Source organism: Castor canadensis, chromosome 2 (genome assembly GCF_047511655.1).
Source record: "Castor canadensis chromosome 2, mCasCan1.hap1v2, whole genome shotgun sequence".
In the NCBI taxonomy this organism is placed as follows: Eukaryota; Metazoa; Chordata; class Mammalia; order Rodentia; family Castoridae; genus Castor; species Castor canadensis.
The window spans coordinates 21,809,834-22,252,350 of record NC_133387.1 but is presented as its reverse complement, the minus strand read 5'-3'; the positions used below and the strand labels follow the sequence as shown (position 1 = coordinate 22,252,350).

Genomic DNA, 442,517 nt, shown 5'->3' with positions numbered 1-442,517 from the left:
TCCATTGTAGCCCAAAGGCCATCTGTGAGCCCTGGACTGAAGATCTGAGTCAGAGACTGAAAGATGACTCTGTATTCCTAGTTTCTGTATGTCTTCTGTCTTCTTAATAGAAAGGAGTTCAATTTCAGGCCAAACCATAAATTCTTTCAGGCTACTCTTCCACCTCCCAAAGCAGTGGGTCTCTGTCTTTTAGAAGTTTTCAAGGGAATTAAATTGGAAAAGTACCTAAAGGTCACCAAGGCAACCTCTTCATGGAATCTAAAACACTGACGGTCCGTTTCCCGAATAAGGCCTGGATGAGCTGATCCAAAGACTGGTGCTGAATTTTACAGTGGGATTCCAAGTGAATTAAAAGAGGAAATTAGGAATTTGGAATTCTCTTTTTCAATCAGCTATGACTTAATAGATTGGCCCAGCTATACTAACAGAGACTAATAGTAGTAGCCTATACCTAAGAGAAGTTTTTTTCTCTTCTCACATAATCTTTGCCACATTTACCATTGAGCTCCCATCTCATGGTCTAAGATGGCTACTCTAGTTCCCACTTTAGGCCCTCTTTCTAGACAATAGGAATGGGAGAAGGAGGCACATCCTTCATTTTCCAGGCATAAATCAGAAGTTGCACTTCTGCTCATGTCTCATTAATCAAAACTTACTCATATTGCCTAACTCAACTGCAAAGGAAGCCTAGGAAATGTAGTCTCCAGCTAAGTAGTCATTAGTCAGCTAAATTTTTGCTGTGCTATTTATAAAGGCAGAAGAGGAGAAGAGATATTGGTGGGTCACTAGCAGCCTCTGGCTGGTTGGCATGCTAGGTGAATTCTTTACGGAAGTTTTTCTCCTCATGAACCCTAGACAATGACCTCCTATCATCTCCTGCCCTGCCAGCCCAGAACATTCACCACAGTGTACTGTGGCCATCTGTTCACTCTTCTTTGTGTCCCACTAAGTGAAGCTTCATGAGGCATTTGCTTACTATTGTATACCCAGCCTCTGGCACCTTATAAGTACTTAATAAATATGTATTAGTAGTCTTCCTTTATCCTTATCATGGTTCTACCTTCCACAGTTTCAGGTCCCTGTGATCACTGAACCATTTATATACAGTTCAATAGGATATTTTGAGAGAAAGCATGCATTCACATAATTTTCATTATAGTATATTGTTACAATTGTTCTATTTTTTATTAGTTATTATTCTTAATCTTTTCTGTGTCTAAATTATAAATTAAATTTCATCTAGATAGTAATGTAGAAAAAAAACACAGTATGCATAAGGTTCAGTACTCCCCACAGTTTTAGGCATTCCCTGGGGGTCTTGGAAGATACCCCACAAATAAGGGGGGCTCTGCATCTACTAAGTGAATCATTTCACAAATGAGTATGTGAAAGGATAATCACTATAACCTTCGACTATTCTCTCTTTCCCTTCTTCCTCTGGTTCTCCCCAGCTTTATCTGCCCCTAATTTATCCTTCCTCTTTTCTAGAATGGGCTCATTCTCACCTGACCAGTATTTTGGGCTCACATGATGTACATTTATGAAGAAAAGAGAAGGAAACAAGAAGCAGAAGATACTTGGAAGGCAGAGGTAGGAGGATCATGGTCTGAGGCCAACCTGGATAAAAAGTTAGTGAGACACTATCTAAAAAACAAGCCAGGCATGGTGGCTCACTCTAACTAACCCCAGCAATTTGGGAGGAACAGATAGGTGGATCATGGTCCAAAGTCAGCCTGAGAAAAATCCCAAGACCCTACCTGAAAAACAAACTAAAATCAAAAGGACTGGGGACATGGTTCAAATGGTAGAGCACCCATCTAACAAGCATGAGGCTCTAAATTCGATCCCCAATAAAACCAAACAAACAAACAAAAAAAGCAGAAAGTGAAAGTCAAGGAGACGGTTTTTAACTAACTGGGCTACATAAGTGATATGGATAGGAAAGAAAAGTAGATTTAGGAATTATCACTGTAGATTTTTATGGTATTAAAACATACAAGAAGAGGACCTAAATTATTTGGAAATATTCAAAATGTGTTGGACTATTTCTATGACCCACATACTGCTTGGTCACTGGACAAGCCTTGGAATGACTCAGAACACCAGGAAAATGTCAGCAAAAAATAAATCCCAGAAAGCCTTCTTCTAAAACACTTCTCTCTGCTTTGAATCCTTAGGAAAAATAAACAACCCTAAAAAAACTCAAAGTATATGTCAATGGTTCTCAACCATTTTCAGGTAGTACTAAGCCTGGAAATCATGATGTTTTCTGGATAACCTCATGAGGTATTTATGTTCCTAATTCCATTTACAAATCAGCCATTTTACTTGAAGTCAATATAATTATATAGTATATATAATATATGAAATATATTATCATGATCATGCTTACATATCCAAAACAATTAGTTGTCAAACATAAAGAACTATTTCTGAATTTTCCTATTAATACCAGTAGCTCTTGGTTCACTGACTTTCTTGCTGTCTTCTGTTTGTGCTCATAAATGTGCAATATCAAAAACCAAAAAAAAAAAAAAGCCCATGGGGAAAATTCTATGATGTAACTAAATATTTATCAATTAAGAAAATATCTAGACTGTCAACTCCACAAGCAAAGTGGCAATGACTACCTTACCTGTTGCTGTGTTTGAGCTTCTGATAGAGTATCTGGAGAATTCTAGAAATAAAACAAATATGTGAGGCCAACTATTTTATTTTAACTATGGAAACCCACTTGAACTGCTGGACCACTGGAGCATAATTTCAGAACCACTGGGCAACAGCAGCACTTCTGTTGCCAGTTGATAAGGTCTTTTTGATGGTTAGCATGTTCCAGGCTACAGAGCCATATTATCCCCTAAGATTAAAGAACACCCTCAATATGCATGAGATCATAAATGGGTGACCTTGGGTAAGTGATCTTAGGAGCAGTTAGCTGGAGCCTTATTTCTGAGCTCCAGACATTGAAATGAAGTGGAGTGATAAGTACCATGTTCAGCTCGGGCCCTTATTTTCCCTTCATTGCCTTGATGCATGATGAACCTGGAAGCCATAGGCTAAAGATGGCAGAAACACAGAAGAAAGATGCCTGAGTCCTGGAATAACTGCTTGGAAAAGGGATACTTACCAGCCCAGAACACCTATAACATTCAATATGAGTGAGAGAAAACTTCAAACATTTGAGGATCTATTCACCATAGCAATCATCAGTATTATAGTGAGGATCAGTTCATTAAAATGATTGTGGCTGCTATTAAAAAAAAAAGGTTGAAATAAATCAGGGACAACCCCATGGGCATTTAGGTATATTTCTGAGAACATAATACTCCATCTTAGAAACCATCTAAGTAATTAGGAGCTATCCGAAGCCAGAAACCTATAGAATATTCCACATTTTGGCTAATAAAATTTCATCCATTTTCTGATCCCCACTTTGGCCTAAGAAGGATCACTTAGTGTGAGGCTCTGGTGGTTGGTCAGTGCTTCAGGCTTAGGGGACTGTTCTGTTAGCCATCAAGGTCAATTACTACAGAGTCTGGATGCTGCAGAATTGCTTCATTTGAGGTCAAAGACCACCCAGAATGACATTTGCTATTAGAATGCTGCCCATGAGTCCAATGCTAAAGCCACTGTCTGGTTACATGGTTACCTGTTGAGGTTGACTTTTTGTGGAGCAGAGAAATTACCTTAGGTGGAATCATGCCCAGCCTCTCTCATGAAACACAGCTGGCCAGCCTCGTGGCTGTCAAAGCCATTTGTGCAGGCTGTTGTCCTACAGCTATGAAAGAAAACCAACCCACCCCACTGCCAGGTGACCTATCACCCACCAAGTCCCTTTTCCACTATATATAAAAACTTGAATTAAGGTCTCCATGCCCTAGTTATACTCCAATAATGGAGAAAAGGTTTCCATGCTTCTGGCTGCCACTGGGAAGGGAGAGAGGGAACAGGACTTAAAAAGAGGCTCACCTGTGAGTCAACTGCAAAAGTTAGAAAAGATCAAAGATCCAGGATGTCCAGCAACTTCCACCAAAGCAGCCACTTTCAAACAATCCCACAAAGTAGGCAAGAGAAGCAAGTCAGGCTGAAGGCAAGAAAGAGGGCCAGGGTCCCTCCTGTTTCCTCTGCCCCTCACCCATGGGAGTTTCTCCCTGGCATCTTTGGGCTCTGCATAACACACTTTGGAAACTGCCTATCTAAAAGCCCTTCCATGTGCCCCATCCAATGGTCTAGCAGGAAGCAACCTCCAGTGTGTGCTGCCCCCCTGCCAAGGGTGGCAGATGAGCATATCTGAATGTGGAAATCTTAACATTGAACCATAAAGACATGTTGCTTAGTTGCTTTTTGTCTACTGTATTCCCAGAAACTGGCTTAGCATCCAGCATATAGAAGCACTTAATATCCAGGGAATGAAAGAATAAAAGTAGTTTCATGTTTTATTGCAATCAGATGCAGCAAATTGGCCACAGGGTACTTCACAAATTGCACAGCATTTTCCACTATGCTGTCTCATTCAGTCCTCAGAACCCACTGAAAGGGAGGCAAAACGGAGATCATCATCCTTTCAATAAAGTCTGAGTTTCAGAGAGAGTAGGTGACAAGCTCAAGACCATACAGCTAGACAAGGGCAGTCGCAGGTCTGGAATCATATCTTCAGGATCCAAGTACCAATGCTCTTTGTACTCCCCTCACCATTGAGATTCTGTGATGCTGCCATCATAATGTTAGTGGTGATGGAGACATTGTGGTCATTAAGACTACAGCAATGCACAAAGCACAGGCCATAAGCACACGTCTGGATGGTTAGGGCACAGGGCTGAGGGTTCTGCTCGTTCAAGGTGATCCTTGCTCCAAGAGCATAGATCACAGACCCCACAACAAATAGTCCAGATGTTCATGCTAGAGACCAGGATACAGCCACTGGGGGTGGAGAGCACAGGCAGGTCAAGACAAACTCATCCTTATGATGTAGAAACTGACAGAAAGCCCAAATCCCTCTTCATGTGGAAAGTCTCATCAAGGAGTTACTCAATTTTGGAAAAAGAAAGGAGCTTGGAAACTGCAATTCCTAGGTCCCAGTGTTAATCTTAAACTTGGTCCATATAACTCACAGGTTGCTGATTTGATGTTTAGCAATTGCTGGTGGAGTAGCTGCCTAGCAAGTGTGAGGCCCTGAGTTCAAACCCCAGTGCTGCCAAAAATAAAATAAGATGATGTTTAGCAATTTACAGTATAAACATCAACAACCCCCAACATGTACACTAGTAAATTTTGCAAAGGCTGACCTATTTAGATTCCCCACTACCTACCCACTACTTGATTCCATTCTGAAAATTATCACTCAAATGTTCACTTACATCTAAGTCAGCTCTCAAGTGTGAGCAGAAGCACAAGTACAAAGAGGTCTCTTGTAAAAGAGAATAAACAACCCAAGGCATGGAACTTTCTTCTACTTCCACTGTCTGATTTATTCTCCTTGTCTAAAGTAGATCAAATATTCTTTCCTCATGAATGACAAAAGCTCTGAATGCATTTTTGCTGGCAAGAAACTGAGACCAACAACCCAGCAAAATATCTAGCCTCTAAGCTCCTTCCTTCTTTTGTTTTTTAAATTTCTTCTCTACTTTTTCCATCTCAAAAGTGAAAGCTATGCAATTCCAGGAACCTAACCCGCTGATAGAGTGCAGACCAGTAATTTAAGCCCAGAACAGTTAGAGGGTACCGAATCAAGCCTCTGTGGATCTTCATTATGACCAAATAATGAAGGACTCTCTGGCCCCTCACAATGCTGGAGTTTGAAGGAACAGAATTATTATGTTCAGGGGATCCCTAACTCTGCCTTTCTGATTTTTGTGACTCTAAAATGCAACTATGTCCCTGGCCTGCTAATGTATATAATTTAAGCTCGTCTCCAATAAAACTGGCTAATTCTGCAATATTGTAAATGGATTTCCCCATTTCTCTAGGTAGCAACTCTTCATACCATTCACAGATATCCTGCAGAGCATTTGTCACATCAGAACATCACAGATGGTGGGAGAAGATCCGGGAGGCAGAGTAGGGTATATGGTTAGAGACCTGAGATTCTCCAGGTCACTCATCAATTATTTATTCCACATGTACTTGGTATGAGTGTACTTTGTACCCAATGCTGTGCTGGGTGCTGTAGAATGTACAGTAGCATAATAATTTGTGATAGCAGAATCAAAAGACCCACCCTCCTATTGAAGAATCCAGGCACAAAGAGATGATACTGAAAACCATGCCCTGGATCAACGACAAATACCACGTATGCTGTGTGCTAAGTACCAGAACTACTCTAGGTACTGGGATACAGCAAAGCCCAAGACAGGCAAAAGGCCCTGCTGTCACAGAGTGCACCTTATAGCAGGAATTATTTTTCAGGGTTTGATTTCAGAGTTTAGAAAATAAAAGGTACTTGTAGTATAGAGAAGAGTTCTGGGTAGGCTGAGGTAGAAGCTCCAAACAGATCTTCTCCTTCATAGGCCTCTCTATTTAGTTAATCCAAACTCACCTCTCCTCTTATATGTGCTCTTTCCTTTAACCCTTTCATCATCACCGTCCACCCAGCTTTACCAGCAATACCAGATGATCTATTCACTCTCCTTCCCTTCATTCACCATCACCAGGCAAGCATGGCATGTAGAGTTTGCCTGCTAAATGCCTCCTCTGAAATGTCTTTCCTCCTCCCTGTTCCTAGTGCTACAACCCATTTCAAATCCTCATAATTTCTTACCTACTGTAGCAAACACTGTCACGCACAGCTGAGATTCACCCTCCATGAAGGATTTGTCTCAGCTTTGGCAATGTGTTGACAGCCTCCAACTGTCAACAGCTTCCAATTTTGCTTCAGCTGCAGAGAATGTCTTATCCAAGGCTCATGTCCAATCCAGACAATTCTGAAGGGACTAGTTCCAGCTCCAGAGGTCCTGCATCACAACATAGCATGTTCTGCCTACTCCCTTCCACAGAGGTCAATCCTAAGGGTCTCCTTAAATAAGCTGGTATCCAACTTGTGATGCCAAGAAAATTGTGATAGCTCCTGACTATCTTCTCAACCTCACCAATCTCATCTCTGAATCTACAAAAGACATTTCTTATTTTAATTTTAATTACTTTAGGTTGAATTTAACTTTACATTAATTGAAGTATTACAGAGCTTATGAGATGAAATATAACTTAAGGCTTAAATATAAGAATGGCATTCCCTATCCCTACTCATACCATTACCTGCTGGCATTTATTTTCATATTCTGAATAGTATGCTTATGCTGCCGCTTGAGATATCTGTTGGTGTCCTACTATGGACACCTACACACATACACACACATACACACAGTTCCTTTCTTCATTCTCTTGAGATTGCCACAATTTTCATGGATTTTGTTGTTTTGACTACATTTTTCATAGCTGATGCATGTTGTATACTATGATTACATTTGTTTTCCTTTACACTTTTGTTCACTTGTTTTCCCAGGTTGTCTTATTTACTTGTCTTTTATGTAGAGTCTGAATATATCATCCCCACATACAAATGTTGGAATTAAGGCCCAATGTGACAGTATTAAGAGATGGGGCCTTTCACGATGCACGGTAAGCTGTTGAATAATAGAGAAATGGGGCAATAGAGAAAGAGTAAGTGATAGAGGGGATTAACTGATTAAAACACCATCTATGCATGTCTGAAATACCAAGGGAAAACCCTCTTGAGTTATCAGTATACACCTAAAAGAAAGAACAGGAAGGCAAAACAGGTCATCTCTAAGGGTGGGTATTAGTGGCAGGGGAAAGCATAAGGAGAGGGTGAAAAAGGGTGAATATGGTAGGTGTATTTTATATTCATGTATGAAAATAGAACAATGAAACCTACTGAAATTGTTCTAAGAATGTGGTAGGGGAATAAAGGAGAATGATGCAGGAGTGAATCTAATTAAGATATATTATAAGCACATATATAAATATCACAGTATATCCCCCTGTACAACTATCATACACTAATTTCAAAAGTTTAAAAAAAGAGATGGGGTCTTTGAGAAATGATTAGGTAATGAGGGCTCCATTTTCATGAATGAGATTGGTGCCCTTGTAAAAGGGTTTAAGGACGCTAACTAAGCCCTTTTCCTCTTTGTCCCTTTCATCATGTGAAACCTCAGCATTTGTTCCTTTAACCGTATGAGGATACAGCCAGGAGGTGCCATCTTTGAAGCACAGAACAGCACTCACCACACAATAAATCTGCTAGTCCCTTGACCAGGGACTTTCTTGACTTCATAACTGAGAAAATAAATATGTGTTCTTTACAAATCATCCAGACTAAGGTATTTTGTTATAACACCAAGATGGACTAAGATGCCTTTACTAATTCCTCTCTAAACCTTCCAAAATATTTGTTCTCAATATGCTCAAATACATCTGGTAACCAATTCATTTAATGTTTTTCTTCTTGGCGTCATCCCTTCTGAAGCCCTCCCTCATCTTTTTCCAATATGAATTGAAGCCCTCTGATCCTTCTCAATAGTCCTCACTCTTACAGAACATGTTTTCTAGTAGTTTCCTAATAAACGGTACCTAGGAACACACTCATTTTTGAGCCTTGCATTTCATAACATTTACTCTAGCCTCATACTTGAAGTAGTTTGGCTGGGTATAGGGTTCTAGTTAACAAAAATTTTGCCTCAGAATTCTGAAGACATGCACCATGGATTTCTAACTTTTACTATTGAGAAAACCCATCCCCTGTTGACTCTCTCTCTCTCTCTCTCCTCCCTCCTTTCTTTTCTCACTCCTTCCCTTCCCTCCCTCCCACTCTCTTACCCTCCTCCCTCCACCCTCTTTCAGCTTTTACCCTAACTATGACATTTCGAAAATTCATGATGCTGTGCATTAGTGAGTGTAGGGCATGCCTTTTTTCTCCTTCTTTATGCTAGGTATTCAGCAGGTTCTTTCAGACTAGAAACTCACTTTTTAAATGTCTTTACTTTTCTTTATGTGTTCATGTTTGAACATTCTCTCTCTCTCTCTCTCTCTATCACACTCTCTCTCTCTCTCTCTCTCTCTCTCTCTCTCTTCCTCTTTTCTAAATATATCTTATATTTTAGCCAGAATTTGGGAACTATAGATTTTCTTTTTCTCTTTTGTTTCAATCTTCAAGTTACTTTGATCTAATTTCTTAAAGATTTTCATTAACCTTATCTTATAGCTTTTTGTTAGATTTATTTCTGTTCTCTTATTTTAAATTTCTGAGTTCTTGTTCACTGAAATTCCTTGTTTTATATCCTTCTATTCTTGTTTTATGAACATAGTATCTTGTCTTACATCTCAAAGCATTTTCATCATAGAAGATATTTTTGTTTTCCTGTCTATACTAGGGCTTACATTTCTTTCTTCTGAGTTCTTTCTGCTTAATTCAATTTTTGTCTCATGTTATAATCTTTCTTCCAAACTCCAATGTCTTTGGCTATTTATTTGCGTTCAAGACTAAGGCTCTCAAATGTTGATTGAAAGCTCTGTCATTATCTTTCCCGCTGTTGACTTTCTATATCGGCACCAGTTAAAGGCTAGGCTCTTTTATTAAGAGGTCCCAAATGTTAATACCTTTATATCATTTCTCTTGGGTAGGTTGCTGTATTCAGAGAAGAAACTTGGAGCTTGTGTCTTAGGCTGGTATGCCTGGCTACCAGCATTCTGGAAAGAAGAGGGATGAGTTCTCAGTAACTTAATTGGCTTTAATGCAATTTCATCCCCAGCTTTACCTTGTGGCCCTAAATCCAAAGACTCTCATGTACAACCTTTCCAGAGAAAGCTTGGTTCCTGTACTGATAGACAGACACTTGGGTTTACAGACTTGGAGAAGGATCTGGTAGGTCTTCTTCTATGAGTCTAAAGCTGAGATTAGAGTTAGGTGATGCCCCTAACATTGGGATTACCTAGGTAACATTTTTTAAATCTGATACCTGGACCCTCTCCTGAACCAATGAAGTTTGGGCCTCTGGTGGTGAGGTCCTGACCTGTGTTTTCAAAAACTCTCCCAGGAACAAAATGATGCATTCTGGGGACTAAGAAACATGAGTCAAACTGCTCCTTAGAAAGATTTTCAACCATTTCTTCTGTTACTAAAGTGTCTTAGTTTGGACTGCCATAACAAAATATGATAGAATGGACAACAGACACAATGGAGAAATATTTATTTACTTACTTACTTACTTAATTTACTTATTTACTTACATTTTGGTGGTACTGGGGTTTGAACTTAGGACCTCATGCTTGCTTCCTAGGCAAGTACTCTACTACTTGAGCCCCGCCCCCAGACAGAAAGTTATTTTCTTGTAGTTGTGGAGGCTAGAGGTTCAAGATAAAAGTTTCAACCATTTTGGTTTCTGGCGAGGCTTCTCTTCCTGGCTTGCAGGTGGCTACCTCCTGGCTGTGTCCTCATATGGCCTTTCTTCTGTGCACTCAGAGAAAGTTCTCTAGTATCTCTTCTAATTAGGAAACTAATCTTATCGGATTAAGTGCCCACCTTCACGACATCACTTAACCTAATTAACTCCTAAAAGTCCTATCTCCAAATCCAATCACACTAGGAATAGGGCTTCAACATGTGAATATGGGAGAGACACAATTCAGTCCCTAGCACATGGTCTGTAAAAGAAGACATCAGAGGAAACCCTGTCTCTAGTTTCTGGTTCTTTCTGCAAACTAATTTGCTGCTTCTTGGTTTCTCCCTAACACAGTTTTAGCTTTCTTTGCACTGCTAAATCATTTGTCACACGCCCATTGCTTTTCACCCTCCACAATTCTGTAGACATTGTTTGCCTTTTTGTATTACTCTTTATGGTCATTTCAGTGGGATTTGGGGAGGGAGCAGATGACTTTTAAATTTCCCTGGTGCTCCTCACGAGTGATATTTCTAACCTACAGTCTTTATTATGACTCTTGTCTAACTAAAACCCTTCAATTTTTTCCCTTTGACATACAGAAAGAACTTTCAAACTTTTTAATCAGTGTACCCACTGTGGCAGAAGAGCAGAAGAGAATTAACGTGTGTATTCCCAAGTTTCTGGGATGTAGTCCAAAAAAGTCAACCACTTGCATGAAATTTCTTTGAAATCTCAAGTTTTATTTCTTAACTATATGCAAATTTTGCCCCTATTCCATAATAGTTCTGTTTATTTTAATATAAGAATATTATTTTAAATTCCTTGGCATTTAAGTTGCTTTATTTTCTTTCCAATCTTAAGTAAAATTGATGTGTTGAAAGACTGATAATGTTTATCTCATTGTTTTGTGTATGCATGAGATACATACCTCAATTTAAGAGACCAAGTCCTGAATCTTATTTTGACTTTCTAATTTTTTATTAGCATATATTAATTGTACAAAGGGGTGTCATTGTGATATTGCAAACATATATATGTGTATATATACATATATATATACTATACTTTATTCAAATTCACCCCCTCTATTACTCTTTCTTATCCCCTCCCCTTTTAAACAATTTTAATGGGTTTTGTTATTCTAATTTCACACATGCATATGAAATTACTTCGATCATATTTATCCCCTTTACCCTCTCATTTCATTCTCTATCTTCCCACTGGTTCCCACCCCTGGACAGTCCCTGTTTTACACTTGCATCATTCACCTTCTTTAGGGTCTAGATCCTGCATATGAGAGAGAACAAGCAATATTCGTCTTTCTCAGTCTGGTTTATTTTGCTTGACCTGATGATCTCCAGTTTCATCCGTTTTCTTACAAATTACATAATTTCATCCTTTTTATGGATGAAGAATACTCAGCTGTGTTATAGCCCGTGCTTTCTTCATCCATTCAGTGGTTGATGAGCATACTGGCTGATTTCATAGTTTGGTTATTAGAAAGAGTGCTTCTAAAAATATGGATGTTTATGTATCTCTATTGTGTGCTGACTTAAATTCCCTAGATACATTCCCAGGAGTTGCATAGCAGGATGATATGGTAGTTCTACTTTCTATGGAGGAACCTCCATACTAATTTCCATAGCGGCTACACTGATTTACATTCCCACCAACAGTGTATAAAGGTTCCTTTCTCCCTGCATCCTCACCAGGGTTTGTTATTATTTATTTTCTTCAAGACTGCCATTCTGAATACCAATCACTTAATCTCAAAGTGCCTCATTCTTACTGTGTTCCCAATATCAAACATAGTGTATGGCCCTTAGGAAACACTTAACTAGTGTCTGATGAATGAAGTAAATGGAATAATCTCTTAGGAAGGCTATTGTTTGGATGGGGAATGGAGAGATGCAGTCTATCAGGTAGACCATTTAGCTAAGTCACATTGTAGAGAGAGGAATGAACACACTGACTAGTGAGTGGTTCCCTGGGCTAGGAGCTTTTCCAAGTGCTCCTACTTTTAGTCTTCTGTCCTGGATCTCAGGGTAGCTGTGTCCCTTGATGAACCATGTCATTGAAGGGTCTTGTCCCAACACATAACCTCATTGGACCTCCCCCACTGCACTCTTACCTGCTGCTCACTCACTCATCTTCCTTCCGGTTGTGAAGACAGACCATGCTACCTGTTGAAGCCAAGGCTAGGAGCTGCCTTCTTAGAAGCAGGGCTGGTCTTACAATGAAGGAGTAGGCAGATGCTTCATCTTTAAGTACTATAGGGACAGTTGCTTAACCTAAAGCCATCTCCCACTGAAGTCAGAAATTCTCCCTCTGAATCACTATTCTTTCCCCATACAAAAGGCCCTGGGAGGAATGCCATAGGAAGTCTTTCACAGCCTAGACTGAAGCGATATAAAGGCAGCTAGGAACAACAGAGAGACTGCAGGCCATCGGGGAAGAAATTCCTTCTGGGGTTAACACAGACTTTTTCAGCATTCCCATATAGCTAAGAGCCAGATCTAGTGGTACCAAAAAATAAACACTTGGTGCCAAACAGTTTTTAGGGAATGAAGGCAGCTATTTAAGAGTCCATTTAGTTCTCCTTTCTGAGTCTTTTAGTTTGACCCCATAATTGTGGTACAGTCTGTCCTCTGAATCCATAGGTTCCAATCCATTCAACTAGCCATGGATCAAAAATATTCACACAAAAATCATGTGTGTACTAAATATGTACAGACTTTTTTCCATATCATTATTCCTTAAACAGTACAGCATAACTATTTACATAGCTTTTATATTGTATTGACTCATAAGTAATCTAGAGCTGATTTACACATATGATGTGCGTAAATTACATGCAAATACTATATCATTTTATATAAGGACTTGAGAATCTACAGATTTTAGTATCTACAGGGGATTCCCGGATACCAGTAGACAACTGTAAATACAAATAGCTCTAGAGCATTCTGTTAGCTTTTTCCCCATTCAATCTCTTTTTCTTTTTCTCCATTCTTTTCATTGAAACAAAGAAATATGACAGAGGTCAAATTCAGCTGGGAGAAAACATTTCAAGTTTCTAGAATTTCTGGAATTAGATTCCATGCTAGAAAAGGAAAGACTAGCTTTAATGGAAATAATCAGAAGTAATAATAATAGAGAACACACATTAACTTATTCACTATTCACTACTCTATCAGTAGGTTGTAGATTACTCTTATTTTACTGATGGAGACCCTGAAACCCAGAAGTGGTTTGAGCTGTGCAAGTGCTGAATGGGAACCTGATTTTGTCAGATTCCAGGTTAAGTTCTTCCCCACTCTCTACCTCCTGAAGCAGAAATTTAGCATCTATCTCAATAGCTCAGGCTTGAGGTTTCACATGCCAAGAAAATTTCAAAAAATTTTCAAAATAATTTGGGGGAGGGTAGAGCAACACAGGATTGCCAAGTTTATATTTTGTCAATCAGCACATTGAAAATAAGCCCTATTATCACTATCATTTCACCTTTTAAATGACTTGTTAACACCACAAAATGCGGAGAACATAATCTCAGAATAAAGACAGAAACTTAAGCAGAATAAACTTAGACATGAAAACCAGTGTGTTTCTCCTTATTTTCCCCATTTCACTGAAAACCAGTGGGACTATCTGGAACCTGTGGTGATTTCTTTATAGAACTTGGGGATGCAGACCCACTCACTGGATCTCTGTTTTCTCAGGACCCAGAGCTGAATCTCTAGGCCCACCTGGAGATTGTATGTGGGCTTCAATACTGGGAACATTCCAAGGAAAGAAAGCCAATATCTGCCCATCACCAAGACATCCTCCATCCCAAACAGTCTTCCCATGCTCCCTTCAGTTCTCTGAGCTAAGAGCAGTCAGTGTGGGAGGTGAGGTGGGTGAGGAGACGGACAGAGAAAAACCAAAATCAATGAGGCCAGTGTTCTGAGTGGGCTGCAGAGATCAGAGGTCTGAAAATGAAATGGGATAGTTAATTGCCCAAGACAGAGGAAGAAAAATACCATTTGCTCAAGGTGATTGAGGAAACTGGGGCTTGATGCTCTCATTCTTTACGTACTATCCCTTCCTTGGTTCTATGACCATCAGCAAGTGTTTATTCAGTGTCCGAATAGTTCAAGATGAGTCTCTGGTCCTGACCATTTTGCCTCCTAAGTATTTTCCCACATTTTCCCAGCTGTTTCCCTGACTCTGACTCCCATCAACAATTTGGTCAACCTTTGAAACAGCTTTTCCCCATGGCCCATGGCCCATCCATCCTCGCTCAGATTGGGCTTCCCAAAATGCAAATCTGTCCATAATGTCCCCTGTGATTACCTCCTCCCTTCAACGTCTCCTTACTTGTCACCAACTGAGTCAAGCTGGAGCACTCCAGCACTCACACAGTGTCATGTCTCACACACACACACACACACACACACACAGTGAGAGAGAGACGGCAAGCAACATTATATGTGTGCACAGACACATACATATACACATGCAGACACACACATACAGAGACAACTACGATCAGCTACACCATCCTTTGTCACTCTCTGCCTCACAATTCTCTAGAATTCAATTCTCTAGAAACATGGACCTCCCTCTAGATCACTGGACAAGTGCTTCTGAGAGTTTGCTCACATTGTCCTCTGTGTAGATTACCCTCTCTTTTCCATTGAATTCCTACTCACCATGTGAGACCTTGATGAAGCCTCTGCTTCTCAAGGGTCCACTCTGAGATACTCCCTTGGCCACCTGCCTGTCATCTATGCTGGGTCACACGGATTGCACTCATGCCTCATTACAGCAGTCACTGCACAATACTGAAATTGTGTTTCCAGTGCTTCCCTTTTGGGGTCAAGGTCATAACATATGTGTGTTTGCATTCTCAATGCCAGCATAGTACAAGACATAGAGGAGGATCATGGACAGATTTTTTAAAACCATGTTCTTATATAGAGAGAGCCAGGTGAGACATGAGTTCTAGCCTCAAGAGCTTGTAAGTAGGCTGCAGAGATGAAACCAACAGGTATAAGATAATGGTGTGCTGGATCCAAGACCACCTAAACCTAAAATACATGGTGTAGTGCATTCCCAGCAACTGGAAAAAGAAGAAACCAGTATGAGCTGCTATTGCTAACAAAGACATGGACTGCTCCTCTGCACCCAGACTGGCTCTTTCTCTCTTCACTTCCCTGCCTCTGACCTCAGGCCTCCAGGGAAGGTTTCAAATCCTCAACCAACTCAGGAGGTAAAACCCAACAGCAACAACCTCAGAAAGTTCCATGAATACATTTAATAATGCAAGAATTTTCTCAGGACCAGGTTCCATAATAAGTCTTTGAATTATTGTCTCTGGCAACTTTGGAAGAGAGGATCGACTTGTGTTTATCTGCAGGCATCCAGGGCAGGATGCAACTCTGCCTGAAAGGAAGCAGGGGCGGGGGGAGAGACAACAGAGGAGGGGCTCCAAGATCCTGTGAGAAGAAGCGCTTTGACCCACTCCAAGGATTTAGAGTTTCAGAAGTTGATTGACCCACTAAAGAGCTCCCATGACAGAGTGAAGCGTGAGGAAGAGCATCAATCTTATCTCAAGAATGGTGCTATGGTTTGGATATGGCTTGTCTGTGTCCCCCAAGACTTCCTAGGCTCAGGCTTAATATGCATTGTGAGGAACTGTGAAGGTAAAAACCTAATTCAACTATAGTACTTACAAATGGGGCTCTGGGAATTGATTAGGATTAAATAAGGTCATTAGGACTAAGTCCATGATTGAATCCTGGTGGCTTTATTAGAGGGAGAGACCTGACAGATGCATATACACACATGTTCCCTGTTTCTCACCATGAGATACCCTTCTCTTCCTTGCAACTCTGCAAGCAAGAAGGCCACCATCAGATATAGGTCTTTGACCTTGAACCAGAACCATGAGCTAAAAGAAACTTTATTTCTTATAATGTACCCAGTTGGTGGTATTGTGTTTTGTGCAGCAAAAAGCTGAGCAGTGGAGATGGGATATGAGCTGGTAAACCTCCATCTTGTGCCTCAGACTTAAGACTCAGGTCAGCTTGGCTCCACAAAAGAACTCCAAGCATCTCCTCCTGGCTTCACAACTAGAAAGCAGGAGAGCACTTCGGAAAGAGTCCCTAATAACTGGGAGTGTAGAGGCTTCTGGGAGTGCAGGGTCTGGAAGTTGGGGAACCAAGAAGAACCAGGCAGGGCAGAGGTGAAAAGGGGCAGTACAAAGTCAAGGAGGGGAGCTGAGGTGCCACAAGCCTAATCTCCTACCCACATGAATTGGGAGAGATAACACACACACACACACACACACACACACACACACACACACACACACTTAGACTGATGCTCTGGGAGTGGAGCTTCTGGGATAAATATTCCAGGAATTTGTGGGTTTCAGCAGCCATACAAAGGCATTGCACCCCAGCAGTGTTAGACTGGTTGCTGTCCCACACCCTTGCCTCCATTCCATAATTTCTCTGTAAATGTCCAACTGTCCTGATGTAACTGGGCTTCACAGTAAGGTCATGCAAGGCCCAGGGAGTAGCAAAAAGTCACCTACAAAACCCTACTCTTACTCCTGCCCTTCAGGATTCACTCCATTCTTAGAGAAGGGTCCAATGTGATGTGAAGTCATCCCACATGCTTTCCCCACTGCACCTCAATAAGGGGGACTTTCTTGGAACAGAGAAAGAACTTCTCAGCCTCTCCCTGTGATTCATTCTCTTCCAGAAATGCAACTGGCATTGACTGAGTCATTCTGTCCCCCTTAGAAATACCCAATCCAGCCCTAGCCTTTGGTATTTGAGTAAGGTTGCAAAGGTCACAATCACCTGAATCCAAAGCATGCAGAAAGTGGGAAGGTCGGAAGTCTTCTCTCTATCCACCACCTCCCTCCTATGAAGCTATGGTCTTATGGTAGTGTCTGAGCAGAACCCATCCTCAGTGGAAAAGCATGGACTGACAGGGATGAGTGAGAGACAGAGCACAGAGAGATGGTTTTACAAGTCCATTCCCAAAGGCCTTTGCTCATTTGCTTGGCTTGTAGCCACCCACCGCTCCTCAGGTTTAGGCTACAATCTGTATGGAGAGCCCTTCTTCAGCCCGTGGGTGTAAAAAGGATGAATTACCTCCTTGATCTCAACATGATGGCCCCGTCCAAACACCCCCTCACCTGCTGGTTACATAATTGAAGTGTGCTCTCCGAGTCTGCAGCTGTCACAGAGGAATTGACAGAGACTCCAGTGCATGCCAGTCTTTCCTTGGCCACCCTGAGCACAAGAGAATGCAATTTTCCACACCCTGAACAAGGCGACACAGCATTCTCAGACACTGGAAGTGCCTTTCAACTGAAAGTGAAAAAAATTAGTGAAGATGCCCCCAAACTTTCTTTCATTGACTCCTCACCTCTGCTACTGCCTAAGAAGATTCTGGAAAACTGACAAGCAGAGACCAGGCTTGTCTTCCCACAATAGAGAAATCCTCAGCCTTTATCCTTGGTTTGTCCTATACTTTAGTTTCCCCTTCTGTGTTGCAGTTACCAACAGCAAATACATAAACAAGCAAATAACTAAACATAAGAAAAGGACTTCTCCAAACCATGAGTACTAGGTCTTCTTCTCTCCTGCCTCTGCCTTCCCTTCTCCTGCAGGGCTTCCTTCTCCCCACCCTCTGCCCACATCCTCAGCCAATCATAAGGATGCAAGAAGCTTACAAGGTATTTCAATCTCTTTTCCCAAGTATAAAATTCCTACATTGGTCCCAACTCCTAAATCTAAAACTGAGGACTGGAGGTGTGGCTCAAATGGTAGAGTGCCTGCTTTGCAAGCATGAAGCCCTTAGTTCAAACTTCAGTCCCACCAAAGAAAAAAAAATTCACTTCCTGTCCAAATCTAAACCTGTATGCCAAGCATGGGTTCTTTTGGAGTCATTCTGAAGCTCCCATGGTCAGCTGGGCTTGCCTGCAGACAATTCTCACTCACCCCCAACCTCTGGTCTCCCACCTCAGAGGCTCCTCCAAGGTGGAGGAGCCCACAGCCTCCTCCCTACACAGCTGTTTCTGAAAGGTAGACTGCAGCTCAGTGTCCCTTGTCTATCCCTCTGCAGGGGTAGCTCTTATGCCAGGCACAGCACTGTCCCCCTCCCTACCTACCCCATGGCATCATGAGAAGATCAGCTCTCATGGGCTAGGACAGTTGGGAAACTAAATGAGATGATCTGGGGAAAACCCTCACAAATAAGAGCACAGGTCTTTGGAACCCATGGTCACTGGGCCATTGTAGCTCCACTGTCTTTTTTTACTCTGATAATATGAAAGGGGGGGTGGGCAGAATGGTGCTGAGGAAGCATTTTGAGCTAAGAAGGAGCAAGAGATGCTCTGGTGTGTATCACTTGGATGTCGCAGCCTGTGGGGACGAATGTGCATTGACATTCAACCCACAAGTAACAATGGCTCTGAGTCCTAGCCTGCTAAACTACAGAACATCTTATTGTTTCCAAGTTTGTAAATATTCCTAAAGTCACTGGGAATAACATCCATGTGTCTAGTATGTCTAGAACTTTTGACTTTTTTTTTAGACTCATTTAGATAAGTTTTTGTGCTCTTATGTAAGCAAAAAAGGAAAATAGAAGCAAAACCAATTGATTACACACTATTCCTAAAACTTCTCACTCAGAATTCAACTCTTCTGAATCACTTTCCATGGTGCCATGGAATGCTGATGGATGAGGCAGCATTTCTTAAAGGTGTACTCCACTATTGTCTCCAAGACTTTGTTTTACAAGCCCTGATACCCATTGTGCAAGATGGATGTTGGTGGTTCCATGTTTTCCCTGTGATTGGTAATTCTTTCACACTAATGTCAACAATAAAATGTCCTCTTGGTTTCATTCACTCACGAGAGTCTTTCTTAGGTTCTTCTATTAGTCTGCCAGAGCTACCATATCAAAATAACACAGACTAGTTGACAGAGCTTTGTTTGCTTACAGTTCTGGAAGCTGGAAGTCCAAAGACAAAGTGAGGACAGGTTTGGCTGCTCCTAAGGCCCCTCTCCTTGGCTTGTAGATGGTCACTTTCTTTTTGTTCCTTCACGTAGCCTTTCCTATAAGACACACATCTTCGGTGTCTCTTCTTATAAGGACATCGATCCTATTGTATCACTGTCCACCCATATGACTTCATTTAACCTTAAGTTACCTCTTTAAAGGCCCTGTCTTCAAATACAGTCACACTGGGGGTTAAGACTTCAACCAGGTATTTTGTGAAACACTATTCAGTTCATAACAGTCCTATAAAGCATTTTGTTACTTTGTAAGAAAATATCGAAAAAATACTGTCTTACAAATGATAAAAGTTTGCTTTGCATGGAACAGCAAATTGATACTCTGCTACTCTGTTTCCTTTCTTTCTCTCTTCCTTTTTTTTTTTTAAGACAGGGTCTTGCTATTTAGCCTAGGCTAGCCTAGAACTCATGATCCTCCTATCTCAGCCTTCTGAGTGCTAGGATTATAGGCATACATGACCACACCCAGTTATTCTGTTATTTTCTAGACAAATGTTTTGTTTCAGTGCTGAATCACAGTGACACCATTAGAGGTATTTTAAATAAAAATTAAACCTCACATATGTACTGTCAATCATGTACCTAAGTCAAATGAAGAGATGACAGTGTGAACAGCCATGACCAAATCTGATAGCTCAGACAATAATAGTAGTCAAGACTTCTGCAACACCCACACTGTGAAACAGCATTTATAGTAAGACACATCTCAATTTCAAAAATGTTTAATATGGAGAAAAGAGTGCAAGTGTTAAATGAACTATGGTAAAACAAATTTAGTTAGGAGATCCATATAGTTATTGCAGTTTGGGTTTTTAATAAACTCATTTCTATAGAATATATAAACAATTTGCAAAATGCAACAGAGAAGGAATTTACTCAAGATTTCAGTGGAAATTTTAATGATTCATTTGTTGTAATTTCTTCCTTTAATTTTCTAGGTAATAAACCCTTCACTATATAGAATGGGATATTCAAATGTATCTAAAATGATGTTGGATATGTCGAGAGCCAACATTTCTATAATTAAATATAGTAAATTATGATTAAGTTCCTTCTCTATTCCATCTTGCAGATTGTTTGTATCATATATAGAAGTGAAATAATTAAATTTCCAGATAGCATAAGGACTTTCAGGTTGCCCTGTGTAGTATTAAATGATTGACTATAAGTGTAGGGTACAGAAAGAATGAAGAGGTACCCTAAGAAACAACTTTTCAAACTGCATCCTGGAAGGGAAGTTAGGAGATGGGGCTAGGGAAAGGAATTCCAAGGAGAAGGAGCAGCCTTCACAGGGGCCTAGAGGCAGCAAGGAGAAGGCTAAAGACTTGATGCTGAGTGGGGAGGTGGGCATGGCCAGATGCAGGATGGAGGTGCAGGCAGAGGCTAGTTTGCTCCCACCTTGGACCATGTTTAGATACATCACGGAGTGTAAGGAGGCCATTCATTGTTTCATTTGCTAGAATAGTAAAAGATTGTAGATAATCTAAATGTGTTGTTAGTTAGGGCTGGTTAAATAAACTTTGGTCCACCCAAACAAGAATTTCTAGAAAGTTGCAAAAAAAAGAAACATTGAAGTCTTTGTGATATGCAGTGATATCTGAGATATATTAAGTGCCAAATGGAAAAAAGTGCTAGATGCAAAACAGCATAATGTGATACGTATTTTTTAAGAAAAAAGAAAAAATCAATTTACACTCACTTATATGTGCTAGACTACTTCTGGGAGGATACACAAGAAACTAGAAAAGTCTGTTACCTTCTGAGGGCATCAGGTGGCTGGAAGTGGGGGCAGAGGCGGGAGAGAGAATTTCAATGGCCTGCCCTTTGGAATCTTTTAAGTCTTGAATCTTGTAAATATAGCATCTTTCCTCTTAATAGGCACTACATTTGATGGAAAAGAAGAAGGAGGTAAAGGAACAGAAGAAGGAGAAGAAACACATTTTATGAGTAAGGACAGCTCCTTTTGGGCTGTGGCTCTGGTTTTGGAATGACTTGTGTGTGGACAAATGATATTGGAGTCCCTCCATATTCTTCAAGCTCCTTCAGGGTGCTGTCAGCCTATTGTTTCACATAGGTATACTGTTTGAGAAAGACAATGAACTCGTCAAGGTCAGGAAACCTAGCGAACGTGTTCAGAATCCCTGCAGCACCTAATGCATTCTAGACAGCAAATGGACCTTAATTCTGGCCTCCATATTGGCTGACTGCCTCCGTCCCCTCAGATGGCCTCTGGAGTCTGCCGCAAACCCAGTGTAGCACAGAGGAGCTGAGAGACTTCTCTTCTCTGGTCCTGCCAGCCCAGTGTCAGGACCAGAGACATACTCTTTTCAGAACTGGTGTTTGTGGTTAAAATGATGCTTACTGATTCTCATCAAGGGGAAAGATCTACAAACTGTGGGCTCACAATGCATTAGTGAGTTGTGAAATCAATGTACTTGGTCTAACTAGTCTTTTTAAAAGAGAATGGAATTTTTAAACAATCAGAATGTGTCATCCACAGATAAGGGTATTATTTTGTGAAAATTTTTTATCTCAAACATGTGGAGAATGGGTCATGAGGTAAAACACATTTCTAACTGTAGGTTGCTGCCCAAAAATATTTGAAAGCTAGTGGACAGAGAAGTGAGTGACTAAAGATTCTAGAGTTAGGCAAAGTATGGATCACCCCACCTATACAGTTTTTCCTTCCTGGTGGCTCCCTTACTTCCCCTCATGGTAAAGTGGAGCAATGAAGACCTAATGAGATTGTTGTAAAATGTTAATGCAATGCTTAAGAAATGGGCGCTCTCACTCTCACACCCACAAAATACTCCCTCCAGCTTGTCCAGTCTCCCCAGCTAGACACAGACCACCTGCAGAGGTCTGAGTGAGGGCAGAGCATGGGGTGGCCTGTTTTCTGAGGAAGGCCATTATCCTAACTGGCTCAGAGCCCTCCTGACTGGTAGCTGCTTCTCAAGTTCCACCTTTCACTGCTCAGCCAGCAATGGCCTCCCCAACTTCCTGCCTCTTCTCTATCAGAGGAGCTGTGTGATCACACAGGTATATCTCAATTCAGCAGCAAACACGACTTTGCTCTAACAGGACATTTGTTATCCTGACCCCCTTTCAGCATCAGTGCCAGGGAAATAGATGGTCCCTAGCCACTATAATTCCTTTGTGATAGATTTAAAGAGGAAAATGATGAAGAAAAAGATGGCAGTTGATTTGTGGTTTGAAAGAATATACAATATGCATGGCCCATCCAAAATTAAAGATGATGAATCAGTGTCTGAGAGGTAGAGAAAGTGCTTTTTACTGGGGTTTTTGACCATAAGACTTCCCTTCTCTGGCTTTGAACAGTAGTGTGAGCTGGTCCTGAATCTCCTTACCAGAAAAAAAATCTTAAAGCCCTCTTCCTTCCTAGCTGCCAACCTTGTGTGCCCACCCAAGGCATAGGGAAGGAGAGGTGGCCATAAGAGCCAAGAGCCCAGGATGCTGGAGGACAACTAGATGTTTCCTGGATGGTTAAGACCACACCCAATGCTCTTGGGCCAGGAGGCACAGGAAGCCACATATGGCTTGGCTTGAAGAACTGAGTGTGAGATCCAAGGGTGACCTACCTATTGCTAAAGATACTCCTAAGAGATCCACACCAGGACCAGGTACCAGGTCTCAAGCAGCTGCTTCCTTTGTGCTCATTTCAGGTCCCCCTCATTGTACATATACTAGAAGAGTATCTTAGGTAGCTAGGGCTGCCATCACAAAATTCCAAAGACCAGGTGGCTTCAACAGCATGCATTTATTTCCCACAGCTCTAGAGAGGAGGAAGACCAGGGTCAAGATGTCAGTGGATTTGGTTCCTGGTGAGAGTTCTCTCTGTGACTGGCAGAGACCTACCTTCTCCCTGTGTCTTTGCATGGTGGATTGAGAGTTCTGGTCTCTTCTTCCTCTCATAAGATATGAATTACATCATAGGATCTTACTCTCCCAATCTCATCTAAACCTAATTATCTACCAAGGCCCAACCTCTGAACACATTGGAGGTTAAGCATATGGATTCAGAGGGGAATACAAACATTTATTAATTGGGAGTGAATAAGAAGATTTCCCATGTGCCCAGGTTTCCTAAGTGGAAGACTCTAGATGGAAGAGGAGCTTGGTCAGTCTGAACCTTTTGCTATATCCTCATATGACTCAGCCCTGGAGAGTTTGTAGCTGTTCCTGGGAGAAAAACCCTATGAAGGCTGACAGAGGGGACATACTGTGCTCTATGAAGCTTGTCACCTTAATGGCCTGATGAAGGGAGGGTGACAGAGATAGATCAGGATAATACCGTAGATTACTTACTGGATTGCCATTATCATTAACAGCTTTAATTAGTCTATAATATATTGCACCTCAGCAGCAAGTGCCTCTGTAGAAATGGAAATCAGGCCAGCAAGTGGGAAGATAAGCAGCAGGAATGCAGAAATCCCGGCTGCTCAGATCTACACAACAGGCGAGTTGAACCCTGGAATTCGAGGCACCCACTCAAGTACAAAATTTGGTTCAGTTTCTTGTACAGCCTATGTGTCTAGAGTCTCACTCTTTTCAGTCCCTCTTTTTCCTCGCCTTTCTGAGCAGTTCTTCCAGCTCCCATTCCTTTTGCTTACCTTGATGATACCATCCTGCAGAGACTATCGCTTTACATTTTCCCAAACATATTTAGGCTTATTTCTTCCTTGCAGAAATTGTGGGCTGATAGGAGCCTATCTTATAGATAGAGGAAATTGAGATGTAGAGTTACTGAATAAATGAAACTCAGTACCTAACTCCCAGTCCACTGCCTGTTCCACGATCACACACATACAGTCATTCACTCATATGCACACTCACACCCACACACATACTGTCCTGAATACACTCACATATGCATTCACATATATATCACAAGTATTCTTCTGATAACAGACATGCTTTCCATGTCCAACAGTCTCAAATAATTCCTAATTATCAAGATAAGTAACGTTGCTTATCTCTTAACAAGTTTTTGGTGACACAAAATATAGGATTTGGCCATTTCCCACAGGGCCTCAGCTAAGGGACATTCCTAAGAGCTGTCTCTCATACTATTCCTCTGCCTTCACCCTCTCAACAATAGCACTACTCCATATCCCAGTGAGTCTTAGTGAGTGGGCTCCTCCAGCCCATCCATTTCCTACCTTTGGGGGAATTGAAGCACAGCATTAAAGAATTAGCTTGCTATATTCATCCCTTCTTGAACCTGTACAAGAGGAAGAAGCACTAACCCAATTGGGTTATGCTCCCAAACACTAATCAGGATACAGCTATTAGTTGACAAAATCCTGTGTGTGAGCATTAGTCCATATGGTCTACAATCCCAGCCAAGAATGAGAAAACATCAGACATACCCAACTCAGAGGATCTACTAGATATGTGACCATATTCTTCTGAAGTGTCAAGGTCATAAAAAAACGAAAGAAGACTGAAAAACCATCAAAAACTGGAGAAAGCAAAGGGGATGTGACAACCAAATGCCAAATGGGACCCTGGAGTGAGTCCTGGTCAGAAAAAGATGCTAGTAAAAAAACTGATGTAATCTGAATAAAGTCAGTACTTTGGTTAACAGCATTGCATTGTTAGTTTCCCTGCACTTACAATGGTATGACAGGTATATATAGGAGGTAAAAGAAATCTGGATGAAGAGTACATGGAAATTTTCTATACTATATTGGAACCTTTTATACAAAACTAAAAAAAAAAATCTTTCCAAATAAAATGATTATCTGAAAACAGGCAGGCCAAGATTATATTAACATAAAACTGCATATTGTATATTTACTCAGCCTGTGAAACTGACAATTACAAATGACAAAAGAGGCCAAAATGATTACATATGACATCTGAGCTTAGCCTGCTCAGGCAGGGTACATGCTTCAGGAGTGTACTTGCTTGTACTATTTCTTGGGTGCAGGCATGCCAAAAAAAAAAGTGCAGGGTTACAACCTTCCAAATCAATTGGCATGGTTTTTTTTTATTCATATGTGCATACAATGTTTGGGTCATTTCTCCCCCCTTCTCCCCGCCCCCTCCCTTACCCCAATCAGTGGCATGTTAATAAATAGTTTATACATACACACAGATGGCAGAAAGAGCTATATTCTGAGATCTAAGTAAAAATGAGTTGGCCTAGCAAACAAATTAACATGTTGCATTTTGATATGTTCATTTTTTGCATGTAACTCGTTGGAGTATGTCTTTCTATTACATCTATAAAAATAGTTTTGGAGGAACTAAAAACACTTCTGCAAAGGAAGAAGACCTGGGTCCCACAGAACAGTTTGAAATTCCCTAATGCAATCCTTTGATTTAATCAGTACACATCTGTACAGGCTTATCTAAGTTCCCACAGAACATTGGAATGAGGACCCAGATTTCCTGGCTTCCAGTCCTGGGCTCTTTGCACTACAGTTGGATCAAGGGCAGGCCAGCATGGAAGCCCTGAGGCTGCAGACATCATAGTAAAAACAGGAAAGGCAAGACTGACTAGGGCAGCTGAGAACACCTGTTCCTATGACTCATGCATATGGGGCTGCAGTGGGCAAGCTCTGAAGAGGAGTATGGTGCAGTTAGCTCTCTGAGGAAGCCATTACAGTCCACAGGAGGGTATTGGATGGGGGTACAAGGTGGAAGGAAGCTAGTGAGTGAATGACTTCCTGCAAGAGCATGAAAGAAGACTTCAGGGCTCCCCCAGGAAGAAGGAGAACAGAAATACCAATAGCTGAACCCAACTGCTCCTTTGATGGTCCTTATTGAAGGCTGCTGTGTGATCTTAGCCAAGAGAAATCAGTAAACCACAATGATTTGTTTCTCAGAAAAAAATCAGAGCCTCCAGAGGATGACCCTGGTGTTGTAAGAGGATAATCAGGAATAGACTGGAAGAAACAACATTCCACATTCTGTACAAAACTGAGTAATCTTCTGATAAACATTCCAATCCATCCAAATATACACTCTATAGAAGATAGGTATGGCAGAACACATAAAGGCATGCAAACTTCATTTCCAACTAAGAAAAGTTCTCATTCTGTGACCCCAGTCATCAGTGCTAGAGCATCCAACTGTTAGAACCAGGCTGCTATAGTTTGGATCTGGACATACTCCAAAATCTCATTTATTAAAGGCTTTGTCATCAGCCTATGGCACTATAGGGAGGTTCTGGAAATTTTAAAAGGTGAAGCCTAGTGGAAGGAAGTTAGGTCATTAGGGGTATATCCTTGAATGGTATATTGCAACCCTGGTTCTTTCCTCCCTCTCTCTCTCTCTTTGCTTCCCGGCAGCCATGAAGTGAATAGTTTTCCTATCACCATGATGTACTGTGCCATCATGGGCTCACAGCAACTGGACCAGATGACCATGGACTGAAACCTCTGAACCCATGAACCCAAATTAACCATTGCTCTTCTAAAATTGATTTCCTCAAATATTCTGTCTCAGTAACAGAAAGCTGACCAACATACAGACCAAAAGAGGGACAGACTGATGGCCAAGGGATTGATCCTGGGTCACAGGTAGTACTCAAAGATTGCTGGCTGGGGCCCAGTTCTGCCACTATTCAGCAGAGTGGCCTTGATTTGATCTTTCACAATCCCCACAGAATTATTTCTTCATTTTTCAACAAGACGATCACTTCCAATTATAACCCTATTTCACTTCTCATGTCTTAAAATAGAGCCCAAACTCCTGACTGTGACATGCAAGTCACCATTAGATGTAGTTGCTGCCTTCCTTGTCAGCCCTGTGTCCTGCTGCTTCCTCCCTCTCCTTACACATCAGTCTCAGAAGTCTTCTCCCTATCCCCAAAACGCACCTCAGGGGATTTACTTGCTGTCCAGAACTAGAACTTTAGCCCCTCTCACCCAAGATCTCCCCAGGGCTGCCCCTTCCTCATGGAAATGGTCGCTGGGCATGATGCAGCTTTTGTTCTAGACAAGCATCATTTACATCGAAGATCATCTTGCTCATTCCTGAAATGTAGTCATTTAATGTCCGTCTCCCCTTATTAGTATGTTAGCTCCTTGTCTGCTTGCTCAGTGCTGTATTCCTCAGTCCCCAGAATAGTGACCAGTACATAGTAGGTGCTCAACAAATAGCTATCATAAGGATGAATGTATAGCTTCTCCCCACACCTGACAGTCTCTGCTTTTGGATTTTTCAGCATCAGAGACATTCCCCAGACACATCTCAGTCTGTTTGTCAAGAAGCAGAGACTTGATGGAAAAATGCTTCACTGAATGTCTTGATGAGGTCTTCTTTCTGCCTCATTCTCTCCTCCTAATGTGTGACAGCACAGCACCATGGTCTGCGAACCATCCAGAGACTGGGCTGCCTCCCTCCCGGGCTGTCACATCCGCTGCATCTGGTTTACAAGCCAAAGGCTGGTATTTTTCCTGTCCTTGGGTAAACTCTAACATTTGTGTCAGATGGTACCTCTGTCTTAGGAATTCAGGACTTAAAAGGATATTGAAAGTATAGCCCAAGGCTAAAAGAGATTTAGCATTTCCTACATTGAATGGAGAACTTCAGCACCACAGACAGATGGTTTTGGCATCATCTACTTGGGGTAGCTCTCATAAGCAAGTTTCACACACAAATTGTCAGAGTTCTGAGTCCTTGATATTTGTGACTTAAGATCTTAAAAATGAAAGAAAGCACTCCTGAAGAGATTTATTACATAGACCCATATTCTTGATACAGAAGTGGCAGCTCAGATCACTGGGGAAAAGATGAATTTATAACAAATGATACCAAGACAATTGGCTACCCAAAAAGAGAGGGGCAGAAAGGCGGAAATGAGCGACACATAGAAATCAATTCCAGGTACATCAAGACTGAAATATGAAAGACAAACTTTAAAACATTTAGAAGTAAATATAGGGAAGTTTTTTCTTTAGTGGTACTGAGGTTTGAACTCAGGGCCTCATGCTTGCTAGGCAGGTGCTCTACCACTCAAATACACCTTCAACCCTAAGGAAATACCTTTATAAACACAAGATAAGAGAGGGAATCACATGCATGAAAGAAAAGATTAATAAATATTCACTACTCTAAAATAAAGAACTTTTGTTCAAAAAGAAATTTGGATTATCAAAAGATATTAAATAAGTCAATAACAACTGCAGTAAACATCAGAAGGATATTTAATCAGCAAAAGGATTAGTGTCTGAAACACAGAAATAATTCTTATGAGTGAATTTAAAAAAGACAAAACCCAATATAAAAAGAACAAAGACATGAAAAATAATGTCACTAAAGAGGAAATATGAAAAACAAAACATGTAAGAAATGATGGTCAACCTTATCAGTAATTAGGAGACTATAAATTAGAGCACAAGCAAATACCTTATGATACTCACCAGATTAGCAAAGATTAAGAAACTTGGGAACAGGAACTGATATGAAGATGTGGAGCCATGGGAATTCTGAATTCAAGAGTGTGAGTTGATTCAGTTATTTTTTAAATCAAAATTAGAACATCTTGAAAATTAAAACAATATCTATCACAGGCCAAATGATTCCTCCCTAGGTATACATATTAGAAAAATTCTTACATGTGTGTACCAGAAGACATGCAAAGTGTTCCCAACTATAACATTCTCAAAAGCGTGAAATAAACCATATGTACACCACTAGGAAAAGCAGATACATAAATTCTGGTATATTCACACAATTGAGTATTAGACAGAAATGAAATATGAATGTAGTACAGCTACTCACAATCTTAGCAATGCATGTTGAATAAAAAGCAAGCCTCAAAAAACTATCACCAATATGTCCTTTATAAACTCAAATGCTAGAAAAATGAAACAATATATTGTTTAATGATTTGCAGAGATGAGAGATGAGATGAGATGAATTATGTTTATCATTCCAGGGACTGACAAACACAAAATTCAAAATAGTGATTATCTTTATGGGACAGCAGGACCCATAAAGAATTGAGGGAATAGCCAGATGTGGTGGAACACATCTATAATCCCAGCTACTCATGAGTTTGAGGCCAGTTCAGGCAAAGTTAGAAAGACCCTATCTCAAAAACAAAATAAAAACAAAAGGGCTGGGAATGTGTGGCTCAAAGGAGAGCATTTGCCTAGCAAGTATGAGGGCTTTGAGCTCAATCCTTAGTACCACAAAAAAGAATTGAGGGAATTGTGCAGGTATCAGCCACCATATTAGAAAAACTTGGCTCTTATTCTAGTTGGTGGATTTTGTCTGTGTGTTTTTTCATTGTCATGCTTTATTGCTTTGTCATACAGATACTATATATATTTTGTATGCACTAAATGTTATAGAACAATAATTAATAAATTGAGAAAGAGTATGAAGGTACACACATTTGGTCCCAAATCTTATTATCTTCCCTAACATACATTTGCCTTTTGGGGGCATGTTGAGACTGAGTAAGGCCAGATGAAATGTTACAAAATCGTTGTTTAGTCACTCAACAAAAGTTAAGGCCTATTCCTACCTTAGGGATTGGCCACCAAGCAGGACAAGCTTGGTCCTTCCTCTTGCTTTTGTATAACTAGAAATCTAGAGGCAGACCTGAGGCCTAGAAAGGTGAGATGTCTGTCCCATTCCCTTCCTCTCTGGCAAGAGTTTTCCATTTTCTTCCCTCTCTGTCTAATGTTTTCTGAGAAGAGACAGTGGATGAAGATGAGGGCCTGTCTTAGGAGTAGTCTTTAACACAATCTCCTCTGGAGTCTAGGATCTGCCTCCCAAACAAATTGCACTTGTTTAGTGAGAATATCTTTGGCTACCAGACTGTCCCCCACAGTCATTAAGGCCTGCAGACCTTTCCATATAGCTGGCTGCTTGGAACACAGCAGTTTGAACTTGGTTGTTGACATCATGGGTGAAATGTGAGTGTAAATGACTTGGAGCTGTGTTTTTCACAAGTGTTGGCACATGGCTTGTGTCCCAGGCCCTATTCTTCTTGACACCCTGGTATGTTTAAGCAGCTTACCCCTAAACACCTTCCAGGCACTAGTCCTCCCTGTCCCTGTTTGCTGCCACTCACGTGCTAAGGAGAAAGGATTCAGATCTTTAAGGACAGTGACTGCGACATTCTCTCCATCTTTCAGCTGTGGCCTAGAGAGGTTAGACACCTCCCCCATTCTTTCCCTCTTTGACCAGGAATATCCACTTGTCTTCCCCACTAAGGTTCAAGAGGTAGCACTCGCTGCTGGGTGCCAGTGGTTCACACCTATAATCCTAGCTACTCAGAAAGCAGAGACTAGGAGGATCATGATTTGAACCAGCCAGGGCAAATAGTTCACAAGACCCTATCTGGAAAATACCCAACATACACATACACACAGGAAAAAAGGACTAGTAGAGTGAATCAAATGAGCACAACCACCACTAAAAAGCTTACTGTGTCTTTTCAATCCTGATCTAAGCAAATTCCCATTTATCTAGAGAGAAAAAGAGCCTGCTCTAATCTCCACCTTTGAGTGCAAAAATAAGTTACTAATCAGGGTAAGGGAATGCTGCAACATGGATCTGCGTGAAAAGGGGCTGTTGGAAGATTACAAGAGGCAACTGAAAGCTCCAGGATTGCTTCTGGGAATGGGGGTCTGTTGGGAGCAGAAAGCTCAGAGAATTCCTATAACAAGTAAATGAGGAGTGAAGGGTGTAGCATACCTTTCCTCTCTAGTGCTGTCCTGTAGGACTTTCTGTGACAATGGAAATGTTCCATATCCGGTCCAATACGGTAGCCATGAGCCATTTGTGTCTTCAGATCTTGAAATGTAGCTAGTAAAACCAAAAAAACCTGAATTCCTAATTTTATTTTATTTGAATTAATTTAAAATTAAAGAGCCAAGTATACCTGGTGGCTAATATATTAATGTATTAGATAGCAAAGCTCTAGAGAAACACTGGAATAGACTGAAAAAAAATGGTTATTGGAGGGAGATGACCCCAATAGATTCTGAACCAATTTCAGGGACTTGATATGGGCAGTTCCCATGGGCTACAAGAAGGGGAATTCCTACCTGAAGTTGAGAGGAAAACCTAGACCCACTGCCAAAAACATTCTTCTTTCCTTGGTACCAAGAGGTTAAATGAATAGGTATAAATAAAGCCATCACTCTGTTATTTATAATAACCCAAACAAGAAATAATAGTGGATGGGCCAAATAAAGGCTGGCGTACATTTATGATGGAATATTATACAAACATTAAAAAATTATTTTTAAGATTATTTCAACACACAAGTCAAAAGCTAAACATAAAAACCTATACAGACTTCAAGATTGAAATTTTGGCTGGGGGGCATAGCTCAAGTGGTAGTACACCTGCCTACAAGCGCTAGGCCCTGAGTCCAAGAACCCCTGGTACTGCCAAAAAATAAATAGAAGTATATACTGTATGGAAGTACATACTGTCTGTATATATATATATACATATACAGTATATGTGTGTGTGTGTGTACCTGCATAGAAAAAGTTCAGAGTGAAACATACTAAAACATTTATGAAAGTAAAATTTTGAGTACTTTTACTTCTTTTTCTTATAATTCTTACATTTTTCCAAATTTTCTAAAATGGTCCTTTGTTATTTTAGAACAAAAATGGCTTTTTAAAGAATGTTCTGAAGAACTTTTATTAATATGGAAAATGTACTTTATTGCATTTTTTTAAATAGGGGAAAACTGGGAGAAAAAAATCTAATGCATCTGGTTAGGACTCCAGTCCTCCAAATTTAAACAAGTGTCTTTGGGTTTTTCCCTCCAAGCCTGGATAGACTTAAGCCTTGTCCCCGCACATCCTCTTAGGGACTCAGAGGCAGTTTCCAGTCAAGTGACTTCCGTGGTATCCTAGTACTCCCTCTGCCCCAGTGGACAGCTACTCACTCACCCTCTGGGGTCAGCCTTTTCTCCTCTGCTTCCCTCCCACTCCATTACCACAGGAATTCACTGAACAAGATCAATAAATATAAAAAGCAATCATCTTTTTCTCCTTTCCACGCCCTTCTTTCTCTGAACAATCCTGTCTGACATGCTAAAGAAATCACACCAGAGAGGAAGTGTGGTGGTATCCCTCAGGGGATGCTGTGCAACCTTGCCCTCTGTCCACACTTGCAGTGATCTCAAAAGCATGGTACTGCTCTCTCTCAACCTGGCAGCTGCTATTGCCTCTTCTAGCTCACAGGCATCTGTGCTGGGCTCCTTCTCCTAAGGTCAGGGCACTAGCCTCTCACGCAGAGCCAGCTGAGGCTGCAGCCTTACCACACTGTCCTGAGAAGACAGAAGATTTTAGCAGCTGCTTGGAGAGCTTCCATGGTGCACCCTAGGGCCTTAGCTTAAGAAAGGAGGATTCTCAAATGAAATGATGTCCTTTGCAGGAAAATGAATGGAACTGGAGATTATCATGCTGAGCGAAATAAGCCAAGCTCCAAAGGCCAAGTATCACATGTTCTCGCTCATTTGTGGAGCCTAGACCTAAAGTGATGGTGGTGATGATGATTGATGATAAAGATAATGATGATGATAATGAGACAAGAATGTATGGGGGAGGATCAGCAGAAGGGGGAGGAGGAAAGAAAAGGATACTGAGGGGTGAAATGGATCAAAGTAAATAGCATATATACATATGAAGACAGCACAATGAAACCTACCATTTTAAAAGGTGGGGGGGAGAAAGAAGTTGGGGGGGAGAAAGAAGTAGGGGAAGGAAAATATAATGGAGGGGATGAACAAACATATATGGAATTATCGTGATGAAATCCTCATGAATTATGCTAATTCATGAATAATTTTTCTTAAGAAAAGGAAGGAGATTCTCAAATAAACACATCTCAGTAAAGAGTCTCATTTCCTTCAGCTCAAAACAGAGAGCTCAGAGCTTTACATGGACCAGAGTCAAGTAGGAACTCCACCAAACCACCTCTCCCTGGAGCTCAATTCCGTGCAGCAGAACCTTAGCACTTATAGGTTTAATATTTGCTATTTTGACCCAAGAGGTCTATCACCCAAAATAATTTGCAATTTTAATAAAGGCATACCTTTGAACTGTTAGTGTGATATGGTTTAAGGCCAAACAATATGGGGATGGTATCAACTATGAAATGCTCATTTGGAAGGGAACTAAGTCACCAAGAGAGGAAGGCAGAGGTCCAGTGTGTCAAGGTCTGATTTCAGCTGTACAGGGAAGCTCAGTCCATTTCATGTTGCTCAAATCAAATACCTGAGGCTGGTAGTTTGTAAGAAAAGAGTTTATTTAGAGTGTTGGAGAATGGAGTCCAAAATAGAGCAGCTTCATCTGTCCAGACTCTGGTGGGGGCTCCTTATCTTCACTACAATCTGGTGGAGAAAAGTACCAACTACATGCAGAAGGAACCAAAGGCATGGGATGGTCTAGCTTTATAATAAACCCAGTCTCGTGGTACTAATCTAGTCCCACGAGATGTAGAACTCCTGCAAAAAATCATTCATTGTTCACGAGGGTGGTACCTCCACAATGTGATTGCCTCCTGCCAGGCTCCTCCTACCTCCTAAAGGTTTCACCATCTCCACTGCCTCACTGAGTGCCAACCTTCTAGCTCCTGAAACTTTGTGACAGAACACATCCAAACCATAACAGGAGCATTAGCTGTGATAGGAACAAATGCTAACCCAGATTTATTAAAACATCATAGTTCCAAGCCAGGAGCCAAGGGTTCAATGCCTGTAATGCTGGCTACATGGAAAGCTGAAGTTGACAGGACTGTGGTTCAAGGCTAACCTAAGCAAAAAGTTCACAAGACCACATCTCAACCAATAGCTGGGCATAGTTTTGAGTGCCTGTCATCCCAGCTACCAAGGAAGTATAAATAGAAGGACTGTGGTTCCAAATTAGCTCTGGCAAAAAAAGTTGGGTGTGGTGGTGTGTGTCTGTCAATCACAGTAGGCAGGGTAGCCTAAAATAGGAGGATCGTGGTCCAGGCTGGCCTAGGCAAAAAGCAAGACCCCATCTCCAAAACAACCAGAACAATAAGGGCTGGAGGTGTGGCTCAAGCTGTAGAGCACCTGCTTAGCAAATGAGAAGCCTTGATTTCAAGCCCCAGTACATCCCCCTCCATACACACACACACACACACACACACACACATACACACTCTCTCTCTCTCTCTCTCTCTCTCTCTCTCTCTCTCTATATATATATATATATATATATATATATATATATATATATAAAATCTACACTGTTTGCCTTTAGAGCTCTTTACTCAGCCACCTTTGTATCCTCACTGGGAAATTACTCTCATTGGGTCCTCCACAAACTCCAAACAATAACCCTGTAGACCACATACTAACCCCGGCAGACATCTGTAAGTGGTATCTAGCCCCTATAGCCAGATGGACCCATCCTCACCCCACTGACTTCCCTGTCTTATTCCCAACTGCTTCAGTCCATGCCCACATTTTCCTCCTAGACACTTTTACCTGAACTTCCCTATCATGCCTGTCTGGCCTCTGACATCAGCAGGAGCAGGCCCCACTGGCTCTGCGAGGAGGAACTCTGCATTCTGCATAAGGAGAGCACATCTCCCTTTGAATGGAGTGCACAGTTCCTTCTCTGTATGCATACTTGGGACTAGAACTCCTTAATGCTTGGCTTACCAGTCAAGTAGTAAGCATGGAGGAAAGGAAACAGATGGAAAACAAGTCGTGCCCAGGTGTAAGGAGGAGGGTGAGTCAGGAAGGGGAAAGAGGAAGAACGTCTGGAGAAGTAGTCAGAGACTCGTGAGAGTCATTCGGTGAGATTCATTTCAGGCACCAAACAAAACTTTGCCAATCCCTGGTGAACTCATCCCTATAGCCCAAATGTGCTAAAACAAATGTCTTGATAACACTTTGCAAAAAGGTTGGTGTTTTACTGAGCTATGAAGGAGGCTCTGTTTCCTGGAGGGTGATTTGGAGATGGAATAGGAGGGAGCAGGCACCTTAAATAAGGAGGGGCTGCTCCTTGCCAGGCAGAGCAGAGAGGCTAGCAGTGAGGAAAAACAAGAGTCAGCAGACTCCAAGCCATGTTTCCCCAGAGTGCACCTCTACCTCTTCTCTTTTGCTTTGCTTTGATATCTTCTTTTGCCTCCTTTCTTCTCCTGCTGTGCGTCTTTCCCTTTCCCCACTGACTAGTCCCCATTCCAGTCAGGCTGGCCACAAATCTCCCAATTGGCCTGCCTCATAAGCTCACTTAGGAGGGGTGGTGTCCCAAGGACTCAACAGCACAGTTTTCAAACAAGCTCTCCTTGAATGCTCTCCAGCTGGGCATAGCTGTCCTTCCTTCCTTCCTTCCTTCCTTCCTTCCTTCCTTCCTTCCTTCCTTCCTTCCTTCCTTCCTTCCTTCCTTCCTTCCTTCCTTCCTCCCTCCCTCCCTTCTTTCCTTCTTTCCTTCCTTCCTCCCTCTCTCCCTTCCTCCGTCCCTTCCTTCCTTCTCCCTTCCTTCCTTCTCCCTTCTTTCATTCCTACTTCCATTCTTTCTTTCTTTAATATTTTTTAAACACCTATTTATGTGCTATGCACTGAACATTATAAGACAAACAATATACAAACTAAGTTATCACTCTCATTCCACTTAAAATATACTTTAAAATCTAAGCCCAAGCTTAGAGAACAAGCATGAGTTTTAATTTTAGCTCATTGCCATGGTTTGAATAAGTGCACCTTAAAGGTCCATGTGTTAAAGGCTTGGCTCCCAGCCTGTGGTTGAGAAGTGATGGAACCTTTAGAAATGGAGGTTAACTGGAGGTCCTCCACTTGTATGGGAAGGTGCTCTTGAAGGGATATTGGAACCCTGGCCCCTTCTCTTTCTTTTTTTCCCAGCCACCACAAGGTGAGCAGCTTGCTCCCTCACCTGATCCTGCCATGATGAGATGCCTTGCCACTGGCCCAAATCCAATAGAGCCAATTGATCATGGGTTGAACCCTCCTAAACTCTGAGCCAAAATAAAGCTTTCCTTTTTTAAAATTTATTATCTCAGCTATTTTGTTAAAGTAATGGAAAGCTGACATCACTTAATACATTCATCTCTTTACTCCCCTACTTCCTCCCTTCAGTGGACCTCAAGCAATTACATGCAGCATCTTTATTGATAAAATAATAGAACAGTAGTAAAATTCAAAATCCTTATTTTTCTCCTCACAACCTTGAAGAAGGGTCTATTCTTTTTGTCTATAGAAGCATATTTATTTGCACCCTTTTAGGAACTCACAGAAAACCAAGCAGTACTATTAAATACACTAGTGAAAAATATTTCAAAATTCAGAAAATGGCTATTTTGTATATTAACGCTTTGGCAAATCTACCCTAGAGACTGTATTATAATAATACCTCATTTTAAAGTAAACTGAATTTATTGCTCTAATTTAATGTAATAGAGTATTTAGGTATATATGCAATTTTTGTTTTCTCTAGCTTATATTTTGAAAAAAGTTTTCAACAAAGATTGGAAAAAAGATTGCTTTTTTCCCTTGCAGTTTCCATTGTCTAATAATTATTGTGTTGCTCAAAGCATGAGTTAGGCCAAGGACTTATAAGTGTTTTTGAGTGGCAGCATGTTGTGCTAGAAAGAACATTAGATGGAAAGTCTTAAAGCCTGGGCTCTCATGCCAATATTGCTGCTGTTTTATTAGTTCTATCTCCTTAGTTAAGGTCTCTGATAGCCAGCATTGAACACCAACTCTAAATGATTACTTATTTATTTAGGAAGAACTCACTGGAAGGACACTGGAGTATCTCATGAAATTGAAGTGGTGGACGTTAGAGGCGTACAAGCAGAAGGCATGAGAGTGGCTCCTGGCCTCTGGCCTCAGGAGACTGTAGACTTCCCTCCAATGGTGCTGCCATTCATGGGCTTAACCTCAAGAACTCTTCGGGCGCCACGTCTTCTATTTTGAATGTGAAACTCTGGAGAAAGGCCCTGATAAGCTCAGCTGGAGGCCAGAAGGGAGTGCTGATTGTATCTGGGGTCTAAGTAAAGAGGAGCCCACCAGTACAGGATGACAGCCCACTTGTAGACCTAAGGGTATCTCCTAGACCACAGCCATTCTCAGAAGAGAGGAACATTAACAGAGCTAAGAGGCTTTTGCCAGCATGCCTTTAGACAAGTTACCCAATGCTTGGGCCTCAGTTCCTTCTGTAAAATCAGAAGCTGGGTCACATTATTCCTAAAGTCCCTTCTAGTTTCTTGACCCTGTAATAGTTTCTAGTTCTTGAAAGTAGTAACGAGAATCTTTGGGAAGCTTTCAAAAGTTCCAAAAATGCAACAGAAATAGCTTTCTGGAGATGAGTTTGCTCGAGTATACTAAAACATCATGTTTTGATTTATGGCCTAGACTGTCTCAACGCAGTAGAGGAGCTCAATGGTCATATACTGATCAGAAGCTCTGACTGGTAGTGAATTTTAATTAACATAAGATGGGGAAATAATTGTTATTTAATCAACATAACTTGGTTGAAAAAAATGTGTCTCATGAGACTCCTTAGATGTGAAAACCATTGGCATCCTTAATCTATGTTCTAAAAACAAGTGTAATTTGTAGGAAGCTGTAATACACTCTTTTCACCTGAATTTACAGACACCTAAAAGAGAACTCTGGAAAAAATCAGGAAATTGTAGCTACCCTTACTCAGCCACCAGAATAAAAGAAAAAATCTCACATGCATTTAGCCATTGATGTCAACTCCAAAGTGAGTAAGAAAGACCTTTGAAAGAATGTTCATTTCATCTCCGAAAAGCTGCCATCACGTACTTCCTCTTTTAAGGAACTCAGGAGAACTTGAAATCTAGCACAAATTTTTCTCATTGTATAGACACGTAATATGAAAACATGTTAAAATGATACAGGACCATAGTATATTCTGCTGTATTAAATATTCTGGGTGAATTTCGACTTAGAAAGCTACTACACCAACTTGGGTATCAAGAGACTCAGATTCTAATGAGCTTCTAGCTAGTTCTATGCTTCTTGTAACAAGTGTTACATCCTTGGATCGGTCAACCTCCCCCGCTGAGCTTCAGTTTCCTCCTCTGTAGATTGAGATTCTGAAAATGAGACTAAGGTTCTTTCTAGTTCTAATTTTCTGTGTTTCAAAAATAACATGCATTGCTTGAGCTCTTCCTATGTGCCAGGCACTCCTGTAAATGATTAATAATATTGTAGTATGTCCTCTAATCCCCCAAAACAAAAGACCATTTACATCCTGGTCTTATAAAAGAGGAAATTGATGCATAGGGAGGCCAAGCCAGGAAGAAAGAGAGTAAGAGGTCTATAGCCCAAAAGGCACTGTGAACCTGACCCACTCAAGCACTGGGTGCTTCACACACCTCCCCTTCCTCCAACTGCTTCAACACAATCCAAGCAGATGTTTGCATGTGCACTTCTTCTCATCTTTTCCCTGACATCATCCCTAATCACCTAAGTTACTTGTCTCTAAATTGCCTGCAATTTGTCTTCTTCTTCCCAGCACTGAAGGAATGAGACAATGCCCCCCTACAGGTGCATTTTCCTTGGGGACCCTGAACAAGGAAGTAAGTTTTCATCATGGAATTCCTCTACAGAGGACTATCTGATTGGTGCTTACCAGAAGGAAGGAAAGCACAGGACTCAGAGATAACCAGAGCCCCAGTGCTTGACAAATGAAGGGGTTTGGAAACAAATGCCCCAAAAAATGGTTAAAGAAATTGGAATTTGCCCACCTAAACCTAATAGAACTGAGAACTACTGGCAGGCACTTCTTCATGGGACCCTTGGGTTTTTACAGGTTTTGCTACCAAGGTGGTAATTGATTTTGCGCCAGATTACCTTTACAAGAATGTATAGCAAACAGCCCTGGGAGACAGAAATAGGGTCCCACTCCAGAGTAGAATGGGAGTGTTTAATGCCCATTATAAAAGACTTGGGTTTCCTAAGCTCAGAGTTCCTCTCCTATAATAGAATTCACTGTGCCATCTTCATTCCCATCCAGTGGGAATTGGGGTCCAGGAGGGCAATAAGAACAAGCTGACAATATGGCTACTGTATCTGCTGGGAGCAGTCTTCATCTTAGATCCAGGAATCTCATGCCTTCTACCAACTTGAAACAATAACAGCCTATTATTAGTTTGTAAGTACAGTAAAATTTTAGACCCTTCATAACTCTTGGCATTAATAGACTTGAGAACAAATTTCAATAAAAAAGAACTGGGTGTCTTCCAAGAGAGTTCAGTATACTTGATTCCTCCCTTCCCAAGAATTCAAGAAAATTCTCTTAAAGAAAAGATATGGATTCAGGCTTTCAGAATGTTAAAATTGATATTTGTATAGCTTGCCTAGGAATCTCCTGTCCCAAAAGATTTTAAATGATAGCCTAGTACTAACTCATGTGATACAGGTCAGACCTAATCATGCCTGAATGCAAAGGTAAAGGCAGGAACTAGCATGGGCTTCCTTACACTGAAGTACCCTACCGAGCAACTCTGTCCATGCACAGGTGTCTAGCCTGGTTCTTTTTCCATGTAAAAAATCTGCAGCACATGAGTTTTCTCCAATGTGTATATTTAAAATCAGTCAACTCTAGTACAAAGTCTCCATGATTCCCATGAGCCACTGAGCACCTGAAAAAGGCCTCTTTAGGAACTGAATCCTCCCACTGTAGCTTGAGGCCTTCCTGAAGAAGCTGCTGGTGAATTCAGAACATTTCCAAGAGGGATAATAGATGGTGACAATCCCAGGATCCTTGGATGGCTCTTATCCTCCACACTTCACAATCCCTTCCTATTCTCCTTTCTGTCCTCCTCAAACTGTCATCACAGGGATGGCTTGAGGAATGACGAGACAAAGGATTGTGCAGTTCCAGTGGCTCAGCATTTCCTCTATACCAGCAGATGAAGAAGAGAGTAATAACAATAGCATAGGGCTCTGAGTGCCACAGAAAGTCTGACATGCTTGCTTCCTTGCTAAACACCTTCCAGAGGGAGTAGGAGTGTTTACTACCCTTCCTTGCAATGGGAACACTTCCTTGCAATGACCATTTTGTATAACTACTTCCTTTCTGCTAAAGAATTCAGAGCATTCCAAATGAAATCTCCTGTTTGTATCCATTCCATTAGCACTAATTTTTTTTATGGGATTAAGGTTTGAACTCAGGGCTTCATGCTAACAAAGCTGACACTCTACTGCTTGAGTCACACCTCCAACCCATTTAACTATGGTTATTTTGGAAATGGAGGTCTCATGAACTATTTGCCTAGGCTGGCTTCAAACCACAATCCTCCTTATCTCAGCCTCCCAAGTAGCTAGGATTATAGGCATGAGTCACCAGTGCCCAGACCAGGCATTCTACTTTTATACAGATATTTTCCTCTTTCAGTGCTATCTCATTTGTTTCTAATAAAACACCATTGTTAGGGCAAAAACTCCTCTTACAAATGAAGAAATTGAAGCTTATAAGGTTTCAAATAAGGTAAAAATGTTGCTTGAGGTCACAAGGTCGGCTGTTATGTGTCACTGCTGAAACTTGAATCCAGACATCTGACTTCAGGTCCATGACCATTTCTGAATACCCTGCAAGAGAAGGTAGAGGAAGTTACCATGGATGAGATGATCCCATTTTTAGAAAGACAAGAGTCAAGTGACTTGTCCAAGGCAGCATATTATGTGAGCTACAGTAGAATCAGAACTGGACCTAAGCACTCCAGAATCTGTGGTCCCGTCTCCTTCTCAATGAGTTGGCTTCACCAGAATGGATGGGAACTCATGTTTAAGAGGAAAGTTATCATTGAGAGGCTGAGCATGTTACTGTGCTGGTCACTGAATCCCATAGTCTGGATACCAGGACCTACAGAAGGATTCATCTGTCTTTGGCCTCTCGCAACACAGGTTCCACTCTGCTTCACTGTGGGAGCAAGGCCACAGGCTGTGGCATCAGACCAAGTAGAATTTGAAAACCAGCTCTATTTACTCTCCCTGACACATCGGACAATTAACTAAGCATTTACTGGTCTTCGGTATCCTCTTCTGTAAGATGGGATAATAACAGTGACTATCTCACAGGCATACCAGGAAAAAAAAGCAGTGATGTATGTAGAACATTAAGTAAATTGAAACTACTATTATCAGCCATGAGGTGGGAGTTGGTAGATAGCAAGAGGTCCCAGGGGAAAAGGAGAAGGAAGGAAAATGAAATTGGTAACACTGACACAGAAACTTGCCGTAAGAGCCCTGAGCCACAATGCCCTTGCTGAGAACAGAACAGGAATAGGAATGTCACCCTCAGCCCTATGGGAAGAGCTTGCACCTATCTTGCCAGCCAGACCGATGGCTTGGGTACCAGGAAATCTTATGACTTTGAGAACTAGTCATGAGTCAATCTGACCACTCCCCTGCCTTTGCCTCTGGGGTATGTTTCAGATTCCAGCAGTGCCCATCCCTCTCTGGCAAGTCAACTCCAGCTTCCACCACCAGAAGAAAGATGCATTTTCTGTTAGTTGAGAAAGTCAGTTGAGCCTAGGAGAGACAGGAAGCAAGGAGACAAGCCTACTGCAGTAGATACTCTGCTCACCTGGGCCCAAGGCATTAAGACATTCAACCATGTTAAAAGGCCTAGAGGAAAATGTTTACAGACACATAAAATAGGGTCTTGATTCTCTTCAAATCACTCCAGCTCCTGAATCTAATGCACCATTTCCATGACATTAGCAGAGAAAGTCAGTGGAAAATACCAGATGCCAGAGCCCTTTGTTTAAAAAAAGCTGGCTCGAAGTTGACAGGGACTTATTCTGTATCTGCAAGATAAGCCCAGTCCTGAGACAGATGTCTTCACCTGCTGGCTGACCAGATGAAGAGGAACTCTGCAAAACACAGCAGTCCCCATATGATCTACAAGGTCTAGAACAACCTACTTCAAACATGAGTTGTTGGTCCATAAGAAAGATACCACTCATAGATCAATGCCATGAACAGAACTGTGGGAGTGGGACACACCTTCCAGAAGAACAGAAATAAAATTTATGCTACTCTAGCACACTTGGACTCGACCCCCAAACACATCTACACATCATACATCTGGTCCCATACTGAGGGCCTCCCAAACTGAGCCCTCTTTCAGTTTCCCCCTCCATCACTTATCCATGGTTGTTTCATTTGGTTGGTCTTGGTCAGTGCATGGTCTTTCCACAGCACTGTCCCTGGTTGCCAGCGTCTCTTACCCCAGACTTGATCTCCCTTCCATGCCCTACTTTCTGGTCATTCCTCTAGGGAACAAGTCATTCTGAAAGGTCAGAACTAGAGAGAACTTTATAATTCATTTGCTCTAATTTCCTCATTTTATACATAGAGATACTGAGATCTACAAAGACAGTAATTTGTTCAAGGTTGCCCAGCCAGAGTCGGGAGAATTGGACCTAGACCCCAAGCATCCTGGATTCAAACCCAGTATTCTTTCTAGTGCAGCCCCACCTCTTCTGGAAAGGCCTCTTTCATGAAATTGAAATGGGATGCTAGGGGGCTTCTGAAAACCCACACTACTGCCAAACCTAGTCCCCTTTGCCCTGTCCCAAAGGTAAGAGAAAAATGAAGTGTGTGATTAATCTTTGTCATCCCACTTCTCTGGAAAGACGCCTTGAGAGAATAAGAACCCCTCTTTAAAATATTCATTTCAGCCCCCAGAGCTACACAGGCCATTAGCAGTGGAAGCTGACCTCCCGTATTCTGGAAGTCTTGGTAAGACACTGGAGAGGGTCTAAAAGTCATTTGTCTGTATAAATACAGGGTGATAAAAATCAAGCAAGGGAGAGGTAATCTCACGACCTAAGACAGCTCGTAGGAACCTAACTGGGAGGACAGGAGACTAAGAAGGACAAAAGACAAACATGCAGAAAGCTGGGCTCAGGTGGGCTGGGTGCCGGGATGGAGACACACACCAGCCCCGACCACCTCCAGCGAGTTTATCGTAGTTATCGGGAACAGGGGGGACCTGCGATCGCTACTTTCTGCAGTACTAGTCCTGGTCCTGTCTGAAGGGCGTGGTGTAAATGACCTTGCTCTTAGGCAGCTGTGCTGCATTTTGCTCTCACCCCCTTCTGCAGCTGGGGGCTGTGCGATCCCAGCCTGCGGGTTATTTGACATGGCTGTGCTCATGTCCAGTTCTCATAGGCTTCTCGTACTCTCCACAAGGTGGTTAACAGAAATTCTTCTGGCTTTTAAGTTACTTGATTCTAGGACTCATGGAAGGGGGCTGATTTGACCTGGAGAACATAACACTGAGGAAAGTGAAGTAAGACTTTCATAACTGACTCCCATTTTTAAAAAGAGTGATACACAGACATGACCAGATGAAGAGGAACAAAAAAGAAAAGACGTAGGTTTGTATTACATCAGGAAGACTCAGCTCAGACATCCCTGAGAACTCCTAAGCTTAAAACCCAGAAGGCAGGAAATCAAGAAAGAATACAGGCAGGGAAATATAATGCCTTGACCTCAGAAGCTTTGTTTCAGCCAAGGGGCACTAGAATGAGGTAGCCCCATGAGAGCAGTATTAATGATAAGAAGGAAAAGGTCATCCATGTTTTAGGGTCACTGGGCAGTTGACTGTGTAGGCCATAATCAGTTGAATACACTGGAATCCTGTTATCCTCTGACCAAGCTCCTTCAGCTCCTTCTCAGGAAAGATGAGACAGTCTCCCACAGACAATCCCCTCCTGCAAACAGCTTTGTGAGGGGGGTACAGGCTTAGATCTCCTTCCCACCATGTACCTGGGAAGTAATGAATATATTGGGGATAAGAAGTCTGTATCACTAAAACCTAGGCCTCCAAAGAAGATCCAGGCACCCTGGTGTGGCCTGTTTCCTGAAGAGGAGGAGGCTTGAGCTGCAGAGCTGAGGGCTACATTGGGGTGGGAGCTTAAGAACAATCCAGCAACTGAGTTCTCCCTTTTCCTCTTTTCTTTGCCTCTCTCCATGCTCAGTGTCCATGCTAATGAAAATAAGCCTGCACAGCTTCTTCTGCAGCCCAAGAATTCGTTCAGAGCAATTTGAAGCCAATTGAATGAACAAGAATAAATGAGCAAATATTGCAGTTTATGGCTGGCTGCTCCAAGGCTGCAGGCAGTGATTAGGGGCTCTTGGTCCTTTTTATTCCCACAGCAAGAAGACGGGTGAAACCTGGTCCATTTAAGAACTCTAAACAGGAGGTGCGGCAATGAGGAATAGGATGGGTAATTATAGTCTGTGTTAATACTGAGGCAGTGACTTTGCCACCAGGACCTGAGAAATCATTAAGTGATTGAGTAAAAGACTGAAACAGAGGGAGACAGTGATTGTTTTGTTAGGCCCTTGGATAGACAGGGATGAAATACCCTCGTGGGAGGAAAAGACGATTACTACTTCTGGTTGACCTTAGCTACTGCCAAACTCTGTACCAACACTCATTTACTCTCTTTAAGTATCAGAGGAAACAAGTATGTCACACACTCATGCATATGCACACATTTTCCTGGGGTGGAGTTTTCCCTTTGTTCCCTTTTCTCCTCCATCAGGCTTTTCTTGGAATTTTATGTCCTGTCCTCTCCAGGATGGAAAGAAAGGATGGACTTGCACTGGTATCTCAATGATCTGTCACCAGCTTATCCTGGTGGCCGAGGATACTAATTTTCAACATGGCTGTCCAGGGTTATAGAAACATTCATGGTTTTGGAATACAGGTTTTCTCTAAGTCAAGTAAACAGCTACCTTTGAGAAGTAGTGTCCATAGTCTTGATGATCTAGAAAATGTGCTGAGCAGCTATAGATGACCTTGGCTGAGCATCTGAACCTCAGTGAAACATTTTAGGAAGAGGCCCCTGGGATGAGTACAAAAGGAAGAAACAGTCTTTATCAGGACACCCTATATCCTTAGACATTTTGCTCCCCTCCACTATTCTGAGAATAAAATCAGAGATAGTGCTTCCTCTAAAACTCCCACCACACACATACTTTGTTCTGCTTTGTAATAGAAGCTATAAAAATGACTAAGATTTGGTTTTCTACTCTCAAGAAACTAAAGTCTTATAATGGAGCTAGATAAGCAAACATATCATTTCTATCCATAACACAGAAAATCCCATGTTAGACATGGGTACAGGGTGTAACTCAAGAGAACAAAAGAATGGCACCTAATCCAGCCATTGGGGCATGAAAGTGAGCTGTGCTCTGAAAGACAAGGAACAGGAATGATCTAGGAAGAGGAGAATATGCATGAAAAATTAGCATGAGCAAAAATGCAATGGCAGAACAATGTGTGGCTCATTTGAAGAACTACTGTTGGCCCAGCATTATGAAAATATAAAATATGATGTAGATAGATGGGCAAGATGAGAGTATGGTTCCCAGACACCATGCTAGAAAGCACAGACCTTACTCAATGAATAATGAGAGCCCCTCTGGGGTTTTAAACTAGTGGGTGAGTAGTGAGGGAAGAAGTGGGGCATAGCCAGATTTCAAATTTTGGAGAATGGATTTGAGAAAGCCTGGGGTCAAGGAGATCAGTTAGGAAACTATGGCAAAATTCCAGTCCATGATGAGATCTGGCCTGGGGCAGCTGATTTTAGAATGGAGAGAAAGGGAAGGATTTGAGAAGTCCTCATGAGAGTGGGTCAGCATTTGATTGGATGTGTTTCATGATAAGGTCACAAAAACAAGAATGGTTATCAGACTTCAGGTCTGGATGAGACTTGCTGAACTTGACTGGAAGAAGGACAATGCTTGGGAAGGACAATGCTTGGGAAGGGGCTGATTCCATATTACCAGGTAAATCCCAAGAACAAGGGCTTGGGGGTATCGAACTGGAGAAATTTCCAAGAAACATTACTCCCAGATCCCTGTCACTGTGCATCTCCATAGCTTAAGGAAGGCATTCAGCCTCTCTGTGCGTTAGTTTCCCTATTGTGAACTAGAATAGTTGCTCTTCTCAACTAACCTTCTGCAAATAAAATGTGTAGAGGCCAAACATGAAGATGTATTTCAAGCACTTTGGAAATAAAGCTACTATAAAAATACAATGGATTTAAAGTCTCTGTATTGGTCATTCTTGGGTTTGCCATTGCTGCCAAATGATATAAAATGACAGGTCTGCTCTTCATGAGTTTAGATATACAAATTGAAAAGTGCAATTTGCTTAACTTTAACTCATTTCCCCTTTGCTGCTGTGGAGAGGTAGGAACACATATCATAGAGCATGTGTGCACCTTGCAGGGAACTGGAAGGCCATTTGGTCTAGTATCCTCATTTTATAGATGAGGTCACTATGACCAGAGAAAGAGAAAGGGATGAACTGGAAAAGCATGGGCAGCGAGTGGCAAAGCAGGACCAGCCTGCAGAAACTCCAACCTACACTGCAGCTCTCCTTGCTTGGTGGAGTCTTCATGGACTCCTACACCAGAACCAAGTCCTTCCCACCTCAGAACACTGGGCCTCCTGTAGGCCTCTGTTCTTCTGAACAAAGAAAGAGTTTTTGAAATAATGGTTACAAAACCCTCTGAAGTTTCAAAGAGTTAGAAATACATAAGGCCCACGTGGGACTAATGAGTCCCTCTTCATTTCATAGCCAGAACATTTTCTAGATTTAAATAATGCAAGACTGAATATGGATGGGATCAGTGATGAGAACAGTAGGACAGAGATGGGGAACTGTGAATAAATTATAGTACTTGGGCCAGAGTGGGGTACAAAGGGGAACAGAAGAAGTATGGAAGATAAATGAGACTTCAGATGAAGAGATGAGGTCTGGGGGATGGGAAGATGAGGCTGACCTGGGAATAGACAGAGCTCACAGCCTGTGAGCTGCCTTCCTGGAAGGCACCCAGGAAGCTTGAAGGACCAGTATAGCCAAGACCTTCAGTCCTACAAGGCCTGGATCCCATGTAAGGGTGTATATATACCAGTTTTCTGAGGAGCCCACCACATACAGAGCTCCCCAAATCTGAACCACAGGACCCAGCTTCTGGGAGATGACTCCTTCCAAGGGATTGTAGAGTGAGACATATGTGGAAACAGCACAACCAGACTCACATTCACACTCCTGTTTTAAGGATCTGATAAGTTCCACTATAGACAAACCGGTTGGCTGTATCAATCAGCTTTCCATCTCTGTGACAAAATAATTGAGAGAAATAAGCTTAAAGGAAGAAAGGTTTGTTCTGGCTCATGGTTTCAGAGGTTTTAATCCAAGGTTGACTGGACCCATTGCTTTGACCTGCGATAAGGCAGAATATCATGGTGGCAGGAAGTAGCGACTCACCTCATAACAAATAGAACACAGAGAGAGAAAGTGAAAAAAGGGTCAAGGACCCTTCAAAGGCACTTCCTCGGTGATCAACTTCCTCCAATTAGGCCCAAGTAGGCCCACCTCCTAAAAACCCATTTATCTATGAACTCATCAATGGACGAACCCATTAATCAAGTTAGCACCCTCAGATCCAATCACCTCTTGATAGCTGGAGACCAAGACTTTGGTCTCCAAACACATGAGCCTTTGGGGATCTTTATATCTAAGTCATAACATTGACTTACACCATTTCCCAAAGTTATCTGATCATAGCAACCCTTCTTCACAGACTCATCTTGAGAGATGCAGCTGGAGACCATGCCCTGGCCCTCTTTCCTGAGGCCAGATGGCCTTCACTCTTGAACTGATACCATATTTGCTTCCTCTATGGTGGCTGAGTACTAGAATTCTAGTACATAGTAATAAGTACTTACATAGTTCAACCTGTTTTGTCAAAGCTTAAGTCACCCCAATCACCTAAAGGGAAAGTTCTAGTTTTCTGTTAGGATTCAGACTACAACTTCAATTTCACCCAATGCAGCAATTTTATCCTTACACAAACCACTCAGCCCTAGAGTGTGTAAAGACAAAGATAAGCTGTCTCTTCTTTGACCACAATCTAGGGAAGAGACAAAGCTCCCAAACAAAAACTGGTAGATCCAAGCTTAAGGTGGTATTTAAGTAAATGCTAAAATTGGAGGCTGAGGGGGGGCCAGGCTGTAGATGTTCAGAGAAGGGAGGGAGAAGTTGAGAGTCTTATCAATTTGTTGTAATAGAGTATACATAGCATATAATCTGTCATATTGCCCATTTTAAGTGTTTAGTTCAGTGGTATTAAATATATTCATCACCACCACATAGCTCCACAACTCTTTTCATCTTGTAAAACTGAAAATCTGTGCCTACTAAACAACAACTCCTCAGGCACCTTTCCTAACCTCTAGAAACCACTATCCACTTTCTGTCTCTTGGGAATTTAACTACTGTAGGCACCTCTTATAAGGAGAATTATACAGTATTTATCCTTTTGTGTCTGGCTTATTTCACTCAGCATAATGTTCATCCATGTGGTGGCATTGTTAGAAACTCCTTCCTTTTTAAGGCTGAATAATATTCTATGGACAATTTGTCCAGGAAGGAGAATAGAAAGCTTTCAAGGGTAGAGGGGAGAGACAATCCAAATGTGAAGAGTTGGGAAGCGACATGGCCCTGTGCAGGTTCTGCACTGGGCATATGGAAGCAAGATGACTGAGGGTACTGCTTGTCCACAGGTATGTGACAGTGTCCTAGACCTGCTGATGAATGAGGAGGTGGTAGTGGTTTTTGACTAGGGGACTGCAGTCTAGCAAGGACACTATCCCTTTGGACTGCTAAAAAAAAAAAAAAAAACCCAGCCCTTTATGGATGGAAGAACAGATCTTATTCTTGCTCTTGGCAGTCTCTGTTTCTAAGGTAGGTTCTGGAAGAACTGCTTGATTGAGAGTAACCATGATATGTCTATGAGAAAAGACAGAGTGACCGGTATCTGTGGTGATTCCTTACAAACAAAATGGCTTCTCAAAATTTGCCCCCTGAACGAGGTCATCTTGCTGGTTAACAAAGTAGCCTGACCATTTGGGCCAATTTCTTCCCCACAGGTCATTTTCCCAGTTAAGTCCTGGAACCATCATATCACAGACAGGACCAGCCACTCACACACTGAAGGCATTTAAAATGCAACCTGACCTCCACCCTTGCTAAGCCTTCCCCACTAGCCTACACCAGGTGACCCAATGGACTGTCCCTCTTCCCTCTGGAGAGTTCAGCTCCAGGTCCCTGGGTCTGTCTCATCTCCTACTTCCCTGTCACTGAACAATGGCCCTCTTATTAGTTCGCATCCTTCCTTGTCCACAGGCTTTTATTACAGTAACTATGGAGTCAGCCACTGCACTTTCTGATTAGAGCAATTAGGGGCTTTTGTCTCTGCCTTGTGGCCTGGCTGACATCATCCACCATTCCCTCACATGCAGGGCTCATCATTAACCCCCTTCTCTCCCTGCACCTCCTGGTCAGGAAGCCAAGTCAGAGACACACACAGGAACAGAGTAATGAGCTGTAGCCCCCATGTCCGGACAGGCCAGGACCCTGGGGATAGCAGAAGGAAATGCACTGGGCAGCTCAGAAACTACATAGAGGCTCAGATAATCATGAGGTCACTGGAGCAGCTCACTAACCCTAGTCCTGACTCCATGGCCATTCTGAGCCTCATGTCTAGCATAGTGGAAATAACTTCAGGGCTGGGCCCACAGCCCATGCTGCTCTCTACCTCATTCCCACCACATGCCCTGCTCTGAAGCAACCCCATCTACACCAGGCACGGCTAAGAAGATGGCAGGCAAAGTACAAAACCCAATGGACATTGGCTGTTCCCACATCAACAAAACAAACCCTGGTTCTTAAAACATGTTGTAAATTCTCAAAGCCTCTATTGAGTGCCTACAGTGCAATGAGAATAGAGCAGAATATTAGGTTCAGAGCCTGTCCTTGGGGAAACTTAGACATGGTTGACCATTGAGTTGGCCATTGCAAGGGACTTAGAGCCTCTGAGAAAGACACCTAGTCCAGTGTCAAGCATTAAGAATCACTTCCTGCAGAAAGTGATGTTTTAGTTAAAGCCAAAAAGATGGACAGACATTAGCTATGGGAATTAGGTGCAGATGAGCAAAAGATGGCCTGTTTGAGGAACTCCCGGGGCTGGGAGCTGGGATTTAGTAGATGAGGCTAAAGATGAAGGCATGGTCAAGACTGTTCTCCCTACCCTTCCTACTTCATAGACACCAATGGAGAAACTCCTTATGAGAGATTCCAAGGGACTCCTACAGTTTCTACTAAACACTTCCCAGGAAGGAAGCATCTTGTGGTCCACCTACACAGCTGCAGTTGTTAGCAATGTCTTTCTTAAATGAAGGTGAAGTCTGAGTCAGGGTGATGAACAGGAAAGAACGTGAAGCCTTGAAGTCAGACAGATGGTGTTCCTATCTCATTCTCTTGCCAGCACTACAAACATGTCCAAGTTACCCTAACCTTTCTAAGCCTTTGTTTTTCATCCTTTGAAGCAGAGAAATAACATCCACCTCTAGAGCTGTTGGGAACTAACTAGAGGATGAGAATACAGTGCCTCGCCCAAAGCTCATCCATTTTTTCTTAGCCATTGATCCTCTTTCTCCCTCTGAAATATATGGCATTTGTTAAAAAATATGACCGTTCATATTTATGAAGCTTCCCTAAATCTCGTTATTCCCAGTTCTGTGGACCACTCCTCATATCATAGAATTTCCAAGCTCTTTACCACCTACTTGCAGATCCAAGGACAATTCTACCCCGAAACATCAGCTGCATAAGGGCAGGGCTCATCTGTCTGATTCAATGCTTTGCCCCTGCACCAGTGTACCGTAAACAATCAATGTACACTTGTTGAGTGAATGACTAAAGTTTGGGCATGATGCTTCTATTAATTTAGCAGACAGTGTTTTTCATTTTTAAAGAGTTGGTCATTCTCTTGGCTCACATCCATCTAATAGACACCAAGAACCCCAGGACTTTCATACCTGAGCTGCTACTCGATCGAGCCTCCCTCATCCCATCCTCATTTAGCTAGTTTTTAAACCAAAGGCAGGACTTTGATTTATACCTCCTACATTTTATCTTGTTAGTTTCAGTCCATTGTTCTGGCCTGCCCAGACCTCTTTTGAATCTTCACTTTGTCATCCAACATATTAGCTCTCCAATCTAGCTTTGCTTCATCTATCAATTTGCTAAGCATGCCTCTTATGTCTTCATGTATCAGAGGATAAATGTCAAAGAAGGCAGACACATTGTATGGTTTTTTTTTTTTTAGAGAAATGGACAAGCCTCTGATGACCCAGCAGTAGGGGCTTTCTAGTTGACATTGATTTATTAATCAACACATCTTGGGGAGAACTGTTCAACCAGTAAGGTAGCCACCATTCAGCCCAGATTACTCCATTTTGCCCACAGTATTACAAGAGTCACTGTCAAATCCTTGCCTCAAATAAAACCCTTGGTATATTAATAGTTATCATGTATTGGGAGCTACCAAATGCCAAGTCTACTATGCACTATTTTATTTAACCCCTACTATATCACCAAAATGCAACCACAGCACAAAGAAAGGTCAGCAAGTCAGATTGCCAGTATTTGAGTTTTAACTCTGCCCCCTGATGGCTGGGCAACTTTAGACAATGCATTGTCAGAGTGGGCCATTTCTATAACAACTTACTTCAAAATCAAAGTGATTTAATACCATTAAGTTTTATTTCTTGCTTGTGTCCAGCTTGATCCCATGGGAATGGCCCTTCACAAGATGGTTTGGGGACCATTGCCCCTGATATCTAGCAACTCCTTCTCAGAGACCTTCACTGGGTCTTCTCTACTCACCTAAAGCATGTTACTGTGCCCATATTCCAGTGGTCACAACTAGTCACATGGCCCACTCAATGCACAAGAGGTTGGGAAATGAAGAGCTTGTAGATGGATGAATACTATCATATCTAGTCCAGGTGGCAGAGAGCCTGTCCCACTTATCTATATCAATGACATGATCATACTCCCACCTCATAATGTCTATATTGGAGATCTCCAGACAAACAGAACCAATAAGAAAGAAAGAGAGAGGACAGAGGGAGGGAGAGAGAGAGAAGGAGTGATTTATTTTAAGGAATTGGCTCACATGATTGTGGAGGCTACAAGTCTGAAATGGGTAGGGCACACTAAAAATTCCAGCAGGAGTTCATGTTAAAGACTTGATTCCGAGGACAGTTTGGAGGCAGACTCTTTACCTCTTGGGGAATCTCAGTTCTTTCTCTCAAGGCCTTCAACTGATTGGATGAATCCAATCCATATCATGGAAGGTAATCTGCTTCACTCAAAGTCTACATTCACTACCTGTGAATGTTAATCAGATCTTTAAAAATAACTTCACAGCAACATCTAGACTGGTGTTTAACAAACAAGTGGGCACTGTCGTAGCCAAGTTGATAGACAAAATTAACCCTCATGATGTCATTGCAAGATATGTAACTCTAATAGGCCAGTTCTTGATTACATATACATACATAATAAATACTCAATAAATACTTGCAGTTATTATTGTCATACCTTACAGATGAAGAGATGAGGGAGGGCTCAAACAAGTAAAATAACTTGTCCAAAAAATCATAGCTGCCAGATTCTAATGACAATTTCTCTACACTGCTCCCCAAAGCTCCTTGGAACCAACTGGAGATGAGGAACTACAGCCTGTGGTCAGAAGGTAGGACAGAGTGGAAGCTTGTGCTACAAGCTAGTCAGATGGCAGGCAGAGTACCCACCCTGTGACTACATTGTGTTCTCAGAAATACTTGCCTATGAAAATATAAATGCCTTTATGAAATAATGAATGTGATACCAGAGATGGAGCTGGTTCCTTACTGGAAAATGGCTTTCTTTCCAGTGATTCTGTATGCCCTGATGTCCACCCGCATCAGTCTAGGTGAATGTGAGACGATCCAGAAGATTCTCAGTGGCAAGACTGCTCACAAAGTTCCACTCTGCCACATGCAGGAGAGAGGCCATCCTTCAAACACTGGATAGGAGTCAGCTGGCCAGAGGATAGCCAAGGAAAGTCTGAGAGCCCAGATGCAGTTCCCAGTCTGGGGAAACTGGGCTACCAATGGCCTGCAAACACATGTGAGTAATCACAGAATGCAGGACCCAGCAGGAAAGTGTTGACGGATGGTACACAACCTTCCCTAAAAGGCAGTAACTTAAACCTCATCCTGCAGAAACAGGTCAGCAGCACAGAAGCAGACAGCTACTGACAACAGGAGGCTGAGGCAGATGCTATTTCCTGCTCCCTGCTGTTCCATGCTGCAGGGCTGCCTGCTGAGCCCTTATCCAAGCTAAGCCATTGGCACCATCTCTAGAGGCTTCCTCTAGCTGAACAGAGCCCTGCTCCAAAAATTAAAAGTCCCAGATCCGGTCATGAAGCCATCAATGACACTAAAGAAATCTCTGAGCCATCTGGAGCCCCAATTTTCCCCTCTGCAGCATGGGTCTAATTTCCCCAAGTGCCAGCTGCACACTCCCTTTTTCAATGGCATTGAAATGCATGAAGCATCATCCAGAATGCAGCACTGTCACTGGCATTCCGAGTTTCACAAAAGAGACTAAGGTAGCCCACATCCAACATGCTTCTCACTCCCCATTCCAGCTGGTACAGACCTTGGCAGTGATGCCCACAGACACCAGTTCCTCAGTGTTGTCTGCCCATGGCCATGGCATCCCCAGCTGTGAATGCAGATCACATCTGGCTCCAGTCTGATCACCAGGCTTTTCAGCCAAATGAAAGGAATCTGAGCAGCTTCACTTTGTGCATGTTGTCAGCAAAATGATGGCTCTCCCAAAAGATGTCCACACCCTCATTCCCAGAACCTGTGAATATGTCACCTTAAATGGTAAAAGGGACTTCTGCACACATTATTGAGGTGAGGGCTCCAGAAACAGGGAGGGAGATTATTCAGGTAGATTCAATCTAATCACCAGAGTCCTTAAAAGTTAGAACCTTTCCTAGCTATAGTCTGGGGGAGATGTCACCATAGAACAAGAGTCAGAGAGATGGGCAATGTTAGCTTTGAAGATGGGAGAAGAGATCAAGAGACAAGCAATGAGGGTGACCTCTATAAGCCGGGAAAGGCAAGAAGCCATCCCTATAGCCTCCAGATGTCTACATCTTGGTTTTCACCTGGTGAGACCCCATGTGGCTCTTGATTTTAAAACTGTACAATAATAAAAAATTTCTATTGTTTAAAGCCACAATGTAGTAATTTGTTATAGCAGCCATAGAAAACTAATACACACACCAAGAAGAAAACAGAAGAACTGGAATCATGTGACTTGGAACAAAGAGAAATGAACAAAAACAGGGACCACAAAGAAGTCACTACATCGACTCTTCCATCCTTCCCCCCTATCAGCCCTCACCATCTGGATCCGGGAGCTTAAGAAGGGCCAGTGGGGTGGGAGTGATGGGAGAGGTGTTTCCAGATTCAAAGTTAGACTCTATAATCCTGTCTAGCCACATTTATGGTCCCAATGTGTCTTTGGGTGTGTATGTGAAATAGATCAGAGAACGATAATGCCTTTCTTGCATCCTCATTTTAGAATAGAGAACAACTCTCTATTCCTTTCTCCCTCCCTCCCTCTGGCATCCGCCAAGGACCAGTCATCACACACCTCTCCCCAGTGCCTCCTTCCCTCCCCCATCAAGAGCCAGCAGCCATCCACTCTCAGCTCCTAGCCATCTCTTTAGAGCAATGAACGCCATCGTTAGGAGCCTTTCATTATCAGTGGCTTGCACGCAGCTGATGTTGATTTGATAGAATCCAATTTAGCATCCCACTCTGGGCTCTGCTCCATGAGCATTTGGGTTTAGCATGTACCGGCAGTTTGATGCTGTCTTGATGGCCTTTTAAGCGGCTGAGAAAATTGCTGGCATGGCAATTTGGTGGCAAGCAGCTCCTTGCGGTTGGGGCTGGAGGAATGGGGGAAGGAGCACAAAACCACGAGGACACTTTAGCCCCTATGGGTAAAAGGCAGCTAAGTGCCTGAGAGTCATACATTAAAGGAAAAGAAAACAGACAAACTCCCAGAGTATCTGTGGGGCTTGCCCCAATGAGACCAGGGTCCTTCTCTGGTGTGCCCAGTACTGTCCCCCAAATCAAAGTACTGGTGAAGGACACCTTGCCATTCACAAAACACTTTTCTTACATGATCTAACAGTCCCTTGCAAAATGCATGTGTTTCTTAGAGGGCAGTGATGTGCTGGTAAATATTTAACCCCTGGATCTCCAAATTTAAAAGCCCTGACTTCTAGCATTTGCCCATGAACCTGGTGTAAATACTCCCACTCTGCCAATTCCAAGCCATCAATGAGCTGTCTCTGAATGCAGTCTTGGAAAGAGAGGTCTTCCATGGGTTCTGTGGGTTAGAGCAAGTTTACCATACCAAGGCTAGAAGGTCATGATGTTATTTTGAACTTGAGCCCATTTTATAACAATAAACTGAGGCTTCGAGTATCCAATTTAATCATAAGCTAATGACTAAAGTCTTTGCCCCAACCATGGGGGCAAATGCTATGCCTCCTTCACGTGGATAGGCCCACTGGCTGCAGATCTGCAACCTGGAAGAGACCAGCCTGGACCAGAGTCAGTGCATATAGACACGAAGCCCTTCCCTCATCCTAACATCACCTCCTGTCTGTGTTAGAATGCACTCCTCCTGAGAAGGGAGTGAGCTGTGGGATGTCAGGATGAGGCCAGGGTCAGCTGCTCCTCAGGGAATAGGGAGGGCTGTCATCTTCTCTCAGGTGCAGGCTGGTTTTAACTCAAGAAGCTGAATGGCTGTAAGGTCTCACTCTCTCTTTCCCTTCCCACCTGGCTCTTTTGTCTCTGTGTATAGTCAGCGACCTCAGATAATCACTGGCTTGAAATCTTCCCCTCCTGAGGGGTTGTGTGTGTGTGTGTGTGTGTGTCCTTGAACTGTGCACTAGGCCTATCACTGCAGAGACTACAGGCATCTTTGGGGGTCCAGCTGAAGCCCAGGGCCCTGGTCACACCCCTAGACCACCCTCTGGTTTCAGTTGCAGCTTCAGAGGAGAGGTCTGGGTGAGTTCAGACACTCCCACACCAATAGTGTCCTTCTTCAGGAACTCGCAGGCTGGTTCACCTCCTTTGTCCCCAGCATCTTCTCTGCCACTGTGTGTTTGACCTGCAGGCATCCAGCAGGCCAAAGCACAGGGACGCTTATACACCAAGGGGCGGCTCTCAATCACCAGTGCAGGAGCTGGCAGGAAACTGCCCCACCTCCCAGTTCCAGGAAGAGACTTCTGGTGTCTTAACTAAGCCCCTCACAAAGCCCCAGCAGCACAGAGCCCCCTGACCTGCCTGTTCTCTCCTGCCTCTTCCCACCTCCTGATCACCGCCCAAATAAATTAGCTGTACCCAACTTCCTTACTTCAGGAAACGCTTGCAGAAACATATCATATCCTCTGAGGGGGTGCCATTATTATCCCCATTTTATATAAGAGGAAACTGAAGCATATTTGCCTCCATTTGGGCTAAACAGGACCAACAGTGATTCTCTACCAGCCAGTTGCGCATAAGGACAGTGGTTCTTGAGGACGCAGGACAAACCCATGTCTGGGAGCTGGAATCTCATCTGACTTCAGGAGTCGCCATGGTCATAAGGAACACTCCATGAGTAGTGAGTGGATTTCTGTTTGTCCTTGAACTATTCTCTTTGAAAGAAACCCTCCCATTTTTATTTTGCTTTTGTTAATATATAGCTACCCACACACATGCTGCATACAGATATATGTACAGGTTGAAAATCCCTAATCCAAAAATCCAAAATGACAAAATCTAAAACCCAAAACATTTTTTTTATTATTCATATGTGCATACAATGCTTGGGTCATTTCTCCCCCCTACCCCCACCCCCTCCCTTACCACCCACTCCGCCCACTCCCTCTCCCCCCGCCCCCTCGATACCCGGCAGAAATTATTTTGCCCTTATCTCTAATTTTGTTGTAGAGAGAGTATAAGCAATAATAGGAAGGACCAAGGGTTTTTGCTAGTTGAGATAAGGATAGCTATACAGGGAGTTGACTCACATTAATTTCCTGTGCGTATGTTACCTTCTAGGTTAATTCTTCTTGATCTAACCTTTTCTCTAGTTCGTGGTCCCCTTCTCCTATTGGCCTCAGTTGCTTTTAAGGTATCTGCTTTAGTTTCTCTGCATTGAGGGCAACAAATGCTAGCTAGTTTTTTAGGTGTCTTACCTATCCTCATACCTCCCTTGTGTGCTCTCGCTTTTATCATGTGCTCATAGTCCAATCCCCTTGTTGTGTTTGCCCTTGATCTAATGTCCGCATATGAGGGAGAACATACGATTTTTGGTCTTTTGGGCCAGGCTAACCTCACTCAGAATGATGTTCTCCAATTCCATCCATTTACCAGCGAATGATAACATTTCGTACTTCTTCATGGCTGCATAAAATTCCATTGTGTATAGATACCACATTTTCTTAATCCATTCGTCAGTAGTGGGGCATCTTGGCTGTTTCTGTAACTTGGCTATTGTGAATAGTGCTGCCATAAACATGGGTGTGCAGGTGCCTCTGGAGTAACCTGTGTCACAGTCTTTAACCCAAAACTTTTTAAGTGATGACATGATGCTCAAAAAGTTTTAGATTTTGGAGCATTTGGGTTTTTGGGTTTTCAGATTAGAGTTAATAAGGTCTATGAAAGTATAATCATGCACCATTAACGAAGATGAGGCTACACTGTGAGAAATGCATCATTAGGTGAGTTTGACATGGTGTGAGCATCCCAAGGGTGTGCTTACACAAACTAAGGTAGCTATGATGTCATGAGGGGACAGGAATTTTTCAGCTACATTTTAATTTTATGAGACCACCTTTGAAGAGGCTGTCTGTAGTTGACCAAAACATCATTATGTGTCTGTATTCTAAATTCCAAAAATATCTGAAATTTGAAGCATTTTGAGTAAGGATACTCAACTGAGTATGTGTATAAACATGTAAGTGTATGTATGCATGTACATATATTAACTAATACATGTATGTGCGTGTGTGTGGTTAAAAGATTGGAAAGAAATTCACCAGAAGGTTAACAGTAGTTATTCCTGAACAGTAGATGATGACATTTTTATGTGTTTTTCTGTCTTTTCTAATTTTTTCACAATGAGATATTACTGTGGTAAGATGCAGAAGCATTATTCTTTTAAAAAGAAAGACCAGACCTCTCTGAGGGAATTCATCATTAACCTAAACACCAGCTGCAGGACAGTAGAGCCCTTGGTAGGCATGGAAAACTCTGTCATGGCAGTCAGAGACCAGATGGTGAAGAGGGGCAGAGAGAAGAGAGCAGGCAGAACAGGTGAAAGTGGGAGAAAGTCAGGCATGGAGCCATCCCCCAGGTGCAGTGAGGTGGGAAAAGGGCTGGGAGAAGAGAGATGGGGACCCTGCCCTGTACAGTGTGCACAGGTTGTGTGGCAGTAATAGTGATTTGAAGGTGGAAAGGACTCGGGTTAGAGTAAGATGCTGAGAAAGGGCTCTAGAGAAAATGGGAAAGACCTCAGCTTTCATAAGCTACAGTAAACACATTAGTTAACATTCATTGCCATCTCATTTGGGGTGGGGGGGGTGAAAGATTGCTGTCACCTTGGAATGCTAAGAAAAAGAGATTTGTCCCAAGTCAATCAGTTCTCCTGATTCATTCATTCTACACATTTGGATTAAGCACTCCTGTTCCAGCCATGGCCCTTCAGTTCTGTAAATCCTAGGACCATGGCGGCCTTACTGTGGTCCCCCACCAGATGCTAGCATGGTGACTACTAAACAGATTGAATAAGCAAATCCAACCAACATCCCACCTCAGATTGGAAGAGAATGTTGGTCTGAGTGGAAAGAAAATTAGCTAAAAGGCCTGAGTTTGTATCCCTATTCTTCCAACTACCCCTCTCGTGATCTTTGGGAGGTCAGTTATTTCCTTTGTGATTCCATTTTCCCAAAAGAGAAAGAGTTTGCCCTGAAAGAAAATCCACAGAAATACATACCATATTTATATATACATTTGTCATATCTACCATTATTATAATAATATGCTGTTCCCTGGGATAAAGAATTGGCATAAATGGAGAGTATAAATTTGTCCTGAATTCAACTCTTAAAGCCACAGGAGTACCTAAAAGAGTCAGGCAGGCAGGTACATGGGACTCTAAGATTACTAAGGCTAAGAGAGTGGTGTTGGGGGCTGGGATAGTGCTGGGGGCTGGGATGATGCTGGGGTCGGGTGTGGCTCTTTCTGCTTCTCTTCAATGGCCTTTCCCCTGGGACTCTGTGGTCTTAATGGAGGCTGCATTAGCTGATCTACTGATTCAATTAGTTCTAAATGCTCCTGGCCTGAGAAGGAAGGATGGCAAGGTGGGGATTTGCTGACTCCTATTTGCCGGAAAGGGTTTCCCAAGACAATGGAGATGCATTTGAATTCCCAAGCCCCCCCACTTCTTTCTCCACTCAGGAGCCCCTAGGTCATCAACCCAAATGAGATCATGCCTGTGAAAGCAGTTCATATTTTTATTACTCATCCCCTCTTGGGGGAAGGGTCCCACTGCCTTTGCCAGTCACCCTTTAGCCCAGAGGTAAGGGGCTTCCCAGGGACAGAAGGACCAGGAAGTTTTTGAGGGGAGGCTCCAGACCTAATCTGAGGAACCCAAAGGCTTCTTTGAAAACCCAGAATGTACATGGGTCACTGTGCTCATTCTATTGTAAGAAACCCTGCACCACTCACTGGGTACACAATCACAAATTGTCTCCACACCTTCTCTTTCCTTAAGGGATCTTATTCCCTAGAGAGACCTCACTTTGGGGGCAAGCACCACATCTGGGGTGTCAGTTTCTAGGGAGCACTGGTCAGAACTGGGCAGAAGAGACAAATAGAGGGGAATGTGGGCAAAGAGAGGATATGCAGCCCATTTGCAGGTCCTTTTTCTCTGTGGAGGAAGATGTGCTTTTCCTAAAGTGCCGGAATCATTTCTAACTCCCTGGAAGGTGCTAGAGTTAGGAAGTACCACTCTACCTGTTTTAGTCCAATTTCTCATGTGTGAAGAGGGAAGGTTAGCTTGGAAAGTGATTCCAACTATGGCTGCATGTTGGAATCACCTAGAAGCCTTGAGAACCATTATGCCTCTACCCCACACACAAAAATGCTAATTTAATTGGTCTGGGGGTGAAGCCTGCACATAAGATAATTTTCATTTCTCTTGCTAGTGGTGCGTTGGTAAACTAGCTCTTAAAATAAAAAAGACCTGATTTGTAGTGTTTGCCAATTTCCATGGTATAAATATTCCCAGTGTGCTTATTTCAACCAAGCAATGGCAGTTGTTGCTGGCACACCATCTCCTGGTATTCTAAGTCTCAACGAAGGTGGAGACCCTAATAGCTTGCCCCATGGGCTACCTGAACTGTAGACATTTACCTGGGACTGGGGAGTTCCAAGTTCCCAAAGCAGAGGTGAGAAGGAAAGATATAATCATAACTCACACGGAAACACCCCTGAGCCCCCTTTCCCCACCACTCACAGAGATCATCTCTTCATCCCATTCCTCTCACCAAAAGCACCTCATAGTGGTTTGTGGAGCTAAAGAGCAAGAAAGGAAAGAAAGTGCTAGCGGCTGCCAGATGCTGTCAGAGCCCCTTCCAGGAAACAATCTCTTAGTTGTTCATCTCCCTTCTTATCCATCCGGAAAACCTCTTCAATACTAAAAGCAGTCGGCCAGACACAGTAGAGGTCAATTTTTAGCACATTATCCCCTTTCACTGGCAGTACGATTAAGAACTGTTTCCCCAGAAGACACTCAGAAACTGTGCTGGAGCCAGGGAGGGAGAGGGGAGCCCACAGGAAGAAGGAAGACAGCTGCTTCTCTGGATAGTGGTAGACTCTTGGGTGTTCTACTTAGGGCCAAGTCTAGGCCCCCATTCTTCCAATAGCATGAGTTTAAGAACATTCACAAGTCCAAGTCTATGCTAACCATTTGAGGCACTGAATAGGAAAAAAGTCAAGACTTACAGAAAAGACAAGCTTAGGGACCCCAAATCACCAAGAAACTCACATATTATGTGGGTACAGGCTCTATATATGAGTACTGGCAGAGGTCAGACTATGTTTTATAAATGTACCTTTTATACTCCACCATTTCCAAAACAGAGTATAAGTGGGTAATATTCAGAGAAGGGCAAAGGCCAGTGCAGGCTCAAACTGGAAATTCTCAGGGTAGGGAGACTTGTGGTGGCACACAAAGCCATAAGTGGTCCCATGGGTGAGGCAAGCCCAAGTCTACCAGATCTCTGGGAAGTAGGAGAACTTAGCTGTCTCAGGAAGTGACAAAATGACAGATGGCCCTTGGTCTGGACAGCATCTCTTACAGGGCCATCAAATAGACTTGTCAAGCCATGAACAATGGGTATAGTCAACAGGGAAGGGCATCCTTATCTAACTTGCTCAAAAGCATCCAATAGGCCAGAAACAGCCACAGAACAAGCCCATCCTACCAACACCATAGGGCCAAGCTTGCCTCACTCACATTCAATCAGATCTGAGGCCTGTGTTCATTCTAATCCCCACACTGTACTGAACAAGCTTTACTGCTAAGATTCAAGGATGCTTACAGGGGAGGAAATCTTGGGTGATAAATGAAATAACCAATAAGCACTTGTCATTTGGTCTCTGGTCATTGCTATCTTGAACTTACCTTAGGTTTAGGCCAATATTTTACATCTTCCTGACCTGGTGATGGTTAGATGTCTGGGGAAGTCACCATGAATGAACCTTTGTGTAGGTAGTTATGAATTGACTGCTTCTATAGTTTACTTGTTGAATGTCCCCAAAGGTCCGTGTTTTAAAAGCTTAGTCATCAGGATTGCACTAATGAGAAGTAGTAGAAATTTTAAGATGTAGAGCCTAGTGGGAGGGTCCTTCAAACACTGTGGGCATGCCCTTGAAGGAGCTGGTGGGAACCTCACCCTTTCTTCTTTCCTTTTTTACCTCCTGGCCATGAAGTGAGCAGTTTGTACCACCTTGGCTCCCTGCCATTGTCATCCAGCACCCCTATCATAGCCCCAAAGAAATGGGTCCACTTGACCTTTCACTAGCACTTCCAGAACTGTGAACTAAATAAACTATTTTCCTTATAAGTTAACTATCTCAGGTATTTTGTTATAGTAACACAAAGCTGATTAATACCATTGCATTCCTATGTATTAAAATAGAGTGAATATTTGCCATTAGGCAAGTCCCCTGAACTATTGAGCTAATATTAAAGCTAGAGGAGAGCTGGAGAATGTAGCTATGTGGTAGAGTCTTGCCTAGCATGTGCAAGGCCCTGGGTTTAACACCCATAAGTACAAGAAATTTTTTAAAAAGCCAAAGGGGAACTTAGAGATGATCGATTGAGATCACACAATTTTACAGAAGGAAAAACCAGGAGTAGACACATAAAGTGCCGGGGTCAAGTCACACCACTCCTTAGACATGAACCTCACTCTTGGGGTGTCTGCAAGAGAGAGAGAGAGCATGGCTCCAGCAATCTTTCCTTCCCCTTTCACAAGCCCATACGCTGGGCCTGAGGAGTTGACAGGGGAAGAAAAGGCTGAATTGCAAAAGAAATATAGAAGTAGACAGTAACACTGACACAATTCAATAGCAAATTCGGGGTGGGGAGAGGAAAAAATAGATTTTAGAATTAGGCAAGGTCCAGATCAGTCAAGGGTGAACAAAGAGAACTGTGAATGGAAGATGAATGGAGTGCAGAACCATGGGGAAAGATGAAATTAGTGAGGTATGAAATCAACCCTCCTTCGGCCTCACTGTGCAGGACAACTTTGAAATATGCCACTCACTGCCTGTCACTGGAAGTAGAGTGGGCCTAGCAGTGGCTGTGAGTGGGATGATGATAGGGATTGCTGTGTGTGACCAGGGCCCAGCTGAGGGCCTGCAGGGGGAGAACTTTCTGGAAAGAGTGGAGCTCCTGGAGACTAAGGGGGTAACTTAACCTGGTAGATGAGCAGAGTTTCCAATTCACCAGCCAGGACTGGACAGTGTGCACCCTTCACCGCCTGCTGAACCTCTTTCAGCCATACCTGTTTTCCTCTGTACAATGGTTCTTGCCTCCTTGAGTGCTGGGTTGAGTGCTAACCAAGAACCCAACACACATGCTGCCTCTCCCTGAATGTCCTCTTCCTGCACAGAGGTATCCATGCCAGGCCCAGGAATGAGTTCAAAATGCCTTAGAAGATCATTCCTGGTGAACCTGGAGTAATGCAAGCCTCTCATCCTTGCCCACTCTGTCTTCCCAACCCATCTCAGAATCTGAGAACAGAGCCTCCCTTTCACTGCAGCAACACCAGTGAGGTAGAATGGGAGCGAAGGTATTCACTGGTAGCAGACATCATTCAGACAGTGAAACACTCATCCATCCTGAGTTCCTAAGAAAGAGACCCTCAAACCACACAGCTGCACAAGGCTTTACCTTGGGGAGAAAGGTACAGACTAGAGTGACAGCCCAGGAAGCCAACAGACAAAAACGAGGTCTGAGGGGACTATGGTCACCAGCTGAGCCTCATTCCAAGGACCAAGCTGCTCTCCTGACTATGTGAGGGAAGCCCCTAGACAGAGAGTGCAAGGAGCCAGACCTAGCCAAAATTTGGCTGACCACCTGCAAAAAAAAAACAAAAAAAGACAGATGAACACAAACACCCTCTTGCTTCCTTCAAGAGGAAGCCCTTCTTCCCAAAGTCCCAAAGAAGAGGAAGTGGACACACTGCAGGTGAATCGAAAGAAGAACTCCAAGAAACAGGGTACAAGAAGCACCTGTGGACCGGGTTAAAAATGCAGACTCCCGGGTTTAGAGGATCCCTGCCCCACCCCACTCCTCTGTTTCAGTAGGTCTGGGGTGGAGCCTGACAGTCGGTATGTCTAACAGGCACTTCTGTCTTCTCTGATGTGGTCCCTGGACCACATTTTGAAAAGCCCTGGTGAGAGTATTACAGGAACTAACAGTAGGCCAATTGTCGGGAAGGAAAGGAGAGCCTGGAGGTTAAACTGGAGCCATTTGTCCCAGCACCTGCATTGTTTCACGGTCACAGTAAAGATGCTTCATGTTTCAAGGCATTTCCTTACACACCTAACTTCTTCTTGCCCCCACGGACACAGACCAAGCACGTGTCAATAATCACTTTCACAAAGAGAACACTGGGGCTCTGAATGAAACTAAGTGGCTGCCGGAAGCCATGTATTCAGCTGTAGCAATGGGACTTAAACTGGGACCAATCATCCCTCTTCTGACTTCACCAAGGTTCCCAAAACAGTCAGGTTGGCACTCAGACATGGATGGAGGTGAATTTATAGAAAGAGGTATCCTGCTTGTCCTCAGAGGCCACAGCAGCACCAACACAGCATCCCATAAGCATGAGCCTGAGGGCTAATGGGATGCAGCTGTCCCTCCAGGCACCTTAAGTCGCCTCTGCTCTGTAGCTTCTGCTATGGCACATGCTGCCCTGCCCCACCCCCATGCACAAAGGGTCAAGTCAATATCTGGATCAAGGAGAGTTTAAATCCCCGACTCAGCAACTTAATCTTGTGTGACCTTGAATGAGGATCCCACCTCTTTGAGCCCCCTTCTCCATCGGCAGGATCAGACCATAACACAGACCTCTCAGGTTATTAAGAGTGAATGGAATGGTGAATGGAAATCCCGGTACACAGAAATTATGGCTATGTTTTTTCCAGCCTCCTCACTCTTGCAAATAGGCACAATGTGGAACTGACTAGCTGCTTCCCTGAAATCAGGACTGGTGTTGCTCTAAAGCAAAGTGCCAGGAATGGCTATACTGAGATGCTCAGAGCAGCTCTTCCTTAGGAAAGCCTCTCCACATTTACCCTGCGGCTCCTGCCCCCCACTAAACAGGATAATTTGGAATCTGTGCAGTGGGATGCTGGTTCAGCAGAGGCCCCATACATAAAAATTATTCTTGATGGCCTCAATGGAATTTGCACTGTCCAGGCCGAGATGAAATATGAAGGCAGGCAGTGGAGGATGACTCGGTGACACCCAGGAGCAGTGATTGAATGCAGACTAGGAGTTACATTCAATACTTATTGAAGTATACAGATGAGGTTAGACGCCGACAGGCTATTTCTCCCCGGGTCTTCCAAATACTGCCTACAGTGTCTCATTATGTAATTCCCTTTTATTCTGCCCTCCCTCTCCCTCATAGGACTGAAACAAGTTTGATGCTTCTCACGAATAAGACTATCCTTATAGTCGTGATCCTGGTCTGATGGGTCTGCCTAAGGAGTGTGCATATTTCAGCATTTGGGGCATGGGGCACAGCTAAATAAAGGCTTAAATGAGGATGTGGGAGGCTTGGGTCCTCCTGTCCATCCTCTGCCTGGCCATGGGACCCCGGGCAAGCCACCATCATTGGATTTCAGTTTCTTTACCTGAAAAATACAAATATTACCACTTGTTCCATTTAAGTTTCAGACATTAACAGTTAAAAGTTTCTCAGTTCAGCTGATAGAGAAAAAGTTTATTGAGACACCTGGAAATTAATTGGTCCCACAATGGTTAATTTGATGGCTCTGTAAAAAGGCAGCCATGGAGGCAGGGGCTGGGCCTTGGAGGGTTTTCCAGGAGGGAGACTCTTTTTTACACAGGGCATTGTGGGAGAGTTAAAACTAAGACAGACTCACTCTTTGTTCTCCCTGCCCAGTCACAGATTAGAGGTGAATGAATAACATTCATTTTGGAGGCTTTGTTCATTCAAAACTAAGAAGCCTTTTTTGCCTAATGAAGAACTCCTAATAGGTGTTGCTTTTCCTAAATTATCATATTAACCACAGATAATTAACAAGCGTATCCTTAATGCCGCAGGATACTGACAAACCCACTGAACACACCTCGCTGCCTATAAATCATCCAGCCATCCTTCAAGGCAGCTGTTTAATTACTCCCTGCATTTGGGAGGAACAATATTGAGGCTCTCTAAATTTGGTTGCCAGTAAAAATAAAGTCAGCAACATTTCAGCTCTTTATCATCATTGTTTCATCTTAAGATGCTGTTGCCAGTTCTATTTTAATGGAGGAAAGCTGTAAACAACACAAATGTCCAGCAATTGGGGAATAGCTTGGCTAAACCAATTAAAGTGTATACATCTAATAGACTAACAGACAGTCACCTGAATGATAAGACTTAGACTGTGTCAATACACAGAAACCCACATTCTTAAATCATGTTAAGTGGGAAAGCAACACAAAATACTGTGCACACAGTGATTACAACTATCTAAAAGGTATATACTTATTGGCAAATAATAGAAGAGAATTTAGAGGAATAGAAAGTATTCTGTTTAATGCTTGTTTTCTATCCTAAAGTGGTCTTAGTTTATTTTTTAAAAACAAAACACTGTTAATGGCAGTAAGCCAAGTGGAACCCAGGAACCCAGCCAGCAGAGCTGAGGTTCCTGAAATCCAGCAAATGTAGCTCAGCCCCTTTCAGTACCCACTCCCCCAGTTGGGGGTCCCTTCCCTGAGGTGCACTGGATGTTCACAGTACTCCCAGTGTCTAGATGGCGTCCAAGGTAGCCACCAGCTAGATGAGTTTTTCATGACACTAGGGAACTCTGTGCTGGAAGGAACCTTATTCTCAGCAGAAAGGAAATTCTGCTCTCTGGCCAGAATTCCTTCCCATGAGCTCAGCTGTGAGTTAGAGCTGCCTGACTTCTACTTTTTGGGCCACCCCTCAAATACTCATCAAGACATGGGCTGAGTATGTTCTCCCTCATATGCGGACATTAGATCAAGGGCAAACACAACAAGGGGATTGGACTTTGATCACAAGATAAAAGCAAGAGCCCACAAGAGAGATATGAGGATAGGTAAGACACCTAAAAAATTAGATAGCATTTGTTGCCCTCAACGCAGAGAAACAAAGCAGATACCTTAAAAGCAACTGAGGCCAATAGGAGAAGGGGACCAGGAACTAGAGAAAAGGTTAGATCAAGAAGAATTAACCTAGAAGGTAACACACACGCACAGGAAATCAATGCGAGTCGACTCCCTGTATAGCTATCCTTATCTCAACCAGTAAAAACCCTTGTTCCTTCCTATTGTAGCTTATACTCTCTCTACAACAAAATTAGAGATAAGGGCAAAATAGTTTCTGCTGGGTATCGAGGGGGTGGGGGGGAGAGGGAGGGGGCGGAATAGGTGGTAAGGGAGGGGGTGGGGGCAGGGGGGAGAAATGACCCAAGCATTGTATGCACATATGAATAATAAAAAAATTTTAAAAATTAAAAAAAAAAGACATGGGCTGAAGGCTTGGTCATGAGTGGGCGAGAAGAAGACCCTGTTCTTGCCTCTGAATTTGGTGACACTCTTGGAAAACTGAGTTTACCTCAGTCTGTCCTTCAAAGCTACTTCACTGAGGCTTTTTTTTTTTCCAAGTGAACTTTTCCTTTTTCCTCCAAGGATAGGGGAGAAGGAAGCAAAAGGCAGCAGTGAGGGGCACAGGGAAGCCCCACATTGGTTAAAATCTAGATGCCAACCTGGCATAGTGGCTTCTGCCTGTAATCATAGCTATTCAGAACTCAGTGCTATAATAGAGGATCACCATTCGAGGCCAGTCCGGGAAAAAGTTTGCAAGACCCAAACTCAACCACTAGCTTGGCATGGTGGCATGTTCCTGTTATCCCAGCTATGCCCCACCATAAAGCAAGACCCTATCTTAAAAATACCAAAGCAAAAAGGGCTTGTGGCATGGCTCAAGCAATAGAGTGCCTGCCTGGCAAATGTGAGGTCTTGAGTTCAAATCCCAGTATTGCAAAAAATAATAATAATAACCTGGAGGCTGAGTGGTAGAGGACCACCTATTGACCAGCCTAGATTCTCTGTTCTTTCTCTATGGCTTTCTGGTCAGGCCACTGGAACACGAAAGAAGAGAAAGATATACAGAGCCAAAGGCATCAGCCAGGCCCAGGGTCCTGGGACCTGACCAATAGCACTCGGGGCTCCTCTTCCCTGCAGCTTTTAATCTTAAAACAAGCAAGCTCACTCACCACCCCCTTCCCAGCCCCACTGGAAACTCGCTTTGTGTCAGCCGAGCTGATGCTTGGCGTGGAGCCGGGACATGTGCCCCTCTGTGGAGACAGATGGAGGACTATGACTTCTCCTTCCCACCAGCCCGGGTGTTTGGGAGAGGTCTTCAGCTCTTCTCCCACTCACATCTGCCTGCAGGCCATTATCTCCTTGGCCCTGCTTCTGCTTGCAGCCTCCTACTTCTAGCTGAAATTTTATTTCTGGTTCTCATTAGCATATGTAAGCAAAGTTAGGGATGAAGTCCTGAGGTGACCTGAACCACTACGTTGCATTCACTTCTGTCCCTTACTGTGCCTGTAGGAAGGCTTTCGACTAGAGCATTTGACAAGCTCTCTAAGCCAGAAGTCCCAATAAGAAGCACGGTAATAAAGAGGGAGAGGCCTCACTTGCTCATTCCCTGAATCTGAAAAGCAAAGCTGCTGGAAGAGAATGGTAGGCAACCACCCAGGTTGAGCCGGAAGGCAGCTCATGACAATACGGGCATTCCCAAAGCACTGTGGGACGTGAGAACCATTGCTATCTTATTTTACACGTGAAGAATCAGATGCTCCAAGAAGTCTAGTAACTTTCCCGAAACTCACACAAATGGAAAGTAATGGAGCCAAGATGTAAAGCCAGGAGGACTCCAGACACATGCTCTTAGCAAATGCTACATCTGTTTATGAAGACCCCTACAGGAAGTACAGGATGAGTGAATTATAATTTGGACAAAATTATTAAAATCAATGCAAAGACCAGCCAGTGATATTGAAGTACCAAAGAAGTAACCTCCCTTTGGCGTAGAATTAAGGGAATTTGCTCTGGTTTTTTTTGTCCATGAATTGAGCTTGTAAGGTGCTATTTGGCTTTCTAAAAGGACCTGTTGACTAGGGAGGTGACTGGACCCTGGCAGGTTTTTGGGCCATTTGTTTCCTAAATCAGCAATGCAGCCTCTGGTGGCTTTGGGGTGGGTAAGGAGGTATGCCCACTTCTGTCCACCTCAGGCAGAGCTGGATAACCATCAGGGCATCTGCCCAGCAGGACAGAGTCTGTCCCAGGGTACAAGTGGATGTCCAACCAGTCAGTCAGTGGAGCTCCTAGTAGCTCATGGAGTGGAGTCAGGGTGAGTTCTTAGGAGTTTGGGCAGGAGAGCGGGCAGGAGAGGAGGCTGTCCAGTCCTTCACAGGACTTAGTCTGTTTGTGCTGCTGTCACAGAACGCTTAAAACTGGATGGTTTGTGAAGAATAAAAGCTTATTCCACACAGTTCTGGAACCTGTGAAGTCCAAGATCAGTGTCTAGTGAGGGCTGCTCTGTACTTCCAAGATGGCACCTTGATGCTGCTTCCTCCAGAGGGGACAAACATGGCAGAAGGCAGAAGGCCAAAAGGAACTAATTCACTTTGTCGAGGCCTTTTATAAAACACCTAATCCCATTCACAGGAGGAGTCTCGTAGTTTAAGCTTATCTCTTAAAATCCACTCCTTAATGTTATCACATTGACAACGTTTGCATTTTAGAGACACATTCGAGCCATGCAACCTACCTCTCCTTTTTCCTGTCTGCCTTCTTGCGTCCAACTTAACTTGAATCTCACTCAGAACTCCACCAAGAACCTTCTCTACATCAATCCCAGGCTTCAACTCCAGTCATGGAACACGTCTGTCAGACCAATCCTTCCTACCAATTCGGTAACCAGGGGAGCTACAATGTAAAGGATGATTACAGTTGCCAAAAGAAAAAAATTCTACAAATAAAAGTGGGAAGAAAGAGAAGAAAATAAAAGAACTCATGTTCAGCTTAATAGTATTCCATTTGTGCAAAATTGTAATTAGATATGTACATGCCCAGAGGTAGGTCAAAAGCACTTGCCTGGGGTGTGGGGCAAGGGATTTCAGAGTGTTTTTTTTTTTCTTTTCTTTTTTATACTTCCCTGAACCATTTGAGCGCTCTGTAATGAACATGGATTGCCTCCATAAACAGAAAATATATAAAAAGCTATAAATGTAAAATAAACCCTTCCTTCCTTGACAAAGCCTTTTTAGATTGGTCCAGGGAGAACCAACCACTTGCAAAGATTTCTGGGAAATGGTTATTTCCCATCCCATTGAGACTACTGTCTTACACTGCCTTCCCCCATACCGTGGCATTTCCACTCTTAGAAATCAAAGAAGGTCAAGTCAGGCTTGGAGGAAAATTGCCTCCCCCTCGACCAGCCCTGCGTCCTCAGGCTTCCTTATCTGGAGCAGCTGAGAGCCAAGTGTAGACTTTCCTCAGACCCCTCCCTCTAAGGAGGGGCTTTGACATGTATGTTTTCTGCAAATTTGTGATTTTGCTTTCAATGACAGCAGGTATTTCACTAGTTTCCTCTCCCTCTACAGTAGCCTCAGGAAAGTTCAGAGGCTCTGTTTTTCCCCAACAGCTCTACTGAGGAAAGGAAATCTCTTTACCCTGTCCCTGCAGTGCTGTGACAGTGACGTTGCTCCTCGTGGATGCTGTAGCTGGCCAGGGCACTGAGCTCCTTTCTCTTGCTCTGAGCATGTACCTCTGACCTCAGTCTCTCTAAAGATCTGTCCCTATCCCTATACCTATTGGTCACTTCTAATTTCTTCACTCAGACATCCTCCTTAATGTCACATGGCTCCTCTCTCCTCCACTCAGTTCTGAAAGGTTGTACCAGTCAGAAATGTGTTCAGTTACAAATAATAGAAAGCCTGATATATGATGGTTTAAACGAAGTAGAGTTTTATTTTCACAAGTAGCAAAAAGTCTAAAAGATCTGATGACATTCATTCAGCCATTTAATGATTTCAGACTGAGTAGGCTCTACAATTTATGGACTGTTGCTTTCATGGACCCAAAATGTCTCCAGCTCCAGACATCACACATGTAGTTGAAGCAGGAAGGAGGAAGATCGGTAGAGCTCAGGCATGCCTTTCTGGATTATTTGCTTGTTTGGCAGTATGGAAGTTTGAACTTGAAGTTTGCTAGGCAAGCACCCTACCACTTGAGCCACACCTCCAGCCTTTTGGAGTATAATTATTTTTCAGATAGGGTCTCTAGCAAAAAGCAACCTTTCTGATCTCCACCTCCCAAGTAACTGTGATTACAGGCATAAGCCACTATGTCTGGCTTTTTGTTGTTGCTATTGTTTTTTTGAAACAAAGTCTGGCTATGTAGTCCAGGCTAACCTGGAATTTGTGATCCTCCTGCCTCAGCCCTCCAAGTGTTGGGATTACAGGTGTGCACCACCATGCACGGCACATGCCTTCCTTTTTAAGAGGAAAGCAAAACTTCCCCAGGATACTCACAGCAGACTTGATGCATGCCTTACCAGCCTTATATCATATGGTCATTCCTGGATGCAAGGGAGACTGCAAGGCAAGTATTTAGCTTTTCTGACCTCTAGCACAACATACTGGGAAGCTCCACAGGGCTAGCAAACCAGCAGGCTGCATTGCCTCCTTTCAGGAGTAACATGGGCAGCATTTTACAGAGCACAGTAACCTCTGCTGCCCTCAGTAGTCCTAACACCCTTGAGAAAAGCATTCTTATTACCTGTTCTTACACTATGAAATCCACAACTTACAAAAGCCTAGAGAACTCGCCAGTGTCCCTGTGTCTACAAGTGTTTGAGCTGGGATTTAAATCCCTCTTACCCACGCTCTTTCTGGGTAGCCAGACTCTGTTTCAAAAAACAACAACAACTCATATTTACAATTATAAGTACCATACCATCTCTGTCACCTCAATTCTGCTATTTTAGCACAAAAGCATCCATAGTCAGTAGGAACAAACAAACTGAGTTCCAATAAAACTTTATTTTTGAACACTAAAATTTGAATTTCATTTCATTTTCACCTATCACAAAGTATTATTCTCCCTTTGATTTTTCTCCCAACTATTTAAAAAATAGAAAAACCATGCTTGGATGAAGGACCATACAAAATCAGGTCTCCATTCAGATTTGGCCCACAGGGCACTGGTTTGCCAACACTTGCTGTCAGCCATGCTGGGAATATTTTTGATGCTAAATGCATAGGTAAGCACTTTTATCCAAGCCCCTGCCTGCCACAAGTCTCTGCTTTAGCTTAGACCTTTCTGTGCTGCTGGCTTTGGCTTCTGCTCCCATATGCCTGGCTCCTGGGAGGAGATGGCAAGACAGGAGCTCCCCTAGTTCATCTCCATGAGCCTCAGCAAGTACCTTTGGCCATTGCTGGTGCCAGAGTGATGATTTTACCAGAAAAGAGAGTTGGTTCAACTGAAGGAAGCCCTGGCCTGCCAGACTTGCTCACCTGCCAAGGACCAGGTGGCCATGGGATGCTCGCTTATGTCAACTTCCAGAGCCCAGGTGACATCTCTCTGCCCTCAGCAGCAGGCACTCTGTGTGCTGTCAGGAAAGGAGAAAAGTGGGAACAAACACTCAGTTTGCTTTTCTTTGTTGGTCTAAGTAATATTCAATCCTTTCTTAACTGGATGCCTAAGGATGCCCAGAGGACGTGAAGAAAAGAGAGGCCTCCCATCACAACCTTTCTTCTCCCTCTCAGGTACCAGCACCCCCTATATGCAGCACAGCCTCCATCACCTGCCCAAAACACACTGGGATTTTCCTCCTTGCTTTGCAATTATCCTCCACAGAAGGTGCATTCATCCATAAAAGCTGCTGCCTGGGACTGCTTCATGGCCCTCCTTTCTGCGGCCCCTCTGCCAGTGGCAGAGACAGACCTGCTCCCTGGAAACTTTCAGAATGTTCCACCAGTCACAATCATAAATGCCAGGAAAGGTTTCCCTGCCTCTAGGTGCCCCTTTCTCTCCTACCCTGAAAGGTGCTGGCACTTAATTAGTTGGTTTGTTTAAATATAGCTCGGATCTCATGTAGCCAGAGAACATTTTAAAAAGCTTCCTACAGTGATTTTGGAAGTGTGAGTAGCTTTTTGTGCCTCAGTTTACTCCTCTATAACATGACAGCAATCAGATCTTCTTGGAGAATGAATTATGAGAAATACATGAGCTTCTTCTGTGACAAGAGTTAATTCACCTCTAGCATCCATGAGGGGCTCCTTCTTGCTCTAGTCTAAGCCTGGCTAATTGTGGTAACTCTTGAAACCTCTGTGTTTGATATTTCCATGAGCACTTTACATTGGCTCCTTTCTGTGGCTCCCTACCCTACATCCACGAGGGGTCAGGGCTAAGTGTAGACATATCAGTACCACCAGACTTTTTACAAGTTAAACAGTTCAGTGAGTGTAGACAATCCACTGGCAGTTATGCTGGCTTTATGAAGCTTTAGCTAACAGCTCTGGGAAGTATATTGGTCAGTTTTCCATTACTATAACAAAATGCCTGAGGCTGAGTACTCATAAAGAAGTTTATTTAGCTCATAGTTGTGGAGGCATCTGGTGAATACCTCATGGCAGAGGCATCACAATGGCAGGAGTGCATGTAACAGGAAGAGATCACGTGGTGAGACAGGAAGTCAAAGAACAACTCAAAGTCAAGCTCATGCTTTTATAATCAACCTATTTCAAAAGAATTAAGTGGGGTCCTTCAACAACTCCTTAGTCCCTTCCAAGGGCAATGCCCCTGCCCCCTGGCCTCCCACTAGGCTCCACCACCTCTTAACACTGCCACACTGAGGACCAGTTCCTAGGAAACAAGCCATAGTCACACCACATGGGCAAGTGTTGGTTAACTGGCCCTGGAGCTCATACATGGCTTCTTGTAGCTCCTTTCCCTACCTGAGGGACAGGTTCCCTCTAAAAGAGACAGAAAAGATTTTAACTGACACTGACTCCCTTTGCAGAAGGTTCTGGTGTCAGGCTTGGAGGCAGTCCTGGGTTCCAACTTGTTGATAGAAAAATTATGAATGAATAGGATGAAAACGGAAACAAGGGGGTTGAAGGGGCCAAACCAAGAAATCTATGGCTTCCTCTGGGCAGACAGAGTCTTGAGGTTGAGGAAGTACACTAGCCACAAACAGCATTTCTTAGACTTCGCCTCTCCCTTCCGCACCCTCCCACCATATCACTTGGCTCCAGACTGCATCCTGGCTCCCTGGATTCTGGCCCAAGTCAATGCCTCTGGGAAGCAGCTCTAAAAAGGAATCTAGGAGGGAATCCCTGAAAAGGGATTGTGTCCTCTCAGTGTCAAACAAAGGACAGGGACAGACCTATCTTGAAACCTAGACAGCTTTGGTTTCATGCCATTCATTCCAGCAAGGGTGATTGGCTGAGCTGTCTGCTCATCTGGCCAGGTGCCTGGTCCCCACCTCCCTGTGGTCTCTGGAGACCTGGTTGAATGGAATGATCGCAGCCCTTCTCTCAGAGGCACAGCCTCATGACTTGCCAGAGCAAAGGTAAACAGGGCAAAAACACTTGTCTCCAGAGGCTTGGGTTGTGAATACTCTTCTTTGAAGGGTGTTTCTAGCCTGCCGTGTTGAACTACTCAGAGCCCAGCAGCTGTGTATTCTTTAACACAATCTTCTGCCTGGGTATGTGCCCTGCTGCCTGGGGACCGTGCTTCCACTGCTGTCATTAGATCCTGTCCCGTCACGTCACCAATACAAGCACTTGAGCCTCTTCTACGCCAGAGCCCTCCAGGACACTGCAAGTTTCTTGCTCTTAGTTCCTTAGCAAGTCTCCTGGCAAACAGGGGAATCTTGGTTCCCATTTGGGAATGAAGAGACTGACTCAGAAAGAGGAAAGGTGACCTGCATGAAATCCCAGGGCCCAGCACAAGTTGATGGATCCTTAAGATGACCTCCACTACTTAAAAAGCTGGACATCGATCTACCATTTGATCCAGCAATACCACTCTTGGGGATATACCCAAAAGCCTGGGACACAGGTTACTCCAGCGGCACCTGCACACCCATGTTTATTGCAGCACTATTCACAATAGCCAAGTTATGGAAACAGCCAAGATGCCCCAGCACTGACGAATGGATTAAGAAAATGTGGTATCTATACACAATGGAATTTTATGCAGCCATGAAGAAGAACGAAATGTTATCATTCGCAGGTAAATGGATGGAATTGGAGAAAATCATTCTGAGTGAGGTTAGCCTGGCCCAAAAGACCAAAAATCGTATGTTCTCCCTCATATGTGGACATTAGATCAAGGGCAAACACAACAAGGGGATTGGACTATGAGCACATGATAAAAGCGAGAGCACACAAGGGAGGGGTGAGGATAGGTAAGACACCTAAAAAACTAGCTAGCAATTGTTGCCCTTAACGCAGAGAAACTAAAGCAGATACCTTAAAGCAACTGAGGCCAATAGGAAAAGGGGAACAGGTACTAGAGAAAAGGTTAGATCAAAAAGAATTAACCTAGAAGGTAACACCCACGCACAGGAAATCAATGTGAGTCAATGCCCTGTATAGCTATCCTTATCTCAACCAGCAAAACCCCTTGTTCCTTCCTATTATTGCTTATACTCTCTCTACAACAAAATTAGAGATAAGGGCAAAATAGTTTCTGCTGGGTATTGAGGCGGGGGAGCAGGAGGGGGTGGAGTGGGTGGTAAGGGAGCGGGTGGGGGCAGGGGGGAGAAATGAACCAAGCCTTGTATGCACATATGAATAATAAAAGAAAAATGAAAAAAAAAAAAAAGATGACCTCCAAAGATTATTTTTTAAATTGTGTTAAAATATACATCAGTTAAAATGTATTGGCTTCACCAATTTTAAGTGTTCAGTTCAGTGGTACTAAGTACATTCACCTTGTTGTACAACCATCACTATCATCCATCTCCTGTATCTCCTGACCTCTACCTATTAAACAATGATGCCCCATTCCTCCCTCCTGCTAACCATCATGGAATACTGACTATTCTCAGTAGCTCATTTACATGGAGTCATACAGTATTTGTCCTTTTGCGTCTGACTTATTTCACCGAACAACCGAATACCCTTGATAATCAATCAAGTTGTGCCATGTGTCAAAATTTCCCTCCTCTTTAAGGCTTAATATTCCATTGCACAGATATACCACATTCTGCTTATCCACTCATCTGTGGGCAGACACTTGGATTATTTCACCTCTCAGCTATTGGGAAAACTGCTGCTACAAACATAGTTGGCTATCTGTCTGAGAACCTGACCTCGGTTATTTCAGCAATATGCTCTGAAGCAGAATTGCTGGATTATATAGTAATTCTGTTTTTAATTTTGTAAGGAATCACCACACTGTTTTCCACAACTACTGTACCACTCTACTTTTCTACCAACAGCATACAGGGTTCCAGTTTCTCCACATCCTTGCCAACATTTATTTTCTGTTTCTGTTGGTGCTGTTTGGGCTGCTGGAGTAGCTCACGTGGTAGGGCGCCTGCCTAGCAAGCATGAGACCCTGAGTTCAAACCCCAGCACCACCAAAAGAAATGTGTTGTTGCTGTTTGATAGTAGCCTTCCTAAGGAGTATGAGTTGTACATGTAAGACAGTGTGCATGCATACATGTAGTGAAATGGGCGACAACTAGTGAGATCAGCTGTTTATCACTCTTCTGATCTGTGAAAGTGGACTCCTCAGATACTGGTAGAAACAATGGGTTGACTGTGTTCCTCCAAAATTCATATGTCAAAGTCCTCAATCCCAGTACCTCAGAATGTGATCTTATTGGAAAAGAGGGTCATTGCAGATGCAATTATTTAAGATGAAGTTATTCTGCAGTAGGGTGGGCCTAATCCAAAAGAACTAGTGTCTTCATAAAAAGAGAAGCCATGTAAGGAGACCAGACACACACAAGGGAGATGATGGGAAGAGACATAGGGAGATGCTACTTTGATAAGCCAACAGATACCCAAGGCTACCAGAGACCTAAAGAGAAATGTGGAACAGATCTTGAGCTTCCAGATGGAGTACAGCCTTGCCAACACATTGAGTTGGACTTCTAGTCCATAGAACTGAGACAGTAAATTTCTGTTGTTCCAAGCCACCCAGTTTGTAGCAACCCTAGAAAACTAGGTAATTGTTCATCAATAAAAGTGACTATGAGCAATCCAAAGAATGGGGTGTTCTCTCTAGTGAAGACTATGACAAGTGAGGATGTTTCTCAGCCTCTGACTCAAGTGTTAAGTTCACTTCCATGCGTTCAGCCCAGGAGACCCGTGGCATTCAAGGGTAAAGCATTCAGTTTGAACTATTCACAAATGACCCCATAACTTATGACACAATGTCATAAGTTATCACGTTGTGAAGGCACAAACTTGAATCACACACTGTCTGCCTGGTGCATGGACAGGGCACTTGCTGGTGGCTTGTTCTTCTCTAATTGTCATGGGGCACATAGCAGGGGATAAAGTCTGTGCTTCTTTGTGGGATCCTTGGTCTGCCAAGAAAGGCAGCTGATGGCATGGGGAGGGAAGAGAAGAGTTCTAATTATGGGGTGGTCAAGGTCACAAAGTAGCTATATGAACTCCCTGAATTCCATATTAACAGAACCACTATAGCTCTGAAGGAGGCAGTAGATTTTTCTATTATTCTTTATTACCTTGCAGAGATAGGAATGATATGACTTAATGTCAACCCCAAATTTGGTAAGTCACTAAGGTCTGAGGCTACATTCTTTAAGGATATGAAGGGTCTTGTACAGCAATAAGCGCTCACTGCATTTTAAAGCCTTTTGCCTTTGCTACTGGACTATAATTGTTGCTATATCTTTGAACCACTGGTAGGGGAATTGGCCACCTGTGTGATATAATTTGGAGAGATTCTGAGAACATTTCACTCAACCACCATCCCTCAGCACATTTTTCTGCCATAGCATATACCTGAGGTCTGAAACCCTGCTGCCATAGACACTCCTTTGGGTGAGCCATGGCCTCAACTCACAAAGCATCTATGGAAGATGAATTACATTGCTGATCAACACTTACTCCTCCATGTGGATGACTTAGCAGTCTTCACAGTAGCCTGACCACAGTTGTTAAGGGGGAAGTGAGAAGAAAGTAAATTGCCCTGGTATCTGGCAGGAAGAAAACCAGTCTTCTAGACCTCACTGAGATGCACCCTAGTGGTGCCCTGGTTTAAGGATGGCATGAGGGAGGCTCAGGTGCCTCCCCAGGTGTCTGATCCTCTCTTGGTGAAGCTGATGTTGTAAGGCGCATCCAAAGAAGGAATTCCACCAGAATACTGCAATTATTAGAGCTATGAAATGTTTTCATTTTTGATGCTGTTATTTCAAAAAAACTCATGGCTACACAAATCAGCTGTAGTGTAATCATCCATTGTGGCAAAAGGAAATTTATCATCAGCTTTAACTGTGTTTTGACTCATGTATAATGGCTTTCTAGAGTCACTGATGTCCCTCAATTTCCCTTTAGTTCCTTTTCTTCTTTTAGGGTTCCATCTATCCCAGGAAAGCTTTGAACGTAATTCCAAAAACCAAAGTGTATCAGTAAAGGCTATTGCATGGTGGGTTACCAGATTACCACATTGCTTTTTCCCAGTATGGCTACAAAGACCAACTACAAAACATTCTTGTGTTTGTGAAATAAGATGGATTCAATTTAACAAGAAACAGCCAGCCAGTGTGTACAGCATGAGCAGTGCTACTAAGCCTATTAATACAATTCCGCACCACAGGTGGCATCCCCTCAAAAGTCAAGCATTTCATTGTGCATTTGTGATTGACACCCTTTCCCAGAATCACCTCAACACTCTTTAGACTCGTTCTTCAGCATGAGACTCCTGAACCAGTTGATGGTACTGATGATGATGATGATGGATGGATGGACTACAACAGCTGAGTTTGATCAAGATGTTGACCAAGTCCTGGGACAAGGAAGTATATATCATTATCTCCACTTTACAGGAGAGGAAACTGAGATTCAAAGAAGACAAGAGACTGGTGGCAAGTGATGGAGTGGGGATGGAGGGCAGTTCTGTCTGACTTGGAACAGAGTCCAGCATAGATGGAAGCTACTAAGGTAACTGCCACAAAGATACCAGAGTTGGAATTTGAGAAAGGGAGACAAATAAGTGACTAAGATGTGTCAAGAAGGTACAAAAGCTCACTTCACACATCTTGTGACCCCAAAATAGGGTGTTGCCACATGTTTTCTGAAATGAGTGTCATAAGAAAATTTTGCTATTGAGGTAGACACATTGGGTAGTACCCTACAGACAGGGATCTGAAAAGGTTCTCGTTCTATGGCTCTTCCTCTTTAATTGGAAGTCATGACCAGCTTGAAAAGCTGATACTCCGTGAGACAAATCCTTTAGCACCCTACCTTTGTATAGATTCCTCTTAGCAGGGCCTGTTTATCCCCATTCTTCCTAAAGAAAGCCATAGTGACAACCTTGGAGCTCAGTGGTTCCTAGGCTCTTGTGGGTGCTGTGGCCATCTACCCTTTTGCTTGGCTTTGCTCTGAGGGACAGGCAAGATGCTGAAAGGACAGAACCATGCAGAAGTCTTACGAGGTTAACCCACCTAGCCTAGACAGGGAGGAGAGGGCATACTGGTTTCTTTATCTGCACTTACATTGGAATAGTTCACACACATACACACACACTCACCCCAAATTGCATTCCAAAAGTGCAAACTCAAAAATAAAGATGGTTAGTAAGAATCCAGGTGATGAGGGGCCCAAAGATCTCCATGAGATCTAGGTCTCATTGGGCCGCTCCCAAGTCACAGAGTCCAAGGTTCTCCAAGAGGACAACTCAGTCCTCACAGCTTCCTTCAATTAGTGACCTGCAGTACAAAGCAATCAAATGACATTTTAGGCCAAGGCCTAAAATACCAAAATATCATGAATCTCCTTATGTGGAATTTATTTATTTATTTGTGGTACTGGGATTTGTCTGTAGTCAGGGCCTCCACCTTGCTAGGCAGGCCTCTACCACTCAAGCTATGCTCGCATTTCCTTATACGGAATAAAATTAAATAGTACTAAACCATAAGGCAGAGAAAGTCCAGCCTGTTTCAGAATTTTTTCCAGGATGATCACATCCTGCTGCCAAATACTGAGGGAGAGAGAGAGAGATTGAGACAGAGAGAGACAGAGACAGACACAGAGAATGGGCAGGCACCTATTTAGTCTGTCTTTGGGATACCATCTCTAAGAGTGGTTCAAGGCCCAGTTGCATGCTTACATTATCTACCCCAGCGCTCCTGGGCATGCAAAGTTTTCAAGGCCAACTGCTTTGGAAAGCAGTCCACATGGTCAGGAGAGAAAAACTCCCAGGTGCATCTGTTCTCTCAGCTTCGCTAAATTCAGAGAAGTCCTATATTGATCTCCTCGGCTCTCTAGGACCCTGGGGAGTAACTGAAGACTCATCCAACCATAGGTCTTCAGGAATGAGATAGTTAAAACTAGTGTGGCCTTGGGGGTCCCACACTCAGATCTACCTTCTATCCCACCCTAGCCCTCTGTCACCAGAGAGGGTCATAGTTCCACATATCCAACTTGACTCAAGTTATTGGCCCACCAATAACTTGGTTCAGGAGAAGAAAGTTTCCCATGATTTGGGGGAGGTACTTGAGACAGGGAGGCCTTTCCCCAAACTACCATAAAGAAGCTTTAAGGCGCTAAGTCTGAAAACCCTGACAACTCACCCCATTCCTCACTCCATTCCCTGCCAACAAACACTAGATATCTGAAGTTCTGTGGTGGACTCCGCCCCCCCCACCCCTTAACCAATCTTACAGATGTATTGAGTCTGAAAAGAACCCTTTAGTCTCACTCCTCTCCATGCTGCTCCCTGAGAGCATCTAATCTCAACCGCTACCCCCTGCGAAGGGTCCCAGGAGAAAGGCTTGGTTTTGTATGTGATGCTGGAGCTCAGTCAACTAATATTAATGAAATTTCTTATCTTTCTCTGTCAGAAACCTTTAAACACACGCACATACTCGACACGCACACACCTCTCTATATCCCATTCCACAGGGAGCATTCATTTTCCCTATAATGCTTTCCCATTGTGAGTGGTGATGGGCAATAGAGATGATGTAATAATAATTTTATTAGATCAATATATCATTTAGAAAATAAAAGCTCTCCCCTTCATCGGGTGATGACCAAGAGGGGAAATGCCTGTGTCTGGTCAGTAATTTATGTCTGTCACACAGAATGGATGGGATCTCTAGCTCAAAGCACTTGTGTCTTTGTGTTTTACTATACCCCCTATGTTTTCAGCAGCACCCATAAAACATTCCTCTCAAGGGCTTGGCACTGGGCAGGAAGAAGCTCCTGCCCCCAGGGGTTGAGATCGCAGTCAAGAGGGACCTGGCCTGACTGTGGCTGTTAGTTTCTTGATGCAGCAGATGATGGGGTCAGTTTTGTTAGAGGAGTCTGAGAGCACATCAGTGCCTTCCTCAACAAGTCCCATTTTACAGATGGGGAAAATAAAGAAGAAGGTAAATTTTTTCCTTCAGCCCTAAGGATAAAAACAAATAAATCCCAACCATATCAACCATATGACCAAAGAAGTTTTCTATATTAACTGCAATAAAACACTGCCTCTCTAGAGCTTTGTGAGTGGATTTAGAGCAGGACAATGTGGGCAGGGAACTGTCACACTGTAGGGACAGCTGCATCCCAGTTAGGAGGACAGAGCAGCTCAGCTCCCTCTCCCTTCCCAAAACCCTTGCTGTCTCCTCCCAACCTTCCCTGACTCTACCTTCCCCTCTATGAAAACTCAGAACTAGGTCCCACGGGTGACAGATTCTTTGGAAATAGCCATGGTTGGCCTTTAAACTTCTGTGCCATATTTCTTGGTATGGGGTTACTATGAGCTTCTGTTTTGGTTCAACCCAGCTCTCCACAGAAAGAAATTAGGGCACTGGTGGGGAGTAGAGGGGACAAGAGAGAAGAGAACAAAACAAAGGTCAATATTCAGGACAACACTTGATCAGTCAGGGGCTTTATGAAAAAACAAAGAAAAAATGAGAGAAGGAAGGAAAGCATTGTTTAGTGTATGTTGGACAGCACATTAGGACATTAAAATACAACAAAGACCCCAAAGGAAATTAATTTTGTTCAAGTGGTCTCCACAGTACAGTAGATGCATATATAGTTTACAGAAATGCTCTTTGAGCAAAGAGGGTATGGCGAGACAAGTGGCTAGTGCCAGGTGGTATAAGAGAGGGACTGAGGGACGATTACAAGTGGAGAAGTGTATCTGTGGAATCTCTCCTCTGAATGTACTTAAGTACTTTTACCCACTATGGAGAGTGGTTTGACCTAACACTTCAGCACCTTCACAGCAAATTTTCATTTATGAACTGCAGCATTCATTCATTTATCCATTCATTCACCTGACTTTCTGGGGGATGGGGGAACGGCCCCATGCCTTGTATATTCAGGACTAAATCTTACAACTGAGAAAGAAACTTACTAGTGAATTATTGTTGGCACCTGTGATTTCAGTGTACAGTACAAATTACTTTTTGTTTAACAATAAACTTTTTGAGCACTTACTATGTGTCTAGCACTATCCTAAGCATAAGATTCAAGGGTAAGTAAGACACAGTCCTTGCCTTCTGTGCACATGACTAATGATCAGGGCACTGAATTTATCACTTTGGCCTGGTTACACCCAACTGAGTCAACCATTCCAGAATAAAAATGGTTTGGTTTTTTGTTTTTGAAGAAGGTATTCAAACTTAGAAGGACAGGAAGCCAATCAATGAAAAAATACAAATACAAATCCTGTCTTTTCATCAACTTGCCAATCTTTCCTTCAATACCAAATCTAAACCAGAGATGCATCATTGGCTATTAACCTCTGGCCACTTTAGTAAAAATCTCTGGACACTGTCAGGACTTTCTCAGGGGTCGTCAGAGATGTATGCAAGTAGAAAGCCCAGTCATGCCAGACAGTTCTCACCCTAAGACCCTGAGCAAAGAGCTCCTTGCCCAGGAAGCAAAAGGCACTGGGACGGGGGAGAAGACAATGGACATATGCTAGCATGGAATTCCCACAGGAGTGTCACTTATGCTCCAGGAACCAGCTCTTAGAACTTCAGTCATTTCAAAGTGCTGTAGCTCCTTTTATTTCTCACCTTCCTATCCCCAGTACTCCTAGCCATGCCTGCCACACAGAACAAATTCAATGGGTTTTTATAGTTGCAGTTGTCTCTAAACGACATGCCTACGGTACCAAATCAAATCTTACAGAAGTGCTCTTTGTGCAGAATAGGTGTGGAGACATAAACGGCTAGTGCCAGGTAGTGTAACTATAAGATAGGGATTATTGAGAGAGTATTACAAGTAGAGAAGTAGCAGAGAATACATGGAACCATGGACTCACAGACACCAAAAGGACACCTGGGAGAGACAGGGACTTAGCCTCAACCTCAGCCTATAATTGTTGCCATCATTTTCTTTTCTTGGTTTGTTGATTCTTCTGAAAGCTGCCATCAAGCTTTCTTGAGCATTTTTCTCAAAGGAGACAATCTTGTTTTGAAAGAGGAAAGTATTTCTCTCCAATGTTTTGTCCTCATCTTCTGCCATCTTCCTGCAGAGGTTGTACTTCTGATGTGTAGCTCACTCTCAATTCTATTCACAGAGGGCAGTATATATTTCTAAGCAGGATATTTCTTCCTGGCAGATTTTTTTTCTCCCTGACACTAAATTACATGTTCTTGATATATTTCAACTTTCAACTGGAACTTCTCAATCTTACTATTAGGCTGTTAACCTCAGACAACAAAGATGCTTGTTCAGTCTGGAAATGTTTTATTTGTCCTGGAAGTTCTCCACTCATTTCTCTTTCTTCACATAATTTTGGCAACATTTTTTTTTTCTCCTTCAAAGTCTTTAAGTTGACGTGAAGCATCCATAAATCAGCTTCTGACTGTGAGACTGGGTGATCTCCATTTTTTTTCCTATTTCCCTCTTTTGCTCCAGTTCCAAGTCGCCATCACCTGTGTGGGCTCTAAAGAGATCAAGCAAGCCTACTAACTTCCATTTAATTTCCACCAAGAGTTCTAACCAGCTATCTTTATCACTCAGACCCTGCTTCATTCATGTGTTTGCATTTTCAGGCCCAGTGTGTTTGCCCATCAGTTCCTACACTTTTTGTTTCCACCTTAGTTTTCCAGGCAAGCAGCTGTAGACTCTTGAAGTTGAGTGTTTTCATTCAAACCTTTCATCATTTTCTTCTGTAACAAATACTGGCTAACATTAAGTCCCAGCCCATTGTTCTGAATGCTTTTTAGATGGCTTCACTTAGGATTGGAGGGATTTTGATGCATCTTCGAGAGACTGTGCCTGCCCTTTGAAGGCAAGTCATCCCCAGTCCACAAAGTGGAAGTCAAGGGAAATGGCTTTTCTGTCCCCTTCCAAGAAAGCCTACTGTGTCCTCAGGTGAAGGCCTATACAAATTCTTCCCAAATGCTGCCGAACCCAGACTCTGCAACTGCACAGGCCTGACCTCCACCACGGTGACTTCTCACTGAGTTTTCAGTGCAAGTCAACTGGGCAGAACACCTTTTGGTTCATCTTCTTCGCTCCTTAAAGTGTGTTGGTTCTTTGCTATAAAAGCCACCATAGCAGAGCACACAGACAAGGGTCCACTGGGAAAACCTAAGGAGACTTGGGACTTGTCTCAGGCATTCAGATATCACCAACAGAGCACTGCCAGGTTGCTCCAACACATTTTGGTGGGAGGCAACAGGCCCTCCCTGGTCTGAAAGTCTCCAAGCTCTGCCTCTAATTACCAGTGTCCTATAGAATCCTGTGAACCATTCTGTCTCCAGCACAAAGAAGGGTGTGGCAACAAGGACAGCTAGATTCTGAGTTCAGATGGGAAAGAGGAGGGCAAACCAACTTCTATAAAATACTGCTCCCTGACTGGACTCTGCTAAGTGAACAAATCCAAGTTCATTAGAGGAAGTGAAAGGGTCTCTGGCTAGGGCCACTCCTGGTCCCAACTGGCACTAAAACAAAGCAGTACTTGTTAACTTAACCTATATGGTATTCACAAGCCCATTTCTTGGTTTACCAACTTTAAACAATATCCCCTTAACTCCCCTCTGTAAAATAAAAGGATGCAAACCCAAATCACCTGGCCTCTTTTAAAGACCGAGTAAGTCAATGCTTGTGGATTTTCAGATTATTTTACATAGATATATTTGGTTACTTTCATACCATTAAATGACACACATCCTGTTCCTCCATGTACTGTTCCATCAACCTTGGTCCATGTTTTAATTCTCCTTTAAGATAAGAATATTTGTGCCCCTACCCTTCCTTTTCCCTTCTGTCTTCAACATTCTGAGGTACATTTTCACATTAGATTGACAAGATTAATATCTACATAGCTTTATACAAAATGTTTGGTTTAAGCATTTACATTGTCACCAGATACACGTTGCTCACTGCCCAGATAGGGCTAGAGTGTCAATTCCCTTCTACAGATCTGGGAGACCAATCCCTAAGACACGCAAAGAAGAAAAGTACAACACAAAGTTCAATGAATTCCCTTTCAGGTATATGAACAATTCATCGAACTTTATGTCTATTTGACTGACAATTAATTGGATTTTAAAAATGCAAATTAGGTCCTATTCTTCCAGAACTTGGAAGGCATTGTTATATTGCATTCTAGCTTTGAGAGTTAACAGATGAAATTGCCAGTTTGAGTTAATTCCTTTGAAGTAATTTGTTTTATCTCTCTGGGAGATCTGAGGATCTACCAATTATCCTTGTGCGCTAATATTTTTCAGGAAAATAAAATCTGCTGTTGGGTCATTTTGTTTTGTTTTTTACTTTGCTGTATTGGATGCTTTGGGCCCTTTAAAATTAAGGCTCTTCTTCAGTCTTGATTTTTTTCTTCGGTTTCTTTCCTAATTTGTATTTTCTTCATTTTCCTTTTCAGTGATTCTTTTTTCATTTTATGTTTGGCCTGAGGATAAGTTTTCACATATCTTGCCTTTTCTCCAATTTTATTTTATTTGTGTGTGTGTTACTAGAGTTTGAACTCAGGCCTGCACCTTAAGCTACTCCACCACCCTTTATTGTGGTGGGTTTTTTCAAAATAGGGTTTCAGGGTATTTTCCCCGGCTGCCTTCTAACTGTGATCCTCCTGATGTCCACCTCCTGAGTAGCTAGGATTACAGGCGTGAGCCACTGGGACCCGGCTTTATTTTATTTATTTTTTTTGGTGGTGGCACTGGGCCTCATGCTTGCTAGGCAGGCATTCCTACCCCTTGAGCCACTCCACCAGCCCTTTCTCTTCTCTTTGTATTTCTGTTCTACATTCTGAAAGATTCACTCATCTTTATATTCCAAGCTTGTTTTCAATTTTTTATTTTGGTAGTCAAGATTTTTTAATCTCTGAGAACTGCCTCATTTCTTTCTATTCTTTTTTCATTACATCTTATTCTTATTTAGGAATAGCATATACTCAAATTTGGGTACATAAATTATATAAGATTTTTTTTTCTGAATTAACTTGGTTTGTAGTGTAGTCAGTATACTTATATTAAGCTATCTCTTTCATAGTTCTGGTTGTTTGCTCATTCCTGATCTCTCTGGATAGCCTTTCATAGTTAAAAAGAACTAGGCAGCTGAGGGCAGTTTTCTAATTACAATGGAACCCACTGGACCTATTTTTCCACCAGGTCTCTCCCCTAGAATTCTGAAGAGGAGCTCTGAGTGGGCTGTGAAATGATACCTGGTTCCAAGCTGGCAGTTTTGGGCTTTAAGAAGAGGGGGTAAAGAGCTGACTTCATAGTCAAGGACACTACACTCCAAATGCCAGGATGTGGAGGGCCCTATTCTTTTGTTGAAATATTTTATTAGCATATTATATACAGGGGGACACAATGTTATATGTACATGTGCTTATATTTTAGATTTACCCCCTCCATTGTTTGCCCTCCTTCCCTCTAGCCCCCTTCTTAGAACAATTTCAACAGATTTCATTCTTCTATTTTCACATATGAATACAAAATACATCCACCATATTCACCCTCATTCACCCTTTCCTTATGTGCTCCCCGCCCCAATGAAAGACCTGTTTACCCTCCTGTCCTTCATTTTGTAAACGTGTATATTGATAGTCCAAGGTGGTTTTGCCATGGCATTTCAGGCATGTATATATCATGCTTTAATTAGGCAAATCCCCCCATTGCTTACTCTTTCCACATCGCCCTGTTCCCCTGTCATTCAACAGCTCAGAGTGTATTGTGTTATAGTCATATACAGATGGGTCTCAATATTTTTCATTCTCTAACATTTTCTTTCCCTCTCCCACCTCCTGGAGTCCCCTCACACAGACCCACCAATACAATCTTGTTCTTTCTCACTATAAATATAGAAAGATAGATATGATCACATATGTATTTATGTGTACATTTGAGTTCTAGATCTAGTGTCCACATATGAGGGAATGTGATTTTTTTTAACCTGGCTTACCTTGTTTAACATGATGATCTCCAGTTCCATCCATCTACCTGCAAACTACATGATTTCGTTCTTCTTTATGGCTATATAAATACCACATTTTATTAATCCATCCATCAGCTGTGGGCACCTGGACTGTCTCCAAAGCTTGGCTATTGTGAATAGCGCTGCAGCAAACATGGCTGTGGAAGTGACTCTATCCTATCCTAGAGCACATTCCTTTGGATACATGAGAGGGTCCTATTCTATTGCACCAAAACCTGCACTAGATGCTCTAGCCCTTCCCAGAGGACTGGTTTAAATTTATATTTTGTCTTGAAGCAGATACTAGATTTTCTGTACCATAATATTCTAGGTGGACCATACCAACTCCCCACTATTCCTCTTCTTAAAAGCCCTATCTTTTTGGGTGGTGGGACTAGGGTTTTGAACTCAGGGCTTCATGCTTGCAAAGTAAGCACTCTACCACTTGAGCCACACCTCCAGTCCATTGTGCTCTAGTTATTTTGGAGATGAGGTCCTGAAACTACTTGCCTGGGCTATCCTCAAACCTTGAAGCTCCCAATCTCAGCCTCCCAAGTGGCTAGGATTACAGGCATGAGCCACTGGTGCCCAGCAGAACCCCATTTTTCACTCCTGTCTTCCACAGTACTACCAGCTATAGACCCAGAATCCTTTGTGCTCCCATGTCCACTTTTATTCCCAAAAGGCCCAACTTTATTCCAGGTTTTACTTTTTCTTCCAACTATGGCATGCATTAGAAATCCCATTCCTTCCATCTTCCAGAAAGGTCTTGAGCTTTCTTGCATTGTGGCAATCTTCCTCCTCAATCTCTTTGCCCGGGTGAACATCTAAGAAATGACAAAAGTAAAAAGCATGCACTCCACACACCATCTTAAATCAGAAGTTCTCATTGAAAATTTGTTTTAATTCTACTATGAATTCAACCTACTATTCCATTATGTTTGACTTTAATAGGTTGCTGGTGTGAGTGTTAGACTAAAGATTAGATTGAGTCTGTTTTTATTTAAAAAGTTACCAAAAAAAAAAATTCAAAGTGGACTTGAGAGAATTGCTTCAAAAGGTTCAAGGGATGAAAGGCCAGGGTTGGCAGCTCCTGGCGTTTTCCCTGTTTGCACCTGCTGGAGCACACAAGGGTTGGAGGCCACTTTAGCTCCTGCCGGAAGGACTCGGTGGATGTCAGTCAAGAGCATGAGGCCGCGCCCTGGGGCTTTGAGCCTGGGCTCTTCGCCAACTTTTTCTCTCCATCAGCTCAGCTGCCAACTCTGTGCACACCTGCTTCCCCTGTGGTGCCAGGAGACCCACCAGCTCAGAAGACAGGAAGGAGGGAAGGCTGAGTTCTGGACTAGACTTGGATGTGCTCATGAGTCATGGGAGCCTCTCCCAAGAATTATTTGGGACGCAAGTTGCCAAAAACAGAAACTGACTTGAGCTGACTGAAAGGTGGTTTTATCATAACGGTCTGATAAGTAGCTAATTAAACCCAGTAGTCTTAGGAAGGGTACAGAATGAGGCCTTCCAGGTTGTGGAGACCTACTCTCCTGCCCTGACTCCCATCTCCAGGCCTCTGTTCCAGGCTCTCTCTTCAAACTGACTTCCTCTTCAATCTACACAGCAGAATGTGGACACCCCTCAGATTAGGGGTTCACATACCCTGCTCTGGCTAGTCATAGAGACTGACTTTCCCTTAGACCAACAGCTGGAAAACATCTATAAAGGCAAGATAGAAAACACTTTCAGCTGTGTAAGTCATACATTTCTTAGTACAACTACTCAACTACCATTGTGTCACAAAAGCAGCCATAGCCAATATGCAAACAAATCGGCATGTGGTTGTGTTCCAATAAAACTTTATTTGCAAAAGAAGGCAGACAGTAGACAGATGTTGACTACTTGACTGATCCCAGCCTTAGGCACAACCTCAGACCTTAAGAAGAGGCCGAGTGGTTCGGTGTTAAGTCAGTACTCATTTCCTCAGTCGGTAAATAAGAAAGGCAAGGAAACAACAGAAACATGGTCCCAGAAGCTTGGGGGTACAGCATACAGTTTTCAGAGAAAAGGGTCCACTGCATCAATACCTCATTATGGAAGCCACAAATGTTAGTTCTTCTCACTTCAAGGTTGGCCAGCAGAGCTTGTAGCATCTCGAGATCCTCAGAAACAAAGTACTTTTAGAATAAGACATTTTGAAATTCCCCATAATAAAAACCACAGAAATGAATAAAGAATGTGAGGTAATTGGCTCTATAAATGACCTATAGCAGAGAAAGCTTGTTCAAAAATTTTATTGCTTCTTAAACGGGCATTTAAGTGGGATTTTTATATTTAAAACCACGACTCTGAAATAGAACAAAAGTAATTTGCAGCTAGTTGCTGAGTGATTCCACCCCCCCACCAAGCATGAGAAAGTGCAGTTTGGGGGTTTGGGGGCTGAATTATGTGCTCAGTGTGGCTGTAACTCAGCCTGCCATCTTTTCCACCCTAGTAGCCCTTCAGCTTACAGATAGGGCAGGAAAAGTCGGTGGTAGTGGTGGTGGTGGTGGTGGTGGTGGTGGTGGGACTGCAAAATGGCACAGCCACTATGGAAAACAATATGGTGGTTCCTCAAAAATTTGAAAATGGAATTACTGTGTGATTCAGCAATTCCATTTCTAGTTCTGTACCCAAAAGAATTGAAAGTGGGATGTCAAATAGATACTTATACATCCATGTTCACAGTGGTGTCATTGACACTGATTGTGGAAACAATTCAAGAATCCACTGACAAGCCGATAAAGAAAATGTAATATATACATGCAATGGAATATTATGCAGCCTCTAAAAGGAAGACAATTTTGACACATACAACAGGATGAGCTTAAGGACATTATGCTAACTGAAATAAACCAGAAAAAAGGACAAATATTGTCTGATTCCATTCATGTGAGGTACTTAGAATAGGCACATAGAAATGAAAAGTAAAAGGGTGGTTGCCAGGGACAGGGAGAGGGGATTTAAGGAGTTGTTTTCTTAATCTGCCTGGAGTTTTAGTTTTGAAGAGAAGAGCTGTAGAGATGAATGGTGGTGACAGTTGCACAGAAGTGAGAATGGCCTTAACGCTGTTGAATTACTCATTTAAACACAATTACAATGGCAAGTTTTACGTTATATATACTTTGCCATTTTTTTATCACAAACCTGTTGTGAGACAGACCTCAGCATCCAGGAGACCCACTATTTGGCAGTCCTCAAATATGGCCTCCTGGAGGCCTACTGAAATGTGACCCCTCAGTCCAGAGCCACAGCACCCAAAGGTTTTCCAAGGATAAGGGTCAGTCTCTGCCGTCTAGTTGTCTATGAAAATAAGATTTGGGTTTTTCTTTTGTCTACATAAATAGGGAATACAGGTTAGAAACACCCGCTGCAAACTCCTCTGTGGACTTCTGGGGGTTTCTCCCTGAAGTCAGTCTAGGATCTTCTCCTGGACATCAGTCAGCTCTGTCCTAGGGAGCTATCCTTCCCAGAAGCCCCTGGGGCCCCAGATGCTCAAATAGCTAGAATGCCGAGAGAGCACCAGAAGGGAGACATGAGTTTCTATAATTCCATAATCCCATGCAATCTTTGGCAGGAGTAGAGTGTCTCTTCTCATATAGGGCTCTTCTGGCAAGCCCCAAACCCCTGTATCACTCACACTTGGCCCCTCCTCTAAAATTGGGGTCTCTCTCTAGCTCCACTGAAGAGCCACAAGTTTTCCTTTTAGGTACAGGTAGACACTGCCCTAAACCTCCTGTGGACACCTTGCCTCAGTCTTATCTTCTCCGAGTCCTACAAAGAACCATCTACTGACCCTGGATCACACGTCTGTGTAGCCTGATCCCTCCCGATGTCCCTAGCAACATTCTCAACAGCTCCCCATCTCTGTACTCCTGACTGTCATGCACTCCTGCCTTTTCCTATCAATTCAAATCAATTAATAAAGCCCCTTGGGCACAGAATTCATTCTGTGGGATTGTTTCCAACATAGCATGGTGGCCTGTCTACTCCAGGCCCTGTGTACTCCTTTGGCGGCCTGCAGTTGGCCCTTATCCCCCATTTGTCAGGACATCCAGAACTGACCAGACATTTCAGGGAGATCCAAAGAGCTTAGAGAACAGACCAGAAGTTCAGGAAATGACTTCATGAGTTTGAGACATCACAATAGGACCAAAGACCATGAGGTAAAATGATGGAAGGAGGAATTTAAGATAGACTGCCAAGCAAGGGGCTTAAAAAGCATTAGAAGATCTCCGGAAAACCATCTCTTTAACTCCCTAAAAATACTCAGAAGTAAGCCAGAAGAAAGCTGGGATGGTGTGGGTACAGCCTGGAGGTAGGAGGGTGGGTCATGTGCAGTCCTGGAGATTATCTGGCCACGAGGAGTCATATGGCCCCTTGACTTGGACCTCCAATCCATTCTCTTTATTCTGATGATTGTAGACAAAACTGTTCTTTCATGGGAAGAAAATATTTAAAAAGTAACCATTTTTTACTCTGCTCAAAGTCCCAGTCTGCCAAGGGACAGGGGGTGATTCCCAGACTTGTGCACCATATTGTCACATGAATAGCACCACCAGGATGAGGTCAGACACTGTAACAGCTAGAAAGGATACAGTTTCTCACCCTTCCCTGGAGTCCTTAGAAGCTGGGATGGATAGAGTCCTTGCTACAGACCAGCTTCTGTGAACAAGAATTTGGAAATGCAAAAGAATTACAGTCAACCCACCCTATCCTCAGGGTCCACCAACCACGGGTTGAAAATATTCAGAAAAAAATTGCATCTGTAGTGAAGATGTACAAACTGCTTTTTTTGTCACCATTCCCTAAATAACATGACACGATAACTATTTACATACTGCTTCCATCGGATTAGGTATTATAAGTAATCTACAGATGATTTCAAACACACAGAAGGACTTCACAGGTTCTATTGTAAATGTTACACCATTTTATATGAGGAACTTGGCATCACAGATTGGAGATTCAGGTTTGGGAGGTCCGAGATACTGAGGGACAACTCTACAATTATGCATTGCTACCAGGTTTTTCCTTCTGACATCCTGGTCACATCATTTAACCCAAGCCTCATTCTCCTCTCCTGTAAAACAGAGATGCTGTTAACCATATACATGAAAGACTTTGCAAACTGCCTGACATGAAATGAATATAAGTTTGAAGAACGTTCTAGAGTAAATAAAATTGATAAAAATCTAAGAATTTTATTTTAAGAAGAGAATACACAGTTTCAGGCAGATAAGGCAATGATTCAGAAAATGAAAAAAAGAGGTGACTCACCCCAGATGGATGAGGAATGGGGCTGCAGAACAACCATCTTGGAAAAGCAAATTTATGAGAACCGAACATTGTCAATTGATGACAGGTCCCCATGCTGCCAGGCTCTTAATCACTTTGAGTTCGTTAGTCTCACCCAACTCTTGCATCATCACTAGCTCAAGGCCTGGGGCTACCGCTCACCTCAGGACCCTGTTACAATGGTCCTCTCTGAAGGTTTGGCCTGTCCATGTGTGGCCATTTGGGGAATACAGAGGCAAAGTGGGTACAGATCTTCATACACAAAACTGGAGCAGGGCTATGACAGGGAATTCTTCCCTTTCAAGTCATACCGGGGTCCATACTAAAGAAGGAGGTGCTGAGTCAGACAGTCTGTTCTCAGAGACCTGAGCGTTCTCTCCCCAGAGACCTGGGGACTCAGGCCATCACCAAACTCCATGGCTCCCACTTCCCCTTAAGTGTGATAGATGGGCTGAGTTTTCCTGACAGCTTAAACACTTTGCATTGATTTGTGTATTAGTTTGTATATTGTTTTGAAAGACCAATTTCAAGAGAAGCCTTGCCTGTCGTCCATCAAAGCCCACTGGTGCTTTATCTTCATTCTGAACTGGTCGCTCATCAGACTCCAGGCAGGCTGCTGCCCAAAGATCCTGCTGCCAGGGACCGCGTCCATCACAGCTTGGGGAGAACTCTGCCTTAGGCTTGATAAAAGTCAGGTGGAGGGGACAATTCCCCACACTCACCCTCACTGCTCCTGGGAGAAGACTGGGGAGGTGGGCTTTGGGATTCTTTACATTTCCCGAAGTGAAAAGGTTATGTCTTACAACCAGTCCACATATGTGGAAACTAAGGCAAGCACCTTGGAATGGGAAAAGATGCAAAACAGCTCTATCTTCACAGTGCTGAGACACGACATCACAGATGGAGACACTACTGAGAACAAGGCACTTTCCTTCTTATTTGCCAAGTGTCTACACTTAGGGCTGTGCTAGGGTACACCTGGAAGGAGGGACATGGGGTTTGAACATGAGGCCAAAACAGGCACCTACTTCCCCAAACTCATCCCCTCATTCTCTCCCAGTCCTTCCCCAGGAAATCAGGAGAAAGGGATGCTACAAGTCATAAAGACAACATTGCAAAGGGCCTGCAAGAGTGACACTTCCTAAGTTACTGCTAAGGGATGCTTGGTCCCTACTGTGGCAATACCAAGTGGTGATGGGATCTTTAAAAGTCACTTAAATACTTTCAATGCAAGGTATTTGGGTGACTGGACCTTGCCCTTGGAAGGGACTAATATGGCTCTCATGGTCTTATGTATTCTTATAAAAAAGCAACCTGATCCCTTGCCATTCTTAGGTTTGTGATCTCTCCCTCCCATCCATGTTCCCCTATGATGCTATCTGCTGTGATATATTACAGCCTGGATTCACCAATTCAGAACTGACACTGTTGGGATTCCAAAAGTATGAGCTAAATAAACCTCTTTTCTTTGCAAGTTACCCAGCATCAGATAGTTGGGTATAGCAACAAAAACCAAACTAATACAGTTACAATGAATGAGGCTTTCTTGGTCATAGCGTATCTCCACTGCCCCTCACGTTGGTCTGCAAAGCAAACAACCCTCCAGACCATGGTCCCCCTTGCACCACCAGGGTTCATGCTAGAATGTCCCCATTGTGCCCACTTCTAAGAGGCATGTACCAAGAAGTAGTGAAAGAAAGAAGGGCCATGGTTTGGAGCAAACACAAGAGGCCTGGCTACAAAGAGACCACTGGGCTGTAGAACCCTCTGAGACAGCACCAGAAGGAGTTGGCAAAACCCTGGGAAATGAGACATGAGAAGGTGGTTGTATGTCAGGAGGAATGGGTGTAGCTTAAAAAACTTTTTAGAATGCAAAAATCATCCCATTTCTGCCTCTCCTGCTTCACAGGAATGCCACTCCTTAAATACCTGCACAGGCAGCAGGAACAGCCAATACTCCTCATCGAGGCCCAGACCTGCTCAAAGCAGCACTTTAGGTTTACCCACCATCGCCAACAGACACTCTCATTTTAGCCTCACGGGAAGGGTGCTAGTTAGGGAAGCTCTAGCTACCATAAAAATGAACATTAAAAGCTTATAGCTTAACAAGCGAGTGCATTTCTGGCTCATGACCAGTCTAATGTCAGTATTCAGGAATGGAGGGCGACTTTTCTTCCCAGATGTGGCATCACGCAGGACTCAGGTTACCACGCCAAGGAGGACGGGGACATATATTACTGTGCCACATAGTACAATGTAGTTTATTGGGGAATTTTTTTATTCATATGTGCATACAATGCTTGGTCATTTCTCCACTATTCCCCACCTCCTCCCTTTCCCCTCACCCCCTCCCTCTCCCCCCCACCCATTGATACCTGGCAGAAACTATTTGCCCTTATCTCTAATTTTGTTGAAGAGATTATAAGCAATAATAGAAAGGAACAAGGGTTTTTGCTGGTTGAGATAAGGATAGCTATACAGGGAGTTGACTCACATTGATTTCCTATGCATGTGTGTTACCTTCTAGGTTAATTCTTTTTGATCTAACCTTTTCTCTAGTTCCTGGTCCCCTTCTCCTATTGGCCTCAGTTACTTTAAAGTATCTGCTTTAGTTTCTCTGTGTTGAGGGCAACAAATGCTAGCTAGTTTTTTAGGTGTCTTACCTATCCTCATATCTCCCTTGTGTGCTCTCACTTTTGTCCTGTGATCAAAGTCCAATCCCCTTGTTGTGTTTGCCCTTGATCTAATGACTGCATATGAGGGAGAACATACGATTTTTGGTCTTTTGAGCCAGGCTAACCTCACTCAGAATGATGTTCTCCAATTCCATCCATTTACCAGCGAATGATAACATTTCGTTCTTCTTCATGGCTGCATAAAATTCCATTGTGTATAGATACCACATTTTCTTAATCCATTTGTCAGTAGTGGGGCATCTTGGCTGTTTCCATAACTTGGCTATTGTGAATACTGCCGCAATAAACATGGGTGTGCAGGTGCCTCTGGAGTAACCTGTGTCACAGTCTTTTGGGTATATCCCCAAGAGTGGTATTGTTGGATCATATGGTAGATTAATGTTTAGCTTTTTAAGTAGCCTCCAAATTTTTTTCCAGAGTGGTTGTACTAGTTTACATTCCCACCAACAGTGTAAGAGGGTTCCTTTTTCCCTGCATCCTCGCCAACACCTGTTGTTGGTGGTGTTTCTAGTGATGGCTATTCTAACAGGGGTGAGGTGGAATCTTAGTGTGGTTTTAATTTGCATTTCCTTTATTGCTAGAGATGGTGAGCATTTTTTCATGTGTTTTTTTGCCATTTGAATTTCTTCTCTTGAGAAAGTTCTGTTTAGTTCACTTGCCCATTTCTTTATTGGTTCATTAATTTTGGGAGAATTTAGTTTTTTAAGTTCCCTATATATTCCAGTTATCAGTCCTTTGTCTGATGTGTAGCTGGCAAAAATTTTCTCTCACTCTGTGGGTGCTCTCTTCAGTTTAGAGACCATTTCTTTTGATGAACAGAAGCTTTTTAGTTTTATGAGGTTCCATTTATCTATGCTATCTCTTAGTTGCTGTGCTGCTGGGGTTCCATTGAGAAAGTTCTTACCTATACCTACTAATTCCAGAGTATTTCCTACTCTTTCCTGTATCAACTTTAGAGTTTGTGGTCTGATATTAAGATCCTTGATCCATTTTGAGTTAATCTTGGTATAGGGTGATATACATGGATCTAGTTTCAGTTTTGTGCCGACTGCTAACCAGTTTTCCCAGAGTTTTTGTTGAAGAGGCTGTCTTTTCTCCATAGTATATTTTTAGCGCTTTTGTCAAAGACAAGTTGGTTATAGTTGTTTGGCTTCATATCTGGGTCCTCTATTCTGTTCCACTGGTCTTCATGTCTGTTTTTGTGCCAGTACCATGCTGTTTTTATTGTTATTGCTTTGTAATATAGTTTCAAGTCAGGTATTGTGATACCTCCAGCATTGTTCTTTTGACTGAGTATTGCCTTGGCTATTCGTGGCCTCTTGTGTTTCCATATAAATTTAATGGTAGATTTTTCAATCTCTTTAATGAATATCATTGGAATTTTGATGGGAATTGCATTAAACATGTAGATTATTTTGGGGAGTATAGACATTTTTACTATGTTGATTCTACCAATCCATGAGCATGGGAGATCTCTCCACTTTCTATAGTCTTCCTCAATCTCTTTCTTCAGAAGTTTATAGTTTTCCTTGTAGAGGTCATTCACATCCTTTGTTAGGTTTACACCTAGGTATTTGATTTTTTTTGAGGCTATTGTAAATGGAATTGATTTCATATATTCTTTCTCAGTTTGTTCATTATTAGTGTATTGAAATGCTAATGATTTTTCTATGTTGATTTTATATCCTGCTACCTTGCTGTAGCTATTGATGGTGTCTAGGAACTTCTGAGTAGAGTTTTTTTGGGTCTTTAAGGTATAGGATCATGTCGTCTGCAAATAGGGATATTTTGACAGTTTCTTTACCTATTTGTATTCCTTTTATTCCTTCTTCTTGCCTAATTGCTCTGGCTAGGAATTCCAGTACTATGTTGAATAGGAGTGGAGATATTGGGCATCCTTGTCTGGTTCCTGATTTTAGAGGGAATGGTTTCAGTTTTTCTCCGTTAAGTATAATGCTGGCTGTAGGTTTGTCATATATAGCTTTTATAATGTTGAGGAACTTTCCTTCTATTCCTAGTTTTCTTAGAGCTTTTATCATGAAATGGTGTTGGATCTTATCAAAGGCTTTTTCTGCATCTATTGAGATGATCAGTGGTTTTTGTCTTTGCTTCTGTTAATGTGGTTTATTACGTTTATTGATTTTCGTATGTTGAACCAGCCCTGCATCCCTGGGATGAAGCCTACTTGGTCGTGGTGAATAATCTTTTTGATGTGTTGTTGAATTCGGTTTGCCATTATTTTGTTGAGGATTTTTGCGTCAATGTTCATTAAGGAGATTGGCTGATAGTTCTCCTTTTTGGAGGTGTCTTTGCCTGGTTTTGGGATAAGTGTAATACTGGCTTCATGAAATGTGTTAGGCAGTTTTCCTTCCCTTTCTATTTCGCAGAACAGTTTAAGGAGGGTTGGTATCAGTTCTTCTTTAAAGGTCTGATAGAATTCAGCAGAGAATCCATCAGGTCCTGGACTTTTCTTTTTGGGGAGACTCTTGATTGCTGCTTCAATTTCATTTTGTGTTATAGAGCTATTCGGGTGATTAATATCCTTTGGTTCAGTTTTGGATGATCATATGTATCTAGAAATTTGTCCATTTCTTTGAATATAGGTTCTCGAAGTAGTCTCTGATGATTTCCTGGACTTCCATGGTGTTTGTTGTTATCTCCCCTTTTGCATTCCTGATTCTTCTAATTTGGGTTTTTTCTTTCCTCATTTTAGTCAGGTTTGCCAGGGGTCTGTCGATCTTGTTTATTTTTTCAAAGAACCATGTTTTTGTTTCATTAATTCTTTTTATGATTTTTTTGTTTTCTTTTTCATTGATTTCAGCTCTTATTTTTATTATTTCTCTCCTTCTATTTGTTTTGGGATTTGCTTGTTCTTGTTTTTCTAGGAGTTTGAGATGTATCATTAGGTCATTGATTTGGGATCTTTCAGTCTTTTTAATATATGCACTCATGGCTATAAACTTTCCTCTCAGGACAGCCTTTGCTGTGTCCCATAGGTTCCGGTAGGTTGTGTTTTCATTTTCATTGACTTCCAGGAACTTTTTAATTTCCTCTTTTACTTCATCAATGACCCATTGTTCATTAAGCAATGAGTTATTCAGTTTCCAGCTGTTTGCATGTTTTTTGTCTTTACTTTTGTTGTTGAGTTCTAGTTTTACTGCATTGTGATCAGATAGCATGCATGGTATAATTTCTATTTTCTTATATTTGCTGAGGTTTTCTTTGTGCCCTAGGATATGATCTATTTTGGAGAAGGTTCCATGGACTGCTGAGAAGAATGTATGCTGTATAGAAGTTGGACGAAATGTTCTGTAGACATCAACTAGGTCCATTTGATCTATTGTATATTTTAGATCTAGGATTTTTTTATTGATTTTTTGTTTGGATGACCTATCTATTGATGATAGTGGGGTGTCAAAGTTTCAAACGACCAAAATGTTGGAGTTAATATATGCTTTTAGGTCCTTCACGGTATGTTTGATGAAATTGGGTGCATTGACATTGGGTGCATACAGGTTGATAATTATTATTTCCTTTTGGTCTATTTCCCCTTTTATTAGTATGGAATGTCCTTCTTTATCTCATTTGATCAATGTAGGTTTGAATTCTACTTTGTCAGAGATAAGTATTGCTACTCATGCCTGTTTTCGGGAGCCATTGGCTTGGTAAATCTTCTTCCAGCCTTTCATCCTAAGCCTATGCTTATTTCTGTCAGTGAGATGGGTCTCCTTGTAAGCAACAAATTGTTGGATCTTCCTTTTTAATCCATTTCATCAAATGGTTCCTTTTGATGGGTGAATTAAGTCTGTTAACATTAAGTGTTAGTACTGATAGGTATGTGGTGATTCCTGTCATTTAGTTATCTTAGTTGTTTGAAGGTTTGATTGTGTGTACCTGAGTTGAGGTTACTCTCTACTTTCTTGCTTTTTCTTTTCCTGTAGTTTGGTGCTGCCCCTGCCCTTTCATGGTTATGTTGGTTTTCACTTTCTGTGTGCAGAATCCCTTGAAGAATCTTTTGTAGTGGTGGCTTTGTGGTCACATATTGTTTTAGTTTCTGCTTATCATGGAAGACTTTTATTGCTCCATCTATTTTGAATGATAGTTTTGCTGGGTAGAGTATCCTGGGGTTAAAGTTATTTTCATTCAGTGCCTGAAAGATCTCACCCCAAGCTCTTCTTGCTTTTAATGTTTCTGTTGAGAAGTCTGCTGTGATTTTGATGGGTTTACCTTCATATATTATTTGTTTTTTATCTCTTACATCCTTCAATATTCTTTCCCTAGTTTCTGAACTTGTTGTTTTAATGATGATATGTCGTGGAGTAGTTCTATTTTGGTCTAGTCTGTTTGGTGTTCTGGAGGCCTCTTGCATCTGTATGGGGTAGATTTCTCTAGATTTGGGAAATTTTCTGTTATTATTTTGTTGAATATATTACACATTCCCTTGGCTTGCACCTGTTCTCCTTCTTCGATGCCCATGATTCTCAGGTTTGGTTTTTTGATGGAGTCAGTGAGTTCTTGCATTTTCTTTTCACAGGTCTTGAATTGTTTAACTAATAGTTCTTCAGTTTTTCCTTTAATTACCATTTCATCTTCGAGTTTTGAGATTTTGTCTTCTGTTTGTTCTATTCTGCTGGATTGGCCTTCCATTTTGTTTTGCAATTCTGTTTCATTCTTTTTTCTGAGGTTTTCCATATCCTGGGTCATTTCCTCTTTAATGTTGTCTATTTTTGTCCTGAGTTCATTTATTTCTTTATTAATCATGTTCTTTGTTTCACTTTGGTGTTTATAAAGTGCTTCTATTGTTTCCCTTATTTCTTCTTTTGCTTATTCAAATTCTCTATTTTTGTTTTCTTGGAATTTCTTGAGTGTCTCCTGTACATTTTGGTTGACCCTATCCAGTATCATTTCTATAAAATTCTCATTGAGTACCTGTAGTATTTCTTCTTTTAGATTATTCTTGTGGGCTTCATTGGGTTCTTTGGCATAGTTTATCTTCATTTTGTTGGAGTCTGGATCTGAGTATCTGTTTTCTTCATTCCCCACTGGTTCCTGTACTAATTTTTTGCTGTGGGGAAACTGGTTTCCCTGTTTTTTCTGTCTTCCCATCATTGTCCTTGGTGTTGTTACTGTCCCTGTACTGTGTGCAATTAAGTATTTTCTAGCTTGTACTGATAACATTGGTGATATTTAGAATGAAAGGGTGAGAGGAGATGGAAAACAAAGAAGTTAAAGAAAAAGGGAAAAACAAATAAACAAACAAGTAGAAAAAACAGAACAAACAAACAACAAAAAAGTTTCAAAGATATAAACAGAGGGAGATAGTGTACTAATCAACAGTGAGCTGAACAGGCATTAGAGAGACAGAGAGAGGATTGAAAATAAAAAATAAAAATAAATAAAAATAAAAATAAAAAATAAATGAAAACAAAATCTCCAAGTTCAAATGCAATAAAGTTTCAGTCTTAATAATTTTGGTGTTCATCCCTCAGTCTCCAATCCTGGAGATGGTGTCTCAGAAGTAGTCTGTCGTTGTCTCATCAAAGGAGAAAAAAACTAAAAACAAACCAAAACAATACAAAACAAAAAAAAAACCCACAAAGCGTCCCAAGTTCAAATGCAATACAGTTTCAGTAAGTTTTTCAGCATGCAGGTGTAGTTCGGTTGTTGTCTTATCAAAGGTAGGGAGAAAAAGAAAAGAGTCTGGAGACAGGTCTATAAATGGCTATTTGAGGCTGTGGCTCTCCTGCCCACTGCTGTCGGCCTGCTGTTGCTGGAGGCTTTATTTATGCAGATCTCTGGGTTGAGCTTAGCACTCACCTGGCCCCGCAGGCTTTGTTTACTCAGAGTTCTCCTGTGCATGAGCCTCTGCTACAAGCTTCCCCCTTTCCAAGCACAGTGGGGGAGGTGACACTGTACCCACTTTCTCAGGCCTTCATGTTTATTTACAGTTCATGTGGGAAGTGGGTCTTCCCCCCTCTCCTGTGGAGTTTTCCTCCCACCTCCACTTTTACAAGCTTTCCTGCTCCTGTTTGCTGGGCGTGTGCTGCTGCTCCTGCCTTCTCCAGCCGGCTTCTTGTGAGGGATTTCCTCTCCCCCACTTCAGTGCTCAGGGCGCCCCGCCCTTTTTGCTATGTGTCTTTTTTGTTGTTATTGCTTATTATTCAGTTTTTTTTTCTTTTTTCCCTGAGTGGGGGTCTGTCTGTCCAGGGGGCTATGCTGATCTGGCCCAGGGTTGCCTGTGGGAGTACTGCATGCTGCTTAGCTCACCTTGTGGTCCATGTCTTCCCAAGCCGTCTGGGCCCTAGTGTCTGGTGGCGGCACAGGAGCCCTCCTCGTTTCTCCGTTCAACATGAAGTGGAGATGCTATGTGCGGGCTGGAGGTGTGGAGGAGTCAAAGTTTTGCCTCTTCTTGGTAGTTTTTCCTGTAAGGTGCCTCTCCAAGATTTTACTTTAGGAGGCATGCTTTCTGCTTCCTCCCTCTAGCCACTATCTTGGAATCCTTATTGGGGAATTTACAGGCAAAAACATGGGTAGATCTCTTTGTGGTGATTCATAGACCCTCTGTCCCGTGGTTTCACGATTCTCTGGGGCTGTACTGTTCAATATGGCAAATACTAGCTACATGGGGCTCTTCAAATTTACTTGGAAAGTAGTTAAAGTAAATACATAGCAAAATTCAGCTTCTCAGTTGCACTAGCCACATTTGAAGTGCTCAAGAGCTATATAGGTAGATGGTGGCTACCTGTGATGTTTATTCTGATTGTCAACATGACGGGACTGAGGAGGTCCTAGGAGATTAGTAAAGCACACCTATAGATGCATCTGTGAGGACATTCCAGAAAGTATTACCTAAGGGGAAAACCTACCCTTTAGGCTGCAGGCCTGAGTGGAATAAAAGGGGGACAAGGAGAAAGCTCTCCATGGAGGCATTCCATTCTCTCCCTCCCTCTCTCTCTGTCCTGGCTGCCGTGATGTGAGCTGCTCTGCCATGATGGACTAAAACCTCTAAAACCATGAGCCAAAATCAATCCTTCTTCCCTTAAATTGTTTTGCCCAGCTATTTTATCACAGAGATGAAAGAATGACCAACACACTACCATACTGGACAGTGCAGCTGTAGACCCCAGCAGGTCACAGAAAATGCTATTGGATATGCTTTTCCCAGGTCCTCAGTCCCCTGCCTCCAGCCAACATTGGAGCAAGATAGTGTGCAGAAGAGACCTCCATATCTTCCCTGCCATGGGCTGGAAGTTACACTGTCCATATTGCTTACAGTCCAACAGCATATGCTAGTCACATTTCCCCACACATATGCATAGACTACAGAACAGGACCCTGGCTGGGCAACTGCATCCCAGCTGTACCTCCATACCAAAAACAGGAGGGTGATTTGGGTGAGCAGTTAGCCATCTCTGCCACAAGTTGGCTTCCTCTCTTTCCATGTGAAGGAAGTGAGGACCTGAAACTTGGACCAAGACCAGCTGACTTCCCACCTCAATGGTCTTTCTACGACACACAGATTCCCATGAATAAGATGGGAAATGACCTTCATGAGGTGACTTATGGTCCTCAGCCTCACCCTTATTGGCCAGGAACTAGTAATGGAGTGAAAAAAAAGAACATTCACACCTGAGTGAAAAAGTCAAGTCATGCTACAGGCAGAAGGAACATTTTCAGTAAAGGATCTGTCTTATCCCAACCAACACCGAGCTCTCCCTGGCAGCAACTTCAGGGAGAGATTGTCAGCAGCTGGAGGCTTACCCTCAAATTCAAACTCACACAGAAAAGAAGGGAAAAAGACAATATGCTGCTTATCCTGCCACTCTAAGTTCATACAAATGAGATTTGCTTTAAAATTTTAAATTCCCTGACCATCTCCCTTCTTGGACATATATCTCCCCAGAGTTTCTCTAGAGGCATCAGACTTCTGTAGAAGTAGAAAACAGCCAAGGATGAGAAAGAGGAAATGGAACCCCAGGAGGGGCTGCATGGTGGGAAGCCAGTGCAAGATCATTCAGCAAAGAGTGCCCTTTGTCTCTGTGCTGCTTGGGATAAACCATTCTTGATGGTCCAGGAGTGTTTTAAGGAGGCAGAGGTGGCTGCCTGGGATGTCTGTCCTCTTAACAGGATGCTGCACACATCTCTAGCAAGAGCCACTAGGTACTTGAGATGACATATTGGAAAGAACACCTAAGTGAGTTCTGGTCCCAGTGCTGAAACTATTGAATGGAGTGATCTCAGGTAGCACTGCACCTGTCTGGACCTCAGTTTCTCCATCTGAACAATGGTAAGCCCCCTTTGTGTATGACACCTGTGATTACAAAAGCCTGAGATGAGCAGCTGCTTGAGAGAGTCCTCTGCCCCTATTTCTTTTCAATCGATGACACACTTGTCCCTTTGTGCCTTGGGATACAGGGTAAGTCTCTGCACACAGTGAGCACTCAATAAAAGCTAGTGACTGAGCACCAAGATATGCCCAGTCCTGACTATTAGCAATGGCAGTAGTGTTTATATTAAAATCCTGATGAAAATTCCAGAAATCACCTGCCCAGCAGCCTCTTATTCCAAGAGAACTGACGCCTGTCTTTCTTGCATGACTGGATGCCAGTTCCTTCTTCCCCAGGAGCAGATGGGTGACACCTTGGGTGGGTGAATAGGTCTCCTCCCAAGGATAACTACCCTCTGGGCCTGTCAGGACCACGTCTAACATTCTACCAGGAAGAGACAAAACTTTCATGGCCACCCTGCATGCTTCTCCTAGTACCTGTGGGCAGCACACATCCTGGATGGAGTGGGCCCCTTGTCATGAATCCATCCATACTGGCCAGCAGGGGCTGACAGTGAATCACTTCCTGGAATCCAGGACTGTCTGTCTCCCCGCTCCTGCCTCTCCCATTGTTTGGAGAACAGGAGTGTCCTACTGACTCTTTTTCTCCTGCCTTGGGTGTGCAGAAGGTCTCACTCCTCCATGACAGCTTCTCCCTCCCATTTCCAAAGCCAGGCACAGATTTTTGAGGCCCAGGTTCTCTTCAATCTGGAATTTTGATTCTTGGAAGGACATCAGAATGTAGTACCAGCAGAACAGCAGCCAACATCTTGGTGGGCCTTTAGCAGGGCCACTTCAGCTCACCCAAGAAACCTGGCTGGTCCTTGAGGATGCTTCACAGTAAAGACTGAGGAACATCATAATCCCGATGGAACTAGGAATGACTCACCCAAGGGGTCACTACGAGAAAGAAAATCGGATTGACTCCAATAAAAACGTGTGAAGGGAAAAAAAAAAAAAAAGCACCATTCTGTCCATATCTGACCCTTGCTTGTCCCCATTTGCAAGACCACACAGCCCTTCTTCTCACTTTCCCAAAGATGTTCCAACTTTTAGCCCTTTCCATGCCCTACCCTTCAAAACCCACCTCTTCAAAATACAGATAGCTCTCTAGTACAAAAAAAAAAAAAGTACGTGGTCTTAACAAAAGAAATACAACTTAAAACTACTATGAGATTCCATTTATCACTATCAAGTTAGCAAAAGGCCGAAAGTTTGAAAACCCCCAGTGTTGGCATTGCCTGGCAAAACACACACCTCATTCACTAATTCTGGGTGTGGGAGAATAAATTAACACATGAGGATATTTGCACTGTGTCATTCTGGGTTACAGTAAACATGTCTTTGGTCTTTGTCTCCAGTTCCTGCAAAGCTCCTAAAATCCTTGGTATTTCCCAATTGCAGTGTCTGTTTTGTTCATAAGAAGCCCCTGTCCCAGGTTGGAGGGTTCACTAGAATGATTCACAGAACTCAGAAAAGCACTTCGCTGAGTATTATCATAAAGAATATGACTCGGGAGCAGTCAAGTGGAAGGGCAAGGGACACAGGACTAGTGGACATGCAGAGCTTTTTTGGGTCCTCCAGGTGTCCTCTGCCTGGCACATCAATGTCATACCTATTCTAGAAAAACAAAAACCTGCAGACTCACAGCAGTCCTGCCTGGAAGGAACTTTAGAGATTACTTTCCATTCTGTCTCCACTACAAATCTGAAGATGAAGAAATGGTCCAAAGAGCTCCTTGGTCAGCCACCTTTCAGGATGGCCACCAGAACCCAAGGTCCTCAGCCCCCAGATCTCTCCTTTGGAGAAACCACCAGTCTACATGCCCCTGTCAGGCAGGGCACAGGCAATCTTTTTGAAGCAATAATTCCTAACAGAGCACCTGACATATGCCACTCTAAAAAAGAGAAAATTACAGCAAATCTAGTTTTGCAGATCTTAATTGGCTTCATTTGTGATTCCAGAATCACGTAGCGATATGAACCAGAAGGTTTCAGACTGCTCCACCCTACCACATGAGCAGGTTATGTCTGTTGTGAAAGAAAAGGAAGTGATATGCAGAAAGCAGAAGGGAGAAACAGATATTTTGATTGGTTAAGGCCTGGAATTTGCTTAATTTGAACCAAGGCTGCCTGTGGGTCACTAAAGCTTGGCTGCTATGATTGGCTGAGACTCAGCTACTTGTTATAAGCATAGGTGACAGTTTGTTCACACATCAAGTTAGGTTACAGTTTACTATGTATGAAGAAACATTAAAACCAAACTTAAAACGTGTATAGAGGCAGCCTTAGGCCAATCTGAATTCAGTTTAATACCATTGCTTATTTAAAATTATCTGAATGAATGGACATCCAGTTGTACTTCCTGTGAGCCCTGAATCTCTGGCTAAGCTAATTAATAAATTACTCATAGCCTAAGAATGATGACAATTTACATTTTCCAACAATGATACAATCACGTTTTCCCAGAGGCCATGAATGGCAGGATCTCAGACCCCTTGGCAGAGGCAATAGTCTAGTAAGGACAGCATTTAACATCCATCAAGTGAAATGCCAAAAGCAATTGCCATATCATACCTGCTTGCAGAATCAGCCTACGTACAGACCAAGAAAGGGAAGAAAATAGACAAACACAGTCAATGTTTAATATGCTTAAGGCACTCAGGAGAAGAGAAAGTATTTACGCACAGATGTCCAGGAAAGTCAATTGTGTAGGCTGCAATGTGGGGGTGACTTAGCAAGGTGCATCATGCCCAGCCTCCTTCTAAACACTGTTACAAGGTGACTGGCAGCTGTTCCCCTCCAAACCCTGTGATAGGAGGTTTGTTGGCTTCATCCTCTGACTGCTACTCCGCCGAGACAGACAGCACTCACACCAGCCAGGGACAAAAACTCAGAACCCTCCAGAACATAACCGTTCATCATCCGTAATGTGTCACAAACCAAGTTGTGTCTCACCAGCTGGAAGAGTTCCAAGGGAGACAAGCTAAGAAAAACAGTAATCACCTTGGGAAACTCACAGATTGAGTAAGGCCATCAATGATGGATGAGAGTTTGGTAAATCAACAAGATCTTGGAAAGCTTGTGGTCACAAATTAGAGGCATGATTAGGTCCTCAGACACAGCTGGGCTGACTGCTACAAAGGGAGCAAGGGCTAGCAAAGCCGTCAGAGGGAGAATGGGTAAGTGAGATGAATGGAGATCAAATCCCATTATAACCAATTCCATTACAAAGAAATTTTCACCTTAACAAATATATATCCAAGCCCCAGGCCTTGACCCATAATAGTCATACATCATTAGAAGAACCCAATGGGAAGCATGTTGTTCTTCATCCTTTTGGATCACAGTCTCCAGTTACAACACCCTAGCACATCTCTATTCACCACATGTTGAAGTACTTGTAGTGTGTGATGATAGCCACATTCCTTTCCAACCCTCTGAATACAGGAAGTGGCTTTAAGATGCCCTATTGAAGGGTGACATTGGTAATTGTTAAGGAATTGATCTTAAGAATCTTTACTTCCTTTCACAGAGTTCCATTAAACTAACCACCAACCTCTAGTAGCTTAAGATTTAAAATGTCTAGTTATTACCTCCAAATATACAGAACAAAAGTCTTTGAAGCATCTTAAGATATTCTTTTTAGTGGCTATAAAGTTGAAAACCATCTTTTCTTTATCTTTTAAGTTCTGAACCTTTTTGGCATGTAAAGGTTTTTATTTTATGGAATTAAATACAGGATTACTTCCTCTTTTTAAAAAAAAATTATTGCATATATTTATTGTATATATTGTATGATGTTTTGATACACAAATTATAAAGTAAATAGTTAACATAGTCAAGCAAATAAACATAGTCACCAGCCCATTATGTATGTACGTTAAGAACACCTAAAATCTACTTTTAGAAAAATCCTGAATGCATAAGAAGTGTGTTACAGCTTTGCACTTACTAGAAAAAGAATTAGAAGCAACACACATGTCCATCAACAGAAAAATACACAAATAGTGATACAGGCTCACTATAGAAAAGGTCATGGTAATCAAAATTAATGAACCAGAGCTACATGTATCAACATGGATCCATGGGAGTCTGATGAAGCAAGTTTCAGGCAAACATATGCAGTCTGAATGCTTGATATAAAGTTAGAAGTATGCAATGCAATCTACTAAGGAAAAATCATGGCTATTAAAAATAGTATAATGACATTCATGGAAACAGACATCAAATTCACAACATTAGTTACATCTTGGAAGAAGGCAACTCTAATGGGTGTCAACTAGGCTTACAATATTTCATTTCTTAGATACAGAGTGTATTAAATAATTCTTTAAAATCTTGCAATATGTAAACTATTTCATAAGGTAAAACAAAAGAGAGCCTGCGACCAAGACATCCTGTAATATAAAACAAACATAAAATGCCCCATCTGACTGGTCCCTATGAACGAAATGACTGTGTCTAGGTCACAATGGTGCCATGGTCCCCTCTGCCCATAATCTTAGTCACTGGTCCTATCTGAGGTGTAGTCCCATCTACCGTTAACCTATTATGTAGTGACAGTCCACTGATCCCACCTGAGACTAGGCCAGGGTTCTACTGAAGACAGTTCATGGAAGTCTTATGTTACACTTGCACTGGCTTGCTAGTTTATCAGCTATCTAGGTGCAATTTATTACTATTTTCAATTATATTTAGAAAATAAGTTTTTAAATGGATTTTATAATGACTAAAGTAATACACAGTTGTTATATAGCGTTTTACAAATAAGTGCCAAGAACAGATTCAAAATTACTTGTCACCCAGAGGCACTGTTAACAAGTACGAACACTTACATTAGCATCACTGAAACATCATTTTGTATCCTTGCTGTTTTCAGTGGGTAAGTTTTCTTTGACAACATAATTTTATTAGCAGCATAATATTTCATCTCATAGATGAATTGATATTTATCAGGCATCTCCATACTGTTGAATATCAAAGATTTATTTTGTTCCTTATGAAAATGTATTTGACACACTATTCATGGTAAAAAGAACTTGCTTTTTCACTTATATGTATATGTGTGTGTAACTAAAATTAAATTACAAGACACCAAATACAACAGACATTGGTAAGCTTGGGAATAAACCGAGCAAACTCTCGGAAAGCATGCAACCCAACTGGTAGAGGACATCCATTTGTTATTGTTATCTATCAGCAGGATCAGAGATCAGGAGGATCATGGTTCAAGGCTAGCCCAGGCAAACAGTTCTTGAGACCCTATCTCAAAAATATCCAATGTGCAAAAGGGCTGGCGGAGTGGCTCATGCAGTAGAGCGCCTGACTAGAAAGCATGAGGCCCCTGAGTTCAAACCCCAGTACTGTTAGAAAAAAAAAAGTTAATTAGAGGTCAATTAAGAGATCCCTACTGGATTAGGGCTAGGTGTGTGGCTCAAGTGGTACAGTGCCTGCCTGGAAAGTGTGAGGTCCTGAGTTAGAACCCCAGTACCACCAAAAAAGCAAAACAAAACCTGTGGGATCAAAAAGAGATTATATATGTTTATTTGACAGATATCAGCCAATTTCCCTTCCTATGCTTGAAACTAAGTTCTATATGAAACCTTGGTTTACAAATGGGACAATTTTTCCATATTTGGCATTTTTATCAGTCATACAAAAGGTTTGCTAATCTAAAAGACAAAAGAAATAGCATCCCTTATTGTTTTGATTTGCATTTAATTATGTGCTTTTTTTTTTTTGGCACTACTAGGGTTTGAACTTAGGGTCTTAGGCTTGCTTTGCCCCATGCACCACTCTACTGGCCTTGATTTGCATTTAATTAGTAGGAAACTGAGCATATTTTCATGCTTTTGCTATTTATATTTTTCTCTTTTTTTGTGGTAATGAAGTTTGAACTCAGGGCTTCATGCTTGCTAGGCAGGTGTTTTACTCCTTAAGCCACGCCTCCAGGCCTGTATTTCTTTTTATGTTACCTACCTATGCATTAAAGGACCAATTATATTCTAATCCTTTTCTAATTCTTAGTGGCACTCACCACCACCACCCCCAAGTCTTTTGGGCCTTTATAATTTTTTTTAATTTTTGTTGTCATTTACGTGAATTTGGGGAGAGAAGAAAGATAAAACTTTGTATCTAGTCTGACATCAATTTTTCCTATTTATTTGGAATTCATAGACGTAAAATTTTAAATATCAAGGTTGCCAATTACTAATTTTGCTAAGTTAGAACATTTAGGAAAAACACTGCCATTTACTTTTATAATCATTTCACTTAAAAAAGAGCAAGGTGCCAGGTACAGTGGCTCATATCTATAATCCTAGTTGCACAGAAGGTATAGGTAGGTAAGATTGTGGTCTGAGGCTGGTCCCAGTCAAAAACGTGAGACTGTGTCTGAAAAACTAACCTAAAAGCAAATAAAAGGGCTTCAGGAATGGCTCAAGTGGTAGAGTACTGACCTAACAAATGCAAGGCCCTGAGTTCAAACCTCAGTACCACAAAGAAAGAGTGACAGAAAGAGAGCGAGAGAGAGAACATGGACGTGGGCATGTGGGGAGGGTGGAGGAAAAGGGGACACATTTCAACCTATCTACCAAAAAAGCAAGAGCTTCAGTTTAGAAGTAAGAATGACCCTTCCGAAGGATATTTTTAAACCTTACATCAGTGTTATTGCTGAGAAGGATAAAAACTTTGCAACCTGTGTGATGTCACCTGTGTGTGGACTGGCACTTGGAACTTCTGTCCCAGGAAGCCAGGCTATCCATCCCCTTCTCTTCCTGGAATGGCTCTTCTTTACTCCCAGTATAACCTGCAACTCCAGCTGCTATGTGTCCTCTAGGGACAGTTCGTCATTGATACAGAAATGAGCACCAAGGTTTGAAATGTCCAGGCTGCCAGGAAACAGAAGATCCCATCCAGTCTCACAGTACCACAAAGAGGGAATAGGCTACCCTCCATATCTGCTCAATTGCTGCTACTGTCACAATGGCCTTCCCACTGGCCATCAGTGCTACTGCTTCCCATCCTTAGTCTTATCCCACACAGCCCCCAGAATAATCTTGTGGCCTTGACATTCCTACCTGTGTACATTGCCTTTCCCTTACCCTACCCCCTGACCCTAATGCTGGTGTTCAAGGCTCTCCAAGTGTGGTCCAATCTTCTCTTCCATACTGACCTTCCAAAAGATGCTTTCTGGGGATGTGTTGTCTTTCCTGCCCAACATAATCTATGTGCTTTATATTTTGTTATTTAGCAAAGATTTATGTGGTGCTTGCTATATGCCTAACATTGGCCTAAGCATTTTTCACATTCACCCTCTCCTTTTTGCAACAGAGCCTAGAGATGAAGCCGTGACCCCAGATCCACTGTTCATGCTCTCTCTCCTGGGAACTTGCATGTTATATAGGGACCTGCAGGTGCAGAGGGGCCCTCAGTGGGGTCAGGAAGAGAAGCTGCTGTGGGAGTCCCCAATGCTGCCCTGTGCTGTTACAGAGCCTTGTATCTTGTATCTACTGCTAGACCAGGAAATTGGTAGTACAGAAGGAAACATAAACTGTCCTCTTTTCTACTTGGCTCTCCTCTCTTCCCCCAACCTTTCCACTTCTGGTTTCTGATCTCCTCTGACCACTTGTTATTTGTGTCTGTTAAACATCCAGAAAGTTACCCTACCATAATTCCCTTCTCCCCACCATCTCTCCAGATAACGAAAAACATTAGAAGACCAAGACAAAAATCACAAAGTCATTGGTGGGATGGGAATTATCTCAGAGCATTTAGATGAACCTTGGAGCATAAAGGAAATTAACTTTAAGATGAACCAGTTATTTGCTTCCCCTTTGCAATCCAGAGAGGTAACATGGCTTGCCCAACGTCACACCATGTTCACTTGAAGAGCAAGACTCCAATTTGGGTCTCCTGTCTCCAAGAATTATGTTATCTCTATTCTGCTGCAGAAGTCTAGGATGCAGGTTCATTATGTAAATCCCCAAAGCATTGGTTTGAGTCCTCTAGCCCTTGTGGGGACCCCAAAATATCGAATCATGATTTATGCCACTTTGAATCTCTCCAGGGGTCACGCTCAGGATTTCCACCCACGTGGGGTCAGAGCCACACTTACCGTCACAGCCCAGGGTGGCACTCAAGCCCGCAAAGTGGTGAACACAGAATGACAGCTTCCACATTTAGACAATTACTCATCCTTCCAAATGTCACTGGGCTTGGAACAACTTGAAAGAGAAAGATGGGGACGTTGGGATCTCAGCAAAGTATGCTGAGACACGCTCCTGCTACAGGAAGGTAAAAGTGAATGTTTCCATTACCTCCTTCACCGGCTGATTCCTTATGATTGATAAAACTCTGGGAGCCGGGAGTTGTTTTAGCAAGAGAAGGACTCGGCTGTACTTATAGGGAAGTATCTACCATCATCCCAAACTAGATTGCTTTCTGAGTGATACTGATTTGTGCAGATCCATGAGAAATGCATGTGAGATATAACAAAGAAGCCAGTGGTCCACACTGCTGGATAAAACTTTCATGTTGATCTGTGCAGCCAAACTGGAAGAAAATCTCCAGTGCTAGCACTCAAAAGGCTTATAGTTTAGTGCAGATCCAGAATGACCACCCGATAAACACATAAGAAAATGGTGCTTCATTTAAAGAAAGCAACATAGTCTTCTGATACTGGAGAAAAACATAAAGGATGCTCCAGGTGAGGGGGGAGCTAATCTCGCATGACTCACTGAAGAAATAGGAGGTTTGTGCAATGAGATGTGGGAGGAAGGAAAGGCCCAATGGTGAGAAAGCAAAGATGCAGATGTCTAAGGCAGGTGAGTGGCTTGTGTATCTGCCTGGAAGAGGGGATATGATGATGGTGGCAAGCCTTATATAAGTACAATCAGGCTGTTTATAGTCACATGCTTCTCTCCACTCCTCCAAGCAAGTGATCTCATCCAAGGCAGACGCTCAGAAAGAGGTAAGGCAGGCACCATCTCCATTTCACAGAGGGGAGGCAGGCTTAGCAAGACTAAGAAGCTTGCTCTTGGGCTCATAGTCCACAGGTGCCAGGGCTAAGTCAACCCAGGTCTTTGGACTCCAAATGTAGAGCATGTCGGGGTTCCTTTAATGATCCTAAAGTTGGAAATAAAAACGTAGACCAAATGATGGCTTTCAAAATCACAAGGCAGGCGCAGGTACAGGTGAGGGAACATGCTAAATCCCTGTTTGTGAATTTGATCTGCTTGATTTGTTGGTTGGGTTCATGGACAATGAAGTCACAGGATCAGAGTTCAATGTCTCAGGAGGCAGAGTTGAGAAGCCATTGACCTCTGAGCTTACCAGGTACATCAGCATGCAAAGTTTGGGGTAAAAGGGTAAGAAATAGAGGCTTCAATATTAGAAAATGAGTCTCAATGCATGAACCCCATGTATAGGAAAAATATCTCCAAATAGCTACCGACTTGCTCGAGATCTTCTTGCAGGCAAAGATGGGTATTTTACTGATAACTTTAAGTTAAACTAGGCAGAATACTTTCTTCTCTTGCAGCCTGACTTCAGGAGCTTCCATCTGGAATCCAGCCACATCTCTACACAGAATCATTCAGCTTTAAAGAGTGTCAGATTCAAATTTGCTTAACTTTTATCCCTAATTAAAAAGGCCAGTGGAATCCTTGGTAAATACTTTGAGTCTAATTAATTGCATCATCAAATAGAATCATACCTTTTACAATTTCAAATTCCAAAGTGACTCTGTGCTCTCCATGGCCACAGATGATAGTCTCTGCATGTGGAATGCACAAACTCTTCTCTCCAGCTGCCCCACAGCTCAGTCACACACAAACCACAAGATCAACCAACTCACAGATCCTGCAAGGGAAATGACCTCACACCATCACTTTACCTCTCTGGAATGCTGTGCTGTCCTCTACCCCAACACATGAAGGGGTCCTGGGCTCCCTTCTCTTCTCATTGGCATCTTCATTGTTGGCAACCCTTGTCAGTAGTTCTCAACTTGGCTGCACATTAGAATTGGGGAAGCTTTAAAAATCCCCATGGTCAGGAGCAGCTGCCTGAGATACTGATTTGATTTGGAGAACAGCCTGGTGCCTGAATTTGTAAAGCTTCTTGTATAATTCCACTGAGCATCTAAGGTTGAGAGACCTCACCCTAAGTGTTCTATGCCATTCCCAGGCTCTCTGTTCCACACATAGGCTGTGATTCCCAGTTTTAATCTCCTACCAGAGCTCTCTCCTCGTCTCCAGAATATTCACTCAAACTGCTTACTTTACATATCCACTTGGATAGAAAGGGCTTCACAAAGTTTCAGAGGTTGACTCTTCACCCACCTTCAATATGATTGTCTTCCAGTGATTCCCATTGTAGCACAAACCAAAAACCTGGAAACCATTTTTGACTCCTCTCTTTTCCTTATGTTCCACATTAGCAAAGTTCATTAGCTGATTATTCAACCAGACACGATGTCAAACCCACTATGGTAGATTAGCATCCAAGAGGACCCCCAATGATCCCCATTCCTGGGTATCCATACTCCTGTGACAACTCCTCCTGCATTGTATCAGGGTTGGTCTCTGTGATCAATAATATGTAGCAGAATTGATGATATGTCACTTCAGAGACTAGGTTACAAAAAGACTAGTTTTTATCCCCCCTCCCTCTCCTTTCCCCACTCCCTCCACCTCTCTCTCAGAGATGGAGACTGATATTTTCCCTCACTCTGAAGGAAGCAAACTACAAGGTATCAAGTTGTGATCAGTGATTACAGACCTCAGGCCAACAGCTGCAAGGAACTGAGTCTTCCAGTACCACATGGATGAGCTCAGAAGTGCATTCTTCAGTTCAGCCCAGTTTAGTCCTGAGATGACTCTAGCCCCAGCCAACAGGTAGAATATAACCTCATGAGAAACCCTGATCCAAAATACTTAGTGGCATTGCTCTAAATTTCACCATCAGAAACTGGGTGATGCAAGTGATGCTGTTTGCAGCTACTGAGTTTAAGGCTAATTACTGACACAACAACAGATAATCTTCCCACCGACATTTTTGCTACCCAAGACTACCACACACTTGGAGCCACCTCCACTTCTTATATGGATTACTGCAGTGACCTCTGATAGGGCTCCCTTTCCCCCTCCTGTTCTCCAACATCCTGTCTCCAATTTGTTGTTTCTTAGAATTATGTTCATATCCCTCCCTTATTTAATGCCCTCATATGACTTCCCATTTGACCTGGAATAAAAACCAGCTCTCCACAGTAGTCTTCCATGAGCTGATTGCAATCTTTGTCTCTAACTTAATCTCATCTCTCTCTTCCCTTTTTTAATTAATCTATTTATTTATTTATTTATTTATTTTGGACAGTACTGGGGTTTGAACTCAGGGCTTCATGCTTGTAAGGCTGGCCTGGACTGTGATCTTCCTGTTTTACTCTTCCCACCATTGCTGGGATAACAGGCACGTGCACCATGCCCAGCTTTTTCCTGTTGAAATGGTGTCTCACCAACTTGTTTGCCTGGGCTGGCATGGAACTGGGATCCTTCCTATCTCAGTCTCCCAAGTAGCTAGGATTATAGGCTTGAGCCCCCAGTGCCTGGCTTCTTTTCTCATTTCTTAATTGTGTTCCAGCCCCTTGTTTTATAGCAAGAGTCTTGCTTTTCTTTATGATTAAGATGCTAGGAGAAAGAGGGGGAATTTTTAACGTGAAAGGAACAGGATTTGGGTTACATTGCACAAAACAGTAATGACTTTTTGCTAAATCTTGACAAGTGTCCATCAAGCTGGGACACAGAGTGGTACAGTGTGGGAAAAGAGAAGTTTGTGCTTCTGGTGTAGGACTAAGTGCGAAGAGACCATCCTCCCAGCATAGAGCATCTAGAACTGCTGGAGAAAACAGAACACATATTTTTAGACCATGGCTGAGTCATCAAGAAAATAAAGAATACAAACAGGAAATAAATATAAGCAGTGAAATTCAATGGGGATAAATAAGCTACAGAGACATTTTACCCTTAAGAAGCCTATGGACTTTCTGGAAGAAATATATATATTTCTTTATATATATGTAAAGAAAACTTCCAAACTTAATATAAAGTGGCTCTAAATTGATGGTTCTCCAAACACCTGGCACAAGCAATGCAAATCAACCCTCAATTCAGGCTCTTGTTTTTTCACAAAATGAAGAGCAAAATCACACACACAGGAATAAAAATCAACATTAAGTGAAGTGTCAGGAGAATTAGACTCACAGAGCCTGTAGGTGTTGGATTATCACATAAAGATTTTTAAATAAGTAGACTTAAAATAACTAAAGAAATAAAAGAGGATTTATTGTATTACAAAGGAGAAAGAGATTATCAAAGTTGAACAAACCTATTTTAAAGACCCAAATATAACTCCTTGGAATGGAAATTATAATAAATTGAATTTAAAGGCTATTGGATGGGTTAAACCCCATGTTAGACATAGCGAACATGTATGTAGTAAGCTGGAGGAAATAGCTAAAAAAAACCGCCCAAAATGCACTAAGAAGAGAAGGGCGAAACTATAAATAAGAGATTAAAAGACAGGACAGAAAGAATGAGAGGATGCAACACAGGTATAAGTGGGGTTGCAGAAGATACAATTAGAGAACAAAAGGAAGAAATATTTGAAAAGAAAATAGCTTAGAAGTTTTCAGAGTTGACACTACTTTTTGGTTTCAGGGAATTCAACCAATTCAAGCAAGATACAACATAATGAAATAACAGAAAAACAAAGTCAAAAAACTGTTAGAAACAGTCAGTTTTAACAACAACAGAAGCACTTCTCAGGAAACAGTGATTACAATGCCTGGAATGACAGCTGCCCTCAACAGCAACGTTGAAAGCCAACAGGTATAGAATTGTGTCCTCAAAGTGCAGAGAGAAAATCGCTCTCAGCTCAGAACTGGATTGAAAATAATCATGGAAACTGTATTTTCAAGAACAAGGAAAAAATAAAGACATGTAAAAACAGAAGTCCCTACCTTCACTAAAAGAATGCCTGAACTTTGGGCTTTTGAAGTGGCTCAAGTGGTAGAGTGCTGCCTAGCAAGCATAGGGACCTGACTTCAAATCCCAGTACTGCAAAAAAAAAACACCCAGAATGCTTGAACTAAAGAATATGCCTTAGGAAAAGAATGATGATACCAGAAAAACAGGTGACAAAAATGCAAGATGGGCTGTTAACAAAAAATAGTAAAGTTATGTGTAAATAAAAATAAATATGGCCAGCTGCCAGTGGCTCATACCTGTAATCCTAGCTACTCAGGAGGCAGAGATCAGGAGGACCGCGGTTCAAAGCCAGGCAAGGCAAATAGTTCATGAGACCCTATCTCAGGAAAAAACCCTTCACAAAAAAGGACTGGTGGTGTGGCTGAAGGTATAGGCCCTGAGTTCAAGCCCCAGTACCGCAAAAATAAATAAATAATAAACAAATAAATAAGACCACATAAAGCAAAATATGCATATATGATGTATGGGGTTAGGATAAAATCAAGTTGAACACTGAAAAACATTGTACCATGGATTTATCTTCCAGTGGGAGAAACTGGTATTCAGTAATTAAGGAAGTAACCCCCATACCTTCTGAGGCCCCCTCCCAAAAAAATAAATAAATAAAACCAGGTCATCCAAATATCAAAAATACACAAAGAGTTTAAATCGTTTAATGCAAGAGCCAAAGGCTTGGGGGCCACTTGGGAAACAGAGAAGACATCTGAGCAGGTCACATTCCAGCCACAGGACCTCATGGGAAACAGCATTCTAGGCAGAGACAAGTGCTGATGCAAAAGCCTCCCATCTGTCTGACACAATATCTTTGAGCCTCAGATTTTCATCTGAGTTTATCGAGCTTTAGTGAGCTTTCATATGGAAAGTCCTTTACATTGTTTAAGTTATAACCTACATAGTAATTTTAAGTAATTTTACAGCTTCCTGTAAAGAACAGAGACTTCAGACCAACCAGAGCAAGATTCCAGTGGTAAGCTTTGCAGTTCTTGTGGGCACACTCTGAGACCCAGTGTCTTCACGTGTTAAATGAGAATGACGGAACTGTCATAAAAAGTAGAGGGTGAAATATTCATACAGAGCCTCGTCCTGTACTGGCACATGTAGAGCTCATTAAGTATTCACTTCTTTCCCTTCCCTCTGCTAAAACACTATCTTTTCTGTACAGGCTTTTATAGCCTCCTCTGTCCTCCACACCCTGCCTCTAGTCAGTTCTCTCTCTTCTCTGCCCTTCTATTACACTGTATGCTTCTCCCTAAAACTTTTTTTTCCATATCCCCTCTGTAATAGACTTCACTTTGTCAATCATTCCCCACAGTACATAATCCAGTGACTTGAACATTGCATGTATTTAATATTTCGATGAATAGAAGAATGAACACATGAACTAGGGTTGGTCTATCTCCACCACCTGGGAGCTAACTATTCCACAAAGTAGCTGATTGCTTCAAAGTTCTCACATCAAGTCAAAATCTGCCAATGATATATTTTATATTAACAGCCCCCCTGATGGCCCATCTCTCTGTTACCCATAACCCCATTACCCATAGTCTTGTTCCACCTTGACCACGCAACTCATTTTGACTAATGGAACACACTTGATGCTGGCCCTAGCCTTGGGTTTCACCCTCTGGGACCACTGCCATCACTATGAGAGGAAGTCCAATTTCACCTGTGTGAAGATGAAAGGCCACAGCATCTGAAGAACTCACATGAATTCAGAACTCTGCTGACCAACCTTACAGTGTAGTCATATCAGCCCCAGCAAAGCCAGAAGAACCACTCATTCAAGCCACAAAATAGTGAGAAGTAGTAATCATTGTCTTAAATCATCACTTTCTGGGGACCAGTATATGACACAGAAACAAATCTCAGAAACACTTCTGTGAAAGTAATCCAATCTCTCTTTCACGTGACAGCCCTTCAAACAACAGAGCTCATCCTCCTGGCTCTTCTCCAAAATAAACACCTTTTGTTCTGCAACAGGCTTTCACTTTTTGAACATTTCTCCAAAAGCCATCTGGCTTATCACTCTCCTTTATGGTGGAAAAACACACTGCTCTCATCAATGGCCCCTGTGACATTCAGTTCAGTGGTCAATCCCAGTCTTCTGATGAATCAGCAACATCTCACACCCTCGATCACCCCCTCTTCCTGGGACTACTTCCTTCTCCTAGCTGCAGAGAAGCCCCCTCGTGGCTTTCCTCCTAACAGATTGGCTGCTTCCTCTAAGACTTTGCTGGATCCCTGGCCTCCTTCCCTCCCTTCTTATTTACCCCCACTCTCTACCGGTATATGAAAAATCTCCAAGCCCTAATTTCTCCCCTGAATTTCAGACTCATATATACAAATGCACAGTAAATATCTTAACACAAGGATCTTAAATTTTACCTGTCGAAACAGATCCCTTGATTTTCTACCCTCACCTTACTCCCAAACTTCTCCCTCTCTAAGTATGTGTAATTGCATTATCCATTTTCCTAATTTCTTGGTCCAAAATGCTTAAAATCACTGACTGTTCTATATCTCATCTACCAGCAGAACTTAACGACTCTACCTACAAAGTACCTACAGATCATCACCTCCACTACTCACATCCCCTTTTAACACCATTGTCCTGCACTACTGGCCTCTCAGTTTCCAACCTTGCCCCTCACAGTAGCCTGTTCAAGTGGCTTTCCTTGCCACTCAGCAAAACCCAAAGTCATTGTCATGGCCAGAATGCTCTACAATCTGGTCTTGGCTCCCTCTGTGATTCACCAGGTCCTACTCTTCTCACTCTTGCTCACTGCACTGCAGCCACATAGGCTTCCTTGCTGTTGCATGCACACTCCTGCCTCAGAGGTCTTGCATTTGCTATTCTACTACCTAAAAACACCTTCTCCTGCATCGTGTTGGGTGCTCCCCTTCATTGTATACAGGTCTTCACTTAAAGACAAACTTAGTGAGAGCTCACCTTTCTACAGCCAACAATAATCCCCACTACAAGTGGCTGACATCTCATCCTAACACTCACCCATCTGACACATGGGTCTGTCTACCCAACTTGAGTGCACCCTCTCAGTGCACACAGGGGCACTGCTTTCTTTCCTGCTGCACCCCAGGGCCAGAACCAAGAAAGGCTGACCCATTCTAAACATTCCATATTAAATAAATTCACTAACCTCCTAGCTTTGGACCATCTACAAATCAATTGGGCTTGTCAATTATTTTTGTCCAAGAAATTGAATTTTTACATGGTCAAAAAGTCACAATCCAAAAAAGCTCTGTGGTATGAGCAACCAAAGACACAGCTGTAAAAATGGTTAATCCAGGCTGTGGAACATCTTGAATGACCAGCAGAATCTAGATTTTTTTCACAACAGGCAATAGGTTATCATTAAGGGTTTGAGTATAAAATGATACAAAGTCTCAAATAACTTTCACTGGGTACATTTTTTTAAAAATCTACTCAATTTGGGAGCAACGTGACATTTTCTTTTTTTATTAACTGGCTTTTAGAACATGTTGACAAGTATGCATCATTTTGAATGGCCTTCAGCAATTCTCTGGACCAGGGCCGGGACCACCAGGTCATTTGCAAACAGAGGCACGTGGCTGTGAATAAATAGATTTATGCATCTGGGTCTTCTGACTACATCTTACACTCGTAACACATGTATTTCTTATGTAACACCTGTGTGCAACTATATATAGCATACACAGAATCTTGTTTTCACATCAGACATATAGATTCTTGCCAGAACTTTCTTCCAACTCAGGGAGTCTGAGAATAAAAGCAAAGGGAACCGAGTGGAAGAGGATGTAGCCCAATCTGGCATCAGCCCTCCCATGCACACCCAACTGCAGAAAGCCCACCTGTGTACACTCCCTGTCCCCACAGCTGCCTGCATTGATAGTGCCATGGCAGGGAGTGGTCAAGAGAATGGAAGTCTTTTCAGAGTGGACAGGGTTAGGGGAGAAGGGAGTAGTCGAGGCCATTCTGGGGATTTATCCAGGAACTTCCTCAGTCAAGTGGAAAACAGCAGCAGCTGGAGTAGAGGCTCCAGAACTCTGTCAGTTACCAGTCCCTACAACCATCAGGGAGAGCAGATGGGCTGGTCAGGAGCAGCTCCAGGGCTCCCAGGGGCTCAGAAGGCAGAAGGGCTCTCTTTGCACAGAGCAAGCCCCCTACTGCCCCCAATGCTCAGAAACCAAAATCACTTCCTTACTGGAACTAAGAAGTGTTATTCACACTTAGTTTTTCCCTATTTAAATTGTATTTGACCTTGTTTCTAATTTTCTTCTTTTCCAGAGCAGCATCTAATCCCTTATTTCCATAGTCCATGTCTCCCTCTCCACTCCCAGTTTCTCCCATTTTTCTTCCTTTCCCTTCCTGTCCATCCTTCCTTCCTCTCCCCTTCGGCTTTCTGGCTCCTCTGTGCTATTCCCACTCCAATTTCCACTTCCCTTGTTCATCCATGGCAGACATCTGAGCACAGATCTCTCCCCACTCCAGCAATTTCTTCCTACGCTACAGGTGAATAACATGCATGATTTCTCATTTGAACAATTTCTCCTTAGGCTGTTCTGTTGATGTGCAGGCTTCCACTGCTAAGACCCTCATGAGTGCTTGTTTACATACGTGTAACATGCATCAGCACCAATCTACACACTGACGGAGATGAGTTGGGTTTTGTAGACAGACTGAAAGGCACAGGGTGACTGTGTCTCAGATATGGCAGGCATACTGGCGATATGTGATGCCATTGTGCTGGGCCCCTCTCTGTAGGCTGCAGTCAGTCTGGGGGCTGCAGGATGATTTGTGGGAACACGCTTGTATCCCCATGAAGCTTCTTTTGGAAAAGGCTCCTAGGAGCAATAGGAGGTCAGAAAGGGGCAGTGGAAGGGTCTAGAGCACATACATTCCAGGGGTTACCATGGCAACATCTCCCACAGACACACACACCCCCACCTCCTCACCCAATATTTGTCTCAGAGACACATCCTAGAGATGGAAGCAAGCCCTTAGACCTTCCTTACCTGGCCCCCCAAAACTGCCTGCCTTTCCTGCCCACACCAGTTCAGAAATAGCCAGGGACGAGTCAATGAGGGAGGACTCAGAGCTTGCATTTCAGGCAAGCCTGAGATGAAATTATCCATAATTTCTCCTGCTTCCCATGCCTAAACAATTTAAGTTGTACTGGGGACAGTGCACAGTGTGAGTGGTCTGTGATTTGGGGAGACTGGAAAGAACAGGAAGAAACAAAACCTACATGTTTTCAAACCAGGCATTTAACATATTAAAAAAATTCTAAGACCCAGAGAAAAAGGGGTGCAGAGTATGAATGAAATATCCATCATCCATAGTTTATTTTGGTTCTTAATTATTCAATTCTCTTTTCAGACATTTGGTTACTAGTAAGAAGTAGACTTTACAAGCTTTTGAGTTAGTGCCAGGTGTGTGAACTGTGACATAGTTACTAAAAACACTTGAGCAGAGGCTGTCCTTAACCTTCATATGCCAAATTTAGGCTCTGGGTTCTGTTTCCTATTGACTTTGATTTCAGCCACTGCATGGATTGAGAGACCTGATTTTTTTACTCCATCAATGTATTTTTAAAATCACTGGTAAAGGAATAGAATATATAAATATACACATATATATAGTATATACATATATATAATATAATGTATAGTATATATTATGTATGGGGTTTTATATATAAGACATCTGTATATAATTCACTTGTACATTTCAAGGTAGAAACATTATTCCTCTAGATTCAACTTTTAAGCCCAAATACACTTCTACTGGTAACATAAATGAACGGCTGACAAAATCTGGCTTTCCAATCATGGAGCAACTTAACTAGTACATTTGTCTTTCTTAACATAAGGCATTTTCCTAGTGGGGCCCAAGTCACCAAGGCATGAGAAAAGTCTTCAAGTTCACTGATGTAACCTTTCCTGTGCTGTGTTCTTCCCCATTAGTAAAAGTCTGATTATTAGCATCTGGCATTTAAAAAATTCAGTCCTGCTTAGCTTAATGATTCTCCTCACTCCTAATCATTCTTTCTTTTTTTTTTTTTTTTTTTGGCAGTACTGGGTTTTGAACTCAGGGTCCCAAGCTTGCTAGGCAGGTGCTCTACCACTTGAGCCACCCCCAGCCCTTTTTGCTTTAGTAATATTTTAGACAGGATCTCATCTTTTTGCCAGCCTGGTACCATGATCCTCCTACTTCCTGCAAGGTTTGGGATGATAGACCTGCATCACCACACCCAGCTTGTTGGTTCAGATGGAGTCTCACTAATGTTTTGGCCAGGCTGGTTTTGAACTACGATTCTTCTAATCCCTGCCTCCCAAGTAGCTGAGATTACAGGGGTGAGCCACTGTGCCTGGCCCTTCATTCTTTCCTTTCTTTGGTGAAGCTCATAGTTGAATATTCAATTCAGATTTTTCATTAGCATTTCTGCCAATTTTTTTAGCTTGTACAAGAGATTAACTAATTAGCATACTTCTTAAATTTTTAACAAATAAATCCTTAGAATAGAGATGTTTAGTCCCTACCACTCTGAAAAGGAAATCATTTTTGCAGAACCAAGGAAAACTTGTACATTCAGTGAACACATAGAAACTTAGAGCTTGTGTTTTACAATATAAAATGCACTTTCCAACATGTTCTCATTTTATCATTATCTTTTCAGGACTGGCTATACTAAGCAACACAGACAGCCCCACGTCTGGGCCAGATTACACTCCCAGTCCTTCTCCCATCTCCTGGTGCCTAAATCTCTAATAGACTTGGCTGAAGGAATGGTTGCTTTCCCTGGCCTATTCAGTAGAGAATCCAACTTATAGGTAGCTGGTAAGTTCAGTCTAAACACAAAGCCAAGTTTTTAGGCTCCAGGCAGACAGTTAGTTCATTTTAAAAAGGGTGGGAGTGCAAACCTATGGTGGTTTGTTGGACAAAGAATTTAAATGTGTCAGTAGGAAAATCTAAGATAAGATACAGCATAATGTGAGAAAGTAGATCCAGAAAGCCTCAGACCCGGCAGCAGTGCTGTTCTTCACAAATCCTTCCTACTTCAAGTCATCGCTGCAAGCACTAAGTGAGAAATTGGGAGAGTTGATTTTATGCAGCAACTTGCCTGGCTATGGTGCCCAGCCAGCTGTTTGGTCAAACAACAGTCTAGATGTTGCTGTGGACTTTTATTACCTTATTTTAGTTTTAGGTGTGGTTAGCATTCAATTCAACAGATTTGTTTAAGGTACTGGAGTTTGAACTCAGGACCTTGTACTTGCTAGGCAGGAGCTCTACCACTTGAGCCATACCCAGACCCTCAATTCAATAGAGTTTGGATGAAACAAATGTGTGTGAGCTTCATCCAATCAGTTGGAGCCCTCAGAGCAAAACTGAGGTTTCCTGCATAAGGAATTTTGTCTCAAGACTAACAAAACTGGATTTGTTTCACTGGAAAACTGTGATAGGGCAGTAAATTAAGCTCCTAGCAGAGCTTTAGAGATGGGACCCAAATTTTCTTTCTTCTCTATGGTCCTCTCTAAATCCAGTTCCATCACCCTGTCAAATATAATGACTATAAGGCACCAAAAAGGAGGAAAGCGACATTAAAAACCTTCCCACAATCATGACCACTCTGTGACAAATTAGGATCCAAACCCCAGTCTTCTGCTTCGTCATTTGTTTCTTCTTCTACATCCAGTTTCCACCCTAATCCTCCCAGGTCGTCATTCCCATTTAACCCTAGAAATCAGAGCTCCTTCAAGCAATAATGCACCAGTCATTTGGGCCATAATTCTGCTTAAGCTTGCACATTTCACCAAAGATTCTCTTCAGCCTGAAATATCCCAAGTGTTTGAGTGAGAGCCCAGCTAGCTCAGTCTCTGCGCTTGAAGCAGGGAACTATGATGATGACTGTCACTAAGAGTTCAGGTTTTGCCTGATTTGCACATTCAGTCTGTTTGTCTATGATCAGTTCATTAAGTCACACAAGCCAGCATTAAAAGGTGTTGAGATGGTGAGGGGTTTACCCACCTGCATAGTTCTCACACAAAGTCAATTCACTTCTGACAGCCACTGCAAGCTCCGAGGGTTCCACACTACTCCCACAGTTGATAGTGTGCTAGAAGGTCTCATAGAATTCACTGAAAGCTGTTACATCCACAGTTACAATTTATTACAGCTATAGGATACAGGTTGCAATCAGACAAGGGAAGAAGCCATAAGGCAGAATCCAGAAAATTCCATGCATAGAACATCCAATTGTCCTTTCCCTAAGGAGTAATGGACAATGGCTACCTCCCCGCAGAAGGGATATGTGACATGTGCCCAGGGCACTGCCAACCAGAGATGCTCATCCAGCCTTGGTGTCTAGAGTTTTTATTGGAACTTCCATGGTGGGCCTCTCACATTGGCTGATCTTTTATCTCCATTCTTCCAGGGATAAAGTAGACACCACCCGGTTCCAAAGCCCCATAATAAGTCACATTGTTCCAAATGCCTCCAAGGAAACAAAGACACTCTTATTAGGCAGGATGCCCCAAGGGCCTAGAGATCATCTTCCAATAGCAAGAGCGAAAAACAAAACTCTCTTTTGGGCCTAAGAAGTACACCTTCCCCTCCATGATGTCTTTGGGGGTGCAACTCAACTCAGCAGAACTCTACAGCTACCAATCGCATTTTTAACTCTGACTCAGTCCTCTTGAAAGTGGAAGCGTCTTGTCTCAGCTGTGACCAGGAGAGGGACTGGGAATGACTCCACGTTTGTCATTCCTTCTGCTGGCTTTTTAATGAGGTGACAGGTCCACCAGAGGGTGCTGTGGTTTATGCCTCTACAGACATCCTGTCACTAGGGTCACCCAGAATCCTTCCTGCTCCAATGAACTAGCCAACCCACCCCTTCTATCTATTGCAACCCCAGCTCAGTGGCATCTTCTTTATCTCAAAGCCCTTCTTGCTGCTGCCTCACTTACCACATTTCTCACATCAGAAATGGCAATCAAGCAAGTTTGCAGCATCTATAGTTTGGAAGCATTCAAATTCCTCTGGCTCACATTGTGCAGCGAGGCCCAAGTATACACGCTGGTAGAAAGGATCAGTGGTGGTTGGAAGTGGCGGCGTCAAAAAGGGTCAATTCCTCTGCTCTGTAATGATATGAAATTAGTTTTACCTGCATGCCCTGGTCTGTTTTATATATATATATATATATATATATATATATATATATATATATATATATATATAACAATGATTTATATATTTTGAAAGAGGGGTCTTGCTATGTTGCCCATGAGTTGCGAAACTCATGACCTCCTGCCTCAGCCTCCCAAGTAGCTGGGGATGCAAGCACAATCCCACTGTGCCATGTCTGATTTCTTTTATGGAGGAGAGGGGCAGAAATGAACTGATAAGTGAAGGGGTGAAACCAACTATGTTTTTACAAATGAAGACCTCAGAAATCCTTGGCTCCACCCATGTACCCCCCATCACCAAACAGTGAGGGGAGAATTCAGACTAGAACACAGTTAGGAGGACTTCTGTCACTTGAGAAGAGCTGGGACTAAAAACTAAGCAGCAGGGAGGCAGACGTGTCAAGTGTATGGAAGAGTGGGGAGTTGTATCCAGCAGGCCTGGGGCAGGGTAAAGAAGCAGGAAAAGACGCAGCAGCCTGGTCCCTGCAAAAGGCAGACATGGTATCCCCAACAAGGTGTGGGGATTCTTCTAAAACCAATGCAGCATCTGCCCACGTCCTAAAACAATATCCTTCCTACATGAGGAATGGGGCATATGGTCAGACCACGCTGCTGGCCTCCCCGCTCTATCCCACACTTGACTAAAACGGCACCTGTCCCAAAGTCCACCACAACCCTGGCTGGGAAACAGGGAAACTGCTGTGCTCAGTGAAACTAAGGCATTATAAGGCCAGGTAACAGTTCCCTTTTAACAAGGCTTGAGGGCCTTAGCTGGGGCAGGAGAGAGGTTTCTGCCTGCATAGGTAGTGGCCTGTCCCAGTTCTGCCTATGGAGCAGAGAGACTTAAGGAAGTTGGAAGTCGGGAGCTCAGTCTCTTTATGCTCTGTAGCAACACTGCAAGACACACAGATGTAAAGTAAGCCACAGAAATTCCAAGTAACATGGACTTTGCCAAGTTCCAGGCATTGCAGATTGCGGGAGGATGGGTTTACCCTCTTCCCGTTTCCACAGGAGCCAGCTTGAGCAGGCTCAGCCTATGTGTACCCCTGCCTGGCATTACTCTGGCAAGTTTGTGGAGGCTGGAGGGGAGTTGATTTTGTCTTTTTCATCTCCGAGTCCCACAGTTAGTTACATTTCCAGTACCCTCCAGTTGCACCAACTCTGGTCCTTGTTCTGGGTCTGCAGAGAATGAGGCCAGAGGCCTCTGGCTCTCACACCCCTCCTGATGACTAGGTTAGGCTCCCTTGGTGTCCTGCAGAGCAGGGAGAGCATGCTGGGTGAGCTGGAGGAAGGACAGGTGCAGGGCTCAGAAATAAAGCGTGCTCCATGTCAATCTGCCAAGGCTGGGTCTTCAGGATAGAATCTCCTCTTCCCAGTGCCAAAGGGGTCCAGCAGATCAGGGACACCTATCCCCAGAGGCATCCTGGCAGCTCAGCTTAGCTCTGTCTCTCCCACCTACGATGCATGAAGGCAGAGATACCCAACACCCAGCGACCAGAAGGGTGTGGCGCTGGATAGGAGCACACTTGACACAAATGAAGATCTTTCAAGTTACTCCTTAGCATCATCCAAACAAAGACACCCAGGAACCCTTCCTGGTTCCTTTATTCAGGAGCCATGCACTTAGTTCTCCTTCTAGGCACTGCCTCTGGGGTAAACCTGGTCACATAAGTTCTTCTCCAGGTACTTCTATCTAAAATGGGAGTAAACTAATTTCTGGAGAAGTCCAATAAAGAAGTGAAAGCACGCTAGGAAAAGCCAGGAACACCTGGAGATGCAGCAAGCACTATTTTTATTTCATACCTGAAAACAAGTCTCTCCATGAGTGGGCTGTGTTAGCTTTTCTGCCCATATTGTTTATGGTCGGATCATGTCTGTATTTAAACCAAACACGTTATTTAAGCCACCAGAAACACGAAAACAAAGAGGGAAAATTCTATCACATGGGTTTTTTTTCCTTCAGTCTATTCATCCAGATGGTGATAATTAGTGGAATCGCCTGTCTGCACCTGTTATTGTTTATGCACATGTTCTACCTATAGGAATGTGTGGGGAACTTTCTGGAAGAGTCTACCGAGTGCAGCTGTGGGATCAGGTACAGCCTGTAGCTCCAGGATGCACTTGAGTTTCTCAGTGGAGTCAAGTCTCGCCACCTGCTCAAGCTCGGCCTAGGAACCTAACTGGGAGGACAGGAGACTGAGAAGGACAAAAGACAAACATGCAGAAAGCTGGGCTCAGGTGGGCTGGGTGCCGGGATGGAGACACACACCAGCCCCGACCACCTCCAGCGAGTTTATCGTAGTTATCGGGAACAGGGGGGACCTGCGATCGCTACTTTCTGCAGTACTGGTCCTGGTCCTGTCTGAAGGGCGTGGTGTAAATGACCTTGCTCTTAGGCAGCTGTGCTGCATTTTGCTCTCACCCCCTTCTGCAGCTGGGGGCTGTGCGATCCCAGCCTGCGGGTTATTTGACATGGCTGTGCTCATGTCCAGTTCTCATAGGCTTCTCGTACTCTCCACAGTCAAGAATTGGGCTCTTGGTTCTAGAGGAACCAGTAAAACCTAACCTGGACAATCAGGCCCAGGACTTCTGTCCCTGCCTCCCACAGTCTTGCAGTCACTTAAGCTACAGCACACCCTGCATTTAAATATCTACTTGTAGTGATGGAGGCTCCACCATGCCCACCAGTGTTTCTTAAACTTCTCTATGGCCAGGACTGGAGGCATGGCTCTACAGTAGAATGCCTGCCTAGCAAGAGGGGAGCCCTGGGTTGTATTCCAGGCTTTGCTGGTAACTTCCTATCTTTCCTGTGTGACTCTGGGCAAGTCAACTTCCTTTGGTCTGTCTCTAAAGACTAAAATAAGTAAATTCACACTTGTGCCCCAGGAGCCCTGGGGTTTTCCTCAGAGGTTCTAAAAGTTTCTAAGAGGAAAGTGGTATGAAGAAAGTAGGTTGGACTCTGTGTCCAATCTGCTCTAATCACATGGGTTAAAAATCTGTTTACAATGTCTTCCCATTAAACTGGATCAGATGGCAACATCTGCCGGGATACAGGATACACAGCCCTGGAACTAGTTTAAGGTGGCATATGTGAGCACAGTTATTCTAGAAATCACGTTTTTAAATGTTAATCCTCAAGGGAATCAAGGACTGAGGACTGTGGTATCTGGAGAACACGGCATTATTTCCCTGCATCGTGATTTTCTCATCTTTGAAGGTGAGGAGAGCTGCCTCCGCTTAAGCGTCTGATAATTCACCATTCCAGTGGTCTGCGTTGGGTCCACACCTCCCCACCCTAAGCAGCAGACCTGGACGGACTTCTCTACCTGTGCCTTCAGCCAGGGTAGGAAGCTGAGCCCCAGGAACATGGTACTGCTAGAGACTGAGTTGTGTCCACCCAAATTTATATGTTGAAGCCTTAACCACAGTGTGGCTATATTTGGAGAGAGGGCATTTTATGTCGATTAAAGTCCTAAGGCTGGGGTCCTGCAGTAATAAGAGATGAGGGAAGAGGGAGAGGTGCACAGGGGAGAAGGGGATGTCTCCACTCAAGCATGTCCAGAAAAGGCCATGTGAGCACATAACCTGGACGGGATTCCTAACCGGACCCCATCGTGCTGGCACCCTGATCTCAGGCTTTCAGCCTCTGGTACAGTGGACAGCTAAATCTCTGTAGTTTAAGTTCTCCTCTCTATGAAGGACTTTGTTCTGAGCTAAGATCCCATCATATTATGCTCAGTTAGATTCTTGGGCCATGGTAAGCTGGGGCAGCCACAGCTGTGTGTGAATGCCACAACCTCTTCCTACCAAGACAGGCCTCAGTGCTGTTTAGTGTGTCTTATCGCCCAAACTCAAAACAGGCCCTATGAGGCAGGGAGGTTGACATCGTTTTTCTGACTTGTCTGAAACTCTCTGAGGTCAGCATTGCCAGACATTTTACTGATTTTTATGGAGACTCTGAAGTTAGCAGCTCCCTCCCAGCCCTGCTGATGGAGAGGCTGACCCTTGTAAGAGGCTAAGTTTTCTAGTTGTGGATACTTGCTGTGCCATTTTCCTTGGGGATCTAGGCTCTGGCAACACTCACGGGGTCAGCTGGGAGTGAGGTGCTCCAGCTGCTTCCTACCATGCAGAGAGTAGGGGAGCTATTCTCATAGCATATGCAATGGGACTCCCAACGCAAGGCGGGGTAAGTCCCATGGAGGGCTGAGCTGGCAGACTGGATGCATCTCTGTCCTCCCCCGGAGGCCCTGCAGAGTGCAAAGAGAACTGGCCAAGCTAGACAGGTATGTGGATTCTGAAGATTCCTGCCTGAGTCACGTGAATAAAACACAGTGTTAACCAGGTTACGATTTTTTAGTTTTCTTGTATTCTCATACACACCACTAAATTGCTTGTCTAGAGCATTTATATTGAAGCACTTTCCTAAGAAATACTGGTTCTTTACAACCATCATTGGAGACAGATCTTACACTAGTTTGTAGGCAAGGCCCTGAGTGACCAAATTCACCCAGTTAACGGGCGGCCAGGCCAAGACTGATTCCAGGTTCCACTCCACATGCCATGTTCTAGTCCCTCCTATGTTTGCTTCCCACAGAAATCAGTCCTAGCTACAAGCTGCTCCTCAGCTCAGCTCCCTGTCTTACAATCTTGTGGCTTTGAGGTGTGCCATGGATGGCTCAATGTAAAGCAGTGTTTCCCAAATGGGGTCCCAGGGAACCCTAACTCCTAAAAAGATGTCAAAGCATACTTTAAAAAAAGGGGGGGAGGCAAGTTGTTTTACAGTCAAGTTTGGCAATGCTAGACATAGTCTTTTCTTCTTTTACAATAACATTAGCAACTAACATCTATGAGAAATCTGCAATAAAGAAGCCACTGTAAATTTAATTTCACTTGTTTTTCTAGCAACATCTTGGTTCAGAGAACAGGTGAGGCAGGATAAAGAAATGTCAGTAACTAAGAGCAGCCACTTTCTCTCCATGCCAAAAATAAAGGATCATTCAAGTAAAAGAAATTAAAGCCACAATCACTGTCAAATAACTACATTAGCTCCTCTTATAAACCTTGTCACTAAAAATGCTCTAATAATCTCTTTAAAGTATGAAATTGCATCACTTTTCATGTGTAATATATATGTATTTTCACTTGTAATATAAGTACACAAAACAGTTACTTTTATTTTCTGAATTTCCCAAGTTTATAAATAGGTATAATTTACTAACACGCAACAAGTACTTCAAAGTCATCTGCCAGCCCACAGTGGAGATTTTGAAGGATGGAAGAACAGAGAAGACACTGTGTGGTAAATGGTACACAGCACAGTACAATACAAGGTTTTTCAAACTGTGGCTAAAGGGCGAGTCTGTAAGAATGGAAGTTGGTTTCAGACAAGTGGACTTCTGGGAGGATGAAGCACCAAGGCCACAACCCCATATCTGACCTGTGTGTGTCCCTGTGTGGCCTGGCGACCTGGGAAGGAAGACAGAGGCCAGAGAGATAGGAGGGGAAACATGGTTAAGAGCAGGACCTAGCTTTAGAAGTCTGGGTTCACAAAGGGATAGGGAGCAGGACAGCAGTGTGATTTGACACCATGTGCAAAGATGGGAACCCAAAAGAAACAGGAAGTGGCAATAGAAACCAAGGTTCGTGTTTATACCCTCATCACCTTATCATGCACATTGTCTAAAAAGCCTTGTGATTAACTCATTTAGTCCTCACAACAATGAGGGAAGTTCAATCATGCCCATTTTGTAGATGGGCAAACTGAGGCAGTAACAGGCTAAGTATGGCAAGCGTCACAGAGCTAACAAGCGGCTGAGCCAGATATGAATTTCAACACCTGTCTCTCCTGATAGACACAACAGGTGCAGTAGCTGGGGGCAGCCCCATTGCCCTGCAATATGGAAGAGTATTTTACAGATGTCTGGAGTGTGACATCATAGAAAGTCAGATTGGGAGGTGGGGAAGGTCTAATTCCTGTCCCTCACATTACCAGGTGGATGTGGCCTGGTGGCACCCAGAGGCACCCAAGCAGTTTGCAGCTCCTCCATTTCTAGCTTTGATGAGGGGTGCAGAGCCAGGAGAAAGGCAAAGCCTGGAGTCCAGGGGCTTCAGTAAGATTCATTGCTAAGGGCTGGGAGCCTGTGTGTGGTTTGCTGAGTCTGAGAGGCCAGCATGAGTCTGAGCAAGAAGGAAAGAGATCTTCTCTCTTGCCTTCTTCCCTCCTCCCTCCCCAACACTGTAAGACCCTTGAGATGCTCACTTTCCTTTCAAGGAAAAACCTGGATGTCTGACCAATTAAAATGCACATAAATCATGCAGTTTGGGTGATTCAGGACTGATCTTATCAGATCGTCAGTAATGGTCTGAGGTAGAGCAGGTGGGTACTCACTGCACAAGACCTACCCTGGACAGGAGGGGACAGAGGCCCAGGAGGCAGGAGGACAACAGTGAGAAAAATGGCATCAAGGTAGCCACATATCTGTCTGTCTGTCTCTTACAGCCCAGGGGCACCCCTGGTGGAGAAGGCATGCCTCCAAGCACAGGTGCATGTGGCCTGGTCATTCATCCCGCTCAATGCTGCATGAAGGAGCATCGCGGATCAGTGCCTGCCTGTCACTGTCTCCTCTTCCACCTCTGCTTAGCTCTCTGAAGACACTCCTTTGCCCCTTCCACACACGCCATCTTCTTCCTCTATTGGCTTCCCTTTCCTGGCGCTATTCCCCTTGATTCTCCACTCGCTCCTCGATGCTTCTGCAAGAAAAACACGTAGAACAACGCCTGCAACTTAGGAAGGGCTCTTCCATGAACAAAATACACTGAGGCACAACTTCATATTCAATATTTGTTAAAAGCCAAAGTGTTCCCCAGTGCAATGGTGTCCCCAATTCACTGGGCAGGAGAGGAGAGGGAAATCACCAAACAATGATGGTGGTTCAGATCCAAAGACTGCCCCTCAATCTTTTGGTTCTTTGTTTCATGCTTTCTTCACGTATCTTTCCTATAATGGCATCTCAGGTACTACTTTATTCACCCTTACAGATGGCTTGGACCAGGGCATGGGTTGAGACTTAACAGCACAAGGCCAGAAAGGGATCTCAGTTAATTTCAAAAAGAGTACATATGTCCAGGTGTGCACCTGTAATCCCAGCACTGAGGAGGCTGATGCAGGAGCATTGCAAGTTCGAGGTCAGGCTGTATTTTATAGTGAGTTTGAAGGAAGCCTGGGTCACATAGCAAGACCCTTAGTCAAAAAACCAAACCAAAACACTCTATGTGAAAAAGAAGGAATTGTACCCCTTCTTCATCCCATTTACAAATATCACCTGAAGCCAGGCACTGATGGCTCACACATGTAATGGGAGGCTGGCGTCAGGAAGATCTCAGTTCGAGGTCATCCTAGGCAAATAGTTTGCAAGATCCCATCTCCAAAATAACCAGAGTAAAATGTACTGGAGATGTGGTTCAAGTGGTAGAGAGCCTGCTTTGCAAGTATGAAAGTGTGCAAATCCCAGTCCCACAAACACAAAAATATCAACTAAAATAGATTAGAGATCTAAATGTAAAAGCAAAAAATATCAAACTTTTAGAAAGAAAATAAAAGAATATGTCTTCACAACCTTGATTTAGGCAATGGTTTCTTAGATGCAATGCCAAAACCACAGGCAAAAAGATAAATTATAATTCATAAAAACTAAAAACTTTCATGCTGTAAAGGATATCAAGAAAGTGAAAAGACAGTGCATAGAATGGGAGAAAATATTTACAAATCATACATCTGATGAGGGATTTGTCTCCAGAAGGTATGAATAATAAGACAAGTGACTCAATTTTTTAAAATGGACAAAGGATCTGAACAGATACTTCTCCAAAGAAGATATACTGATGGTTGATAAGTACATTAAAAGATTGTCACATCATTAGTCATCAGGGAAATATAAATCAAACTCACAATGTAAAACCACTTCACACCAACTAAGATGGCCATGATCCAGTGAAGGTCAATAAATGCTGATGAGACTGGAGAAATTAAATCCCTCAGGCACTGCAGGTGGAATGCAAAGTGAACAGCCACTTTGTAAACAGCTTGGCAGTCCCTCAAAATTTCAACCATATGACCCAGGAGTTCCATTCCCATGCATATACCCCAAAAAAGTGAAAACTAAAGTCACAAAAACTTGGATGTAGATGTTCATATAATACTATTCGTAATAGCTAAAAGATGAAAACTGCAACAAACTGTGGTATATCCATACAATGAAATATTTAACAATAAAAAGCTCTGAAGTTCTGATCATGCTACAACATGAACGAATCTTGAAAATATCACGCTACAGAAAGACCACATAGATTCCATTTATATGAAGTGCTCAGAAGAAGCAAACTTATAGAAACAGTAGATTCATGGTTGCCAGGGAATGAGATCCTGACTGCAAATAGCCAGAGAGTTTCTTTTGGGGGATATGAAAATGTTCTAAAATCAGACTCTGATAATAACTGCACAATCCTGTGATATACTAAAAGACACTGACATGCACACTTGAAATGGTATATTCAAGTTGTACCAAATGCACAATTCATTGTCTGGTGTGTGAGTTATATTTCAATAAAGTTGTTTAAAGAAAAAAATAACAAAACTGATAAAACCCTATTTAAAACCTGAACAGGCCGACTTTGACATAGGTTTACTTTTAACTAGAATCCCTCAGTTTTAAAATACTGATGGTCACATATTAAACACCTTTTGATCAGTAGAACTAGATATTTTTCACTGAAGTACATTTTTTACATTCTTCCCAGTCTGTGTTAACACTGACATAAAGTGATAAAGAGATGCATAAGGAGGCAAGCGGTTGCTAGACAACATAAAAAACTCTATAGAGCCATTATGAAGCCATCGGCCGAGCAAAAGCTCTTAGCTAGGTAGTGTCCTCTGGACCCAGAAGACATTGGGGAAGACATGGGGAGCAGAGAGATGTTATGGTGCCTTTGGGTGGCTGCTCAGCCCAAGAGAAAGGGCCAGGCCACCTGGAGGTTCAGATGGTGTCAACTTGTTGTTGACACTGTGGTCTCCCAACCAGCTTCTAGAATGCTCTGGGATTTTCTTCTAGAAATGCTGTTGCAGTTCTTGGCACTCAGTGTGCCCCCCTCAGAGCTCATGGCAGCCTGGCTATGTCTGTCTCCTGCTGCGATGGAGAGCGTCTTGCACTTCTATCCCTGTTAATGAGCCGGAGAAGCGGGGTAAACAGTGAGCGATGAAATTCACAGATGATACTAATTTGGGAGGTGTAGGAAACACCAGTTCTAGAAGAGAAAGCAAACACGCTGTGGAGGGAGAGGTGAGCAGCCCAGGCAAGTGCTAAGACAGCGAGGCCTGCTGGGACCCCAGCCTTGTTCACAGCAGGGGGGAGGAGCAGAAGCCAGGCCCTGCAGGCCTAGGAGGCACAGGTGTTGACTTGGGCTCCTGACAATAACCCACAGCAAATTGGATGGGGATGAGCCAGTGGGAAAGACTGCACTTTGGAGCCAGTGGCACTGCATGCCATTGTCCTAGCAAAGACCTTGGTCCTAAGCTGGATGGGAGCAAAGCCTTCTTTTCCAAAGCTATGTCTCTGCCTGCTGGCATTCTCCGGGGAGTCATCACAGAACTGAGAACGTAAAGATTTGTTGGCATACGAGGCTCCACACGTTGCGTACTGCAGACTTATACACAGTAGTCCAGGGTTAGCAGAGCAAGGCAAGGCAAAGATAGTGGTTGTCAACAAATCCCATAATATGAAGGAAAGCTGGCTGGGGCTGGGGGTGGGGATGGAGTCAAGGACACAAAGATGGTTGGCAGGGCAGAAGCAGAAAGCAGCAGGTTTAATGGGGGAGTTCAGGAGCAATATATACGCTACCACGAGCAGGGGCTGGACGCATGCCAGGTGCTGTGGGCTGAACAGTGTCCCTTCCAAATTCATAGGTGACACCTCAGCTCTTGATCTGATGGCAAAGAAACCCTGTACCCTTTTGTAGTCACTCCCATTACATCTACCCCTGGCACTAATCCATGCTTTCTGTGGATTTGCCTATTCTGACATTTCATAGGAAAAGACTTACTCAACCCTGCATGTGACCTCTGGTGAATTTTTTAAAATTTAGCATAATGTTTTCAAGGCTCATCCATGCTGCATGCATCAAAACTTGACTTCTTTTATTAGATAACATTGTAGTGTGTGAGTACATCGCATTTATTAATTTATGATGTGGCTTTCACTTTTTGGCTATCATGGGTTTTTTTGTTTGTTTGCTTGTGGTGCTGGGGATCAAACGCAGGGCCTTGCCCATGCTAAAGCAGGCACTCTACCACTGGATACATCCCCAGCCCATGGCTATCATTAATAACACTTCTGTGAACATCTCTCACAAGTTTTTATATGGACCTGTGTTTGCATTTCTCTTGGGTACATTCCTAGGGTAGAATTACTCGGTCATATGGTAAATTCCTGGTTAACCTGTTGACAAGCGTCTGGACTGTTTTCCAAAGCAGTCCACATACCCACTAGCAGTGTACGAGAGCTCCTGTGTTCCCCCATTCTCACCAACACCCATTATTGTCCTTTTGTAATCACAGCCTTCTTAGTGGATGTGAAGGGCACCTCATTGTGGTTTTAATGGGCACTCTCCTAATGATTTGTGACACTCGACATCTTTTCTTATTTATGTTTGCTATTTGTTCTGAGCCTTTGCCCACTTCCTGTGTGATTCTGATGAGCCAGACTGTGGCCTTCATTAAACACTGTTTCACAAGTAGAGATGAAAAGCCTAACCTCAACCAAGTGTATGATGAGAAAGAGATTCAGGTGGGAGTTTATGAAAATATCAGTAAGCCCCAGGCCCTTGCTAAGGAAAAAGGGTACCCTGAAGTGGGTGCCCTGGTGATGGAAGGAGAACTGGGAGAGGGCACTGCATCTTTGTCAAAGGCAGATGTATCAGTCAGAAGCATTTCAGCTAAAGGTCACAGCAAACCCAATGTAACCACATAAATGCACTGATCTCATAGTAAAAAGTCCAAAGCAAAACAGTTTAGGTTGATCAATTCAGCAGCTCAACAATGTCATACAACGAGATTTTCTTATATTTTTTTACTTCTCCCGTCTCCTAGGTCATGGTTTCAGTCTGCAGGCCTGTCATTCCAGAATCACGAGGTGGCCACAAAGACTCCAGGTCTTGCACACTCACACAGCAACATCAAAGGTCATGAGAGGAACAAGAACCCAGCCTCACGTGTGCCCCTCTTTAAATCTCCCGGGAGCACTGTGCAAACTCCCCTCCCACCTCATCACCAGAGTTATGTCACATGCCCATTTGTAAGTCAATCACTGGCAAGGGAAGTAAATTACTGTGATTGGCTTAGTTTAGCCAAGATCCATTCCTAGGTGGGGGGAAGGGAACTGGTTTTACCTGAGTCTTGTCCATCTTCTACTTGAACAGACTCCAAGTGTATCAGGAAGGAGGGTATTAACTTTTGGGTAGGCAAAAATGAATGTAATTTATTAGGCTCTACAGTGAGAGGTTATGGGAGAAAAAGAACTGGATGAGACTTGACCCTTTTCCATCACCTTCTACAGATTTATAGAGATTTCCCTGAAGGATGTTATAGGCTGCCTGTAACTTTTTTAGTGCCTAGTAATCCTCACTTGGAGGATATTATTCATGTGACTTCAAGCTACCTATAAAACAAAGGATAGGCTCAAGTTCTCCTGGCTCTAAAAGGCTTTCAGGTCCAAATGGCTGGTACTCATGATACTCAAAGGATTATCTGCAAGGATTGGGGTAAGGACGTAAGGGAGGAATCTATGGATTCCTAGGGCTTCAGGTCCAGGTGATGGTGGTATGTGGGAAAATTGTGAATAATTAGAAGCTTTGGGCAATTTGAGATTGTAGTGAAAATCATACAGGAAAATATGTGTAGAGTTCTAGAACTTCAATTTCTTTTTTGTAGTTACTGCTTATTGTTAATCTTGTAGTAACAAGAAAAGGGCGCGTGGGGAAGGCAAGTGACAAAGGCTGGGCCAGTGGTAGATAGTTCACGCAGCCCCACTCAGCTGCTTTGGATCTGCATTATTGGGCAGCCCTGGCTTCAAAGCCAACACACCAGTAGCAAATAGTTACTGAATGGGGCTGGAAAGTTCCAGGCGAACTGTTACTTTCCTCCCAATCTTTTCACCTGCGAAGACCTTGGGAACCCAGCAGCTATGTGGACCTGGGAGTTGTATTTTGAATGGCTGGGCTCTGTGCCCTGCCCCCTGATGGCCCACCTGGTGCCTTCAGAGTGGCTGCACCTGGGCCACCCTCCAGTGGCAGATACAGTGGGAACACACAACCCGACTGTCTCCATCTCACGCTTCCTGGGTGGCAGGTGGAGGGAGGGAGGGCATGTTAGTCAGGCAGATGTCTTAGAGCTCAGGGCAAGAAAAAAAGGAAGTAGGGAATTTGTCTGACAGACCCCAGCGAGCAAAATTAGCATCAGCCACAGGCTGGAGGCACTCCAGTCATTTTCCTCTGCTTAAAATCTCAGTAACTTTGCAAAGACAAGACATTTTGTACTACTGCACCCAGTACACAAGAGTAAGAAAATGAGAAGAATGGGACTTGAATTCATTATTCATTCAGTTCGACATTTATTGAAAGCTTATGCTGTACAAATGCACTGTACTAGACACGGAACAGGGGATGTGGTGGGGATCTGGAGGTTAAACAAATACAGGATGCCCCAAAAATCTAGAATCAGAATGGGGCTTCAGAGAGGAGCCTGAGCAGCAGTCAGAGCCAGACTTCTGGGGAGGGCGGGACTGGGTTGTCACTTACTAGCTGTCTGACCCTTGACAAGTTACTTAAGCCCCTAAGCCTCAATTTCCTTATCTGTAAAATGGGGATAATAAAAGCATGCAATTTATAGGATTATTGCAATGGGAGGTAATGTACATAAAATGACCAGTGCAGTGGCTGGCTCAGAACACCCCTCAAGGTCCATGTATAAGCTACCATGGAGGGAGTAGAAATGACTTTGTCATAGGAATAAAACTGAGCCTGTGTAAATTTCTCTCTAACCCTTTTTGTTGTGAAGAGTAAGATACATGGTGAAGTGCACACAAATGAACAGCTTGATGAATCATCAGAAATTAAATCCAGCAGCCACACACACCTGTAGCCCCAGCTATCAGGAAGCTGAGGTAGGAGAATCGCTTGAGCCCATGAGTTCCAGGCCAGCCTGAGAACATCATGAGACCCCATCTCAAAACAAACAAATTAAATACACCAATTAACTGCTGAGACAAAGAAACAGACCATTAGCAGGACCCCATTTGTCCCCTCCCCAATCACAAAACTGCTAACCATAGAAAGTTGACTGCCGTGCATTAATGATAACACTTCCTTACTATTCTTAATAGTTTTACTAATAAACATCCATCTTTAAGCCCTTGAAGCAATTTGTATGACTAGAATTATACAATATGCAGTTTTCAGTATTTGATTTCTTTTGCTTAACATTGTAAGAGCCATCCATGTTTGGGTACTCACTATTCATTTGCATTACTGTGCAATATTCCAAACACATCAATCTATTAATCCTTTTTAATAGGATGCACATTTGATTATTCCTACTTTGTTGCTGTCGTGAATCCTGCTATTGAATTTTGTCTAGCTACAGACCTAGGAATGCTGCTGCTGGGTTATAGTTTATATAGGTATTCAGCTTTTCATAGAGAATGCCAAACTGTTTCCCAACTGGTTGTACCATTTTGTACTTCCATCATGACATATTCCATGCTACTTGCTTCACATTATTGCCAGGATGCAATAGTTTCCATTTTCTTACTTTCTGCCATTCTGGAGGACAAGTGGAAACAGCTTGTGAATTTAACTTGCCTTTTCTTCATGAGTAATACCTTTGAGTACTTTTCATGTGCTTATTGGTCACTAAAGTCTGGTTCAATTACTTGCCCATTATTCTGTTTGTCTTTTCCTTGCTGATTTGTAGGAGTTCTTTATATATTTAGGATATGAATATGTCTGTTTCACAAATCTCTTAAGGCTTACTTTTTCACTCTCTTCATGGTGTCTCTATAGACAAAAGATTTTAAAGTAATTCAATTTATTAACCTTTTCTCTTGTGGTTATTAATTTTTTGGTACAATTTTAAAGAAATAGTTCCTAGCTGAGGTCATGGAGCTATTTTCTATAGTATATTCTAGAAGTGCCAGCATTTTACTTACTCATTTAATGAGTTGAAACTGACTTCTTTTGGGGGTACTGGGATTTGAACTCAGGGCCTTCACTTTGAATCACTCCATCAGCCTATTTTTTGTGAAGGGTTTTTTGAGATAGGGTCCTTGAACTATTTGCCTGGGCTGGCTTTGAACCTCGATCTTCCTGATCTCCACTTCCTCAGGATTACAGGTGTGAGCCACTGGTGCCCGGCTTGAAACTGACTTTTAAGTATGGAGTTAGGTAGGATCCAGTTTTTAAAATACCATTCTTGCCCCTCACCTGCATCATGAACTCAGTCATACATCAACCATCCGTATGTACACAGGTCTGTTTCTGGACTCTATTGTTTCATTGATCTGTTTCCATATCATACTGTTTTAGTTATTGTGACTCTATAAAGACTCTTGAATAAGTCCTCCCGCCAAATTCTTCAGGAACATCTTCATTATTTCTTAGTTATTTTAGTCCTTATTTAAAAAATTATTAGCATAAGTCAATTGTACAAAAATAATGGATTTCATTATGACACTTTCATAAATGTATATAATGTACTTTGATCATATTCACATTCCCTCCCCTTAATTGATTTTCTAAGGTAAATTTCCTTGGCTGTTTTTTAAAAAATATAACTCTTTTCAATTTTAAAAATAATTTCAAACTTATAGAAAAGTTTCAAGAACAGTACAAATAACATTTCTGAGTCATTTGAGTGAGTTGCCAACATGGTATCCGTCACCCTGAACATTCCGAAAAACCAGTCTCCTACATGACCACCTCACCATCATCAAAATGAAAAGCAAAAATAACATCACTATTACAACTTCTAATTCATAGACCCTGTTCAAGGTTTGCTAATCGTTCCACTATCTTATTACAAAAGAATCCAGTCCAGGATCAGATATTTCACTTATATATTATCTCTTTTGTTTGTTTGTGGCCTTCCATTTGGATCAGGTTGTTGGCTACTTTGTTTTTCTCTTGCTGCATTAGATCAATTGTGGATGTGACACACTACTGGTAATTTTAATGCTGCGATTCAGGTGTTTTTGTCAGGACTGTTCACTGATAAATTTCTTGTTACTTTTGTACTTTATAAGTTGGAGGTGCTATAGTTTGGATATGATTTCAGTATGTTCTCCAAGGTTCATGTGCTGGAAGCATGGTCCCTACTGTGGGGGTATGAAAGGTAGTGGGAACTTTAAGACATGGGGTCCAAGGGGAGGTTGTTAGGTCACTGGGGGTGCTTCCCTCAGAGGGAATTAAGGTACTTCTTGTAGGACCCTGGTAGTTCTTGTGAGATGTTGTTTATAAAAGAGCAAGACCGGCCCCTCTGTTCTCTCTCTGGCTTCCTGTTTTACCATGTGATTGCTCTTGAATATGTTCCTGCCATCTTGCCATCTGCCACAAGGCCCTTGCCACAGTTGGCACTATGCTATTTGGATTTTTAGTCTCCAGATATGTAAGCAAAGTATGCCACTTTTCTTGCACTGGGGGTGTAGCTCAAGTGGTAGAGCACTTGCCTAGCAAGCATGGGCACTGGGTTCAAACACCAGTACCACCAAAAATCAAACAAAAAATGACTTTTCTTTATGCTATCCAGGCTCAGGTATTTTGTTACAGTAACAGAAAATAGACTAATACAGTAAGCAATTTTAGAAACAGCTTGTTTGTCAAAAACTGTTCCTCTTTAGTTTTAACATTCACTGATGTATCTTGGATGAAATATTATGATGGTTGCCAAATAATGATTTCACATCATTCCTTTTACATTTATTAGTTTGCATTTTATTCTATTATTCTTTACATTCTAGGTAAAGCTTTCTTATTTATTTGTGTGAACTTGTGGTATCACTATGGGTCCTTCCTTCATCAGGAGTTATTATTGTTTTTTATTTCAATAATTAGACTGTTTCAGATTTGTTCCCATCTTGTATTTTCCCTGTCCTAGCCCTGGGCTCAGCCATTCCTTCAAGAAGCCATAGTTCTTTTTTGGGGAGGGTGGTATTTAGAAACCAAGATCTGGGCATCTGGTGTACTCATTGCAATTAGAAGGTCATTGTCCCAGTCCTCTCAGTGATAGAGTTAAGGCATACATGTATGAAAATACACACACACATATGTGCATGGGTATGACTAGCTACAGATAAATATGCATGAACATCTGTATCTATACTTATTTCAGCATTTATATATATTTAAAGCCATAATTTTACATTTTATCTCCAATTCCAATTTCAATCCAACATCAGCATTCATTTTCATTTTTCCCTTTCCATATTTGCAACTCCCTTTTCTGACAGTAAGAAACTTGACTCCTGTTATCCTCAATCTATCTACTTATTGTATCTGTGCCTTCTGTATGTAACCAATTTCCCATTGCTACTGTCACTATTCCATCCCCACAGGTACAGGCACCCTCCTCCGTCACTCAGGCTCTAACCCTACAGGTGGATGCCCTCTTCACTATGCTGGGGAATTCCACTCTTGACCACCCTCACTCTTCAACTCTGCACGCAGGCCGATGTTGCCCTGCTCTACCTACTGGGCTGAATTGTTCAGGAAGGAAGGCACTCAGGTGCTTTCAGCTATTATAGTGAACAGTTACTTGGGACATTCACTCCTCATGTCTGATTAGAAGAGCATGGATTCATTCTCTTATGACCAGATCTGCCAGCCTGCCTGCACTTGCTCTCACAAACCCGGCCTTCCTCTACATGAGGATGAATGAATTGTTCCTGCTCGTTGAAGGCTGGATCCCAGTTTCTTGGTCTCCTCAAGGACTTTCCACATAACTTTTCCTTTTTAGTTATTTCCACACAAAATGACTATAATATCTTCAGTTTTAAAAAGAAACATAGAACCTCACATCTCCTCCTTTGCCGCCCTCTCTACTTCAAACTTCTTCCTCAGTGTCTCCACTTCCCAGACCTATTCTTTCTTTTACTCAATTGTGACCAGGTTTCCATTCTCCAAAAGGCAAGTCACCATCCAGTTCATCCAGTGACCTCCATGTTATCGAATTCCCCAGCTAATTCTGTCCTTACCTTATTCATCCACCGGTAATAGTAAACATGCTGGTCACTGCCTTCTTCTTCAAACATTTTTTTCCCTTGGCCTCCAAGCCTCCCTCAGTGACAACCCATCTTCGTGCCGGCTCCCCTCCCCCTTCAAGCCTGTCAAGATTAGAGAACTGAGAGGCTGCCCTCACCAACTTCCCTTTTCACATTCACCTCAGGCCAAGGCTCAATTCCTTCTCCATAGTGAGGACTCAATATCTTTTCTTTAGCCCAATGGTCTCTTGGTCCTCCTGCCAGGAACCACAATTTTTTTTTTTTTTCAAAAACAACAGAAACTTATTTCCCACAGTTCTGGTGACTGAGAAGTCCAAGCAAGACCAAGACTGGAAAATTCGATATTTGGAGAGGGCTCCTTTCCTCCTTCATAGATGGCGCCTTCTCATTGTGTTCTGTTTTATAAGGGCCCTAATTCCATTTATGAGGGCTCCACCTTCATGAGCTAACCCACCTCCTAATACCAGCACTTTGGAGATTAGATTTCAGCATATGAATTTGGAGGTGGGTTCATAAACATTCAGACCACATCAGCTGTGCAGTGTCATCAGCTGATGTGTTTATTTATTCATTTTTTCCATTTATTTATTCTGGTCTCCACCATTGTAATGTAGCTCTACAAAGACCCAAGAGTTGTCTGTTATAAAGTGATACATGGCCGTGCATGATGGTATATACCAATAATTCCAGCTACTCTGGAGGCAGAAGCAGGAGGATTGAGTTCAAGGCCAGCATGGAAAAAAATTAGAGAGACCCTATCTTGAAAACAAAAGGGCTAGTGGTTGTGACTCAAGTGGCAGAGTCCTTGCCTAGCGTGTAAGACATCCTAGGTTTGGGTTCAATTCCCCATAATGGAAAAACCATGATTCCTTCTTCTTTTCTTTTTGCAATACTGGGGTTTGAACTCAGGGCCTATACCTTGAGCCACTCCACCAGCCCTTTTTGTGATGGGCTTTTTGAGAGTGTCTCACCGTATCTCATGCTGGCTTAGAACCTCAATCCTCCATCATCTTGATCTTTGCCTTCTGAGCAGCTAGGATTACAGCTGTGTGCTATCATGAATGGCCATGTGTCATTTTATAACAGACAACTTTTGTGTGAGCCACCAGCACCCAGCCTCCTATTTTGATATGTTTCTTTCCATTGTTATCTCTTTTTAATAAAATCAATGTCATTATGTATACAGATGCATTATATACATATATATGAATCATGACTTATAAATTAAACTTTATAGAATCAAAACTAGCCACTTGCCTCCTGACCCCCTCCCCAATCTCGCTGGTGTCGTGTCTTTCATAGTAAATAGCACTACCATTCAGCTGGCTGCTCAGGTAATTTTGGGTGTTCTTCCATTCATTTCAGTCCTACTTCCTTCCCTCACACCTTGTATCAAACGCAACAGCCAGTGTTGTTGGGCCTTTGTCTATACATCTCCTAAATCTGATTTATCATTTTCTCTACCGCAGTTAGCCTGGTTCAGGACACTGTTTCTTGCTCGATCATTAAATGCAATGGCCTCTTACATCTCCCTGTACTATTCAACCCATAATGTGATAACTCTTCACACAGCCGGAGTGAACTTTTCTAAGTATTAAGTCAGGCCAGTGGATGACCCAGCACAAAATCCTCCAATGGGTTTTTATCATACTCAGAATAAACTCAAATCCTTACTGTGGACAAATGGTCCTTCCTGACTTTTTGGACTCATCTCTCAACAGTATTTGCCTTTTGCACGTCACTCAAGCCAAACTTGCTCCTGCCTCAGGACCTTTGTGCTTACTGTTTCCCCAAGCCAGAATGCAGGTCCTCCAGATCTTCACACAGATTGTTTTCTTCATGTTCAGGGATCTTCTCAGAAGTCTCCTCCTTATAGCTGTCTTCACCATCCAATCTAAAGTAGCACACACTGAATGCCTAGTCTCTTTCCTTAAACTTTGTCTCTTAGTATTTTTGTATACCACTCATCACAACCTGCCATTGTTTATGATTTGTCCTCCCAAAATGTATCTGTGAGGTCAGGGCTTTGTCAGGACTGTGCGTCTATATCCCTAGAACCCAGAAAGGTGCCTGGTGCAAGAAGCTATGCTAATTTAAAATTAATGCAGGAACAATTCAGGCAATGCCAGAGTTGGAAACCACTTCTCCCAGGTCCAAGTGAGGGCAGCATGGAGGCTGAGGGGTAGGAGCTGGTCCCAGTGGGGATGAGCATGCAAGCCATCATACTGGGGAAGGAGAATGACTGGGAAACTTCAGACAGGAACTCCAATGTTCCTCAAACTTCATCCACAATAGCAACATTCAGGGGAAGAAAAGCACCCTGGAGCTCAGACACTGACATTTCCAAGTACCTGAGTGTGAGGACCAGGTGCTTTTTTATGTGGGGTTCATATTTAAGATGTGGCTGCTGCAAAAGGCATTTGAAGAACAGAGGCAACAAAATTCCTGTCTGCAGCAGGTTAGCTGACATCCTGCTCACCTGCTGCCCAATTGGAGCTTCCACTCTGTCCTGCAGCCTGCCTTCTGCTGGACAAAACTTGACAATGCGACAAGTCTATGCTGATGCTGTTTTCTAGGGCCTTCCATGATTTGTGGTCATGCTTTGGGGTGCAAGTTACCTTGAGGAGATGTGAAGCTAAGAGAAAATGTGCAGGCCAGCTTTGCTTGTTTGGTTTGATGCTGAGGAATTGTGGTCTGTGGTTCCACAATAAATATGGCTTCACCCTCGTCTCATAGACTACGCAGGCAGAAGATAATAGGTAGATGGCCTGTTGCCTGGTCCTTGACCTTGATTTTATGTATTCACAGGGAGGGGCCAAGGGAGAGCAAGCACAACTCTCAACCCGTGCTGTGGGCACTGATGAGGGCCAGCAGCAGCCTTGCCACAGGGCAGACCTGCAGACCTGACAGGGAAAGGGCTCTGCTGGAGGTTCCCTAAATGTGGGTCACTCAAGATCCAACTTTGCTAGAGTGGTCTCCAGCAACTGACCTCTGACCTCTGGTATTCATATTTGCATTTAAAAGCCATTATGGAAATGTAATTTCCTATGAAAGCAGGTTATATTCAAAGTACACATTCCTCTCTGCAAAGTGACAGTGACCACAGCCAAGACAGGTCCTCCCAGGAGAGGTAGACACCAGACTGTGGAGGGTGGAGAGAGGTGAGGGAAGTCTTTGAAGTGTGGCAGCCTCACCTAATCAAACTTATTGCGAGAGATTTTGAAGTACTTCATTAAAGTGGCGTAGCAGCTTTCCATTTAGAGTTAACTTAGGTTGAGGGGGAATGAGGGACTGAATGAATAGCTGTAATTTCCAACTTCCTCATCTGAAAAGCAGAAATATGCTGACCAGATCTTCTGAATCCAAAGTGGATTCAACACTGGAGTGCATCCTGAAACACAAGGACATTTTATCACTGCCTAGAGAGGACCATGTCTCTACCTGGAAGTGTGGGAGGAGTGGGAGACACCTTGGAATTGAATGACTTTTGCTTCGTACCCCACACTGAATTTACAATTCCTGCTCAGTCTTACTGAGGCTGGAGGCACAACGTGGAAGGGAGAGCACAGTATGCAGATAAACTATCTTCTTCTTCACTCAAACTTCAGCCTGGAGGGAAAATAAATTAGGTGTGGTCAATTTTCTTCTAAACAGAGGAGTCAGTGACTTTGGCCTCTGAAAGTAATGTAACTGAGAGTTCCTGAAGCTGACTGGTGTTTTGGCCACAAATTCTAGCAAAAAAGACATTGTTCAACTAGCAGGGTGACTCACACTCTGGGTTAGGGGGAATCACATCTACTTTGTGTTCAGTCAGTCAATCCACTGAGACTGACATATGAGGGTTGGAGATCAGCCTGAGTCAGGCTTTCCAAGGGAGAAGGGCAGAAATCAGCCTCATACACCAGGGGGCCTTGGAGGTTCCCACCTCACTAAGCCTCAAGTCACTACTGCTCTGTGTAGTGGGTCAGGCCTTGGCTGTGGAACACAGTAAAATGGATATAGGTTGGAATCATCTAAATTAGGGTACTTGAAAGTGACTTTTGATTCACAATGGGAGGCTAGAGAGGGAAAAGGAGTTTCTGGGAACACTGTCCAAACACACAGCCTGACTTAGAGCCAGGATTCAATTTTAAGGATACTAAGTGGGGTTTCCCCTCCATGTTTTATTGTCGGGGCCAGGGAAGGAGAGAATATAATCTGAATCACACTATATTTTGCACTTTCAAAGGCCCAGAGGGGGAAGAGGGGAAAAGTAATGTCTGTGATAGAATGTTTTAAAATAAACTATGAACTTCCTAACCACCACATGCACTCTTCACTGGCTGGCACCAATAATGGAGCATTTGAGCTGTTCTGCTTCTGGTGGTTTGGAGTGGTGTGGCTCTCGGCTGCACGTCCTGAATTGGATACACCCAGCCATGAGTAAATCCCGTGGGGCAGTGATGGACTGGAAAAAAAAAAGTACAATCAAGGGCACGGGGAACTAAATACAAATATAGTTTTTTGTTTTTTTTTCCCCCAGATAATTTAAAAGTTCCATTTACCTGATATATGTATCAATAACCACAAAAATAAGGGGTTACTAAATGATAAGCACTAAATACATAACTAGAGATTTATGAGGCTGGAGAAGAAAAGAAAGTGTGAGGAGTCACATTATAGTGGCAAGCAACCAAAGCAGGTCACTGTGCAGTGAGAAGTCTGAGGGGAAGTGACATTCCCACGGCAGCTGCACCATCCACCTCCCAGGAGGACTCAAAGGCTCTGGAGCAGTGTGAAAAGCTTAAATACACAGAGAAACCTAGAGGAGGACATAAAGATGGCAGGGAAAGAGGGAAAGAAGCAGAGCTAGAGAGAAAACTTGGGGGAAGGAAGGAGCAGTGTGGGCATTATAAATGAACATTAACTCCAAATATCAGCCTTTCAGGAATCTTAACTCAAACTCCCATTTTTCAGTTCACTTGGTTTGAGTCATAGTAAGTTACTGTTATCCTTTCAATTGTTCAACTGCTCCTAACTTTTTCATGAGTATATTAACTATAGTCACTTAATTATACAATAGTCTCTTGAACTTAATCCCTCGAACTGAAATTTTGTTCTAATTCTTGAATCTTGAAAGGGTCAGCTCCTATGGCAAAGGCAATTATCTCTCAGGCTGAAAGACATTAAGCAAAGAACCACACATTCCTGACTGTGAAGCCAGAGAACTGAGGACCTGTGGCTGCTTGTCTAGTTCTAAGTCAATACTGCCTGAAACTGTTGTAGAGGCTCCTCCAGTGGTGACCAGCAGGCCGTAGCATCTGGCTTTCAGCAGCTATATTTGGTATTAGTAAGGATCAGTTAGTAGCATCTGGCTTTCAGCACCTATATTTGGTATTAGTAAGGATCAGTTAGTAATTTTAAAGATCATTCCATGTTAGCAAGTTTTCTGTAGTCATTGGCTTCTCAGAGTTCTCTCTGACTTTGTGCTGGCTCAACCTAGCTGTCTTCTTTAAGTTCATCAGGTGTTTGTTGGAGGTGATTAACATCTGACCAGTTTCCAAGGTACTTTATTCTTGGCTTTATGAGCTAAACTATTATAGTTTAAAGTGTGTTCTACTTAACAGGAAAACTGATCGTAATTAACCCTCCAAGAGACCAAAATAAATCAGAACAGTCTTCCCAAGTTGTCCTAGTAATGATGACCTGGACAGAGCTGTGATGCCATCAACAGGAAAGTGTGCAAAGAATTAGAAAAAGGCATCATACATCCTTTGATATTTCCAGAGTGCCATCTTTCCCACTAGCTCCCATCATGTGTATCCAAATGATATACTGATAGCTGGTGCTGTTGAGAGACGGCTCACCCTATCTCATGGACTTAACCAGCTTTAAATGGCTGACTCCTTAATGCTGTTTTTTCTCTGCCAGAGACAAGATGGCAGTCTGGGACATGCCAAGGTTTTTGGCTCTAAATTGCAAAACAAAACAGGATAGGAGGGAATTTGTGAGTTAGCTGATTTGCAAACACTGCAGCAAGTCACTGTGTAAACATTTGTTTCTGTGTACCTATTATTTCTCTCAGGCAGTTACCTGGATGCCATCCTGACAGTGCCAAAATGCCCTACCCGCTTCTAGAATTACCAATGATTCTGTCAATCACACTTGAATGAACTCAGTTGATTCTGCATCATTAAAAAAGAAAACAAAAAAACTCAAACAAACCAAACCAACAGAAAAAAAACCCCAAAACCAAAAAAACCCAAAAGTCTTTCATTAAGCAGTAATTACAGAGTAGCTCAGTAATTATGGAAGGAGGGTCTCCAATGTCACTCAGAATCAACATCAGGCCTGCAGGTGTGTTCCCAAGTGTGTGTGAAGATGTCATTCAGATGATGCCAACCCAGGGACCTGGATGAACAGAGCCAGTAACATTTACGTGGCTTGTGTAAAACTGTCTCATCACAGGCACTTCCCAACTTTGTCTGAAAGAAAAGAAGTTGGGTGTGTGGATATTCTTTCCATGCCCCCAAATGCCAGTTAATGAATAGCTGCACAAACCTACAACACTCACTGAGTCCATAAACACTTCGATTCTTTCCCTTAAGTCTGAAACATAGGCTCTTCCATTAGCCCCTTTTTATAGTTAAGAAATGGAGGTGGAGGAGCATAGGTGGTTTGGTTAGGCCCCACAGCTGGTATGTAGAAGAGCCAGAATTTAAGCACGATGCACCTTTCTCCAGAGCATGTGCTCTTAATCATTTTGCTAAACTCTCTCTGTAACAAAATGAAGATGACGTAAACATTCTAGGTGATAAAACATTTAGGTGATATCATAGTACTGGCATTTCCTCCTCTTCTCATTTGCTTGAAGGACCTTCTCCATTTAGCTTTCAGTTCACTCAAACCCAGAGTTGAAGCACCAATCCTCATAGAAATGGAAAAGTTATAGTTAGGAACTTTCAATGAAATTGGAAAGAAGGAAAACTCTAAGGGTTGGCTTTTCTTTTTTAAGCATTCACAGTATCACAGAATCAAAAGGTCCTAACCAAGGTTATCTAATCTGTTTTTTGCCCCAGGCAGGGTAATTTAAGTATCCCAAAGAAAGGAAGGTTCAAGCAGTTTGTAAAGGTCTTACTGAATTCTACCTGCCTGAGAGGTAGGCTGTTAAGTATTACCTGCGTGTCTGGGGTTCTGTGATGAGGTCTGCCATTCTTAGAGGAAAGTTACCATGCAAATGCAAATTAGTAACAATATAAACCAACTTATTTCCCATAAGCATAACCATCTACTTCAGTCAAAGGAGAGGCCCCAAGCTACAATGCCAGTCTTTGTCAGAAAATATATTTATTATTGATAGCAAGTGAAGGTGTCAGTACATGATAGAGGTTGAATAAGCCAAGGTTGCCTTTATATTGATAAAAATGCCTTACTTCACTTGTAATCATAAACATTATTCCAGTAAAAGAGGCACACTTTCTCTCCTTTTTGTCTTCTTACTTGCATGATCATCATAAGTTAAAATGAAATAGCTTTTACATAATCAAAGAAGAGAAAACACCAACAAGCCACAGCCTAGATCATTCTACCCAGCAGATTGTCTCAACTCTGTGTTTTCTTGCTCTCTCCTCTCACCATTTCAATTAGTTTGGCCTCCCTGTTCCCTCCCAGCTTTGCAAGAGAAGAGATCCAACAGTGGCAGGATTTGGTGTGAGGAGAAACATTTTATGGTCAGTAGAAGTTAAATAGAAAGTACAAAAAGGTGAAGAGGTGCTCTCCTCTTTCATTCATCATAAATTGGGTTTATTAATACTTCACAGTGTCCTCTGATGACTGATCCCTGATCTAGGCTTTGGCTTTTTCAAACTGTTGGTGATCAAAACATGATATTATTTTGTTGAATCCATTTTCTGGTGCTTCTCTTTAATGGTCTTCTCTTTCATTGGGTTATTTTCTTATTAGGAAAAAAAAATGTTCCACCTCTGGAATTAATGTTGAGGGAGTTGTGCATGTTCTGAAAGTTGATTTTATCCTCCCTTCTCCAGCATGCTCTACAAAAGAAACAGAATGCATTACGTTTTACCACCAGAAGGAGAGGGCAGAAAAATGGTAGTAACTACTTAAGTGTGATGATAGAGCTTTTCAAATAGCTACGCCAAAAACATAAGACATAAAAACAAAGCATATGTTTTCCTAGGGAATGGTATATAGGAGGAATTCTTTTTTTTTTTTTTTGCAGTACTGGGGATTGATCCAGGGTCTCATGCTTGCTGCAAGCACTCTACCACTTGAGCTATGCCCCTAGCCAATAGAGAGGAAGACCTCTTAACTATCAAGTGTTTATTTCCTCCATTATCAAAGATCTTTAAGAAAAAAAGTGACCTTTTCCCTTTTAGTCTTGAAATTACCCAGAAGAGGGTAGGTGAGTCCTGATGCTGCCTCCAGCTCATTGCTGCGTGACTTCCTCCCTCTCTCCCTCATTCTCCCGCCATCCATGCAGTAAACTCTTAGGTAGCTCATTCTGGGTTCTCACTGCACTCAGCTGACTGCTACCAGGAAGCTAACACACATACCTGTGGCAAATTAAATAATGCAGGATAACAGCTTGCTAGTTTTTATTTGCTAAATATATGCTAAAGTTTATTTGATTAAAAAATACATATACAGTAAAAAATTGGGGAAAGAAGCTTTTTCTTTCTGCTTATTTTCCAGTTTCTGGTAGCTGCTTTCAGGGAAAGTAATAGTTGAAAAAAGGGTAGGCCCAGCTGAGCACAGAAGGCACATCTCTGTAGCTGGAGTGATGGGGGAGGTGTCTCAGATGATATTTACTATAGATAGAATATAGACAAAGAACTGGGGATGTGAATGCGAGGATGTGGAAGGATGTCCAGAGGACAAAAAGGGAGACAGACAGCCCCGTCAGAAGAAAGGGTTCATGCTCATGATTTACCAAGAGAGAGAGTTTACAAGGAGCGCAGAATGGACGCCAGGCTGAGATGCCCTGCTGACCACTGAGAAAAGGTGGAAATCAGATAAGTGCTTTTAAATGGGAGAATGACATAAAGGAAGGTTAACCCAACATCCTTGGCACAATGGACCCAAAAGAGGCTGGAAGAACAGGGAGAAGCAGATTAGAAACCATGCAAGGGTGGGAACAGGAAGTAGACAGAGTCCCATGGGAAGAAAAAGATAGGAGATGAGACTTAAGGTACAGGATAGGAAGAGTGTGTGGGAGGATCACCAAGAGAACAAGGTCAGTAGGAGGAACCAGTTTGTGAACAAGAAGAGAGACATAAATTTTAAGCTTGTGAGTTAGCTGATTTGGGTGAGACATTTCAGATGGAAATCTCTGGAAGGAAGTTACAGGCTTGGGGAGAGAGGTCAAAGGTCTCTAGAAATAAAGATTGAAGAGGGGACAGAGCAGAGAATTTAAGGACAGTGAGAGTATGCTGGTACACAGAAGGGTGGGAAGATTATCTGCAAAATGCCCATGATTATAGGTTTCCAAGTAGTCCATGTCCACAGGGTACCAAAGATTTAAAGGCGAGCAAAGTAGCTAGAGAAGAAAACATACAGAAGTGGAAGGAAAAGGTGATGATTCAAACAGGAAGTAAATTAGAAGAGCTCAATGTGTCTGCAAAGGAAATGAAGTAGAAGGCTCTGTTCAGCAGAGCTGTCCTGTAGAACACACCAAATGCAAGGCTTCTCTCAAACCCATCATCACAGAAGCTCTGTGTTTGCTGCCAAAATAAAACACTGAGCAACTACCATCCCAGAGTCAGATAGTGCCTAGCAATGTCACAATGTCATAGCATGTCATCTATGCTCACCTCCTTGTGACTTGATCTATGTTAAAGCCTCTCCAATTACACAGATGGGTGCTCTGTAAACTCCTGATATACATTCTCACCCTAACATTCTTTATTAAATATACAGTGGAAGCCAGTATAAAACAGATCTATACTGAACTCATCTAAGGGCAGGCAGTTACTGGACAAAGTGATTCTATTATGAGGGATGTCACTTGGCCATTCTGCATTTTGGATTACAGATTCACTATGTTCTTGAATATACCAATGGAAACTTTAAGCACCATGGTATGTGCCTGGTCAAATTACATGGCTGTGCTTCTCCCTACAATTTAGGTTTTATGGTTATATGGATAGCCATTTAACAATATGCCTCTTTTCAAATGCTGAAAAAAAAAGTCTGCAGCTAGCACACCATAAGTAAAACAATTTTTAAAAGGTTTTCCTGACAGCCTAGAGATTCTTTTAACTATTCTTTCCTTTGCAATGCCAACCAAATATTCAGATAAGCCATGCAACACTAACACTGTTTAGACTCTCCTGGCTGGCCTGGAGATTATCAGGCCAGTTTAATACAGACACTATTAGAATATATGTGAACAAATATGAAGTGTATAACCACTTTAACCACACTCACCACATACCCCACTACATGGATTTAAACCCCAATTCTTAAAGACAGTGCAATGGTTCTGTGGATTTGTGTGTGACTCCTAGAAGACACAAGGGACTACAGCAAAGCCACAGGACTGGTCTATAAACTTGCTGTTAAACTGCACTCAGTTGCCACCAAAGGAACAAAGGTGGTATAAAACCACTTCACTGCTGAAGTGAAGCTGAGTTTTTGAAAAGATGAATAAGTTGATAAAACATTCTGGGCTATGACTATATCACAGCTATGCAATAAAATGTGTTCCATCTCAGATCCAAGGGCCACAGCTGGAGGGACCCTTAGGCTTGGTAGGGTCTGTGTTCCTTCCACCTTATAGGTTTCTCCTACAATCTCTGTAGTGGTTCTGTAAGTAGGTGCTGTTGGACTGAATTTCAACACTGCATAAATATAACACTGAATAAATTAACATAGGAAATTCCCTGAAGAATGAGAGAGAAGCTTTGTAAGTTATAAAATACCATTTCCTTCGTTTAAGGAATTGCTAACACTTAATCTTGATGTGGAGAACACCTTTCTGGTGCACACCATTCACATACTAAGGCCACCAAGTATGAGAAACTTGCAAACAGCTGGGTGAATTACCAAAAAGACCAAATGGTTCAGGCATCCATACTGCTCTTTTCCCAAATTTTTCTAATTCCAGCCACTGAGAAATCACCAGAAGCTCACACTGTCAAATAAGAACAGTGCTCCCAGGGACCTGAGATGGCATGTCATTTCCACTTACTACAACAATCTTAACTGCTTTCCTCAAATATTTTTGTTACACAGTAGTCTCATCAACTGATTTCTGAATCATAGCTATCTTGCAAGGCTTGATTAGCCTAACAGTGTGCCAGTTCTTGGCTGTCTCAATGAATTTAAGAGAAATTGCTGAGCCCTGGATTGCTCGGCAAATCATTACAAAGAGAATAGGTCTTTTATTTTATTTATTTATTTATTTATTTATTTTTGGTGGTATCAGGGTTTGAACTCAATGCTTCATACTTGCTAGGCAGGCGGTCTACCACTTGTGCCACTCTGCCAGCTCAGTTTTGCTTTTTAAGATACCACTCAGAGGCATTACATACCTGTAATCCCAACTACTTGGGAGGTGGAGATTGGAAGGATTGTGGTTTGAGTAGCTGAGTTTTCACTAAGGAGGGGGTAGGAAAAGTGGAGACTGGAAGAGAATAGAGCTGAGATAATGAAAGACAGAACGAGAAGACTGTGAGTTAGATAGGAAGGAAAAGTAATCTACAAATTCAATTTACTAGAAGCACAAAGCCAGTTTTGCCTGCGCACTGCTCCTAACTTCCTACAAATCTGATTAGCTAATTTAGGTTGTTTTCTAACTAATTGTTGATCCCCCTCACCCCCCAGGAGGCTGTGCTTTGTTCTTCCTGCTTTGGAGGAAACACAAGTTAACAACCTTGCTCTGCTTGGATCTTGTTTTATATCTTCTATGACAAATGCTCTGTGTACTATTCAAATTAAGTTTCAAGTAATTAACTGTTTATACAACTTGCTGCAATAATAGACAAAACACTAACATATTGCAGTTCTAACTCTTGAAGGATGAGCCCTGGAAAAGAAATACCTATTAAGGAAAATGAAAATCTATTACCATGGTAATATTTCTTCTATTAAACTCAGATTAAAACAAGAGAAAATGTCATAAAGCAAACTATTACTCTCAGCAAGTGGTTTAGAAAAGGATTCCTGTGATGGAAGAGACTGGGGTAACAAATTTAAAGTTTAGAATTTCGTCTGCTTTGATATAATTCAAAGGGCCATGCTACAGAAGGGTGGGAAATCTGTTAGGAAACACCCATGTGTCATCCTATGCATAGCAGTCCAGCTAGGAGATTAATAAATAGCAGTAGGTGATGATAAAGAAGGCTTAGAAAGCAAAAAAAAAAAAATGCTCCTGCAGGTCTTCTCACAAATTTGACCTTCTTGATTTTTCTTTGTGCTCTTTGAAGATGGGTGATGTACAAATCAGAGCCTCCCTCCCTCTCATGAGCAGCAGGGTGCCTGGGAACCACAGAGCTGAGGGCCAGAGTAGATCTGGTCACAACCCTGAGCTAGCCAGGACTACTAGCTCCTTGGGTCAGTGCTCTTCCCTAGCTCCCACCTGAAAGGAACCTGGAGTGGCTCCTCTCCCAGGACCACTTACAGTTTCAGTGCCAGCAAGAGGACAGGGAAGATGACTGGTTTTCAGGGGCTCCAGTCCTCTTTCTAATCCCTGGAGGCTAAGGATGCATTTTCAGGGTCCTTCCTAGGGTCAGCCTGATAAGACCTCTACCAGGTAGCTCGGACTGGTAGCTAGTGACAGCCTTATGTTCCCACAGAGGGAAAATACAGATCCCTCAGGCTCTCTGAGAGGCTGAAGACCTCAGTGTAGTCCAGCCCAATGGGCTCTAGAGAAACACTTCTCAAACTGGTGTATAGTCTCCGGGGGTATCTGGGGCAAGTTCAGGTGCCCAGGCTGCGCTTCTCAACTTCTGAATCAGAATCTCCAGGGTTGGGGGGCCGGCTGGGCATGTGCATTTTAAATACGCTCTACAGGAGATGGTGATGGTCACTCACATCCACAGTCTAATATTCCAGGGAAAGGCCTCCTGCGTTTGGAATCCAGAGCAGGAAATGGGGTCTGGACTCAGCTGCATGTATGGGTCCCTCCTACTCTGTGTGCTAACTGTGCAAGGTAAAAGATGAGACTGGGTTCCATGATTTAAGTCCTTTTAGCTTCAACAGCCTATTCTACTAAAGCATTTGTGCATCATGTAGAATTCACATGAAAACAATCATAAAATATAGGCTTCTCTTGCACTAGCTTTTTTTTTTCCAAGAATACTGACTTCTAAGCAATAGCCATTACTATGTTTTTAGGTTCTCTTCATACTCAAAGTTATAATAAAAGAAATATTTGGACTCTGGCTGAATACAAATCCAAGCTAAAGGCGGGGGGGGGAGGGGTGGGTGGGTAAGACAGACTGACCTTAAGAAAGTGGGCAGAAATTTTGCCTAGGCTAATTTTTCTACATGTACTGAGCTTGAGGGCATCTATTTTACAATTAGCCATATTGGAAATGCTATTTATATTTCAGAACTAAGAGGATTGGGTATGCTGGCCGTGGGTGAAGCCTGGGCTTATCTATCAGAACCTTGATCCCATATTCCCAGATGATACTCTGATCTCACAACAGGTGGGCAGGAAGCACAGGTCTAGGAGGAAGGGTGGGCTCACCTTGCTTACAAGGTGTCTTTAGTTTGGTCCTTTCTTGGGTTGAACGGAGTGCATGGCTACTGATCCACTGCCAACTTACTGATTTAAGTCTACGTGTGGCCTATGGACTCCTCATTGTCCCACTATCTGACTTCAAGCTCCAGACTGCCCTCTGACTTTTGAAATTTTCCTAGGGCTGGCTCTTGCTTCTGGTTCCATTGTGTCCTTGGTTCTTCTGATTCTGGCTTCCTATTCCCTCACCTCCATGGCCTATACCTCATAGCATAAGAGGCACAGTGTAGCAGGGGTCTGGGGTTGGCTAAGGTATCCTTCATTTTCTAGTAGAGTTTATTAGCTGGGAGACTTTATTCTGCCAGGCAGTGAGACAGCTGTTTTTCACTTCACTGACTTTGGATAAACTGTGAAACTGTTTCTATCCCTCCCAGTTCGTTCTGTCTTCTTGACTTCCCAAGGGCTGTCAGGAGTGTGAACTCAAGGAAAGGGTTTATAGCTGTGGGAGACCAGGCAGCAGGCCGACCAATCACAAGAGCAGCTATTCTTCCTGAATGAAAGTTTAAGGCTGACAGTAAAATTTAAGAGGCAAAGGCCCCCAAACCAGAGGTTTCAGAACTAGGACTGCTGCTCCTACTAAGTAGGTCACACCTCTTGAGCATATGCCTGCCTCTTGCCCTCATCCATGAAAATAGAATCAATCCCACAAGAACAGAGCTCAGGGTCCTCCTGAATCACCTATTTCAAACCTTCAATTCACCCAAGAAGAAACTGAAGTTCCCATCACCATGACTGGATTAGGGTGGTAGCAACAACATTTCACCCCTCAGATGAGCACAGAATGTTCCACTGAATCCAGCCAGCTTGGGGGAGGGATGGGCAATTGAAATACTTAGAATTCCTGTCTCCAAAGCAGGCAGTGGGGTGTCACAGAGCACAGAGGTAATGTAGATCTGGAAGCCAGTCCTTTCTATATCCTGACTCCCTTTTTAAAAGCAGAACTTGGCACATCTGTTTCACCAGTGAGCAAATATTATTGGATGCCCACCCCCAACCAGTGGGAAAATACTATTGACAACCTCTGAGTTCCATGTAAGGCAAGTATAATGAGACTGAATGGTAACTAAATCTTGGGGAGCTTAGAAAGTTATAAAGCCAAGCAGATACAAGGGGAAGGAAAGAGAGACACAGAAGTCAATGTCAACCAGTATTCTCCTGTTTTTCCCCCGAGACAGGGTCTCACTCTGTAGCCCAACTGGCCTTAAACTTGTGATTCTCTTGCCTCTGCTTCCTGAATACTAGGATTATAGGCATCTGCTATACCATACCCAGTATCTCCTTTAAAATGCTGTAACTCAGGTCTGAGGATGTAGATCAGTGGTAAAGTGTTTGCCTAGTATGCTCAGGGCCATGGGTTCAATCCTCAGCACTACTGTGAGCAAAAAAAAAAAAAAAAAAAAAAAAAGCTGTATTTCAGCTGACTGGCCAGTAGCTTTTTAGTCTAATAATAATAACAACAGCAATTTAGTAACTCTTTACCTTTATGAAGAGCACATAATATACTGACAGTAACAGTCTAAATGTCTCTTGTCAACCATGAGGAATTGTTTAAGAATGGCTGAAGATTGATGTGAATGAGTGGATGAATAACAAGGAAGGAAAAGAAAGCCTAAGGTATATCCGGAAGTTTTCCTACCAGTAAAATCTATTAGTCTCTAGAACAGTGCCCAAGGGAGCCTGTGAAAGCCCAGTCTTATGACTCATTTAAAAGTAGAGTTAGCTACTGGAATTATTCCATGGGGAAACCCTATACAATGTCGGAAATGGACAATATGATCTAATGAGTCATTGTCATGATCACATGTCTGGCCTGTTCTCTGGATCTAACAGGAAGCATTAAGAAGGGGAGCTGGCCAGTTGGAACTGCAATTATAGGCAGTGAGGACCATGAATACTGTCAAAGTCCCTAACAAAAGAGCAGAATTGGGACTTTACTGCACTCGTGAAATGGTGCAGTAAGTTCCCTCTGGTCATCTTGGTGTGATCTTTCAACGGAACAGTCCCAGTGCCCTTTGTTCGTGGATCTATCATCTCATGCCTCTACCTGCAGTCTCTATTACTAGTTCATTAGATCTCCAATTGTTCTTTTACCTTGTTTTATCCTTTTTGCTTTCATTTCCTCTCTATATTAGTGGATGATGGATATTCCTTTACCTACCTACCTTCTCAAAAATCAAATGTCACTTAATGTACTTTGAATTTTTTGTTTTTTTTATGGCAAGGTACATCTTGGTCTACTTGTTAAATCTGCCATCATAACTTCCCTGGGTGGGTTTCAATGTTCTCAACTGTAAAATGGTGAAAATAAAATCATTTCTATTTACATCTCCTGTTGTCCTAAAAAACAAGTAAAAGAATGGATGTGAAATAACCTTGAACTCCTTAGTGCTGCAGAAATGTAGGATGGTGTGGCTTTATGTTTCTTGCTCATTTCAGTGTTGCCCATCTTAGAATAAAGTTTTGTGAGTGTTTATTGTTTTAATATTACCCTGTATTATGTACTTTCTAATAACTGGATATAAGAGTTGTGAAAACAACAGGCACTTCAAATACACCAGCTGCAAATAATACTAAATTATAAGGTAGACTGGGGAGTGAGGGGAGAAGATGGAATCACTACTAATAATTTAATGCATCTGTCTGTTGTGTTTAGTTTTGTCATGAAATAATACCAGGAAAGAAAGAAGGGAAAACTATGATTTAACTGAATATTTGGTACAAATGTAACAATCACTATTCATGGATGAGAAAATCAAGGCTAGCTCTGGCCATAAGCTAGAAATAGACAGGGGTTGGACATAAACTCAGATTTGCTAGATTCTACCTTTCCTGCACCAGGTGGCATTATTGATCTTGTCACATGCTGACTTTGTTTTATTCTATAAATATGTACCACTGATATCATGGAGCTACACATGGATGATTCAATACAACCTAGGTAGTCAAGATGGACCTAATACTTCCAGCACCGTGCTGTTGGCTGCCAGTTCAGAAATGTTCCGTATCGCACTATAGAAATAGGCATGTGTGTTAAGACTCCAGCCTTGAAACCTTCACTGTGTTACAATCATTCTTTATCTTGACTTCTTAGCCCTATACCTCAATAAGGCACTAGGATCAAGTTAGAAAATCCATGAATCAACCTACATGTCCCAAGTGTTTTGGGTAGTATTAATATTGAGGGTTAGGGCTTGTTAACAGCATATCAGAAGCTGTTTTTGACAAATAAAATGTACTAACTTCTAACATTAGTAACATTATCTCTAGCAAAGACCTTTAAAGAAAAGAATCCCTGCCATATGCCAAGAGGTATATAAGTAAGTGTTGCCGTAAGCATTAAACAGACAAAAGCAAACCACTAGGCTTTTAAAGGCAACTACTCAGTGTTACTGTTATTTTCCAGCTATTCAAACAATAGTAACCCTCCCATCAGATATTTATAGTGTTAGAAATTTACACTAAGTGGTATTATTATAACTACAGCAAACCGGACTGCAGAAAGGCATGCTGTGTGACTCAAACACTATATTTAGTTGGGTTAGAGGGTCAACTCTAGGGAGTTTGTCAGCAGAAAGAACCAAGGTTTCCAACAATTTTTGTCTCTCAGAACCATCTACATCCAACTGCTAAAGCAGTTAAATGATAGGCAATTATGTCACCCATTAAAATTGTTAATTTGCTTTAGGGTTATCATTAGTTTTCTAAAGTACATAGATTAGACAAAATGCACATCCTATGAATATCATATAATTCTGATATGAAGAGCCAAGAATAATATATAAAAATAAGGGGAATTCTTTCCTAATATCCTATTTCCAGTTTCCTTTTCCTGCCCAATTGAGTGAACTTTAGCAATTGGTAGGTAATGACTTAGTGACTGAATGGTGCATTTCTTTCTTTTTTTCAGGTAGGCTCTCTGCAAGACCACCTGCTGCTTACGGACAGGAAGCTGCTGGTCACTTATTTAAAAGCCTTCCTCTGTTGGCTTTGAATACTGGCCTAAGAGGGTGAGGTAAGGACCCTGAGGATACAATTATTAGTAGACAAAGAGTTTAGGGCAAATAAAAAAGTATAATTTTAATAGAACAGCTTTTTTTTTCCTTCAAGTAAATGAGCTGAACATAAGGAGAATCCAGGCTCTTCTTATAATGAACTAGATGGAAGTTATGACTTAACCAACTCATTACAGAAATTCTGGGGCAGTACAGGGGTTCGAACTTAGGGTCTTGAGCTTGCCAGGCAGGTGCTATACCACTTGAGCCACACCTCCCACCCTTTTTGCTTTGGTTATTTTTGAAATAGGGTCCAGGGCCTGCCTGGACCACAATCCCACTTACGCTTTGCTTTCTGTGTAGCTGGGATAACAGGTGCATGCTACCATACCCAGCTTTTTGTTTGTTGATATAGGTGTCTCACTAACTTTTTGCTGGGGTTGGCCTCAAACCTTGATCCTCCTGATCTCCACCTCCTGAGTAGCTGGGATTACAGACAGGAGCCATTGTGCCCAGTCAGAAATTCTTCATGAGAAGGGTAAGCTGCATTTATAAAGCTTTTCCACAGATATTAAATCCTTACCACTGTCCCAGGATGTTAGCCTTTCAATTCTGTTCTTTTGGGCCCCCTGCTAGCTGGGTTCTCATACCCACCTGTTTGGCATGGTTGACACAGAGCATGTACTGGCTAGCCAGAGCAGAGCAGCTGAGGGTCTGTTGGGTGTTCTGGCGGTAACACTGGAGGATCTTGGCCTGAAGATCAGCACAGACTGGGTGATACTCATAGCGCCTGAAAACCAAAACAGAGACAACTGAAACAAATAATCTTCCTTCAGAAATAAAGGTCAAGGTTAAAGAATGTATACAATATTAAATAATACATAAATGTTGCAAATGTTTAACAAAATAATTCTCTTCAATTTTAAGAAATGTGACCAAATTGTTCCCATGATAAAAATGTGCACAGAGTAAATGAATTCTAAGAAATGAATCCCTCTGACTGATACTACAAGTTGTTCTGGACACTATAACCTTCTCTCCTAAATCCAAGCCCAGCACTATGAATGAGCCAGCACTCTGAGGCTGGGTCTGCTGAGTCAGAAACCTGTGAGCTCTAACTTTTCTCTCCCATATCCACACCCACAAAGTTGGATATCCAAAATTGTATATCTAACTTTGTAGTCTGATCCTTCTTCTTGATACTCACTGATGTGACAGGAATTACAAACTATTTACATCCTAGATTCAAGCAATGACCAGCAATCTGGTCTCCTAGTCTCTAGCTGTCACCCTGTACTCCTGTCTCTGTCTTCCAGAAGGTTTTTTGAATCCATAGAACTGAGTATCTTTCCCTACTACTTCTTAAATAAAACATAAGGCCAACAGGCAGTGCTTGATCAGCTTCCTGACTTATCTTTAGCCTTCACTCCCCACCCTGCACACTGCTACAGCCTGGGAAATCCAAGCTTGGGGGTTGGTTCATATATGAGAAGTATATGAAGGCTAATGTTGCTCTTGATTTTGGAAATGTTCTGTGCCCAAACCACCACTCATACCTATGTGTCTGGAAAACACCTACTCATCTTTTAATACTTAGCTTAAGTGTAACCTGTGTACAAATTTGGCTAATTCTTTCCTCCCTGGTAGGGTATGGTGACCCATGGAACTTCTATTAGCTTCTTTCACCGTGCCCATGACACTGACTACAGAATAGTCTGGTACAATTTGCTCATCTACATTTACTAGAATGCAAATTCCAAAACTGTCTCTTATTTTGTAACCTTGGCTATTACATGTGGATGGCTTTTAGAGAAGTCATACAATAAGTTTGGTGAATGACTATAAATAGGTAAAAGAACGAAAACTTAAAAATTTCCCAGGTTAAAATCTTGCAACTATATTTATAAATCTCAGATTTTAGTCAAACTGCTTTCAGCAAATACCAAACATAAATGTTCCTAAAGCTTATAATGTGTACACTTGAAAAGTAACAACAAAATAAACCAAACAACTACACAAACAAAAATAAAATGTTAATATGGTAAGGGGAACTTGGATTATAAGGAATAAATACACATAGAGAAAATACATTAATTTAGGAATTCATATCTTCTCAAATTGGTTTAACACAAAATGCTTCTAGTCTTTCTTATAAACTCTCTGAAATTTAAATTTGTTATTTCCATATAATCTTAAAAGATCATTATTTAAAATTTTGTGGGTTCTAAAAAAAAAAATAAAACAAACCTTAGAGAAGACAGAAGGAACATTTCCCATCAATAAGGAAACTCCTGGGTGGTGATCTGCCTCCTTATTACTTTTATGCAGCACACTAAGCTAATATATATCTTGCAAGAAATAGAAATGCAAACCACATTACTGGTTCCTGAGGGAATTTACTTCCCAATATCCTTGAAGGAAAGTAGACATACATGGGAAAAAAATAATCCCACAAATTTTAACATTGCATTTAAGTTTTCATTCCTTACTGCTTTGTCAAATACCTAAGAACAGAATTTAAATCCAATCCCAGGAGTTTCAATTCTTTTTAAGATTTCAAAGTTCAGATGTCTGTGAATTTTTCTGAATCCAAACTTTCCTAATCCCCTACCATGAGAGTCAGCATTAAAAGGAATCAGCTAAGATTTCAAGAGCACAGGCACTGACACTACTGACTGACTGATGACATCAAGACTCACATCTGGATAAATATCGAATAGAACATAATTAAGCACCAGGTCAGATGAATCTAGCAAATGCATGACTAATGGGTCTCCTAGTTTACAGGAAATCAGAAACATTCTATCTCAGTGCCAACAACTGTCTCCAGTGTATCTTAGGTTTAATGGCAGAGGGAAAGTGGTGGGCGGGGAAGACTAGAATAACCCCAACCAGATACATGGCCCCACCCTCTGGAAAAGACTGTATTAGTTTTGGTTTTTTCATGGTAGTGACGTTTGAACTCAGGGCCTTGTACTTTTTTTGGAAAAGACTGTAAACGTGAACACCCACAGATTGCACACCAGAAAAAGGAGAGTTTTTCTCTTAAAAAAGACTACTTGCAATGGGATACTTCATTGGGATAATACCATGGACTCCTTAGAAAGAGATAGTGTGAATTGTATATAAGCATCTACCTTGAGCTGAGCTATTAGTCATGCAAGTTAAAGTCCATGAGTTATTTATGATTTGAAATGTGTCAAAATAAACTTTTATCGCCACAAATCAATACTGCTACTCACTTCCAGGCCCCATGATTTCCTGTCTGGTAATCTGTTTTGGACGTGGGTGCCCATGTAGCCATCATTTGAGATCCTTTCTGTACTCGTTTCAATCTGTATTGATGACTAGATGGTAGAGAGGGGGAGAGTAGTGGAAATCAGCATAATTACTCCTCAGTTCCTGGAGTAGACTCTGGCACATTTTTCTTGGATTCACCTTTAATGGTAAAGCTCTGCCTCCATATTGATCTGCAATGCTTGTTATGCTGCCCTAATGCACTGTTTTCACTTTGGGAAAAATGCTAAATGAGATTACTATCTAACATTAGAAGGCCATAAAGCACAAGCCATGGCACCTTCCATTCAGGAAAAGGGTTTTAAAGACATTTCCAATATGCATTATGGTAAGCCCTCTGTATAATCATAGAGTCAGCAATTGACTTTTATTGACTGCTTTCATTCCTGCTGATGGAAATAAAGCCACTATTAGGTAAAAATAACAAAAGGCAGAGTCTCAAGATAGCTAAGAAGGGAAATTAAATCTTAGTTGCAAAGTACATTTGAACAATTTAATTTCATTTTATGTAAGGAAGACTCAACAAAGAAATGGTGAAAGACAATGTAAAGAGCAAGATGAAATACAGATGTGCAGAACAACAATGAGGACATAATAGTTAAACAAAAACAAGTCCAGCAAAAAGAAATAGATGAAATAAAGTCAACCTTTGAAAATATCTAGTTTTGTGGTCACTTGAAATCATGGGGGACTTTTAATGGAACCCACCCTGTGTACATCTTTCTTTCCTTTTCTTTCTTTACTCTTTTATTCTCAGTGCCTTCCTCTTCCTTCATTTATACTAGCACTAGCAGCCTGCCCTCAACGTGACCCTCCCCACCCATCCACAGTGGCATTTATGTGTGACAGACAGTACACAAAGCCAAGACTGGGGTCCTAAATGTATGACCTAAGAACAAAATCAAAAGGAAGCACTTCTTGTAGGTATTCTGTAGCCAGTAAAAACATTTTTATTTTGCTAACATTTAATTCTAAGAAAACATACCTAAATATTTTTTCTCATTACATGGACAGGTCCTCTGTAGAAACTTTGGAAAAAGACAGAGATTTAGGCTGTGCCTAATTTTCTGATGCTTCAAACCACCTGGTCATGGACATAAATTATTACTACCATTTCTGATTACTTCCCTAGGAGACTTTCTTAAAAGTGGAATTGGTCAAAGGTAAATGAAAACATTTTTGGTAAAACTGAAGCTGATTTAAGCAGTACTCAGAACTCTCTTCAGATCCTCAAATACAGTGATACTCGGTTATCTGTTTTACAGGTTATCTGTTGGTTTCACTGATGTCTCTACGACTTTCATGTCTTAGAATCTTCTTTGATATGGGTCTGAGCTTTAAATTTTGATGAAGCTACTTACTCATCTTTTTTAGTACTGCTAATGTAAATGGCACATATAATAAGGTAACTTCAGAGAAGAAAAAAATAAGGAGATAGCTCTTCCTAAACCATTCTATTCAGAAGGTGAAAGAAGTCATGTAATGACAATCAGTTAGCAGCCAAATTCCTAAAGCTCTCTGGAACACAAAAATCATTCATTACGAATGCAGGCACACACAAAGAGGATCCTTCCCCTGGATTAGGACCAGTAAGTACTCTGTGAGAGCTCTACAGATACAATGATGAAATACTAAAAGGGGGGGGGGGAAGAGGAGGGAGAGAGAAAGAATTAATGAAAATGGCTGGTGCTAAAAGGAAAATTCTGCTTTTTTAACAGGGTCCAACAATATCCTTCATTAGGTCAGGTGTATCATAAAACCCTATTTAACATGTTAAAAGCAGGTATACCACATAGTTATGGAGTCAAATCTTTCAGTCTAATCTATGGCACAATTCAAAAGCTCTTAGTTTATTTTGTACTAAAATATTTATAAGATGTTAAGTCCAGTGGCCAGCATTTCTTTTAAAGTGTAAAACTAAAGCTACCAAGCACATTTGCCAATATTTAATATTTTCTCTTATCATTTATCATAAAGCTATTATAAAACAATACAAAGGGGAAAGTATCTAAAACATAATCATTATCTATTAAATTTCTTCATTTTTATTTTACCTTATATTACAGTATCCTAATGTCAGTTTTCAGAATAAAATATAAACAGTTTCTTTCTAACAATGCAAGATCTACAAAACAACTCAACTTCAAGGTTTTCTGACACTGTTAACTGCCAACCATCTCATTAATGGTGTTTCTATTTGAGTTGTACTCAAATTTCCATAATTATACTTTAGAAGTCAAATACCTCTAAATGGTGTCTGCCTTCTTTGTTTTTATTTACTTTCATATACATTTAGTGATACAATTTCTTCAAAAATGAAAGTGGAAGACTTCCCCCCATAGACAACTACTACTAAAGCAACGGATGTTAACTGCTATGCCGTCTATTATCACAACACAAAAAAAAGCCAAGAGCTTCCACTGGCATCAGAGAAGGGAACACTGGCCTTACTAACACCTGGCTCAGCACTTAGTTCAACTTGGGTGTTATAAAAGAAACAGCTCTGGCTAGATGTGTAAGAGTACAGCTGGCCCTCCACATCTGTGGACTTAGCCAACACTGGAGAGACAATATTTAAAAAAAAAAATCAGTGCCTGAACTGAAGACATAAAGCCTTTTCCCATAAACTACATAGAACAATTATTTACAGGGTGTTTATATTGTATTTGGTATTGTAAGCAATTTAGGGATGATTTGAAGTATACAGGGGAATGCTTGTAGGTTATATGCAAATACTAAGTCATTCTGCAAAAGGGACCTGAGCATCTGCAGATATGGGTGTCATTGAGGGTCCTAGAACCAATCCCCTTGGGATATAGAGGGAGGAGGAATGACTATGTATAGAATTCTATCCTGTAAACTCAAGGCTTGAAAGAGCAATATCTGAGAATATTTTAATATTTAATATTTTAACTTTATTCTGTTGACTTCGGAAAAAGATGTCAAAATCACAACTAAGTGACCTGGACCCACAAGAGGAGAGGGAGCTGTTAAAAAGGGAGGGGAAAAGCACTGCCAGTCTTCTCCAGATTTTAGGATCCTGAGTAAAAGTTCTAAATCTAGGAAAACTCCAAAGAGTTTTCCTCTGGTCCCTTATCCCAGCTACAATAAGCAATGTAGTCTCACCAGATTCACCTCTTATCTCTTAGGTACCTAAGCAGCAATACACCAGAATGTTGGGTGAGCAAGACACTCCAATTTTGCAACATATTTTCCTTTTTTATTCAGTAATATGGGGTATTTGGAAATGATGGGGTAAGTAGGTAAAACAGAGGAGAGAATAGCAACTTACTAGCATATGCCCACATGCCAGCTATTGGGGGGGGTGGTCAATTAGAGAACAATGCACTCTGATACTATGTGTGTGTGGGGGGGGGGAGGCCCTAATGCTGGTTTCTTTTCCGAGGAGGTACTTCTTAGCTACCCTAAACCTGAGTGGGATCCTGTGGCGTAGGCTCACCTAAAACCTTCAAGAAGCTGGCGAGTTCCTGTTCCCCATTGGCTTCTGGGCTTTGAATCGCCAAAGCATGGGGGCTCCCACTGTTTTGTGAATAATCTTTCAAAATCAAGTGGCACGGAGAAAAAGCAAATAAATTTTTTTTGCAGAAAATTTTTCCAAGAAATATGTCATTCATTGAGGTGAAAAGACGTGTAAAGTCAGGCATCTGGTGACAGGAAGAAAAACAATTACTGGCTAATTTTCATTTTTCACCACATCATGGTATTCTTGAGTCATATTGGACTATGTATATCATGGATTTTTACCTGTAAATGGGAGGTAAAATAATTCTTACTTATCTAGACACTATCTGAGATAAGGCTAGGTAGAATTTGGGGACATTAATGTCAACATTAACTCAATCTGAAGGTCTGAAATCAGTTTCCACACCTCATTTAGGGCAACCAACTAATTAGGAGATGTTGTTTACTTAAGCTATAAAGTCTTCTCATCAGGCCACATAGTCTGGATGGGCAGACTTTAGAGATATAAGCCATCCTTCTCGTTCTTGAAATACTGGTATCACTCAAAAAACATCAGGAAACAATGCTGTAATAAAAACAGACACTAGTAACTTAACAACAGAGCCTAGGGGACAGAACCAGCTTATACAAAGTACCCTGGGTTGAAACATTACCTCCTGCCACACATATAGTAGGAACCGAACAAAATTAGTTCATAGGGCTGGCCCTTCATTATAAGAACTGCCATATTTACAGAAGTATTCTCTTTATCTTTTCATAAAATCTGCAACAGTAGAATGAAATGATGTTTAGGGCCACAACTTACGTTTGAATCTCCAGATGATATGCTAATGTGTGAGTGACACCAAACAATCTCACATGTCAAATTGTTCCTATTTAAATATCTCAATAATTGAATATCGAGAGCCAAGAGAAACACTCTTATTATTATTAAAGAAAAGCATGGCTTATGCTCACCTGTCTTTGTGTAGTAACTGTTTAAGACAATTTAGAAAATGATGACCAGAAGCACATACAATGCATCAACCTGAGATTTCTTTTAAATATATGTATCTATATGATTATATCAAACTCATGTTGCCATAAATTCAAAGTTGTTTTAGCCCTTAGGCTATGTGAGTACTTTTTATACCCATGTGCTGCTACTTTGTAATTTTCACAAAATTGGTCCAAGGATGGAAAATATGAGGGTTGATTGGTTCATTCATTCTTTCATCTACTCAGTGACTCCCACAACAAATACAATTAAGCCATAGACAATTTCTAAGCATTCATTACATGTCATCCATCGTAACAGGTGCTGTTTAGGTGTGATCCTTGCCAACAGCTAGCCTATCATCTAGGAGGGTGAGCGAGAGGTGTATACAAGGTCTTATAATGAGATCAAGAGGTAATAACATTATAAGCATAATGCTAGGCAAACAGAGATTTGGTTTGGGATATGACCCAAACTGAATATATAGTACTCCAGAAAAGAAATCCATCACTCGTGAATAGGAAGTGAGGTTTGGCCTGAGAAGTCCCTTAAACTAACTTCCAAGTCAGCAGGGAGATCTGTCCAGTGTACCTAGATTACAGAGACTTTGAACTTGGGTTATGAATACATATGTAACCCTATGACTCAGTGTTTCTGTTCATGACATGTGCTAACAACACAGGCTTGGTTTGAAGATGTGGGAGTAGCCTTGTGTAACAGTAACTATTAAGTTCTGAGAATCCACAAGGAAATAATCAGAAGCCAGAAGTCAAGCTTCTTGCCCACCAATGAGAATGCGAATCATTCCAGTTGCTAAGTCTTAGATGGAGGGCTCTGGTGGCAATAATTTTCAGTTGGTACCAATAGTACTCTTTTGTCTTCATTATTTTCTCTGGTAGGAGTACCTTTTGTAAGTACTCTATTGCTTTTTACTGATGTTGCCAAGAAGGAGAAAATTAGTTAATGAGGTCCAGGATTAATCCCTAGATTTGGAGGCAGAAGGAAGTTGGGATAAGTTGGGGAAGGTAGAAGGACCCTGGAAAGCAGAATAATTTACTAGAATTAGGGAAGAAGCATGAAGAAGAAAGAGAAGATGTCATGGGTCATATTGGACTCATGTTAACTGTGGCACTTGCTTTCAAAGATAAATTTAATTCCAAGTTCTTCAAGGAACATTACTTCTCTTTTACCTATTCTTCCTGAAGAAAGTCTTAAAGTTTAGAAGAAGGAAAACTAAAAATATTCAACAAGGGGTGGACCTACTATGCCAAATGCAGGGCAATCTATTAGGTTTTCTAGCAAAGGATCCTTGCAATGAACGTAATACATGAGAAGTTTACAGAACATAACTTGCCAGAGAGAATCTTTCCATTTTGAGAAATATTTACTTAATATGCTTTATAATGTTATTTTCACCAATGGAACCTAACTATTGGAATATCATACAATAACAGACTCTTCCTTTGAGTAGTATGGAAGCAGCATCTGGTTACAGCCATACACTCAAACACACACATTTATATTAAGCTTTTATTTTTAAGTGTGTATAATTTTTCAAAATAATTACGCTTTGGGATGATTTTTTTTAATGTTCCTTCTCAGCTGAGGAGAAACTCAGTAGTAAGTTTGGTGAAATTCCATTTGAGTTGCTCATGAATAAAAATATATTTTGGTACCCTTACCTCTTCTCTGCTATGATCATATTTAAGAAAGCACTTTTAATACCAAGATAAATCACAAACAGCTTAATTTAAAAAATTTTAAAACTTTTACTATCTCAGTGAAGACTGTGATACATCCTAAAAAAACTAGGCTAAGACCAAAATTTAAGTCTGTAGTGAGATACTGTGTTATATTACTTTAGGTGGTACTTTCTTCCACTACATTTTAGAAGCAAGCTCCAAATACCAGATATGCACAGAAGGGATGTGTGTGGCTCCCTTAACTGAAAGAATTGCAAATGTACTTATTTTAGAGACAAATGAAGGAAAAATATTACCCATACTGATTTGCCCTTTACATGTCAGATGCTGAAAATAAGGAGCGAAAGAAGCAGTAGTCGGGAAGTTGGGTAGAGTTAAACCTTCTGTTTGCCTCGCATTCCTTTTGATTGCTGGAAGGGAGAACATTTGGGGACTGCCACAGGAGGGACATCTTCATGGAAACAGGGATATGAGGCAAACAGAGAATGCCATGTGGGCATCATAGTTGTGTAGAAACAAAGGGAGAGAAAACTGAATTCACACCCCCTAGAAGCTTAGCATTTACTGAAGGAGAAAAATACACATTTGTCAAGGTCACGGGTAACACAAGGCAATGTAATAAGCATCAGGGAAATAGGACAGGCAATAAGTGCTACAACTGTTCTGAAAGGGAGGTAGGGATCAAATCTAGTTGGGAGTAGTCTGGGAGTTTCTGGGAGAGAGAGGGGGTTGGGATTAAAAAGACCCCTGAATGAAGGGTAGGACTAGAGAGGCGATACTCCAGTTAGTGTGAGCCAAGGTCCAGGTTCAGGCAAGCCTGGAATGTTCAGGGGACTATAGGTGTAATGGAGGGTTGGAAGAGGGGAAAGGTATTAGGAGGGCCTGGTATATGGAGTCTTTTAGTAAGAAATGGCATGCTCAGGGTCTAGTCCATGGAGGACAGCCAGCTCCCAGCCTTTCTAAACAACAGAGTGAAGATATAAAGGTGCTCTATTAGAAAGGTTGATCCAGCATGAATGAATCAGATGGATGGAAGTGGACATACCTTGGCTTGGTGACTGGTGGAGCAGTACCCAGCTATAAAGATGAAACAGGCCAATGAGGGGAATGGTCATAAGAATGGAGGCACTGACAAGCAAGAATGGAAAGAAGTGGTAACTGAGAGGACATGGAGGTAGAGAGTAAGAACTGGGGGTGGCTTTGGCCTGGGTGATTTAAAAAATAAGGGTGCTCAAGTAATGTAAGGAAGCCTACTATCTATAATGTGCAAGTGGAGCTCAAATCTGACGGCAGGTTTATACACAGACATTGGGAAATCCCCTTCAAGACATGCTGGGAGTACAGGGATAGAAGGCAGGAAGAGCAACCCACCCCTGAGGAAAAGCAGTATCAGGAATGACAGGCAAGGAAGAGGGAACAGTCAGAACTGAGCATGGAGAGACGCAGCAGCAAAATGCAGTATCACAAGGATGGAGAGACCAGTTTCACTGCGGAGAAGGGAGTCAAAAGGAATGAAACTGGTAAAAGGCCATGGAATGTGGTCCCTGGTAATCTGGAGAAAGTTTTGCATAGTGCATAAGGCAGAAGCCAGATGGCAGGAAAGTGATAAAGAAGAAAATGGGCAGCAAACAATGGAGGCAGTAGATGAAGTCAGTTCAGTATCCCTCAGATATACCAGGCATATGGGAGATGAGAGAGAGGGAGACCAGCATGTCTCACAGAACTGCCTTAATGTGGTCCATCTGGCAATGGCAGAATATGATACAGAGGGATTAAATCTGGCTAGAGATGACTGGAAGGAATCTTTAGATAAGACGGTAGGATTTCAGTAGAGTCTGAAGGAACAGGAAAGGGCTTAGACAGTGAGAGGTGGGGTAGACAGGCATTCCAGACAGATAAGAGACAGGGAAGACAGTGAGAAAAGACAGAGGGAAAGCTGGAAGGAGGGGCAGTGATATCACCAGTGAACTTAAAAAAAAAAGACTCATGTTAATTAACATACAGATTAAAATGCCAAAACACTTTCAGCAAAGATACTTTGGCAAAGGAATTACCACAAAGTGAAGTGAGGAGTAAAGGTGTGCTCAGAAGCTGGGCAGTCAGAGAAGGTTGTGTGAAAATACGTTGAGTTTTCAAGTCCTTTAAAGAAAGACAGTGGAGGAAAGAGGCATGGTCTATGCAGACAGGGTGGTTGAGGAGTAACACAGATTTCCTGGATCAAGCGGAAAGTCCACAAATAATATTTTAAAAGATGAGGCTCATGAGATGGGGACAGAGTGGGAGGAAATGATTTGCTGGGTTCAGAAATCTCAAAGGCTACATGAGTCATGAGACAGTCACAAGAATCCTTGAGTGAGCCGGCTCAGGAAAAATCAGAGGAATCTGGTAAGGGAGCTGAGCACTGAGCAGAAGAAACCCTGTGCAGGTGAGCTGGAGGTCCAGCTGCCCCGCAAAGCTATGACAACTGAGCAGGACTAGGTGATTCCATCATAGAGATGGTCAACACCAGAAAGAGGTGGTCAGACTTCCTGCCTGTGTCAACTGCCGCTTCACACTTGCACTGAGTGCTCAGAATTTCCAGTTTGAGCTCCTTGTCGGTCTCTGAAACAGGTGTGCTCTAAAATGAATGGCTGGTTAATGGAAAATGGAGAAACCTTGGCATAAAACACACTAGAAATGTAGCAGTTTATGGATGTTAGTCAACTATGATTACTTTTTCTGCATAAGTTCACGATGTACACAAGTTCAATTTAAAATCATATAACATCTACATGCTGATATAGACATGAAATATATCTAAAAAAAGCAACAACTAGAAATGACAGTTGCTTCAAAGGAGGAGAACTGGAAAGATGGTCAAAGAGTTAAGGAGAAGATTTATTTTCTGCATGAAATTTAAATTTTCTATCATGTGCATATATTGCTTATCAAGACATAACTTATTTTAAAAATGCAATGGCATTTTTATTCCCTGAAAAATTGGTACAGGAAAGTTTGCTCTCCCCACTCCATGCCCGGGCATCACAATTTCCAGGGAACTGTGGGTTATTCCATTTCTATGGATTTTGTGGTAACTAAAGAGAAAACTAATTGCAAACTTAACCCTAAGATACCAGATATGAAACTCCACATGTGAATGCTACATAAAGACAAAAATATAAATTGGGAAATAACTCTTAATGCCTCTATACATGCAACCTTTTGCACAAAATTCAGCATAAGTCCTTCTGATTTCCTATCTCAGTAACCTTGTAAGAAAAAATATAGATACTGCTAAGTTAGTTATGTCGTGTGTCACGGCACTGGTGGTATAACATGAAACTTTGGAAATCCTGGAAACTCTCTCCCCGCATGAAATTCTTTCAAGTTGGTCTTCTCTGTCTCTTTAATTACTCCTGTCTTTTTCATCTCTTAATGATAAATTCCCCAAACTCAGATCTTTGCCCCTTCCATAGCTCCTAGTGGTTATTTTTCTCTCTTTGGAGGTCTACTTACTACTTTGTGTGTTACTTGGGGGTTCTTCTACTGCTTTATGTGTGACAGAATTGGATTTCTAGTCTTTTTCACCAGTCAGCAGCTCTCTGAGTTTAGGTTTCACTGGACTTCAGTTCTTCTACAAAATATACAGATAGTAATTTGAAGCCAGGGCTAGATCATATGATCTGCTTAGATTTCTTCCTATAAGATTTCTACACAAAGCATCAGCTAGATATATTCAATTTATTATTCTCACTTTTTTTTGTCCAAATGAGATTTCCTCTTTTAAAAATGCTTTTTTTGGGGGCGGGGAGGGCAGTGTTGGGGATGGAAACCAAGACCTCATGAATGTTAGACAAGCGTTCTACCACTGAGACCCTTAGACCCTCCTTCCATTTTTATCAGTAGCAAGATTATTAGCTCATCATTTGGCATTGAACTTTGATTCTTTTCCTGTTTATACTTTATATTTAAGAACACACTGTAATTATTAGTTCTTCCTTTGAAATGCTTTACATTTTCAGATCTTCCTCAGTTTCCCCATCCTTATCGTAAGCTAAGCTATTACTTCTTGCATAAACTACTGTCACAGTCTCCAAATAGTTTCTCTGCCCTCAGCTGCCTCCTTTCTATGACCATCAACATGAATTCTACTTAATGAGTGGCCTGCAAATGCCAACCCGGCCAAAGAATCAGCCAAGATTTTCCCTTCTCCTCCACCTCCCAAAGCTAATTTTACTTCCAAAATATATCTTGCATTGCTTGCTTCCTCACAAGTTATTGCTTGTGGTGCTGGGAAAAAAACACCCACCGAAACTTCTACTAAACCCCTGTTTACCTACTCTGGCCCCAAAGTGAGCACAGATGGTGACATTTGCAAGATTGTTTTCAAACACAATCTAATATGAACCAGTATAACAGCAAAAGAGCACAACTACGCATATTCCTAATGTCCTTTTCCTGAGCTGTGTTATAAAATTATAAAATCATTCTCTGAATTGATTTTATTTTTCACCCTGTGGATAAGGGCACTATCTATAACAGTGGTAAGTTTCCAAGGAACTAAATTCATTTCAGAAGGTTGGACACAGAGGCTTTAAAAAGTGCACAAATAACAATTTTGTACACCATACCTTGCATCCTTGAAACTCAGAGCATCATAAAATATCAACCTTTTATTCCTCCCAAGTCCCTGGAAACGAGAAGACAAGTCTCTTTGTATTTGAGAAATGGACGTTTAAGGTTACAGTGGTAGAGAGAAGAACTGAGAAGGTGAAATGCTAATTAATAATGTTTTATTTCTAGCATTAATCACACAAGTAACACTATTTACTATTTTTTTGGCAGTGCACTACAAATTCAAGTAGTTGCTAATGTTTCCCAACTTAATACTTCATAAGTTAAATGTAAAATGTGAAAGATAAACCTTCAAAGTATTTTATGGCTAATAAAAGTGAAACTTTTATGAGGGCCAATAAGCACATTGAACTATGGGTGACTCTATGAAATATCCACACAATAACTATAATTAAAAAAAAATCTGTGTTTCCTTTTTTTTTCTGATTAAAGTATTCAGTATTGATATTGTAAGACAGCATTAAATTCTAACACATCAAATAATCTCAAATGTAACAACAAGGGGTTGTGTTACATAAATGGATTGAAGCATTTGTCAGAGGAGAGGCAAGGATTAGAAAACTGGCTTAACAGTCTAGGTTGCTGCTGATCCTCAAAATGAACAAGATCAAATATGAAAACAACAATCTACTACACAAATTCTCCAAATGATTCTGACCAGCTTCATACTTGAGTATTTCAGAGATAGGATCTTCGCAATTCCCACAAAAAGGCATCATGATGTATTACTCAGGACTAAACAGTACATTTCTCAAATCGTGTCTGCACTGGATCCACCATGCTGAGCTCCATTAGCTTTACATCTCCCTAAGGGTTCCGATTCAAAAGTATTAATCTATGCCATTATACACAGCCCCAATTTACAAATGTCTGCCTTATGAATGTCCCTTAATACAGTTTTCCAGTTGAGTGTTTCTGGAGAAAAACCCACAAAACTAGGGAAAATGGAATCACTATAAATTTGTATAAGAAGACACTGACTTGTGCCTACAATGTTCTGCATTTTTATGCTAAACAGTATCCACTCTTGCTACTACGATTATTTATCCTATTGCCAACTTACTGAGATCTTACCCTGTCTGTCCTTCCACTTTCACTCCTGGCTAATTACTTGGTCTCCTACTTCACTGAGAAAAATAGAAACCAAAGGATAACTCCCTTTCCACCACAAAATTTGGAAATGAATCCATCTCTCTGTTCTCTACTGTTTCTTTTGAGGAAGAGTATCTCTTATATAGAAAAGCAATCCATGCATATGGATCCAATTCTTATCTGCCCTCTGTTCTAGTGAGTTTTTCCTCCTTATATTTTCAACCTCTTTCTCTACCAGTCATTTTCACCAGCACTCCAACATTCTCAATAACAGTGCTACCAAACAGAACCTTCTGTGATAATACAAATGTTCTAAATTTATGCGAATGTAGCAGTCACAGCCACATTTGGTTAATGAATATCTAAAATATGACCAGTGCAACAAAGGGAATACATTTTAAAGTTTACTTAATTTTAATAAATTTAATACTAGACAGTCATCTGTGCTAGTGGATACATTGTTGAAAGCACAGCTCTAATAAATACTACCCTTGCAATGGCTGCCTCCTCATCTTATCTTCTATCCACTCTTCCACCTACATCAACCATTCAATCAAATGACTTCTGCTAATGTTAGAAAACTCTATAGTGACCAAAATTCAGTGATTTTTACTAGGTATCTTATAGGACTGACCAGCACAGATTTGTTCCAGTAATTACCCTTCTTGAAAAGAATTTCTTGGCTTCCATAATCCAAGATGCACCTATTCATCCTCCCAGTTCTCTGCCTTATCTCTAACTGATCTCTACATGTTGGAGTCTTCAGGATCATGGGCCTGGAGGTCTCTGCTCCTTTTGCTCTGCACTCTCTCCATAGGCATCTTAACCATTCTCATGGCTTTAAATATTTATATCTGTGTGCTGGGAACTATCATATCTGTAGCTCTCGCTCAGTCCTCTTATAAAGGGCTGCCTAGTACTATTTACACTGAAGATTTTACAAGTAATGTGTGTTTAAAATAGAACCCTGAATTCCCTTCTCTGCCCCCAATTTGTTCTTTCTTTCCTATCTCAGTAAATAGGTCCTCCAAAATCAGAGTCCTTGATACCTCCTGCTTCGCATTACCAATATCCAATCAGTAACCCACTCTTGTCCATTATTAAAGTCGAAAATAGATCTGGAATCAACTCTCCATCCCCACTGTTATTATTCTAATCCAAGTCACCATAATTACCTTCCTGGAATATTTCAGCATCTCCTAAGCAGTCTCCAGGTTTCCATTCTTAGTCCCCAACCCTCACCTTTATTATAATTTATTAACAAAAGGACAACGAGTGGCCCTTTTAAATGACAAGTCTGATCTTACAACTTCCAGGTAACCATGCAAACTCTTCAAAGACTTTCTGCCTCTCTTGGAATAAAATCCAAAATATTGATTATGGTCTAAGGGATTGTATAAGAAAGATGTCATCCCCACTTCCTCCCTCTCTCTACTATGCTTTTCCACATTCTGCTTCCTTCCTTTATAGCCTCAAAGGAGCTAAGATCTTTCTACAGGATTTTAACACTCATTGGTCCTGCATCCCTTTCTTTATGCACCCCCCCACTGCCTACTATTTTAACCCTCAGATCTCAGACTTAGTTTGTCTCTGACCCCTCACAGTCGATTCCTATGCTGCATGCTCTCAGAGCACTTGAAAATATTTTTCACAAATACTATTGTCAAATTATGTGGGTGATTAGCCATTTTTCCCATTAAACTATAAGCTCTAGGGACCACATCTGTTTGGTTTACCACAGTATTCCCCATGCCTGGCACATCTGTCAGACACCACAGTTTGCTTAGATCCATCTCCCTCTAAAGTCACTCCCTCTCTGCTTCACCCTGTCCTATATTAGTCAATGTGAATGTGTGGGGGACAAGATTCGCCACTGAGGAACACTGGCTAAAGTATGTCAGGGACACAAATGTTTTTAACAGCCAAACTGGAATTGAGACAAAGCTTCCCAATATAGTAGTATGACCAAAGTTAGTTAGGTTTTAGAATAATGAATAGTGACTAGTTAAGCTTCAGCCATTTACTGCGATGGTTAAAAACATAGGATCTGGCATCTGAGGTATACATAGCCAAATCCAGGCTCTATCTTTTACTAAGGAAGCTTGGGCAAGTTGCTTAATCTCTCTAAGGGGCAACATTTCCATCAGTTCCCACCACTTAAAATTGTTGAGATGATTAGTCAGGTGATGTTTAAACTCTTAACACAATGACTGGCACAGAATAAACTTTTAATAAATGCTAGTTCCTATTTTATATTGGAAGTAATATACTTCTGCAGCTTATTCAGCTTATTAGTTATCACCTTATTTCCAAAGAAAAGTAGGTTTCTTCATTGAAGAAGCCAAGCAAAAACCAAGACAGAATATACCTCTCTGAGAGTGGTGACTGTTTACATAACTTGAAGGTACCTACAAAGTATTCAGGTGGTGTCAAAAGATGGTTGCTGCACGTGATTTTGATGAGGGGATTAAAAAGCTGTTCTGTTAAAATCAAACCTTCGGCATGGGGTATATAATTAACATAAACCTATATACCTTTTCTTTCCTCAACTAAGTTCTCATGGGGAGCAACAGTCCTCCCTATGCATAAATGGAATTGTATTTAAAGTAATTACACTTGGCACAGATTTACCCACTGCTGGTAGCAGGGCTGTTACTTGTGACTAGGCAGTGAGGGGAACTCAACAGAATTGATGGCAAACTGCTTTAATTTGCCTTCATAGTAGCAAAAGCCCATCTAAAATAAGTTGGGCATTTTAAGAAAAATAAACACCACACAGCTTAAAGTTCTAATACCACTCAACCAGTATTCACATAGGTTTTCAGCCTTCTTCAGTGAGTTTCTGTATCTTTAGGGTCATAAATGTCATTTTGTAAAGTCAAGTTGGTAGTCCTCAGCAGGAGGCCTAAAAGTGGCAGTATTAATTAAAAATATCTACCATTTCACTGTGTTTATGTAGTGTGGTCTGATTCTTCCTTATCCTACCCTTTAACTACCAAAGGACATTCAGAAACAAAAGAGAAGTAGGAGTGTACTAATGATACTGTGGAGTGGTTTTAGACGGCCAGGCAATGCTCACAGCCAAGCCATAGGCTACAGCAGGGATGGGAGAGAAAGAGGGACTGGAAGGAGTCTCCTTTCTATAATATATTTACCATGATTGGATGCCAAGAAAATCCAAATAAATGTTAAAGATGGGAGCCGGACGCTGGTGGCTCACACCTGTAATCCTAGCTATGGGGAAGGCAGAGATAAGGAGGATCATGGTTTGAAGCCAGCCCAGGAAAATAGTTTGCGAGCCCCTATCTCAAAAATATCACCCCCACCCCCATACAAAAGGGCTGGTGGAGTGGGGCTCAAGTGGTATAGTGCCTGCCTAGCAACTGTGAGTCCCTGAGTTCAAACCCCAATACCACTCCCAACCTCCTCCGAAAAGTTAAAGATGGGCTTTCTTGGGCCCAAACGAGTGACTTTTGTGAAGGATAAACTAGACTCTGGAGCCAAACACATGATAAATCCACAGTATTTGTGGATTGATTACTGTTCAAAAGTTAATTGCACATTACTAAATGGTTATATGAAAATTCTGTACAATTTGGCAAGAGTGATGGTTGTGGCTATATTTCAGACCATGAAATTGATATTTTAGACTTATCTACCTAATTGGATCAATGTCAAAAACTAGCTAATGAAGGATAGTTTGGAATGAAGAACCACGAAAAAGGAACATCTCCAGTGCTGCTCAGGATTATGACTTTAATCCTAATGAATAACTGGTTTGGTTATCTAAATTGAATACACTGAGATAATTTTTATCACAATCTCATATAATGAAATAAAGTCAAAGCTTCGTAACACAAGGATAAATCGATTATAACAGAAATTTCTACCAAATACCATCAAATTCTACTACTTTAGAATTAGTGCTATAAGCACAAATATTTAGATTGAATAAGGCATTTTATTTTTTAATTTATTAGTTGACATATATATTTTAATTTGGGTTATAATCTTTAAAATTTATTCTCTATTTTCATATTATTGTACTGGGGGTACACTGTGACATTTACATAAGTTCTTACATTATATCATAGCTGAATTCATCTCCTTCATCATTCTCCTTTATCCTCACTTCCCCCATTCCTGGAATAGTTTCAACATGTCCATTTTTCCATTTTCATACATGAGTACATAATATTTCTACTACATTCACCCTGGTACATTTATCCTCCCCATCCACTGGTACCAACACCCAGAAAGGACCTATTTTAACTTCCTGTAGAAGCCTTTTTAAAAATAGATTTTCCTGCTTGCAACATTTAGGAGAGGCTTTTTGACTGGTCTTATTTCCCTACATATAAACTAGAGCTTTTGGCTCATGAAGTCTCTGTCTCAGAAATGCACGGAAGGTTAACATCTTTGTCTGTATTACAAATGCCTAGTACAAAAGAATGTTAACATATTCTCTTACATAAAGAAAATGGCAGGTATAACCACACATAAAGGACGTTTTAACAACAGTTGTTTTTATCCTGATTACTTTTTAAGTTTCTGCAAATGCCAGTCATGGTTTCGCTGGTGCTCAGGTCACAGGAAATGAGTACAAAGTAACAGGCTCTCCTACTAGGAGGCACACTGGAACAATAGGTAACAACATAGTCCTGGTTTGAGGTATTTCATTTTGCCAACCCTACTTACAGGAGGTGAAGAGGAACAAGAACAGACATTAATATTATATTATAGAGCCTGTCAGCCTTCCTTCCTTTTCTCCCTTTTTTCCTTACCCCATCACCACTATACTTCCTATTTCTGGTTTAGGCTCTGTTAATACAGTAGTAAATACATTTACATATGCTTGTAAAGTAGGAAAAGAAAATATAAAGTAAAAATGCCAACATTCTCAATGCTTATGCCATTGACAGACATAACTAATAAATCCTGACACTTACCTGTCAAAGTCTCAAGTGTTCTCAACAAAATGCTACAGAAAGGCATCACATCCAACTGGAAATGGTGCTAGAAACAAAGCTTATTTGACTTCTCTTGCAAGAAAATGTTCCTTCAGTGCTCTTGCTCAGGCATTGGGCCATACTCTCTTGGTTTTGCATGTTGCTATGTTCCTACAGTTAAGGCTGAGCACTTTGCGATGCTGAAATTCATGAGGCCCAGCTCTCTCCCAATAAGAACTTTTCCATACAAAATGCAAGGCTTCTGGAAGTAAAAGACCAGATAATGCCCCCTTCTGACTTATCCCACATCACTCTAAAGGGAAGCAAAGCTATGAAAAATCATCTGGGCTTAGCTTGCTTCCTGAACAAAAAGAGCAGGTCTCTATAAATGTTTAAGCCTTGGTCATAAGTATGCCTGTTTCTAAAGCTGATGTGAAGTTGATATTCAGCATTTGCCCTTTTAAAAGTATGTGTTTAAAAGAGAGCTTCCTGACAGTCATTAGATCACCTTCATGAGTATTTGAATATTTGAGGAGTACCTTCCCCATATATTAACACACTCACTCATTTGGCTTCATGTTTCATTGCACTATCTATCTCTCCAGAAAGCTCTTTAATGACACCATCTCACATCCAGCCTTCGTAATTTGGCTCTCCCAAAATTACAGAGAGCAGGGCTTCCCGGGCACTGTCGTAGCATCGTGAGCCAAATGTGATTCTCCCCAGCTGCTGCTGTGCTTCTTCCTCTACGACAGGAGCTTGCCTCATCGCTCCCACTCATCCCAGCATCAGGGCAAAAGGGTCTCAGGTCCAACCTTCTTGGGCCAGCACCATGTTCTGCTCCCACTGATGAGCAATGCATGTTTCTACCTGTATTCTCTCTTCCTATTTCTTCTGAGAGTACTGTCTCCTATACTTGCACAAAACACCTCAGATAAAGAACTTAACAGAAGATCAGAGAAAGGCAAAACCTTGCCAATATTTAATTCAATACACAACACACAAAAGGCTCAAAAATTGTGGAGTATTAAAATGGAGGTAGGTTCAACCATGACTAGAATGTGACTGCCTGAAAAACAGAAACAAGCAGAGAAACGAAAAGCACGTCCGTCTGTATCTGGGAACTGAAAGAAAGCTGGTGCTTTCTGTGGACATATGTGCTTGTCCCTGTCCTGCACAACTGCTAACTAAAGAAAATGCCAGTTGCAGTAGGTAGCCTTATGAAGGGCAGTACTCATCTGCATCATACAGAGTTGAAAAGATTAGCATAATTCTCCTGGGTTCCTAAGCTTTTTTGAATTTATTTTTATATTTTGGCATTGCTCATAATGTGTTTGTCCATGGAATCAACAGAGAGCCTTCCCCACGAAATTACCTTTGCTTAAAGGAAAACATGCAGATCAAGAAGAACTAACCTAGAAGGTAACACACATGCAGAGGAAAGCAATGCGAGTCAATGCCCTGTATAGCTATCCTTATCTCAACCAGCAAAAACCCTTGGTCCTTCCTATTATTGCTTATACTCTCTCTTCAACAAAATTAAAAATAAGGGCAAAATAGTTTCTGCTGGATATTGAGGGGGTGGGGGGGAGAGGGAGGGGGTGGAGTGGGTGGTAAGGGAGGGGGTGGGAGTAGGGAGGAGAAATGACCCAAGCCTTGTTTGCACATATGAATAATAAAACAATAAAAAATAAATAAATAAATAAAGGAAAACATGGGCTTGCCATTCTGCATATTAAGATGCAAGTGGGATTAGTGAGACTTCAAAGGGAAGGAAAGTTTTTACCAAATAAAAAGACTCTCCACTACAATGAAGTGCCCTAAAACAAACAAACAAATAAACAAACAAAAAAGAGACAAAGTGACTATTCTCCTTGGGGACAAAAGTCCTATAGAGCAAGAAGCTATAGGTGCCATTCTTCAGAATAGCCACCTGCTATTCTGAAGCCAGAATTTCCAACTCCTTCAATTGCTGGGGTTTATGTGGGAGAGTGACAAGGCACATGTGCCTTGACACAAAATCAATGGGTAATTACTGAACCACTGTCACCTTGGGATAACTGAACCATTAAGTCCCCTACTTAATGATGCTCTCTTAGATGACCAGTATCACACATTGCTGGCTACCATTAAGAGGAAACCTTTGGAGAAAGCCAAGTGAAAGCAAGAGAGTAACCCACTCCTTTGGGAGGATACTGTCTTGCTCACAGGACCTGGCCCATCCAAAGTACAGAATAGAGCAAGGGCGGATAGTGAACCAAATTAGAGTTAGCTATTATTTGCTACAGTTACAAGTGAAAGTAATACTGCTGCCTACTGTGCTGCTTTATGTGGTGTCTTCTTCATGTGACTACCTTTCGATAAATCAAAGCAAAAGCCAATAGCAGACAGTTTCTTGTATAGCTTGCCTGACAATAAAAGTTAACACTGAACTTTAGATGTCATCAATCTTCGTAAACATGTCCATAACGTGGCAAGAACGCTCTACATTACAGTGGGGTTGTCACTAATGCGTTAATAAGACTTGACAATCAGTGCAGCTTTAACTGAGACGCAAAAAGAAATGAGACTCTCACTTTTTTTAAAGTATATAGGCGTTTTCTCCATTAGTTGGATCCATCGGTACCTTGCTCAGAAAATGGCTATAATCAAGTTTAATATAATCTCCCAGAGCAGATAATAGAGACCTTTTGTGAGAAAGTAGGTAGGCAGGCTTCTATGAGAAGAAAACTTGCTACACAGCATTTAATTGGCATTCTTAGTAGAAAACCTACCTGACTTGAGGACATCATGTTTCCAGGTTCAACTAGAAAATGTTAATGAGACATACTTTGGTTTTTGAAAATATATAACTCTGTCTACACTAAAAAAAGTCCTCAAAAAATAGCCAAAGTCAAGAAAATTTCAATTGTCAATAATCTTCCTTGATAAAAAGTCACACTATACTGAAATCTGAACTGAAGCAATTTCTAATTAATGGGAGACCTTAATCTAATAAACAATACTCTACCATGCTTTCTTCTTCATACTGTCAAGAGGAAAGCCAGGCTTCATCTTAGAGATAAATTCTGATAATTAGCTAATATCCAACACAAATATCCCTGCATTAACGATTACCATCAAACCTTAGGCTGGACACAGAGGTGTCAACATAGCCCCAGGTCTCTAATTTGCTGAATGAATTTATCTTCTATTTCCCAAGGGCAGTATATGCATTAGTTAGTTGCTGGGGGAGATGTATAAAAAGAAGGTTTCGATTCAACTGGGAATGAGATTCCTTCTTCCCTGTAGCTGAATGTACTATCTTGGTAATGGGCCCTTCAAGTTCCTAAGAATCTGTAATTCTTACTTAGCTTTGTAGACAAGTTTCCTCTTTGTACATTCCAAGCTATTTTTTAGGGCTCCTTCCAGACTGAAAACATTCTGAGAGCCTAAGCTGAGATGCATGAAAGTTTTATGAGTTAAATTCAATTTAGTATATAACAATATTGGTATTAATTGAGCACCCATTAGAGTGCTACTCCTATAAAGATGGCTTATGACTAAAGAGCTCACACTGAGAAGGGAGTCAACTGTGATACAAATTAGGTTGTAATAAGGGCTTGAATTTCACAAACACAAAGGAAGCAATTAGTTGTGGCTTTTCAGTGCGAAAGGTGTTGAGGAAGACTTCACAGGGAAAACAGAATTAACATAAGAAACAGGTCTTGACAAATGAATGAGTTTATCAAGAGGAAAATGAAAAGGTGTGCTGTGCTCTGTAAGCAGACAGCATGGGGAAAGCTGCAGAGGGGAAGGGAAGGCTACTTTTCTATTCCTAAAGAATGAGCTGAAGAACAAGGAGGGTGGCCAAGGGAGACTGAGGAGGTGTCAAAGGTCATTTTCATAAGGTGGTTACATATTGTAGCTTAACATTTTAAGTTTTGGACATTTGTTTCAACTTCTATATTATGATTTATTAGATACTGTCAATTATTCAGCTTTGAAGCAGAAACTTATTTTGCTTTTAATCATATTAGATCTGATTGATGGATGAGTATCTTGTGATTGCAAGACAAGTCATTAAAAAAAAAACCAAACTTGCTATGTGCCACTACTTATCTCTGCAAATCAGGATTACCAAACTACTGCAACCAAATAAATAAATATGGGTGCTGAGGCTGAAAATAAGACTGTAGCTGTCATCTTTAGCCCCTAGTTATTAAATGTTTTGTTCATGAAAATAAACTTCATTGTTTTCTTGTAAACAAAGGTTGTGAAAAACCTTATAAACTATAGTTTTAGTAATAAAATAGCATATTATCAATTGTAGGTTTAGGAGTTTATAAGATTTCATTCAAAAACAGGATTCCACTAACTGCTAAATAAAAATGTTAAAAACCTATGGGAGGGAAAGGCAAATAGGAAGGGTGCTACCCTTTCTGAGGCTAGCAGGCACTTTCATAGAAATGAGGCTGTGCCTCTGATTAGGTTATAGCAAAGCCTTATAAATCCAGAATATGGTTTAAACAAACACATATTCATTCTCTCTCTCTCTTTCTCTACCCCACCATGTAATGAAAATGTCCTATTTATTTTTCTTTTTGCTTCTTCATTGTCCCCAGCCTCTAGCCTTCCATTCTTAATTATAAACAAACAGGGGTTAAACAGGTTTTATAGATTAACACATATAATCACAAGTGTCATTTTTATTTCTGGGAAAAATTATGGTCTAAGTGCCAAGCAACTAACTTCAGAACAAATTTTAGGAGCAATCTTGTTTGTTTAATAAAGGCCACCAACCTGTAAGTGAATATAAATACTGTAAAGGTAAGACAAGGCACCAGATGAGAAGCATCCCATGAACTAACACTAGCAGCATTTATCTAAGCACAGCAATCCAGATGCATTGCTAACCAAATTATGTAGCCATCATTTAACATGCTAAAATATAATTATTATTTTGAGCAGTGTTGCTGTTGGTTAATGATTTGACAGAAAACACATGCTTTCAGAGGCATGGTATGTTTTCAATTGCAATTTTACTGTGTCCAGAGATTATCCCCTAGGGAACTATATATTGGATTATATAATGGGCATCAATTAAAAAAGCACAAAATTCACTCAATAGAAACTTGAACTATTGATAACTATAATAATTAGCTAACTACTGACTGCTTAGGATGTGCCAAGAATATGAATAGACCTCATCTAATTACTAGATAACATCTCTGTACTAACATTTTACAGATGTAGAAAACTACATCTTAGAGTAGGGTGGGTGGGAGAAGGAGAAATAACTTGCTAGAGTAAATCTATTGCATTAGCTGAAAGACAGCAATAGAAATTATACCCAATAAAAATTTTACATAAGTGGGTATTTATTATTTTAATATAGCTATACTGATATTATGAAATGAAAAAATTAGAGAAGTTCTAATATGTTTAAAAAAAAAACTAAAGAAGACCAAGAAGTACAAATTAGAGTGAATAAAACATTTTCTGGTTAGTTGTTATAGTAAAACCTGCAGCATGTTAAACATTCCCCTTTTCTTAAATCTACTTCCTTGATTCTCTATCATACAAAAGGGGAATTTTATGGAACAAAGTGCAAATAGATGTATCATTAATAAGAATGGATCAGCCTTTCTACAAAAGCTTAGCACTCAAATCTTTTAAGGATCGTAGCCTTAATGCACACCTTGGAGCAATAATCTTATTTTCTCTGCATCATCAAGTTCTGAGAATGCATCTTTCATTTGTTTTGTCATCAGTTAGAAAAGGTGAGGCTGTGTATATATTTTGGTTTTCAATTCTCCTATTAAATCAGCTTCTCAGCACTTCAGTTTCCAAATGCTCCAGAAGAGGTATGGATTGACATTTCTGCCAAAGGACAATTTTTTGCTCTGTAGTTTTTCCCAGAGTTAATGGAAAAAGTTCTGCTACTAATCTTTTCAATTCACCTCTAGGGAATTACAAACTAGCAGCAAAAACTGCAAAGGATCTGCCAAAATGAAGCACTTTTAAATTATGAGAGTCAAAAGTGCCCAAAATTTTCATGAAATAGGCTTTCTTTTATTCTTACAAAAACAAAAAAAACTTGGAAAGCCAAATTCAGATTCACATTGTGATAAAACGTGTGAGGTTAAATAACCTGGGTCCTCATAACTCTAATCCTACCACACACCTAAAGAAACTGAGGACTGAACACCTACTAAATGCCTAGAATTTTACCTATATTATTTCATTAAGCCTTATAATAACCAATGAGGTATTAGACATACATTTCCTACATCAGCAAAAAGAAGCTTAAGAGGTTAAGTAGCCTAATGCCACACAGTTGGAAGGATTAGTCTTAATTTGAACACATTACACTATCACATCACAAAGTGTCAGTTTATGCCATGTCACAGAAAGAGAAGTAATATACCAGTTCCTGAGGGTTTATAATTCAAATTTATTTCACTGTAGCCTTTTTTTTTTTTTGTCCCATCAAAGTATAAAAAGCCATTTGAAACAACTTGGAATACTTGTTAGGAGGAGAAGGGTTCCATAATTTATGGTAGACTAATGCCATGGAATACTCTGCAGCCATTTAAAAGAATGAGTTGGCTTTACATGTGTTGACCAGGGAGATATAACAAATGTAAGTTAAAAAAAAAAATATATATATATATAGTGTAATCTCATGTTCTTTTATGAAAATAAAAGAAAATCTATGTTTTTTAACATTTCTATTCATTGACATAAATGTGGAAGGATGAATACCAAACTACAGCTTCACATGCTTTACTCTTAAGGAGTTGACTTGAAAAAGAAAAGAGGAGAAAAATTATATTTCCCTTGATATAAGGAAAAAAAAAACATAATAATTTAAACAAAAATCCAACATAATGACTAATTTCATATTCCTTTCACTTCCTGGACTAAGTCTCTAGGTAGGATATCAAAAGGCAAAAGTTGATCATGAAATCCAGTGTGAAGGAGAAAAAATACTTTAAGATGGTTTACTGAACAATAATGTTAGTATCTTCAAGTGGATTAGCAATAGAAAATTTACCTAGAATGTGAGCTAATTTTACACACTGTGGTTACATCCAATCAGTTACAGACATTAATAAAAGATCGGACATTGAGAGAAATCACACCTGAAAAAGCACTATAAATTCTTTACATCATCCGTAATTTGATTCCATGTGAATTCTTGGGGCACCATTCAAAGAGACTATGGTTTGGAACCTTTATGAAGTTCACATGTATCATTTCAGTGGAATAAGAAGATGAGGGGCCTTTTCTAAAGCCTAAAGACTTCCCTGGACAACATTCCATGAACCAAATCTTAATTCTTTCCTTCCAGGCCTTTCAATCAAAACTATTTCTTATGTCCCATTCTCTCAAGGCCTTGAACTTTGCTGGGAGACAGTTAATATGACAAACTTATTTTTTAATGGACATTCATATACTAGAATAGGAATTAATGAGATAGTAAATTGTAATTATTATAATAAACATATGCAACATATATGTGCCCAATGTTATACTGGTATATTTGATAGAGAACTTATAGAAACAATGAGTAACTCAAAACACATAATTCTAATTGTAACAATTACAGGAGCCAGGGATAGGTGACAGAAAAAAACACTCTCAAGTAGGTAGGCATTTTGGTTGAATCCTTATAACCCTGTAAACTTTGCCTCTCAAAACACAGTATTTAAACTTCATCAAAGTGTGAGTCCAATTTTCCCTTTTGGACTCATGTTCCATCTGACCACTTGCCATTATTTGTTCAGACCATTCCTAGTATTGAATACATCTTCATGGAAAGAATTCTTCTTACCTTAAGAACATTATAAAGTGTGAAGACCCAGTTTATGCCAGTTGCCTCATCTCTGCATACAGCCCAAGTCCCCTGGGATTCTCTTCTTTATTCTTACAGTATTTTGTTTGTGCCCCCAAGTAAGCATTTGCCACATTTTAGACACTCTGTATTTCTAGGTCTTCTGGCAAAATCTAATAGCTTAAGCTCAATAGCTTCAAAAAACATCTCCCAACCAATACCAAACTATCAAGCCAAAACCACAACTGACATAAGTAGCAGTAGAACATCTGATTTCCGCTTCTTGTTAACTAACCAAGACATCTGAAAGATGTATTCCACAACCTTCATGTCCTTTTCTCCTTTACTTTAGAATCTTTTTTTAATGGAGAAATACAATCATGCAAAGAAAAGAACTGGTTAATGATGAGTAGTAGCAAATGAGCTGCATGGAGGTGTTATGAATGTAAACCAGTGAGTCCTGATGCGGAAAATGGTAGCATCTGGGAGTGCAGCTTGCAAAGTAATGAGACTGTGACGATGCTCTGGCACGGCTTTGATCACTTCATCTTGTTCAAGAACTCTATTGGGGAAACAAAAATGAGAGGTGCTGACCTCAGACCACAGCTTGCACAAGCAGGAAAAATGGGAGGGACCAGAGACTGGACCCCTGCTCTCCTCTCTTTCTGCCAACACACGCCTTTTCTAGAACTGATGGTTTCCTAGTTGCAGGCCCACCAGAAAGCAGGCTGAGCAGGTTTCTGCCACATGAAGTGTCGTGTCTGAACATGTCGACAATAATTGCCAATTTATTTTTCATCCTGAAAGCAGAACCAGGTGTATGTTATCTTTGAAATTGTAATCTTAAACCTTGCTGAATGCATCTCTCATCATCTCATGACATCTATGGCAGCAGCAGGCTGGTGGACTTTGGAGTCTCCATAGATGGATGTCTCACAAATACAGGTATTTGTATAGTCACAGAAGCATAAGAGAACAAAATGAGGAGCAAATGGCAGAACATGGAAAAAAAATCCCACTATACAACAGCAGCCCTTGGCTTTTCTTGTGTAAATACTGTTAATTAGCAAATAACTAACTTCTTTGTGCCTGTAAGATCCCAACAATGCATGTCTAATACAGCAAAAAAACAAAAGGAGGCTTCAGTATGCTAAAGAGTGTAAAGCCAGCTATATCACTGCACAGCACTTCTTGCCAGCCTCATACAGAAACAACAGCTTAGGTGACTTGTAAAATGGAGCCAAGAGCAAGTACTCTCCTTAATGAGCACATCTATCAATCTTCAAGGGACGCAGTTGATTACAGCATTTAAACATACACACTCACAAAAGGAATGAGGCAATTTAACTGTTGGCTGTTGAACAAGAACACACAAAATAACTTATGGCAGCCATGTGAGCAAGTTGAGGGTGGTTGGGAATGCTTGGCGACAATTTAACGTATGAACATGTGTGCTTTCATTTCAACATGGAGGGAAGGGCCAAGATGCAAGCTTTTACAAGTTTTCAAGCATTCTGCCAAGACTCAATAAATAGTATGAACAAATTGCTGCCTAAGATTATTATATTAGGATGTACCAGTTCTACTCACTATACAAATGTTTTATCTACAAATACTGCTTTCAAAATCCTTTTATCAAAAATAATTTACCAACCTAAACCCAAACTATGAGGTGCTACGCTAAGTGGGAATGAATTAAAAAATAGAAAAATCCTACCATACAATAGCAGCCCTTCGTCTTTCTGGTCTAAATACTGTAATTAGCAAATAGCTGATTTCTTTGTGTTTGTAAAATCCATAAATAGTTCAAAAAGCAAATGTAACTTAATAAGAGGAAAGAAGGCTAATTCTTAAGAAAACAAATAAATAAAAGCAAGATGCATTCTTCATTTCTATAGCAATGGAACATACTGAATGAAAAGACCTAGGAGATACGGGATTCAAATTCTAATGAAAAAATATTATGGATAGGATTAGTAATCATGAGCTTCTTACGAGCGTTATAAAAGTGAAGAAACATTTTATCTAGGGCAAAATACAATTAGAAATTGGGAATTCCCAATCTTTTCCTAGTTAAAATTAATTAACAATGAATTTAGTGTATAGTTAATATATACCAAAATACACTGATCTTAAGTTTTCATACTACTTTGAAAGTCATATATATAGTATTGCTATCACTCAGAACATTATAGTCCCAAAGCTTCAGAAAGTCTACTTGTGTCCCTTTGAAATTAAGTGCCTGTCTATTCTTATCTGCAAATTTCAGATTTCTATCAGCATAATTCTATTTTCAACTTCATATAATAGGATCACACAGTAGTACTGTTTTGCATCTGGTTTCTTTGTGCTTAGCATAAGGTTTTGGAGACTTAAGGCTTGCTCTTCTTCTTCTCCCTCCTCCTCCTCCCCATCCTAACACCCTCCCCCCGCTTCTTCTTCTACTGCTTAATAGTGTTCTATTTTATGAGAGCATGCCACAATTTGTTTATCCATTTTCCCACTGATGAGCATTTGGGTTGTTTCTTCTTTCTGACTACTATGAATAAACCTTCTATGAATGTATGTGCACAAGTCTTTTTGTGGACTTATGCCTTTATTTCTTTCGGATAAATGGCTAGGACTGGAATCGCTAGCTCACACAAGTATATGTTTAAATTTGTAAGAAACTTCCAAATGTTTCCCCAACTGGTTTGCCATTTTGTACCTCCACCAGCAAAACAGGAGTATTCTGGTTTCTTAACATCTTTCAGGACAATTAAGTATTGTCAGTTTTTGATTTTCCCCATACAGAGACTGTTTTAATTTGCATTTCTTTGGCAACTAATAGAGTCCCTTTTCATGTGCTAATTGGCCATTCTTATATATTCCTTTGAAGTATAAGTCTTTTGCCCATTTAAAAAAATTCTCTTAATGCTATCTTAAGATGTAAACTTTACAGTTCTGATTCAATTTATCAATTTTCCTATTTTGCTTACTTATTTTCTAAAAAGTATCAGAAGAACCAGAAATAGCAATCCTTTAGACTAAAACTATAAGGAATGGTTTGGTAACTGCACATCAAATGAGCAAGGCGAATGTGTGTAAATAAGTTATCCTGGAAATTCCAGTTTCAATGTTAGTATATGTTTTTACCTCAGGCACAGTGAATGGGCAACTATATACACTCATAACTTAATTATTTGGCTGACAGCAAGGAATACAGATGGCATCTGTAATAGGCTTACCAAACTCTGCAGCAGTAACACAGAGGTAGAACTCGTAAGATAATTAACTTGTACAATGTTCCAGAGATTATCTTGAGAGCTACCATTTTAATGGGTAGACAACTTCTTTGACACAATTTTTAGTCACTCTCAAACTCAAGATGGTTAGCTTTGTAAATCTGACATAACAGAATTTAAAAATCAGCCTTCCAGAAGTCTTCCTAGACATTTTATAATGTGGAAGGTCAGTCAGACAATCAGCCCTAATTGGCCCTCCTGGAAACTTCACCGCTCTCTAGCTGGGTGGCTCTCAAAAAGCAAAATGATCTTTCCTTATCTTTGAAAGCATCAAAGGAAAAAAAAAAATCAAAGAAATTATTTTCAACTCGAACCTTTAAAAAGTAAATGAAGTCTAGTCAGAATCAGCAAGAGGAAAAACTCAATAGCTCCAATTAGAAATAACTTTTAGCAACTATGAACATGTAACTAACTACTCAAATAAGCAAGGATTAATAAACAAATTTCAAACTACTGTGTACCCAAGAATTTACAATGTTCTCATTTAACATATTATGATACAAGAAAAGAAACAAGCTATCAGTCTGCCAGAATCTTCATTTATCTAACTAACAGGATATAATTAATATTTCATAAAACATGTAGCTATGCTAGATTCTTAATGGATTGTATTGATCAAGAAAGTTCAATGCTAATGTTCCTGTAGGGTAAAACAGAACAATTTTTTATCTCACAAGGAAGGAATCATCAGTTCAACAAGACTGGTTTTGCTCACTTCCAGATACCACATAAACAGATTACATTAAAAGAAGGAAGATACCTAGAGCAGATGAACAAACCCAAACTGCCAGGGCTGGGACAAAGAAGAAAGTTCCATACTACAGATTTATGATAGGATGGAGCTAATCTGGCTGTACCTTCAGTGACTTATTTCAACATCTGCAGTTTCTTCACACACTATCTTGACAGGATGGAGACATTTGCAGAGTGATCCTCTTGTTCTTGTGACCAAATGCAGAGTTCCTGAGATCACTGCAGTTTGTCTGTCTATCCCTAGTTTACAGCCCTGCTCTGGTTCTTCTTAGCCCTTATTTCAATCAGTTTGGCATCCTGCCCTGTCCCTTTTGTAGGACTTAAGAGAGTTTAGGAAGACAAATGGAAATCAAACTCCTAAAAGTTCACTAGGTTTCTTAGATATTACCTTAGAAAAAAGTATTAAATCTAGAGATTCAATCCAAGGAATAAAGAGAAACTAAATATGTCACCAGATAGTTCTGATTGAAAGGGCCCCAATTTTTGAGGGGGAAAGGCATTATCACTAAAGGATTTTCTCTTCTTCTTTTTTTTTTTTTTTAAAGTGAACATAAAAAAAATACTGTCAAGGAGAAGGTCTCACTTTCCTTGTAACTAATTTGGTACTGTTAGGTAGCAGTTAGCTATGAGAGATGGGGATATGCAAGGGAATTTAAAAATGCATGATTCTTCAAGGTCTCTGAGGAAAAAAAAAAAAGAACACATTGTAATTAAATTTTCCAACTCTTTAAATAGCCTCTGATAAAATCAAAATAGCCCACCAAAGTCATGGGATTTCACAAGATGTCTTTCTAGAGAGGGACTTAACACTCCAAGCCCTTTCTACCTGAATAAAAACTTGTTCCACGGTAAAAATAATTTACTGTTCTCAGTCTAGAGATGACCCACTTTTAGTCTATTGAAAGTGTACTCCTCTCCTAATAAACTTTACTATCATTTTTATTACATTTTGGTAGTAAGACACAAAGACCACAATAGATAGCTGTGCTGACTTCCCAGTAACAGTACTGTGGGAAAACCAACCAACCAACCAACTAACCAACCAATCAGAGCTCTCCATATCCCTGATTAGCTACAGAAAGCACTGCCACACTATCTACAACATACTTAAAGATAGCTAATGTCTTATCAGAATTGAATGCAACAATTCAAGACCATTTTTTTACCCATAAAGATTACTAACAACTTCCTTTTTGTAACTTTTAAAACTTTTTAGCTTGCAGGCCCTGAAAAGGATGACAGTAATAGTTTACATTTTACTGGTGGAAGACACAACATAATAATTCAGGGATATGAGTCCTGTATGGGAGGGTAAGGTCCCCAGTGTGTTGGGAAAAGAGGACTCTGCTGTTCTGTGAGCCAGGTGAGGTAAGAGCAAGGCCTTCATTTAGAATCAGGGTAAAAGTTACATGATAGAACTAAAAACCAAGAAATGAACAAATAATTTGTTAATCTAGCTCTTGATCTTATCTGGTTGTTAGATAAGTTTAACTTTAAGAAAAGGACCAGAGATTCCAAGAAGGACAGCTAGAGGGAGGAAGCAGAAAGCGAGCCTCCTATAGGGAAATCTTGGAGAGATGCTGGAGACACACATTGCAGGCATAATCACTCAGAAGAGGAATAACTTTGACCTCTTCACACATCCAGCCGGCACTGAGAATCTCCACTTCACGTTAAATGGAGAAACCAGGAGGGCCCCCGGGGCCGCCAGTCGCCAGCGCCCAGACGGCTTGGGAAGATGCGGACCAGATGAGCTTCGCTGTACACAGTACTCCCACAGACAAGCCTGGGCCAGAGCAGCATAGCCCCCAGGACAGACAGACCTCCACCCAGGGAAAAAAGAGAAACTGACTAATAAACAATAAGAGCAATAAAGACACACGGGAAAGAGGGTGGGGCGCTCTGAGCGCCAAAGACTGGGGGAAGGGAATCCTTCCCGTGGCTGTAAATAAACAAGCCCAGCAGGACGGAGAGGCTCTGGTGGGAGCGGGAGCGGGGGCGCGCACCCAGCAAACAGGAGCAGGAAAACTTGTAAGAGTGGCGGAGGGAGGAAAACTCCACAGGAGAGGAGGGAAGACCCACTTCCCACGTGAGCTGTAAACAAACATGGCGGCTGGCAGGAGCAGCAGCACCGCCCAGTAATCAGGAGCAGGAAAGCTTGTGAAAGCGGAGGTGGGAGGAGAATTGCACATGAGAGGGGGGAAGACCCACCTCCCACATGAACTGTAAATAAACACGCAGGCCTGAGAAAGCGGGTGCAGTGTCACCTCCCCCATTGTGCTTGGAAAGGGGAAAGCTTGTAGCAGAGGCTCACTCACAAGAGAAATCTGAGCAAACACAGCCTGCGGGCCAGATGAGTGCTAAGCTCACCCCAGAGATCTGCATAAATAACGCCTCCAGCAACAGCAGGGTGACAGCAGCGGGCAGGCAAGCCACAGCTGAAGATATCATTCTAAGAACTGTCTCCAGACTTTTTTTTTTCCTTTGTCTCCCTACCTTTGATAAGAGAACAACTGAATTACACCTGCAAGCTGAAAAACTTACTGAAACTATTGCATTTGAACGTGGGACACTTGGTGGGGTTTATTTTGTGTGTGTGTGTGTGTGTGTGTGGTTTTGTTCTACTTTATGCGTCCCCTTTGAAGAGACAACTACAGAACAACATCTGAGGCACCATCTCCAGGATTGGAGACTGAGATGGACACCCAAATTATTAAGACTGAAACTTCATTGCATTTGTACTTGGAGGTTTTTTGGTTTTTTGGTTTTTTAAATTTTCTATTTTATCATCTTATTTTAATACATTTTTATATATAGATTTTTCTTTCATTTACTTATTTTTTATTTTTATTCTTATCTTTATTTTTTTTTTGATTTTCAATCCTCTCTCTGTCTCTCTAATGTCTGCTCAGCTTACTGTCGATTAGTACACTAAAGCTCCCTGTTTATACCTTTGAAACCTTCTTGTCTGATACCTTGTTCTGTTTTCTCCTTCCAGTCTGTGTATTTGTTTTTCCCATTTCATGAACTTCTTGCTTTCCATCTCAGCTCACCCTTCCATTCTAAATATTACCATTGTTATTATTACAAGCTAGAAAATACTTAATTGCACACAGTACAGGGACAGTAACAACACCAAAGACAATGACGGGAAGACAGAAAAAAACAGGGAAACCAGTTTCCCCACAGCAAAAAATTAGCACAGGAACCAGAGGGGAATGAAGAAAACAGGTACTCACATCCAGACTCCAACAAAATGAAGATAAACTATGCTGAAGAACCCAATGAAGCCCACAAGAATAATTTAAAAGAAGACATACTACAGGTACTCAATGAGAATTTTATAGAGATGATACTGAATAGGGTCAACCAAAATGTACAGGAGACTCAAGAAATTCCAAGACAACAAAAATAGAGAATTTGAAAGAGCAAAAGAAGAAATGAAGGAAACCATAGAAGCACTGTATAAACACCAAAGTGAAAAAGAGAACACAATGAATAAACAAATAAATGAACTCAGGACAAAAACAGAAAACATTAAAGAGGAAACCACCCAGGATGTGGAAAACCTCAGAAACAGAACTGCAAAACAAAATGGAAGGCCAATCCAGCAGAACAGAACAAACAAAAGACAGAATCTCAGAACTTGAAGATGAAATGGTAAAGGAAAAACTGAAGAACTATTAATTAAACAACTCAAGACCTGTGAAAAGAAAATGCAAGAACTCACCGAATCCATCAAAAGACCAAACTTGAGAATCATGGGCATCAAAGGAGAAGAGGTGCAAGCAAAAGGAATGCGTAATATATTCAACAAAATAATAATGGAAACTTTCCCAAATCTAGAGAAAGATATACCCATACAGATGCAAGAGGCCTCCAGGACACCAAACAGACCAGATCAAAATAGAACTACTCCACGACATATCATCATTAAAACAACAAGTTCAGAAACTAAGGAAAGAATATTGAAGGCTGTAAGAGAGAAAAGACAAGTAACATACAAAGGTAAACCCATCAAAATCACAGCAGACTTCTCAACAGAAACATTAAAAGCAAGAAGAGCGTGGGGTGAGATCTTCCGGGCACTGAATGAAAATAACTTCAACCCCAGGATACTCTACCCAGCAAAACTATCATTCAAAATAGATGAAGCAATAAAAGTCTTCCATGATAACCAGAAACTAAAACAATATGTGACCACAAAGCCACCACTACAAAAGATTCTGCAGGGGATTCTGCACACAGAAAGTGAAACCCAACTTAACCATGAAAAGACAGGCAGCACCAAACCACAGGAAAAGAAAAAGCAAGACAGTACCTTCAAACAACTAAGACAACTAAATGACAGGAATCAACACATACCTATCAGTACTAACGCTTAATGTTAACAGACTTAATTCACCCATCAAAAGGCACCGCATATGAAATGGATTAAAAAGGAAGATCCAACAATTTGTTGGTTACAAGAGACCCATCTCACCGACAGAAATAAGCATAGGCTTAGGATGAAAGGCTGGAAGATTTACCAAGCCAATGGCTCCCGAAAACAGGCAGGAGTAGCAACACTTATCTCTGACAAAGTAGACTTCAAACCTACATTGATCAAACGAGATAAAAAAGGACATTCCATACTAATAAAAGGGGAAATAGAACAAAAGGAAAGAATAATTATCAATCTGTATGTACCCAACGCCAACGCACCCAATTTCATCAAACATACCCTGAAAGACCTAAAAGCATATATAAACGCCAACACAGTGGTTGTGGGAGACTTTAACACCCCATTATCATCAATAGATAGGTCATCCAAACAAAAAATCAATAAAGAAATCCTAGATCTAAAATATGCAGTAGATCAAATGGACGTAGTTGATGTCTACAGAACATTTCATCCAACCTCTACACAATATACATTCGTCTCAGCAGCCCATGGAACCTTCTCCAAAATAGATCATATCCTAGGGCACAAAGCAAGTCTCAGTAAATATAAGAAAACAGAAAGTATACCGCGCATACTCTCTGATCACAATGCAGTAAAAGTAGAACTCAACAACAAAAGTAAAGACAAAAAACATGCAAACAGCTGGAAACTAAATAACTCATTACTTAATGAAGAAAGGATCATCGATGAAATAAAAGAGAAAATTAAAAAGTTCCTGGAAGTCAATGAAAATGAAAACACAACCTAGCGGAACCTATGGGACACAGCTAAGGCAGTCCTGAGAGGAAAGTTTATAGCCATGAGTGCATATATTAAAAAGACTGAAAGATCCCAAATCAATGACCTAATGATACATCTCAAACTCCTAGAAAAACAAGAACAAGCAAATCCCAAAACAAATAGAAGGAGAGAAATAATAAAAATAAGAGCTGAAATCAACAAAATAGAAACCAAAAAAACCATACAAAGAATTAATGAAACAAAAAGTTGGTTCTTTGAAAAAATAAACAAGATCGACAGACCCCTGGCAAACCTGACTAAAATGAGGAAAGAAAAAACCCAAATTAGTAGAATCAGGAATGCAAAAGGGGAGGTAACAACAAACACCATGGAAGTCCAGGAAATCATCAGAGACTACTTTGAGAACCTAAATTCAAATGAATTTGAAAATCTTAAAGAAATGGACAGATTTCTAGATACATATGATCATCCAAAACTGAACCAAGAGGAAATTAATCACCTGAATAGACCTATAACACAAAATGAAATTGAAGCAGCAATCAAGAGTCTCCACAAAAAGAAAAGTCCAGGACCTGATGGATTCTCTGCTGAATTCTATCAGACCTTTAAAGAAGAACTGATACCAACCCTCCTTAAACTGTTCTGCGAAATAGAAAGGGAAGGAAAACTGCCTAATACATTTTATGAAGCCAGTATTACACTTATCCCCAAACCAGGCAAAGATACCTCCAAAAAGGAGAACTATAGGCCAATCTCCTTAATGAACATTGACGCAAAAATCCTCAACAAAATAATGGCAAACCGAATTCAACAACACATCAAAAAGATTATTCACCACGACCAAGTAGGCTTCATCCCAGGGATGCAGGGCTGGTTCAACATACAAAAATCAATAAATGTAATAAACTACATTAACAGAAGCAAAGACAAAAACCACCTGATCATCTCAATAGATGCAGAAAAAGCCTTTGATAAGATACAACACCATTTCATGATAAAAGCTCTAAGAAAACTAGGAATAGAAGGAAAGTACCTCAACATTATAAAAGCTATATATGACAAACCTACAGCCAGCATTATACTTAACGGAGAAAAACTGAAACCATTCCCTCTAAAATCAGGAACCAGACAAGGATGCCCACTATCTCCATTCCTATTCAACATAGTACTGGAATTCCTACCCAGAGCAATTAGGCAAGAAGAAGGAATAAAAGGAATACAAATAGGTAAAGAAACTGTCAAAATATCCCTTTTGCAGACGACACGATCCTATACCTTAAAGACCCAAAAAACTCTACTCAGAAGCTTCTAGACATCATCAATAGCTATAGCAAGGTAGCAGGATATAAAATCAACATAGAAAAATCATTAGCATTTCTATACACTAACAATGAGCAAACGGAAAAAGATTCTATGAAAACAATTCCATTTACAATAGCCTCAAAAAAATCAAATACCTAGGTGTAAACCTAACAAAAGATGTGAAAGACCTCTACAAGGAAAACTATACACTACTGAAGAAAGAGATTCAGGAAGACTAAAGAAAGTGGAGAGATCTCCCATGCTCATGGATTGGTAGAATCAACATAGTAAAAATGTCGATACTCCCAAAAGTAATCTACATGTTTAATGCATTCCCATCAAAATTCCAATGACATTCATTAAAGAAATCGAAAAATCTACTGTGAAATTTATATGGAAACACAAGAGGCCATGAATAGCCAAGGCAATACTCAGTCAAAAGAACAATGCTGGAGGTATCACAATACCTTACTTCAAACTATATTACAAAGCAATAACAATAAAAACAGCATGGTACTGGCACAAAAACAGACATGAAGACCCGTGGAACAGAATAGAGGACCCAGATATGAAGCCACACAACTATAACCAACTTGTCTTTGACAAAGGAGCTAAAAATATATGATGGAGAAATAGCAGCCTCTTCAACAAAAACTGCTGGGAAAACTGGTTAGCAGTCTGCAAAAAACTGAAACTAGATCCATGTATATCACCCTATACCAAGATTAAGTCAAAATGGATCAAGGATCTTAATATCAGACCCCAAACTCTGAAGTTGATACAGGAAAGAGTAGGAACTACTCTGGAGTTAGTAGGTATAGGTAAGAACTTTCTCAACGAAACCCCAGGAGCACAGCAACTAAGAGATAGCATAGATAAATGGGACCTCATAAAGCTAAAAAGCTTCTGTTCATCAAAAGAAATGGTCTCTAAACTGAAGAGAACACCCACAGAGTGGGAGAAAATGTTTGCCAGGTATACATCAGACAAAGGACTGATAACCAGAATATATAGGGAACTTAAAAAACTAAATTCTCCCAAAACTAATGAACCAATAAAGAAATGGGCAAGTGAACTAAACAGAACTTTCTCAAAAGAAGAAATTCAAAACACATGAAAAAATGCTCACCATCTCTAGCAATAAAGGAAATGCAAATTAAAACCACACTAAGATTCCACCTCACCCCTGTTAGAATAGCCATCATCAGCAACACCACCAACAACAGGTGTTGGCGAGGATGCGGGGGAAAAAGGAACCGTCTTACACTGTTGGTGGGAATGTAAACTAGTACAACCACTCTGGAAAAAAATTTGGAGGCTACTTAAAAAGCTAGACATGGATCTACCATTTGATCCAGCAATACCACTCTTGGGGATATACCCAAAAGACTGTGACACAGGTTACTCCAGAGGCACCTGCACACCCATGTTTATTGCGGCACTATTCACAATAGCCAAGTTATGGAAACAGCCAAGATGCCCCACCACTGACGAATGGATTAAGAAAATGTGGTATCTATACACAATGGAATTTTATGCAGCTATGAAGAAGAATGAAATGTTATCATTCGCTGGTAAATGGATGGAATTGGAGAACATCATTCTGAGTGAGGTTAGCCTGGCCCAAAAGACCAAAAATCGTATGTTCTCCCTCATACGTGGACATTAGATCAAGGGAAACACAACAATGGGTTTGGACTTTGAGCACATGATAAAAGCGAGAGCACACAAGGGAGGGGTGAGGATAGGTAAGACACCTAAAAAATTAGTTAGCATTTGTTGCCCTTACTGCAGAGAAACTAAAGCAGATACCTTAAAAGCATCTGAGGCCAATAGGAGAAGGGGACCAGGAACTAGAGAAAAGGTGAGATCAAAAAGAATTCACCTAGAAGGTAACACACACGCACAGGAAATTAATGTGAGTCAACTTCCTGTATAGCTATCCTTATCTCAACTAGCAAAAACCCTTGTTCCTTCCTATTATGGCTTATACTCTCTCTACAACAAAATTAGAAATATGGGCAAAATAGTTTCTGCTGGGTATTGAGGGGGTGGGGGGGAGAGGGAGGGGGCAGAGTGGGTGGTAAGGGAGCGGGTGGGGGCAGGGGGGAGAAATGACCCAAGCCTTGTATGCACATATGAATAAAAAAAAATAATTCAGGGATATAATAAATAACCTGCCTAGAACTGGGTGTTCTAAATAACCAAGCCTATGTTTCAATCTATCATGTATTTGCCTTTAGGTTCATATTCAAAGTGTATTCTTAAGCATAAACATTTCTTTAATTTCAGAATTGAAATCATCCTCATATTCCACAGGGCACATGAAATACTATGGAAGTTGACATAGATGAGTTGATGTTTAAAAAACAAGGACCAATAAATAACCCTAAGCTTCTGAAAAGGCAATTGTAACCAAGAGTACAGGTATATTTACTTTATCTAGAATTTTGTCTCTTCAATTACTTTCTTACTGAATAACCAACATGTTATTGGCTCCGAGGCCACAGGGAATAAAATGTGGCCACTGCAGCTGCTGTATTTCCTGCTTGCAGCCCTTCAAATTAAAAGAGGAGGAAGAAAGGCCCAATACAAATGCAGAATTTAATTAGTTAGTAAAAGCCCAAATCCTTGCCTGAAGCCCTGTTCTTTCTAGAGTATCGCATTCTTTTCTTCTTGTGTAAACTTTTCATTATGAAGGAGACATCTGTATAATACAATAACTCTAGTTATAATGTAACTGCTGGGAACGTAACTCCAGCATTAGAAAAGGCAGCATGTTCAAGTAATGTTGTTTTAATACAATTTGTGTTCAGCAGAAACCAAGTCAACTTGGTCATTTAGAATTTGATCAATGTGAATTAGTGTCTTACTGAGATAAACCATTTGATCATTTCAAAATTGATCAATGAGAATCAGAGATAAAACGTTTATCATGTACATTTGGTGTATTAGATCCATTCACACAGTACTAAAGTAGGTTATAAGTAGACATCAATAAGTGTTACAGACAATGTGCAGGGTACCTGTCAGCTACAGATACAAGTACATGGACAACAGTATATAATGTTAATCTTTTTGATAAGGCAAGTTATTCAATAAGGTAGCTGGAGTCACTAAAAAATTGCCACAGCTCAACTTGAGAAACTAGAAAGAATAGCCCAGTGAAACTGACTAGCTTAAACTTCTGAAATAACTTTTAATTAAAGTTTAGGCAGAAAGGTAAGTAACATAAATTTACCTGACTAAACTTCTAGAAGAGATCTAAGACTATCAATCAGAGTAAACTTTGGACTTGCGGTACAATTAGTTCTATTAATCTAATATTTTCAAATTGAAGTCACATTGACATTTGGGCACACTGGCTTATGCATGTAACAGAATTATAAATTTGCCAGTCAAAACCTTATTTAATTATTTCACAGCCAATTAAGCAGGATCTTTAAGCACTGTTGCTACAACTGTCTATGAGCTACACTGTAATTACAGAGAACAGGAGAAACACCTGCTGGTATCATTGGCTCATCACCCTCAGCTTCACCAATTCATTCATAGTACAACTATCAAAATCCATACCTAAAAAATGAACTAAACAGTACTGCCAAAAGAAGACACCACTCCCCCGTCCCCGCAAAAAAAACCCCCAAAAACCCCAAGGACATTTTAAAGTTAAAGGGTTTCATATTAAAAAAAAAAAAAAGAAAAAACCCTTCAATACATAGAGATACTTACAAAGTCCATTTTATCCTAGGAGTTTTGCATAGCATTCCTCAGACACTTTAAACCACCTAAACTACTCCTGCAGGGCAACTAATCTTTTAATGCTTTATAAGGCTAACCCAGGCTTCTTCCTATGAGCCTAAATTTGTAAGTCAGGTTTCAAAAACTTTATTCGAGGATAACAGTAAAAACTCCTTCTACAATCTGGCACACAAAGGAGTATTACCTATATTCATGTACAATTTCATAAAATCATAAAACTGAAGTAGAGTTGGAAAGTTATACCTCTAAGGAAACCATTCCAAAACCATTTTTAGGGATCTATGTCATTTTTTTTTCCTTTTATGGAGAGTAGAAATCCATCACTTCTTAAGGAAAGCATAAGAATGAAAGATCAATCATTTTAAAAATGTTTTTCCTTCTCCCGATATAGCTATCCTTATCTCAACTAGCAAAAACCCCTGGTCCTCCTTATTAATGGTTATACTCTCTCTTCAACAAAATTAGAGATAAGAGCAAAACAGTTCCTGCTTGGAAGCGAGGAGATGGGGGCGAGAGGGAGGAGGTGGGGGTAAAGAGTGGGGGCAGGGGGGGAGGGTAAGGAAGGAATAATGACCCAATTATTGTATGTACATATGAATAAAGGAAATTAAAAAAATAAAATAAAATGCTTTTTCTACGTTTGACATTACATTGTCTTTATATTGCCTTTAAAGTGTTTTACAATTGTTTGGTATTTGCTTTATATTTTAAAAATAATTGCTGCATGCATAAAAAGCTGGTAGCATTTCCTTGCTATGGGCCTGATATATAAGGTTCTGAGCTATCCAGAAAGATGGATTCTGATGCTGACAGGAAGCAGGGCCCCTGCAGCAGGACTCCTCTTGGCTGCTACACACCCCTTTGTGCTATGCTGCCACAGGTGCTTTATAAGCTTAGGATCCTAGCTAGACACTGGACTCCCTAAGGGTCTGTATTCCTTCTCATGTTCTTTTTGGAGGTCTAAAAGCATCTAAATTTTGAGGAAACAAATACAAGTATGTTTCCTATGGCACATAGTTTTATAACTTGAGTTGAATATAATAGTAAAATTTACCATTTATTTGAACCTTACTTTGTGTTAGACCTGTGCTAAGCATGGTTTAGATGTGATATAAACTGCAGATAATGACTGCTTTAGTTGGACTGGAAAAACAACAGGTTATTTCTTTTGACTTAAAGCTAAATATAAAAAAAATGCTGAGTTTGGTCAGTGATTTACATTTTATAACTAAACATTTAAAACTGTTGTGGGAAAAAAGTTCCTGCAGAAAAGTAAGCAGTATAAATTGTCTATTTTTAAATCCCTTAATTCTCAGAAAAGTATTGATAAACAATATTTTTAATAATTTAGTATTTGTTGGGGATGTATTCTCCTGTCACAGTAAGACTTTGAATTCTTAAAGATCTTCATTTTAAAAGTCTGTCATGTTCTTGTACTCTATACTAGTAAGACTCTGCCTGCCTTCCTCATAGACGAAAATTCAGAAGGTAGCTGGGGGCTTCTGTCAATGAGTGGTGTGTGGATAAAGTAGGGAAAAAAATCTCTACTAATTCTAAATGATAATCCAAAGAACTGAAGTTTGAGTTAATATTTTAAGCATCCCTATAATAACTCCACTCGCTATTCTGATAGGATGCTCTGACGCGAGGCGTATCAGTAGGGTCTGGCCTTAAATGCTCTTAGCTTTCTTTCCTTTTAAAGTGATTTTACATGATGCCTTATCAGCTGTATTAATATTGTCCTTGAAATTACAATTTTAAAGCTTCTACCTCTTACAGCCAAGATGTACCTAAATGAATCCTGCTTCTATCAGATAAAATTAACTAAATCTTCCTCAAGTCTTTCAGAGCTGTTGCCTAAGAGGGACTCCTGAGCACAAGTCTGAGATGGTCAGATTCTCCAGATGAAGCTTGCAGGTGCTATGCTGGTTATACAGAGAAGCCAACCACAATAACTTGACCAGGTGAAACATCTCTGTCATGCAACAGACAGACTGCCTTGAGAAAGACTGAGGGAGCATGATTACCTGAGGTGGTCAAATTTCTAAGGAGAAACAGCTTTTCTGAGCTATCTCTGTTTATTCAAAGCTGCTAAGCATCTCTCATAGCCAACATACCATCACTTCATAGGTATGAAGTTAACAAGCTCACTGCAAATCAAAATACAACACTCTAGGAAGTTCAGTCTAGCAGATAGTTGCTGGAGAAAAATGATACAGGTATAATAACAAAGGCTACTTTCTAAAACACTAGCTCTTGAAATTCCTTCAGTGTGTGAAACTTGATATTTCTGTGTGTAATGAAGTTAGTCAAACAGCAATGTCTGAGGGCACAGTCTCGACTGCCCTCACTTTTGAGACAAACAGCAAGTTAGCAGGGTTCCCAAACTGCCCTAAGGATCAATAATTCACTAAGAACTCATAGAGCTCACTGAAAGCTACTAACTCACAGATAAGGCTTATTACAGGGAAATGATACAGAAAATTAGCCAAAGGAAGAGGTACATAGCAGCCTGGGAGGGTTCCATTGTCCCCTGGAACCATTACTGTCCTGGTATTACTGAGTGGGAATCCATATGGAGGGCTGTGAATCCAAGAGCTCATCCCTACTGCAGTGTGCAGTTGTATTGGGCCTCACTATACAGCTTCATTGGCTGACTGCCCACATGGTTCAGTCTCCAGCATCCCAACTCCACTGAAACCCCATCAGCTGAGGGAGAAGACACCACGAATAACAAATTTCTATCACTAGGGAAATTCCAAGGGTTTAGGTTACCCCACTCACCCAAGCCCAGATGTCTCCTCAGTAAGGCCACATCCTTCCTACCCAGTTGGACCAGATGAAAAATAGAATCTTATAAAGAATATTATTTTAAAAAGGTAAGAGAGGCTGGTAGAGCAATGGCTATAATTCTAGCTACTCAAGAGGCAGAGATCAGGAGGACAGCGGTTCGAAGCCAGCCCAGACAAATAGTTTGTGATAGCCTATCTTGAAAAATCCCATGACAAAAAAAGGGCCGGTGGAGTGGCTCAAGGTGTAGGCCTGAGTACAAACCATAGTACGGTTAAAAAAAAAAAAAAAGGTAAGAGAGAATGATGTAGAATGGATGAATCTGAGCTACTGAGGAGAAAAAGATTGGGAGAACTGAGGTTTGAGGCTAGCCCAGGCAAAAAATTAACAAGCCAGACAGTGTGGTATGTGCCTGTATGCTGGAGACATAGGTAGCAGGACTGCAGTGCAGGACTGCAGTCCAGGCCTGCTTGGGGGAAAAACAGCCTCTATCCGAAAATAACTAAAGTGAAAAAGGGACAGGGATGTGGCTTAAGTGGTAGAGTACCTGCCTAACAAGCACAGGTCCTGAGTTGGAACCTCAGTAGTGCCACCTCCCCTGCAAACCAAAAAAGCAAAACAGAGGAAAGGACACTATCCAGGTTCTGTTTAAGACTGAGTCTAACCCATAGGCCTGTGCTGTCTTGTAGCGGAAAAGTATTCCTGTAGTCTCTCATTCTGAGAGCCAAACCCAGACATGACAGCTGGGCAGGCTACACGTGAGAATTTTCTCATCTAAAAGCAGACATATAGCTCTCTATAAAATTCAGCTTCTGCTAATTTTCTAAACTGCTAAACGCATAGTTTTGGTTCTTTTGCCCCTTCTATCCAAACACTATTAGTTCAATTGTATCCTTCTCTCCCTCTAATTCATATGCTGAAGTCCCAGTACCTCAAAATGTTACTGTACTTGGAGAGTTTTTCAATAGGTAATTAAGTTAAAAATGAGGTCATAAAGGTAGGTCTACTCCAATATTTCTGTACTTATTTATATAAATATATTAAAAACACCCCAGAAGATAAGGACACAGACATGCAGAGGTGAAGGACACAGACATGCAGAGGTGAAAGACACAGGGAGAACATGGCCATGTACAAGCCATGGAGAGTAGCCTTAAAAGACCCACTATGTCAACACCTGGAGCGTCCAGTCTCCAGACCAGTGAGAAAATAAATAAGCCACCAGTCTTTGGTGCTTTACAGCTTTGGAAAACTACAGTCAACCACCAATCCATGTCCAGTTTTTCACAACCATTTAGCACCATTCTCTTCCTTTTCTCTTTCACTTGTGAGTACTCCTATCAGGTACTTCTGGTTCTTGGTTGTCATGGCCCCAACCAAACCTCACATCCGCTGTCAGAACACTATTCCTAGGAGTACAGGAGTCAGGATGCACAACTGGTCAAACACCTCCCAGAGAATTCTTGCTAACTAGGACCAAGGTTCCCAGTCCAGCAGCTAAGGACCTACTAACCACTCCAGCTCTATCTTGGACTAATCTTCCTGAGTCAAGCCCTTGATCGTCACTAAAACAACTACAGAGCATGATTTTTCTCCCAAATGTCTTTCTTTTCTACCTACTCAATACCCTTTTCAGCCCTTAATCAAACACCATCTTTATGAAGATTTCAGAGATCATTCTAGTCTGAATTGATCTCTGATTTATCTTAAATTTTAGTTATTTTTATGGCTTTCATCTCATAATGAAAAAATACAGTGGGTGCCAGAGTCAAAAGTTCTCACAGCACATACATAGAAAGGTTAAAATATGTTACTTTACCATTGGGGGAAAAGAAACACAAAAGCTAAAAATACATATGTAGAGTATCTTTTAATATCAAATATACCCAACTGATAAGATGGCACATTAATATTATACATTTTTGGGGGGTTTCTTTTTGGCCATACTGGGGTTTGATCTTAGGGCTACATACTTGCTAGGCAAGTGCTCTACCATTTGAGCCACACCCCCAGCCCTTTTGCTTTAGTTATTTTTCAGGTTAAGGTCTTACATTTTTCCCAGACTGGCCTCAGACTGCAACCCTCCTACCTATGCCTCACATGTAGTTGAGATTACAGGTAAATACAACAACACCTGACTTATTTGTTGAGATGGGGTCTTGCTTGTCCAGGTTGGCCTCCAACTGTGATCCTCCTGAGCTCTGCCTCCACAGTAGCACTGATTACATAAGTGAGCCACCCAACCTGTCATATTAATCTTTTTAAAGTGAGATCTGTGATTCATTTCTAGATGTTTCTCTCTACTACCCCTAAGAGTCAATTTACTAAGGAAGACTGGCAGTTTTTATCTGTTTAAATATACACGAAGCCATCTTTTTTGCTAAAAAAAAAAAAAGCAATTTAATCAACATTAAAATAACACTAATATCTATTACCACACAAATTGCACTGTAGCAGAAACAAGTATCTCTACCTTGAAGTTTAATCATTTTATAAAATACTTATAAACATGTACAAGGAAGGAGGTCAGAGCTCAGTGCAATGTTTTAACTAAGCCTGTCACAACACCTTTTTTTGCTTCACTAATTTGCACATGCACTAGTAACAGAGATTATACAATGAAATCATTTATATACTCAGGAAAAAAGCTGAGTGATGTCTTCTTTCCTATTGTGAGAACTGGCAATAAAGACAACATATAGGCTATGGGTCACGGTCACACTGATCCATCAATTACAGAACATTCATTCAAACATTCCAAGGATTAACAGAGGTAGCAATCTAACATCACCCACACAATCAAGGGGAAGGTAAAGTCTACTATTTAAATGCTTTCAAGGTACATGAAGAAATAAAAGTACTTTAAACATTGAGAAAGGTAGGTATCCAAATTTGGACATACTAATCATTTTGCTATATAAAAGTGAATGCTTTCAATGTTTCTATTAATTGAGGGAGCAATTTAACATTACCTTCATAAACAAGGGCCTTCCCTCTTTTATTTTATGCCAAATGAAAATTCTATCACCATTGCTTTCATTTTCCTTAGTTCATAAAATACACTGAATTTTAGCAAGTTTTCACCAAATATCCTTTTCTTTTATCTGGATGTCTCTGCAGCAGGTAACATGGCCCCATCTTGACCAACCAAAAACATTTCCAAATATTCTATAGTCCACAAACTATTCCTATGCAAAAAGCAACACAAGTGCTTTAATCTTAAAGAGTATATTATAGTGGCATTAAAAACTCACTTGAACTTCGCTTCTACCTCTTCAGCAGCTTTCTGATATTGCTCGGTGGTGACTTTGTAGAACTCTGAGCTCTGTGGACCAAGATTAGTAACAGTTTTAATTATCCAAGGAGAAAAAAATGTGTGGAAGACTTACAATTTCAAAAAATATATCCAATCTTGTTTCAGCCACTCAGCAGTAGAAGGAATGCTTGCCTAAGTGGCATGGATACTAACAGAAATACATGTAAGGCTATTTATTTAAGTAAAAATACCACTGCTGATAAACAGATTAAAACTTCAGAACAAATTTTTATAGTAATAATTCATCATTATTTGAGGCTTCTGAGAAAATATCTAATATATAATTGAAAGACAAAAAATAGTATTAAGAAACAGATTACTTGAATACTAATTATTGTAATGAATAAAAAACCAGATTACTTGGATCTATGTTACTTGTACTCTACCACTGTGAGGTCAAAGGATGCTTGAGGTCAAACAATGAAATTCATACACATTCATATTTGCCTTTTAGCCCATCAGGGTTCCAACTTGGATGGTGGAGGATTATTTCTTTTACATAATATTTTGTCTTCAAGATGGGACTCTATATGAAACAGAATTTCACTCCATAATTACAAGAGCATCAACATCTATAACATTCATCAGTAGGAATGAAGGAGCAGTCTTAGGTTATTTTAATACTAAAAGTATCCACTGTTACATGAACATCTAAACAACATGAACCAAGTTGCAGTGACAAGTGATCAATTTCCTAGGGCAATAAAATTGAAAATGACCCATTATGACTAGCTAGTTTGAAACCAGTAATGTTATTGGGGGTGAGAGGTGGGAGGGGACACAGGATACCAGAAGACCTCAGATTCAATGAAATCTCCTGCAAAACACATGGCAATGCCAAAGAACACAACACAACACAGAGGTCTATTATGCACCTTCACTCCCTAATCACCCAAGTTTCATGTGCGTGGTAGTTTATTTTTTAATAAATCATTGTTGGTTGGTGAGAAAATGAAAATGAAATCCTCTTCACACAAGCGACCCCTTTACATTTAAGAATCTGGGTTGCCCAATGATAGTCACATCCAGGATTCTAGAATGCAGATAAAATCAATAGATATGTGATTAGACAGCAGACTGAGGGTGGCTGGAGCCATGGACAGGTCACCATTTGTGATGATGAATGGCTTTCTATCAGCCTATAGTCCCCTACGATGCTAACATTTACTATAATCTTATTTGGGCTATGATTTATCTTTCTTGCACCTGATCAATAAAGATGAACAGAACAGTTGTAAAGATCGATTGTAATTTTTTATCATTTTCAAGCACAAAGGTGCATTTCTAACACAAAGACAGTATTCCAAGTGTACTGCTTCTGCATTTTAAAAATGCAATTTTAAGTGATCAACTGCAGTAGTCTATATGCTGAGAGGTTTTAATTTATCTGTAGATCTAAAGCTATCAGAAAGCCATTTGTCTTCTTGGATACTATAACTCTAGGTTATGTCACACCTTCCTATCTGTTCCACTCATAAAATTTTCCTTCCTTTAAAATATACACCAGTCACAACATGTTTGGCTTAATCTTTTCTTTGAACCTTTTTAACAAAGAGGCAGCAACAAAGGCAATTACTAATCTATCTCTAATGATGAGAAACTCCCAAATTACTGTGATTACCTGTCAAGTGGGCATTATGTTACTAAATTATCTACTAAAATGCTGGCAAAGCAACAACATCTTGATTAATAACTTCATTTATTTTAGCAATGACACTGTAACATCTGGACAGGACTGAATTGAAAGATCTGGTTTCTAGTTCTGTTCTGTGACCCTCAGTAGCTCTTTCAACCTCCTCCAGCTTCCATTCCACTGTTCCTATATATGGATAATAACATTTGCACTGTTTATATCTACCCAACCTGTTTTAGAAATCACATAAAATATGCAATAGAACTGTGAAACCTTTAAGTACTGTTGCTTAGTAAGATTAAATAATAAAATAATTTTGGAAGAAAATAACTAATATGGAAAATTCCATATTGGGCACAAATTCTAAATGATAAAAAATAAATATGAAGTTTTCTAACAACATTGATGCATTGAAACAAGATTTCGATAAAAATTGGTGAGCTCCTCTCTCCTTTGTAATGAGGTAAAATGATACAGATTTGTGTCAAAATTTCCCTAGCATGTTAAACACCAAAAAAACTGTACCTGTATATGCATGCAAACTTAGCATACAGTTGTCATATTAAAGCTTTATTTATCTCCATACTTCCACCTCAGTGACCAGATTTCCATATTGCAAACATCTTTCTAACAATGAAAAGTCCCCAGGAGGCAGCATTGTCTTAATACTGAGGGAAGAAACACAAATGCACTCAAGATATGCACAGTGTTAATTTAAGTATTTACTTAGTCATTCAGCAACATCTTGGCAAATGAGACCCTCGAGAAGTTAAGAGAAACAATTACAGTGAAAGGACACAAGTGTTACTAAAGTTCAGAAATAACAGAGATCTCCTTTGGCCTCAGGAAACACTGAAACAAAACAAACCAAAACAAACCACTACCCATTCAAAATCAAAGAGAGAAAGTCTCAATACATTTGCTGATGGGAGATTGAATAAATACTGGGTATTCATATTTTGGGAATTTATAGAGTAGAGAAAAATAATGACAGATGTATAAATATACAGAGAAAAGAAGCACATTGATGATATGTGGTAGGATGCAATTTATACCAAGTTTGAAAAAGTGCAGAATAATGAATAGGAATACTAAATAACAAATTCCTTTGATTATCTACCTCCAAGTGGCAGCAGATGTGCAGAAGGTCAGAGTACCAAAGAAGGAAGAGAGCATGGGGTTTTCACTGCATTGTTCTATTCCTTAAAATGAAATATGGCATGCAGCTAGCTGTTAGATTGGTTTTAAATATTTCTTAATAATATAAAAACTGTATTAATCAGCCTTATGCGAACAAAGCGGCTAAGTAGTAACAATAAATTATTTCACTTGGCTAGTACATAAAAGTATGTCTGGAGGAGAGGGATATATGCTGAAGAGGTTGGCAAGTGGAGATTTTATATATTCTTTCATACTAAGCTGCTATACTTTCCATCTTTTTGTTGTGAAATAATTTCAGACTTACACAAAAGGGGAATAAATAAGAGATCCTCATGTATCATTCAGCTTTCCCTCATATCAATAGCTTAGGCACAGTGCACTTAGCAAAGTAGTCGTAGTCATAGTAATTGGTATTAACTAAAGTACAAACCATATTTGGACTTTCCACTAATATTTTTCTGTTTCAGGATCTAGCACTTAGCTGCTCTAACTCCTTAACCTCTTCAGTCTTCTCTTGTCTTTTATGACTTTGACCTGCTAAAGGACACTGGTGAGATAATTTGCAGAATGCCTTCCAATGTGGGCTTGTTTGGTCATGACTGGGTTGAGCTCATGCGTGATCGGAAAGAATTTCATAGAAGAAATGGGCTGTTTTTTTTGTGCATGACCGCAGGGACTATCTTAAGTTGCCGGATCTTTCCACTGATGTTGACCTCGATCACTTCATGATCACTAGATCACTTGTTGACCTGGTGTGGCAAAGATTCTCCACAGTAAACTATTTTTCCTCTTGTAATTAATCTCTTGCAAGTGATACAGGTACACTATGAAAATGCCCTGTTTCTCATCAAAGTTTTGTCATTCATTGTGTATCCATTGATGAGTCTTGTCTACAAAAATGACTAATTGTGGTGGTCTTTTGATGCACTTAGTTTAAAATGACATTATTGTACACTTAGATCTTAGTAATATAATGACAATATTCATTTCCTCTTTTATTCAATTATGAATAAAAAGCCTTTTGAAATAAAAATCTTCAGAGACTGGGTAGCTGTTCTCAGGCAAGTATAAATTCCCCATAGACTCATCATATGGAATGGGAGGTAAACAAAAGAGGGGACAAAGAGGAGAAGTTAAAGAGCTAGACAGGGGCAGAAGCTGCATGGTTTTTAAAGCGGCACTGGAGTTTGAATTCAGGGCCTTGTGCCTGTTAGGTGCTCTACCACTTGTGCTATGACCCCAGTCTCTTTTGCTTTAGGTACTTTCTAAGTCGGGTTTTGTGTTCTAGCCCATCCCCCTTCCCCCTTTAAATCACGATCCTCCAGATTTCAGCCTCCCAAGTAGCTGGGATTACAGATGTGAGTCACTGTGCCAAGCTGGAAGTTACATACATAGATTAGTGTGGACCCTGAGTGAGGATGACATGCAAACTCGTGAAACATTTCATATTTTTTATGATCAAAGTATGTCATGTATGAAAATGTCACAATGAAACCTACTTCTTTGTACAATTAACATATGCTAATAAGAAATAAAAGCACATCTGGGAATGGTGGCTTATGCATGTAATCCCAGCTACTTGGGAGACAAAGGTTAGGAGGCTCGTGGTTTGAGGCCAGCCTGGGCCAAAAGTTAGCAAGCCTCCATCTCAACAAATCAGCTGGGTATGGTGGTACACAGCGTAACTCCTATTACATGGGAGGTATAGGCTGGAAGATAGTTGTCCAAGATGGGCCCTGGGCAAAAACACAAGACCCTCTCTGAAAAATAACTAAAGCAAAAAGAACTGGGGGCACGACTCAAGTGCTAGAGTGCCTGCTGGCAAGCCAACCCAGAGGTTCTGAGTTCTAACCCCTGTACTTAAAAAAAAAGTGAAAATAATTTAAAAAGACAGAGTCAAAAAAGAGCAGATGGGAAAAGATACTTATGATTTTGCAAGGTGATCTTTCCAATGAATGATTATTGCTTTGTGTAAAAGCTTACCACTTCTATGTCTGTAAGAACCTTGACAGACTACAATTAAAAATATCTCCACTTACACTCATATTCATGCTGCATAGCTTCTTCTGCCTCATCAACAGCAAAAAAAAAAAAAAATCATGATTTTCCCATTGGTAGTATGGATTTGTGGCAGGTAAATGTGATTTAAATCAAGTATTAAGGGTCTGATTTATTAATTTCTTCCTTCAAGACAGAAACTTTTATTGATGTAAGTATAAAACATGTATTCCACACTGAGATTTTCTTTAAGAAGGTAGAGCTCATAGATTCAAAGTACAATAATGGCATCTTTTAGATGTTGTAGCACTATCTAGTCTGATAAAGGCTGTCTGTCCTTATCAAGTGAAATGAGTTCCTAGGAGGTGAACTGTCTCCAAAATAACAATATAACTCTTTATATTTGGGAGATGTTTCTGTCACCTATACTAGGTGACAAGACGTCATTGGAAATGACAGACATTTTTATTTTCTATATTAAAACATCTTCCAAACTAGGGCACCAGGGGCCAATTACTGGAAATAGAGACAGTAAACAGAGTGGAGGAGATTGTACCACTGGATAGAGTTTTTAATCTGTTTCATATAAAACATGAATATCTTGTCCACAGCACTCTGCACTTTGCAGTATAATTCTTAGCAGTACAGTGTGCTTTTTAGGAACACTTCAGGGCAGACTGCCAAACCATGGCTCTACCCTGTGGGATTAAACAAGATATTTAAGCTTAAAGGTTGCCTCAATGTCTATAAAATGGGGATAGTCACGATGATTTCCTACTAGGATTCTTTGGATCTGAAGTAAACATCTACATGTAAACCTGCCCATGAATCAGACTGTGCTTGTGACGTGATCTGGCCAATTCCAAAACCAAAGTCTCTCTCTTGGAATCCTGCCCAGATGCCATGTCAGTAACCCTGCTGACTTGATGGAATACTAAAGACTGCAAGTTATCCTGGCTGAGGGTACCCTAGTCCGGCCAAACCTCAGGCAACTCAACAGGAGTGAGCCCTGATGAGGCCAGAAATGCCAGGTGACACTTGCACAAACTGGTAATCTGCAAAATTGGGAGATGAGTGAATGGTGGCTCTTTTAAACAACTACATTTGGGGTGATTTGTTATACGAAAAAGGTCCGATCATGCTCTTTCTGTGTTCTTAGACTATTACCAAAGCACTTACCATACTATACCAAGAATATATGTTCCCATGTGGCCTCCAACAAGCCCATAAACCTCCTCAAGAGTGGGCACCTTGTCCTCTTCATTATACTAAGAGCACTCAGCAAAACACATGACAACACACAACTTACTGAAATACCGTTAAAGTGGCACCAGTAATTCTGAATTGCACTTTAATATTTTCTCTTATTTATTTTAAACAAGGTGGGTCAGAGATAAGTCTAATGTACATGAAATAATATAACAAGGATATGATAAAAAGTACATTTATTAGGTCTCCCACTTCAGCCTACAATGCCTATACACACAGACATGGATCTCATTTAGGATTGTATTCAATTATAGTAACAGTACAGTCAGAGCCCAAGTTGCGAACAGTGGCTGGAATAAGAAAGGTGAGTTGTTTTTTTTTTAATGAATAAGAAGTATGTATGCTGGAAACATAGGGCTGATGTAGTGGCCTATGTACATCATCAAATAGCTGGGCCCCTTTTTTTTATCCTTTCCTAGCCTCCCTTAGCATTTAGTTTTTATCCTCATAGTCTCAAGATAGCTACAGTACCTCCAGTCATTATGACCATGCTCTAAGGAAGGAAGAGGGAAAGATAAAGGGAGGTGGAAGTCTTCTCCAGAAGCTCCCACTTATATCTCTGTGGCTTGAATCATATATCATGCACAATCCTGGCTGAAAAAGAGGCTGGGAACCTGAGCATTTCTGTTTTCTCATGTCCAGGGTAAAGAAATAAGGAAAGTGTAATGGATTTTATTGAGTCAATTTATCATACCTGCCAAAGAGTTGACGAACAGCACAAAATCATGTACAAATCAGTATGGTTGGTTCTAGATGCAAATATTCCAATTATTCTTCTGAACATCCCTTAAGCTCCTAACTTGGGGGTAGGGATTTACCTACTGATACCAAGAACAGAATTTTAGACAGTGTAGGAGGGGAAAAGGAATCAACAATGGTGGCGTCTTTGGACTGTGGCCCATGTGTTTGAGTATGTGATACACACTATTTTCCATTTTCAGAAAGTCACCCTTTAAAAGTATGTATTAAAATGTACAATGCACAGATACACATTAGTGCTAGATTTGAAAAGTATCAGTTTTCAAGTTCTAAATTAGATCAGAAGAAAACATGTACACACAAAATATCCTTGCAGTATTTTCTCTGATTCTGAATCTTATTTCTGCTCTCTTGTAAGCACTCTATGATCATAACTGTAGCACAGAAGAGAAGAACAAGTCATAAAGGTCAGAAGAAAAATTTGTTAACTACCTCTTGGCAGATCTTTTACAAAATGCTTCATTGGAGATAAGGGCATAACTAGATAACATACCACAGCAGAAGCACCATTGAAATTGTAGTAGTCAGAGTATATCACAGAGAACAGCTCAGATGAGAGTGAATGGCAGAAGGAAGAGGTCTGATCCTGGGGTGTGTGCCCACAGACCAAGAGTGTGACTCTTCCTCTTTTTAGGCTGAATGTAACTACCCCTAGCAACCACAGAATCTCCTGGCCTATACCCACCCAAATGTAAGTTCCATTCTAGTGGCTAGCCAACTCAAACAAAGATCCAACAATGCAAACAACAGCATTCCTATTGTTGAGTAGCTAGGTTCACAACAGTTTTATTTACATGTCTTGCTATTATAACACTCACCCACGAACAGCATTATAACACATCATCAGCCAGATGTATATAGGTATATTTTCCCCAAGGTGAGAAAGCAAGCATTTAGAAACTTAATTTAATGCTGCATTAATTGCAGCTCAGATACAAGTTGAGGCACAGAAGCAATAAATTAATCATTTACTCAATGGCAGCAGATAGTCAAAAAGAATTCTTGTCTTTTTTATTTACATATGTCAAGAGACTGACTCTGCAATGTAACTACACTTTTACCATAACAATTTTAAAAGCTACACAAAACTTTTTTTTCAAATCACTAATGGTCCAAATTTAGTTTATCTATAGTTTTTTCTCCTAAGAAACCTTCTATCAAAAAGCCTAATGTTCTTTTGTTGTGCCTTCCCTGTGTCCCCTACATACTAGGGTGGGCAGAATAACTGTGGAAGAAATGTGAAATTCTTAGTAAGACAGGAGGACTCTAAATAGAGGAGCTGGCATCTTAAAGAATCTTTTATTAGTGGAACTTCTGAAACCCATGGCCTTGAAATGACTGTTTACCAACTCTCTCTCTTTTGTTTAATTGTTTATTCATATGTGTTTTGGTCCATACATTGTTTGGGCCAAACTGCATCTCCAACATTCAGCATTGTGGTCTGTTTTGTGAAAGCGCTATACTCAAAAGGGTAGGAATTTATTTAGGTACTCCTCAATTTCTGCTAAATGGCCATTTGTGAATATCCATAAGTGTATTTTAGTTTTTCTCAGCCCTATTTTTCCAAATCCCTATCACTAGTGATCAATAGTAAATGGCTAATTTAGCACTTTCTATTGATTCAAAAATCTTATTACTTACTACAGTAAAGATAAAGATCCCCTGTGGGGAAAAAAACATCAGTGGCTTATACCAATTTCTCTCCTTCCTCCTTCAATAATCCTGATTTTAACCTGGACATAAATGAGCATATGGTCAACCAAACCAAATTTTCAAGCTGGCTTCCAGTTAGGCTGAACTGGGAGCAAAACTCATATGGGCTACTAAAAGGAAGCTCACATCAGCTGGCAGACAAGCTCTTTGCCTTCTCTCTCTCTCGCTTAAATCTTCAGTTTGCAATTTTCAGTCTCCTTCTACCTCTCTTCTTGTCCAAAGAATAAGGAGAATTAAAATAGCGCCACATTTAACTCTAGCATCAAATCTTACCATTTCAAAAAAGCCACATTTCATGAAAACCCCATTATCTCCTGGGTATCTTGGCAAAATTAATAAACTGCTTTTATAATTACCCTTTCGTTCCATCTTTACTCTTTCTCATAAAAGAAACAGGAGCTTTAGAAACTTCACTAGTTAGAGTCTCATGTTTCTTTCTTGACTTAGTCTTCTAAATAAAACAGGAATCCTAGATTCATTGACAGCCTTGCCACTACCCAAGGATAACCTCAGCTAAGTTATTTCATGCCTCAGTTTCTTCATCTGGGCAATTTCAATAAACAGTTGCAACAAAAATTCACTTGGCATTCTAAGTTTTCTTTTATTTGTTCTTCTCATTCCGTAAACATTGAAGGTCTGTACCAGATGCTATGCCAGGAATTTGGAATATAACAGCAAGTAGAGACATGACCCTACTAGGGAATTTATGGCACAATAGGGGAGACAGACATAAACTTAAAAATCATTTAAATAAATATATAATTAGTGAAGCACTGCAGTGCCATAGGATCACTTACGAATTTTTTTACTTCTAGGAAGGGAGTTTTAATTTCGCTAGCTATTTCAGTCAGACAATTCAAGCTTTGTCTCAAAATTCTCTCTACTTGTAAAAGCTTATTCTGACCTCTTTACCAATAAGAGAGATGTTGATAAAGATCTCTTATCTTGATATTAAAAAAAAATCCAAGAAACCCAGAGAGATGAAAACAAAAAGATGCAAAGTACGGTATATACTTCAAATAATGTATTTTGTAAAGATAGAAGCATATTAACAACACATGCATGCATCCAGAAATGTTATGCAAGTAACAGTTGTTGCCCCTGGGAGGAGGATATGAGGAGACAGTTTACCTTTTCATTGGCTTTTAGCATTGGCTTGTACACTTTTTTTTTTTTGAAGAAAACTAATTGTGCCTTCAATTCCAGCAGGTATTACACAGAATTCTTATCCTGCAAGAAAGTTAACTTACGTAGATAGTACTGGGAAAGTGGTCCTTTCCCACCCACAGCACTGGTTTGCCATGTTTAAACTGAAATATGCTATTTATCCTAAAAGTATGGCATTAATTTTTCTCAGTATTATTCTTTTCTATATAATGCCACTGAAGGTCTTACATCTGTTTGTAGCTCTCCCTGTGAAAAAACAGTATCACTCTTCTACACTCACCTTTCAGACTCCTTTATCACACACTTGAGACCTTTCTGCTCTTGCTATAGTTGTGCGTCTCTGTTTCTTCTACAAGGGTGAGTCAAAGCAATTTCACAGTTATCAGAAGGGTTATCAAGAGAATTTACCAGGATGTCTTGTAAGACCTGTGGAGTATCTCTTAAATTACTGCATGTTACTACCACAGGCACCTCTCATTCTAGAGGGCTCTGTGATGCGACACAGTCACTCTCAAGGTCATAAGTCTTCCTTGGGAAGTGCTCAGTGAGGTGAGGCTGCGTGCACATTTAACAGCACATCAGTGGATAGCTTCATACAGAAGCTGTCATATCGATATTACCAACACATCTCAGGCTGTGTGTCACTGTATCCTAGCCAGGCTCATATCTGCTTTGGAAAGGAACTCCATAAATCTAACAAATTCTCTTGTGTTTACTTAGCACAAGTGCTGGTGCAAGCCCTCTTGAAAACTGAGGAGGAAAGCCAAAAATGACAATTCTTACTAGAGAGGAAGCAGTCAAAGATTAGCTCAGTTACTAGTAACTACTGAGCTCTTTACTAATTCCCAGTTTTACACTAATGCACTGAAGAATTTCCAGCAGATGCTCACTTTGGTGATCTTGGCTTACTCATTTCACCTGATTTCCAGCCTCTGTCCACACCACTTAATTCATTCAAAAACCACTATTGTTGGTGAGTAAATATGGCCAGGTGCAGGGGCAGGCTTGAGGGATGGAAGGCTGAAAAGATCTTGAAAGTCTAGTGGGTAAAGTGATGTTAACAAAAAACTAATTATATCATACAAACACAACTGGCTTCAGTTCTGTCATCTTGTTAAGTCTTGAACAGCTCCATACTGGCAAATACTATAGGAAGTAGGAAGCTTTGTCATTCAATCTAGTGTTCCTCACAATTGTTAATGTCTATTCTACTGACTGAAAATGTGATTATATTGATCACAGAACAGAAAACACAATTTTTAAAGATTCTAATTCACAGAATTAGAGAAGACCTCTGAGATCATTCTCCTGGAATCCAGATTGAGAAGTTCTAAGTGAGTTTATCTGCCAAACTTTACCTTATTAAGAATTAACTTTCTAAAAGGAATTCATAGCCAACAGGTGAGGGCAAGAAGAATGTTTCCCAAAGCAAAAGATATGCAGAGGGAAAGGGAAATCTCTGTGTCAGGGAAGAAAGGGATGCTGAGGTGGTAAATGGAGAGGCCCAGACAAAGCTTGTCCTCAGCTCTTTTTTTTTAAACTAGAGCCTGATTTTTAAGTGTATCATTGCATCAGATGTCTGTAACAAGATGAGAAAGAGACCTATACCAATAACTCATTCTGGCCCAGAAATTCCACTTAAGAAGAATTTTCCTGAAAATTGAGCAAACCTTTGAACTCTTCACAGACATGACAGAGCTGGTTGCTTTGCTCCTTGGCATTAGCTGAGCACTAACTTGAAATGCATCAAATCTATTTGCTCAGAAATAATACCTTGCCATCCCCAGAGCAAATAAGCTGCTCTTTTGAAGGGTGAGTACCACAGACAAGCTTAGATCCCAAACCATGTGCATCTCTCTAACAGAATAAGATGATGAAAAAAATGCTGGCTGACCTCAGCAGAGTTATGAGCTATACGCTTAATAAGGAGCTGTTTCAACAATGGAGATAAGGCAAAGCATTCTCGAGCTTCAAAAGATAATTTTATCACCATGCCCAGAAAGTTATTTGTGTTGCCTCTTAAGGTAACAAATAACACTACTTGATGAGCAAAATAGATTTACTCATTAAGAATTGTGGTGCTCACCCTTTTAATGCATATATTTAACTCCTATATTCAATAAAGTCTTAGGACCTTCATTTAATACCCATGTTTAATAAAGTCTTGGGATTGGTGAAACGGGCACAGAATCACCATTAGTGATAATTTCTCCTTTGTGAATCTACTTTTGTCACTGACACTGTGCACTATAAGAGGTCTAGCTAGGAGAAAAACTGAAACTGAATGAAAGGCAGTATTTTAAAAAGAATTTTATCATTTTCTAAACAGATATTTTACAGAAAATACCATTCTTTAAAATCTCCTGATTGCAGGACTGGGAAGGTCTAGACTACAGGCATTTAGGACACAACTTCCTGAACAGCAGTATTTGAAAAGTTTGTAATGCAAAAATTGGTAAATTAATTTCATTTTCTTCCTATGAAGTTGGTTTTCTTTGCTTTTTACATTTATTTATTTTTATTATTTATTTATTTATTTTTTTTGGTGGGAGTGGGGTTTGAACTCAGGGGTTCTTCATGCTTACTAAGTAGGCATTCCACTGCTGAGCCACATCTCAAGCACTGTTTTGCTCTGGTCATTTTAGAGAGGAAGTCTTGTGAATGACTTCCTGGTCTGGCCTCAAACCATGATCCCGTGGATCTTGGCCTCCCAAGGAGTTAGGGTTACAGGTGTGAGCCAACAGGGCCCAGCTTCTTTGCTTCTTTCACGTAGACATGTTGAGTGTCAATGAATGTATGAGGAAACAGGCTCCCTCGTCATGTGCTACAGGGTATAAATAGGAGCAATTTATGGCAACTTGTTTCAAATGACTTTCAATAATACACATTCTGACTCAAAGTTTCATTTCTAGAAATGTATAAGATAATCATGGATGTATATAAAATTTGGCCATAAATTACTTCACAGAGTTCATAATATAGAAAAATGAAAACAAATTCAACTACACAGGATAGCTAAAATAAGCAATAGATCATTCACATATGGAATGATAAGTATTGTTTTGGGTTTTTTCATTTATTTGTTTTGATGTGGAGAAAGGAAATGTTTGAATTTCTTTACATTTTAGCCCTTGGTAAACAGATGTAAGAATAAGGTCAGTTACACAGGTGTTACGATGCTCCAACCTGTACCGGCTTTCCATCCAAACAAAATCTACAAAACTCTGTCATTTCCACATGCTACAAATGTATCTCTCTATAAGGCCAAACCACATGAAAGCAGGGATTGATTTTTGCAGCTATAGGGCAAATGTATTTTAAATTAAAAAAGGTTAAAACCCTAGTCATTCTTGCAGTCTCTGAAATTCTTCTGCTACTTGATAAGTGGGTTAATATTCATTCTTTATTCACTCAAATACTTACTGACATCCAACTTCTATGGTGGGGGGGGTACTAGTAGTTGCTGAGGGGATATTTTTAAAAACTAGTTATGCAATTCCAGTGTTTACAATCTACCAGGATGTAATACTCACATGAAAAATCCCTGGAAACTGAGTCACTAGAGATTCTCCTTTATAAGTGAACACAATTCCATTAGAGCAAGAGTTGAAACTATTGGGAGGCTAGAGGAGCTGTGGGATCCCAAATAATAAATATTGTCGGCAATCAGTCATTACTTTTTTCCATCTCATTTGATTTTAAGATAAAAACCAGCCAAAGAGGAAGTAAGCTTAGAAGCTATTGTCTTCATTTTCACCACAAGGAATGGCATATTTGACCAAGTTTACACATTTGCTTGATATTCCATAGGTTATCAAGTACTAGAATAAAATCAAAATTAGTCTAAATCTTACTGCTCCAAGTCCAGACTACAAGACTTTATGTCTTGAGATTTGTAGTTACTTCAGTACAAAGCAAGAGATGATGCCCTACTGAATACTTGACAAATTCATGCTTTATTTTAACTATGAAGAACTTATACCTATCTAACAGTCACATAAGAAGGAATTGTAACATCCAAGCAATATGGATGATACATCATATCTTAAGTTTTAATATCCTCTATGGATCTGAGCACAAACTCAGATGTTAATAATAATGGTGACATGGTTTCCCCTACTGCTATCAACATATAGAAAATTATATAGGTGAAAAGAAAAGTCAGTCTTAATTTAAGGGTTAAAAATCCCAGATAGGAAAAGGAGAAGGATTTCAAAAGTGGCAAAGAGACCACTTATCCATTTCAAAGATGTATTTATCTTTTTGTATTTCAAAGGAAAGGTCTTTTGAAAGATTTGGCATAGAAATATGCATGTGAATAGAGGCACACTGAAAAGTCTTAGCTTTCAGATATAATGGCTTTCCTTAGAAAGCACTGTGCAGTGTAGGATTCCTCAATCTCAAAGGTGCATTTCACATGCTGCCAAGTACACTAAGGGCCCTGCAGTATCCTTCTGTCCAGCTTCTATCTGATGGCTCCTTATCATTTTCCTGTATGACTTAAACTCTACTACCTACCTAAAATTATCATCCCTCAAATATAGAGGTGTGTTCATATGGTATTGAATATGCCAGAATGTATCATATTTCTTTTAAAAAAAGAGGGGGTGGGTAGAATGGAGAGGAAAAGATAATTATGGAGGACACAATAAGCATGAATATTTCTAGAAATATTCATGAAAATCTGTCCCTGAAAAAGTCTGGTATTTGTTAGCCAATCTTTTCCACGACTTCTCAGAGTCGTTCTTAGAAAGAGCCCACAAAAGGGTGATAACAAAATGCATCTCATCAAATGATCTTTCTTTCTGGCATCATGCTGCTCTTTCATAATCTTCCATGTGGGTTGCAACTCTCCTTCCAAGACCTATCTCATTCACTCTATCTTAATTACAGAGTGCATTCTGCCAAGTCCAAGTCCAAGTCCTTTCAAGCAAGACCTGTAAGCAACAATGCATCCATCCACAAGGGACAAAGAATATTCTGTTAGTCTCTACAAATGAAGATGCAGGGGACTTAAGGAGTCAAGGCCTACAAAGGTGTTTGGAGAATAGCATATTCACCCCACAGGGAAGAGTTCTTCTGTAGTCTGAACATATCTCAAGGAAAAGAGACTGGGTCTGCACTTTTGAAAAAAGGTCTTTACTAAAAAGATAAATGTGAAATACAAATGGAATGTGGGGTAAGCAATGTGAATTAAGGCCCTGAAATGATTCCTTTTCCTAGCACACACTCACAGAAATTACAGAGCACAAAAAGTGTACAAAAACCAGGCTGTGTTTGAATCTCAGCTTATTGCTCAGTGTGACCTAAATGTAACTACACCAAATCCATCAGCAGTGAGATGTAAATGGCCTTGTGCTAGGCTTAGTTTCCCTAGGCATTCTTTTTGCCTGGTGAAAGCCCTTTCTCCAATAGGAGGCCAAGTTATTAAGAAATTGTTTGTCATCTTAGATTGGATTGATCATTTGTTTTCCCGAATTCTTTTTCTCATCATTTACTCATTACACGCCTCCTCTTGATGGAAGGAGACATTTATTAGCTTCTGCATTTATTGCATTGGCAAACAGAAACATTCTGCTGCATTTCCTGGGGGTTCACCCATTTATCTATTGAATAAGAGACTGAAGTTTTCTGCAGGGCAGAAAAATTAAAATATCAGTCAGGATGACAGCTGGGAAAATGAGGGTCTCTCTATGACAAGAAAAATGCTTAAGCTTTTGGTTTAGCGAGGAGCTACGATGTTATTTCACCAAACTACCACTTCATATATAACCAAAATTGTGGCTATTAGCTGATAAACAAGTATTCCAAATGTGTAGTAGCCATGGTACACTGTAAGGACTCTGAGATGCAAAGCTTATTGCTATTTAAAATGGAAAATATAAGAAGATGCTTTTAAAGATCCATTTCTATAGGGAGCTAGGGAGAGTGTACTGTCTTACCAAATCTATGAAACAAAAGCTAGAATCACAGAATCTTAAGTTGAGAGGGACTTTATAAGCCACTGAGTCCTTCTGCAAGAATCTTCTTTGAAGTAGCCCTGAGAAGATCACTCTCATTTACCTAAAACACTGACAGTGATGAGGAAACTGGCATATGTCACAGTGCAGCCTGTTTGAGAGCTGAAGACCTCTGGTTGGCAGGGAGTAGCTTCTAAAGGTAGTCTGAGAAGCATGAATTCAGGCAAGTCACTCAATCCCTCTAGGTCTCAGGGTCCTTATTCAGGCACTCATTACCCTTATGTTGAAAGAACAGGCTGAAGGCCTAGCTACAGATTATTTGATTTAGCAGCCATCCCGGGATAACTGTCTTTTGACACCGTGCCTTTTCGTAAGCAGAGCCGACACACATGCCCATAATTCTCCATGCAGAAATGCAAGCATTCCAATCAGCAAGTCAAAGCTCATTTCTAATATATCTTTCTTCAGTTCTTTTTGAATTCATTCTTCACTTCCTTTTCCCTTGGCTTTACTACTTTAAACCAACTTTAACTATACACCTCTCATTCTTGCTAAAAATCAGGAGCAATAATACAACAGAGAGTTCTGTTGAGGCTATCAGCCACGAACGTAACTCCTCCAGCAGCTGGCTAACTTGAGCCCTGCCCTACTCATCCTAATTCTCTGTGATCAACTTCCTAACATTCTGGGTCTGAGCCCTCAGCTCAACAAAGCATCAACAGCCTAGTATTGTGCCAGGTACTAGTTATTCAAGGAAAAATCAATTTCTAATCTTTTGTTGCCTGACAGATCATACATTACAAACTCTCAGCTTTAAGCAGGGTATGGTGGTACACTTCTGTAATCCCAGTACTTGGGAGGCTGAGGCAGGATGATAGTAGAGTTTAAGGCTTGCTTGGGCTATATAGTGAGACCCTGTTTCAAAAAACAAATGAAACAGGTGGGAGGGGGGAAGGGAGAAGAATAGGAGGAAAAGGAGGTGGAAATCTGGAGGATTTTGGTTCAAGGCCATCACAGGCAAGAAACTTTGCTAGACTGGATCTCAATAGAAAAAAAACTGATGGCACACACCTGTTACCCTAGCTACAGTGGAAAGCATAAAATAGGAGGATCATCGTGGTCCCTATTGGCCTGGACATAAAGCAAGACCCTATCTCAAAAATAACCAATGCAAAAGGGGCTGGGGAGAATCACTCAAGTGTGGCCCAGTAAGTATGATGCCCTGACTCCAACGCCAGTACTGCAATATCATCATCATCATCATTACCACTACTACCACCATCACCTTTACAAATCAGTGACATCTTCTAGTTAAGTGTTCACATAGAGCCACCCCCCCCATACACACAATAGCTCTTAAATCTGACAGTACTTGGAGAATCAAACTGTTTTTTACACTTATGTTCAGACTTCAACACTGATCAGTTGAATTCATACACTGAAGCCTCAGTTTACCATCTGGACAAGATCCTCATTCATTCAACCAAGGCCTTAGTTATCATTAGTGAGCCAGATGGAAGCAAGCAACATACAATGGACTTGCTCATTTCACTAAAATCCCCCTCATGCATGTAACAATAGGTTAGCAGGCCATGAAATAGCAATAAAACTTTTCAAAGATTAAGTCATGTCCTTCTCTCAATATACTTAACATCAACATAGAGGATGCTGCATTAAAAAAAAAAAAGATACCTGATCCCAAATGATCAAGATGCTGGAGTTTCTCATATTTGTGTTATCTTTTCTATAACCACTTAGGATACAAGCAATCTAGGTTCTTTAGAAGAGGCTCAAAGTTTAACAATTTCTACAGATTGCATTATACAACATAGGATGATGAGATTATTCAATTTACTTTCATCACTTATTTTATTCAAGTAAAAATCTTTCTGGAAATGCCCTTATTTTATAAAGATAAATTCATCAAAATACATCACTATATTTAAGGTACTATAGGAGAGGACCACAAAAGATCCATACCATATGACCCATCCTCAACCAATGCAGAATCTGCCAGGGAGGTTAGCTGTGTTAATAGTGGTATTTTACATTCGTTGATAAAAGACTAAGTGCCAGGCATTATACTGTGCTTTGTTTGTATTTTATTTTATATTTATTTTATTTGAGAGAGTCTTGCTAAACATCCTAGACTGGCCTCTACCTCCTGATACTCTTGCCTTTGCCTTCTGAGTGCTAGAATTACAAGGTATGTGCCACGATTCTCAGTGTCTATTCTGTACTTTACGTAGATTGTCTCGCTTAAATCTTATAATAACATCATCAAGTTGGTATTATCACCAGTCTCTGGATGAGGAAACTGAGGCCAGAAAACTTGCATCACAAAGCAAAAAGCAGACAAAAAAAATCATAAAGGAAAAATTGGTTAGCAAGTCAAAATAAAAACCATGTACATCATGGTTTTTTTTAGAACATCAATCACAAAATTCAAGAAGTATTTTAACTTTATAAAAATTGAACTTAATTATACTTAGATAAGTCAAGATTTTGCTTGTAAAAGATGCTCTAGCATTTCTCTAGCATAGATTCCCATTTCCTCCAAGATGATGGAGACCTGTTTCTCTGTATTATTTACTATCCAATCTCAACAGAAGAATCCTCTGGCATACTCTTGTCCTCCTCAAAGAAGTAATCATCCATTCAGACCTCAGGGCTTTACTTAGTCTCTAAGGAAAAATCTTCCAGTCTTATGGCTTTATATTCTCCCCATGGGCTAGTAATTCCCAAACTTACATACCTGGCCCATACACTGCCTCTGATTCCATATACCATGGTTCAAACATCAAGAACTCGCTATTAAGAGGCACCCCAAATTTAAATTGATGAAAACACCATTTGTGATTTACACACCCATAGTCATGTCCTTGCTTCAACAAGCAAACTTATTTTTGCTGGACTGACGTAGTCAGTACCTGGTTCTACCTTTCGTCTGTTTGCAAGAACCAACTTTCTTCTTTCTCTCTCTTCTCATCTTATATCCAGTCTATCACATCAAATGGTCCAAACTCTGCTTTCTGGTCATAATTTGCCTGTTTTTACTTAACAGGCCGGTAACGGATTTGAGGATTTTGACCTTATTCTAAGGGCAGTGGGGAAACTAAGGATTCTAAGCAAAGAAATTATGAACCCAACTCATTCTTAAAAGACTACTTGCTCTTCTTAGAAGAAAGGAGAGTGATAATGGGAGCACAGACTGGAGTGAGGACATTAATCAGGAAGCAATTACAAAAGTTTAGATCCAAGGTGATGGAGACTTACAGAAAGCAGACAAAATTGAGCTACATTTTCAAAGTAGCTTCTGTTTTCTTTCTTGTCTTCCATTCACTAGACTCTAAGCTCTATGAGGATAAGGAACATGTCCTTCATGTTTACTTCTATTTCTTGTGTGCCTGTAATTGGAAGTCAACAGATGTATGTGCAACCAAGTATCCTCAGCAATTTCTGGGAAATTAAAAAAAAAATGTCTAAAGCAGGGGTTGGCAAACTTTTTCCATAAATGGCCTGGTAGTAACTGCTTTAAGCTTTAGAGGCCAAATGGTCTCTTGTCACAAGTGTGAAAATAGTCAGAGAAAATATGCCAACAAAGGAGTGTGGCTCTGTTACAACACAATTATTTATGAATGCTAAAATATGAATTTCAGAGAATTTGTATCATGAAATTATTCTTGTTTCCTAAACCATGTTTAGGTTTAGGAAAATTGTGCTTAGAATGTAGGCCATTGTTTGTTAATACCCTGATCTATCCAAGACGTAAGCATCAGGAGTCAAGGACTCTGGAGGTGAGGAAATATTAAACTAGATGGTTAGTATAACTGTTATTGAAGAATTTATCATACTGTAAAACAATCATACATTTATCTCCTGTTAGCCTACTGGACCTACAGAAAAAGAACCATGGCCATGAATCTTGACATGGACACTTAGTATTTGTTGATAGGAAGGGAGGGAGGGAGGGAGGGAGGGAGGGAGGGAGGGAGGGAATACTTTGATTTTAAGGCTGCTATATTACTTGAATACGAGAATGGAATTCTGTGATCTGCCCATCTGGTACCTCTCATATAAGTAACAGAAAGGTACTTCAAGTCTGAAAAGAAAGACAAGAGTTTCTCTCTCTCTCCTCTCCTCTCTCCAGTCTCTGCTCTCCCCTCCTGCCCCTCCCACCCAATGGGATTTGAATTCAGTGCTTTAACTTTTGAGGCAGACACTCTACCACTTGAACCACACACCCAGTCAGTTTTTAGGCAGGGTCTCATGTTTTTGCCTGTAGCTGGCCTTAGACCATGATCATCTAACTGTACCTTCTCTATAGCTGAGTTCACAGGCACACTCAACCACACCTGGCTTATGGAGATGGAGTCGTACTGACTTTTTGCCTGGACTGGCCTTGAATTGCATTATTCCTACTCCCTGCCTTCTGAGTAGCTGGGACTGTAGACATGAATCACCACACCTTCCCTATTTTCTCCTGATTCTGGTAGTATTTGACCATGTTGAGAAATACATCAATTTAAAAAACATTGAGTAGTGATATGACAAACATAAGTCTTAAACTAAAACAATGGTTTGACAAATTACAAAGACTCTAAGAGAATGCAAATAGTTTTGAAAACACTTTTGTATTATCCTGTATGTCATCCTTCTTAGAACAAACACTGTATTTTCAAATACAATGTCAACAATATCTATTAATCACAAGAATGAGTTCCAACCATACATCTCACTCATTAATACTTCATTTTTCTATAATCACAAATGTTAAGAGAAACCAGTAAAAATGAATTTTAATTTGTCAGATAAGAGGGCAATGATACAAAGTTGTCTTTAAATACTTTATAAATTATGACAAACATACAACAAAGCAGAATGAAATAAACTGGTATCTTCTGAATAGAGGGAAGAAATGAGAGTGATAACCATTTTAAGGATGAGGAATTAATGAATCCCCCGAAAGTCCAAAAGAGCCACTCTACCTTTTGTAGCTGTCGGCCCCTGCTATAGTCTCAGCATAGCTGGGAAGCCTTCAGAGAGTTTCATCTTTTTCTGTTTTAATGATGGGGAAGAGATTAGAGGCCAACGAGGCACTAAGAACAAAAAAGGAGGAAGGAAAATTCTCCAAAAGGTGAGAAGAAAAACAAAACCAAAACTAGTTACACAATAAAAAGTAGCCAGGCACAAATAATGGCTTTCAGGCCTTCTCTGTTTTGATATGGAAATTCTCTATGAAAAGGAGGGAAGGAAACATGTGGTGGTGGTGAAAACAGATCTACCCTGCAACCCTATAGATCTGTTTACAATCTATGGATCCTGGAGGAACTTTTGCCCAAGTAACATTAGAACATATCTGCGGCTAATCTACATATTGCTTAGCTTTGGAAGGCACACAGAAACAAACAGCCAGCTCCACTCCTCTGGTCTAATGCAGCAAGAAGTTGAGATGTCGGGTTGGACTTCCAGGCCTCAAATCCTGGCTCAACTACTTCCTATCTTCATGATCTTAAATAAAATACATACCATTACAGCATCTCACTCTACTTGCATATAAAATGAGGATAGCAGCCCTGGGCAGCTGGAAAAATTAAATGAAATAACGTACTACTGGCAAATGGTAAATTCACAATAAATTTTACTCTTCATTTTAAATAGCTAGACAGGATTATTAATGTTGACATGGGTTTGGGAAAGGCTTGAGGAGAGGCATAGAGAAAATTGTGGGTGCATTTTCACTTGACAAGGAATCCAAAACAACAACAACAAAAAAACCTTCAATATTCATTTACTAGATTCCCAGTGCCTATTTACTATCCATCTAGAAAAAAAAGGATTAGAGTCACTGTTGAAATCAGAGTAGCATTTGAACTCAACATAGAAATGATCTGCTAACAAAGTGCAGACCAAAATAAGCACCATCTGCTAAGGCTTAGCAAGCCAGATACTGTATGTGAAAAGCAAACCTGGCACTTTCATAAAAAAGCGTGAAGAATACACTAGAGTGGCAAATGGCATGGAGTCAATGCAAGAGACTGGGGCAAGTAGTGTTCATCAGAACATGCTTTTTCCCCAGATGCAGGATAAATGTGGCTCGTTTATTCAGTTACCAATTATGTGAAACAGAATTTCCCAACTTATTACCATATACATTTTTAGAATAATTCTTATCATGAATTAATTTTCTTTAAGGACCTCATCACCACTCGACATATAAACATGCATATTTCAGACTGTCTAGCATTAAAAGATTGTTAACTATGGAAAGATGAACATTTGTCTGTTTTGCCCTCTACTGTATCCCCAGAGCCTAAAAGGGAGCCTTACACATAGATGGCGCTAAGTAAAATGAATGACTGAGCCTAATGAACAGCTATGGTGAAAATAAAGCAATGAAAGTTGAAAAAAAAAAAAAAAACAAAAAACCCACTTGATACAAGTCCTAAATTGTTAGCAACAAAAGGGTACTGAAGTGTTGTTAAAACTAATAAAAATATCATTAAGGTAATAATTCCTTTTTAAAAGTTTACAAAATTCCCAAGCAAATTATCTAAAAGTAATCTGTATCTCATATGAGAGCAAGAAATTGGAGAATAGTTATTTCTGAAATCAACAAAACTTACAGAGTAACATAGAAGGTAGTTTTACAAAAATATAATTTTACTTTTTTTTTTTGGCTGCACTTGCACTTAAACTTAGGGCCTCACACTTGCTAGAAAGTACCATTATCACTTGAGCCAGCCCCTTAATTTTACATGTTACCTGAACTCAGTAAACATGTCTCTCTCCCTTAAATTGTCTACAAATAAAGTTACTACTGGAAATATGTTAACTAAGAGCCAGCATCTCAGTTACTTAAAAAATTTGCCATGAACGTAAGGCATTTTTTTTGTCATTACTGATTTTAGGAAAAACGAATGATGAGACATGTAAGGCAGAAATATTATCTACCAACGCCCTGTTCTGCTGTATGGATAAACTTCTAAAAAAGTACTTTTCTCAAAAGAGAAATGATTTTATTTGGAATAGTGTGTGTGTGTGTGTGTGTGTGTGTGTGTGTGAGAATCCAGAAAGTAGATTATACAAAATAGGCTATGGGAAATTTTTTTTAATGGCAGCGTGTTTTTCAGTATTTTACCACATTTTGTGCCACAGAGAAAATAAGAACAAAAAACAATTTGAAACAGTTGTGTATACCTTTATCGTGACACTGTAATATATTCAAATAAAAGGACATTCACCCATAATTAAGAAACTGAGTTTAATCTTTAATTTATATTATAACAAGTGTATACTTTAGTCATTATAACACACTTGGACTTCAGGGATTAAAAATATAACACCTATGGATATGAAAGATAACTGAAGAGGATGAACTAATATTCATTTTTTTAGGCAGATACACAAATGTCAATGGGAAGTTGTGAAGAAAATATAAAAATTAAATTACATGAGAACGATATTAGAGATTTATATGGAAAGATCTTTTTAGATGGTTATTGCATGGAGAAATTTTTAGACTAACACATTTCCTCATTTAACTTTAATGACAATTCCCTAATCTCAAGATTAGTCAAATAAGAACTTATTAAAAAAAAGTCCATCTTAAGAAAGATAACACTGCCTACTGTGAATTTTTTCTCTGAGCTGGCTAACAATATGCTGAGATCCTTACTTTTATAATTAAAAGGAGTTTGGTGGTTTTGCTCTTTGGTGGGTACTTTTAATAGACTCTTGCATAAACTGTAGAAAAGATGAGACCTGACAGAGTTACATCTGACCTACTACATTTTTCAGTAGAAATGAAACTTATAATATCAATAGCAATATCCCACCGTCATTTTCCTAAAGCCATGAACCCAGATATGTTTTCTGCTGACCAGGAATATAATCCAAAGTAAGAGTCTCATTTTTCAAGGAAAGACCTTTTAACCAGGAATAGTCTTAATCATGCATCACATCACTGGGAGAGCAGTGGCTGTCAAGGACTAGCCATTCTGGGTTTTTCCCCCGTGTCTCCTGGCTCTTACCCATTACAACCCTGGTGACCACATCCATGCTTTCATGCTTCCTCCTCCTTGTCATCCATTGCATTTGAGTGGGTAACATGGAAGATGAAATGTAAACTTATTTTGTACTTCTTACTTGATATTAAAACAAAACAAAAAAAAATTTGCAAGGCTGGCCCAAATATCACACTAAAAAGAATGAGTTTTTATTCCTTATTGATTTCCTAAATTAGAGACTTTCACTAGAAGTTTAAAACAAAACCCAAAAACTAATACTTGACATGCTCATGCCATATCATTAGAAGGCCACATGTACAGAATTTCCTACAGACAGCAACTTCCTTCCAGCTGGTATCACCAAGCTTCACAGCCACGCTCTCTAGAACTTGGCTTCTTCTTTTGTGGGACTCATTCCTTGGTCTGGAGAAGCTGGACTCTACTATTGCAATATCACAGGGTTTATGGTAAATAAACCATTTTAAACATAGAAAAGTGATAGCTCAGTAACACCTATTTGTTGTTTGTTTTTAAAATTTCCCACCCATTAGCTAGGCTGATATTTATTCAACAAAATGGATAAAAAGTACAACCAGCCTCTGCTCAAAAGATGGAGGATGACAGAAAGACCTACACATACACATACTACCATATCAGGTTGTTACTATTCCTCATGTGCAAAATCTACCAAAATAAAAAAAAATTCCATTTTATCAGGTAAAGTGATAAATAAGAAATGTGAAAAATTTTAAATTATCATTTCTCTATTATAAAAATATTGCTACAGATGATTGAATGATTCATTTTGGGCAAAATTCAACATACTATTTTAACATAGCAAAAAAATACATAATTATTTAAAATAAAATTCAACTCTCTATTGTTTTAGGTTTTTTTTCTCTTCCTCAAAAAAGCTACCTCAAATAGCTATGTAATTATCAAGCTCCCAGATGCTGCTGATGCTAATAATAAGAGCTGATATTAACCTAACAATGTACATATAAATTCACATATAATGTTTTGTTCAATCTCTACACCAACAGGAAGTATATCATGAAGGTCAGGCTACCCATGAGAAATCTGAGAGTCAAACAGATTATATAATGTTTCCAATGACAAACAGCTGATAAGTAGGAAGTCTAATATCTGAACCCACATCTGTTTTGTCTTTGATGTCATTATATTTACGTCAGGATCCTTTGGGGGAGGAGGTCTCAAAGTTGTTGGTGCATACAGGAATCATCTAATCCTATCCATCCTAAGATTCTGAGGCTTGGGGTTATTCTTAACTATCTCAGGTAATTATGAAATGATCAGAGTAAAAGTACTTGGGAACTAATGCTTTACAACATTGGGGATGTATGAAAATTGATAGAAAGAATCAGCAAGTTAGCATTCCTTGATAAAACAAGTCAAGTGAGTTTAACTGAAAATTCCATTCAACTGGTATAGCAAGGCTGGTGGAGTGGCTCAATTGATAGAGCACCTACCTAGCAAGTGTGAGGCTCTAAGTTCAAGCTCCAATAGTGCAAAAACAAAAACAAACAAAAAGAAAACAATGCTTCAATTGGTACAGAAATTAATCTAAACATGATGTTGCACACCCATCCATCCTTCATAGAAATAAAACTCATGAAATTCTACTATTTGCTTGGTTTTCATAAAAAACTTATAAATAATACTCAAAGTATTCATTATTTTAAGTCATGATTTTAAATCATTTGGGAGGGCCACAACATCTATCAGTCCTAACAACCTAAATAGACAAATATTCATCATTCACTTGTCTAGAAGGAGATAAAAACAATGATTAGGTAAAACACTACCATTATTTCTTTTTCCAGCTATATAAAATCAATTTTAAAGCCTCCACCTCCAAGGTTTCCACTTCCCTGTCTGAAATAAGACATGCTTCTATAGGAGATGAATGGTCAAGTTCCTAGGAGCAGTAAACTCTTGGGTGTCTATAAAATACGTAATTTCATTAACATATTATCCAGGCTGTTGTACAAATATTAGTTTAAACTGTCAGTCTGGAGAGGTTTAAAATATCAGCAATCTTGTTTTATTGTCTGGCAATGCTGGAAACGCAGAATTTCATCATAATCACCACTGCTTCCATTTGGCTACTTCTAAAGCAATATTCATTCAAAAACTGTCTTTGGCACAGTTACTCATAAAACTGCTAAAGTGTAAATAGCTTTTCTTTTTTATATTCCTATAAATTCAGTTACTTTATATAACTTGAATCTCTATTTAGACTAAAATACTTACCCTTTTGTCTTTCTGGCATTATTCTTTTGGGAAATGGGTTCAGAGTCAAATCTAAATGACACATAATATAATTTTTTAATGTACCCAACAGGGAAATGACAGTCTCTATCTTTAATTATACACTATTGAATTTTAGCAAATAGTTCTAGGGCTGCCTGCCAAATTTCTGTAATTTACAGCAACTACGCCATGAGAGAATATAGTTCACAATTCACTATGTATTATTTTTCTTTAACTACAGAAGCATAGCTCTTGTTACATTTTATCTTATAGTATAAACAGATCTTCTCAACAACTGGATCACACACACACACACACTCACACACACACACACAATTAGATAACCTTCAGATCTTTTCCTCTCAGCCTTGTACTCCTCTACTTTTCTACTTTTACTCCCTACACTTCATGTCACAGACAGGCCATCTAGGCAACATGGAAACCACAATATGGTTAAGTTGTAGAAATACTAATGCTAAGAAGAGGCAAAAAGTTTATGAGCCAGGCATGGTGGCACACATCTGTAAGTCCTAGTACTCAGTAAGGTGAGGCAAGAGGATCACAAGTTTGCAGCCAGCCTGGGCTATACTATGAGACCCTGTAGGAAGGAGGAGAAGGAGGGAGGGAAGAAAGGAAGGGAGGGAGAAAAGAAAGGAAGGCAGGAAAGAGGGAAGGAGGAAGGGAGGGACAAAAGAAGGAAAGGGAAGGAGAAGGGGGAGGAGGAGGGGAAGGGGAAGGGAAGGACAAAAGGGAAGAAGGGAAGGGAAGGGAAGGGAGGGGATGGGAAAGGAAGGGAAAGGGAAAGGGAAGCAGAAGGAGAGGGGGAAGGGGGAAGGGGAAGGGAAGGGAAGGAAGGGGAAGGGAAGGGAAAGGGAAGGGGAAGGAGATGGGGAAGGGAAAGGGGAAGGGGGAGAAGAAGGGAAAGGGGAAGGGGAAGGGAAGAAAGAAAGGAGTGAGTTAGCAACCAAACTTGGGGATTTGTTAGTAGCAACTGTGAAGCAACATAGGGAAAAGAATCTGACAAGAATGAAAATAAAGTAGTAGAGACTGAAGAGTAGTTGAGTTGGTGGTATATTTACTGAGACTAATCACTGAAGTTAATTTTGAGGCAGAGATAGGAGAAACATCTGTGGCCTGAAACTAGCGAGTTAAAACAAGTTTTAAAAAGGCAAATGACCACAAACTCATATTTGTGTGGCTATAATATAAGTCTGCAGGAAGTTCTGCCAAAAGATTCTATATTAATACAATCTCAGCAATAGGTTAAGCAGGCTAGGCTATATCAACAGTGTGGTTCAAGGGCTACTTCAGAGGTTTGTTTCTTGCCAGCACACTAAGTCTCATCACCATTGACTTAGCTTGGCTTATAGCTTTTCCATTGTATTTACAGAATCAGCTTCTCTTTTCTCCAGCTCCTCAGAGGAGTAAAGTTTAGTCCACAGGTGATCACCCAGAAGTTGGGGCTGTGAATGAAAAGGCCTAACTGCATAGGCAAGTTACTCAAGGCCTCTGACCCTCAAAACAAAATCAACAACTGACTAGGTAAGAAAGAGAGAAAATACCTTTCCCCAAAGGCTTGTTTTGGGGATAAAATACAATACTCTATCAAATCATTTCCAGCACTTCCTGGCCTATGAGAATCTCCCTCCATAGAAGGTACAGATTGCACATCCCTAAACCCAAAAATGCCAAAGGCTTCAAGATTAGAAATTTTCTGAGCAGTGACACAATTTCACAAGTGGAAAACTACACACCTGACTTATATGATGGGCTGCAATTAAAACGTAAGTACACTAAAAATACTGTATCAAATGACCTTTAGACTATGTGTATAAGGTATCTATGAAAAAAATGAGTTCTGTGTTTAGAGTTGGGTTTAAACCCCAAGATACCTCACTATATTCATGCAACTATTTCAAAATCTGGAAGAAAAAAAAAATCTGAAACAATCCTATTTTGTGGTTTGGATAAGGGATTTTCAACCTGAACTCTTATAAAGACGATACTGATGATGTGATAATACTGTATTCCCTTGCCAAGAGCCCTGGAACAAACACGGATGTCCACAGTGTACGGTACCCAGCAGCACTATCACCAGAAGTGAGGTTTGGACATAATGCATAAAATTGGGAATTCTATTTAGCAGTGGGCTTGTGAATAGAATTGATTCTATATCCCCTGCAAATTATGTAAAAATAATGGGAAAGAACATCACTTAGGTGATGATTTATTTCAAAAGTTTGCTTAAAATATTAATTGCACTGATGGATAAGGTGTACACTGAAGGAGCTGCCACAATCAACTTGGAAGAACTCTCCCCTAAACTATACAGGTCCTTGTGACCTGCTGAAAACATTTATTTATTCAATAAATATTCACATATTTATTCAATAAATACTCACCAAGTATATACTAAGTAAGTGCCAAACACTGGGCTTGGTCCTGTGGATATAGCCAAGAACAAAACTGGTCCCCAGTCTATGAAAGCTCTCATAAGCACTAAACCTGGAGCACTGTACCATTCTACCACGTTCTCTGAGGTCTAGTTCTAAATTCTGTCTAAAGCAAATTACATTACCAAGCACATGATCACTGATTTTCATCATCTAACCTATTCTATTTTCAAGGTACAAAGAAGTCCTAGACCTATGGCAACAAACTTCACCATAACCTCACAAAGTAACAGTGAGCTCTGCTACTTTTATGGCAGGCTCACAGAAAACTTGAGGCCCTTCAGGAAAAGGTATTGATTGATACATCGCATGATTGCCTTGCCAGCTCTATATCTTGGCAACACTGGTGGGAGTATTTTTAAAGGCCTATAGAGATAATTAAATATTTCACAATTTGATTACCCTCCTATTTCATTTCATGAAAGAGAAGAAAATCCCTATAAAGAACCTCAATATTTGATAGTATTTTGCTGAGTTTTTAAAATAGAGAAGAATGTCTACCTCTTAGGTTTATGGGTATGACTCTTAATTCTCATATGGTACGGTCTATGTGAAACCAATGGCTCCCACTTCTGGGGAGGATGCTACAATGCAAGCATGAGTCAGGAATATGCACATAAATACAAAAATGACATATATTATGGGACATAGTTTTAGAGAGTCCAAGGATTATGAAGAAAATTCAGAACGAGAGAGATATAACCTAGCCCATACAAGCTCCAGCCTGCTTAACTAGGCCTCTTTCTCAACTGTCTACCTTTCTGCAACAGAGTACAGGGAGACAATCCCAAAATGCCTGCAAATCCTTGAAGCATTCAGAGTAGGAATTGTGCATGGAATTCTATGCTTCTCTACCTTTACATCCTAGGATGCAAATCAAGGACACAAAAAATGTGGGTAGTGGCATTATGCAGGGAATATGTAAAACTCAAGATAACATACTAGGATTGGTGAATGAATGGTTCTAGAAAAGGGTCTATGGTTTCAAATTAATTCTAACACATGGCACATAGAACCCTCATCTTGCAAGGTATGAAGGTGTATAAACTCTGACAAGTCCTGTAGAGAAGTATGTTCAGCTTAGTTAAACTTAACAGTCCTCAAAATTATTTGGCTGTGGAACTAACTCCATTCCCTGATAGAGACATTAATTTAAAAAATGTATCCAGTGAGTAACATATGCCAGGCACCATCACAGTGGTCAAAGAACTAGTCCTGTCTTCCTGCAACCTACATATTTATCATTTATTTTTAGAGAGAGCTATTTGGAGCAACACAGTACATTAGGCACTGGGTCTTTATTTGAGAATTTAGTCTGGTGGATCTTTCCAACCCATTAAACTTCCCTCTAAATCCTATGATCTTTTGACCTTTAAAGACTAAAGTAGCAGATATTCTTCACACACACTTTCTGCTCTGGACAATAATCACCTGGTACAGTCTCCATGAGTCCACTGTGCCAATGAAAAGCTCTGCCCCAGAAACTCATGAGAATTTGTGCCATTTGTATTTGTCACCACATCTATGTAGAGTGCCTGGTTCACTGCTGGAGATTAATATACATTGTTGAATGAATTGTGAATGTGAATGATTTTCTATAGCCCTCTCCCACTAAGAATGACCGAGGTTAAAATCTTATCTTAGTCTTGATGATTAAGTTAGATTTGGATTCCCTTCATTAAACACTGCCCTCACTGTACACACCTGCTTTGTATGCCAAGGATGGATATCAGCATTTCTTATTGGGTGATATTATGAGATAATATTTGCAAATGTTTTAATAACCAAATATGTCTTTCTAACTGAAGCTAATGTGTTGAAATGTAATCCCTTACAGAGTCACAGCTGTCTTGTGGTCTGAACATTAAACTGGGATTGAAGAGCATTTTCTAACACAAGCCTTGCAATTTCCTTTAAAAAATTTAATACTCATGTATTTTAATTTTTCAGTCAGCAAAATAGGGAAATAAGCATTGGCTGATCTGCTTCAATGGAGTTCATTTGAAACTTATAAATGAACAAGAAATCAAGAAGCAAAACAATCACTAATTTTCAAATTGGATGTGAAGAAAATTCAAAAGATTTAGCCCATGCTCAATCTCATACAAAGGAAACAGAATGGCTTTCTGGTTGCAATAGTCTCATCAATAGCAAAAAAGATTCCAAAGAAAGGAAAGGAAATTAATTGTTTTTCAAATAGAAGTGCTTGCTAAGCTTCCTCAAAACATACGGAAATCTCAAAACTGGAATTAATTTTCCCTGAATTTCATAACATTTTATTTCTTACCTTATCTTTTCCTACTTAAGTGGCATGCATTTTTTTAAAGAAAAAAAACCCATCAAAGTAAACAGAATTAGATTATTTTGTTGAATAGTCTTTCAAAAGGTAAGGGACATATGCAGAGTAGAGAAAGGAGGTAACTCATATTGTTCATATCTTTGTGTGTATGATCATTACAAGCACTCACCAAGAGACAATACTGGGCTTTAAAGCTGAACTCTATATTATCTCTTTTGCAGAGCCCTGGAGCTATCACTGCAAAGCCCAGTGGTCCATTCTAATCTCTGAATACAGAAAAGGAAGAAATCATTAAATTATAATTTCTATGAACAATTGGTGCAAGTATTTCCTACCAACAGGATTAATATGAAAGTAAGATCCCAGAATAAAGCTGCTCAGCAGTGAGGACGGCAGTTTAGTGTCTTGTAAATTTGATTTCACTGAAAGCCCTGACACATCATAATAGTGAAATCCTATTTACTGTAGCAAGCAGGACGGATAATGCCATTTAATACCTGGTGTACTGTGTGCCATCCGCTCACAGCTTTGTACTCCCTGTTCTCATCTTACCTTAAGGTTAATACATCTTGACAGCCGACATGGTAAATAGAGCCCCAAATTAAGTGCTGATCCCGTGATATGCAAATCTTTCCTCTAAAGTTGTACACAGAAGAACTGGCTCCAATTAAAGGGATCATTTTTAGCAAGATACACTCTTAAACCTCACCCCAGAAAAAAACTGTAAGAACCATATCCCTAAAGCCAGATTTTAAAAAAGCAATTCAGGGTTACTCAAACCACATTTCCTGCTTGAAATTTCGAAGAGGTTAACAGAAAAGCCAATGCACTGGAGGATTTATTAAATAATGAATTAAGGATAAGACCCCCACATCCACTAAACTGTATTGATTTATTTCCCCAGAGAATGAAATAGGAAGGGGGGAAAACATCTTATGGCTTGCTACTTTTGAAAATATCTACAATAATAAACCTCCTTTAGGAAAGTAGGTAAGAGTACAAAGTGGTTCAGTCTTTGCATCTAAGTTATAAATAGCTGTGCCAATTATATTAGCTAAAGATACAGTGATACTGGGCCTAATTTTTCTACCTAATAATTAATATCTAAATGCATTTATTTGAATCATCATCATTTTTAATGGTAAAAAATTGACAGTAACAATGTAAATGCTCCAAGCAGCTTTATTGAAATCTCTGCTACCTGCAATTAAAAGTGACATTGGCTTCTATTGCCTTCATTGTGCAAACTTGTGGACTAGAGAACTTCGTCACTATTTTTGCAACTCTCAGTAACTACAGAAACCACAGGAAATCTGCTGATTTCAACATGAATGAAAGCTAGCACAAAATTTCCAAGAGTCAAAGGGATAATACATCACTGTAGGAAGGCAAGTGCAAACTAGCATAACCTACACAGGCACGATCTACTAGAAAGTTGTTTTTAACTACTGTGTTGGGTTTGCAATCTCACATTCCATGGCCAAAATAAGATCCCACTGTCTTAAAATCATGGATAACTTTTTGGAAAGCACATTATTTTTTTTTAAATCCTATAAACCAATTTTATTAAGTTATCTCCCTATCCCTCCCAAAAAAATTGTTTATATTTTAGTGTATCAGATGTTAGGCATCTGTGATTCTATCCTGTGCTAAACTAACCCAACTTCCCTCACTGAAATATTTTATAGTAAGTCTTTATCTGGTAATAAAAATACAGAATTTTTCCCCCTAAGGAATGATAATTAGAAGGAGTGGGCTGACAATAACCTGTTCTGTTGTTGGCACTCTTTATTGTCATTGTTGACATCGTTTGCCTCAAGCTTTCCACAGAGGAACACAGAAACAAAAATACTAACTGACAATGAAGTCATGCAATGAAAAAGCCAATAAATCACACAGACAAGCCTAGGACTTTATGATTCAATAGAAGATATGTCACCCACCATAACTGAGAACCTTAAAAACTGCTCATTTGATGTATGCATGACCTAAGAATTTAATTAGCAACTCTCTCCACATGTGAAACTTGTAATGTACTTTTATCTTTAATGGCAATTTATTTTTCAACATTTCTTCTGCATTACTACTCTCTTTTGACCAGCTTGAGCGATTCCCTTTCTCTCGCAATTCTAGAGGGCTATACATATAGCTGCTGAAATCCAGAACCCTGTAAACTGAAAGCAGCATGTGTCACATGACAAGGTTGATCTCAGCATTATAACTACCTCATTAAATCCCCCAATTCTCCCTCAGCTCCTCAAGCTACCAGAGCTTTTATGTAAACCTTTGTGTTGTGCCAAACCCTACCATACTTAAGGAGGCCAGGAGAAAAGTGGATTCAGTAGAACAAACTAATTCAAGCTTCTAAACGAGAAGTTATACATGCAAAACACATCAGCCTTCAAAGAGGACAAATCTTCAAGATGTCCTGGGGAGACAAGGGCCTTCATCCTAGACAGTCCCTGGGAGAACTTGTATTCAACCTTCTTGTACTCCAACAGAGATCCATCCTCTTACTTCCCTCCCCCATCACCAACAGACCATGGGAAAAAACACATTCTCCTGAAGAACAGGCAAACAATCCAGGCTCTGCTAAAATAATCATTGAAACAACACAGCAAAAGTGTAAAAAAGCATGTTTTTTAACTTCTAGTAGTCAGGATGAGATGACCATTCCATAGCAACACTATGAAAGTATGAGCAAATGAATGAACACCTAAAAAAAATTTCAGGCTGCTCAAAAGGCAAACACATTTCTAATTCAAAGTGAAGGAAGCACAACTTGCTATTAAAATAACTTTTAGCAGTATCACACTGCTGCTGCTAGGTAATAGACCTTATTCACTTTCTTTTGGTCAACATTTCCCTGGAAGTGCCAAATCCTGAGGAGAAAATTTTGCATCTTTGAATGCATAACACAGGTTATGAGGTAGCAATAATTCATTTATAACATTGGGACCTAAACAGTTGCAGTAAAAACCAGAAGAAAGTAACTTACTACTCAAAGAACTAATGCTACTATCAGCACAATTTAACTTCTTTTGGGGGTAGAAGAACAGTACTAGGGTTTGAACTCAGGGCCTTGCACTTGCTAAGCAGGTGCTCTACACTTGAGCCACACCTTCAGTTCTTTTTTGCTTTAGTTACTTTCAGATAAGGTTTTGTACTTTTGCCTGGGACCCACCTCAGACTACAAATCTAATTTTGCCTGTAGCAAAAGTAGGATTAAGGACAAAAACCATGCCTTGCTTATTTGTTGAGGTGGGATTTTGCTAACTTTTGTCTATGCTGGTCTTGGACTGTGATCCTCCTGATTTCTACCTGCCGAGTAGCTGGGATTACAGAAGTGAGCACCATACCCAGCCATGATGTAAAAGTAGTACAGAACTGGTACATACTAAAGATAGTACTGGGCTGGCAGTGTGGTGCAAGTGGTAGAGCACTTGCCTAGCCTGTGCGAAACCCTGAGTTCAATCCACAGTACAGCAAAATACATAAAAATTTATAATTCAAAAAACAAAGAAATATAACACTGATACTGGCTAAGAGATCAGGCATGGAAGCTACTCAAATCCCAATCAATTAGGTTTTAGCTACATATTCTTGGGCAAGTTATTTTATGTTTCAGGATCTTCACCAAAAATAATAGGATAGAGAGCTTTATGAGGTTCTTACACCACCACTAATTCATGCAAAATGTCTAGCATAACACAAATGCTCAATAAGTGTTACTATTAGTTACTATAACAATGATGATCTTATAATATCAAAATAGTCAAAGATAAACTTGACTGTCACAGAAGATAGATTTCAATTATTAAAACATTTAAGGAACAGAAAAATCCAAACATTTAGTATAAAGTTAAAAGTTATACACTTATGAGCTTGGGCCTCAAGGAGTTTATAAGGTAAGCACACATACTAGTCATAATTATTATAAATATAACAAAGAGAGGCATATGGATTTATTTGACAATTATGCCTCAGTAACAAGAAAACAAAAAAGCAGAATTCTCTGAGGAACTTGCGAAAACCCCATAAAAACATTTTCAAGACTTCAGCAGCTCTGGATTTGCTATCAGCAAATCACCAATCAGAAATTACTATTCTCCATGTCTCTTTCAGGATATACACCTAAATGTGACATCTCTATTGCTTCTAAAAGTTAGAAGTTTACTTCGCATCAATGACAATGTTGTTTGATAAGTCAGCAACATTTGACAGCATAGGAAATAAGGACTTGGAAAACTTTTCAAATGGCTTTGACCTTCTTTCTCAGAAAAGAGTTGTTGCTTTTGAAAACTGGTTATAAGAAGGGTAAAATTGGTATCTGGATAATTATACTCATTATAGCTCACGTTAGTGAAATGAGAAAATTATTTCAGAATCCTGGTACATTAGAAACCAGAAAAAAAGTAACTTACTAACCAAAGAACTAATGCTACAATCAGTACCATTTAATTTCTTTTGGGGGTAGAGGAACAGTACTGGGGTTTGAACTCAGGGTCTTGCACTTGCTAAGCAGGTGCTCTACCACTTGAGCCACTAATTTGCAGTAATTATTAGTATAGACTAATAATTAGCAACTAGATAATATAAATTAGTATAATTTATATACTAATCTAGTCTGGAGGACTTTCTCTGGAGAAGAAAGCTGCATTGACACATGGGAATTACCTAATTGATAAAAGAGTTTATTTAAATAAATCACAAGAAGCAAACAAAGCTTTATTAAAGAACTGAATGTGCTTTGAATGCTCTGCAGCCTCTGGCAAAAGAAATTTGCCTCAAGCCAAGGAAAATGGATACTTGAAGTAAAAGATGATGAGTCATGAAAAAGTGACAATGTACACAGCTACTGTGTTGTTAGCCTAGCTCACAGCAGATGGTAATGGTATCTCAGGGACCATACTTGGAATGATTCCATAAGATTTACCGATAGCCTTCCTTTCTATTAATGATACTGAAAGGAATATGAGGTCTCAGCGGGCCCCAACCCCCTTGTTGGAGAAACCAGTACCAAACATCCCATGTAGATAAGATAAGCAATGAGGCAGGGCTCAGTTAGGGCATATAGAATGTGAGGAATGCAAGATGTGAGATACGAGCAAGATGTGAGATACGAGCAAGATGTGAGGTACGAGCAAGATGTGAAGTACGTGCAGGATGTGCTCTGCCTGCTTGTCTAATGTTGATAACAAAAATATGCACGCCACTGCAGTCTATATAAGATTTCCCCCTAAGAGGCTCAGGGTCTTGCTTTCCTAACCGGTCCTGCGTGTCCGTGTGGGAGCTCGACCCTGGCTAGCCAGTCCAATAAACTCTGCTTTGTTGATTGCATTCACGCCTGGCTCTCTGTCTCTCGGGGGAATAGGATTCCGGGTCCTAACATTTGGAGGCCCCAGCGAGATTTCATTTTCTCGAGAGACAGAACCTGCCTGCGAGAAAGCAGGGGCGATCCCAAGTCCTAGGCGTTGGGAGGGGATCCCAGACCCTCATTTGGAGGAACTTGAGTGTTCCATTTGGGCCGCGGCGGGGATTCGGCCAATCCCCAGGGAGATTCATTCTGGGAATCTCGCAAGGAGGACCACAGGGTCCTATTGGGAGAGGCTTTCCTCTCATTTGGGCTCGAGCATTTTAGGAACCCTGGCGCCAGGTGAAGAACTAATTGAGCTAGTCGACCGACCACCCGTCAAGTGGACGCCTTTCGGCCTGATATCCCAGTTGGACGGTGAGGAGGTTGAATGGGGTGCGCACCAGTGTGAGAGAAGGACCGGTCCGAGCGAGTGCTGGAGAGTGTTGTATGTGTGTGGAATTATTGTTGCCTTTACCCTTTTTGTTCTATCTCTCTTGGTGTTTGAGTCTCCTTCCACAATGGGACAGGGACAAACAACCCCAAAGTCTCTGATCCTTTCTCACTTTCCAGAAGTTAAAGAAAGGGCCTTAAATGCGGGTCTGGTCATCAAGAAAGGTAAGTTCGACACCTTTTGTTCTGCAGAGTGGCCCACCTTTGGAGTCGGGTGGCCCATTCAAGGTTCCCTCTCCCTAGACCTGATCACTAAGGTTAAAGCAGTCATTTTTCAGCCAGACAATCGAGGCCATCCAGACCAAGTTTCTTACATTTTGGTTTGGGAGGATCTGGTGAGGAGCCCTCCCCCTTGGTTAACAGTTTTTCTGACCCACCCCTCCAGTTCGGCCCCCGGGGCTAAAACCCCAGTTACGCCGGCCTTGGTCATAAAGGAGGAGGAAAAACTTCCTCTTCCCACCTTGACCGGTCCTCAAATTAGGGCATCTCCTTCACCATCTCCGGTCTTACCAGAGAGTTCCCCCCTTTACCCATCCCTCGCAGGGGCAGAGGAAGATCGGCCGCCTCCATACATGACTCCCCCTGGCCAAGCCAGTGCCCCGGAGGAGGAAATTTCCTCATCCTCCTCAACAGGACTGGCAGCAGGAGGAGGAATGGGTCGAAGACTTCGCCCCCGAGGGATCCGGGAAAGGGAGGGGGAAGACGGGCCCCCCTCATCAACACAGGGGGAGGAAACTGTCCCTACACTTCCAGTCCGGATGGTGGGCCAAGGGGGACCGGGAGGAGGGCAACAGTTTCAGTACTGGCCCTTCTCCTCCAGTGATCTATATAACTGGAGGACGCAGAACCCGCCCTTTTCTGAAGACCCCAAGTGTCTCATAGATCTCCTGGAGTCCATCATGCATACACACCGCCCCACTTGGGATGACTGTCATCAGCTGCTCAATACTCTTTTTACGACGGAGGAACGAGAGCGCATCCTCAACGAAGCGAGGAAGAATGTCTTGGGGGATAATGGGAGACCCACAACTCTCCAACCGGCCATAGACGAGGCTTTTCCCCTACGCCGGCCTGATTGGGATTTCGGGACCGCAGAAGGTAGGGAGCGTCTTCGGATCTACCGCCAGACTCTGATGGCCGGTCTCCGAGCGGCCGCTAGAAGGCCCACCAATTTTGCAAAAGTAAAAGCAGTCATTCAAGGGGAAAACGAAAGCCCAGCCGGTTTCTTAGAGCGCCTCTATGAGGCATACCGTCAGTACACCCCGATTGACCCTGAGGCGGACCTCCACCGGTCTGCTGTGGTACTCTCATTCATTAATCAGGCAGCCCCAGACATTAGGAGAAAACTCAATAAACAGGAAAACTTAGGGGAGATGACTATAAGGGAAATGCTACAGGTAGCAGAAAAGGTTTTTACCGCTAGGGAAACTCCAGAAGAAAGGGAGGAAAGACAGAGAAAGGAAGACAGGGAAGCCCAGGAGAAATTGAGAAAGGAGGACCGGGAGTTCCAGGCTAAGGAAAACCGAAAGCAACAGAGAGAAATGGCTCGTATTTTCCTAGCGGGTGTCCGGGACCAACCCAGAGGAGGGGGCCACGCCAGGACCCCGGATAAGGAACACTGTTTTTACTGTAAGGAAACGGGGCATTGGAAGAGAGAATGTCCTAAGTTAAAGGGAAGAAGAGGGTTTGGAAGGAGACCGGGGGAAAACAGGGAAAGGGAACGAGCAGTAGAGCAGGCCAGAGTCCTACTAGCCGGAGAAGAGGACTGAAGGAGACGGGGCTCAGACCCCCTCCCTGAGTCCTGGGTAACAATGCATGTGGAGGGGAAGCCGATGGGGTTCATGGTGGATACCGGCGCCCAATATTCGGTTTTAAACAAGGCACATGGACCTTTGAACAAGGCACGAACAAGTGTTGTTCAGGGGGCCACCGGTACGCAGTTATGTACATGGACTACCAAAAGAAAGGTGAACTTAGGAAAACACCAGGTCACACACTCCTTCTTGGTCGTCCCTGAGAGCCCCGCTCCCCTGCTCGGACGGGACCTACTCACCAAAATAGGGGCCCATATCCATTTTGAACCAGATGGAATAATTGTGACTGATCGAGAAGGGAGCCCGATTCATGTCTTGTCCCTATCATTGGCTGACGAGCATCGTCTGTTTGAGAGTCAACAGGAACCAGGAGGGGACATGACTCATTGGGTAAAAAGATTTCCCACGGCCTGGGCGGAGACTGCGGGAACCGGCCTCGCCAAACACCTCCCGCCCGTAGTTATACAATTGAAGGCTTCTGCTCTCCCCATTCGGGTGAAACAGTATCCTATGCCTGAGGAGGCCCGAAGAGGCATAGCCCCTCATATCCACAGGCTAATAAAGGAAGGAGTACTGCGACCTTGTCAGTCTGCCTGGAATACTCCTCTGCTCCCCGTCCGAAAGCCGGGAAGCGGGGACTATAGGCCTGTGCAAGACCTACGAAAGGTAAACGAGCGGACGGAGGACATTCATCCCACCGTTCCAAATCCCTATACCTTGCTCAGCCACCTACCCCCCTCGCAAGTATGGTATACAACCCTTGATTTGAAAGATGCTTTCTTCAGCATTCCATTGTCAGAAATTAGTCAGCCGCTATTTGCTTTCGAATGGCAAGAAGATGGGGGCCAATCCGGACAGCTCACTTGGACCAGACTGCCGCAAGGATTTAAAAACTCTCCCACCCTGTTTAATGAGGCCCTGAGCCAGGACCTGGAACCTTTTCGTCGGAGCCACCCACGAGTCACTCTATTACAGTATGTTGATGACTTACTGTTAGCGGCAGAAACCCGAGAAGAGTGCATCAAGGCTACTGAACACCTGCTAACGGAATTAGGTGAGCTGGGGTATCGGGCAAGTGCCAAGAAAACTCACATCTGTAAAAGGTCAGTGACGTATTTGGGTTATCGGATTGCAGATGGGGCAAGGTGGCTGACTGATGCCATGAAACAGACTATTCTGGCTATCCCATCCCCGACATCCACTAGGGGGGTGAGAGAATTCCTGGGCTCCGCGGGGTTCTGTAGACTCTGGATTCCAGGATTTGCGGAAATAGCCAGACCCCTATATGAGGCCACCAAAGAAGCTCCAGATTGGAGTTGGGGAGAGAGAGAACAACAGGCCTTTGATCAGCTAAAAGACGCTCTTTTGCAGGCCCCTGCCTTAGCCTTGCCAGATCCTACAAGACCATTCACTCTGTTTGTAGATGAGAAAAAGGGGGTAGCCAAAGGAGTCTTGACCCAACAGCTAGGTCCCTGGAAGAGACCAGTGGCATACTTTTCCAAGAAATTAGACGCAGTAGCGGCAGGATGGCCCCCCTGCCTCCGCATCATAGCGGCCATTGCCGTGCTGGTGAGAGAAGCCGATAAACTAACCTTTGGACAGGCCCTCTGGGTAACGGCCCCTCACCCGGTGGAGGGAATCCTTAAACAACCCCCTGGGAAATGGATGACGAATGCCAGGCTCACCCACTACCAGGGGCTCTTGTTGGATTCCCCTCGGATCACATTCACAGATCCCGTAATCCTGAACCCTGCCACCTTGTTGCCTAACCCGGAACTGCAGACACCTGTCCATAACTGCAAAGAATTCCTCTCCGAAGTTACACAGGTACGGGCTGACCTAAAGGATACCCCCCTGTCCGGCTGCAAATTAAACTGGTACACGGATGGAAGCAGTTTTTTCCAAGATGGAGCCCGAAGGGCAGGGGCAGCTGTAGTCGACCAAGAAGGAAATACGGTATGGAGCAGCGCCCTCCCACCCGGAACATCAGCCCAAAAAGCGGAATTAATTGCCTTGGCAGAGGCCCTGGAGAGGGCAAAAGGAAAGCGAGTCAATATCTACACCGATAGCCGCTATGCTTTCGGTACCATCCATGTCCACGGGGCCATCTATCGCGAAAGAGGATTCCGCACAGCAGAAGGAAAACATCTAAAGAACCTAGCCGAAGTCCAGCGTCTATTAATGGCAGTGGAAAAACCGAAGGCAGTGGCAGTGATGTATGTCCCAGGCCACCAGTCTGCCAAGACGCCGGAAGCTGTCGGTAACAACAGAGCAGATCAAGAAGCAAAGAGAGTAGCAATGGTGAGTCCTCCCATGGAGACAGGGCAACCTTCCACGGTTGCGGCGATAGACGTGCCGGTCCCAGAGCTCCCTCCGCTACCCCCCCGACCAGAATACTCCACAGAGGATTTCACTTGGATGAGAGCCCACTCCCCCTTTAGAGAAGGGGAAGACGGATGGAAAAGCGACTTGGAAGGCAAGTTAATTCTGCCTGAAAAACTCGGACGATTCCTGTTGGCTAACTTACATAAGTCCACCCATTTGGGGCGGAGAAAATTACTAGACTTGTTGACATCTGCGCAGCTCCGATTTCCGAACCAGACCATAGCAGTCCGCCAAATTGTGGAAGATTGTGCCAGCTGCACAATCATGAAACCAGGACGAAGGGAGGGGCACCATACAGGTACTCGGGAACGGGGGAGGGCTCCGGGAAGAAGTTGGGAAGTGGATTTTACTGAGGTAAAACCGGGAAAGTTTGGGTACAAATATTTGCTGGTATTCATAGATACCTTTTCAGGCTGGGTGGAGGCTTTTCCTACAAAGAAGGAGACGAGTCAGGTAGTGGCAAAGGCTTTGCTAGAGGAAATCATACCCAGATATGGGGTGCCCGAGGCAATTGGGTCAGATAACGGTCCGGCTTTTGTTAGTAAGGTCCTGCAGGGACTAGCCCAGACTATGGGGGCCAATTGGAAGCTACATTGTGAATATAACCCCCAGAGCTCAGGGCAAGTAGAAAGGATGAATAGGACACTAAAGGAGACTTTAGCCAAATTGGCCCTGGAGACTGGCGGTGATTGGGTGACGCTCCTTCCCTTGGCCATCTTCCGAGTCCGGAACTCCCCCTATGTCCATGGGCTAACTCCCTTTGAGATCCTGTATGGGGCTCCACCCCCCATCATTCAGAGGACCTTAAGCCCAGAACTAGGTGATCTGGCCCCAAATTACCTGACCATGTTGCAGGCTTTAGCTAAAGTGCAACAACGGATTTGGCCCTTAATTCAAGCATACCACGCTGTTAAGAGGGACCCGGCTCCGGAACATGGCATAGTCCCGGGTGACATGGTATGGGTTAAAAGGCATCAGTCCAAAACCCTAGAGCCTAGATGGAAAGGACCTTATGTTGTACTGTTTACTACCCCTACCGCCCTCAAGGTTGATGGCATCGGACCTTGGATCCACCACTCCCACGTGCGTCGAGCCAATCATCAAAAACAAGAAGGGGTCAAGGAGTGGACTGTACGGCGGCACCCAGACAACCCATTAAAGCTAAAGCTTTTGTGGCCCCGGGAACATGCAGAGCCTTCAGGAGCAGCCACGGATGGGGTGGCTGATCGCTCTGATCTTGCTCAATGCCCAGAGCGGGAGCCTCGCAGAAACCAACCCTCACCAGCCCTATAAGCAAACCTGGATACTCACCGATGGGGAGACTCATATCACCCTCAACGAGACTACTCGCACTGCCCCCATAGGAACTTGGTGGCCGGAGCTTCAGTTCTGCTTCAGAGACATCAATCCTGCCTACAAGTCTACTGCCCCGGAGTCAGCCCGACGTTATGGGTTTTATGCCAGCCCCGGCCACAAAAAGAACCAGGAATGTGGGGGGATACAATACTCCTTCTGTAGGTCATGGGCATGTGTCACATCCAATGATAGTGAATGGAAATGGGGGATATCAAAATCAGACCTAGTCAAATTTGCCTTTGTAAATGGGATATTAAGGGGGCACAGAATTCCAATACCCACCCATAAATGCCAGCCCACGGATCTAGATAGAATCAAGGTCACCTTCACTGAAACTGGCAAGAAGGACACCCCTGGGTGGATACAAGGTAAGGTATGGGGACTTGTATTTTATAAATATGGTGGACATGCTGGCTCGACCATAGTGGTCAGATTAAAAATTGAGCCCATAGGGCCACCGTCCACAGCAGTAGGCCCCAATAAGGTACTTAGGCCGCCCAATGTAAAGCCATCTCCCCAACCTTCCACAACTCACCACCTTCCCTCAACCATAGCTCGGGCTAATGTTACAACTCCAAGACCATCAGAAACCAGCCCTCCCCTGGTGAGGCCCAGTCTCATGACCGCATCTAAAGACCCCCTCTGGGAGCTAGTGGGTGCTGCCTTCCTGACGTTAAACCACACCAACCCTAACATGACTAACTCCTGTTGGTTATGTTATGATGTGAGGCCCCCATTCTATGAGGCAATAGGGCTAAACACCACTCACGATACCTCATCTGAGGAAAACCCTAGTCAATGTTCCTGGGGAGACCGTAAGAGAGGTCTGACCATACAGCAGGTAAACGGCCAAGGAACCTGCTTAGGAAAAGTGCCAAAGAACAGACGGGACTTATGTACTGTTATTAACGCCAGTTCTACCTGGGGAAATGCTATTAAATGGGTAATTCCAAAGGACCATGGGTGGTGGCTATGCTCGCGGTCCGGACTCACCCCATGCCTATCAACTAAGGTGTTTAACAGCTCTAAAGAATTCTGTGTTATAGTGGTTGTGCTGCCCCGCATCCTCTATCATTCGGAGGAAAGTCTATATTCATACTGGAATATAGGAACAGGTGAGAGAAAGAAGAGAGAGCCTATTTCTACACTAACCATTGCTACCCTACTTAGCCTAGGGGTGGCTGGGGCAGGGACCGGCATAGCCTCCCTGGCTACTCAACATAAAGGGATGTCTTCACTGCGCGCAGCCATAGATGAAGACATAGAGAGAATAGAAACCTCCATTAGCCACCTAGAAAAATCCCTCACTTCCCTGTCTGAGGTAGTACTTCAAAACCGACGAGGTCTGGACTTGTTGTTCCTCCAAAAAGGGGGACTATGCGTTGCTCTAGGGGAAGAATGTTGTTTTTACGCTGACCATACCGGAGTTGTTCGTGACTCCATGTCTAAACTTCGAAAGAGCCTGGAACAAAGAAAACGAGAAAAAGAGGCAGGGGAAAGCTGGTTCGAGTCTTGGTTTAACCAGTCCCCATGGTTGGCTACCCTTTTATCTGCACTGGCAGGGCCAATAATAATCATCCTACTGCTTGTTACCATAGGACCCTGGATTCTAAACCGACTTATGACTTTTGTCAAAAGTCGAATTAATACTATCCAACTTCTGGTCCTCCGCCAACAATATCAGGCTCTTCATCCTCTCGAGGATGATTCCTCAATTTAGGCCATAAGAAAGGGGGGAATGAAAGGAATATGAGGTCTCAGCGGGCCCCAACCCCCTTGTTGGAGAAACCAGTACCAAACATCCCATGTAGATAAGATAAGCAATGAGGCAGGGCTCAGTTAGGGCATATAGAATGTGAGGAATGCAAGATGTGAGATACGAGCAAGATGTGAGATACGAGCAAGATGTGAGATACGAGCAAGATGTGAGGTACGAGCAAGATGTGAAGTACGTGCAGGATGTGCTCTGCCTGCTTGTCTAATGTTGATAACAAAAATATGCACGCCACTGCAGTCTATATAAGATTTCCCCCTAAGAGGCTCAGGGTCTTGCTTTCCTAACCGGTCCTGCGTGTCCGTGTGGGAGCTCGACCCTGGCTAGCCAGTCCAATAAACTCTGCTTTGTTGATTGCATTCACGCCTGGCTCTCTGTCTCTCGGGGGAATAGGATTCCGGGTCCTAACAATACAACTTTGGGTACTGACTTGAAGGTTTCATTTGGTTAAAAGAAACATATGGGTCTGTATCTACTTTTAAGCCACAGCAAACTAGATTCCAAAGTAAGCTGGATGATCCTACAAGTTAATACTCTGCAGCCTGATCTGAAAGAACTGTGTGTGTACATAAATATAAATACATAAATAATGTATAGATCCTTTATAAAAGAATACTAGTCATGATGAACTGACTCAGCATACTGTATCCATCTGATGTTCATTTGCATTAAGTCTAGAAAACACTTTCCTCGCTGAGCAGACAAGTATAATTTGCCTAGAACAAATCCTCTTAGTACCTTGTACAAATCTCTGAATTATCTCAGTCAAACTGGTGGATCTATGAGAAATGAGGGAATATTTTTCAATGCTTTTGCTTGTGCCCTATAGCAAATAATGAGAAAGTCATAAAGTACCTGACAAACTAAAACTTGATGGCAAAGAAATTATCATTGGCTATATGGGGCAAAGCAGGTACTGAGTAAAATTATATCAGAAATGCTAGCATTTATTGTGTATCAGGCACAGTGCACTAGAAATACAGAAGCAAAATAACAGCTATAATGGACTGAGTGGTTTCCATGAATTGGACATTATTTAGATGCTCTATGAGTAAAAGCTCATTTTAACAACTTAGTGAGGTAAATAGTATTATATCCTCCTTCCATAGCTGAGGAAACTGAGAATTTAAGTTCCAAGTTACGCAGTAGGTACATGCTGCTTTCGGGATGTGAATGCAAGGCATCTGTGCACTAAATGAGGATTTTGTGGCCCACCACTTATTTTTATACAGCCCTAAGAATGGTTTTTAGATTTGTAAATGGTTGAAGAAAATAATTTAAAACATTCATGACTTGAAAATTACATAAAATTCAAACTTGCATATTTACATAGCCACCTTCATTTACATACTGGCTTTATTTCAGATTACAAAGGAAGAGCTGAGAAGCAACAACAGAGACCACCTGTGGTCTGCAAAGCCTAAAATATTTACCCTCAGACTCTTTACAGGGGAAATTGCTGATGTCTGCTTAAACTATTCTACTTAAGGCTTCATACATATGAAGTGCTGAAGTAGATATCTACTGAAAAAACGAGAAAATGGTTCCTATATTCAAGATGTACTCAGTCAGGTAACATACAGAGATGAGCAAACACACTTAACATATAAATGATTGTAATGAATGGAATTTATAGTGTATCTTTTTTTTTTGATCACTTTCTTATCATATTCTAAACAAACTAAACTTTAGGGAGTCTCAATCAAAAGGAAGAGAGAGCTCACTTTATAACCCCATGATATATGTATGAAATTAAACTACACAACAGATCTACTTCATTGAACAGGAGTGCTAATGAGGTGCTCAAAAACATTCTTAAATGTACTGAGTTCTTTCATTTCAGTCCTAATTCCCTTCATACTGTGTCTGTCCAATTGGAGGCCCATGTGAATAGACTTCTTTCATTCTAAGTCTTTTCCCTAATTCCTACTATATGGCTCCTCTCAACACTTTTATTTTTTTTTATTCATATGTGCATATAATGTTTGGTTCATTTCTCCCACCTTCCCTTACCCCCCACCCCCTCCCTTACCCCCCACCCCCTCGATACCCAGCAGAAACTATTTTGCCCTTATCTCTAATTTTGTTGAAGAGAGAGTATAAGCAATAATAGGAAGAAACAAGGGTTTTTGCTAGTTGAGATAAGGATAGCTATACAGGGAGTTGACTCACATTGATTTCCTGTGCATGTGTTACCTTCTAGGTTAATTCTTCTTGATCTAACCTTTTCTCTAGCTCCTGGTCCCCTTCTCCTATTGGCCTCAGTTGCTTTAAGGTATCTGTTTTAGTTTCTCTGTGTTGAGGGCAACAAATGCTATTTAGTTTTTTAGGTGTCTTACCTATCCTCATACCTCCCTTGTGTGCTCTCGCTTTATCATGTGATCAAAGTCCAATCCCCTTCTCACAACACTTTTAAAAATGACATTCATTTCTTAGCAAAAAATACAATTGAAACAGAATTTTTTTTTTTTTTGGCAGTACGAGGGTTTGAACTCAAGTCCTACACCTTGAGCTACTCCACTAGTTCTCTTTTGTGTTGAGTATGTTCAAGATAGGATCTCACAAACTATTTGCCCTGGCTGGCTTGGAACAGTAAATTCCTGATCTCTGCCTCCTGAGTAGCTAAGATTAAAGGTATGAGCCATTGGACCACCCAGCAAAACAGTTTTCATAAACATAATATAGTCTTTAAGACAGTACTGTATGTAAGAATCTTTGGAGAGTAGCTGTCTAATGTTTGACCCGGAGGCAAATAAGGGCAATATCTGAGGGAGTTTGGGAGTGGTAAAATAAATCAATAAACCAATAACACAACCATATCAAAAGTGACCAAAGAACAAATGTTATTTCTAGAGAGAATGACCTATCTGCTTGGCATCTTCATTTCCTGGCTAATTTCTAACCAGGAAGGCAGTTACAGTTCTAATTTACTTGTTTTTAAATAAATATATGGGAAAATGCAGATGTGCTAAGAGTATCAATGACAAGAAATAATCATACCCTCTCCTCCAGTCTAGCCAGCTGCTCTTTGTAGAATGCATCCTGCTTCTTTATTATCCGGTCTTTCTCTTCCAGCTGCCTAGCCTAAAAAAAGAAATGAGGAATATACTATATCAAGAAAAGCCAGCAACAGCAAAGCAAAAGTCAAGTATAAATTTCATTAGAACTAAGTACAGAAAGCTGACAATTTTTGCAATCTATTAGGTCTCTGCCATAGAAAAACATTAATATGATGATGATTGCCATATTTAAATGTGAGAATGAGACTGCATTGTATTTTTTTTTTACTGTAACAGCTGTGTCCTACTTTGTCCAAAAGAATACAGCACACAACAGATTGTATTATTTAAGTTCTCTTTCAAAGAGTAATTTTAAGTAGTAATATTTTTTTACATGAAAACTTTGATTTTTATTTTGGGAACAAGATACATGTCTACTAACATTCTTGAACAACAGCATAAAAATTCCTATAATATAAGCCTCAATATGTGCGAACTCTTAAATTACCCAGTGAAACCTCCCTATAGATTCATGTATTATTCTATTTCCTTATTTATGAAGAAGTAGTCTGAGGGAGGGAAAAGTCAAAACTATTATAATTATTTATTTGAATAGGTACTAATTTAGGTACTAATTTATAAGATCTTATTTTACAAAATTAACAAAACAAGCAATAAAATATTTTGACTCTAAAAAATAGTAAAGATTGATGTTTTTCAAGATTAGCTTTAAAAAATGCATTTCTTGAACTGTTGTTGGTATCGTGAACTATGTTTAATTGGCCTGTATCCCTAATGGAAGAGACGCCCGTGTATCATTTGGAGTTAGAAAAATTATGAACGTATTTTTTTCAGTGAATGCTAAACACATGCCTGAGTACTACTTATATTTTGGCATTCCCATCTTTGCATATGCTGCATTCTTCTGCAAAGTGTTTGTAGCTTGGCTTAGTCTGTATTAGGGTATTTGTCCACTCAACTCTCTGTCTAGCTTGCTTCAATCCATTTGCACATTTGTAGGTTGTTTTGTTACTTACTTTGTCTTCAATATCCTGCAGCATGTTAAAAACAAACAAACAGTTATTTAACAATATAAGTACCATTTTTTCCTAATGTCAAAGAGAAATTTGATGGGCAATATCTAAAATGCAAACAAAAAAGGCAATGGGGAAATAATAGGATAAGACGCATACCTTGGAACAGATTTAAATGTCATTGTGCGCTTATAGTTTAAATACAAGATTTCAATGAAAAGTTCAAGCTGCTTTAAAGTGTATGAATAAATAGAAACAATTACAGTACTAAGATTAAATAAAAATGCATTCATATGCAAGGACATAATCTATGGCTCCTTGCTACATAAAAAAATCCTACTAGTCTGTTAGGAATATAATAGGAAACATAATGCAGAAAGAATTTCTGACAGACAAAGCTAAGTAAGAAAAAAATATGTATCACTATACAATTTAAACAGAAAAGATCTTCAAATTCTATGCATATGATTGAAAAAAAAAAAAAAAGGAAATGGAAGAGAATAGACTCCATAAAACAAAATCAATAAAAAAAATGAAATCAAAAGAGTAAGCAAGTAACACAAAGAGGAAAAGAAAGATATAACTGTGAAAGCATATAGAACACTTAAAATAATAAGCTTTCTTCCCTTCTCCCTCCCACCCCATCCCTAAAGCCAAAACACATAAATAAGAGACTGGTAATGCATACACACAAACATTAAAAATAACAAGCACACATGAAAAAAAAAATCTACTTGCATAGGAAATCAAAGAATGTAAATTAAAATAAGGCTACATTACTCATCTGTGAAATTGATAAAAATGTAAAATTCCAGAAGTTAAAATTGGCAAAAATATAGGAAAACAGGGTCTCCTCTACACTACCGGCCAGAATAACTATATAATTTATTTATCTGACCAAATGTACTAAGTCTTAAAAATGTGCATATGAACTAAGACCTAAAACTCTACTTTTAGGACTTTTCTGAAGTAGTTACAACATATGCAAAGATGTCCATTATAGAACAGTTGAGAACTGCAAGAAAACAAAACCCAAATCAATAGTTAAGTAATACATATATGCAAAATATACAAAGTAAAAATGAAAAAGACTACAACAGAAAGGACAGCATGATCTCTTCTGAAATGAGGGAAAAAAAGACCAGAAGGGTATTCTACAAAATGTCAATAGAAGTCACAATACTGAGCTAAGGTTTATGGGTGGCTTGCATTATATTACTTACATTTTCAGAATTAAAAATAAACATACTTTGAAGTCAAGGGCTAAAACAAAGGATTTTCAAAGATGAGGATATGAGTATTTTTCTGTTTTGTGGTGGTCATTGCACAATTGAATGTATCTGTCAAAACTTAGACCTGTGTTTCAAAAAGAATGAATTTCCTTATATAAAACTTTAAAAGTAAATATAAATTAAGCATACTAAAATTTATAAAATAGCTGTAAATATATGGATGTGTATACAAATATTATTGTTAATCTTAGCATGTGGCCAATTTTACTTCTAGGCATTCAATTGTAGCAATTATTAAGAAAAGTAAGTATGAATTTATAATGACCAAGATGCAAGTAGCATTATTTAAAGCAACAGCAAAGTGAAAACAATAGAGATTTGGGCAAATTTGATATGGCCCAATAGTAGGAAATTTTATCATAAAAATTTTAGCCTAGTCATATGATCAAACATTAGAAATCACTAAAAACTGATGTTTAAGTAGAATAACCTTTTTAAGATTAAAAATATTAAGTGATGAAAACACTCAAGTCATAAAATAAATATCAAGTACAGTAAATAATTCACTTTGAGTAAGAAATGGTAAAGGGGGAACAGAAGGTAGAGAAAGAAAAAACTGAGTCCTAGCTACACAGACATGGAAAAAGTATAAAGTATGGTTAAGATATGCATAGTGGGCAATGTGTCTTATTTGGGCTAGTCCCTATTTTCTACAATGAACAGTTCTTACTTTTGTAATCAGAAAAAATTAAATCAGTATTAGTATATTTATCATTAAGTATGAGATGTAAATATAAATTGGTAGAGAATCTAAAAGAGTAAACTATGAAATAATTATAGTTTACAACCTCAAAAATTTGCTTTAACGTCAAGTTATAGAAATTATTTTACTTCCTAAATCCTTAATGTATTATTAACACCTGTTTCTCTTTACATTCAATGTATGATATCTGCTAAAGCTGTTAAAACACTCACACTGTATAATGTTTCTTTTGTTCACAAGATTTCCAAAATAGGCAATGAGATCACAATGGATATTCCATTATAGTTATTTAGAAAACACTAAGAATTGCAAGTATATTGCTTGTGTCTACAGAGGACATTGCCACAATCAACAAATTTAATTTTGAAGAGCTGATTACAACCAAATAAAGAATATAATGAAGTATCCTTATTCACTTTTATAAGATATATAATCTGTGAAAAAATTTAAAGCAACACACCAGTATCAGATATGTACACTAAAGACCAAAGGACGATACCACCAAAGACCTAACAACATCAGGCCATAGCCTAACATCACAAATCTTTCCCTCAACTGCAAACAGAATCAATACTTTGAGATCCACTGGGGAGAAGAACAAAGCAAGAAACATGGCCATAACACTTTAACGGCACCTTGCTTTGAAACAGTTAATGGGATGCTGGGAGGAAAAGTCACACGATATGAATCCTGAAACTTAAATAAGCTAAGAATACACTGACTAAGCTAATAGCTACTGAGCATGGAGAGTCACACGCAATCTAAGTAAATGCAGTAAACTGACTGCAAAGAAATAAAAGTCTCCATAGAACTAACAGACATAGGACTGTGGTAAATGAATTAAAAAAAAACCAATATTATGACATTATTGTTATAGTTGGATTGTTTCTTATAGGAAAAATATTAAAGTAATCCCCATCTCCTGTTGGTTATCCCTACGAGAAATGTAAACTGATTAGTTTTCAGGTTTTGTTAGATCTGGGATAACATGACTGGGTTTGAAAATATGACAGCATACGCTTAAGTGAATCATTATGGAAATCTAGAACCTTCCCATAAGGAAGAAAAACAAAAACAAAAACAAAAAAAAGGAAATCAAGTTTTAAGAAACACAACACAAATATTTTGGTGTCTTAACTCAGTGTCGGTCGTCAGATTAAAAATGAAGTACACATGCATTTACTTCCTTGAAGACTTGACTCTTTTCAGAAAGAAGGACTTTAAACTGCCTTACAGCAAAGGCTAGAGAGAAAACTAGGATTATGGATGTGGCATATTGTGCTGATAGGAACTTTACCTTCCCACGTATATTCTTGGGTAATTCTTCATGGCACAACCTTTTTGGCATTACTGTCCTCTTGTAGTCCCTAGGTTGCTCCTAGGGACTCAGGTATGGCACAAAGTACATGGCCTTGGGAACCCAATGACATCACAATCACTTAGCTCACAGGTAATACATACTGTTACTTCATACATCAAGTACAATGCATGTCAAGACAAGATTCTGTGCTCTGGGAAAACGTGTGTTGTTTGAGTGACAAAGGTCTTTGAAATGTCGGTACTCAATTTTAAAAGCTGGAGGTAGAAAACAAAACAGGTACTTGCTCAATTTTCCATGAGATGATACTAGGAAGCCAGATATTACTAGGATTGAGAAAAAGCAACAATTATAAATCACTATGCCTACAAACATATTTCCTTTCATTCTATAGTTTTTTTTTTTTTTAGTTATTATTTTTATGGTGGCACTGGAGTTTGAACTCAGGGACTCATGCTTGCTAGGCAGGTGCTCTTACTGCTTGAACCACTTCATCAGCCCTTTCATTTTAAACATAGCAACATTCTGAAATGATTAATCATGATAATATGGATAATCTGTAGTACACAAATTCTATGTATCTCACAACTCACATAGGCATATCAAAAACGAGTAGGAAAGGATCTTTATCCTTTGTCAAAACTATATATGAGGCACAATATTTACAAACCCACTTAAAGTATATGCTTACATAAAACAAATAAGAATGAAATATCAAAGGGGGTTGAACCATAGACTTGTGAGTAAATACTACCTTTAGAAGGTACAGAACATGGTAACTGAGAACATAAGTTGGGTGTGAAAGAATAGTTAAAGTAGCTATACATCTAATTAGTTGCATACTAATAATAATATAAAGGAGAAATGACACAGGGTTCACTGAGCCTTTATAAAGTGGTGTGATGGTTAATCGGCTGCCAAGTTGATTAGATTGAGACGCCTCTAAGAGATTAGCAAAGCACACCTCTGGGTGTATCTGTGAGGGCATTTCCAGAGAGGATTAACTAAAGGGGGGAGACCACCTGAATGTGGATGGCACCATCCCATAGGCAGGCTGGGGACCCAGATGGGATAAAAGGAGAAAAAGGAGAAAGCAATCTAGCACAAGTATTCTCTCTACTTTTTGGCCACCATGATATGAACTCCTCTGTACTACCACACTGTCCTTATCAAGACGGACTAAAACCTCTGAAACCCAAAGCCAAAATAAATCTATTCCTTCTGTAAGTTGTTTGTGTCAGGCATTTTGTCACAGTGATGGAAAGGATGACTGAAATAAATGGCATTAATAAACAAAGAATTATACTTAAAGTGCTGTTATCCAAACCACACCAGAAGGTGGTCTTCAACAGAGTAATTCATCTCAGTGAACTTAAATGATACTAACCTATTACCAACATTGTCATACTTTTCAATGACTACTTAGAGGTGTAAGCGATGAGCATATCCACCTTGCAATGTTAAACTATATTGATGCTTATTACACTAACACCTGAAGGAGGGAAAACACAGATCAGAGATGAAAGACAAAAGCCCACCCTTCTAACAAACTTCCTTATCTGAAGTCTGGAACTCAAACTCAAGCCCCCAAAACTAGACTGTGTCAATTTGCATTTGTTTAATTGTTTTGTCTTCCCAGAAGAGTTTTAAGAACTCTGGTCTACATTTCAGATTTTTTTGTACTAATCACACACTAGAAAAAGCCCAAAAACATCCTAAGCCACTTCAGACATGTCTGCCTGCTCTCTGGAAATAGGAAAGAAGAAACAAACATCAGTGATTTCTGAAATTAAAAAATGAGGCCAATGATGAATGAGGACAGGAGATGGTTAGGGTACATACATTTAACAGATTTACAGATCTTGGTATTAACCAAAAAAGCAAAACTAAGTTGAAGTCTGAAGCAATTTTATTAGCTTTTCCTACAGTTTTTGGTTTTATTTGGGAAGATGGGGGCATTTACATTTATCTCCAGTTTTCTAGTTTAATTTGATAATTCAGGGCTTATTATTAACAGTATGATACAATAAGAAGCACATTCAGTGAGGAGACAAGAGACCTAGATGTGTGTCTTGGCTCTGCTAAATCACCGTATGACCATGCACTGACCCAGCACCAATGTTTCAAAACTACTCTTGAATGTTACTTCACATAGTTTTTGCCACTTCAGGCCAGGGCTGCCTCTTCCACCTTTGCATCTGATGAAGCCTCTTAACACATGGGGTCTGTTTTTGACTTTGCCTTCTACTATACATGTTTATTCACTCATGGTCCCTCTCCTTAACTCTCAACTCTCTGGCAGGAAAAAGGGTTTCCCCCTCTCTCTATCTTTGGCTCAACCTAGGTCTGTTCTTTCTGCAAAGGAAGCACTCAGAACATGGTGGCTGAATTCAAAAGAACTGCTCTAAGGAGAAGAGCTGTACAAAGCACATAGACACAACTTCTGGGAAGGAACTCTGTGAATTACATCAAAATATTTCAGATTTCACAGTGTGATAGCATGTGTACGTGTTGCATAGGCTAAACTAAGCATGAAGCACTGCCACCACGGTATTCAAGAACACACAATCTAGGAGCAATCATCATGTCTTATTAGAAGCTCAAAACTGGAAGCTCAAAGAGTGGAAGGGACTACTGCAAGGGCTTCATTCTTCCATGTGTTGGTCAACAATGCTGTTTTGCTTATTAGTACAATGACTGTTGGAAATGAGATTTTATTAGTGAAAATGGTCTATTAACTACCACGATAAATGTTAGATATGGGTTCTTATTAGCAAAATGAAAGTACTGTAAAGTTTTAAGGGCTAGCTACATTATACTATAAAGCTACTCCTCAATAGATTTCATTAGCAGGTTATGCGACTCCAAAGAAGCTTTCAGCTTTAGGGGTTTTAGGGATGGTGTCTCAGAATTGATCTTTAATCAGAGAGTCTCATCCTTGGTGCTACTGAAATTCTGAGACAGATATGTCTTTGCTGTAGCTGTCCTGGGCCCTCCAGAAAGTTAACAGCATCTCTAGCCTCTAACCTGTACAGCACAGTACAGCCACCCTTCCCTCTGAGTGACAATAACCAAAACTATCTCCAGATATTGCCAAATGTCCCTGAAGAAGAAAAACTGTTCCCAGTGGAGAACCACTGATATAAGGGGATTGCTGGTTATCTAAGGCTAAGTCTCAACATTCTGATCTAGTCTCTGGGGAATCTTCCCTGCAAAGAAAGTGCTTGAAAGAACAGAAAATTGGAACATTACTGATGTCACATAATAGGTTATATGAATCATTTTATACTTGACTGCCATTGAATTTTTGCTCAGTAAAAGTCTGTGTGTATTACAAAGCTGGGCTAGGGACTGCTGATATCATAAACTGATAGTAGGGTTGAGTTGCAAAGACTGTGTAAAATCAATGAGTGGCCACATCTGTGTAAAGTATGAATCACATCCCAGTGTGAGAGAAAATTAGACATTTTAAATCACTATTTTTGAACTAAAGAGTAAAAATATAAAATAGATACATAGTACATTCTTTTTTATCACGTGCTGTAAAACCAGAATGAAGGACTATACCACGGATAAGATTTTGAATTCACTGAGTTGATGTTGGGTTTAGGCAGGACTGATATTCAGTTCACATGAATTGGTATTGGTTGTTAAACATTTGTTTTGCCTGGTCAGTAACTATACCATGCCTGTTGTTAAATATTTTATGTATCATTCATGGGAACAAAGCACATTGTGATTCCATTATAACTTAAAGTTTCATGTTACAAAGTAACAAAAATTTCAACATGAGTTTTCAACCTGGTGCTGAAACATACCACCTCCTGGGTTCAGTATCATACAGTCAGTGCTCCTCTCAACACTCATCAATGTCTAAGTAGCATTAGATAAGTACTGAATCAAAAGTGAAATCATCTATTAGGATTTTGGAGTTCTCAAATAAACAATTATATCTTCCCTAATGGCACTACATGCTTATGAAAGACACAAATGAAAATAAATACATATCAAGTCTAAAAGACCATGTTGAATCATATTCAGAATCCAGATGTAAAACGAAGTTCTAGAAGACTAAGCTAAAAAAAAAAAAAAACACCAAATAAGACTATGCCAGAAAGATAATCATTAATAAGATTAAGATCTTTAAAGATAAAAACTGTAACTGAAAGAGGAAAACATGGTAAAGGAGACACTGTTCAATAAAACTACTGTGTGGTTATGAAAACTTAAAGTTGAAAGGGACTTTTTATTATCACATTCAGCTGCAAGAGATTGGTGGGTCAATCATTAAATGCTACCCCTAGATGTAAAAAAGAGGGTGGTCTTACTCTAAACCATGGCTGTTGTGGTACAGAGTGGGAAGGAACACAAAACATTTGGAATTCTGTGAGTTAAGATGCAATTGTACTAAAATGTATCTATCCTCTTATTCCATATTGTAAAATAAAAATGTTCATTTCCAGGCACTTATATATAATCTTGTCTTACCATGCACATTACAAATCTCAGACACACTGACAGAGACGCTTGTTAAAATGCTCTATCTGGTTCAAGGTATTTGGAGTCACTAGTCTGACAAATAAATTGAACAACAACATAAGGGCAATTACTGTACAACTTCTGAATTCGTTTTCTTTGGATTAACTTGAATTTGTTCTATTTAAATTCAGATTTAATGTGCACGATATTGAGACCAATTGGCCAGGCAACTTCTCTTGCAATCTATTTCACATCCAGAGCTGAAAAAAAACCACCTGAGATCACAGAGTTCATTTTATAGGCAGTGATGCTCTAAGTTCCTTTTCAAACAAGGGAATTCTTTAAGGTCAGGAAGTAAATTGGTTCTGGAACTCTTGCCTTTCGACAGCAGTGTACTTCCCATCACTCTGACTTTATTTCTTTTCACCATGGCTTAAAGTTAAAAGAAAATTTAAAAATGATTAGTCAGACATTTGTACTTATTTTCAGCACTACTTAACCTAAAGAGGTTTTTAAAGATCTTCGGAAACATTTAATGCAGACTAAAGAGTGTTTTCAAAACCACCTATACACTATGCCAGTTCATGTCTATGGGATGAAAATGGTGAGACATTACAGTACAAGAGATTGATGATGGGAAAACATCTGAGAAGGATAAAGGAGGGAAGGAGCAGAAGAAAGTCAGGTACCTCAAACTATGAGTCAGGTCTGACATCGGTAACAGGAGAACAAGAAAGGAGAGTATGTACAGGAAAGCTTGCCAAGCTGATGCCCTTCATGACAAAGTCTCTTTTAAAGATAGATCTGAAGGCACTTCTTATGGCTGCCATGTAATCTGTTTTACTAATTAACACAGAGCAAAACAAAATGACAACAAACTGGGCAGGTCTTAAACATCAACTTCTAGTACAAATAGAAGGTAAACCAACAAACAGATGAGATTATGTGTTTGTATAATAACAGTTTCCTTAGAACTGTTTCACTTACAGAGGACAAGCTGAGTGAATCCAACTAGACCTATGGAATACAATTTGTCCCGCACATTCCCTGCAGTAGAAAAAAACAAACAGGCATGCAACAATTAAAGCTTTAATTCCATCTTGTCTGCTATCTCTTTTGGGGGTCTGTTTTCTTATTTGTGAAATTCAGAGAACAGACTAAATATATCTAAGATTCCTGTAACATTCAAATTTACCACATTTCTTCTATTGCTCATTTTGAATCTACAAGATAGCGAGGGCAGAGGAAATTCAATAAGTGAATGTGTTCTGCTGCCAAATTGCTAGGATGTGACAAGCACACATTAAAAACATTTGGAAGTAACCACGTAGATGTGACACCTGGTTGCCAGGGGCAGACACTACATGGCAGCAGCAATGCTTCCACTCTGTCTGACTTGGCACTGGGATTGCAACTAGTAGAATAGGGCCTTCGTGGTATTTGCTGGGTTGCTTCCTGAGCCTACCACCACCTGGAAAAATTAAAATAAGAGCTGGAAAATAACATCAGAGCTGTCAGGGGCCACTTTCCTAAAGCAAGTTCAACTCACTTCTGTTACTCAAATCACTCTACCTTTCATTTTCTAAATAACAATAAGTGTGGCCAGCAAATAGTCAACATCTTCATCTCACTTATGGTTTTTACAGCAGAATTACATTGCATGCACATTTAGCTTATGCAAACTCAACTACCCAGGTTGATGGAGGGAGAGAAAATAACTGACACAGTTCTCAGGATTCCACCTGCCCCATGAGAAAGTCTGGACAAGAAACACTTCATCAGTTCAACTCCAGGCACCATCATTCTCCACATTCCCTGGTACAGACATCTCTTCCCAGTGAATGGAACACTAGTGCTTGAAGTTATACAGGTTTCATACACAAATTACGAAATGAAAGCATCATGTTCATCTAGTGCTCCACTGAAGAAAACTACTGACCCAATAATAGAAAGGAAACTAGCAGTGTTGGACTCTGAATAATAATTATGAACCAAAGAAAACATTACCCTGCACGCTAACTTTAGAAATGACTCATTAAGATGCAACTCCACTACATTCCAAGGAAAATGGAATCTGGAAAAGTCTCTGAGGGATAAAAATTACTTTAAAAAAATCTTCAACAGTGGCCATCAGTAATTAAAGTATGGAAGAGCATTGGCTCTTCACAACATCCTACTTTTTCCTAGCTCAATGAGAGGATTCTTAAAAATCCTGGCCTCTGTACAAAGCTTGCAGCTTACTGACCAAGGAAAAGAGAGTAGATGTCAAGGTATGGGAAAAATCAGTGATAACTTTAGGCTTAAACATAGCCAGAAGGAAAAGAAGTCTCAGAAAGAAGGGATGGAAAGATAAGAATGCACTCAAAGCACAAATTATTCAGAATGCAACAGAGTACACAGGTGGAAAAAAATAAGTCACTTCAATCCTGGATCAAGTCAGAAGGAACAAGACAACCATTATCTGGCTACTGAAGGAGCTACAATAAGGTGCAAGCAAAAATCATAAGAGGAAACCAATTAGCTTTCTCCTCTGATTCATTAACTATGCTTGGCTAGTTTAGATTTAGGCTTATTCTCATCTCCATTGGTAGTCTGGTATGGGTAGAACATGTGAAATTCTATAACCCCTTGGTACGTTGGCAGTGTTTTTAACAAGTTTGCTGCCAGAAACAGTAATGGACAAAACCAAAATGTTAACTTACAATTTTTAACATCCTTTAGCACTTTTAAAGACTTACAACAACAGAATCTCACCAAAAAGACTCATTGCACAGCAATGTGAAGTAAGTGACAGTTTTTATAGTCTTTTTTTTTTCCAGTTAAGGAAACACTCACAGATGGAATCCATGCCTAAAATCCATAGCTAGAAGAAGTGTCTGGTGAAGGTAGAATCTATGATTGTACCCACTCGAGCACACCAAACAGAATTTTCTCTACGTTTTTGGATCCAACAATAAAAAGCAACCTCATGACTCTGATTAAGTTTTGCCTGCCAGGAAGTCAGAATATTATTAACTACCTGACATGAGCATCCTGTCTACTTTATGGCTATAGCTATCATCTTAATTATATACTGCCTTTTTGGCTTAAAAAATCATCCTCCTGTGAGCATGACTGTCATTAATCCATCATTTGATCAGATGCTGGAAAGGTTCTAGCAACTGTTCAGACCAAGGAGCCCAGCAATCAGATTTCAGCCTACAGGAAGGTGGCTCCCACCTTCAAGCTTGTAAAGCCAAGTGCAAGTTCATGGTATGGAAAATAATTATCTTAATGACAAGCGAGAGTGACATTTGATATTGTATTTCTTAGAAACTAAAAATACTCAGATAGGGGTTGAGGGGATAGCTCAATGGTGGAGCACTTGCTAAGCATGGGTAAAGCCCTGGGTTTGATCTCCAATACCTTAAAAAAAAATACTCGGACAAATTATATGTGTGTATACACACACCCCACATACATATCTGAAACGGAAATGTAGCTTAAACACTAAGGTCCTTGGATATTACAGATACTTTTAAGATTATAGAACTGCTTGATCATAGTTAAAAATAGGATACAAATTATACTGGCTTACATTTTAAAGTTGGCATATGAAAGAATATCTCAGATATTCTTTAAAACTTGGCCATGAATAAGACAAAATTCCAAAGAAATCTTAATATATTATTCAAAACATAACAGGCCCCTACCATACACAGATACACACATGAACTTCCGTTTGCATAGGCTATCATCTTCAATGCTTCAAGATGCAAATTCTTTCCAGAGGCATTTACTACCTGAGATGAACACTGTAGAGTGGACAAAGATATTACAGACCAGAAATCAACACAGCTGCATGAAAATATATTCACTAAAGGTAATGTATATGTTAAGCACAAATAACCAAGATGCGTAACTTAATTAATAAGGTAAGAGAAATATTTTGCTGAAAGCTCTGGCTTATAATATGAACCAGCTATTTATTTTTTTAATGTTGAATGCTTTATGATGTTAGCTTTTGTCACCTTGCACAGAACTATTCAAGGCTATAATAAAGAATTAGTGCTTTCTCTAACTAAACTAAAAAGACAGCCTGTTTGCTTTGAAAAATGGATCCCACCTGCAATTAACCTAAAACTGAAAATAAGCAGTAGAATGACATTTAGCAAGTTAACATGCCCTCTACCACTTTCTTGAAAAAAGAACATAAGTGACATTTCATAATCTTAGCAAAAATTTTTTAGAAGTTCTAAGAAATAGGTTTATATTTTACTAGAACTAATGACATATAAGATTATTAAAATCAGACACTGCTCCTGCAGTGTGACAAGGCTGCAGTGTCACAATTCCTTAAGTGCTTAAGGAATTCCTTCCTAAGCCCCCTGTTTCCTTTTTTCTTTTTGTCTTGTGTTAGATGAATACAGCAGTAAAGATGACATGATCAAGGAAGAACTGATGACTGTCTGGAAAATTTGCAAAAGACAGCCTCACTGGTCTTAGCAGCAGGCTACTTTTTGTCCTATTGGCGCTTTCTATCACCTGAGGTCATCTGCATCCTCAAGAGATGAAATGATAAAAGCGAGAGCACACAAGGGAGGGGTGAGGATAGGTAAGACACCTAAAAAATTAGCTAGCATTTGTTGCCCTTAATGCCGAGAAACTAAAGCAGATACCTTAAAGCAACTGAGGCCAATAGGAAAAGGGGACCAGGAACTAGAGAAAAGGTTAGATCAAAAAGAATTAACCTAGAAGGTAACACCCATGCACAGGAAATCAATGTGAGTCAGTGCCCTGTAAAGCTATCCTTATCTCAACCAGCAAAAACCCTTGTTCCTTCCTATTATTGCTTATACTCTCTCTTCAACAAAATTAGAGATAAGGGCAAAATAGTTTCTGCTGGGTATTGAGGGGGTGAAGGGGAGAGGGAGGGGGTGGAGTGGGTGGTAAGGGAGGGGGTGGGGGCAGGGGGGAGAAATGAACCAAGCCTTGTATGCACATATGAATAATAAAAGAAAAAGGAAAAAAAAAAGAGATGAAATGCAGCATTAACTGATCTGTGCTCTAAATACTTCGTGTAATTATTTGGATGGAGAACTTTCCCAATTTGATTGGCAGAATGACACGGCCACCAACTAGTCAACTCTCAGCAAGCACATAGACGAGCTCTAATCAGACGGTATAATTCACGATGATCTATAAAGGCCCTTGGGGCATTCTGAACATATCTCTTTCTGCAGAAATAAACCATAGACTATACACATGCTAACAGGCTAAGCTAAAAGCTAAAATAATTTACCCACCCAAAGAATAAAACCAATATAATGTATCTACTTATTTATTCAACTACATGCAATGAAAACCTACTTTGTACAAAACTATCAGACACTGAGCCGGACATGGTTGTCCATAATAAATAACTATCCTATTGCATCTCATTCAGTGACCAGAAACCACAATCCTAAAGCAGCTAATTACATACAAAGCTATAAAACTCTTAACCATTCATTCCTGTCTATAAATGCTATGTTTCTTGGGAACTTACAAATTGAGGTAGAGGCAGTGCCCAGGTTATATACACAAGCAACCATAGCACAACATAATATATGACAAGGAGAGTGAATGCTGCAAGAAAAATAAAGGATCTGGTAAGCTGGACTGAAAACTGAAAGAGTAGCATTTAGACTGTCAGAGATGAGCCAAAGGCCACTGCAAGATAGAGGACAACAGACAGTGGACAAGGAAGAAAGGAAGGGGGAATTATATTAAGAGGGCCAGAAACAAGTGGGAAGTGAACTGTAGGAAGGTTTAGATTTCATCCTTGAGGCCATGGGGGGTGGAGGCTCTAAAGTCTTTAAGCATAATGGGAAAAGTATTTTTAAGACTAATCTTGGTGGACAGGCTGTATTAGAAACAGGAGAGAATGTCAGTAGGGGCACATTAAGGGGACTATCAAGAGGATTTAGGTGTAAGATAACAGGATTTTCATGAGTTATGAATTTCTAAAGGTATGTTTCTAAATATCATATAAAATAAATGTATAAATTCTAGAGAGCCAATAAGTGAACTGCAAAACCAAAACAACACCATGCTCCAAAACATGGGAAATTATACAAGAATTAACACAATCCATACAATTGGCCAAGGGACAGAATATCCTCCAAACAGAAACAACCACGGAAATCACATAACTTGGAGATAGGTCACTGATAACATTTAAGACCTCCAACACCCTATCCTAAAATAAAATTAAAGAGAAAAAAATATGATTAATGAAAGAGAAAAAAATTAAGACTATAACACTCTGAGGTTTTAGGAATTACTTTCTCCTATTACTAGTCATGGTATATGGTTGAAACTCTGGAATTTAGGAGAATTATGATGCTTTCACATGAGAATATATAACTGGGAGTCTACACATGTTCAGCTCAACACAAGTAACCACGTTCTTGCATCAAAAGTACAAAATCTAACACTAAATTTTAAGTCTTTTATCTTAAATGAAAGGCTACTATATAAAATTTCCAACTTTAGCAAAATCATAGTAACTGTCTATCTAAAATTTAAAATATCCTACTGTTGGTATTTTTTCAGTATGCCACCTTCTAAACATTAGTCAAAGTAACTGGTATTCTTCTTTTAATTAGCATTCATTAATTTTATAAAACACTGAGTTTCCCTATGACATTTTTATATATGCCTGGAACATATTTTGATCACGGCCCCACATTACCCTTTTTAAAAATCCCCTTCTCCATTTCCCTTGATCTCAAATAGCCCCATTCTACTTTCACGCCACTCCCCAACATTTTTTAAAATCTAGACTCCACATGTGAGATAAAACATGTGATACTTGTCTTTCTGAGTCTGGCTTATTTAAATACAATGGTTTCCAGTTCTATCCATTTGCCTGCAATGGAATGACATCATTCCATTCTTCTTTATGATTGAATAATTCTCCATTGTGTAAATAAACTGTATTTTCTTCATTTATCATCCGCTGATGGCACATAGGCTGATTACATATTGTGAATAGTGCTGCAGCAAACAAATATGTAGGTATCTCTATTTGTTCTGCTTCTAGTTCTTTCAGTTATATATTTAGGAATCATGCAGCCAGATTGTATGGTACTTCTAGTTTTGGTTTTTGGAAGAAATTTCATACTGATTTCCAGAGTGGCTCCACTAGTTTACATTGAGGATTGTATAAGGATTCTTTTTTTGCCACATCGCCAGTAGCATTTGTTGTTGTTTGTTTTCTTCATGACTGCCATTCTAACTGGGGTGAGATGGAATCTTGCTGTAGTCTTCTTTGCATTCCCCTAAATGGCTAGAGATAGTGAACAATTTTTCATGTATTTATTGGCCATCTGTACTTCTTTGGGATACTGTGCTTGGTTCATTTGCCCATTGACTGGGTCATTTGTTCTCCTGGTGTTTAACTTTCTGAGGTCTTGATATATTCTGTAGGTTAATCCCTTGTTGGATGAATAGCCGGCCAAGCTTTTCTTCCATTCTGTTGGCTTGTCTCTTCTGGTAATCATTTTCTTTGCTGTGCAGATTTTAATTTGACATAACCTTATATGCAATACTTATTATTTCCTGAGTAACTGTCAGTCCTATTCAGAAAGTTTGAGGCCTATGGCTATATCTTGAGGTGTTTTCCTGAAGTAGTTTCAGGTTTTACATTAAGATTCTTTCATTCATTTTCAACTATTTTTTTGTACAAAGTGAGAGACAGGGAGCTAGTTTTTGTTTTCTGCATGTAGATACCCACTTTTCCCAACAGTACTTCTTAAAGAGGTTATCTGTTTTCCAACACTATGATTTTGGCACCTTTGTAGAGACAAGAAAAAACAAACAAACAAACAAAAAAACCAGACAGCTACAGTTTTGCGGTTTGTTTCTGGGTCCTCTACTTTATCCTTTGGTCAGTGTTGTTTGTTTTTGTGCCAGTACCATGCTGTTTTTGTTACTATGTCTCTGTAGTTTAATTTGATATATTCAATATTGTTCTTACTTAGAATTGCTTTGGCTACTCAGGGTCTTATGTGCTTGCATATGAATTTTAGAATGGATATTTTTCTATTTCTTTGAAGAATGTCCCTGAAATTTTGATGGAGACTGCATTGAATCTAGATAGTGTTAGGCAATGTGACCATTTCCACAATAGTATTCTGCCAATCCACAGGAGATTTTTCCAACTTTTAGGGTATTCTTCAATCTCTTTCTTCAGTGTTTTACAGTTTTCATTGTAGAGAGGTCTTCCACCTCCTTGGTCAGAATATTTTAAAATTTTATTTATTTTTCGTTAAAGCTATTGTAAATAGGACTGTTTTCCTGATTTCTTTCTCAGCATATTCATCATTGGTGTAGAAAAGCTACTTATTTTTGTATGTTGATTTTGTATGCTGTTACATTGCTGAAAGTTTTTTTCAGACCTAAGAGTTTTCCAGTGAAGTCTTTAGAGTCTTTTAAGTATAGGACCATATTGTCTTCAAATAGGGATAATTTGACCTTCCTTTCCAATTTATGTCACTTTTCTTTCTGTTGTCTTAATGCTCAAGCTAAAAATTTAAACACTACACTGAGTAAGAGTAGAGATAGTTTAAGTCCTTGTCTCCTGATTTTAAAGAACTTTAGGTTTTCTTCATATAGTATAATGTTGACCATACGTACGTTTGTTGTATATAACCTTTACTATGTTTACTATCCTTTTACCCCTAGTTTCTTCTAGGCTTTTAGCATAAAGGGAAGTTAAGTTTTGTCAAAGACCTTTTCTGAATCTATTGAGATGATGGATTCTTATCCTTCTATCTATATCTGCACTTAGTTTATCAATCTGCATATGTTGAACCATCTTTCCAATTTCTGGAATGGTACCAATTTAAACGCTGTGTATGATCTTTTTAATGTGTCGGTGATTTTGGTTTACAAGTACTTTATTGAGAATTTTTGTGTCTATGTAAATTTTTTTGTTTGTTTTTTCTTATCGAGTTTGGGTATCAGGGTAATTCTGGCTTCACAGAAAGAGTTTGGTAGCAGACCCTTCCCTTTATATTTCATGGAATAGTTTGAAGAGAATTGGTAGTGTTCTTCTTTAAAGGGTGTGGTACAATGCAAGAATGAACCCAGTCCTGGTGTTTTCTTTGTTGGGAGACTTTTTATTATTGCTTCAATCTTACTGATCATTAAGACCTGCTTTTGTCTTTGTTTCTTTTTAATATCCTCTTGGTTCAGTTTTGGTAGGTACTTGACCCAAAAACTAGATTTAAGCCAGGCAGTCTCCTTTAGGCTTTGAGACACTTCAGCAAAATGGAATATGGACCCAAAGGGAAAGACTCCTGAACTCAGGAATCTGAAGAAAGCCACTTTGAATAATTAATAAACACTAATAGTCAAACAGCACTTCACATTTTATAAATTTTATTCATTATATCACTTAATTCAATTCTAAGTAAATGCTAGAATTTAATTAAATTCCCAAAGCTATGCTTATAATACAGCATAGCAGAGATATAGTAAAAGAAGTAAACCCTGATAGAATTTTCACCACAACTTCACAGTGGCACACAATGAGAGTCACAGAAGTGAAAGGAACTGGCCAAGTGACTTGGCCAACAAATGGTCTTTTTTTTTTTTTTTTAATTAGCCACCTTCATTATCAATACAACAGCCTTCATCATCTTTACACAGCCAGGCCAGGCTCTGCTGACCATTCATTCCTTTCTATACACTCTTTGCAGCCTTTGCAATGTACAGCACTCAATTCACTCAGCAATACTTAAGGAGAAACTCCAAGGCATGAGTTGTACACTTGTACTGCTTAGGGGCAGTGAAAAAATGAGAATGTAACTGGAATCAGGTTTGCTTCTGAAAAACTTTCATCAAGATATAACATGAGAATATAAAAACGTTTTAAAACTACTATCTAAGGAGTCCTTGAGGGCAGGAATCACATCTTTTTATCACTATATGACCGAGCCTAGCACAGTGCCTACAAGTATATAACAGATCCTCAGAAGGGCTGGGAGAAGGGTAATTTCACTTGGCTCCTGTTCGTACCTATATTGCTCAGGTTCCTGACAAACCCAAGTAGATTTAACTAAATGCATAATCTTTACTCCTCAACTTTCTTATACTATGAACCAATGGGACTTCAAGGATTTGATTTTTGACAAAGATGAAGAGGAAAAAGCATACTTCTATAGTCCCTGTTTGTGTGTCTTTCAGTTTAATATTTTGTATTTCTAGGTGTCACCTGCTCCCTGTCTCTTGTGCCAAGAGCTAGCTCTAAGCAGTTACCTTACTATTTCATTCCTCTCAGCTTATTCTGACCTCGCTAACTTTACCTAACTAAACAGAGCTCCTGATTACTAATCAGTGAAGAGGTAATAATTATATGCTCCCAAGACATGGCAGACAGATGAAAGAGTGCCACTATTCCTTACTCCAGTGCCCATGGAGGACATTACTCAGCTCTTTACCCACTGAGTCTGAGGGTGTTCACAATCCTCCCCAGCACTTCACAAGTACTACCAATCAACAGGGATGGGCTGACAGTCTGTCAGAGTACTGTCCAGGCAAACATGGTATGGGTAAAAGAAGTGAGGTGTGTGTGTGTGTGTGTGTGTGTGTGTGTGTGTGTGTGTGTGTGTGTGTGTGTGTATGTATGTAAGGGGGCAGAAACGTAAGAGGAGTAAAGCAGAATAATTAAGAGGTAGTGGACGTTATCAGAGATTAGGCCTAAAAGGAAGAACAGACATTCTCATCCACAAAGGACCACAGGTTAGAAGGGCATAGGGAAAATAGATAGAAAAGTGACAGGAGATGAGAATACCACACATATAGGGCAGTGATTGGATAGTCTCAGGACACATGCCCTGAATCTCAATGAACACCTCAACATGGGTGCAGGGAGAAAAAAAGTAGCCCACACTTTGGGAATCAAAGACTGACATGGACAATATGAGAAGGGGTCCCAGTTCAGGAAGTAGGGAAGAGAAGAGAGGACTTCTTGCCCTATCCAAACAGAGATATGAGCCACCAGAGCCTGTCACTGCACCTTCAGTCACAGCTCAGCAAAGACTATTTTCAGATCAAATGGAGGACAAAAGGCAAGGGTTATTTATATGGTGCCCTACTGTACCCAGCAACCATCAGATAAAGGCAAATAGATCAGGACAAACACTGACAAAGGACCCATGAAAAGGCCCAAGGAATATAAAGGCATGGGTTCAACAAGTAAAAAGCCACAAATTCCACCAGCTATCACAGGAAGGAGCACAAAGTCCATGAAGAATGTGACTAGCCACACTCAGGGCCACTATAGTGTATGTCCTATAAAGCACTAAACAATAAACTAAAATTATGACAAATACTTGATTTCTATAGAAATTTTCTTATGTTAGAAATAAAGGAGTAAATAGTAGGTTATCACTTGTTAATTATTTCCTTAAAAATGAAATTGGTTGATTTCCCACATTATCTGGAATTATTTTATTTTCCTTCTTACAAAAGTCCTGTGAAAATCCAAATGTTTGTTGTATAAGTAAATAAAAAGTGATCTAAGAAAATACAAGTGGCATGCATTGTAGTGTGTAGAACTTGCCTTGGGTCATCCCAATATCAGCCTTTTACCTTCTAGACAAACACTTTTTGCCTTCTGAACTAACTCATGCAACTGACTTTCGGTTCTCGATAATCTTCTTTCTAAATTGTCCCATCTCCATCACTTGAAGCAATCAAATGTTTAAACTTTTGAAATGAGTGAGTTTCCTGAACATAAACCTCCCGACCCAAATAAGTGAAGGCACAGGTAACAAAGGTAAACAATTTGAGCATTAACATGCTCTTTTGTATCCTTTTTGAATTCCTTCTTTGCCATTCAATTGTTACTAACATTTTCATCTTTCAGTTTCTTAACATTCTTAACACAAAGAATATCAATAACATTAATCAAAACAGAAACCAGTCCTATTTATAACTCTCCTTCACCCTGTGTAAGCAATTAATCATAATATCCTATCAATTAGTAATATCATGTATCACTTTCAGGATGATACAAGATATTTATTTATTTATTTATTTATATTTTTCATTAAATTAACTCATTTAAAAAGTTGAACAATTATAAGAGAAATTATTATACAACTTTCATAATTGGAAAAATCAGACTTCAACTATCATCAACAGAAGGCAACAAGTATAATACAATGAAAACAATTTCTCCTAGAAATTATTACCTGGCCCAAGGTTTCAAGCTGAGACATGACACTTATTCATTGATAAAATGGAAGAACAACTGCTAATGGTTAAAATATTACCACTTATAATTGCAGTAAAGTGTGAGGGTAACTCAGATATAATCCACGGATAGAACTCTTAGGTTGAAATTTTGCCTCTTCCACCTACAAGCTATAGCATAAAATCAGATGTTAATAGTTTCTCCCACTTAAGAATGTTATAAGGTTAAAAAAAAAGGCAGTATGTAAGGTGCTTAAATCTCCTTTATGTTTGTTAAGTAGAAAGTGTAACCACCCACAATGACAGCACCCACACACTCTGTAACAGCTAAGGCACCACAACAAATGGCATTGTCTAATACGTGATGAAAACTTCAGAACATCAAAAAATCAAAACTTCAGCTGGGTCAAGTCCTCATATCAAAGGAGCAAGGGAAAGAGAAGAATGAGATTCCAATCAAAGTGAAAGGAGTTTCCTCTGCTTCAGCTAAGCTAGAGATTTGGCTACCCCCAAGTTTTAAAAATCTTTGGCAATTGTACTACATATAACAATGATGAACAAAATCCTGATTCAAGGACATATAAATCTAATGAGACAGTTTTTAAAACTCACAATATGATGATAAAGGGGGAACAGAATATGGAAAAGGGAGTCAGAAAAGCATACACTAGGAAAAGTAGCCTTAGAGATGGGCCAGGAGAATAAGCAGCTATTCACCCACCAGGCAAGAGGAAGGGCACTCCAGGTCAGGGAATAGAATGCATGAAAACATAAAGGTAGAAGAAGAAGAAGAAGCATCCAAACTCTGGCAACATGTATGAGTATAGGACCACTTCCCTTTAAATTATCTATCCCCTACATGGGGGTGGGGAGACTCACCAAATATACAAATCTTTCAACAGGGAGATCTACTGATACTGAAGTCATGAACTCTTGCCATATTACATCCAGGTTGAACAAGGGTAAAGAAGGAATGACAAAAGAATCTGCACAGAGAAGCTCCCCAGTGAACTGAGGTTGGGTAGCCAGTAGCAGAACAAAGGGAAGAAACATTTGTAAAGATACCAAAAAAATGACTGATAATGACATAGTCATGACCCATTGGGAAGCAACTGCACAGAGATCACACTGGTGAGCAGCAACTCAAGCCAACAGATGCTCTGACAGCCTACAGTCATCCTTTTTTCCACTTTTCTCCAGAGAGTGGTTTCAGGACTTCCCACTGCAGGTACTAAAATCCTTTGGTACCATAAATAAGAGGGTGTAATATTTGCATATAACCTACACACACCCTTTTGTATATTTTAAACTACTTTTAAATTACTTATGTACCTCCTACAATATAAATGCTATGCAAATAGTTGTTTATTGTTTAGAAAATAATAATGGGAAAAGGTCTGTACACACTCAGTACAGATGCAATTATCGTAGGTCTTACCACATACATAGTATATAAAGGAAAGGCGACATTAATAACACTCAAACAGCTGGAGACATCTGTGAAATGGAAGGAAACTCCAGCAGGACCTGCCTAAATGTCACTTTATTTGCATGGATTTAGCACAGTGCACAGCTCAAGGGGAATTCAAGTTTTGCATTTTTTGAACATTCTGGAATTTTTTTCAGAACATGTTATATCTGCCATTGATTGAAGACATGGATATGAAATCATTCATAGAGCTGCCTTAATTCCAAAGGCTATTTGGATGAATATCAGGACTATCAAGAGCAAAAGGCTCTCTAACTTCCTGATTAATGTACAATGGGTGATGCATGAGTTAACTTTATAAATAATTTCTACTAATGCCACAAATATCCAGAAATGATGTTATGACTTCAATCATCAGTAAGTGAGGATGCAATTATATTCACCCAAAGTCTCCTGAAATTAGTATTTATATGTATGTAATTAAGAGGAAAAGTATAGCCTACAAAAGGGGAGGAAAACAATGATTAAGCCTAAAAATGTGATCAGGTTTATGTGTTTTTTTGTAACATACTCTAAAATTCAAGGAAACATAACAATACTTTTTTTATTTTCTAGACAATAGCTTCCAAATGTTCTTCCCCCATTAAACCTGCAAATAAGAGCAAAGGCTGCCACTCTGGCAAGCCCAGGGCATCTCAGCTGAGAAGAGTGGTAGGAAGGTACTTGGCAGAGAAGTGTATATGCACACCTGTGCATGTGAGTGCTGGGTGGGAGAACAGGGTCTCTAAAATGATACATATTCAGGTTACTGAAATATACTGATTAACAAACAGCAGGAAGGAAAGCTGCACTGACAAAGCTAAAAGAGAAGAGAAAGAGACATTCCAACATCATTGGAAAGTCCTGCATAACTCAACAAGCTTTTAAGGACACCCATTGTTAAGAGATGAGAAAGGAACCAAAGCAGAAGGAAGGAGAAATGGACTTAAGAGAAACAAGAGTTCAATAAAAGGGTAATCCTGACAAACCCCAAAACAGATCAAGAGGACAAAAGCATGGCCAGGAATCATGGGAACATGCTGAAGCTAGTCTGGGGAAGGCAGACAGGAGGACTATAAAAGCTAAAGCTCCCTTGTCCTCTTTCTCTAATGTTTCCTTTTTGACTCTTCATCATATCCATCCTCTCACTTGTCTATCCTTCCACTAATCAGGAATTTCTTTTTCTCTTTGCTCATTTCTTCTTCCTCATCTTTTATTTCCTATTCTTTGTCCTTTGCCTTTAGTAAACTGAAATGTATATGATGCATTACAGTTGTTTTGAAGTTCAAAGAAAGTCAAGTTGAATGTTTTACATTTCTGAACTCTACAATTCCTAATTAGTCCCATACCTACCACCTCACTTGTGGTCTGATTTCTCTTTTCGTGGTGATCATGAGTAGTTAGCAAATGTATTCTTAGTTCTTTCAATTTTTCCTCATACTGTTGGAGTACCAATAATCTCTTGCCTACTTCTCTAATCTTTAATTTTTTTAATCATGGTGAACAGCAGGTACTGAAGATAACTAATTGTGGTGTCTTGAGGAGAGATGTCAAAAAACCAGAACAAAACTATTCTTTCCTAGAAAGTCAATTTTTTTTCAAAGATGAACACTATTGTTTTGGGATTTCAAACTATAAAATTAATAAATAGGTGTGACAGTGCAGTGAATTATTATGCCTCCCCACTGAAGGTAGAGTTCCAAGTGTCTCTTGTCTACTGGTGATAAGTCTATTTTGCTAATTACTTCTTAATGATCTAGCTAAACAATACTTATCTCTGAAGTTCTTTTTTTCCTAAATCCATATTTGTAGGCTCTAAATCCATTATTTATCCTTCTGTTCTTCATCCTTCATTTTTCTGTTTACCACTGTCTGGTTCTACTATTAAAGTGCTCTTTTACAGAATCAGAAATAATAAAAATTGATACAAGAGACCTTACTGGGAATGAGAAGCCTTTTTCTACCTAAATGTATTGTTTCAAATGACCATTCTTTACTTCCTTAGAATGAAAAGAATATAGTTGGAAATTAAAGTCTACGGATAGAATGTATCTTTAGTACATTAAATGTTGAGAGTGAATCCAAGTTTATGATTGCGTTGTTATTTTTAAAAGTAAACATCATATTATAACTATGTAACTTAGCAATTGGTTGGGCTAGTTAATTATTCTGAATCTGGACATAATCTAAAACTGTCCTACATAACACCAGAGATTAAACAACAGACTTTCCTTCTACCATAACTATCAGAACTAGTTCTACCGTCTTTAAACCAAATCCCTCCTGCTGAAATTGCATCCTTAAAAAAAAAAAAATTAAACTGATTCTCAGATATAGTTAGAAAAAAGCCACTGGTAATCCTCTGTACCATACTTCTACACACACTTAGAGGTAATCCCCTCAACTTCCTCTTTGAACTAAATACCTAAATTATACAACAAAATATTTCTTTAATCAACTTTTCAACTACAATTGGATCTTTTCTATATGGTTAAACTCAACTCCTCTCAGTATTCAAATTCTAAGAACTTTAGTTTCTTCGTTTAAAAAAAATGGAGTTCTTAATACCTGCCTTATTACGTCTTTTAAGAGCAAATTAAATCACATACCTAAAAGCATTTGTAAGAGATAAAAAAGACTAGGATGCAGAAAAAACAAGAGACAACACAGTTAAATGTTTTAATTTTGTCTGTATTCCCTGAAGTGAAATAAAGTTAATTCATTCTGTAATAAACTCCAGGTTTAATTCTAATAAAGAGTGGCCTGACAATTCACAAGTTAAGATCTCACTTACTGCCATATTTCCCAAAATCTGTTTTATTCAAATATCTTGAGCTGGCTGAAGGCAAAGAGAAGGACACTGAATCTCAGATCTAGCATTCACTTGTTTTAGGACCTTAGGAAAACTGCATAGGCCATATAAATCTTAGATACCCATCAGTAAAATGAAGGTATTAACAGAACCCTCTTCAATTGGCTGCTATGAGAATTAAGTAAGAGTTTAGGTAAAGCTGTAGTCTATAATGTGATACAAATACTAACATTAAGTCAAGGCCACTAAATGAAGCATTTAAAACACAGCATGAAAAAATAATTACAAACAAAAGATATATAACTATGCATTAATTGCAATAAAATATCTAAATAGCGAATTCTTTACTAATTGTCCCAGTTGAGAATATATCATCATCTTTTGAGAGTTGCTCTGCTGAGTTTCTTGTAATCCATAACAGAGTATCTACAATTTCAATTGATTTCAACTGAGTGAATTTCACTGTGGGAAAAGTTCTTCTGTCCCCTCCCTCCATCTCTTCTCACTCACTTATAATTCAACATCAAGGCTTGAGAATTGTATATATTTTGTTTTTTGGTGTTACTGAGGTTTGAACTTAGGGCTTCATGCTTGCTAGGCAGGCACTGTAACACTTGAGCCACTCCACCCACCAGCAAGGCTTGAGAAAGTAACATTTGTGAGTATCTCAAAAGCACTCAACTTATTTTCATAGAAACAGCAACAGCTAAAATGGCATTTGATTAAATTATATAAATAAAAAAACCCTGTGAAATAAGTTTGCAAACAAAACTGTGATCGAATAAGACATACAAATATATACATATATATATATATATATATACACATAAAATAACAGAAGGTACAGTGGGGGAAAAAAGAAATGCACAGGAAAACCAAAAAGTCAACTAGAGATGATCATCAATGTACCACTGACAATACAAAGAAAGTGTGGAATTAGTTCTATATTAGAATGGGAAGTAGTTTACTCCATTAAGTTGATTCTGTAGAGATCAGATAAGAGCTTATATTCTATCTGAATCATCATCATCATCCTATTACTTTTATTTTAATCCTATACACTTGAGTTTGTTCTTGGAAGACTCCAAATAAATTGCTCACCTCTTTAAGGAAATGATACCCTAGACAATTAAAAAAATTTCAACTTGACCCAATTCAATTAGATGTTACCAAGGATATTCTGCAAAAATTCTAGCTTGCAAGAGTCAGAGAAAGGGAGATTTAAGAATATCAAATGCAAGGCATATTGCAGTTTGGCCCATCTTATTCACATATCAAAAAGCAAATGAGAACATTTTGTGCACGTTGAGCTCTGAGTAGTCCACATGTACGCTACTGGGTAAACAAAAATGTCTTGTTTCAGGTTTGACAACTGCATGCCATGCAATTCAAACGGTTATCTTCAAATAATTAGTTCTCTATAACCAGCACTACTCAAAGACTGAACAGCTACAGTCTGGTGTGTGTCATACAGCTGTGAGAGTCTGACATGAACGCTGACACTTGCAATCAAGTACTAAAGATTTTGACTGATTTACACGTTAACCAAACCTGAGGTGATTTAAGGTTATTCTTGTTGAAACTTCTTTCATCTATAATCCTGTTTGTAACCAGCCCACATGTTATATGCCAGACTGTGAAACTGTGAGGCCAACTCCAGTATCCCTTTTTCTCCTTTTATGATCACCAAGACTAGTGTTCAGATCTGATGGGAAATGAAATGTTTTCTTAAGGGAGAGAGAAGAGGTACCAGCAACAGCTACCACACTGGGAATGCACATAATCACTGAGCTCTTATTGACCCTTTTTTATAAAATATGGGCAGTCCATGCAGTGGTGGTTGAAGATGCAGGAAATAGGAATTGTCACTCTACTACTAGGCTAAACTATGGCCTAAGACCCAAATCTTGCCTTTTGAAATAAAGTGTTATAGGAACAGAGGCCCAACCATTCATTTAAGTTCTACCTGTGGCTGCTTTTGTACTACAATTACAGTTAAGAATTTTAAGAGGCCAGCTGTATATGATGATTCACGCCTATAATCCCAGCACTCAGGAGGCCAAGACAGGAGGATCCAGAGCTGAAGGCCAACCTGGGCTACAAGTGAGTTAGAATTATAAGAAAAAGAATTGAAAAAGAAACTATGGTGTATAGCCTAAAATATTTACTATCTGGCCCTCCACAGAAAAAGTTTATTGATCCTTAACCTAACAGAAAACATGGTATCTTAACAGAAAGAACTAGAAAACCTAGCCCTCTCAAAACATTGGGGAAGAAAATAAATAGCTATACAAAGATACTTATCTGACATGCAAATCCTCCCAAAAAGTAGAGAAAGATTTAAATACAGTATTAGTTTTCTGAATTACCTATAGATACACTAAAAGTCAATATGCTCTCTTAAGTATACAAGAAATAGGAGTCATAAAGAGGATATGTTCTGATACATTTTATTGATTGTATCTTTATATGTTTGTTTATTTATTGTCATGAAAAAGCAAAAATAGCTATGGAATTCCAGAATGTTGACAGATGCTTTCGTGTACTTTAGGGGCATGTTAACTTTTATGTTGAACACAGGTGCCAACAACCAGCTCATCCAACATAAGCTAAGAGGTTTGCACTTTACTTAAAATCACAGGCTTGCTATGCCCCCAAATAATAAATCATGATTTGCTAAACTGTTAAAACTGTTGGCATGGATCTGTATTTTTAAAATACTCTCAAATTTTTTTTAAAGCTAATCACAGATTACCTTTGAAAATATCTGGCTCTGGAATCTATAATGAAAGTAACACTTAAAACCATGTATCCTAAGACAGTTCAGCTTCTTTGTGGCTAATTCTAAACATCATTTCTTTTCTGTCCACTTACCCACACTTACTGGCTAGGAAACGTACATGGTAATGAGCACTACTTTGGGTAAAACAGCAACTGCAGATAGTGGTTAATTCACAGCTCAGTCCCAGTGTCCACATGATAAATCACAATCACAGAGAAGCAAAATCCATGGAATGTCACTGAGCATAGAACAAGAGGAGAAAAGTGGTGATATATGTAAACTGAACAGCATTTTAGCAGTATTACTATTATTATATTTGAGTAAATTATGGCTCCAATTTTAAAAGATTTGAAGGTATGTGTGTATATGTGTGTGCATGTATGCAAAAAGTTAACCTATAGTCATAATGATACTCTAATTTTATAAATTTTATCTCTGCCAAGGAATTCAAACCAATTATATATTCCTGAAGTATACTTGCACGGTTACATTCCTTCAGGCTCTGAAATTTCATTTAAGAAATGTAATGAAAGCAAGTAAATTCCAAGGACTGGGACAAGTTTCAGTATCCGCTCCTTATGACAATTTTTTCCCAAAGTAATGAGATTAATAACCTACAAGTCTCTGTGTATTGAGTCATTCTAAAAGTAAACAAACCCATTATCATTTGAAGGAAGTGTCCAAAATCCAAATTTATAGGTAAACTGAAATAAAGAAGAGCCTGAGACCTTTATTAAACACAAAACAGAAATGTATGACACACCCACATAAATTACCACTAAACACAAAAGGCGCTTATATAACTCATCTTCCAAAGACTCAATTCGAAGGCAATTGTTCAGAATTCTTTAGAAAATGGACCTATGGCCTACAAGGCCTGGAGGGGACTTCTTATCACCAAGTCTCAGAGGTTGATGACACTGGGCTAGTGAGAAGTCTAATTTCCCTGTAGAACATACAACTTCCAAAGATACACAATTTATAGTTTCAGTGGATGAAACAAAGGTTCAGCAAGAATAAATGCCTGCCTAAAGATGCCAGATAGAAAGAATATGTGGGAAAAACAAAGAAAAGCTGCCTCATTCTGCACCTTTTCTAGACTTAATATGTTTTCTTATACTCCTAAAGAGAATGTTTAGACAAAGGAAACCCCTGTTCTTAGATTAGTAGGTAAGACATAGGACAAAGGAAAAGGAGGAAATGGGTCCAGATGAGTAGGAGTGTGCATGTGAAGCTGCTGCCTGGCTTGGGACATACACTGAAACAAAGGGTGGTTATGGCACAGGCACTGGGCACTTAAGAGGGAGGAAAGAAGAGCTGGCAGAGTGGCTCAAGTGGGAGAGCACTTGTCTAGCAAGTGTGGAACCCTGAGTTCAAACTCCAGTACCATCAAAAAGAAAAAAAAAAAAAAGAAGAAGGAGGAGGAGGAGGAAAAAAGGGGTTGGTCAAATCTCTCCTGATCCCAGACTCTGTTTGAAAGCAATAAATGTAGACTCTCCCAAGAAAAATTACTAATATTACAAATATACCTCTCTCCTCATTAATTATCAGTACTCAGTTCCCCTCCAAATTTCAAACACCAAAGAGAATGTCGGTCTTAAAAAACTGGCATATACTACAACAAAACTCATTGTTAGCGTTTATACCAGGTCCATATCCAATTCTACTTCCTTATTACAAGAGGTCTCAATACTATATCCCTGATTTTCTGCCTCTCAAAACGTTTTTTAAAAGTCAACTTACAAGCAGGTGCTATTGATATATTTTAATTAATCACATATAAAATACGGCTCTGATATGATATGAATAAGCCAAATTTTCTACTTGAGCCAGAAACTATTTGGATTGAGATCATGATCCAAGTGGATTGACCAATGTTTACGGAGCTTTAATCACTCCCATGATTGAGCCACAAATAAGACTCCCAACCAGATTTTAGGTTTACTTACAAATGGCTATCTTGTATTTCAATTATGGGGTGACCTACCAGCAAAGCAATTACTTCTTACTTTTCTTAATAATAATCTTTTGGACAATAATGAAGAAACATCATTCCGAAATCTTGCTTTGTCAAACTGCTCCATCCATGACTCTGCTGTTTTAGAATTAAATGTAAAACTCACCTGTGAGAACATTCATTCCCATACATGCAAATTTTTTAAATGGATAGAAATGAAAATGAAAATGGAAAAGTCATTTAGAATAGGAATTCAGGATAATCAAAATAATGTCTTGCTCAAATGGAAAGAATATACCTTTCAAACATATTTTACAGCAGATATTTTCATAACATCTGATGAAGGTTCAAGAGCATCAACAGAAGTTCTTAAAAGAAATCTTGTCTTGTTTAGTTACAATACTTACAAAACTATAATCATTTTTCAAAAGTTACTACTGTATATCAGCATAGCTGGAGAGAGAATAGCTATCTACCTGTAGATTTATGTGTGACTGGACATTTTAAGCCTACTTTGTCCATAGGGATAAGATAGACAAGATTAGAAGAGAGTAAGAAAGATAAGATTAAATAAGTAAAATATTCAGAAAGAAGAAAGAATAAATAATTCCATTCATATAATGAGATATCTGGGACCTATAATCACCTGAAATACTACTGACTATGAATACCATTTTTTTAAGTTATTAGCAACAGCAGTTTGCATAAGTAAACCTGACTTTGTGTCAGTTTTAAGGTACTTTCAGATCCTCATTAATAAAAGTATATATAAAATTAAAAAACACATCAGAACCTATATAAGTTATTTATTTCTTGAAAATAAATTCAAATAAACATACCTTCTAAAAATATGTTTTATCAATGGGATGTAGACTAGAAGACAGAACCACCCAGCAATCAGAAATATTTTTGGACTTTAGTTCCTGAAAAACTCATTTAAAAACTTACTATTGCCATCCTAAGGTTAAAAAGAAGCAAATACATGAAAGTTCAACTTGATTTAGAGGAGAAGGTAATATGAGGCAAAAATTAATACAAAGATTCATGTTTAAGTGCTTATTAGTTCTAGGAAAAAATTAATGGGGCATTCAATTTCTGAAAAATATTACCAATACTTTGTAGACAACATTAATAAACTATGTAATTCATCAGAATCATAAGAGTAACATCTGACTTATAAATCCCAGAGTAGACATTAGATGTAACTAGAAGAAAAATGGAACTCTGACCATAACTGAAAAAATATGGGTGTGAGCAGAAGAAATTTTGACATGTAGGATGGGTATAGTGGATCAAACCATTAATTCTAGCTACTCAGGAGGTAGAGATCAGAAGGATCATGGACCTAGGCCAGCCTGGGCAAAAAGCCCAGGAGACCTCACCTCCACCAATAAAAGCTGAGCATGGTGGTACAATCCTGTCATTCTAGCTATGTGAGAAGCTTAAATATGAGGACTATGTCCCCGGATGACTAGGGTGTAAATACAAGATCCTATTTCAAAAATAAGCAAAGCAAAAAGGTCTGGGGACATGGCTCAAGTGGTACAGCATCTGGCTAGTATGTAGAGGACAATAAGATCAATCACAGCAATGAGATTAGGTAAGAATGATGAGGCTAGGGAAAAGAAAGCCCTGATTTAGCAAAACATGGAATATGACTTATGGAAATATTGATCAGACAGCCTACTAAGTGGTATGACTTTGGTCTAACATTATCTAACACTGGTTTCACAACAATAGTATGACATGAATATAAGAATTACTAAATGAAGAACAAAGCAGGGAAGTAAAAACATCTAAATTTATAAATCTGTTAATGTTTCACTATGGAAGTAAAATTCATTGTTTTCAGTTTTAAATATAGGTAATAATTATCTTCCCTTACCCCATTCTACCAATACTTCACAATGAGAGTACAAACAACCTACAGTTGATTTAAGAGTCTTAGTGGTTCTGATCAAAATAAGTATTTAAAACATTTTCTTAAAAAGCCTCTATAAGATGAATCAAATAACGGTGCAATATTAATTCAAAATTCTTATGACACAAACATTTTTAAATAGGGATCTTTAAGACTTCCAAATTGGTTTATAAAGAAGTAACATTTTTGCACAAATGCATACCTTTAAGATGTGTGTCTTAGAGATAAGCATCAAAAAGTATATGAAATACCAAATTTCCAGCTCTCCCACTGTTTTTACAAACACACACACACAAAACTAGGCATGCAGTAATACCCAACCATCTGAGTGCCACATGCCTGGAGAAAGATCTAAGGCTATGACAAATTCAACTAGATCCCATTTCTTTAAGGTCCAGCACTGAAAAGAACTGCTGAACACTGGAGGTGACCCTATATCCCTTTGATCTCCATTGAAACAAAAAACCAAAATGACATGCTCAAATAAAAAATCATTTATTATGGATGAAAGAAGGGGGATTCTTTCTTCAAATTCTATCTGTGTGGAAGACAGAGATGGTAGAAGGCTGGAGGAGAAAAATAAATTCTCAAAACATAAATCAATCCTTATGATATGATAATACCAATAATGGAGTGGGGTTTATGCAGGGCAGGAGTGGAGTAAAATGCAGAAGAATTCATGTCAGTCTCTGCTAGAAAGGGAAGGAAGTTTCACTTTTAAAAGGGAGGGTGATAGTTTCTCATTTGAGAAAGATTAATTATAAAAGAGCTGAAGCAAAGTTGTATACATCCAGTGATACATCATGGATTAACACTGCACTGTTGTGACTCTAAAATTCACTTGAAAATGATTAAATTTCATCACTGCTACTCAATAACAATTTATTACTTTGTAAGATATAAATATTAGGAGTAATAAATTTGTTGAGTTGGTGCCTTTAAAAGTTAAAATTGAACTCAATTAAATGTGTTATTCACAACAGACATTGCTCCTTCCTAGTTATACATTTAAGATAGTACTGTGAAGTTTTTAATCTGTGCTACTTATAAAAATTTTTTAAAAGATCTGTGACTGATACTTTCGAACATGGTACGACCTACAAAACTAATATTCAACCATCAATATTCTTCTTCAATCAAGGAGAATAACTCAACCATGAACAAAGGTTTAATCATGACATTCCTTTCTTTCTTTTTAAAGAATTGTTTTATACAAAGGCAGAACAGAGTTTTATTGATGAACTCTGAACATGAAGTTAGTTGTAGTTGATTCTAGTCCTGTAACGCTGAAGAACTCATTTAGTTAATGTTGGTGCAGACTCAGATTTGCATGATGCTCAGTAAATACCCTGTGTCCAGGATATGACACAATATGCTGGAGGAACATAGGAATACCATGTAGTACTTGTTCTTAAGAGCCAATGATCCACTGGTAAAGTGGAACAGGAACAGAGAGAAACAACAACAAACTTCACAGTATATACAGAATGCTACAAAACTGCTTTCAAAAGATAGGCATTACAGAAGGGAGGGAGGAAAAGCAGAAGATATTCTCAGGGATTGAAGCAGGAAAGGATGGCAGCACAGCAGGTTCAGTACCATACTAGTAACTCAAGGCAGTGAAGACTAAGTTGCATTTAGAAAAATGACCAGCAATGAAGCAATAAAAACAAAACAAGGATGGGGTGGACTATGAAGATGGGTTCTCTGCCATACTAAAACTCTAGCCTTTGCCTGAAGATCCTGGCAAGCCAGTTGTAGGATTTCTTGCATGGGAGAAAAACATCAGTTTCATTTAAGAAATGTCTATTCAGAGGCAAACATAGAGCAAGAGGCAAATAGATTATCTGGGACTTGACTGAGATAGTACAGGCTAGAAGTTAGTACAGGTTTGGATTTTAGATTTAAAAGGAATTGGAATCAGTAAAGATTAGGGAAAAGGGAAGGGATGGGAAGGAAGATAGATTTTTGCTATAGAAATCTTTTAGTTAGTTAACTATCTTTAGTTAACTATGGAAAAAAACTAGCTTTCAAAGAGGCTGGTAGACAACAAGAGAAGATTGGTTTAGTGTTACATGATGGAAAGGATAGCCAAAAACAGTGACTCTAGGCTTGTTGGTTTATAATGATGACCTATACCATGGATGTGGATGAGATCACATATGGGGAACATGGAGACTGAAAAGGAAACATGCCTTTTTCAGAGGAACTTGTGAGAAGCAATTTAGATCCTGGTGTGAAGCATTCTGTAAGATGTACTTTTGATGAATTGGTATTTTTGTTTTAAAAAACATCACTATTCAATTTGCTTATCAAGAGTCTCTACTGATTTGTCATTTTAAGAGCACCTATGTATTTAACGCGATATGGATGTGATTATAATCCAAAGTCTGAGAACATTTTAGGGAGCACAGGTTACTAAAAACATGACTTCACACAGATTACACATAAACCCATACCCCAAGATTAGAATGACAAGTAGTTATTAACCTACTAGATAGAACCCTAAATCCTATGAAAGATATTGGTCCATTTCAAAATGCAATACAAAACCATAAATTTCTTAGAAAACAGCCAATACTTTTGGTCACTTCCTTGGCTCCCTTAATTAACCACAATGACGCAAACTGGGAAAATTCCTTTACTTTGAACACATACACACCAAGTCTCTAGAACATCTACACTCACATCTTACTACTCAATAGCCATCAACGGGATCTGTACAAAATCCAGATAGGTAGACAAGAAACAACTGACCTATATCTGTAAGACAGGAAAGGAGGGAATTTGATAAGATATGTGTATTAAAAAAAAAAAAACTAAAACTGTCCAAATTTTCAACATTATAACTTGCCTGTGCCTTTTGTAATACAGTTTATCAATTATTGCTAAGGTTGATGGAAGCAAGTAGTTAAAATTTGAATTTCTGAAGGAAATGCTATTTTTCAAAAAATGAAAGACTTAAAATAGCTCTATCACTTACATACCTACTAAACTGTTCAAACTTGACAATCTTTAATCTAGGGTATTCTAAGAACTGGGTGTCCATTTCTAATATCAGAATCATAGGTATTTCTGAAGCACTGGAAGGACACAATCTTAGGACTCAGAAGTAAGTTTCAGGAAAAACAACAATAAAAAGAAAACAACAATCTGGCAGAAAACAAATCTGTCAGGTGTCTAGAAGACTTCATTTTTGTTTTTTCAATAGGCCCCATCTTTCTAAACTATTGTGATTTGCACTCAAACTCAAGACTATCTGTATCCCAAAGGATGTCCAATATATTTGTGTACTCATACTAAGAATGTATTGAGTTCTACTGCTGTAAAAAAAGCTCATGAAGCAACTTCAGCCTCTTTCTCCCTTCATATTGACATCTAGTCAGTGTCCGGAAGACAGCCTACCTTGTCCCAACTAAAGACAAGGCTGGAATCTTGAAATGTAGGCTGAAGAAGAGGCCTGATTAGGAAGGTGCCCTGCCTCCTTCCTTGTCAGAAAGAGAAAGTGGACAAAACATGAAGTAATCAGTAACAGGGATACAAGGAACAACTAAAAGGAATTCAAAAGTTCTGTGTGAAAACAGAAGGTGGGATGGATGTACAGGGAAGGCACAAATTAAGACAGGCAAGAAGTATCAATAGCTGATCAGCAACCGAGGCATCTCACCTGTCCTATCTGATCCTGTTCACCTGGAGTTGCGCAGCCACCTATTCTAAAGAATAAACACAGAATTAATACAGAAGAACACAGAATACCAGTTAAGTTCCATAGCTGAGAAAATGGAGTACATTAGAACACAAACTTTCCTCCTTTAAATCTACTCAGACTATCTTTGCTTTCCTTCTTCTCTCAGCCTGCAGAAAGGTGGGGGGAGGGGTCACCTCTTTCCAAACAATAATATTTCTACCACTGAACCTATTCCTTTCCAAATCCCTGATTCTGCCCAATCAATTTCTTGCCACCTTTCTTACAATTTTTAAAATCCTTCTCTCACCACAGGCCTCTTTTCTCAACTCTGAAACACAGTAGTTTCTTTAAAGAAAAATCTCTCCCAAAACTATTCTTCCTTCCAGGTACATATTCTTTAGCATCTTTCTTTGAAAGCTTAAAGTTTTGACTGATAGGACAACAGCACCTGTGAGAACAACCAACTTTTCTATATTTTCTGTGTCCACCAAAATCTAGGCTCTGATTCCAGTGTTTGGCTTTTAATTATGTACACTATGTAAGTACACCAACCGACTGACTGCCTAATTCAATTGCTTCTCATAGGTGCTCATGCCACTGGCCTTCTCTGAAACTTGAGCTGCCACTTTAAAACTCTCTGTTATTTGGAGCCTTAACCCTCCTCACTCCCCATCCGCCTTGCCAATGGCAACTGTTCCTCAACGTGCTGCTTAAAGGTGGGCATTTCTCAAATTTCTGCTTTCCCCGTACTACATATTATTCCTTTAGTAATCTCACTCATTCCCAGACCCAGCACTCTCTCCATTCTGGACTGTTCTCCTTCATTCCAGATCTATGCTCCCAAGTTACCTAACAAATGTAACCACATGGATGTCTTGGAAGTACCTTGGTAAAAGGATAGACGCTTGAGGTCTGAGAGCCTTACTCAGTATAACAAGTATGAAAGTAGGAGAACCCATGGTTCTAATTGCTAACATAGCAGGTTATTTCTTGCACGGTGGCTACAGCGACCTCAGAACTTTGGATTTATTCTATGAAGAACTAGGGAGGCTTTATCCAGCTACTTGGGTCCTTATATACCCTTGAAACTGTTTGTTTGCTGGTTCAGAAATAAACCAAAATGACAGAAATCTTAAACTGAAATGTGATTCTCACCAGTCTTCAAGGACAGAGCAATCTTTACAGTGCAGCCTCACTCCCTTCTCCTTTCACTTCTAATTTTACTGTAAATTCAGCAATGGCTATCCCGTGGAATCTCCCCATTAGAATTCCAAGGAAGCGCCATCTAATTCTGAGCACTTCCCCGTTTGGAAGGCAACACCACAATTCTAACAGACTTCACTCTTTCTTTTCTCCTGCCCTTTAAGTCATCCCCAGTACTGCCATTGAACTGGAGTTTGCCAGCTCTCCCTTCCAAACTAGCAGCCATGATCATCCCTCCCTCACCCCAGCACCCTAAGTTCTAACTACATCAAGTTACTCAATATCCTGAAATAGAATCCATGTTCTCCCATCTCTATTCAAATCCCGACGTCCTTCCTTTTTAAAGTTCCACATCAGATCCTCTTTCAAACAACTGTGCCAGGCTCTCTCCTCATTTACCCGTATGTCCCAGCCCCGCGTACAGAGCATGCAGTCCTCACTCAGCCCTGTAGCACTTTGTATTTTTATCTGCACCATGTCAATCTTCAGAACTAGAATTTGAGACCCAAGAGAGCTGAGTCATCTCTGACAGGACAAAAACACAAGTAAAACACTCACTATATAGAGGGCAGGTCACAATTTGGTAACATATTATGTAGCCGCATTGATTTCCATCAAGTTATTTAACTTTTTGATTCTCAGTCCCCTCATCAATAAAATAGAAAATAGTAATTCTTTGGATTCCTCAAAGGACAACATGAGAAGTTCTTCAGAAAATCAGTACAACGTGAACAAATACAAGGTATTATTATCAGAATATTTTTCATAATGTTTGTTGATAAAAGAAAAGCTGCTATAAATGACTAAGCACTTTGCTACGGAAACTTGAAGAGACAAAAACATCAAAGAGATATGTTACTTAGTAATATTTGATGTCTTTAAGGTCACTGCATTGTTTTATTTTGCTGGACTATAAAGTGCTAATCAAAGCATTAAATAAAACTAGATTTTAAAATGTACTCTTTTCTAGCCTTCTATAAATTCAGGCATTAATCCGGCTAAACCAGATTAATTAATTTAATTTAAGTGACACTCATAGGACTAAATAGTTATATCTTCAACATAAATGTCAATTATATAGCCTGTGAAGAAGAATTTTTAATAATTTTTTGAATGATTCACCATTAACAGAACTAGGTATATTATTATTGCTGGTCAATGTAAATGAACTTTAAGTTCTGTAAAAAGAGTCCCTACAATGCCACCACTTCCCTATCCCCAATGTACACATTTAACACCAAGTCTGCATTATTTCTGAAAAGAAGAAACCCACTGTGCGGCAGGCAGTGTGAAATATAATGCAGCTTTACACTGCATTATGAAAAAAAGGAAACAGCCAGCTGTGAGTTAGAAATAGAACAAAATTTGGAGTTGCAAACCCAAGGAACCTTAGGTAACATTAAAAGTGCTCCTTAATGATGAATAGCTGATTTTGTTTCAGACACCATAGGATATAGTTAACATTTTAATTTTTAGTTTCAAAAGCAATAAACCTTTTGGTTAGACAGGAGCCGTCACAGCAGCAAATCTATCAATAGATCCAACATGGCTGGGCTCTGCCAGCAGCGCCTGACACCAATTAGGAATCTGCAATAGAGAACTGCTGCTACCAGGTTGCAGTTTTGCCAATTAAAGCACAACCTGGGTGAGGGAGACCTGCAAACACTGGAACTCAGGGTCAGGAAAGAAAGGTGAAAAGCATCTCATACAATGTGACATGAAAAAGAAGGATTGCAGGAGGGACACAGAAAAGAAGCAAGACAGTATGGAATCAAACAGTACATTTTATTGTTCACTTGTCAAAGACATGCAGACACTAAGACAAAGACAAAGACAAAGCAAGGTTCTCCCCCATCTGCCCTGGAAGGAACTGCTCATAGGGCCACACAATTCAGGAGCCAATAGCCATCACGGAATAGCGCTGAACCTGTGGCACTCTTTTGGTCAGGATTCACAAGTTAAGATGGCTCACACAGGGGCTTACCATCAAAGGCAGACACCTATCAAAGTGCTAGAAGCCCAATATTTCAAACCAGGCTCATTATTTGCACACAAGCCTTTTCTACTAAATTTTCTCATTTTTATAGCCTACAAAATTTTTGGGACCTCCTTTCAATTTTTCCACCTGAATTCCCTTCCAAACCATGACTCACAGTCCTTGCTTATCAAACATCATGAAATCTAAGGAACTCAAAATCTTTCTCCTCCAGTTCCTCCACCTAACCACTATCTTCTGCCTCAGAATACTTTCCTTCATGCTATTTAGATTTCTGGCTTTGAGGTCTCCTAGCTGATTCGTTTTTAACTATGTCAGTTGAAAAAGCTAAAGGCCAAAGCAAGGTTGACAAAGAAATCTTCCAGACTCTGCAAGTTTGGGATTATAGAGGTCACATTCAGATTCCGATGTAAAACTTAGGTTTTGACCAGTTCCAAACTCTATTAAGCAGACACTGGTATGAGTTAGATGAAAACAACAGGCAAAAATGTCTTTTAAAAAGTCTTACAAAGAACTGCTATTTTTCAGATGCAAAAATACCATTATTCATTTATCAACTGAGTCATCTTCACTACGGTATATATTCCACAGGACCTAACTCTGGCAACTCTATTCTGCTGCCAGTTCTACCCTCATTTTGTAAGAAAAGGACAGTGCAACTTCTAATGGCATACTTAGCAAGCTACGCACAAGTATGTGTCTACGCAGAAGTGTGTATTTAGATGATCAATTATGTCACCTTAATGTAAGCCAGGCGTTATCATATGTAACTTCTAACAACATAACAACATAAAGGATGTGTTCCCACAATCTCAATCTTGCCTACCCTTTGAGATCACCTGAGGAGTTTCAGAAAATGCTACAGCCTAGGTCCCAACTTGCAGAGATGTGGATTTCACTGGTGGGAGTGATGCAAAACAATCAAGTTTTTTTTTTTTTTTTTTTTTTAAGATGCCTAGCCTGACTTGGCCCACACCTGGGTCTAAAGGTATAGGATGTCCAAACATATCCCCTCTGAGCCAGTGATAGCAGGTAACAGAAAAGGATTTATAATCACTTAAAGGTGAGGGAAGTCCCTAGGCAAGGGAACTCACTGGAGATAGGGCTCTCTTGTCTGAACAGAAAGAGAGAAGTCTGGTTAATACATACAGGACTAGAGTACACAGTAAGATTTCTGAGTAATGCTAGGAGACAACAAATTTTTGGCCACTTATCTTAAAGGAGCAGGTATCAAGTGAACAGGACAAGATGCCTTTGTATGGACTGCTGGGAAAAGCATAAGTGAGTAAAGCTGGTGTGCCTGATGATTTCTACCATGGCAGATTAAAGATATGGCCAAATGTCACTTGACTGGGAGTGACAAATTGTACCTCTATTAGCTTTCTATTACTACAACAAATACCTGAGGCAATTAACTTATAATGAGAAAAGGGCTATTTTGGCTTATGGTTTTAGAGGTTCCAGTCAAAGGTCAGGTGGCCTCATTGCTTTGAGCCTCTGATGGGGCAGCACATCATGCAAAAACAAAATTTGACAGAGAAAACAGCTCACCTCATAAGCCAGGAAACAATAAAGAGAAGAGACTAGAGTCCTACAATCTCCTTCAAAGTCATGCTCCCAACGCCCTAAGGTCCTCCTTAAGCCCCATCTTGAAATGTTCCACCACTTTCCAATAGGGGGACCATCATAGTAGTGACCAACTCTGTTTCTCTACAGCAGCCCAGGTTGAGAACCACTACTCAAGAAGAGCATCCCTAATCTGAAAGTCTGAAGAAAATGGATTTTAGAGTATTTCAGTTTTCAGATCAGGGATGCTCAACCAATAAAATGTTCCAGAATCCTCAAACTCTAAAACCTGAAGCAGTTTTGGTCCTAAGCATTTCAAATAAGAGATACTCAACCTGTGTTTCTCAAACCTTACTTTGCTTAAGTATTTGCATGAGGATTACGTTCACATGTATGCTTGTCTTCAATAGGTCCAAGTTCGGCTGTAGAGATTGTACGTTTAGTAAGCTCCTAGAGATTGTAATGCCTCTGCTCCATGAACCATATTTGATCATATTTTTTTTTAAACATTCTCCCCTTGAGTCATAGGGCTTTTGCATATGAAAATCCTATCCTTATGTTTTGGGCATACACATTCAGGATCTCTTTGAAGGATCTGAATATCCTAGAGAAATTAATAATCCATATTGTGGAACACAGATAAGTGGAGAAATGTTGTAGTCTACAATTCTATTATCTCAACCTACATTACTATTCCTCATATATTTGCCACATTCAGAAACTAAGTATGTATTTATGTATCTGTTTGCTTTCATATTTACTGTCTGTCTTCTCCACTAGAATATATACTCCAAGAGAGTAGCAACCAATGTGTCTCATTCTTTATTGTATACCAGGAGCCTGAAACACAGACTAGTACAGAGGTATTTAACTCGCTCCAGGAAGAACTGGATGAGATGATATGGAAACCTTGTGTCAATGATACTAAATGAGGCCAGTCTATGCTCCCTGTTTAGTACAGGGAAAGGCAAGTAGGGTAGTAGCTTCAGTAGAGCCTTCTGGTCAATACTAACATAAGGTCTGCCTGGGAAAGGGTACGAGATGATAGAGATGAGATTATTCTGCATCTTCTCAATTACTATTAAAATCATATTTGTGTAACATGAAACAGAATGGAAAGGAATAACTAGAGGAAGACCATTTTTCTACTTTATTTTCCTTCAATTGTTATAATGAACAGGTACTCTGCCAGGCATAGAAGAACTTCAGAAAGAAAGCAAGGCAGCCTCTAGAAAGACAAGTTCTGAGTATAATCTGAACTGTACCAGACCCCCAAAGGATCATGATGAAATGGCAAAAAAGAAACTCTCCTGGCCTAGGGAAAAGCATTAATCCATCCTTAGAATTCAATCACTCACAAATGCCTACTGGCAAAGCTATTCAAGGTCTTACAAAATTAGAAAACTAACAAAATTAGAAGTGCAGGTACCTGAGGCAACATATAAGCAAGCGTAAAACCAGTCAAACGCAGATTTCACTGTCCACTACAAACCCTACCAGCCAGCACAGATTTTCTGTGATTTATCAAACTATAGGTTGCTAACTACTACCGACTACAAAAATATTTTAGGGGGGTTACAGCTAGCACTTGTAAAACGAAAAGAGAATAAAATATAATATAGTAAATCACAAGTAGTAATATTTCTCATGTATGAATTAATATGTATATATATACAAGGTCATGAAATAAAATATATTATAACAGGTCACAGTTTTTAAAAAAATTCTTTTTTAACTATCTATCTACACAAGAAGGATCAAACCTGATATAGAGACTACATCTGAATATGCAATGTCCACAATTATACTAAGAATACATATTTATACTGAGTTCTATGGCACAGTAAACCAGAGGAACAGACTGGAGCCAAACTGATTAATTATTCTGAATAAATTCCTTACTACTACAATCCTCAGTCATTCCTACCTAGATAGAATAAAATTACAACTTTAGGCAGTAACAATTTGCTAAAATATATGTTGAATTCTTAGTATAGTGCCTAGCATGAGCAAGTGACCAAAAGTACTAATTATCATTATTATTCCCTCTTAAATGCAGGTCAGAAATGCTCATTTCCTCTTACAGAAACTCTTTCACTTATGATGAGGTAATATCCTGATATACCCTAATTATGTTAAAAATGTCCTCAGTCAAAAATATATTTAATACACCCTACCTAGCAAGCTTCCAAGTTGAACAACACTATAGTACACTGCAGAGTATCAGCTGTTTCATCTTATGCTCACATGGCTACAGGGATCCTGTGACTCACTGTCACTACCCACAGTATCGTATCGCTAGCCTGGAAAAAGATCACCATTCAAAGTGTGGTTTCTAATGAATGGGTAATAGTTTTCCCAACATTTTATGAAAAAAAAAAATCAGGTCAAACCATTTTAAGTTGGGGATTGTATGTATTTCAATGGTAAAATACTAAAGAACAGAGTATAATTCTCTTGTGAGCAAAGGGTTGTAGCTGTTACAAAATTGAGGAACTCGTCTGATTCTGGAAGAATCCACTTGAAATACAAAGTGTGCCATTGCAAAAGGGCAAGATGGTAGAGCAGTGTACTCAAAGAAATGTCACAAAATTAAGACATAGCAAGAAAAGAAAGCACAGGTCAATAAGGGACAAATTAAATTTTCACACCAGCACACCTGAGTCTATTCTTACAACTTGCTCTTCATTTAAACTGCCTTTTCAATTTGGCCAGTAAAAGCATGGAGGACCTTAACTTTGCCCTATTTCCCAATCTTACTCAAATTGTGAGGAACCACATGCTGTGTTCTTAAGAACCAATTATTAATTAGAAGCCCAGGAAAGCTGGACAGCACTTGTTATTATTAAATCCAGTATCAAAAAAAGGATGTGGATAATTACTATATTTGCTTCTCCACCTGGTCTTGATGAAACATTCTAAAGTTATTCTTGACACCAGTGTCACCACTGGTAAAAGCACTCGATTTGCTGGCACCTCATCAATGGCATGCTTGAAGCTCCTATTGCTTGCTGTTAAACTAACAGTTTATATTAGGCTAAACACAGTTTGGTAGCCATTGTCAAGAAAATTGGAGTTGCTCAGGCATGACAGAGTTACTGATGTTATTTGTTTGGAAGCCTTGTGATTTAGTGAGCTACTAGCAATTGTTAAGCAAGTAATTAAACTATAAAGTCAAGACCTCTGATTTTCAGTCTTTTCAATGCAATAATGATCAAAATTTCAAGTACCATTTAACTGATTCCCTTCTAAACATGCTGGCAACACTTATGTTGTTGTCATTCATCCAGTTGTACAGTTTATAGGGCAATTTATAGGAATTATATGCTGCTTAACTATTTAGCTAAGTCTGAGAGGTTTAAAGGGAAAATGTACAAGAAGTATGCTAATGTCAACTGGACATAGAAAATTTGGATTTGCTCATGTATGTGGCTATCTTAGCCTTATTAACAACTCAAAAAGTTCTATTTTTAGGACTAAAATACTAAAATAACCAGACTATTGTTCTTATAACCTTCCCAAACATAAAAATGCATTATATACATTTCACAATTCCCCTAAGTGCCTTCAAAATTACAAGCAATTTAGTCTATGATTCATGAACCATACTGACTGCATGCAAGTTTTTTTCACTTCACATCTCAATTATATCTTAGTATTATGGGGGGTGGTTAAAATGCAGTAAATAAATCATATTTCACAGAATCCTGGTAAAGTAATAAGACTTATATGCATTTTAAAAGGAACTGGCCTGCATTATGAATGTATTTATAATGTCAATACCTGCCTTTGCACACTGACTGAAATACTGGGCAGCAGTGTCTACCTCATACTCCTGATGGAAGCTTTTAGGAAACCTTGTGCGTATTTGTGGATGGCAATTAGTTGTGTTAATATAATACAACATTTCCAAACAGCAGTTCACTCAATATATAAGCCAGCTCTTGTAATTAGTGAAACACTGTTAATGATTAAGATGTAATATGGTGGCTCATATTTCTGCACTGTGGGACATAAGGAGACTGACCTTTTCTTTGTCAAAGGGCATTGCCTTTTTAAAAAGTACCTTATTTATTGCAAGGTATTTTACTATTAAACATACTGCCTTTAAGGAAAAAAATTAGTTCATTAAAGATCTGGCTTGCATAAAAAAAATCTGGATTACATCAGTGATTCTGTTAAATGGCAGAAACAAAATAACCCAGCAAATATCTCTGACAATTTGAGATTTATAGTTTTAGAGGCCAGTAAACAACAACTATTGTCTTAATTATTAAATATTAAATAATTGTTTCTTCTACTTCCATCCTTTACTAAAAACTTACAAGGCTCTTTCGTGTATATTAACTCATGAAATGTTCATGATCAATTTGGGAAGTATATATTTTAGCTATTAATCATTCTGCAATTAACAGATGGAAATCGTAAAGCTCATAGAGGCTACATGATCTGCTTAAGAACAGAAAGCAATAAGAACATCACACCCTAGCATCCTTATTGCAAAGCCATTATTCTATCTCCTGTAAGACAATGCAGACTTTATGCAACTGTTTCCACAGCTGAGGAAGACTCTTTCATAACTCCTCAAGAAGAGACAGAGATGGTACACAAATGGGAGGTTCCAAAAAGCATACAAATTTGATTTTGGAAAACTATTTTTTCATAGAAAAAACAATTTATTTTCTCAAGTCTAGGCAAGTTCTTATTTTATTCACTACATAACTGACATGCATTATCATAAAACCTCAGTACTCCAAGATAAACTAACTTACTCTTTGCAACATTGTCTCTAAGGAAATTAATGTCAAATGGAAGTAAGTGCAAGAATGCAAAGTCAAAAACTTGGAATCTTCCAATCTCACAATAAACTAGGAAATAAAATGCTTGAAAGACACACAGTTACAAATGAGGATATGGCACCCCCATTTTCATTAACTGTCATCATAATTCCTTCTATGGTTCAAACTGATCTTCTTTTCCCCAGAGCCTATCAACTAACAAATGGTCCCCACATACATACTCTCTGTTGAATAAACCTATTAAACACACAGCTTCATAAATTTATCACAGGGAAAATTACCTCCAAGGAGCTAGTTATCTAACAGGTGTGAGTGATAAAAAGACAAAAACATAATACATTTGTCACTCCCATTAGCAATATTAGTGCTAATGAGAAAGTACATGAACAAGAACACAGACCTCTTAATTTGAATGTGTTACAAATAAAGACTAGATTAGTCACAGCTACTCAGATTAAATTTTAGCACTTAACACTGAAATATTACATGAGGCAATGCTTGTAGTGGTTTTGTAGCACAATTTCAGCTATTTAATTACAGTTTTCAAACCATTTAACACCTCTTAGCACACAGAAGCTAGATGTGTATGCACGTGTGTTAGACAGTTCAAGATTTAGGTGTAACTTAACTATGTGGCATTCCTGGGAAAAGAAGTGCTCTATTTAAGTACATTTTCTATATTACTGAGACTTCTCCCTTCATGCATCCTAAATCCATTGATTAAATCTGTGGCCATGTGTAAGAGAAATCTTTCCTCAGAATTTTTCATTCCCTGCATCCCTACAGGCAGTTAGATAAAAAAAGGTGAAGTGTTTCATGGCTTCCTGTTTTGTTTCATGGATGAATCAAGGCCATCATCAGGAATATTCATCACTGAAGCTCTATAATGGAGTTTCTACTTTTTATATTTGTCTCTTCCTTCAATATTAGACTTTTAGGAGTCATTTCTCCCACCAACTATTAGAATAGCTTCTAATAGCTACAGGTTCCATTATTCACTTCAGTCTAAGAGTTTATTGCACTGACTGTGGAGAGAATTAGTTAACTTAAGAAAAACATTCTACAGGTGTCAGTAAGACTAGGCATGAAGGCATAAGGTGAAAGACATGTGCTATACCGAACAGATTTTATTACTATTCAGTAATAGATGTGTTTAAGGCTAGCCTGGGCAAGAAGTTATCAAGATCCCATCTCAGTCAATAAAGGTGGGTATGGTACCTGTCATTCTAGCTATATTGGAGGTAGCATATCGGAGGATAATGGTCCAGGGAGGCCCCAGGCAAAAACCCAAGACACTATTTGAACATAACTAAAGCAAAAGGACCAGGAGCATGGCTCAAGTGGCAGAGTACATGCCTAGCAAGCCTGAGGTCTGAAGTTAACACCTCAGTATCAGTGTCAAAAGAAAAAAGAAAAGAAAACAAAAAAGAGGGATATGTTAAGTATTGTTCTACCCATCTTGTCAGTTTCCATTTTTAGTATAAGAGAACAGGGAAAATCTTAGATACTGGCCTCTGTATTAAAGTTTCAAGTTCCATTATAATCAGAAAGCAACTTTTTCAATGGCCATTGCCCACTCAAAGTACTTTAAAGCTGATGCTTCCTATCTTACATGTTCCTTATTATGAAATATAATCTTTCAGCCATTTTTATATTTTACCCATTCTACCCACTAAAGCTTACAATTTGTATGTACAAATGCAACAAAAAAGTTTATGGTGGAGCAGAAGCTCCTTGTAGTCTAGCCTCAAATTTGTGATCATATCCTACCAAAGAAGTAGCTAAAGTAACTACATTCAGCAGCAATTTTCAGATTTGTGTTATCCTTGAAGATAGTGCCTAAAACAAAGCACTTAGTATTAACAACTTCATGCGAGGGTGGTTGTTTTAAGGCTGCAATTACTGCCTGAGCATCCACATCTACACTGTCCCAAGGCCATGCTCAGCTATGCGACACTAGGCTTTCCAGAGTGCTCAGCATAATTATACTTTGGCTGGCAGCACCGGCTTTCCTTGTCTTGTTCCAAGCATCACCACTAAGAGTATCAACCATTCCCTGGAACCACCACACCAAGTTCCAGGAATACAAGACTCTACTCCACTGCATTGCATGTATAACTTGAGATTCTTCTCTTCAACCACTATTTCTTTACTTACCAGCTTTCTACATTCCTCAACAATGTGCAATTCTAAAATTCTTTACCTGTACCAGTCAATTACCCAATTCGTAGTCACTACATTACTGGAGACACCAAAAACTGGTAGCACATCACTGTTCACCTGCATACCATCACCTCCTTCATGCTTCTCTAACTCCTCCTCTACCAAAATCTCAGGATGGCTGGATGATCTTGCAGGGTAAGAAGCTGGTAAGCTCTTGGCTACCCACGTGCAACAATGGAATCTGTCTATATGTTTGCCAGTCCTTATAACACTGGCAAAAATAACCAAAGCAATAATAATTTAGTATGAACAATCACTTTGAAGAGCATTTTCAGGGGCTGAGGCACAGCTCAGTGGTGAATCATTTTCCTAGCATGAATGAGCATCCAAGATGTGGTGCTTGGATCCACAGCAACACACACACACACCAGAGAAAGCACATTCATGCATCTTATCTCTTCAAATTTTCAAAACAACCCTTTGAAAAAAACATCCACGCTCATTTGAAAGATGAGAAAACAGATACACAAAGACTGGACTGTGCCAAAAAGAACATATTTAGTGAAAAGTCAATCTAATGAGCAAATTATTCGATGCCATGTGATTTCTAAAGTGCCCTGTCCGAATACCTATGACAACTCTACTCCTATAATCACTGACTTGAAACTTTCAGAACACACCCATGGTATTCTAATGAGGAAGAGGCAGAAAGGAACAAGCAACAGGAAAGGGAAATGTTATTTGCTCTTGCATTCATCAAAAAAAAATCTCTTTACAGTGACTCATTTATCATCCTTGATACAGACTAGAACTGGAGTTGATATAAATTATTTATGATGTGTAACAGTTTAATGGAGTACAAAATAGATTCCTTTTTTCACAGTTAGTAAAAGTTGTGAGATTCTTAATGTTGTCTATCCAGACTGAACATGTATCCTACCCATACAGACTTTTGACAGAAGCATCAATTTTCTAAATTGTTCTCTAACAACTAACTATAAGTTAAGGAAGAAAATTACTCACAGTGTTAATAATTGCAATTCTCTGAAGATTCTCAGGAACCCACTATAATTTCACATTATTGAATCCTGTGGCTTTATACATGGGAAGAATTTGCAGACAGTTTTTCTTGAATGTTTTTTGTGTATAAAAGGTGTGTGTGTGTGTGTGTGTGTGTGTGTGTGTAATACATTGAAGAGCTAAAAATTGTATGATGGGATCTAGACTGATAGTACAGACAGAAGATGCATAGAAAATGAAAAATATATAAATAGCCTTTGAAAAAGCAAAGAAGTAATTCTGTTGTACTGAAACTAGGAAGAGTTAGGTAAATGAATTTCACAGGTGTACAACTAATGTTACATATTAAGGGCAAAATACCCTATCACTCAGCATCTGGTTGTAAAAGGTGTACACTGGTTATAAAAAATGCAGCATGCACAAATAATAAAGGTTTTGACAGCAAACAAAAAGAAGGGACATAAGCAAGCAAAGAGAGAAGGAAAAACAGACAAAGAATAGGCATGAATAGATCGTATAAAGAAGAAACTACCTACAATATCTAAAGATTAGAAGTACAAACAATTAACTTACATACATATCAATACTGCATAAAGGTACTGCTATACATAAAGGAACAACCAATGGACTTGACTATTAAAATGCTTTATAAAGGGAGAATAATGTTCATTTTGAGTAACAGATTAATATACAACCAAATAAAATTTGAAAACTAATGTTCATGACTGGGAATTGTCCTGAAAAATATTTTTAAAAACTGTTATATACAATAATTAAGAGTATAGCACTGGTCCAAAAGCTGGCAAATATGACAACTGAACAGAGTTGAAAGATTAGAAGCAGTCTTAATTCTTCATTAGGTCTGGATATAAAATAATCAAGATAAATCTAAAAAGAATGGCTCAATTATTTTTTCAAAACATTAACCCTGGCAAAACTTGATAGAAAAACCTGGGGAGATACCATATGCCAAAACAAACACAACTTGAATAAAATAAAATTTTAATTGTTAATGAAATTGAAAACAGAAGGAGAAATAAGTGACTATTTAAATAAATCTTAGAGACAAAACTTTCTAAGCATATAGTTACTATAAAAGGAAAGACTAATCAATTTGGATAAAAATTAAAACAAAAATGCTAATGATGGGAGGATCTTATAAAATATTTTAAGACAATAGTGGAATATGAAAAAAATAAGGGTTGTAAATAAGCAAGTGACATCAGCAGTATGTCTGTCTACCTGGCTCTCCCTCTCTCCTTCTAAGAACCACAAACATAAATTAGATCTTTTGTTTTTCAAATACATACATAATGACAGAAAGCATAATACCCAATCCTGATAAGTATGCAAGGAACTAGGCATACTCATATATTGCTAGCAGGAATATAAATTGATACAAAGCTCATGGAGAAAAAATTTGTTTGTGTACATAAGCATATATGTCTGTGTGAATAATAAAAATATTCAAATATATCCTTTCTGAAAAACAGAATATATATCATGGACACCAACTTGACTTAACCAAGAAGATATTCTTCTTATCATTTTAATAATAAGGAAAAGAAATGGAAATACCATAAGCATCCCCAAAATAGGAAAGTGGTAAATATGTAATACACATATACAAAAAGGATGCCGCAGAAGAATTTTAATATGAAAAAATACATACAATATACTGCTGCAACAAAAAGATAAAAAATTACTGTAGTGTTTTAATGAGCCCAAATGTGTACCTCATCCATCCTGTGTACACAATCTTAAAAAGTACATATATGCGTGTGTATATACATATATATAAACATACACACTATATACTTTTTCCAAATAAATTTTTCACAATAAACATTTGCTTCTGTTTTATTTTGATGTAAATGTCAATATGATACAAAAGTGATTTTCCAAAATGGAAGCCCATTCTAAATTTTCTTCATTACAAAAGAACTTCACTGACTTTAAAGTCAGTTCCTCTAACTGAATTTTCTCAGCCATAAACATTTGTCAGTTGACTTTTATAACCTTCAACTAACAGCAATGTTACTCCCCATTTTCCGTGTTTTCCCTTCTATTTTTTTTTTTCTCTTATCTACTGGCAATGGTTAGTACCACCAGAACAAGACAAGTAATGGACATCCTGCTCTGTTCTTTATAGCAATGTGTCTTTTAAACTGCCATTAAAAATCATGAGAGCCCCTTGGATTTTCTTCTCTTTTTCTTTCTTTTCCTCTTAAATCAACTTTTTAAAAGGTCAGAACTGGGCTCGAGGTGTGCCTCAAGCTTTACAGCACCTGCTTTGTAAGAACAAAGCCCTGAGTTCAAACCTCAGTCCCTCCAAAGGAAGGAAAGAAAGTAAGAAAGAAAAAAAGAAAGAGAGAGAGAGAAAAGGCCAGCAGAGCACTATCTAAAATGATTAATAAATGTAAAAACATTCTGAAGTAATACTTCTTATAAAGTTATGGTATTCAAGAACTTTGTTCTTTGTGATAAATGCATATAATACAACAGATTGCAATTCTTACATTCACACACACACACACACACACACACACACACACACACACCCCAACCAATGGGATTGCCTAAGACTAAAAAGAATTCCTGTTCTTTATCCAAAAGTGGTGGCACATAGCTATCAACAATTTCAGCACTTGGGAGGTTGAGGCAGGAGAATTGAGAGTTCAAGACCAGCCTGAGCTACATAGCAATACTCTGCCTCAAAAACAAAAAAAAAAGTTAAATAATTTATATTTGATTAAATTACCCCAACTTCTTTATTTGAGAAATGATAAACAAGAAACCTGAGAATGGGAAGGAAAAAAAGAGGGATTTAAAAGAAAACAAATGAAGGACAAGCTAAAAGGCAACATTGCTATGAGAAGTAACCAATCATTCATGTTAACATTCATTTTAAAAACCCACCTCGCATTAATAAAAAGAAAAAATGCTAAGAAATCCCAACTTACTTCAATAAAAACTTGTATTAAAAGAACTATTAAAAGAAAAATGAAGTCATTTAGATAAATACTGAAACTCAAGTTAACATACAGGCTACTGGAACTAGGCACGCAAAAAGTATTTGCAATATTTTTAAATTAAATTTGAAAAAATAGCATAATGTGTTTTTCCTCCCATGAGATTGTTCAAAATAATCTACATAAACACCAGTTAGCAATTATGCTCATGAACACTGAAAATTCTATGAAACATAATCTTCAGAGGGAAGATTTACATAGGTCAGATAAACAGTTTTACAGAAAATGATAAACAGAACCATCTGTATGCATACACTGTCCAAACATCCATTTAATAATTACAAATGGAATAAAACTAGACACATCATTATTACATCAAACATTTAAAAATTTGCTGATGATTACTACAGTAAGCCTTGATAAAATATGATTATTTAATCATTAGGAAATAATCTGATTTACATAAAAACTTTTGGAAAAGAACAGTAAGAGATTCAAGATGATATCAATACATTTGGGATACACATAATTTGTTGAAAACATGTGACAACATGCTTCGCTCATGGTAGGCCCTCAACAAGTATTCACTGACTGAATTCCACCCAGTTTTAGACTACTAGGTCTGGAATATCACTGATAGTTATTCTTTTGGTTAACAGACTAAAGCTGGTTGAAACTGGACTCCCATGTCATTTGGAACGTCACTTAATTGGCAATGGCAAACATTAAATCTTTTATTGTTATAGGCCATTAGGAGTTAACTGAAGAATTTCTTCCCAAAATGATGAGTCTCATATTCCAATTTTATAAATATAAAGGTAGAGTAAACAGTAGCATATATCAAGGTAAATTCCAACATGACAGGACTCTATGGAGATTTTTTTGCACCTCTGTTACTGAACTTATACCTTGAAGGAGATACACATATACATATCATTTTACTAGTGAACGGGTAAGTGAATAAATGAGCAACTTACATTATACTGTGTTTAGGTAACTGTTTTAATAAGAAATATCTAAATTTTATATCTTTTCTTTTTTTAATATTCAAATCCAGTGACTTTTATACTGTTCTGAAATGTTTGACAAACCACTGAGCTTTATCAACTGTCTATTCTACCAGAAAAATGTACATGAACTAACATTCATTTTTTCTAAGTAGGTATAAAACTTTCCTTATTCTGTAGACATGAACTAATGAATACTTATTTGCAGGACAGACCACTCTGTTGATATACTAGAAAGTCTAAGAAAGATTGTTGCTTTGAATGTAAAGTAAATAGATTTTTCATTTTAAGCAAGTAGTCAAAAAGAAATTCTAGTAAAACCACTGTCTTATATGTAGGGCCGATTATTACCATTAATGCTTTAAATTTATTATGTATTATGACAATACTGTGGTTTGATTAATCTTATTATCAAAAATGTAATGAAATAAACCAGTTAGCACAAATAACTAGAAACATATACGTACTTTCTCTCAGTAGCTAAGCATACTTACTTGGCTTTTGTATTAATTTATTTTCCTTCCTTCCTCTCTGCCTTCCTTCCAGAGCAAAATCAATAGTATCTTTGCTTTCTTTTAAAACTGTATACATGAAGTTATTGGAATAAAGTGAAAATTCTGATAGCCAATAAGCATTCAAAATGAGAAGTTTCCAAACTATAACTTCTAAAGAAGTGAGATATCATACAAGGTCAAACAAATACAGAAGTAAGATTTTTTTTTAATGTTAAAATGCTCTTTAAGTAAATATCAAGTATTATGTTTAACAGATATTTAAAGACTCCAATGTTTAGAATAACTGCTGAATATCTGAATTTATTTCTGTAAGGTCATATTTTTGAAGCAATAAAGGTTGATGACAGCATGAAATATTCCATTTGATAATAAAACATCATTGCATTTGATAATATAGATGTATAGAATTATGCTTAAAATAAGCATTAAAATTTTGCTGCCAATTTTTAAATGTTAAACTGCAAATGAAAAAATATCAATAGTCAACTTATATAATTAAACACTGAGGGAAATTTGATTTCTTCCAGTGTTGTCATTTTTATACAGATATCCATCCAAACTCCAAAAAGACTGTTATCATAAGATAAAATTGTGACAATTACCCAATAGACAATCAGTTGCAACATAGCTACTATTAAAAAGAGACAGGTGCAAGTACAAAAATAAACAAATAAATGATACACAAACTTATGGCATTATCAAATAGTGAGATTAGTTTTGTAGCAAATGGACATATCAAACTGAGATTTGCTATTTTGGAACTTCCTTCATAGTTAGCTTTCCAAAAACTCAACACAAGTGATCTCATTACCTTCTAATTACTGCTTCTATCTAAATGAAAATGTTATTACTGTTCTATCATGCACCAGCCTTGACTCCAAATGACTTCTGTCTATTCCCAAAATTCAAATCTATTCTCAACTGATGAAGATGTATCAACATAGAAGATATTCAATGAAACATGCTTTTTAAGGCAATGAGGTAAAAGAAGGGGGTGGGGGGAAAGAGAAAGAAGGAAAAGAAAGAGGGGACAGACAGAAAGAAGAAAGAACTTGAAGTTGAGAAGGGCAGGTCTAGTAAAATAAATATAACAAATTCCAAAGGAGATTCCCTTACAAGAAAGAATACATGAAGTGTGATTTTGTTTTATCCTTAAACAGTTCCCATAACATTGCAGTCTTTAAGGCATGAACTGTTTCACAATTGAGTCTCTTGTTTATATGACCAACATGAATGCTCAAATTTAAGAGGGAAGTCTTACTATACAAAATTAACTGCTGATGTTCAAATAACATGTGTCTACTCAACATAGTATATGAATGGATTTTTTTTTAGTCTAAGACTTTTTCCTTCATTATAATGACCGACAAATGACTTCCTCTCAGTTCCAAAACTTTAAAATGGCAAAACAGATTTTGGAGACATTTTCTGTAATCAAAAATGGTTGCTTAAACATTGAGAGAGAATTTTTCTCAAGGATAATGTTGCTTTTCACTTTTCCCTTGAAAGATTCAAATGAAAAAGAATGTGTTGAAACCAAGTACTGTAATTAGAATTCTATATGATCCATCACTCCTTTTCAAAATTTATTTAAAGATTCTAGATTTTACTAACAACTTTTAAGGACCACAATATCTAGGAAAATAATAGTATTTGGTGTTTTCAAAAGAATATATGTAATCAACAAGTCAATAGCATTTCTAATCACAAAGGGCTTGTCAAAAAATGTTAAATATCTAAATAGTATTTAGAATTGGCTTTGCATCAGAAAGCTCAAATATCCATTTTGAATACCATGTAATTGTAGAAGATGTTAATTCCCCATAATACCCTCTTGCATTTATCAATAATAGGGCTTCTGATTTTTAGCAGCGTTCATTACCATTCAAGAAAAACCAGACACTTCCTAGCTACCCTTGATGCGTGTGCACAGATTGGGAGGGAAAGTGGAAAATATCCCTTCTAGCACTTCTCCTAAAACAGAGGGGAAGTCCTTTCCTCTCCTCATCCCTGCTCCATCTTGTTGCCTAGGATAAGGCCAGGATACTAAGCTTTCTTGGATAAAATGGATGAGAACTAAACATAAAATCATGTTTAGAATCATGAGTTCCATCTTCTTATAAGCCTATAGTTATTTGCATTAATAGCATAACAGTAAATGTTCCAGAAACAATTACTTCTCATGCAAAAATGTATGAGAAGTAGAAAATTTCCTTTTCCCATGTCAGCGAGCTAATTCTAAATTTTAAACAATTTTTAAAAAACAACATATACAATGAATACATGACCTCCTCCAGTGTCAGTGTTTCAAACAAGTAAGAAAACCAATATTCAAACCAGAAAGTTAATTACAAAAAAATTTTTTTGCAGTAATGGGGGATTGAACTCAGGGCCCTGCATTTGCTAAGCAAATCACTTGAACCACATCCCCAGTCCTTTTCTCATAGGTTATTTTTGACTCAGAATCTCACTTTATGCCTGGGATGGCCTGGACCACAATATTTCTATTGCCCACAGAGCTGTGATTACAGGCTTGTAACATCACACTAAGCCTCTGATTGAGATGGGGTCTCATGAATTGTGTGACTAGGCTGGCCTTGAACCATGATCTTCCAGATCTCTGCCTCTTAGTGAGGATTACAGGGTTCAGCCACCATTTCTAGCTAAAAATATGTTTTAAGACATGTGAAAATCAAATTATTTGCTTCCCAACAACCAAGAAAAGAATATAGGGGGAAAAATATCTCTCCAAAAGGGTGATAGGAATGTTAAGAATTATATTATTGATGATGCTATAAAAATTATTCTTGAGAGGCATAGAGTGGATAAAGCAACATTAGATGGAAGGGGTTAAAAAACAGGTATAACTCACAAGCTCTGGCCCTTCCAATTGTCAGCAATTATACATAAACATTTATATGAATGTGACAAGGCAGTTTTCTCCTCTGAGGCTCCCAACTTAGTTTTGGAGAAACTGCCCATTTTACAACTTTGTTGTAAACATTAAGTATGAAAAGAATATGTAGATGTTTTAAACATAAGAACTCTTCAAATCGCCAAGTATACAAGCTAAAAGTATACATTAGTTTGCATGTTTTAAAAGTTTTTTAAGTCATTTTCTTTTAAAAATCTAAAATAGACCTTTTCTCACCTACCCTTAACATTTCAGGGAAAAGAAACGGCTTAATTTGAATATTTCTTCCCCACAGTTGACTAGGTAAAATAGTTACCAGTTTTATACAAAAATGGAATATACCCTACACCACCCTTTCCATCTTTTAAGACAAGAATCACTTTGATTCCATGATTGATTCTAAGACAGAGTATGAGACATAGTCAAGGGATCATCCAAACACAGGCCAGGATTAAGCAATTTTCTTTTTATTTCTGAAACTAAGTTTTTTATTAAAATTTTTTTAATTAACTATTTTAGAGTGTCTGAAAATATAATTCCCAGACAGTATATAAATGCTGTCACTCTGTAGTATGAGGCTACTGGTATCGGTTCTATCAAAATTACATCTGAGGGAATGAAAACCATTTGTCTACATTTAAAATTCCTCATCTTTACAACTCAATATCTTTCCTTGATGCATTCTAAATGTCTTAGTAGAATTATTTTGAAAAGAAACCATTAAAGGTATGCTAATGACTGAATTGTGACAGATGCTGTGGAAACAGGCCTGTTGGCTGAGGCGCAGCACCATTAACTATCTATCATAAAGTACCCTGGACTTGCTCATTTATTACTGCTGTGTTGCTCAAGGGGGGAGGAAAACAGCAAGAGTTTCTCTTTCTGAGGCAAAAATCATAAGCCACTCACTTATTCTAATGTCATGATCCCCACTGTTTATCTGCATGATAATTAGGAAAATCAGAAGTAGCGAAATATTATTTTAACAACGTGATTGGAATTAAACCACTGAACAGGCCAAGGAGGAAGCTCTGCATGTTTCCTGACTGGTGGGTCTCCAACATAAGATACCAACTGCATTCAGAAGAAATCCTATTTCCTGGGAATGAATCAAGGGTTAGAATTTCAAGCCTAATGGGGGAGGGAGGAGATACAGGGGAAAGAATTTAGAAAGAGGTAACAGAAACATTACTCTGACAATCTTCTTCCTACAAGAACATTTGTTGAGCTCTCATTTCAGTGGAGATGACTAATTCAGCCACTGTGGGAAACATATGTATCAAGAAATACTTATCAAAAATACATCAATAAATACAACAATATGGTTTTTAAAAGCTCATCTATACATTAGCTCATTTAATCCTACCCAGGAAGTTAAAAGGAAAATACCATCTTGTTTTTTCTAATTATCGTGCTAGGTAGGGATACATAGTGCCATTTACAAAAATTCTTATAATATATTAAATATTCCATTTGATTTTTGAAGACTGGAAGCTAAAGCTCAGGTGAAAGAGGTGACTGGCTAAGATCACCAGCTTAGGAGTTGAAGAGCCCACAAGCCAAGTGTGTTGTCTCTAAGACTAGTGTTCTTTTCTCTAAGATCAAATAAGAATGAAGTGGCACTAAGAGAGAGAAAGAAGAGCTGGAAGGGTGGGAATATGTCCTTATAAAAATATACAGAACACGATTGCAACAGAACATACTTAAAACAAATCTTATAATCATATAATATGGAGGAGAACTGAAAGAGTTTTGAGGCACCCAAGCCTTGTCACTAACAAATTGACTTGCTAGGCTGACACCAAATATTGGGCTGCCTAGAAACACCAAGAGGAAGGTGATATCTTTCTTCCTTCATGTCTTCAATCAGCTATTCACATGAAGTCTTGAGTATTAGAGTCACATATTTTAAAACTACACATGCCAACTCCTAACCTGTAAGTTTGAAGCTACTGGGACATTTGTACCTTATAATAGCTTGATGGGACTTGATGGACCTGCCAGAATCAGGAACTTCCACCCTAGGATTACACACACAGCTCTTCCTTTTGCACCTGCACCCACAGCTGGTGGACAACATTAAGTAGTGCAAATTCACAGCTTTAAGAGTTGGCTACAGATTTTACAAGAATGGATGAAGGATAGGAAGTATACCAAAGAATTCAATAATAAACAATCCTGTCCAGGAAAGCAATATATCAAGCTTAAGGGGTTTTTATCTACAGAAGGGAAAGCATTCAGGCCAGCACTGAATGAATACATGACAAGTTCACTTCCATAGGAAATACAATAAACGTAGACCATATGGAGTGTGCTGATCACAGGTGTCTAAAAAAGAGTGTTATAATACCCTAGGCACAAAAGTTTGTACTAACAGTTTGCCAATGGAGTCAAATTATAGACAGCAGTAAAATCAAATGCTCATTACTCACAAAAAAAGGTTTGAAATGTCCAGCTTTTCGGTTAAGAGTTGGCCCCTCGGCACTAAAGAATAGTGACAACGGGGTGGTGACAGTAAAATACTGCACCTTTAGAAATACCTTTGAGGTGTTCTAAAGAGGTCACTTGATAGCTATCTATAAAGTAGAAGTCAAAGTATCTATTATTTACTTATTCTAGAATCATGTGGTAATAAACTCAATACTATATTCAATATCTCACTTCAATACACCAATAGTTGCCTACTCTGGCCAGTGAAAAGGACTGTTTAAATGCCAAGATCTTCATTTAATGTAAAGCCCATGAGCTAATGTCATCTAGAATACGTCATGGGAATCTCTCACTGACATCTACTCTATAAAAAGAGCCTATGGAGTTCTACTCTTATATAATTTTTAGTGGCCTTACTAAGTGATTACAACCGTTCTAAAAGCTGTGAGTTTAATAGATTGCCAGGAGGGATTCAGATTTAATGAAGACTGAAGATACCAACACAGCATATAGAAGCAGGACCCATCAGTGGCCTACTTCCTCCTGATCTCAGAGGAGGCTATCTTCCTTGCCTGAGCTAGGCTCCTGTGCACACTTAGATGGATCACTCAGGAACTATAGTTTTACACCTTCCAGTTTGTTCCTGAGAACTTCCTGACTTCATGCTCTACCCCACACAACAGATCTGATATCTGTTTGGCCCCGCAGCCCAGACTGGATCCAAATTGCCATTACCCCAAGATCTGGACAAGGGATAGCTTAAAGGACTACTCTACAGATGAGTCCTCTGGACCCTACTCTGCCTATTCAGACTCATCTTCTCTCTACCAGCTATCATGGAGGTCCCAGGGAGCCTCCTTAACTTCTGACACCTATTGTGAACAACAAAAATTCCATTCAGTAAGTACTAGTGAGCTCCTACCAAGCATAAATCCAGGACAGAAATGTAAGTATAAGGGACATACATGCTCCTTTTCTGCCTCTCCAACCCGAACAATGGAACTTCCATTCTAAAGCAGGAGATGAACACATACTTGACCAGACTACTGCAATAGGAGGTAAAGGTCACAAGTAGGGTAACCATATGTCCTGGCTGGCCTTGAACATCCCAGTTTATGTGTGCTATTCCAATATAATTAAAAGTGCCTCCTTTTACTCTCACAGTTTCGATGATAAAATATGTCACCCTTGTCATAAAAAGTTAAGAACAACAGGTTTTTGAAACATGGAGAATACTTTGGTCATTTCTGAATTAGAAAGTCAGAAAAGTTTTACAAAGATCATTCACTGTATGCTTTGAAAATAAAAGGGAAAATTCAAATTAGAGGGCTGAGAAATGGATAGGGAAAGCAGAGAGGGACAATTCTAGAAGTAGTGTATGCCTACTTCATGCTCCAGAAAAACTGATAGTCTATCTTATTTTTTAAGACAGCCATTCTGAGCTTCTTGAGAGAAAACTATGTTCCATCTAGCATCACAACAAAGCAGATGGCACAGAGGAGGAACATGAAACCCATGGATTAATAAACACGGGTTAACATATTTAACTGAATGACAGGTAGGGTTACAGTGAGTCACCTATGTTCTATCACACAATCTTACTGTTTCGAGAGGATTATGCCCATGTTATTGGTTTTGTTGTTGTTGTTGTTGTTGTGTGTGTGTGTGTGTGTGTGTGTGTGTTTAACTCACTTTGTTCTTTTAAATTTTTTTTTCTCTTTATACATTTTGCTGGCCTTGAAGTGCAGGAGAAACTAGAGCCAAGTGTCAATGGCAGAAACCACATCCTGTGATGACAGGGTCAGGGGTTATCCTGAGGCAATCATCTAAAGAACAGATTTTGACATGTGTCAATAGGTAAAGGGAATTGACAATGCCAACGTGGTGCCATCAAAGCCCTCTCCTATGCCACCTTGGGTATTTCATACAAAAGAGGACTCTAAAATGTTCAGACAGGAAAGCCCACAGCTGCTGATCCATTGCTCACAGGGTAAGGCCCCCAACATTCAATAAAGTCCTGTCCAGAAAATTCACAAGGGTACCAGCAGTCATGGTTACTAAAGGGCAGAGTAGAATGGGAATTCCCACTCTGTTCATAATGGATTTCCCGCTCCATTGGTCATCTGGGTTCCTTTTCTTGCTTCTATACTACTTGCCAGATGGAGGCCCATTTTGGCTTCATTAAGTAAAAGCATGACTTTAAATACATATCACCTGTATTATCAACACTCAGCTGCAGAATCTGTTCTCCATAAAATTTCTCAGGAATGGAAGTAGACAAGGCACGGCAGATAGGCTTTCCTCTCTGTGGCATCAAAGGAGTGTAAGCAGGAAGCCCTCAAAAATGGTAAATCTAACTGGGAAAGAGAACCCTCCCATGGGTTCTATTTCTCTGGAGAACCCTGAATAATACAGATGTATCTAATATTAAGTCCATACTGTACTGTATAGTTCCTTGTTTTATTTTGATTTTGGTGAGGTCTAATGATGTTGTTCTTTGTTTGTTTGTTTGTTTGTTTGTTTTGGACACAGAATCTCACTAGTAGTCCAGGCTAGCCTGGAATTCACTGTTTAGCCCAGTTGACCTCAAACTCAGAATCTTCGTTCCTCTGCCTCCTCAGTAGTGGGATTACTGTTATGCACCATCACATCTGACTTCTTGTACACATCTTTTCATTCAGTGTTAAAACTGTTCAAAAATCAAATATGAAAGCAAAAGTGCTGTGAATGACTATAAACCACTCTATAGTAATGCATAAAATACTGGTGAAGAAACTGAATTAGAGCATTAAATACTATGTTAACTATTTTTATTCCTTCAGGGTTGGTCCACTACCCCATTTACTCTAATCCATAAGTACTTTAGGCATGAACATGAAGCATGATATATACCAATTCCTTCTATAAAATATAAACTCTATTATGGGAAGGATTTTTTATGTGTATATTTTGCAGTATGCTCAACACACAGGTGATAATGCTTGGTATACAATAGGCCCTCAATAAATAATTCTTGGATGAATGAAAACATAAATGAAATACACACAAACATATATATATTTATATATATATATATATATATATATATAGAGAGAGAGAGAGAGAGAGAGAGAAAGAGAGAGAGAGAGAGAGAATATAAAAAGTCCACTTCTGCTAAATTAGTGGGGATTGATCATGATGGGCAAGCCATGTTTTAAATTATAAACTTGATTATTATTCTATGTGATTATGTTATAATGTCATTATAAATATACAATTAGGTTTATCAATGATAGTCATTTTCTAAGTTCAGTGGCCACATTTCTGTCTTTGTTTCAAGGTAAGAACAGAAAGAGACTGGGGACATTGACTCACTATCTCACTCGTCCTAACAGTGCCCTTGAAGAAAACTGATAAGCACTCTGGGCTTTCTCCTCATCATTTAAGAGAGACTATGTGAAAGGCACCAGTTTCACTGTGTAGAAAGTTATGACATTAATCTTTGCCTGGCCACTTAAGGCCAGCAATGAGGAGGGGCAGAGAATAGGAGACCCATCATACAAAATCTTATAGCCCCAATGTTCTGATGAAGACCTATCAATCCCAAATCTGTGTGCCTGGTTCAACCAGCAAGGGGACGGCCCCTGCCCTTGTAGAAAGATTCCTGGTCTTCTTGTTCTCTGAAGCAATTATTGGAGCCTGTCTGTAAATGGAAACCCCACAATCTTTAAATGCCCTCCCCACCACAACAGTGAGCTTAGGAAACTTGGTTTGCTGCTCCTATCTCTGTCACTTTGCTCCTGGGAGCCCAGAGTCTCTTCTGTCACAAACAAAAGAAGGTTAGATAGGGTGGTTCCAAAGATCTCCTCAAATCCTAATGACTACAGTGACTATGTAAGATACTTTGCTGTTATATGCTCCAAGATTGATTGACTTCCAAGGGATCTAGGTCTCTAAACAGCAGGTCCTGCCTGGGCAAAGCTGGAATGGCTGAACCACTCTGATTTGATAAGGGTCTCACACCAATACTGTCAGGGCACACCCTCCCGGGCATACCCTTCTCAGTTCCCTTTCGTCAAGAAAGTTCTGAGGAACTTTGTCCTCATATGCACTTATCATAAGGCACAGGGAATAACTTTAGACTCTGGGTAAAGGACTAATGACTTTGAGTAAACATGGTATTGTGCACTTAAAAACCTAGTTTGTCAACAGGCTTGGAAGTTTGCAGAGACCTATGAATCAACTAAAAGGCCAAATTATCACTTAAAAATACAAATTATATCTGCCAAGAAGAGCAATCATGTGAGACCTCCCACCAAGACATGCTCTTTCTGCAAACTATGTACATGCAAAGCCAAATCCCAACTGGAGGACTACTTGACAAGATTTATGACCTAAATTTGTGATGGCATGAGGTAAAGACAGCTTGTTAGAAGCTTCTCCGTGAGAGGCCAATAACTACCAGAGCTAGCCAGTTGTTACACTAGGGCAGGGGCAGGATACAACCATTTTTTAAATATCTTCTCCCTTCTATATATTAAATTCTTTTATAAAGAAAAATTAATGATTGATGATGTATTTTGATTTTCTACATATAAGTAGAAAAATTAATATTTATTTCAGTGACTGAGGCAAACACAATTAGGTGTTTAAAAAGTATAAGAAACAATTAAAAAGAAAATACAATCTTATAAAAATTTCTATCTGTGCAGATACATATTAAAGAGTATCCTGAGATTTAATCTAGTAAACATCATATTGTAAGGAGAGGTGTCTCTCTTCCTCAAAGATCATTTACCATCACTTTTATCTAAGTAACATGTGTATATCAGTGGTGGTCTTCTGCAATTAAACACGCCTGCACTTTCCCCATAAAATCTATCTTGAAAAAAAGGGAAATAAATACTGTCAAAAAATAAAAGAAAAAGAAAGAAAAGGAAAAGGAAAAAAGAAAAAGAAAGGGAAATAAGAGTTTCACACCAACCCAGGTACCAGTGGCCCATACCTGTAATCCAAGCTACTTTGGAGGCAAAGATCAGGAGGATCATAGTTTCCAGGCTAGCCCAGGCAGAAAAGTTTATGAGACCCCCATCTCAATGGGGAAAAAGCTGGGCATGATGGTGTGTGCCTGTAATTCCGGTAAGGCAGGAAGCCTAACATTGGAGGACTGTGGTCCAGATAAGCCTCGGCAAAAAGCAAGACTATCCCCAGAAAAGCCAGAGCAAAAGGGCTGGAGGCATAGCTCAAGTGGTAGAGCACCTGCCTAAAGAGTACATAGCCCTGAGTTCAAACCTTAGTACTAACAAAAAGAAAAAAAAGAAAGGATTTCACACCAATTAGGGAAGAGGGAGAGGTCATGCCACATCAGTGAAAGGTATATTTTGGAGGACACAAAATCTAACTGTAGTATCAAATCACATCATCACTCTAACCTACAATCAAAATGAGCTCTAGCTCGCCAAATTAGCATACACTCACATACCACAAACTTTTTTAGCCATCTGTAAATTACGTACTACAAACCTGGAGAAACAGCCTTGTATCAAACTGAGAACACTGTAAGAGCATTCCCCCAGTGCATAGTTGCCTTCAACTTGCTTCTGTCCTGTCAGTGATGGCGTGGGTTGGGAGCCAGAAATGTCTTTTGTACAGCTTCTCTCTGAAGACAGACTTTAATAGCAATGCATGGATGGATTTACAGCTGGTGTGGATCAATTTCTAGTTATTTTACAATTATTGATTAGGGAACTCAAACAGGCTTTGCTACTTGCCAGACAAAAAGCTCAATCTACCCCCCCTTCATAAATCTTGAGAAAAAGCCAAAGAAACATGAAATCTGATGTATTCTGGAAGCAGAGCCAGAATACATATAATCTTGCCAAGACAAGATTATAACCAACTCAAAATTGAGAATCAAGAAACAAATGTGTCTCCAGAACAGAGCCTGAGAAACGTGCAAGTTACTCCTGCTCGCAGCCACCTTTGTTGCAATCATAATTAAGGGAGGCTTTTACCCTTCAAGTAAAAGATTTGTGTCAGGGAGAACCTATTTTAATCCACTGCATGCATTTGTACCATATCATTTACAAGGACAAAACCTGACTACAAGAAGCTGCTATTGTTGTGTCACTCTCTAGACCCAGTACACATTGCCAAGGCTCACAAAAAATTCGTTAATTAATAAAAATACACATGTATTCAGAGGAGAAAGACTGGGAGAGGCTAGATTATAACATACATGCTGAGCATATATATAGCTATAGCTGTGTCTTGGAAGTGGTGACCTACAAGATAGAGACACACTTAAATATGCTACATTCTAAAGAAGGCTAGTATTTAGAACTTATTCTTTTTGATGCCTTTAAGGATGGAACTGAGCCAGTCTCTTTATAATATACTGAGCACTTTAGGACGTTAAAAAATAAGAATTTCAAAAGATGGATATATTCTGTCACCCATGCATGACAGGGAATGGCAAGAAACGTTATAAAGATGCCACTGTGCATATGCTACAAATTTAACATGAGCAAGGGAGTGCTAGAAAACTAAAAAACCATGTCAGAACTGGCTAAGGCAGAAAATACAATGGTCACATTGAAGACTGACAATTGATTTTTAATGAGCTGGAAAAGCAAATAAAAAGTAAACAATCGAAAACAGGAATCTTTGAACTTATTCTCACCCACACTGTTTCTTTATTTTTCCTCACCTTTATTGAGGAATAACTGACAAGTAAAAATTGTAGATGCAAAACACAATGGTTTGATATATACAATTACCACAATCACATTTATGAACATATCTCTCACCTCATAAGTTACCTTTTTTGTAACACTGTAAAAACACTCAAGGTCTACTTCCATAGCAAAGGTCAAGTACAAGCAAAGGTCAAGGTGACTATTGAGTCACCATGCTAAAACATTAGAACCACAGACCCTACTCATCTCATAACAGAACATTTGTACCTCAACAGTTCCCCATTTCCCATAACCCTAGCCTCTGACAACCCCCACTCAACTCTCTGCTTCTATGAGTTCAATTCCTCTCAATTCTACTTACCAAATTCAACAGTAGTTGTCTTGCAATCTCTGCCTTATTTCACTGAGAATAATGTTTTCTAGGTTTTTCCTTACTGCCGCAAAGTTATGGCAATTAATTTAATAGTCATTTTTAAGGCATAAAGTAGACCAATTTCTGTTGCTTTTAATTTGATTGTACACATTTTTAAAATACCAATTTGAGTTTATTTTGCTAACAAACCTTTGAATTTTCATTCTAAGCACAAAACCATTATTAATGGAAAGTTCCTATCCTCTTTCCAAGAAAGGGACACACTCATTTTGATCCTTTCAGTCCAGTGACTATCCAAGAGCATTTATACCTATGTCTGTGAACAAAGCATGTCCACTAATCTCAACAAGTTTTCAATGACAAAAACCAAATTTAACCAAGGAAATAAGAGCTTTCAACTTTTAACTATTTTTCTTATTTTTGAAATGAACTTTTTCAATAACTAAAGAAAATTAAAATAGCTGTGACGCTTGGAATTGGTACCCTATTCATAAAACAAAATTACTTTATGAAAAGTCAATTTATAAGTACACAGAACTTTACATTCTCTAACAAACCCTGTGTTTATATATTTATTCATCAAGGTAACAGACTTGAAAGAGAAGTACATTACAAACCTTGTCCTCATTTTTAGCAGATGGAAACAAAGGACATAAAGAAAAAAGAAAGCAATTTGCCTAAAATTACATGAAGTAGAACCCTGAAGGAAGGGAAAGAGAAACAGACAGAAGGCTATTTCAAATGAAATTACTGTTCAAAACAAAACTGTACAAGGAAAGGAAAGGAGTTCACTTTCGAATGGTGTTTAATGACCCAACTGGGATGCCTGCAATAGCAGTTTTGGTTCATTGAAAACAATTATTTTTCCACAACTTACCAATGATACAGAATCTTAATCTACGTATCTGAATGAGACCCTTTCCCTCAATTTTTTTTGCCCATCTTACTTTTTCTCTTATATAAAACCCTAGCAATGACAGAAATCCATAAATTGAAGCTAACAAAGTATATGCATCTTAATCCTCTTATTTGCAAATCAACAAAATGGAATTCGGAAACATGCCAACTCTTTGCAATTTATGAACCTCATATATATTCTGTAAAAGGAGAAACTGCTAATGAACATTGTTGGAGGAACTGATAAACTGCACTTGAGTACAGAAGAAACGCACACTGGTTTTTTGTTTTTTTTTTTTTATTCATATGTGCATACAATGTTTGGGTCATTTCTCCCCCTCCCCCTACTCCTTCCCTTACCACCCACTCTTCCCTCTCCCTGTCTCCCCAAGCCCCTCAATACCTGGCAGAAACTATTTTGCCCTTATCTCTCATTTTGTTGTAGAGAGAGTACAAACAATAACAGGAAGGACCAAGGGTTTTTGCTAGTTGAGATAAGGATAGCTATACAGGGAGTTGACTCACATTGATTTCCTGTGCATGTGTGTTACCTTCTAGGTTAATTCTTCCTGATGTAATCTTTTCTCTAGTTCCTGGTCCCCTTCTCCTATTGGCCTCAGTTGCTTTTAAGGTATCTGCTTTAATTTCTCTGCATTAAGGGCAACAAATGCTATCTAGTTTTTTAGGTGTCTTACCTATCCTCATATCTCCCTTGTGTGCTCTCGCTTTTATCTTGTGATCAAAGTCCAATCACCTTGTTGTGTTTGCCCTTGATCTAATGTCTGCATATGAGGGAGAACTTACCATTTTTGGTCTTTTGGGCCAGGCTAACCTCACTCAGAATGATGTTTTCCAATTCCATCCATTTACCTGTGAATGATAACATTTTGTTCTTCTTCATGGCTGCATAAAATTCCATTGTGTATAGATACCACATTTTCTTGATCCATTTGTCAGTAGTGGGGCATCTTGGCTGTTTCCGTAACTTGGCTATTGTGAATAGTGCTGCAAAAAACATGGGTGTGCAGGTGCCTCTGGAGTAACCTGTGTCACAGTCTTTTGGGTATATCCCCAAGAGTGGTATTGCTGGATCAAATGGTAGATCCATGTCTAGCTTTTTAAGTAGCCTCCAAATTTTTTTCCAGAGTGGTTGTACTAGTTTACATTCCCACCAACAGTGTAAGAGGGTTCCTTTTACCCCGCATCCTCGCCAACACCTGTTGGTGGTGGTGTTGCTGATGATGGCTATTCTAACAGGGATGAGGTGGAATCTTAGCGTGGTTTTAATTTGCATTTCCTTTATTGCTAGAGATGGTGAGCATTTTTTCATGTGTTTTTTGGCCATTTGAATTTCTTCTTTTGAGAAAGTTCTGTTTAGTTCACTTGCCCATTTCTTTATTGGTTCATTATTTTGGGAGAATTTAGTTTTTTAAGTTCCCTATATATTCTGGTTATCAGTCCTTTGTCTGATGTATAGCTGGCAAATATTTTCTCCCACTCTGTGGGTGTTCTCTTCAGTTTAGAGACCATTTCTTTTGATAAACAGAAGCTTTTTAGTTTTATGAGGTTCCATTTATCTATGCTATCTCTTAGTTGCTGTGCTGCTGGGGTTTCATTGAGAAAGTTCCTACCTATACCTACTAATTCCAGAGTATTTCCTACTCTTTCCTGTATCAACTTTAGAGTTGGGGTCTGATATTAAGATCCTTGATCCATTTTGAGTTAATCTTGGTATAGGGTGATATACACGGATCTAGTTTCAGTTTTTTGCAGACTGCTAACCAGTTTTCCCAGCCGTTTTTGTTGAAGAGGCTGCTTTTTCTCCATCGTATGTTTTTAGCTCCTTTGTCAAAGACAAGTTGGTTATAGTTGTGTGGCTTCATATCTGGGTCCTCTATTCTGTTCCACTGGTCTTCATGTCTGTTTTTGTGCCAGTACCATGCTGTTTTTATCGTTATTGCTTTGTAATATAGTTTGAAGTCAGGTATTGTGATACCTCCTGCATTGTTCTTTTGACTGAGTATTGCCTTGGCTATTTGTGGCTTCCTGTGTTTCCATATAAATTTCACGGTAGATTTTTCGATTTCTTTAATGAATGTCATTGGAATTTTGATGGGAATTGCATGAAACATGTAGATTACTTTTGGGAGTATCTCTCAGTTGCTGTGCTGCTAGGGTTCCACTGAGGAAGTTCTTACCTATAACTACTAATTCCAGAGTATTTCCTACTCTTTCCTGTATCAACTTTAGAGTTTGGGGTTTGGTATTAAGATCCTTGATCCATTTTGAGTTAATATTGGTATAGGGTGAAATTGGGTGCGTTGACATTGGTTGCCTACAGGTTGATGATTATTATTTCCTTTGGGTCTATTTCCCCTTTTATTAGTATGGAGTGTCCTTCTTTATCTTGTTTGATCAATGTAGGTTTGAAGTCTACTTTGTCAGAGATAAGTATTGCTACTCCTGCCTGTTTTTGGGGGCCATAGGCTTGGTAAATCTTCTTCCAGCCTTTCATCCTAAGCCAATGCTTATTTCTGTCAGTGAAATGGGTCTCCTGTAAGCAACAAATTGTTGGATCTTTCTTTTTAATCCATTTCGTCAAGCAGTGCCTTTTGATGGGTGAATTAAGTCCGTTAACATTAAGCGTTTTTGTCCTTAGTTCATTTATCTCTTTATTAATCATGTTCTTTGTTTGACTTTGGTGTTTATACAGTGTTTCTATGGTTTCCTTTACTTCTCTTTTGCTTATTCAAATTCTCTATTTTTGTTGTCTTGGAGTTTCTTGAGTGTCTCCTGTACATTTTGGTTGACCATATCCAGTGTCATCTCTATAAAATTCTCATTGAGTACCTGTAGTATTTCTTCTTTTAGATTATTCTTGTGGGCTTCATTGGGTTGTTTGGCATACTTTATCTTCATTTTGTTGGAGTCTGGATCTGAGTATCTGTTTTCTTCATTTCCCTGTTGTTCCTGTAGTAATTTTTTGCTGTGGGGAAACTGGTTTTCCTGTTCTTTCTGTCTTCCCATCATTGCCCTTCGTGTTGTTATTGTCCCTGTACTGTGTGCAATTAAGTATTTTCTAGCCTGTAATAATAGCACTGGACACACACTGGTTTTTAAGGGATAGAAGTTAATGGGCAGGACGCTGAAACCCATGCAAAATATATGCAAATATATATAATTTGTGTGGATAAAATACATATATTTAAGGTATGAAGAATGAATGATAAAGCACATTGGTAAATATTTTAAAATAGATGAATCTGTTAAGTTCTCTGTACAATTCTCACAACTTTTCTATAATCTAAAAATTATTCCACGGTAAAAAATTTAAGAAATGACTTTAAAGTTGCATTTTTTTTATAATATTTAACTTTACCATGGGCAAGACAATCACATTACACTTTACACATACATACACAATATTCAGCAATGTATATACTTAGTTTTTAATATTTACAATATTGAAAGTAAAAGAATCATCTCTTCCCTCCCTTTGTACTATAAATTAAATTAAAAAGGAGAAAGTTACTGTCTTTAAATATTAATATTCTTTAAGGACAAGAGAATAGAAATTGTCACAAGCCAGGTACTTGGATCTACATCAACCACCTCTCCAGAAGTATGGCAAATCATAGCATACATTTTTATTTTTATAGAGCATTCAAACATGACTATGAAAATACACAAAAGCACTTCATATAACCAGTCCCTGGTCCAATGTAGGGACAAAAGAACTCTTTTTAATACTGAAATCTACAATTCTAAATGCTAAAACTTGAGAAACTAAAAACATTTTGAATGAAACTTTAATTCTATCAGGTTGAGATCTATGCCTCGCTCTTGAGTAGATTACCCTTAATCGAGTTTAGTGTTATGATTATGAATACACCATTTTACTAGGCAATTCACACAGGCTTACTATGGCAGTTAATGCTACCTACCTCTGTACGAGTAAGCCAATAATGTTGTTTTTACATTTCCTATGCATTTGCATTATATGCATGATTTTCAGTATTTATATCTGCAATAATTTCTGTTTTGATCAGATACCCATTCCTAGTAATTCCTTTACCCTTTCTAATTTAATAGATCAAATCCAATAGCGGTTAAAAAATAATAATGATATTAACAAAAAATTTGCTAAATGTGAGTTGTACCTCAGATACTTTCTGTGCAACTTTTCAATTCAGTTTCTTTGAACATCTGTTTGATCATTTCTAACAGGAAAGAAAGATGTCCCTCCCCACATACCAAATACCAAATAAGCCACTAGATTTGAAATCTCTTGGTTAAATGAAATGAAAGACACTAAAGACAAATCAATTGGTTTTTTTTATTTTTTTGTGGCTCTCGTCATGAGTAAAGCTCATGTAACCTTATGACACCAGCTAGGAAAACTTTGTGAGCCCTTTCTGCTTTGGAGCTATGGTTCCAGGGTACCAGTTAGCTGTTTTGCTGAAAATCAATTATGCACCCTATGAATAATAAGATAGGATTTAAAGTATACATTTGGCTAAGGAAACTATAAAAGAATAATGTTTAGTTTCTAAGCAGAAAATGTATATTGGGAAGTTTTTATAATCTTCAATAAAACTAGCCAAGATCTTATGAAGATAATATTAAACAGAAATGTTTGGAATAAACAAAGGAAATTTAGGCACATAACTGGTTCCGTAGAACTTTGTAAGTGTCTTTTTAAAAGATGGATGGGGGGAAAGCCAGCTAGAAAACTCTAAATGTTTAATCAACAAATTTCTATGACAATGTAGATATCCGGTAAGTTTCCTATAAGTAATCATAAATTATTGGTGCTGATCATTCCATTATATATTTTTTTTAAAATAGCTTGGTGCTGTCTGAGTAAATCATATTCTGCCTGGGGCTTTGTACCTTACCTAGAATTATTTCAGAATCATCTAAAATGACTCATTTTTCTATTAAAATGATGAATGGGCTAAATGAGGTATGTAATAAATACTGCAGGTTTGTAAACAGATTCCTGCTCTCTCGAGAGAAGAGGCCTTACTTCATTGGTAATTCTGCCCCTCGGTATTTTCAGGAGAAGTCATCCTTAAACTATAGTTAGCAAAGAAAAGAGTAGAATGAGTCACACTGAAACAAGATGGTGGATGTCTTGATGTTTATACAGAAATAACTCCAGGGTTATTTCTACCTTAATGAGAAAATAAACATCCACACACACATCACCAAGATGTTGTTCAGATCATCAAGAACAGAGGAAGGACATAATTCAGTTCCATTTAGGAACCGTATCTAAGCAATAAAATCAGGGATACAGAAAAGAAATAAATACAATACTGGAATGATCATTAATGTTCAATACACAAAAGTGAAGAAACCCTCATTGCACATACTGTATCACATAGCAAAAAACACTGCTATTCAATTTTCTACTGAATTCACTAAACCACAGGTCCACACACAAGAGGTTGAAAGTAATTCAAAAAGGCTGTAACAGAACTGACAGTTTTGAGACATGCTATGAAGGCAAACTGGAAAGATTGCTACTGAACAAAAAAGAGCTCATCAGCCTTACAGTCTCATTCAAAGCTTAATGTGCAAAAAACACTTACTTGGGATTTGTTTGGATTGACAGATTTGATCGTGCTTATGTTAAACTTTTAATTTGTTACAGGTTAAAGCAAACACTGAGGGCCATATTTCTTAGCCTCTTCAGAAGGAAATGAGATTATGATGTTGGTTCAATAAAATTTCAAGGTCCTAATGACAGTTCATTTCCAACCAGACTATGCAGCAAATATATTAACACTAAATGCCAAGGCATTATAAAGACATGGAATTATACCCAGCCCTTTGCACCTTAGTTACCTATAGATTTTTACTTGGTGCTCTCCATATCTCACCTGGACACCTATAATAACCCAAGTGATAGGATGCCAATAAACTATTTGTAGCAGGGCTACCATATAGGATACCATTCAACAAGAGTTGCTCTAAGCTAATCAGTTTGCAAGCAACTTGATGAGTTTTCAAAAGTGCATTTAAAATGAAAATATGACAACATATTCTAAGTAAGAGTTGCTCTCCACAGCTGTCATTGGATATACTTGTGTCCAAGAACGTCAATAGTATTATACACAACTGGGCTGTCTTCTTCTCTAATCACCTTGCCAACAAGGTCACAATGTCTGAGAGAGTCCCATGAAAAAGGCAATATAAATATAAGCAAACTGCAGTCACCTCTATATTGTGCTCACTGGATAGGCTTTCTAATTTTGACAGTAAGATTTAACCTACACTACCAGAAGAACAATGATCCATTCTCTACCTTCAAGCCCCTAAATATCTGATCAGAACAGTATCATCCTATTTGGTGATGTTAAGATCCTAGTACCTCTGCCCACATGGATGAGGAAGGGTTCAATAAAACACATTTAAGGGACACCATCATCTGTGTAAGCTTTCAGCACAAAAGCAGTGTTAAAATCTGTAACTGCAGTCCTATTCATTCTTGGCACAGTGAAGCAAAACACGCTTCTATTCCAATGCAGTAGCAAATACACCTAAAGTTGCCCTGCCACTCACAGAATATTTGATTAACAACCTCGTCATAGGGTTGTGTGCATTCCAGCTGACAATAATAATGCTGCCATAACACACAGGAAACAGGACCACAAATGATAGCAAAGAACATAAATGAAGAAAATAGAGTGTGTAAGCTTCAACTGGGAAACTATACTCACCTGGTGGATCCAAAAGCACAGAATGGAAACCAAAATAGGGTGCCTCTGCTCTCCCCTGTCTTGAGGGATGCTGCCCTTTGAAGTTTCTGGTAAGCTATTAACTAAGCAAAAGTGGATTCCATATTCTGTTCTCATCCATACCCTTGAGGAAAATACCTTAAACCTAAATGGTTCGAGTTCCTCAAACATAAGGTAGAATTTGCATACTTAAATAGTCCTCAAAAGCAAAAGCTCAGAATCATTAACTTCATCTTTGGCAGTTAAAGCAAATTAATACTCTACACATAGCCAAATAACCAGGGTTTAATGTCTAAGGCAAGAAAGCCAGCACACAATTTATATGACCAGAGGGAGAACTTTAACAGATTATAATCAAAGTAGTAAACTATACCAAAAAATAAGAAAAAAAATTTAAATTATCTTTAAGTACCCAATAACAGAACCCAAGGTAACCAGTGTTAACTGCCAACTTCATTCACCTGGCTAATTGTAATAGTATTAAGCACTCTTGCTTTTCCTTCACACAGAACTTTAGAACATGAACCTTGTTGGTCATTTCAAAAATCACAGCCCCAGCTGTATCCATTGCCCTTGGGCAAAATCTCACTTATATTTGGGAAGCAGTAGTATTTCTTACCTAACTCCATTAATTTAGTCATTTTCTCCATACTCTTTAATTCAAAAACTTTTTCCTCTTTTACCATAAAATTTCAACTGTCACAGTTTGACGCACAAAGAAAACACAGAACTGAAAAAGCACACAGTACAAAATTAATCAATTCTTCTTGATTGCTTCACTGGTGCATTTCAGACAAAAAGGAAACTAGGGATGAAAAGTGATATTTTGGTGAAATGGTCACTTAAATTTGCAAAAAACTATATTTATGCAGTCACCTGCCCATTTTTTTAGTGTTATGTTTATTTTTTTAAACAGTATTAGGTTTTACAAATTCAAAATCTAAAACAGATACAAAAAGAAAATCCAAGGTAAAAATGATCTTTCCAAAAAAGACTTAACTGGATAGCCTTTGAGGAAAAACAACCAGATCTTATTCACCTTTGCATCCCCAGCAATTAACAGCACCTAGTACATGGTAGGTGATTAATAAATTCATGATGGAGACAAATGCAGAAAAAGACTAAGGTATCAACAGCTAAACAGGAAAATCAGCACAGTATCTGAGGCCAGGACCTTCCCAAGTTCTATAGTGAAGTCATACTTTCCAATGTACAACACTTAACCCAGGACATGTCTGAAACCAAGTGGTTAATTTTTATATTTAAAATTACTGAGTTAACGGTACTAGAAACTTTGCAGTTGGCATTGATGCTCCTCTTAATCCTTCAAACTTAAAATTCTAGTAAAATTACTTCTCAAATATTTCTTACATTTTTTTCTTTTCTCTGCATCCTGTGAGCATTTTCCTAATTCAGGTACCAACTGTTCTCACCTGGATTAATATGAAGCCTTTGTTTATCCTTCCAGCCATATCCTCCCTATTCTATCCTTCACACATCACTAGTGAGCTTTCAAAATGAATTTCTAATCATTTCATTGCCCTGTTACAAACCTTTCTAGGTATCTAGTCCAGGGCTCTATACAGGTATATATGTACCTCCACTATCTGAGCTCGTCGACTATTTCTGTCTCATCCTCCGCTCTCCTTGTCTTGTACATCCTACTCACCCACCCCTTGGTAGTGTCTCACTGTCCCCATGCATCATCCATGCTTATGCCTACAATATTCCAGACCACAACAGCTCTACTTCTCAACCTAAAGGGCAACTACTACTCAAACTTCCAAATTCAGCTCAGGTATCACTTCCCCAGAAAATCCTTCCTCTAGAAAACTACAGAAGATGGAAAGATCTCCCATGCTCATGTATTGGCAGAATCAATAAAAGTAAAAATGGCTATACTACCAATCTACACGTTCAATGCAATCCCCATCAAAATTCCAATGACATTTATCACAGAGACTGAAAAATCTACCCTAAAGTTTATTTGGAAACACAAAAGACCAGGAATAAACAAGGCAATACCGAGCAAAAAGAGCAATGATGAGGGTATCACAATACCAGACTACAAACTATACTACCAAACCGTAGCAATAAAAACAGCATGGTACTGGTACAAAAACAGATATGAAGACCAGTGGAACAGAACAGAAGACGTGGATATGAATCCACACAGCTATGCCCACCTATTTTTGACAAAGGGACCAAAAACATACAATGGAAAAAAGACAGGCTCTTCAACAAATGTTGCTGGGAAAAGTGGTTTTCTACCTGTAGAAAACTGAAATTAGATCCATGTCTTTCACACTGTACTAGCATCAACTCAAAGTGGATTGAGGACCTTAATATCAGACCCAAAATCTTTCAGTTAGTACATAAAAGAGCAAGGAATACCCTGGAAGCAATAGGTATAGACAAGGACTTCCTCAGTAGAACTCCAGCAGCCCAACAACTAAGAGAAAGGATGGACAAATGGAACTACATGAAATTAAAAATCTTCTGTACAACAAAAGAAATGGTCTCTATATTGAAGAGACCACCCAAAGAGTGGGAGAAAATATTTGCTAGCTATACATCAGACAAAGGACTGAAAACCCATACAGGGAACTCAGAAAGCTAAACTCCCCAAAACTTAATGAACCAATAAAGAAGTGGGTAAGTGAACTAAACAGAACTTTTTCTAAGGAAGAAGTCCAAATGGCCAAAAAACACATGAAAAAATGCTCACCATCCCTGACCATAAATGAAATGCAAATCAAAACCTCACTAAGATTCCACCTCACTCCTAGCATCAAGAACACCAACAACAACAAATGTTGGTGAGGATGCAGGAAAAAGGAACCCTCATACACTGCTGGTAGGAAAGTAAGCTAGTACAACCACTTTAGAAAACAATATGGAGACTTCTTAAAAAAAAAGTAAACATGGATTTTCCATATAATCCAGAATACCACTCCTCAGGATATACTAGAAGTAATACAACCCAAGTTAATACAAAGGCATCTGCACACCCATATTTATTGCAGGACTATTCACAATAGCCAAGATGGAGACAGCCAAGGTGCCCCACTACCAATGAATGGAATAAGAAAATGTGGTATTTATACACAATGGAATTTTACTCAGCCACAAAGAAGAATGAAATTTTGTCATTCGCAAGTAAATGGATGAAACTGGAGAACATCATCTTAAGCAAAGTTAGCCAGGCTCAGAAGGCCAAAAATCACATATTCTCCCTCATATGCAGATTATAGGCCCAAAACAAATGCAGTAATATTACTGGACATGGGACACATACTAAGGGGAGAATGTGCACAGGAGGAATAGGGAAATGGAAGGAAACCTAAAACTTGAATGTGGTTGATGTGCTCACTGTAGAGGAGTGAATATAGAAATCTTAAACTGGCAGAGGCCACTATGGGAACAGGACCAGGAAGTAGTGAAGAGGTCTGACAGAGATGAACCAATGTGGGTTGCAATACACAAGTGCATGGAAGCAACGATAGGAATCTCTCTGTATAGCTATCTTTATCTCAAACTAGTAAAAACACTGTGTCTTTCCTGTTACCTCCTATGTTTTCTCTTCAATGAAATCAGGTAAGAAGGAGGTGGAATGGGTTCTGCCTGAAAAGGGGGGAGGGAAAAGAGGTGGCCCAATGTATACACATGTAACTAAATGTAAAAATAATAAAGCAAAAGAAAGAATGGGGAAAGAGTAAAGAAAAATCCTCCCTCTCCTTCTGGGATTTGAGCAGACATACAACAAGCACTCAATAAAATATCTGTTCTAAGAGTGAAGGAAATCATCATAAGTTTAGGCTCATAAGCTCCAGAATATTTAAGTAAATATTGCCTTACATAGGTAAATTAAGGCATATTTTAAAATTAGATAGTTTTTAAAAGAAAATACTAAAAAGTTCTATAATGAATAATAAGAACACTAACACTAAACCAATTATTAAACATAATTTAGTAACACAGGAAAGGACTGAATCCCAATACACATTTTTAAAAGTAATCAAGTAAAATTACAAAGTCAAAAAACACAAACTTACTATTAAATTAAAAAAAACTAATGACACTGTAAATACTGGATTACATGTACAAGATCTTAAAGATACATGAAATGTCAAGTTGCATTATCCTTACATGATTCTTAGTCCTATCCTTTTAATTATTCCTCATTTTTTACAGAAGTGCCATTTACTTCTAAGAAGCATGGTTTCATATGAATCTCATTCAACAGTTTCATACCAGAGAATCCAAAGTGAGTTGCTTCTCCCAAACCTATGGATAAAATCAGTTGATTCAAATCCCGGCACCAGTCAGTGCAAGGTAAAGGGAGCTGTCATGCTCTTTTAGAATCTAGAACGTGCTCACCAGCTTCCCAAGTTAAAGCAAGTCTTTTCAAAGGAGAAAGTTTGGATCTGATCTGATTTTAAAACTTCAATACAGGCCATCATGACTGCCCTTCAATGTGCTTCATTAAGCCAGCTGTTAGGACAATTGTAGCAAGAAAAACCTGGACTCACATCTAAGGAGACAGTAATTTAATGCCAGCTGTTAATGAGCCAGGAAAACTGAGGAGCAGGGAGTTTTATTTCAGTCTAAGTTGAGCATGTCTAGTCTGAAAAATCTGAAGTCCGAAATGCTCCAAAATACAAACTGGCAGGGGGGTTTAGCTCAGTGGTACAGCAATTGCTTAGCATGGGCAAGGCCCTGGCTTTGATCTCCAGCACCCAAAGAGACAAAAAGAAAGAAAAACAAAATCCCAAATCCCAAACCTGTTGAGTAACATGCCACATATGACAAATTCCACATGCAACCTCATGGGACAGATCATAATAGAGATGCACTAAAAATGTTGGATAAAACTATTTTCAGTCTATATGTAAAAAGTGTAAACATTAATTCCATATTTAGACTGGGGCAGCATTCCAAGATATCTCATTATGAATATATGAATATTCCAATTTCCAAAAAAATCCAAAATCCAAAACACTTGTGGTCCCAAGCATTTTGGGTAAGAAATGTTTAACCTGCACCTGCATCACACCAGGTCACACCGACTGCCACCCCAGTTCTCCTGAAAGACAGCTTTCCAATTACTTCAAATGTGTGAAACTCAAGCATTACATTCTTGCAGGGTACAATACCTGGGTTCTAAATAAACAGAAACAAAGCAATGTTTAGCCATCACTCAGAGCCCCACATCCTAACGGTGGCAGAATAATGCTAACATCCTTAAGGTGACTAATATGAATCAGGGGTTCTGAAGATGCCCACCTCTCCAGAGGGACTCAAGGTTCTTACAAGGACAACAGCAGACTCACAGTCAGTACCACACAATCCTGTTACGGCAGGTGGTGGGATGCAGAATCTGAAACCTAAATACTGTACAGAATACATGAGAAGTGGGGGCAGCAAGGACTTTATACCTCTGAACACAAAGAACAGAAGAAATAATTACAGTACTTTTTAGTTTTGTCTTATTTTTTGAAACAGAATGTAGCTGGCATCAACCTTGCTATGTAGCTTTGAACTCATAATCTTCCTGCCTCAGTACTCCTTACTGCTGGGATTATAGAAATGCACCACCACACTCTGCTAATAAATTTATATAATTTTTATATTTTCTAAAATATTTTTGTATTATTTTAAATAATTAGGGGGGAATTCAGTAAAATACATTCAATTATTAAGAAGTAGCTATAGAAAATATATTTATTGGTATAAAAACTTTCTCATATAGCCTAAACGTTTTCAAATGTGTATGTTATTGAGTATAAAATATTTGTTTCAGGAAATACATCAATGCACATAAATATAAATTTGTTAAAGTTAATGTATAAAGATCTTACACAAACTTAATTGAAAGTGAACAGAACTATTTTTTTAAATAGCACATATTAACATAATTATCTGTCCCTAGTGGTACTTTGAATTGATTTTAATTTTTTAATATATTTTCTGATCTTTAGTCAATATGTATGCACATCTTCTACAATAACAAATAACAATAAAGGAAGAAATGTGAAAAATAAGTTGGGAATTACCCAGCAGCTAAATGGCCATAGGCAGTTATGTTGTTGTGGCCATGACATACCATTCAAACATCTGAAAACACTGCAGCCAGAAAGGGACCCCATGGGTCAGCTATCCTATTACCGTATAAATTCTACTTTTATTCCCCAAGTGCTTTGAGAACTCTATTTGGCCAATATGATTATAGATGGTGAAATTCAGGAATTGTGAGTACTGTAATTTGCCCTCTATACCATACAATCCCAGAATAAGTAAAAGCAAACTCGATGAAACAGGATGTACAACATCAGCTTCTTGAGCTTGATCAGCTTTAAAAAAAAAACCAGAAAATTGATAAGATTTATTAGTAAAAAGAGAAAACTGACTAAAAATTTGCTATTCCAATCATACCATATAAGCTAACATTTGAGTTATTTCTGGGTAAGAAACCTTATTATACTTCACATTTTTTGTGAAAACTTTCTTCTTTTAATGCCTTGCTGTGTGTGTCATGTGCACACATGCAAAAAGTGTGTTTAATGAGTTTTAAATCTTAAACTAAGTGAATGAGATGTCTAAATTCAGGTGAAGAGACATTGAGAGAAGACTGTTTCAAGGATAAGATGCAAAAGGCCAAAAGGTGGGAGACAAAGAAAAATGAAATCAAGGATTCTTCTGTCCACTGGAAACTAAGAATTTTCCTTCTCTACCTTTCTCAAATATGAGCATTATTTACCCTCTCTTCTCCATCCCTAGCCTTTAGTTTGGGAGACTTTTAACATGCACAAAAATGACTCTTCAACCCACTGGCCTGATATTTTTCACACTTCTTCAAAAAACCTTCAGTTTAGACAAACAGCAGACAGAATCATCAATTGATTTACTCAACATTTATTTTCTTTAATTCTGAAATTATTCTCCTTTCATAGTGACTGACTTTCCTTCCATCCCCTTACTCCTTTAGTCCCACACAATGTATGTGCTGTCCTCATGGTGGCTGATAAGTCAGCCCACTGTCATTTTTTTCTTGTTCTGTCATATCTGTTCTGGACTCACTATGTCTCTATGGAACCTGGCCCAGATTGGTTACTGAAGAAATAGGTTCATTATTCACTGATATCTCTTTTATTTTCTCTTTTTTGTATCTGGTCAAAGAAATGACCAAGGTAATGAAAGAAAAAAATAATTTACAACAATTTGTTACGTTTTATAAAGGACTAAAAGAGAGGATTTCAAAGGTTTCCAACACAAAGAAATGATAAATGTTTCAAGAGAGAAAAATATTAACTACACTGATTTGATCATTACACATTGTATACAACTACTGAATGATCACACTATATTCCATGAATACCTACTTATGTGTCAATTTAAAAAAGAAAAAAGTGCCACTCTTCCTAAAAATCAGGAATATTTGAGGCAACAGCAAAAGACAGACAGGTAGACACTAGGAGAGAACAAAAACAGACCTTTTCAATTCCCAGTTGCCTGCTGGAGTAGGAAATTTGGTATTCAAAGTCCTCCAATATAAGTTCCCAGGTTCCCTCTACACTGAGTTTCCAGATGTGTCTGAATGAGAACTAAAGACCTTGAGAAGTGTTATCTGGGTTTCTAGGAAGGCAGAAGCAGGGACTAAGCAGACAAACCAGAACAACTACACTTATCACACAATGGGAAATCATTTAATAAGTTATGTTGAATACAGAAGACAGAATATTATTCAGACATTAAAAACTATACTTCAGAAAAATATCCTGTGATATAAAAAAATATTCACAATACTAAACACCATATAACATTATCCAAATTCTTAAATATGAAATAGACCTAGAAAAATATTCTACATATTAATATTCCTTTATTATAAAATGTTTATATAGTTTTAAAACCAAAAACTCCTGTAGTTAAAAAAAAATTAATGGTTCTTTAAAAATAAAAAGATTTGTTTCCCAAAGCTCTTGCTTGACCTTTTTCCCTTTCTAAAGCCTAGTGAGTAACAGACCAAACCTTAACTCCTCTTTGCTGGAGGTTTTCCAAACAAACATCTGCAAGTTGCCACTAGGAGGAAAATGAAGACAGGCTGCTAGTCCCAGAGGTTTCAGAGATAATGAAACCGAAAGCAAAGAAGCAACACACGTCCAAGCACGCACATGTACATGTATCTGTGTTGGTCCTGACTTCAGTACTTCTGAAGTCACCTGCCGTAATGTCCTTGGTGATGAGATCTTAAACTGTCAGCTACTTGTAAAAGGCAAAACTCAGCAGATACTATCAACCCTAAAAATTGGCACGGAAGGCTTAGCTTTTCCCAAACATCAGGGATTTCCTTGTCAGCAAGATATCTTGAGTAAATCCTTAGACTCACCAGGAGTTTTGCCTTTGAGCGTTCCTCCTCACTCGATATCCTTTCTCGAAGGATAGCCCTGGTTAACTGATCATTAGCTGCAGCCCTCTCTCGCTCCAGGTCCTTGGCTTGCTTTACTCTATAAAGACAAGAAAGTTCTAACATTTAATAATAGAATAATTCAATAAAAAGAAACATACAGTAGGCCCTTGGTATCCACAAGTATATGGTTCTAAGGAGACTGCCCTTGAGGAAAAACCACAAATGCTCAGGATGCATAGAGTTCAGTACTCTAAAATTACTCAAATGTGTATGCCATTTATACAGTAGGCCTGAGCATCCATAACATGAAATCACACAGAATAGTCTACATTACCGTCAAAGAAATTATTACTCACCAAAAACTAGATCTTATTTCATGTTCTTTATGTCCAGTACTACAGAGGCTGGATTCATTTTTCCCAAAATGCTGCCCAATTTCCACTAAAGACATGCTGCCTTTTAAACCAATCTCTAATTTTCACTTCCTCATTTAAGCACATTCATTTTTACCTTGCATTTGGGGGTACCACTTGCTTTGGGGGAGGTATGTTTTCACAAAATTAAGGGCAGGGAAACACTCCTCATTTACACAGGATTTAAACACAACTGACAATAACGGGACTGCATGAACTGAGCTATGCAATGTGTGCCTGACTTTAAAGATTTTGTTTTTGAAAATTTTTATTTTTTTATTTCTTTTTTACCACACTGGTCAAAACTACATGTAACAAATCCAACAATAAGGCAGACTTACTGTATAGCCATAAGTGTCAATAGCTGAAATCATCGTAGCCAGTAATCTATGAAAAGTAGATATAAAAGCAACCTCTACCCACAGATTTAAAACAGAATTCAAGTATATGAAGAAACTTAACAATTTGGCTGCCAAACATATCTGAGTTTTATAAAGTTCTTAGGAAAACCTGAATCTTCCCACTTAAAAATTCTATCACTGGATGGCTGGCGGAGTGGCTCAAGTGCTAGAGCACTTGCCTAGCAAGCATGAGGACCTGAGTTCAAGCCCCAGTACTGCTGCCAAACAAACAAAAATTCTATCACTGGAGCGTCCATCTCCCCAATGGAAATTTAAATAATAAAAATAATTAATAAGACAATTTTGTAACAAATACTTGAAGGTTAACCAACATCTTCCCCTTACAGTTAATTCAATCCAATTATCTGTTGAATATGTGCAAGGTACTAGATAAGCATTAAAGGACACAGTGTAGATGAAGTGGGCAAATCCCTGTCCTGGTGGATCATACATTACAGGAGAAATGAACTACTAACTCAATGAAGACAACTTCCCACCCAATATAATTCTCCTGTTTTGTAACAATCCTCACAAACAAGTACAGGAAAATCTTTCAACAGCAGATTCTTTTTTTTTTTTTTTCATTTTTCTTTTATTATTCATATGTGCATACAAGGCTTGGTTCATTTCTCCCCCCTGCCCCCACCCCCTCCCTTACCACCCACTCCGCCCCCTCCCTCTCCCCCCCTCAATACCCAGCAGAAACTATTTTGCCCTTATTTCTACTTTTGTTGTAGAGAGAGTATAAGCAATAACAGGAAGGGACAAGGGTTTTTGCTGGTTGAGATAAGGATAGCTATACAGGGCATTGACTCACATTGATTTCCTGTGCATGGGTGTTACCTTCTAGGTTAATTCTTTTTGATCTAACCTTTTCTCTAGTACCTGTTCCCCTTTTCCTATTGGCCTCAGTTGCTTTAAGGTATCTAACAGCAGATTCTTCACTTCTGGAATAACTCTTTTTTTCCCTTGGCTCCAAATCATACCAAATATTCCAGATATGGTATAGTAAAGTAAGACAGCAGAACCTTACCTTCCCGAATCTGCACATAATACTACTAATTCTGTTAATGAAGCGTAAGACTATATTAAGTTTATCAGTATCCTCATCACACAATTAGATCATATTGAGTTACAATCCACTAAACCCCTCATTGTACATGATAAAGATAAATTTCTTTGGCACTGATTTTTGCTATAATACCTAGCACAGAAAGTCACTCAGTATCACTGAATGAGAGAACATTTCAGTTTAATCTCATGGACAAAGATTGTCTGATTGCCCTTTCTTCTTTGAGTGAGCAACCCCTCCATACCATCATATTCCTAAAGGTATAAGCTATGCTTTAAAAGGAAAAGGTGAAATTGTTCTGTTGGTGTAATTCAGAGTGAAATCTTGTAAGTATGAATGATAGCACCAAATTCTATTTGGTATTAGCCTAGCAAATTTTAGTTTTTAACAGACTCTGGAAAAGAACTAAAGAATAACATTTCTTGTTACTATTTTTAAACTGCCATATCATTTTGATACTCTGAAATTCTCAGAAATAAAACATAAAATGGCCCTATAAAATATATTCCAAAATTATAATGCCTCCCCCACAAAAGGTAAAACCATTTAGTTTTATGTCTTCAATAGAGAATAGAAACTAATATAAAACCTGTACTTTTTGAAGTTTTCTAAAAAAAAATGTAACCTTTAGGAAACATCCTTAAGCAATAAGCACAATGATGTGTATATGAACCAAATTTATCTAAATTATTTCATAAATACCATACCATAAATTCAGCAACATCAATTATACCAGCACATTAACTCCACTGGATATATAAGAGAACAGTAATAATTAGAAGTCACTGGAATGACTCTAATTTTTCCACTTCTGCTGTGCAACGGTTTTAAAGGCATGACCTAAAAACCAGCACTGCTACTGAAGGTATAAATTCTATAACATCATCGCAGCCCTACTGAGTCAGAAACTCTGAGGATAGAGTCTAGCAAACAGTCTTTTAATAAGCACTCCAGGTGATTCTAAGACACATAAAAGTTTGAGAGGCATAGCTCAATACACAAATCCTAGAGATACATCAAAGGAAAGTAACATCAAAACGGAGTGGTCTACATGTGGATAATGCATTATAACTGCTGGAGTCAGATTACAAAAGTATGCATTTAAAGCAATTTCATTGGCATATTGCTACAAGTAAAATAAATTACCTATTTTACATGTGAGGTGGAAACTAATTTAGTAATATTGCTATCATTTATGGCTCCCCTACTACATGTCAAGCACTAAGCCAGGCATTTTATACACTTACTTACACACACACACACACACACACACACACACACACCTTAGAAAAATGACATTGTTAATTCGTGAATGCAAAATGAATTCTATACAACTATATTTTATCAGCTTTGTGTATGAAAACACAACAATGACTACATTTCTTAGTGTGTTTGCTTGTATGTGTCATGAACTTTAATTACAAATGGACATGTAAGTGGTTTAACTTAAACAGAAGCAAAAAGTTTTGGCAAGTTAATGAAAAAGAAGCAAAAATGTAAATATGAAAGTTTTCAATATTATATTATAAATAAGGTTTATTTAGTTTTCCATACTTGGTACAGATGAACGAATTCATGAGTTTGCAGTCCTGGGTCTAAATCAAGACTCTATACCTACTAGCTAAATAAGTACTCTATTTAATTTCATTGTCTCTTACAATTCTAGTAAGTAAAATAGATTGGTGTAATGCCTACCATCTATATAAAAAAAGCACTTAGCACAATACCTATATAACATGATATACACTCAACAAATGTTGCATAAGTAGCAATAACAGAAACAACAGTATACAAAATGGGGTCAGAAAGCAGTTTTCTGAAATGAAGAAAGTTTCCAAATTTACTAATATACATAACAGCTTTGTCTTCTCCATGTTTTCATCCAAATTTTTTGTCAATAAGTTTTGCTTTATTTTCACTGTCTTTAAGGACTTCTAAAATTGAAAACTTACTGTACTGACTCTAGCAGCCTTTCGCTTCCACATGTTCTTCCTTACTCCCTTTCCCACTTATCTATAAGTCTCAAAAATGCAAGGACTTAGGTATGATTTTTTGACTGCTATAGCCTCAATAACTTGCTACTGTACCTGCCACATAGTAGGTGCCGGACAAATACAAAACATATAAATTGTTGAATGTATGCCTAAATGTATGCACGAAAGAATGAAGAGCTTATTTCCAATGACAGACAAAAGTGAGTAACAAGCTATAGAAAATGAAAGAATGAGGGAAAAAAGAAACTAGAAAAACAAGCTGAACCATGAAAGCCTGTGACCACATCACATGTGGCAGGTATGTAATACAACCCAGACTATACTAAATGACCTATATCACAAAAGGGTGTCAGCACTCCAGTGCCTGTGGAATACCAATATCTAACTGACTATTGGATTAAGAGAGACTAGTACAAACTGACTAAAAGAAAAATTATTTTTTTTCTTTTATTATTCATATGTGCATACGAGGCTTGGGTCATTTCTCCCCCCTGCCCCCACCCCCTCCCTTACCACCCACTCCACCCCCTCCCTCTCCCACCCACCCCCTCAATACTCAGCAGAAACTATTTTGCCCTTATTTCTAATTTTGTTGTAGAAAGACTATAAGCCATAATAGGAAGGAACAAGGGTTTTTGCTGGTTGAGAAAAGGATAGCTATACATGGCATTGACTCACATTGATTTCCTGTGCATGTGTGTTACCTTCTAGGTTAAATCTTTTTAATCTAACCTTTTCTCTAGTTCCTGATCCCCTTTTCCCATTGGCCTCAGTTGCTTTAAGGTATCTGCTTTAGTTTCTCTGCATTAAGGGCAACAAATTCTAGCTAGTTTTTTAGGTGTCTTACCTATCCTCACCCCTCCCTTGTGTGCTCTCGCTTTTATCATGTGCTCAAAGTCCAATCCCCTTGTTGTGTTTGCCCTTGATCTAATGTCCACATATGAGGGAGAACAAACAATTTTTGGACTTTTGGGCCAGGCTAACCTCACTCAGAATGATGTTCTCCAATTCCATCCATTTACCAGTGAATGATAACATTTCGTTCTTCTTCATGGCTGCATAAAATTCCATTGTGTATAGATACCACATTGTCTTAATCCATTCGTCAGTGGTGGGGCATCTTGGCTGTTTCCGTAACTTGGCTATTGTGAATAGTGCCACAATAAACATGGGTGTGCAGGTGCCTCTGGAGTAACCTGTGTGACAGTCTTTTGGGTATATCCCCAAGAGTGGTATTGCTGGGTCAAATGGTAGATCAATGTCTAGCTTTTTAAGTAGCCTCCAAATTTTTTTCCAGGGTGGTTGTACTAGTTTACATTCCCACCAACAGTGTAAGAGGGTTTCTTTTTCCCCACATCCTCATCAACCCCTATTGTTGGTGGTGTTGCTGATGATGGCTATTCTAACAGGGGTGAGGTGGAATCTTAGTGTGGTTTTAATTTGCATTTCCTTTATTGCTAGAGATGGTGAGCATTTTTTCCTGTGTTTTTTGGCCATTTGAATTTCTTCTTTTGAGAAAGTTCTGTTTAGTTCACTTGCCCATTTCTTTATTGGTTCATTAATTTTGGGAGAATTTAGTTTTTTGAGTTCCCTATATATTCTGGTTATCAGTCCTTTGTCTGATGTATAGCTGGCAAATATTTTCTCCCACTCTGTGGGTGTTCTCTTCAGTTTAGAGACCATTTCTTTTGATGAACAGAAGCTTTGTAGTTTTATGAGGTCCCATTTATCTATGCTATCTCTTAGTTGCTGTGCTGCTGGGGTTTCGTTGAGAAAGTTCTTACCTATACCTACTAATTCCAGAGTATTTCCTACTCTTTCCTGTATCAACTTTAGAGTTTGGGGTCTGATATTAAGATCCTTGATCCATTTTGAGTTAATCTTGGTATAGGGTGATATACATGGATCGAGTTTCAGCTTTTTGCAGACTGCTAACCAGTTTTCCCAGCAGCTTTTGTTGAAGAGGCTGCTATTTCTCCATCGTATAGTTTTAGCTCCTTTGTCAAAGACAAGTTGGTTATAGTGTTGTGGCTTCATAGCTGGGTCCTCTATTCTGTTCCACTGGTCTTCATGTCTGTTTTTGTGCCAGTACCATGCTGTTTTTATTGTTATTGCTTTGTAATATAGTTTGAAGTCAGGTATTGTGATACCTCCTGCATTGCTGTTTTGACTGAGTATTGCCTTGGCTATTCGTGGCTTCCTGTGTTTCCATATAAATTCCACGGTAGATTTTTCTATCTCTTTAATGAATGTCATTGGAATTTTGATGGGAATTGCATTAAACATGTAGATTACTTTAGGGAGTATCGACATTTTTACTATGTTGATTCTACCAATCCATGAGCATAGGAGAGCTCTCCACTTTCTATTTAGTCTTCCTCAATCTCTTTCTTCAGAAGTGTATAGTTTTCCTTGTAGAGGTCTTTCACATCTTTTGTTAGGTTTACACCTAGGTATTTGATGTTTTTTGAGGCTATTGTAAATGGAATTGTTTTCATAGATTCTTTTTCCGTTTGCTCATTGTTAGTGTATAGAAATGCTAATGATTTTTCTATGTTGATTTTATATCCTGCTACCTTGCTATAGCTATTGATGATGTCTAGAAGCTTCTGAGTAGAGTTTTTTGGGTCTTTAAGGTAAAATTATTTTTCTTAATGAATTCTTACAGTTGCTTTCATTATATTTACAAACAGAACTCGGTATCTTTTTGGCATCTTGAAAAGTTCAAGAAATGGAACTTTGTATATCCAGGGAATTTGGCAGTAGGACCCAGCACAAAGTCTCATTTCCTATCAGCACCTTAACTGTATAATCTAATAAACCTCCGTTTTCTCAGTTTTAAAATCTGAAGTTGAACTATATAATCTGAAGGTCCCTTAAAGCTAAATGCTTTACAAACACCATACCTTAGACACACTATTCTCCATTCTATAAAAATTCTTCAAAATGCAATGGTAGGAGATAAATAAACGGAGGAGTATTATCTCAAATTTTTATACTGTTATAATTTTCATTCAATGGGCACTTAGGTTTCTACTACGATTCTTAGGTTTCTTATTAAACAAAAAGTGTACAGTAAGAAAATGTGTATGTTTGAGTAAATGTGCAAGTGTGATTCACAAATTCCTTTGGTAGATCATTGCTTGGTGGCAGACACTATTCCCATTTCTGAGAATAGACTGGTGAGTGAGAGACCCAGTGCCTTCTTCCATGAAGCTTAATTAGAAGGATTTATGACAAATGCCTTATTTTAAAGGATAATTTTATTAAAGGATATTTTAATTAGAAGGATAAATGATACATGTATTATTTTTAAAATAAGGGTACTATGTCACTACATGGATTACACATTAGCTGAGCCAAATAGGGAAGAAGAAAGGCAGATGAAACATCCGTCGGATACAGAAGCACACAGAAAGAATGTTCTTTAGTTAAGAGTCCTGTGACACCTTCCAAGGATCCCCTAAGTTTAAAATTCCCTCTGCAAAGAATTTTTCTTTCCAATTATTTTGGAGGACAGGGTTTCAAATAAATGGTGTACTAATTGAGGTTTTATTTTGTCCACTGCCTTTACAAATAAATGAAAGCAACATAACAGAAACTTCTGAACTGTACTATTCCCTCATTTCCTGAACTTTCTCTCCCAAAAAATTCACTTATACCAATATTTTCCCTCAAATAAGTTTATTCTTGCACTGACTCATTTAAATCATGTAACAAACTATAATCCCTTTACAACAAAAAACTACATATTCAAAAGCTCCAGTTCTTTATGGAGCTTCCTCTCTGGTCTTCTTGGTTTTATATCCCATCGAGTCACCTCTACTCAACAACCATCTAGGCGAGTAGTTGGTTCTGCCCTTTTAAGCCAAATGAGATGACCAGGCTTTCTGTCCCTCGGCGAATGCCATGGCCCAATCGTGGGGCTTTAACATTGGAAGCATGTTATGTCACAGACACTCCCCAGGGAAAGAAAAGGAAGCTCTCATTGGCAACTTGCCCCAGTTAGGTTAAAAGAAGGCACGGGCTGAAATTAAGGCTTCATTATTAATATGGATTGCCAAAGAGTTAAGAATCTCAAAAACAAGACTAAACATACCAAGCATTTGAGCAAACACATCCCCTTTCCTATTTATTGGCATTTCCCATTTATTATTTCAGATCTCCTGGTCTAATATAATTCTACAGTAAGCCCCTGATTTAAGTTTCATTTAAATTTCCTTCTTTTAAATACATATCTCTCCTCATTTAAATTCTCTTGAGTTTTAAGCAAAGAAGTAGGAGTTTAGTGTAAACTTTTCTTATTTGCATTATGTAATTGGATAGCATGCCTAAGCTTAATGAAACAAATACCAGTTGGTGCTGCCCTTATAGCTCAAACCCTTGCAACTTAGCTCTTTTTCTCTGGGTATTCTCAATCAGGTGTGAGACTTAAGATACACCAGCAAAATGAATTTCAAAAAACCAGCCAAATCTCCTAATAATGAACATTATTACATGTCCTTTAAAATGAGGGGGAAAAAAACAACCCTACTCTCATATATTCAACTCACATACAGGTCTGGAATAAAATCTGATTCTATGCATTTCAGTCCTAGAGTTAAAATCATTCAGTATTATTGCATCTGAAGAACTTAAAGGTTTTAAGAAAGTGAAAAAGGAATTTTAAAGACAACTTTAGCTGGGAACCTTTTAGAAATTAAACTTCGTCATGCTCCATAAAGGAGGCATTACTATCTCTAACATAAGACAAACAGAAGTACAGCAGAGACAGGCTACACCTTGAATTTTATTTCCAAAGCCATGCTTCTTAAACTACTAAACATTAAATCACATACAGGAATTAGTTTCCATTGTATTACTCACTTGTGTAGTCACATAGGGCAGTTTTAAAATTCTATACTATCCACACTTATTTTAAAATATGTTCTTATTGGTTTTCTCTGTATCAAGTCAGGTTTTGCTAGAGTCTAAATTATAACCAGCCCTTTTTCAAATGTTTCTCTAAATTTGAATACTGCTCATCTGACCATTCACAAATATTCAGATTTATCTTCATGCAGGTTGACACATAGGTAATTCTATGCAATTGTACCTTAGAAAATTACTTTAAAATTTCATATATAAGGCCATTATACTACTGAGAGGAAGTAGATAAGAGCCTCAGATAATGAGTGAGAATAAATGGGAAACTGCAGTTGTAAGGTGATTTGACTAAATGATTTATTCAAAATTGAACTACAACCAATATACACAGATAATATCTGCAAAATATTGCAATGTACTTGACTCAGAAAGACTGTTTCAAACACAGGAAGAGAAAAATGAGTAACTGCAACTTCAAAGGTCATTTTTAAGGCTAATGATAAATTTCACTTTAATGCATCATACTTTGTCAGAACATGCTGAATTAGCACTGAAAATTCTGTTTACCATTATTTTTTAAACAGAAAAGCTGAGCTGGGTAATTCAATGAACTAATTATTAGACTATTAAAAATAATGACAGAACAAGCATACAGTTTTCCATACTTAAGACTTTACAAAACTAAACGTAAGCTTAACACTTCTCAGTTCAAATTATTTCAAATGCTGGATGGAAATGTACATAGATTGATATACCAAAATAAATATATGAGCATGAATATACACTAATATAGCCATGTTAAATTGCTCCATAATACCTATATGTGTGACAAATAAAGAATTAACATTTGATTGCACTTTGTGCCAGGTACAGCTCTAAGCACTTGATAAGTATAACTCATTTTAATCCTTACAACAACCCTATTGAATACATTATTAAATTTCAGATGAGAAGGGCAGGCACAGAGGAAATAATGTAAAACTGAGGCTTGCAAGCCCTATATGTAATATACTAAATTTCAAAAAGACAGTGAGAAGTATAACCAAAATTAAGTCTGACTTCACAGTTTATGTTCTTACATAATCCACACACACATACACCATTAGATTATAAATAACATTAGATTATAACATATTAGATTATAAATAAAGGTAAGCACTTTACCTTAAGCATCACTGTAATCCAGACACTAAGTAGTACCTGGTTCTTGGTAGGCATTAAATAAACATTTTGAAAGAATGAATAAACTGAGTATACTTTAATAAACATGCTCTGAAGAATGAGTGCTGTTTATATAATGGTATCTTACCAATAAACAGCACTGTCTTAGAAAGTTAAATGAGCTGCATCTAGCAACCATATACTATAGCAATAGTATTTAACTAACTGGAAGAACAAGTGGACATTTATTATGGTCATTTATGTTTCTACGTAAATACCATTTAAAATGGCACTCAGAATTTCACAATCAAGGTTTTCTTCTGCTATAGTTTGGATCATGAGTGGTCCCCAAAGGCCCGTGTATTCAAGGATTGGTCCCCAAGGTGGCACTGTTGGGAGGAGGTGGAACCTTTGAGACATGGCCTAGTGGAAGGTCTTTAGGAACTACTGGGATCCTGATCTCTTCTTCTTCTTGTCTTTTGCTTCCTGGCTCATGATTAGGTGAGTAGTTTTTCTCTTTCACATGTCTGCACCATACTGTGCTGGGCTACCACGGTCCAAAGCAACAGAGCCAACCACTCACAGATGGAAGTTTCCAAACTGTGAGACCAAAATAAACCTTTCTCTTTATAAGCTAATTATCTCAGGTATTTGTAATAATGAAAAGCTAACTAACACACCTTCCTTTCCATGAGAATATTCTAAAAAAGTAATTTTACATTAATTCACAACTAAAATTTTGTCAAAATCTGAACACCCGCCTATGTAGCTTCAAAATGAGGTAGAAGGTGGAAAACAAATTTAACACAAAACCAGACGCCTACAACTATACTGAGGATTATCCATACCATAATTCTGAACAGCCTCATGCCCTCCTTCCAGATGATCGCCTCTCATTTATACAATATATATTATTCCATACCTAAAGTTCCTACTTCAGTTCTCATTTGGGAAGAAAATACTACCTGTCCTATATTTCCTTCTTCCCACATGCTTTCTCCTACTGCACTGAAAAGTACATTAATATCTGAAAAGAATTCTTATTTTAGTTCACAAATTAATGTCACCATATACATGACATGGCCACTTAAACCCACTCTCCCTCAACAATTCACAATCATAGGAAGAAGTTACACAACAACCTGAGGCAGTATTGCTCTCCTCTAGAATGGCCATTCCTTTGTCTGTCTTGAACCGAATATTCAGAGGTATCTTAAACCCAGGTGATCAAGATTTTATCTTAAAATATAGATTGATTGTTATAATACTCAAACTACAGTTGAATAATGGTGGAGGAAGTAAAGAGACCCACCATTAAATAAATGTGCCATATCAACAAGACTTCATGAAATCTGTTTTATAAAAGTTATGGAAGGAACTGCTCATACATGACCTGCTCCTATTAAACACTTCCCTTTGCATCCAGCCTGTCTCAGCCTTCATTGGATGAACGCTGCAGTTACTCATTAAGGAAAACACTGGAGGAAGACAGCTATGAATTTATATACAGAAAATGGAACTTGACAGGAAATACAGGCAACTCTAGGGGTAAATCCCTTTCATTGGCCCCCAATGAGCAAACTATCAAGTCCTCCAGCAAGTCTCCATCCCAGGGCAGCCTGAGCCCTGGGCAGATGACAACATGAAATGGCAGACCTAAAAACCATAGGTGAGTTCTCACAGAGGATTCTAAGCTATGACTGAATCTCAGTATACATCAAGCTTTATGCACTGTTCTGTACTATGTTCCTTTTTCATAAAGCATACATTTTACCAAGACATAATTTAAAATTATGTCACTGGTAGGTCTTGGGAAACCTTTGGCCAAAGACAGAGAAGTTATTAACATTCTAAAACCTGTGGAGGAACACAACCAATTTTACTCTTCTTGTCTATTTCAAATGACCTTTGAGCTTGAACCAAACTGAAACCTGTCACCCTCCAGTTGCAGTAACCTCTCAGATAAGGAGCTAGCAGGTGGTGTGAGTAAACTTGCTGTTCCCCACATAAACACACACACCAACCAACTTACTCTGTCCATTCTTATGGTAGATGCTCAATGTCAAGGCTTATCATACATCAAGCCCAGCATGAACATTTCTAAGGAAAGAATGATTATACAAAATCTATTTTTATTTTTCAAAATCAAAGTCTTCAAATTTATCATCATTTTGATTCACATAATGAGTTAGCTTGATTCACACATAAGGGCTCAAGACTGTTCTTTGTAAGTCGTGCTCCTAATCATTACATAATTGGGCTTTATTCTGTTTAGTGCATATAACCTTCTATTGTGCCTTTTCTTGTATTTCTTTTAGCTTGGGACAGCTTTCCTAACCCATTAATTTTTAACCTTTATTAAGGTTACAACAAATTGCTTTCTCTTAACTGTATTGGATATAAATAATATATAGCTCTTGTTTTGAATGCGTATGTGTGTACATAATTTGGCAGCCCTGATCTTTATTTACAGGGATAATTGTGCTCAATCACCATTACTAACACAATTTATTTCTTCTTATATTGTTTACTAATAATTTTACTTTGTTATCTTTTCCCTTTCTTTGTTTTCCTAGTTGCATCAAGTTCCGATATACCCCAACACTCATAGCAACCCCCCTCCAAAAAAGAGAGCTGATATTTTTCCATTCTATTAGTGGTTTCCATTCTGAACACTCACACTTCCCCCTACTGTTGTTTAAAAACACATGTCCTACTATTTTCTCAACTACTGCTCTAGCAAATCCTGTAAGATGAAATCATTTGGATACTTGGACTTCCCCAAACTTAAATCTTGAGGAAGGATTCAGTGCTATTAAATTTATACAATTCCTTGGTTTTCCACACAAGAGTTTTTCTTCAAAGTCAAGAGTCCTTATTAACACTGTTATTAGATGTTCCCAGTCTATTATTCACAAGCATAAGATTAGGACTGATCTTCATGGATGCTTCCCCTCCTTTTCATTCTCCTCTTTGTTGAACTCTCTGATGTAGTTAGTTTGCTTAGTCTTTTTTAAAGTACTCTCCTAAGACACACTACCATGTTAAATATTTAGCTATGATTCTCAGAGTTGCACTCTTCATCTGTTCACTGCTTCATGGTACTGGGGTTAGTTGCATCTACCTATTCTTTTGTCTAATTATGAACTATAAATCAATTTCTATTTAAAAAATAAACCAAAATCCCTCTCTTTCTGTAACATGAGAACTCTAATAATTCAATTAAAGTACAGCTGCCAAAACTGACAAATTTGGAGGGAGAACTCCAGTATCCAATAAAACTTAAAATGCCCAAATTTATAAAAATAGTGAGAGGAAAGTCATAAAAGAGTATGTCTGAATGTCATAATCAGAAAAACTGTTAAGGCAAATGAAGTATAAAACAGTAAGTAACAAAATCATACTCAGCTATGCTTAAAACAAGTGATCAGAATATTGAGATGGGACTGTTTCTCACAGTATGAGGACTAACAACACACAGTTTGGAATCTTCACTGATCTACTCATTAGGATGCTGAAGGGATACAACCTAAAAAAGGGTGGGTCAGTAGTAAACAGGACCCTTTGAATAATTTCAATTTCCAAAACTGAACTGAAGTGGTCCTAGAATAATAATGACTGACTAGATGTATACAAGTTACATTTCTGTTTCGCAGCTGAGTTCCCGGTAGGCTATTCCGATATGGAATGCCAAAGGGCAATTACAAGGCTATTCAAGGCTAGAGGAAGAAGTCTCTGGTTTGCTCCTATCACACCACTGAGGCCTCACTGTTCACACCAGCATTCCCTTTCCACCCTGTTCCTGGGGCAGCAGTTCCAGCTAACAGTTTGTTCAAGCTTGCAAAATCAGCCCCCTTATATACCACTCCAGAGACACTAGTCTAACACACCAGCACCTTCCTCAAATCACAGGTCTCTCCTCAGGGCTGAAACACCACACCAGCAAGGATGGTAATGCTAAGCAGATGTGTCATGGAATCCTCCTCCAAGCTTCAATGTCTTAACAACAGCCCACTCTTCCCACTGTTTTCCCAGCAAAGAGGCATACCTGCTACATTATCAGTGCTACCTCTAAGATTCTTAGGAGCTGCACTTTCCAATATGGTCCCCTTCAGTCACATGAGGCTACTGAGCCCAGGGAATATGACTAGTTCAAACTGAGATATGCTGTGAACTATAAAATACACATTGGAGGACCAGGTATAGGGACTCACACCGGTAATCCCAGTTACTTGGGAAACTGAGATAGGAGGATCAGGTCCAAAGCCAGCCTGGACAAAACATTTCAGAGAGATCCTACCTCAAAAATAACTAAAAGCAAAAAGGGCTGAAGGTATGGCTCAAGTGGTAGAGTGATTGTCTATCAAGTATAAGTATGAAACGCCAATACAACTCCCCAAAATGTTTGATGTAATATGTCTCATTAGTAATTTTTTTTGGAGGGAGAATACTAGGGCTTGAACTCAGAGTTTCACACTTGCGAGGCAGGCACTCTACTGCTTGAGCCACATCTCCAACCCTCATTACCAAATTTTATATTGATTACATGTTACTATTTTAGATACAATGGGAAAATACAATTATTTTCACCTATTTCTTTTTATTTTAAACAGAGCCAGTAGAAAGTTAACTAGCTAGATGTCTAACATTACATTTTTATTAAACAGTACTATCTTAGAATTAGAGTGTTTTTGTTTGTTTTATTTTGCCTGTAGGGTTTTTAAATGCCTCATTAACAATTCTTTAAGTCTCTCTGTAGAAAGAACTGGGATGTTTTGTTTCCTTTTTAAACCTGTTTCCATTAATAAATTCCCTAAATCCTTGCATCTCCACAGCCCTCAAGTTCTACCCTGATAGGTAAGGGAGAGCTAGCAGAGAATTCTGGGATTTCAGTACTTTTTCCAGGGAATCTTGAAGTATCATTCCATCTTCTCATTTCTAGTTTAACAGACAAAGCATAAACCCAGGATGATTCTATTTCCTTTATAAATTAGTTGTTCTTTCTGTCCAGAAGCTTATAAGATTTTCTTCTTATCCCTAGAAATTTTTTCCTTTTATTTTTATCCTCCAAAATTTTAGTGATCTATGACTAGGTGTGCATCTTTTCTCTTCGATACACCAAGAATAAAGCTCAATTTACAGGCTCTAATCTTTCTTTACCTCAGTGAAATGTTTTGTATCATTTACTTATCACCTCTCCTCTAATTCTTCCCTTTGTCTCCTTCTAGAATTTAGTCTATTTTACTAAATATAACATATGCAGGGTTAGTTTTCTCCACTCTTTAATATCTATAAATTAAACATGCACCTTAAAATTGATGAAGGCTTACAATCAAGCAGCAATATTTTCAATGCTACAAATGTCAAAACACCACTGAAATATTCCAAGAGTTCTTGCAAGAAGTTCTTGCTTTCTCTAACTGCTCTCTCCCTCTATTATCCCTCTCCCTCTTTACTGTGTCCAATAAACACCTCCTTATTCTACTCTGCCTCCTCACCAGGACTCACTTCCAGCTCTTGAGTCACCTTCAGTGGCTCACACCCATTGTCAAATGCTCTTCTAGGCTGAAACTGAAAAGAAGATAATAGAGAAGTAGCAAGCCTCTAACTCACTAGAATCCTTTCTACTTTTTAAATGCATACTACTTGTTTGTGTTTTAATATTGAAGATTTACTAAAAGAATTCTAGAGCACTGTTAATAAATAAATAGCTAGATAAAGAAATTTAGGGCACTGTAAATTAATTCTTAATAAAATAAGTTCTTTATATCAAAATAATTACTCAATATCATCCTTTCACTATCAGCAGCATTTTCCTAAAAAGGAACCTTGAAATTTAACACAGCCATCCCCTGTACTAGAAGCACTATTAAATCTTTGTATAGACATGGCGGGGGAGGGGGTGCACTATTACCACTAAATCACAATCAAACAAGGGCAATTTTACAAAGGGACAGAAAAATAAAGTCCTTTCTGGAGCTTACTAATAATAATTAGACATAAATGAAGAACAGATTTTAGGCGATCAAGGAATAGAGATACACCGCAGCCCACACTTCAAATCACTTTGATTAAATATTACATATTAGCAGATCCAAGATTAAACTCTATGGCAAGCATCTATTCTATAATACTGATGAAAGATACAACTGATTGCTGTATAAGTCAATGAACTGAGGGAAGAAACCGGTCCTCTCTAAAGTTGAAGAGCCTGACAAAGTTGTATGAAAAACAGAAGAACAAACCCTCTCCAAAGGAATCTATGATACAAAACCAATTTTGAAACCCCCTCCAACAAAAAGATATACAGCTTCTTCAGAATCAAATCTTAGCTGGGCATAGTGAGGTATGCCTCTATTCCAAGCACTTTGGAGGCTGAGGCAGGAGGATTGCAAATTTGAGTAGGCCTGGGTTACATAGAGAGATTTAAGGCCAGTCTGAACTAAATTAGAAGACCCTGCCTCAAAAACCAACCAAACACAAAGAATCACATCCCTTATACCAGCTTTGTCTTTCTGGAAAAAATCACCTTGTTTGTAGAGAAAATGCCACAGAGGACATCAACATCCACCAAGTTATCTTCTCAGAGAACAGAAATCAATTTTCAAGCCTCTGTCTCACACTATTTATCTACTAACAATTCACTGCTTGGCAGATGTTTTATTTCTAGTATTTCCTATTAATTCATGCTAAAGAAAAACAAATTCTAATAAAAATACATTCATTTGAAAAACCACTCCAAGTCATATGCTAGATTTCATTTTAATTTTCACCTTAAACATAAGTGTCAGAAAAGTAACAAAAGAGCAAAAAATGTGAAATTCTCTGTGATTTTACTTACTGCTATTTTGGAATAACTCTATTCATGCCTTTTTTGGTATTTTTCTCTTTTTTTTAATTACTTCATTAAGGGATGACTAACATATAAAAAGCTGTACATATTTAATGTATACATCTCCATGAGTTTGAGAACAAGAAGAAAAACCATGAAACTATCACCACCATCAAAGCCAGTAACATACTATCACCTCCCAAAGTTTCCTTCCACCTCCTTTATGAACGCTGTTCTTTTGTTTTGAGGGATGTATGCGTGTGTGTGTATGCAATAAGAACAATTAACATAAGACCATTTCTTTTAACAAATTTTAGTTTATACTACAATATTACTAGACATAAGCATTAGCCACATCCTCATTTGACATTTCCAATCTCTGACTCAAAAATTAAAGCATAGTCATACTTCAAGAAATTAGAATTGCCATGCAGAATTCACATCAAAGAGAAAAAAATGAAGTCACTTGAAATCAAAGTGCATTAAAAAGTACTTTTTTCAAACTAATGTGTAGCTCATAGTGTGAAGACAAGGAATCAACCAGCAGGAGACAGAGCATAACATCTAGGCTTTGCTCTCAAAAAATCTATTGTAACACAAGATTTCATTTCATTCTAACAAAAGTCATCAGACCCATGTGGTCCTTTCATTCCATTTGTTATTTTTAGTATTGATGATTTTTAACATACAACTTATGTCAGTTAAATTGTTAAAATGTGTAATAATATTCTACTGCTAATAATATTAAAACAGCTACTATTTATGAAGTAGCTCCTTATTCTAAGTATGTTCTTTATATACATTACTTCATTTTTTTCTCACAAAAACCTCTGAGAATAATTGTATTTCCCTTTCAGAGCTAAAGAAATCAAAGCTAGAAGAAGTTATATAAATTATTCAAAATCACATAGACAAATATGTGGAATTCATATTCTAAATTTATGAATCCAGAAGTCAGGTGCTAGTGACTGTGCTACACAATCATGATTGCATAAACCAAAATGCTTAAAGACTCAAACACTAAAATGTTCGGGGTTCTGATTCAAACACTTGAACACACATCCTGCCTTTCTTCTCTCCCCTAACAAAGTCCTTGATCTGTGTTTCGGCTATACAGGGCACTGTTATGTGGTCTGCCATTTGCCTGGCTCTCGTGCAATTGCAAAGACAAGCATGGGTATTGGTATCACATGTAACAAGTGACCATAATGTGTTCCCACGCCTTCTCACTCACAAACACCAAAGATTAAGACATGCTGCTTAACTTATACTCTCTCTTCAATAAAATTAGAGATAAGGGCAAAATAGTTTCTGCAGGGTATTGAGGGGGTAGGGGGGAGAGGGATGGGGTGGAGTGGGTGATAAGGGAGGGGGTGGGGGCAGGGGGGAGAAATGACCCAAGCCTTGTATGCACATATGAATAATAAAATTAAAAAAAAAAAAGACATGCTGCTTAAGATCTATTTCAAAGATCCAAATTTGTATGCAAAAAAGCATAAAGTGAAAACATTATAGTCGATTATTACTACAAAACGCTGTGTAAACTACTACAGAAAAATTAAAAGTTTATGTTTTAGTTCTTTCAAGACTTCCTCAAGTTGAGTAGGTGACGAATTAATGCTGAAGTTGCTTTTGTTGAGGTATAAATGCCTCTACAAATCTCTAGAACTGATTAGTTATAGAAGAGTTGACTCTTCAAAACTCCTTCACGAATCAGCAACATAACTTCCAAGGGAAAAGGAGAAGGAAGGATAACGCTAAACCAAGGAGGGAGCGTGTTCACCAGACCTTTGAAACGGACCACTTACTACAGAGCAACCTTCCAAGAAGAGCAGTGTGGAGTGATGAAAGAAATGGAAGATTAACTACAGTTAAAAATATGTAAGCATATTGCCTACATGTTACACAAATGTTTAATATCTTAAAAACTTCAAAATCATTAGGTAAACAGCATCTGCTTATACAAATAAAACTGCATTTCCATGATGTTAACAACCATTTCTAAATTTCAGCTACATTACAGTCCTGAAGAACTGAGGCAATTATGCAATATTAGTCATTGACATAGTGCTCAAATCCTACACAGCACGAACCATGTAAGCTAAACTAACAAAATGAATAATTTAACTCTCAACCAGCAGGAATTCACCAGGCCACCTTCATTATTTACTTTACAATATCCATTTCTATTGTTTTTGAAAAAACAGCTGTTGGTGTCCAGGATAAGCCCACTGGCTGCATATCTAGTTTTTGACCCACACACTACAGCACAATTAACCTGCCATCCACTCAAAAAAATCTAGGTAACCAAGGATATTTCAAAACCAACTCCCAGACTTTTACTGACCTCATTCATTAAATTCTATCCCGTGTCAATAATTACTAAAGTGTAATATCATCAATTTTAAATGTTCACACTTTTTGCTATTTGAATTTTCCTTATTGCACACCGGAAAAAAAGATCTATTTTCTTTTTGTAAAAAAAAAAAAAAAAACAATTTCAGAAATGCTTCTATCATTTTCCTTCATAGGAAGAATTTTATGGCTTCCCACTGTAACAAACAAGAGTTGTGAAAAGCAGCAAGAAACCAGATGCATTCATAGTAATCCAGAACAAATGTTGTCACAGAGACTAAGACTTGAACTCAATCACTCTCTTACATTGTGCTGAATATCAAAACTTTCCCAGTTACTCCAGCTTTGATACAGTACAAGTGAAAGCCATTGTGGAGGTATGAAAAGTGGCCCCGGAATCCGATACTGCTGTTTTATAACCAACTACAATGGTCTGAACACATATTCAACTCCTAGTTCAAATAATTTTAAAAATTAATGAATAATGTCAAGGAAGAAAAAACTTGGGGGTAACTATAAATTTCATTACGATGTATAGCAGATGTTATATGAAAGATGGAACACTCAATTCTGTCTGACTTCCACTGAAAATCATTTTATCGCTACACTAATTTCCAAATATACCAACACAAAATGCTTACATTATTCAAAAATCCAACTATGACACGTTTGTGGTGCAAACAATTTGTCATTTTTTGCTTAGTTCAACATGACTAAGTTTGTTAATGTATTTTGACAGACTTGCATAACATCCTAAAATGTTTTGAACAATACAGTTTAGGCTGCAATGCAATATTAATGAGTGAATAATGTTCTTGAATATAAGGTTTAATATTTAATGATTCAGAGTGCTGCCTGGATATGATGCAGAAGAAAAATGTGGTTTGGGATCACCGTACTTATCAGTGGACCTGAAAAGACTATGGAAGCCAAGCAAATCTTTTATTTAAACTTGGAACTGGGGTCTCAGGTGTGAAAACAGTGCTTTACCAACTGAATTTTTAGTACTTATCAATATTCAAAGGATTACACAATTTATCAAGTATCACTTATCAGAATTTTTAAATTACTAGGAGCTCACATGTCTGTGCCAAAAGGTAAAAAAAGGCGGGGGGAGGGCCAGTGTAAAAATAACACTGGAAGTCTATACAGAAATACATTTAGGAATCAAATCTGTCAGTTGCAGCAACATGTCAGTTTAATTATTTCTCTTTTTTTAAATGTGTGAAATTACAACAAAGTAGCAAGTTAAGATCAAATAATGATTTGACTCCATAATTTCTATAAAGGAGAGCACTTAATCTAAAGTATCACACAGCAAAATTGGTTCAATGTGTCAATATAATCCAATGAATGGGTAATCTACACACATTACTGGACTTGCCTCATTTGCAAACAATCTTATGTTTTAGAAATAAGCACAAAAACAGCAGAGAGCAGGTTTTACTGAAATCAATTAAGTAACAACTAAAACCACACGGCTGTAAAGAAAGAACTTTAAAGTACTCTTAACTAGAATGTTAACACAACTGCAATTTTAAAATAAAACATTTTCAAAGGATGAAAATAAAGCCCAATCACCAATATTTATCTGCATTTCTAGTTCACAACAGTCATGCCAAAGATCACTAAAATATGTACTAGAGGTAAAACATCTGGGTTTAAGGCTCTACTCTGAATTTCTCAATATAACCTTTCTGAGCTGGTAAATTTACTGATGGAAAGATGGAAATAGTTAACAACCTACACTAAAGGATTATTGTGAACTTAAGCAATACTGTTAAGCTTTATGTTAAAAAAAAAAACTATGTAACATTTATTGAATACCTAATGTGTTCTAAGAAGCTACTGCATAAAACTCTTTCACTCATATTGCCACTGTGGTTGTTATAATTTAAAAAAAAAGCAGGAAAAGACAATTTCTATATTGCTTCTCTTCATTTCTATAATTAATGAACACAAGTATATGGGTAAAATATTTTCTCCCCAAATCTAAACTTTCATTAATATCATACTTTGATAGTTTACAAAGCACTTCTTAACTGCAAAAAGACAGTGAAACTTCAATGCTCTATTATTAAATTTGCCATAAGATATTTTAATCATTGATTAAAGTATATTTGAGCATTTATTATGTGCTCTAAACGGTATACAAAGCATTGTTGGAAAAACAGAGTGGACCATTAACTACCATGTTATTCCTGTCTGTGACATATACATAATGCTATTAGTTAAATTCTTTCCATCACACTATACAAAATTAGCAATTATATTAACAATTATCTAAAAGACAAAAAGAAACAAAGCTGCTTAAAACTTCATACTGCAAAATCTTGAAAAGTTTTCCCATGATAGGTAATAGCCTTTACCACCATAGTTAGGGAGATTCATTCTGTTACACCATCTAAAAGAACTGTGCTACGAATTCAATGAAAAATCAGCCAATTCTTCCTAAGCAGCGGGCCCAAAGTTCCTTCCAGGTGCTGGTGACTCAATAATCAGATTTTTCCTAAGCAGGAATAACTGAGACAACACTCAAACCAAAAATCTAACTTACATTACAGCAGTTTTTATGAATATTTTCTAATTATGAAAGTAACAGACTGCAAGAATACGTAAGAAAATTATTAGTGATGGTTCTCATTATGGAGTGCAGTTGAGTATTGGGATTGATTTTGTATTTCTATAACGACATTTTTCTGCAATTTTCTTAAATTTTAAATGAGATAAAATATGTGAGAGCAGCACTAATAGATATATAATGCAAACTACATAAGCATTTTTAAATTTTCTAGAAGCCACAATAGAAAACTAAAAGGATTCATTGAAATTAATTTTATTTAGCCCCAAAATATGATCACTTCAACATATAATCAACATGATAAATTCTTAAAGAGATCATTATATTTTCCTCAAACTGAGTCTTTGAAATCTGCTCTGTTTTATATTCAGAACAAATGTCATTTCATACAAAACATAATTCAAGTACTTAATAGTTCCCTGTGGCCACAGGACACCACAAGGCTATAGTAGGTCTGGAAGTCATATGCCTAGATACAACACAGTTATACTTCTTTCTCAATTTCAAAGCAATAATGTGGTGCTCATCAAAACTTCTCTCTCATGAGTTTTTATCTCATGGCTTACAGTTGTTTCACTGTTAATTTCTAAGATCTTTATCAAGGTTTCCCTTTTAACAGAATCTTCCTACCAAAAATGATTTAAATTCTCCTTGCAAGACCTATATTTAGTTTGCTATGTGATGCTCTCAACCTCTTCACATTATTTACCTTCTGCACATAAATGAGAATTCTTAAAATTACATGTTTGTGTGCTGTGCAGGAGAGCAGGCTACTGCTATCCATCTGGATTTCGACTCCATGTCTTTCAAAATGCCAAACAGAACAGTATGCCCCTTCTCTTACATGCAGCACTGCAATATTCTAGCAGCAGGCATCTAAAGAGGATCTCCAAACCCCTGAAAATGATTTTGAGTATACAAAGAAAAAAAAAAAAACCCACAAAAATCAGCCATTTAGCAGCATATCAATTTTAAAATTTATATGAACAAATAGGAGTAGCTTTCAAACTAAGACTAAGTTAATTTTTTCAATTAGCTATAAATCTCAGGGAAAAAAAGTCTTATTTCTCCTACATGGCACTTCTGAAACTAGAAATGGGCCCAGCCTTGGCAAAAGACAATCAATTACTCTTGCAAACAAAAAAGTTCATTTTGCTTTAGTTAACTTGTTATTTTCTGCATTACATCAACAATGAGATTTCCTATAAACCTTAGAAATTGTAAAGGCAAAAGGAAATGAGAAAGGGCATATATACAAGTCAGATTTTTCACCCTATACAACCAGGAAACAATGAATTCTCTGAAATGAATGGATGGATGATAAAGTAGATAATCACATTTAGGAAGTGTTTAATATGATTGTATGAGTCTCTGTACTTTGCTAAGCACTTTACATAGAATGTACCATTTAATCTTCAAAACCCTAAACAGAATCTCAAGGTAAACAGTATTATTGCTCTCCAACTTGTGTAATTATATGTTCTTCGAACTAGTAATCCAAAATGTTGGAACTCTAACCCTAGCAGTCCGCCTCCTGAGACCCATCAACACTCAACTGCTCTTCAGAGGGGAAAAAAAGGTCTGTAAGAATAAGCATTTTGTATGGGAATTTTAATGCGTGCCAAGCACAGTACATATAGTCTTATTCAGCCTTTATTTGAAAATGGGCTTATCAGACAGATATTCTCATTAACCTCACTTTCTAACTGAGGCATAAAAAAAGTTAAGTCACCTTCTCAAGATCACAGATTACTAAGAGGAAAAGCTGGCATTAAATCAGAACTCTCTTTAGCACTAGGGTTTCCTTCCTCATAATTTAGGTTGATTTATTATCATGATTGCAGAAATCCGTGATAATTTTGCTTTCCTAATAATAAAATAGTTTTATTTGTAACACAAAACATTTTGCAAAGAATATCCTCTATACACAGACGACCTGAATAAAGGTAAGCACTACCAAAAAAAAAAAGACCACCCATATAAAAGGCTATTACAGACTAGAGACTACAACACTGCTTCAATTTCTAATTCGCTTTTATCTAGACTTAATAGAATTAACTCAGAATGGGAGTTAATTCAAAGAGACACATTTACAATTTCTTTTTCTTTCCAAATATCTATAGAACCTTACTAAAATTGCTCTTCCATTTAATGTCACATAATAATGACCACCTCTGGAAACCTCATATACAATTCACTCACATCTGCAGTAATGTTGCAGTATTAACTTGCCATTCATTTAAATGGTGATTGAGTGAAAATAAAAATGAAAGTAACACTGTTAAACAGTTTCATTACAGTTTCCAGGATGAAATAAAACGCCCACATTATTGAAAAATAAAACATGTATTTGAGTTTCCAGGAGTTGTAGTATGCTTCTTATGCCTACAGGCAAGGAAATGAGGTAGAAAAAGATGTAAGAGATGAACATGGGTCTGGGGGTGTGGCTCAAATGGTAGAGCATCTGCCTAGCAAGCAGAAGTCCCCGAGTTCAAACCCCAGTACCACCAAGAAGAAGAAAGAAAGAAAGAGATAGAGGCAGACCAATGGGGTCAATTTGTAGAGTTTAATGTTTTATATGCACAAATAAATCCTAAAAGCTTTAAGGACATAGATAAAGATAAATAAAATTCATCATTAAGATGAACCTCAAACCAGACAATTCTAGCTACATGGAAGGATGAGATTGGGAGGACTGAGGTCAAGGTGAAGGCCTATCCAGACAAATAGTTCACAAGACACCCCCATCTCCAAAAAACCAGAGCAAAATGGACTGGAGATGTGGCTTATGCAGTAGAGCACCTGTTTTGCAAGCATGGAGCCCTGAGTTCTAACCCCAGTCCCACAAAAGAAAAAAAAAAAAGATGAATCTCAAAAAGCAGTATCTCAGGTAAGATAAATGTTTCAATGACAATGTGCACCCAGGTTTGCAGAAGATTACCAATAAGGACATGAAACTATGACTGCCAATTCTTAAAAATTTCCATAAGTCTCATGTTTACAGAGCTAATGAAGTACAGAGTTGGCAAACATGCTCTTAAAACAGCTGGAAACCTGTTTGCTTTAAAAATGTGCTTCAAATGGTAACTTAACCTCGCCAGGTTTGGGTAAGTGCCATGAGAAGACAACTGGTTTTTAAAAGCAGTGTTAAGAAGAATAAGCACCACACCTCGCCTTTACTTTTACCTAAGTGAGACACACAAAACTGAAAGTCTCACATGACTCAAAAGAGTGGTAACTGAGGAAATGGTAATTTTGTCACTGCCCCTCATGCATGCATGACAGTGAAAAAGCACCATGTGGTTAGAAAGACAAGTTTTGCTTTTTTCTGTACCATGACAATGCATTCCAACTTATAGCTGTCATGTAGTCCTCTGTTTTACCCCTGCTGAGGCTCAGGCTTTATCATGCACTAAGTACTCCTTTACCTTTGACTGGGTATTTCCCAGCCCGCTTATTTTATTACTACAAACATACCTCCTGAGTGAGAAGAGTAACAACAGATTGAATAGAAACATATGACATCATCTTAATAAATCAACTTAACCTGAAACTTTTTAAAACTTCAAGAATGCTGGAAATTATTTTCATCAGGACTCTCCATTAGACAGTCAATATTTAGAGGGATAGGCATGGTGGTTCACACTGGTAATCTCAGGAAGATTGCAATTCAAGTCTGGCCTGTTCAAAAACATTAGCAAGACACCATCTCAACCAACAAGCCAGGCATGGTGATGTATGCCTGTCACCTCAGCTACTCAGGAGGTATAGGTAGGAAGATCATGATCCAAAGGCTGTATCTGGGTAAACACACAAGACCTTATCCAAAAATGAACTAAAGTAGAAAGGGCCGGGGGTGTGACTCAAGTGGTTGAGGTCTGCCTTGCAAACTCAAGGCCCTGAACCCAAATGCTAATAGCACGAAAAAAAAAGTCAATATTTAGCATTTTCCTAGTAGCACATCGATCTGGGCATCAACTACAACCCAAGCATTGGCATTCATGTCCTGGACTTCTGCGTGGTGCTGGGTGGGCCAGGTTTGAAGTGAAGGACAGGCTGCACTGGGACCAAATACAGGATCAGCAAAGAGGAGTCCATGCGCTGGTTCCAGCAGAAGTATGAAGAGATCTTCCTTCCTGGCAAATAAATTCCCATTGCTATCCAAAACACCAATAAAATCTTTTCAGTGAAATGTTACTTTAAAAAAAAAAAAGTATTTCGGACATGAAGATACCTAAGATTTAATATGAGAATTAATGCTGCTAGGGAAGAACTATTAAAATAAAACCTGAGCCAACAATTAGTTGTTATTATTATTATTATTATTATTATTATTATTATTTTCTAATAATTAACCAGTCTAGCCACTTCCTGACAGGGACACTGGAGTAGATTTAAAGTTCACAAACAGTAGTACTTCCAGGAGAGCCACAAAAGCACAAGATTAGTATCATAAAAGCTACTTTAGCTATTACTATAGGTAATAGTCAAGTAAAACCAAGATTAAAAACTATCAGGTCGGCTTAACTAATCCCATGGTAGAAACTGAGTTATGGGATAGGTCAAAAAAAACCAAATGTGAACAAGAAGAAACTACAGACACTGTAACAGTTAGGTGGTAGGTACGAAGATAAACCGAATAGAAAGACATAACTAGATAACATGAATAGAAGTGGGAACATATTCTAAAACTGTGATGGGGGCAGGGGACAAAACAAACCTTTCTAAACACCTTTTAACACTGCAATACAGAAAGTTTTCAAGTACAAGTTCTCTTTATTTTAGCTCCGTGATCCAGGAAATCGAATCACAATGATATGACAAACTGAAAAAAGCAAGTCTTAAGTATTAGTGACTTAACATTTGAATCAGACTTCCACCTTAGTGTTTGTAATAATGAGGGTGGTTATTCAAGAGATTAAGTTATAGTAGTAGTTCTGGTAATAGTAATCATTCTTATTTTTGTTTTTGAAAGTTTTAATAACTAACATTATTAAAATTTATAGGTTCAATAAAGTAATGGGCAAGTGAACTAAACAGAAATTTCTCAAAAGAAGAAATTCAAATGGCAAAAAAATCACATGAAAAATGCTCACCATCTCTAGCAATAAAGGAAATGCAAATTAAAACCACACTAAGATTCCACCTCACCCCTGTTAGAATAGCCATCATTAGCAACACCACTAAACAACAGGTGTTGTTGAGGATGCAGGGAAAAAGGAAACCTCTTACACTGTTGGTGGGAATGTAAACTAGTACAACCACTCTGGAAAAAAATTTGGAGGCTATTTAAAAATCTAAACATTGATCTACCATTTGATCCAGCAATACCACTCTTGGGGATATACCCAAAAGACTGTGACACAGGTTACTCCAGAGGCACCTGCACACCCATCTTTTTTGCAGCACTATTCACAATAGCCAAGTTACGGAAACAGCCAAGATGCCCCACCACTGACGAATGGATTAAGAAAATGTGGTATCTATACACAATGGAATTTTATGCAGCCATGAAGAAGAACGAAATGTTAGCATTCGCTGGTAAATGGATGGAATTGGAGAACATCATTCTGAGTGAGGTTAGCCTGGCCCAAAAGACCAAAAATCATATGTTCTCCCTCATATGCAGACATTAGATCAAGGGCAAACACAACAAGGGGATTGGACTTTGAGCACATGATAAAGCGACAGCACACAAGGGAGGGGTGAGGATAGGTAAGACACCTAAAAAACTAGATAGCATTTGTTGCCCTCGACGCAGAGAAACTAAAGCAGATACCTTAAAGCAACTGAGGCCAATAGGAGAAGGGGACCAGGAACTAGAGAAAAAGTTAGTTCAAGAAGAATTAACTTAGAAGGTAACACACATACACAGGAAATCAATGCGAGTCAACTCCCTCTATAGCTATCCTTATCTCAACTAGCAAAAACCCTTGTTCCTTCCTGTTATTGCTTATACTCTCTCTTCAACAAAATTAGAGATAAGGGCAAAATAGTTTCTGCCGGGTATCGAGGGGGTGGGGGGGGGGAGGCGAGAGGGAGTGGATGGAGTGGGTGGTAAGGGAGGAGGTGGGGGCAGGGGGGAGAAATGACCCAAGCATTGTATGCACATATGAATAAGGGCAAAATAGTTTCTGCCTGGTATCGAGGGGGTGAGGGGGAGAGGGAGGGGGCGGGGGAAGGGGGGAGAAATGACCTAAACATTATATGCACATATGAATAAAAAAAAAATAAAAAAATTTTTTTAAATAAAATATATAGGTTCAATGCAATTTCAATACATTGTTTAATCTTTACAACAAAAGTAGGAGGAAAATACTATTTAGTGCTTTTGTAACTGTTTCCATTTTTAAATATGAGTAAATTGAGCTCAAAGAAACTGATTTATCCATACTCAGTTAATAACAGAGAAGGCAACACTAGAATCTAAGTCTCTTCTGATTCCCAATACTGGATTATTTTCACTTAAAAAGAAAAAAAGAAAACCCTCTTCCATCTCTAAAATGCTATTTCTATATTCATTATACTAAATTGGTATTACAGTTTAAGGGTGAAATACATTTATTTTTCTAGTTTCATCCTCACTCCATGGTGAATGCCAACAATGATTGAGACTTGTACATGTGTTGCTAGTTGGGAATCAGGAAAAGGCCAGAGCTGGTGTGATGTCACATGCTTGTAGTCCCAGCTACTTGGGAGGCTAAAGCAGGAGCATCATTTGAACCCAAGAGCTCAAGGATAGTCTGGTCAGCAGGGCAAAACTTCATCTCATAAAAAAGAAAGAAAAGGAGGGAGGGACGGAGGGAAAAGAAAAAGTAGCAAAAATATTTACTTATAATTTCATGAAGTTTCTTCAAAAACTGTACTAATTATGAAAGTAATTTAAAAATCAGTCAGGATAGAGAATCAAGAAATAAAAACAGACAAGTCTAAGCTATATAACCTGTAAGACTAGAGTTTAGTCACTCATTTCACTTTCCATAGATTTTTCATTTCAATTTTCAAATTTACTTGATTTGCCTTCATTTCGCCTTACAGTGAACAAAAAAGGAAAGCACTGTTATCCCTGTAAAGATGAAAGAATGGTCAAATGAAACCTTCCAGAAAAAAATTTATTACTATATTCAGGACATTGTTTTACTTATAAAGCTGGAAATGTCTTAAGCTGGCTTATTTCTTCTCTGGAATTGATCCTAGTTATGCTTTCATACATCTGTAGATACGTCATGGTGTTGATAGTTAATTAAATTACATTTAGGCCAGTTCTACTGAAACAATGTCAGAAATATTGAGCTCACTCCAGGGCAACTGGAATCTCACCAGCTGGGGCGTTGCAATGTGTCACAATATTATCTAAATATTGTCTCTCACCTGCTGCAAACTGGCCTCAGTGACAAGATTTTTTATCTACAGACAGCAAACAAGAAAACTTTATTGTAGTTAAGTTACGTATCTTTTAAATACTGACTTCACAATAACCCAAATGACCTAGCAAAATTCACTAAGTGCCTAAACAAGAACAACAGAAAGACTATTCCAGCCCATTAGGAATCACCCATCTAAAGTTGATGAAAACACTAGCCCAATAAATAGATAGGATAAGGCATGTGGATATAACACAACACAGTATTGGTTTTGCTATACTATGTTCCCCAAATTTGCAACAGTGAGAAAAAAATATATATTCATAGTGAATTAACTAGCACAATTTCTGGAGGGTAAGTTGGCAATAATATTTTATACAACCTTTGACCTAGTAGTTTTACTTGGAATTCACCCTAAAGAAACAAGGACATTTAGTGTGGTGTATTCAAAATAGTGAAACATTCCACACCATTTACTTGAGAGCCTAAATGTCGAATAGTGAACAACCATGAAGTTATATGCTGACAAAACACCTTCATGATGCATCTGAGGAGCAAAAATAAAGCAGTTCATAAGAATAATAATGACACTACTATGTATACCTATGTACCAAAATATGTATAGTGGCTTTGTGTGAATAATGGGATAAACGGCAATTTTCATTTTCTTCATTTTGTTTAGCTGCATTCCTCCAATTTTTTATATAGTATACATTAACTTTATATAAAAAACACTTCTGACAACTATCATATATCGTGATTTTCACTTTAATGTACAGATATTCTTAGGTACTAGGAAGATAAAGAAAAGCAGACTGGGCTACCATCAAGAATTGATGTCCACAATGTACCCTGACACAGCACAACAATAAAAAAAATTAGAAAAAAAAAAGAATTAATGACCATGAGCAGGGGTAAGAGAAGTAAGCAGAGCAGATTTTCCAAGAGGCCCAGTTAACTCTTCCAATGTCTTTAGTTACTGTCTTCTCATTCTCGCTCTCTTTTTGAAGATACATCATAACACAGTTTCTACCATGGAATTAATTAATCTAACAGTTTTAAATCTTGATTTTTCTTTGAGTTTTACTGTTATTTCCAAACTAGCTTTTGGGACAATTATTTTGAGGCCCTAGCAAGCAGAGCTGGGCTGAGGAGCCAATGCCTGACACACCTACAGTAGGGAACAGGAAGATTATAGTAACACCACTGCTGATGCCAGGTTGCTCTGGCAGGTAAGAGCTCCAGATAGAGAGAAACTAGCTACTCTCCAGCCCTTTTTACCGACCCCCTGCTACATGTCTGCTGGCCTTCCTCCCAGTCCCACTCATCTCAATCTTCTGATTCTTTTAGCTTCTTGATTAATTTACTTGCCCTTTCAAAATGTCCTCTAATCCATTATAGCCTTCCTGGAATTGCTGTCTGGCTTCTCAACATGTGATATCAGAGGTCCCATAAACAACAGGACGATTACATTAGAATCATGAATTAGATCCAAGAATCCTACTCTCCCTAAGCCTATTAACTTGATGTTCCACAGGTTGAATCTCATTTAATTTGCCATTTGCCAGATAAACTTTCCAGGTATATCTCTCAAGTCTTTCCTGCTATTCTGAGTATCTCTTGGTATCTGGAGAAAATCATATGAATAAGGGAAGAAAATTAATTCTGTTTTTTGACCTAATGGAAAAAACTGGAGGAGATGAGCACAGACTGCAACCAATTCAAGACTGGACAATGTCCTTCAGAGGCTGTCTCCCTAAGTGGAGTGGACATGGTCCCAACACGGTGAAAAGCAATGGATATTTCTATCTCTATAATAACAAAACTGAGTGATCAAAGGGGTCATCTAAGAAGATTTCATACTTTTTGACACATTGTCATTAGTTATATAGTAAAAGACAGCTGTCTTTATACATAGAACTGTCACCAAATGAACCATCATTTTCAGGTCGAAAAAAATAATCAAAATGAGAATTATTCTTTCTGACTTCTAAACACATGCAAAGAGCAAAGAAAGATTCTAATTATGTAGTAGGGGGATACAAGTGTACGTCACAATGAAGTCAAGATTATTTTTGACAAAAGAAAGAGCAATTCACTTCATAAAATGTCAAAGTCTTACAACATAAAAATATGTTAAATACATATAGGTATTACTAGATAGCGATAAAAAATTCCTGGGACAAATTTAAATGACAACCATAATGAAGAATTTGATCTTTTCCTTTTATATTCTCCCTAGGCTTATGTCAGTATACTAGAATAAACATGTTATTAAAAGAGAATCAATAGGGGGCTTTAAAATATACAGTACCACAAAAGGTCAAGCCCTGGTATTGATTTTAATATAACATTTTTTGTGCAGCTTCCCAAAGGGTTCTTTTCTAATATTGTTCTTCATTTTTCTCTCACTTTGTTCCCTGACTGGTAAATTTGTTGTTCTTGTCTGCAAAAAGCTGTCTAAGGCCAAGTTTGCAGAGTATCTGTCATTTCTGTGACAAGCTGCTGGAAAATGAAAAAAAAAAATTTTAAGGTAGTAAGTGGGAGGACAAATACAAAACGGAATGAAGCACACAAGGATTTCAACTCACAAAATACATAGGATTATGATGAAACTCAGAACACTTTGCCATCACAGGCTACTCTTTCTTCCCTGTGGTGCTGGGCAGGTACTGATTTCTAGGAGCCTACAGACTGATCAGGATGAAGAAAAAGATGATCTCTCTGGTTGCAACAAAAACTCTAACCAAACAAGGTAGAGAATGTGGGGATTCTAGGCACAAATCAACGCTGCTTCATGGATTTCAACTAATAAGCTAAATTCAAGTTCTATCATACTTTCTCAGAATGGATCATTTCGATTCCTTATTTCCCAGCTCCATTTTGTGAGTGCTGATTATATTATAAAACAAAAGCATCTATTAAAAATCATAAATTACAATGCATTTAGCCTCCCTGGCTTGATTGATAGATTAAAAACAAACCACATCAAAACTGTACCAAAAAAGGTCATGCAACCACTAATTTAACATGAGAAATGTCTAGTAATTAAAAAAACATTATCCAACAGAGTTTCTGCAACCCTTTTACTATTTTTACCAAACCAAGTAGGTTTGATTAAGGGTCATTCCTCAAATACTGAAAATGTAGTTAATATTGGTTTAGAGAAAAATTTACCAAAGAAATACATACCCCTTTCCCTGCTTTACACTCTTGCTCTACCATTTATAAAATCATTTGCACATTTATATTCCAGTGGAAGTGTATTCTTAGCAGCGCCATATATAGTTTATTTTTAAAGACAACAAGAACGAGCAATGTGGTATAACCTGCTTTCCCTCCAGTGAGTATGTACAGATCTGAAGTAGACTTTAGATTGGATACTGAATACCATTTAAGAAGACTTTCTCAGCCAGGTACGGTGGCCTGTGCCTGTAATTTCAGTAGTTGATAGGTAGAGGCAGGAGGATTTTGAGTTCATGGCCAGCCTAGACTATCTAGTGAAACCATGTCTCAAAAAAAAAAAAGATTTTCCTTAGGAAAAGTAATGCTACTTATGTCATAATATGTGATAAGTGATAATTACAGTAACAGCTCACAGTTTTTGAACACTTCACTGAACATAATGATTATTTTACTTTCACTACATTCCTATGAGGCAGCTTCTGACCACTTCCAGGAAGGACAGCAGTTGGGTTTTGAACCTAAGCAGGCTGGCATCTGAGACCATACTCCTCAACACTGTACCGGACTGTGTTCCAGCAGCTAGATTGTCTTCTGATTCAACAATGGAGTTTTCTAGTATATGTCTGTCTAAATGCTCTCCTGAGTCTGTTTGGAAGTAGTTTACTGAAGGTTTACATTTTCTTAGGTTTTAGCACACACAACTGTGCCTTCATTATGGAGCTTAATAAATAAAGAATTTGATTTGAAAAAATTTCCCAATGAAAGGACTTTCTTGGTGTTTTTATTTTTTAATTCACACGACTGTATTTTGAAATAAAACTGTCAAAATACTGTCAAAAAGTGGTTGAAGATTAATATTTCTGTAGATTTTGCTGTAATTTGTTGCAAATTGTGCATTTCTTTATGAATATATCTGTCAACTGTGCAATTCAGTTTTTATGGAATTAAAAAGAAGCACAAACTATTATCTAAGTGGGTTTCTATACCTGTATAACTCCATATAGGTTTGTCTTCAAAAATTCTTTCCTCAAACTCTTGAAAATGTGAATAATATCTCTTTATCAAAAGGTGAAGGTAACATCAGAATTTTGATTACTAATTATTCTTGATTCCTTTTTTCTGCCTCTATATCCTTACTTTCTACCTTCAAATTGGACTCTGACACTGTACTAATTTTAAATGTATTACAAATCCATTACCTCTCACCATTTCCATCCTTTTAAAGCCCCATATGCTCAAAAGACAACTGGGATCCCTTTGAACAGGTCCATAGGAGCAAATCAGAAGTATATGCCCAGAGATACAAGACACTTCCTGACTGTCCCAACTGACAATGCTCAGAAACTTACATAAAACATTTTCTGATTCAATCACCTATGGAGAAAAATATAATACAGTATACATTTTAGGCAGTTATAGATTTTGAGTATGTTTTGATAAAAAAAACAGTCGAAAATTTAAGAGCATATTTCATACTGCTAGGCTTTCACTTTTAGATAATAACACTAAGCAACTGCCACAGATAGCATGGAAAAATAGATTGTTTGTGCCTAAATCATCTGAAACCAAAAACACAGTGCTTCTGGAGGTATAAATGCACTCCCCAAACGTCAAGCAACATAACTAACACAAAATAATGAAATAAGTCAATCTCCCAGTTTACAAAAAAAAGGTCTAAATATGATCAGAGGGAGAAATGCAAAACAGACTTCCTCTTTGCAACCATTTATTAATGAAAATATTGCACCCCTTTATTGCTCTCAGACTCCTAGAGGGAGGCTGCCAAATTTCTCTGCCATAGAAAGCATCCAAGTTACCACCCTGCACTCAGCAGATCACAAGTAGATACATGTGTGCCTCAATGACCAGATCCTCATTTCTAAGGCCTACGGGGAAGGGAATCATCTGCTTGGACATATTCCCCACTGTGAAATTAAGAAAACTGTTCCAATCTTAAGCTAACAAGAACTGAACTAACAAGAGATTCAAATTACTCCCACCACTAAAAACATGCACACAAACAAGCAGTCATAGCAACATACAGCCTATATGCTTAAAAATATTAAGTCTAGACAGATTCTCAAAAGAGTTTTGTCCAAAGATAAAGGAAGTTTTACAAATATCCCACACAGCAGCTGTCTGATCTAAAAACCAGCAGTACACAGCAGAGGTTATTTTTAAGTATTACCAACAGAACCAGCAGGTGACCTCCAAAGGGCCCAGAACTAGGGGTCAGGCACAGCTAATCCTATCCACTGCCCATAAACACAGAGTTCCAGACTTGAGGAGACATCAGGCAACAACACACTCACCTTCTAAAACAAAATAAAATTTGGCATATGCAATAAATGCTCTTTGAATTAGAAAAATACACTCCGCTTACACCAGTGACCCAATCTGAGAGCAAATGGCCCTGGCCTAAGGTTTTCTGAAAGAAGCCCCACATTCACTTCAGGGTCTACATGGATGACTCCCTGATCTGTAGGAAGAAAATTTAGAGGTTTACAGAGTTCTAGGTTCACATGCCTAGTTATAACCATCAGGCACTTGAATCAGCTTTTATCAGTTTCCATGCTGGATTTCCTTTGAACAAATGCTCACTAATAATGAAAGACAGCAGAACTCAACCAACAGACTGAGTAGAGCTATGTAACAGCCCAATTCTAGTCTGATTCTGCTGCTGATTCAAAAACTCTATATATGTGTACCTCATTCACCCATCTTTTAAAAACAGTGACAAACAATACTGACAGTAAGCATGAACAGATTATGAAAGGAATAATAGGTGATAGAGTACAGTACAACGCCATCTCCCACCCAAAAAAAAAAAAAGAAAAAGAAAAAGAAAACCTAGGTTATTCCAGGTAATGGAGAAACTTCAACAGGACCACTACAACAAAAGAACACTGAGAAATTCCTAGAGACTTCCACATACAGAGACCAGCTTTGGCACAAATTAAACACTATGTTTCATGAGAGAAAATGCTATAATTACTGTCAAAAGAAACATTTAAACAAGAAGTGGTTGAACATCATTTCTGCTATTACAAGTAGTAAAATGTTGCAGATTTCATTGGCTTGCGTGATTATTTTCCAAGTTTGAGACTCTTGCCATGTAAAAAACAGCTTCCCAAACAGGCTTCAGAGAAGGATTCCACAGTAGCAGAGCATCAATAGGAAAGAAAATTGGGTTTGGAAAAAGAAGTAAAAAGATATGAGTAAAACACAGACTGAATAATAGAACCTCCTATAATTGTTGGATACAGAAAGGCAGTTGTCTCTATTAAAAACAGACAAGTGCCACTTGAAGAAAACAAAACAAAACAAAAAAAAAGATGAAAGTAGCAGATGGCACAGATTCTAATACCTAGCATGTAAAAAGCACTTCAAATCATCTCCCAGTAAATTTCTCAGTGTCTAGGATGTGATCTTCCTATTTTATTCAGAATTATTAGGCCTTTACTTTGAAGCAGAATGAAATGGAAAAATATAGGTATAAAGCAACAGCAACACAAAAAGCAGTTAAAAAAAACAGTTAAAATGTGATTAATAAGAAAAATAATCTAAAATAGCAGGGTTTTAAAACTCAAGAAGAATCTCTTAAATGATGGGGCATACAAAGGAATGTCTGAAGTGAAGACCAAACAATTGTCTACTACCTACAAAGAAGCCAAATGCTGGGAAATGAAGCACTACGGGGTGAAATACATCATATCACTGAAGAGTTACCACTCAAATTTCTGTAATTAACTTCTTTGGTAAATTAGAAATGAAATTCTTTTGTCCGTGCATGAGAAAATACTAACTACAAACTGATTTCTTAAGGTCACTTCAAAACCACGCTTTTATAATAGGCCTTGATAAAATTAGTATCAATGCTACTCATTCCTCACAATTGTTGGTTTTCCTTAAATTTTTATATATCTAGAAATTACATGTAGGTTGAAGGTATGCAATTTTCATCAAAACTGTGCAACTTGTGTATGACAGGAAAAGCGTTCAACATTACACTAAATTAAAAAAAGATCTGTAAGTTTCTTTTGTCATGTTAATGTCTAATTTTAAAGACACAATTTATACATTTTTTCTGTTCTTATAATGTAGAATGCACATGCACAATACAGAACCACATATATTAGTAATTTTTCATATTGTTAACAAAATACCTGAGGTAGACTAACTTTATAAAGAAAGAAGGTTTATTTAGCTAACAATTCTGGAGACTAATGGTTATGGCTCCAATATTTGCTTCAGTTCCATTAAGGACCTTCGGGTGGATGGCATCATGGCAAGAGTGTATGTGAGGGTCAGAGAGCAATCACATCTCTAGATAGGGGTCAGGCTTGCTTTTATAGTAACTTACTCTTTCAAGAACTCAACGTTCCCATAAGAGGTTCCTTAGTCACCTCTGAGAGCAGTAACCTCCAACCTTTCACTAGACTCTGTGCCTCTTAAAGGTTTCATTGCCTTCAACATTACCACACCAGAAACACTTAAACATTTTTCTTATTTATTTTAAACATGACAACTCACAAAGCCCTGTTTTGTGTCATGTGAACCCTTTCCTCCTCCCCATTTTAGTTTTTTCATCCAAAGGCTGAAAATATCTAATAATAAAATCAATATAAATTATTAATGCCAATGGAATTAAAAAGAAAGTACCATCCCTATGAATTTCATCATTATAAGAAACTAAAAAGTACAAGTAACATTTTTTAAATTATTTTTAGGAATCATTACTAGTACAAGGTTGTTGCACTGTGAAAATTTCATAGGTGTACACAATGTACCTTAAACAATTTCATCCTCCTATTTAATGGCATTCATATTGCTATCAATGGAAAAATAAATGGACTGTGCTAGACTTCAAACCAGACAGCTAATAAAATTTATGACTAATCTACTAAACCAGTTATTAAGCTAAATTAATTATTTTTAAGATTCACAGATCTAATGTAATCTTCCAAATAATTAAAAGTGAGGGAAAATCTCAGCTGATATTCATTTAAAAGCAGGCAACAAGAAATCTAGGGTAATGTACAACCAGTTACATCAAGCAGCTATTCCCTTTCTTTGTGTTTTGAAGAAAAGTTATTGAAACTGAAATACTTTCACTTGTCTTTGTAGGTGAAGCAGTGAAATTCAGATGCCAAAGGTCAAAGGTCATAAGTAGTCACATTTTTCTTGCTGTCAGAGAATGACTTCTGGAGGCAGGACAAAAAGGAGAAGTAAATCACATTTTAAAAGACTGTACTCAAACTGTAGCACACTATGTCCTTGCTATACTGGCCTGTTGTAGCTGCAACAGAACATGGTCAGCTATCATCTGACCACTATCACAGCAAAAACAGATGGCTGTCATGGGCATTTGGGCTGAACTCTCAGCATGGCAAGATACTATTCTGTCCATTAGATGTCTTGCTAAGCAAAGGCATGACTCCAAATTAGACTCAACAATTTTAGTGTGTAGATGAATATATTGGCAATTTGGAGGCATGATTTTGTCAAACAGCTAATCACTCAGAATCGCATAAATCTGTAATGCACTGAACAGAGAATCTGGTGTAAATGTTCTTTAAAAAATTACAACACATATATAGTTGTAATGCTTATAATCAGCTGTTTTGTCACTGTGGCCCTAGCAAGAAACCTCCACTGGAGCAAGTCTGAGTGTGCCATGCCTACGTTAAGTGAACAGAACCTACAAGGAGTGGGGTGATTTTCATGGCCTAAGGAAATCTCCTCAGTTTAGGTGATTTCTAAATGGAATCTAAATGGAAACAGAGAAATGGAAAGGGCTTTGGTACCAGGGCAAGGTAAGGCCACCTCTTTAGGAAGTCATTCCAGATTCTATGGTCTGGCCAGTGAATGGGGGCTATATTTGTAAATTCTAGGATAATACTTTTCCATGGTTTCATGGAAGCCTAAAGGCATCTCAAAATTGCTGTCTGCCAGGTGGCAGCCCTGCCCCAGTTATCATAGCCTACACATAGGCATCAACATTTACAGAACTAGAATCAGCAGCTTTGGCCTGGTAAAACCCCTGGAACATTCTTTTTAAGGAATACTGCGACACTAAGGCTTTGATGGCACAGAATATGGTATGGTGTAGAAAAACAAGGAGATGAAGACCCTGAGTCCAAATGTAGGTGTAAAATCTACACACAGAGGAATAAAATCCAATGTGCACAGGTCTGAAGAATACTTTAATCATGGGTTTCTGACCATTGTCATAACTGACATTTTAAGCCAGATAATTCTCTGTTGTGGGGAGTGGTAGCAGGAAGAATTTAATTCTGTAAATTACAGAATGCTTATCAGCATCTCTGGCCTCTATCAGTATATGCCAAAAACCCTTGACAAATGTGACAGCCACAAATATCTCCAAACATTGTCAAATGTCCCCAGAGGACCAAAATCTTCCCCAGTTGAGAACTGTCCCCTTACCAATGTATTTTGCTTACTCTTTCCTTTTTGTGAATTCACAAGTAACATATTTTTAAAATTCAAAATTAGTCTTAATGAGCTGTCTCAATAATAAAACCCTAAGAGACAAACTTGTGTTGTAATTTATAGCAATTTTTTTCTTAGTGGTATATCTTAAAATCAATGGCATTGTCAATTCAATGAAATTCAGCCACCTACTTACTATTCCCCTTTGTTACACAGCCCTCATCCTGATCTCATTTTGAGGAACTACCTCCCACTGTGTATGGTTGTAGTAGTTTCTAGTTCTTCCCTAGATAACAGTTCTCTAGTCTTCCGTTTGAACAATCAAACATGCTCCTAAAATTTTTCTTGCTTCCTGAGTTAACCAGGATTAAGTTTCCATCTTTCAACCAAAGAAATCCAAAGCAAGGTTCCTATTTAACGTATCCTGATGGAAGATATTTTCAGATATTTCTCTGCCACAAAGCTCACCAGCCCATTAAAACTTTTACTGCTCGGGGCTGGTGGAATGGCTCAAAAGTAAGAGCTCCTGCCTAGCAAGTGTGAGGCCTTGAGTTCAAACCCCAGTGCCACCAAAATAAATAAATAAATGAATAAATTCTCAGCTTCTCTTCACTGCTCACCACCTGGCAGAGTAAGTAGGGTACAGTGTAGCAAGAACTGTGAAAAACATGTGTGGCAGCTACAGGGATTCACATGGACCCTTCTCTGGTTTTGAGGAAGCTTAAAATGTTTCACAGTAAAAAGATAACATCAAAAAAGTTTTGAAAGTTTGCATCACAAAGAAATGATAAATATCAGAAGACAGTCCTACCCCGATTTGAATACTATATACTGTATACATCCACTGAAACACCACATGGAAGTTAACAAATATGTACAACTTTTATGTTCCAATTTAAAAGAGTAAGAAGTTTAAAAGTTACAATAACAGCTATTATATAAAGAAAACAATCACAACTGAAATTAATTACAAAGTCCTTTTCAAACAAGTTTATTTGAAACTTACATGTATTTGTTCCTGTGTACAGATCTAATGTGCTAGAGAACTGGTCAACAGGTCTGTGAGCACTTGAGGTGAAGAGAAAACTTGGTCAGCAAGATGCATACAAGTGACATTACAATGGTATGAGGAACCATTTTGCAAAACTACTTACAAATTTTTATTCAAATTTAGGCAACAAACACAATAATGTACAAATGCTCTGTCACTCCAAAAAAAGTCACTTTTAAGAGACTGAACATGAAACTTTTTAAATGCTTTTTCTGAAGTTTCTTCTCTGGTGGAAAAAAGAAAGAAAAAAAAACAGCTATTGATTCTTCTAGCAGCTATCATACAGAAGAACACACATTTTTGCCAAGATTTGACAGCTGGAAAGTTTCCATGAAGGAGGCTTCAAACAAAACATTTTTTAAAAAGAAAAAATAATATAAAGACTGTACCACCTTCTGCTCTCCTTAAAGGTGACAGAAAATAAATTCTTTATCAATAGTCATTTGTACAGGTTACAGGTAGGCTGTCAACCCCATTCCACATGAGATATGAAATTGGCTCTCACTGGGACCTTTTATTCAACTCATCTGCCCTGTCCCTTTCATGGACCAAGGGAGAGCAATTGGGAGTTGAATAATGAAAGAAAATGTACAAATACACACACCACAGTGAGAGTTACTTTAACAAAAAGCCTACACCATAAAAGAAAGGAAAACCAAAAAAAAATCCTATGTAAAATATAGTAAGCAAAGTAAATATGAACTTAACGAAAAACTTTAATTAAGAATAATAAAATTTCAAATACAAGAAAAGCTCCAATAACACACTGATGTTCTTTGCCTAATGAAAGTTATTTGAATTTTTTTAACAATTAAACTTTTACTACCTAATTATATACTCTATCAACCTAGCTCAATTAAATAATTATAAAGTGCTACAAGGGAAATTATTGAACTATACACAGACCCTTTTGACAGTACTAATTATATCTTGATTTTTTTAAAACCTATGCCATAAGCTTTCTCTATTTCCTAAGAAAATGGTGGTCTTAATGGACAACTCATATTCTGTACCATAGGTTTTGTGCACATTGTAACTTAGTTTAGCAGTTTGTCAGAAGAGAAAAGATATTAAAGAACATGCTTTAAACTCACTTTGGAAATGAAATAGTTTAGGCTCAAAGAGGTTAAAATATATGACCAGTGAAGACTACAATCCAATTCAAAAATTCTTTACATTACTCTCTCAAACAATATAGTGAGGTAGTCCAAAACAAATGCATAGTAAGCATCGACTCAGTTTCACACATGTGCGTGCAGCTCACAGTAGAAAGACATGCACATGACTACATAAGCACAATGTTATGTGCTATATGCAAATTTCAGAAATTGCACAGATGGGAAGTACTTGATTCAATCTTAGAATAAAACGTATTCACACATTTTTATGAGTAAGTATATACTTTAGGTCTTTAAAAAGTATTACTTTTAAGCAAAAAAAAAAAAAAAAAAAAACAGGACTATGCTATTTAGGACATTTTATTTCCCAGTTTATGGCTGTTTGACACCCTTCTGAATCAGCACGTAGGATCTGTGTGACCGTCCAGGCACGAGCCATAATTCATCCATCCAGTTCCCAGGATGCTCGTTTGGGTCGCTTCCCAATGTTTTTTACAAAAACACGTCAATGAGTTTTCTGTAAGCTACTATTCGTACTAGCATTAATAATGGTGACAATAAGATACAAGGACATATGTAGAAAAATTCTAGAGTGATAAAATCTTAAAGAGTAGTTATCCTGAAAGGGCAGTTTTATAAAGGATTTTGCTCTCAACTGTACAAACATTTGTAACATCACAATTTTTAAGTGAGTATATTACTAATGAGTACTATTTGTTAATCTGGGTACTAACATGATAGTCATCCCTCTCTATAATACTATTTGCTTTAATAACTAGTAACAGGCCATTTAATTTTCAGTTTTAAACATATTCACAGATTAGTAATTTCTGTGGAATCCTCAAAAACTAATTTTCATGTATTGAAAAAACAAGGCTCAGTATTCATACCTAAGAGCTCGTAACAGATACGAGAATTTATGGTCAATTTCAAAGGAGATTAAGTTCATATGCTTAGAAGATTGTGAAGTTTCAGTCATACACAAATTATTTATCTTACTGCAATCATTCTTCTCTTATATCACAAGTCTCTGAGATGTCATTGAACTCACCGCTTCTGATTTTCAGATTCCTTTTTCGCTTGTTCCAATGCCAACTCCTCAGCTACTCTTCTTTTCAATTCTTCATCTGAAACTAGAATCAACAAAACACAGAGGAGATGAAATGAGCATCTTCCTAAAAAGAAAAGCAAAAAAAAAAAAAACTCTAAGGAAAAGACACCTGAGATGGATCTGAATGGGCAAAGTTCTGCTGGATGATCAGTGTCTCCATGGAACTTCCTAAGCACTGTGGAAAAGTCCAATTATTGCACTCCAGGAATTTAACCAAGTGTCCTTCAGTGCCCTAGGAATTTCCACACCCAGGGGGACTGGGCCATGAAGTGCAAACTCTTTAAAATGATGTCCCAACATTAAAGTCTGACAATTACATGAAAGGGGGAAGTCAGGCTGTCCAGGACTTTTAGAGGAAAATAAAACCAAAATCTTCTCACTTCAATAATTAAATATTTAACAAAATCATTTATTACACAGTGAAGATCATTTGAATTTATATTCACTTTTCCATGATTTATGAGAAAAAGCACTTATGAGTTATGGAAATTTGGAAAACATTCTTTTTGGGATACATGTCACTCAAATACAAGTGCCAACATTTGAGAAGACACACAGAAGAGTGCTAAGACCACAGCTGGAGCTTCCTAAATACCTGGTGATTTGATTTGAAACATCTGATCTTTCCAATTAGAAGATAGTGTATGATACATTTTGTAAAGATTCATGCGGCTATGATGGTAAATACTAGGCAAGTTTTACATATTTCTTTAAAGGCCTTCCATAAAAATAAGTAAAAAGTATGTCTGTCTTCTTCTCTAGGAACCTATTATCTACAATTATGTCCAAGAAAGCACCAGAACCATTTGGGAGGATATAGGAATACACACAGAATTATTTCAAATGGTTCAACCTATTAGATGGAAAGCTACACAGTACTGTTTCTGCTCTTTGGATTATCTGATGACCCAGAAGTCATGTGAGCCTTGTCTCAGGGCTAATGTATAAAAATTACAGTAAATTGCAAAAACCTCTTTAAATACATAGCTGACATTGAGAAATAATGAAGAATGGATATGAAAAGTTATAAGGATGTTTTCTTTCAGTTGTAGACTATCAGAAAGCAGTAAAACTATCAAAGAATACCATGAAGAAGGAAAAAAGAAAGGCCTGGCATGTGGGTCACACCTGTAATCCAAGCTACTCAGGAGGTTGAGATCATAATGATCACAGTTTAAGACCAGCCCAGGCAAAAACTTAGCAAGACCACATAGTGAGACCTTCATCTCAACTGGCCTGGTGACATCTGTCAGCTATCCCGGAGGTGTAAGCAGAAAGATCACGGCCTGAGGTAAATCCCAGGCAAAAATGTGAGACCCTACCCAAAAAATAACAAAATATGGTATATCCATCCATAGAAATACTGTCTGACCATAAAAAGTAATGAGTACTGATACAAGGTACAATACAGAAGAACCTTAAGAACATTATGCTGTATGAAAGGTAGGCACAAATGTTACACATTACAGGCTTCGATTCATATTAAATGTCCAGAATATGAAAATCCATACACACAGAAAGTAGATTAGTGGTTGCTAGAGTGTAAGAAAGGGGGAAAGCAGGGAAAGATAAGCTAACAAGCTATCCTTTCCCAGGCTGGTCTCAAACTCAGGATTCTCATGCCTCAGCCACAAAAGTATGGGAATTACATGTGTGCACCACCATGCCCAGCTCAGGATTTCTTTTTTCAGGTGTTGAAAATGTTCTACAATTAGATTGCATGATGGCTGCACAACTCCATAAATGTAAAACACTCTGAACTATATACTGTAAGGGGTTACGTATTTGAATATAATAAAAAAAAAAGAACACTGGATAGGAAAATCAGGGAATAAAAGAAACAATGTTTGAGGTCTAATAACCACGTGGCCATCTATAATCTGGGGGACCTTGGGAAAGTTACTAACCTCCCATGGACAGCAATTTTCTCACAAAGTTGTTCTCTAAATTCCCTTCCAACTCTACACAATCTTTCTGTTTTGCTTCTCCCTTACTTCTTGGTTAAAGGATGAGAAAGGTACAAAGTCTCTCCTTTAAAATGATCACATATCTCTACTGGGTACAGTAGTTGAAGCCTATAATTCTATCTCTTGGGGAGGCAGAGATAAAGAAGACCAAAATTTGAGGCTAGTCTGGAAAAATGTAAGGGAGACCCCATTTCAACCAATTATCTAGGCACAGAGGCATGCACCTGTCATCCCAGCTATGCAGAAAAGCACAAATACAAGGATCAAGGTCCAAGCCAGCCTGGCCATAAAAGGGAGACCCTATCTCAAAGATAACCACTGCAAAAAGGAATGGCAGAGTCACTCAGTGGTAGAGCACCAGCCTAGCAAGCACAAGGCCCTGAGTTCATCAGCCCACAGAACCACCTCTTTAAGAGATCACACAAAATCTAGAAAAACACTAAAATAGAGAATTCTATTAGAATTCAAGCAAATCTTAGTTTCTTTTACATTATTAAAGGTTTTCAAACAATATAAACAACAGAGAGAGTGAAGGTAAATTTGAATAATCTGGTTTTCTACTAACCAGACTTTGAATAAAAGAAATAATGTCCCTCACTTTTGGTGGCCTTACCCAAGCATGGTTGCACCTGCCAGCTACAAAGTACTATACTATGCACTCCACAAGATGATTTTCACATTTTCAACTTCTCATAAGCAAGCAAAACCATGTGACACTAAACTTTTTCAAGTTGTACACAATTCTATTAAACACAAAAACACTGAAACAAATAATTAACTTAGTTAGCACTACCTGATCAAACTACACTCTGAAGTTTAACATACCAGTTCACACACTGTCAATCTATATACATCCAAAATACCATGCCACTTCTACTAGATTACTTCAAATTCCACCAACAAAAAGTTTCCTCAGGCAAAATTCAATCAGACTCTCAATAAAAAATCAATTTAATTTAATTAATAATTAATATATGGCTCTGTAAGACCTCAGTGTACCATGTCTAAATACAAAGTTTCTAAATGAGCTGATAAAACAATCTTCTGTCTTCTTTTTTTATTGTTTTGGACTATTCCTTTCAACCTTATCAAAGTATAACAGACAAAAAATTATATACATTCAAAATGATCATTTCATACCCATACGAACTGAGTAATGACTATAGCAATCAAATTAACATATCAATCACACACATAGTGATCATTTGTGTATATGAAGTAAGGACACCTAAAATCTGCTCTTATCAAATTGTAAACAAAACAATATTACAAAATAAAGTCTTCATGCTGCCAGTTATGGTGGTACATGCCTGTGATCCCAACACTTGGGAGGCTGAGGTAGGAGGACTAAATTGTTCAAGGTCAGACTGTGCTACCTAGGGAGATCCTACCCCAAAAGAAAAAAATAAATAAAAAAAGAAACAACAGTCAAATGCTGTTAAGTTCTGTACACCCAGAATGTATTCATCTACAGTTGAAAGTTCCCTATTCCCCACTCTCTCCAAAGTCTCTGGCAACCACCACTCTACATTCTGTTTCCATGAGTTTGACTTCTTTAGATTCCATATATAAAGGAGTTCATGGAGTATTTGCCTATCTGAATCTGACTTATTTCAATTAGCATAATATCATTTTAAACCTCTTATTTATAGGGGCTTCCTACAAAGGGAAAAGCCAAATGAGCAGTGAGTTTTCATTCTGATATGATCACCATGAAAGAGAACAGTGAAGATGTGGTGGCCAGCTGGGAAGACAGCAACAAAGCCAGAGACCCAGTGAGACTGCACTGAGGCAGTGGTGAGGAGATCCAGCCTGGAGGCCTGCTGTTTCTTTCACTATACTCTCTACCCATCCTGCTGGTCAGCCCTGCCACTTACAGTGGGATAAGGAGAGAACAGACACACACAGAGGGGTATCATCCAGTAGGCCAGAAGAGAAGGCAGAAAAGTGGAAAGCAGGAAAAGAGAACATCAACAACAAAAAGTGCAGGAAGCTCAAGGCCACTGAGGATGATACGCCCCAGTGACCAGCTGCATGACGCCACTTCTGGTCAGTAAAGAGCAGCTGCCTTTCTAACGCCATAGCTATTTCCAGAAAGAAGGGGGAGAAAAAAAAATCACAATCTCTGGGTCTCAAGCCCAAGGTCACAACTAAAAAAGTAATCACCTTAGCTACAGGGGAGATTTTAAATAACACAAGATAAAACAGGACCTAGCATAAAGAGTTTAAAATCTAAACTAGCAAATCAGACCATAGGCAAAAAAAAAAACCAGCACGGCAATGGGTTTTGAGCAATCTAAGCTTCACATTATTTGTTTTTAAATCAATAGAAAACAGAAAGCAACAATATTTCTTCTGATAAGTCAGCTCCAAAGTGCAGAAGAGAAAAAGATACACCATTTGGAGACCACTATTTAAAATGGCCTTTCTGAAATCACTCTTCAGCTCTCAAGATCTGAACATTTTCTCAAATAAAACTGTTATTAAACTAAAAGGTCAGTGTTTCAGGATGGGCTACCTTATGGAAAACACAAAGAAAGGCCAATTTTGCCTATTAGCACAGTGAGTTTCCAAGCAGATCTTCAGGAACTGGCAAAGTTGGTGAAATGAGGAGAGTAAAATCGAGAAATATCCGAGCCATATTAATCAGACTTGCAAAACTATACCAAGTTCAGTAAGTATGGATGGTTCTGTGGCTTTTATACACATACAGGCCTTCATTTTAAAATATGTTAAGGAAAGAAAATGTTTTCTTCACATACTGCACCCTATACTTTCAAAACTCTTCTCAGAAAGCATTTTAATTTCTTTCTTAGTATCAAGTATATCTTAATGAACACAAACATTGACACTTTGTCAATTAGTTATAGATGATATGACAATGACCTTAAAACATATAAGAAAGACAGGCATTGAAATTGTTTTGTTATAGTAAGCATGGCCCTGAATCTTTTCTTTGAAAAGAATAAATACTTGAATGATTAAAAACAGCTTATTGATTCCTAACAATTTTTTGCTTGTTAGCTTGTTTCTACTAAATGTTTTGGGTAGTCCAAATAATCTTCTTTACTGATGGCTGAGAAATTTTTAACCCTCTTACTAAAATTTCTAAGTTATAAATTTGGGTTTGATTCAAGTAAGAAACTCCTTATATTTGATTCTGAGTATTCTCAGGGAGTGTGAATACCATGGTCTCATTTCTCAGAGAACATACCTCTTCTGTAATGTATGACTCTGTTATATGACTTATGGCCAAATATCTGTTTGCAGAAACTGGTTAAACTAGGAGCAAGGTTGAGGGCAGATACTATAACACATTTAAGACAGATCCTTAAACCAGGAACAGAAATGACTCCAAAAGATAAAAGGACTTTATGAACTCATCAACTAGAAAAAAAAAAATAAAAGTGAAATGCAACCATGATTTGAGATTTATATAGTGTTTCGACCTCAAGAGACAAACCGATTTCTTTTGCAATTTTTCCCACCTATGATTCCCCTTACCTTACTTTTCTTTGCATAATCCCTGTACATTAATCCCTTCCCCAATTACAGCATTTCTTAATCTCTATAAATTGTCTAAAAATTATGATTTGCCACTTAGAAAAAAATGAGAATTCCTTAGGAACTTTACCTTTCCTGCAATTCTTAGTTTTACTATTTGCTGACACATGTTGTGTGCAATTACATAGAGCCTATTATTTTCTATGCTAGTTTAAAACACTAAAAAACTATGGAGATCTACTATGAGAAGAAAATAGATGAAATGATTATGTAACAAAAGCAGATTTTAGATAACGATTCTGACTTTCTCAGAATTGAGTTGAGCATACAGTAGAAGATATACCCAAATTAAATTTTCAACTTTCTAGAGATATCTATTAATCTTATAATTTCAATATTCATTAATATAAAAAGATACTTTATTTTAAAAATACTAATGGAAGCATTCATGCGCTCAATGAAATACAATACAAAGTATACTGGAACTAAATGACTCCCAGCATGTGCTGCAGGATAAATCTTGTCCTGACTCTTACCTTTTAAGAGGTACAGGCTTTGATTAGAAAGAGAGTCAAAAGATGACTCGGATAAATCTCAGAGGTTAGAAATAAATAAGTTTGCCATTTGTGGCACAAATTCCAAGGCAGACAAATAAACCTGATTTAAACACACAAACATACAGAGAAACCGTAAGTTTACCCTCACTATTTCATAAGGAAAATGTATCTTAAGTCTGACTGCAAAATGTGCCATCTGTCTACATACCTGGGCAGGGTAACTGTGGCTACTTACATATTAAAGTTAATGCAGAAGGTAGAATGAAAATTCTTAGTGCACATTCATAATCATAAATATTATATCTGAAGGCACAATGTTACAAAGCATTTGGCCACAGAAACATTAACAGCATCAAGCTAATGGTTTATTTTGTAGTATTATTGCTCCATCAGGATTTATATACTGTCATAAATTTCTAAATTGAATGGCATAATATGCAAATAATGTCTATTTTATTGTCTGCTTCACAATAAGCACTCATAGAAACCAGCTCCATGTTCTATTCTGTGTGAAAATAAGCATCAATACTAGGCTATAGAAGCTGTATAGCAATAGTCAAGCTAATAATTCATATTCTACAGTTTTCACATTTTTAAGGAGACAACTTATAAAACCAGTATTAAGATTCAGATACATCTAGTATTTCATGTCTTAATATCCTGAATAGTTGCATGATCTCACAAAGCCTCTAGGAAAATAAGATCTATAATTTAAATAAAAAAAATAGTAATTACCTCTGGATATTGCTTTTTGATGCATAGCTTAATTTGTTTGCTTCAAAAATGAACATATTTTGTTCACTAGGGATAAAACAATAAATTAAATGGCATTAACTCTCCAATCCAAAATGAAGTATAAAAGCCACCCTAATCTGTTTCCATTTAATCCAAATAGTCAAAGACTTCTTCAGAAGAAATCATGAAACACAGAGAGGTCCAAGGTGAAAACAAAGGAAGTTTGGGTATGGTACTTGGCTTTGCCACAATTAGTTTTTGTGAATTTGTTCAAAACACTTTACTACTTTAGCCACGCTGTCACATCTGTAAAATTAGGGCCCAAACTAGTAAATCTTCAATATTCCTTACCCTTCTATAACTGTGTTGAATTGGAGACTGATGGATGGTTCACTTGCACAAGCGAACCCAATGAAGTGAAGGTAAAGAAACAAAACAGTACATCACAAGCAGCATATATTGTCAGTTGTTTTCCTTGAAGTGCCAATTCATTTACTTGCAGAAATTGTCTTTCACTTACCTACATAATATATTATCAATTACAGCTTTACAGACAGAAAAAAGGCAGGGACACAATGTGACAATCTTGTGCAGTTTTAATAGGCAAATAGCTAGTAAAAGCCTGTTAACTGTATGATTTGTGGAGTCAAATATCAGTCATTAGGAAAAATAAGTAACCAACTTTGAGAAGATGATTTTGCAAAAAACATAAGCACACCGTAAAATCTAAGTTAAGGTAATGACTACTACACAAAAAACAAAAAAAAAACACCTCAAGACATCCCTTCTCCCAAGTCTATACCACTGCCACTACCACCAGGTATCTCTTTCTGGATCCTCCTTTGCGGATGCTCTGGGTCATCACTATCAAAAGGAGAAAGATGGGGATTCATTATAAGCATAATATGCTGGCTAAAATGTTTCAGCTTTAATGTTTAAGCTCAGTTTTCTACTCCGATTGGCCACATGAAGTTAATTTGTTTAATTACTTTTTTGTATAAATCAAGGGAGCTCTGACTATAACCCAAAATAAAGAAATTGATTAATTCACTGAGTAAATCCATGTTGACTCAATTCTGGGCTTGGCTTTATGACAGATGAACACATAAACAGTCCTCACCACTAAAGAAATAAGAATGTAGTTGAGTCAGCAAGTTTTTGCTATTGGGGTTCAGTACTAAGTACCACGTCCAGGTGTGTTAAGGATGTGGGACTTATGCAAGGTTCTAAATTACACAGAAGGAAAGAAAAACAAAACTTGTTTGTAAGAAGTAAAAACAGAAGGGTAAATTATGCTAAACTACAGGAAGCTTTGGATATTACAGAGGAATTTGAAAAAGAAATGTTAAGAAAAGGCATCACAGACAGTTGTAAAACCTGGGAATAATGTAACAAAATAAGAATTTAGGAAATTTCATCTGGTAAAGGTTTACAGGAAAAAGGTAGAAGGAAAGCTTAAGGCAAGAGTGGTTCTTTCCTCAAAGCTCCACCCTTTCCTCAAAGCAGCATGCAGGGCAACCTGTTAGAGACCTAAGGAATCTTTAAGCATTGTGTGTTAACAGGAGCTTCAGGTGATTGTGATGCACACAGAAGGTTGAGAGCCAATGGCAAATGGTGATGAAGGTCTGCAGCAGGAGACTAGCAGTGAAGGTGGAGTCTAAGATACAAGACTTTTCACTATGAAAAAAAAGAAAGCCTGATCCTCTGAGACTGAAAGATGAAAGAGAAAGATGTCAAAGGTATATCTAGATGCCAGAGAATTAATACCCATGATGGTCAATTAAGTAAAGAAGGAGAGGCTGTTTGGGGAAAAAAAAAATAATGAGCTCAGTTTCAGACACATTCAACTGAAGGTACGGGTAGACTCACCACATGAAATTGTAGGCAATTAGATATTTGAACCTGAAACTCAGATTTGACTTGAAACTTGACTAGAAATGCTGATCTGGGAATGACTATTACAGATCTGAGCTCAGTGAATTTTCCCAGAAAGGGAGGGGAAAAAATGTGTAAAAGGAAAAAAGTAAAAGGCTGAGGAATAGGTCTTAAAAATTCATCAAATGAAGGAAGGGAGTCAAAGAAAAACATCATTAGAGACAGAAAAGAAATGGAATGGAAAGAAATGAACCAAAGTATCACATGTAGAAATGATAAACAGATTTCGCGTGCCAATTCTGATCAACTGGCAGTAGCTGACTGAGGTGGTATGTGTAGGAGGGCTCTAAGGCCAAGTCCAGGTTCAGTGAATTAATGTCTACCCAGAGCTCACGAAGCTCTGGCAGCATGGAAGCTCTCTGGAGTGCATGGAAATCAGATTGTGTGAGCAGGAATCGGTAGGAGGAGAACAATGGAAGGCAGCAATTACAGACCTCTATTCAAGAAGTTTAGAAATGAAAAAAGGAATAGGAAGATTAGAAACAAAAGATAATTTTACAAAATAGTAGAAATCTGTGCATGTTTGAAGGACAGCCATAAACAATAATCCATCACTAAATTATAAGATACTAATGAATGCTAGTCATTATTTCACAAAAGAAATTTAGGAGTAATATACGTACTCATAAACAGTAGGTGGTACAGTAACAGACCAAGTAACACCTAAATGTCATACTCTAGTTTGTTTTCCTAATGACCATCTTGATGCAGACTTCATAGCATTTTTAAGAATATTTCATAACAAAACACTGAACAAGCCCACTAACACATGCTAAAAAAAACTTTTAACCAAGACCAATATCATGTGCTAAAATAAAGTTTTAACCCAGACTAATGCCCTCGCTAATATAATGTGCTTTGGTAAACAGAACATCAAATACCATTCCAATATTTAGGCTCATAAATCAATCTTCTCTCTTCCTAGTGTTATGAATGACTGTGTACATTTTGGAAACATGTATTTAATCCCCAAATCTATTACATGAATAAAATTCCTGAATTCAACTAAGACACTATTTAGATTTTTAAGCTCTAACCCTATTTTCTAAGGGAGACTTTATCTTTGTATGTAATGAAAGTGCAAGGAAAGCAAAACACTCAAAAGTCTGGGGGGGAAGAAATCTATCTTATAATCCACCCAGCTTTCCACACCCAGGGCAAAAGTTAACTAACCCCTATCTTAAGATTTTCTTCTTATGAAAGAAAATAAAATTTGTGACTCAATTACAACCCTTTTTATAAGGAAAAAACTAGTGTCCTATCTCTAGATATTGGAACACTACAAGACAGTAGAAATAGTGGGAGGATTCTATGTAGTCAGATCTCTGAGCTTCAGTGACTTCATTTATAGCCCATTAAGGGTAAGATGCCAAAAAGGACCTACTTATCACACTGGCTAACCATTGCAGAACAATGGCTTTTCCTGGGAAATTTTGAAAAAGCAATTCAAATTTTATATTCATGCTTACTTCATATTTTATTTACAATAGTTCAAATACATTAAAATGCTAAGACTGCATAATACTGGTATAATATTTTTCATTAAGCTATAGTGCAATATCCTGAGCTTTGTTTTTTATTTAATTCATATTGTGATAATTAGATCAGTCTCTTTTGAAGTCAGATTATAATACCTATGGCTCTGTTATTTTTTCCTTCATGTAAAGTAACAAATCTCCACTTAATGTTTAGAAAACACCATTTCAATGTATTCATAAGTAGTTATAATCTCTAATAGAACAAAAATAATTCTCTGTGAACTATTATGGAAGCTCTGTGACTTAGCTGATCACAGCTGATTTTACTTCTGATTGTATGGAAGGATTTTTAAAAACAAAGCATGCTGCTGTCTTTCATTTAAATGCAAGAATGTACTTAGCCTTTTTGCTAAAAGTAAAATAAATTATCCACAGCAAAGTTAGACTGAACAGAAGAGCTCAGTAAAAAAAAAAAAAAGCATTTATTATGATTAGATTCATAATGATCCACAAATCTCCTTAATACCAGTTGCTATGCAGCAAAAAGTGGTGGAATTTTTCTTTACCAGTAAGTAGCATTTGAGTTTTGTAACTTAGTCCATGTTCTTTGTAAGGTTTAGGAGTGTCAATCCTGTAAAATTCCAGGTATTACATGAAATAGCAATAAAAAATGATGCCTTCATTCAGACCAGTAGTTTCCACCTGTATCAGACTCAACTCTGCTTTATTTATTTATTTGTTTGTTTTCTACTGGGGATACTGGGGTTTGAACTCAGGGCCTCACACTTAATAAGCTTGCTGAAATCATCCCCCCAACCCTGTTTTGCTTTAGCTGTTTTTCAGATAGTCTGGTTTTTGCTTGGAATCAGTATGGACCCATGATCCTCCTAACTATGGCCTCCTGTGAAACTGAGATGACAGGTGCATGCCACCAGACCTGGCATGTTGGCTGAGATGGGGGTCTCACTAACTTTTTGTTCAAGCTGGCCTCGAACAGTAATCATCCTAATTTGCACCTGCCGAGTAGCTAGGGTTACAGGTGTGAACCACTGCAACTGGCCCTATTTATTTTTAACAGTGCTAGGGATCAAACTCAGGACCTTATGCATGTTAGGAAAGCACTTTACCTCTAAACTACATCCCAACCCCCAATTCTGCTTCCTAACAAACAGCAAAAACTTTATAATTACTATCCTGAAATGAAATAGATAATAATCCAACACAAATGTTTAATCAATATAGTGCCCTAAGTATAATATTTAAAAACAAAAGAAGCTAATTTGTAATAAAATAATGGCATTTCATTATGTAAATGCTCAACCATAACTACTCCAGAAGATGTAATAAAACAGGCTGAATCTTGAGTTTATGTATTAAATCAATGCAACTGCAAAAAGTGTAGCTATTGCTACACAAAAAGGGCATTTCTGAGAAATTCAGTACAATATTGAATCATACAAAGCATGCTTTCTGTTTATATGTAAGACAACTAAGTTCTAGGCTGAGTAAACAGGTCTTCAATGGCATGAGTTACTGATGGGAAAAATCAGAATTTGAGGGCAGAGGGTAACTCCTTGAGATACAAATTATCCCAGGCATTACCAGACATCAAGATACCTCCCTTTGCCACTGAACACCAATAGCTCCCACAAATTTCCAAAGTACCCAAAGGGGTGCAATGCTTTTCAAAAATGGGGCCCATACTGCCCCACCAAGAAGCACAATACTTTGGTAGGCTAAAAAAAAGGGGAAACCTGGGTTCATTATGGTTTGAATGACCATTGGTAGTCAACAAAAAAATCCATTAATATGAATATGGATTTTTTTCAAATACAGATAAAAATTTGGAGATGACACCAAACTAACGTGATCTGTGCCTTAAGATGTCCAAGAACTAACTATCTTCTTATATCTCCATACTCACTGAAATAAATTTGCCCAGTCCTAAGCAGAAAAAGCATCCTGAGTTTGTGGTATCCACAATTATTTGGCTAATCATCAAATTTTTCTTTTTGTTTCTCTCCTGACACTTCAAGATGTACCCTAGAAAGATGAAGGCACCATTGTTAATTCAATGGAAATGGAAAAATGAGTACAAATTGCAGCCTAAACAAAGGCGCTAGGGGGCAATGATGATACCAAAAGAATGAACACAGATGCTAAGAAGGCAGAATGAAACCTATCTACCTACAAACTGCTCAAATGTTTTCATTCCTAAATTTTCACAGACATTTAAAGGTTACTGTCTTTAAGAGAACAACTTCCCAAACACGGATTTCAGGCTGACATACTTCCCATAAAAACTATCTACATCAGACAACTCTTAAGCAATTAAAACCGTATGTTTCCTAGATGACAATATCAGAATTAACACTGAACAAACAGTTCAATAAGGCCATATCATTTTTTAACTTAAGGAAAATGAGAAAAGGATTTAAAGTTAGTCACCTTAAATTAACATAATAATTCACAGAGATTCCTTTATGAAATTAAGGCAGTGGAAGATGTAGCAAAAAATAACTTCTCTTAAAACACCAAAAATAAATCAGCTTTCATGAAAGGATATAAAATTAAACTATCTAGAATAAATGGTAGAAAGGCAGCAAGAATGAGTAGAATCCAAACACATATGATACTTTACAACAAATGCATTCAGAACTCCTTTCAAGTACCATTAGCAATTGGATAGACTTTCAAAAAGTGTTATCAGGTAGAGGTCCTTGGGGAAAATGTTTTAATGAAACTAATAATGAGAATACCAAACTGATTCACCACCAATAAAACTTCCAACATGCATGATGATTTCATAAAATAATCTGCTAAGTAATTTAAGATTTCCTTCAGGGAATTTTCTTACCAAGCCCTCTGCCATTCTCAACCCATACTCCACCCCCCATCCTGTTAGCATAAGTAAACATAAATCTTCTCTAATTTTGTGACAAATTGTAAATTACATTACTCTAAATTACTAAGACCTAAGTGCATGCTTTAATACTTTTAAATGGTTTTATCATATTTATCTCAGTTATAGAGTTTATAGAGAATTTAACAGGAATAAATAAGATATTATTTACATAATATTTTCAAATCTTAAAATAGCATAAAACTTCCAGATTCAAATCCATTTGCAGTTGAAACTGACCAATAAGATAATAACAATAGTATAACATGCTATAAAGGAAAGAGTTATAGTCACACCCATTGTGGGTGCATTCATGGGAAGTGGATGCATAAACTATGGGATGTAAACTAAAATGCAGAATCACATAATATTTGATTCAGCTTAAATGCATAGTAAAACTTCTCAGGGAGATGTGCAGCAAAGTCATTTTAATAAAAGAATTGAGTTTACAGAGTCCTGTGTTCTCCTGACCTTATTCTCTGCAACTTAATTTCTTATCAATATAAATTACCAGTAAGATTCCTCTTGAAGACAAAATGCACTGAACCTAAGGAAGTATTTGAAAGTCAAAGATGAACAGCATTATACTAACAATGAAATTGAAGAACCACTAGCATTTTACTCTAAAAGTCTGACTGATATTATATAACATTTCAGTGAGCCAGCAGTATATTTTGGGAGAGACTGTTTTACACTACAGATTCTTCAGAATGTCAACGTGGTAGGAGTGGCAATTTTTTAAACCTAAGGAAAGATTACATAACAAAAAATATTGGGGGTTCATCTTTCATAAGGTTTAGCATCTAGCTGGATGTCCAATTCCAATTACACAAGTATTTCAGCTTCTGATCACCAAGGTTTATGCATTTTTTGTAAATGAATTTGATTTGGCAGTAACAGAATTAATTTGAATCTCTTTCATTGCCTTTGAACACTGCTAAAGTCACAGATTATGATGAATGATAAGGAGGGGCAAGAGGAAAGTAAAACCGATGTTGATCAAGTGTTTCTAAAAATTCATTTTCATGACCAGCCAAATGTCTATTAAATCTTCCTCCTAGGAACACGAAGGCTGGTGACAAAGACAACGATCTAAAATGAATAGAGCTACATATATTTTGTATATAAAACAATGACAATCTGGAAGCAAATTAAATATCCAACAACAGGAACATGGTGAAATAGTCAGTCATACAGTATAACTACATAATAAAATAGTATGCTAATATTATGAAACATGCTTTACAGATTTCTCACAAATAAGTATAAAGGACAAGACACCAGCCTGAACATACTATTTAGACCTCATTTCCTTTTCATAACATCTGTCACTGGAAAAAAAACACAAGGGAACCATTGTAAGGAAGTCCACACATGTATATGGCCTAGAATGATATAGAACAAAATGATATTAAGGATTATCTTTGAATTGCAGAAAATGGATCATTTTCCTTTCAGTGTACTTGACTGCATTTACACCAAAAACATATTTGTACTCTCATAATCATTTTTAAACAATGCATTAATAGGCAAAATTCAAGTTGTTAAAACCACCTTGATCAGGTACAGTGGGGTGTATCTATAGTCCCAGCTACTCTGGAGGCCAAGGCTAGAGATCTTTTGAGCTCAACAGTTCAAGGTCAGCTTGGGGAATATAACAAGACCTTGTCTATTAAAAAATAAAAATTAAATTAAATTTAAAAACACTGTTATCAACTCAATCACAAAAATCAAATATATAAATTATCCCAGTCTAGCTAAGAGAAGTTAAGCTATACTCATACCCACAAAAGAGCTGGCTGGGATTGAAGTGCCTACAGTGAGCACAAGAATATCCAAAAAAACAACTATTTTACTTTGGGTTTTTTTTTTTTTTGGGGGGGGGGGGTTGCTTGTTTGTTTTTGTTTTATTCCCCTTTTACCCCACAGCTATCCTGCCTACATCCCATTATAGTAAGATGGTATGTTCCTAAAGGGTAATTTTTTTCTCAAAAGGAAAAAAAAAACCTACAATCACACACCTTTCATACAAGGGAAACAGAATATACAGCACAGCTTCTTATGCTTGTCAGCTGGAAGCACACCACACACAAGATGTTTGCCAAAGAATTCCTCTATAACTGAAAATGATGAGGTTCGAAGTTTCTTAGAAAGGATATGCTGTGGCCATATTGAACGTGGGGAGAAAATAAAGGGGATCTTGGAAAGCCGGAATATTTTCTTTTCACTCCAGTTTTTAAATGGCATTTAATTTTGTCTTCCATTCAGATTTTTCAAGTGATAACACCAATCACCCAACTGTGATGAATAATATATGTTACCAAGGACAGCTGATGAAAACTTCTTGGCCACTGACATATGCAATCAGCTGAGTTTAAGCTACTCAAACAAAAGAAATGAAAAATAACCAGACATTATTTTCCATATCATGCAACAAACATCCACAATATAATAATGGCAAAGCTCTAAAGAGATCCATTTCACACAAAAAACACTTCATTCTGGGATGTTCTGGACAAAAAAAAAAAAATCTCTCTATAAATCGTCCACTTTGGCTGTGACAAATAAATGAATAGAGACTTATTCATTTTATTCAGCACAGCACAAGCTTAAAAAAAACCCTTCAACTATAAATTTAAACTATATTATATTCATCATTACATTCTTTGCTGCCACTAGCAAAATAAAACATTTAATGTTCTTTGCTTGCAGATTAGATTTACACTTGGTAGGAAACACATATCAAAATTTAGTCTTGCTTCCTTAAAATGGAATCTGACAGCTTCTCACCGGGGTTTCATGGCCTGAAGTGTCTCTGGTGAAAGCTATTATTTCATGTACCAAAATTCTGGGCGATTTTTAGTTGCTTAGTCCACGCACACATGCAATCAACTGGCTAAAATGGAAAGATTTTTAAATACCTTTTTGTGAGAATTACATCTCAATAACAAATATCAAAATCATTACTCTCCACAAAACTTTTGAGACAGGATAAGCAATGATAAATGACAGGACACAGTAAGAGATACTATAGCTTTATCTTGAGCATAATCTGCATCTTATTTATTTGGATTTAAAGGAAAATCAAACTAAATTATTCATTCCTTACAGTAGTGGAAGAATCCTCAGATACTATTTATGATGTTCTTAGATATAAATTGAAAATATCAAGTCTTTTCAATTTCTCGTCCATGCTGATAAATCAAGTATAACTAAAATACAAACAGGAATTCAGACGTGTGAGAAAAAAAATGTCTCTATGTCCACAATAGTCCAACAAACCTCCACTCTATTTTGAAAAGAACTCGTCACCACAATTCCAACACTTGAAGTCTTGACTATACCTTCTTCCACTCTCCCCCGAAATCAGAAGAAAATTATGCCTATCAAGGAACACAGTGCAAGCAGCACTGTGCAGCAGCCTACTAGTTGTCGCCCTGTTCATTATTTCTGCTTGGGCGCATGGCTAGTCAGAATACATTATGTTGTTCATCTTCTCTTGTAGTTACAGATAGCCTGGTAACTAAGTTCTGGCTAAAACACTAAATGGATATTGTGTATGCAGCTTAAGTGAACCCTAGGGCACAGGCTCGACCACATCTGGAAGCCATTTTGGGCCATGTACATAAGGGAAACACCCTAATCATACAGAGCAATATTACAGAAGAGATTGAGCCCCAATACTATGGAATCTCAAATTAAACAAAATAATGTATGGAAAAAAAAAATCTAACTTTTTTAAACTATTAAAATTTTGGATCTCCACTGCAATAGTAGAACCTATATTCTACTCCATATATCCTGCTAAAACAGGGCAAACATTCAAAGTTCTATTCCTCCATTTGTCAGACCTAAAAGAACCCAAATCCTCAAAAACATGCAGACAGAAGGAAAAAAACAGCTAAAACTTCAGCCATGTTAGGTCCACTTGGTGAGCTGGAAGGAACTTGAGGGTAGAAGCCTATGCTGGTTCCAGTGATGTCTCTTTGTAAGTCCTATTCTGAATGCACAGTAAGAGTAAAGTGGGAAATCACTGAGATGCTTTGTCCATCCTAGGGTATAGTAAGCCGTAAAGCAAATTATTCAAATCTCTGTAGAAGAGCTATTACATTATTTCTAGAATGAGGGACATGAGGTAGATCGCCTCTAATGATCCTTACAGCTAACGTAAGTCTAAAACCCTAATGCTCTACCCAGGTCATCACAGAAGAGCAGCCAAAAATGTTGGCTCTAGGATCAGATACCCAAGATGGAACCCTGCTCTGACATGTGTTATATGTGCATCTTCCATGTGACTGTTTCTTCATCTGGATAGAGAAAAGTAACCATGCAAACAATTTTTGTGCAAATTATATCACCTCATTGGACTATATTCTCACTCTCATAAACCTACATTGCCCAAAACCCTCAACAAGTAATCTTCAAATTTCAAATATCAAGAATTTATAGAATATTATCCATATGACTAAGTTACCTTTTATTTGGCAATCCTTCAATCTTCTATCCAGTCATCTACCTACTCTTAAGTGATTGACTAACATACCCATACAGACTAGTTACTAACTCTCCACCACCTTTCTGTTTATTGAGAACTTGACTAGCTGAAGCAATGCTCTTAATTTTTTTCCCTTTTCTCATGCAGCATTCTATATCACAGCAGCAAGGATCCAATATAAATTCTCCTAATAATCTTCTTCAAAAGTTTTCTCTCATTTTAAATCAACTAAGCAGAATTTGAAAATACAAGGACTTGACTGAGTCAAAAGTTCATTATTTCCCTTCTCCACCCACTCCTGTCTTTCACACAAAGCTTGAATGTGATGTGGGACCATCCTACCCTGGCTGTACCCATCTAAGTATTCACTTCTGTTAGTCGATGCTCTGCAGGTAAACTTTGGAAATTCCTAAAGCCCAAAACAAACAATTGCACAAACTCAATATTCTCACTGACAGGCTAACAGTCCCTAAAAAGAGTTCAATTATCAACTAAAAAATAAATGTTAGCTTAGATCTAAAGCAGTCTGCTTGGGTGTTAAGTTAGGTAAAATATGACTACATTAGAGGGGTTGGTAATGTTTTTAGCATTAGTGTAAAATTCTGTAGGACAATAATTATTTTAAGCATGCAATGACAGATTTGCCACATTCTTAAGAAATGCAAATTATATCCAGGGGCCCTTTTTTTCCAAGATAGCTTGTCCAATTTTATAAAAGATGTAAATGGAGAACTATAATCCACTTAAACATATTCACTTAAAAGCAAAATTCACTGAAACACATCTATCTTTTAATGAGCAATACTTGTACTTTTATAATCTTAAAAATGCTTCTCATTATCATACTGCCATATTGCTTCTATAATACCCTAAGGTTCTCTCAAACTATCTCTATTAGTCCATTTATCAACACTATAAGAAAATACCTCAAGCAGGCTAACTTTACAAAGAAATAAGGCTTACTTAGTTCATGGCTTTAGAAGCTGAAAATCCAAGATTGGGTGACCCCACCAGTTTGGCCTCTGGTGAGGACCTAAAAGGTAGATAGCATTACAACTATAGGAACACAATGGAAGGAACAGGTCACATCACAAAACTAGAAAACAGAAAGCAATTCAGGGGTCCAATGAAAGCTAACTTAATCCCTTCCAAAGGTAGCTCTGCCAACGACCTAAGGACTTCCCACTAGGCCCCACTGTTAAAGTTCTCACTGTGTCTCAGCATCACCACTCTAGGGGCCAAAACCCTAACATACGAACCTTTTGAAGACACACTCAAACCATATCTAAACCATCTCAGGTTCCCCTGAAAAAAACCCACAAATACTGTTGCTTCAAATCTCCTTGTTCCATAGGATATATGTCCAAAGATTCAATGCCAACAGAATATCCTCTAAGGGTGTCTTATGTTGCTAGCTGCCTCCAGACAACCATAGACTCAATCTATTCTTACCCCAGAAAAAAATTAGGGAGCTTGGCATCCCTGTAGGTGATAACCATCATTACAACCAATTCTGCAATACACAGAAAGCCAGGCAAGGCCAATATTCTGCTGAAGAGGTCCAAAGCCAACCCTAGTCTGTGCCAATGTGTACACATTTCCATACAATTACTCTCTAATGTAGACAGCAAGTTGATGTTTCATTCCCTTACCCAAAGTTCTTCTCCCTGCTACACATTTGAACACTTCTATAAGTACAAATTTTCTCCTAATAATACAATCTTTAGAAACCCTTCAGTAATTTTTAAAACATCTCTAAATTCTAAGTTATATAAGTGATTTTTAAGACTAAAATATTTTATTTTAAATTAATATTAAGATGACAGGTTTACTGCAATAATCTTTGTATGGCATTCACATCCAATCTCTGGGACCCATGTGTATGTTAGCATACATGGTGAAAAGGAGAGAAGGACTCACAGAAGTGACTAAGTATCTTCAGATAGGGAGAGAAACCTGTATTACCCATGTGGGCACAGTATAGTTGCAAAAGTTCTTATAATAGCAGGCAGGATGGTCAGAAGAAGGAAAAGGTAAAGCAATGATACAGGGGAGGTAGGGGTGGGAAGAGGATTTCAGGGTGATATTTGCAAATGCAAACACATTTGATGGGACAGTGTTTATTCCCAATATATGGAAAGCAAAACCGAATACAATAATCACCATATCTCTCTCTTTGTAACATTAGGCAGTAAACATAAGGAATGTCCCATGTGCTATATGAGAATTTTTAGCAAATCAATACTTCCTACCAATCAAATGAAAAGCATCCAGCAGTTAATTTTCACAGCCATCATCACTTTTGTGGTGCTCATTAACATGCTTTTCAGCATCCGTGTCCTGTATTTTTCCAGAGTTTAACCAATAATCCATTATGGACATAAATTAAACACAAGATAACTACAAATAAAAATAAACCATACAAATGTCTAATCACCACGGCAGGTAGCAGCATGTGTGAAAAGCCAAATGTGTAATAAAGCAACTGAGGGGCTGAAGCCCATTTACCTAATCTCTACTAACCATCAAAAAATCCATTAGACACTCAAGACAATATTTAAATAATTGCTCTACCAGTTGAGTTGTGAATAGAAATTAAAATATCCTCCATTAGTATGTTTAACAGCATATACTTTCCAAAACAGTGTCATGAATGTCCCCAGTTAGGAATAGTACAAAATACCAACCTAAACAGACCAGTAGGTATTCTTGCAAGTATTCCGTACAATAAAATAAATGCTTATTTTTTGGATTTCAAGAGTTTCCTAATTGGGATGCAACAAAATAAAAATGAAGGGAGAGGGTAGTTATCAAAAAAAAAAGTCATTATAAAAGAAGTATTAAAAGAAAACAAAAAGGTATTGTATTAGTACCTTTTCTTTTACTACACTGAAATACCTGAGGCTGGGTTTTTTATTTTTAAAAAGGTTTACTTAGTTCGCAGTTGTGGAGGCTCAAGGGCATGATGCCATCTTCAGCTCAGCTCTGGAAAGGACCTCATGGCAGATAGCGTCACAATGGTCACAGCAGACAAGAGGGAAAGCAAATAGTAAGATGGGAAACCACTGAGCCTGGGAAGGGGCCGGGCTCGCTCTTCCGAAACAACCCTCTCCCAAAAACTAACCAGGGAGGGCCCCATATGAATGATATCCATTCCTTCTGATGGTAGCACCCTTGATGACCTAACAATTTCTCACTAGGTTCACCCCTTAAAAGTTCCACACTACCTTCCAAAATCACCGCAGTGGGGACCAAGTTTCTAACACATTAACCCTTTGAGAACACACTCAAACCACATCCAAGCCATAGCAGGCACTATCAAACTTACACAATTTAAAATAACCTGTCCTCACATCAAGAGTTAGTATTCTCCAGTCTTACTATAAGCAAAACTCCTCATAGAAATTCAGGCTGTAAGTTTTTGCAAGCTATTTGCGTAAAGTACAAAAGCACTGTTGTATGTTGGTAATGACTGGGAAATAACAAAGGGGAGGGAAGAGGACCAGGACAGAGAAGTCCAGTGAATGGCTTTGAGAGCAGACCTGGACAGGGGAATTCAGGAACATGAAAAGAATCACAATTGGGTGAGGCCTCCTCCCTGAAGGACGGGAGGCTGTGAGCCAAGAAAGCTACAGGGCCTCTTAACAACTCCCAAGCCTTCAGCTCTCACCCATGAAGTATCGAGACAAAGAAAGCCCCATGCTTCTTGTATGTTGCAGGGCTGGGGGAGTGTTGAAGCCCCACAGAGTGGAAAATGTGCTGGGTGGGTTTTTTCCCTCTATCTAAAGTTTTTCCTGTCAACACCATCCGGAGTTACAACTGAATCAGACAGACAAGCTTAACAGAATGGGAGAAAACAGCTTACCTTCCCACCGAAGAGAAGACATAAAGTGTTCTTAAGTGGTTACCTCTTTCGTGGTTAATGAAAGAGCAAGCAGAATTAGATTTTAGGTAAGGACAGAAGCAACCAAGACACACTTAAGCTGTTGGACCTGACAACTGATGAAGCAGTTCAGATTCACGGAGTGAAAAGAAATAAAACAAACTTTCCAGCATACGCGCTGCGCCGAGAGCCAGGCCATCTCGGTGCTCTTTGACATTCTATTTCAGGTTCTTGTCTCTGCCCTATCTACATGTCAGCACAGACTGAGACCTGAAACTCTCCATGACGGGGAGTCACCCTCATTAAAACAAATGGCCCAAAAGGAGTTGGAATACAGATGCAAAAGCTTCTTGATGAAGAAAGCACCAAACTTCAATGTAATCATCTACCTTTAGGGAAGAGGAAGGCAGAGAACTTACCAGGATTCTAAGAAATGCAAACAATTTGAAATTGTAGGCTCTATGATTTTAAATTAGACTGAATTTTAATGTTTACCCTCAAGAATCCAGCAACATATGTATGACTTAATTATTCTTTCGGCTAATGAGGCCTGATATTGTTAGCACTTATTTTTCAATTTTGTTATCTGTCTGGTTTTTATTAAGTGCCTAATATGTGCCAGATCCATCAGGTGACATAAACACAGCTATGAGAGACAGTGGTTCTCAACCTGGGAGCCACAGGATCTATAAACTTGTGCAGATCTTTATTTTCGCTAACTTCTAAATGTCAGTATTGTCTGCAGTTATGAATGATGGCCCCAAACCAAGCAGCATTAGCCACAGAACCTGCAACTAGTCACCAGCAGAAACCAGACAGTTTCGTAACATGTCACATCTCCAAGTGTTAATGCTCATCACTACTCTGAGAAAAGCAGCAGTGAGCACAACCAACAGCGGTACTTTTGTTAGATGTGCCAATAAGTACACATATACTATAACTTCAGGGGTTTTGGGGGGTTTTTTTAGTATTTTGAAAATATTGTAATTGTTTTCCTTTGTAATCCCAAACAGTTTATGTATTTAAAAACACTGTTCTGAGAATAGTCCATTGGCTTCACCAGAATACTAGACTATGGCAAACAAAAACCTCTCTCATCTCAGCTACTCAGAGATGGAGATCAGGAGGATCATGTTTCAAGGCCAGCCTTGGGGAAAGAGTAAGACCCCCATCTCAACAAACAAGTCAGGTATGGTGGCTCATTCCTATAATCCTACCTATGCAGAGGCAGAGACTGGGAGGACTGCAGTCCAGGCTGGCCTGAACAAAAACACAAGGCATTACCCAAAAAATAACTAAAGCAAAAGGGCTGAGAGCTTGGCTCCAGTCGTAGAGTACCTGCCTAGCAAAAAGGAAAAAAGGAACCTTTGATACAGTACAATGTGCAGATCTAGAGTGAAGATGAAAATGCAAATGCAAACTCAAGCACTGTTACCTGTGGTCTAAAATAAGTTGCTTAACCTATCAGAATCTTCAGTTCTTCCTCGGCAAATATGCTGAGAGCTGAGGGGATGTGATGATGCATGAAAAAGCATGAGTCAAATGTTGGACAATGCAGAGTGCAGAAGAGATGCTGAGCCAATGGCATGACGTGGTCAGTGTGATTTGTTTTAAAAGAACTTAACAAAAAACAAATGCTCATAGTCAAACAGTCAAGCAAAAGTAAAGAGAATATTTTACAATTTTATAAACCCAATGCTGCATAAAAGGAAAAATCTTGCCATTGGGTAATCTTAAGATAATCAAAAATATTAAAACAATCATCAAAGTATGAACCAAAGTCGAATAGTCACAGCTCATTATTTCACATGATCAAGATATTTGTTACTCAAGAAATGCTATCTAACCTACATTGAATCAACAAAAAGAAACGATTAGCAGTTACAGTGAAGATGCAAGTGTAACGTATCTCCTGGCAAAAATCAGCCTGATTATTTTATCTTTACCACAGAGGATAATATGTTTATAAACTGTGTTGATGATGTTTTGTTCAAATATATTTTACATGTTTCAACAATCACAGATCTAACTACAGGTGGGAAAAATCCAATTTATTTGTGATTGTTAATTTAAAACTAGCAAATGAATTTGCTACACTATGAAAATACTATCTCATCTAATGCTGACCCAAAAATATATCCTTCATCCTCAGAGACTGAAGGTTAAAAAGAAGAGAGATGAGATAGAGAGAATTTCAAATCAAACATAGTAGCTTTACTTTTGGATCCAGTAAATGAAACCTTCTCAGTATCATTTAGTAAACAATCACTTTATGAGACAACTATGAGCTATGGGGATACATTCAGAGGTAGGAGAAAGAAGGTAATTTGCATCTGGCAATACAGATGGGAAAACAGCATACACATATCACCTTAAATGGCTACAAAGCAACAATCACTTCAATCCATCACTGAGAACAGTTATAAAACAGTAACTATACAAAACTGAATAGGTAAGTGGCAAATGCAGAAGCAATCAGAGCCAAACATGGTGGTTCACGCCTATAATCCCTGCACACTTGAGGCTAAAGCGGAAGGATCCTGGGTTATACAAACCCTGTCTCAAAAAAACAAAAGGTGGAGAGGGGGAAAGGAGGGGAAAAGGGAAAAAAGCAGCAATCAAACTTCCAACAGGATGATCAGGGTAGTCTTCCTAGAAAAAACAGGGTATCACTGATTTTAAAGATGAACCAAGCCTAAAGGAGAACAGGGGGGAGATGCCATGTAAGGGAGGGATTAAGAGGCAGAACTGGTAAGGTCTGGTTTAGAAACTCTTAACAGGAGACCTCCTTTCTAAATTCAGTCACCAAATAAATAGTCATAGGCAGATGGAAACTCACTATCACAGGGTAACTACAGGAAACTGCCCCCCATCTTGCCCAATCAGTTAAAACCTCTCAGACACAGTAATAATAGATCATTTAGAAAACAGCAGTAACATAAAATAGGTTTAAATTCTTCCCCAAGCAACCCTCAAAATTATATAAGACAGTGTGTCAGGATGTCCAAAAGCAAGGAACCAGAGTAGGGACACTCAAGTTTCTGCCAAAAGAATGGAATTTTTAAAAATATATAAATACCTATCTAAAGTCTCACAAAGTAAATATGTAATTTTAAAATACTGGACACTTGCTATTTTAGCAACTGTTTCATAATTCTGTAACTTTCTATTTTCAAATCATGTCAAACTTAAAGAAAAATTATGAAAATGCTACCAAAATCCCAATGTACCCTTCACCGAGACTTCCCAATTAACATTTTACCAAACTTTTGCTCATTCTCTCTGTACACATGTACACACACAAATATTTGTGAAACACATAACAAAAATTTCAGACATAATACCTTGTACCCTAAATATTCCAGGGTGATTTCCAAAACACAAGGACAATCAGTTATGTAACTAAAATACTACAGTCAAATTAGGAAATTAACAACTACACAGCACTAATCTGTAAGCCTTATTCTATTTCACCAATTTTTCCTATGTATCTTTTAAAGGAGGAAAAATTCTGATTCAGATGCAATCCAGGATCATACACATTTAATTACTGTATTTCTTTAGAAATACAGTAAATTTTTTTTCCAGCGCTGGGAATCAGATCTAGGCCCTCACATATGCTAGGCAAGCACTCTACCACTGAGCTACACTCTCAATCCCTTTTTAACTTATTAAACATAAACCTAATAAATCCATGGTAAACAGTACCTAACAATTTTATCCTACTAACATTTTTGAGTTCTTTTTACAAGATTATGTTTTTGTAAAAATTAAATTTGAAGAAGCTTGTTATTTAAGTACATGAAACATAGCAAATGCTTTTTCATGCACATGACCCACAGGATCATTCTGTATCTTGCTCATTTTATTTACTCCCATCTCTCATTTAACCACCAATACTAAAGGCAGCAAGCCTCACTCATCTTTGGATCCTCCTAATTCACACATAACTACATATGTTGAAGGGCAAAGTATATAGTTGATGTTTAAAAGGCATCTGAACAGGACAGAACGAACAAAACTATTCTTTTCAGGTTAAATTCTCCATTGAGATTCTCCATGAAGGAGCCAGATGGTCCATGCCTGTAATCCCAGTACTCACAAAGTTGTAGCAAGAGGATAACAAGTTTGAGGCCAGCTTTCTAAAAACATCCTCCATGAAAAAGGAAAAGGAATCTGGAGAATTTTACCTTACAACAATCAAAGTATAATAGTATATAAATATGAAACACTATCTTGTGGTGCTAACCATTTAGAAAAGGAAACTACTCCATATTCCACCTTCTGCTACTAATCTCTGGACAGAGACTCATTAGTCAGATTCCTTTCACAGCTAATGCTCTGTGGCTGATTTGAAGATGCACTTAAGACTCCCACTTTAACATCTCTGATAGCATTGCAATCTTTAAATGCCTGGCCACTGTGGACCAGGTGGGAGTCACAACACAGTTCATGATGCTGTGTATGCAAGATCAAAAAAGAGAAGGAGTGTCAACAGCTTGGGAGAACACTCCATAGTACATAGTAGAGCACTGTGCTTTTGTTTTCAGCTTGGGGCTTTTGTTTTGTTTTCTGTAGTACTGGGGATTAAACCCAAGGCCTCACCCATGGTAGGCAAGCACTCCACCACTTGAGCCCATGTCCCTACAACACTATTTTTAAGAAATGCCTCATAGCACAAAGGGTGACATTGTGCAAAAACCACTGACATGAACAATTCACAGTCAGAACGTGGGTCAGAAGACTTTAACTTCCAACAATGTTTTACCAACTCATTTCACTTAAAACTTCCCTTTGTCATGTTCTTCCAGTACATACAAAATGAATGTTTGATAGAGAAGAAAGCAGTTTGTCATAGCATAAATGTCAAGGTTATTTCTTAGTGGAACATAAAATAATGGTGTATGTCATAATTACTGGCATCTTAGGTACAAATAAAACAGTTTTTCAAGGCCAGGGATAATGCTAACCAACATCCTTAAAAGTGCCTTCAGAAACAGACCCCAGCCAACCCGTCAAGCCTGCAACATTACACCTGCCAGCTTTCAGGCAACTGTTCCAAATGCTGACAAGGTTCTTGCAAGCCAGCAGGATCCTGCATCCTTTAAGAGACCACTCTTTAGGCTGCATTTCAGAAAGCAGTAAATCCATCTCCATTATAACATGCTTCTGCCTCCTAGCAGGGCAGGCCAAGTATGTAGGAGACAGTGTGACACATACTCCTACAAACTGAAACACAGCTGGGAAGGTAAACTTAGACCTACCAACCTTGACAGTGCCCTTTACATTACTATTTCCCCCCTAATTCTCTGGAGTGTTTTTTTCTTTTAACCGAGAAGCTGTCAACACTTTCCTGTTGGCCAAGTTATTCTCTAAGCATCATATCCCAAAAATAAGATAAATTATATTTCAAAGGTAATCCTCATTCAAGAAAGGTTCATGGACGTGTACATGGACGTGTACAAATACGCTCATATTACAACTATATATATTACAATTCAAGTAATAAACATACATAGCTAAAAACTTACTCATTCAAAAAATGTCTTGCACAGGTAACTGTTAGGAGAAAGAGGAATGAAAATAGTTCTTATCTAAAAGCTCACAATCAAAGAAATCTTATAGCTAATAAACAATACATTCTATCATTTGATAAGAACACTAAGGCCAAGAAAAATAAACTTATAAACTTATAAAACAGATAGTTGGTCATAAGGTAGGGTAGAAACATTTCCAATCAGTAATCAAACAACATACTAATTTAGTCTCTATTTATTAAACTATGTTCTATGCACAAGATGAGTACTATTCAACTTTACAGAAAAGGAAATCCATGGTGATTTAGGATGGCTGGTACCACAGCCTGAGCACCTTGACAGCACCATATTGCCTCCACAGTAACCACTCAAGGTACAGACTCTGGCTTCTCCCTGAAAAATGACCTGATACTGAATAAAAGTAGTTCTACATGGACGTATAAATCTTCCTTCCTATTTTAACGAAGTGCAATGTTAATTCTCTCAAAGTAGACCAAAAAACCCACTTGAATAAAGAGGAAGTGAATAAACAAAAGTCAACCAAAATAATCTATTATAAAATGAAATTACATCCCCACTACTGTCCAGATGTGCCAAGCCAGAGCAAAATAACAAGAGGAAGGTTGCCTTTGATATATGAGCCTGTACTATAAGGAAACTTCAGTAATGACTAAATTATTAAAACTGTCCATTCTAATTTACCTGTGATTGACAAGTTATTTTAATAAGTGATATATACGCACATCTGTGTACATATACATATGTCTGTTTCAGCCAACATTACAGAGACAGTATCTGTACCCAAATGTTAGAATCCAAAGTTGGTATTTCAAGTCTTCTGACAAAGTATACAGACAACATGTACAGAAAGGAGTGAACCTGGACTGCAAGCTGTGTGAAGATACCAACACCTAGTGGAACCAAACTCATTTGCACATTCACTATTACAAAGTGAATTCTATTTGGATCTCCAAGTTAACCCAGGAATCCACTATAAGTCTGAAGAATTATTTTAATAACATTATTTCAGCTGTGATCATTCTTTCTTTAGAAAAATGCAAATGAGTCCCTTTGTCCAATAATGAGGATTATCCAAGAAAGAGCAGTGGCTTTGGAAAACAGCCCCTGTCACTCTTGGAAGCCACACACACAATGAAGAGCAGTCAGGGCCTCAGTATCTATCAGTATCAATGCTCCTTTCCCTCAACCACAGCACTAGGTGGTCACTTACATAATAAATGTCTCTAAGCAACCAGTTGGGTTATACACAGAAAGGGCAGGGGGCCTATTTGAGAGAACTTCCCACCAAATTCTACAGCCTATAAGTCTCTCTGGTCTCATAAGCCCTCCTACTCACACTTGAGAAGACCCAACAGATCCAGCCCCAGGCTGAAACACTAAACAACACTATGCTACTTGCAGGATAAGCCAAGGGAAATCAAATATAATGTTTTTGTTATTGTATTCTAAAGAAACCCCAGTTAACAATCAGATCCATAGTGAGAAACAACCCACTGCCACTATTCCTATTAAATCAGGGTCAAATAGATGTTATCAGCTACCCCAAAACATTAATCTGAAGCGCTTACTTTTCAAGATAGTTGGCAATCATATGAAAAATATAATAATGATAAATGTCCTAAAGGATTACTCTGGTGATAGAGTATCAGGAAATAACTGTTTTACTTATTTGATGATGAATTCATTCACAATTTCTTGTGGATAGATTGCATGATGAATACCTTTTTGGCTATGATCTTTGTTCATTTTTCAAGAGGGCTAAATTTTGCATGAATGAGCAAACCAGAATAGGTGCTCCCTGCTGTTTCATCAAAACAGAAACTAGCAGTTCCTACAAAGTGGAAAAAAAATGAAAACCACATTAAGCAATTTACCTGAGGGTACATGTTTTATTAATCTGTATAGTTTCATAAATGCTTTAGTATAAAATATTTTTAAAGTAAAGTTAATGAGAAAGACAAGATCACCTACCTAAAACACTACAGCAACCTCTCCTATTCTGAAGGTGACAGAAAAATAGCTCTATTCCTCCTACTGCCAAGGCTATATTGTCTTTAGACAAAGCAATATATTACTCTCTAAGGACAAACTTCTTCAGTGACTCAAAAAATAATAATACATTGTTCAAATATACCCAACAATGCTACTCTACTAGTACTAAAATAACTTACTTTAGTCCCTCACACACCTCCAGCATCTCTGAAAGGGTTAATGACTTCCCAAAGCTCATGAGAAAAGCTTTCAGTCACAATTTTTAAAGATAATAAATATAAGCTGGGGATGTGGCTCAGTGGTGCAACACTTGACCAGCATGCACAAAGCCCACCCCTGCATATCATAATAATAATAATAATAATAATAAATATTATAATGCAAGTACCTAAGTATATGTGGAAAACATGGCAACAAGAAAAATGCACTTAAAGACACTGCTTTAAAATAGGATATAATTTTAAAGCATTTCAACAGCTTGAGATAAAATCTATACACCATAAAAAGTACTTGTTTAAAGTGTACAATGCAAACATTTTAGTAGACTCACAGAGTTGTGCAATCATCAACAAGTGAATCCCTGTCTTTGTTACAACCAGCAGCCCTACCCGTAGATGACTGATCTACTAGATTTGCCTATACTATATATTTCATATAAATGGGATCATATGATGTGTGGTCTTTTGTAATTGGCTTGTTTTATCAAGTACCATGAAGAAGCCTGGAATAGTCAAGGAGCCCTTGTAAACATTCACTCCATTGTCATGTTTCTTGAGCAATTCCACACATGAGGCAGAAGCCCAAGAGGTCACGAAGGAACCAAGAAATAATGTGAGCATTCTGCCCTCTAGGAGCTTAATGCCCAGTGAAAGTGCTAACATAGCCACCAATAAGCAACTATTTTAAACAAAGGATGAGATAGCACTAACCCCTAACAACTAGAGGCAAAGACAAAGAATATATACATCTAGGAAGGATAACACATATGCTCTTTGCCAAAATTTATTAAGCATTAAGCAAGGAGTATTGCTGAAACCAAACCTTCCTTCTGCGTTTGAAAAAGTACAATTTTCTCAATATTAACATGGAAGAAAAGCAAAAGCTTCTGATAAACTTTTCCTTTTTCTTTTCTTTCCCCCTGGTATTGGGGATTAAACTCAGGGACAAGTGCTCTACCATTTGAGCCATGCACCCCTGTCTGTACTCCAATCTGTAAAAACTTCTGAATAAAATTTTCTCTCTCAAAAAACAAAACAACTATTTTTAAATTGTAGAAAGCAGTGACTGCCCAGAGAAAAGCAGACAAGATACCATGTGAGTTTAGAGGAGGGCAAATAAGTAGGATCAAGGAAAGTTCTAACAAAGCAACCTTCAATGTGAGAGCTCCCTCCCCCTTTCTCTCTCTCTTTCTCTCTCTCTCTCTCTCTCTCTCTCTCTCTCTCTCTCTCTCTCTCTCTCTCTCACACACACACACACACACACACACACACATTAGTTAAAATCTGGCATAAAGATGTAGGGGTGGAGACATTTCCTACAGAAACAAATCTACATTCCTTAGCTTTGTTATTCTACCTACATTTACTTTTCTGCCCTCTTCTCTGTATTTCAAAAAAAGTAACTAGCTAGCTTTAATTTCTGGAAATCACCAAGCCATTTATGATTCTAGCCAATGCAACCCCCATTTCTTTCCCCAAGAAATGCCCTTCCAACTTCACACTACCTGTACCTCCAAAGCCACCCAGTCTGATCATAAACTCCTATTTACTCTTTGGTGTTCAAGTCCAACAACACCACCTCTTTCATGAAGTCTACTCTGCCCTCCCCAGGCAGAATTAGTCCTTAACCAGTTCTCTGAGCTCCATATATATTTCCATTATAGCCTCACATGGCATCGCTTTACTCAAGTCATCTCTGAAACCCAGCACTTACTAGAGTTACTGGCACACAGCCAGTATTAAACAAATGTTGCTCGAACAAGAAAACAGAAAACCCAGTGAAAGGCAAACGGGGTAGACAGAAACTAGCTCTCTTTGGCAAGGGTCAACCTGGAGCAGATAAAAGGTGGCAGTGAAGGTGCAGTCCCAGCTGCTGTGTTAACAAAGAAAAAAGAAAGGGACATCTATTGATCGCTTGCTATATTTCAACACCTGCCCATTATCTCATTTAGTCTCTATGACAACCATGTGCAATTGACATTAGTCTCTCCATTTTATCCTGGAGGAAAATGAGACAACTTGCCCAAAATCACACAACTATTAAGAAGCAAAAGCTCTTTGAACACTAAACACACAGACACCATACACACTGTTCTGTTCAGAGGTGATTCAACTACCACCTTTTCATTTCCCATTTGAAAAAACGGGGTTTATTTCCTCTACAACCACACAGCCATATATATTTCATCATTTCTAGCAAAGCAAATTCCAGTTGGCTTTTGCAACAGGTCAGGTTAGTCTGGTAAAATCCTGCCACTGGGGTACATAAATGGTGCTGCAGGCCAAGATGGACTCTGTTGTGACATTCAACTAAAATAATTTTTCTTCAGTAAGAGAGTTAATTTTCAATCAAAATATACCTTGGCCTCAAAAAGTTTAAGTTCAAAGTCCTACAAACCATAATGAGCAAATAAATGAGAAGTAAACAAAAAAAATTACTGTTCTTAAAAAGTTTTACTTTGTCAATTTTATAAAAAGATGAACATGGGTTATGAAACATTGGTTATTTCAGTAGAGGTATAATGTTTAATAGGAGAGGAAAAAACAGAAAGAAGTAACATCATTTTTGTATGTTTATCAGACTTGTTAAAAATATTTTTAATTATAGTTTCTTTTTGTAAAGATTTTTATTAAAAAACTAATAAAGTATGTCAAAGGTCAGAATAATCATGAAAAGAAAAGACTTCTCATAATCTTACAATAACCACAACTAAAAAGCTTCTGAGATAGAATATTAAAACCACATTGTAAGGAAAATTTTATTTTTTTTTCTTTTTTCTTTTTTTTTTTTGTTAAAATAGCTTTTTTTTTTATTATTCATATGTGCATACAAGGCTTGGTTCATTTCTCCCCCCGCCCCCACCCCCTCCCTTACCACCCACTCCGCCCCCTCCCTCTCCCCCCTCAAATACCCAGCAGAAACTATTTTGCCCTTATTTCTAATTTTGTTGTAGAGAGAGTAGAAGCAATAATAGGAAGGAACAAGGGTTTTTGCTGGTTGAGATAAGGATAGCTATACAGGGCATTGACTCACATTGATTTCCTGTGCGTGGGTGTTACCTTCTAGGTTAATTCTTCTTGAACTAACCTTTTCTCTAGTACCTGTTCCCCTTTTGTAAGGAAAATTTTAAATAGAAGTTACAAAAGCACGTTATGTCCCAATCCCAAGGGATTCCCACAGAAGTCAACATGTTATTTAGAAAACCTAAAGAAATACATTGTACCCAGTGGATCTGTTTTGTCCTACAAAATTAAAAACTATTTAGCCAGCCTCATTTTCTTCCTAAAGAAAAATTGTAATGTGGAAGGAAAAAGAAAACAGAGATGAGTCGCCCTATTATCCTTGCAAGTGCAAGTGTGCATACACAGAGTTAAAGCCCAAGTTTTAATGAAAAATGTACTGAAAATTATAGGGAGTATTTCATTAAAGCATCTATTTATCAAAATAATTGGCTTAAATCGTCAAAAGGACAAGATTCAGAATCTATAACCTAGCTGGCTAAATGACAAAACAATAAATGTTTTGAGGGAGTTGTTGATCTTAAATTCTGCTTTAATATTTTCTATTTAAATCAAAACTATTCTGATTACAGTGATTTTTCACATCATTCCTCAGGTCTACCCTAAAAAAATGGCATGGGGCAATCAATGTTTTTTTATGTTTTTTTTTAAAGTTGAGATAACCATTGTGTCAACAGCAAGACTCATTTCACCTGGTCAATTTAGTGTAGAGAAAAGCCAAACTGATACAACATAGCTCATGGTGATGAAATGAAAATGGGAAGCAATGGTAAAAGCCCATGAGCTAAACCAAATTCTAGAGGTTTTGTTTTTTTCTGTTAGTGTTTTAACTCAGAGAAGCAGGTCTTCCCAGCCTCCCAAGACAGACCTGAGCAGACACAAGCAGTGGGCCTGCCTTCCAGCTCCTACCCTGGAGCCAAATCGGAACTTTAAGATCTGAAAATCCCCAGGCTTCAAAGACTGGCCCTGGAGACTTGGCCGGGGGGGGGGGGGGGGGGGGGGGGGGGCGGGGGGGCGCCCAGACAGGTCAACCTTCCAGAAAGAAAAAAGTTATGATCCATGCATGAGTCAGAAGTTGAGTTCCAGCATGAGAATAGCCACACAAAAGATATGCTGTAGGGAGCTCTACTCTCAAGTATCCCAAAGTTTGGAAAATAGGGAGTCCTAACAGAGAAAGCAGACAAATCTACAAAGCCCTAGGTCAGGATGCACTAACTTAACCTAACTTAAAATTCCAGGGGCAAAGAACTAATATAAGTTTCACTTTGCCCTAACAGAGAGGGAAAGTGAGGAGAGCACCAGCAAATGACAATGCAGTGACCCAAGAGGGGAAATCTGACTTGCTCCAGTACTCCCTAAGCCTTGGCAAGTCTATGGCAAGGATTACTCCCTTTCTAAACCAAATCAGTAAGTAGGAGTAGGGACCTGAATCTCCATATGTGTTTCTAAAACAGACTCTACCCCTAACTACCACCTCCACAAACTCATTTCCCAAGATGTTATTCAAGACAGTGCCTCTTCCAACAGGGCTTCTTCAAGCCTGCTACAGTTGAGACCTGAAAAACAATCCTGAACCTGAAGACCCTCACGTCTGTAATCAATGGAACCAATCCAAAAGAAAGCTAGCTGAAATATGCACTTATATACATCAGGCTTTGTTCTCTGATTTGTTTTAGCTCGTTAATTCTAAAAACATGCATTGAACCCCTAACATTGTAATTAGGTCCTGTGGATGAGGGTACAGAAGATATGTAGCAAACATTCCCTGCTCTCAAAGGCTCAAATAAAGTAGGAAATGGAAAAAAAAAAAGTGTAATTACAACACAATGAAGTATACTCTACAATGCAATCAGTACAAGTAGAATTAGTGATACATGAAGACCCTTCATAAAGGCATCAATTTGGCCAGTCTACATTGGGGAGATGGGGAAATGGCTCTTCAAGGAAGAGAAACCTTGACCCTCCAAGAGTTTCTGCTATTCCACTTTGCCTCGCCATCTGGCCTCAACAGGCCAATGTTCACCTACAACAAACAGTCCTGTGACTGCTCCTCAACTCAACAAAGAGAAGTCAACACCAAAGCAAAAGAAAATGCATAAATGACACAATAGGAGGTCCTGAGCAAACAAATGAGAAAATAAAAGATGTGGTATCAGAGGGAGAGGTTAAGTAAAAGGGCAGTTACAATACCATGTGGTCAGTATGATAAGCCTATCACATTTGATAGGAAAAGAACAAATAGGGTGCTGACGGTCCACAAATGAGAACAATGGAACCCAAACTGGCAGTCAAGAAACACTTCCTGGTGTTATTTAGAGGCAGAAATCTGAACAATGAGCAGGAGGTAGCCAGACAAAAGCTGATAGGTGGTGAAGTGGGGGTAAGGCTGGGCTGGACAGTTAGAATAATACAGTTACAGTCTCAAAAAGGACAAGTTCCAAGGCACTCAAGAACTTCAATATGACTAAACCAAGAAGTTCAACATGAGATAACACAAGAAACTACAGCAGGAGATAGATTGTGCAGGACCTTGTTGGCTTGTCCAACAAGGAGATTTAGACTTCCTCCTCAGAGGCCTTTTCAACAGAGGAATAACAGTTTGGAAAGATTACTAGGGCTTCAGTGAGAATACACTGGAAAATACAAGGCTGAGGGCAGGAACCCTAAGTAAGAGAATGTTCAAGCAAAGCAAGAGAGAGATAACAATGGTACACTAGGCACTGTTGGAATTAAAGACCCTCTGATGCCAAAAACAGACACAAGAGAGACAGAGAAAATTTTAACAAGGCAACTTCTTTTGATCAAAAGGGTGCAAGCATGCAGTCCCTCCAGCTGAGCAGACAGGAGAGCACAAAATGGCCAACAGTAGCTCCTCCTTATATGTCTAACACAGTTATACCTGCCCCTTACCTGGGATTTGTCCAGGTCAAAGGTTCACAATCTCTCCCAACTGGCTGAAAGGCTTGGGGGAATGGGTTAAGATACACCATTTGGCAGGCAAGTTTTGCGAGCAATGGAGCTGTACAAGAATCCAGAAGAAGAAAACAGGAACCTTTTAAACAATACAAGCCATCCAAGATGGTAACATATACTTTAGTAGAAAAGATTGCTTTTCTTACAGCACTGATATCAGGATGGGAAAAAACTAAAAAACGTAAACCAGAACATAGAAAATGCAGATCAATGTAGGTGTCCCCATGATAGCAATGATTGGGAAGGGGGAGGGGAGAAGGAAAGTAAACAAGGAAGAGGTGGGAAAAAAGAGAAAGACCAGAAAATCAAAAGGGCAATGACACAAAGTGAGAAGCAGAGCAGCGTTACTCACATAAATGACAAAGGAAGTAAGTCCTGCCAGCCAACATGAGTTGACAGAGGCTAGCTTTAAGCAGCTGTGCACTTCCCCAACAAACAATCTGTGAGATGCTCCATTACCTTCTGTCTTTATAGTAACAACCTACCTAGAAGTTAAAGTAGCTTCAATCATTTGATACTGGCTAATTAGAACCTACATTTCAATTAGCCATTCATTGAAGGAAACCAGGACATGCAGCAAGAGAGCAGTCTAAGCATGCCACAATCATTCCATGAAAAAGTGTGAGATCCTAAGTGTAATGATCCACATGTATTCCCAAGGAACATCTTGAGTTTTCAAGTACCCTGACAGCTGTCAACAAAGTGTCAAGTAGCCCTGAGGGTAAAACAGGTTTAAAGGGGGGACTTAAAGGTGCTTATTGTTCCCAGGAAACAGGATTTGACCTAATGTAGAGCACTGCAGGAGTAACTGAATAAACCCAGGGAGACAGGAAAGGGTAAAGGGAATAAAATGCTGTGTCAGACCTTATTTTTTAAAATGTTTTTTTACAAGGAAAAACATCATCATCAACAACAATAGCCTACTATTTGGCTGACAGCTGGAAAGTCAATGGATTGATCTTGAATACCTCCACTTGCAAAAGAAAAATGTACATTTGAAACTCCCTTGGGCAATTTATTTTAAGAGATCTGGGCCATTGCAATGATGTCCTCAAAGTCTGCCAAATTCCAATACAGGAAAAATTTGTTAATTGTTTATTTTATAACTGGCATATAAAATTTAAGTCAAACAGAGTATTTTTATGTATTGCTATGCTGTGTGCTCCATTAGAGCAGCTTATATTAATGTAAAATACTTTATAAATCTCGATATGTGATTACAAAATTCCTACTTTATAGTTGTTTTGTCTGTAATGACATCCATGATTTACTTGGTGTTATGCCTAAGGACATTTGCTCTAAGAGAAAATAGAACCCAATATCCTGTAGTTCTCTTGCACTTTAGTGTCCAAAATCTACTGCAGCAAAAATAGGGAAGTTTCTTTAAAGTGGCACCTCTCTTTTTTTCCTGTGGTCTCTGAATGTACTAGTAACACCTGCAATTAACTTCCAGATCTAGAAGACTATGGCTGTTAGCATTACTAAGGCAGGCAAGGTTAGGGACAGTCTAGGACTGTTCCCCCTCTTGGCTCAAGGGCTCCTCCCCTTAGCCCACAGGAAAGAGGAGCCAGGTGATGATGTATTGTCTCCCCACCTCCAAGTTCAAGGTGGTATAAAACCGACCCACCAACAGACCCCGCCCCTTCTTCTTCCCTACCATCACCTTCGAAAACTGGTAACTCCTGTTCCCTAATAAAGCTATTCTACCTCACCTCATCCACACATTTTGCTTGGATTCTTCCATTTGGAGCACAAGGACCAAGATCTTCTGAGAACAACAATCGCTGATGACACTTGTGGCAAGCCAGCCAGGAGCAACTGAGTGATGAGATCCTGATGAGATCCTAATATGCTAACTCTGCTAATCCTTTTTATTTCAATTCATCCTTCTCTGTCCTCTGGTCCCATACTTCACCATCTGATGTTTCAGAACCAAAACCACTCATGGCTTGGGTCATATGGGACCCTCACATAGGGACATTCACCCAATGCTTGAGACTAGCTGGGAGTCCTGATGCAGATGCACAGTACCGATTGGCAGGATGCAACACTCCCCTGCACCTGCGAGCACCCCAAGCTACAGGGTTCAGGTCGGAGTTCCCTGGTCCTGCCCCAGGGGCTGCCCCTTCCCTAACCTTACCCTCCCTAACCTTTAATCCCCTCCCCCATCCTTTCCCTCTCTGAACTGTGGGAAATCAAAGCCAAGGTCTCTAATCTCCCACCTGGCCAGGGACAATAAGAAATGCCCCCACCATTCACCCCCACCATCTATTCTTCTCTTCTCTCTCTCCCCCTAACTGGCAGTTTTAAAACAACAAATGGGACGCAAACCTCAGTCAGCCCATCCAGCAATAGGCATTTTTTAAAAAAAGAACAAAAGAACTGGCTTTAAGGGAGCTAACTGACACCTGCCCTGGGAAAGCACAGCTGCTTGGAAAAATAGGGGAGGGAGCCAAACCGACAAGGCTCAAATAAACTGCTACCTGCGGGATAGGCGTGCCCCTTGCAATTATCGCTCCTGGGCAGTATAAAACTACAGTTTTTATACCTGCAAGGACAGAGCCTTACTGCCCCATCCCAAATGCCGCGTTCCAACTGCCACCAAAAACTGGAGACAGGCGTGCACATACAGCCTCCCAGCCACCCCTCAGGTCTCCCTGAGGCACATACAACCTCCGAGACCACACGCATGGTCTCAAGCCCACTGCTCGAGCAACCACACACACGGCTCTGCACTCACACGCACTGCAGTGAGTGGATGGAAGGCCTGCCTCCCGAACACAGGAAGTCCCTCCTCTGGAAGACCAGAAGTTCCAGCCCAGCAAACCGGAGTGAGACACCACTGCACTGGACCTTCCAGACACCTGGCGCACTTTGGCAGGAACTCCAGTCCCGCCATGTAGACCACCGTGGAATCTCTGGAATTCCCACAGCCACTAGCTCAGGACCTCTGGGACACCCAGCACCATCTGGTACGACCTCCAATCCGCAGAACCTCCAGAACTCCTACCATCATCCAACCCTGAGGACCAGCACTCAGTGCAATCCTCCAACCCCTTCCCTCAGGCTAAATACGGCACAGGTCCCAGCCCCGCTTTCAGCATGGGTATAAACCTCACATAGCCAGCCATTCAGTATTAATGCACAGCAGTCGTGACCACCGAGGAGCAGGGGCAACGGCAGGAGCATGTGTGCTGCAATAGTTACAGCCAGCGGCTGTAACATACAAAAGGGGCTACAGTACCTGTGTGTGCCTGTGTGCACACTCAGGCCCACTGCACAGGCCAGCGGCCACCATCCAGCAGCCTCCAGCTAAATAGGTCCCAATGCCTGAGCTGACTAAAGAGGGAGTGCAAAAGCAAGGTAGCTCTACCACCAGTGAGGAGGCCAAGGAGGCTTGGGGCACCAGTGACAAGGCAGGTGATGGCCTGGTGGCCCACTGAGACCACACATGCTATCCCCAAACCCCATGACAACGGTGGCGACAGGAAAGGGGCTAGATGTCCCCAAGACTTGGGTCCCCCACTCTGAGGCCTATAAACAAAAAAATTTTTTTAAATTGGGGAGTGCCACCTCTGGCAACCAAGGCCTGGTGCCTAACCAAACCACCTTCTTCCCATCAGCAACCATTTGACTTCCTCCTCTGAACCGGTCCCTTGCGGGCCTCCTGCCATACAGGTCTGCCTCAAACACCCCATTCCAACTCTCCTTGCCCCAGTGGCTTACCAAAACACTCACACCAAGGACACATTCCTTTGTCAAAGGGCTAACAAGGAAATGTCTATCTTAGCCAAAGATTCTAAGTTCCATTCGCAGGTAAAATCTAAATTAACATATAGGTTACACCAATTGTTACTGTCCTTAAATGTTGAATTTATTTAAATTCTCTTAAATGTGTTTTCTAAAGTTAAAAACAGTGCCATTTAATTAAGTATTTAACTTTGGTCACCCATAAAAGTGTATCTGTAATAAAAAACATTGTAACTTACTTAAAATTCACTTAATCTAAAGGCAAAATTTCAAGGGGAAATTTATTCTATTAATAAAATATCTTTTAACACTAAAATATAATTCTAATTAATGCTGTCCATAATTTTTACTCTAGAATGCCATATACAATAAACATTTTAAAACATCCTAACTTTAGCTGTTCTCTGCTGATAAAATTAGGCTTACTTACAGCCAAGAGGTTAAAAAAAATTGGGTCTTTATGTGTGTGCATTTTAAATAGGCAATTTAGGTTTTATTCGTAACAATTATTTTGTTTTAAAATTAATAAAACTTTGTTCTCTATTACTCAATGTAGTATGTCAGATTCTCAGATTCTAAACTTGTAGATCTCTAAATGGCTGGGTTCCCCAGGGTTTGGATTCTTGGCTTTTTAAGGTAATAACAAAGCCCCTTTATGAGGAAGTCCATGATCTAATTATAAACACCTGGAGTAAACTGGACAATAACATAGCCCCTCAAAGCTTAAGGTTACTGCTATTTTCCCTAGCCCTAATCCGAAATTTAGATAAACCTCTAAAACTAAGATACAGGACAACATATTCCAAAAAACAAAAAAAAAGTTCTACAATCTATGACTAATTCTCCAAAACTATCAAGTGATGTCACATTCAAGGAGGCTAGCAAAACATTTTAAATCCCACCTTCCCTTGCTACAATTTTTTCATTAGCATGCCTAACTCATATGAACACTTGTCTTTCGGGGAGAGATGTCTTTTATTCCTATAACAGATTGCTATTTTGAGCCTGTATGTTGCATGTAACGTGTCTTTGTGTTCCAGTTCAGACCCTTTGGAGAGACCATGTGGTCACAGGGAATGCTGCCACCATGATGAAGACACCATATGTGCAGTGCCAGCTTGCCACTCCCTATGGATAGGAAACTCATGGGTGATGCCATCTTGCCATCCTCTAGGAAAATTATAGCTATCTTGTGGTTAAAATTCTTGAATTTAGTTTTCATACATGTTTTTACTGCATTGGTTTGTTAGGGATGGGACAAAGGGTAGAGTGTATTGGAGATCTGCTGTGAACTACTTAAGAATCTGACTAATCTACTCAAGATAATGACAAAAAAATGGTTTGTTTAGTAAGAATAAAGTCTAAATTAATGCAACTGCTTTGTGTGTCATTGTGCATGTTTTCTGTGTATGTCTCTTTTCATTCAACTTTTACTTTTCTGAGTTCATTATTCATGCTTATACTCTTTGGCATGCCTAGATCAAAATGTGTGTGTGTGTGTGTGTGTGTGTGTGTGTGTGTGTGTGTGTAGATGTCTTTAGGAGGGTTCTCAAGCTGCTTTTATAAAGTTAATGTGTACAACTGTCTCAAAAGTTATCTAAAGTTCTAATCTTACCCAGGCCTAACTACCTAACTACTCTCTGCCTTAAAACTAAAATAACAATAATAATAATAATGTTGTGTTCTATCATGAGTGTAATTTATATTTAACTCTGTTATAATTAGGTTTATTGACCCATGTGTTCTTGTAAATTGCTATTATTAAAAAAATAGTTTAATTCAATTTTCTTCCTAAGTCCTTTAATGTATAAGATTACTAAGAGTTTTATTAAAAACAATGTAACCTAAATTTGGGTTTTTACAAAGGTTGTTTCAAGATACGAATTAAGGTTTTAAAGGTTGTAAGTTTATATATTTGTGACTGGGTTGGCTATAGTCTCAAGTTTGCCTAGAGAGTTTTCTAAAGTAAAGATTCAAGGTATAAGTGTGTATTTTAAAAATGGGTTTCTGTTTTATCAAAATAACTATCAAGATCCTTTGTTGTTCTAGGCTGATAGAAAATTTTACCAAAATCAAACAAAAGCTCACCCTCCAGATGGGATAGTATAACCTTAAGTTTTTTAAAGTCTACAAGAAGGTAATTAATACAAAATTACCCATGTCCTTGGTTCCCAATGATCAAGCCTGTTATTTTTTGACTCCAGGGGTTACATGCAGGTCAACAACAACCCTGCTATGGGTCCCAAGTCATGCTGTTAGTTAACATGAGCAGTCTAGGATTAATTTCTTACCAATATATGAGCGATGGCTCTCAGTCATTGGGTCCCCTATCTCTATGCTTATTCCCTTATCTCTGTTTCTGTATCTAATCATTTAAAACCTTAATCTTAATTGGTTTACTATTAAAAAATATACATGTTCTCCCATTTTTCTCAATTTACAAGCTGACTACAACCCATGGCCTGATATGAAAACTAAACTATGAGCGATAGGTTTGTATCAGCCAAGCTTACCTTGGTGCAATGTGAACTTAATGTTTAATTTTACACTGGTTACAACAGTTCATATTAAGATGTTTTCCTTTTAACACTTAACAGGCTGTCTTCCTACATATTGTTATCTTTTCATTTGACATGTTTTGGCATCAGCCTCTTTGCCCAATGCATAATAGTTCTGATGTTTTAACAGTTGGGCAACATTTAAGATTAACATCCCATCTAAAAACCCTCATTCAGGGGTGGAAGAGACGGGCCCTTAGAATAACGATTGACTCACAAGACAAGGTACCCTGCCACTTGCTTGCTCCAGAGATGTTTGATGGAAACAGGTCAGAGGGACTGGTGTTGAGACTTTCAGAAGTTTCAAGAAGGATGCTTTGGAGATCTAGAAAGTTCACACTTTTCTCTCTCCAAAAGGGCAAATTTCCTTTTCCTCTCTCTCACTCTCCACCAGCCAACATAGGGAGTTCCATTCAGGAGCTCTCGTGTAGGGGTGGAGAGTTGAATGGATTTTCCCTCTTCCCTTCCCTCTCTTTCCACCAACCAGCATAGGGGGAGCCAACATATTCACGTGGCTGTATCCCTAAGTACTGGAAGATGCTTTTATCCGACTAACCAAAAATAAGATAATTAGCTCTCTATATAACCCATTTAAAATTATTTAGTATTCTTTATATCCTGCCAAAACCCTAGGGTATTATTCTGATAACACACATACATACACAAAAAAGAAAAAAGAAAAATACTAAGTTTAAACTAAGTAAATATCTTTTAAATGGTTCTAATACAACTAGTGCCTTGTATCTAAATGTTACAAAATCATTTACAGAGTTAAAATGAATACATATAAACAGCTATAGTTCTTTTATCTAAGATACATTCTATCTAATAAGGTCTTTAACATTTTTGCTCTTTATGACAAATATTAAAGTTCTACCATTTAGGCCTGACATCTGTCAAATAGACATTGGTTTATTATCTAAATAATATATATAATATATAATTGAGCATCAAAACAGGGGCTATTTAAAATTACTAACACTGCCTTCCCCTAACCACTGGGAAAGTTACTTTTCCTAACCAAACTTGTTACTGTACCTAACTTGTCACTTTACCTAACCAAAAATTTAAGGTTTGGATTGTAATTAGCCATGGTTACTTTAAGTTTTGTCATTACAGTTCTCTAATCCTTTAAGAACTTTTACAGGCAAGCTCATGAAAAATTACTCTGACAAGTGCTTATCTATCAACCAGGACAGACATTAAGTATTGGGGTCGTTTCATATTTTCCTTGTAAATCTTTATAACTGTTATCTGCTAACATTTTACAACAGTTTAAAGGTGTCAGTACATTGTCAATGGGACAAGCAATTAGATTTAATTAGGCCCAGCCTAAGAGCCATTTTTAAATACATTTCTCCATTGCTTTATTTGGCCAAAAAGGTCGCACTGGCACTGACTTCTGATCTGTTCGTTGTGTTACTCCCCCTCCACTATGGAACAAAAATCTGAATTTCTGAACTTTCTGGGGGAAACCAATCCCACACCAAGGGATAAAACTGCCAAATTAGCAAAATCTTCAGAGATAATTGTTCAGAAAAACAGTTTAAGAGGACACGACCCCCAAGTGGTCAGCGTCCCCCAACTTCTTAGAAAACAAGTGGTGTTCAGTCACACGAGACAGTTCAAAAGAACTGCACAAATGAGGGGACATCTCCAGATGCAGATGGAATCAATTATGCCAGACCACTAAAAGTAGCCAAAGCTGAGAGATTTTTTAAAGGGCGGTCTTGCGTGTGTGCTCTAATATTTAAGCCTTCTAGGCTTCTGGCAAAGGCAAAGTCATGTCTTTGGCCAAGGCCTTCTGTTTGAACAAAGGCAACATAACTTTCAATGGTACCTAACTTCTGCCAAGGGACACTGTGAGTCTTCTTTCTGTACAGAACTGACTCATTGATATTAAACTCTCTAATTAGACTCACACGTGCCCCCGGTACACCTGGCCCCTACTGTAATCAGCCCTTAGCTTTCCACTAAAATAACAGTCCAAAATAGAGGCCCATCTGAGAGTTAAAATAACTACAGATATAAACACCTGTACAAAGTAACCATAGACTCTCTGTCACTTCTCAAAATTACTTTATCTTTCCTGCCACACCTGATGTTCCTATCATTACTGATGTTCAGGTCATGCCATCTAAACCAGATTTATCTCTTCCAGGATAAAAGTTTTTAAAACTCAAGTCATAACACAATAGGGCCATCAACCTCTGGAGGTAGACAAAATGCCCGTGAGCAGTCTTGATTGGGCTGAACAAAGATTCAGACAATGAACATCACTGTTGAAGTCCCCAGACACAGCAATAGGAAAGGGACAATATTCCTGATAAACAGGGTCTATAGCACTTTGTCAGCTTGAAGCAGCTACTGAAGATGGACCACCCTCTTTATCCCTCGGGGAGTTTGAGGCAGGCAAGGTTAGTTCCCTTTCACATTAATATCCAAAATCTACTGCAGCAAAAATAGGGTGTTTCCTTAAAATAGCACCTCTTTTTTTCCTGTGGTCACTGAATATACTAGAAAGAACACCTGCAATTAACTTCCAGCCCTAGAAGACTATGGCTGTTAGCATTACTAAGGCAGGCAAGGTTAGGGATAGTTTGGAACTGCTCCCCCTGTTGGCTCAAGAGCTCCTCCCCCTAGCCCACAGGAGAGAGAAGCCAGGTGTTGATGTATTGTCTCCCCACCTCCAAATTCAAGCTAGTGTAAAAATGACCTACCAAGAGATCCTGGCCCTTCTTCTTTCCTACCCTCACCTGGCAGAACAGGTGACTCTCTTTCCCTCAATAAAGCTATACTACCTCACCTCATCCACACGTTTTGCTTGGATTCTTCCACTTGGAACACAAGGACCAAGATCTTCTGAGAACAAAGATTGCTGATCCTTCTAATCTCCATATGCAATCCCAAGCTGCTTCTGCTTAGTAAATCAGGTAAAGCAGGGAATTCCTAAGTCACTTGATTTTATACCTGGAAGCACTTATGTGCAGAAAATTAAGCAAAGGCAGTCATAGGGCAGGGGGCCACTGAAAATCTAAACAGCAGCTGAGGCAAGTGGCTAATCCACAAATTAGGAAATCAAGGGACAGAAGTTCCTAGTTGCAGAAAACTATTAGAAAGTGTGACTCAGGAACATGTCAGAAGCTACTAAGCATTTCCTCTGTAATTCCTTGTCTACCACTGCAGTTTTTTTGTGTGACTCCCCTTAACCATCCCAAAATGCCACAGAATATAAACTATGGTCAATAATTGGTTGTAACATAAAAAGGTCTATGTCCGCCTCTTACTGCTAAATTAAAGTGAGTTTAAATTTTTGTTCGTTTCTCAAAAGCAAATGTAAGACCAGGAGTGATGAATCAGGTGGCACAGAGGAAAGTGCCCTAGACCAGGAAAGGATGGAGTCAGCACACAGCCACGACTAGTCATGTAGTCCCAGTCCCAAGTCCTGCCAAATCCTACTCTGCCTTTGCTACTTCAAAAGGACCATGTAATGGCTTACCCTCCCTACATAGTTCTCAACTCATCCTTTACATTACCCTTCCAAGAACCCACTCAAAGCATCTCAACTTCCCAGCTCAAGATTTGGCTCAAGTCCATTTACTTTGATGGCAGGCCCACCTGCCCAAGCTCCTGACCCTCTTTCTCTGAAATCCTAAATCACCTTCTAGGTCTCTATGTATTCTGTCTCACATATTTAATTGTTTACTCAAAAATATTAACAGAGCAGATAAAGGTTACTACAGTAGTATTCATTTTACTACACTATCATGTTAAATATGATTTGACCAAACTGATAGTTCCTTAAAGCCAACAATCAACACCATGCCATTACTTGTGTACAGATGGAACTAATAATATTTGCTCTTTAACCATCCATTAAATATGGACTGTTCATGGGTTTTCTTTTAAGAACAGAATATACTGACTAGAGAATCAGATTTAATATCTTGGAACTTCCAGGCAAATTATCCATTACAGTACACACAAAAAGCACAGAGTGGAGACACTGACATAAACAAAGTTTCACATATTAGAACTTAGAAACCCAGACACTGCACCTCTCTTCAGATCTCAAAACTCCAGTCAAAGGAATAAGCACAGTTTGTTTACTTGGAAGTCACCCTACAGTGCTATGTCTAAATGAGCCTTAAAGAGCTATTTAGGAAGGTGAGATTCTGAGAGTAAAATACACAGACATATAGATGAATCTTTTTCCCTAAATTGGCTGTTTAGTTTGGGCTATCCTATTTCCTGATCAAATTGGTTTCCTGCAATTTGTTAAGTCGGACAAATACTTAGTGATCTTAGTGATGTACTTAAAACAAATCAGCAAATCTTTCTTATTTTTCACAATGACAAGAAATTTACAGAGGAACTTGCACAATGAGAATAATAATAAAGTTCACTTGTCTTTTTTTTTTTTTTCCAGATTTGTCATTTTCATCAAGTTGCTAGTGGCTTAGGAAATCAACAAATAGCCTCCTAATTCCATTTCCTGGTTTGTTTGTTTGTTTTACATGTTGATTTGGGAATAGTTATTTCAGCAGTAGATAGGGTCAAACATGAGTAGTTTGACCTCAGCATAAGCCAAAAAAACTAAAAGATCAGGATGAAAAGGAAAAATGTCAATACTCAACATTGATTTTTAAGTCAAAAGATATGAAATGTTAACAGAAAGGTTCATTTGTCACTATACACAATGGCATCCCCTATGTCAGTCTAAGAAAAAAATTATCTGGTATAAAAGCAAACCATTATAGTTGAGATAATGCAGCAAAGAATTTGAAACAGTGAGGACACAGTTAAGTTCTTTAGAGCATGTTCATTTATTAAAGTGGCATTACAATCTGCTGTGTGTCACATAGTATACTATTTTGCCCAAACAGCTTTACATGCAAATACTTATTGCAACGATTCATTGAGCTAGTTCAAGGCTTAGTAAAAAACAGTTTCAGTAAAATCTTCAGAGGAACTCACTTTCTTAGAGCATAAATTATATTCTCAAAACTATATATGTGACAAAATTTAGTTCCTATATTCAGAAATCCAGGGGTCTCGGTCCATCAAATGCATTGCCCTATATTCACACTGAATAGCCTAGGGCTGGTATGAGTAAGAGTCCTGGGAGGAAAAAAAGCATTTTAATAAATATTAAAAATTCAATTCACATTTAGTACATAATTTACTTGACAATGAAAAGTATAGTAAAGGCTAGTGACATTTTTATCACTATATTTTCTATACTTGAAATTACACGATCACAGTCTAACTGTATTCTTAACCTAAAGGCAAGATCATTGCAAAATAGGATACCAATCTTAGTTCTTTTCTTAAGAAGCTTAGGTTAGAATGGGTAAGGGAAATCATAAATGTACTCAAAGAGCCTGTTCTAAGAGTTTTGTTGAGTCTTTCATATTTTGATACACACAGGAAAAAAAGTACTTGCACAGTACATGAGGTTACACAAGTGATCCAGCTACTCCGAATCTAAGGACCCAGTACCTACAGCATACTCTTGACAGGGTAGGAAGTTGGGCCAAAGACTGAAGTAAAGATACTATACCTCAGGGGAATGGACCCAGAAGTTTTCATTTACTGATGATACTGACGTATTGGGATGTAGAAGTAAAAAATTCAAAAATACACCAACATACAGAACCATTTAGCTCCACAACCTCAATCACTACATCAGTAAACCAACTGATGAAGTTCACAATGCCAAACATTGATGTATTCTAGACTAGAACTGTATAGCAGAGCTTTCTTGAATGGTAAAAATATTCTATACCTACATTGTCCAATATGGTAGTCACTAATCACATGTGATTAATGAGTATGAAATGTGGCCAGTGCAACTGAGCAACTAACATTTTGATTTTATTTCATTTTAATTAATTTTTTTCTTTTATCATTTTAAATTAGTTTTTGTATAACTTTTAATAGTACATGTGTCTACTGGCCACAATTTAGAGAGAACAGGTCTAGCCTGATCACCAAGACACAAGATTTTAAAAGCTTCTAGTGCCCAGACTGGTGACAGCTAGGCATGGACCAAACAGCTTATAAGTTATGTCAAATCCAGAAGGGGAAAGGATGGATTTCTCAATAAAGCCAGAGCTTACATGCAATCAGTGGCCTACTCAGCAGAACATACATAGCAAGAGCATGCACAGAAGTCTACTTACCCACACCTATTCTCAAAGTGAAAGTCTAAAAAACCGATCCAAGAAGGAAAACATTTTTTCTCCCTTCACCTCACTACTGAATGAGAGTCAACATGAGGAAAAGCAGAAAGAACCAATAAGCATCTAGAGACAAAAGGTTATTTCCTACGATCAAGCAAAGTTAACATTATATGACAGCTCCTTTCTTCCAACTAGTTTCTGCCACATCTCGTCTACAAATAAATCAAGGTGTCATGCAAATTATAACAAAACAGAATGAACAGCATTGGAAATCACATGGACTTGAATTCAACTGTACCTTTATTGCTTACCAGCTGTATTACTTTGAGCAAAATAATCATTTCAAGTGCCTGCTTCAAATCTCTACATAAAGTGGGTTAGTAACAACGCTTTTCTCAAAGAATTATAATGATAAAATCAGATAAGAGACACATAAAGGTTTTAGCGGAACACAAACTACATAACAAACATTCGTATCACTATTTCTTCATCATAATCCTCATATCCTATCTTTCCTAACACAGTAGGTAGCAAAAAAATCTACCTAGACAATTGTATTTCAGAACAATTTCCAAATTCAAAAATACTCATGTATGAAAATTTATTCTTAACCAAAATACTTGACATATGTAATTTCAATCTCTTCTAGATTTTTTATGCTATGTTTCTGTATTCCTTATAGTATTATTATATATTTAGTTGTATGTGCCCCAAATCTCTCAGCTCTTTGAAAGGATGGGTATTTTTTTTTACTTTTGTGTCCTCTCAAAAAAACTCAAAAAGCTTAATTATTTGCTAAGCAGATATTCAATAACTTTTACTTATATTTATAGAATTATATTCCAGAACGATCAAAAGTAGTTACTTGTAAAATGTATAAGGGTCTTTATTTTAAATGAATTCAATAAACACTTAAAAATCAGGACTCACTGAGAAACAGGTACTAACCTAAAAGCTGGGAGCTCAGCTCTGAGCAAACAGATAAGAGACAAAGGCTCATGAGCTTATCTTCTGGTGAAGATACATACCATCACAATGGTTAAGTAGAGGAAGGGTGGTAGCTGACGATAAATAATGTAACCAGTGTTGAAAAGACAAGAAAAAGGCTAGTCACAGAGCATCTAGGAGGTCAGGGAAAACAGTTCTGAATACACGTTCTGGAGAACCACCAGTAAACATAACATCAACTGATTTACTTTTTTCAAAAAATTGTGAGGGTCTATGTGTGCACAGCACAGCACAAGGGCAAGTTAGGAAGTTTCCACAGCAGGTATGGTAAGAGATGATGGTCATCTGGATCGAACCCAAAAGCATATATTTAAGCACAGTTTACAGATGGTGTTGACAAGATTTAATAGCCTTGTATATGGAGTAAGGAAAAAAGAAAACAAGGGTTAATCTCCAATTCGGGGTTAGACTATCTGTGCCCTTTCCTGGAAAAAAGATGCAGAGGAGAAAAAGTCTGGGGAAGAATAAAATGTTTTATGGAATATTAAGTTGAAGTATGCTTATTTTCTACCTAGTGTCAATAAGCATAAAACTTTCTTAACCCTCCTACTAAATTAGAAGCTTCGAATGCGCAATAATTATTTTCTGTTTGTGTTGGTACTTCTTGCTCTGAACAAATTAGAAGCTCAATTCATGTTTATCAACTCAATAATCAAAAGGGGGTTCACAACTCCCCCAGGTGAATGGCACGTAACCTCATCTCACCTTTCCCAGTTTCACAGTCTGTAGCCAGTTTTACCCTTTCAAAAGAATACAAAAAATTCTGAGTCCAAAACTGATCATCTCAATTACTTTCTTGTTGCCATTTCACAATAAATAACATGTCCATCCATCACTTGAGAAGTAACAAGAATACTGCTGGATACATAGCAGGCACTCAGTAAATAGTTGCTGGATGAACAGATGGGTGGAGCAAGACATAAGATAAAAGAAAACAGTATTAGTTCTCCTATCTCTTCCTTATCCAGCAAGACCTACAAATAAATAAAATAAGGCTTACTAATTATCTACTGATTTCATTTAACACAGTATATTTTTCAATAACTAGGATTGGCTATGATGAACTAAATCTTTTGAAACTTAAAAAGTGTTAGAAAATATATAAATTCATTTGAGATATTTAACAAATTGGAAATAGTAAATCAGTATTTTCTAAGTTCAGCTTTTTTTTGTAAATATTTGTACCTAAATTTCCAATAGTCCTACTAGTAACCCATTGTATACAAAAAGGTATCAAGTAACCTTCCAAAACCTGGTAGAACATTCAGGATTGGGAGGAAAAAAGAAAACTTCTAAAAACTGTTTGAAAGTAGTGACAAAGGTTTTAAAAGAAATCTGAAGCTGATTTCTAACATTCCCTATAAAAGCTGAATATCCAAATAGCAAAAGACAAACAGCTGAACTTGACTACACAGTGAAATTTTTCTACTTACAATTTTTTAAAAACCTCAAAATACAATGTCACAATACCTGAAGCACCATAAATACCAGAATACCGCTGAGCCTTCGAACCAGAAGAAGATTCCTTCATTCGATCGATCACATTCTCCGAAAGCTGCAAAAGAAAGAATAAAATGAAATTAATGATAAAAGAACAAGAAAGAGTGCAATAACATCCAAGTAATTCAGTCATTCGTATCAATATGTATAACCAATGACTTACAGGCTAACTCTAAGAGCTATAAAACTAGAAGCAGTTAGCAACAGTTTTAAAATTTCAAGATGCACCCCACAGCACTATTCCTTTATTTCTTCTAATGCACTGCTAATTGCTATTACAAATAACTCTTCTGTGCACTAAATTGTAATCTCAGAAACAAATGTAAGTCATCAAAATACCTTCAAGTTTTCTCCCCTAATCTTACAAATTTATTTATGCATTAACAGGCCTTAGCTCTTTCCTTTTGATCCCAGGAACTTGGCTAGAATTCAAAGTCACCAGGCTGCCTAGAATGAAGTGTAATGAAGTTCTGACAGACAACTGTCAGGCATTTAAATATAATGTGACCGTCTACTTGAGTCTGCCAGCTTGTAATGGAAGTCTACAGAAGCATGATGGGTAGAGCAGCCAGCTGAGATGTGGGCATAAGGTTGGAGCAGAAGGTCAGGGAAGACATACAAGAGTTGGATGAACAGGGATTAAGGAAGAAAATACTCCAAAACAAAGGAATCACATTAAATATCGATCAGAAACAGGGTTAACCACCATTTTATATCCAAATGGAAGAGATCATGTAGGAAGCTGGCAACAGGCCAGGAGTTCTGAGGAACACACTGACCTGAAGATTTGAGTCATCAACCCCACAGTTACTACTCCTTCTTTATTTTCTTGATAGTACTTGCCATTATCTGATGCCTTCTTATTTACTGATTGCTTTTCTTACTACTAGAGAGAAAGCTCCATAAAAGCAAGGACTTGGCTGTCCTATTACCATAGGACATACTGTTACCTATTACCATACTGTTCATCCAAGACTCAGTACACCTGGTTAATAGAATGAACTATTAAATAACAGAATGCAACAACATGAATGGAAGAAAGGGAGGAGGGAACAGATTAAAGAAGGGGCACGGTGACGAGAAGATGTAGAGGGAAGATGAACAGATTTCAAAGACTCTTAGCAAACTCTTAAAGAGTTTGAGCTAGTTCCATGGGGCAATGGACCTACTGGAAGAATTTAAGAAGGATGGTGACATGATCAGATTTACATTTTAGGAAGATCACTTTGGCTGCAGGGAAAAGAACAGACTTGAGAATGGTAAAAACAGAAGAACCGCTAAAGGAGACTAAAGGACCACTTAAGAAGCTTTTAAGCAAATATCCACAAAAAGACTTGCACAGGAATGTTCAAAGCAGCATTACTCATAATAGCAAGAGTAGAAACAAACAAATGTCTATTTACTGGCGAATGGAAAAACAAACATTCTATCTCTGTACAACAGAATACAGTTCAGCAATAAAGAAAAATTAAGTTCTGATATAAGCTACTAGAACCTAAAAATAATTAAGCTAAAAAAAACAAACACAAAAGACCACATACAGTATAATTCCAGTTTGTTTGTCTTGGAGACAGGGTCTTGCTATGTAGCCCAGGCTAGTCTCAAACTCACCATCCTCCTGCCTCTACCTCCCAAGTGCTGGTTACAGGTATGCACTACCAAATCTAGCTATATGATTTTATATATATATATATATATATGAATGAAATGCCCAGAAAAGTCAATTGTATAAACAGAGAATCAGTCAGTAGTTGCCAAGGGATGGAGTGGGAACAGGAATTAACAGTAAATGGGCACAATAGCTAGTACTGGGATTATGAAAATGTTCTAAAAATGGATTGTAATAATGTATGCAAATCATAGTAAATTTATTTTTTAAAAACTGAACTGTACTCTTAATACAAGCGAATTTTACAACATGTAAATTATTTTACAATGAAATTCCTGGGAGAAAAAAGCTACTATAGTAATCCAGGAAAGAATACAATCAAAAGATATTTAGGGCCTGACATGCTGACACATTGCTATGATCCCAGCACTTGGGAGGCTAAAACAGGAGGATCCTTAGTTCAAGGTCAACCTTGGATTACATAGGGAGAGACTCTCAAAAAATAATAATAATAATAATACGATTCAAAATAGCTAACGTGTAACAAGTATATACTATGTGCCAGGCATAACACTAAGCTAGGCATTTCACTCACTTAATTCTTAACAAGCCTACATGATAGACACTTTTATTATCTCTACTTTATAAGTGAGAAAACTGAAGCATATCCAGATTAAATAGCTTGCTCAAGATCATACAGTTTACCAGTAGTGGGGCCAGGATTTCAACCCAGAAAGACTGAGTCTCAAGGCCAAGTCAAATATCCCTCTTCAGTACCAAGTTCAGTATCTGACTGGATGTGTGAGTAAAGAGAAGTCAATAAAAACCACAAGGTTTCCAGGTCAACTAACTGGGGATCCACTTCCTACATTAAGGACCTTCTTCCAATTTCCACTTCCCTCAGCTCACCACTATCTGGCTTTTACTCCCAGTAGTATTATAAAAGTATTCTGGTAAAAGACACCAGTGACCAAATAACCTTTCATATTCATAGTTATATAAATAAATATATTTATATTTATAAAGCACTTTATATGGCTTCCCATTAGCTCCTTACACCTTAGGTCATGGCCCTCTTCTGGAAACCCTTCCCTTGGTTTTTCTGACATCCTACTGTGCTGGTTCTCTGAGCACTGACCTTGTCTTTCTTTCCTTCACAGGCTTCCCCTCTGCTGCCTGCCCTTAAATACTAAATGGCCTCCATTCTGTTCTTTGCCTTGTTATAATCCCATGTGATCTTAATACTCTCATCCAATCTTTTGTTTTTTTTTAACAGCTGTTGATAAATTAGCAAATTGTAAAACCATTACTCCAGCCAAAGAAAGACCAGCATCCCAAAGGCCAGGCCTACATGCTGAATTGCTTAAACATCTTCCTTTGGTCAGACCAGAAGCATCTCATACCAACATGTTAAAACTGAACTCATATTTGTAAAAAAAAAAAAACTCTTATAACTACTTTTCTTGTCTTATTAATGATCGCCACTAAACTTCTGAAATCAGAACATAGGACTTGTGCTCAACTCTTATTTCTCCTTCATTTTCTTAGCCATGACTTCCTCAACCCCTAAATATTTAATGAATTCACCATCTCTTCTCCCATGTCATTTTTCCTGCCTTATTTTATGGTACCATCAATAATCTCCCCAAAATGCAAATTCTGATTATGGTAACTCCCTGCTGAAAATCCTTTAATAGCTACCTTCTGTTGACAGAAAAATTCAAATTCTTTTTTTATGGCACTTAAGACTTTATCATTTGCTGATAGCCTAATTCTCCAACATCAGCTTCCAGCTTTTTCCTTGATAATTCATACCCTGTGCTACACCCATACAAGGCTATTTGTTGCCATTTCTTTGCCATTATTGCCTTATCTCCTGACACTCTAGGATACAGTCATTTCAAGATCCAATTCATACATGTGAAAGCCTTTGCTGACCAAAACAATTCCTCATTCCACTCCAACCCTGCCCACCTATCCAAAATAATCTTTCCTCATGCCCACTGTACCTTATACAAACCTCTAATATAACACTCCAATGGTAGAACACATATTTACCCTTCCATATTTCTTCTTCTGACACAGATTGTTAGCAACTATATATTAACAAGTCACTCATTCAACAGATATTCACTACATCAGGTCCTAACAAAGGGCTCTGGGACACATCAGTGAAGAAAACAGTCTATACCTTAACAGATACTTAAATCTCAGTGCCCAAAACAGTGCAAATAAGATGGCAATCAGAAAGACTACATCTCAAAAGCTGTGCTCTTTGTAGGAAAAACTCTTGACTCTTTTCTTGGAAGACAAGTGTAGGCAAGGAAGGAGAGTGTGGAGGGACTTTCTCTTCAAAGATATCAAAGCCAACTGTGTGTGTGTGTCTATCACTGGGAATGAAACCAGGACCTCAAGTACTAGCCAAGTGCTCTGCCACTAAGCTACATCAAACCATGGCTGCATCTTTTCAGACAGGAGCCACTGAAAATGTTACTGAAGCTCAACTACAAAACTGAGATACAGCTTAAGAGAAATCTTACAAAATTGATGTCAATCCCCTCCATTTCCAGGTAAGGAGGAAAAAAAAAAAAAGGCACCACAAGTAACTTTCAGTTACTGGTAGCATCAAGACCAGAAGCAAACTGAGTGCAGTGGCTCATACCCAAAATCCCAGCTCTGTGGGAATCAGAGATCAGAAGGATCAGGGGTTCAAGGCCAGTCTAGATAAAAAGTTAGTGCAACAACACTTTGACAAAAAAAAAAAAAGAAAAAGGTCAGAGCAGGGCACCAGCTACTCATGCCTCTAATCGTAGCTATTGGGAGAATAGTGGTTTGAAGCCAATGGGGCAAATACTTCACGAGACCCTGTCTCCAAAATGACAGCAAAAGGACTGGAGGTATGGCTCAAGTGGTAAAGCACCTGCTTTGCAAGTACAGAGCCCTGAGTTCAAACCCTAGTCACACCAAAAGAAAAAAAGACCAGAAATAGTAACCCGCAATCTCTGTCCCCTGCTCTACCTTTAAGCCATATCCTCCTTCAATAAAAACACATGAGTTTCTCTTAAAGATAAAATGAGCCTTCATTTTCAGAATGTGGGAAATTTCAAATTATACATATATAACTCATTCAATTCATATATACTTCATATTAAATATTATTAACATTACGATACAGTATATATAATACTACAAGGATACAGCTCAGTCATGCACAGGTTCTGGGCTCAATCCCTGATACAAAAATCCCACTCTATAGCTGGAGGTAGAGCTCAAGTGGTACAGCACCTCCTAGCAAGCTGAGGCCCTGAGTTCAAACCCCAGTACTGAAAAAAAAAAAAAAAAAAGACACAGGAAAAGAAAATATAAATATTTTTTAAAAACACACTATGTATTACATATTATCACATATACTATAAACTATAATGTGCAATATACCATATTATGTATCCAATATAACTTAGATGCATAAAGCTAATTCATAAAGTCAGTTCAGTTTATATTCTTAGAAAATTACTTAATTTTATATTTTAATGTATGTTTCTATACAAAATCAAAGAACTTTGACACTAAAAATATACCTAACCAAAAAGTCAATGTTAACTAAAAATCAAGTGTTATCTATAAACTTTCACCTATACTGAGACAGGCCACCTTCTAAATACTTCTCATCTACTTCCATCAAAATTCACACCTTTCTACTATCTATAGCCACTATGAGAAGTCCTTTCAACCCCTGAAGTAGCCTCAAAAATATCATCCCTTCAAACAGGAAAAAAAAAAAAAAAAAACTGCTGGCCCAGCACAGGTGGAAAAGCACAGCCATCTACTAGCTATATAACTCTAGGAAAGTCACCTTACTTCCCTCATCTGAAAAATGAAAATATTGGCCTCCGGGGATTATGAGGAGTTCTATAGTTTATGTACCATAAACAGCTACAGCCATGGGGACTTTGCTTTGTATTTTTTCTTGGTTCATTCTCACCTCCTGGGTCTGAGCTTGTACTGAGTTCCTTTTTTTACATGAGGCATGAGGACTAGATGCTATGCTAGCAGCAATGGTGTAAGTCCTGGTACACATACATAAAATGCTATGCTCCTTTGGTAGTAAAAGTGGAATGTCTCTTTCAACCTATCACTAAATGTTTCTTGTTAACTTTTCATTTCTTTTTGTGGCTCTCTGATGCCTCAAAGTTTGCTACTTAATGTTACACTCTAGCATCAATAAAAAAATTTCCCAGTGAAGTTTTGGGTTATATGTAGTTCAGCAAATTTATATGCATATCACCCAAAGGAGCCATGATAAATATATTATAGAGCTGATAAACATATAAAGGGCTGCTTTATTGAAAGTCAACCTTTTTTCTTCTTACAATCATTCCACAACTTAATCCTTAGGCCTTCAGAGGAGCATCAGTGGTAGTAGCAGCCCACAGTTGTGACTGTGACTAAGTTCAGATCTGCACACTCACCTGATCTCTGGGAATAGGGGCAATCACTTGTGAGACAGCTGACAAGATATAAAGAAGCTGCCCTGGGCAATAAACACAATCTGTACCTGCAGAACAGCTCTTCTGTATGACAAAAAGTGACACAAAAGGTGAGCAGGGAGGGGGGTTATAGTTCAACGTAAGTTTCTATAAAAGACTGGTAAGCAGCCTCTACAAAGAAGCAACTTCTCCAGGAAACACATTTTTCTCTAAACAAGGAACTTCTTTTAGAAAAACCTTTTCTCATTTGCTGATCTGTTCTACTACTCATGCTTTCCAGACATGTCAGCAATCAAGACAACTATCAGATGCAACTGACAAAAATTATTAACACTAAAGAATGGTGAAATAATCCACACACACATATTGATGCTAAGAATTACTCCCAGAGGCCCATGGATTCCATAGTCCATAGATTAATCTTCAATTGTACGCAAAACTGTCTGTTTATTGCATTGTTGAGGCAGAGTCCATAGCTTAGATTCACAGTAGTCTGTGCATTAGAAGATAAGAACCATGGCTGTAATATAAGGGACAATCAAGACAAACAGGTCAACATTCAATCAACTGACCTTGCCTATCACCCTGTTCTCTACTGCTCCTAAAGACAAATTTAAGAAACAGGAGTTTACCAGTTGGTACTATGTACCATACTAGTGTGCTCCAGAGTATGTGTGAAGTTTTCTAGTCTTCTCAGTCATCTCTTCCCACTCACTTTGTTTGGTCTTATCTAAAACTAGCACAAACACACCACCCACCAATAATGAAAATGGTATTTTCTCAGAGACAGGAGACTAGGTGAGAGGGACAAAGATAAAGGAACAGAGTAAAAGAAGAGGAAAATTCCTTTCTCAAAGAGCTAAAGTCAGGAACCACATAAGACAGAAACAAAACAGACTTCTAACTCAACAAGTTTTTCTAATCTTCCAGATGGGTCTTAACTGATTAAAGAATTCAGACCTCATTTTCTTTCTTGATCTTCCTTCTGCATAAGAATGGGTCATTTTCTATAAATATTGCTTTGCTTTTCAACTATCATTTTAAGACCTAAGCTCCAAAAACCCATCATTATTATTTGGGAGAAATTACTCCCATATACACAAGGTCATGGGACCCAGCAGGGAATACATACAGAAGTATGTATGTATGTATGTATGTATATGTATATATATAATGCAATTCTTATGTTTATAGTTTGTCATTGAGTTTCTTTGCATTTGTCATTAGAAGAAGCCAAGAGCTTTGGTCTTTATTAGATTTTAGAACACTTAAGAATCTAAAGCTAAAAGGGATCAACCATCCGCTAGTTAACTGAATTACTTGTACAAAATTCCTCAACACTCCCAGTGGCTGACCAAATGAATTTGTAGTCTCGGTTAACATACTCTCTCCAGAATCCCCTATAATATCCCACATTAGTGAAGCAGTCTCTTCACTTAGGTGCTCTCAACTGCCAATACGTCCTAATGCATGAGGTGTGTTTCATGTAAGTATTCAAAATGCCACCACTGGTTCCTGTGAATTTTAGCTTGCAACTTCAAGGCCAGCTGCAGAGATTCATTTATGCCTAGAAACCGTAAGCAATACTTTCAAAACGATACTCACTGAAGTTGACATTGCTCTGTAAGAGTTCATTCACAACTTTAGTGTTTCAGATAAACTTGTGAGAGACTGGGTCCTAAGCATACTTTCCAAGCAGGCACATCAGGTGGTCACAAAAATCCTAATAAGCATATGTAATATGAGGAATAAAAATGCTTGGTCTTTCTCTCACCAGAAATTTATTTTAGACTTGGAAAGGACAGCAAGGCAAGAGAGCAACCTTTCATCCAACCCACAGGTAATTTAAGATTCAAAGTTGAAATCAGGTACAAGAATATGGGCTATTTGAGTCAGGCATGGTGGGATATGCCTGTAATCCCACTTAGGAGATAGAGGCAGAAGGATCACAAGTTCAAGAACAACCTGGGCTGCACAGGAAGATTTTATCTTAAAACACCACAATTTAAAAAAAAGGAATACAAGTTATTTTATGGAAGGGGAAAAAAAAAAAACAATGATAAGAAAAAAACAAAACCTTATAAATATCATGAAAATAACACCTGATAGGTGAGAAGAAACTTTAAACTTAACATTGTAACTAGGTCCTTTAATTGCTAGCTGTTAAGGACCTCAGCAAGAAAAATATGGAAAAACATAATCTATTAATAAACTCAACCTAGTTACAGAAAGTCTTATGTTGCCCACTAAATGTTATTTGTTCTATACTAAGATAAATGAGGATGGAATTACTAACCTTAAATACAGAATTGGTTTTCCAAGAGTGACTGTTCAATTGTTGGTATACTCTTTATTTCTTATAAGTGATGACCTAAATGTTAGAAAATTGATCAAAGAAGCCAGGTGCCAGTGGCTCACACCTGTCATCCCAAGCTATATGGAATACTGAGATTGGGAACATGATGGATCCAGGCAAGCCTGGGCAAAAAGCAAGATCCTATCTCCAAAATAACCAGAGCAAAAAGGTAGGAAGTGTGGGCTCAAGCACCTGCCTAGCAAACACAAAGTCCCTTGAATTCAAACCCCAGTATTGTCAAAAAAAAAAAAAAAAAAAAATTGACCAATGTTGGAAAATTTTTTTCAGTCAAGTTGAATTAACCTATCTGCAATTCAAAACTCAAGTTTGAGCCTCTTTAGTTCCACATTTTAACCATCTGAGCTAAAAAAACAATGCCTTGCTTACATACTGAGAATATTGTTCCCATGCTTCTAGACAAAAGTCACATAGGCCATAAGCAGAACCCAGGAATCTCATTTCCCACCATGCTGTTATTTCTGTCTAATTATTTTAGGGCCATTTAAGTTTATGCATCTACTCTCTGGACCAGCTCTCCTAATAGCTACTACTGGTAAATGCAAATACTGTCAAAGTACTGTAACTGTGCTAGACTGCTTAAATGCATGCAAATTCTCACCACTAGGCTGCATTATCCAGGTACAATGAAGGAAACACAATCAAAAGTGACTTGTCCCATGCTACAGCTACTGAGATATGGAGCTAGGATCCAAACGCAAGTCAGTCTGGTTCCAAAGCACATATTCTTTGTACACTACACGGCCCTCTCAAAGAATCTTAGAATTTTAGATGTGAGAGGAACACTATCATAATAATTACTGCCTTTTATTAAAAACCTACAGTGCAACAGGTGCTTTAAATATCTTACCACATCTTCTTGCCCTAATCAATCAAGGGAAGTGACAATATTCCCCTTCGTGGATCAGGATATATCATCAGAAAAACAACTTATCCAAGGCCACAGAATAATACCCAACATTTAAGCTGAGGCCTAACTAATTTGAAGTTGACATTGTGTTGACCGTGGCCTCAAAATAATCAGAGTGACCTCTAAGTACCCACAGTTCAACAGCACGCCATTGTTAGAGGAAACTACAAGCTGAATATGGTTACAAGAAACTTACAGTGCCGCTAGGATCACAGAATCTCAGAACTCAGAGATCTAAGAGATGTACTCAGCTCCATCATTTTGCAGATGCAAAAACTGAAGCTCAGAGGGAGACTGAAAAAGAACTTAAAGCAATGGAGAAAAGTGCAAGGCATTCCAGGTGAAGGGTATATTCTGAAGAAAAGCATACAAGTCAAAATGAGCACAGTGGTGTGTGAACTGTAACAATGTAGACAAAATGTACTGTGAGAAAAAATGAAGAAAGCCTCAGTCAAGTTGTGTGGCTAAAGGATACAATTTCACCCAAAACTTAACTTTCTTTTTATTTTTTTTAAAGCCTTGTTCACCCTCCAGTGTGGAACACTCAAGGCCTAAAGGTAACACTCTTTATATCTCCACATAAAACTCAGAGCATAATTTTAATTTTTATTTTACTCGAGTACCAACTAAACTGCAATATAGCAAAGAATGCAACCTCATGTATTCTATTACAAGATAAAGTACTTGAAAGGGTTGAATTCAACTATGATATATTGTAAGAACTTTTGTAATGTTACAATATACCCCCAGTACAACAATATAATTAGAAAATATTATATATTTATTTTTTTAAATGTAGTATTGCCATACATTAATATGTAGGTTCAGGTATCACACAAAAGTGTGAAACTCCAAATTCAGGTGTAGCGGGGACTGTGTTAATGAACTTAATGCTCTTAATACTGACAACCTAGAGAAGAATTAAGTTTTCAGTGTATCTATCAAGTACATGGAGAGAGCATAAAAGTAATCTCTACGACGTCTCGGTTAGAACTACTACTTCCACTAGCCTGCAGAACTGCAAACCTATCTGGGCCCCTACCAGGCTGGCAGAAGGAGGCCTGAAGCAACTGGGCCCCTCGTCCAACAGCAAGAGGAGAGGCTGGGGAAAACGAGCTACCAGGTGAAAGAGAAAGAGCAGCCAGAAGTCACCAGGAGGACCAGAAATGCCTGTGGGGGTAAGTGTGTGGGTTGGGGGAAGAGGCAGTATCAGGAGAGCATTAAATGACAGAAGGCAAATGAAGGTGATGCTTAAAACGCCAATTCACCCTGAGAGCGATGATGTGGGGTGGACAAGAGGAGTTTGGATCTCGAACACAGAGGCCGTAAAGCAAAACCCATTCCACAGGCAGACAAGGTGAGGCAAAGATTTCAAATAAGGTCCTGCAGCTGGGGAGGAGAACAGTTCAGACTGGACTGGGAGCCCCTGGAGAGCCCAAATCAACTTGGCATCCCCCGCCCGCCCCAGCACCGTGCCGAGCATCTTGGCACAACCAGGAACTAGATCTTTATGAACAATACAAGTTTTCAAACTCCGGACTTCTTCTCAAAGTCCTAGGATCCTGGTGAGACAACACTGGGGGTCCGGGAAGGGAGAGATCAAGCAGGTCCAGTCCCAGGAAGGTCCGGGCGTGGGATTCCGAGACCAACTGCTGGCCCTCTCTGCCCACTCAGTAACTCACCCGGATGCCCTTCACCACAGTGATGTTCTCATTTTCGTCCGCCTCGAAGGTGACCCGGCGGGTGCTGGCGGTCCCGCCCATGGCTCCTTCTTCTGTTCTTGCAGAGCCCTAGCGCGGACCCACGAGAACTTCAGAGCCCGCGCGTTCACACGCGCGTGCAGGAACCAGGACTCTTCCCTTGCCTAGCGGGAGCAAGGCCACGACCCCAAGAAACAAGGAGACGGCGCGGGTCCTGAGCTCCCGCCTCCTCCGGTCACGCGCCACAACTGAACGTCTCGGGTTGGTCAGAGATGAGAAAGGCCCGCCTCTACTCGGTAAGAGTGCCCGGATTGGTTGGACCGGACCCGGATGCTATGGCAACAGATGGTGTTTTTACAACGTTTCCGGGACCCCTAAGTGTAGTGGGAATTGTAGTCTCGGTCTGACTCGATGGGTGCTTAGGTCGTTCTCGCCTTACTCCAAAAAAGCGCAATGGAAGCAAGGCATTCTGGGAGTTGTGGTCTTAACCACCTGAAAGGCCTCTAACTCAGCAACTTTCAAGCAAGTTCATTCATCCAAGAAGCATGCTTTGAAGACATTATTCTAGAGACTTAGGTTAGTGAGTTCAAAAACACAACCTCTTTCGTCAAGAAACTCGCAGTTGTATGTAGGAGATGCACTTCCTTAATGAAGCCATGCCTAGATTCCTATGCAAAAATCCTTGACAAAAAACTTAATATTTCATTATTTTAGTATTAAACATCAGGGAGAGAAAAAAAAAGGAAACACACACACACGTTTGTCCTATGTCCCTATCTCATGAGCTATGTAAGGTATTTCTTTTATTTCTTTTTTAGAAAGTAAGTTTTTAATGCTATGATTTTCAAATCTACATATGAGGAAGCAAAGGAAAAAATTATTTGCACCAAGCATGCAGAACATACACTTCCCACATTTGTGTCTCTTTCCACTTCACTTACAGAAGTTAGAACATAACACAGTTAGGCAGGGGAAAGTTATTGTCAAAGGTGGCATAAATTAGCAAAAAGTTAAAGCTACATCAGACAAAGTTAAGATGATCTATTTTGGAAAGTTTCCACTTCAGTATTTCATCTTTACAACACCTAAATAATTTTTAGGTTAACGTTGTATGCATTTCATTTTTTTCCCATGTTTTTTTCCACATAAGTTTAGTCATATGACCTTTTACTTCCAGAGCA

General features: G+C 39.1%; 1 protein-coding gene and 1 pseudogene across 4 annotated transcripts; both read right to left on the bottom strand.

Moving 5' to 3' along the window:
- Nucleotides 1-151,126: 151,126 nt before the first annotated feature.
- On the bottom strand, nt 151,127-441,572 carry Chchd3 (coiled-coil-helix-coiled-coil-helix domain containing 3). 4 transcript variants are annotated; one of them, XM_074062814.1, is made up of 10 exons: nt 441,319-441,572; nt 430,227-430,311; nt 379,978-380,059; nt 338,059-338,176; nt 257,747-257,761; nt 256,711-256,794; nt 209,819-209,889; nt 164,798-164,902; nt 162,210-162,345; nt 151,127-151,849 (listed from the first exon to the last, which is right to left on the bottom strand). In XM_074062814.1, exons 1-10 carry the CDS (start codon nt 441,397-441,399, stop codon nt 151,826-151,828), a joined length of 801 nt encoding a protein of 266 aa, XP_073918915.1. In that variant the 5' UTR covers nt 441,400-441,572; the 3' UTR covers nt 151,127-151,825. The 4 variants fall into 4 exon arrangements, with proteins under 4 accessions (XP_073918915.1, XP_073918933.1, XP_073918924.1 ...); XM_074062832.1 differs by lacking the exon at nt 164,798-164,902; XM_074062823.1 differs by lacking the exon at nt 257,747-257,761.
- Nucleotides 283,642-283,783, bottom strand: LOC141421118 (small nucleolar RNA SNORA61; annotated as a pseudogene).
- Nucleotides 441,573-442,517: the final 945 nt, after the last annotated feature.

Excerpts from the sequence above, each read along its gene's own strand:
- Chchd3 (XM_074062814.1), bottom strand. The coding sequence starts at position 441,399 with ATGGGCGGGACCGCCAGCACCCGCCGGGTCACCTTCGAGGCGGACGAA. Across the intron at positions 338,177-379,977 it reads GAATCTGAAAATCAGAAGCG|AGTAAAGCAAGCCAAGGACC; the intron begins GTGAGTTCAATG and ends TTGTCTTTATAG. Across the intron at positions 151,850-162,209 it reads GTGTCAACCATGCCAAACAG|AGCATGCTGGAGAAGGGAGG; the intron begins GTGGGTATGAGA and ends TTTCTTTTGTAG.